The sequence below is a fragment of the Lynx rufus genome, unplaced genomic scaffold, assembly GCF_022079265.1.
Source record: "Lynx rufus isolate CCGP_SWC_20201006 ecotype Redwood Valley unplaced genomic scaffold, mLynRuf1.p SCAF_2, whole genome shotgun sequence".
Lineage (NCBI taxonomy): Eukaryota > Metazoa > Chordata > Mammalia > Carnivora > Felidae > Lynx > Lynx rufus.
Window position 1 is genome coordinate 51,406,981 of NW_025814834.1, and position 501,039 is coordinate 51,908,019.

The window sequence follows — 501,039 nt, forward strand, 5'->3', positions numbered from 1 at the left end:
CAAGGGTTGAAGACAAATTTTCTCAGTCTATGTCTGATCTTTTCACTTTTAAAAAATTGGGGATTTTAACACTCAATTTTTATGGTTTATCTTATTTTAGAAAAATCTTGTTTAAGAAGTTTTAAATTTTGGGGGCGCTTGGGTGGCTCAGTCAGTTGAGCGTCAGACTTTGGCTCAGGTCATGATCTCACTGTTCATGAGTTTGAGCCTCGCGTTGGGCTAGCTGCTCTCTACCCCTTCCCTGCTTAAGGTTTCTCACTGTAAAAAAATAAACATAAAAAAAAAGAAGATTTAAATTTTCTTGAGTTCTTCTGTATATTCTTCTAAAAAAGTTTGAAGTTTGATTTAAAAAATTTTTTTTTTCAACGTTTATTTATTTTTGGGACAGAGAGAGACAGAGCATGAACAGGGGAGGGGCAGAGAGAGAGGGAGACACAGAATCGGAAACAGGCTCCAGGCTCCGAGCCATCAGCCCAGAGCCTGACGCGGGGCTCGAACTCATGGACCACGAGATTGTGACCTGGTTGAAGTCGGACGCTTAACCGACTGTGCCACCCAGGCGCCCCTGAAGTTTGATTTTAATATGCAGTCTTTCAATTATCTTGAAGTTCATTTCTCTGTTATTCCAGCATGGTTTTTTTGTTTGTTTTTTGTTTGTTTGTTTTTGTTTTTTTGCTACTCCAATCTTTCTTCACTGTGAAATATTTTTTCCCAACTGTTCCTCAGTTTGTTATTCTGTTCTATGTATTTACTTCTGAGGTCATGTCACATCATCTAAAGCTACATAATATGTCTTGTTTTAGGTATGGTTAGCCTTCTCCATATTTTTCAGTATTTTAAAATGGTTTTGGCTATTGTGGCTTTTTGGTTTTTCACATCAATTCTTTTTAGAATCAGATTATGAAATTCATATATATTTTCTTGAATTTTGGTGGGAATTGTATCAATTTTACAGATTAAATGGGGAGAAGTCTCTATCCTTACATTATTTCATTTTCTTTAGTGTCTTTTCATAAAGTTTATAAATGTCCTACATATCTTTTCCTAGATTTATTCCTAGCTACCTTATGCATTTGTTGTGATGTTACAAAATAAATCTCAAAATGCTAGATTTCAGCAATTTATTGGTAGTGTTTAGGAATGTATTTGATACCTTACATCCAATTAATTGTAATAACTTATCAGTAGTTTCTTATAGGACTTTTATGTAGATAGTAATATTGTCTAATAAAAATGTCAATGTCAGTTTCCCTTCTTTTCCTCAATACTTCCATCTTTTTTATTTCTTCTTTTTTTAAAGAACGCTCTCTAGTACTATGTCAAATAATGTAGTGATAGCTTGTAGTCTTCTATCTACTTTTAGTGGCAATGCTTCTAACAATTCGCTGTTGACCCTGAAGTCTCTGAATGGCTGTTTGTAAACAATGGTAGGGAAAGTCTTTAATCCTAGCACCTAATCTTGTTTCTGGTACACAGTAGATACTTATTAAATAATTGTTGATTTAAATTTCATTATTTTTCCTGGTATATGGACATATATTATGTAAGAGCATTTCTATCAGGCATAAAAATCCTAGAAAATTATATGCTTACGGGTAAAGTGATTACAGCTTGCAATCTGGTAACATCTTAAATTATCCAGAGTAGATGTCAACTTGAATATGTAGGAATCTTTCTAATCTCTGTGATAAACAGGAGAGAATTACTCTGTGACTGGGGAGAATTGATTTATGACAAAACTGCTGTTTTTAAACATCTGTTATTACCAGCCCACTAGGCATAAACACTCAAATGTTAAGCATGTCATTCAGAAGCTATGTTTTTCTGTTTGCCTTCTTTGTAAACCAATAGTAGGTATTAGGAGAAGGAAAGCAAGTTCTGCTATTCTGCTACTCAATTAATTTCTATTGCTTTGTAACAAATTATTACAGATTCAGCAGCTTAAAACAACACTAATTTATTATCTCAGGTTTCTGTGGGTTAGGAGTTTGGGCACCGGTTAGCTGGATTCTCTCCTCAGGTCGGACAGGGCTGCAATCAAGATGCCAGCTGTGCTATAATTTTCTTCTAGGGTTTGGGTTTTCTTCTAAGCTCATTTAGGTTATTGGCAGACATTCAGTTCCTTGCAGCTTTATTATTATTATTTTTTTTAATTTTATTTTTTATTTTTTAAAATTTACATCCAAATTGGTTAGCATATAGTGCAATAATAGGAGTAGATTCCTTAATGACCTTACCCATTTAGCCCATCCCCCCTCCCACAATCCCTCCAGTAACCCTCAGTTTGTTCTCCATATTTATGTTAGGTCTCTATATTTATGTTATGTCTGTGTATTTATGTTCTCCATATCTGTTTTGTCCCCCTCTCTGTTTTTATATTATTTTTGTTTCCCTTCCCTTATGTTCATCTGTTTTGTCTCTTAAAGTCTTCAGATGAGTGAAGTCATATGATTTTTGTCTTTCTGTGACTAATTTCACTTAGCATAATACCCTCCAGTTCCATCCACATAGTTGCAAATGGCAAGATTTCATTCTTTTTGATTGCCGAGTAATACTCCATTGTATATATATATACCACATCTTCTTTATCCATTCATCCATCCATAGACATTTGGGCTCTGTCTATATTTTTGCTATTGTTGATAGCGCTTCTAGAAACATGGGGTGCATGTGTCCCTCGAAACAGCACACTTGTATCCCGTGGATAAATGCCTAGTAGTGCAATTGCTGGGTCGTAGGGTAGTTCTACTTTTAGTTTTTGAGGAACCTCCATACTGTTTTCCAGAGTGGCTGCACCAGCTCGCATTCCCAGCATTGATATATTTGATTTTGATAAGAAGATGACTTACTCCATTGGGTCTGACAAGTAATCAGAATATGTTTCATCTTGGTAAAATGGTAAGATGTTGTCCAAGACGACGTGCTGCCCAATCTCCAATGATTTTGTTGACTCTATTTTTAGTCTGCTTTCTTTCCTATTAAAAAAATGTGAATTCAGGTATCCAGGCAGTTCTTCATTTTCTTTCTTTGTCTTTTCTGATCTTATTAGCACACTATAAATCTGGTGACCATTGCTAAGGTCTTTTACTAGCAAATTGCTTCAATGGCTGTTGCTTTTATAATTTGCTATTAATGATCATTGTCTTATTGCTCTTTTTTTTTAAATATGAAATTTATTGTCAAATTGGTTGTGCTCATCCCAACAGGTGCCCTCCTCAATACCCCTCACCCACCCTCCCCTCCCTCCCACCCCCCATCTCAGTTTGTTCTCAGTTTGTTCTCAGTTTTTAAGAGTCTCTTATGTTTTGGCTCCCTCCCTCTCTAACCTTTTATTTTTTTCCTTCCCCTCCCCCATGGGTTTCTGTTAAATTTCTCAGGATCCCCATAGGAGTGAAAACATATGATATCTGTGTTTCTTTGTATGACTTATTTCACTTAGCATAACACTCTCCAGTTCCATCCACATTGCTACAAAAGGCCATATTTCATTCTTTCTCATTGCCATGTAGTATTCCATTGAGTATATAAACCACAATTTCTTATCCATTCATCAGTTGATGGACATTTAGGCTCTTTCCATAATTTGGCTATCATTGAAAGTGCTGCTATAAACATTGGGGTACAAGTGCCCCTATGCATCAGCACTCCTGTATCCCTTAGGTAAATTCCTAGCAGTGCTATTGCTGAGTCATAGCGTAGATCTATTTTTAATTTTGTGAGGAACCTCCACACTGTTTTCCAGAGCGGCTGCACCAGTTTGGATTCCCACCAACAGTGCAAGAGTGTTCCCATTTCTCCACATCCTCACCAACGTCTATAGTCTCCTGATTTGTTCATTTTAGCCACTCCGATTGGCGTGAGGTGGTATCTGAGTGTGGTTTTGATTTGTATTTCCCTGATGAGGAACGATGTTGAGCATCTTTTCATGTGCCTGTTGGCCATCTGGATGTCTTCTTTTAAATTTTTTTTTAACGTTTATTTATTTTTGAGACAGAGAGAGACAAAGCATGAATGGGGGAGGGTCAGAGAGAGGGAGACACAGAATCTGAAACAGGCTCCAGGCTCTGAGCTGTCAGCACAGAGCCTGACGCGGGGCTCGAACTCACAGACCGCGAGATCATGACCTGAGCCGAAGTCGGCCGCTTAACCGACTGAGCCACCCAGGCGCCCCTGGATGTCTTCTTTAGAGAAGTGTCTGTTCATGTTTTCTGCCCATTTCGTCACTGGATTATTTGTTTTTTGGGTGTGGAGTTTGGTGAGTTCTTTATAGATTTTGGATACAAGCCCTTTGTCTGATATGTCTTTTGCAAATATCTTTTCCCATTCCATTGGTTGCCTTTTAGTTTTGTTGGTTGTTTCCTTTGCAGTGCAGAAGTTTTTATCTTGATGAGGTCCCAATAGTTCATTTTGCTTTTAATTGCATTCCCTTTGGGGATGTATCAAGTAAGAAATTGCTGCGGCTGAGGTCAGAGAGGTTTTTTTCCTGCTTTCTCCTCTAGGGTTTTGATGGTTTCCTGTCTCATTCAGGCCACACACTTCCAAAACTCAAACAGGAAGAAATAGAAAACTTGAACAGACCCATAACCAGAGAAGAAATTGAATCAGTCATCAAAAATCTCCCAACAAATAAGAGTCCAGGACCAGATGGCTTCCCTGGGGAATTCTACCAGACATTTAAAGCAGAGATAATACCTATCCTCAAGCTGTTCCAAAAAATAAAAAGGGAAGGAAAACTTCCAGACTCATTCTATGAAGCCAGCATTACTTTGATTCCTAAACCAGACAGAGACCCAGCAAAAAAAGAGAACTACCGACCAATATCCCTGATGAATATGGATGCAAAAATTCTCAATAAGATACTAGCAAATCGAATTCAACAGCATATAAAAAGAATTATTCACCATGATCAAGTGGGATTCATTCCTGGGATGCAGGGCTGGTTCAACATTTGCAAATCAATCAATGTGATACATCACATTAATAAAAGAAAAGATAAGGAACACGTGACCCTGCCAATTGATGCAGAAAAGGCCTTTGACAAAATTCAGCATCCTTTCTTAACAAAAACCCTCGAGAAAGTTGGGATAGAAGCAACATACTTAAACATCATAAAAGCCATTTATGAAAAGCCCACAGCTAATATCATCCTCTGTGGGGAAAAACTGAGAGCTTTCTCCCTGAGATCAGGAACACAACAGGGATGTCCACTCTCACTGTTGTTGTTTAAGTGTTGGAAGTTCTCGCATCAGCAATCAGACAACAAAAGGAAATCAAAGCCATCAAAATTGGCAAAGATGAAGTCAAGCTTTCGCTTTTTGCAGATGACATGATACTATACATGGAAAATCCAATAGACTCCACCAGAAGTCTACTTGAACTGATACATGCATTCAGCAGTTGTAGGATACAAAATCAATGTACAGAAATCAGTTGCATTCTTATACACTAATAATGAAGCAACAGAAAGACAAATAAAGAAACTGATCCCATTCACAAATGCACCCAGAATCATAAAATACCTAGGAATAAATCTAACCAAAGATGTAAAATATCTGTATGCTGAAAACTATAGAAAGCTTATGAAGGAAATTGAAGAAGATATAAAGAAATGGAAAAACATTCCGTGCTCACTGATTGGAAGAATAAATATTGTTAAAATGTCAATACTACCCAAAGCTATCTACACATTCAATGCAATCCCAATCACAATCGCACCAACATTCTTCTCAAAGCTAGGACAAGCAATCCAAAAATTTGTATGGAACCACAAAAGGCCCTGAATAGCCAAAGTAATTTTGAAGAAGAAGACCAAAGCGGGAGTTCCTTGCAGCTTTGGGAATGAGGTCCTTGTGTGCTTCCTAGTTGTTAGCTGGAGAGCACTCTAAGCAACTAAAAGCCAACACTGTAGTCAGTTCACAACATGGCTGTTTGCTTTCTTTCTAGTAAGCCAATCAGAGAAAATTCTTGTTTTTAAGGGCTCACCCTTGGGTCAGAGCCACCCAAGGTAATCTTCCTTCTGATTTACTCAAAGTCAACTGATTTGGGACCTTAATGACATCTGTAAAATTCTTTTGCCAGGTAATATAACATAATCACTGGAGTGATACCTCATCATATTCACTGGGTCTGTCCATACTCAAGGGGAGAGGATTATACAAGGTTGAGGGTCAATGGGGATCATTTTAGGATTCTGACTGCCACAGCTATTATACACTCATATATAGAAGGTCACTTTCCTTCTTCCATTCTCTCAGATAAACATTTTCTTTCTTATTTCATGGCATTGTTGTTGTATGAAATTCTCAACAAATCTTTCTCTTTTCCAAATGTTTGCACAAGCCTTAAACTGCCATATGCCTTAAATTGATAGTTTGGTTTTAGCCTTATTTCTTAGGTAAGCCTGGGGACATTTTTTTCATGTGACACTTGGTAGTTGGATAATTGATAGACTTTAATTCAAGAGCTTCTGGGTTTCACTGGTTTTAAGCTGCTGTTTCAGCTACATTCAAAGGCACAAGGACACACACACATGTGCATACACATAGTTACAATATTTCTGGTGATTTATGCAGAATTTTAATATTGTGTAGCTGTTAGTAATAGGCTCTGATATAATTATATTTTCTTCCAGTTTGAATATAGAATGTTTAAAAAATTATGAGAGCATTAGAGAATTCTAAAATGACAGAAAGACCATTTTCATGGCATTTTGTTTTACTTTTGGGAGACGTGCACTTTATTAGGAGTGCCTACATTTTAGTAGCATTTTATAGTTTACAAGGTGTCATACCACATTGTATGTTATTATGCCTATCAGCTCTGTTGTAGGGGAGGAAAGTGAGGCCAACGTCGGTCATTTCCCAAATTGCACATGTAGGGTTGAGTAGAACAGGGAATTGAACCCACGATTTCTGACTTCAAGTATAAACCTTTTTCATTTATCTGCTTCATTGCCACATGAGTAGAAAGAGTTTGTAAATGTATTTCTTACATTTGCATTAAATAATAAAGACAGAGAAGTGAGGGGTATTCTTGTGTATAGTCTTATTTTGTGCAACTCTGAACTGGTTTCCTATGATTTATTTGTAATTCCTTTTGAATTGGTTTTATTTTATATTATGATCTATCATTTATAATTTGGCATATGTTTCTTGTCTGCTTCATATTCTCCTTGTATTTTTATGAGGCTGTATATCTTCTTCTTTAAAAGAGGGAACAAATGGAAAACATGCCTGTTAGATTTATTCAAGGATTTCACAGCCCTTCGTACACTATACCTTATCATCCACATTTCATTGTCTGGTGGCAAATTTTCTAACAAAAGAAAGATAATAATATCCAGAATGGAAATATTCATGAGGTTTGGAGATTTATGAGGAAATTCTACAACGCAAGTGGCTTTTGTTAAGTAGATGAAGCTTACAAACATGATGAAAGATGGTACAAAATCGTGGACTGGAGACTGTTTAAATTAAATGATTCTTCATGTAACATAGATACGTGATAAATTCAAATAGATCAAAAGAATGTGTGGTGAGAAGTGAGTTTTTCTCCTGACCCCATATTCCAGTCCCTGTCAGTAATTTGGTGGCTTGCAGGGATTCTCTGGTTAATATTTCTTCAAAACAGGAAAAAAGGATTTGCTAATGTTTAAAAGTAGAGCAGAATTTAAAAATGAGTGGAAAATGGCAATTAAACACATTAGTGGTGTCAGGGAGAAAACTTCTGGTTATGCAATTTCTGAAAAGATACTGTCCTTAAACTGATACAAAATTGAATGATGGAGAGAATGTGCTGCTGTTTGTGCATACTTGCTGGATTCAGCACAACATGACAAACATTTTCCCCCTTATTGAGCTGCTTCTACCGTGTTCTTGCTAAGCTTGTTACTAGAATCCATTCCTTCAATTATCTTCTCTTGGACTAATCTCTCAGTTATGGTATAGAAGAAAGTGATGTCATTGCAGAATCAAGAGGTGTTGTGAGTTGAATTGTGTACCTCCAAAAGATATGTTGAAGTCCTAACCTATGATACGTGTGCACGTGGCATTATTTGGAAATAAGGTCTTTGCAGATATAATCAAGTTAAGATGTGGCTATATTGCCTTAGGGTAGGCTCTAAATTCAGTGAGCTGTGTCCTTATTAGAAGGCCATGTGGAAATACAGACACACACACGGGAAGAATACCATGTGACGGTAGAAGCAGAGACTGGAGTTATGCAGTGGCAAGCTGAGGAATGGCAAAGTTTGCTGGTATTAACAGAATCTAGGAGGGAAGCACTTCTAGCTTCCAGAAGTGTGAGAGAATAAATTTTGGTTGTTTTAACAACTACTTGCATGCAAAACACACATTACCTCAATACTGTTCTTCTCATAACAGCATTGCAAGGTAGATATTATCTTCATTTTACAGATGTAAAGACTCAGACTCAGAAGTCTTAAATAACTTTCCAAAGTCACACAGCTAATGGTCTCTGATATAGAAACCATTATACCACACTCTTATTGATGATCACCCATTTATAAAGGGACAGCTAAACTTAGGAATGGTTTTATCTATCTGGGGTTGCTTCACATGGTCTGATTATAGGAGCATTAGAAACAAAAATTACATCTCCTACTGATGCCTGAACGTTCACTATTTCCCACAATTAATATTTCTTTTTAAAATATAAACATTCCAGGAGGATTAACATATTATGCCAATGAAAATATAAATATGTTAGAGTATTTTCTTTTTTTTCTTGATATCATAGAAGATCTACCAGCTTAAGAATATTGTTTGCTGAAGTTGAAATATGGTGGCAGAGTTGGAGGATACTAGGCTTGTCTTGTCCAGCAAATATAACTAGATAACTATCAAATCATTCTAAATACCCAGAAATTGACCAGAAGACTGACAGAACAAATGCCACAACTAGAGGTAAAGAAGAAGACATATTGAAGAAGGTAGGAAGTGCAGAGATGCAGTTTGGAAGAAAAACAGATTGTGGTTGCTATGGTAGGGAGGGAGTCTTGGTTGCAGAGAAGGGTGAGAGAAGGGCACAAAGGGGAGCGCACATCTGAAGATGACTTACCTGAAGGATAAGGACACAATAGAACACAGAGCACACATTGAAGATGCTCTGGTAGTGCCAGGCCACAGGACACAGGGAACACTACACAGCAGGGCACTACAGGACCTCTCCTCCATTACCGTCAAGAACGGAAGATGTAGCTGACTTTCCTAACACACAGAAGCAGGAACAGAGGCTTAGACAAAATAAGCAGACAGAGAATTTTATCGCAAATGGAAGAATAGGACATGGCCATGGCCCGAGATCTAAGTAAAACGGATACAAGCAACATGCCTGATAAAGAATTTAAAGTGATGATTGTAAGGATACTACCTGGACTTGAGAAAAGAATGGAAGACATGAATGAGGCCCTTAACACAGAGATAAGGAATAACACAGCAGAGATAAAAGGCTCTATAAATGAAATGAGAAAAACTTGATGGAATGAACAGAAGGCTGGAAGCAGCAGAGGAACAAATTAGTGACCTAGAAGACAGAGTAATAGGAAGTAATCAAGGTGAACAAAAGAGAAAAAAAAGAATTATGTATAGTTAGAATAGACTTAGGGAACTCAGTGACTCCATGAAATGTAACAATATTCATATAATAGGAGTCCTAGAAGAAGAAGAAGAGAGAAAAGGGGGCAGAAAATTTATTTGACGAAATAATAGCTAACAGCTTCCATAATCTGGGGAATATCTAGCTAGATCCAGAAGACATAGAGAACTCCCATCAAATTCAACAAAAGCAGATCCACCACAAGGCATATTTTAATTAAACTGGCAAAATATGGTAATAAAGAAAAAATATTAAAAGTAACACGGTAATTTGCAACAATGTGGATGGAACTGGAGGGTATTATCTAAGTGAAATAAGTCAGTCAGAGAAAGACAGACATTACATGATTTCACCCATATGTAGAATTTGAAAAACTTAACAGATGATCATAGGGGAAGGAAAGGAAAAGTAAGATAAAAACCATAAGACACTCTTAAATACAGAGAACAAACTGAGGGTTGATGGGGGTGGGGAAAATGGGTGATGGGCCTTAAGGAGGGTACTTGTTGGGATGAGGACTGGGTGTTGTATGTAAGTGATGAATCACTGGGTTCTACTAATAGGTGTTTTATGTTTTTGGTGGAGCTACCCATTGCAAGCTAAGTAAAAGGACATTTTTAAGATTCATTTTCATTTTTCACAGATGTTAAAATCTAAGCCTAGGGCACAGAGAAGAGAAGAGCCTGACTCACATTTGCTGAAGATTTATAACTCTGATAAAGGCTGTACCCAGAATGAATAAATAATGATTCTATTGTGTTTTCCCAGTTCAGTTCCATTAAAATAGCTTCAAAGTGAAATTATCATAGAATGTGCATTATAGGTAAACCACAGCTGGCTTGCCTGACAAAAGAAAGAGAAAATCAAATTATTTGAAATTATTTGAATTATATGAAAATAGATTTTCAGAGGTTTTGATTGTATTGAATGTTGCTTTGCTAAGTATATACCATTCCTAGCTTTGTGCTTAATGTGTCTCAGAGGCTGTTTGTTTGTTTGTTTAGAAGAAAAGTAATGTGTTGGTGGTAAGTAGAATGATAACTCCTGGGGTGATGTGGTGTCATGATGGCTAAGAATCCTACTTGTGGTGGATGGATATGCAGTAGCTAATGTGACACAATTGGTAGCTCTACTAATGGAATGATGTGAGGGAAATAAGGACTGTATACTAGTTGGCCTGCTCTGGAAGCCTTGAAGAAGAACCTTAAGCTCAGATCAGCCAGTTATCAACTCAGGATTCAGTGAAAGCCAGAAGGCAGGGTTTAAAGTGTCTCTTATCTCTTGCAGCCAGAGCCTGGACTGGGACAGGAACTGAAATGTGAGAGTGGTCAAAATGCAAAGGAGATGGAAAAAGTAGCCTTGACAGGTGCCCTAAGTTATCATCAGGGCCCTTATAGTGGAAACTTGAGAAATGGGATAAGGAAATTGGGTGGATGTGCTAGACAAGTTTGAACTTGTTTTTTTCAAAAAATGTTTACTTATTTATTTTGAGAGAGAGACAGAGACAGAGACAGAGACAGAGAGACAGAGAGAATCCCAAGCAGGGTCTGCACTGTCAGGACAAAGCCCATGACTTAAGCTAAAATCAAGAGTCAGACATTTAACCATCTGAACCACCTGGGCACCCTGAGAAGTGTGAACTATTAATTCCCCTGGGCTCATTGTTCCTTGACCTACATGCTAGGGAAGAGCAACCTCTTCTTGCCTGGGGATGAAAGACCCTGCATGAGAGACCTCAACAGGGCCAAATGCCTTGCAAATGGTGCTTGACTTCCTTAAGACATATTCTTTCCTTCTCTCATTGCCTAAAAAGCAGAAACAAGAGTCAAAGCAGCATAGCTTGAGAGAGAAAGCCTGGGCATGGGGGCTTGGGAGGGGGGAAGAGGATCGCTTACTTTCCAAAGAAATGTAGGAGATGGAAATGGTGTACCAGCTGGAACTTTGGAATATGTGTGGGAGTACATCTTAAGGGCATTGGCCTAGGGCTTGTGCAGAAAACAAGGCTGGAAAGTGGAGAGTTTATAGACTCAATGTCTCTATGCCCATGACTCAACATTTATTGTGCTAGAGAGGACACCAGGAGCCCATTGTAATATCCTGCTGACATGGCTCTTTGAAGCTAGGAGGAGAAGCCAGAACTTCTTTGACAGAACATTGAGGAACAGCATTAGAAGCTCAGGAGGTGGGCATGTTAGAATGAATTTACTATGTGAGACTAGAGAAACAATCCCTGCTTCTCTTCCCTGGAAGAGCCCTGATAACACTTCATTCACTAAAGCAATAAGGAATGCAGTATTGATGGAGATATTGGCAACTTTGAGAAGTTCTATAGTAGCTGTCCTCTCTAGGCTACAGCTCACAGTTGGAGATTGCTATCTGTGGTTGTCAAGAGAACAGGAGAATGATAGGATTCCAGAATATGTGAGGCCAAATGGTTGTATTTGGACATAATTATTGTAATGGGTGACAAGGCCAGCATGGCAACTAGGAAGCGTTGGCCTACTGGGGTCTGTGCCAAGGGTTCATTCATCATGCTTCTCCTGGAAAAAGACAGATGGAAAGTCCATCAGCGTGTAGCTTGTTAACTTCAGTATACAAAAATGAGTTATGAAGACTGATATTAACGGGAACAAAGGAAAATAGATTCCATATCTGAGCCAGAGTGATCTGAGATAGTTCACAGATGCAGAGCCTATTGATTGAGGGAAGCCTCAGTTCTTTCGAGAAAGGACATTGAAAGGCTACTTCCAGTATACACAATAATATTTTCTTCAATCCTTACCCAGAAGGATTTGTATCCATCTATCAGATAGTGATACATTGAGTAAAGACCTTTCAAGGGGTTTTGGGTAAATAATTTGAGCTGGTACTTATGACAGGGGAGCAGAAGCGTTATTATGAGCCTTGGGTAAAGTGGAACTTTGGGAGAGCAGGTGCTAAATGGAGTCCTGGCCTAAATCTGTCACATAATAAGTCAAACTCCTGGCACCAAGGAAAAGAATCATAAGTAAAACTGAAAACTAGGAGAAACTAGAGGTTAGTGTCGCCCTCAAAGGCCTAAAGGACACAGGTTTATTTCCAACATATTTCCTTTCAATTCATCTCTTTGACTCATATAACAACTATGTGGATGTTGACAGATGACAGTAGACTACCACGGACTTAACCAAATAGTGGGTCCAATCACAGGTGTGCCAAATATTTTATCTCCACTGGAACAAATCAATATAGCCTGTGGTACTTGGTATTGATCTAGCAAATGAATTCTTTTCAATCCCTGTGAATCAAGAGTCTTTCAAGGTCAATTTACCTTTATGTTAGATGGACAGTGGTACACATTTACTATCTTGTCTCAGGACATTATTAATGCTATTTCTCTCTATAAAAATAAAGTCTGCAGGGACTTTGATTATCTTAACATTTAACAGATCATTACCCTGGTCCACTATATCGATGCTATCTTGTTAACTGGATCTGATGTGTGAGAAGAAGAAATTACCCTAGTTGCCCATTCATGTCAGATGGTGGTAAAACCTCTAAGTTTCAGGGGACCGCTTTATTGTAAATGTTTTCAGAGGTTCAATGACCTTAGACATTCCAGGACATTCTTTCCATGGTAAAGGGCAAGTTATTGTATTTTATACCTAGTCCAACTACAAAAACAGGCAGAGTACTAAGTGGGCCTCTTCAGATTTTGAAGGCAGCATACATTGCAGTTAAAGATACTGCTTTGACTCATTTATGGGATGACTTTGATGGTTGCCAGTTTCAAATTGGGCCCATGGAAAAAGATGGCTATGTAGAAGGTCTAGGCTATAGTGTAAGCGTCCCTATATTTCAGGTGGATCCAATTATGTAAAAACCAGATAAGGACTCCATCTGGAGTCTCTGGAAGCCCCAACAAGAAAGTTGCAGCATCTAGGGTTTTAGAGCAAGACTATGTCTTCTGCAGAAGAAAATTACCAGTTGCACTGCTGGTGCAATGCTGGCAGAGACTGAATACCAGCCCATTAGCTAGCTGCTCACCATGACCTGGGTAGATCACTGACAAAAAGTTTGGATAAGCATGGTGACAATTCATTATTAAATGGCTCTATGTTCTGAACATTAGAACATAGATGGTGATAGTATTAGGAGGTGGGGTCTTTAGGAGGTGATTAGGTGATGAGGGCAGAGCTTTCATGAATGGAATTGGTGCCCTTGCAAAAGTGGCCCAAATTGCACCCTGTACCATGTGAAGTCATAGTCAAAAAGACAGCTATCTATGAGAAAACAGATTCTCACCAGACACCAGATCTTCTGGCACCATGATCTTGGACTTGCCAGCCACTAGAATTATGGGAAATAAAGGTCTGGTGCTTATAAGCCATGCAGTTTATGTTATTTTTGTTACAGAATCCAAATGGACTAAAATAAACAGAAGTGGTTCTTTTGGGATCAGATGCAAGCAGATCACAAGGAGAATAAATTATGTTAACAGGTGACCCCAATTCTGTTTTACCTATCTTTGTTGTACCAACAGAATTGTAACTCCATCATCTCACATATAAGGACTGGTTCACAGATAGGTTGACTCCATATGTGGAACCAAATGTGAGTTGCTGCCTCACTCTAATGCTGCTCAGAGGTGGCCCTAAAGAACAGTTGGGAAGGAGGGGATATTCCTAGTGAGCAGAGATGTGAGCATTATACATGGTTGTTTATTTTGTATGAACGACAAGTGGCCTGAGGCAAAGATATACCTTCCAAGAAGGTCAGAAACTAGAATGGACAAGCTTAGTCAGAAAACTAAAATGGACAAGATTAGATAAGGAACAAAAGGTCTGAGTTAGAGGCATGAGCTGGACATACCAGGGTGTGTGTCTCTTCCTATATGATGATACTATCCACTGGAACACATTCAACACACAAGAAAGACCGAACAATTAGGTGGACAGAATGACCCTTCTGGTGGATATTGGTCAGCTTCCACCTTGAGTCACCTCAATATTTGCACAATGAGCCCATAAACAGAGGAGCATTGGTGGAAGAGATGGAGACTGTATATGGGTTAAATAGCATGGAGTCCTCACTATGGCTGATCTAGCTACTGCTGCTACTGAATGCTGGACCTACTAGAAGCAGATTTCAGTGATTGGCTCCTGATACGTTATTATTCCTCAGAGGTCAACCAGTTACTTGATGGTAAGTTGATTATACCAATACCTTTCCACTCTGAAGATGACAGTGATTCTTCCTTACATGAATTGATATCTTCTCTAGATATGGGTTTCCATACCTGCTAACAGTGCTTCTGCAATACCAGAAGCACTCACTCAATGTGTGATTTACAAAATCAATACCATATAACATCCCCTCTGATCAAAGGACTCATTTCATAGAGAAAGAGGTGTAAAAGTAGGTGCGCAGGCAACAGATCCTCTGGTTCTATCACATACCCCATCACCTAAAAACAATAGGATAATTAGAATTATGGAATGGTTTAGCCAATGCCCTTCAAGACTGCCTTGAATCACTGGCTTATATATAATGAGGTTTTCTCATGGCTAAAATACACAGATCCAAGAACCAAGACATGGAAATAAACTGGTCTTTCTCACCATCTTGATGTCTACTTGTTGAATTTGCACGTCCCCTACTTGATATTTCAGCTCTGCTAGATGAGGAAATACTTTCACTCAGTAATGCAGTGTGTCCCTTGAGCCTGAAGTTGTGACTACTTCAAAAGAGTGAAAAGTAACTCCTGTTTTATTATGGGCCTCTCATGGCAGTGGACCAGCAGGTAAGAAAAGAATTATATTCATGAGGAAATGAACCTCAAGTTCATGAAGAGATAGGAGTGCTACTAAACAGTGGAACTGAGGATATGAAGCAGGTATTTCCATGTCTGGTAATAATAATGAACCAGCAACTGCAGTGATGATAGCATGGTAAGAACAAAGCAAATAAAAGTTCAGACTCTCAGGCTGAAGAGCTGTGACACTCCACTCTGTGTCACTCCACTAGGCAAGCAACTTAGACAAGTGGGGGAGGGATGGAGCAACTTGGCAGACAGAAGAGAGAAGAATATATATAAAGAATGATAGATAAGTGAGATGATGAATGTGAATTTTGGTTTGGGTATAAGTTGCAGCATCTGTAGTTTGTGCCTCTAGCCCTTGTGTATTAAGCTTTTTGAAGAGGCCAACACCTTGAACTCTCAGTGACAGATTTCATTTAATGTAGGGCACAGGTGGATCTGAGTAGGACCAGGGGTGGACCATCTCAAGGTGCCTCTGGTGCCCTCACATCCTCTTGGTCATTTCTCTGAGTACAGCTGTGACTGGGGAGGACAGTTCTAAGTATGTTTGGACTCATTTTGCACCTACAGCATCTTGTTTCAAACATGTTGTATGTCTTTGATTTTAGTCTCAGGGCTTCTCTAATGCTGTGGATGAAGGAGGCTGGAATATAGATCTAGACGTTAGAAAGTAAATCTGTAAAAGTAAGTTAAAGTGTTTCCAGACTGGGGGACGTACTTGAAGACATTGGAGGGAAAGAGATGCCCTAGGAAGAATTTCAAGTGAAAAGAGAAAGGTCATGGGGAAAAGTCCCAAAGAATATGTAAAATATTTGTATGTGCAAAGAGGAAGACTGGCAGACAAGCTTGAAGAGTGGCCAGGGGTAATACCAGAATGCTTAATGTTTTTATTTAAGGATGACCTCATTTAGCCAAACTTAACCTTCTCAATTATATATATATATATATATATATATATATATATAACATAAATATTAGCACACACACACGCACACAAACACACACACTTTTTTGTAGCTTATAAAGCCCTTCTGTGAGTTTTCACATTGGATATATACAGCTCAGCTGCAAAATTATACCCATTCTAGAGATAAGGAAATTGGATCCTTGATGTTATTGATAAAGAGATGATAGCTGGATGTTAAAGCAAAGCCTATCTTTTATTAAACTGCAGGAAACAACTGTTTGTCTTTCTAGACCTTGAATTTTAGTTTTTGGTTCAAGGTTTGCAACTTCAGGGTTCACATATTATATATAAATTAGGTTTATATATAATATATATCAATCTTTATATACAGCCTGATAGTTACAGCTTTGGCCTGATCTATGTATCTTAAACATGGCAATACATATCTAGTTATGCCTCTATTTTAACACTGTTTGTTGATTTTCTACTTGTAAAAGTATTTGTTAGTCACCCTCATGAATAGTCTCAGTTTAATGTAGAAGCTTCAGATGTTAGATTCACAAACATTGTTTCTCCTTTTGGGAAATTATAGACTGAAATAAATGCATCATTATAAGCAAATAACATGTATACATAAAAGATTAAAATAGCCCTTTGGGTATTAGATATGTTTCAAATGTATTTTTTTCATGTAGCCCATAAAAAGAAAGTAAAATAAAAATGTAAAAAAAATCTTTAGTAATTTTTTTTTGTTCTGCATAGATAGCTAACGTTCAAAGATATTTCTCTTGGGGGAAAAGGAATTATTCTGAATTTGAATTTTTAAGATGTGTGCATTTTTGTAGCAGCAACAGACAAATCTGCCACATTTCTAAATTTTAATGAGCATAGCCAGAAATGATTAAAATGAGATTTCCCCTCAATTTGGCGTTAAATACATGTGAGACTCTAGAGGGCACTCTATTCCTATTGTTTTTCAAGAGGTGGTGAAATTCTTTCAAATGCAGAGATGAATGCAGATATTTAAAATTCATCGTGAACACTTACAAGAAGGTTAGAGTACTTATGCAAGATTGTGAAATCAGTATGTATTAATGGTACTTTTGTGTTTTGTATTACACGTTTTCACTTGGGATAGTTTATGTTCTTTAATGCCTGGATGGTAATTAAGTTCTCCAGAGAATATTTGTACATTTCCAAGGTTAAATGTTCTAATACTTATAGGTCTAATTGTTTTCTCTGCATTGCTTAATTATGTTTTACTTAATTTCTTTACTTGGTTATTATTGTTAGCAATAACATTATTATTATTACTATTACTATTAAAATGCTTTAGTCAGAATTTTGAGATGTTTTCTGGGAGTAGGATCATCATAATACTTTGATTTCCCCCTAATTACATTCACATTAAATATAATGTATATAATACATGGGAAGGCCTCATCCAGTGCCTGGATTACAGTCGGTGTTAACTGAATGTTTCTCAAGTCTGAATCCAAAGAATAAGAAAACTTTTAATATTAATGAAGATATCACACTATCTGTATCTGTGCCCTCTTCTCTGGGCCTTTCATGGGCTAGGTGATAGTAAGAATCTGGTCACTTGGTTGTTTAATTTAGCTGAGAGACCATTTTTGTTTGTCAGTAGGTCTTAAAAAATCTGTACTGGGCTGCATTTAAATTCTAATTTTATATTAGATTATTAATTTAGAATATTGTATTTTAAATTCTAACAACACTCACATCCCCCCCTCCCCCCCATTGTTATACTTCACCTTCCTGGTGCATAAAAAGCTATGTGCATTTAAAACCTCTGGATACACCCAGAATCTTTTGTGGGCAGCAGATGTCTGTCTTGAACACCGTTTTGTGGTTCAGTAAGCGTTGTCTCATTAATTTGGTTTATTGGCCCTTATCTAAAAACCTCTTTAGTTTCCTGAACTTCCCATTCTTTACAGCTGGGATTTGATTTCCATTTGTAGGCTCAACTTTGCCAGACTTGACCAAGGGGAATTGAAGCCTTAGGAATAGCTCTGACTGATTTTGCTTTCAGTGCTAATAACTTGTGTTATATAAAGCTCCCATCATGTACCCCATTTCCTGGAAGTGGGTACTGAGTTTTCTTCCATATATCTGAATTGTATTTTGATAACTTTCCAGTTACTCACTGGACTTCTCTCCAAGTAACTTGAATCCTGTTTTACCTTCTAGGTCTGGAGATGGCCGTTGCAGATGAACTATTGGGCCACTAGAGGGGGTTATGTTTTCTGCTGCCAGTTAGCCACGTTCTATATATTCTCACTGTAATTTTCCACACCTTGTTGAGTTCTCCTGACACAAACAGTTGCCCTCATACTCTTCACCTGGTAGTCATAATCCATTCATGTAGCACTTTCAAACACATAATTTAACTTACTTGTCATATCAGCTTTGATAATAAGCATTTATAAATTGGATACCATCACTCATTTTGTATAGATGATAAAAATGTGGTTGAAAAAGTCAAGATTTGCACCCATGACTTCATACTACAGACATCAAAGCACTTTTTGTTAGTTTGTTTAAAGTAATTGCAACTGGTAATACGCTTTACTGCCTTCCCTGAATTTCTTGTTATTATTGAGTCTGCTTAAGCTCTTGCCCTACATTGTGAAGCCTTACTATTTTTGTTCTGCTCTTTTTAATTTGAACTTCTATTCTGACTCTGACAAGTGGATTATTATTTTATTAGGAATGAGACTCACTATTCCCAAGGCTCAGAATATCACAATAAGCATGTAGAAGCATCTTCTTAGCTAGCAACTTGACATTCTCTTTTCAAACAGTGTATCACAAACTTACCAGAGAAGAATCCCCTCAGACCTTGTAACAGGCACAGATTGCCAGGTTACCAGGTTTAATCTCTGAGCACACTGTGGTTTAGTAGGTCTGGGATGAGATCTGAGAGCTTTTCAAAAAGGGTTGTAGACAGTTCTTATCTTCAAGCAAATTTCAAAATCAATTTTCTAGAGCACAGTCTCTTAGAATGGTGTGACATTAACCTGTTATGCTCACTTCCTTTTCTACATCTTTTTCTCTGTAGATGAATTGGAGCATCTTTCTTTCCTTTTTCCCTCCTCCACTGCTGAGCTCCTCCTGTCAACAACAGAATTTCATTGTGATAGCTTATCGGCCCACTGTGTAATTTGGGTTTGGAAAGCCATTTGATCTACAGATGCTCCTTGTCCTGAATAGAATTGGAGAAAATGATTCTGAAATTGTACCCACCCAAGATGATTTTACCCCATAGTATTTCTAAAGGCCACCCAATAATTATAGAGTTTTGGAACCAGATGATGTTGGATCTTGAATTCTTTTACTACCTTCTCAGAAGGAGGTGACATTTCTTTTCCTAAATAAACTTATTGTATTCTGCACAAGTTGCCAGATTATCTCAATGACTCTTAAACTAAATTCTAGGAGGCCCTTGGCACACTATAAAAACAAAGCACACATATAAATATCCCACAAGAAAAATGAAAAAGTATGGAATTGTTATTTGTGTCAAGAAATAAGACGTTCTGGAAAGGAATGCCATCTAATGTAACATCTGCCACTGGAAGAGATTGGAAGTAAATACTCATCTTGAAAACTGAGAAGCTACCCATTGATGATTCTACACTGTCATGTTCTCACATAACTCTAACAGAGCACATGGAAAGTCACAAGGCCAAGAATGAAATCGTATAGCTACTCTCTCTCCTCCTGGAGTGGAGGTACGTTGGAGCATTTGCTGTGGTCCTCAGCTGGATAGGTTTAAAATCCTAATTCAGTCAGTTCCAGAATTGGGTTCAATTTAAGTAAAGCACAAACTCTTAAAACTGTTTGAAACCAGAGTGCCAATTTATTACTTTGCCATTACACCTGTGTTAAAAAGTGGAATCCTATCAACATGGCCAGAATCTGCTTTCACTCCATGTAAAACTGCATAGAAATGAATTTTATTGCCAGAAAAACTGGAGGCTAAATTTACTATTTTTTCCTGGATGCAGTCTTGATAGGCACTGCTGACGTTTGGGAAAGACTGCCCTATGATTTTGTAGCAGATCAACCTTTTTTCTGACAAACACATAGTTTCTTCAGCTATATCACAACTTTTAGTTGAGTTAACTCATGTTTCACTGATATGAGAATTATACTTTTTCAGGTGGCTTTGTTTAAATATTACTGTAATTATTCATGACCAATTTGACCTATATTCTTATCAAACTAATTACACAGAGGAGTAGGCTGATGTTTTTTCTTTTCTTTTCTTTTTTTTTTAGCCCTATCCTCTTTCATTTATGTATCTTTTATATCCTCACATAGCCTATCAGAAGTTATTTTCAACTGAAACATGACATTATATTCCCCAAATAGAGAAGATATGAATCACTAATGTGGCATACTTAAAAAGAGAGAAAATTCATTTTAGGCAAATGCTTTACTTCTGGATGACATTAAGATGAACAACAATTTACCTTGTTAGGAGAGAGATAATACTTGAAACATCACATTACCAATTCTGAATACATTGTACTTGGATTTAGCATAGTTCGTTCAGCACTGGCCACATATTATTTTTTTAATTTTCATTATGAATTGAAGACTTAAATAGGGTAATCTGAAAAAAATTTCATGTTTCATTTACTTTAGATATCCATGGTTTTTGCCCTTTTTCCCTCTGGGCATAATGATTTTGATAAACATTGTTCCACTATTATTTGAATATCCAACAGGCTCTCCATTAATATTCCAAATAGTACAACAGTTGACTTTGGTTTGACAGAAAAAAGATAAGTGTACCCTGGCCTCCAATGTTATTGATGTGTTTTGAATAAGAAATGCCAACCGTGTTTGTATGGTTTTATACAGATACGGAAAATATGAAAAGAAATAAATTGGCAGTGATGATTTTAAGATAAGTGACAATTTTATTAGAAAGAATACCCCAAAGAAATAATATTTCATAAGGCAAAAGGAACATTCACATTAAAACAACAATCCATAACAGAAAGTATTTGAAAAAATGTAGCAGATGTGGGCATGCCTGAGGATGTAGGAAATTATTTATGCTATTTCAAATTACTATGCGTTTGAAAATTGAAATAATTTAATACTATTATTTATATTTCAAATATATGTGTTCATATGATTTTTTCTTATTTTAGAATCCATTTATATTCAAACATTTTGAGGAATTTCACTGGCCTTGCTTATATCTTAGATAGGATTGGGAAAGAAAAGGAAACCATGTACTAGTCACTTTGCCACTTATGCCACCTCTTTTGTCATAGTTAATCATCAGCACAATTCCCTGAAGCAGGTTATATCCTTCCCACTCAGAGATGTGAAAATGAGGCACGGAGAGATTGTCATGCTGAAGATCACAGACATAATAATTCCAGCAAAAATGACATTGTTAAACCTTCACAACATCCCATTGTAGTAAATAATGCTGTCATCCTCATGTTACAAATGAGGAAATAGGCTAAATGAGTTTAAAAGTAGCTTACTTACTCGTTAGTGTGGAGCCTATTTCCTTTCCTCTGAACCATGTCCTGTTTGTATGTCATATGGCCTGTTGTCAGCCAGTGGTATTATGAATTTCTTATAAATAATTTAGATAGGGGCTTCTGGGAAGATGGCGGTGTAGGAGGACGCTGAGCTCACTGTGTCCTACAGATCACTTAGATTCCACCCACACCTGCCTAAATAACCCAGAAAATCGCCAGAAGACTAGCAGAACGGAGTCTCTGGAGCCAAGCGCAGACGAGAGGCCCACGGAAGAGGGTAGGAAGGGCGGAGAGGCGGTGCGCGCTGCACGGACTGGTGGGAGGGAGCTGGGGTGGAGGGGTGGCCCCCGGGCCAAGCAGAGACTCCGAGTGGGCTGGCAAAAGCGGAGGGGCTGGACGGAGTGTGTTCAGACAGCAAGCCGGACTTAGCATCTGGGAGGTCATAAGTTAACAGCTTTGCTCGGAAAGCGGGAAGGCTGGAGGACAACGGGAGGGAGAGTTGCTGAGCCCCGGAAAGACAGAGCTCAGTTTGGTGGGGAACAAAGGCGCTCGCCAGCGCCATCTCCCTCGCCCATCCCCCAGCCAAAATCCCAAAGGGAACCAGTTCCCATCAGGGAACTTGCTTGCACCGCGCAAACACCCAATGCTGTGCTTCTGTGGATCCATCCCTCCAGTGGGTCTGACTCCCTCCTGATGCCGCAGGGCCCCTCCCGAAGCAGATCTCCGAAGGAAAAGTGAGCTGAGCCTGCCGCTCCCGCCCCTGTGCACCTTGCTGATCCACCCCAGCTAATACACCAGATCCCCAGCACCACAAGCCTGGCAGTGTGCAAGTAGCCCAGATGGGCCATGCCACCCCACAGTGAATCCCCCCCTAGGATAGGGGAAGAGAAGGCACACACCAGTCTGACTGTGGCCCCAGCGGTGGGCTGGGGGCAGACATCAGGACTGACTGCGGCCCCACCCACCAACGCAAGTTATTCAAGACAGCACAGGGGAAGTGCCCCACAGTCCTGCACCACTCCAGGGACTATCCAAAATGACAAAACAGAAGAATTCCCCTCAAAAAAAGTCCCAGAAATAACGACAGCTAATGAACTGACCAAAAACGATTTAAACAATATAACAGAAAGTGAATTTAGAATAATAGTCATAAAATTAATCGCTGGGCTTGAAAACAGTATAAAGGACAGCAGAGAATCTATTGCTACAGAGATCAAGTGACTAAGGAACAGTCAGGAAGAGCTAAAAAATGCTATTAATGAGCTGCAAAATAAAATGGAGACAACCACGGCTCGGATTGAAGAGGTAGAGGAGAGAATAGGTGAACTAGAAGATAAAATTATGGAAAAAGAAGAAGCTGAGAAAAAGAGACATAAAAAAATCCAGGAGTAGGAGGGGAAAATTAGAGAACTAAGTGATGCACTAAAGAGAAATAATATACGCATAATTGGTATTCCAGAGGAGGAAGAGAGAGGGCAAGGTGCTGAAGGTGTACTTGAAGAAATCATAGCTGAGAACTTCCTGGATCTGGGGAAGGAAAAAAGGCATTGAGATCCAAGAGGCACAGAGAACTCCCTTCAGACGTAACTTGAATCGATCTGCACATATCATAGTGAAACTGGCAAAATACAAGGATAAAGAGAAAATTCTGAAAGCAGCTAGGGATAAGCGTGCTCTAACATATAAAGGGAGACCTATAAGACTCGTGACCGATCTCTCTACTGAAACTTGGCAGGCCGGAAAGGAATGGCAGGAGATCTTCAATGTGATGAACAGAAAAAAATATGCAGCCAAGAATCCTTTATCCAGAAAGTCTGTCATTTAGAATAGAAGGAGAGATAAAGGTCTTCCCAAACAAAAACTGAAGGAATTCGTCACCACTAAACCAGCCCTACAAGAGATCTTAAGGGGCATCCTGTGAGACAAAGTACCAGAGACACCACTACAAGCGTGAAACCTACAGACATCGCAATGACTCTAAGCCCATATCTTTCTATAATAACACTGAACGTAAATGGACTAAATGCGCCAACCAAAAGACATAGGGTATCAGAATGGATAAAAAAACAAGACCCATCTATTTGATGTCTATGAGAGACTCATTTTAGACCTGAGGACACCTTCAGATTGAGAGTGAGGGGATGGAGAACTATTTATCATGCCACTGGAAGTCAAAAGAAAGCTGGAGTAGCCATACTTTATCAGACAACTAGACTTTAAATTAAAGGCTGTAACAAGAGATGAAGAAGGGCATTATATAATAATCACAGGGTCTATCCATCAGGAAGAGCTAACAATTATAAATGTCTATGTGCCGAATACAGGAGCCCCCAAATATATAAAAAATTACTCACAAACATAAGCAACCTTATTGATAAGAATGTGGTAAATGCAGGGGACTTTAACACTCCACCTACAGAAATGGATAGATCATCTAGACACACGGTCAATAAAGAAACAAGGGCCCTGAATGATACATTGGATCAGATGGACTTGACAGATCTATTTAGAACTCTGCATCCCAAAGCAACAGAATATACTTTCTTCTCGAGTGCACATGGAACATTCTCCAAGATAGATCACATACTGGGTCACAAAACAGCCCTTCATAAGTATACAAGAATTGAAATCATACCATGCATACCTTCAGACCACAATGCTATGAAGCTTGAAATCAACCACAGGAAAAAGTCTGGAAAACCTCCAAAAGCATGGAGGTTAAAGAACACCCTACTAAAGAATGAGTGGGTCAACCAGGCAATTAGAGAAGAAATTAAAAAATATATGGAAAAAACAAAAATGAAAATACAACAATCCAGACGCTTTGGGATGCAGCGAAGGCAGTCCTGAGAGGAAAATACATTGCAATCCAGGCCTATCTCAACAAACAAGAAAAATCCCAAATACAAAATCTAACAGCACACCTAAAGGAAATAAAAGCAGAACAGCAAAGGCAGCCTAAACCCAGCAGAAGAAGAGAAATAATAAAGAGCAGAAATAATACAGAATCTAAAAAAACTGTAGAGCAGATCAACGAAACCAAGAGTTGGTTTTTTGAAAAATTAAACAAAATTGACAAACCTCTAGCCAGGCTTCTCCAAAAGAAAAGGGAGATGACCCAAATAGATACAATCATGAATGAAAATGGAATTATTACAACCAATCCCTCAGAGATACAAGCAATTATCAGGGAATACTATGAAAAATTGTATGCCAACAAACTGGACAACCTGGAAGAAATGGACAAATTCCTAAACACCGACACCCTTCAAAACTCAATCAGGAGGAAATAGAAAGCTTGAACAGACCCATAACCAGCGAAGAAATTGAATCAGTCATCAAAAATCTCCCAACAAATAAGAGTCCAGGACCAGATGGCTTCCCAGGGGAGTTCTACCAGATGTTTAAAGCAGAGATAATACCTATCCTTCTCAAGCTATTCCAAGAAATAGAAAGGGAAGGAAAACTTCCAGACTCATTCTATGAAGCCAGTATTACTTTGATTCCTAAACCAGACAGAGACCCAGTAAGAAAAGAGAACTACAGGCCAATATCCCTGATGAATATGGATGCAAAAATTCTCAATAAGATACTAGCAAATCGAATTCAACAGCATATAAAAAGAATTATTCACCATGATCAAGTGGGATTCATTCCTGGGATGCAGGGCTGGTTCAACATTCGCAAATCAATCAGTGTGATACATCACATTAATAAAAGAAAAGATAAGAACCATATGATCCTGTCAATCGATGCAGAAAAGGCCTTTGACAAAATTCAGCATCCTTTCTTAATAAAAACCCTTGAGAAAGTCGGGATAGAAGAAACATACTTAAACATCATAAAAGCCATTTATGAAAAGCCCACAGCTAACATCATCCTCAATGGGGAAAAACTGAGAGCTTTTTCCCTGAGATCAGGAACACGACAGGGATGCCCACTCTCACCGCTGTTGTTTAACATAGTGCTGGAAGTTCTAGCATCAGCAATCAGACAATAAAAGGAAATCAAAGGCATCAAAATTGGCAAAGATGAAGTCAAGCTTTCACTTTTTGCAGATGACATGATAGTATACATGGAAAATCCGATAGACTCCACCAAAAGTCTTCTAGAATTGATACATGAATTTAGCAAAGTTGCAGGATACAAAATCAATGTACAGAAATCATTTGCATTCTTATACACTAATAATGAAGCAACAGAAAGACAAATAAAGAAACTGATCCCATTCACAATTGCACCAAGAAGCATAAAATACCTAGGAATAAATCTAACCAAAGATGTAAAATATCTGTATGCTGAAAACTATAGAAAGCTTATGAAGGAAATTGAAGAAGATATAAAGAAATGGAAAAACATTCCGTGCTCATGGATTGGAAGAATGAATATTGTCAAAATGTCAATACTACCCAAAGCTATCTACACATTCAATGCAATTCCAATCAAAATTGCACCAGCATTCTTCCCAAAACTAGAACAAGCAATCCTAAAATTCATATGGAACCACAAAAGGCCCTGAATAGCCAAAGTAATTTTGAAGAAGAAGACTAAAGCAGGAGGCATCACAATCCCAGACTTTAGCCTCTACTACAAAGCTGTAATCATCAAGACAGCATGGTATTGGCACAAAAACAGACACATAGACCAATGGAATAGAATAGAAACCCCAGAACTAGACCCACAAACATATGGCCAACTCATCTTTGACAAAGCAGGAAAGAACATCCAATGGAAAAAAGACAGTCTCTTTAACAAATGGTGCTGGGAGAACTGGACAGCAACATGCAGAAGATTGAAACTAGACCACTTTCTCACACCATTCACAAAAATAAACTCAAAATGGATAAAGGACCTGAATGTGAGACAGGAAATCTTCAAAACCCTAGAGGAGAAAGCAGGAAAAGACCTCTCTGACCTCAGCCGTAGCAATTTCTTACTTGACACATCCCCAAAGGCAAGGCAATTAAAAGCAAAAATGAATTACTGGGACCTTATGAAGATAAAAAGCTTCTGCACATCAAAGGAAACAACCAACAAAACTAAAAGGCAACCAACGGAATGGGAAAAGATATTTGCAAATGACATATCAGACAAAGGGCTAGTATCCAAAATCTATAAAGAGCTCACCAAACTCCACACCCGAAAAACAAATAACCCAGTGAAGAAATGGGCAGAAAACATGAATAGACACTTCTCTAAAGAAGACATCCGGATGGCCAACAGGCACATGGAAAGATGTTCAATGTCGTTCCTCATCAGGGAAATACAAATCAAAACCACACTCAGATATCACCTCATGCCAGTCAGAGTGGCCAAAATGAACAAATCAGGAGACCATAGATGCTGGAGAGGATGTGGAGAAACCGGAACCCTCTTGCACTGTTGGTGGGAATGCAAAGTGGTACAGCCATTTTGGAAAACAGTGTGGAGGTTCCTCAAAAAATTAAAAGTAGACCTACCCTATGACCCAGCAATAGCACTGCTAGGAATTTACCCAAGGGATAAAAATACCCAAGGGATAAAAATCAGGAGTACTGATGCATAGGGGCACTTGTACCCCAATGTTTATAGCAGCACTCTCAACAATAGCCAAATTATGGAAAGAGCCTAAATGTCCATCAACTGATGAATGGATAAAGAAATTGTGGTTTATATACACAATGGAGTACTATGTGGCAATGAGAAAGAATGAAATATGGCCCTTTGTAGCAACGTGGATGGAACTGGAGAGTGTGATGCTAAGTGAAATAAGCCATACAGAGAAAGACAGATACCATATGTTTTCACTCTTGTGTGGATCCTGAGAAACTTAACAGAAACCCATGGGGGAGGGGAAGGAAAAAACAAAAAAGAGGTTAGAGTGGGAGAGAGCCAAAGCCTAAGAGACTCTTAAAAACTGAGAACAAACTGAGGGTTGATGGGGGGGTGGGAGGGAGGGGAGGATGGGTGATGGATATTGAGGAGGGCACCTTTTGGGATGAGCACTGGGTGTTGTATGGAAACGAATTTGACAATAAATTTCATATATTGAAAAAAAATAATTTATATATGTTTTTCTTTCTTTTCTTTCTTTCTTTCTTTCTTTCTTTCTTTCTTTCTTTCTTTCTTTCTTTCTTTCACTCGAGAGTACAAGCAAGGGAGAGGGGCGGTGAGAGAGACAGAATCTCAAGCAGACTCCATGCTCAGCATGGAGCCCAGCATGGGGCTCAATCCCATGACCCCAGGATCATGACCTGAGTCAAAATCAAGAGTCGGATGCTCAACCGACTGAGCTACCCAGGCACTCCCACATGCAACCTTACAGAGACCAACTCTTTATTTATTTAATTGTGACTTAGGCTTTCCTACAATCCATTACTCAATTAGCTTTTGATCCATTAGTTCTGGAAATCACCACCCCAAACTCCAGGGTTTGGATCTAATAACAACTTCGGGTTTCACAGATGATTTTATATCTATGTATCTATATATCTTTATCTATCTATATTTAAGGTGACAACATATTAGGAGATATTCAAGGAGATAAATTTATATCAGGATATATATATAAGGATATATGTATAAAGATATACATATTTTCTTATCATTCTAACCTTCAGAAATTAGGAGGAAAAGCCCACATTTATGTATGGTTATTTGGTTGTTAGTGAGTCCTCAGGTACAGAATCTTGTTACAAGATTTTTTTGTGTAATCACTGGTTAGAGAGAAGGTATTTTGACTTAACATAAATTAAATATGACCATTAGGCTTTTGAAGAGCATTGACTTACGCTAGGCAAACTGTGGTTTCTGAGGAGTCAGATGAAAGGGAAAATTGTAACATATCAGTCATCAGCATTTATTTATCATCCAATATAAGCTAAAGAAGGAATTTCTGGAAGTATAAGTCAACAGGAGTTGGCTGAATTCCCAGTCTGATTTAATAAGCAATCAACATAAGTAGCTTAAATATATTGCAAATAAATTGCCGTACTGTATTTTCTTATACTTTCTCAGATGTGCCAAAGCAAGTACTTTTCATATCAACTCTCTTATTTATTTATTTATTTATTTATTTATTTTTATTTATTTTTTATAAATTTTTTTTAACGTTTATTTATTTTTGAGACAGAGAGAAACAAAGCATGAACAGGGGAGGGTCAGAGAGAGGGAGACACAGAATCTGAAACAGGCTCCAGGCTGTCAGCACAGAGCCCGACACGGGGCTCGAACTCATGGACTGCGAGATCATGACCTGAGCCGAAGTCGGCCGCTTAACCAACTGAGCCACCCAGGTGCCCCTCAACTCTCTTATTTAAATATCTGACAAATGGTCTCTTATTTCCTTTCACTGTACTATCTCTTTGAACTGTAGCCATTGTTTTGGGTCTGCCATTTTCAAACCTTTTCTTTCCCTCTGTGAGGACGAGAAGGAGAATTGTGATGGTTCTGATGATAGGTATGTCTCTCTCTCTCATTAATCCTCTTTTCTACTTCGACATTAATTACTTAAAAAAATAAGCTACCAAAAAAACTTCACTACCAAACTACTACTATTTGCTTTAGAACAAAAATATTGGGAAGAAAGTTATGCAATGTATTTGGGTTGAGGAAGAATCTGAGATGAGATGGTAAGCTCAGAAGAGACAAGGGAGGACTGAGAGCAATATCTAGGGCCAGGCATAAACCCAGAGAGAACCTGGAAGCTGATAGAGGGGAAAAAGCACAACACTTAGTCAGAAGACCTGGCTCAATACTTTCTTGTGTCAGTCTGGGCAACTAGTTAATTAATATCACTGAACAACAGTTTTTTTTATTATTTTATTTTATTTTTTTAAGTAGGCTTCATGCCCATTGTGGAGTCCAATGAGGGGTTTGACCTCACAACCCAGAGATCAAGACCTGATCTGAGATCAAGAGTCAGATGCTTAACTGACTGAACCATGCAGATGCCCCTGAGCAACAGTTTCTATTCTCTATAAATTGAGAATTATACCTACCTCAATGTGGGCATAATGTGCTATAACTGCAATTACATGTGAAATCTTAAGATGGAGCTGGAGAGCAGCAACAAATAGCTGGGGTGGAGGAGGGCTTGGACTCTTGGAAAGCCAGGACCCAGCGGTAGCCTGCTTACAGCTAGGGCAAAGAACAAAGACTGTCTGGCCTGCAGGACTGCAGGGAAAGGGTACATTCTCTAAGAGGAGGGTGTGGACAGAAAGAAATCTCAGGATCTGCCCTCTTGAAACTTTCTGATCTTCCATGCTTGAGCATGTGCTTGTCCCTGAGACTTGGTTTAAAGTTTGTCAATTGGTATCATTTGTTTCTGCCTATAGAAGTGGAAAGCATTGCTTGAGCCGATTAGAGAGAGTAATGGATGCCACTATGAAGTCTAAAGTGCCACTGGAAGACCCAGTTCCAGGTATTGAATTCAGATGATGTTTCCCCAAAATAACTCAGGGTTCCAACATCTGAATATGAAGGGCTTCAAAGAAACTTTCAGAACTTCTAAAACTCATTCCACTGGGCTTGATACCTTGGCAACAGATTAACTGAAAAAAAAAAACGTATAGATAAACGTCTTCAGCACATTGAGGAAGCCACCCCTTCTCCTATTTCATAATGATTGGCTAGGCCTGGCCAGGCCAAACTTTCCCAATCCCCCTTAGTTTACGGTCCAGGCCTGACCAATCAGAGCACTGCTTTTATCTGACCACAGTGGTTGCCATGGGGATAGGCACAAACTCACACTGGATGATTCAGATTCCTCCAGGTTTCTGGAATACTTGCAGGCATTTTGCTGCCACACAGACAAATCCTGTCTGATTTGAAGCAAAGCAGACAAGAAAACAGAGTCCTAATGAGTCCTAATGATATCATTTTAACTACTGGATTCAGCAAGAGATGCACTTTTTGGCCTTCACACTTGTGTTTTTCTGTCACTTGATCTTGAAAAGTGCTCTGGCTTTGTATAGTTCCACAATGTTAAGCTACATATATTTCTCATAATGTTATATAATTTATAATTTAGCCAAGCAAAAATAAAAGAAATATGTTTTGTCTAAAAATAGTTTAATACCATAGGATTCCTTATCACATGTAGGCCTTGTTGAAGTGTTTGCTATTGCTTTAGAAATAACAGATAAGTTTGCCCCATAAAGCCTATTAATAGGAAAAGTTTTCTCACATAGGTCTTTGTCTTTAATTAATTAGAGTACATATAACTGCTTAGGAAAGAAGTAGTTTCTACAGTGTCTTCAAATAAGGATTTCAGATATCTTAGGAAGTATGTCATAGTAAATTAGGAAACTGTGTAGATATTCTTTCCTGGATACATCATTTGACAATTGAAGATTGCTTAAAATGTGAAGACATATAATGTCTCATGTACCCCGAATAGCAGCTATACTGAAGTACTAAAACTTCCAGATGATTATCATATCTGTCAAAGAAGAGTAGCAAAAAAAATGTTACTTGAAAACAATAAAATTGTTTTCTTACCTCAGAAAAACTTTGCAGAGGTCTCTAGTCAGAGTTGAAGAATTAAGTCATTATATGAGGTCGTGAAAGAAGACTAATGGTGTTCTCAAGATATAAAACTATAATAAATTGTGAGTTATAAGTTCATATCTTCTCCTTATTCATCATAATGACTAACTTTTAAAGTCTAGGATGAATAAGCCCAAATAACTGGAATCAAAGTATACCACTATGGAATATCATTAAACCACAAGGAAAACAGCAAGAGAGGAAGAAAACAGCAAAGGAACTAGAAATAGCCAGAAAAAAAAAAAATAAGATGGCATTAATAAGTGCTGATCTATCAATAATTACTTTAAATGTAAATGGATTAAATTCTTTAATCAAAAGGCTTAGAGTGAGTAAACAGATAAAAAAAAAAGACCCAATTATATGCTTCCTCCAAGAGATTCACTTCAACTTTAAAAGCACACATGGGCTCAAAATGAAGAGATAGAAAAAGAGATTTCATGCAAATTGAAAGCAGAAGTGAACAGGGTTAGCTATATTTACATCAAATAAAACATACTTTACAGTAAAAAATTATAAGGAGAGAAAAAGGAGGACATTGTATAATGATACAGGGGTCCATTTATTAAGAAGATATAACAATTGTAAATATATATGCACCCAGCATGCACCTAGCTGTATTAAGCAAATACTAACATATGAAGGGAGAAATAGACAACAATACAATTATAATAGGGACTTTAATACTCTACCTACAACAATGGATAGATGATCCAGAGACAAAGTCAACTTGAACTTGAACTATATACTTTAGACCAAATGGACCTAAGACACATACATCCTATCTAATGGGAACAGAATACACATTTTTCTTAAGTGCACATGGAACATCCTCCAGGATAGATAATATGTTAAATAACAAAACAAAACTTAGCAAATATAAGAAGTCTGAGATCACATCATGTATTTTTTCTTACCACATTGATATGAAACTAGAAGTCAATTACAGAAGGAAAACTGGAGACATTCACACATATGTGGAAATTGAACAATAACACCTGAACAATCAATGGGACAGAGAAGAAATCAAAAGGGAAATAAAAAACAAATAGAAAGCATCTAAATGGTAAAAGAAGTAGTATTGTCTGTATTTGTAGATGGCATGATACTATCTATAGAAAACTCTAATGACTAATTGTCTCTAAGTATTACAACAAATGAATTCTGTAAAATGTCAGAATACAAAACCGACAAATGAAAATCAATTGTGTCTCTACAGTCTAATAATGAACTATGTGAAAACAAAATAAAGAAAACAATCCCATTTACAATAGCATCAAAAAGAATAAACTACTTAGGAATAAATGCAACCAAGAGCAAAAGATCTAAACCCTAAAAACTTTAAGAAATTGATGGGAAAATTAAAAAAGGCACAAATAAATGGGAAGATGTTCTACATTAATAGATTGGAAAAATTAATATTTTTAAAATTACTATTGTTAAAATATTGTTTAAAAAGATCCATACACAAAGTGATCTATAGATTCAGATTAGAGAAAGATGGTAAATATTGAAGTGAGACAATAAAAATGTAACATTGCATAATTAGAATCCCTAAAATAAAGATACAATTCAAGAAAATTATTATCTTGATCTCTATCTTTGCTCTTTAGGGCTTTAAATGAAAGATTTGAATAAAATAATGAAATAAAAGATTTGAATCTAAATAATGAAGGGAAACACCATGTGCCCAGGGAAACTAGCCCAGAATGGTCAATACTGAAATATCACTTCATGAAAGTATGAAACTTCATGGATAAAGAACGAATCTCTTGGACATCTAGTCATATCTATATACCTATATATCTATATCTATATCTATATCTATATCTATATCTATATATGAAAAATCACACTGACCTCAGATTTCTCAGGTAAATTCAACTTTAGAAGGTAGTGGAACAAATCTTACAAGATCCTCAAATAATGTGTGATCCAGTAATTTTCTAAGCAGCCAAAGCCAAATGTTCTTTAAGATTAAAGGCTAGAATAAACTGTTTTGAACATGAAAGAATTCAAAGAATATTTTCATATCTATTCTCCATGTAACTACTAGGAAATAAATAAAAACACTATTTCAAGATAATATGATTGCATAAAAAATATCAATTGAAAACCTATCACATAAGAACATTCAGTAAAGTAGTGGGATGTAGAATTAATATAGAGAAATCAACAGTTTAAAAAAATCTTTTTTAATGTGTATTTATTTTTGACAGAGAGACAGAGCATGAACGGGGGAGGGTCAGAGAGAGAGGGAGACACAGAATCTGAAGCAGGTTCCAGACTCTGAGCTGTCAGCACAGAGCCCGACACGGGGCTCCATCCCACAAACTGTGAGATCATGACCCCAAGCCGAAGTCGGACACTCAACTGGCTGAGCCACCCAGGCTCCCCTCAAAAGTTTTTATTATACAAGAAACAACTATGAAATAATAGAACAAATGACTCCAGGTATTATTTTAATACCTAGGAATCAACACATCAAGAAATATAAAACCTATATTTAGAAAACTTTAGAATGCTACCGAAAGACATAAAAGAAATGATATAATGGGAAGACATAGCAAGGTTTTGACAGGAAAATTAAGAAATCATGAAGTTATCAATTCTTCATGAAATTATAAAATAGTCCAATGTAAATTCCTTCAATTATTCATGGTACAAATGTAAAGTGATCCAAAAGAATATCAAGTGTTTTTATACTAAGAAAACTGATTATAATGTTTTTATAGAAAAAATATACAAATGGGAATATTGAGAAAAACTCTCAAAAAAGGAGCAATACTTGTAGGGGATGGATTTCCTGGCATAAGACACTTCATGTCTCAATATTCAACAAAGAATACGTATATCAATAAATAGCAGCTACAAATAAATGATACAAAAATCTAGTATATTACAAAGGGCTATCTCAAAACAGGAGGGTAAAAGTGGATTGGTTAACAAATGGTCTTAGGACAATGGGTAGTTTTTTGGAAAAAATAAAATTGGATGCACATTCTAAATTATATACTACGATAAATTCCAAATGCATTAAGAATTTACATATAAGAAAAAATAAGCCCTTAAATTCTAGATGAAAATTCACTTTTCAATGGGAAGGCTTTTCTACATAGGAATCGAAATCCAGGACGTTCAATTAAAAAAGATTAGTAGGGGCGCCTGGGTGGCTTGGTCGGTTAAGCGTCCAACTTCAGCTCAGGTCATGATCTCACAGTCCGTGAGTTCGAGCCCCGCGTCGGGCTCTGTGCTGACAGCTCAGAGCCTGGAGCCTGTTTCAGATTCTGTGTCTCCCTCTCTCTCTGCCCCTCCCCCGTTCATGCTCTGTCTCTCTCTGTCTCAAAAATAAATAAACGTTAAACAAAAAAATTAAAAAAAAAAATAAAAAAGATTAGTAAATTTGGAAATATAAAAAGAAAAAAATCTTCATGACAAAACACCACATGGTAAGTCAAAAGACAAATTGCAAACTTGGAAACATTCTGTAACCCACATCACAAACAAACAGTTAATCTCACCATTATATGGAAAGCTACTAGGGCTCAACAAAAGACTGATAACCCAAAATATAAGAAGGCAAAGAATATGAACAGATAGCTCACAATTAACAAAATACAAATAATTTAAAAATATATAAAAAGGTAGCAACCTCACTGAATATTAGAGACATGCATACAAAAGCTACACTGGAGCCATTTCTTTCATCATATTGGCAAAATTTTGAGTTTTATAATGTAAACTATCAGTAACAGGAAACAAGCCCTCCTATTCATTGCTCAGAGTGGTATAAATGAAAGTGACTGCATATAAAGGGCAATTGACAATATTTGTCAAAATTACAAATGTACATTTCACTTTTTTAAACCAGTAGCTTTATTTCTCATAGATAAATTCTTAACGTGCGAAATGATAGATGTGCGAATCTACAGAGTATATTGGTTAAATAAATTATGACACATTAATACAATTAAATATTTTTCACTTGTTAAAAACAAAGAAGAAAGTGCTCTATGTACTGAGAAAGTTTTTAAAGATACAGTGTTAAATGAAAAAGTAAGGTTTAGGAAGGTATAATATGCAACCATTTGTGTAAATTGACAAAATGTGTGTGTGTGTGTGTGTGTATACACTCATTATATAAAACAGTTGTTACTGGGAAGGAAACAATTGGGAACTGGGCAGATGGAGATAATCTTGGAAGGAATCTTTACTGTACATTGTTTTAAACTTTGTAATTTTTGACCATGTGAATTATCTATTATATATCTAAAAGTCTGAATTAAAAGAAACTTTAATATAAAATTCTTTTTTTTTTGATCCACAACATGGTTTTATTCAACCTGAAATCATCCAGAAATGGCAAATTTTTCACTAAGGTAGAAAACAAAAGCAAAGGCCAAAGTTGCGTCTTGTGAAAACTTCATTCTGCCATCTTAACCTTCCACCATATCCCTGTCCTAAACCATTCTTTCTTAGCTCTTTCACATCTATGCTGAAAGGAGCCTTTTTTTGCCAAGCCATGGGAAGTACTAAGAATGGAGTTGGAAGGTACAACGTCTCAGCTGGAGCTAAGAATCCAAGAGGAAATATTTAAATTGTCTAGAAATACATGTGCTGTGAATTTTCAATGAAAGGTCAGTATAAAAAGGGTGTGTTTAGTTGGTTTTGTTGGTACAATATTTGGTTTGGGAAGAGAAATACATACATGGTACTAAATAACACTGAGACCCTTTTAAGGTGCCTTTTAATTTCAATTATATCAATGAGAAAGTCTTTGGTAATAATGCCGCTCTTGGATATTAATCTTATATCCTGTAATTTTTCTATAATTGCTTAGTAATTCCAGAAGTGATTTTTTTTGATTCTTTGGGATTTTCTACATAAACAACTATGTCATCTGTGAACAAAGATAGTTTTATTTCTTGCTTCCCAATCTGTATATATTTTACTTCCTTTTCTTGTCTTATTGCATTACCTAGGACTTCCAGTACAATCTTGAGCAGAAGTGGTAAGAGGAGTCATCCTTGGCTTGTTTCTGATCTTAGGGGGAAGATTTTTAGTTTGTCATAATTACATATGATGTTAGCTGAAGGTTTTTTGTAGATGTTCTTTATCAAGTTAAGGAAGTTCCACTGTAATTCCCACTATATTCCTAGTTTGCTGAGGTGTGTGTGTCTGTGTGTGTGTGGATGTGTGTGTGTTTTAATCATGAACGGGTGTTGGATTTTGTCAAATGCTTTTTGTACATTTATTAATATGATTATATAATTTTTATTCTTGTTGATGATGATTACATTAATTGATATTTGAATGTTGAATGTGCCTTGCATACCTGGGATAAATTCCACTTGGTCATGGTGTATAAATAAAAAATTTTAAAAAGAAAAAATAAAGGATTTTACTATTGATGAAATAAGAAACCCTTTTTTCCCCATTCAAAATGTAGCTGTTTATCCCATTCTCTCCTCCTCACAATCAGATTATGAGAGCATGTTTTCATAATGAAAGATATCTGATTTATTCTTCTAAATTTTAGAATTCAGACTATGCTATTGATATCCTTTAAGTCGCATGGTCTTACTTATAATAATGGTAACTGCAGCTTATTTTCACATGGAGCGACGTTTTATGCTACCTTTTATTTTGCACCTGGTTTAAATATTTCTGGAACAGGTTCAAATCATTAAGATGAATGTAGTAATTAAGGGTCTACTAAAGATGAATCATCATCTATATATGCTACACGAATTTTGATCACTCTGATATGCCACTGCTGTTAAAACAATTCATTCTTATTTTATCAAGTATTTTGTAGACTTTTATTTTCCTTTAGTCCTCACATTAGAAAGTTGTTTTTTTCCTCCTCTGAATACCACAAAACACTACCCATGTGAGATGAGGATTTTGCATCATAATAGTGACACCTGCAATCCTTAGTGTAACAGAAAATGGTAATAGGATCAGTTTCATGCTGCAAAAATGACAGTTAAAAACTTCTTTCAGCAAAGCTGCTACTTCTTTTTCTGCTACTGCTTGATTTGTTTCAGTTGTTTGTGCTCTTTAGTCTACCCTGTTCCTGGAGTTATTTTCATTTCCTCCAATACTTATTATCTTAGTATTGTAAACACATTGGAAATGGTCATGGTACATCCTCTGTGTTTGATCTCTTCTGCAGAGAAAGTCTCCTGAGAGAACTCTCTGGGATAACCGGATTTTCCTATGTCTGGCTCAAGCTTTATTGGAGTTATGTTGGTCCATGAGGTCATATTGTATTTGAGTAGAGCCTCTGTACCTCAATTCATCTTCCATTTATCTACCTTGCCAGTTAAACTGGTACTCTGCATTCGCTCTGCAAAACCTAGCCATGTCCAGAGCAAACTGAATGTGGATAGCTGAGGATTGCTCTGTCATTTCTGCTCCTCCTGGGACAGGCTAATATTTACCTACCTTAAGTCAGGGAGCTTGTCCCCACAATTTATTTCTGTCAGCTTTTTTGGTAATCACAAGAAGATCATTTTAATTAAATATTCCATAGGCTGACAGACTGAAAAGAAACTGATGTCTCTATGATAACTAACCTGAATGCTTTGGAAAGACTCAATTAAAAAGATCACTTAAAAATCTTATCAGGTTAAGTATTAGTGAGATATCAGTACAAACATTAGAAAAGAATTATACAATATAAAATGATTTCCTATTCAGATTACTCTGAAGGGCCACATTTCTGAGATTTCTCTTCATATTAAAAAATGAAAATTGAAAATCCTAGACTGCATTAGGAGTGTGGTTTACACAGGACATCGTGCAAAACTCCATGGAGTCCCAGGTAGTAAATTTATACTCACAAAAATTTTGGGCTCTACATGAAAAACCTGGAAAATGAATACATGTTTGTATATATTAAATTCAAGTAAAATGTTTAAAGTATGTATATAATACTTTTTGATGATTCACCTCTTTACACTTTAACTCACTAGCTGATATGTCAGATAAGAAGATTTCTACTAAATTTGAAGTTGAATGGCTGTCTTTTTAAAAAAAATTTTTTTTAACGTTTATTTATTATTGAAAGACAGAGACAGAGCATGAGCAGGGAAGGGGCAGAGAGAGAGGGAGACACAGAATCTGAAGCAGGCTCCAGGCTCGGAGCCATCAGCACAGAGCCCGACGCGGGGCTCAAACTCACAAACCACGAGATCATGATCTGAGCTGAAGTTGGACGCTCAACCAACTGAGCCACCCAGGCGCCCCTGAATGGCTGTCTTTTTAATCCTTTCATGTGGACCTAAATTTTTGAGATAGGTAAAAGTGTATTTTTGGGATCTGTGTTTTTTTAAGATGCAGGCAAACTGATTAGAAAGATTTAAGAGAATATCTGATATAAGGGCAGAATGGCATAGGAACGGGGGCAAAGTGAGAAAAATGTGGATCTAAAAGTCATGTTCTTCCTATTCCCTCTGGAAGAAGTCCATGACTCAAGTCACAAGTTAACAACCCCCCCCCCCGCCCCCACACACACTGCTACCTTTTCTCCATGGCTTCCTTTAATAAGGGACAAAGACTTTCATGTCAATATTAAGAATATTCCAAATACAAAGTACTAGACATAACACCAGACATTTTTATTTTACCGTGAATGAGTTTTTAGGCTTTGTAAAAATGACTGGCACTTATGGGGGTCCTGGAAGATAATGTGGATAAGAAACAGGAAGAAAAGCACAAATACTGGGCTGGAGCAGGGTGGGACAGAGTGGACTTTCTTAATCCAGTATTAGATGAGGAAAATCTCTTTGACTGCATGGATAAAGCTTTTATTGATTGATTGATTGATTGATTGCAAGTGAGCGAGGGGCAAAGACAGAGAGATGAGAGAGAGAGTCCAATGATGGGAGAGAAAGAAGCAGGGCTCATCCAAAGTGGGGCTCGTGTTCACACAAAGTGGGGCGTGAGCTCACCTGAAGTGGGACTCCAACTCACAAACTGTGAGATATGATCTGATCCAAAGTCAGATGCTTAACAGACTGAGCCACCCAGGATCCTGGATAAAGCTATTATTTTAAAAACTGTCCATGCAATCTATGGCATATTGTTGACCTGAGCAACTAAAATCTTATTCATATTGTAATATCAACCCATTTCAAGCCTACCTGTTATCAAGACATTTCAGTCTTCACTATATTTGAGTAAGTCTATTCATCATGCCATTTAAATTTTAATTTGTTTTGGTTGTAGCTAATGGAGCCACCATGACATTCATCTTTATTTGTAATGTAGCATGATTGGAAAGTAAGTCTGTAAGACCTAAATGGATAGAGTAGAATCTGAACGCTACCAAGTCACATGGTTTGATTTTACTGTGATGTCATAAAATCATTTTATGTTTTCTTCAGTTTCTGGAAAAAAAAAACACATGCCTTTTATTTAATGAAGTAAATTCAGAGAGAAACAAAGCAACATTGTCACCGTATAGCGGTCATAATTTGAGACTGTCCTACATCATGAAATTGATGCTCCTACTTAAAATTGAGGGGACCTATGTAAACCTGTGTGTAATAATCTTTAAAAATGAAATTTGAATTGCTATAAATAATTGTTTGTTGTATTCCATTTGTTTTCAGTTATAGAGATACTTGAAACATTATTTCTTAACTTTGCAAAAATAGGAAATTGCTTACCATCAGTTTAGAACCCAGTTGGGCAAAGGAGTTATGAAAGAAAGCAAGCATAATTTTCAAGGTAAAAGACTTACTCCTTGTGGTCTAACAGAGCTATCCTATCACTAGAGGCAGAAAAAAGGCGACTAGAGCAGCAGAGACACAATTACAAATAAAAGGGAAATATAATTATGTATTGTTGAATATGTAAAATGGAAGTTTTTAATTGGTTTTAATGTTTATTTATGAGAGAGAGAGAGACAGAGAGACAGAGGTGAGCAGGGGAGGGTCAGAAAGAGAGGGAGACAGAATCTGAAGCGGGCTCTAGGCTCTGAGCTGTCAGCACAAAGCCTGATGCAGGGCTCAAACTCACAAACCACATCATGACCTGAGCTGAAGTTGGTCACTTAACCGACCGATCCACCCAGGCGCCCCTAAAATGGAAACTTTAAGCTTGCGCTTCTCCTTTCATTTACTCAGGTGAATGAGAAATCTTGCAAAGTTGATAGTAAAAATCTCAGATTTTGTATATTTGGCTTCTAGGATAAAAGTGGTCTGGTTAAAATATACTGGCAATTTAAAATCTTATTTTCAGTGGTGGTACAGTTAAAGAAAACCTATTGTGTTTTTGCTTGACTTCAAATCTGATGAAATATTTGTCTAGAAAAAAATATACCTGATTTTGTGTGTGTGTGTGTGTGTGTGTGTGCGCGTGTGTGTTTGTGTGTATTCACGTTCATGCATTTACATATTATTATCCTGAAAACTTTCTTCCTTTTCCATTTATCTCCTCACAACCCAAACCAACTCTCTCTCTCACATCTTACGTACTTCAGTCTGGCAATGAATAAAACGCTCTGAAAGTTGTTTACAATTAGCATAAAAAAAGGAAAAAGAAAGCACCCACTATAATTTATTATCATTGTATCTGATTCCATTGATTTGACTGGTAACACTTCCTACTTACGGGAATTACAAAAGCAAATATTATTGCCATTTCTTCTGCACTCTTGAGTTCAACTTATATTTGTAAGAACAACAAATATTACAAATTTTGACAATTTCCTAACATGACACCTGATAAAACTGAAGAGAAATATTTCTATGTGGAAACCTTGCCAGAGTGGAAGAAAAGCGGATTGTGCAAAAGTTTTTAGTTGCCTTTATGCAAAATTTGCTTTTACTAAGCTGACTTCTGTTAAAGCAAATCCCCAAATATGTAATACCTAATCATGTTTAAGTGTTTTGCTATTGTAGGGACCCAAATTCTCATTAAATGAATAAACATCAAAAAGAAAAGGAAATGGAGGGGGAAAGGAGAAAAGGAGAAAATTTGCTGGGCTTATGATGTCTGTGTTACAGTGAGTCCCTGGATCCGGTGAGAGTCTCAAGGAGAGAACTTGTGCTGGACTCATCCTTATGTAGAAAACTACAGATCTGGTGGTGCCTGGGTGGCTCAGTAGGTTGAGTTCTGACTTTGGCTCAGGTCATGATCTCTCAGTTCGTGGGTTTGAGCCCTGCATCCGGCTGGCTCTCTGCTGACAGCTCAGAGCCTGGAGCCTGTTTCAGATTCTGGGTCTCCCTCTCTCTCTGCTCCTCCCCCACTTGTGCTCTGTCTTTCTCTCTCAAAAATAAGTAAACATTAAAAAAAAATTAACATACAAAGAACACTACAGATTTGTTTCGAAGAATATAACTCAAGATGTGAGTAAGGGGCTGGAATACATTTTTGGGTGCAGAGGACTCATAACATTTAAGTGTGAATCTTCTAAATGTTAATATACAAGTGAAATTCCTGTTTTAATTAGAACTCCCAACAAACTAACTTTTTCAATATGATGAAGTCTTCAAAAATTTTTTTGAAGGAATAAATACTTAAGGTAAGGTATTTTTGAGAAGAGGACTAGAAAGGAGAACTTGCCTTACTAGAAGAGAACATGCTGTAACTTACTGTATTTAAATCAATATGGCATTGGCATCAGAACAGACCAGTGGAAAAGAATCAAAAGTCTGAAAATAGTTCCTGGTGAGGATGAGAATTTAACATATGGCCAAGGTGGTATTTTAGCTCATTGGGAAAATGATGGTTTTTGTGCCATATGGTGCTAGCCCAACTGGCTATCCATCAGGAAGTAAATATGATTGCACCAGTACCTCACGCCATATAGATGAATTTTGGGTGGATTAAAAATTAAATTTAACAAAAACACAATAACGAACACCTACAAAAAAATCCAGAAGAACATGGGTATAAACTGAGGGGAAAGAGTTTTATTTTTTAAAAAGTAATTAGAGGGGCGCCTGGGTGGCTCAGTCGGTTGAGCGTCTGACTCTTGATTTTGGCTGAGTTGTGATCTCACGGTTTGTGAGATCTGAGCCCCCACTGCACTGACAGAGCAGAGCCTGCTTGGGATTTTTTTCTGTCCCTCTCTCTCTCTCTGCCCCTCCCCCGCTCACACTCTCTCTTTCTCTCTCTCTCAAAATAAATAAATAAACATTAAAAAAAAGTGAATAGAGGGGCACCTCGGTGGCTCAGTCAGTTAACCATCCAACTTCAGCTCAGGTCACGATCTTGTGGTTCGTGAGTTCGAGCCTCACATCACCTCTGTCCTGACAGCTCAGATCCTGGAGCCTGCTTCAGATTCTGTGTCTTCCTCTCTCTCTGCTCCTCCCCCACTCACACTCTGTCTCTCTTTCTCTTAAAAATGAATAAATGCTAAAAAAAAAAATTTTAAGTGAATAGAAAAAACAATATATTTCGAAAATATATTTGTATGCAGAACACAGACAGAAGGCTAATATCTATAATGCATAAAGAGTTCTTACAAATGGACAAGGAAATAATCCAAGAAAAGAATATGCAAAGGCTAATACCAGGCAAATCATAGAAGATCTAATAAAAAGGATTCAGAATCCTTACAGGCAGGCAAAAGTAAATTAAGTTTACACCTGTGTATCTCTCAGACTGGCCAAAATTAAAAAGAAGGAAAATACCACTTTGTGCCCAGGGATGGAGAAGTGAGTATATTTTCAGATTTTACTAACAAAAATGTAAATTATTGCATCCTTTTTGGAAAGCAATGTGGTACTATTAAAAGAAACAAATGCATAGTTGACTTTGATGGAGCAGTCTCTCTCCTAGGAATCTAGCCAGTAGAAATAATAGCACTCATGAAGATTGTATACAGAATATTGGTGGTAACATTATTCATAGTGGCAAAGAATTGGAAACAAAATGAATGCCCATCATAGCACATTTATACCATGGACTCTTTTGTATCCATTGAAGACTGTATAGAACCATACTTGGAAACTCAGAAAGATTTCTATGCAGTATTGGTGACTGAGAAATGGATCAGGATGCAGATGATGTTGCATAAGATCCAAGTTTTGGAATATAAGTGAGATTCCCCGCACTCTAAATATATGTGTATTTTGTAAATATTTATAATTTTGTAATCTAAGAGTCCCTGTCACCTGGGTTACCCGGGTGGTGACGGTGATAGTGATGCTGTGGGTAGACAGGAGAAAGAAAAAAGAGAAGGGTAATGTATTAATTGTCTGTCATTGTATAACAAGTTAACACAAATGTAGAAGTTTAAAACAACATACACCTATTTTCTCATATTTTTTATGGGTCAGGATAAAAATGTGCTCAGCTGAATCCTCTGCTCAGCATCTAGCAAGGCTGCAGTAAAGGTGTTGCGAGGACAGAATTCTCTTCTGAAGCTTGTGATGCTTTTCCAAGCTCACATGACAGTTGGTGGCATTCATTTTCTTTCTTTAAAAAAATTTTTTTTTAAATGTTCACTTATTGTTGAGACACACACACACAGAGAAAGAGAGAGAGAGAGAGAGAGAGACAGAGAGAGAGAGAGACAGAGTGTGAGTGGGGGAAAGGCAGAGAAAGAGGGAGACACAGAATCCAAAGTGGGCTCCAGACTCTGAGCTGTCAGCACAGAGCCTGACGTGGGGCTTGAACCCACAAACTGTGAGATCATGACCTGAGCCAAAGGCAGAAGGAAACCAACTGAGTCACCCAGGCACCCTGGTGGCATTCATTTTCTTGTGACTGTATGGCTGAGGGCCTTGTTTTCTTACCGGCTGGTGGCTTGAGGCCACCCTAATGTCTTAGAGCCCACCTGCAATTCCTTGGCATGTGTTTCTTTCTCTAGTCAGTTCACAACATGGCTGTTTGCTTCTTCAAGGCCAGGAGGAGAATCTCCTGTTGCTAAATCAGTTAAGATAGAGTCTTATAAAAAGGGATGTAATCAGAAATGTGATATCCCATCCCATCACCTTTGCCATATTCTATTGGTTAGGAGAAAGGTCCTGCCAACACCCGAGGGCAGGGAATTACTACAAGGATACAGATCACTGGAGGGGTTCAAAATTAGAGTGTGTCCATTACAGAGACACAAGCAAACAATGAAAAGAAACAATATTTCAAAAAGACCAAAAATGAATAGAAAACAGAAACATAACAGAAAGGTAATCATACTATGATTACAGAAATATACTATGAAAACAGAAATATAATCATACTATATAAAATTGTACATGTGCATTAAATAATTTTTTAAAATAAAGATATTTTTTGAAAAAGAAAATGACTACCATGTCTCAGATCATTTGTATTATTCATTCCCTTGGGTTCTTCACAGACCATTAATAGGTTATATGGTACCATGTCACTTCTTGGGGTTTTTCATGAAGAACATGCCCTGTTGTTTTCCTCCATATTTCATCCATTCTAGCATGCCCTCAGTTGTCAAAGGCTCATTATTTTGTGTGCCACAATGAAAGAAAATAGGATGCTATTTAAACTAGGCTTTTCTAGCATCATTAATTATGAGACATATGCTAACTTAAAAGATATGAAAATATATTCATCTCAGATTTCATAAAAATTACTTGGGGGCATTTTCTTCTTGGACAAACTCTCTTTAGCTTCTTGCTGGAGGCCCTTAGACCCCAATGGGTTACCTCCTTCCTCTCAGACACTGCTTGCTGAGAGCCACTGCTTGCCTCACATCCTTCTTTCTTAAAATGTAAATTAAAAATAACAATAATCAGATTGAGGCCAAGCAAGAATAAATAAGATACTTTGTAAGTGCAAATTCCTCTGGAGTCATTCAGTAGTTCTAGGGCACCAGGATTTCATTTCTAGGTCAACTAATGCCAGCAACTCTCTAAAGGTATATTTTTCTTTTCTTTTTTTTGTGGAAAGAAGCACTGCTAAGGTGAAAATAGTATAGGAAAAATTTTAATTAATTTTTAATTATCAGCTGCAGATGTCTGGAAATTCTTTTAGCTAAGTATGGCAAGTAGATGTAATTATAATATTGTGTATGAACAATGTTTTTCCTTAGATAAAATGAATGCTAATCAAACTTGAAAAGCAATTTAAATGAACTATCTCATTTCAAGTGCACTGAAAGTGACTTGACTTGTTTGAAAGAGGTTATATTTTTTAAAATGAAGGCAATTTGCTCTTTTCTTTGGCCATTTCTTTGTTCCAAGTCTCCCATATACTAGAAAACATTTTTCTTATGAGACCTACAGGTTGCTGCTAAATTTGTATGTGATATCTATAGCATTCTCCAGAATGACCTCTGTTACTAGGATTTTTCCATACCAGTATAAGGATTAATATTACAAGCTCTAAAATTAGTTTAATATACTTAGTAGGTCTTTGAAATGATTAGAACTTTCCAAAGAAACAGCCTAAATTGCTAACTTTAAAAAGTTTATATTCTTAGGCTTAAAAAAAATTCAAGTGTCCTTGCTTCCATTCAATAGGTTGTAGATCTCAAAGCCTTTTTCTTACCTTCTTCTGAAATTGAATTTCATGGTGCTATTCTAGTTTTCATCAATAAAAAGTTTAAGTAGAATGCTAGGAATTTATTTACCTTTCCTCTTTTATAGTGACCTGAAGCTATCTGCTGTTGAAGTTTGCCTTTTGCTTCAGAAATCAGTGAGAGCATATCAAATATAGCTTCAAGTTAGTCTAATTTTCAGTCACCTTACATACCTTCCACATGCGGTTACCCTACAGATTTCAAAGGCAATGGTGAGGAGCAGGTGACCTGAATCAGCCAGCCATTAATGCTTTGTTAGTGTTATCATCTACAATTGTAGGACACAATGTTCTCTCTTTGTCTCTGATCTTGGTAATTGTTTGACTTTTATCTTTGTAAGTCTTCCTAACTCCCTGTCTTCTCTTTTGTTTTTTTTCAAACATAAGTCACAATGGATGCCAACGATATGGCATACGTTGCTGTGCGTGAGGAAGGATGTCTTTATTAGTAAACATAACTGCTTGGGTTTCTTTTCTTTTGAGCTAGAAGTACACGATGGCTTGACTTTCTATCCCTGGGCCCTTCAAAAATATATCTTGGGGTTTTGATATTGTGTGGTATTAAGAAGTTAAAAGCAATGTAAACTGATCTCTCATTTTCATGTTTTAACGTTACTAAGTGTTCTCACATGAAAGCTAGAAGACTTAGACTCTCCTAGAATTGGTGACATGGCCCTGTATCCAACCAGCCAGCCAGCCAAGAGTTATTTTCCAAACCTAGTGTAAATTGGGGCCACCTGTGTCTGCTCACTAAAACAGAGAGATCTCTTTTCATGGTGATGTTCCTGCATTTAGGCAGGTGCCTCAAACTCAATCTCATCTGTTAAAAGTCCAGAGGAGGTAACAGATATTTGGAAGAAATAGTCAAAGAGAGTCAAGCTAACTACCTAATTCTCCAATTTCCAAACTTGTGTAAAGTCAGAGCACCAGAACATATTGTACTCCCAAAGAGCTACCTCATCTTGCCTTCATTCCATGATATTTGTAAGATTTTTTTCTTAGCTCTAGTTGCTATAACAAAATACCATAGACTTGATGGGTTAAACAACAGAAGTTTATTTCTCACAGTTCTGGAGGCTAGACATCTGAGATCAGTACCAGGAAGATTGGGTTCTGGTGAGGATCTTCTTCCTGGCCTGCTGACAGCTGCCTTCTTGCTGTATCCTTACATGGTGGAGAGAGGAAACTCTGATGTCTCTTCCTCTTCTCATAAGGGCACTAATACCATCATGGAGGATCCATCCTCATGACCTCATTTGAAACTAATTACCTCCCAGAGGCCCCATCTCCTAATACCATCACATTGAGGGTTAGTGCTTCAGCATATGAATTTTTGGGAAACATTCAGTCTATAACAGATTTAAAGGTATTTTATTTTATATTTTTATGGCAGAACAACACACTGACACTGGGGTTGATGAGACAGATGAAAGGTATAGTTCTTTGCTACTTACTGTTCTAAATAACAGAAAGTTGTAACTCAGGGACACGTAGGGAGTTGTATCCAGGGACAGGGTAACAACAAGCTAGAACTATAGGAGGCAGCTTATATATGGTAAGATTGGTGAGTTTAGCTAGGTTTTGTGGGCTCCCTGTGGATTGGCAATTTGAATAACTTGCAGGTTCTGGAACATGGAGGCTGCCCCTAGATGTTTGCCCTGATACAATCAGGGCTGGTGTGTGTGGCCCAGAGTATGGGACTCTGATAAGGGAAGAGGCTGGGCATATGGACTCAATCAGCAGCAGCCTCTAGGCGGGGCCTTTAAACTGGGTCAAGACAGCATAAAAAATTATCTTACACATAGTTGCCAGGAGCATGATTTCATATTATTCTCTCAGTTTTAATTAGGAATTGGTATGAGAGCTGGCTATAAAAGAAAGATTTCATCAGTTTTTAAAAGTACTATTGAAAATAGTGTTCACTGGCATCCATGATACCAACAAATTCCTCTTAGCATGTAGTGTTATCGACAAATGTTTTCAAATGCATTAGTATGTGAGCATCTCATTATTGTGTAACAAAGTCTGTTGTTTCTGTTTCTTCTTTGGAACACAGACTTTTTCAATGAAGAGCTGTAGTCATGAGCAGAGGCCCCCACTTGTGCCTTGAGCATGCTCAGTGGCAAGTATCAGGGTTTATTATTACTATTATTATTGTTATTGTTATTATTTTAAATCAGGAAACAAAGTTAAATTTCATGATGGGTGATACTGAGCAGGTATTTATCTATTTTGAATTTCAATATAAAACGAGAGTAAAACTTGTGTCATCATCTACTGGATTTCTATAAAGCGAGATGACTTTATAGAAAGTGTATGAAACAATGTTTCATTAAGTAACCATGTAATTCAAATAACCCAGGCTGAAGCCTGTGGGCATAAATGAAGTTATTTGGTATTAAAATCCACATAAAGAGGGCTTTTTAAGTTACCCTGCTCATGCAAGACCCGCTCTTAACTCCCAAAGTTCTCCATGTATATTTACTTATCTTCCGAAGATATCTCATAGGTATTCAGGGGTCCCTGTGGTTCCTTGCTAATATCTCTTCTATGCCCTGTAAGTCAGGTTGCTGGTGACAACCCTGAGCCCCAGGGCTTAACCCTAGTCTGGGGAAGAGCATGTAAAATGCTTCTTGCTTTAATTTTATTTTGTGTCTGTCTCCTAGCCCTGAAACAAGATTCCTTGAGATTTCTTGTGCCTGACTTCCACATAGGCTTTCCTAGAGAAGTACACTAGGTCTTTCTGCTCCCAGATGTTTCTCTCCATATAATGTCTATGCCAGTCCACTGGGCTAGGCAGGAAGATGCTCACTGTGCTTTCACCTCTATTTTCATTTCTTCCTCTCACTAGATTCCTAGTTCAGTGCATGCACAAGCCTACATATTCTTATCTTTTCCTTCTTCTTCTTCTTCCCAGACCCCAGAACTTTCTAAGGATGCCAATTCATGCACATAGATAATTCCAGAGCTGCAGTCTACTATCTGCAAATCGCAGTTCTTTGTGGATTCAAGTACAATACCTCATTATAATAATAATGACTTTGTCAAGTATCATTTCTTATAAATTAAGCCAAATCCTTTTTCTGGTGGTGGTTGTTCTAACTGTGCTCCACACCCATGGACTGTCTGTTGTTACTAAAATGCTTCCTTCCACTGACGATTGGAGTTTGGGATTCCATTTCTGAGTATGTCCTTGGATTTGTCTGTCCCCTGTTGCTTCTAGTCCCAGTTTTCTTCTCATTTTGGACCTATTTTGACATCTAGTCTTCCAGAGTTTTTAATTTCTGGGCTAGCTTTGGCTTCTATCAAATCTAGCTCAGCCTTTTAAGACCCAGCCCAGGCCAATGACTTTGCTTCCTACTCATCAGGGCATGGAAAATGGGTGAACTGATTTCTAAAAATAATATATATTCATTCCTGTCATTGCTGTGTAGGCCCTACCTATATAAAGAATATTTGTTTTTCCTTACATTGTGGAATACTGTTAGTCTTGTAAGAACTAGGTTTAGGAGAGTTTAATTTTATTCTTTTGGGAAACTAGCACTGTATAATTTTCCTTCTCGTGTTTAGCTGCTCTCTGACCTAATGATATAGAATTGCGGTGCTCAAACCTTGCTGCACATTTTATTTTTTTTATTTTTTATTTTTCAACGTTTATTTATTTTTGGGACAGAGAGAGACAGAGCATGAACGGGGGAGGGGCAGAGAGAGAGGGAGACACAGAATCGGAAACAGGCTCCAGGCTCTGAGCCATCAGCTCAGAGCCTGACGCGGGGCTCGAACTCACGGACCGCGAGATCGTGACCTGGCTGAAGTCGGACGCTTAACCGACTGCGCGACCCAGGCGCCCCTTGCTGCACATTTTAAATAACCTTGAGTGGTTTTGAAAAAAATGCCTCATTCCAGATCAGTTGAATCAAAATCTCTATAGATGGATCTAAAACAGGCATTTAAAAAAAAATTCTCCAAGGTGTTTCCAATATACAGCTAGAATTGAGAACCAATAGGAGTAGAACAAGCTTTCAAAATAATCACTTGCTTTCTAATTTTAAATAGTAGTTCTATCTCATACTAAATATTCTCCTCCCCCCCCCCCCCCCGCCCCCACGCCCAATCAGTTCTCTTTGAAACTAAAAGTATTTAAAACATACCCACCTTTCAATTCTTGTTTAAGAACATTTATGTATCTGGAGATGGGTTAACCATTCTATAGTATTTAATAGTTAATAAATTGAACCATTAATTAAATTTTCAAATCTTATCCTCCAAAGTCTTGAAAACGTACAATTCTCTCCTGAGGCTATTTCCATTATTACGTAAATGAATTATAAATTAGCAAACCAAAAGAATATGCATGAACTGTAATTCACATCCTGTAAATTTCAGACTAAATCACAAACCTCATTTTTCTTCAGGATGTGCTGCTATACTTTTCTTGTCTACCATCCTGAGCTTAATTATGTAGAAATTAAATACTGTGAAATCCTCCAGAATCTTATAAATGTTGGAAAAAACAACATTTTGCTGTATTCACACAAAAATCAAACTTTTAAAATGCCTGTTGGAAATCTAAAACACCACAACACACTCAGAGGGAAGGAGAAACAATGGATTATCTGTAAAATGATAAAGATTGAAAGAAAAGCCATCTTAAATGGTTGAAAATAGTTGATGGGTTTAGAAAATAACAATATAATTTTAAAAAATTGATGTTTCTTACTGACATTTCCCCTTAGGAGAGTGTGTTTGTTAGGTTGGAAACTAAAAAATAAGATTAGAGTCTCTGGCTTTTGTGTTTCCAAAGGCACAGCCACACTGGAGATTTTATTAGGTGCTCTTTGAAGCAAAAACATCTGATAAAAAAAGAAAAGATTCTTCTACTCTCAAAACAAGATTAAGGGTGGAAGTTTCAAGTGGAGATAGCTGAAGATTACCCCAGACTTGAAGGAGCTGGTGATTTTTGGTCACAGAGAAAGAGATGCATACCCCTGCTTCTGAGATAAAATCTTCAATTTTCAGACTTAAAGGCTTGGGATTTGGCAAAGCTTCAGAGAGGAAATGACTGCTTGATGTATTTGGATAGAAAGAACCAGAGAGAGCCTGGTGGAGATGATTCCTGGGTCCCTAAGTACTATGGGCTTGAGTGTTTATATTCCCCTCCCCCCAATTCATATGTTGATTTTAATGCCCAATATGATGGCATTTGGAGGTGGGGCCTTTGAGCACTAATTAGATCATAAGGGTAGAGCCCTCATGAATGGGGCTAGTGCCTTTATAAAGAGCCCTCAGCGGTAACTCACCGTGTGAAGTCCCTTCCACCTTATCAGGACCCAGTGAAAAGTCAGCAACCTACCTTCCTTCTGGAAGGGGGCCCTCACCAGAACTTGACCATGCTGGTGCTCTGATCTCAGTCTTTCAGCTTCCAGAACTTTGAGAAATAAATTTCTGTGGTTTATAAGCAACCCTCAGTCTATTGTATTTTTGCTACAGCAGCCCTGAAATACAAACACACTAAGATTAATACAGAGGCAGTGGAGAGAACTTCTGAACCTAAACCCTGGCAAGAATGAGGATGTCCTAAGTGTCACATGTGGGCTGATGATTGGATGGGATGCTGGACATCCTAGTGAATGTCTACATATCCTTTCAATTGAGGACCAAATGTGTTCTACCCAATCCTGTGGCAGTACGTAAACACCCAGGATTTAGAGCTCTAGAAAAATAAAAATTGGGATGTCAAATTAGCTAAGATTAAGGCTTATCATCCTGGTGAGACAGATATTCAAAATAGAAATTGGGTTTCAGGAAAATAAAGACAATTATACTTTTGTATATAAGTCTGTGGAACTATATTCTTTAGGAATCTGAAAAAGATGAGTATTTATTACCATTTACATTCTTTTAATGGCATTAAAAAATCTTGTAACTGTAAAAGGCTTTAATTACATAGTTTTATAGCTTCTATTTCTTTTTATAAGAGCTTTGTAAAATTTATTTAATCATTTTTAAATCTTTGGTCTAACTATTTATTCTGGTTCAGCCTGACTCAGTTTGGATGGGGGTAACAACAGAAGATATCTCCACAATGTTACAATATTCTTGGAAGAATAATTTCCCATACACATCTTAATAAATTTATAGGTGCTATGATCAAAATCAGAAAATTGTGGGAAAAAATGGATTTCAATTAGATGTTTAAAACAATAAATGAAGACCAAAAACTATTTTAAAAATCATTAAAAATATAATAATTAAAATTCATACGAATATAAATATGCATTCCCATCTACTCAAATAGACTCATTTAATTAATATTACTATTGAAAAAATAAATACATTAAAAATTATATTTTATGGGATCCTGCACTTGGCTTAATTCCCACTAAAAAGCCCAGCAAATCTTCTCTGAAAGTCCAGTGGCATGAAATTCTGAATTTGTATGTATTATGACTCTAATGTATCAGAAGGAAAATTTGATAAAAGGAACAGAAATATTTTTCATTTACAGGTTACTTACAGTGATGTAAAATCTTAGAATATCAATGTTTCACAAAGAATATTTCCCAATGTCAAAAACCTCTCTGGAGATTTTTTTTTTTTTTCATGGTGGGATCATGTAGCCACTCTGTGTGTGGCTCTGACAAGGTCTGCAGCATTTCCCTCTGTTGCTGTGTTTTGCTCACATGACTCTGCTCTTCTGGTCACTGGCTGCACATTTTTCTGCTTGTTTGGGTCACACAGTGTCTTCTCAGAGCTTGCTCACTCTCATTTTCTGAGGCATTTATAACACTTTTGAACATCATGATCAGTAATATTCTCAGCTTTTGTAAAATTCTCAACTTTTGAGGATTATCATAGTGTTATTTTTCTATTTGGCCAAGTGAGTATGTTAATAAAACAAACCAATTACTACCCATTTTTATTATATTGGGCAAATGAATGTTTTTGCAAGGGGAATAGAGAAAACATAATGGCAGAAGTTAAGAATGTGGAATTAATTTACCTTCAGGTTAAACTTATTGTAGTATTTTTTTTTTCTTTAACAGAGAAATCAATGACAACTTAGTAACTGACTGGTGCTGGACTAAGGCCTGGAATATGGGAGTCATTGCACTGGATAATTCCTCCTTCTTGTTATGGCCAATTTCAATGGCACCCATAATTCTAACATGGTGTCAAAACAGGAGTTGTCTTTCTCTAAGGTTTATCTTCTCTTTGTAGGGCACTCATTTATTTAACTAACACAATCCAGGCCTGTGCTTTGTGCCAGGGACATAGAGATAAAAGTCGCTGCCTCCTGAAACTCGCAGTCTGTAAATAGATAATTTTTTAGTTGAATCTTGTTACTGACTCACGTTCCTGGAAATAGCCATGTATACTGAAAATACATAAAACAATGTAATGCATACCATCTTTTAAAGAAGTAAACCTATTGACAATATGCAGAAAAAGCTTTCCATTCTTTCTATATTTATTAAATTCCCATCTGCATCTTCTCATTTTTTGTAAACAATTATCATTTTTATGATGATAAATTCTGTAAATTACTGTAAATTCTTTGGCTCCACCACTTTTTAACTATCATTGTATTGTTTGCCTTATTCATCAAACCCTTTCACTGCCTCTACTTTCCCTTGGAACCAGTAAATTATTTTCCAGTCTTTTTGCATTTTTTTCTTTTCTAATTCCTTCTCTGAGTCTCATATATTTTTAAAATTTTCCCGCAATTTCTCACAAATAAAAAACTCAAACATAATAACGCAATGCCCATGACCTTAAGACATTGAGTAGGGAGCAAAGCAGGGATGAAAAAGAGAGTAAGATGGATATGAAATCTTGAAGTTCCTCTGATGCTAAAATTGGGGCTTCATCAAAGTCCTCTCAAAGATATACGAATTTGGAAGAAAACAAAAATACCAACCTTCAGACATGAGTGTTCTAATACCATAAGTATATGTTAGATGTGAGTATGAGGTCCTATGAGAACAGGAAGGGCTAAGATATAATCCAGGTGGGTTGTGGATGTTTCTGGAAGCAAGTGACACTTGAGACAATTTATAACAAATGAGGAAGAGTGAATTGGTGATGGAAATGAGTAAAGGCATTCCCAGAAAGGGAAAAGCTGATGCAAAGGCATAAAGATATGACAGAGTGCTGGGGCTGCACTCAAGCAGAGTTACTCAGTGTGGATTGTTGGTGTCTCCACAGAAACCATCTGAGCCCAGTGAACTGGATAGGCCACACACAAAGTACAGGAAGTCCCCAAGACCACCCTCATTTCTGATCTCAACTGCAACTTCGAGGGTCCCCCAAACCATCCTCAGGTTCAGTAACTCACTAGAAGGACTCACATAACTCACTGAGGTGATAGCTTATTACAGAAAGGTTAGAGATTAAAATGAAACAAAGGAAGTGGTGCATAGGGCAGGATCCAGGAATGTTCCAGGCACAAGCTACCACATATCCCTTCCTAGTAGAATTTTGAGGACAACACTAACTTTTCCCAACAACAATGTGCAACAGCACAGAGTACTGCCAACCAGGGAAGTTTACTTGAGCCTTGGTGTCCTGAGTTTTTATTGGTCATGTAGATACGTTTGACTACCCACATGGCTGATCTCAGTCTCTAGCCCCTCCAGTGGTCAAGCTGACACTCTGTGACTTAAGGTTCCTCAACCATAATTGACATTGTTAGCACAGACTATCTGATATGGCCCATTGTTCCCAAGAAAACAAACAAACAAACAAACAAACAAACAACACTATTATCTGGCAAGACATTCCAAGGGCATGATCTCAGGCAAAGGCCCATCTCTCTTTGGGCAAGGTTAATACTTTATTACACACCAGAAAACTCTGAAGTTCCAGTCATATTTCCTTTAGAGGAAGTCTTATGTAAGGCATGCCTCATTGGACCAGGGGTCAGCTTCTGATTCAGAAATTCACTGAGGTCTGGTGGATCTCAGCCCTGGCTGCACATTGGACTTACTTAGGGGCACTTAATATTGCTCATGTTTAAGTCTAATCCCCTGACCCAAGAGATCCTGATTTAATTTGTCTGGACCAGATCCAGGATTTGTGTTTTTAAAGTCCCCCCCGGGTGTTTCTAACTTATGGGAACCACTGCATGGAAAACCTGGGAGAATTCTGCCTAGTAAAGATGCTCTCAGGAACATGATGCTCTTTATCCTAACTCTGGCAGTGGATGTGCACAAAGATGCAGCCTCAGGAGAAGAAGCATAAACAAAGAAGCTGAGTCAAGAGAATGATTTTCTACCGGAGTTGCTGAGGTATCAAGACAGACATGCCAGTTTTCATGAGGCCTTACTCTACTTCCGCTAAGTTGTACCTTATCCTAAGAGTGGACATCTATCATCAGAGGTAACCTGTCTTTCGGCTGTGCAATCTGGATGAATTTACCTAATATTCCAGCTGCTGCCTTTCACCTTCTGGGGCAGGTTAGCTAATCTTTTGAGCCCCAGCTACCTCATTGATAAACTGGAAATAATAGTAGGTACACACATAAGTTGTCCTAGGATTAAATGGTTGAAACCTTATTATGGCCACAGTGCCAAATTATTTAGTTTAACACATGACATATAAATTAGCTCATTTAATTTTTATAACAGCCATTATAACAGCGAAATAGATGTCATTATAATTTTCATTTGATAGCTGAGAAACTAGGACTTATTAAAGTTAAATAATTTGTTCATGGCTTTAACATTAATAATGCTATTAATAAAACTAATATATTGGGATAAGTATATTTAATCTATTAACAGGGAAATTGCTTACTTAGCATATGACGATGTAAGGTTTTGTATTGCTTTTGAACTTTCCCAAGTGTTATAGTTTTATCTTCCCAATTAGATTGTAAGTTTTATCTTCCTAATAACATATCTTCCCCAAAAGATATAAGATATAAAAACCAGCTTATATTTTGTTTTCATCCCTTACTAATCTTGGAGCATGACAAGAACTGATCTTGTCATTTTAGAGGAAACAAAATTGACACCTAGGGATGTCAAATGATTTGAAGTTACTCACTGAAATGGGAGTAGAATCTCAATCTATTGGCTTTTATTCAGGAGTCTTTCACTGGACCTTACTCTCATGCAAATGGAAAAGAAATTTATTTAATAATTTCACATATCCTCAAATCATCTGTCATAGCTACATAGTTACAGGAAGCAGTGAACATGGCATGAAAATGAACTCAATTCCAAATGAACTTTCAGGAAAATAGAGTATTCTAGTTAATCAAAGATTCTGGTTAACCAAGACTTTCTATACATGTCATATAGGAATTATCTATTTTAAATATCCCCTCAATACTAAAATTCTACAGGGCAGACTGTACTTTATGCTTACTAGTTTGTAAAACAGTTTGCTGCTATGGTCTAGGATCAGAATACCATCTCTCCAGGTATAACTGAATAGATACACTAGATTATTTTAGATATATAATAAAGTGGTACTTTCATAAAGCTTTCACATAATGTTGCAAAAATGAAATGTTCAATCAATCATTCAGGAAATTAAAGAATTAAAATTTATAGTTTCTATGGTTAATACTTTTACATGCATTATGCACTCTTTCACAGCAGCTCTGTGAAATTGGTTTTATATTCATTTTGCACACACAGAAAATGTACCTCCAAGGGATTAAGTCAGAGGTTCCTACATTTTTTCAGTTCACAGTATCCTTTGTGTTCTAGTAATTTTTCATGGCACCATTCTGCCAAAAGACACACCTAAAAGGTTGCTTTATTAAGTTGTCGGTCCCAACTTAGGTTCTAACAATTTAGTACCCACTTGAAAATAAAAATACACAAATTAAAACCAAAATTAATATTTATGCTTCATTTTTAAATACCCACAATTACTAGTAGGATGTGTGTGCCTGTTGGAATCTGCACAACTGTGCAAACTTTGCACAGATTACACACTACTGCTTTCATTTTCTGTTCTACATTGACTTTCAAATGATACTTGCTTTTTATTACACCAATTGCTTAAAATTTGCGAAGATATGTCATCATTCAGATAAATGTGGCATTGTCCGATGTTGAGACCGTAAACTAGCTTGAGTTAGTAGTTTGCACTGTATTGAAAAGATGTCAAGTACCATCGTGAATCCCTCAAAAATGTAAACTATCCTATGGTGCCGTGGGAATTCTATCATAACACCAGTTTGGGAACCTCAGGGTTAAGTAATTTCTCAAAATTAAATATCTAGTAAGTGTTGAAATTAGAACTTGAAACCATAGTATGTTTACACATTCAAAATACCTTAATAACTAAAGATATTTGATCTTATTGACTAAGGGTTTATCAGGATGGCATTCAATGGAATCCTATTTAAAAACTAAGTAAATTTAAATTTTACTAATGTCATTTGAAGTCACGTGTAGAAGAAATGAATGAATCATTGAAAATTGTTCCTCAACAATATAATTTTAAAAACATATTAAAACAACTATCAAAAATAGTTTCATGCATGTGATTTATCTCCAATAACAGAGGCAGAAATGTTTGGATCTCTTATATTTCATTTAAACCAGGATTATTTAAACCAGGATATTAAATTTACTATGAAATTAAAAAAAACTTTTTTAACGTTTATTCATTTTTAAGAGACAGGGAGAGATAGAGTGCGAGTTGGGGAGGGGCAGAAAGAGGTAGACACAGAATCTGAAGCAGTTCCAGGTTATGAGCTGGCAGCACATAACCCTACGTGGGGCTTGAACTCACGAATTGTGAGATCATGACCTGAACTGAAGTTGGATGCCCAACAGCACAAACCATTCAGGCGCCCCAAATTTACCGTGTATTTTTAAACTTGAATTTTCATGGCAACACCTGGGTGGCTCAGTTGGTTAAGCGTGGGTTCAAGCCCTGCGTCTGGCTCTGTGCTGACAGTGCTGAGCCTGTTTATGATTCTTTCTCTTCCTCTCTCTCTGCCCCTCCCCTGCTTGTTCTCTCTCTCTTTTTCTCTCAAAATGAATAGATAAACATTAAAAAAGTAAACTTGAATTCTCTTGTGAAAATTTGTAACCACAAAATTTGCATTTCAAAATAGTTTTTGTCTTGCAGATTTGCTGTGAGAGTAAAAGCTCATGATCATGAAACTCATAAAAAGATCATGAAACTTCAGAAATGAAAAATATTGGCAGTTTATGGATGAAAACTGATCCCACAAATGATTTTTCCCATTCTCTCCTGTTGGATACATAATTTTGCTAGAAGAAAATTTTGTAAAATAATACGGTTTGTATTCATTTAATTTTTATGCAAATATTTTAGATTGGACCTACTTTCCTTTTGTTCAAATTAATTGACATCTTAACAAGTAGGGACAGAAAATATAGCATGTTTACTTTTTTGTTTCTTTAAATATTTGCAGGGTCATCAATGAGTATAAATAGAGTATAATGAGAGCCACTTTGACTCTTGCCTTATAACTAATTTATAAACAAACTGAACAAAAATATTTGGAAATCTTTATATTATATGGCTTTTTTTTTTCCTGTTTCCATACTTGGATATGATCTGACTAAAGACATGCAGGTTCCAGATACAGTCTCGGTTACAGGTGCTCAAAATATAAATAAATTCCCATTGTTGCATTTGCATATGGAAGCATAAATACGTGGGATTTATGAGAGTTAAGTATTAGAGTTTGTTCACTATTTCTGAACAGTAGCCTATAAAAAGCTATTTCAATCCATAATATTCCTTCTTTCTGATATTTTCCCGTCCCGAATACCTATGAAATTGGTTTCTGTCTAAGCAACCTGATAACACAATTCACAAGGACTAAATTGTTAAATATTAACCACATACATTAAGAATACAGAATTTCTATAAATGAGATTATTTTGACATTAATTTATAGCTTGTTCTGAATATTAAAATACTGTGCATAGTTCTTTTGGGCTGGAGTCTTTTGTGAAGCAAAGTGGATTTGAGTTGACTCTTCTTCATCTCATTTAGAGCGACTAGAGAATGTGGAGCTGTTGGTTTGGTGCAGAGTTCAGTGTTGAGGTTGATATTTTGCGAGCGGCATGGAAGATATCTGAGCAGCAGGCCTGGCTATTCTTGTTTTGAGTAAAGTAGTCGTTTGGCAAACATCATCTTTCATTTATATTTAACTTGTTACTTGAAGTCAATCATCAGTTTCAAATATTATAATTCCTAACATTTGGTTATTTTTGTACTTTCCAATTCTTTTGGTTTTTAAATAGACCTGATTTTTTTTCCTCATTCTTTTCCCAATATATATTTCTTGATGGTGTAAATTGTTGAATTTAAAAGTAATTACTAAGGGAAACTGCAGAGTCACCATATTTGGAAATCTCTAGTCATAGGGTAGATTTTTCTGGGGCTTTTTAGGCTATAGTTTAAGGCAAAGGAATAAGCTTATGTAATTTTCAGAGTCTACTAGCTTTATGGTTCTGGAATCCAGAAAACAAACCATGTTTGTTTTTGTTTCAAACAAAATAGAAAATGAATTGAGATTTAAATTTGCTGACTGTTGATACTGGTTGAGAAGACTAGACTGATGAAAAGCATAATCAAAGAGAAATACCATGCCTTGGAATTACTTTACGTCAAATCTACCTTTTGGCATATATATTTGAGACACATTTTTTGAGGGGGAAGGTGTTTCTTCTCTTTGAAGTCACTTTCATCTAGTGCTGTTTTAAGGCTTAGTTTTCCTAGTTTCTGCCCATTCTTAGCTCTCTTCCCCACACCCACACTGTAGGTGGTAAATAGTTTGGAATTCTGAGTGACTTAGGTGCTAAGTAATTCTATGTTATACAGCATCTCAAAATGGCAGTATATGGAATTGGCAGTGGGCTGAATCAGTTAATTGTGCATTTCAGTTATGGAGGTCAGGGAACTGGAGGTTGTGGGAGACATGAAGGAAACTGGGCATAATAAAGGTAGAACCCACATTTACTGCTTGAGGAGTGCCCAGGAGGGAGAATTGTGGGAAGGAGGGACAGAAATGACAAATGTCATCCCTAAAGGCTCTCATAACTTCAGCTTTTGTTCTTCATCTACAGACTTCACTTGGGAATCTTTTCAAAGAGATTTGTATCTTCAGATGGCAAGTAAGTAATCAAAACAGAAATTCTTGGCATTGTCTGCACTAAGCTTACATTTGCTTTCCTTATCTCTCATGCGCTTTGGAACAACTTTTATTTTTTTATACTTAGTCTTTATGCATTAATAGCTTATATTCTTAATTAAGAGTGTGTCTTTGCCTTCTATCTTCTTGTTTGTAAGATACTTCATTTACTTTCACTTTTCAATTTATCTTTTTGCTTTTTTTTAGTCTTATGAGTGTCTTATAATTTAGTTTTATCCAATAATATTAAATTTTGAGCTCTTGGTCTTGTCTTACATTTTTATAAAATTAGGACATTTTTTTAAGAGTAGTTTTAAGTTCACAGCCAAATTGAAGGGAAGATACAGAGATTTCCCATATATTCCTTGCCCTAACACATGCATGGTCTCCTCCATTATCACCATCACTCACCAGACTGGTACATTTTTTATGAAGGATGAATGTGCACTGAATCATCATAATCACCCAGAGTCCATAATTTACACTAGAGTTTACTCTTGGTGTTATATATTCTACGGCTTTGGAAAAAAGAATAATGACATATAATCCATCATTATGTAATATGGGCATTATAACTCAGAGCTCTCCCAATAAGATCAAGTACAAGGCAAAGATATCCCCTCCTATGACTCTTTTTCAGAATTGTATTGGAAGTCCTTGCTAATGCACGTCAAAGAAGAACTAAATAAGTGGAAAAATATTCCATGTTCATACATAGAAAGACTCATATTGTCAAGACATCAGTTCTTCCCAACTTGGTTTATAGATTCAATGCAATTCTAATAATAATTCCATCAGTTATTTTGTGGATATTAACATACTAATTATAAAGTTTATATGAAGGGGCTATAGACTCAGAATAGCCAACATAATATTAAAAGAGAAATAAAAGTAAGAGGCTGATGCTACCTGACTTCAAGACTTACTAAAATACACAGTAATGAAGACAAAGTGGTATTGGTGAAAGAATAGACAAATAGATGAATAAAACAGAATACAGAGCCTAGAAATAGATTCCCATAAATATAGTCAACTGATTTTTGGCAAAGGAGCAAAAGCCATACGATGGAGCAAAAATATTCTCTTAAACAAATGGTACTGGGACAATTGGATAGCCACATGCCAAAAGATGAGTTAGACACAGACTTCACACTTATCACAAAATTAACTCAAAATGTATCATAGGCCTTAATGTAAAATGCAAAATTATAACATTCCTATAGGATAACATAGGAGAAAACAGATGATCTTGGGTAAATTCATGTTTTTTATTTATTTTGTATTTAAATTCATTAGTTAACATACAGTGTAATATTAGTTTCAGATGCACAATATAGTGATTCAACACTTCCATACAATACCTGGTGGTCATCACAAGTGTCCTCCTTAATCCCCATCACTTTTTAATCTATGTCCCTAACCACCTTTCCTCTGGTAACTATCAGTCTGTTCTTTAGAGTTTTGAGTCTGTTTCTTGGTTTGCCTCTCCCTTTCTCTCTTCCCTTTGCTCTTTTATTTTGTTTCTTAAATTCCAAATATGAATTAAATCATATGGTATTTGTTTATCTCTGACTGACTTATTTCACTTGGTATTATACTTTCTAGCTCCATCCATGTTATTGCAAATGACAAGATTTCATTTTTTATGGCTAAGTAATATCCCATTACACATATTCTATGATATATATGTAGATACACATACATATACATATATATACACAAAACATACATATACATACACACACACACACACACACATACCACATCTTCTTTATCCATTAATCAATCAGTGGACACTTGGGCTGTTTCCATAATTCAGCTATTGTAGGTAATGCTGCTATAAACATTGGGGTGCATGTATCCATTTGAATTAGTGTTTTTGTATTCTTTGGGTAAATATCTAGTAGTGCAGTTGCTGAATTGTAGAGTAGTTCTATTTTTAACTTTTTGAGGAAACTTCATACTGTTTTCCAGATTGGCTGCACCTACAAAAGAATCAAACTGGGCCACTCTCTTACACTATACACAAAAATAAACTCAAAATGGATTAAGGACCTAAATATGAGACTTGAAACCATAAATATACCAGAGGAGCACACAGGCAGTAACCTCTTTGACATTGGCCATATCAACTTCTTTCTAGTTATGTCTCCAGAGACAAGGAAAACAAAAGCAAAAATAAACTATTGGGACTTCATCAGAATAAAAAGCTTCTGCACAGTGAAGGAAATAATCAACAAAACTAAAAAACAACATAGAGAATTGGAGAATATATTTGCAAATGACATATCTGATAAGGGGTTAGTATTGAAAATATATAAATAACTTATATACTGGAACACCCCCAAAATGATTAATCCAATTAAAACTAGGAAGAAGACATGAATACACATTTTTCTAAATAAAACATTCAGGTGGTCAACAGACACATGAAAAGATGCTCAACATCACCGATCACCAGGAAAATACAAATCAAAATTACAATGACATATCCCTCATGCCTGTCAGAAGGGCTAAACTCAACAACACACAAGAAACAATAGATGTTGTTGAGGACGTGGAGAAAGAGTAACCCTGTAATGTGGTTGGTGGGAATAATCATGCATTTTAGATACAACACCAAAGACACAATTTGTGAAAGAGATAATAGGCTAGACTTCATTAAAATTAAAAATTTCTTCTCTGCAAAAGACAATATCAAGAGAATGAGGAGATAAGCTACAGACTACATGGAAATATTTGCCAAAGACATATCTGATAAAAGACTATTAGTCAAAATATATGAAGAACATTTAAAACTCAACAATAAGAAAACAATCATACTTAAAGATAGGCCAAAGAACTTAACAGACACTGTATTAAAGAATATATACAGATGGAAATAAGCCATGAAAATATACTCATCAAGAGTATTAGGAAAATGCAAATTAAAACAACAATGAGATGCCATTAGACACCTATGAGAATGTCCAAAATCCAGAACAGTGACAACAATAAGTTCTGGTGAGAATGTGGAAAAACAGGAACTCTCATATATTGCTGGTGAGAATGCAGAAATGGTACAGCCACTTTGGAAGACAGTTTGGTGGTATCTTACAAAATTAAACATACGTTTACCATATGATCCAGCAATCACACTCCTTGGTATTTACCCAAGGGAGTTGAAAAATTATATTCACACAGAAGCTGTACATGGATGTTTATAGCAACTTTATTCATAATGTTTAAAACTTGGAATCAAACAAGATGTCCTTTAGTAAGTGAGTGGATAAATAAACCATGATACATCCAGATAATGGAATTTTATTCAGTGCTCCAAACAATTGAACCATCAAGCCATGAAAAGACATGAAGGACACTTACATGCATATTAGTAAGTGCAAGAAACTAGTCTGAAAAGGCTGCACACTACATGATTGCAGGTATATGAAATTCTGGAAAATGCGAAACTATGGAGACAATAAAAAGGTCAGTGGTTGCTAGGTGTTAAGGAAGTGGGAAGGATGTACAGGTGGAACTCAGAGGATTTCTAGGGCAGTGAAAATACTCAGTATGATACACTATGTTGGATGCATGTTGCTATACATTTTTCTAAACCCATAGAATGTTCAAATCTATAGAATGTACAACACCATGAATGAATCCTGATGTAAACTATGGGCTCTGGGTGATAATGACATTCAGTGTAGATCCATCAAATGTAACAAATATACCATTCTGGTAGGGATTATTGGTAATAAGGAAGGCTATACATATGTGGAGACAAGTGGAACATGGGAAATTTCTATATTTTCCCCTCAATTTTGCTATGACCCTAAAACTGCTCTGAAAACAGAAAGTTAAAAAAAAGCTTGGTTTTTGAAAACCTACAACTTCTGTCATTGATTCTTTTTTCCTTAATGTCCCCCTGTGTTCTCCATGTTCTTGGGCTTAGCAAATGATTACTTTTATCATTTTAAATGGTTCTTCATAGGAAATGCTATTTTTCTTTTTCCTGAATATAATTTTATCTTCTCTGATAATTATAATGATTGACAGCATGTTTAAAATAAAGATCATTCAGTTAGTATTCTGGGAGATTTTCAAGAATTAACAAATTTCCCCTTGAAATTTCTTGTGTAATATCTTAAATTTGTGATTGCTAGCTTAGTAATGGCTCAAAAAGCTGATAACACTTTGAGATAATGGGACTAGTTATCCAAACACTGTTACATGTAAGTGGGATATATATTTTAATGCATTGACACCATAAATTAACTAAAAAGTATTCCAAAAAAAATTAAGATAAAATTTGCTTATATCTCATTAGAATTCTTTTCAAATATTAATTTTAAATTCTTATTATGTAGTATTCTTGCAAATTCTCTGCAATTTATAAGCACTTTATGTATAGTTCTGGCCATTCTTTAGGAAAAGTGGAAACTGTATATATTTATGGAAACTATATTCTTAGAAATAGTATGTAATTTATTTTAGAATATATCTATAAAAGTGGTTTACTTTTGGGGTGCTTGGGTGGCTCAGTTGGTTAAATGTCTGACTCTTGATTTTGGTGCAGGTCATGATTCATGGTTTGTGAGACTGAGACCCGGATTGGGCTCTGTGTTGACAGCACAGAGCCTGCTTGGGATTCGCTCTCTCTCTCTCTCTCTCTGCCCCTCCTCCCTACTCTCTCTCTTCCTCTCTCTCAAAAAATAAACATTTAAAAAGGTGGTTTACTTTTAACTTAATGAAATATTTGTGGTTTGAAATATTTCAAAATGAAATGAGAATGTAGATATCACTCTATGAAATTATAGAGGCTTAAATTGTTGCAATTTTAAATATTATTAATATTCTGCTGCTTTATTTTTATTTTATTTATTGATTTTTTTTCTTTTTTCTTTTTTTAAATTTTATTTTTTATTTTTTAAAATTTAAATCCAAATTAGTTAGCATATAGTGAAACAATGATTTCAGGAGATTCCTTAATGCCTTTTACCCATTTAGGCCATCCCTCTTCCCACACCCCCTCCAGCAACCCTGTTTTTTCCTTCATATTTATGAACCTCTTCTGTTTTGTCCCCCTCCCTGTTTGTATATTATTTTTTTTTCCCTTCCCATATGTTCATCTGTTTTGTCTCTTAAAGTCCTCATATGAGTGATGTGTTTCTTTCTTGGTATAGAATTTACATTTTTGGATAATGTTTCCTGTTAACCTGAGTTTTGTCTTTAAAAATGAATTTAACTGAAGACCGTATCTTGTTGAACAAAATAGACCTTCAATGACTTGTTTAATACAAACTTTCTATTTTGCTACTCTCATGGTCTGCATTTTATCTGAGGACTTTACCTGCATTCTGCAAGTATTAACAAACTTCAACTCACCCCTCCTATTCCACCCTCTTCTGGTCACCAGGGTGGTCATAGTTAATACCATTTTCATGGAGTAAATATGAGCAAATTCAATGATAAATTCTTAAACAACTACTTACTGATAGGAAAGATAAAGGAACTTCTAGAAGCAAGAAAAAACATTGTGCACTTCAAGTACAGCCACGGATATGGTTAATCTTTAGTCCTGACCAAGTTACCTTTAGAAAATTTTTTTTAGAAAATTTTTTTTAAGTTATTTTATTTAATAAGTAAATTCTTTATTATTCAGGGGCTGGGGCAGAGACAGAGAGGATATAGAGAGAGTTCCAAGCAGGCTCCGCACTGCCAGCACAGAGCCAGAGGTGGGGTTTGAACCCACCCGGAAGTGGAGTTAATGACCTGAGCTGAAATCAAGAGTGGGTCATTTAACTGACTGAGTCATCCAGATGTCTATGTTGCCTTTCAAATTAATTTCAAAGATGAGTAGACAAAGAGAGTATATTTTAGCCTCCCCATTATATCTTATTATTATTGTTATTTTTAACATATAACCCATGTCAGCCTCTTAGATGTTCAATAGGTCTACTGAGTTATCTTGTATTTTTATTATTATTTTTAATCAATCTCTTCATAAAATTGGCTCCAACTTCCAATCCAGTGTCATTTTTTAAAGCTTCAGTTTCATGAATGCCAGTTACTACTGGCTTGAGTTCTAGATGTTATGTTATCCTCTTTGTCTATTGTACTATTTATCTTCTGCCTATATTAATTCTTTTCCCATACCATGTCATCCAATTATTCTGCCTCTAAATTACCACCATTGTCCAATTTTATTCTGGTTCCGAATTGTCACCAACATGGGCTGATTCTCTAGAAAATTTTTATTGCATATTTAGAACAAAAGAAAGTTTACATCACAGGACAGCATGCCATTTAAACTCAGATAATATTTAGATCTGTTAGATTTTGCTCCATGACAAATCACCTCAAAACTTTAAGGTAAGGTACCAATCATTTTATGGTTGTTCCATTTTATGTTTAAGGTAACAACTCATTTTATGAGTCTGTGGGTTGACCATGTAGTTCTACAGCCATCTGTGGGCTGGGTGTTCTAGAATGGCATTTCTCATTTGATGTTGGCTGTTGGCTAGGGTAATTGGGATGACTGGGCCATGCGTCTATTATCATCCAGAAGACTAGCCTTGGATTTTAACATGGTAGCAGCAACAGAGTTCTGAAGAGTAGCAAGAGATAAACCTTTAATAAATAGGCACTTTCCAAATCTCTGCTTATGTCCGTTTTGCCACAGCGAGTCACGTGGCCAAGCCCAGAATCAGTGTGGAAGGGAAATAGTCAAGGGCAAGGAAATAGGAAGGAGAATTATTAAGCCAATTTCTAAATAATCTATGAAACATTGTCTAACTTCTATATCTTTTTTTTTTTTTTTTTTGGTCATCTATTCTTATAGAGCACGTATATCCCATTACATTGCTGGGCTTCTTTTCCTCTGACCTTTTCTCTTTCTACCCTGTCTCAGTAACTCAATCTTGCCCATTTCCTGTTTATTTTATGCAAAGCACTTTACCTCTTTTAAACTCTTCCTATGTCATCTATTTTATTTATTTTATTTTATTTTATTTTAATTCCAGTATAGTTAACATACAGTGTTATATTAGTTTCAGGTGCACAATAGAGTGATCTTCTTGTGTCATCTAAATCCCGACCTCCAAAGAACCTTATTTTTGTTAAAAAACTTACTGATGACATATGTTTATAAATAAAATAGCTCTCTCCGTGATATTTCAGTAGACAACTTAAATCTTTTTCTCATAGCTAAACAAATATAAAGATGAAAATGTGAATTCTCACAAAATAGTTATAGTACTTTTATCTAATCAGTATATAAATAAGGCTTAGGATTTATAAACTTATAATAGTGTTGGAGTCCCACTAAGTGTCTTCTATTGTTGAAAATTTTATAGCACATTTGGCAAAAATCTTTCAGATAATGTAAATTCCAAAACAGAAGAAAGACAACTGTTCAATGACGATGGAAGAAAGCATAAACATTTTGAAGTAGTGTTAATTGTTATTTTTTAAAAACAAGATGTATAAAAATGGCCAATTTTATTTTAAAAACTTAAGAAACCTTTGCTGTGGAGTTTTCAAATCTAATGGCAACTCTAAAATCTGAAAAATTTTACTTAATAACTTATTTTGTTTCTGGAAGCAAAGTAAGATTGTGCCCAGATCAGGCTCTAAGGGCCTTCCTTATCATGCTGAGGTAGCAACCTGAAGATCTGGGTGTAGAATAGGTGATTTCACTTTATGATTCCTGTATAGGGAGTAGAGTTTAGTGATCTGGTATATGTAGTTATTCAGTAATATAATCAGATACAATATTTGGATTGATAACAGGTATAACTGAATCTCTCTGATACCTATGGCACAGAGGTATGTGCTTGAGTAGGATTATCTGCTAAAACAAAGGAGTATCCACTTTAATTTGAATTTCAGATAAACAACAAATAATTTTTTAGTATGAGTATGTCCTATATACTGGATTGGAGATACTTATCTATGCTAAAAAAATATTAATCTGAAAGTCACATTTATTGGGGAGTTCCATATTTTTATTTGCTATTTCTGGCAACTCTATCAGCTTAGGACAATATGAAGCTGAAGAACCAAGACATATACATAAAAAGTAATGACATAAGGAAATGCATTGTAGCAGTTTAAAAACATATATCCACAAATTGTTTGACTTCCCATAAGAAGTGGAGTGTATGTCCCTTCCCTTGAATCTAGTTAGATTGAGGAATTTGCTTGTAGCCAACAGAAGGCAGAGGAAATGCTGCTGCATCACTACAGAGGTGGCTGGGTCATGAAAAGCAATGCGGCTTTTGCCTTGCTCACTGTTGAAGCACTGAGCCTCCAGACAGAAGACCACCACTACCCTGAGGCCATCATGCTGTAAGAAAGCCCAGGCCACATGGAGAGGCTGAAGTAGGTCCTTTGGTTGACAACCCCTGTTTAAGTCTCACTGAGGTAGCAGCCTAGAGCCAGTATCAACCACCAGGCATGTGAGTGAAATCATCTCCAGATGATTGTAGCCTCTAGGCATTAACTCCCTGCTTAAGTGTGGACGTTGTGGAACAGAGATAAGCCATTCCCACTGTGTGGTATCTGAATTCTTGACTTTCTTAGTCCTAGAGCATAATAAAGTGGTTGCTTTAACCCACTAAATTTTGGGGTAATTCTTTTGTTATTGTTATGCGGTAATAGTAAGTGTAATACACAGGTTAAGTACAAAGTGAATGTTTAACATAATCTGTGCCATAGGAGTTTAGAGGAGGAAGCAGTCACCAAAAGTTTGGATAGGGTGGAACTTCCCTCCTGGCTCCCCACCACCACACTTTAAAGGCAGAACTTGGGGCGCCTGGGTGGCTCAGTTGGTTGAGCATTCGACTTCGGCTCAGGTCATGATCTCGCAGTTTGTGAGTTCGAGCCCCGCATCGGGCTCTGTGCTGACTGCTCAGAGCCTGGAGCCTGCTTTGGATTCTGTGTCTCCCTCTCTCTCTCTGCCCCTCCCCTGCTCATGCTCTGTCTCTCTCTGTCTCAAAAAAAAAAAAAAAAAAAAAAAGGCAGAACTTGACAGACAATATAGGACATGGACAATGAGAAACGGAAGTGTGAAAGCAAGGTGAATGGCAAAGATCCGTGTTCTTTTTCTTTAAAATTCTTCTCTTAGAATAACTGTAATTAAAAATAAATCCGTTTACAAAGCACTGGAAAAAAGAATAAGAGTTGAATGGAGAAGGAATAAATTAAGCTCCCATCTTAATTTGCAGGCTATGCTTCTGAGCATTTAAAATGAAACTATTGTGGTTGTGCATAGGACTTAATGGTCTCTAGGGAGACTGATAAATTGAGAAACAGATTGTAATAATTTTGGATGGGTGATCCACCATGCTGACTTAGTTACTTAAATTTAACATTTCTTTAAAATTCTGAAACAAGGGCATCTAGGATTTTTTTTTTTAAAGAACAGAAATTTTCATGGGAGAACAAAGAAATTTGGTGAAAAGAGACTTTCATGTTTTAATGTCTTTGAAGAAGTCTCCAAACTGCCAAACAACAAAAGAAAAAAGCAAAAGAGAATATTTGGCCTTTATTTTGTGAGAGGATTTTTTAACAGACATCATGTGTGGATATTGTAGGGAAAGATTTTGAAGGTTGAGTCTTTTTCCTTGAGGACTTACAATGTCAGGAGATGTTTATACTGTAAAGGACATTTGTACATTACTCAAAATAAAGCTAAAACCTAGAGTACTATTTACATGTACAGCAGGGTTCCCTCTTCTGAAAGAGTTCCCTCTTCTCCTGCCTGCATTGTTTTTCTCCTTACTTCCCTTCCCTTGAACCTCTCTGGACCTTCCCAGGACCCTTCAGTTCTCATGCTGTGTGTGGGCCTATTAGTCCCTCTCTTCCTCTGCTACAGTCTAACAGCACTGGTTTCTCAGAGTTTCCTTCAGGCTATCCATCGAACCATGATAGCTCCTTCATGTGTGTCCAAATGCATTTCCCCTTAGGAAGGCATGGCAACCACATACACTGGATTTTCCAAGATAGATAGTATACAATTTCATTATCTTCATGTATTTAAATTTTTCAGAAATCCCAAGGTTTTGATATTCAACTACATCTACAGAATATTCCTTAAGTCTAAGAGGGACACCAAATCCCGGATCCTGTATTTAGATTCCTTGTATGAAAAATTCTTATCCTCCACCCCTCATTTGCCTCTATTATTATTAACTTTTAAAATCTGCTTTCTGGTTACTTTTCAGCTTTCCTTGAGACCTTGGCATTTGCCTTACTCTCTTTGTCTTTGCCAGACAAGATAAATTCTGGCATTTTATCTTCCATCCATCCATCCATCATCTAGTTTATTATTGATGTGAACAGCTCATATTATACAATAGTCTCATAGTTACTTATAGTTCTTAACTTTGATACCCTTATTTCTTTTTAGATTTAGTGACCTGGCACATAGTGAACATTACGTTAAAAAAATAAAAATACTTAAAAGGCAAATCAATTGTTAAAAATCATCACCAGACTCTGGTAATAGAGGGGATCATCTGTCTATTACTAATAGCTCAATTTCACTGTCCCTTGCTCTCCCTTTACCTATAAGAACTTGCAAGTTTTCACCAGTTTAATACGTCAACCTTAGTTGACTGTGGTGGGGTGGTGCCTCATATGTGTCTCAGAAAAGTGTGTCATGTGCAGTCACTGGTATATTGTCTATCGTGGTTTTATTCTGTCCTTCAGTGAGCTTCTCTTCCCTTTGCCTGAGGGGGCCGTCAGTGCTGTACCTGCAGGTATCTCCATGACCATGCCCAGTGTTCACTTTCTTTGAACTTCCATAGCTGCCAAATCCCAAAGTGGGAGAGAACACAGCCTACTCAATTAGACTTTTATCTTGGAGACTTAAGCAACACCCTTTATGCGTGTTCTATTTTAGATACTCCTTTATGAAACAGTTTTTTTTGTTTGTTTGCTTTTTTCAGCTTTTGATTTCATTTGCTTGTGCTATAGGTTTTTTTAGTAATGGTTCTCAACCTTGGCTGTGCATTAGAATCATCCACTTAAAAATGCTGACGCCCCACCCCGGGAGGTTCTGATTTAATCCACCTAGGGTGGGCCCAGCATTAGGTGATTCCACTGTGTTGTGAGGTTTGAGAATCTATGGTGTATGGTCATTGACAGGAGACCAACATTGTGCTCCTCTCCACATTCTCCCAGTCTCTATTTCAGGTGCCTTCAAAATAGTGGTCTTCCTTTGGATCCTAACAAACAAATCATATGGAAGCACCCACCTGATGGCCAGACAAATCTGAATTTTAGTTTGGTGCTCAAAGTATAAGTGCATGGCAATCTTTATAAGGAAAGAATTCCAGACACAGACTTCTAGGGGAGAAAAAGATAGCCTTCCTGGTGTTGGAGGTTTCTCCATTCTAAGGCATGAGAAAAATCTTTTTTTTTTTTTTAAATTTTTTTTCAACGTTTATTTATTTTTGGGACAGAGAGAGACAGAGCATGAACGGGGGAGGGGCAGAGAGAGAGGGAGACACAGAATCAGAAACAGGCTCCAGGCTCCGAGCCATCAGCCCAGAGCCTGACGCGGGGCTCGAACTCACGGACCGCGAGATCGTGACCTGGCTGAAGTCGGACGCTTAACCGACTGCGCCACCCAGGCGCCCCATGAGAAAAATCTTTGACCCAGTTTTGGAAAGAATTGATTAGGATAGAAAACTATATATTACTTAATTTTCATCTTTGACCTATTTGATTTTCCTGTTCACATATATGAAAACATAGTTAATGTCATATACGATATTAATTCTGGATTTTAATAGATATCTCAATTTTCCAGGTTCATAATTTATATTGTGCACAGGAGAATCATTTGAAGAGTCAATTACACAACTTCCTCTGAATAATACATAGAGGTGGATTTAGTGATGATAATGAAGTTGAAGATTTAGGCCTCTAGAAGGACCTCTAGGAATGTGTTCATATAAATGTATGTTTTTGTAAAATTTGCATAAAACAGGTGTTTTCTTTTTTTCTTAAGAAAAAAATTTCAGAAACTTCAGACCTCACTTAACCTGATTACGTGGAATCACAGAATACTACAAGATGGGACTTCGTCAAAGAGATACAGTTATTATTTCAGCTGTCTTTATCTTCCATTTTCATTTCTATTAGAAAAAAATAGCAAAAAAGACTTAAAACAGGTTTACTTTAAACCTATATGTACTATTAACCATGTATAGTTGTTAAATTATCGAAATATCACTCTACCTGTTGATAAACAGACATTGCCATAAATACCCTAGTACCTCCTACTACCATTCCATCTAACCCAGATGTTCCCCTGAAACTTATCCCTGCCTCCCATGATTCAACCCTTAACAAGGTAACATCTGGCACACTAAGGAGGCCTCCAGGGCCCAGGTTCAGTGCTATGGCCACCAGATCCATTCAGATTGGTCAATACCTGTGCTAAATGAGTTATTAAATATATTGAACATCACCTTACTTAAAGACAACTTTTAAAAATTCTGTAGTTATACATTGTAGGTAAGAAGACTAAATGTTTAAGGAAACTAAATGTTTAATAAGGTATATTTATACATGAAGTGATCCTATTTAAAAAAAAACAACTTTTTTTTTTTTAGAAATTGTTTTTGGAAAACTGTTTGAAGTCCATTTAATATCTGGTTTATGTAGGACTAAGAAAAGTCATGCCATGTAGAAACCAAATCTTAGATTAGTCAAAAAGAATTTGAGGAATACCTTAATGGCGCTTTAGTTTGCAAGTAGGACGGTTCTTAAAATATATTGAAAGGAAGCCAGCTGCTAACACAAAGGAGTACTACTCAATAGTCACTGTGTAGGAGTTGTTATGAGGGCTAGAAAGGAGACAGTACAGATACTCAACAATTGCTTAAATCTTTACCAAGAAATACTTTGGGGAACGTGCCATACTTAAACTCTATCTAGAGATGAGGTTTAGAGAGTTATAAGCTGATGGTATTCTCTGCATAATTTGGTAACCTAGGAATGAATACGTTATTTGGGTCAGATTTAATGTACACGAATATTGAATGGAAGTGAAAAATGAATTTGAGGCTAAGTTGTTTTAGAAATACAAGCTCACTTTAGAAATAAATCATTGCATAAACTTTGGTAAGAGTGACCCCACATTATTTTCACAGACATTTTTGTTTGTAAGCTGAGAAGAATCTATGGTTACACTATATTTATAGATTCAAAGATGTTTTGATAAGTTTAATTTTTAATAAACAGGTAAAAATAAGCAACAAAAGGAATGGGAGAAGGATAGTATTGGGTAGAAAAAGCAATTCTCAGGCACTTTTAAGGCAGTTTCTTTTGAAGTTTCTCAAACACCTGAAAGCACACAGGGAATGCTCAAATTTGCAGATGCACTAGCTTTTCTGAGTAAAGACTCATGTGTTTATTCAGCTCTCAGGCAACAGTTATTGGATACTTAACATATCCCAGGTATTGTATTAGACAACAGATATGAAAGGATGAAGACAATGCAGTCCCTGTCCCAAAGGACACAGTCCATGAAGTGGAGACAAGTTAGGTAAATATATAACCTCATCCAACATAACATCTAAGAGATCTGCAGAAATGAATTAGTCATTCTATATAATTATATATCTTTTTAGTATAAGATGCTGCTTGGCAGAAACTCTAAAGGAGTTTTCAAACCCAACACTGATTCTCTCCCACGAGTCTGACTCATCAGGAGGGATTATTCTGTCCTGTGTTAAGTGGAATCACATCATGCCATCTTGGAGCCCAAATTCCTTGAGTACATAATTGATAAAACAGTGGAACAATGGGAATTCTATTTGATCTCTGCCAATCCCTCCAATTTTTTCTGGTCTGGCTATCATGCTCTTCTGTTCACCTTCCTGAGACATAATATCTGCTTTCTAATCTTTTAGTAATGAAAGGAACTTTATCCATAACTGGATTCAAGGGCATACTTGTCCAGTTTAAATCCCAGGTTTGATCCCAAGTTCCACCAGCAGGTGGTAGGGAAGTCAGAGTTAACCTGTTTATAGGGGGCAGAGACCTCAAGGACAGTAACCATTATGATACTTCTGAGTCAATAACACCTATGTTTATAACACCTGTAGATAATGTTCTCACTCACTTTATTTGACTTGTAAAATCTGTGTATTTTTTTTTGAGTCACATTTTTAGTTTCAAGTGTCAGCATTATTATTATTGTTAAAAACTACTGTCTGTGAATGTGTGTACATATGTGGTTTGCCTTATATAAAGTAAACATAGTCTTTATATCCAAGAATAGTATAATTGAAAGGTCTGAAAGTTTAATTTATATGTGCTGATATTAATATCTAGGAAGATTTGCTTTCTAGAATAAAAAACTCGGAGAATGTATTTATCCATTTTCTATTTCATTTCTTATTCTGCAAATGAACCAAAAGGGACAGGGGTTTACTGACCATCATGGTCTGCATGTACTTGGAGACATTCATCTGCTTTTGGCATCCATCACCCCAGGATTCCTAAGGTGCTTTAGCATTCTCTGTGACATGGAAACTGGTGAACAAACATCAAACACATATGGGTTTTTTTCCATCTTTTTTTCAAATAATTTTATACAAGTCCCTGCATGTCTAAGCTTAAAATAAAGAAAGCAAAGGTTGAAGCAAAGGTTAATTAGAAGTCAAACATCAATCGGGGCACATGGGTGACTCAGTTGGTTAAGTGTCTGACTCTGGATTTCGACTCAGGTCATGATCTCATGGTTTGTGAGTTCAAGCCCTGCCTCTGGCTCTGCACTGACAGCATGGAGCCTGCTTGGGATTCTCTTTCTCTCTCTCTCTCTCTCTCTCCCTCTCTCTCTCTGCCTCTCCCCTGCTCATGCTCGAACACTCTCTCTCTTCCAAAATAAATAAATTTTTTAAAAAGTAGAACATCAAGCTAATTCTCCTTAACTGGCAAACTTTCTGCATATGTATGGGACTGTAATATTGCATTTTTAAAAAAAAAGTAAGTGTTTTTATTTATTTTTGAGAGAGAGAGAGAGAGCATGAGTGGGGGAGGAACAGAGAGAGAGAAGGAGACACAGAATCTGAAGCAGACTCTAGGTTTTGAGCTGTCAGCACAGAGCCCAACGTGGGGCTCAACTGGTGAACCACTAGATCATGACCTGAGCCGAAGTTGGACACTTAACTGAATGAACCGCCCAGGCACCCCAGATTGCATTTTAAATATACTTTGAATACTACTCGGTGATGAAAAAGAATGAAATCTTGCCATTTGCAAAAATGTGGATAGAACTGGAGGGTATTCTGCTAAGCGAAATAAGTCAGAGAAAGACAGATATTCTATGATTTCACTTGTATGTGGAATTTGAGAAACTCAACAGATGAACATAGGGGAAGGGAAGGAAAAATAAGATAAAAACAGAGAGGGAGGCAAACCATAAGAGACTCAAACACAGAGAACAAACTGACAGTTGCTGGAGGGGGCTGTGTGTAGCGGGACGGGTTAAATGGGTGATGGGCATTAAGCACTTTTCAAAATGAGCGCTGGGTGTCATATGTAAGAGATGAATCACTAGGTTTTACTCCTAAAGCCAAGCCTACACTGTATGTTATGTAACTCAAATTTAAATAAAAAGAAATACACTTTGTGGCAAATATCTCCATGAATTATCCTAAAAGGAAATTAATTTAACGAAGCATGTTTGTTTCAGAACTTCTTTGTTTTTTTAGGAAGCATTTTGAGACAATGCATTGCTTTCTTTAAGCATATTTCTTAGTCAAGAAAAGTGTTTCTTTTCCAGCTTTTTGTTTCCTTTTTTTTGTTTTTGTTTTTTAAAAAAAATTTTTTTTAACGTTTATTTATTTTTGAGACAGAGAGAGAGCATGAACGGGGGAGGGTCAGAGAGAGGAAGACACAGAATCTGAAACAGGCTCCAGGCTCTGAGCTGTCAGTACAGAGCCTGACGTGGGGCTCGAACTCATGGACCGCGAGATCATGACCTGAGCCGAAGTCAGCCGCTTAACCGACTGAGCCACCCAGGCACCCCCCTTTTTTTGTTTTTGTACAACAAATATTTTCTTGATTTTGGGGCAACTCTATTTTAATAAAGTAATGAAAATGATCATGACAAATGAGTCTTTCTTGATAATATATTTAACCATTATCATATGAATTAATATTTGGCAATTAGAATGAGAAGTCACTTTTCTTTTGATACAATTTTCACATTCAAAAACTTAGTGTTAGGAAATAAAGTTAACTTGTCTTGATCTATTGCAATCAATATATTTGATACATGGAATATTTGGCATTAGGCATGTAGTGTTAACTTGAAATCTTAAATAATATTTCCTTTTGAACTCTGATGACATGTCATCATAAATTATGTTGTTGAAAAATCATTTGATGGGAAGATAGAGATGATTTTTGGATCTCCCCAAATCCCCACATAGAAGTTAACACAGCAACTAGATAGCAAAACCAAAAATATTCATGGGCAATATTTATAATAAAATTAGGTGGCATGATATTCTCTTGAATTCCAAAAGTACAAGTAGGTTCAAACTACCAAGAGGAAAAATACAAAAGATACTGGCTTATGTTCAGGAGAAAGCAGAGGAAAACAATGGAGAGTCTGAAGGACCTGGGACAGGAGATCCTAAAATAACGCACTAATGTTCACTAGAAAATATAGTGGAGGCAATCTGAGAGCAGCAGCTGACACTGGGAGTGGGTTTTGCCCACTGTCAAGAGTGCTTTCAGTAAGGCCTGAAAGCACTAAAGAAGTCTAGGGCCTTTGGACTCTTAAAGTTGACGAGCTAAGATTTCCTTTCAAGACAAGATCCCACACCAAGGAGAAACTACTTAGAGTGGATTAAAAACTGGCCAACAGAGAGACAATCATAGGACCAAAGGACAGTGTTTAGATAAGACTGGGGGAGGAGACAGAGGCAGGAAATCTCAGCAAGCTGCTTATCATTTAACACTATACAAACAACAGTGGATCAGGAAGCCCTAAAATGAAAAAAATAGCTGAATTCTAAAAATTCATGAGAACCAATTTTACATAAAATACCCAGAAATTATTGAGATTAAATCTCAAAAAGTTGTTATAAGGGGCGCCTGGGTTGCTCAGTCTATTAAGCAACTGCCTCTTGATTTCGGCTCAGGTCATGATATTATGGTTCCAGAGATAGAGCCCTGTGTCCTGCTCTGCTCTGACAGTACAAAGCCTGCTTCGGATTCTCTCTCTTCCACTCTCTCTGCCCCTGTTTGCGTGTATGCACTCTCTCTCAAAATAAATAAATAAACAAACATTAAAGAAAATGATACAAGTTATGAAAAATAATACAAATAAGAATGAGAAATTCTAACAAAGTGACAATGTAAGAAAGAATTGGAAGCGGAAGAAAAATCACTTCAGAAATGAAAATTAAATTGAAGGAATACAAGACTGAAGAAACACAACAAATAATGCTTTAAAAGAAATATAAGGCAAAGAAAGAAAAATTTCAAAAATCAAAAAGAAATTTAAAATAAAAGATTTGAGAGAAAGTGATAGATACTGAAGATAGACAAAGAAAATCTAACATAAGGATATTTTTTAAGAAGAAAAACCAAACAAAGAAAGAATAAATATCAACATATAAAGTTTAAGAAAAAAATTCTTAAAATTACAAACTATATATCTGAACATATATTTTGAAAGAGCTTACCTGGGGATATTGACCCAAATGACTATCACTAATTTACTAATTACTAATTTACTAATTTACACTAATTTAGTGAAAGTACTAAAAGAAGAGGATAGCTTATATTTCCCAACTAATTGATCATCAGAAATTTACATATTATATAATTACTATTTAATTGATGAAACTTATATTTGATTATGTAAAAGTGTGAATGTAACAAACTTGTTTCTGAAACCGAGTTCAAAAAAGGAATGTTCCATTTATCTATTGTTGTATAGAAAACCACACCAAAACTAAGTGGCTAAAAACATCAATTGCATTCATTTTGCTCACGGATCTGCAATTTTGTCGGAGCTTGGTTGGGTTGGCTCATCTTTAGTCTATTTAGTGTCATCTGCGACAGCTCAAAGGCAAAGGAGTTGGAATCATTGAAGACCTACTTGCTCATTCATATGTCTGGCAGTTGATGATGGCTGATTGTCCAAACAACTACACATCATCGTTTCATGTGGGCCTAGGCTTCCTTACAACATGGTAGTTGGGTTTCAAGAGTAGCATTCCAAACGGGAGAGATCCAGGTAGAAGCCCACTATCTACTATGGTCTAGCCTTGAGTGTTATGCAGCATCATTTCCACTATATTGTATTTAAAGAGGACTCACAAAGAGTTCATCAAGCTCAGGGAACGGAAACTGACTGTCAATCTTTTGATGGAGGGAGTGGCAAGGTGCTGGATATTTTTGTGTTCCTACAAACATTTTTGGGCTTTGTTTTGGGATGCAGTAAAGTTACTAGAAAACAGTTTGATTCTTTCAAATCTTATTTTTAAGATATGTTAGCCGTTCTCAATCGAGGGCTGATCATTCTCCAACCCTGAGGGAAGACCTTTTTGTATACTCTACTCCATGTCCTGTGAAACATGAATCTATCTTCCACTTTGGCTGGTGGGAGCCAGCAATATCTCTGGTCCTGTGTGAATTCTAAGCACAGAAACAACTAATCTTCTTGGTAGTTATTTTCTTGGCCCCAGGTAGTCTCCTTACATTCCTGGTTGGTTGGTACTCAGGCAAATGCTTGACCGGGACCTTCTGCTGTTTTCTGGAGTTCTCTCTCTGCACAGTTCTTTCCTCTATGGAGCTCTGTCCTTCAAATCCTAGCTGCCTGGTTCACCCAGGACTCTCAGTTCTGTCTTCTCAAATCAGGGAGTCAACTTGGTTCTTCTTAGATCTCCCTCCTATGCTGCAGCTTGGAAACCCTCTCAAGGCAGTAAGCTGGTGCAACGTAGGGTATACCTTATTTGTTTCTCAACTCTTGCCATCCCTAAACTGACCCTTCATTGTCTAACATTCTGTGTCTTGAAGACCAATATTTCAGATATTTTGCCAATTTTTTGGATGTTTCAGGCAGAAGGGTAAGCTATATCCCTGTTATTCCATCTTGATTGGAAATGGAAATCCTGCTTGGCTGCCTTTTAGTTATGCCTTAATTTATTATCTGTGCCTCCTGCAAAGACTCTTAAATCCATATTTAACAGAATGTTTCTCAAAGCACAGTAAATACCTGTGTTCCTACCTAATGTTTCGAGTGTTTTTCACTGATCTTCTTTGTCAAATCACTAAATTATCTCTTTTTATTTCTGTCTCAATCTCTAAGGAATGTTATATTGTTTTTCTAGTGTTGCTGTAATAAATTGCCAGCAACTTTACAGCTTAAAACAACCCAAGTTTATTCTCTTTCAGTCTGTAGGCCAAAGGTCTGGTCCAAGAAGGGCTTGGTTTCAAGCTCCTTTGCCTCAAGTCCACAAGGCTGAAATCAAAGTGTCAGCAGGCCTGCGTTCCCTTCTGGAGGCTCCCGGGAGGAGAATCTGCTCCCAGGCTTATTTGCGTAGTTGGCAGAATTCAATTCCATGTGGTTGTAGCACTAAGGTCTCTATTTCCTTCTAGTTGCCAGCTGAAAGCTGCCCTCATCTCCTGCAGTACTCCCTCCAGTCCTTGCACAAAGCCCCCTATATCTCAGAACCAGCGGTGCTGCCTTGAACCCTTCTCATGCTGCCATGACTCTCTGTTTTGTCTTTTCCTGCCACATCCTTCTGACAGACTCTTTTACCTTCCTGTTCTAATTTTAAGGGTTAGTCCAATCTGGATATTCCAGGATAATCTCCCTATTTTAAGGTTCATAATATTAAAAAGCCCCCTTTGCCATGTGGCATAACATATTCACAGGTTCTGGGGAGTAAGGTGTGGATATCTTGGAGGATGGACATTATTATGCTACCACAGAAATAAGTTGGTAATTATTTTTATCATAGGTTCTATTTCTCTGAAGCTTTAAAAAGAAAATACTGTGTGTTTTTGAATCTGGATTTCCATTGGGGGCCAGTCTGCTTTTTGAAGAATTAGGTCTTTTCCTTTGTCAGATTGTTGAACCCCAGTCATGCTTTCTGAAAAGGTAACAACTAAGCATCTTCTTCTTTTCAACATCCCCTCTTTAAGAGAACTAGACTGGGGTCCCTCTACTTTTCCCATTTATATACATTCAATATGATTTCCAAAATCTCATCCTTTTCTTCTAGCTCAATCTTTTGCTTGCTTCTTGCCTTCCTTCATTATTCTTTCATTATCATGCTTCTGTCTAAGCATATTTTTACAGCTAATTCAATCTCTTCTTTTTCTGAGCAAATATGATTTCTAGAGACAGATTGTTCCAGGAACAGTTATTTTAAGTTGCCTACATAGCTGTTGTATTTCCAATAATTTTCTTGAGTTATTTACATATATCAACTGAAGAAGATGGCATATTTCCTATATAATAAGGTCTCATAGTCATGGATTATATAATTAATAAGTTAGAGAGAGTTTAAAACCATTATGCTGTGTGGGTACATGTGTGTACACGTGTGTGTGTGTGTGTGTGTGTGTGTGTGTGTGTGTGTCTATGGAGACTTCTAGCCTGTTGACAGCCTCGTGAACATAAGAGTTTAGCCTTTGATCTGTGGGTAAAGCTACAATAAGCTGCTGGGAAACCACAACGTCAGAATCCCACTTAAGTCTTTCTAAACTGTCAAACTTTAGAGCCACCTACAATGATCATGCCAGAAATCCCAATATTTAAGTGTTACGTTGGTCTTCATACGCTAGTCCCTGTTCCTATTTCTCAAGGTTTCTTGTGTTTTATTCTGTTGGTGATTTGGCAAATATTTATTATTTTATTATCTTGCTGAGTACAGAACTAACAGAGACATAGATAAGAGAACAGAGAGAAATCAAGATCTCAGCTTCATAACAGGTGAAAACTGGACTGAAGACTGTAGTGTAGATGTACTGCTGTAATGAGTTTCTTAACACATCACTCCTGCCTTAGCCATTCAGGAAGTGACACATCTAAACAATGGTAACTTAGCACTATGGGTTTCCCATAGGGTTGAGAGCAGCCTAGAGTGTTTTCTCTCTATTGGCAGGAAGGTCCAAAAGAGAAAACCCAAACATACTAAGTCAAGCAAACTCATTTATTTTCCCAGATGCACTAATTAGGTACATCAATTTTCTTCTTGTGGGGAGGTGGAGTAATGAGGGATTTAAAGGACTCAGAAAAACATGAGATGAGAGGAATAGGTTTTCCCCTTTTCTAACCAATTTATAGAGGGTGTGTTTATCATCTCTGTCTCCCCCACTCCAGCCATGTAAGTCAGTGAAGGTAGATATAATGTCTTGTGTAGATAAGTCTAACTATTGGGTAGAATTTACTCCTCTTTCTGTTAAGATGTTCAACTAGATCTCTTACTGCGTGGGTGCTTTCCTCTGTGTTCAGAGACTACTGCATTCTCAGAGATAAGACCTCTGGGTTACCTAGATTGTTACTGCTTTTAGTTCTTCCCTGGGTGGATCAGCAGGTATAGGCACATTGTCCAGAGATGGAGAACAGTGTGTATGAAAGGTGTGTGAGCCTTGACAAATGTATCAATTGCCCTCTTTACCTTCTCTGATTCATTTTCTGATTCCCTCATTCTCTTTCTCAATGGGTCAGGCGTAAAATCTCTGCTGCCCTGGCAAGGGGCATACTTTATCAAAAACACCTCCATTGGTCTGTGATTATTTAATTGGATTCACTTGGCTTGGCCTATTCTATTTTTGCCTGTATTTTGTACACAAAAGACTAGCTGACTTTTGTCAGCATAATCATCGTTTTACTCAGGCCCAGGCCCTACTTATAACAAAAACCAAAATTGAAATAATATAAAACTATAATGCCTCTCAATTTTGACTCATTGAACCTGATAATGGGAAGATACTGATCAGCCCTCAGGTGTAAACAAAGGCATCCTATATACAGACATCGCCCACTATTCAAATCTCATTATCCATTTACTCTATATTCTTGCAAAAATTTTACCCATACTTCATTCTTTGAACTGAAAACCTGCTATAATGAATATGTTTGTGCATCAACAAAATCATTTTAATTGGGCAGGACTCAGAGCTAGAAGATGTAAAGCATGCCACATCTTAGCTGTTCTCCCAACAGAATTACAGCATGTGTATTTGTGTTGTTCAATATGTTTGCACTATTGTTCTCAGTTTTATTACTTTTTCCCTGAGAGTTCAGTCTTTATGTTTTCCAGTAGTTGCCTCTGCAAAGTGCCTGTAAGTACTAGCAATCTGGGGTCTAAATTAGATACCAAGTGTTAATTTTATTTGAAGTCAAAGGCATGGTTAGTTAGCATTTGAAATACTCTAATCAGGCACACCCTCAAGCAGTTAGTTAGCATTTGAAAGAATCCAATCAGGAGAACATTCTCCGGAGGCACCTGCTACCAGGACTCTCACTATCTAGATCTTGATCAGTACTAGTAGGTGTCCTTATTATAACATACGGAATGTTGAAATGAGTTCTTACTGGTGAAATGAGAATGTTCAAGATACATGGGTTGGTTAGAAACATTGCATAAAAAGAAACAGAGTATCCAGTGAACCAAGCAGCCTAGACCAGGGGTTCTCCATTAGGGAGTGACTTTGCAATTTGACAATGTCAACATTTATGATTTTTCAACTGGGAAAGGGGTTGCTACTGATATCTAGTGGGTAGATGCTAGGGATGTTGCTGAAAATGCTACAATGCGCAGATATCTCCCACCCCTTAGCCCTGTCCCCCTCCCCAACAAAGAATTATTGGCCCAAAATATTGGTAATGTCAATGTTAGAAACTGTAGCCCACACTCTTCAGAGTGGTGCCCTAGGTCTAGGATTCTATTTATTTCTATGTGTAGCCATTAACTGAGGAGTCTGTCTTCTGCTTCTAACTAGAAATTTAGTTGACATCTGCTACTAAAATATTGCTGCAATTCCTTCCAGTAAACCTTTCATGGGAGGTGCTAGTTGGAGTTCCTATGAGGTCAGAGAACTAGAACTTAACTATTTTTGTGCCTACTTGCTAATGTATGTTTGGATGTGTTGCAGAATTCAGTCTGAGACTTACTCTTGCTGTAATAAAACACTTGATGGATTGATAGATCTTCAGAGCAAAGACCTATATAGTTTTTACCTACTATTTATATTGATGAAAATAGCCTAATTGTTGTGCATAACTAATTTTACTTAGATTAGTTCCCAAAGGGCAAGGGATAGCTTCAATCTTCTGTGGCACTGGCTACTACAGGATCTTGTGATGCTTTTTACATGCTTAAATATTTGTGCATACATTCAGTACGTTACACTGAGCATCTTATATGCACCAGGCATTGTTATAGTTCCTAGAGACGCAATGGTAAACAAAACAGACATAGTGCTTGCTTTCCTGAGGATTATATTAGAAGTATGTCTGAGTTCTTGTTGTGAACACGGATGAGTTCTTTCGCTAGTAGGCAAGTCATTTCCAAAACAAATTGGTGGATGCAAATATATGTGAGAATGCGGGGGGGGGGGAACACATGCTATTGTCAATTTTTCAAACATAAATTTTACCCCCAGAACAAAGATTTCCCTAAATTTTAGTGAAAATCTTTGCCTATGAAATATCTGGGCTAATTACTCATAAGTCAGAGAATTCAAGTACAAGATCTGCAATTCATTGGTACATGAGATAGAAAATGTAACAGAATATTTGGTAAAGTCTCTTGGGTCTCCACTTGTTTCAATTTCACCTCTACAAACCACCATTGTAGTGTTTTCATACCACATCACATTTATGCACATTTCTGTCTCTCCTGCTAGGTTGTGAACTATTTCAAAGTGGGAATGGCACATTCCCAGGACTTACCAAAGAACCTAGCACAAAAAGGTAGCTATGTTTAAAGGATGAACGAAACTGATGAACGGATAAAGAAATTGTGGTTTACATATACGATGGAATACTACTTGGCAATGAGAAAGAATGAAATATGGCCTTTTGTAGCAAGTGTTATGCTAAGTGAAATGAGTCATACAGAGAAAGACAGATGCCATATATTTTCACTCTGATGTGGATCCTGAGAAACTTAACAGAAGAACATGGGGGAGGGGAAGGAAAAAAAAAGAGAGGGAGGCAGCCACACCATTGGAGATCTTGGAAACTGAGAATAAATTGAGGGTTGATAGGGGGTGGGAGGGAGTGGAAAGTGGGTGATGGGCATTGAGGAGGGTACCTGTTGGGAGGAGCACTGGGTGTTGTATGGAAACCAATTTGACAATACATTTCATATAAAAAAAATAAAGGATGAATGAATACATTGGTACTTATATACACTTATTTCTACATTCAGAAAGAACACATATTATTTGTATTTATGGTTTGAACAGATGATTTAATATTCAGAAGAAATGGGTGAGTGTTTAGATGTAGAAATTTCAAATGGAGAGAGCAAATAGCTAATATAATAGTCGAGGTGTCCACTTAAGAAAGACAGGCTGATAATTGGCCAAGGGGACTCACAGATGGCATTTATTATCTTGATAAGTATGTAATCCTAAATCGTGTATAGTTAACTCTGACAGTGGATGTGCTAACCACTGATGTGATGAATTGCCATTAAATGGATTCATGAGGTTGATATATAGCATATAATTATTAATGCAACAATATTCAGAAGTATTGGCATGATCAGAGTATTGACCTATAGGCACATTCATTTGGAAACAGAATCAGAGCAGTGAGATTTAGATACAAATTTCTTTAGTCTGATATATCCATCTCCCTTAAAGGGAGAGCATTTTTCATGGGATTGAAGTACTCTAAGTGTAATTGGTTAGGATGTTTCCTTCCTTGGATGAAGCTTGGTGGGGCACCCCCAGTTTTTGCTATTTCAATTTTCATTTTTAAGACTTTCATTACAGAACACTTCTGATTTTCCATAACCTCCACTAATTCATGATGGAAACTTGCTTTCTTTAAGGATATTATTACATTCACTCAGATTAAATTTTGTCCTTTTGGCCAGTAATCTCCGCATTCATGCATTATTCATTGACTCTAAATCTCAGTGGAGACTGTCACACTGTAGCACCTATGAATTACAACATAAACTGTATTACTCCCCCTTTTCTCTCCCTTCTTCATGTCCCCCTCCTTCCGTCTTTTCCTCCCTTCCATTCTTCCTTTCTTTTTTTCTTCTCTCTCTTACTCTTATATCCTTTCTTCTTCATTTTTCTCTTTTTAAAAATCAGATCTAATGTTGCTAAATTAAAGAAATGATAACAATCTAATTGTGGCAAAAGATAATTTAACTTTACAATTTTAAACTTTAACTTAACTTTTATTGAATACCATTGAAAATTTAAATAATTAGGAACAGAGGATTAAGTTCCAATCTTCCCCTCGTAGGTTTTATAATCTTAACTGGACATTTAGATATAGCCACATACAAAGGATGAGCTCCTTTCTAAACCTAGATGGCAGATAATATGCTGATTTTTAAGGGCCCTGCTGTGAAATTTAAATTTAATTTTTAAAAGAAAATTTAGAAGTAGGAGTTTTAGGGAAGGTCAGGTTTCCAGCACTTGAAGGCTTTGTAAACATTTAGAATTAAAAATGCAAGAGAAAGAATTTATGGGAAATTAAAACTCCAGGAACTTCTTTTACCTGTGAGAGAAAAGTCAATCGACAAGAATTGTTTTGAAGTGTGTGCTAAAGTTCAAAGGTAGAGGTCGCTGACCCACTTTTCTAGATGTAAAGATGGCTCCTTACAGAACTGGAGGGAAAGCTCATTCTTGTTGTATTTTCCCCAGAGCTTTCTTTCCTCTGTTTCATGCTGTAGTGAACAGATGATGAGGAGGAAATGAATTCAAACGTATTTACTTGCTAACAGACATATTCTACAAAGCTTTGCTTTGAGTAAGAATACTAAACAGCAAAGCAACCCTGCCATTTTTCGTCCTTCAAACTCCAAATTGATTCTATCAAAAACACATTCTGTTAAAATACAGTCACTGCTTGGTTAAAAAAGAAATTCTCCCAATATGTTGAGCATTCATTTGACTTTCTTGTATGTGACTCAGATATTACTCAAAGTCACATCAAGTTGTTTTCTCATGCTAAATGTCTTCTTTAGTTCTGTGGTATATTGAACTAACATCACCTGCCTATTTAATGTTTTAAAGTTATTATTTTAAAAAATGTTTATTTTCTTATTTTGAGAGAGGGAGAGAGCATGCACCAGCAGGGGAGGAGCAGAGAGAGAGAGGGAGAGAGAATCCCAATCAGGCCCCATGCTCTCAGTGTAGAGCCCAATGTGGAGCTCGGTCCCATGAACTATGAGATCATGATCTGAGTTGCAGCCAAGAGTCAGATCCTCAACCAAATAAGCCACCCAAGTGCCCCTAATATTTTTATTAATGTTTTATTTTTTAAATGTCTATTTATTTTTGAGAGAGAGATAGAGAGAGGGAGAACAGGGAAGGGGCAGAGAGAGAGGGAGACACAGAATCTGAAACAAATGCCAGGCTCTGAGCTGTCAGCACAGAGCCTGACATGGGTGTGGCTCGAACCCTGACTGAAGAGATCATGACCTGAGCCAGTCGAACGCTTAACTGACTGAGCCACCCAGGAGCCCCATGATGCCCCTAATGTTTTTAATTCACACAAAGAACCAAATCTATTGCTTATGTAATATATATATTAGACACTTTATTTTAAAAAGTCTTTATAATTCAGAAGTTTCCAATTGAATTCTAGAGAAATCTAATAAGATATAACACCTCGAGGTTTGGAGAAGGGGAAGTCAGCAGGCTTTGTCCAAACTTGACATGCCATTGATTTGCTTTTTTCTTAGTTTTGTATGTAAATGGCAAGCTAACTATGCACTTTTGTTATCTTCTTAAAGAACTTTTCCTTTTTTTGAGCTCTAGTTTAATTAGTACACAGAAAACTTCATACTTTGGTAACAACCACATGGAATATCTTTAGAATTTAGAGTTATTTGTGTAATAGTGAAAAATTTAGGATAGCTTCAGTTTTAATTACAGAGATAATTTTACATTTTTAAATGATAGACTAGGAAGGAAGATTGATGTTTTGTGTTTTGTTGCTGTTAAAAGAGTAGAGAATTTGGGGATGTTTTGGGCTGGCATACAGGTACTCAAGACTGACTTACACTGGAAGGACATTTATCTGAAGTTACGAAAGTTAGCCAACCAGAGTGACTGTCATGAAAAGCAAGATCATAGCTCACCACTATCATTAGAAAAAGGTCAAAACTCCTTAATATGAAATATATCACCTCATGTGACTTGGTCCTTGCTTACAGTTCTTAGTGCCTCAGTAATGTTGATCTGCTCACCTACAGGCTTTCACTCAATTGTTCTCTTTGTCTGGAACACTCTGTCCTTTTTTAATTTTTCACTGAACTAATTCCCACTCATCTTTTTGGTGTCAGGTTAAGTGTCTCCTCCTCTGTGAAAAGCTGGACTCCCTTCCCCCTCCCATACTTGGTTAGAAGTACTTACCTTATAAGTACCTTTTCATTATGCTACAGTAGTACTTTGTTCTTACCTCTGTGATAATATTTTATATATTAAGTTGTAATTGACAATTTCCTTGTTCACACTTATAACTAGACGTCAGGATAGGAAGGGCAAACACTACATCTTTCTTATTGTTGTAGTCCAGTACTTGACACAAAGCATGCATCTGAATAGACATTTATTTGAAGGGATCAATGCATAAATTAGCAAATGTCATTGTAAACCAGTGTTTTTCAAATGTGGGTGATTGATTGACCTTGCCTACCAGTGAATATTTGGTAATGTCTAGACACATTTTGATTAACAAGATTTGGGAGAGGTAGTGCTATGGCATCTAGTGGGTAGAGGCCAGAGATGCTGCTAAAAATCGTACAGTGCACAGGTTCAGTGCCCCATAGCGAAGTGTTATGTGGTCCAAAGTGTAAATAGTGTCAAGACTGAGGAACTCTGCTATAAATAACACTGTGCTGATTATAACACAAGTGTCCTCAGGGGAAAGTAGTAGAAAAAAATGGGTAGTAAATGTAAATAACTGGGATGTTTGGAAGCAGTTCAAAGTGTGGTACAATTGGTTCACAATCAAGGTCAATGAGAGCAACGGGAGTCAATCTTCCTGTGTTAATGGTGCTTCCTGTGGTGCCTGAATAGAGGAGTTTAAAAGGTTCAAGCTTAGATGTGCTGTCCAATATATTTACTATGATGATGATGATGACGATGATGATAATGATGGAAAGAGAGCAGAGGAAGGGCAGAGAGAGAAAGAGGGAGAGAAAGAATCCCAAGCAGTTTCCACTCGCTGTCATCACAGAGCCCAACGCAGGGCTCACTCTCATGAACCTAGAGATTATGACCTGAGCTGAGATCAAGAGTTGGATACTTGACCAACTGAGCCACCCAGGAGCCCCTACTATTATCTTCTTATTCCTTCTAGTTACTGCTCTTTTGTGTTGCTTTAACTTTCTACTGTCCATAAAATATTTATCACTCAATTGTGAAGTTTTAAAAAACATATTGTCTTTGAACATTCTAGGTTATATGCTGAGGAGGAAAACTGGAAATAAATAGCCCATAATTTATAGGAGAAATATGATGGAGACAGAACCTGAAGCAATTCTAATACAGGGTTAGAGAAAACATTGTCTTTCTGACCTGTCTCCCTAAAACAAGGGATACATTATTTCATATGATCTGTATTACATCTTTCTTTGATCATATTTTATCTATTGCCAAGCATCTTAAGACCACTGTTTTTATATGTACATCTGAAATGAATCTAAATTTATATCAAACCAGCTTTAAAAATCATATATGGCATAAAAAATGGAACCAATTAGTAAATAAGAAAATGTTTGGAATATTAAATAAGGACAGATGATATTCAACTGGCTTCATAATTTATGGTCTATCATTCTGATTAATAATTAGATGTACTGTATCTATGGAAACAAAGAGGAAAATTATTTCTGCTTCCAACAAATGTACAAAGATGAGAAATATTGTGCTACTCTGAATAATCGGCACAGATGTTGCCCTCCTTGTTAACCTTGTGTTATTATCTATTTCATCATGAGAAAAACAAAGTCATGTGGGTGGAAATCAAAAGTTGTAAGATAAAGAAAATGGATTGATGTTGCCTTAAAGAAAGTTGTATACTGTCAGTTAATTTGGAATTCTGAATTGCTTTTTGAATTAGGGCATAAAAAATGTTCAAACTTACATAGTTTCTAAGCTAATTCTGTGACTTGACTCATGAATATGCCCAAGTTCTAAAGGCAAATTTTAATGGAAAACCACTAAGAATATGAACATTGAAGAATGAAAAGTAACCAAAGAGGGAAGAGACTCTTAAAATACATTTCATAAACATAACACACCATTAATTTTAAAATGGGATGTCCTATGGGCCATGTTGATGTGAATCTGGTTTTCATCAGGATATGCAGCTTGATAAGATTTCTTGGAAGATACCATTACTTTCAAGGTGATTTTCACCAGATATTAAGGACTAAATGGGATTTATATGAGAGTTAGGGCTGAAGTACAATTCTTATCACCCCCATATCCACGTCTTATCCCTCTACTGAAGTTAAAAGGTTGTTGTGTTCCTCTCTTTAGGTTTAAAACAGGGAAGACCCTATGAAGACACTGGGAGAAGATGGCCATCTACAAGCCAAGGAGGAACCAACCAAACCTCAGAAGAAACCATCCCCATCAACACCTTGATCTCAGATTTCTTGTCCCCAGAACTGTGAGAAAATAAATTCTGCTGTTTAAGCCATCCAACCACTCTGTGATATTTTATCATGGCAGCCCTAGAAAACTAATATGGCTCTTGAGGCTAGAATTCAATAGCCTATGAATGACGGACCTTATTTTGACTTGGTAATAGGAAAGAGTTCATTGATATTTTTATGTCATTTATAAAAAAAAGATTTTATATCAAGCTTAAAATTAGAGTATCCTAAGCATTTTAGATACACTGCAATTCACCACAGCTGGCCTGGTAAAGGATTACATCTGTAATGAAGGTGCAATATGTATCTGTTTCCTAGATTTGCTGTAACAAGTAACAAACTGGGGTGTTAAACACCAGAAGTTCATCATGCAACAGTTCTGGAGGCTGGAAGTCCAAAATTAAGGTATCATCAGGGCCATTCTCCCTCTAAAGTCTATAGGATAATCCTTTCCTGCCTCTTCCTAGCTTCTGGTGGTCAGCTGGGAATCTCTGGTGTTCCTTGGCTTGTGGCAGCTGCATAACTCCAGTCTTTGCCTCTGTCATCACATGGTGTTCTTCCTGTATCTGTGTCTCTGGTGTAAAGACACCAGACATATTGGATTAAGGGTTGATCATACTCAAATATGACCTCATTTTAACTCAATCAATTACATGTGCTATGACTCTATTTCTAAATAAGGCCATATTTTGAGGTATCGGAGGTTAGGCTGTCAACATACCTTCTTGGATCATACAATTCAACACGTAAGGGATTCTTTGGAATATGGTGAATTGTCATGGAAGAGGTAAATTTAGGAATTTCAAATGGTTAATATGTTTATTTATTGTTAGCAATTAAGGGAGTAGTTACAGTTTGTTTTGCAAATGTCATTAGCCTAAGTGGATTACAAATAGGGTCTGGATATTTATCTGCATTTAATAAAATCGTAGTGCTTATGGTGAGCCATTAATGAAATAACATGCTGATGGCATCAGTAGGAATAAAAAGGTTTTTACCAGACAGACATTTTCTTACTACTTGCTTTTCTCACGGAATCAATGCCCAAAGTCATCTTTTTAAAATTCAAATCATTCTAGTTTATCTTGGTTTGCTATAAAAATTTATATGAAAGTAATTAAAAACTCCAACTTAAAAAAATTTTATCTTAATTCCAGTAGAGTTAATATTACAGTGTTATATTGGTTTCAGGTATACGATATAGTAATTCAACAATTCTATATATTACTCAGGGCTCATCCTGAGAAGTGTACTCTTAATCCTCTATCTTTTCCACTCACCCCCCTGTTACCACCAGTTTGTTCTCTATAGTTAAGAGTCTGTTTTTTTGGTTTGACTCTTTCTTTCTTCATTTTTTAAAAAATTCCACATATGAGTGAAATCATATCATATTTGTCTTTCTCTGACTGACATTTCACTTAGCTTTATACCCTCTAGATCCATTCATGTTGCTGCAAATGGCAAAATTTCATTGTTTTATAGCTGAGTAATATTCCTTTGAATATATACCACTTCTTTATCCATTCATCTATCAATGGACATTTGGATTGCTTCCATACTTGGTTACTGTAAATAATGCTGCTATAAACATATGGGTGCGTATATCCTTTAAAATTAGTGTTTTCATATTCTTTCAGTAAGTACCCAGTAGTGCAATAACTGAATCATGATAATTCTATTTTTAATTTTTTGGGAACTTCCCTACTGTTTTCCACAGTGGCTGCACCAGTTTGCTTTCTTACCAACACAGCATGAGGGTTCATTTTTCTCCAAATCCTCAACAACACTTGTGCCTTTGATGTTAGCCATTCTGATAGATGTCAGGTGGTATCTCATGGTGGTTTTGATTTGCATTTCCCTGATGAGGAGTGATTTTGAGCATCTTTTCATGTGTCTGTTGGCCATCTGGAAGTCATCTTTGGAGAAATATCTGCTCGTGTTTTTTTGCCATTTTTTAAATTGGATTATTTATTTTTTGGGTGTTGAATTATATAAGTTCTTTATATATTTTGGATACTAACCCTTTATCTGACATGTCATTTGAAAATATCTTTTCCCATTCAGTAGGGTGTCTTTTAGTTTTTTGTTTCCTTTGCTGTGCAGAAGCTTTTTATTTTGATGTAGTCTCAATAGTTTAATTTTGCTTTTGTTTCCTTTGTCTTGGGAGACATATCTAGAAAAATATTCCTATGGCTAATGTCACAGAAATTACTGCCTGTGCTCTGTTCTCAGATTGTTATGGTTTCAGGCCTTACATTTAGGTCCTTAATCCATTTTGAATTTATTTTGTGTATGGTATAAGAAAGTGTTCCAGTTACATTGTTTTGTATGTAGCTGTCCAGTTTTCCCAACACCATTTGTTGAGGAGACTTTTTTTCCCATTGCATAGTCTTTCCTGCTCTGTTGATGATTAATTGATCATATAATCATGGGTTTAATTTCTGGGCTCTCTATTCTCTTCTATTGATCTACATGTCTATTTTTGTGCTGGTATCATACCAGCTGATTATTTCAGCTTTGTAGTATATCTTAAAATTTTTTAAAAATATTTATTTATTTATGAGAGAGATTAAGACAAAGCATGAGCGGTGAGAAAGGCAGCAAGAGAGGGAGACACAGAATCTGAATCAGGCTCCAGGCTCTGAGGTGTCAGCACAGAGCCTATTGTGGGGCTTGAACCCCGTGAACTGTAAGATCATAACCTGAGCCAAAGTCAGACACTTAACCAACCAGCCACCCAGGTGCCCCTTTATAGTATATCTTGAAAGCCAGGATTGTGATACTTCCATTTTGTTCTTTTTCATGTTTGCTTTAGCTATTTAGCTTTTGTGGTTCCATACAAAATTTAGGATGATTTGTTCTAGTTCTGTGAAAAATGCTATTGGTATTTTGATAGAGATTTCATTAAATCTGTAGATTGCTTTGAGTAGTGTGGACATTTCAACAATATTTGTTCTTCCAATCCATGAGCATGGAGTGTCTTTCCATTTGTTTGTATCATCTTCAATTTCTTTCGTCATACTTTCATAGTTTTCAGAGGATGGGTCTTTCACCTCCTTGGGTAAGTTTATTACTAGGTATTTTATTATTTTAAATTATCTTTATTTTTAGTTTTTTAATGTTTTAATTTAATTTTGAAAGAGAAAGAGAGAGAGAGAGATAGGGCGCAAGTGGGGGAGGGGCAGAGAGAGAGGGAGACATGGAATCTGAAGCAGGCTCCAAGCTGAGTGGTCAGCACAGAGCCTGACCCGGGGCTGGAACTCACAAACTATGAGATCATGACCTGAGCCGAAGTTGGATGCTCAACTGGCTGAGCACCCAGGAGCCCCTAGGTATTTTATTATTTTTAATGCAATTATGGGTGGGATTGTTTTCTTAATTTCTCTTTCTACTACTTCATTATTAGTGCATAAAAATGCAACAGATTTCTGTATATTGATTTTGTATCCTGGGACCCTACGAATTCATTTATAAGTTCTAGTAGTTTTTGGTGGAGTCTTGAGGTTTTCTATATTTAATATCATGCCATCTGAAAATAGTGAAAATTTTACTTCTACCTTACCAATGTGGATGCTTATTAATTAATTAATTAATTAAATTTTCTTGTCTGATTGCTCTGGCTAGAACTTCCAGTACCATGTTGAATAAAAGTGGTGAGAGTGGACATCCTTGTCTTGTTCCTAACCTTAGGGGAAAAGCTCTCAGTTTTTCACCATTGAGTATGATGTGAGCTGTAGGTTTTCATATATGGCCTTTATTATGTTCAGGTATATTCCCACTAAACCTATTTTATTGAGGGTTTTTTTTTTTTTTTAAATTTTTTTTTTTTCAACGTTTATTTATTTTTGGGACAGAGAGAGACAGAGCATGAACGGGCGAGGGGCAGAGAGAGAGGGAGACACAGAATCGGAAACAGGCTCCAGGCTCTGAGCCATCAGCCCAGAGCCTGACGCGGGGCTCGAACTCCCGGACCGCGAGATCGTGACCTGGCTGAAGTCGGACGCTTAACCGACTGCGCCACCCAGGCGCCCCTTGAGGGTTTTTTTTTAAATCATGAATGGATGTTGTACTTTGTCAAAAACTTTTTCTGCATCTATTGAAATGATCACATATTTTTAACCTTTCTCTTGTTGATGTGATGTATCATGTTGATTGATTTGCAGATGTGAACCACTCTTGCATCCAATTAATATCTTCCACTAGATTGTGAATGATTTTTTTTAATGTATTGTTGGATTTGGTTTGCTAATATTTTGTTGAGGATTTTTTGCATCTATTTTCATCAGAAACATTGGCCTGTAGTTCTCTTTTTTTGAGGTGTCTTTATCTGGTTTTTGTATCAGGGTAATCCTGGTCTCATAGAATGAATTTGGAAGTTTTTTTCCTCTTCTATCATTTGAGAAGAATAGGTATTAACTCTGTAAATGTTTGTTGAATGCCTGTGAAGTTGTCTGGTCCTGGACTTTTTCTTGTTGGGAGTTTTTGATTACTGATTCAATTTTATTGTTGGTAATTAATCTCCTCAAATTTTCTGTCTTCCTGATTCAATTTTGGGAGGTTATGTTTCTAGGAATTTATTCATTTCTTCTAGGTTGTCCAATTTGTTGGCATATAATTATTTATAATATTCTCTTATAATCCTTTGTATTTCTGTGTTGTTAGTTACTCTTTCTCCCTTTCATTTCTGATTTTGAGTCCTCTCCCCTCCTGTGTGTGTGTGTGTGTGTGTGTGTGTGTGTGTGTGTATTATGAGTCTGGCTAGAGGTTTATTAATGTTGTTGATCTTTTCAAATAATTAGCTTCTGGTTTCATTGATCTGTCCTATGTTTTTTTTTAGTTTCTATTTCACTTGTTTCTGTTCTAGTCGTTCTTATTTCCTTCCTTCTACTGGTTTTGGGTTTTATTTGTTCCTCTATAGCTCCTTTATGTATAAGGTTAGGTTGTTTATTTGAGATTTTTTTCTTGGTTCTTGAAATAGACCTGTATTGCTATAAGCTTCCCTCTTAGAACAAGATCCCAAAGATTTTGGGCTATTATGTTTTCATTTTCATTTGTCTCCATGTATTTTTTATTTCCTCTTTGATTTCTTGGCTGACCTATTCACTGCTTAGTAGCATGTTATTTAACCTCCAAAGTATTTATGCTCTTTCCATATTTTTTCTTGTGTTTGATTTCTAGTTTCATAACGTTGTGATCAGAAAAGATGTACGGTATGAGTTCAACCTTTTTTAATTTGTTTAAACTTGTTTTGTGGCTAACATACAATCTATTCTGGAGAATGTTCCATATGCCCTGGGAAAGAATGTGTATTCTGCTGTTTTGAATGTTCTGAGTATATGTGTTACATACATGTGACCCAGTGTGTCATTCTTTTTGGATGATCTTTCCATTCTTTTTGGATGATGTTTCCATTGATGTAAACAAAGTGTTCAAGTCCCCTACTATTATTGTATCACTATTGATTACTTCTGTTATGTCTTCATACATGATTTATGCATTTGGGTGTTTCCGGGTTAAGTGCATAAATATATACAGTTGCTATATCTTCTTGTTGGATTGTTCCCTTTATGATTATATAGTGTCATCCTTTGTCTCTTGTTTTAAAGTCTATTTTATCCAATATAAGTATTGATCTATCCTGGCTTTCTTTTCACTTCTATTTGCATGATACATGTTTTTCCATCCCTTCACTTTGAATCTGCATGTGTCTTTAGGTCTGAAATGAGTCTTTTGTAGGCAGTATATAAATGGATCTTGCTTTTTAATCCATTCTGTCATCCTATGTTTTTTATTGAAGCATTTAGTCCATTTACATTCAAAGTAATTATTGATAGGCACACACTTATTGCCATTTTGTTACTTGTCTTGTTGAGTTTGAGTTCTTCTCTGTTTCTTGCTTCTCTTGCTCTCTTGCAGTTTGCTGGCTTTCATTAGCAATATACTTGGATTCCTTTTGTTTATTTTTTTGCATCTCTACTACTGGTTTTTTCATTTGTGGTCATCATTGGTTTATATATAACATCTTGTGCATGTAACAGTCTATATTAAGTTTGTGACGGCTAAAGTTTGTATCCATTCTTTACTCCTCTCTTCCCAATACTTTACATCTTTTTATTTTGTGAATCCCTTGACTGATTTTTAATAGATATACTTAATTTTACTGCTTTTGTGCTTCTTACTTTTCTTACTCCCACTTATGGTCTGTCCTTTCCACTCAGAGTCCCTGCCTCACCCCCACCCCCTCTTTTTTTTTGCTACTTGTCTTTTATTTATTTTTTTAAAACTTTATTTAAATCCAAGTTAGTTAGCATATAGTGTGGTAATGATTTCAGAAATAGGATTTAGTGATTCATCACTTACATATAATGCCCAGTGCTCATCCCAAGTGTCCTCCTAATGCCATCATCCATTTAGCCCATCTCCCTACCTAATACCCCTCCAACAACTCTCAGTTTGTTCTCTGTATTTAAGAGTGTCTTAGGGTTTGCTGCCCTCTCTCTTTTTACCTTCTTTTTCCTTCTCTTCCCCTATGTTCATGTGTTTTGTTTCTTAAATTCCACATTTAAGTGAAATCATATATTTGTCTTTCTCTGACTTATTTTGCTTAGCAGAATACACTCTAATTCCATCCATGTTTTTGCAAATGGCAAGCTTTCATTCTTTTTGATTGCCAAGTAATATTCCATTGTGTGTGTGTGTGTGTGTATATGTGTGTGTGTGTGTGTGTATACACACACACACACACTGGAATATTATATATATATATATATATATATATATATATATATATATATACATACAATGGATAAAGAAGATGTGGTCCATTCATCAGTTGATGGACATTTATGCACTTTCCATAATTTGGCTATTGTTGATATTTCAAAGAGTCCCTTTTAACATTTCTTGTAGGGCTGGTTTAATGGTCATGAATTTTGGTAACTTTTGTTTGTCTGGGAAACTTTTTATCTCCCCATTTACTCTGAATGATAGCATTGCTGGAAAGAAGATTCTTGCTTGCAGATTTTTTTTTCTTTCAGCACTTTGAATATATCATACCAGTCCCTTCTGGTTTCTGCTAAAATAATCATCTAATAGCTTTACTGGGTTTCTCTTGTATGGAGCTATTTTCTCTTGCTGCTTTCTAAGTTCTATCTTTATCATTATTTTTTGCCATTTTAATTCTATGAGTCTTGGTGTGGACCTCCTTGGGTTGATTTTGTTGGGTGTTCTCTGTGCCTTCTGGATCTGAATTTCTATTTCCTTCCCCAGATTCAGGAAATTTTCAGCTATTATTTTTTTAAATAAATGTTCTGCCCATTTTTCTTTCTTGTGCTTCTGGGATCCCTATAATGCAAATGTTATTATGTTTGATGGTGTTGCTGAATTCTTTTAATCTATTTTCATTTATTATTATTTTTTTCTCTTTCCTATTCAGCTTGATTACTTTCCATTATTTTATCTCCCAGTTTGCTAATCCATTATTCTACTTCCTCTAGTCTACTATTTATTTCCTCTGGTATATTATTAATCTCAGTTATTGAGTTCTTCATCTCTGTTTAATTTTTTTTATGTTAATTCTTTGTTGAGGGTCTCACTGAGATCTTCCACTTTTTTTCTCAAGTCCAGTGAGTATCTTTATGACCATTACTTTAAATTCTGTCCCAGGCCTATAGCTCATCTATTTCATTTAGCTTTTTTGCTGTGATTTTTGTCTTGTTATTTCATTTGGAACATAGTCCTCTGTCTCCTCATTTTCTCTAACTCGCTGTGTCTGTTTCTATGTGTTAGGAAAGTCAGCTATGTCTCTTGCTCTTAAAAGTACTGGCCTTATGAAGAAGAGGTCCTGTAGTGCCCTGCAGTGCAATGTTCCCTATTCACCAAAACCTGGTGCTTCATTAATGTTTTCTATGTGTGTTGTATGTGCTCTACTTTTGTGGCTCAGATGTTTTTCCCTTCAATGTGGTTGTCTGCAATGGCTCTTTTTGTTTGTTGTGGGCAGGTTTTGGTCCTTGTGCTGTGAGTGGGCCAGTCTGGTGCTGCCTTGGGCTTGAGTTGGGTCAGACCAGGCATTGCCATAGATAGTAGCACTAACTACAAGGCAATTTCCCCGTGTTGTCCCCTGAGAAGTTTTCATTGGTGGGTAAGGCCTGCAGTCAGAACAGATATCTGCCCTGGCCCACTGTTAGGGCTGCAATCAGATGGGTATGTGTGGTTATCTTCCTCTTTTCCTGGGGCAGGAGTCACTTTGGAGCACTGCTGGCCTCTTGGGGCTGCTTGCACACTGCCAGGTTTATGGCACTGTTTTGGATGAATTTCAGCCAAGGGATATCAAAGGTGGGGCCAGGTCCACAGGAGGACATGGGGGTGAGGTATGCGGTGCCACCAATGTCCACCCTGGTCTGCTGCAGGAGGGGGCCTATAGCTGCCTGAGAAAACTCTGGGTGAGATCTGCTGGGTTGGAGGGGGCAGGACCATAGAAAAATATGAGGGTGGGCACACTGTTAGCAAGCTAGGTAGAGAGTGCTGGTACTGTGTTGGTTTCTGCAGGGGTACACGTATCTAGGTTGGGGAGCAGGGATGGAAAATGACACTCACCAGCTCTTTTGTTCTTGGAGAAATTTCCCAAAGAAACTTGCCCCTCCAGCACATGCACTGAGATTAGTAAATAAGTCCCCTTCCCGTGTACCCTAGGTATTTTTCATACTGCTGACTCTATACTGTATCTCAGTGGGGCTCTTTGTTGTGCTGTCTCTTTAAGGGCAGGGACTTAATTTTCTCTCACCCTTCTGGCTCTCCCAGAGCTGTGTCTGCTGATTTTTAAAGTTTCAAGTGTTAAGTCCCACTGATTATAAGAACTAGTGGAGTTAAGCCTTTCTGGTTTTAAAAGCCAAATGTTATGTGGATTCATCTTACTCATGCTTGGTTTGGGGCCTACTCCTCTCCCCTCTCTGCACCAACCATGTTCTTCCTAACTATGGACAATTCTGTGGGTCAGTTTTGTTCTACACCATGTCTTTACCCTTCCTGCCCTCTTTGATGTGGCTCTTCTCTACATTTAGCTGTGGAGAGTCTGTTCTGCCTGTCTTTGGGTCATGTTCTGGGTTATTTACACTGCTACGGGTGTTATCTAGTTGTTTTATCTGTGAGACGAGGTGAGTTTAGGATCCTCCTACTCTGTTATCTTCCCAGGAAGTCTCTCATTTCAACTTTCTGAATATACCATATGCTTATTTCCAGGTATGAGAGAAAAAAATCATCTTTCTCTTCTCAGATTTGCTCTCCTTTCAGACTTATGCCAACAATGACATTGTAAGTGACTATATACACTGATAGTCCTTGGCTGATCTCCAAGCTCCCACAGACCATGTCACTTGAGGGACAATTAAAAATATTTGTGATCCTTTGCAGAAGGAATCTTCAGTAGCTTATTCACTTGTTAATTTTTAGAAGTTTGTCTCCCTGCTTCACTATGGGCTATTGGAGGGCAGGGACTGAATCCTACAGGAGAGCGCCTAACTCATTTACTGAAGATTCATTATGTGCCTGCACAGCAAGTGAGTGGCAGATAGGATTTGAATATAGGCAGTCTGACTGCAGAGTTGATGGTCCATTAAGCATCTCTGCCTTCCAACACAAATGGCCAACAAAAAGCATTTCTTAAATCCATGGTAGGATATTTATTTTAGGATATGTTAGGCTCACTGTTTCCCTCTCATACTCAACCAAGTTAGAATTAAATGTTCATGATCTTGCAAAACTGTTTTTGGGTTATTTATATCACTCAAAGTAAAAACATTTTTTTCCCTTATATGTGATTAGAAAACAAAGTGCCTTTTAGGAAAAAGAAAGTGGAATAACTCCCTTGCTTAGAATTTGATTTTAGGAATTGTATTTTTGAGGCCAGAGCAGAATTTTACATTCTTTTCTTTACTATATGCAAAATTACAAAGTAGTACTTAGTTGCTGCAACAAGATGGCAATATGAGATCTAAAAACATGGATCATATCTCCTTCAACTCTTCCTCCAGTCCTAAAGTAATCCATGTTAACATTCCACTGTTTACCCTTCCTTTCTGAGCTCACAGTAGGGTCAAAATATATACATTTCTATAACTTGCTATTTTCATTGAACAGAAATTTCATTTCTTCAATTTCATACATAAAGATCTAATTTATTTTTAAACTAGCAGTATAATTTCCCATTGTCTAAATGCACCGATTCAAGCATTCCCCTACTGATGAGCATTAGGGTTGTTGCCAATCACCCTGGCCTCTTGGCTGTTACACAATAAGCTTATGAAAAGTGAGTCTTCTGGTCAAAGTACCTGTATATTTTAAAATCGACGTTGCCACATTTCATTGCCCAAACCTTACTCATTTAAACCTTTAAATGTAGATGTTCCTTTTTGAAATTAGACAATATTGCCTTTCTGATATATTGGAAGCTTTTAAGTCTTCATTGCAATGTTTTCATTATCTCCTATAATCAGAACAAAATTCTTAAGAAACTCAGATGGTAAGCTTGACAGATATGTAGGGTATTAAGGAGGATCCTTAAACTTGCTTCCTCTTCCCTTCCAAAAAATAGAAAGGGGTTTAGAAGATAATAGATCCAGGTTATGCTTTGTTGTGTGGGACACACGATTTGGGTTAGTTTATGGCCTTGGGCTCCTTCTAGACTAAGGCTCATTGTTCAGAAAACAGGGAAAAATTTTCCTTTATGGTCTCTATGCAAAGATACTTTTTATTTTAACTAAATTATTCCTCACTCTTATCTACTTTGAAGGTATACATCCAACTCTCTTTAGCAATGCTATAGATTGTTGAGTGTAATTTTTGAGAATATCTCACACAATGGACCTGCTATCACATTCAGACAATTCCTTTAGTAATATCTGACCCCTTCAACTCTTGTCTTTTTCATTCCAAAAAATGACAATCTGTCATAAGTCTTGTGTGACTATCCTTTTCTAAGTACTTCATATGTCAAAGAAGATAATATATGAGACATTTGGCTGTCCAAGCTCTGCCATCTGGGGAAGAATTTCTCTTAATTCAATCAAACTGCATGTTTGTAGAACTGACAAATCTGCACATTCAGGATGGCACAGAAAGTTTATTCTAATTAATTCTTAATTTTGTAACAGTATAAATATTGAAGCCAGTACTACAGAATAGTTTAGTAGAAAGATGCCACACAGAACTGAATTTGAAACTCAGCCTCACCTTGTAGTAGTTGGTGGAACTGTCCACATTAACTGTTTCTCCCAAGCTTTAATTTATTCATGTATAAAATGTGGCTATAATATCAATCTCTCAGAGTGATATGAAAAACAAATCAGGTTGCAAAAGTGGAGAAAATAGATAAATTACACTTTACCAAAATTAAAAACTTCTGTGCCTTAAATGGCACAGTCAATAATGTGAAAAAGCAACCCATGGATTGGATAAAATGTTTGCAAATCATACACCCAATACAGGGTTAATATCTAGAATATATAAAGAACTCTGACAACTCAACAACAATAAAACAAATAACTCAATTAAAAATGAGCAAAGTACCTGAATAAGCATTTCTTCAAAGAAGACGTACAAATTGCCAATAGACACATGAAAGGTGTTCAGCATCACAAATCACTACAGAAATGTGAATCAAAACCACAAAACTACTGATACCATCTCATACTCATTAAGATGGATAGTATGAAAAAAAACTCAGAAAATAAGAGATGTTGGTAAGAATATGGAAAAATTGGAACCCTCTGTACTGTTTGTGGAAATGTAAAATGGTGCATCTGCTATGAAAAAAGTATGGTAGTTCCTTAAAAAATGTAAACTAGAAGTACCATGTAATTCAGCAATTACACTCTGGGTATATATCCAAAAGAGGTGAAAGCAGGATCTTAAAGAGATAATTTGTATACCCATGTTCATAGTAGTATTATTCATAATAGCCAAAAGGTGAAAACAATGTAAGTATCCATCAATGCATGAATGGATAAATAAAATTCGATACGTTATACACTATATATACCATACACACACACACACACACACACACACACACACACATACATGCAATGGAATGTTATTCAGCCTTAAAAAGGAAGGAAATTTTGACATGGATGAATTTTGAAGATATTTTGCTAAGTGAAATAAGTTGGTCACAAAAAAGCAAACACTGTATGAGGTACCTAGAGTAGTCAAATTCATAGAGACCAAAATTAGAATGGTGGTTGTCAGGGGCTGGGAGGAGGGGAAAATGAGAAGTTATTGTTTAATGGGTATAGAGTTTCAGTTGTGCAAAATGAAAAGAATTCTGTAGATGGATGGTGGTAATGGTTGCACAAAAATGTGAATGTTCTAAATGCCATTGAATTGTATGCATAAAAATGGTTAAGATACTAAATTTTATGTCATGTGTATTTTACCATAATTAAGAAAATGCTTCTTAAAAAGTATTTTACCACAATTTTTTAAAAATGAATAATGTATGAATAGCAACTAGTGTGGTTTCTAGTTCTAGTAGGTGATCAACAAAGAGTTATGAATAACAACAGTGATGGTGTTTAATTTCACTGGGTTACTACTTTTCTCTGGCTTGTTTTATCGTTAATTTATAAAAATCCTTTTATGTACATAAGCTTTCAAATATACAGAAAAGGTGAAATAGCTCACTAGACACCTGTATGCGTTTAGCCAAGATTCAACAAAGTTAACATTTTGCCATATTTGATACATGTAATATGTGTGTGTCTGTCTGTGTGTGTGTAAACACATTGTATAAGTATTACAAAATGGGAATGTGTTCCACTCACTTAAATAATACTGTGATAAACCTTTCTTACAAGAAGCCTTTTGAATCATCTTGTAAGAAGTGTTCTTAAGCACTTCAGTACATATATTATAGATGTATATATATCTTTCACTCACTATAATAGCACTGTGCGTGTATATTTGCATACATGTTTTTTAATCTATTTGATTTATGTATTGTTAGAATTTATATATTATATAAAATATATTTTTACTGAACCATTTAAAATAAATTGCAGGGGTGCCTGGGTGGCTCTGTCAGTTAAGCATCTGACTCTTGATTTTGGCTGAGGTCATGATCTCATGATCATGAAATTGAGCCCCACATCGGGATCCACACTGAGTGTGGAGCCTGCTTAGGATTCTCTCTCCGTCTCCCTCTGCCCCTCCCCTGCCTGCCTCTCTCTTTCTCTCTGTCTTTCTCTCTCTCCAAAAAAGTAAAATAAAAAATAAAAAGCATTTAAAATAAATTGCAGAAATTATCACACTTACTAAGTATTCTAGCATGGATTAAAAATCAGAACAAACTTCTACATAATTACAATACCATTATAATAACTAAGAAAATGAATAACTATTCCCTACTGTCATATGTTATTTATTCATAGACAAATATCTCAAGCTGTCTCCAAAATGTTTTTAATAGGTGATTTTTTTCAAAGCAGGATCTATTTAATGTTCTTGAATTACATTTGGTTGTTATGTCTCCTTAGAATCTATTCTAGTTTACTCACAATCTCCCATGTTTGTTTTACCCCATGACACTGGCTTTTTAAGAGAAAACACTGTTTTGAGGAATAGCATACATTCTGGATTTGAAAGAAAAAAAGATTTCCTTATGGTACAATTCAGTTTGTTCTTCTATGTCCTCTATTTCTGTAAAGATAGAAGTTAGGTTTAAAGCCTTGATGCAATTCAGATGAGATTTTTAAAAATAACTTTATCGAGATATCTTTGACATATAAAATTATATTTAAGATGTAGGATTTCATGTTTTGATACATGTATACACTGTGGAAAGATCATTATAATAACCAAGGTAAATAACATGAATCACTTCTACATAGTTACCATTGCATGTGTGTGTGTGTGTGTGTGTGTGTGTGTGTGAGAGAGAGAGAGAGAGAGAGAGAGAGAGAGAGATGAAAAAGTTTAATTTAAGATCTATCCTGTTAGTTGGCACAAAAACAGACACTCAGATCAATGGAACAGAATAGAGAACCCAGAAATGGACCCACAAACATATGGCCAACTAATCTTTGACAAAGCAGGAAAGAATATCCAATGGAATAAAGACAGTCTCTTCAGCAAGTGGTGCTGGGAAAACTGGACAGTGACATGCAGAAGAATGAACCTGGACCACTTTCTTACACCATACACATAAATAAACTCAAAATGGATGTAAAACTCTTACAAAACTCAATGTAAGACAGGAAGCCATCAAAATCCTCGAGGAGAAATCAGGCAAAAACCTCTTTGATCTTGCCCACAGCAACTTCTTACTCAACACATCTCTGGAGGCAAGGGAAACAAAAGCAAAAATGAACTACTGGGACCTCATCAAAATAAAAAGCTTCTGCACAGTGAAGGAAACAATCAGCAAAAGTAAAAGGCAATTGATGGAATGGGAGAAGATATTTGCAAATGACATATCAGATAAAGGGTTAGTATCTAAAATCTATAAAGAACTGATCAAACTCAACACCCAAAAAAACAAATAATCCAGTGAAGAAATGGGCAAAAGACATGAATAGATACTTCTCCAAGGAAGACATCCAGATGGCCAACCGACACAGGAAAAAATGCTCAACATCACTTATCATCAGGGAAATATAAATCAAAACCACAATGAAATACCACATTATACCTGTCAGAATGGCTAACCTTAACAACTCAGGCAACAACAGATGTTGGCGAGGATGCGGAGAAAGAGGATCTCTTTTGCATTGTTGTAGGGAATGCAAGCTGGTGCAGCCACTCTGGAAACAAGTATGGAGGTTCCTCAAAAAACTGAAAATAGAATTACCTATGACCCAGCAATTGCACTACTAGGCATTTATCCAAGGGATACAGGTATGCTGTTTTGAAGGGGCACATGCACCCCAATGTTTATGGCAGCACTATCAACAATAGCTGAAGTTTGGAAAGAGCCCAAATGTCTATCGATGGATGAATGGATAAAGAAGATGTGGTATATATATACAATGGAGTATTACTTGGCAATCAAAAAGAATGAAAGCTTGCCATTTGCAACCATGTGGATGGAACTAGAGGGTATTATGCTAAGTGAAATTAGTCAGTCAGAGAAAGACAAATGTCATATGACTTCACTCATATGAGGACTTTAAGACACAGACTGGATGAACATAAGGGAAGGGAAGCAAAAATAATATAAAAACAGGGAGGGGGACAAAACATAAGAGACTCTTAAATATGGAGAACAAACAGAGGGTTACTGTGGGAGAAGGGATGGGCTAAATGGGTAAGGGGAATTAAGGAATCTATTCCTGAAATCATTGTTGCAGTATATGCTAACTAATTTGGATATAAATTAAAAAAAAAATCTATCCTGTTAGTAAATTTTAAGTATATAAGATGAAATGTTTTTGGCAGGAATATTTCATCAGTGTTGACTTTATATTAGTTCCCAAAAGGCACATAAGGCAGGTTGTCCTTCCAAGAGTTTGCTCAGAAAGCACAGTCAAATGTCTGTGCTGTAAAAGATATTACATAATTCCCAAGCAAACTATGGAATAACATGTGGGGCAAAGCCTGCTCCCTACCATCCTTACCCCAAGTGGTTTTAACATTATTTGATATTTGAATAAATTTTTATTTCATTGGGAATTTAAAAATGGTGATGAATTAGGCTTCCTCCAAAAAGGCAAGTTAGATACTTAATTCTTTTTTTTTAATTATCACTTTTCAGAGTGAAGATTGGATGTAGTTATCTCCTCCAGTGGTGGCATATGAGATTGTTTGTTATTCACTTCTAAAACACCATATAGACTATATAAATGTTTAGCAATAGGTTTTATAATGAAACAAACAATTTCTTAGTAGGTGCAGGACTGATATCTTGCCTTACACCTTAAGGTAACTCTCAATTCTGAAGAGAAGGCTGGCTGTTTAAACAAATAGAGGTTTAAACAACTTTCTACTCTTGCCTTTCTCCCTTACCAGATACTTTCAGTTACCTTCCTGAAGCATTCTCCTTGGCTGAGAGAAAAGGAGACATTATTGTATGAATCTCTCCACCACTCCTCTTTAGGGAACACTCACTCTTCCCATTTCCTCCATCTCATAAAATATACTCCTGGAAAGACATCTTGCTGACTTCCACTCTCTCAATAATAAAGAATTACTGAATAGTTGTCGAATGTCAGGCACAGCATCAGTTCCTAAGTCTATAGAGAGATAAAAACCACGGTCTCTGCTTTTTAGAAGCTTATGAAACATTCTGAAATTATCTTTCCAATAGGAGCCAGATGATACCTTACATATAAGAAAAATGATGATCTGTGGACTATCATGAGGTCTTACAAAGATGACAATTAGCTTTTCTTAGGAAGTGAACACAGAAAAAGGTCAATTTTAAAAAGGACCTTTTCTGGATAATGAGATAGGGTTGAGTTGTTGCTAGGTGGTATATTTAGAATTCTGCTGGCATAATGGATCCTGATTCCCTTCCCAATAAGTTGCTATTGCATTAGAGACCTGAAAATTGTTCAGGTTTTGTTGTTACTCTCAGACATCAGTTTTACTTAAATTTAAAGTAATTTTTATGCTGATAGTATTTAAAAATATATTATATATTTAAACATATATTATATATATTTTATTCATTTTTTAAATGAACTAACCTTATATAATTTACTTTTTTAATTAATTTATTTTTAAATTTACATCCAAGTTAGTTAGCACATAGTGCAACAATGATTTCAGGAGTAGATTCCTTAATGCTCTTTACCCATTTAGCCCATCCCCCCTCCCACAGCCCCTCCAGTAACCCTCTGTCTGTTCTTCACATATAAGAGTCTCTTATGTTTTGTCCTCCTCCCTGTTTTTATATTATTTTTGCTTCCCTTCCCTTATGTTCATCTGTTCTGTGTCTTAAAGTCCTCACATGAGTGAAGTCGTATGATTATTTTATATACATTTTAAATATTATTGTTTTTAAATATAAATTTGTTGTATAACTCAGCGTTTAGCACATTCTTTCACTGTAACATAACAGGAAAGTATCACTGTATATTACCTTTGATTCACTAACAAGCAGTTCTTGTATTTTACCAGGATCTTCATTTTAACAATGACATAGAGAGAGATTATCCTTCTTATAACTCATGACATTTGCCTTCACAATTCCACATTCACTTTAGATAAAGAAATAGAAATAATAAGAGGTTAAATGAGTCTCCAAGATCTCAAAGTTCGTAGATGACTATTTGCCATTTTCTTAAGCTTTTGTCTTGTCACACTATCTCTTCTTTGATTTGATCTGTTGAATTATATTGAAAATACTTGCATTTGCATTTTCCATTCTCTCCCACTTGATAAGACCTCAGTGACCCAAATTTTAAAAGAAAACATATGAAAAACATGATTCTAAAATTGTGAATTACAAAGTAAAAGTTTCATCAATGTTAATAGCTCTTGCCATTCTCTTCGTAATCAGGAAGAATTGAATGATCTGTGGGCCTCTATTGAAATAAAAACCCCAGTCCACAATCTCAATTTTTATGTATTTCAACATTACTATCTACGTAAAATGAATGAGCAACCAGTTTTATAGCAGTAAGTTTCTAAGTAAGTAAGTTTCCAAGAACCTTATTAGTATTACTGCTATAATGGTCACATAAAGTCAACGAAATAGGTACTATTATTATTCTCATTTTATAGATGAATCAAAGCAAAGATAACTTAAGTAACTTACCCGGTATTCTACAGTAAATAAGTGGCAGAGCCTGTGTGCTTTATCTTGTGCCATCTCCCTATATGATGTCACGTGTCAAATACATAGCTATCTACACCCTTAAACTCTCCACCATCTAGCCTAACTCAGAAGTCAGGTTAAAAGAATATTAGGTATTAATGACTGTTCGAAGTATATGCATTGCTCCAATTATGTTATTGCTCTGATTATTATTTTTTTCTTACCCTATTTGAAGACAATAAGAAAATGACTACTGAATCTTGACCCTCTATAAAATGACATTCACTATTGTGTTTGGTGTCATGCCCTTTATTGATGGGTGCTATAAGAAACAGCCTCATAAGTCCATCACCGTATTTGACATGCAAATGCTACTAGGGACATTCTCTAATATATTTCTTAGTCCTGCACTGTAAAGCATTTAGTGGTAGGAAATAGATTTGCTTCTACTGAAAATTCTTCCCTCTTTCAACAGTAATTTACAATTGGCCATATCTCCTTTTTCACTTAGGTTACCAGGAATAGCATATGTATCTCAAATCCGTTATCTTAGAGTCAAACATGTAGCTCAATATTTAGAAATTTAAAAATATATTCTTACAATCTGTATTTTCCTATTTTATACTTTGTACTTCTTTCCTCTTTATGTGTGGCTTCCCATTTCAGTTTATACTTTCTGTGCTCCAGAGTTTTATTGACATTTTATAACCCTTTTGAGTGTTTTGTGCTACCTCAAATCTCTCATGGAATAACACATATATAATCTTGTGTCTTCTAAGATCCAGAGATGCCAAGAAATAATGGGCATAGTCTCTGATCTCATGAAGCTTAGACATGGTTGGGAATACAGTACATACAGGCACATACACAGAAATGAGTATTTCTCATTAATTAATAATTAAGGATTAATTAATAATGAGACTGAACACACTGTGAGTTCCAAATAGGTGGTATAGATTTAAAATAAAATATTATCTGACTTTTGAATGAGGTCTGGGGCAGTTGGAGAAAACAAGAATCAATAGAAACTAAGTTGGCCATTGAAGAAAGGCTAAAACTTCAAAAAGAGTAGTATGCAAAGGGAATTAGAATTTTTAGGAAAGGACAGTTTCCTGAACCAAGATATAGAAATGGAAATCCAATTTATTCAAATGACAATGGGCATATAAACATGGGAGGAGATTGTTAGCTTCCTGCTCCATCATCCATTCTCCTACTCCATCTCAATTGTTGAACCTTAATTTTATACCAGAGCAACCATGCGAGCAGACACAAACTATCTTCTCTTCTCCACTCTGAAACTAGGTTCATTTAAGTAATAAGTTGTTGGCAGTGAAATGCAAGAAGTGCTGTGTCACTGTGTAGGAGTTTTGGAAAGTCTCAAAGAGAGGGAGTATGCCTTTCCTACCACCTGGAAGGCCAAAGGACCGTGACTCAGGTGAGGATCATAGACCCTGAGGATAAAGACCACACACAGGAATAGTGGAACAGGGAGCCAAAAGTAGCCTGGGTTCCTGATGCTTTCCTGCAGCTGCCAGATAGCCTTAGACTGACAGTCTCTAGATTCTTTTAGGTGAGAGACTAAAGCCTGGTGAGTTTAAAGGGCTATTTTCCAGGTTGCCCTGACTCATATCTAAAAGAAGTTCCGCTGGGATAAAACCATTTGGCCCAAGTAGAGAGGCCCAATATAGAGCATAATGAAAAACTGAGGGTCAGAGCTAAATGTCCAGCAACCAAATGCAGGTTTCATTTTATTACTGAATGAAATAAATTTGATTGTAAACTTTCAAGCAAAATTTTCTAAGCTGTTTTATTCAGTTAAACTTTTATGAAGTGAAATAATTTTCTGAGTTTTCATAATTTTCTGAGTGAAATTATGTTTTATACCAGTGACAAATATAGAAATATATGCCTAATCTGTGTTTACTGTTACTATAAAAAAAACACTTTACGAGTGCACAGAAGACACATCTAGAACTTATTCTAAATAGTTCTAAATATGTTCAGTTTCAGTATCAGCTAAAGAAATCAGAAATATTAGTTCAATAAAAAACATTTTCCTTCTTTATTTTTAAAGTTTATTTATTTATTTAGAGAAGAGGGAGAGCGTGCGCATGTGCATGCATGCGAGTGGGTGAGGGGCAGAGAGAGAGGGGGAGAGAATCCCAAGCAAGCTTTGTAGTGTCAGTGTGGAGTCCGACATGGGGCTCCAACTCAAGAACTGTGAGATCATGGCTGGAGGTGAAATCAAGAGTCTGATGCTTAACTGACTGGGCCACCCAGGCACCCCCCAAAACATTTTATTTCTTGAGTTTATAAATATAACTTAAGTTTAATAACTCATTGTTTAATGACAGAATAAAAATAGAATAAAAATAGGCCAACAGTATTAAATCTTAAATTGAAAATCTAACTCAAGGTAATTATATCATACTGCTGTACAAAAGTTGTTTATAAAACATAAGCATTACAATAATTTGTTATATATAAGGTACTGAAAACTCATTATAAGAAAAGTTAGATTTTCTTTTAAACCAAGAATGTAAACTACATCTAGATAACTATTATGTTTTCCTTTTCTACTTTTGCAAGCTGAGATTTACAATTAGTCTCTTAAAACACTTTTTCTGGTCTCTGCATGCTTCAAACCTGTGCAAATTAAAGAAAGAATCACTGTATTTGCTTTAGAAATCCTACTAAAACCATTTTATTTACTGTGAAATGTGGGGAAGATGAGAAGATACATGCTTTTGTAATCTCCCAATTTGGTGGTGTTTCAGATTTAAATGAATAAAGATTTTATTTTTTACAACTATTTGGCCCTTGGTTTGAGGGGCAAGTGTATCACATTCCAGATTTTTTATGTAGACACCACAGAAGTAAATGGATAGTACTCCTGCTGTAAAATTCCTTCCCCTTCTGGAAAATTACCTTAGAGTATAAGGTCACCAGCTGTCAGAGATATCAAGCACAAATATGTATTGGCTGCCAAGAAAATGAAATTTCTTAGCCATCTGATTGGATGATTCCAATTGAATCAAAACCTTTTGTGGTAACCAGGTAATTTTCTTACTAACTTCCTAATTCTTGACTTCTCATGGTAATGTTGTAGCAAATTGTTATGAAATGGCATCAGTGGGAGTGATTCAGAATATCATGTAGCTAAATTTGGTTATGGCAGAAAAGAATATTTCTGCATTTAAAAGAGAATAACTAATTATTAATTAACAAGGCTAGATTCTTCTAGCGCTTTTAACACTTCAGATTATACATTCCAAATTATGACTATGTAAGAAACAAAATTTATAAGGTTACTATGGATTACTTGTACATTGCAAAGCAAGCATAAATGCTGAGCCAAATCTAGGTGCTCACAGAAATAAATTAAAAATTTGATTGCTTGAATTTTTTATGCAAAGGTCAAGTTTATAAAATATATTTGCATAGCAGTGCAGCTATTTAGAGAAGATGAAAAGCAAAGTCATAACTGATAGATGGTCTTAGACTGTTAAGAAAGGCAGTAAAGATCTGGCACATTTACTATAAATCACTAATACCAGCTTCCCAGATCTATAGAAATTTCTGCTCAGACAAAAACTTCAGAACTGAAACTGCTTAAAATCATAAAGTTGAACAAAAATCAAAATGGCTGCACTAATGCTTCAGGGAAGCTTGATTCTAAAGTAACCATTTTCCTTTCTTCCACAAACCTCCCCTCTGCCCTTTTTAGCCTTTTGTTTCAGGAACCCGGTAAAACCCTAAAGACATGATTAAGATGGCTGACAGCACTGTACTCAATTTCTGTCAAAACTGGCTAGATCCCCTATTTCCCTATAATCCCTCCCCCACCCCCCACCCCCCACCTCCCAGCCTCTTCCTCTGGGCGGGCTTACAGTTTCTGAAGGACATACCTTGCTGCAGCCTCCTTTGCCAGGTAAAGCAATAAAGCTACTGTTCCTCTTTATCCCAAATTCTGTCTTTGTGTTATATTTTGGCTTCAAAACGGCTAGGTCGGTTTTTGACAATAGAACTTCCGAGACATATTATCAAGGGAAAGACCTAACACTGATGCTTTATCCAGTTCCATGCTAGAAATCATACCTTGGGTAATTGGAAAGAAATATTTAAAATTTAATGCCCACAATTCACCTCTTATCTCCTAATCATAGCATTTACACATAGCATATAATATATATACAATACATAGCATATATTATTATACAAAACAATATATATTTCGAATGCAAAATAAACTAAAATCTTTCTTGTCCTTTTCCCCTCCATTATTTCCTATCATGCATCCTTCTTTTATTTTTAAGATATTATTTATTTTTTGAGAGAGAAAGAGAGAGCGCAAGCAGGGTAGGGGCAGAGGGAGAGGAAGAGGGAGAGGGAGAATCTTAAGCAGGCTCCACACCCAGTGCAGAGCCCAGTGTAAGGCTCCATCTCACGACCATGAGATCATTACCTGAGCTGAAATCAAGAGTTGGATACTTAACTAAATGAGCCACTCAGACGCCCTTTCCTTCTTTTCTTTTTAAACTTGTGTTTAAAAATATGATGAATAAGAAGTTTCTCAGTTTAACATGAAATATAACTTCAAAAATTCCCTTATTAGAAGATGTAGGGACAAAGTTGAGGCAGACAGATCACTATGGGAAATGAATTGATTTAAAACGAGAAATTTGGGGCACCTGGGTGGTTCAGTTGGCTGGGCATCCGACTTCAGCTCAGGTCATGATCTCACTGTTTGTGAGTTCGAGCCCCGCATCGGGCTCTGTGCTGACAGCTCAGAGCCTGGAGTCTGCTTCAGATTCTGTGTCTCCTCTCTCTTTGCTCCTGCCCTGCATGTGCTCTGTCGCGTTCTCTCTCTTTCTCAAAAATAAATAAACACTAAAAAAATTTAAAACAGGAGAAATTTTAACAAGAGATTCTGACGAAGATTTTTTATGGCTCAATGAAGGGAAAATGTAGGAGTGGAATATGAAGGAAAGTTTGTGGCTGGGTAAGAATAAATGGCTTGTCTGTAAACAAGCCAGTGTTTCTAAAGTTTGAGGTAAGAATGTCAACGGAAGATCTGGAAGCTACCTTGAACCATCCTTATAATTCTGTTGCAGGTCACTCAAATCATTGAGCTCAAAAGCAACCTGAACTCAGAATTCTACTTTTTTATGTACCCTGCATCTGCAGGGCTGACCCAACTTCCTCCTTCTCTCTTCCTCTCTTGGTAACATTTGCCAATGAGAGCTTTTCTGAGAGTGGCAGTTGGGATAGGACAGCATCCAGGACCTTCTGCAAATTTGTTCAGTGGTTGGAATTGCTGGGATGGAGTTCTTCCTTCCAGGAGAAAGGAAGACTAAGGGGAAAATATGTTAGCTGTCTTCAGCTAACATATTCAACCCATTAAAGAGTGTTCACTAAATTCAAATGGATTGTCCCATGTTTCAGAGAGAATAATTAGAATAACAAATCATATTTTGGCTATTATAAATAACATTTGAACCATTAGACTTTTTCAACAAGAGAACAGTCTTCTTTATGGGGATGTGAGTTTCTCATCCCCAGGAGTGGTTAAACCAGACATATAGAAGGCAGATTCTGCGAAGGCAGATGGCTATGAAGAAGGAGTCTTTGAATCTGTGCCTTTTATGTATCTATCACTAGACAATACAAGAATGTCTTATCATTTCTTCATCATTCTTCTTTCCCACCACACTGTCATCTCAATGCTAATGTGTTTACTACTTCTCTCTCCCAAGATGCTACCTTCCAGTCACTGGCCACTCCCTACCAGCAACAAGAGTAAACATTATTCTGTCCTTTAAAAATAGAGATTAGAGGGGTGCCTGGGTGGCTCAGTGGGTTAAGTGTCCGGCTTCAGCTCAGGTCACGATCTCACTGTTCGTGAGTTTGAACCCCGCGTTGGGCTCTGTGCTGACAGCTCAGAGACTAGAGCCCGCTTCGGATTCTGTCTCTCTCTCTCTCTCTCTGCCCCTCCCCTGCTCACGCTCTGTCTCTATCTCTCTCTCTCAAAAATAAATAAACATTAAAAAAATTTTTTTAATATAGATTAGATTTACCTGTTCTTAGAACATTTAAATGGAATTACTCAGTATGTATTCTACTATGTCTGGCTGTTGTTAAATGGTATCTGTGAGACTGATTCGTATTGTTTTGCGTAGTTGTAGAATACTCATTCTAATTGCTGTATAGGGTTTTGTTGTATGAATATTCTACACTTTATCCATTATACTGTTGATGGGAATTTAGGTAGTTTCCAGTTTGGGGCTATTTGAATAATGCTATAATGATCATTCTATAACATGTTTTTGTTGTTGTTGCTGTTGAACATATGTATGCGTTTCTATTGGAAATACACCTAGGAGTGGCTTGCTGGGCCATGGAGTATGTATATGTTCAACTTAGAAGACATTACAAAATATTTTTCTAAAGTGCTCATATTCACTTTACATTCTCACCAGCAACGTCTAAGAACTCTAGTTGCTTCATATCTTTGCCAACATTTACTGTCAGTTTTGTAATTTTAACTGAGCTGATGGATGTTTTGTAGTCAGAGTGACATTTTTAAAACTATAAATAAGATTACATCTCTTCCAATAGCCCTCCAATAGCTTCTAATTTCACCTAGAATAAAATCCAAACTCCTAATATGGCTTACAGACTTCTGAAAGGTCTAGCCTGGCCTATCTTTGATTTCATTTTATATCACGATCTCCCCTATTCTCTAGATTCTAGATCCACAGACTTTATTTCTGTCTTTTGAAAATTAAAAACTTTTTCTCACTTTAGAAATTTTATACTAGGTTCTTTATCTCAGATCTTCACTTATTCAGCTTATTGAGATTTTAATGCTAATATTATAATGTTTCGGTAAAAAGCTGCTCATTTAGGTAGAAATAAGGAGACCAGACATGATTTGAAAGCTTACCTTGATTGGGGTAAATATCAAAGTTTAGGAACAGTGAGACTTTTAAAATCACTATTTTGTTTTCCCTCTGGATTTAGGCTTAGACTTTCCTGTCAGCAAAAATCATTCAGAATGTGGTGCTCAAGCAAGGAGGAGAGAAAACTCTCTTCAGGAGCCTTTTAGAGTCACTGAGGTTGAAGAAATGTTGACCTTGACTCAAGCTCAATTTCTGGTCTGCAGAAATTTCTTTTCCAAACAGATTTAGAAGGAAGAGTACCTTTTCCTTTGTGGAAGATACATAGTTTGAGCACTAACAGTTTAAATACTGTACATTGTGATTTATTGAGAAATGAAAAGCACATTTATCATTTTTGGAAATCCTTTGTTTTTAGCATGGCTTTTATAAATCATCCTTGTCATACACATGAAGGAACAATCGACTGTTTCACTTTTACTCTTTTTCTTTTTGTCAGTGTTATAACATTTTAATTGATTATATATTTATTGACAGGAAAAGATGGACATAATCTTGTACTTTTCATTTATAACAGTCCTGGTTTTACATGGATTCAGGATAATTATGACTGCAGTATTATTTCTTATGCTAGAAGCATAATAATTAATGATGATTTTAAAAGCTTTCTGTTATTTTATATTATTAAAAATTGGTAAGCACTAAATTCTATTCTTGAAATCATTATTACACTATATGCTAACTAAAACAAAACAAACAGGAAAAAAAAGAAAAACAGAGTAGCATATTAGGTAGACAAGTTTGAAAAGACCAATGTATTCTTTTTGAGGCAAAAAGTATTAATAAAATCAAAATCATAAAATAATAATAGATATTAGACTATATCATAATTCTACTATTTGTAGATTCATTATGTGTACTTGTTTTATAAAAAAAATAGTTGTCAAATTGTTTCATATTTCTTTGAAAATCCTTCACATCTGGTGAGAATGGGGTAACAGAAAATGCCCACCTTGTCGCTTTGAAATTTACAAGGAAGAAAATTCCTACAAAATGATATAAACATCTGTGATCAATGATTTTCAACTCAAACATAAAAAAGAACATAAAAATATAATGAAGAGAAGAGTGTTACAGAAAAATAAGGTATCCAAAGCACATTTTGTACTCACTAATCAAACTTCAAAGCAACAGATTTTATAACACCAATTTAAAAAGAAAAGCTCCTAACGTTTTGTGGCCATGGCAGTTAAGCATTTCAATAGGAATCTTGTTGAAGTGATTTCTACAAACTGCCAGTCATTTTCAGTACTTGATAATGAGGGTTTTTTAAGATTAGCTTAAGCTATGGATGTTAGTGTAACATTCTCACTAGGAAATATGCTACCAGAAAACTGTTTCTAGAATTATATTCTTCAATGCATAGAAGAATTTAGACACTTTATTAAGTGGGCCAGTTAACGTAAGGATTTATGTCTGTGATTGCACAACAATGTAGAGACGACAGTGCTGAGAAATTATTATTCTCAGGCACTAATACAAAAACTTAGGCAATGACTAGAATTTTTAATAATCAGGTAATATTTTTACAGAATTTTGTTTATTTGTTTTTATTGAAAATTTTTATAAATGTTTATTTATTTTTGAGAGAGAGAGAGTGATAACAGTGGAGGGGCAGAGAGAGACAGAGGCAGAATCTGAAGCAGGCTCCAGGCTCTGGGCTGTCAGCCCACAGGTGGCTCAAACTCAGGAGACGTGAAATCATCACCTGAGTCGAAGTCAGACACTTAACCGACTGAACCACACAGGCACCACAAAATTTTGTTTATTCTTATGTACCAGATATTCTTTCAATGATGGTGATATTTGGCTTTGAGTGAATACTAATTCTAATGCGCAGCTCAGTGAAAATGTATATTTCCTGTACCACTATTCATTAACATACGCATGTTACTAATAGTCTTTAACATTTTAAATACAAGGCCTACTATGTTAAGTACCTAGTCAGTTATGTATATTACAAGATGAATAGAGAAATAGAAATTGAAAAAGGTTGAGATAAAGATGATATAAGCAAAAATTTTAAATGTCAGCTTGCTAATTATCATGACTTCCTAAAATCATTAGATAATATTTTAAGAAATAAAATTAGGGCAATGCATTCATTATAAATGAAAGTTAATGTAAATCCATTTTATAAATAGTCTTTATGATCTTAAAATTTCAAAGGCCTAATTAGATTGTCATTGTCTTCCTAGCTGTGATGACTGAAGAGCACTTCCTGGTGGGAGAAGTGTCAGCTTCCTCTATTTCTTGTTATTTGCTTGTGCTTGCATTATTATTATACTGTCTTTAATCTTTAATTTATTTATGGGACTACTTTAAAGTTTATTTATTTTTGAGAGAGAGAGAGAGACAGAGTGAGTGGGGGAAGGGCAGAGAGAGAGAGAGAGAGAGAGAGAGAGAGAGAGAGAGAATCCCAAGCAGGCTCCACACTGTTAGCACAGAGCCCAATGCAGGGCTAGAACTCACAAACCATGAGATCATGACCGGAGCCGAAACCAAGAGTCAGATGCTTAACCGACTGAAGCACCCAGGCGCCCCAATTTACAGGATCATTTTAAAGCAACTTGTGCATTGTCTGAGAATAAATTTAGTTAACACCATATAGAAAAATCTACAAATCAATTGAACTTCTTGCAACTCACAATATCCTGGTGACTTGAGGCTCTTTTACTCTCAGCACCCAACAGCCAAATTATCTTTCAGACCTCAGCCTAGAACATTGCCATGCTTTCTTTTGGCTGTGGTCTTTGGTGGGAAACTTTAAATGGTTTAAATAGATATTTATTTCCAAAGGTTCCTCTCACTTCATACTTGCAGCTACCATCTCAAATACTTTTATGCAGTTAGTTCTGACTTCTTTCATTTAAAGGAATAACAACTTTATAGTTGGAAAGGATTTTAGAGCTAATGTATATCAATCCTCTTATTTTTATTGTTAATTTCTTTCCAATTAGTTTTCTTTTTATTTTTTCCCCTCTTCAACTTATCAATGCTTTTGTCTTCCAGTTGTAGATTGCCTTATTTTTAAGTCAAAACAAGGCTATACTCAAAGAATATTAACTTAAAAAGATTCCTGCTAATGACATATCAAACATTTTCTGAGAATATATCTTTCAAAGTTTTTCTCGGTGCAAAGTATATGCATTCTCAATACGTGTTCTTAAATGGTGAAGAAAGGGTTAAGTGGTTTTTAAGATTTTTTTTTGCTACCACACTATAATGTAGAAGACACGATTTTAAAGAATTGGATAATTTGCATGAAAAAGTTCATTTACATATATCAGAATTTACTTGTTATGGCAAGTGTCATGAATTAGAAATAATTTATTTTATTGTAGTTCTTGAGATTTTGATTCTATTATCTTACTTCTATTATCAAACACTCCAAACATCTTGACAAAAACATTCACTGACAATATGTTTGAATGATGTCATGAATTCAGGTAGCATGGAAATTTGTTTTCTGTGAATTTAAGAGAAGCTTCACAGAAACCTTCTTTTGGTAAGGTTCTGTTTATTGTCTGGAGTACCTTACGTCAACTGAAGGCTCTGAAGTCAGGGAAGTGATTACCGTGAGTGCTACTGAAATTAAATTTGCCATATGAGTCACTGCCCAGTTGTGATGTCAGGTAACAGATTATGTTTGCTCCTCTCTCCTCGCTTTACGTGAGTATTATGAACCAGATAGCACTGACAAGGCTTTAAAGATACAATACTCCAAGTGCTTCTCTGTTTATGTTTTTGAAAAGATATCTTGAAATCCTAACAGGATTATCTATGAGGTTATGTACACTTTTCTCAATGAATTTCTTTCAAATTTTATGATGAATTATGTCTAATGGAACACTGACTTTATTTTGCCAAATTATATTCTGAAACCAGATTTTTCTTCAAAGTGGAAGAAAGAAGAAAATTCTAAGGCAGCTATCCAACATTAAAAGATGATGCCTTGGAAAATAATAATAATAATAATGGCATGAATAAACATAATGATAGTATTATTAACATTTTTTAAGTGCTTACTATGTGTTGGGCATTGTGTTGAGTGCTGTCCATGTGTTTTTTCATTTGTATAACTCTGAGATAAGTAGTAATTATTTCCATTTTACAGATGAAGATTCTGAAGCTCTGAGAAAAAAGTTAACTTGCCAAAGTTCACATGAGTGGAAGTGATGGAATAGGAATTCAAATCTAGGTCTGCTTAATTCTCGAGCCCACGCTTTTAACTACCTCACTAGATACATCATCCATGGAGATGTTCAAGCCTAGTTCAGAAGATGGCTTGGCAAGAATATGCAAGAAAGGCTTCCAAAATCAGCTGGATGGTTGAACCAAGTGAATTAAAACTTTCAAACCCCGAGAATCTGTGATTCTATGTTTATATCAGTAAGAAATGTATTTTTATGTACCTTTAGACTTTAGAAGGAGAATCGTGACTAGAGTTTCATCAAAGATGGATTTAAAATCAGTTTTAATTTAAAACACTAAAAAGGAATATGAAATAGTTTAGAAAATTTGGTTCCAAAACAAATGTTCTCTTCAAATTGTGGGTTAAATTTAGTCAAAGAATTTGGTGCAACTTCTTTGAGAGATGCCTTGCTTCAGGTCCCTGTATCTCATCTAAATATCAATATCCCTTCTTCACTGGTCTCCCTGAGACTCATCTTGATATGCCTTTTCCTGTTCATATCAGTCATCACAGAAAGCTCCAAGTTTCCTGGCCACTCCATCTTCAACAAAATCCTGACATCCTTGACCTCTTGAATAGTTCCTTTATGCTCTTGCTTTAGAGGAAACTGGCCTCTCCCATGAGGTCATTCCTTCCCTGCAGACTTCTCAGGTGGTGGCTACTTTTTATTCTATAGCTTTTACACAACTAGACCCGAAGATGGGGGCAGACATTCTCTTTGTCCCTCACTGCTGCTTTCAGATAATTCATTTTCTATCCCCTCTAAAACTCTGAATTCCATGCCCAGTTTCCCACTGCTTCTCCTATTGCTGTTATCAACTAACGGGGGACACCCTCAACTCCCATTTCTCTATGATTTTAGTTCCTGGGTCACTATCACTTTCTCTAACATTGTGCTGTTCTTGGTAAAGATGAAGCCTTCAATAATTGGCCTCCAATTTCTTAGATCTTCTTGTCTACAATGATCTATCATCCTCCCTACCTCAGCTACCTACAGTCGTTGTTAAAAGACTCTTCTTCCTCTTACCCTGCTCTGCAATTTCTTTCTCCTTTCCCACCATCTCCAGCTGCAAGGGTGTTATTTATCATCTTATAACAGACTATATATTTTATAGTTTATTATGCTTGTTTTTTAATTATTTGTTTCCCTTAGATTGAATGCAAATGTCTAAGGACCAGAGTTTGTTTGTTTTTTTAATTTACTGATTATAGGAGATATTGGCTAGTTATTTTTTAAATCTGTTTCAATCTTCCCTGGGCACACAGGTATACTATATTTCCTTGCTACCCTTGCTGTGTGGTATATCCTTGTGACTTCTTTCTGGCCAGCGGCATGTGCATGAAGTGACATGTACCATTGAGGCCTGGCCTCCATGTTCTCTTTATTCCCCCCTCTGCTGTATGGACACAGAAGTTCCAACCATTGACTGATGCTCTCTATAGGATAATGGAGCCACAAGACAGAGACAACCTGGGTTCCTGAATCACCTTCTGATGGTTGCCTACCAAACATACTCATTGATCTCTTACCTGACACAGAAGTAGAATTATATTGTGTTAAATCTTGGAAACTGTTATAGCAGTTAGCCTATCCTAAATCATAAAAAGGTGTATCCCAAGCACCTTGAATTATGTCTGGAGCATGGTAATTGCTCGTTAACGCATGCATTTTTCCTTTTTTTTCCTTCAATATGATGGAAATAAAAATGTCAAAATCACTAGTACCTGCTTAACTAGTATTTCAGAACTAGTAGTAGATTAAAGGCTAATAGAGAATATGGCTTGGCTTGAATTTCCCTGAATTCTTATGATCTATGCCAAATAAGTAGCTGCTAAGAGCACGATTTCTCTGGAGATAGGGTCCTCTTCTAGCTATAACAACAGATTAGAAAGGCTAATGAATACTCTGTGAATTGATCTATTCCAGAATAAGATCAAAAATTAATTTATTTCATGATGTTTGAAACCTTTGTTTAGAATTCAGGAAATTTTTGCTGGACTGAGAACAAACTGAACTGGTTATTTACCATTCTCACATTTTTTTCTTTCTTAAAAAATTTTTTTAATGTTTATTTATTTTTGAGAGAGACAGAGACAGAGCTTGAGAGGGGCAGGGGAAGAGAGAGAGGGAGACACAGAATCCGAAGCAGGCTCCAGGCTCTGAGCTGTCAGCACAGAGCCAAATGCGGGGCACAAACCCACGAACTGTGAGATCATGACCTGAGTGGAAGTGGGACGCCCAACTGACTGAGCCACCCAGGCACCCCTCACATTTCTTTATAGTAAGAGTTCTATAGTAGGCTAGACAGAGTTAAAGCCTTTATTTTGATACTTACGATTATCTTGGATATTTGAGGTCAGAAATACATTGCTTTTTTTCCCTAGGAATCCTCAAGATTTACCTAGCATTTATTAAAATGTTTACTTTTCTTCAGAGATGGATAAAAATATCTGATGACTCTGAATGATTATGAATGTACAAATAAAAAATTTCCCTAGAAAAGCTAAGGTATAAAGGTAATGCCTAAATTCATAATTATCAGACTTACTGCTTGATTTCATGTGTATATCAATTTTCCTTAACCAAATGCTACTATTTGCACAAATGAAATTGTGTAACACAGACAAAACAAATTACTTAATGATCCTGTACATAAGTAACAAGAACATACATATGAATACATCAAGAAACATTATCTCATTGAAAGAACCCTAATAACTTGGTGAAGGAAGGAAAATGCTATATGTTAGGAACACTACTGCAGCCTTTCTTTCTGTATTATATGCCTTTTTAAAGTGGAACAGAATTCATCAGTTTTGCCCTTACCTACAGTGAGTAATTTGTAGCAATAATATAATCGAGGATAAAAAGGGCATTTGTTTTTCTTTTCAAGTAGACAATTTGATCACATTTAGAGACATATACCAGAGATCTGCAAATCATATTTTGATTTTCTAATTCACTCTTTTCTTCTGCCATATGCTATACATTCTGTGTATAATATAATACCATGCTGTGATTATATTACCACTGTAACATGGTATTGTAATTATATTACCATTAATTCCTGATTTATGTGTAACACATGACTTTTCAATGTCCTGTGTTCTCTCAGAATTAATTAGTTTTGTGTCTTTTTGGATTATTAGTATTATTTGTAATTTAAAGAGGCACTATCTGAATGAATAGAAAAGTTCTGGGGGCACCTGGGTGGCTTAGTTGGTTAAGCATCCCACTTCAGCTTAGGTCATGATCTCACAGTCTGTGAGTTTGAGTCCCACATTGGGCTCTTTGCTGACAACTCAGAACCTGGAGCTTGCTTTGGATTCTGTGTTTCCCTCTTTCTCTGCTTCTCTCCCGTTCACACTCTGTCTCTCTCTCTCTCAAACATAAACAAACATTAAAAAAAAAAAACAAAAAAAAAACAGTTCTGGCTTGCAAGCTGAAGTAGAAGATTATCCCATGAAAAACTTCAATAGGAATTGACTGTGTTTGTGTTTGTTATGTTTTTTTTTCAAGATTTTTCTTGAAAAGACTATTCAAATATACTTCTAACACTTTTTGAAGTACTTTTCCCACAAGAATAGCTTTTTTAAAGTATTCTGAAATCTGGATGATTTAAAGATTCAACCTTTTTATAATCCAAAGTGTACTATATTTGAGAACTTCAAAGTAGTTTATGAATATTAATTTCTTTTTTTAAACGGTAATTTTTTAACGTTTATTTATTTTTGAGACAGAGAGAGACGGAGCATGAACGAGAGAGGGAGACACAGAATCGGAAGCAGGCTCCAGGCTCTGAGCTGTCAGCACAGAGCCTGACGTGGGGCTCGAACTCACGGACCGTCAGATCATGACCTAAGCTGAAGTCAGACACTCAGCAGACTGAGCCACCCAGGCACCCCTACTAATTTCTTTTATAATGTATTCTAGTCTACAGGTATCTTCACTCTGTATTATAAACTGTATAAGCTGGGTTTAAAATCTTACACACATCTCTGCTTCCTGTTAGTCTTGTAAATTGTGATTTAGGAAATGTTTAGTTGGTTATCCACATGGAACATTCTTCCAGGAGTGGTCTGCAAACAGTTAGAGAATATGAACTGGTCAGTTTTTCCACTGTAGAGTTGCTGTTTGACCTTAGCGTGACCTGAGGGAACCCAGAACCACAAATGGAATCTGGTTCCAAGTGGGGAAATATATACTAGTGTTGCACGATCAAGAAAAGTACCAAAGAGGTCTAACCTAACCCAGATGGAAGTTTACTCGCTGGGAGAAAGAACATCCTCCACACAGGAAGGTGGAAATCCTTACTTTGGGGAAAATATTCTAGCACCCTTATTAAAAGAAAAAAAACTCCCTAAAAATCCAAAGAGAAGCAGCATCTGCCTCCTTGGTCTGTATGTGCGTTTGAATAAACTCCCAAGTGTATCTTTGACCCGAGCAGTTTACTGAGAGCAGTTGGCAGGCACAGATTTGGGCCCACATTCCATTAATCTGCCTTCCAAATTCCTTCTTGCATTTTGCTTAGCTGTATCCTGTGTGTTTCCACTTGGCATTTCAGCGTTTGTCACTGATCCTATTTTAAAAATCAAGCTTGCCGTTGTTTTGGCTCAGGTAGTTTAAAAACAAAAGTTAAAAAGCAAAGAACTATTCAGGAGGTCTTGGGAAAGAAGGCAATGCCAGATGCTTCCTGTTACTAAGAGTTAAATCTGGACATGGGTTGCTTGGGGCTCTGCTCTTGTCTTCTGTCCACTACTTCTCTTCTGGTGTCTGAGCAAGTATCACATCAATGGACTTAAGTTGAGAATAAAAGCAAATTCTCCTTCCCGATTTCAGGGAAATTAATTGGGAAAAACACAAAGTTAGGTAAGGGGATGTTTATTTTATGTAAACTTGCCATAGGAATGAATTGGTACAGAAGCCTGATCCTAGGAGGAATTGTGGTGACTGTTTCGGGACAAGACATTCCCACTGCTACGCTTCTCTCTCAGTTCCTACGTCCTTGACTCTCAGCCATTGCTGCCATAAGCCTTGTTATTTAGCTTTCTTGAAGATTCCTCTTCTTCAAAACTTACTTGTCCTATTTACTCATCCTTTCAGAGAACTAGAACTCATTAGTTGATCAACTATGTGTGTGAAGGTGTTGAAGAATAACTAATGAATGCTTTAGCTTTTTAATTTAAGTAAGCATCATATAAATGCCTTTTTTTTTTTAAATCCTAGAAATTTCTGGTTCTGTGACAGGACACTTCTGAGGGATTTTTGGGTCAGAGTGGGCCTTCCAGTAGCTGCCAAAGCATGTAACACAGGCAATAGCTTAATCTGCTTACATTCAGATGAACGTAGGCTTTTTTTTTTTTCCCTAGGATGTTTCTCTATGTACACTTCCCATGTAATCTGAAGAGTATGCCAAGTGTCTGTATGGATTATGCATTTAAATTTTTTTAATGTTTATTTATTTTTGAGAGAGAGAGAGAGAGAGCGCACACGAGTGGAGAGGAGCAGAGAGAGAGGGAGACACAGTGAAGCAGGCTCCAGGCTCTGAGCTGTCAGCACAGAGCTGAGTGAAGAGGCTCAAACCCAGGAACCGAGAGATCATGACCTAAACCTAAACTGGAGGCTTAACTGAGCCACCCAGGTGCCCCTGGATTATGCATTTTAATTAGCATTTATTGGGTACTGTTGGTTAAGTAGGCCCGATTGATAAAAAAACAATTTATGTGCAATAAATTAGTTCTTAATTAGTTCTTGCCTGGAGTCCTTTCATTAAGCAGACGTTCTATGCTCATCATCAAAGGCAGGAAGGCATAAGATCTAGGGTTAAATCATATCAACCTCAGTTGGTTTCCTGTGACTTTGCTCTTCTCCTCTTTTCAGGAAGAGAGATTCATTTTAGGAGATGAAATCCTACTAGGCAGATATGAACAGCAAGTAGGTGATAGATTAGAAAGGATAGGCTAGAGATGTAGAATGGGAGCTCTACAGTGGGTTGGAAACCCAGCACTCAGAAAGTACAAAGGCCTCTGTATGTTGCAAATGCAGTTATTGACCAGGGCTGTCTATGAGGCCTTTTTTTGTTGTTGTTGTTACATCTTATTTTACATGTATTTACTCCTAATAATCCCTGACAGTGTACTTTCAATTTGCTTTTTGTTTTTGTTTTGTTTTTGTTTTACAATGTGAGTTCATCTACAGAGGAGGCTATAGTTAGTTGAAGTTTGTTATCTGGTAAAGATGGAATCATAAAAATGATTTGAAAGTAACCATATTGGTGAAATTTCAGTTTGAGGGTAAAAACATGAAATGAATACAATTTTCAATAACTTCTACTCCTTCAGTAGCAGTTCTTTGAAGCTACCCATCTTTCCTGCAGGGTAGTGGGCTTCTTTAATAACATATCAGTTAAAATACATGGTAGTTTGTCATTCATAGTTAAAAACCATTTCATTTGGTTATTAATGCTTCTTTCTTCTCCACACTCATCCCTGTGGTATTGGTTACACAAGGAGGGAAATGAAAAAGATTTTTCCTTCCCCTTCTCTATACCCTAGCTGTATCAGGTATTTTGCTTATCAGGTGCTCCGTCACTTTCAGATAAGAGATGATTACTAGTTCTTGCTTTAGTAGCAAGAGGAGACAGTTTGGATTCTCCCTTCTTGTTGGAAGGAGGGAGCCAGGTGACCCACCACCGTTGATTTTCTTTGGCACAGGAAGATGGAAGGAGGAATGGTTGTTCTCCATCAATTCTGCAGTGCTGCAAAATATCACTCCTTATTTGCTTCTAGGTCTTCTCTCGTATCTTTCTATGGTAAAAGTCACCAAACCAGTTTGGCCTTTGCTAACTAATTACATTATGTAATTACACAAAGAACTGGCATAAACAGGTCTTGGAATAAATACAACTGCCTCCTGGCAAGAACGTACATCAGAGTGTAGGGAGAGAAGTACATCTGTCTCCTGGCAAGAACATACATCAGAGTGTAGGGCAAGAATGCACATCAGAGTGTAGAGAAGGAGTCCCAGCTGTGAGCTTTCACCGTGCCATGGGTGTTAGTATGTTTTCTGAAGGAATGGAGGGCTCTTATGAACCTGGCAAGTCTATTACTGGAGGAGAGTTAGAGAGTTTTCACTGTAAGTATGATATTTGAGCCACAAAGCAATTTTATGAACCTGAGGTTGAATACCTTGACCCAAATTTCCAGCTAATTAGTCATACTTAGGATATGAAATCAGATCTTCTGATTTCAATTGTAGGGGTCTTCCTACTATACTGTTTGTATCCCTCAGGGTTCAGTCAGGAAAATAGAAACTGTTCTAGATATTTCAATATTATATTGTGAATTATATTATATTATTCATAATAGCCACATTTGTGCCTTGACTATTGTGAATAATATAATGTTTATTATTTTTGTAATAATTAAGTACCCATCTTACTGGGAGATTGCTTCTTTTTACCCTTCAAACATGCCCCTTTTGAGCTAAGTTATTAGACATGCCATGTTTTTTCATACTCCATAGCTATGTATTTCCCCAGGTAATACTATTAGAATTACTATGTATCTATTCTCACAAAGTAAGAATTGTACACACACACACACACACACACACTCAATGGAATATTATTCAGCCATAAAAGGAAGAAAATCCTACCATTTGCAACTACACAAATGGACCTTGAAGGAATTATGCTAACTGAGATAAGTCAGACAGAGAAAGGCAAATATGGTATAAACTCCCAGAAACAGAGCCTAGAGCAGTGGTTGACAGGGGCTGTGGGGTGAGGGAAATGAGATGTTTGCCAAAGGATGCAAACATCTAATTGCAAGATATGTAAGTTCTGGGAAAAAAAACAAATATTACACAAATAGTAAATAATAAAATTAAACATGGCCACTGCATCACTTATTCCTCTCTATCTTTATCATACCTTTTATACCTCTTTGTCTTTTCTCATCACACGAAAAGAAGAGAAACAAAGAAGAACCAGAAAGAAGAGAAGAGGGGGTGGGAGTCATCAGAGAGGCAAAATGTGGAGAGAATCAAGAGGGCTCAGATAGTACAGGCAGAAAAGCAAGGCTAGTAACTGCAATTATGAATTAAAATGCTGAGACGATACTATGTATTCAGAATTTTAATGGATATTTTTCCCCTTTATATAAGAGGAAGGAGGAGGGATTGGGAAGGTGAATAGGAAGATCATATGAAACAATTCCTTCCCCCACTGCGTTATTTTCCCTTAGGTTGATTTTGATTTCTCGCCACCAGAACAGGTGTCACAGATGTTTAAACCTTTGAGTTGGTGGTATGTCCCCAATCTCATATTTTTGTGATTATTTTTAACTTTTTTCTTATGACTTAAGTGCATCTAGACTGAAGGATGAATGGAGACAGCAGAAGGAAGCATAAACAGAAAAAGGAAGCATTTATTTTCTTATAGAACAGAATATGCTTAAAACTTGCCCATAAACAGAGGAGACAACGGTGTTGTGCTTCAATTCACACCCCCCCCCACCCCCTACCTCTCTCTTGTACGTGTCAGGGTTAGTCTAGCTGCTGCTCTGAGCATTTTGCTCTGTTCATCACCTAGCTCCAGTCTCTAATTGTGGTCAGATAACTGTTTATCACCTCTTATCCCCATCTGGAAAAGTTTATACACTGATAGTCTTGTAAGTTGAAACAGGTCACTGATTTTTAATAAAGTTAGGGATCTTTTCATTTTCTGCTTTTCATGATTAAAAGATGTTCATTGAGAGTCACAGAGACCCCCACCTAAGTAATTTATATCAAAGGCATTCAATATCATGACAGAATCCAGGATGTGCCGGGAGACTGGCAGGTGGGAAAGGAAAGACAGAGAGGAGTAGTTGGCAGGACCCGTGTGTATCATCTTCTCAGTTTAGAAGCACATATGGTGCTTCATAATGCTCTGCTAAATTGCTATATCATTTTAGTCTACATCCTATTAAAAATAAACTCTATTAAGAAGATTTCAGAAAAGTCATAAATCCCATACTGTAATTCATTGAATTTTTTAGGAGTGTTTTGACTTTAATATAGACTGACCCTGAAAGATAAAGTGAGACATCTACTTTTTTAATGAAAACATAAACTATCACTGAAAGATGCTTACTCTTTTTAAAAATTACTAATTAAAAATTACAAATTACATGTCTTTGCTTTTTTAGTGTTTATTTTTTATGTCAGAGAGAGAGAGAGAGAGAGAGAGAGAGAAAACGCGTGGGGAAGGGGCAGACAGAGCAGGGGATAGAGGATCCAAAGCAGGTTCTGTGCTGACAGCACAGAGCCCGATGTGGGGTTGGAATCCAGGAACCGCAAGATCATGACCTGAGCCAAAGTCTGACGCTTAACTGACTGAGCCACCCAGGCACTCCTACGTGTCTTTGATTCAAGTAAAATTTTCATGTTGTGTACAAAAGAAAACAAAACAAAATATAACAAATATCCCCCACCCTCCCACCCCCCACCCCAGCCACTCCATCATCCACAATGAAGGCATTCCCTCTTCTTTTTGTCTCTTGATGTATAAAAGTGTAAGTCTTAATTTTAAATCCTGAGGATGAATACCCCAAAGAAAGTCCCTGACCTTTGGAATCTTGTAATCTGATTTATATGGTGAGATTCAGCTATAAGAACAAGTTGTAGTGGCTCACTACAATGTTTACTGATATATTAGAAACTAATCTTACAGTTAGATTAGTGTGCCACTGGAATTAGTCATACCAATCTGTAAGTTCTATTTAATTTTCTGGACAATTTTTGGAAAATGTAAATAAATTAAAGGGAACTAGACTTTATTTTCTATAATCTTACCAATATTTTAATATCTGCACTACTTATACTCTCAATATTTTGTATGCAGTTTAATATGATTGAGTGGTCTTCAATATTCATAATTGTGATTGAGTGGTCACAATATTCTTGTCAAGGTAAGAGGGCTACCCTGTCTTCTGATGGCTATCCTCCCTAATGCCCACTGCCTCCTGCAATTTTTAACTTAAGGGAAATAGAGTGGCTGCCTTGAACAGACTCCCTCAGAGCACACTCACAAAACCAGATTCCCACAAAGGCTAAAGGAAAAAAGAGATATGGAAGCAATGCACATCGGTGATAATTCTCACAAATCTACTCACCCTCTGATGTCCTTTATCATTGCCCTGTAAGTTCTGGCTTTTAAATCTGGAGACATATGCTTATTTTCATTAACATGATTTCCCCTAAAAGATAAATATATGACTTTGGCAGAGAATTCAAAACAAATGTGAAAATTGAAAAACATCCAAACTATTATCTTGACAATTGGCTTTTATACACTAGTTAGACATCTTCAAGAACCAAAGATTTATCATCCATTGACGTAAATCCATGGTGTGGAAATTCTAAAGATATGCCATGGAACCAAGAGATTTCTATTCCCAAAATAGGTATTAGTGTTTTATTGCCAAATAGAATGACAGAATATGCTATATAGGATAAAAATGAGATTCATAAAAATCTTATATACTAAAAAGTCACATAACAAAATAATCAAGACAATACTTAGAATATGATAGAATTATATGTAACTTAGTTCATTCTGTTTGAGCAATATGATAGAATAAAACTCTGACAAATCAAATATTGCAGTTAACAGATAGTAACAATGTATATATTATCTTAGTCTTTTAATGAGGTCATCACTATAAGCAAACAAGTTGCAAAATTTGAAAAAACTGGCAAACAATAAATCAACTATATTTAGTCTTTCTTTTCTGACACCAAAGTTTTGTCAGGGTTATTATTTGGACTATAAATTCATTCCATCCAGCAACTAACTAGCATGGCCCTCAGCAAATTTTTAGTAAAGAAATATGTGGAAGCACAGGCTACTATGATTCCACTTGAGAGTACATGGCAAACATTACATAATATACGTAGCATTTACACTGACCTCACAAAAAGTTTAATTCATACAAAATATTAGATATTTTCATACATTTCCAATCATTTTTTTTACCTCTAATTTACTTGGTAAATCTACTTGGTTCAGAAACTTTGGCATTTTGTTTAGTGTTTACACACATACATACATCTGTCAAATAAAAGAGAAAAAAGAATCTATTTTTTGATTAAATCAAGCATAGTTTAAAAAAATTACAGAATATATGTTAACATATTTTGAAATATTTAAGGTTGGGTTTTTAAGCTACACACTTTTGCTGAAATTACATAGGTTTAGATGTTATAAAATGGTAAACTAATTTTAAAAGGTATGTCTGATTTTAAAATAATCTAATAAAGGCAATATGTTTTATAATTGCATAAAATTATTAAACTGAGTTAAGATATTTTCAGCAAATGTTTCTAAATTCCTGACATAAAACTCTCAAACTGACTTTAATTTTTTGTGTTTTGGACTTGTAATTGATAGGTTTATTAGTTAGAAAAGGAATTTTGATATCCAGGCATAGCCTTAAGCCAATCATTTCCTGCTCTAGTCATGTCGAGCTTCATTTCCAATTGTTAATTTGGGATTCTAAAACTCAATTAATATTTTCTTTTCTAACATGTGAAGGTAATTAAATCAGAAGCAGATTTGCCTATAAATATTCATGACTAATTAACAAAATACTGAAATTTTCTTCTATGTTCATTGCATTAATACTCCATTATCAGTTAAATTAATTAAATATGTACAAATGTAGATCTAATGGTGAGCCTGGAACAGTTTTAAAAAGAACTTAGATGTGTAATAGCTTTTTATAAACATTCAATGTTCAACTAGATGTTAAACCTCACAAGAGCAGTCTAGGTTGGTAGGATAGCTTTTCTTATCCTCCTTCCATAGTACAATGATAGTTCCCATTTATCTTCCAAGGACCCTGCTGACTAAGTTACATGTATTATCTCCCTGAAACTTCATGACAACCTAGTGAATGAAGTAAGTTCTATGATTAGTGATAATTTATAGCTGAGAAATCTAGAAATATTAAGTAGTTTCCCCAAGCTCACTGAAGTGGCAAGTCATGAGGCTGAAAATAGATCCAGGCTTATGTTTACCTCTTTTGTCTTCTTATGTTCAGATGAAGAAACTGAAATACAGAGTTAGTGTTTAGATCACTAGCAAGGAGCAGGGCCAGCTAAATCCAGTCACTGTGGAAAGAAATCTAGCACTCGTTCTACTCTACCACCATGGTCTGCCAAATTCTTATAGTCTCTATGAAACTAATTTGTCCATTTAAATCATGTGAGGTTAGCAATGGCTTTCAGTAGGTCTAGATTAGGAGTTATATATATTTTGAACTGTATTTATCTTCTTAGAAATACATCTTCTTTCTGTGATTTCCAGGATTATAGTCAATTGGCTTTCTTTCTTTGTTTCCTGTCTCCCTTCCTTCTTTTTATCAAGTAGATGATTGCTAATATTATATCAGGGGTTTTGGGTAATGGTAATAAGGAAAACAGTTGAGTTTTTTTTGCGCGGACTAAGCATAAATATGTAATTAGATGATGAATATTCAGTATTTTATGGAGATTATGGGAGGAAACATGTCCTGTGCATATATATTAACATATTCATAGTACTGCAAGTATGTACTCATATTTTTTGTTAATGTGAATTAAGACCAACATAAATATATATGCACATTCATTGTATGTATCGAAATTACTTAAGTGGATGAAGAATCTTATACTTTGACAAAATCTGTGTACTTGTGAAAAAATGTAAAACTGTGCAAGATCACATTTCATTATTTTTGAATATGAAGAATATTACCTTTAATTTTTAAATATACTTAAAAAATTATTTATTGTTTAATTTACATCCAAGTTAGTTAGCATATGGTGCAACAATGATTTCAGGAGTAGATTCCTTAATTCCCCTTACCCATTTAGCCCATCCCTCCCCTCATAACTCCTCCAGCAACACTCTCTTTGCTCTCTATATTTAAGAGTCTTTTATGTTTTGCCCCCCTCCCTGTTTTTGTATTATTTTTGCTTCCCTTCCCTTGTGTTCATCTATTCTGTATCTTAAATTCCTCATATGAGTAAGTCATATGATATTTGTCTTTCTCTGACTGACTAATTTCACTTAGCATGATACCCTCCAGTTCCATCCATGTAGTTACAAATGGCAAGATTTCATTCTTTTTGATTTCCAAGTAGTACTCCATTGTATACACATGCCACATCTTCCTTATCCACTCATCTGTTGAAGGACATTGGGCTCTTTCCATACTTTGGCTATTGTTGATAGTGCTGCTATAAACATTGGGGTACATGTGCCCCTTTGAAACAGCACACCTATATCCCTTAGATAAATACCTAGTAGTGCAATTGCTGGATCGTAAGGTAGTTCTATTTTTAATATTTTTTTATGTTTATTTATTTTTGAGAGAGACAGAGAGAGAGACAGAGCATGAGCGGGGGAAGAACAGAGAGAGAGAGAGGGAGACACAGAATCCTAAACAGGCTCCAGGCTCTGAGCTGTCAGCACAGAGCCCGATGCAGGGCTTGAACTCACAAACCGTGAGATCATGACCTGAGCCAAAGCCAGACGCTCAACCGACTGAGCCACCCAGGCGCCCCTCTATTTTTAATTTTTTGAGGAACCTCCATACTGTTTTTCAGAGTGGCTGCACCAGTTTGCATTCCTACCAACGGTGCAAAAGAGATCCTCTTTCTCCACATCCTCATCAACATCCATTGTTGCCTGAGTTGTTAATGTTAGCCATTCTGACAGGTGTGAGGTGGTATCTCATTGTGGTTTTGATCTGTGTTTCCCTGATGATGAGTGATGTTGAGCATTTTTTCAGGTGTCTGTTAGCCATCTGGATATCTTTGGAAAAGTGTCTATTCATGTCGTTTGCCCATTTCTTCACTGGATTATTTCTTTTTTGGATGTTGAGTTTGATAAGTTCTTTATAGATTTTGGATTCTAACCCTTTATCTGATATGTCAGTTGCAAATATCTTCTCCCATTCCGTCAGTTGCCTTTTACTTTTGCTGATTGTTTCCTTTGCGCTGCAGGATGATGTCCCAATAGTTCATTTTTGCTTTTGTTTCCCTTGCCTCTGGAGACATGTCAAGTAAGAAGTTGCTGTGGCCAAGGTCAAAGAGGTTTTTGCCTGCTTTCTCCTCAAGGATTTTGATGGCTTCCTGTCTTACATTTAGGTCTTTCATCCATTTTGAGCTTATTTTTGTGTATGGTGTAAGAAAGTGGTCCAGGTTCATTCTTCTGCATGTCACTGTCCAATTTTCCCAGCACCACTTGCTGAAGAGATTGTTTTTATTCCACTGGATATTCTTTCATGCTTTGTCAAAATTAGTTGGCCATATGTTTGTGGGTCCATTTCTGGGTTCTCTATTCTGTTCCATTGATCTGAGTGTCTGTTGATACTGTCTCGATGATTACAGCTTTGTAATATGTCTTGAAGTCTGGGATTGTGAGGCCTCCAGCTTTGGTTTTCTTTTTCAAGATTGCTTTGGCTATTTGGGGTCTTTCCTGGTTCCACACAAATTTTAGGATTGTTAGTTCTAGCTCTGTGAAGAACGCTGGTGTTATTTTGATAGGTATTGCATTGAAAACGTAGATTGCTTTGGGTAGCATTGACATTTTAATAATGTTTTTTCTTCCAATCCAGGAGCATGGAATATTTTTCCTTCTTTTGTGTCATCTTCAATTTCTTTCATAAGCTTTCTATAGTTTTTAGTGCATAGATTTCTCACCTCTGGTTATGTTTATTCCTGGGTATTTTATGGCTTTTGGTGCAATTGTAAATGGGATTGATTGCTTGATTTCTCTTTCTGTTGCTTCATTATTGGTGTATGGAATGCAACCAATTTCTGTGTATTGATTTTATATCCTGCGACTTTGCTGAATTCATGGATCAGTTATAGCAGTTTTTTTTTTTTTGTGGAATCTTCTGGGTTTTCGATATAGAGTATCATGTCATCTGCAAAGAGTGAAAGTTTGACTCCCTCCTGGCCGATTTTATTCCTTTGTGTTGTCTTATTGCTGAGACTAAGACTTCCAACACTATGTTGAATAACAGTGGCAAGAATGGACATCCCTGTTGTGTTCCTGACCTTAGGGGGAAGGCTCTAAATTTTCTAAGTGGGTCTTTCATATATGGCTTTTATGATCCTGAAGTATGATCCTTCTATACTTACTTTCTTGAGGGTTTTTATCAAGAAAGGATGCTGTATTTTGTCAAATGCTTTCTCTGCATCTATTGAGAGGATTATGTGGTTCTTGTCCTTTCTTTTATTGATGTCATGTATCACATTGATAGTTTTGTGGATATTGAACCAGCCCTGCATCTCAGGTATAAATCCCACTTAGTCATGGTGAATAATTCTTTTAATGTATTGTTGGATCTGGTTGGCTAGTGTCTTGTTCAGGATTTTTGCATCCATGTTCATCAGAGAAATTGGTCTATAGTTCTCCTTTTTAGTGGGGTCTTTGTCTGGTTTTGGAATCAAGGTAATGATGGCTTCATAGAAAGAGTTAGGAAGTTTTCCTTCTATTTCTATTTTTTGGAACAGCTTCAAGAGAATAGGTGTTAACTCTTCATTAAATGTTTGGTAGAATTCCCCTGGACAGCTATCTGGCCCTGGACTCTTGTTTCTTGGGAGATTTTTTATTACTATTTGATTTCTTTAGTGGTTATGGGTCTGTTCAAATTTTCTATTTCTTCCTGTTTCAGTTTTGGAAGTTTATATGTTTCTAGGAATTTTTCCATTTCTTCCAGATTTCCCACTTTACTGGCGTATAATTGCTCATAATATTCTCTTATTATTGTTTGTATTTCTGCAGTGTTGGTTGTGATCTCTCCTCTTTCATTCTTGATTTCATTTATTTGGGTCCTTTCTTTTTTCTTTTTGATCAAACTGACTAGGGGTTATCAATTTTGTTAATTCTTTCAAAGAACCAGCTCCTGGTTCATTATCTGTTCTATTGTTTTTTGTTTTGTTTTATTTTTGTTTTTTGTTTTTTTCAGTTTCGATAGCATTGATTTCTGCTCTAATCTTTATTATTTCCTGTCTTCTGTTGGTTTGGGGTTTTATTTGCTGTTCTTTTTCCAGCTCTTTGAGGTGTAAAGCTAGGTTGTGTATCTGAGACCTTGCTTCCTTCTTTAGGAAAGCTTGGATTGCTATATACTCCCCTCTTATGATCGCCTTTGCTGCATTCCAGAGGTTTTGGGCTGTGGTGTTATCGTTTTCATTGGTTTCCATGTACTTTTTAATTTCCTCTTTACTTTCTTGGTTAACCCATTCATTCTTTGGTAGGATGTTCTTTAGTTTCCAAGTATTTGTTATCTTTCCAAATTTTTTCTTATGGTTGAATTTGAGTTTTATAGCATTGTGGTCTGAAAATATGTGTGGTATGATCTCGATCTTTTTGTCCTTGTTGAGGGCTGATTTTTGTCCCTCGAACATTCTGGAAAATGTTCCACGTGCACTTGAGAAGAATGTGTATTCTGCTGCTTTAGGATGAAATGTTTTCAATATATCTGTTATTACTATCCGGTCCATTGTGTCATTCACCATTGTTTCCTTGTAGATTTTCTGTTTAGATGATCTGTCCACTGTCGTAAGTAGGGTGTTGAAGTCCCCTCCTATTATGGTGTTATTATCAATGAGTTTCTTTATGTTTGTGATTAATTGATTTATATATTTGGGTGCTCCACATTTGGAGCATAAGTGTTTGCAATTGTTATGTCTTCTGGGGCACCTGGGTGGCTCAGTCGGTTAAGCAGCCGACTTTGGCTCAGGTCATGATCTCGTGGTCCGTGAGTTCGAGACCCGCGTCGGGCTCTGCTGACAGCTCAGATCCTGGAGCCTGTTTCAGATTCTGTGTCTCCCTCTCTCTGACCCTCCCCCGTTCATCCTCTGTCTCTCTCTGTCTCAAAAGTAAATAAACGTTAAAAAAAATTAAAAAAAATTGTTATGTCTTCTTGGTGGATAGACCCCTTAATTATGATATAATGTCTTTCTTCATTGTTACAGACTTTATCTTAAAAATCTAGATCATCTGATATAAGTATGGCTATTCTAGCTTTCTTTTGGTGACCATTAGCATGATAGATGATTCTCCATTCCCCCATTTTCAATCTGAAGGTGTCTTTAGGTCTAAAATGGGTCTCTTGTAAACAGCATATAGATAGATCTTGTTTCCTTATCCATTCTGTTACCCTATGTCTTTCGACTGCAGTCTTTAGACCATTGATGTTTAGAGTGAATACTTAAAGATATGAATTTATTGCCATTATGTCACCTATAGAGTTGGAGATTCTGGTAGTGTTCTCTGGTCCTTTCTAGTCTTTGTTGCTTTTGGTATTTTTGAGTATTTTTTTTCATCTTTTCTCCCCTCAGAGAGTCCCCCTTAAAATTTCTTACAGGGCTGGTTTAGTGGTCATGAACACCTTTATTTTTTTTTTTTTTTCAACGTTTATTTATTTTTTTTTTTGGGACAGAGAGAGACAGAGCATGAACGGGGGAGGGGCAGAGAGAGAGGGAGACACAGAATCGGAAACAGGCTCCAGGCTCTGAGCCATCAGCCCAGAGCCTGACGCGGGGCTCGAACTCACGGACCACGAGATCATGACCTGGCTGAAGTTGGACGCTTAACTGACTGCGCCACCCAGGCGCCCTGTGAACACCTTTAATTTTTGTTTGTCTGGGAAACTTTTTATCTCTCCTTCTATTTTCAACGACAGCCTTGCTGGATAAAGAATTCTTGGCTGCATATTTTTCCCATTCAGCATGTTGACTATATCCTGCCACTCCTTTCTGGCCTGCCAAATTTCTGTGGATAGCTCTGCTGTGAACCTGACCTATCTTCCCTTATAGATTAAGAACTTTTTTTCCCCTTCCTGCTTTCATGATTCTTTCCTTGCCTGAGTATTTTGCAAATTTGACTATGATATGCCTTGTTGATGGTTGATTTTTGTTGAATCTAATGGGAGTCCTCTGTGCTTCCTGGATTTTGATGTCTGTGTCTTTCCCCAGGTTAGGAAAGTTTCCCCCTATGATTTGCTCACATAGATTTGCTCCCCCTTTTCTCTCTCCTCATTTTCTGGGACCCCTATGATTCTGATGTTATTCCTTTTTAATGAGTCACTGATTTCTCTAATTCTTAAATCATGCTCTTTTGCCTTAGTCTCCCTCTTTTTTTCTGCTTCGTTATTCTCCATAAGTTTGTCCTCTTTATTACTGTCCTCTTTATTATTTGCTGCTCTGCCTTTCTGCTGAGGCATCCATTTGAGATTGCAGCTCATTTATAGCATTTTTTTTATTTCACTCTGACTGGCTTTTACTTCTTTTATCTCCACAGAAAGGGAATCTAATCTATTTTCAACCCCAGCTAGTATTCTTATTATTGTGATTCTAAATTCTGGTTCAGACATCTTGCTGGTATCTGTGTTGATTAAATCCCTGGCTGTCATTTCTTTCTGTTCTTTCTTTTGGGGTGAATTCCTTCATTTTGTCATTTTGAAGGAAGGAAAGGAATTAATAAAGGAAAAATCCCTTAAAGTTAAAAAATTAAAAATAACACAACAAAATCAAATAAAGGATGCTAGATCCTAGGTGTGTTTTGGTCTGGTTGTTGAAAGAATCTTAAAGATTAGAGAAAAAAGAGAAAGATAAGAAAAGAGAAAAAAGGAAAAGAAAAGAAGGGAAAAAAGGAAAAAAGAAAACGTTTGAAAATTTGGAAAAATGAATATAATAAAATAGAATAAAATGAAATGATGAAAGTAGAATATAAAAACTTTACAAATAAGTTAAAAATATAGTAGAAAAAATTAAAGAAAAATCGTTAATAAAAATGGAAAATAAAATAATTTTTTTCTTTCTGTATTCAAGAATAAGAAAAGAAAAAAATTGAATAAAAGGACCAGTGAACAGAATGAAGTATGATTGAAATTACATCTGGTTTCCATAGAAGTCAAGCTATGAAGCACTTAATAGTCCGTAAACCTCAGCAGGCAGAGATACTTGTGTTTGCAAGAGCGCTGTTGGCCCAGTTGGATGGGGCTTAGTGTAAAGGCTCCGTTCTCCATTTGATGGCGCTGCTTAGCTTACTCGGGTGGATTGCTGTGGCACATGTAAGCATGTATGCGCATAAGCAGGAGGGATGAAAATGGCATTACCCAGCTACCCAGTCTAGTTTCAGAACTCTGCGTTCTCTGTGACTGGCAATCAAGTACCCCTCCTCTGTCTCCGGCTTCCATCCACTCCCCAGTTCTACACTGTCTGTGACCAAGCCGACAGGCTGCCAGGCGCCACTTCCCTCCTGAGTTACATCTCAGATGCGGCTGTTTCCCAACCCCTCATTTATGAGGGACTGAGGCTTTGACCCATCAGACCTTCTGGGGAAGTGTCTTGCTGAGCAATGACTGGGTGCCAGCCCGCCCCCAGGAATGTTCGCGAGACTGTGCTGCTGCCGATGCTCAGAGACTGCAGCTGGGTGCCAGCCCGCCCCAGAAAATGTTCACACTATCTTGTAGCAGCAGTGTTTCAGGGATTATGGTAAATCACAATACACATCTGGCACCAGGCTTCACCCTTAACTTCCTGTTACAACACCAGCGAACGTGGTGTTCTCCGAGGTCTGCTGGCACCTTTGCCCGTGGGGAGGCCACACAGCCTCTACCAGATGTCCTTCCAGGAGGGGAACTGCCACCCCCTGTGTGGCATGCGGATCCCTCAGACCTTGCTGTGTGCTCCTGGGGATTCGCCCTTCCCACCAGAGCATTGCCAGGTATCGAGCTGTGGAGTTTCAGACTCTGCCCTCCCGCTGTTTATAGAGTCTTAGTGGAATTTAAAACCTCTCCTTTCCCCTTTCTCCCTTTTTTGTTCAGTCTCTGCTGCTGTTTCCACTTTTCCACTTTCTTTCCAGCTGCCTTTGGTGGGGGTGCTTTTTCCCATACTCTCCCACCCCCCACCCCTGTTTCTGTCCTCTGCAAGCAGTAACAGCTTCCTGGCTTCTGTGGCTTCTCTCTCCCCCAGTTCACTTCTCTGAGCCACGTACCTGCTGAGTTCTCTGGTTCGGGTTGTGCAGATTGTTGTGTTAATCCTCAAATCAGTTTTCTACGTGTGCAAGAGGGTTTAGTGTTGATCTGGCTGCATTTCAGGGATGAGAGACACAAAAAAAACCCTTCCATACTGTTCCACCATCTTGGCCCCTCCCCCTAAATATACTTTTTAAAATTTTAAAAATATAGAGACTCTTTTTAAAAATGATTATTTATTATCCATTGGTGTGGCCAATCTGATAATTTGGCAAGGTTTTGAAGTAAGAGAAATTATTCCTTTGCAAAATAACCTTCCTTTTCTGAATTCCTCATCTCCTTCATGTACTAAAGCCCTTGTGCCCTCTTGTGACTCGCCAGCTTTTTAAGAAATGATTTGATGTCAATAATTTATATTTTTGTGGAACTTTAGGTCAATGTCTTACTTCTCCAAGAGTTATTTGCATGTTAGTATTTTAAAGTAATGCTGCAGTAAAAAGTTTTCTTCTCAATATAATTTTAGAGATTCTCTAGAATGTGAGGTGACATATTTGGAGGCAGGGAAATGACTTCTTGAACATAGCTGAGGGACCTTGTTTTCTACATCTACATAAAACTGATGATGAAAACAGCAAATCATTTGATAGGTGTTTTCACATGTGTTTATTAAAATTACATTTCATTGTCACTAAATGTCCATTGTATTGAAACTATAGTTAGGCTATCGATGCTACACTATATGATAAACGTGGTATTACTTAGTCTAGAATGTGTTCAATAGTGGGTTACTTTTAGTAGCAAAATGAAGACTATTAGCATGAGCAATGATGTATGAAAAAAGAATTAGGGCTTTTTCTAGGTAACAAATAATGAATCACATATTCTCATAGATAGCTTTTTAAGTTAAGATGGAAAAATTATTTGTTTTTATTTTATTGCTTTGAAAGCTATCAAAATTATGCTAAAAAATGTTCCTTTTGGGATAGAAACTCTCAGAACTTTGGTATGAAATTCTTAGAGTGCCTTCCTAAGGTCGCTGTTTGTTCTGGGGACTTAAAAGTAATGCAAGCCTACTGTTTGGCTTAGCAGTTTGTGGGAGGACAGAGAAAATCTTGAAAACTCTCAAATATTTGTGATAGTTCTGGAGGCTCTTATGCTTCCAATCTGTTATGAGATGTATTTTTGATCCAGACAACTCAGTAATTTACCAGGAGTAAAACAGACCACTTTGGTGGGACTTACCTTTGTTCAGTGATCTTGCTAATGAGATCCTATAAAAATGGTGTGGACACTCTGGCCATTCCTAATACTGTAGATTGATTTCAACATTATCTTCTGTATAGGACTGAAACAGAGATGAGTGGAAACATGAATGTTAGGTCTAGCCATAACTTATTGCTATTACAGTCTTAAATCTTAGCTTATATAATGTTTGATTTTACTGAATTACTTTTTACCACTTAAAAGTAGTTTTATAAAATCCAATCCCACATAAATTTGATTCAACCAACTTAAAAAAATTTTTTTAACGTTTATTTATTTTTGAGACAGAGAGACAGAGCATGAACGGGGGAGTGTCAGAGAGAGGGAGAATCTGAAACACAGAATCTGAAACAGGCTCCAGGCTCTGAGCTGTCAGCACAGAGCCCGACGCGGGGCTCGAACTCACGGACTGCGAGATCATGACCTGAGCCGAAGTCGGCCGCTTAACTGACTGAGCCACCCAGGCGCCCCTGATTTAACCAACTTTAACAAACATTATACACCATAGTAGAGGACTATTAGATCTAAAATACCGTTAGAGAATATTTAGATTGCAAAATCTCGATTCACATTTATTGAAATTTTTCTCTTTTCTGGATAACAATTATATTAATTTTGAATTAAAAGCAAAACACCTGGAAGGAGCCAAATATCTGAAGCTATTTGCTTATATTGCATGAAGCAAATAGGAATATAGATGGAGTTTAGTTGGAAAAGAAGTAAAACAATATTGGGGAAGAAAAAAATAAAATTGAAAATTCCCCAAATTAACCATTCGTGAAGAACAAACTGCATGCCAATATCTTTTCACACATTGTATCTCTTATTCTTCACAATATCTATGGAAGATATGGTTGTTCACGCATTTATTTAACAAACATTGGAGGAGCATTTATTTTATTCCAAGCACTATTCTAGATACTGTGGATGTATCGATAAGCAAGAGAGACATGGTCCTATTTTCATGGGGCTTGCATTTGAGAAGGAGCAACACACCATATACAGATAAGAACAGGATGACATGATTGGAAGTGTCACTTGAATTAGACTGGTATTTTGGGTTGGGTGGGCATATCAAGGATCCTGGCAGCTGCACACATTGAAGATATGAAGAGAAGGTGATGGAGGAGGGGATAAGAATCTCAAAGGTCCTGACCAGGAAAGACCTCTGTAAGCTTAAGGAATAGAAAAAAACGTCAGTGTGGCAGGAGCAAAATCAGTGAGAGAGAACATCAGGGGAAAAAGTAATCCAGAAAGGTGCTTTGAATACATAAATCAGAGCCCATGACTCTCATTCAAAATCATCTAAGAATTTCTCAATACATGTAGAATAAAATCCCCAAACTTTTCAGGGGCTGAGGTAGATTCTGCACAGACATGACTCCTGCCATCTATCCATCCATATGTCTTCTAGTTTTCTTCCCACCAGCAACTCACATCCTTGCTGACTGGCCAGTATGATGCCAAGCATCTCCAGCCTCAGGGTGCAGTTATTTGTTGTTCCAAATTCTCTCTTTGTAGATATGTGCATAGCTTCTCCAATTTTTTTCATTCATTTCATATTCATTCTCTGCTCAAATGTTCCAATCTTAGAGAATCCTTCCCTGAATATCATTGTAACATCTCATCTCCTCCTATTCCCTTCTTTTCCTTTACTTTGTTTTTCCCAGTTGCTATGGCTGCATAAAAAATTACACCAAAACTTAGTTACCTAATGGGGTGCCTTAGTGGCTCAGTTGGTTAAGTGTCTGACTCTTGATTTTGGCTCAGGTCATGATCTCATGGTTCATGAGATTGTGCCCCGTGTCGGGCTCTGCACTGGCAGCATGTGGCCTGCTTGGGATTCTCTTCTCCTTCTCTCTCTGCCCCTCCCCAACTCACTTGTCTTTTTTTGTTTGTTCATTTGTTTGTTTGTTTTAAACCAAACTTAGTTGCTTAAAACAACAAGAATAATTTATTATCTCTCATTGTTTCTGTGGGTTAGGAATTAAAGAGTGGTTCAGCTGGGCATTTCTGGCTTAGGGTCCTTTATGAAGCTGCTGTCAGACATTTGGCTGGGATAGGAGTCATTTCAGCCTTCATTCATATGTCTGGTACCCGGTCTGAGAAGACTCCAAGAGCTGGGGACTAGAACAGCTGGGGCTCCTCAATCACCTTTCTCTTTCTCTATAGGGTCTCTCAGCATGCTGGCTTCAGGGTAGTAAGAATTCTTCCACGTGGTTCAAGGATCCAAAGGCAAATGTCTTAAGAGAGAAAGAGCCAGACAGAAGCCATATCACTATTTTGATGGTCTTGGAAAGGCAGGGGATGTTATTTCTGCTGCATTCTACTGGGGTTGGGGCAGTTACAAAGGTTTACCCAGCTTCAAGGGAGAAGGTGGGGGTATAGGCTTTGCCTCTTGAAGAGAAGTGTTGATATAACATTATAAGAACATGTGGGATGGTATATATATAAACATATGTAGACTATATATGTATATAAGTATACACATTCTCCAATGTTTGGAAAATCAAATTTGTCACATTGCTTTATTCTTCCTCCAAAGCAGTTTCCAGTCTGATTATTGCCTGTCTCCCTCACTAGAATATAAATCCTATAAAGGCAGGACTCTGGTCTGTCTTTGCTGCTGATCAATCTTTACCATCTGAATCAATGATTAGCATAGAGTAGGCACTCAACATTTTGCATTGTTGAATGAATAAACATCTCCCGAATCAATTATCTATGAAGCAACACAAGTATTATAAAAACCAGCGTTTTAGAGATGGAAGAAAATTTTATAATATTCTATAAATTTTCCCAGAAATGTAATAAGACAATAGAACATACTACAATTATATTTTTTATGGCAATTAGTGAATTTATTTTATTTTATTTTTTTTCAATATATGAAGTTTATTGTCAAATTGGTTTCCATACAACACCCAGCATACTACAATTATCTTAAAAGGGATTTGGTTTTCACAGTGTGTGCCTAAATAGAAAAAGAAAAAAAATTCTATAATATGTTGGAAAAATTATGACTCTTTTCATGACATTATATTTACTAAGTTCTCAGTGGTATAAATTGCAACAGATGAGGAGTGGCAAGTTTAGGCCACTTGTGCACAGATTATAACTTTGCAAATAGCATGTTAATCTTCTAGTCACAACAACACAAATGCAGTCATTTAGCTCATAATGATATCAATGAAGATGAACTGTATGGTACAGGGACCCTTATTCTCTGTTTTTGACTTCTCACTTTACCTTTTTCAATGGACCTAAATTTCTGCTTCTTTTAAGGTGGATTGTTGACATACAGAAGGAAATTATTGCTTGGATCTTTACTGCATCCAAGAAACATTAATTTGAAACTCATTCTCTGTAACACTAAATGTAGTGGTTTGTGACAGAAACATGGGAATTGGCCTTAAAATTGTCCTCTTAATAACAAGCCTCAAGGACATAAGAATCGTTTCACCAGCGGGAAAAATAGGTGACTTTTCATGTGATTTGAAAACAACCTAAAGCTCACAAAGAAGAGTTGAGAAATTAATTATATATCAGCAGTTAATGTACAAGCATTTAAAAAGATGCTGCAAAATTCGGGGCAAAAAATAATTTTTTCATAGCTGACAGGAATACTTAACTAAAACTCCAAGATAATTAACTAAAAAATTAGAACTAATATAAATGTCAACAAATTATTTGGATAGATTATAAAAATATCAATCAATTTTGTATAAATACCAACGTTTAGAAGACCCAATGGTAAAATAAGGAAGCATAATACCTACCAGCAAAATATAAAACACTTAGGATCAGTGATAAGATATGAAAGAGGGACTAAATTGAGAGACAATGCGGTGAAGAATTTAAGGAGCATGGCCTAAACCGGCTCTTGTGACATCTTGGCAAGCCAGCAGAATGGGTCTGCAAATTCTAAGTGACAAAGTTGTCACTGGTGACAAAAGTACAGAAAACTGTGACTTCTGTTTTCACCACTAGAACTTACCAGAAGTTCATCTGTTCTTCGGCTGTCACAGAAAGAAAATATGTCACCCAAGAACGGGGCTAAAGCTGTGAAGGTGGTTTTTCTGTCACCTTTGTGGGATCCACCAAGGCACAGTATTTTAAGTCCCAGCATGAACAGCAAACTTGAGACTTGTTTTACTCTGGAGGACACCATTGGGTTAGAAAACTTCCCCCAAATCTGGATCCAGAAAGAGAACCAATAGTTCACTAAAGAAGTGGACACCAAAATGACCAGCGGAATTCTCCAGAAACAGTGGCTGATACCAGCTTTGTAGAGACGTGTTTCAGTGGGCCGGCTTGGCTTCCTTGGTTTGCCTTGATTCCTCAAGCTCTCCCCACAGATACCAGGAAGGCTTGAAAACCAAAAGGGCACCTCCAGGAAGAATGTCTGGTTCTTATTCCTCAGATAAAAGCATTACATTCGCTTCTGAAATCCTAGAAGGCCTCCTGGGATGGTGTCCCAAGACAGGTAGCATCCTCAGTGGCCACAGTAGGAGAATGGCCCCTCACAGACCTCGGGCTGGCCCTGACCTGCCACCTGCTCCCTTCCCCAGGTTGTACCTTTCTGAGGTGCCACGCCCTTAGGTCCTCAGAAGTAGAGGCCAATGGCCAAATAACCCCGGAATTTAACTTCTCTGACGATGTTGCCAGGAAAAGGGCACCCCGACCAAGAAAGCTGGGAGAGAGAGAGACCTGGCCTCAACTTTTCCTTAAGGAGTCCAGAGGCGAGGCAGGAAAATGTCCCCAGGGAGGCACACGACAGTCCTGTCCCCCCCTCCCCGAGGGTCCTACAACCTAGGCAACCCAAAGTGTAACCCATTTGTGGGTGGTGGAGAGGCTCGGAGCCCAGAGTGACCCTGGAGCAAGTCACTGTGCCCGAGCTCTGTGGTGAGGAAGTCCCCTCCCAGCAACCCTGCTTTCAGACTCAGCAATTGACAACTTATGGTGACACTGGTGGGAATGCGGAGGGAACTGTGAACTCCTCAGGTGCGTGGATTCCCACTAACAGTTGGGTGGTGAGCCCACTGCCTCCTCTGCTGACCCAGTGTCCTCGCTCCACGGCAGGGGCCAGAGCCTGCCTTGGACACGAATGAGGAGTGCTACAGAGACCCTGTTGACGCTCTAAGCACCTGAGCAGAGGTTGATTATCTGAAGCAGTTTGGGACTTCCTCGTTTAAAGAGTCGGCCTTGAGGAAATAGTCCTTGTACTCCAGTTTTACGCAGGAGGAGGCCCTTGCCTGTGGCCCCTGAAAGTAGGAGTGAGCACGATGCACACATACCTTCTTCCTGAAGCCCACCCGAGGCCAAGCTGGTAGAACTTGATTCCTTCGGAGCTCCAGTAAGTCCCTGTGTCCTCGGGCCAGGAGGTTCGTGGTAACCGTGGTGCCCGTCGTGGACGTACTGCAGCACAACCAGAAAGACCTGGACCTGGCAGTGTAAGGATACAAAAGCTGAAGGTGAAGAACAGGTATGAGGAGCTGTACGCAAAGAACCTGGAAATGAGGAAGATCTCCAACGGGTTTGAGGGGATCCTGGACCAGGTGCTGGAGGAGGCTTAGAAATAGAAGTAACTTGCCAGAGCCCAAATTCAGAGGGTTCTGAAAGAAAAAGACCAACTTACTGTAGACTTGGACTACATGGAAAAATCTTTCTCTGTCCTCTTCAAGTGGTTTGAAAAACACAAGGAGGTCATTGAAGGATACCGCATGAATGAAGAATCCGAGAAGTGTATGAGGATTGAAAGGAAAGACCAGAGATACCAAGCACTGAAGGCCCACATAGAAAAGAAATTCAAGCTACCAAACGAGGAGATCATGCAGATCTGGAGCAAAGCCCAAGCCTTGGCCTTGGCCTTCCATGTGAGCTTGAGGAAGGAGCAGATGTGCATCCAGTTGCTAGAGAAGACCACTGAGCGGAAGACTAAAGAAAATGAACTCATCAGAATCTCTGACAACCTCATTTCTAAAATAGAAAAGATCCGAGGTGCAAGTTCTTGACCAAGGTCTGTCTCCATTATGTCTGACTCTCTATTGAAAGATCTCATGTTCTTTCTTGACTCTATAACTTGTTTTTAAACTGGATTGCTTTAAAAAGAAGACTAGTTTCCCTCTAGTCAATGGAGGAGGAAGGGAGGAGGAGGAGAATGAGGAGGAGAAGGAGGGAAAGGTGGGGGAAGGAGGAGGGGAAAGTGGAGGAGGAGGAGGATAATTATTTAAGAGTTTAAGGCTTTGGAATTATACAAATCTAGGTTTAAATCCTAACTCTGTCATGTACTAGCTGTTGGGCTTAATCTCTTTGAGCTCACTTTCTCTGTCTATAAATGGTTGCAATAATTGAAATATTAGTGTAAGATTGACAGACAATGTATGCATGGAAAAAAAATAATAGCTATTAAATATAATTTAAAATGCATCAAAATATTATTAGTAAAACTGTGGGACTTACATAATGGACAGATGGAGCAATAATATAGCACAGATGCTCCAGGGACAAATACTAGGATATATAAAAATATACTATTTGATAAAGGCCACAATACAAATCAATGAGGGCAGAAGAAACATGCCAATAAATGATTCTGAGCTGTGGGTGAAAGCTTTGAAAAATATAGTACATGTGTACTTTTCACCTAAACATAAATAAATTCCATATAATTTAGAGCACTAAATAAACAAAATGAAACTATATCAATTAGAATAAAATCAGACTCACTAAGTATTTGGATATTGACATGGGGAAAAAAACCTCCAAGACAAAAGAGCAATAGCAGAACCACAGAGAAGAGATGGACAGATTGACCACATATGAAGTTAGGTCGAGGGGCACCTGGCTGGCTTGGTGGAGCTCGTGATGCCAGATCTCGGGGTTGTGAATTGAACCCTGCATTGGGTGTAGACATTACTTGAAAAAAAAATCTTGAAAAAAATATTAGGTCTGGGGCACCTGAGTGGCTCAGTCAGATAAGCATCTGACTCGGCTCAGGTCATGATCTCATGGTTTGTGAATTCAGGGCCCGCATCAGGCTCTGGAGACTGCTTTGGATTCTGTGTTTCACCCTCTCTCTGCCCCTTCCTCCCTCACACTCTGTCTGTCTCTCTCAAAAATAAATAAACATTAAAAAACATTTTTAGGGGCGCCTGGGTGGCGCAGTCGGTTAAGCGTCCGACTTCAGCCAGGTCACGATCTCGCGGTCTGTGAGTTCGAGCCCCGCGTCGGGCTCTGGGCTGATGGCTCAGAGCCTGGAGCCTGTTTCCGATTCTGTCTCCCTCTCTCTCTGCCCCTCCCCCGTTCATGCTCTGTCTCTCTCTGTCCCAAAAATAAATAAACGTTGAAAAAAAAAATTTAAAAAAAAAAACATTTTTAAAAAGTTAGGTCTAAATGACAGCAAAAAGGTAATGAAATATTTGCATTATTCATGATAGGTCAAAGGTTAATATAAATATTTAAAGAACATTTATAAACCAATAATAATTATAAACCCTATTACAGAAAAATGAACAAAAGGTGGAACAAGTAATTTATTAAGTAGTACAAAGCCTCCCCTGCCAAATTAATACAAGAAATCTCAATAACAAATTTAAATTAACTTTTTTGTTTATTATATTGGTAAATAATTTTAAAGAAAAATATATAATATACACGATTCGCTAGTGTGCCCTGAGATTGGAAATTCATGTATTGCAGAAAGAGAACAAATAGGAGTAAACATTAAGGAAATTATACTAGAGTTATAATCCTTGACCCAATGTTTTTCCTATACAGATTTGCTCTTAAGAAATAGAGATGCAGACTATTACTAATGTGCAAAAATATATTTATTAGAGGATTATTTGTAATAAAGGAAAATTGGGAACCAATTAGGGATGGATAAATAATGGTACAATCAAATGATAGTACACTATGCAGTAGTTAGTTAAGCAATTTTGAAGAAAAGTTAGGAGAATGGGAAAATGTCCATAGTAAAATTTTAAAAGCATAAAGGAGTATGCAATTTTATAAACCTCTATATCATACTCTGATTTTTAGTGGTTGTTTCCTATCACGGAACTTTCACTTTTTACTTTGCATTTTCCAGTATTTTGTCAAGTTCTCCATAATAATTATATGTATTTTAGTACTCAGGAAATGGGCAAAATGCTGCTCCTCATTTTGTATTAAGTAAGCAAAACCATAAAATGCATATTCAGAAGGTCTCAACTATATAAATAAAAGTATTTATTTTTAAATCATTTTAAAATAAAACAAAAAGCCTGAAAAGAAAGAGTTTTATGTCTATTTGGCAGGCAGTGGACAACCTGAGAAAGTTCATGGGACCATGTGATTAGAGTGGCAGTTAAGATGAATTGCTTCGCAGGGTGCTAATAACTGGTGGGGAAAGGTGATCCGGACCAGGCTGTGTAGTAGAGGGGACAAGAAGGGGTTGATATTGAGTTACTACAAGGAACAGAACTGAAAATACTTGGAGACTGGGAGTGGGACATGGAGGACAAGTAGGAGCCAAGAGCTTAAAAAAAAAAACTCCTGAATTTAAAAAATACATACAATTATTGTAGAAAATTTGAAACAATAAAGAAAAATGCAAATTAAAAAAGTGAAATAAAAATAAAAGTGCCAACCTACAGAAACATGAAAATTTGGAGGAAAAGCTGGTGTGAAAGAGTAAGTTAATTTTTAAACTTAAGTTTGTGGCTACAAGAGGATATTAAAAATATATTTTAACATCTCCCTTAGTTTTTATTACATAATATGTAAACAGTAGAAAAAATCAAATAGGAGAGAAAGGTACACATTACTATCAAATCTCCTATTGAATTTCCTATTATTACTGGAAGTCCTTCTCTTCATTACTAGCCACTTTGAATTATTTTCAGTTTTATTTCCTCTGGTGATCAATTTATAGCTGTGGAGCTCAAACCTCGATATCTTGACCTATCAACATCAAACATTACCTGATGTCTCCACGGTCGGAAAGACCAAGAACTTTCTCTCTCTTCCTAATTTTTTTAAGTTAAATTATTTTGGGATTCTTTTGGTAACGATTGTAACATGTTACACTTCTGTAAGATGTTTAATACTTAAACTTTTATATCTTGATCAGCCAACTTCAAACATTACCACTGAATTCTCGACAATATAAACTGAGAATGTCAGTGATTATAAACTTCCTTACACTTCTCATCCCCCTGTTTTTCTCCCAATATCTGGCAGGTATGTGATTACTTATTAAAGTTCAGAACATTTATATTTTATTTGTAACTAAAATAAAAAAGACTCATATTTTGCCTAGTGGTTAAATTCTAAAAACTGATAAATATTTGATAACATTATGACTATGTAAATATTTTTGATGTAGAACATACATGTTTGAGGACCCACTATGAAAGAAATGTAATTCTTTATTTCTTTGCTTTTTAAACAACTTTATTGAGGTATAATTCGTACACCATATAATCCATCCCTTTTAAGTATACAATTTCAAGAGTTTTAGAAAACTTACTGAGTGGTGCAGTTTTCATCATAATCCAGTTCTAGAACATTTTCATCACTCTGATAAAATACCTCTTGTCCATTTACAGTCAATCCCTTTCCTACCCCCAGCCCCAAGTAACCACTAATCTACTTTCTGACTCTACAGATTTGCCTTTTCTGGTTTTGTTCACATAGGAAAACAGATTTAAGATTTATGTATGTTGTAGCAGGTATCAGTGTTTCATTCCTCTTTACTCTAGCTAGGGCTCCATTGTTTTGATTTACCACATTTTGTTAGTCATTTATAAGTTGATGGACATTTGAATTGTTTCCACTTTTTGGCCATAATAAATAATTCTGCTACAGACATTTGTGTACAGATCTTTCTGTGGATTCATGCTTTTTATTTCTCTTGGGTAGATACCTAGGAAATTAAATTCTGTACTTTCTAAACCAATCTACTCAAAGAAAAGTGTCACAATTATCAAAAGCATCTGGTGTTGTGGGAATCAGAGCTCAGAGAACCTGTACAAAAATGCCAGTAGTGTGGCTACTGCTTTTGGTGTGAGGAACAAATACAACTTTTTGTTCCTGACCCAAGGATAGGCTGGTAGGCTGATCTGATAGTCTGTATGAATGGCAAAATCTCAGAATCTTTACAGTTCTTGACATCTTTTTGTATCTGTTAATAAAATAAGGCATATCGATTTTATTGATCTTTTCAAAGAGCCAACTTTTTAGTTTGTTGATTATCTCTTTTGTCTTTCTGAGTTTTATTTCATTAATTTCTGCTCTGATATTTATTTCTTTATTTTTACTTATTTTGCTTATCCTCTTAAGATTCTTAATGTGGATCCTAATGTCACTGATACAAGATCTTTGGTCATTTCTTTTTAAAATTTTTTAAAATGTTTATTAATTTTTGAGAGAGAGACAGAGCATGAATGGGGGAGGGGCAGAGAGAGAAGGAAACAGAATTTGAAGAAGGCTCCAGGCTCTGAGCTGTCAGCACAGAGCCTGATGCGGGGCTCGAACCTACAGACTGTGAGGTCAAGACCTGAGCTGAAGTCAGACACCCAACCAACTGAGCCACCCAGGCACCCCTGTTCATTTTTAATACAGCTATATAGTGCTATAAATCCCCCCATCCCAGGTACTGCTTTAGCTATTTCTCACAGATTTTGATATGTTGTATTTTCATCTTTATTCAGTTGAAAATACATTCTAATTTCCTTTTCAATTTCTTATTTGGCCCATGGGTTAATTAAAAGTGTATCATTTAGTTTTCAAGTATTAGGGATTTTTCAAAGATATTTCTGTTACTGATTTCTCATTTAATTCCACTGGGGTCAGAGAATATACATTGTATTATTTGATCTTTGTAAATTTATTGAGATTTGTTTTATCACCCAGCATGTGATTTCTTTTGGTAAATATTCAATGTGTGTGCTTTAAAATAATGTGTATTTTGCTGTTGTTCAGTGGAGTGTACTATAAATGTCAATCAGGTCAAGTCTACTGACAGTGAGGTTCAGTTCTCTTATATACTTACTGGGTTTCTCTACTTGTTTTGTCGATTTTTAGAGTGAGATGTATAAAATATATGACTATATGACTGTAATTACAAAGGTATTTATTTCTCCTTAGATTTGTATTATTTTTGCTTTCATGTATTTTGAAGCTCCATTATGTGCATCTTCATTTTGACACCTTCATTTTTTAGAGGCCTATCTGTGCATTAAAAAGCATATTTACTACAATTTTTCCAATATTTGAAATGCTTTTTGGCCTGGAAATTTTTGGAATATCTAGTGTGCCATATTGTTAAAACTTTGCATATTTTCTGGGGTTTTACTTATCAATTTATTTATTAAAAAAATTTTTTTAAATGTTTATTTTTGAGAAGGGGGGAGGGGCAGAAAAGAGGGAGGCACAGAATCCAAAGCAGACTCCAGGCTCTGAGCTGTCAGCACAGAGCCTGATGTGGGGCTCCAACTCACAAACCGTGAGATCGTGGCCTGAGCCAAAGTCGGACGCTCAACAGACTGAGCCACCCAGGTGCCCCTTTAGTTATCAATTTAGAAGTAGTGTGCTTTCATTTAATCAATGACATAATCTTTTTAGTTTGTTAAGGTTGTTTTAAAATTTAATCCTTTTTTTTTCCTTGAAGCCATCTTTTTTGGATCCCCTGTTTCTTGTTCTAATTTGAATTAATTTCTTCCTAGCCCTTCTTCACAGAAGTAAACCTGGGACTTTGTTTTCAATCTCTATGGCTAGTTAGGTACAAGTCTCTGATTTTAGTCACTAATTACTTTTTGTTTCTCAAGTATACTGACTCAGGCAATTATTTTACAAGATTATTTGAATGGTATGCTTTCCAATTTGGTGCTCCTGAATATGTCATCATTTATCTTTGTCATTTGCTGGGTGCGAACTTGTAAGTTTAAAACTGTTTCCCTCCAATTTATTACACGGTGCTAGTATAACCTTAGTATGAAAATCAATAAAGTTAGTGCTACAAATATTTCAAACATTTCACTCATGAATTAGGATGTAAAGTTTCTAAATAAAATGAAGACTAGCAATGCATAAAAACAATAATGCTCTATGACAAATTATTTGGAAAATAGCTCATGGTCAGTAAACCTACTGAAATAATTACACTTCAGTCTGAAGGAGGAAAGTCATGTGATAGTATCAATAATAATAAATGCTAACAATTAAAACATTATTTTTTAATTCTAACAATTTAATAGAGCAGTTACTATGCTTCTGATACTGTTTTAAGTTCTTTGTGTATATTAACTCATTTAATCCTTACATCAGCATTATGAGAAAGATAATCTTATTATGTTCCTTTATACATGAGGGAACAGACACATAGTAGTAACTTGCAAAAGATCCCATAATTCTTTAAGTGAAAGAACAGGGATTCAAATTCAGGTAGTCTGGATCCTGTTCTACGCTGCAATATATCTTGGCATCCGTAGATACTGAAAACTCATTCTATAAATGTTTATCAACATTCCAATAAAATATTAGGTAATAAGAATGAAGGAACTACTTATTATAATAAAGATAATTTACCTGAATATAGAGGTAAAGCAAAAGAGATGGAACATATGAGAGAGAAGAAACGAATTGGATCAATTTTTACCCTAATTTAGTACTATTTTCTCAACTTCTCCCCAGAGCTCATATTGAACGTTTTGTTTTGGCAAGCATATTTTAATTTCTCAGCGTACTTTCTTGTTATCTTATTTCTCTGTCTTATGTCAGAATTTTTTTGGTTTAATTTTATGAATGCAACATCTCAAATTTTTCTAAACAGATTAATTAGGAAAGAGAAAAGTTGAATGCTATTCCCTCAGTTCTATTTTCTTCAATGTGATTTATTTTATTTTTATTCTATTTAAAATATTTTTTTAAAGTTTATTTATATTTGAGAGACAGATTGAGTACAAGCGGGGGGAGAGGCAGAGAGAGAGGGAGACACAGAATCTGAAGCAGGCTTCAGACTCCGAACCTTCAGCACAAAGCCTGATGCAGGGCTAGAACCCATGAACCCTGATATAAGGTCATGACCTGAGCCAAAGTCGGATGCTCAATAGACTGAGCCACCCAGGCGCCCCTATTCTTATTCTATTAATACATCATGTAGACATTAGTTATAAACTAGAAAAGGAAAATGCTTTGAATTCTCTACATCAACAGAAATAATTTTTTGATGCTGCTTAAGGTTGAAAATTATATTGGTCAAGGATTTAAATAATAAGCTTTTCGGAATAGCTCATTGTTCAAATTTTAGTTTTATTTTATGAAATGCTTAATGCAACAATTAAGCATTTTTGTGTATTAAGGGTGTCATCAGTACACTAAGAGTTCATACGTATCAATATGTGACAGAAGTGAGATAGTGAAAGAAAGGGCAAGTAAGTTTCAATGACAAAATTCACCAACACTTAAGCAGAATAGTCCTCAATTTTTACATTGCAATACTATTGGTAAACTAGCCAGTGTGAGGGCTTGAAATTTCTTTCCATAATTAGAAAAACATTTGTGCCCTGAAAGGGGTTATAACCTTAAGGACTAGGGTGTTTGGCTCATAAAATATTAGTGGTGGAGTGCTTGCATTTTATAGAGACTTTTTCACTGTGATTCATCTCTGAGAGCACAGTTCAGATGTTGACTATCTCATTAAAGAAAAATCAGCTAAGAATTTATTAAGTGAATGTATCTAGGATTATAAATTAAGGCACAGGGAAGGCAAAATCAGTACTTTCAGAGCAATAACTAGCTCATTTCTGACAGTTCTGGAAAATGCCCACAGCGGTGAGGTTGCAACAATGTAAAGCTAGCTAAAGACATTACATTCAGCTGGAGTTCAGGAAACAACTCGTTGGAAAAAGGAAAACTGAAGCCTCGGTTGATATAACCTTTTCTTTTTTGAAAACTTCATTTTCTGCTGACCTTGTTGCCACGTTCTGTCCACGAGTGTGTAGAAGCGCCTGTGACCCCGTGGTGGTCCCTGCCCACCCGGCGCGGCGTCCCCGGGGCTGCAGCGGGTCCTGGGGGCGGGCTCCCGCTCCGGCTTCAGGAGGGAGCCCCCAGCAGGCTCGGAGGGCGCCCGCACCTCGCGCCGGTCCGCCAGCACGTGCCGAGAGGCCGCCGGTTGGGAGCTGGAGCGGCCGGTCCACCTGAGGTTCCTCCTGGTTCACAGCAGCGTCCTGCTCTTCCCTTTCAGTCTCTGTGGGATCTCAGTGCCGGTGGAGACCAGGCGTGACCCTCCGTGGCGGGGCGGCTCAGGGAGGTGGGGCCGTGGGCGCACAGAACTTCCTCCCCGGCGCCCCCCGCGTCACACCCGCGGAGCCAGCTCCCTCGTGGCTGCTCTGGGGTGGCAGTGGCCACGCGGCGCAGACCTGGCAGAGGTGGGTTAAGATAAGACACCTCTCCAGAGGCTGGGGGTCAGCCCTGGGATCAATAACGGCGGAAGTCTGGCTTCCCGCGCCCGGGAGGCTGCCTCCGTCTGGTTAGAGAAGGTTCCGAGGCGAGGTGGCCACCGACAGGAGTGGCTCCAATGACAGCCGCAGACTTCACCAGAGCTGGCTGGCCAGTGCTCCTGGAGGGTATGATACTGAGGGCAGCCAGGTTTTCAACGCGAGCCGCCAGCAGAAGCTTCTCCCAGGTCCTCTTGAGATTTATGAGGTAATGCCGTTACTTTTCCTTTTGTAGACGATGGTTTTGTTTGGAAGTCAAGGTTTGTGCCACCCAAATGGGTTCCTGATGAAAGGAATTTGAGGGCATCCTGCTCCTTTATTTGCAGGACATCAAGGGCTCTGGACGCTGTGAAAGTTTTCTGTGAAGTTATTATGGGAACCCAGAAAGGAGGCCTATACGACTCTGCCCAAATAGCGCAGAAATCTCATCTCTTCTAATTTGTAAATCAGAAGACACTTTTTTTTGAGAGACAGAGAGAGAGTGGCAGAGGGGGAGCTAGGGGCAGAGACAGAGAGAATCCAAGGAGGGGAAGAGAGTGAGAAAGAGAGAAGCAGGAAAGCAGAACTCACCAAAGTGGGGCACAAGCTCACCTGCAGCTGGGCTCATGTTGGCCTGAGGGGGAGCCTCAAACTCAGGAACAGTGAGATCATGACCTGAACCAAAGTCAGATGCTTAACGACTGAGCCACCCGGGCGCCCCAGAAGACACTTTCTGTAACAATTTACAAAGATGCTTTTTACAGATATTATGATTTTGACCACCAGATGCACTCAGTGTTTAGACACACATAGTAACTTTATATTGGAAGGCCTTGTTAGTAAAATCACAGATAGTGCCCATTTTAAAGGGCTGGCTTTAAATCTGGGAAATATCTCTGTTTCTCCATTTCCTAAACTGTTAAATGGGAATATTACCTACCATTCATGGGGTTTTTGTAAAAATTTTAAAATGGTAAACTGTTAGGTACTAGGAACAGGGTCGGACATACAGTAAGTACTCAATAAATACGAGATATTATCACGTGTCTACTACATATGAATATCGGTAACAGCAAGGTATCTTGTAGGGAAGAATAAAACTACATCTGGCTTTCTAAACAAGCAAGAAGAGATACTGCTTTTAAGTGTATTTTTCTTAGCAGCTTGCGGATAGCAATAGCTGTTATGGAGCTCATACTCAGGGTCTGTGCTGGTTTCAAAGAAAGCTCACCATGTGTTGGGAGCTTGGCAGATGACTCAGTTCTGATTCCTTTTATGTTCACTTTCTCTCATTTTTCTTCTAAAATGCACAAGCGGCACAGCATCCATTTCTCTCCCTCTCTCCCTTTCTTCTTCCCCCCACCTTCACACATTCCCTTTACTTCAGCACACACATGCACACACACACACACACACACACACACACACTCTCTCTCTCTCTCTCTCTCTCTCTCTCTCTCTCTTCCACACTAGTTTCGTTTTATTTATTTTGTAACCCCCAAAGGATTCACGGAGCAGGCTGTGTGCAGCTGCCGTGTTTTCTACTGGTTAAATTGGCAGTTACCTACTGTGTGGAGTTGCTAGGAGAAGGTGAATAAGCATGATTACAGCATCATTGATGTACATAGTCTTTCAATAACAACCTGTGGAGCTCCGTGGTCTGTCTTCTGCATGGCTCTATGTGTTATTTTCTCATTGTTGCCATTAATTTTTATTGCGTTTGTTGTTAGGGCATGATATATCTTTAACTGTTGGTTCCAGATCAATGAAGAGACAAAAACCTTGGCATTTAAAACAGGCACTTTTTTCTCAGGGTGGTGCTGCTGACACTGGTTCCTACCATCTGCTTTCTTATTACATCCTGCCCTCTTTCTATTGGTAGAGAGGCATTCAGCTTCTTCTGGTGCGCTAAAGTCATTCACGTTTCTCTTGTGCATAATAGATCTTGTAAACTGTAGGAATTCTGATGTGCTTCAGTGCACCGAACGGTAACAGATGAGCTGCTTTTGGGGAGAGCTGGAACACTCAGTCGGTCAGTAGTACAGTAGCAGGCTCACATGTGCGGATTGCTCCTGTGAGGTCAGAGGATCTGTTTATACTGCTGTCTGCTTGGGAGGTTGGGTGATGTGAGCAGTGGATATGCCTGTCAAAGTCAGTAGCAATTCTGGCAGAGGCTGCCCTCAGCTTTGTAAATCTGCAGTATTTTGATAGATGAGAGATGCTACTGTATAACTGTTTGAGATTTGTAGTGGTCTGAGGAATGCTTGTTCTAGCTGCTGAAACTGACTGTAACTATATTGCCCTAGGAATATCATCATGGGGTCTACTGCTACAGAAATTGAAGAATTGGAAAACACCCCTCTTAAGTATCTGATAGGAGAACACACTGAAAAAATGTGGCAACGCCTGAAAGGAATGTGAGTAAGCTCTTTGCTTGGTTCTGTGTTTTTATTCCCACCACCCCACCCAAAACTTGACTATTAATATGACTAATTGTTCATAATATCTGACTGTGGACTAGTGTTTCCTTTAGAAAGATTTTCTCTTAAAAAATAAAATGTGTGAGTGTCAGCTAACAACTTGCCTGAAGGATGGATAGTCTTTTTTGCACCTGTATGTGTAATATAAAGTAAGGTAACTCCCTGAGAATTCACTTGACTGTTACAACACATGGTTTCTTTTATACATTCTGTATATATTCTTTAGATATGTGGTTTAGATATGCAGAAAAGTAACTAGAAAAGCTGCTTGCCAGGATACTTGCAGAAATAAAATTTCCTTCAGTAAAATAAAAAAGATTACTACTGATACTTATTTCTCTGTGATTAGATTTTGAAAACACAAGGGCAGGATTAATGTGATAATAAATACTTATATTCCACTGTGCTTCTTCTTTGTCTTAATTAATAATGTTTGCTTAAGAAAAAATGTGGTAAAAACACTAGTAGCATACCAAACTTATTGGAGAGTTTTGGCTTTAAATTAACCAATTCACTTCTTCTGAGAACACACAGTAGCTCATGGTATAAAATAGACCTTACTAACTTGGGCTAAGAGATGTGCTTATGTCAAACATGAAATGTAAGTACCTGGGTCAAACTTTAATTGCATTGCTATTCACCTTGCTATTTAAACAAGATTTAAGTTTTTTTTCTGTCTATGCTACTAATTTCTGTTCATCTGTTCCAGCACCCTATGTATACATGCTTTATTTTAATTATAATTTAAAAATCAGGTTTAACATTTGGATAAAAATTTGCATTATGAATATATACAGGCCAGTGTAATTGCTCAGCATATTTGTAGTTCTGAAATGAAAATATATTTTCTTGTTTATAATCATAGCTGAAGGAATCCTATACCATGCAAAATAGAGATTTTCTAGGATTCATATTTCTAATGCTGCATTTACATACTGTTGTATAAAGTGCAACATCTGAGTAAATTTAATGTGGTTGTTTTTATATCTATGATTTTTTTGAAAGAAAAATATTGTTAAACTTTGTTTAGAGGAAAAATTCCTACTACTTTCCTCCACTTGAATGTATTTAATGATGTTTGTATATTTAAGTAGTATTTTCTGTATATTTTCTTACAGTTGAAGTAACATATGACATTACAGTGCACTAGTATAGAGCTCACTAATAATGCAAACAACATTTAACAGAGAACTTTTAAAAAGGAAGCCATCTTACATCATTTGAATGAATTAGAGAAATATGTTTTCAAGATCCATTGAGACCAGAATTACAGTTTTTTGGGGAGGTGGTTCTCTAAGGAAACAAATAATCCTATAAAAGCAAGTAACAGCTTACAAAATTAATTAGCATAGATGAAAATTAAACATTGGTAGTCATCAGATGATTTGTCCTAACCTAATTAGTAGATGAACATCTGTACCGGAAAAATTATAGATCATATTACAACCTAGTTTAGATTTTCTTCCCTTTAGCAGGACAGGATGTTTTTGCTTGTTTGTTTGTTTTGTTTGTATTTGTTTTATTTTTCTGTAGTTACTTAAATGTATGAAGATGTATGGTAGTGAATTTGTGCATATGTCTTAAAAAAAAATTGAAAAGTGACTTTGTGTTTACCTGACATTTTAGAGCAGTTATCTGACTTTCACTTTATCAAGTGATCTCAAAGATCAATCTCATTTTATTTCAGTAGAGTAGAGTCATTCAGCAGTAGAGCTTCATGATTTGATATTCAACATTGATGTAAGATATAATAATACATGCATGTACTAAGTAAATTTGGTATTTTGCCTCCATAGAGTCACTGAAGGATCATTTAGGGGAAAAATTACTGAAACTAGTTTTTTAAAAAATAATTATTATTACCAAACTGATTGAAATGACTGATTGGCTTTGCATCAAAGAAAGAAGGAATTTGCATTTTGGTACTATTACTTTAACTTGTACTTTGACTTAAGACATTTTCAGTATTCTAGGTTTAGAATTTTCAAAACAAGAAGCTCTAAATCTAAAATCTGCATGACTAATGGCAACCAAATTGTTTAATTATGGTCTCTTGTGTAGTCTGCATTCATAGCAGTGATATGAGGGTCTCCTCATTCCATTGCTGGAATTGTCTTGCTTATTTAAAATGTAATATTGATTCAAACAGGATTTTTAGCTTCTTACAATCTCTACTTCTAGAATTTCACTTTTTAAGTGTTGGCAATTAAAATTATGTTATTCATGAAAGCTATCAAACAATTTTGCAATAATTTTTTAGTTTGTTCAAAAGCTCAATGAGGACTTTTAGATATTTGGAAAATGATTTTTCTACTTTTACTGTATCTAACTTCAAAGATACATTGATTTATTTCAACAGGACATTCTGTTTTTAAGTAGGTTTATAATATGTACATTTTTGAGGTTAAATAAAAATAGAGACAAAGGTTAGTAAAATAAAGTTTATTCAAGTATACTTTAAATTTGGAAACATGAACTACTGTAGGTAGATATTTATAGATAATATTTTATAAGCAATATCATATAACATAAGATTTTGTAACACTTTTTTTGAGTTGATAGAAATAATTTTTAAATTTTGTAGCACATGTGAAACATCATTAAACTAAATTAAAATATCAATTATTCTCTACCTCTTTGTTGATTTTTTTCATTGAGTCCCTTTTAAATCTCCTTCATATAATATTTAATTGAGACACCATATTTGGTGATATGCCAAGAAGTCTCTTGTTCCTTTGTGGAAACAAAGGTGAAACCCTTTCCTCTTCCCATTTCTGATGTAGACTTGCATGCTTTATTTTATTAATTTTATTTTATAGTTATGGCTTTTTTCTTTAGCTTTCTTCAATCCATCTTCAATCCACCAACTTGTCTCTCAATATGACAGTTCAGATTCTACACTATGACTCACCATCCATGATGTTGGAAATATTAGCGAATGGCTATGGCATCATGCCCTTCATAAACAACACTTACAAAGAGTCATATACCTGTCCATACGTTATCAGTTATTTAGGACCTGGAAAACATTTCCTATTTCTTCTGCCATCTCAATACCTAATGAAGTTTCTGGTTCAGAAGTTTTCTGTGACTCTGGGACCATGTACTAATTCCTACAGACTAAGGACATTTTTCTAACACTAGTCTTTGCAAAGACTGTTAAGTTTATTGATTCCCATGAGGAACACTGATTTGAAGATTTTGTATGTGTTTTCATTTATGCAGTTTCCCCTCCAATTTTAGAAAGAATTCTGTTCTCTGTGTCATGGTACTCCTTTATTGTTATTTTTAATGTACAATTGCTCCACAGCTGTGGATTTAAAAGAAAAAAAATCATATTTAAAAAATTTTCCATGCGAGCATGGAACCTGATGCGGGGCTCAAACCCACAAACTTCAACATCATAACCTGAGCTGAAACAAAGTCAGACACCTAACAAACTGAGCCACTCAGACGCCCCAGCAAAAACATTTTAAGACATTGGTACTGCTCTTTCCAGTCAATGCCACTGTTCTAAGAGTTTAATGCAAGGGGCGACAGCCTTTCCAGAAAACTGTGATCAACTAGAAATTCCAGTGAACATGACGTTATAACAAAAACTTATTCAGAGTGTTACCTTTTCCAGTTGTTCAACAGAAGGGAGGAAAGTTTAAACTACTTAAAACTACAAACTATTGACAAAAATCTAAGACTCATTACTTCGTAGTAATTATTGCCAATCCTTTCAGCTTTTATAAATGTAGGACTAGAACTTATGAGAATTTTACAGTTAGAAATGAACTTAATATTTTTTTTTACTTATTTTTTATTTTTAAAAATGTTTTCATTTATTTTTGAGGACAGAGAGAGACAAAGCATGAGCAGGGGAGGGGCAGAGAGAGAGGGAGACACAGAATCCGAAGCAGGCTCCAGGCTCTGAGCTGTCAGCACAGAGCCCAATGCAGGGCTCTAATTTGTGAACCAGAGATCATGGCCTGGGCTGAGGGCAGACGCTGAACCTAATGAGCCACCCAGGTGCCACTAAACTAACTTAATATTTGAGAATTAATTTTGCACATATAGATGCTTACCTCCATATCTTGACAAGTGTCCAGATATTAAGATGTGGAATTGTGAATGCAACAGTTGAAAGACCTAAGCTGCTCTTTTTTCTTTTTCCCTCTGATGGGTGGTAAACACAATCATCAGTAATGGAAGCATAAAATATAGAGAAGAAGAGAGTGCAGGAGAAAGGAGGAAATGTGTAATAACCCTATAGCTAATTTAAAGTAACTGTAATTAAAGAGGGAAGTGTGTTGAACAGCTCTCAGATGCACTTGCCCAAACCCTTATCACCAAGAAGATGTAGCAGAAATACATATTTAGAATGAAAATTGGCAAAACAGGTAAAATGACAGGAGCTATTAGCACCATATTCCAAAACTGGAATTATACTTTAGGATAAAGCAGCATTATAGATTAGCAGATCTGATCCTTTTACTATCCTGCCTTCTAGTACCTTCCCTTGAAAGTTCAGCATCCTTCACCTTGTACCTGCTCCACATTTGGAACCTCTTTTCATACCTCTCCTTCTGTGGCCACCTCCCAATCAGCTTCAAGGTTGTCCCAAAGAAGCACTGCATACCACCCATCTGCGTTTACTCATTTTGTTCTCTCTTCCCAAGGGAGCCACTCCTTTCTCCTCTCTCAGCCAGAGCTGCTTTTGTTCCCTGTGATGTTTTTAGAGATGTGTGGGGATGCTTCTGGTTATTGCAGTGCCTGAGGATGTTTCTGTATTCAGTGGGCAGCAGGGTTCAGGCATGATAAATGTTCTCCAGAGCTTGGGAAATTCCTTCTTCAGGAAGAATTATCCTACTCACAATGCTACTAAGGAACACTATTAAGAAATGCTCAAAGATCTTGTCTTAAATTTCACTTGCAAAGGAAATCCTTCTTGATCCTTCACACTAGGTCAGTTTCCTATATTTGGCTCTTAAAAGAACCTGGACTTCCCTTTTCATAACAAAATCTACCTTCACTACTGGACCACAAGTTCCTGAGGGCACGAATTATGTTCATTGTGTTTGCTTTGGGATCACCAGCACCTAGCACAATACCTGGCATGTGGTAGATCATGCAATAAATGCTTTTCAATGAATCAATGAATGAATAAAATTTGGAATCTTACAGTGGTTCTGACTTCAAAGTTGGAGGATCAGTCAGGTTGCCAAAATAGGGCCTAAGGTCAGGTTGGAGGAGTAGAGATAGATTCACAGATAGAATAGGGATGGAGAAGACGGGAGAAAGTAATATTTGCTTATCATCTACTAGTTGTCAGAACTTTCCAAATATAACATCTGTATGCTTACTTACTTTTCCAATGATTTCAAAAAGTAATTATCCTAAGTTGGTTAAATAGCTAGTGTCTGGTGAAGCTTGCATTTAAATACAGATTCATCTGCCTGTAAAGCTTTTATTCATCTTACTTTCAAAGCACAAAAGAAGACATCCTCAGAATAGTTACCAAGAAAGATCACAGAAAAGGATGCAGAGTCGTGCTTCTGAAAACTTAGTCCATGGGTTTTGTGGTAGACAGAAGAACTGCCCCCTAGACATGTCCACGTCCTAATCCCTAGAATCTGTGAATCTGTCAAAGGGGAAGTAAGGCAGCAGATGGATTTAAGGTTGCTAGTCAGCTGACCTTAAAATATGGAGATGAGACTGCATTATCCAGCTGGGCCAAATGTAATCACAACGGTTCTTAAAAGTGGAAGAGGGAGGGAGAAGAAGAGGTCAGAATGCTCTGATGTGAGGAAGACTCAACTTGTCTTGGTCAATGATGAAGATGGAGGAAGCAGACTAGGAGGCAAGGTATGTGGGCAACCTCTAGAGGCTTGCAAAAGTAAGAAACGGATTCTTCTCTAAGCCTCCAAAAAGAATGCAGCTTTGCCAAAACTGTGATTTTAGCCCAGTGAAACTTGCCTCAAATTTCTGACCTACAGAACTGGAGATAATACGTTTGTGTTGTTTCAAGCTACTGAGTTTGTGCTAAATATGATGCAGCAGCAGTAAGAAACTAATACATTCTTTTTGTAATAGAGTAACAGAGTGCTGAATCAACATGACCATTTTTATATTCTTACCCTCTCCCCTACCACTACCCCCCAACACACACTTTCTCACACAGACAGGATGCTTAGGGTGAAGCCAGTCTTGGCCAGTCTATGGAGAACTGGAGTCGATGCTCTTTATCTTTAGCCATTAAATATCTCCCTGTCTTCCATCTAAACCTGGTTTATATGCCTAGACCACCAATTTTCTGACAAAGCTCTGATATTGAGAGCTTATAGTAGATTCATTTCAAATGTCAAAGAAGAATGTTTATGCTCTTTTTTGGAAGTTGTTGATAAATCTTAATTTCTTTTCTCACATTGTTGAGTATATGATAGTTTTGATGGTTTAGTCAGAAAAATCAGCTTAAAAGTGTGTCCTTCAGTTATAAAAATAAAGAAAACCACCTCAAAAAAGCCTATTCTGGTGTGTAAATATAATCTTATTGTAAGGCTCAGTCCTTATATAATATTATGTTATATTTATAGAATAGAGATATCATTGAGGTAAAATACCTTAGAGATTAAAAACTGAACTGTGGAATCAGTCAGGTATTTTCTAATACCATCTGTCCTTTAGCTGCGTGATCATGGAAAATGTATTAACTTTTCTAAACTTTACTTTCTTTATCTGTAAAATCCAATTATTTGATTCGTTCACTCATTCAGTAAATACCCACTGGTTGTGTACTGTGTCAGGCACTAGTTTAGGTAGATGAGCCTACAGTTTAGTAGAGGAAACAAACATCAAAAAGGTGAATTATAAAAAACAATAAGTTAATATAGAGTAAGAAGTGACCTTAAGAAAATGCACAAAGTGATGTGATCAAGAGTTACTTGGGAAAGTATTTTGGTTAGGAATGATCTATCTTAGAAGGTGCCTTTTCAGCTGAGACATAGACAAAACCTCATGAGATCTTGGGGTGGGGTGGGGTTAATGAATGACACCTCTCCTCAGCAGGGGCAAAGTCTGCCCTCCTAAATGTGCTTTCACAGATGAGACTGTGATTTGTATAAGCAGAATATCCCTTCCTCACTCTCTGAAAAGGATAGCTTGCACCCCCAGGTCTAATTCTTTATTCACAATTCACCAACCAAGTGCTCTTCCTCCTTTGTGAAAGAATGTGAAAAGTGGCAAAGGGAGGCCTGAAAGGCTTTTTCAGGTGAAGGTTTTTCCACTTGAAAGGGAAGCATTTGGATCAGGGTGTCTGCATATTGCCCAAATCAAGGTAGTGCAAATTAAATAAAATAATGTGCATAAGAAATATAGCACAGGGGTTGAGCATCTGACTTAAAAAAATTTTTTTAACATTTATTTATTATTGAGAGACAGACACAGAGCATGAGCAGGGAAGGGGCTGAGAGATAGAGACACACAGAATCTGAAGCAGGCTCCAGGTTCTGACCTGTCAGCACAGAGCCTGACGCAGGGCTCCAACTCACAAACCATGATATCATGACCTGAGCTGAAATTGGACGCTTAACCAACTGAGCCACCCAGGCGCCCCACGCCTGACTTTTGATTTTGGCTCAGGTCGTGGTCTCACCGTTCGTGAGATTGAGCTCTGTATGGAGATCTGCGCTGACAGCAAGGAGCCCGCTTGGAATTCTCTCTCTCCTTCTCTCTCTGCCCTTCCTCCTGCTTGCACACATGCACACATGGGCTCTCTCTCTCAAAATAAATATTAAAAAGCAGAAATATAGGGGCACCTGGGTGGCTCAGTTGGTTAAGAATCTGACTTCGGCTCGGCTCAGGTCATGATCTCGCGGTCAATGAATTCAAGCCCCATGTCGGGCTCTGTGCTGACAGCTCAGAGCCTGGAGCCTGCTTTGGATTCTGTCTCCCCATCTCTTCGCTCCTCCCCAGCTCATGCTTAGTTCTCTCTCTCAAAAATGAATAAACGTTAAAAATTTTTTTTAAAAAAAGAAATAGCACAATACCTGGCACACAGTAACCTTCTCAAAACACTGTAGTTATTAATATTTCCATAATCTTAATCATTCTTATGTGTATATAAACTCTGCTATTTAACAGCTATATGATCTTCTCTAAGTTGATTGATTTTTTGATGCCTTAGGTTTCGTATCTGTAAAGTGGGAATGATATCATTACGTATCTCCTAGATATTAAAAAGATTAAATGAATGAATCTTATGAACATCTTAGAACAGTGTCCAGAATTCAAGAATTCTAGCTGTTATCATTATTATTACTAATATTATATGCAAAAGCAGAATTCTATTTTTTTTAAAGTAATTTTCTTGTCAGAATCTGTGGAGAGAGTCAGGTTGTTAGATGAGAAGAGGAAGACCTTCTATTAGTTCAGTGGAGGTGCTCTTGCCAAGATTCCCAGGCTTTTATACTCAAGGATTTACATTTCCTTGGGGAAGGAGTGATGGGTATGTAAGGAGAGAGAGCTGATGAAGAGAAGTGGGCTGGCCTTGGAGTTTCACCTATAGAATTGCCTTGATGGATTCAGCACCCTTTATTCAGTGTCATGTGGTGGACTTAGAATTGATTTTAGGGCTCTATAATCATGTATAAACCAGGGCCAATCTGATTTCCTGAGTCACTCTGGCTTGAAAATCATTCTTTAGGTCTTTTGTTATCCCAGTCTGGTTCTCAATGGATTTGACTTCCAAGTAATTACTGTCATGTCCCATAGTCCTTCCTTTTGCTGATTCATTTTAGAAAATACAAAATTACCATTATAGTATTAGATTTTTTCCCTTATTCTAATATATTTCAATCAGCTAATCAAATGTAAATATTTGAGCAAGTCTGATTCCCATCCAAAAGGTCTGTGCTATAAGCCTTTTGGATAGGAAAGGGACTGTTCACTAACATCATTAAACAGATGATAATGTTAAAAGTTCATGAGAATCACAGTATTCCAAATATCTGGTCTGAGCAAGTATTAGGCATGATTATTTATTGTCAAAGAAGCATATAAAAGTGATAATAGGTCATGGGAGGCATATAAATGAAACATTATGACTTTTTTGGTTTCTTCTTTAAACTACAGTTTCCTGAGTTGTGTAAAGATATTGTATTTTATTTTACATTTTATAAAATAATTAAAAACATAAATTTTTACCAAATAGGCCGATAAAATGCTCAACGCAGATCATTTCTTCTAGCTAATTTTTTTTATTTATAGCTACTCAGATATGCTTATATTAAGGCATGAAAAAATAGTAAAGTCCTAAGTACAGTGTTCATAGGCTTCAAGTGTTCATAATGTTCAAGAAAGTGTTCATACAGTGTTCATAGTGTTCAAGAAAACAGAGGTCAGCCATAATTAAACTCTGCATAAGAGTGGAAGATCAAAGGATTCTTGCAGTTTTGTACATGAGTCAGTGCTTGATGATTTAGAAGAAAATCAAAATAGATTTTGTATTAGATGCATAGTGGCACGTGTACCCCGATGTTTATAAGTACTTTCAACAATTGCCAAATTATGGAAAGAGCCTAAATGTCCATCAACTAATGAATGAATAAAGAAGATGTGGTTTATATATTCAATGGAATACTACTTGGCAATGAGAAAGAATGAAATCCTGCCGTTTGCAGCAATGTGGATGGAACTGGAAGGTATTATGCTGAGGGAAATAAGTCAGTCAGAGAAGGACAGATATCATATGTTTTCACGCATATGTGGATCTTGAGAAACTTAACAGAAGACCATGGGGGAAGGGAAGGTGGAAAAAACAGATACATACAGAGAGGGAGGGAGGCAAACCACAAGAGACTCTTAAATACAGAGAACAAACTGAGGGTGGGTGGGGTGGGGTGGGCGAAAGGAAAATGGGTGATGGACATTGAGGAGGGCACTTGTTGGGATGAGCACTGGGTGTTGTATGTAAGCCAATTTGACTAAAATACTATATTCATTAAAAAAGGTGAACTTTCTAAGATTTGGTTCAAAATAAACTGCCTTTGGGGCAGGATAAGAAAATACTGAACAACTTGGGCATTAATCATATTCCTTAGTTAGCTCAAACTCATAATTGAATCATAGTATTAATCATTTTTTATAATTTTTTTGCTTTATAATTTCTAAAATATTTTTCTTTTGATCTGTGTGGTTCAGCACAATTATTGCCAGTTTTTCTGATGAGAAAACTGAGCCTCAAAAGACATTAAATGACTTGATCAATGTGTCCTGGGTAGTAAGGGGAAGGCCAGATTCCTAAGCCCATACCTCTTCCAAACAACACTGACTTAGATAATTCCATTAACACTCAGGCTCACTATAAAACCTGACATTTCAGGAATTAAAAACTATTCTCTTGTTTTGATTTTTCCACAATCCTGCCATCTGTTTGCCTAGTTTTGCATACTCCAAGGGGAGTTATCACTTGGCATATGCTTTAGATGTCAGAAACTCCTGGTTCTATTTCTCTCCTTCTCTTAGGCATGTACAACCATTACCTCTTTAATCAGCTTATTTTAACAATGATCCTAGCTAGTATCTTCAAAGGAATTTGACTTTTCCTAAATCATCTTGTCTCTTCAGAGCTTGGACACTTATAAAATTATTTTAATTTATTTGGCCTTTGATATCCCAAACAACAGAGAAAAACAAACGACTCTACGTCTACATAGTAGAGATATCTGGGTGTCTGTCTCTGAAGATTTTCATTTATAGATAAGAATAAAGCCAGGGGTTTTGTTGATTAAAATAGGTTATAGGTATTTTATAGAGTTCCTGGGTGGTTCAGTCAGTTAAGCATCCGACTCTTGATTTCAGCTCAGGTCATGATCTCAGTGTCATGAGATCAAGCCTGGTGTTGGGTTCTGTGCTGGGTGTAGAACCTACTTGAGATTCTCTCTCTCTCTCTCTCTCTCTCTCTCTCTCTCTCTCTCTCTCTCTCCACCTCCAACCCTCCCCTGCTTATGCATGCGTGCTTGTGTGTTCTGTCTCTCTCAAAAAATAAACCTAGGTATTTAATTCTTGCTATGCTGCTTCTTCTTGTTATAAAGGATTTCATGCATATAATAAAGTTCTTTCCTGAAGTAAAGTGAGCTGAATCTTTTCTCTTTTTGTTTATTTTAGAAAAATCATCTAAATGGAGTTTATTCTGTTTCATTCCCCACAGAGAACATAAACTATGTAAAGGCACACAACATTTTTCTCATTCTTTTTAGACTGCATTTGGAGACGGTTATTAGAGGAGTTAAGGACCTCCTTTCTAACCTTTAGAGCTCTCAAAATCTCTAGTACACCCAACTGTTACTAACTAAAAAAGTGTCTTTATAAATGTGACTCTCTTAATATTTCATCCTCTAGCAAATCGCTGCCTTAATATCTCAAATTTTCCAAAGAGCTCTCTATTTCCCAGAAATTCTTCCATGCTTTTGTTCACAGTTGCAATATGGCCCAGTTTGTGACTTCCAATAACCACTCTTGGATCATCCCTCCCATACTGACTCTGAGCTTGGCCATGCAACTTGCTTTGGCCAGTGGGATCTTAGCAAATGTGACACAAGTAAAGATTTGGAAAGGGCTTATGCATTGGAGTATACTCTCTTTTGCCATTCTTTGGAACTCTTATACCAGCCTGGTCGAGCTTACTGAAGGATGAGCATGTGAAGCAGATATTAACCATTACAGTTGAGTCCCCTCTTAAAGCAATCAAACCATTAACTACCAGACATGTGAGTGAAGTCATCTGGGACTGTCTAACTTACTCAAAGTCATAAGGAAATAATAAATGTTTATTGTTTTTGGCCACTAGCTGAAAGATGGTTTGTTGCACAAAAACTGCCAACTGATATACACTCAAAATTAAGCTCTTGGCTTCTAAATGTTTCAGATAATTCTTCTCTGGTTTTCACAGTTTTTTTTTCCACTACTACTCTACTTTTTTCCATCTCATCATCTCCTATCATTTACTTCTCTGATCCAATGAAAAGATTATGAAAATAAAAATTGAAGTCTCTATTTTCAGAAAATCAGTTCAATAAAACTCTCTTCCACTTATTTCCACCAACAACAATATCAATTGCATGTCACTACTTACAATATTTCTTCCAATACATGATTTGTCAATGACCTCTGTGCTGAAGTTGTGTTCCTCTTAGGTTTCTGTGAACAAATGTAATTTCCCATCAAATAGAAGAGAAACGTAGAATCGTAGAATAAGGCAAGGAAACTGCCTGGTTGCATAAGGAAAGATGGTTCATATCCTGTTACCCTGGCAACAGGCACTGGGAAGGCCAGGGCTCCCCACACATCCTGTTGCCCTGACAACAGGTCATGCAGGGCATGGGAAGGCCCAGTTTCTACTCTTCTAGGCCTCTTCTTTGCAACCACAATGAAAAAGGAGAAAGTGATTTTCCATCTTGTTCCTCCTTACCTACATATTTCTTCTACTATGTGAATCACTCCAGTATAAGTTATCTTTACCTACATAGGGGAGGGTAAGAAAAACGTGACCTCAGTTTTTACATTCATAAGCTCTGAAACATTTGTTAATTTTTGATTGGGTCAAAGGAGTAAGTGATAGAAAAAAAAAGAGAGAGAGAGAGAGAGGGATGGAACCAAAGCAGTAGGGGGTATAAATTGTGGAAACCAGGTAAGTAGTATATGAATAATGTAGCAGCCAAGAGCTAATTTGGGATATGTATCACTTAGCTACATTGGATAAGCGTAGCTAATTTTTAGGGTGTTCATCTGAGAAAGTCACATATGTGAAATGGTTGTTTATTTTTTTACCTCTATTTTGTGGGCAGACAATGCATAACCAAATATAATAACATGATATGTTATAAATTTTTTAAGAACTTAATTTGAAATTCTGTATAAATTTTCATTTTTTTCATTTTTTATTCAACCTTTCTTTTATGACATATCCTTTCTTACCATATAGAGTTGATAAGAAAACAATCTGATAAAATTTTTGTTTTCCTTCCCTTGTTCTTCCTTAAGCAATCGTCTTGAAAATACTAAAGAAATAACCTTGACATTTATTTTTGGAGCTCTATATTGCTTTGTCTTCACAATTAATGGTTTATATAAAGTAGTTGTCTATTCAAAACTGACATATACCATTAGTTCATCTATTACCAATGTTTATCAATTTTTCTGTGAATTAAAATAAAAATTTAGTTGACTCCTTTGGTTTAAAGATGGAGTAACAGCTTTAAACTCTGTAAAACAGAAGTCTTTAACTTTCGTAAGCCAAAAGTCTTATTGGTGAAGAGAACGGTGCCTGGCAAAATCTTCTCTTAAAAAACATGACAAAGGGGTTTGTGGAGAGAAGATTTTGAATTTAAATTGAATGAAAAAGGAATTATAGGCTGGTGAAAAGAAGTATCTATGAGACTGTAAGCATATTGAAGCTGAATTTCTCAAAGACCAGGTGGGAAAGTTGGAGCCCGATCAGAATATCATTAAAGTCAGAGAAACAATATTCATGATTATCTGAGACTAGATTAGGTGACCCTTCTAGATACTCTATTTGCATTTCATGTATTATTGTTACTGTCCATTAATTGTTCTGCATTTTAGGTAATCCTTCTCTTCCTCTTCTCGAGGTAACAAGAGGAAAAAGGTGGAATGCATCTGCTTATTATTGTATCCTCAGTGCCCAGCATAGTATATTGCAAGAAGTAAGAACTGAAAAATGTTTCAATATAAAAAAAACAACAATAGGCAATATGCAACAACTTGACATTTGAATGATGTAGCTAGTAAAGCTGTAGTTCAGCAGCAACATTAATTCAGTCTGGAAGATCAAGAAACTTTTTTGGAGGGTATTTAAACTGTTTCTGGAGAAAGGAAGAGAATGAGGTATCAGAACCTGACCAGTAGAAAATACTGGGGATGTGACTACATCACAGATAAAAACAAAAACAGCAAAGAGAAACCTTATAAAAAGGAATTTATAATCTCAGAGGATTGTTGTGAGGGGTAAAAATAATGCAAAGTGCACAGACCCTGTGTCTGGCATATAATAAACATCTACAAATGGTAGCTGTTATTGTAAATTTCTTCTGTGGCTCAACTATGTGTAAGACAGTATGCTTGTTTTTGCCCATTTCTCTCCCAAATATGAGATTAAATTTGACTCTGGGTAACTATATGATGGGTAGGAGGCAGAAGAGATTCAAACATTGACTGAATAATTGAATGACTGCTGCAAGAATTTAATTTCCTAAGTTCTATACCACTCATACTAGTAAAACTCAAATTTCTCTTTCATTATGTGGTTGAATAACTAGGATTATGTTGAGAATATCTTGTAGTCATGAGTGAATTTTCTGGCCTCATGTGACCTTGAAGCCCAGGGAATTCTGGGTGAGTGAAGACCCATTTATCCTGGGAGAATTAATTGCCTGCTGAAGTTTCCAAACCGTAGTGAGTCAGACAGAAGGATATAAGCTGACTGAACTTAGAGGCCATCAGGCCAAATACTTCATATTAGCTTCCAGCTATTTGTCCACTACTGAGTTGAAGACTAACTAATCCTCTGTTTGTACAGAGCCTCACAGAGAAACTTGCAAAGAAAAGTAGTTTTGACATTTCATGATGTGATTGTGCAATTTTAACAGATCTTGAGTTTTATTTTTACCAGACACAAAGTCAAGGTGTGTGATGAAGTTTGAACTAAAGTCATCATTTTCAAACTGTTGTTTAATATTTTTGTTCTTTGACTTCATCATGTCATGTGAATCATATTTCAATAAGGGATAAATATTTATAAAATATGTATCAAAAGATACCTCTGTAAAGACTACCCATCTATCCACAGTGGAGTCGTGGGTTAAGGAGAGATAACATAATGCTTATTGACTGAATGTTCCAAAATGAAATTCACAACCAAAATATTAATATCCAGTTTAAAAGATTTCTTGGCATTAGTCCCCAAATGACTTTATTGTATATACTTTAGCTCAATTTTACAGAAGGCATTATAACAAATTTTCTTTTTTTAAAAAAAATTTTTTTGAGAGACAGAGAACATGTGAATGGGGAGAGGGGAAGAGACAGAAGGGGACAGAGGATCCCAAGCAGGCTCTGCGCTGACAGCAGCCAGCCTGATGTGGGGCTTGAACTGGCAAACCATGAGATCATGACCTGAGCTGAAGTTGGACACTCAACCCACTGAGCCACCCAGGTGTCCCCAAATTTTCTTATTTCTTACCAGAAACTGTTTTATTTTTCTAGATAAAAAATGACCATATGCAATGCTAAAAAGTATTTCATGTCTACCTTTATTGTATTTCTTTGATTTCTTATTCTATGCTGAAATAGTTCATGTTTACTTCTTATTTTAGACAACTTGTTTAATTTACTGATAGCTATAGCACTTGGAAAACAAGAAATATGATGGAATCACTTGAGAGCACTTTGGAAGTGGAAACCTATTTCCAGGCAAACTTAGATTCCCTAGAAAGAGGAAGTGTTTAGTTCAGAAATAAGGAAATAAAAAAATGTCCTCAATAAATTCAGATCATTTTGTTAAGTATATGTCTTGTGAGTAAAAAAGTAAACACTAATTTACACAGTGTAAATCAAGTCTTAGCCACTGATGAGAACTATCTTAAGAATGGGAGTCATCAGAAATAAAGTTGCAGCTTAAGCTCATCAGGACTATACTGACACTTGTAAAAATATTAAGATACTTTGGAAAGTAGGACTAACATCATTTGATTAACCCAACTCAGTGGACTTATTAATACAATTTACTTTATTTGTTCATTCAATGAACATTCATTCCTGGGTACATAGGGAGCTCCAGCATTATTCTAGGCACCATGGATACAATGATAAATAATAGAGTCATGATCCCTCCCTTGATCTCTCCCTTCATGGAGTTACCTTTGGATGGTAGGGTGGATAATAAACAAGCAAACAAATAAACATGCAATGTAATTTTAATAAAAGCAAACAGGGTAAGGTGACAAAGTGTCTGGGAGGTTCAGAAGTTGCTGTTTTAGAAGAGCTGTCGAGGAAGGGCTTTCCGCAATAGCAACTGGTAGAGAGGGATTTAATGAAGTGAGGACTGAGCTGCATCAAGGCCCAAAGCAATAGCATCCCAGACACAGGGAAGCAAGAGCACACAGCCCTTCAGGCAGGGTGCATGTGATATGTTTGAGGAAAACAAGACCAGGAGGGCTGGAGCACAGTGAGTGAAGGAGAGAGTGAAAGACTTGAGAAAGGAGATAAAGGCGAAAGGCAGATCATCTAAGACCTAACAGGTCATGATAAGACATTAGGGTTTTATTTTCAGCCTGGTAGGAAGTCTTTGGAGCTTTGGAGCAGCATGGTGGAGGATCTGACCTATGTTTGGACAAGACTTCTCTAAACAGAGAGTAGAATGGTGGTTACCAGGGGTTGCAGGGTGGGGAAAATGTGGAGATTTTGGTCAAAGGATACAAGCTTCCAGTTATAAGGTTAACAAGTTTGGGGATCTAATGTACAGCTAATAATACTGTATCATTTCTTGAATTTTGCTAACAGAGCAGATCTTAAATGTTCTCACTACAAAAATGAAATGGTAACTATGTGGAGAGATGGAGGTGGTAGCTAGTGCTATAGTGGTAATTATTTATACATAAATTTAAGTTTATAATTATAACTGTATTTTATAAATGTATCAAATCAACAGGTTATATACCTTAAATTTTTAAAAAAAAGAGAAGGCTTCTCTGGTCATTTTGTGGAAGCTAACACTGACAAGGTGGGGAACAGGGAAGGATAAGATTAGAATTAGGAGGATGTATTAGGAGGCTAAGGCAGTTGTCCATGGCAACATTCGTACTTATGGAGATGATAAGCATTCAGATTTAGGACATACTTAAAATTAAAGCTGATAGAATTCATGAATTGGATGTGGGAGTGTGCAGAATGAAAAAAATGAGGCTTAATGCCTTGTTTTAGTGTGTGTGTGCATGTGTGTGTAAGAGAGTGAGAGAGAGAGAGAGAGACAGAGACAGAGAGATCCTGAACAAATGGGTTTACAGTCCCTTATTTGAAACCCTTGGGTTTAAATGTTACCAAATTCTTAACTCAGATTTCAGAAAGGTAATAAGGTACCTATCCCAAAATTTACTAATTATTCCCAGAGGGGTCTAGGGTAGCTCCCAATGGATATTTCTGTAACAAAATGTACAAGTATTCACTTAAATAAAGACAATAAATGGCCTCTACTAGTTCAAGTCAGGTTTTGCTTCCAAATGAGTTCAAGTCAGGTCAGGTTTTACTGCCAAATGAAAATGTTTGGTGTTGAGAACTTTCAGAGTTTCACAGCTGTGGGTAAGGGAATATTAACCTTTATCATTTCCTGAAATGGGGAAGATGGTGGTTAAAATAAAAAGCTCTTTTGGATCTATGAATTTTGAGAAGCCTATTAGACATTCAAGTGGCCTTACAAACATATAGACAGCTGGACAGATGAGAGTTCAAGGCAGAAGATACAAATTTGTGAGTCATCAATATGCAAATATATTTAAAATCATGGAACTAGATGAGATGTAGGGAGTTAAAAAGGGTATAAATGAGATGAGACTCAGGGCTGAACCCTCAGGTACCCCAACATTTAGAGCTTGGGAAGATAAGTCAGGGGAAGAGAAGGAGGAGTGGCCAGTGTGCTGTGGCATCCTGGAAGCCTAAGATGACTACTTTACAAGAATGGCAAATGTCAAGTGTCCAATGTTGCTAAACCATCATGTGCATTGGATTGTGCATTGACCATTGGTTTTTGCATTGTGGGGGTCTTTGGCAATCTTGGAAAAATACTCCCAATGAAGCAAAAACATTCCATTCATTGTTCCAATGAAAGAACAAAAATCCTTATAGAAGTGGGTAGAGAGAGGACTGAGGGTGAAGAAGTAGGAGCAGTATATACAGCTAACTCTTTAAATAATTTTCTATAAAGGAGACCCTAGAGATAAAGCAATGGCTCCTTTATCCTTTGAGACTAAAGGAGTTTGTTACTGTGGGGGATATTATTGGAGAATCCTGATGAGAAATGATGACAGGAGTGATACTGTAGGGAATGAAAAAGTCAACACAGAGAAAGAGAGAGAGAGAGAGGAAGATCTCCATCCCCTTGAATAGGTGAGAGGTAAGGACTGCTTGAGTGCAGAGACCAGATCTAGGAGCATGGATGGCTCATCCATGGTAACAGGAGGGAAGCAGAATGTTTGGGAACATTTGCAAGTAGGCAGGTGAAAACTTGGTGATGATCCCTCTGGTTACTTTTATTTTCTCAGTGAAATAAGAGACTATTTGTAGAGAGGAGGAGGGGAGAGAGGGAGTGGAGATTTGAGGAGAAGGTGTGAAACAGTCAGCTCAGCAAGGAGTGTGACTAAGGAAATGCAGTGGAACTGGTGGGCAGTGCTGAGTATCCATCTCGATCACATATTTAAAGTGAGATCGGTTTGCATCCCTGGGTGCTTTTTTCCTGCTACATTCAGTTCAGCCGCTTCCATGTAGGCGCAGAGCAGATGCAGAACTGGGTTTACAGAGTTCATATTCTGCCAGGAAATACCAGTGCCATGGATAAAGAAGGGGCTAGCAGGGCTGAGGGCCTCTTTAAGGTTTAAGGTGAGGGGAGAGATGAGAATATGGGGGAATGATGGACAGTGACAAAGTGGATAAGGTCAACAGATTGGAGGTAGAGAAGGAGATAGATAATGAACTTCTAGAATGACATACCAGGGTCAGTGAACTTTTGTTCTTCTCAAAGACCCAGAATGATAAAATAGACACATATTATGTATAGACAAGCTTATACAAGAAATACAGTTTGTGAAAATGATATCTGGTAAGTTTTATTCTTCTCCTGTTTATAGAAGCCCCCTATGAAATCTTTTACCTTTCATTATTAGGCTTTCTCTTCAAAACAGAAGAGGCCATTAGGAGTGTGGCCATTCCTGCAAAGAAAACAAAGCTGGCAGTTCTAATTTTAGGATGCTTTTCCTTGACAACAGCCTTTTAAATATTGCCATACAACAGTAAAAATTGGCTTCGGAAAATAATGAGACTGTGTTTGGTTAAGGAAATTCAATCCTCTTTTACACTTGAACCTTACAAGTGTCATGAGAACACATAACGGCTTTTCCTTCACTTTTCTTCAGTGACTGAAATTTTACCATTTGTGGTATTTACGACACATTTCAATGTGTGCAGCAGTAGCAATAGGCCAAGTATGCAATGAAGGACTATTGTGAAATATGGTTTTAATCCCAAGGATATGGAGATTGTTTTACTACATAAGGGTTTTTGCTCTGTTTGCATTAATAGTAGCTTTAGTTGACCTAAATAATTCAGACTTTAAGTTCCTTCTTGAGGTCCAAACCATTTTGCAAGTCTGCACACACTAAGCAAGCAATTATCCCTTTCTTTGATGACTGTAATACCAAGAGTGAAGCTTGTCTTGGTTGAAATTTTATAAAACAGTCACACAAAATGATGATACTTAGACACGCACTTTGGTGTAAGTGCAACTGCCATTCAGTACCACATACAAGTGCTGATCGGGCAGAAAGAGAAGTGAAAGTCATGGTTTCCTTTGATTTTTGTCACAGTGTCATTATACACAGAATTTGTGGGTCTTAGTATTAATGGATTATAAAACTTTAATGTAAAGGTCACTTGTAGATATATTTTACATCTAGTTTTTTTTTCCAGGAAATTGAACCTTCTGTTTTTGTGCAACAAACTAATTTGGGATAATTATACATGGATTATGTGGATATTTAACAATTACTTTTCTGAAATGTTTGTTGAATTTCCTATTTAGCATTGCAGGGTTGATCTTATTTGAAGTTTGCTACTAGGCTTTGCTTTTGCCCAAATAATCTTTGCTCCTTGGATCCTTGGTGGGATATTCCCTAGGTAATACTATGCATTTTATTGTTGGTAAATTGAATTTCTTTCTTAGCTCCTAGAGATTTCTCTTGATTTCCCTCTCTTTGAAAATTGGCTTGACTATGATCTGAGACTACATGATTCCTATCAATAGGGCATCAAAGATGTACCTGAATGTCTGAAATTGCCAGTCATATCCTTTGACTGGGTCTTTAAAGAAATATAAATTTGGCTTCCTTGGTACTAATCCTATACATTCTATAACAATTTTACTTTCAAAAGTTAATTCTCATTTTTATTACACTAATAAAATAGTACCATGTGACAATGACAATAGTTTATTTTCCCCCAATTCTTGGCACTATCTAGGTCTGCTTCCTGAGACATCAACTTTATCTTTTAATTCTTTCTTCCTATAAATTATCTATATTTCAAGATGATAACTCAGTGTAGTTGGTTCTTGATTTATTGATTTTAAGCATATCTACTGCCTTCATATAACAGTGGCTGAAAATTTAGCACTTAGACCAAGCTGTAACGATGGCCCTCTTGAGTTACCCTCCCCCATTCTCCCAAAGTAGTTCTGTTACCTTTCCAGTGAATCAATATTTGGTGTTTATCATCTTATGACTGAATTGCCTTCACTTCTGAGCCAAGAAATGGAATATCAATATATTTACTGTAGAGTACAGCCCCCTTGTTTTTCCTGGAGTTAGTAAATATCTCATTTTAAGTCTTTGTTGGCCTTAATTACTGCATACCTATCACTAATTCTTTCCAAATTCAGAAAAAGAATTGTAAAATACCCTTCAATATATTTCCCACATTTCCAAGCACATCATGTGCTTTTTCTGTCCTGCTCTTTTCCTTGGAGACACTGTCCTTCCAGCCTTTGTCCTCAGCTCCATCTGGGGTTCTCCAAGCCTAAGGCACAGATGACCCTGGGATTGCCCTTTGTCTTCATTCTGGGAAATTCCTTCAATACCCTAATGAATGGGTCTCTTGTTTCCTGGATCCCGTGCTTTTTTGGTTTACACTCATTTAAGGAATGATCTTCTCTAATAACTTTCTGAAATAGAGCACTTGAGAAATATATTCATTTACAGTACAATCATATATGAAAATGTATTTATTCTGTTTTGATATAGAATTGACTTGATTGACTCTGAAATCATATGTTAACAATTACTTTTTCTCATAATTTTAAAAATATTGCTTCATTGTCTTTTAGCTTTAGTACTGCTATCAAGAGGGTTGGTGCCATTTAGCCCTGATCTTTTCATGTGATGTTCTCTCCAAACCTCATGAATCAGGAATTTCTGTTTATTCCTTTTTCTTCTGAAATTTCATGATAATAACATTGGTGTGAAAATTTTGTACTGGGGCGTTGGTGTTTCCTTTCAATCTAGAAATGCAGCCATGCCCTTCAGTTTTTGGAAAGTTTCTCCATTTTTAATTTGATAATTTTCTTCCTTTCATTTTCTTCATTTATTGTTTCTGGGATTTTTATGTTGCTCCTTCTGGATTAAGCCTCAAATTTTCTTATATTTCCTCTCCTCTCATCCACTTTTGCTTTAAAAATAATTTAAAAAAACTTGAATATCTACCAATCCCTCCATCTGACCTCATTCTTATTTTGATTCTTTTTTTTTTTTTAAGAGAGAGTGTATATACACACAGGGGAGGGGCAGAGGGAGAGAGAGAGAGAGAGAGAGAGAGAGAGAGAGAGAGAGAATCTTAAGCAGGCTCCACACTCAGGATGGGGCCTAATGTGGGGCTTGATCTCACTATTCTGAGATCATGACCTGAGCAAGAATCAAGAGTCAGACACTTAATCAACTGAGCCACCCAGGTGCCCCTTTATTTTGATTCTTATTTGTAGCACTCTGTTCTTTTCATATGCATGCAACACTTTTTATAGCTCTGAAGTTCATTTTTGTTGATTAACAATTTTTCTTCTACTTGAATAGGCTGTTTCTACTGAGTTACGGTTTTCTGTGTGTTTGTTTCAGTTTGTCTTTCCTGTTAAAGACTTTCCTCAAAGAGGCTGTCTGCTCAATTTTAAAAGACAGACACTAAAAGCTGATTGATGCTCGTGTTAATAGGTAGTGTTTGTTGACTTGTGGGCTTCATAATAGAGTGGGAGGTACTGAGACATTTAATTAGGTACAAAATGCCAGTATCTACAGGTCTTTTCCCTGGAACCATTTATTTTCTATTGGAAAATAATTTAATCTCTGGTCTAGGATATTAACATCTGATTGCCTTCATTTTAGAACTGAGGGAAGAAAGGAGATGGGGGTCATACCATTTATTATATAGTTTGCATTTAGTTTTTTTCTTTTTTACTTAGTTTACTTTTTTTAAATATAGCAACTCACATTTCTCACCTCTGTGGCTTAATTTCACCAGAAAATAAATATCTAGTCTTCCATAATGATGTGGGAGCAGTAGTTGCTAGGTACTGAGGGAGAAAATGAAGATCTACCTTCTGTTTCCTTTGGCTTTCAAATAAAACCCTACTTTGAGTCCCACTTTGATTTTCTGAGTTATGCAATATCGAATGCCTCCAATTCTTGTGTCTTTTCATGGTTAAAAGTTGAAATTTCTGTTTCTAGCTGGTACTCTAAGATTTCCACTCCTCCATTTCAAACTTCTAAACTATGAGTTTATTCTCTTGTGTCTTGTTATCTTTTTTCCAATGCTGTTTGTCCTTCTGGGGGATTTACAACATTTTTATGTCCTTACTGTCATGTTAGACAAGTTTTAGGAGACAACAATGATAAATACATGTTCAGTTAGCCATAGTTAAAAAATGATGCACTTGAGTTTTCCAATACTTAAAAAATTAATTCAAATTTTATTTTGTACTTTAATTTTCTTGAAAACCCTGAGAGGTAATACCATGTGCTAACTCCATCATATAAGGAAACAAAAAGAGATGATCTTCTTAAAGTGATTATATTACAGAGTTCAATGAAGAAGACAGGAACCAGGCTTCTATTTAAAACAGAAAAAGGGGGCTCCTGGGTGGGTCAGTCTGTTAAGTATCCAATTCCACTCGGGTCATGATCTCATAGTTCATGATTTTGGGCCGTGCATTGGGCTCCACACTGGCAGTGCGGAGCCTGCTTGAGATTCTCTCTTTCCTTCCCTCCATTTCTGCCCCTCCCCTGCTTGTGCGCTCTCTCTCTCTCTCTGAAAATAAATAAACTTAAAAAGAAGAAACAGAAAAGGATTCAATATGGATTCAATAGATGTGTATAAAATCAGGAATGTTGTAGGAGCTGGAAGTTAGGGGCCACCATGAAACTGGCAAGTTAAAGGCTCAATGCCACAGCTGTGATTCAGAGGCAGAAACAATCTGGGCTGCCATCATTAGTGACTACCCTACTGCCTCTAGACATCCATAGAGCCAGTGGCTGGATATGCAAAGGTGAATCCAGCCAATACAATTATCTCGTGGCCTTGTTTGTGAGCCAAAATCAGTAGTAGGAACATGGTTCCTCCTAACTTTGCCTTCCAAATATTCCAAATGCTTTGAGACTGCTTCTCATAGGCATTACCTAATTCATATCTAGAACCTTAGCTAAAATGGCCTGGGTATAGATTTTAGCTTTCAAATATCTTCCAATAGAATGGCTCAATCTGAAGCATCTACTGTGGTAATACAGCTGGTTTGTGACAGAGTTACAGCTGGATCTCAGTTTTTGTGACTTTCAGCATTTTTCTTTCTACTGTTTCCTTTCATTTTAAAAATATAAAATAATTGGAGTGCCTGGGTGGCTTAGTTGGTTGAGTGTCCAACTCTTGATTTTGGCTCGGGTTGTGGGACTGAGCCCTGTGTTGGGCTGTGCACTGAGCTTGGGATTCTCTCTCTCTTCCTCTCTCTCTGCCCCTTTCCCCTGCTCGCTCACCCTCATTCTAAAATTTAAAAAATAGCACAAAAGAATATAATAAAATATTAATATTTAAATCTTAAAAAATATAAAAATCACATAAAAATTTTTTTCTAAATAGAATGATTATCTAAAATACACTAATGGGGGCACCTGGGTGGCTCAGTCGTTTGGGCGTCCGACTTCAGCTCAGGTCACGATCTTGCGGTCCGTGAGTTAGAGCCCTGCGTCGGGCTCTGGGCTGATGGCTCAGAGCCTGGAGCCTGCTTCCCATTCTGTGTCTCCCTCTCTCTCTGCCCCTCCCCCGTTCATGCTCTGTCTCTCTCTGTCTCAAAAATAAATAAACGTTAAAAAAAATTAAAAAAATAAAATAAAATAAAATAAAATAAAATAAAATATACTAATGGTATAGTTGACGTGTTCTTTCAAGGCTTTTGTTCTCAATAGTATGTGATGGCATCTAAATATATAGGATAATATTTTGATTCTTATTGCACAGAGCATATGAAACTGTATTACATACTTAACATTATACTAGACTACTTGTGGGATACAGAAATAAAAGACAGTCTTTCCTTTAACTGGGTAGATAAAGCTAACTCCTATTAATTGATGGTACACAATAAAATATGGAGTATATGTATTTTTCTTTATGAGTGAGAAAAATACTAACATCTGTTGTTTGTCAAGAACTCTGTATTTGTTATCTCATTAAATCTCCATACAAATCTTATGAGTTAATATTGCCATATTCATTTTAGAGAATAGTAATAGACACTCAAGGCAGCTAGATAACTCCACAGATTATGCTGACATTGGACTGTAGAGTGGGATTTAAATATTGTGGTTTTCCTTTTATACTAAGATGCTTCTTGAGGTTTGGGATGAACCTTGATGAAGGGTAGGATTTGGATGGGGAGAGGGGTAGGAAAGGTATCTCAAACTCAAATTCCAACAGAGGCCATAAATGAGGGAGGTGTATTGGGTGGGGACTGAAGCAGCTCAGGGTATACTTGTTTCCCCTTGGGACAGCAGCCTCTTAGCTCATCTTCTTTTTCTTTGTTGGAGTATCAGCAAATAGTGGTCATGTGCTGATTTTATTTATTTAAAATAAAATAACATTGCATTTTTAAATGTTAGCAAATAAACCAAGCTTTAAAACCACTGTTGAGACCAAGGTACACCCTGTTCCACCTGTGAAGGCCAAGGACAATGCAAAAGTCATGTACTACATGCTGGACTACCCATACAGGAAAACAGTGCAAAAATGAAATCTCTAGCATTAGAAAAAACCATCATCTATATTGAATGAGATAGTTAAAGGGAGGACTTCAGGACTTATTTGGAGGGAGAGGTGTCTGTGTGCTGGCATTCTCATCACGTCCAAGGAAAAGTGTAAAGGTGAGAGACTGTGGCTGGTGCTATCTTTGTTTGTCAGCGAAGAGGAGTGTCCACTGGGCTTTGCCACCAACATCAAGGCAAGGAGGAATCTGTTCTCCTGTAGGCCAAGTAGACCTTTGGAAAGAAGGCAGCCTGGGTCAGTTCAAAGGAGATGCTGCCTAAGATGATTGCCTGGAAGTGTAGAGCAACCCTAACAGAGAGAGCTTGTGCAGAGTGGACCAATCCCGCTAGGGATGAGGGAGGAAGTCCTTAGTGGTAAGGTAGAAGACCAGCATGATCTGCCTTAAGAATTGTAGTCAGAGGACCAGAGAGAGAAGATCTCTAAAAATTCTGTGTGTAGGTGGATCTCACTAGTGAAAAAGTCAGCAACTAGAAGGAACCAACATAGGAAAGCAGTTATATCTGCTGGGTAAAACTGTGCCCTTCCCCCTAATTCCCTTTCCTCTCTGTCCTCATAAGTTACAGAGTTGGGAAAAAAGGAAACTCTAACCTAAAGCAATTCTGAGCTTCGGGCTAGGAGGGTGTGGCTGGAAAATGCTTCACTTTGAAAGAATATGGAGTACTAATTGTTACATTGGATGTTGGCATTTTGACTTCTCAAATGAAAATCAACTTGTGACTGAAAGAGACCAGAAAATCTGTGGGACTTGGATTTCATCCCATAGTAGAAACAAAGAAATCCAGAGGGTGGGTGTGGAAGAACAATGAGGGGGAAAAAAGACTCTTCCTGATTGTAGTATACTTCTTAAACACGTGTTTGCAAGACAAATGTGTGTGTGCCAGAACTGTGTGTTCTCCATTTGCAGTCCCTGGGATAGGGAACGTTCTTTGGGGGTGGGGAAGTATGGCTGAGTACGGGGTGGAGAAAGCATGATTAGTAAATACTAAGTAAAAAGAGATATAAAACTTTCTCTATAAATAGTCTGCATTCTGTTTTGTCTTTTTATTTCTTTTCATTGTAGAATCCAAGTGACCTTGTAAGGCCCTTACTACACATATAGATGAGTTAACAAAATCGATGGTGCTAATGCTTTTAGACATGTAGGTGGTAAAAGTTACCTTAGCTTAGGAGATAGTCCCGTAAAGACCATTAAACTTTATTCAAATGATAATACATGATGTGTTGATGACTCAGTAAATGATTTTGTATGTTCCTCTGAAGCCCACTGCAATTGATTTTTTAAAATGTACATTTCTCAAGGATTCAGCAAAATCACCAAATTAAGGAACATTATCATTCTCTGATTACGTAACTACTGAAGCGCCATCATCTGGTGTTTGGAATTTGTTCAAATACTGGTATAAAATGCATTGCAAAAGACAGTCCAGAAGGTCCTCTTGCTGATTGAAAGTTTGTGTAAGTTAAGGGAGAATTTTTGTAATATATGGCAAAGAATGCTTTGGCTAATTGTTAAGGGTTTTGTTCTCTGAGTTCCCGGAGTGTTCTGTTGTTTGGGGATCTTGTAGCTGCTGCAGTGATTAGAATGAGGTTAGCACAGAGTAGATGTTTTACACAATAAAATAAGTGTGGTTGAAAAGGCTGCTGGTCCTCTGCCCAGTTTCTGTCACTGTAATAGAACACACGGGCATTGCACTGTGTGACACTCATTCTGAGCCTGGAAATTGTTTGTGTAATTCCCCACACAGTTAAGTTTGTGAGTAACAAAGGCAGCACTAATGACTTTTTGGCATGTGGATATCTCTTGTCACAGAATCTCTTTGAGAATCAGACTTTATTTAAAAACATGTTGCACCAGATCAAAAATAAAATTCATTTAGCATTGTTTGGAAGTATAACAATAAATAAGTTTGTAGCTCACAAAAGGATAGGAAAATTAATTCTCCCTAAGTGAAACTAATTCACATGGTGAATATTTTTCTCTTGATCCATGGTCTATTTTAAGATCATACATACAAAGTTTCTCATTTATGTGATGATTTTGTAACCTTAAACCATTTACATTAGTAGGTCAGACAGTTTAAAATCAGAATTCCAGGAAGTTTGATAGAATCGTGCAATTAGAAATGTGTGAGAGGTTTAGATATGAGAGTAAAAAGTACATACAGATCTTCGTTTATCCATTCATTGTCTATCCATTCTTCACTGACAAAGTCACTCACAAATTCATTCAATAAAATGTACTGAATTTCTACCATGTGTAGAGCTTGAGGTTTGCTTTTTAGATGGATAAAAAGAATAGCTGTAAACCTTAGGAAGTGGAACAGTTAAAAGCTAACAAGAGAGTTCGACAATGGCACAAATAATCACATAAATAATTACATATATTTGTATATTTGAATGTATGTTACATATTTATATACATAAACATATAAATATGTATATGCGTATATATGCCCACACCCATAATCATTGTGTGCATACAACTTGATGTCTGACTGCCTTGCTTGTTTTATTACATTTTATTTAATGCTGTTATATTTTCTTTATATATTATGTTTTACATGGTAACATGGAGCTTAGCTTACTGTTTCTATTGCTGGACAATTATGTTGTTTCTAATGTATGCTTGTTATGTGGAAAACACTAAGAAACATCTTTCCCATATTCTATATTTTTCCTTCAGATAGATTTCCAGAAGTAGGTTTGCTGGGTAAAATCTAAATTTCAAGTGACCAACTCTCCAGTCACCTTTCTTTAAAAATTTTCAAGCCCACTCCTTTTAGCACCTCACCTCTAGGACATTTTCCACCCTACTGTGACCTCCAATTTATTATCCCTTTTCACTGTCTCTCTCATTTCTCTTTGTTCCCCTCAGGGAACAACAAGCTTGTTCTCCCCCCAACAAGCTTTAGATACAATGGTCTGTTATTATACCCCGTGTTTGTATGCTTATTAACTCCCTTGTTCCTCTCATGTACACACTTTCAGAAAAATCCTACTCCTGGTTAAAGCGTACTCTCAGATCATTTCATGCCTGCACTCATGCAGCTGAATGTGTCTGGAGAAAACCGCACTGCTATGCTGATTGCCGTTACTTTAAACGCATGACTAGGAACCCCAGGTGTACCCTAACTGTTGTCCACAAACCTACCACATTCCCTATAACCATGAATGACTATTCTAGGCCTTCTCCTGTCTCCTCAAGCCTCAGATGCTTCCTTTCCCCTTTATTGAGTAAAGGGAGCACTAACAAAGGCCCTTCCCATCCATGTCTACAACCCCACAGATTTCTCCACACCTATACTCTGCCTTCCCTCTGTTACAATGAATGAATGGTCAGTGCTCCTAAGGCTACTAAAGTGTGCCACTCAAGAACATCACTCCTACAGTTATGCCTGCTGTAGCTTGCATTTTCTTCCTTTCTACTATATAATTCTGACCAGCGTATAAGTGTATCATATTTCCAAGTTAAAAAAACAAAAACTTAAAAAAATTTTTAATGTTTATTTATTTTTGAGAGAGAGAGAGAAAGAGAGAGAGAGAGAGAGAGCGAGCAAGCGTGAGCAGGAGAGGGACAGAGAGAAAGGGAGACACAGAATCTGAAGCAGGTGCCAGGCTCTGAGCTGTCAGCAGAGAGCCCGACACGGGGCTCGAACTCACGGACCGCGAAATCATGACCTGAGCTGAAGTCAGACGCTTAACCGACTGAGCCACCCAGGCACCCCCCAAATAAAAACCTTTTAACTTATGTCATCCTCCATTTAAGTCAAATTTTCCCTTGCAGTAAAACTCCTCAAAAGAGTTGTCTATACATATTGTTTCTACTTGCTCTCTTTCTGTTTGTTCTTGGATCCAATAATAATTTTTTATATCTCTTTTTGCCAAAACCGCTCTTGTTAAAAATCATCAATGGCCTCCATCTCACCTGATCAACTCTTCACTTCTCAGCCTTCAGATCTTTTGGTCCATTAGCATACATTACCACTTGGTTTAATGTTACTCTTTGAAACACTTTCTTTACTGCTCCCAGGAGAATACTCTATTGATGCTTTATCTACTGTTGACTGCTTCTCAGTTTTCTTTGCTGATTTCTTCTTATTTTCCAACATTTGAATTTTGGAGTACCCTAGGACTCAGTTCTCAGATTAGTTGTCTTCTCTGTGTTCTCATTCCATTGATAGCATCCAATGTCATGGTGTAATATTCTATTACAGATTAGTGCCAATTTATGTCCCCACACTTTACTTCACCAGACTTCAAAATCCACATTCTATCTTACATCTCTTGTTGTTGAAACATAACATTCCCCAAACTAAATTTGGTTCCCCACTTTTATCTGTCTATAAAACTGTCTCTTCTTATAGACTTTCTGATCTAAGTCAGTGGTAAGTCTGTTCCATCATTTTCTCAGGCTGGAAGCTTTAGAGTCATCTGTGACCTTTTTTTTTGCTCACGGCCACATCTGATTCATGAGGCAGTGCCATAGAATCTACCTCAAAATATATCTAAAGTGCAACCACCGATCACCACCTCTAATGCAACCTCCCTAGTCCAAGCCACTGTCATCTTACCCCAGGAATATTCCCACCAGCCATGCCTGCTCTCTCCTTGCTTCCACTTAGGCACTTCTGCCATTCTTCACACAGTGTTGGAGTCTTCCTTTAGATAGGGAAGACAGGGAGCACCTGATGGGCTCAGTCAGTAGAATATGCAACTCTTGATCTCTGGGTTGTGGGTTCGTGCCCACACAGGGTAAAGAAATTACTTAAACAAATAAAATCTGGAAAAAAAAAAGAAAAGAAAGGGAAGCCAGGTCATGTCACTTCTCTGTTTAAGAACTTTCACTGGCTCTTTATCTCAGAGTGAAATAAAAAATCTTTATCCTTTATGATTAGCCTCCTCCTCTACCTTTAACTTCATGTCCTGCTCTTCTTCTCCTTTCTCATCCAGCTCCATCTACGCTGGTTTTCTTGCATCTCCTAAACTTGAAGTACGTTCAGACGTAGGTCCTTTGTATCTGCACTTTGTTCTAACTGGTACACTCTTGCCCCAGACACACATGGTATACTCTCTCACTTCCCTTAGGGCCCTACTCAAATGTCACCTTCTCAGACAGGCTTTCTTACAACAGTACCCTTATTATCACTCTGTAACCTTTTATTGTGTTTTAGTTTTACTTACAACACTTACCATTAAGCATATTTTTTATCTGCTTGATTGTCTACCCCTATTAGAATACAAAATTCAAGAAAGCAGGCACTTTTATTTTTAGTTTGATCACGCTCTTTCTTCAGGGCCTGGATCATACCTACAACCTAGTTGACATCCACCATTTTTTTGTTGAATGGATGAATGAATAGCATTTATGCGTTCAAGTTGTTGAGTCATATCAAATTGTGTATTACATAATTTCTGGGATCGCTTTCATTGCATACTTACAAGCATTGCATATTATTTTAAATTTTCACTAAGTTAGCAAGAAAAACATGTTTTTGATGACATCTTTTATACCTTTCATTTTTACATCTTATGTATTGATAATTTTCAAAGACTTGATTTGGCATAATATAGTAGACATGGATTTATTGATATTTTATTAATGTTGTAAAGTTAATTTATAAATCATATGAGTTAGCACAGCAGAGTATTTAAATGGAAACAAAACAAACAAAAAACAATATTTTTTGGAATACCTGATCTCCCAAATAAGGTGGATATTTGGAGTTCTATTATATAATTTCCTTTTCATGCATTACCTCTTAGATATCATTCTGTGGTTTATTTGTGATCAGTTACTTGCTTTTCCCTTGTGTTTGGATATTCAAAAAGACGCAGTTGTGAAGAATCCACTGTGTTGGGGGGTAAATTTTGGTAAATTAAATTTTCACATAGGAAAAGATTGAGATGCACTCCAATGCTGTAGTCATTATAACTGAACTATACGGCTCATCATATTTTGATATTGACAGATTGTGAATGGTGAATTGTATCTTAGTTATAACTTTCTGATTTATTAAAGTTAATAAATGTGATGTAACTAATTTTTAGTAATTTGCAGGAAAACAATAAGGGTTGGTAATAACTGTGAAACTATATGCATTACTTAAACCCCAAATTATGTGTGTTCTATTTAACTTATACTCTTTTTTTTTTTTGGTTCAATTTTGTAAGCTGCTCTGATAAGATTTACTTATTACAAATGACAGATACAAATAGTGCATTCAGATCTTGACATATGAATTAAATAATTGTTTGATATTTTTTCTGACATTAATATAGGGAAACCCCTTTGAACATATTATTCATGAGCCTTTCTGATACAGAATCTTTTCATTATAAACTTTCTTAGGAAGCCAGCTTCAAATTAAAGTTTTTAGTTTACTATTGACATCTTTGAATAGCCTTATTTAGGTATAATTTACATATTGTAAAACTCATCCATTTTAAGTATACAGTTCAATGATTTTTTAGCAAATTTATAGGGTTATGCAGCCCTCACCATGATCCAGTTCCAAAACATTTCCATTGCTTCAAAAATTTTCCATGGTTCAATTGGAGTCATTCCCCATTCCCACCCACTCCCAGTCCCAGAGAAAGGTTGGTTTGTTTTCTGAGATGTCATAGAAATAGAATCATGCAATATGTAGTCTTTAATATTTTTGTAGTGGATATCAAAGGTCATTCCTTTTTATTGCTGAATATCATTTGATTTTATGCATATGGCACATTTTGTTTTTCATTCACCAGCTGATAGACAGGTTTGGCTATCACAAATAATGCTGGAAAATAATTGAAAGCACATGTTAGATGCAACTGTTAGATCCAATGGTAAGTTCATGTTTAATCCTTTAATAAACTGCTAAACTTCCAAAGTGGCTGTATGATTTTGCATTCCCACTAGCAGTGAATAAGAGTTACAGCTTCTCCACATTTTTACTAGTACCTGATAAGGCAGTCTTTTTGATTAGAATCAGTCTGGTGGGAGTGTAATTGTATCTCATTGTGGTTTTAATTTGCATTTCTCTAATGACTGATGATGGTGAACATCTTTTCATGTGCTTATTAGTCATTTGAATAGCTTCTTTGATAGAATTTCTATTCAAGTCCTGTGTCTATTTTTAAAATGGTTTGTTTAACTTCTTATTTTAAATTTTAAGAGTTCTTTATGTACTCTGGTTACAAGTCCTTTATCTGATATATGACCTACAAATATATTTTTTCTCTTCTATTGCTGTCTTTCATTTTCTTAATAGTAATAGTGTCTTCTGAAGAGCAAGTTTCTAATTTTATGGAAGTCCAATTTATCATTTTTTTTCTTATGGATTGTGCTTTTAGTGTCATATATAAGAAATCTTTGACTAATCTAAGGTCACAGGATTTTCTCATATTCTTTTTTTTTTTTTAATTTTTTTTTTCAACGTTTATTTATTTTTGGGACAGAGAGAGACAGAGCATGAACGGGGGAGGGACAGAGAGAGAGGGAGACACAGAATTGGAAACAGGCTCCAGGCTCTGAGCCATCAGCCCAGAGCCTGACGCGGGGCTCGAACTCCCGGACCACGAGATCGTGACCTGGCTGAAGTCGGACGCTTAACCGACTGCGCCACCCAGGCGCCCCGGATTTTCTCATATTCTACTAGAAGCTTTTATAGTTTTAATCTTTACATTTAGAGAAGCTTTTATAGTTTTAATCTCTACATTTAGGTCTATCATCCTATTTAAAGAAGTTTCTGTGTGAGGGTTTCAGTTCATGTTTTGGCATACAGATAACCAAATGACCTACCTGGTAACATTTGAAAAGCCCATCTATTTCCCACTGATACCTTTATTAAAAATAAATTGATAAAAATGTAAAGATTTATTTCTGGCCTTTCAATTTTGTTCTCTTTATCTATATGCCAGTTTATACCAGTTTCAGTTATCTTCATTACTGTGGCATTAGAGTAAGTTTGAAATCATGTAGTGTAAATCTTCCAACGTTGATCTTTTTTAAAGTATTATCTTGACTATTCTAATATTCTTTGTAGTTCTGTATCAGTTTTAGAACCAAGTTTATACTTGTGGCCAAAAAAAGCCTGGTGGGATTTTGATAGGGATATTATTGAATCTATAGATCTATCCTAAGGAATTGCCATGTTAACAATACCAAGTCATCAGGCCATGAACACGGTAAGTCCATTAATTTTTTCTTTAATCTTTATTTATTTTTGAGAGAGAGACAGAGTGCAAGCATGGGAGGAGCAGAGAGAGAGGGAGACACAGAATCTGAAGCAGGCTCCAGGTTCTGAGCTGCCAGCACAGAGCCCGATGATGCAGGGCTTGAACTCACGTTCTGAGATCATGACCTGAGCCGAAGTTGGATGCTTAACCAACTGAGCCACCCAGGCACCCCAAAAGTCCATTAATTTTTATCTTCTTTAATTTTTCTCAGTAGTTTTTATAATTATCATTGTATAAGTCTTACATTTTTAAAATTACATTTATTCCTGACTGTTTTGTTCTTTGTGATATTTTGAATGGAATTTGTTTTTGTTTAAATATTTTTTAATGCTTATTTATTTTTGAGAGAGTGAGCCAGAGCATGAGCGAGGGAGGAACAGAGAGAGACACAGAATCTGAAGCAGGTTCCAGGCTCTGAGCAGTCAGCACAGAGTCCTATGCAGGCTCTAACTCACGAACTGTGAGAACATGAACTGAGCCAAAGTCAGACACTTAACTGACTGAGCCACCCAGGCACCCCTGAATGGAATTCGTTTTATATAGTAGTTCGTTGCTATTATAAAGAAATACAGTTGGACATTAAGTAAACTTATGGTGTAATCATTTCACAATACATGTAAGTCATGCTGTACACATTAATCTTACACAGTACTGTATGTTGATTACATATCAATGAAATTAGGAAAGAGAATTTATAATATAAAAGGTAGAGCAATTAGAAATGGAAAGCTATAATAAAAAATAAATAAAACTTAAAAAAGGAAATACAATTGATCATATATCTCCCAAACTTGCTAAACTTATTTATTGACCTCTGGCAGGTTTTTTCTTATAGATTCTTTAGAATTTCATACATACAAGATCATGTAGCCTGTCAATAAGGCAGTTTTACTTCTTTCTTTCTGATTTGTATGCTTATACTTAGATATCAGTATGATGATGAATAGGAATGATGTGCAGAGGTCCTTGCTTAGTTCTATCTTAGGTAGAGAGCATTCACGGTTTCTCTTAGACGTCCTTAAAGTTAATTAAGTTCCTTTTTATTCCTTATTTGTTGAATTTTTTTTTTTGAATCATGAATATGTATTAGATTTTCTGAAAAATTGTTCTGGGACAAGGATATGCTTTTGTCTTTTATTCTATTAATATGGTGTATTGTATTAATTAATTTCCATATTTTAAACCAATCTTGCATTCCTAGAATAAGTCTAATTTAGATATTAGGTATAATCCTTTATATATTGTTAGGTTTGGTTTGCTGCTATTTTGTTAAGGTTTTTTTAAAATAAATGTTCATGAAGGATGTTGTTTTGTAGTTTTCTTTTCTTTTGATGCTTTGCCTGAGTTTGACTTTATTAAGTGAGTTGGGAAGTATTCCTCTGGCCTGTATTTGGTGAAAGAGTTTATGTAGATTTAGTATTGGCATTATTTTATTTTTTTACCAAAAAATTATAGAATTTACCAGGGAAGCCATCTGGGCCTGTTCCTTTGTAATGGAAAAATTTTAATTACTCATGTAATTTCTTTACTTGTTATAGATCTATTTAGATTTTCTATTTCTTGATTAGTCAGTTATTGTTACTAATATCTTTCTGTGAATTTGTCCATTTCATCTATGTTGTCTAATTTTTTGGCATAGAGTTGTTCAAAATATTCTTCTATAGTCCTTTAAATTCTGAAGTCTTGACAGTGATGTTCATACTTTTATTCCTGAGAGAAGACTTTGTGTCTTCTCTCTTCCTGGTTCATCTAGCTATAGGAATAATGATTTTGTTAATATTTTTAAAGAGTGGACTTTTGGTTTCATTGATGTTCTCTACTGTTTAATGTTATCTAGATCACTGATTTCTGAATCTTTCCTTTGCTTGCTTAGGATTTAGTTTCCTTTTTCTTTCCTAGGCTGTTAAAGTAGAAGTTTGGAGCATTTATTTAAAATCTTTCTTTTTTTCCAATATGCAAATTGAAAACTATACATTTACTTTTAAACAATGCATCTCATACACTATGATGTGTTGCGTTTTCATTTTTATTAAGTTCAAAATATGTCCTAATTTCTAGTGTATTTACATCTATCCATGACTTATTTAGAGTATTTGTTTTCTGTATTTGTGGATCTCTCAAATTTCTTTTTGTTGCTGATTTCTAATTTAATATAGTTGTGGTTGGTGGGAGACCATACTTGCATGATTCCAATCATTTTAAGTTTATTAAGAATTACGGGCTAGCAAGTGGTCAATTCTGGGGAATATTATCTGTGCACTTGAAAGGAATGTGTATTCTGTTGTTGTTGGGTGCAGTGTTCCCTAAATGTCAGGTCTAACTGATTATTTTTCAAGTCTTCTGTATATCTGTATATTTTCTGTCCAGTTTATCAATCATTGAAATGCAATATTGCGATCTACAACTATGATTGTTTAATTTTCAGTTTTTAATTTCACCTTTTAATTTGGTCATTTTTTGCTTCAGATATGTGGGGCCTTTGTTAGGTATACATTTATAATAGTTATTATCTTCCAGATCTATTGACCCTTTTATCATTGTGATTGTTCCTCTTTGTCTAGTTACATTTATTGTCTCAAAGTTCATTTTGTATGATATTAATATGGCCACTTCGGCTGTCTTATGATTGCATGGCTTATATGTTCCCATCCTTTTATTTTCAAATTACTTTTATCTCTGTATATAACGTATGTCTCTTATAGACAACTTATGGTTGGATTTTGCCTTTTTGTTCAGTCTGACAATCTCTAGCTTTTGATTGGAATGTTTAATCAAATACATTTAATAGAACTATTCATATAACCGGATTTATATCTGTCATTTTCTTTCTTGTTTTCTCTGTGTCGTAGGCCTTCTTCCCTCCATATTCTGCTCCAAATCAAGTCAGCCACCTCTGGCAATGAAGTTTCTGGTTTTTAAGACCAATCTCACTATGGTAAAATTACCATATTGACTTAGCTGGTGGTGGTTGGAGGTAGCTCCAAGTCAGATGTTCAGTAGTGTTTAGTTAATACATGCTTTTCAATTTGTAATTTGCCTTTGGTTGATGTCTGGAGCCCTGAATGAGTGTTTTTGACAATTTTTGTCTGGTTGTATCACTGTTTCTTAATGAAGAATTTTTTTTAAGTTTTTATTTTAATTCCAGGTAGATAATATACATTGTTATATTCAGTTCAGGTGTGCAATATGGTGATTTAACAATTCCATGCATCACCCTGTCCTCATCACAAGTGCATTCTTTAATCCCCATACCTATTTAACCCGTCCCCACATCTGCCTCCCCTCTTGTAACTATCAGTTTGTTCTCTATAGTTAGAAGTCTATTTCTTGTTATGATTCTCTCTCTCTCTCTCTTTTTCCCCCCTTTTTGCTCATTGGTTTTGTTTAATAAATTCCACATATGAGTGAAGTCATATGGTATTTGTCTTCCCCTGACTGACTTATTTCACTTAGCATTATACTCTCTAGCTCCATCCCTCTTGTTACAAATGGCAAGTTTTCATTTCTTTTTATGGCTGAGTAATATTCCATTGTGTGTGTGTGTGTGTGTGTGTGTGTGTGTGTGTGTGTGTGTATGCATGTGTGTGTATATATTCATCAATTGATGGACACTGGGCTGCTTCCATATCTTGACTATTGTAAAACTGCTGCTATAAACATAGGAGTGCATGTTCACAATATGTTCAGAATATGTTTGAATTAGGATTTTTTTTAAATTTTGAGGTAAATACCCAGTGGTGTGATTGCTGGATCATAGTTTGGTTTTATTTTTAACTTTTTGAGGAACTTCCATACTCTTTTCCATAGTAGCTACACCATGCAAAGAATATTTTTAATTTTTTTGCTTCTCCATAGCCAGAGTTCCTGACATTTTGGACTTGATGAAATATTTTGATGAAACATATGGGCTTTCTTTTTTCCAACAAATGAAAATGGTAACTTAAAAAACCTCTATTTAAGGGTAGCCTCTATTTAGGGGCTCAGTCAGTTAAGCATCTGACTCTTGATTTTGGCTCAGGTCATGATCTCACAGTTCATGAATTCAAGCCCCACATTGAGCCCCACATCAGCCTCTGTGCTGACAGCAAGGAACCTGCTTGGGATTCTCTGTCCCTCTCTCTCTGCCCCTCTCCACTCTCTCAAAAATAAGTAAATAAACATTAAAAAACCCCTCTATTTATACTCTTTAGTTTTCTAACATTTAGATTAGATTGGTAACATTGAGATAAAGCTCTTTGGAACTAAAAGCTCTCTTCAGTATATTATTTGGTCTGACAATAGTCTAAAGACCAGATGATGACCTCAAAGTTATATAAATTTTATAAAGTCTAAGATTTGTCTTTTAAATCTATACTTTTAATTTTTTACAGTTATTAGTAGAGTGACTTTATTTTATTGCTGTGCTTAGTTTGTCAGTTTTGTCAGATTAGAAGTTGAAGTTAAATGTGTCGAATGTTAGTAAGAAAATGTTGTGACTGTGTATAAATTCCACTTTCTGGTGAATAGGTAAGGAAGGTAAGCAAGACAGGTTATTTCCTAGATTTTGGGGAGCCTTAGGAGAGAAAGATGTCCTACATGTCCAGTTCTGTAGCTGAGATAGAAATGGCTAGTTGAGCATCTCTGTCATCCCACTTCTGCTTGCATACCTCCATTTGTGACGAACTCACTGGCATCCTGATGGAGTCCATTTTGTTTTGATAGCCCTAATATTTGACTTTCAAATCTCAAATGAACCAGGTAAAAAAAGAAATCTCCTAAATGCTGAATAGGCAAACAGGAAATGAAAACACCTCCTAAGTGCTGAAAATATTTCATTCTAACTATAAAAAAAGGGAAAGAATTTCCACTAACTCAAAATGGTAAGAGCTGATTTGATCATCATGGACAAACACAGAGAAATTATGGTATGAAACTTTTCATCCTTGTGAAGGAGGGGCCTGACTCAAAGCAAGCACCACATATTGTGGGAATAGCTAATGACTGAGGGGACTCCTGTAATGCAGGAGATGTATGTGGGAGAAGACACAGAAAAGCACTCCTCTATTACCTATTAGTTCCAGCCCTTCTCTATTCTTTTAGATCTTGCCCCTGCAGAACAGGTAGCACCATGGCCCCAGTGTGTGCTCTATTCATTGGGGGTGAATCAGAATGAAAAAGTCTCATACCACTGATAGGAGGCATACGTTTGGTGAGTCAGAACATTGACCTTAAAATCAGGTGAACCTGGGTGTGAATCATGCTACCTCTTCGTGGGGCTGGGTGACCAAGAAAAGATAGTTTATCCCTGGGCTTAGTTTCCTTATCTATTAAGTGGGCCTAATGATAACAGGGGTTTTTATAAGTGATAAAGAAAGGAGCAAATGCCAAGCCTTAATACACTGCTTTGACAATTGCTGAATGTTTGATAAATAGTAGTTATATTTATTTATAAGTTTAATTCAATAGATATTTCCTGAGTACCTACTACATGCCAGATACTGCACTATATGTTGGGAATATATACAGTAACACACAGAAAGCCATGTAAAGCAGTAAACACACAAATTTTGGTTGTTATGGAGCTTATAGTCTAGTGGAAGAAGTCTAGATAGATAGATGTATATGTATGTATAAACATACGAGAGGCCATAATTTTAATATTTATTATTATAATTTTAATAATAAAGGGTCATGTGTTTCTTGATGTCTAAACAAATTTTTTTTCTATGATTGTCTCTGATTATATTATTATACATCTCTTTTTCACACAGGGTCTTGGCCCCCTTCACAATATATCAGCCTCATTTCAAAACTTCTCCATCACTTTGGTGATTAAATTAATATATATATATATATATATATATATATTTAAAGATGTGGTCCTGTATATTTAAAATTATCAGCCTTATATCCATTTTAAAAACTCTTTTCATTCCTCCCTCAATCCCAAGTGCAAAAGTTAGAAGGAGTTACTTTCTGTATTTAGGCAACTGCTCACCCCACCTTCCTTCCTGGCCTCAGATGCTCTGGTGCTGAACCTGGGGAAAGGGCAGGACAGGCAGTGTCCCCAGGTTACTACAAAGTACAGGTGGTGGCTGTAGCAGAGAAGGAAAGGAAGGAATGTCCCCTTCATGAATACAACCTTCACTGAAAAGTAACCTCCTTCTTTCCATCAACCATCTTTTTGTATTAGGAGACGTGTGTGTGTGTGTGTGTGTGTGTGTGTGTGTGTGTGTGTGTGTGTATTTCTGGTTCTGCTAACAGGGTCTTTTCCAGGAAGTCCTACAAGGAGATGGCTCTCTCTGACAGGTTTTTTGCTTTTGCTCTTGGCTGTGGACTGTACTCACCATGTGCAGCTTCTAGCACCTAGCACCATTCTGTCCTATGTGTTAAATAGAATGAGTACTGCTTGACCACACTCATGGTAGTAGATTTTTGTTGCTGGGGCAGAAAATGATATTGGATTCTCTTTGTTGGAAAATTATTAGTTTTTTTTCGTAGACTTTTTTTTTTGCTTTAGCTGTCATACATGGAAATGCTATTGATGATCAACCTGGTAAAGGTCTTTTATTGTTTTGTAGTTAATTGTTCTTGAACACAATGGTGCTGAATGTTTAAATGCAACAGTTCCTTGTAACTGAAAGGGAACAATAATTTATACTATGATTTTTGAAGTTCTGTTCTCTGTATGAAACAGAATAGTGGAATTTGTATTTAGTCAACACTTAATTTTCTGTAGAAGGTTACATTACATTTCTTCTCTAGGTACATAAAGGAATCAAATGACTTTTGTGATAAAAGCTTATTACAAGGACCTCTGATAGTGAAATAAATACAAACAAGAAATAGTGATACAAGATATGATAAATATTATAATTAATATTTCTCACATATATGATTTATACTTTATTATGTATTTAATGAATATTTATTAAATAAATGGAGTGTATAATAAAAACTGAAATGCAATGTATATTTATCTTTTGTTTGTACTCTTTTCAGTCTTTTAGTGTTCTGTCAGTCTGCACATTAACACATTTTCATGCTTTGAAGCTAAATCTAAATAAGTTATATGTCCTAAGTCTGTCTGTCTGCCTTCCTTCCTTTATTCTTTCCCTGTTGTTCCTTTTTATGAAGAAAAGGGTAAAATTACATCTGGGAACTTGACACTAATGATTCTGTCAATTAGGGGTTGAATTAGAGCTTTCACATTTCAATATAACTTGTAAAGCCCAAATTTATCTAAGAATTGTTATGATTGCTAGCGTGGTAAGCTGTCAACATAACTATCTTTTGCTTGAACATTCAAGTGGGAGTAAATGTAAAGACAGGAATATTGCTTTCATGAATCCTTAAGATTGCCTACAATGGCTGATTTTTATAAAAGTGAAGTTCTCTCTTCATGCTTTGAGTTTGTCTAAGAAAATTCTAACACTTCCTATGTAGACTATCCTATAAACATGATCTGAAAGGATTATCCCTTAATAGAATTAACATTGACATCTTTTTGAGTTTGAAATATTTAAGGCCTCCATTCTTTATCCTCATTTCTAACTAACTGGCATCCGTAGGAAGTAATATACATGTGTGGATTCAGTAACTTCAAGCTAAAGTGAGCATCATCAATCAAATCCACTGTGTTTTAGCGTAAGATAGTAGATAGTCTCTGTTATAAAACAATACAATAGGAAAGGAGTCATTTATCAGACACTGTGACATTGTAATTTTAGTTTGAACAAGAAAATGTTGTGGTAGTCAAGTTAGCAAAAGCCAGACCAGGGGCCAGTAGCTTTTGAAAAGTGGTAAGGTAAATTCATGACCCTTTTGTTTCTTGTATGAGGAGAGATGTGAGGTGTTCACTATATTAGCTTCCAAATGGGAACCAAGACATGAGTAGCTATATAGAAAACAGCTGACTTTGCCAAACTAAGAAAAGGCTAAGGATTTGTACAAAATTTTCCAAGCAGTGGGACAAATGGACTAGCAATAATATCCAGACATAATCCAGGTATCATTTTTGGACCTGTGTTGTGATTTTCCCATTGTAACTTGGTTTGGACCAAAAACAATTTGCAGAGATAAATGACTTGGGGAAATAGCAAAACACATAGGAATGCCCCTGAAATGGGAGTTGCATACATCTGGCATGCACATAAACTTTCTTCTTCTTGTCCCATATCAGACATTGTTACTCTGTAATATCAACCTTTCCCATTGAGGCTGCACATCAACCGCACAGTGCTCTGGCATCCACTGCCAGTCTGTCATAATTAGAAAGAACTTGTTTTTGTGTGTGTGTGTATAACAGGAGTAACCAACCCAGTGCTTGATTCATAGTAGTAGCCAATGGATATGTTACATAAATAAATTGAGTAAAATTGTCCAGAATTTATAAAATTCCCTTGTTATTTTGTGAATTGTAGCAAGCACAGACCAACAAAGAGATTTCTCTTTAAAGTTGTTTGTTTATTTTCAGACTTCTAGTCAAAAAAAAAAAAAAAACGTTTAGTAATGGGTCATTTTTGTGCTTCAACTTACATTGGTTTGAATAGCTTCTTTTTGAGATTAATTTCAACCCTGCCTGCAGACACTCTTTTAGTTGTCCTCCATGTTGAAGAGAAGCTGTCCATTGTCATGGCAAAAATATGAGTCATGCTTTGTATTTTCTGCAACAAAACCTCGCCTTTTCCTCCTGTGCACCTGGTACCTAGAGAAGGGCGACCCTTCAGTTGTCCACAGAGGACACATACATCGCTTGAATGATCTTTTTGTGACTGGATTTTGAACTATGCCATATAGCTTCTGTCAAAAGCATGGAAAGGATTTAGATTTCCAAATCTTTAATAAGTCTTCACTCAATTTGTACTAAATATGCAGTCTTGGGCTTTACAATCTTATCTGTAAAATGGAAATTACTATAATAGTGCTCTTTACTTCTAGGAGTAATTTTGTGAAATGAAACTATATGTGTGAAAATTCTCGTACAGTTTTAACACGTGTCAGTTAATTTTCAGCCCTGTACACTATCTTCTAGAACATAGCAATTACCAAATGGGGAGACAGGTTGATATGGGGGTTGAAAGCATTGTCTTCGAAGTGAAGAACATTGGGGTTTCTTATCTCAATTTCACTATTTACTGTGACTCAAAGTACATTGGTCCCTCTGAGTCTCATTTTCTTCAGCTGTCTGGAGGAAAATGGATTTTTAGGAGAATTAAATTGTCACATATTTAAAACAGCTGGCACAGTCACTGGTGCCCAGTAGTCAATTAATGACAGCTATTATAATCAATAAATACTATTTGACATAATAAAAATTATAATCAGAGAAATTCTAACCACCCTACATTTTTTATCCTCAATCCTCAGCATGTGTTAGATCATCAGAAAGCTACACATATGGATTATTTTGAATTATGTTACAGTGGACTTATTACTATAGAGCCTCAACATCCTATGGTTGGCTTTTTATTGGTGTTCTTTTAAAGTGATGGAAATAGATGAATGCTTTTGAATTATTATGCTGTTTATTTTGTTGTTTGCTGTCCTTATATAATAACCCATGTGACAAATTCCTAACAGAATTTAAATATATATCTCCTTTCATGAGATGAAATGAGTTGTGTATAATGCATAATATTTCCCTCTTTACTTCAGCTAGGAGCTGAGAGTTGTATTTTGTTCACAAAGCTTTAGCCATATTAAGAATTGAAACTTCTCTATGTAATTATTGTTTCTTGATCACTTTTATTATTAACATTTTCATTTTCATGTTAAAATATCCTGGTTTTATATCTTCTTTTTTTTGGAGGAGGGGGAGTAAACTGGCCCAAGTCCCTTCCAAGTCTCTTTTAAAATAAATAGATGAGTGAAAATTAGAAAAATATAAGCCACTCAATTCTCATGTTTAGTTTCACCTTTGCTATTTTTCAATATTCTGAATTAATTTTATTAAATCGGGGTTAATTTTGAAACCCAATTAAATAAAATGCCCCAGTCAGCATATCAGTGTGCTGCATATTAATCAAAATAATGTGTGCCTTATGAATTCAGCCTTAAATGGGTAACGCTAATTGTAAAAATTATAATTCATGCTAATTAATAGTTGATCAATCTGTGGCTATAGAGCATACATATTTATTGTCCAATATTATTCCCTTAAAAGAAAATTTTCCACAATATTAGAGTAGCCCTTTCAGTATTAGTATGATGTTTCTTTTTATCTCATGGATGAAATTTAACTTTTACTGTGTTATTTGGATGACAAAATAAGAAATTGTTCTTTTTCCTGCAACCTTAAATGCACCAGGAGGCAGAGCATCCTACCTCTTTAATATTTTTACTGTATTATCTGAAGGGTAAAATTGAATTAACAGAAATATTATTATATAGCATTTTAGGAAGCAAACATTTAAGGATTTAAAAAAAAAAGCCCTGCCTCCATTCATAATACTCTTTTCTAAATATATAGCCTGAGGAAGCTCATAAAACACTTTTAGTAAGTTAAATAAAATGGAATTGTACCTCACCTTCATTAAAGGCAAGAGAGTTGAGGAAAGATCTAGTGTGTTTGAAAAGCATTTTATGGTACTTGTATAAGGATGGAAGTAAGAGTGAATAGCCAGTATTTTTTTTTTTCTAAATGTTGTAAAATAAGTTTAGTGACAAGAAATGTAACTGTAGCTTTCCTAGGAAGTGTTAGTTGTACAAAATATCAAAGTAATAATGGAAATGATAAAACAATGTAGTCTGACCCCAATTTCCAGCCCTTTGGAGTTGCTTGGATTACAAATCCCATCTCAGTTTATATATTTGTTCTCAGTGAAATACTCTTTATAAAACATCAGATCTATTTGAGAGTGGGGTGGGGCCGAAGAAGGATGGAGACTCATTTAGTGTTAGTTCACTTCTCCTTCCCTGTCTTGCTTTGATCAGTGGTGCTAATTAATGTTCTGTCACCTGAAGGCCTCCATTTGCATTTGTTGCTGCTCTCCAAAACAACACCAATCTTGGTATTTTCTGGGGTCTCATCTTGACATTTACTGACTCCTCCCTCAGAGATTGTCCATTTCCAGTTGGACATGGGAGAAATTATACAGGTATTTATGTTCCAGTTTATGAGAGAGTCTTTATTTCTATATGCCTGAACCCAGTTGTCTACATCACTGTCTTTCATTTTTCTCTTGGTACTTCATGTTGTCTTTATGTAAATAAGATGTGATAGCATCACTTTAGGTAATTGAGAGTTCCTGGTCCTCCTCTTTCATTTTTTAAAATAAAGAACAAACCAAGGAATCTTATGCTATATATATATATATTATAGAAGATGAGAAAAATTATATATATATATAATATAATTTCCTTTTTCCATCTTACTGAGGAAAAACAGTAACTTTATATGTCCTTTCTATGTCACCAAGAGAATTAACCTAATTAAGAAACTACTTTGTGCTTCAAAATAATCTCGTGGAATTTTCACAAGATCCTTGAAAAAGAGGGATGTACATTTTACAAATAAAAAGGCCAAGATTCAGAGAGTTAAGTAACTTGCTTAAGATCACATGGCTATTTATGAATGGAATTAAAATTCAATTCTAGTGCATTTTCTTAGACCCTAGGGTTTGTGCTCAACCACATCTAGGGCAGTATTTGGCTCCTTCAGCAAATTTACTCTCTTGTTGTTTAGAGAACTGAATAGGTTGCCTTGCTGTGTACATTATGTGGAGCATTCCTATTGGTCCTTTTCTTTGATAAAAATGTTTACAAAGAGATTTCCACCCATTCAGAAAAGAGCCTATCCTAACCAAAGTGAAAGAATAAAATTTTCGTGATAGTAAAGTACCTAGACCCAAGTAAATATATATCTATATGCTTATTGTTCACTTTACAAAAATAGGTACCGTTGATCAATTGCTTGTATTGAGGAAGCTTATACATCGGAACACTAATGGTAGGTTTTTATATTAAAGAAGTCTTTCTTAGTTCCTAAATAGATTTTAAGATAAGAAAGTTTGAGAAGAAGAGTGTCTCATGACACTCCTTTTGCAATCACATTGCTGAGCCATTGACTTTCTTATTGATATTCACTAAAGAGCTGGAACACTGAAGTGTGATAATTTCTTTCCTGTTGAAAAAAAAATTTCAACAAAAAAAGTGTTCTTAAAAAAGAACCAAATGCCAACCTAAAAAATTCTTTTCTCAGAGTACAGTTCAACCTAGTAGTGAGCAGTACATAACATCTTAATATGTATGAAGAATTGGGTTGGCATATCTTGGAGAAAAAACACTTTGGAGACTTTCACCTTAACTTTCCATCCTACACTCGAAGGCTAGTCTCATTTTAGCTCAGATTTGAAAAGTCACGATTCAGATTAAAGGGAATGCTTTGTTTGGTTTTATTTCATTTGGGCTTCCTGTGATAACAGCCAATAATTGTACTGTGTATTATAAGAGTTCTGTGGACTTCTAATGGTGGTGGTACTAGATGAGGTCATTTCTTTATGCATAAGTTTCTTGCTCATGTTTTTTTCATCTTCCTGTCTTGTGGCATGTCATCTCCTTTACTCAATGAATAATTATTGACACGTATTTCTCCATTATAATTTTTATAAATTTTTCTAAACCATGTGACTATGTATTATAGCTGGTGATTTAAGAGAATATTTTTGCTCTGAATCTAAATGTACTGGTCTGTAAAGCAAGTTGATTTCCATGGAACCACTTAGAAAATTTAGTTCACTAAATTGTGAAGATTGTCATTTGCCTACCTTCTGTTTTTTAGATAAGTGTATATAATTTTAACTGAAATGTTATTCCACCTACATGCAGCACTCAAGAACAAAAATCACTTAGAAATCAGACAAAGTAATTCATGAAAAACAAATCGCTATATCAAAATAGTCATAGTATCTCTGTAAAAATGTGAAGTCAAATGTCATCTCCCCCTGGATTGAGCTTAATGTTCCATGTGCAAAACTTTTTATTTTAAGTGCTTTATAAGACAATAGAGACTCTCTTCAGGCTGTGAATATATCCATTTATATTTCCTACTTGCAGCTCTGTGGACAGTGTGTACTGTCTCTTACAGCCATGCTCCCTTCACCAGGTCAACTACTCATCCTTAAGGTCTCACTTAACATGACTCCACTGTCTGAAGGCTTTCTGGACTGCAAGACTGGGTTAGAGCACCTCCATTGTGACTTTTACAGCACCGTGTATTTACCAAGATCGCCACACTTATCATGTCTCTATTGAAATTTCTAATTTTTCTCTCTTGCTAAACTCTTAAGTCCCTAGGAGGAAGGACTATCTTCTTGTTAATTGTTAAATAGCTATTCCTATAATAACCCCCAACAGAGAGTAACTGTTCAATTAATATTTTGGAGAATTGAGTTAAACTGAACATTGAAAATTTCATATTGAGAAATTGATTACCACGACACACTCCACAGATTCAGAATCTTTGGGAAAAAAAGGTGTAAGTGGGTGAGGTCAGGGAAGGGTCTTGGGTGACCTGTTTAACTTGTGTAGAGAACAGAGGGAGGTACCTGCATTTTTATTTCGAATATGTATAAATGGCACTTCCTTATGGAGAAGAGAGGCCATGATTAGGACCTATGACACAGTATTGTGATGTTAGCCTTAGTATAGATTTTTTTCTCTCCTTCTCTATCTTTTTTTTTCCTGATGATAAAATTCATCAATTTTAAGTGTGTAGTTTGTTAAATTTTTGTAACTGTCTTCAATTATGAAATGACATCAAGATGTATGATAATTCTCTCACCTTAAAAAATTTCCTTGTTTTTCTTGTGTCTTGTTATACTTGAACAGGGCCAGCAGACCTGTTCTTTCCTCACCTCTGGCCCAGGCAAAATCAGATCTGCTTTCTGTCTTTAGAGTTTTGTATTTTCTAGAACCTTATATAAGTGGAATTATGCAGTACATAGTCTCCTGGTTTGACTTCTTTTACTTAGCAAATGTTTTTTAAATTCAAACATGTTGTTATGTGTATTCATATTTGATTCTTTTTCATTGGTGTGTAATATATCATGAAATGGATATAATAAACTTTTCTTATCATCTAGATTGTTTCCACATTTTAGCTATTACGAATAATGCTTCTATGACATTTACATATAGGTTTTGTGTGGACACATGTCTTCATTCATTACTTCTTAGTAGTGAAATTACTAGGTCACTTGGTTAATTATTTGTTCAACTTTATAAGCTACTGATGTACAGCTTTCCAAAGTGGCTGTATTATTTTTTATTTCCAGCATCAAGGTATGAGAGTTCCACTTGCTTCATATTTTTGCTACACTTGTCATTTTCGATCTTTTTAATTTTAACCATTCTGGTGGGTATGTAGTAGAATCATTGTGGCTTTAATTTGCACTTTCCTAATGACTAGTGATCATTCAGAATCTTTTTATGTTAGCCATTCATATGTTTTATTTTGTGTAGTGCCTGTTTAAATATTTTGTCTAATTTTGATTTTATTTTTCCTGAATTTTTAAATTCAGAACTGACTTTTAAAGAGCAGAAACTTTTGATCTTAATGAAATCTATTCTACCAATTATTTTCTTTTACAGTTTGTGCTTTGAGGCTTACCCAATATCAAAAATTTTCTCTTATTTTTTAAATAGAAGTTTAATAGTTTTAGCTCCTATATTTAGGAACAATAATCCCAAGCTGATTTTTTTGTGTGTGATGTGAAGTAATGGTTAATATTCATTTAACCCTCATGTAGTCAGTCAGTTTTTTCCATCACCTTTTCCTGAAAGGACTATCATTTTCCTATTAAATTAAAGTGACTATCATTTTCCTATTAAATTATCTTGGCAACTTTGCCAAAGTCATTGAATTATGAGTTTGTTTCTAGAGTTTCTATTCTGTTCCACTGATCTATATGTCTGTCCTTATGCCAATACCTCACAGTCTTGATTACTGTAGCTTTATATTAAAATTTGAATGCAAGTCGTATAAGTACTACAATTTTATTTTCTTTTTTTCAAGATTGCCTTAGCTATTCTAGCTCTTCAAATTTTGATATAAGTGTTAAGTATATATAGTTAATTTGCTTTAAAAGTCCCAGTTACGTTTATAATTAGGAGTGCATTGAATCTAGAGATCAATTTGGAGAGGACTGGCATCTTAACAGTCTTGAGAGGAATGGTGTATCTCTCCATTTATTTAGGTCTAGTTTAATTTCTTTCAGCAGTGTTTTGTAATTTTCAGTGTAAAATCTTACAACTCTTTTCATTAAAAATTTTTCCCATATATTTTTTGTGCTTTTGTGAATGCAGTTTTTTCTAAATTTCATTTCACATTTTTTATTCCTAAAAGATTGAAAACACTTGCTTTTTAATAATGACCTCAGTTATTGCAACCCTACTGAATTCACTTGTTAGTTTTCATAGCCTTCTTATGGATTCCTTGGGATTTTCTACATACACTATCATGTTATTTATAAGAAAAATATTTTTACTTCTTGTCTGTTCTGTATACTTTTTATTGTTTTTCTTACTTTATTGCATTGCTTTGGGCTTAAAGTACAATGTTAAGTAAAATAGTGAGAGCACAGATCCTTTTTCCTGATCTTATCTAGGATGCATTGAGCCTCTTATTACTGAGTTTGATGTTAGCTGGAGTTTCTCATAGAAGCTCTTAATTGGGTTAACAACATTCCTTTTTATTTCCAGTTTTCTGGGAGTTTTTAGTCATGAAATGGTGGTCAATTTTGTCAAATGCTTTCACTGTACCTACTAAAATAATTATATGCTTTTCTCCCTTTATTAAATTAATGTGAGGAATTATGTTGATTGATTTTCAGATATTAAATTGACCTGTCATTCCTGGTATAAACACCTCTTGGTTACTGTATATTATCTTTTTTACATAATGCTCAATTTGATTTGATAATATTTAAAAAGAATTTTTTATCTATATTCATGAGAGATATCAGCTTACTGTTCTCTTTTCTTGTATTATCTTTGCCGGGTTTTGGAATCAAGGTAATTTTGGCTTAATAAACTGATAAGTTTTTTCTCTGAAATAGTTTTTGGATGGTAGTTACTATTTTGTCCTTTAATGTTTGATAGAATTCACCATTAAAGTCATCTGGATCCAGGGTTATCTTTTGGGGGTGGTTTTGATTTACAAATTCAATTTATTTGATTAATATAGGCTATGCAATTAATTTTTTTTTTAGGTTTTTCCCTTTTTCACTTAGGTTGCCAAATTTACAGGCACAAAGTTGTTCATAATATCGCCGCTATTATTCTGCCATCCTCCAATTAACCTTTTAATGTTTGTAGAATCTGTAGTGACATTCTCTGTTTCTTTCTTGATACTGGTAATTTTCTTTCTATCCTCCCTCCATCCTCCACTTTTCCTTTCTCCCTTTCTTTTTCTTCACCTCTCCCTCCCAAGATGTGAGGTATGTACACAGTTTAATCTCTAGCAGCCCTTTTACCCTGGTAAGCCTAATAGCTCAGTAGACAAACCCTGAGAACTCTTCTTCTTTGGTCCTTTTTGGCCAGCACCGAGTCATTTTTTTTTGAGGTTCTGTTCACCAAAACCATATCTATGCCCTACTGGTGGTATGGGTATTTCTTTCTGTTCATTATATTTCAAGAATAAGGATTCCCATGAGCAGAAAGAAGGAACTAGTTAGGAGGAATAATAGTACTGGGATTTATGACAGAGGAAAAGCTATATAACCTTCTGGAAGACATACAACATGGAAATGAATGGCAAGATCAGTTTCTTGATTCTAAAGAATTTGGTGGATCCATGGCAGGGCTACTGAGACCTGTGCATAGAAAGCCCAGTGCCTTTATCCAGTTGACTCTCCACCTTTTTTTTTCCTCTCCAACTCCATTTTCTTTTACCTTTCTCTACAATAAACTCGATCACATGTATGCCAAAAAAAAAGAAGTTAGACTTACAACTGTAAATAAATAATAAATAAATCACAGTACATAAATTTATTTATATACCAAAACTAAATTTAAAAATTAATTGATTGATTTACAACTCATAAATTGAGTTGATTTACAACTCTAACCAAACATTTTGCCTCCTGCACCATGATCTAATTGTGTGTACTTTTTGGATGCTTTATTCAAGAGTCCCTTCCTGAAACTTGAGTGATGAATATTAATAACACTTAACTCTTCATCAAAAATATTCAGTGACTTCCTACTATTTGATAAAACAAAGTATATAACTCTCTGTCTAGTATTTTAAGTCTTTTTCTTTGTCATTTTTCCAAGTTTCCTACTTCCCATTTTGTTATATTTTCATCCTCACTTCTCACATCAATCAAGATGGTTCACTGATTATTTTGCCAACACACCTGGTAGATTTCCACTTCTGTGCTTTCATTGTTGTAGTACTGACCTGCTCCTTAATTTGTCTCAGTACTCTATGAGAACTGAGGTCCACAGAAATGGCATGAATTCATCAATGCCAAACACTTTACTTAGGAGAGAATGGGAATAAGAACTCTAACCTAGAATTTTTGTATCTTAATCTGAAGGATTTGCATTTTATCTGCAAAGAAATGGGGAGCCTTTTACGTTCCTAGGAAGATAACTGTTGAGAAGAAAATGTGGTCTAAAGAAGATAAAACTGATTTCTTTAAATAGAAGGGAGGAAGATGAAATTGTGACAGGTATAAAAACTAAGAGGTTGAGGTATCCCTGAGGAGATAAGTCAAGTCAGAGGTTGTGGGACAAACAGAAAGATACTGATTTAAAGATACTATGAATTAAACAGTGACAACACATTTTAAGACCATGGGAAGAAAGAATTGGCAGGATACAAAAGAAATTAGGTTTGTGCAACACCTTAAAATTTTTACTCTAGATAACCATAAACCTTATCATATTATGTTTAGTACATTAGATATTTATGTTACTTTAATTTATTTATGCATATTATTTTTAACATCTACTTTTTCTAGGCATTGTTCTAGACACTGGAGACACAAAAGTGAACCGTTCATTTAGTGAATAAATGTGATCGCACTACCAAAAATGCATATGCCAAAATTTTATTAGGGTCATTGAAAAAAATTTTGATTCTACAAATTTATTTTTTAGAAAGGATGTAATAATCTTTATTTGGGAAATAGTTAGGAATAGCTTTTGTGTTTGTCTGTTGGATAACACCATTCAGTAAACATGAAGCCAGAATATATGTATTTGTGTTTAATGAGGATAAAAATTATTTTTTAATTACTTAAAACAGGTTTTAAGGTTAATGTTCATTAAGTAATTCAAGTGATGCTGTTTCCAAACATTATACTGACAAAAGAATGAAGGAAATGTTTTCTAAACTGAAAAGGATCTATTTTTCAACCTAAAAAAACTTGTAATTCCTGTGATTTGTTACATATTAACACAGCTTCTTGATGTATCATATAAGCAATTAAAAGTTTTTGAGACACTGCTTTAAATTTTTTAATCAAAATATACTTTGGTTACTCAAATTCCAATTCTGTATCATGTATATTTGGAAAGGAAAGGTGTAAGCATTCTTAGATATATGCATTTTGCAGTATTTTTAGCTAAATGAAAAACTAGTCACTCTACTATGATTTATGAATAAACTTTAGGCTAAATTTGAAATATTTGATGAAGCCAAATTCCTGTTAAATTATTATTAGTGAAATCTTTATGGACCAAAGGCATTATCCCATCCTCTTGCTATCACCATTTATTCTTTATCATTTTCTTAAATTTATCCAAATAAACAAAGAAAATTAGGTCACGCCAAATTAAGCAACCCAAGATAATTCTCTAAGAAAAATGAAATAAAAATAAGAGGTAGAAAAAGTATACACACCTACTACTTTTGTTTAGTAGTCTTACAGTCTCACTCTTTCGTTAAACATTCAGTCAACACATTTTCTGAGTGCTCGCCATGTATCTGTGGTTGTGCTTAGCAGGAGGAGTACACAGGTGAAGAAGGAAGAAGGGTCCATGTAAAATGGTGCTTGCTTTCTGGCTGGTGAAGACAGGTATTAAAAAGATAGCAAATAAGTAACCAGAATAATTCCATAAAATGGTAAGTGACTTGAAGGAAATAAAGAATGGAATAGGGAATCCTGTGGAATAGGAAATAAGCTGGTGGGTCTGCTTTACATAGGGTGGCCAAAAAAGGCCCTACTGAGAGATATTGCTCGGGGTGTTGAAGAGCTAGCATTTAAATGGTTCACAAAATTGGGTACAGGAGAATGGACTTAGCTTTTTATAGCTCCCACAAAATAAATTAACCTTTTATAAAAGGCTAGGATATGAAAGGAAATAGCTTTTCCTTCATATCCAGGATGCCATTTCAGTTTTTGACACTTCCTCTACTTGTATGACAGACTCAAAAGACAATAACAAAGTAGAGAAGTGGAGAAGACCTTGATATTTTTAGAGGTAATAATAAGGTTTGGTCTTTACATCATTTTCCTTTTAAGTATCATTTTTACAAGTGAAAACTTGTTATACTCTGAATGTGAAGAATGATTCTGAATATGGTGTTTCTTTATCACTAAACTTTTCTGACATTTGGCTTTAAAAATAATTGGCTCCTTTTGCTCCATATCCTACCTTGTTGTTCTGAACATAGTGCATCATTTGAACTGAGTGGAAATTTGTTGTTTCTTTAATAACTGACTATGACTAGAAGGAAGTCATAGCAGTGGAAAATAAGAGTGCTCACTTTTATAAGTATCTTTACCATTTGATTAAAAAGGAATTTGAGTACCCTCGCAAAGTATCCAGAAGTATTTAATGGATTTACAAACTCAAGTGGCTTCACAATAACTAAATGACTTGTAACAACTCTCTCCCCACTCTCAACACTGTCTCTCTCCAGAATTTCTTAGATTTTCTCTGTTCAAAGAAACCCCTGTAAGTTTTCTAATAAATACAATCTTCAGTCATAGGTAGAACTGTTCATAAGTTGCTCCAGATAGAGGTTCATCTTCTATTTTTTTCTTTTAAATCTCTTTAAAAAGAAGTTTTTTTTAAGTTTTTTTTGTAAGTTCTCCTCTGAAAGTGCCTTTCTAACATGAGAGCCTTTCTCTGTAAAATCAAATATAAAATTTAGTTTTATAACTTTAGTTTTGGAATGACTACTCAAAGTTCACAGAAGTGGGAAATTCTTCCAGTTTCTGTGATCCCAGCAGCCTAGAGAAACCATAAAAAATCTTGGAAGTTCTGGATTATTTGTGTGGTGTGGTGCAGGTGGACAGATCAGGATGGAGAAGAGAGCTTTAGTGGAGCCAGCCCAGCCATCACCATGACTCTGAACTCCTACTCATGTATCAAACAGATATAGTGAGAGGTTGGGCTGGCATACAAGCCGTTCTTTCCCCATCATCACTGGCTTGGTGTTCTTGCCAGAGGTTTCCTTGCCAGGAGATAGCTCAGTTACCATGGGCTCTCTGAAGTGCTCCTTGGCAGTCCTGAGTGAATCTCGAGTATGATTTCATGCTTATGCTTTTCTTCAGTTTGTACTTGTCTGTGATTTTGAAAATTAACTATGAATTGTTAATAGATTGTTCGTATTTTACATATTATTTGAACTCTGTAGGGACTAGGCCATTATCTCTTACATATTCTTTAATAGTAACAAAGCAAAATTTTTGCTTTGTGTAGTGTACTTTTTCTTCCTTATATAGAGCAGTATGTGAGTGGGAAGATTCTCGAATTGTTCCTACTTTTCCTTGCCAGAAGAAAATAAAAGTATGTCTTCTACAACCCTTTTCTTATGGTAACCAGTGTTATTTGAGGCTATCAAAATGCCAGCAGGTGGCTTTTTTTTCTCGTTGAATACAATGCAGCATAAATATTCTCTTCTTTCATATAACACAATTAAATTAGAGCGGATTTGCTTCTTATATCTAGAGGTTAATGGACATGGGATAAAATGTGCATAGTAGTGTGTGTGTGTGTGTGTGTGTGTGTGTGTGTGTGTGTGTATGCTGTGAGTGCTATAGGATTCATGGGGATGAGATATAGGTTAGTTTCATAATTATTTGTTTTTTAATGAATATTTTTAGATATTGAGATTCTTAGACTTTGGGTCATAATATTACTAAGATGCAGAAAATTTGTTACAGGAAAAATGTATTTAATTACTGATTTAAAGCTCATAAATATTATATTGTGGGACAATCCTTGTGTGGATAAACTGTGGTACATCTAGACAGTGGAATATTATTCATCCCTAAAAAGATATGAACTAACAAGTCACGAAGAGACATGGAGAAATCTTATAGGCATTTTACTAAATGAAAGAAAGCCATCTGAAAGGCTATATACTGTATGATTCCAACTATATGACATTCTAGAAAAGGCAAAACTATGGAAATAGTAAAAAGATCAGTGGTTGCTAGGGGTTGAGAGAGAGGGAAGGAGGGATGAATAGGCAGAGAATAGAGGATTTTAGGGCAGTGAAAATACTGTCTGAGACCACCATTAACATTAATAAATAGAAAAATAGGCTGGCACAGTTGTTTGTGCAGTGAGAACACTTAGCATCATTTTAATTAGTGTAAATTTATGATACTGTTTTTTCTTTCTAGTGTTTTAAAAAAGTGGTTGCCTATACTTCAGTTCTGGCTTCCTCCACATTTTGCTTTGTTAGGAAAAGCTCTTCAAACAGGCATAATTTCTCCAGATCAGAGTTGGATGGGGTAATAAAATGAGTACAAAACTGAGTTGGGAATTCTAAGACTTAGTCCTGGATCTGCTACTTCCTGTTAATCTCTCTGAGCCTTAGTTTTCTCATTTTAGTATAAGACTCAAATGAACTCTCTTTATTTGCTTCAAAGTGCCATTGTGAAGATTAAATTAGTACCAGATATAAAATACCACCCCATCATCTATTCTTTTATACTGCTTCTTTACTCTTAACAGTTCTTATCTTACACCTGTTGTATAATATTCAAGGTAGGAACTGAGTAAAATTTGGTTGACTACACAAGTGAATAAAAATATTCTTATTTTTAACTGTTGAAAGCCTTTCTTAGGAAGCTTGTCTCTGACTGGGGATTAGGTCCAAAGTCTTTGATATAAGGAGGACTTTTCACACTTGATTTATGATCTTGTCTGGCTTTTTCCCCATTGTATCAGTATTATTCCACATTATCTCAAGATGATTGACAGCATCCTCCTAAAGTTTTCATGCTAGCTATTTGCTATAAATACTGTTTTTTAAAAAATAAGTATCTCAAAATCATGTATTTCTAAGTTGTGTTTGTTTGACAATATTGGTGCTTTATAGTTGAGTTTTTCCTTTATCAGTAGAGAAATGTGTGAGAATTTTGGCTTGAGCCTAATGGAGACTAAATTTTACTTTGCCCAACACAGATCATAAATACATTCTCAGATAGAAGTGATTACATTGTTAGAATCACAGTTGCTAGAAGTCAAACTGGAGAATCATTAAAAAAAAAAAGCCCCAAGAACATATGCAAAAGAGGCAGGAATTTAATCTTTGTAAGAGCTGAATGTGTCTATCTTATTTACTGCTATGTAATTAGTGCCCAGCAGAGGTTCTAGCCCACAGTTGGCACTGAGTGGTGAATGAGAGAAAGGAGAAATAATGGAAGGAAAGCAGTACAGAGAAGTAGTAAGGAAGATAAAGCAATGAGAGGTCAAGAGAGAGTAAATATTCTGCATGTGGTAAAAAAAGAAACGCAGCTTTGAGCTTCAGTGGTGACAGCAGCACTGCACAACTCTGAGCATTCTTAGGTTATCCTTGATCTCTTTCCATGTACTTCGTACCATCAAGAGTTTAAGCAACCAGAGGATAGACTGTACGCTGAGTTCACACTGACACATGGCCTCGGTCCCTGCTCATTGCTTGAAAGAAGAGCAAAATCCCCTCTGATTGGCAATTCCTTTTGTAAGGTCAGGAGTACACAATACATTTCAGAATGATTTTAATAAAAAAATGGTTAAACATTTTTAAAAGGTTTAAAGAATAAAGCCTTAGTTACTTAAACAATTGAGTAAGGTACATTATTCTCTGATCGTGCCAGTTAATAACCAAAATATATTTGGGGTGAGTGTGTATTTATGCCCTTGCATGTATATATATTTCTGTACATATGCTAATGTATTTCTATATGCTTAAAATATTTTTTATAGAGAGAAAAACATCTTTCAAGTACATATTTTTATAACATTTTATAACATATAAGGTCACTTAAATGTGATTAGGGACCCAACTTTTAGTAGCTTCAATGGGATTTACAGAATACAGGCATAAATTATCTGTAAATTAAATTTGTCAGAGAAAAAGCACTCGCATATGGTAATTCGTATATTTTTTACATTCTCTATTGTTTCCAGAAACTGGTACATGAAACAGTGCCAGCTGCAGATATGTTTCCCTCTTTTATAGTTAAGATACATAACTTTTTACAAATGTAAGCAATTGTTTGTGTATTTTGTATTTTTTTATATATAATGAAGAGCTATCAGTTCACATATGTAATATTAATGTAAATCTCTCTGATGAATAAATTATAATTTCCAGAGCATGGCTCCTTGGAAATTTGAAGAACAAAACAATAGCATTAAAAGGAATGAGCCTGAATTGATCTAACCAGTTCTTGATTTAATTAAACTGCCGGGGATTTTCATTTCCCTAGTAACGTTTATTTTATTAAAATAATTTTTTGAGAGCTAGCTTGATGTCATTGGTATATTGTTTCCTGCCATGACCCAATAAATTCACTTGTGTGGGTAAATGCTCTATCTTTGGCCCCTAGGTTAACAGAGGCACACAAACTGAGGTGAAGTCATAAACTGGCCAGTCCTGAAATCCACTAGATTTCCACAAACTAGATTTCCTAGTTTGTTTCTCCAACTGAAAACTTTCTGCCTCTATATAGCACTTTATGTCCCCATTTTTTCCATGTTTTTTCCTTTGTCCATTTCATCATTTTCTATGGTTACTAAATTTCTGTGGTCTTTTGAAGATATGATGTTTGCTTGAGGATGATTTTATTTCTTTTGATGCATGAGAGAAAAAGAGAAGGCAATTGGCAATAGGAGTAATTAAAGGAAATGCCAATGATAGTAACAAGGATGATAGTGAAAAGCCAGTATTTATTGAGGTCCTACTATATGCCAGGTACTGTGCTCAAAAATTTACATATTTATTTTATCTTAGTCAATCTTGATAACAACCCTATGAGGTAAAAATAACTTTAGTTAACATGTTTCATTTGGGAGTTAGTATTATAAATGGCTGACATGGATTGTCTATATTGGTTTACTTTAGTGTGATTTAATGGCTTTAAGTGTAAACATTTTTTAAAAATGTAAATGCTACATATACTATAGAGTTGTCGATATCTACTGTGATTCCATTTATTAGGACAATCCTATAAAGGAGTTATTATTCTCAAGTCTATTTTATACATATGGAAACTGAAGCATAGAGATAAGAAAATTATCCAAGATCAAGTTGCTTATAAATGGCAAAACCAGTATTCAAACCCAGGTCTTTTTCATAATAGATTTTATGAATATTTGTGCTTTATGATTCTGCTTAGTAATAGAGTAAAGATGAAAATTTCAAAGAGTGAGTGTTGTGTGCCCCTAAGTGAATGTGGAAAACAAACCTGAATGGGATAAAAATGGGACAGGTACACTTTTTTTTTCCAACTTGAATTGCTGTTGGCAATATTTAAAACTTAGAGACCCCCTTCTGCTGAAGGAGTAGAGGTAATGAAGGAAAGGAGGTGTTTTTTTTAAGTTTATTTGTTTATTTTGAGAGCGAGAGAGAGTGAGCATGTAAGCAGAGGAGGGGCAGAGAGAGAGGGAAAGAGAGAGAATCCCAAGCATGTTCTGGGATGGCAGCAACAAGCCCAACGTGGGACTCAAACTCATGAAGCAAACAGTGAGATCCTAACCTGAGATGAAATTAAGAGTCCAACACTCAACCTACTGAGCTACCCAGGTGCCTGGGGAAAGAGGTGTTTTGTCTTTCCATTCTGTTCATTATTAATGGTTTTGAATGCATTTTTCATTGAATGAAGTTTTCATTCACTGTGTGTGTGTGTGTGTGTGTGTGTGTGAATGCTAAGTTGATGATCTTTTCATATGCTTTTTTGTGGGGGTGGTATATTTTCCCTGGATCAGTCTACATATTTGGCAGGGACAGTTCCACATTTGAGTATATGGTCACTGAGTGATACCTTTTATTCACAGGCTTATTATAAGGTCTGACAATGCTAGTATCCTAAGAAGATCTTGAAGAATTTCTGGTGTGTGTGTGTGTGTGTGTGTGTATGTGTGTGTGTTTTGTATGTTCTTGTAGATAGTACAATCTATCAATTTCTGATGGTTATTTATTTTAAATTTTAAAGTATATTTAAAAATACATTAACTTCAGATTCGTGGATTAGAGTAAAAGGACACTGCTTTATTCCATCTTGTGGCTTCTGTTTCCCCAGAGGAAAATACAGCATCTGACCTAGATGATCTCTAGAGTAACTTTCCACACTACCCCCATAATTCATGTTTGTACCTGCCATGGAATGGAATCAGTAGATGATGACAATTCTGTAGTGCAAACAGCCTCTAAGTAAAAAAGTCATTTCAACTTTAGCCGTTAAACCACACTAAATTAGACTAACTAGGACTATGCTGAAAGGGACTGTAAGTGAATACATTTGCTGGTAGATGAAAATTGGCTGGCATGCACAGTCATTAGCAGTGGGTGATAGCTTTTTTGGATGTTATGTGAAAAGAACAGAGAGCTGTTTTGGAATGCCTTTGAAGTTTTTTCTCTCCGTTCTAAATATCTGAGATTCCTTACAATTTTCACAGCAGAGTGGTCCATAATTGTTGCTGGATCTTAAAAAGTCACATGTGCTTAACAATTATGGAGTTTAGGGTACCTGTAAATCATACTTCAAGAAGGGAAACTCCGAAGTTGAAAAGTAATTTGAAGTTAACTCTAAATTCTCTGTTTTTAACTGCTTCCAGTATGAGAAATAAAAACAATCTAAATGATAGAATTAAGGAAGTCATGTAAGTTTTTAAATTTTTATTTGAAACATATGTTCCAACATGGTTCAAATGGTTTAAAATAAGAAAGAAAGGAAGAAAATCAAAAGTTACTGGGCACACCCAATGTGCCAAGCATGAGAGTTAGGAGCTTGAAATGTTAGGAAAGCCAAAGATTTGCATAATGGGAAGATTTACTGAGCTCACACTGTAGTGCTAAAATGCTAAAATGCAACTTCAGGTCATATGGTATGCCTGGGATCTTGGAAAACAGCCATGATACCCAGGCCGTGGAACAAGAGCTTCAGAGTCAAGGAAACAAAGTGAGAGCTCCAAGACAAGCTTGGGTTCTAGCAACATAATGTCAAAATTGTCCAAAGTCATTGCACGTTAGCAAACATCTTTACAACAGAATATTGACAAAGATCTGAAGCACAAGGTTGTCTAAGCAGTTTAGACATAATTCGAAGGTTGATAGTTGGTATTCATTCATTTATTCATACATCCATTCATCAACCACTTATTATCTACAATCCATAAAAGCCATGGTAGGGAAGATACCATGACCATAACAATTACAATACATATGGGGTACCTGGGTGGCTCAGTCGGTTAAACGTATGACTCTTGATTTCGGCCCAGGTCATAATATCACAGTTTGTGGGTTCCAGCCCCACATCAGGCTCCACTTTCAGTGCAGACCCTGCTTGGGATTCTCTTTTTCTTCCTCTCTCTCTGCCTCTGCCATGTGAGCTCTAAATAAAATAAACTTAAACAACAACAACAACAACAATACATATAGAAAGTGAGTCATGCTGTAAGAAAGTATAGGTAAGGTCTGTGGTTTTTCAGAGAGAGTATGGGGCACCAGGAAAAACATCATTGAACAGATGGCTTTTGAGCTGAACCTTACAAGGTAGGTTTGGGCACCTCATAGCACTGATCTTTTAGTTTTCAAGTCTGCCCAAATTATTACCCTTTGGGAAGTATGAGGACCTTTATTTGGTGATGGTCTTCAGTATGTACCTTCTCTTCCTCTCCATTTGTGGTATACACTTTCATCAGCAAAGAGGGCTTTTTGTGAACTGAACTGGAGCTAGGGAGGGTTTTTGAAAATGGTTGGAATTTGATGGGAATGGGAAGAAGTGTGTGGGGAGATGCAGGTGTATGTCTGCAGTGTGTAAAAGGTCCCAGCTGGTTCTGATATAGTCTCCTTAGATGGCTATGTCTCTCTTTGAACTATTTGGAAATTATTGCTCATAGATGACATGAGATATTAGGAAATCAAAATAAGCGCAACATTATTTAGGAATATTTGGTAATTAGGAATACTAAATATATAAGAAGAGGTACCTTGTAATAAACTGTGAGATGTAAAATAGGAACAAAACGTGTGTGTATATGTGCTGTAGTGGCAGAAAGACACGTCTACCCTACGTGTTTGCAGATTGCAGAGCTGAGTCTCTGAAATAAACTCACAACAAGCAGATTAAGAGGAGAAAAGGTATATAAAATTTATTAATTTTTATTCCTTGTGTGGGGGAAAAAGTGAATACCCAAAAGAACAGTAGATTTGAGAACTTTATATCATCTTGAGACAGGCGGGGCATCACACATGCAAAAATCGTGATTCATTCAGTTCAGCATTTAGGAATTGTGATACGGTGAAAATCCTCAAGGTAAGCATTTTTCTAAAGGTTGTCCTTCTGAACCTAATCAATTATAATTCTAAAGATTAATGTACAGTTTAAAATTAAAAACATTTTATGCAGACGTCCCATGTATCAGGCAGTAATATATATATATGTGTGTATATATATATATATAACCTCATATATACCTCCTTTAAAAAACAAGATCTCATGAATTGCTCGTAACTATTAGCCCTTTTTTGTAGATGAGGAAATTGAAGCTTAAGTATTTTAAACTTTCCAAAGATCTTGCACTTTGTTAGAAGAGGAGCTGGAATTCTAACCAGATTAGGCCATTTCAGAGATTTCATGCTCTTTGTATCAAAGAAGGTATGATGAAGGACCCATGGAAATATTATTTAACTATTTGAACTAAACATTTTCATGTCGTATGTAGGTCGTTTAATAACCAAACAGTAAAATTAGTAAATTTAAAAATTCTCTTGTTCTCCTTACTTTTCCATTTGCAAAAGGAATAGTCAATCTGATACTTACTCCTTACATTGCAGCAAATGGACGTCTGTTGTCAGTTCTTAAATCTGACATTTCAGACAGAGAATTATTAGTCACAGTTGAGGTATGTTGTCACCTGACCCAAACAGGAGACTGTACTTAATTTAATAAATGTTTAGTGGCAATAACATTTCCCTCCACCCTCTGACCTGATTTTATTTGTGCTAAACAGCATGCCTTTGTGTGATCGACGGCTAAGATAAATTTATCTTTATCCCCTGTGAACTGAATCTTGTGAGTTTTCACTCCACTGGTATGCTGTTTAGCTGAGCTTGGATGGTCCAGTTCCCCTTCCAAGCAGGGTTGGTAACTGTACATGCCTTTTACTTCATAGCATGTTAAGATAAAATATCTCTGAGAAACCATTGCTAACTATTTTACTTTTTAATGAATTTATTCTAGCTATCATATTTTAAATACTTATGTAATAATAAAAGCTGAGATGATGTAAACATGATGACAAAACTGCCATTTATATTGAAATGAATTGAAAAACATACTTCTACTTTTATCTTGCATATTAGCATTTTAAGTAGTGATAAATATTGAATAGGCATATCCCAGCATGCTATCATTTCTGTCATGACTAACTGCCTAATAAGGTTCCATGAAATTTTGTTTTGATGCTAAAGGCCCTTGACCATATTGAATTTTAAAATACTAAGTTATGACTGAGGGTTAAAGAAAATACTCTTAAAAGGAATGTGAAGTTTTATGCCAACAGACTAATCTTTAAAACAGCCCAAGTATTTTTTAGTTGCAATAATGGAAAAAACAACAATACTGGGCAGGAATGAAACAGGAAATGTTTAAATTGTTATTGCTGTAGGCAGAAACTGATCTAAGTAATGGTACTAAAAGCTATGCAATATTTAGGCTCTTAATATTGCCTAGATGGTTGAAATATATTCTTGCGCTATATATTTTCATCTTTTGTATAGCTTTCACAGTGAAGCTAATTGAGTCTTATTGGCATAAAATATTTTCCTTTAAACTCCCAGATCAGCTTCCTAAAACAATATTTATAGGTTTCAACTCTCCTGAAGGAATCACCAACATTCACGATCCTAGAAAAAATAATCCTGTTTAGAAGGAAAACAATGTCATTTGATTCTATGTCAGATGGGAAATGGAATGTTTGTTTTGAGGAGATAGCTCAAGGCATAAACTATTTACTCTAAGTGATTTGTTTTACTGTTGTTCTTATACCAATAAAAAGCTGACTTTAGCCCATTCTATGAACCCTGTTGAGATCTTAATATTTATATTTAGAAAAGTTTTTTTATATTTCCTCATTGTCCTTTGCAAATATCTAGATCTTCTAGATCTTCTAGATCTTCAGTAAATGGTCTTAAATTCCATTGTTATTTGTCTGCATTAGACCTAAGTGCTGAAAAAAAAATACAATCACTTTCCATAGTCATTTAATCTCACTGAATGCTTAACCATCACATTATGCATTTCCAAAATCAATTATAGTATGGCCCAATATAGTCTAAAATTCCATTTTCCACAGCCAATAAAAACAATTTTTTGACCCAGATCCAAAGTATGCCAACTTTAACTTATTATCTCAGGACTGTTTTAGCATATGAAACCCCGAAGGGTTAGTTATCTTTTCCACTCTTTTTGTCCTTGTTTTATTCGAAAAGGAGACTAGTAGTGTTAAATAAGTACTGAAGACATTCTGAAGAAAATATTTGTTTAATTACATATACATGCATGGATAGATGACAGGTTAGATAAATTTCTTTTAGTAGAGAATGCTAGATAGAAGCCAATATCCTGGTGATAGGTATGCTTATTTCAATTGAATTATCAGTGATTGTAGGCTCTCAGTGTACAGGAGGAGATAGCTTTCTCCCCAAACTCAAAATTCATAGGTAGCATTTTGCACAAGTCCAATATAGATATGCGTTTAATCATTGCCAACTTACTTAATATGTGGTAATGTGGAATACAAAAATGAGTTATTTTGTCAACACAAAATAACACAAAGAGTTACAGTTAATGGTAGACCAAAAGAAGTAAAAGAATTATTGCAATTATGCTATAGATGCCTTAACAGTGGAAATAAGGGTGTTCAACAGCTAGGTAAGAGACATCTATCTCAGACTTGGTTTCCAGAGAAGGATTCCAGAAGCAAGACATGTCTATACAGAGGACCGAACAGTAAGCAGGACATAGCTAAGGGAAGAATTTGAAGGAAGTATATTCTAGGCAGAGGAACTTAGAAACTGTAAATTTCTGGAGAAAGAACATAATGATCTAAGTGAACTGAAAATAATCCAGTGTAGCTGAAGCCTGGAATGTATATCCATTTCATCAAAGAGTGAGTGGGGGAATTTTGACAGATATAGCTAGAATACATAATATATATGATTTATGAAACTTAATATAATATTATATACAATTTTTATAATATAATATTGAAGAGTTTAACCATCTTGAGGGCATCTGGGAACCACTGAAAGATTTTAAGCAAATGAGGATTCTACTTTTAATGAGTTTTTAAAAATATTTTTTAATGTTTTTATTTATTCTTGAGAGAGGGAGACAGAGAGAGAAAGAGATTGTGGGGGAGGGGCAGGGATAGAGGAAGACACAATCTGAAGCAGACTCCAGGCTCTGAGTTGTCAGGCACAGATCCTGATGCGGGGCTCGAACTCACAAACAATATCATGACCTGAGCCAAAGTTGGAGGCTTAATTGACTGAGCCACCCAGGTGCCCCTAATTAGTTTTATTTTAACTGTTGTCAGAGATAATGTGTATATAAATAATTTTTATCCAAAATATGTTTTATTTGTCCCAGGAAAGTTAGAGAAACAGTGGTATGTGAGTTAAGAGTTGGAAGATTTTTTTCTATTTGAATAGCTGAGAGAAGCCTCTCTGAAGAGAAAAAAAAAACATTTTGGTTGGGCTTAAAACTCATTCAGGGTTATAGATTACTTACTCTATTTATTACTGATTATTTTGTCTTTAGTCACTGTGAACATAACACACAGATATTTTTCTCCTAAAGTTTTTAACCTTGATTCTGAAAAATGGTAGCATGAAATTTGTTTTTATTAAAATTTTTTTAATGTTTATTTATTTTTGAGACCATACAAGAGACAGAGTGCAAGCAGAAGGGCAGACAGAGGGAGACCCAGAATCTCAAGCGGGCTCCAGGCTCTGAGCTCTCAGCCCAGAGCCGGAAGCGGGGCTCGAACTCACGAACCGTGAGATCATGACCTGAGCTGAAGTCAGATGCTTAACAGACTGAGCCACTCAGGCACCCCACCATGAAGTTTTAGTGTAGCAAATTTTATTGTAAAATTTGATATAAAGATATAAAAATTGAAGGTACTGATGAATTATATAGTGCAGTTAAAAGTCAATTATGCATTGACTTTTCAATGTCTAAGATTTCAATACAATTTAAAAGTTAAAGTAGTAAAAAGCTTTTTTAAATATATATTTTATATAATTTTAAAGTGGTAGTAATAATGCAAGGAACTAAAGGAACAATTATTTATATTTTGCTCCATTTATTATTTTCTCTCTCACTCTTTCTATATATACATATATATACATGATTAAATATGCATATAAATGTTAATTTTTATTATGTAAGTACAATAAAGTTAAATGTGTATTGTATAATACACACACTTTTTAATCAATCATTTGCACATCTACAGTACTATTATTAAAATTGAGAAATTTAAGTGATAAAATACTATCTAATCCTCAGTTCATATTCAAAGTTTGTCCTTGTTCTAATAATATCTCTTATAGCTATGTTATGCCTAGTCCAGGGTCAAATCTAAAATGACATATTATCTGTAGTTGTCATGTCTCCTTTGTCCCTTTTTTTTTTTTTTTTTTTGAGAGAGAGAGGGAGCGTGCAGGCGGGGGAGGGAGAGAGAAAATCTTAAGCAGTGGTTCCACATCTAGCAGAGTCTGATGTGGAGCTTGATCTCACAACCATGAGATCATAACCTGAGCCAAAATCAAGTTAGGGACTTAACTGCCTGAGCCACCCAGGCACACCTCTCCTTAATCTGAAACAGTTCTTCAGTCTTTCCTTGTGTTTTTTGACCTTGTGAGGTTTAGAGCACAGGCCAATTATTTTGTAGACCTTCCTTCAGTTTGGTTATATTTGATATTTCCTCATGGGTAGATTCATACATAAATATGACATGAGTGGTGTTGTATCAGGAGAAATATGCTCCTGGTTTGTCCTAATATGGATGAAGTAACAGTAGAGTTCTTAGCTTTTTATCTTTTTTGAATTTTAATTTTAATTTTATTTAAATCCAAGTTAGTTAACATATAGTGTAATAATAGTTTCAAGAGTAGAATTTAGTGATTCATCACTTATAACACCCAGTGCTCATCCCAACAAATGCCCTCCTTAATGCCCATCATGCATTTAGCCCATCCCCCCCCACCCAGTACCCTTCCAGCACCCCTCAGTTTATTCTCTGTATTTAAGTCTCTTACAGTTTTCCTCTCTCTCTCTTTTTATCTTATTTTTCCTTCCCTTCTCCTTTGTTCATCATTTTGTGTTTTAAATTCCACGTGTTAGTGAAATCATATGATATCTGTCTTTCTCTGACTGACTTATTTCATTTAGCATAAACAGTCTAGTTCCATCCACGTTGTTGCAAATGGCAAGATTTCATTCTTTTTGATCACTGAGTAATATTCCCGTGTGTGTGTGTGTGTGTGTGTGTGTGTGTGTGTGTGACATATATACACAATATAGATGATATATACCATATCATCTTTACCCATTCATCAATCAATGGACACTTGAGCTCTTTCCATAATTTGGCTATTGTTGATGGTGTTACTATATGCATTGGGGTGCATGTGTCCCCAGTGCATCAACAGTTTTGTATCCTTTGGTTAAATACCTGGTAATGCAATTGCTGGATTGTAGGGTAGCTCTATTTTTAATTTTTTGAGAAACCTCCATACTGTTCTCCACAGTGGCTGCACCAGTTTGCATTCCCACCGGCAGTGCGAAAGTGTTCCCCTTTCTGTGCATCCTCACAAACATCTGTTGTTTCCTGAGTTCTTAATTTTATTAATTTTGACAGGTATGAGGTAGTATCTCAATGTGGTTTTGATTTTTATTTCCCTGATGATGAGAGATATTGAGCATCTTTTCATGAGTCTGTTAGCCATCTGGATATCTTCTTTGGAAGTGCCTATTCGTGTCTTTTGCCCATGTCTTCTCTGGATTATTTATTTTTTGGGGTTTTGAGTTTGATAAGTTCTTTATAGATTTTGGATACTAACCCTTTATCCAGTATGTCATTTGCAAATATCTTCTCCCATCCTATTAGGCCTTTCAGTTTTGTTGTTTCCTTTGCTGTGCAGAAGCTTTTTATCTTGATGAGGTACCAATAGTTAATTTCTGCTTCTGTTTCCCTTGCTTCTGGAGACATATCTAGTAAGAAGTTTCTGTGGCCGAGGTCAGAGAAATTGTTGCCTGTTTTTTTCTGTAGGATTTTGATGGTTTCTTGTCTTACATTTAGGTCTTTCATGCATTTTGAGTTTATTTTTGTGTATGGTGTAAAAAAGTGGTCCAGGTTCATTCTTCTGCACGTCTCTGTCCAGTTTTCCCCAACACCATTTGCTGAAGAGACTTTTTTCATTGGATATTCTTTTCTGCTTAGTCGAAGATTAGTTGGTCATACATTTGTGAGTCCATTTCTGGGTTCTTTATTCTATTCCAATGGTCTATGTGTCTGTTTTTGTGCTGTACCATACTGTTTTAATGACCACAGCTTTGTAATATAGCTTGAAGCTTGAAATTGTGATGCCTCCAGCATTGGTTCTTTTTTTCAACATTACTTTGACTATTTGAGGTCTTTTCTGGTTCCATACACATCTTAGGATTTGCTCTAGCTCTGAGAAGAATGCTGGTGTTATTTTGATAGGGATTGCATTGAATGTGTAGATTGCTTTGGATAGTATTGATATTTTAACATTTGTTCTCCCAGTCCGTGAGCATGGAATGTTTTTCCATTTCTTTGTGTCTTCTTCAATTTCTTTCATAAGCTTTCTATAGTTTTCAGTGCATAAATTTTTCACTTCTTTGGTTAGGTAAATGGGATCGATTCCTTGCTTTCTCTTTCTGCTGCTTCATTATTGGTGTATAGAAATGCAACCGATTTCTGTACATTGATTTTATAATCCTGCGACTTTTCTGCATTCACGTATCAGTTCTAGAAGGTTTTTGGTGGAGTGTTTCGGGTTTTCCATGTAGAGTATCATGTCATCTGAGAAGAGATGAAGTTTGACTTGTTCCTTGCCAATTTGTATGCCTTTTATTTCTTTGTGTTGTCTGATTGCTGAAGCTAGGACTTCCAGTGCTATGTTTAACAACAGTCATGAGAGTGGACATCCCTGTCATGTTCCTAACCTTAGGGGGAAAGCTCTCAGTTTTTCCTTATTGAGGATGATGTTAGCTGTGGGTTTTTTGTATATGGTCTTTGTCATGTTGAGGTATGTTCCTTCTTTTTTTCTAAAATTTTTTTAAATATTTTTTTTTAACATTTATTTATTGTTGAGAGACAGAGACAGACAGAGCATGAGCAGGGGAGGGGCAGAGAGAGAGGGAGACACAGAATCTGAAGCAGGCTCCAGGCTCTGAGCTGTCAGCACAGAGCATGATGCAGGGCTGGAACCCACGAACTGTGATATCATGACCTGGGCTAAAGTCGATCACTCAACCGACTGAGCCACCCAGGCACCCCTTTAAATTTTTTTCATGTTTATTTTTGAGAGAGAGAGAGTGAGCAGGGAAGGACAGAGAGAGAGAGAGGGAGACAGACTCTGAAGCAGGCTCCAGGCTTGGAGCTGTCACCACAGAGCCCGACGTGGGTCTAGAGCTCACACACTGTGAGATCATGACCTGAGCTGAAGCCGGTCACTTAACTGACTGAGCCACCCAGGTGCCCCAGGGTGTGTTCCTTCTATACCTACTTTCTTCAGTTTTTTTTTTTTTATCAAGAAAAGATGATTCTGTCTTAGCTTTTATTTTTAAATTAATAAGCAATTTGTCGAAAGATTCTTTGAGATTATATAAATATCCTTTCTTTTTAAAAAATACTTTATGGAGGTGTGTTTTATATGCAAAAAACTGCACATATTTAATGTATAAAATGTTAATGAATTTGGATGTATGCACCCATGAAACCATCATCACAATCAAGGTAATAAGCATATCTATTACCTTCACAAATTTCCTCAAGCCCCTTTTTGTGTGTGTGTATGTGATAAAAATATTAACATAAGATCTATTCTCTGAACAACATTTTTAAGTATATAATACAGTATTATTAACTATAGGTATGATATTGTGCAGCATTCGTTTTGCAAAACTAAAACTTATTCATCTTGCATAACTGAAACTTTATACTCACTGAAAACAACGCCCCATTACTCTTTCCCTCCAGTCCCTGACAACCATCATTATATTCTCTGATTCTATGAACTTGACTATTTTAGATACCTCATGTAATTACCTCATGTAATTTGTCCTGTGACTGACTTATTTCATTTAGCATAACGTCCTCTAGGTTCATCCATGTTGTTATATATGGAAGAATTTTCTTCTTAACTTTTTAACTTCTTTTTAGTTGTTTTTTTTTAATTTTTCAAAAAAAATTTATTTTAGAGAGAGAGAGAGATCATGATAGGGGGAGAGAGGCAGAGTGGAGAGAAAGAAAATCTTAAGCAGGCTCCATGCTCAGTGTGGAGTCTGACATGAGGCTCAGTCATAGGATCCTGGGATCATGACCTGAGCCAAAGTTAAGAACTGGATGCTCAACCGACTGAGCCACCCAGTTGCCCCAAGAATTCTTTACATATTTTGGAGACTTACCCCTTATCAGATATAAAGTTTGCAAATATTTTTGTCTCATTACCTTTTCATTTTGTTGGCTGTTTCCTTTGTGGTGAAGAAGCTTTTTAGTTTGATGTAGTACCAGTTGTTTTTCTTTTGCTGCCACTACTTTTGGTGTCATATCTAATCAATCATTGTCAAGAACAGCATCAAAGAGTTTTTTCCCTATATTTTCTTCTAGCAGTTTTACAGTTTTAGGTCTTTTACAGCCAGTTAAGTCTTTAATCCATTTTGAATTGATTTTTCTATATAGTGTAAGATAAGGATCCAATTTGATTTTTTTTTGTATATAGATATTCAGTTTTCCCAAAACCATTTGTTGAAGACTGTCCTTTTCCCATTGTGTATCCTTGGCACCCCTGTCAAAGAACAATTGACTGAATATGTGTGGACTTATTTTTGGACTTTCTATTTTGTTCCATTGATCTTCATGTCTGTCTTTATGCCAGTACAATACTGTTTTAACTACTGTAACTTTGATGATATTTTGTAATCAGGAAGTGTGATATCTCCAGCTTTGTTCTTCTTTCTCAAGATTGCTTTGGCTATTGGAGGTCTTTTGTAGCTCAGCATGAATTTTAGGATTGTTTTTTCTGTTTCTTTGAAAAGTGTCACAGGGCTTCTTAAAACTAAACACCACTGATGAAAGAAATTAAATATGATACAAATAAATAGAAAAATATCCTATGTTTAAAGATTGGAAGATTTAATTTTTTTTAAATGTCCATACTATCTAAAGTCATCTATATTCAGTGCAATCCCTATCAATATCCTGTTTCTTTTTCATTATACTTTCACCCACTGTTTTAATATTCATTGATTTTATAGCTCCATCATTCCTTTGGTATTTATTAGATGTTATTTTACTTTAAGGAGGAGCTTTCTTCCCAACTTATTTAATCAATTATTTATATCAATAATGATTCAGGAATTCTTATTTTATTCAATGGGTAGCAATATGTGACCATCATTATTTTGTTTGGTGTTCAAATTGTCCCACATTTGACCAATGGAGACTCTTAAGGCTGGGTTTTTTGGTACATCCCCATCATTGTTTGAATGTTTCCTTACTTTCTAGTACAAGAGTATAAGTTGATCTTATACTTTCCGTCCTCAAATTCTAGATTCAGCCTATTTTATAAGGAATCCTGGTTTCTTTTACTACTGAGTGGTATATAGAAACCAAACTTTGAGTGTTTGCTGTAATTGCTATTGGTCATTCTTTCTCAGCCTTCTCAATGGACATAGTTAGAATTATATATAGTATATACATAATCTATAGTTTATATTAGTACTTCAAACTCCTATGCAACACCTCAGGATATAATCTAGTCTTACCCTTTTCCATATGTGGACTTCCCTTCTCCAATCATGAGAAATCTGGTTCTTGCTATCCCTAATAATCTTTCACTCAAGACTAGGAATTTTCTACATTTGACAAAATGATTGTGTAGAAGAATGAATTTTTTGCAAAAGAACAAACATACATTAGTGTTGAAAAAAAATTATTGAGAGGAGAAAAAATTGAGTGAAGGCTGTCTAAACACTCAATGTTTTAGCATACTAAAAGCTACAATAATTAAACCAGAGGGGTATTTGTGCAGAAAAATCAACAGAATAGAAGAGAGACCAAGCCAAGTAAAAATGGAAATTAAATGTATGTATAGTAAAAGTGGCATTTTAAACTAAAGAAGAAAATAAAGGATATTTTTAAGAAATAGTGTTGGGGTAATAGGTAATTTGAGTAATTTGGAAAAATCAAATTATATCATATTGAAAGTAAGCCTTAAATTTTAGATACTGTTAATTCATTTCCCCAAAGAGCACTATTTTTGTTTGAGCTATCTTTTTAAAAATGATACATAAAGGGGTACCTGGGTGGCTCAGTCAGTTAAGTGTTGACTGGCTCAGGTCATGATCTCGTGGTCTGTGAATTCGAGCCCTGTGTCAGGCTCTGTGCTGATAACTCAAAGCCTGGAGACTGCTTTGGATTCTGTCTCCCTCTCTCTCTCTCTCTGCCCCTCTCCCACTTGCACTCTGTCTCTCTGAAAAATAAACATTAAAAAAAATAAAATGATACAGAAAATATGTAAGCATTTATCATTTTTTTTGCATGAATGAAGACACAAATAGGCATTTACTAGGATTGAATGGGAATATATGCCTGCAAAAAATTAGGAAGAATAGATAGCTGACTATGTGGTACGATTTAAAAGGCATCTATAAATGAATAGCATCCAATCAATCTATCATAATTACTTAACGTTAGAGTTCTTGATAATCATGTTCTGGAAGGTAAAAGCAGGTTTTTATCATCTGCTAATTCACTGGCAGTATGGTTTCTTTGTCAGGTTATCTGGCTCATGTTTGAAGGAGTGAAACACAGAACACAGTTAAGTTTTTATAGAAATCAAGATGAGAAGCAAATACATAGACATTGATTCTAGATGGTTGCTGTAGTTCAAGACTTGAATATCAAGAAATCATTATAGGAGCATTGGGATCCTGGAAGTGAATGCTGAAGGGTGAAGGGACGTAGGAGACATACTGTGGCTGCTTAAATAATATACGAAGGTCCAGCAGTGTCAATCTTTTCTTTCTATAAAATAACCACACACACTCAAAAAGGTTATCCAAGGGAATGCCAAGCTTAAAAAGCCATAGGACAACTTTGTTCTGATCTTTTATTGGATTCATATCTCTTGTTGAGTTACTACACATGTCCTCTCAAAAGAAAACATTCCTTGTAAATTTTAAATCAAGGAATTAAAGCAGAAAAAAAGAAACCTGAAAACACTTTCTTGAAGCAAACTATTGTCATATAAACAGATGGTCATATTTCTTTTTTTGTGACACCAAATATTTGTAAAGTTAGCCCATATCTTCTTTCCATAGGCAGCATTAAATGAAGTGAGTTTGAGATATCTAGTTAGAAAAATCCCCCAACTTTCATGATTTTCTTGATTTCAGAACTTTTGTCTTACTGAACATATGATTGTTTCAGCACAGATATTGCTTTCATTAAAGCCTCTGGTGGCTTCCATGTTGCCAACTGTGATGGAAATATTTCTGTACTTTCTCTTTTTAATTGCTCTGTACCTTTGGTACCAGTAACCCTTTTCTTCTATTGTAGGAAAAACTTTCCCTCCTGACTTTTCCAGTCTTTCTGACACCATCACCTGGATACTCTTCCCTGTCCATAGCTTCAGTTGCCAGGGTTTTTATTCTTGGGACTTTACTCCTCTAACGTACATGTTCTCTCTGAGCAATACATGCCACACTGATAGTTTTATATTTGTGTAGCAATACCTCCACCTCCCACCCATACACATTTATGTCTATAACTGACTCCTTTCTTCTCTCCCATAATTTAAATATCTAATTGCTTATGAAATATCTTCACTTGGGCCATCCCTTGGTATTGCAAACTCACTGTGCCTCACCAATAAGCTTTGATCATACTTCTTTCTTTGCATTTCATCATTATTCTTTTTATGATCTGAGTCTTCCTACACCATCCCCCCAAATAACAAACTAGAAATGAAAGTACTGCCTTAGCATTCTTTTTTTCCTCATTCAGTATACCCAATTATTCACTAAGCCCTATGCTTTTTATCCTGTAATATTGTAATTAGACTCTCTCTTTTCCAGTTAATGCCTTTGTCTTACTTTAAACCACTATCATCTCTCACCAAGAATCTAAGAGATTATTTACTGATATCCCTGCATTCAGATTTATTCTTTTAAAAAATATTTTCCACAGTTTGCTCAAGAGATTTAAAACTGCAAAACTGAAGGTGCCATTTCTCTGACTATAGCCAATCAGTAACTACTCGTTGCCTATCGGATGTAATCTAAGCTCTCAATATGGCACAAATGATTTGGCCTCTGTTTAATTGTCCAACTTTAATCTCTTGTCACTCCCTCTTGTAGTTTTATCCTCACTCACACCAGGATCAGTACCAGTTTCTAAATATTATGGTATTTCACGCTTCTGTGTTATTTTTCCACTTTCCTTTTACTTGGCTTTCTCCACTTATCTTTTTTTTAATGTTTATTTATTTTTGAGAGAGAGACACAGAGCACAAGCAGAGGAGGGGAAGAGAGAGAGGGAGACACAGAATCGGAAACAGGCTCCAGGCTCTGAGCTGTCAGCACAGAGCCCTACTCAGGGCTTGAACTCATGAATCCTGAGATCATGACCTGAGGCAAAGTCAGACACATAACCAACTGAGTCACCCAGGTGCTCCTCTCCACTTTATCTTTCTAGTAAACAATTCTGCCCTGGCAAATTTCTATTCACTGACTAACCCTTGCTGAAACAGTAATTTCCTCTATGACTTTTCCTTTCTCTCCCTTCTGAGCTTCCTTTGTCCCTTTTATTTATTTTATGAATCCATTTATTAAATTGTTTTGAAATTACCTTTAAAAGTACATTATTATTTTTTTTCCTTTTAAACTTGAGTTCCTTGGAGGCAATGCCTGTGTTTAAACAATATTGTTCTCCTAACATCAGGTACAACCTTTGTCATATTGGCCCATGAAATTAAGCCGTGTTATATTTAAATGTAGAGTTTAAAGCAAAAATTGACCTAAAACAAAAATTTACTCTTTCAATATGCATTGGTAGTTGCTGCATTGGAAATCAAATGGTAAGCCCAACACAGCCATTTTTCCCTCCATTGTTGGAACCATGTTGTTTCTTTGATTATATACAAGATAAAGAAGTTAGTATAAGAAAAGCCTCTATCTTTAAATATAAATAGCATTCAACAAGATGCAATTCTCATAAGAAGTTCTTGGGGATGGAGATCAAGGGAATGGCATATTCACTTCATATACCTCAGGGGCACTTGTGAGTAAGCCCCCTCTGACAGGAAAAGCAAGAGAAATTCTGCAATGGTTGGGAGAGTGACTAGCTTAACCTTGAAGGTCCTTTCAGATTCCAGAAGCCTACAATTCTATTTATAACAAATAACTCACTAACTCAAGGTCAAAAAATTGATGTCCATGAACTTCTATACTGAAACAATGTGTACATTCAAAACAGCAGCAATATTCTATATTTGCAGAACAATTGAGAAAGATAAGTACAGAATTTCCACAAATTTAAGAAAGTTAGAATCAGTAGTATACTTGAAGCTCATTATTGGAAAAGAAAATTGTTAATACAACAGGAGCAGAAGAAAAGAATGAGGATAAAAATGCAGAATGGCTGTGAGGAGCAGAGAAAGGGAATCAAAGCAAATCATATTAGATGGCCCCAGTCAAGGGAGGTGTTAGTAGATAAATGCATGAGCTAGGGAGGAAAGCAGTCCTGGACTCTCTAAAAGAGGGATACTAATTCCCATCCCAGGTTTTCCTCAGGAGAATTCTATATAATAGGATTTGTAGAACACTCAGCAGTGACTGGTATGTAATATGTGTCCAATAAATGGCAGCAGTTATCAATATTATCCTTGTAGTGGAATGTAGGGTCTAGGTAATCTCATAGGCAACTCTGAGCTTTACAAGTCTACAAATGGAGTCCATCCAGGTTTTTTGTGTGTGAAGATGAATTACCTAATAATGTTTTTGAGAGAGGGTAGAGAATTAATGAGTGAATTTTTTAATGATATCAATTGCTGAGAGCATGATTTTAAGGAGAAACTTTCATTACATGAACCTCATTATTGGAGATCCATTCCATATGTTGAGGATAGAACCACAACTCATTTATGTATTTACTCTGACTTGCTTTTTTTTTCCTGGGGTTTCTCAGTGATATTTTGACTAAATGTTTTGTTTACTTTTGTTCAGTGAAGATTATACATCAAACAAATGGTACAATTTAAACTTTAAAGATTCCATATTTGTCTTCTGCTTTTTTTGGTTCACTGATCCATGCATGTTTAAGGCTTATATTGTGAGAATAACTCAAACCAAAGTAATGTGTCTCTGAAATCAAGTCTGAATTGTTGCTAGGATTCAGTCTCATTAAAATGATTAAAAAATTATATTTTAAGGTATGGTCATCCAAGATACCTTTTTATTTAAGGTTACTATTAAAATTAAGAATATGATCATGGAGAGGCAGTATTTGTTAAGAACAAAGATTTTGGCATCAAATAGAACTGGATTCAAATCCCATTACTGTAACATACAAGAGGTACAACATTTGTCAAATTATACAACTTTTCTCAACTCTAGTTTCCTTGAGTGTGACTTGAAGATAAGAGAATCTATCTTTTAGGTGTGTTATGCAGCATAACTGAAATAGTGGGTAGAAAAGTATTGTGCCTAACACATAGTAAATGATCAATAAACACGTGTCAACTCTCTGGTACCCATGCTTTGCATTGGTCCAGGTGGAGAAATGAGCAGATGAGAGAAGATTGCCATTTTGGGAGACCATAGAGCAAGATGAAGATTCATAATTTTTTTTAAAAGATGCAGAATTTCTAAAATAGACTTGATTTCTAATATTCTCTCAGGTATTGGGCTTTGATAACATGTCTAGTTGGGCTTGGGAAAATGTTCACTGACCAGTTTAAACCCTGAATGGAATTAAAATTTAGAATTTAAATGAATGTACTAATAAATTATGGCAACTATTGCATGTCACAGAACAGTTGATAGGAATAATATATTGATATGAGAAATAAGATAGTAATTCCAGAGATAAGATTTGCTAGGATGGGTCATTCCAATGGATATAACGTGGGGGAACATAAGTAGAAGTGGAGCAAAAAGCTGAAGATGGAATGAGGCTTTTGATGAACGAATGGATATAAAGGCACAAATATATGTGGTTTGTATTTATTCTCTGTGCTAACTCATTTTTGTTTTACAAAGGTAGTAGGGGTAATGACCTATTTCTATACATTTGAGTTATTTTCACAGAACCTACCACATGTACTATTAAAGCCTTGGCAAACTGAGCGACTGCTTCTATTCAAACTGAGTGACTGCTTCTATTCAAAGTCCATGTGAGTCAGGATTATCTCTATTGCTGTCTAATTCTGAAAGCTTGAAGAGTCAATAGGTTAGCATTTAGGAATTTTCCATTTATGGACACTGATTCAATTCATTCTTGGTTGTAGTTCTGCACATTTATTCATAGGCATTACTGGAAATTTAAGACACACTGAAAAAAAAAAACCTACTGACTGAGTTTAGAGTCACGTTGAAACCAAACTTAAAATATGGAGGAAAGCTGGTAATGATGACTCAGTACTGAAGCTAAGTTAATGATTTAGTGACAGGTTTCAGAGCTGCAGAGAAACTGAACAAGTCTCAGCATGCAACTACCTTTGGACAACTTTCCACTGACTAAAAACTGCAGAGAAGAACATTTTTGGCATGTTCAGGGGTAATGGAAGCCTCTGAATCACGTGCTTTTGAACTATTATATCACATCAGTTATTTCCTTCATTACAACCCCTCTTAGGTGACGGTGTGAGCCTCTCCAGTTCTGCAGGCTAATATGGCAGAAACGGCTGCACACTGCTTCGGCCACAGTGTCCCCTCTGAACAACTGTTGTTGCTTGGTGCTTAGGGATGATGAAACACTTTACTTGCCCTTGGTCTTCGCCTGCTTACTGAATATCCATTCATCATTAAGCCCCTGTTCTACCATTGCTTTCTTAGTCCTCTGACTCAAAGGGAATTTTATATTAAGGAGGTCCCTTTTTGTAATGTTTATTTAACTACCCACTATATAATAGTCATTTCCTTTTACAGGGAATTTATATGTTGCTTGATTACACAGTGAGCCGTGGGTGGGTGTTTGCTATGAGAATCTGCTTTAAATGATTTCCTTTGTTGTTGTTGTTGATGTTTTCACAGAATGTCACGCTTATTCAAAATAAATTGTCCTACTGCCAGAACTAAGCTGTCAGAACCTGTGGGAGTGCTAATTGGAGCCAATCAAACTTTAACTGACCTGCTTCCACACTTAAATGACAAAGAGGAATTTCTCCTACTTTGTGAAGCAGAAAGGCGAAACTCTGATACCTGGCTGAAGGAACAAACTGGGGAACAGTTTTTCCTTGCCACTTGAAGCCATAAACCTGGTCTTCCTTATGAATTCATTTAAGAAATTAACAATTTTGATGGATTTTATTATGGAGTAAATGGCTAATAAACTTTAATTCTGACTCACAAGTCAGAAGTATCTAGTTTAAAACTATTAACAGGGTAAAATCTGCTTTTTGTCTACAAGGCAGAAAACATTTTTGGTCAAACTGAGAACCATTTCCAAAGTGATTATCAGCTGCATTGTGAATTTTAATATTCAATGCATTTATTCTCAGTTACTTCGAGTTCCTCATTTAAAGAAGTATAATGACAAACATTTCAAGATGAAACATGTAAGTATTAGAAAATGTTTTGAAGCATTGCAGGAGATCAGTAAGAGTCTATTTTTAGGTTCTTACAGTTGTATAAGAGGAAAAGTTTTCTCTTCTTCTTTTGTAGGTTCTTTGATGGTCTAATTATTAAATTGATATAAGAGAGATTGACAGGAGAAAAGTAAACAAAAGTGTAGTAACATGGGTACATGGGAGAGACCCAGAAAAACTGAGTAACTCCCAAATGGCCAAAGCCATCAACTTAAGTATCATTTTCAGCTAAAGACACATTATGGGGGTGGGAAGTCAGTTATAGGAGGCTTCTAGGAAGAGCCCAGTAAACAAAAATAAGACTGTTATGCAGAGTTAAGTCAAGGCTTTCTCCATTGATAATAGGTTCTAGAAATTTGTTTTATTTTATTTTTTAATGTTTATTTATTTATTTAGAGAGAGAGAGAGCCTGTGTGCGAGCAGCGGAGGGGCGTTGGCGGGGGGGAGGGAGACAGAGAGAGAGGGAGAGAGATAGAGAATCCCAAGCAGGCTCCACACTGTTAGTGCAGAGCCTGATGTGGGTGACACTTGAACTCACAAACCATGAGATCATGACCTGAGCCAAAATCAAGAGTCAGACCCTTAACTGACTGAGCTACTTAGGTGCCCCAGTTTCTAAAGATTTAGGCATCCTCGTTTTTCTAGTATAGCCAGGGAGACAACCTTACAGATGGGGATTTCCCTTTTAAATGTAAATATTTCTTACAAAAGGGTAACTTCTACTCAGTTTTCTGAGCTTCACCAGGATCTTCTGTTTCTTAAAAATAACCTGCTTAAGATAATCCATATGCCAAAGAGGTATATTTTGGAATGGTGTATTTTGCTTCCCTTTACAGACATGCATACAAGAAAAAATATATTTTTGTATAACTTGACTAGATTTATGTTTAAGGTAGTCAGGAACAGTTAGTTACATGTTCTGATTTTTTCCTCAGCTACTACATCCCGAAGAATCGGTTTCTTCATCATTACACAGATGAATTTGCAAATAAATAATTGCACATATTATGACACATAGATTATGATAGTAATAGGGGAGCAAAGTATTGTAGGCATTATGAATTCAGATGGGGTTGTCAGAGAAGTCACCTCTCTGAGGTGAAACTGCAGCTGAAATCTGAACAATGAGCAGAAGGAATAGCATTTTAGACAAGGAAACAGTATGTGCAAAAGAGGCTGAAAAGAATGTGGAGTGTTCAAGGAACAAAATGCCAGTGTGGCCAATGAGAAATGAAGTAAAGAGCAAATGAGATAGGGGACAGATAGGTGAGACCAATGTTAAGATTGTGGTATAATTTACTCACTATGCACCCATTGAAATAAATAAGAAAGCTGTATAAAATAATGGGAATAATGTGCTATCTCTCTTCCATTTAATAAATAATGATTTTATCTTCTCCCAGTCAGCCAGAGGCACTATGCAGTGTAGGTAGTGGGATTATTTTTATCACAGATGAAAGTAAAAACAAGTAAGAAGCCAGACTTTAATATAGGCATATCTTGCAGATATTTCAAGTTCTGTTCTAGAATACTGCGATAAAGTGAATATTGGATAAAAGAAAGTCAAATGAATTTTTTGTTTTCCCAGTGCATAATACGTTATATTTACACTATTCTATAGTCTATTAAGTGTGCAATAGCATTATGTCTAAATAAACAATGCACATACCTTTATGAAAAAATACATTATTGCTAAAAAAATGCTGACCATCATCTGAGCTTTCAGCAAGTTGGTAAGCAACAAAATTTGAGTAAATTTGAAGATCTAATTGGCTTTATTAAGAGATTTGTGAATAGGGCAGTATCCCATCAAGCAAGTAGAGAGCAACTCTGAGGAGTTGTACAAAAAGGAAGGGTTTTGTAGGAAGGAGGATGCAGCAAAGAAGTTATTAGCAAAAGAAAAGAAAGGATTGTTTCAGGTAAAGTCACTTTCCCTTAGGGGGAAGAACAGGGCTCTTATCTTGCAGATTACCTCATCTTCCTTTGAGGGATGGAGAAGGCCCACAGGACAGATTACCTTATGGATGATGAACAGAAAATTTCTGACTAACCTGTTAAAACTACATTTCTGGGAGAGATTGAAGCTGTAATCAGGTTAGGTATTAAACCCTGGTTTGGTGACTTGGCCTGGAATAAGTGACTCCATCTTGGGCCTGTGGTTTTCTTTTTAACAGAGTAATAATCCTTTTGCTGATGGAGGGTCTTGCCTTGGTATTGATGGTTTCTGACTGATTGATTACATGGTGGTAGTTGTGAAAGTATGAGGTGGCTGTGGTAATTTCTTAAAATAGGACTATGAAGTTTGCTACATCGACTGACTCTTCCTTTCACAAATGCTCTGTAACAAGCTATGCTATTTGACAGCATTTTACCCACAGTAGAACTTCTTTCAAAACTGGAGTCAATCTTCTCAAACTTTGCCACTGCTTTATCATCTAAGTTTACATAATATTTAAAATCCTTTGTTGCCATTTGAACAACGTTCACAGCATTTTCACCAGGAGTAGATTCTTTCTCAAGAAACTGCTTTCTTTGCTCATCCATAAGAAGCAACTCCTCATCCATTCCAGTTTGATCATGAAATTGCAGCAATTCAGTCACATCTTCAGGCTCCACTTCTAATTCTAGTTCTCTGTGAATAAGGAGGCCCAAGGAGAAGGACAGAGTAAGGGGAATGGCCAGTCAGTGGAGCGGTCAGAACACACACAGCATTTATTGATTAAGCTTGCCATCTCAAATGGGCATGGCCTGTGGTGCCCCCAAACAGTTACAATAGTAACATTGAAGATTACAGATCACCATAACAAATATAATAATAATGAAAAAGTTTGAAATATTTGTGAGAATTACAAAAATGTGACACAGAGACGTGAAATGAGCAAATGCTATTGGAAAAATGGTGCTAATAGACTTGCTTAATTTGCCACAAACCTTCAATTACAAAAAAATGCGATACTTACAAAGCTCAAAAAAGGGAAGCACAATTAAAATATGACTGTACCTAAATGGAACTTTTGAGCCACCATAAGATAATAGTCCTGAAAGCCAGGCTTTGTTCACACCAAGAGGGTTTTCCAAGTTCTGGTAGCTCTACCTAACATACATGATTCAGGATTGTAGATTTGAATATTGAGTTTATTATAAACTGTGGACAGAGGACACCTAGGAGATAAGAGATCTTCTGCCACTTGAGATAGGGAAAGCATGTATCTTCTGCCCTGGTGAAATGTAGAAAAAGGGACCTGGATAGAAGGTGTTTTAAGCAAATAATCAGACAAAATATTTTGATCTCTTACTTCTGAGCTGAAATACCAGAGTGGGGACCATGAAAGCTGAGTGAAAGCTTATAGCGGAGAATTTTCCCAGTGACTTTGTGTGTTTAGCTACAACAGAATAAAAGTGGTGGTATGGTGTGTCCAATCCCAAGCCTCCCTTAGTGCCTGTTCTGGGATGGAGGGCTCAAGAAGTCCTGCTGAGATAGGAGCAGTTTATCTGCCATGAGCCTGCCATGCCCATAGTGAGGAGTCAGGGAATCCCACACAGGAAACAAAAGGTTAACAACCTCCACAGAGATCCAGCTGAAGGATGTAATTGACACTTGAGGATCCTGCACCACCAGTGAAGGCTGAGATTGGGTTCAGTCAGAAGGGGAAGACCATAGTTCCCAGATTGAACCACCCGAGAAAAATAGCCATAGATTCCAACAGTAGATATTTTCAGAGAACCAAGTGACCAGACAGACAAGGGACATTGTCACGGAGACCAGAGAAAACAAAGGGGAACAGGGGATTGCAGGTTTGCGTTTGAGGCCACCTTTTTCTGATGCTACAGTCATAGAAACACACCTCCCTATAAGGCCTCCTTGAATACCTCCTTGAAGGAAAACAGTGGGTTGGAGAAAATATGAAAGACTGAACATTTAGCAGATATTACTGGGTTTTTAGAAAAAGAATGTACAAGAGGATGATGAGATAGCATTAGTAGGCACTTGGTTCATGTTCCATTCATTCAACAAATAACCACTGAATGTCTCTTACATTTCCTGCACAAGGACTACAGCAGACACTAATCCCTTTCTTCCTGTACATTACATTCCAGTGACAGTGGTTCCAAAGTGAAGCTGTAGAAAAAAAGGAAACAGCTTAATTAGAACAACTAGAGACACTACAATTTATTTTCACATTTGAATAGTAGTGTGTTATATTTTTTAAAGTGCTTAAAATTTTTTTTAATGTTTGTTTATTTTTGAGAGAGAGAGAGAAACAGAATGCAAGCAGGGGAGGGACAGAGAGAGGGAGACACAGAATCCTAAGTAGACTTCAGGCTTCAAGCTGTCAGCTGTCAGCTGACACAGAGCTCGAACTCAGGGACCGTGAGATCATGACCTGAGCCAAAGTCTGACGCTTAACCTACTGAGGCACCCAGGTGCCCCAGTAGTGTGTTATATTTTTAAACCTACAACTATGGGGATGAAAAAGTATTCTGGTGATATGCATTGTCTCACTGGGGGTAAGAAAAGCTAAAAATCACTATAGAGCTTATTCTTGTTTGGACACCAAGTTTAAATAACTTGACATGTTATCACAGGGTCAATCATAGAGTCAGAAAGATTTAGAGCTGGAAAGGATCTTTGAAATCATAAGGCCCAACTTCATAGTTTGATGGCTAAGGAAACAGATATACAGGGAGTTGAGAAAAATCACTGCTAGACCTAGGGTGAAAATATATGTTCCTTGACATTAGTCCAGGGCTCTTTGTAATAGAACAGTGCTTCCATTTGAATTTTAGGAGAACATATTCATTGAGCCCTCTCTAGGGCTTGCTTTTGCAAGTATTGGGAACACCTGGGCAATGCAATGATATTTCAATAGGGTAGAGGATTAGGAGAATAGACACTCATTAGAGTGGCCGGTTCCTCCTTCTCTTTCTCAATAGAATACGAAATATAGCCCAGAAAGAATATGAAAGATAGCCCAGAAAAAACCCAAGCAACCTGAGTGGCAGAGTCCCCACCAAGTGACAACCTACTCAGCAGGGGTAAGCTTGGGCTCAAGAAGGAGACATCTGAGTTCAAATTCCAACTCTACCACCTATGAACTAGCTTTGTAATCAGTTGTAAAAACTTGTAGCAGGAAATTTATTATAAAATATGAGTAAAATGCTGAAGGTTGCAAATGAATTACCTTAAAAGGATACATTAAACTTAGGGTTATCTCTAAATGATACCAGTCTTGTGCACTTACACACAAAAGTTTTTTGCCCAGTTCTAAAGGGGTAGAGTTATGGTTGGCACATTGAGAATAGTTTCCGTTCTATTATCTCATGGTACAGTTGACCAAGTGGTGTTTCACTTTATAGATTCCATATTTATATGTTGAAGGAAAATTATGGCAGTGCCTACATTTTCCTTTTTTTGTTTTCATCAAAATTTAAGTACTTTTCTGATAGAGTATCATATTCACATATCTTTCATGTATGATGTGTCAAAAATAAATAGGACTGAGAACTACTGAACTAAAGATTAGGTATAGGAGACATTCCGATCACACACAGGGCTAGTGCTCACCTGGAGGGAAAGCAGAGAGGCAAGAGTGAAAGAATCATTTTTTTTTATTTAAGTGATATTACATGTATATAGTGATAAAATCTAAAATGCCATTTGATCCTTTCTGTCTTGCATTTCTTTCTCACTTCTCCACTTAATTTAAAACTCACTTAACTATATAACTTACAATATTGCATTTAACAAACTCTGTAAGAAAAAAGTACACTTTGTTTCAGGTTGATATTTGATTAGACTTATATGGTAAAGTGATAACCTGTAGATACATTCATATTCCAGTTCTTGGGCTGCCATTAGTATTACATAATTTTTCTATCATTGCATGCTTTTTGGCACTTACATATAACAAACAGAGCTATAGAACAGGCTATTACTATAGAACAGACAATTACAATGAAAAAAAAAACTGTGCTGACAGTGCAGAGCCTGCTTGGGATTCTTTTTCTCTGCCTCTCTCTCTGCCCCTCCCCTGCTCGCATGCTCTGTCTCTCAATAAATAAATAAATAAATAAATAAATAAATAAATAAACAAACATTAAAAAAATAAGGGAAAGTAAATCTTACTTATTTTCCAAGATGCTTAACACAAAATACCATGACACATTTCATATTCACTTGTTTGGGAAAGTCATGGAGCTAATCTGTTTTTTGTCACACACCATGGCTTATGTTGGATACATTGGTGTGTTTCAGCAGAACATTTTAACAAATTAACTTAAGGAATATTTATTAAACACCTGTTATGACAGTCTGTAACAGTGCTGAGTGGGGGAAATTGTGTGTGTGAGAGAGACAGAGTGAGCACACGTGAGAGCAGGAGGTGTGGGTGAAAGTGTTAGGCAAGGTCACACTGAAAGAGAGTTTACCATAACAGGAAAAATATAAACAACATTTCTGATCCTTACCCCCAGGGAAAAAATATTCATAATAAGTTGTATTTGGTTTATTTTATAGGAGAGTTGACCTGGTTATTGATATAATAAATTTTAGTATTTTATTATTTAAATATAACTATAATTGTGTCCATTTGAGGAATATAATTTGTAATTTGAGCAACAACAGTGGAGTCCTTTTATCTTATTGAATACTACATTAGAGTTGAATAACTTAATAAAGCAAACTTTTCTCCCAGTGTTAAATTTAAATGCTCTTTGATAGAAAGTTTACAAAAATATTTAAGAAATACATATTTTTCTTTGTGTCCAGTGAATATTTAACTTACCAATATTTTCTCATGGCTCTTTAGGTTTTTATATTGGGTTTAAATAATGGCACTTGATATAAATGGGAAGCTGAGCTTTCTACCTTAATAGCTAAAGAGCAAAAAGAATATAAACTTAATGTGGAGCAAAAATATTATTTTCCTATAATTAATTTAACAACAGTCAGATTCTGCAGTTGATAATTAAACCTTTGAGCCTCAAGTTAGATTTCATACTTGGCTTGTCCTTTGAGCTGTCCCTTGGCTGGCTGTTTCCTAGTATTTGTGGTGAGTTCCTTCATCATGTAAATGAAAAAATCATTTCACCTTTCTAATTCAAAAGTAGACAAAAGGAAAATTAATTTTAAAAGTTGATGAGCTTACTATTCTCTTGGGTTGGCCCTCAGGAGTATTTATGCTAAATTAATAGTATTATAAATAAACCATGAGTACAGAAATTGTCTGCTACCCATAAATACAAAAATCCTTCCAGAAGACCTGCGTAGCATGTTATTTCTTATGTGCCTTCCTATACAAAGAAAGCCAAGGCACATGGTTATAATAATGCATTTATTCCAAAGGTCTGCATATTAGTTTGCATATAGATGGTCTCCAGATTTAACTGCAGTATCACACACATGTGAATTTATGATTGGATGCTTATTGATGGTGAAGGGAACATTGATTTAGATGTCTTTAAGTAAATATGTAATATCCACAGAGATACATACAATATAAAATTATCTTTTTATTTAGGATTTCTTTACTTATAACTTTACATATAAGCATATATTTTTGGAGTACTAGGCATCATAACTTCTTTGCTAGATCCTTCGCAAGAAGCAAACTAATCATATTTATAGATAGCATGATACCACCATTAAAGCTGGAAAGGAACATAGAATTCAATTAATATAGCAACTTCATAAGTACAAAAACTTGGGCTCAGATAGGTCAAGAATTTTTCCAACAATGGCTCACATTTTCATGATAAAACTAGGACCAGAACCCATTTATTATTTTTAGCTCAATTCTGTCTCAGATTGACATCATCAGAAAGATGAAAAAAAAAAAAGTACGTGTTAGAAATGTGCTCCATGTAATCAGTGATTTCTTTCTTTGTAACTCTCTTATTTGTCTTTCCTTTGAGAGAACAAAAACAAAACGAAACAAAAAAATACCTCTTGCTCCCGCTGAAGGTATTTAGAAAGTGCTAAGAATTTCAGATCGCGACCATATAGGTCATAAACTCCTTTGTGTCATTTGACCCTTATTTGATGATTCAACTAGAGGCACGAGTGTTTCTCAGTTTCCCCTGCCTTTTATTACATGTGCTTTTTAAAAACATTTTAATCATGGTTTATTTTATTACATACCAAACTTCTGGCCTGGAATCTCATGACACTATTGATTGAGAAGGAATTTTGTTAGTAATTCAGATATAGAAATGTCTCCAAAATACACTATATTAAAATGTGAGGGTTCATCCTATCTGTGACTAGAACAGGAGTTCCTGCAGTATGAGTCTAAGGCTTCCAAGTAAAACAATTTTTAATGTCATTTATTTTCGGCCGTTTACAACTTCTCTCTAATACCTACATTTCTTTCTTTTTATTTTTAAAATTCAAATTTGATCACATAGTAAAAACAAAACAAAACAAAAACCACCTTAGGTTCCCAGGGAGTTTAGGGGCCTTAAAAAAGTGTGTGTGTATTTGTGTGCATGTGTTTTCATATGTTTTTTTCAGTGTCCCCACTTAGTTGGAAAGCTACTCTGGGTACAGACATCTGGGCACATTGTCACTGATAGAATTGAGCAATTTTTGTTTTTCTAACTCTCGTAGCTCTGGCCAGCTTCACATGGGCTTCTATCAGTTGAAATTGTAACTTTGACTTCAGCCAAGTGTAGGTTATTGGGCTATGAGTGCCAAAAATCACGAGCGGTCTCCACACTTCAAAGTGTGAATAAAAGCAATATTGTAAAATAATTATAATCGTTTGAAGCAGAGCCAGTCACACAGTCTGAGCCCATCTTCTTTCATTAATTTGTATACAGTTCTTATTTTAACAGAACAAACTTCCAGAGGGTACTCACATGGGACTGCTGAACCAGCTGTACAACTTTTATTTTGAAGAAAAAAGTTGAGCCTCAGATCAGGCAGTTTTAAAGACAGGGAGGGACTTAGCTTTCCAGAGCTTGACCAGCATGTGGAAGGACTGCTCTCTTGGCTGCACTAACTCAGGGCGCTCCTACCTGGGTGCCACTAGAGTAGGAAGTTGTCTGTTTGTTTCCTTCTGTTCCCGAGGGTCCTGTGTGCTTCTCCTGCCTGTATCAACGTGACTGTCGGTGGTTTTTGCACACCCTGCTCTGTGGGGGAGTGCCCCAACGTGCCTGTCTTATGTGGCCTCTATGGACACACTGCTCAGCTGGCAGAGAGCAGGGAAGTTTTCTCCCAGCACCCAAAAAGAGAAAGAGGAAACTACTTTTTCCTTCTGGGCTCCTTGCAGCAGAATAGACTTCTACATTGCCTCCCTGGATTTCTGGAGTGGTTTCCAGGAAGAAGTTAAACTTTTACCTTTAAATGGATGACCATGTCACAATCAGGAAGAAACATCTCCAAAGACCCATCTTTAGGTAAGTAATGCTACACCCCAGTTGGCTCCAGGGTTGTCAGGAAAAATAATTTCTCTTCTTCATCCTTAACTTGGGAATTCTGGCACTAAGTTACAGCAAAGCAGTACAGTGTGTCTAACGTTTAACTTCATGCATACCCAAGGAGTCCTTTTATTTTCTATTTTCTGAAACTCTGTGCACAAACTGTTATCAACTCCTCAAAATTTATTTAAAAAACATATTAGCTATTCAAGCGCATGAATGACATAGCACTGGAAAAACTTCTACAACATTATGCAATCCGTTGCTATTTCTAATGGTTGCACAGCCCTCTAAGTTGGAAATACTGTGCTTGGTTATTTCAACTAATTGCACTCAGAGATAGTGTTTTAGTGCAGCAAATGCTATACCTTTTTGCAGTAACGTGGGAAGACAAATTTGAACTTGATGGCTACTATACTAAAGTGTACATTTTACACCTAGTTCAGGAGTGTCTTCTGCAGTTTAGGAAACAATAGGGCAACAGGAAAAATTTTATACTGTGGTGAAATTTGTGGGCAGAAAATATGTAGATACAGTGTAACAGATTGAGCTAAGGTTTTATTTTGGGGGGAGACTCACTCTCTAGAGAGCAGCAATTTCTTCACTGACTTCTTAACCCTTGATTCTTTAGTTATTTATTATGTACTTTAGAATTCAGAATTAGGAATTTAAAAAAAAATAAAGAAGATAGAAATTCAACACAGTTTCTGCCTCTTAAGACAGAAGATTTTAAAAAAAGAAGTTAATTATTTATCAATGTTGTACTTCCTCCAAAATAATATCCGAACCAGAGCAGAGATACTACATGTTAGTAAAACTAAATGTTAAAGTCAAGTTACAGTCACTGGTTGTTGATCTAGAATTAATTACAGGATAATAGAAGTTTATGGATGGAATTCCTGGCATTCTGTGATTGTCACATAATGCGTAAGAGTGGGCCTTAAGGCACATATTTTATGCATTTATTAAAGCATTATTATAGTATTATTAGTAGCAACAGTATACTTTTGTAAAGCTTAAAAAATGCTAGCTCAAATCTCTTTTACAGCCTTCTCTTGAAGATAAATGATATTTGAATATGTATGTGTGGATTTAATATAATCTATGTCTACACAAATATACATTTGTACATTGTATGCACTGATGGCAATAAGTCACCAAAAATCCAAACTGACCCTCAGAATTTGAATCCACCTGCCATATTTTCTGAAAAAAAATCTCTCAGTGTTATGTAATTAATATCTATTTTCTCCCAAGTGCATGTGTGACTTCAAAAGATCTGACAGTAGTATGGATAATTCCAAACTCAACTCTACTGAGGCACCATTAAAAGAAGGCACCTGCAGAAATTCAGGAAGGCAAGATTATGTTGGATAAAGTCAAATCCACTTAGCCAGTATCTTTATTATGTTACCCCATCAGGAAGCTGTTGCGATTGAAGCAGGTGGTACTTCACCACTGGTTATGGCGAGCCCATATCCCCTCGTGCTGAATTCTGTGCTTAGGTGCCACTCACAGGAGATGGCAACTCATCTGTGCTTCTGTTCTTTTTCATATAAAGATGTTGAGATTCTTTACCCGAATAATTAGAATACAATTTGCTAAATTCAAATGATTGCTTCATGATCCTGGTGACTTAGAAGAGAAAACATAGCTGCCAGAGAGGACCTCCTTTCACTCAGTCAACTGTTTCAATAAGTGCAGAAATGGTTGCTGACTGAAAACAGGGTAAGGCCAGATGTCAGGCCGGAATTGATTGGTCAATTGGCACACTGACAGCTGGCTTTGCTTTTCTCAGGATATGATTGTCATGAGGGAAACGGGAGGTGGAGAGTACCTTAATAAAGCATTCAAATGACTAGATATAATTCCCCAGAGAAATTTGTTGGATATTCTTCAGTAAAACACAGCATTGGCTTTCTGATAGCGAGTTGTACTTTTGAGCAAGTTAGGAAGTGGTTTAAGATTGTTTTTGGCATTTGATGTCCTTATCCCATGCCCCACTTCATTTTCCTTGTTGGCCTCGTTTCTCAGGTCCCTTGTCTCCTTGGGCTATTACTGAACCGTCCACCTCTCACATCGAGATATCTTTCTCAAGTCTGCTTTTTTGGTCAGATCCATGTACTAGACCTTTCCTTCTCAATATGTACTTCTTTGTACCCTACTTCCTAAGGAATTTGCATACTGGTTCTCAATCCACTTGATAAGCAAATTAGTGCTTACCTTTTATATGTGCTAGACTCTTTTATATGTGTTAGTTATAAGTTTAACAGAAATTTTGTGAAAATAATATTTTGACTTTATAAACACTTCATTTAGAATTTTAGTTATTAAAGGAGATCAGTCTGGGATTTTTTGGGGAAATATCTGACATATTGACACCATTCAAAATTTTATATACAGACTACTTTCTTCTTCAGTTGAACCCACAGCTTTTTTGTTTGCTTGTTTGTTTTGAGAAAGAGAGACAGTGCGAGTGGGGGAAAGGCAGAGAAAGGGGGAGAGAGAGAGAATCCCAAGTAGGCTCCACACTAACAGTGTGGGCTTAAACCCAGGAACTGTGAGATCATGATCTGAGCTGAAGTCAGACGCTTAACTCACTAAGCACCCCAGAATCCACAGCCTTAATTCAATTCACCTGACCTTCTCTGATTGATTATAAGTGTCTAGATCTGGCTGACTGCACTGGGAAGGTCAGACATGATAACGAAACACAAATTGTAACTGCCTTCACATGACATGTCATCTAGCATACACCTAGGTAACTATGGCACAGGCAGATGATGGGTGCCAAAAAGGAGGTGACAATGTCCTGAAAAATTATAATAAGACAGCTTTCAATGATGACTAATTCTGACACCTTAGTGAATTGATAGAGAATAGCAATATTTTATTTTTTAATTTAATTTTTGAGACTGAATGAACATGAATTTTTAATTAACATAATCTCCCTAAATTTCAGACAGGAAAAGTCATCCAAATGTAAAAAAGTTAGTTGAGAGGTGTCAGAGCAGATGATAGATGTTGAAATTCCATGGCTGGATATGTTACTGGGGAGACTGGGAGAAATCTTACATATTATTTAGATTTTGCCTCTAAGAATGTGTCTCCTGCAATGGTGATTCTGCTGAATCGTCTCACCTAGTTAAGTTAGCAAATCTATGTTTTAAAAGTATTTTGTGGAAATTTTAGATATATATTTTCACACCAGGTCTGTGAGGCAAGGAACAAAGGAAAAGTTTATTTTATGGCCAAGGTGGGTTTATGGGATCTCTTTTATGCATATCATGTGGAACTTGGGATCAGTGAGACTGACCACTCAGCCCTGAGAATATATAGATGGTGCATCTCAAACACACTTTGTGGTTCTGCCTGTAGACGTTCCTGTAGCTCAGAAACTACAGAAAAGTAATGATTCTTCCTTTCCTCAAGAGAAATTCTTTAGATTTTATAATTTTCCAGGAAGGAAATACTATCACAGACTGTATATTAATGTCTTTTAAATATGCATCACAAAGTTTGTTCCTCAGTACTTAGCAAATAAAATTATACAGAACCTTAAAATCCAAGATGTGAATAAACACTTGACATTAAAGGCATCCCACAGAGAAAGAAACATTGTATTAGACTTTAAAAAAAACCTCTTTTTCTGTGTTACCATTGAGTTTTATCTCTGGTAATAATAATTTATTTCTTTATATAAATAGATTAGTCAATTTCTAATATATTTCAAATCAATTACCTTTATATAACTCCAGCAAAACAGTTGCTGAAGATTCTTCCATCTTATTGCATATTCGTATTGCTTAGTGAACTTTCTATATTCTCATGGGATAAATAAACATTTAACGTTTATATCAAGAAAAATCTGTTTCTCCTAATAAAATTGCATCAGTGAGAACATTTCTTATATAAATCCATTACCATGAAGTCTAAGTCTGGGTTTTTGTTATTATCATCTCCTACTCGATTTGATATTTTATTTTATCAAATTCTATTATATGTGTATTGTTTTCCATTTATTGCTTCAAATTTTTTCTTAAAGTAGGTAGGCAAAAAATGAATTAAACAAATAAATTGAATTGAAACTTTTCTTACATGTTAAGCCTTATTTAGTATTCTTTGAAACTAACAACCTATTGAACCGCTTCAGTGTTCAAAATGGATGCTGTTTTTGTGGTGACTTTCCATTAGAAGTAGCACCAAAATGCCACAAACAAAATATGCAAATAATTGTTCATCAGCCCTAGATTTGAGAACTGGTCTATGCATCCAGTATCTGAGACATTAAAGTGCAAGTCAGATTTCTGCCAGGGCCTGAGACTAATGAAAATTGTGTTGAGATCTTCACAGCATTTAGAACATGCTGTTTCTTCTCTTTATGCCTTTTCAAAATTCTTATTTTTACAAGTATCTGTTAGCAGAGGAATTCTGAGTGTGCTTTTGGCAGGCGTATTCTCTTCACATAGAGATGGAGAAAGCAGAAAGATGAAATAAGAAAGGCCAGGAAAAGAAAGACAGATCCTAATGTTCTTTGTGGACCTAATGGGGATGGTTAGTACCTATTGATATATCTGATTTCTAATTTCAAGGTTGTGATCTATGCTTTATAGAGGAATAGCATAAAATATCTGTTACATATTTAAAATGCTACACCTTTTGGAGTGTAATCATTTTTATGTTTCCACTTTTTTTTTGAGAAAGAATGTGTGCGAGTGTGCACATGAGTGGGGGAGGGGCAGAAGAGAGGGAGAGAGGGTCTCAAACAGGCTCCACACCCAGCATGGAGCCAGAGGCCAGGCTCCATCTCACCCCCTGAGGTCATGACCTGAGCCGAAACCAAGAGTCAGATGCTTAACCAGCTGAGCCACTGAAGCACCTCTATTTCCATGTTTAAGTTCAGTGCATGAACATCAGTGTTACAGCAAAACCAGAAGTTGCTAATACGCAAGGGATACACTGCATTTCAGATTTTTACATGTTGACATGGCAGAATACCTGACTGACTGCAGATTTACGGTAGTTTTCTAGGTAAAATGTTTGGATAGTATTAAGTTATTCAGACATTGTGAACCCATTCCCCTCGGTGTTTTGGGAACAACAAAAAACCTGAACAGATATAAAATACCAAAGCACTCTAAAATTTAAAGTAATTGTCATACATTGTTGGACATTGGGATTTTTTCTCATTAATATTTAAGTATTTATAATATTCTGTAATTTAATCCTCTTTTTAACACCTTCCTCTCACTGGAAACACATACTTTAGACAGGAATATATTTAGTACAAGTCATCAGAGTGAAAAATAATTACATAGAATAAAACTAAGTACGAGCTGATGAAGTAGTATAATGTGTTAAATACCTTTTTTATGGAATGAATTTTCTCAAAGGAAGAAGTTCTATGTAAATCAAATCCAAAATATAATAAAATTCTGTATTTATGAAAATGTTTTAACATTTTTTGGCTCTAAAATAAAGGTGACTATGAATTTGTTTATTAAAAAAAGAGAAAAAGATGAATATACCCTCATGGTTACATAGTTACATGTTGGAAATTTAGTTTAATGGCTTTTCTTTTAAATAAGTGATGATTTTTATGTGACAGTTAATTGATAGAAAAAAATAATTATGTTTAAGTTATTCTCCCCTTGCTATGAAAGGAAAAATAGTTCTGGAAAATAGACATAGTGAAGTGAATTTACCATTTATGACACTATCAGGCACAACATTAGTTAATAGAAGAACAGTTATATTTTATAATAGACATGTTTATTAAAAATTAGTTTTTTATTGTTTACATCAGGATGTTATTGCTGCTGGTTAAAGGTCATTGCATGACTTATAAGGCAAGTAACAGACACAAGTTGATCTTTAAAATGGACTGACTACAAAGATAAAGCAAAACAACAAACAAATATGAGTGTAAGACATACGGTAATGTTTATCATGCAAGTTATCAGACATAACTCTGCCTTTTCTTTTTCTTCGGTTGTGATAACAATAGCTCTAATTTTTAAGTGGTCATCACCAGTAGATAAACCATAATTTGTTATACATTTTAAAGTCAGGCAATAAGTAATTTACTCCTGCTGGTATTACTTCCTCCATAATCAACACAAATTTAAGCTACCTCCAATAAACTTACCATCACCAGCAACAGCAGCAGCGGCAATAGCAGTAGCTATTAATGTTAATATTAAGAGCTGCTGTTTATTAAAATTTTAGTGTATTTATTTATTTATTTATTTATTTTAATGTTTATTTATTTTTGAGAGAGAGAGAGAGAGACAGAGTGCAAGCAGGGGAGGGGCAGAGAGAGAGAGGAAGACACAGAATCCGAAGCAGGCTCAAGGCTCAGAGCTGTCAGTACAGAGCCCAACGGGAGGCTTGAACCCACTAACTGTGAGATCATGACCTGAACCAAAGTTGGACACTTAACCAACTGAGCCATCCAGGTGCCCCTAGTGTATTTTTAATAAAGTTTACAGGTATATAATCTTCAGAGCAATTCCTTAAAGAAGTAGTAAATCCACAATTTATAATTTGGGTATGGATCCAGGAACAGAGAATAGATTAAAACACAACAAAGTTTCTCTCTCTCAGGAACTACACAAATTTTGTTTGTTAACCTAGGGAAGTTTGGTGATAGTTGTGTTTATCTTAGACATTGTGTTCATGATTTAGAAATAGCTTTTCAAAGATTTGTAATGCTTGAAATAAGAAAATAAAGGTTATGCAGGTTAAATGATATACTAGATAATTTAATGGTTTTGGAAAATTTTATATTTGGAATAATCAGTCTATTACATATAGTGTTTAGGTTAAAAGCAATGAAAAATCATAGTAATAAGATTAAGGTGACCTATAGGATTATCAAAATTGAATAAGTTAAAGAGGTCTGCAGTATTTATAAACCCAGTCTCTTCAGTTCTGTGACTGGACATGACATAATTGTGATAGTTAGTTCTCATGGGAAAGCTTCCGTTTATTTATGTATTTGATTAAGGTCACTTGGCCATGAGCTCTGCTTGAGGAAAATCCAACATTTCCTGAACCAGAAATGCTGGAAGTGAATGCAGCAAGTCACAGTGCATTTGAAGAAGCAGATGATAAAACTTTGAGATTTGTCATCTTCATAACATCCCCAAACTGCTCCATTAAAGCCATATTTTTTTGTTATGGAGAAACACTAATTCTGAGATAAGTTGGTAACCATTTGTAGTCACTCCAGCCTTTAGCATCATAAGATATTATTTTTAGGAGAGTTGTTTGTTAAGACAGGTATTAAAATACTATGTATTTATTAACCTGTTGTTTACAGGCATTGAAAGTCAAGGACTTTTATTATGAAAATCACCACTTCAGCTTTAAAAATATTAATATTTAATTTGACATTTTCAAGGATCAAAGAGCTTGGAACAAATTGTTTGGAGACCAAGTAATGAAAAACAGCATGTCAGTATCTTTAATGTACAAATGTGGCAATTTTTTGATCCTAATTGAGGAAGGAAAGGAAAATCCTACTAGGTCAAAGTCATTTTTGAGTTATATAATTCAATCAAAATTTGGATGAAAGTAGAGAAATGTGACAATCTGGGACCACCTGTTTGTTAGATATCTCCTCTAATGAAGATTCCAAATGGTTATAGCTATTCCAGTGATGATATTTTTGTGGATCAACATGAAAGAGAAAAAAGAGACTCTTGCAGATTTCTGTGCCCACTAATTATGCATATGCTGCTCAGTTCAGCTGCACCTAATTTTTTCTAACTCAGAGATCTCATGTCATTTTATCTGGATTTCTTTTACTGCACATATCGCTTCATCCCTATTATAATTACTTGAGTAAGGAGGTCAACCCTCCTAAAAAAAAACCTGTAAGATTTCTGAGGCTGTAATTAATATTGAATTCATCTTTGTATTTCCCATAAATTTTGGTGGAATGTGTGTGACAAATAAGCACTTGCATAGGCTTCAAAAAGAGACTAAGTCAGTATTGTGAATGTATGAAATAGGAGGTGTTGGGAACTATGGTAGATAGGAAATGAAAACATTTAGTTTCACATTTTTAAAAACAGTGAGTCTAAACAAAATCCAGCTACAGATTGCTAACTGGTGACCCTTGAAATGAATGAATGATAGAATTAATAATTTGTTTAGTTAGGTCTACATAATGGGGATTGCTCCATTTTCAGGGTGAATGATGGCCAGTAAGTCTTGGCTGAAAATTCTGGCAGCCATATCCAAGAGGATTGCTATAAGGATGGGTAGCTTGTTTCTTGTTTGTAATACTAATTGAGAATGAGAAAACCAATATACTCTCCAATGCACTATAATATACAGATTATAGAATCTGTATATAATTTTGTAGCATTCAAGGAAAAAATTAAGAAACAAACTTGTTGAATGAATAAAATGCGTTCGTGTTAGCCCCAACTTGAATTATTCCGGAATCAGCAAATTCAGTGCCTGTAGCCCATTCCATGAACAACCATAACTTGTTAGAAAGTACTTTCTTAAATGGGAATCTGTCTTTTGGTCAATATAAACTTTTTTTCTCTCTTAGTAGAACTGGACCAAGAAAGATCCAAACTCTTTCACGGGACAGTCTTTCAAATGCTGAAGACATTTGTATCAGTGATTGCTATTTATAAATCTTCCTAAAGCATAGGGGCTTAAAATGACATGAGTCTATAGATCAGCTGAGTGGTTCTGTGATCTCAATGGGCTTTCTTCTGCATCTGTAGCCAGATCATAGGTTTGCTGTGAACTGGCTGACCGAGGAGGACCTTGGGTTACATGACTTGAATTTCCTTCATGTATCTCACATATCTTTCTAGCAGACTAGCCTGGATATTTTTTTCGTAGTAACAACAGGAAACTATGGAGGAAACAGAAACTCACAAACATTTTTTCAAGGCTCTGATTGAGTCTGAATTGAGTCAGTTGTTCTGTCCCATTGTAAAAGTCAAAAAGTCACAGGGCCAAACCCAGAGTTGGTGTGGGACAATATTAGTAAAAAGAAACATATATAATGAGTCAATTAATGCAATTAATGCTCTCTGAAAATTCTTGTGTTTTTCCTGATTCTTCTTTCCTTTATTCCATCCATAGTCCATCTTCATTCAGACAGTTGAAAAGACAGCATATAATTTGAATTTTTATTTCATGTTGTTGAAGTTATCTGAGGATGGAAATATATATATATAATAAAATATAATTATATATATAATATATATAATAAATAATAAAATAAAAAAATATATAATAAAACAGTGAAGTTCTATTGACTCTCATGTGGTTGATAGGTCAAATATTTTTCACCTGACATCAGAGTTATAGTGTGCCTGAAATTCCTGGTTAAAAAAAGTTTTAAAAAGTTAAACATTAGGAAAGTTTCACTAATTGCTTAAAACATGAGCTATTATGCCCATGATGATGGCCCATATTTTCTCAGTTTCTTTTGGAGAATTAATTTTTACCAAGTGTCATGCTAACAGGCTTGAGACAATTAGTTATTTTAATACAAACTGAATATAATTAATTATATAATTTTGGGCAATCAATTCCAATTCCACGAAAACCATGACCTGGGATGGAGGGCTTGTAAATACTAAAATAAAATAATGCTTCCTTTTGCATTTGGATCATATTTGGTATTCATAATGCATATTCTCATCCATAATGCATATTCTCTAGGAACTTATGATTATTGTCTCTTAAAAATTATTTATTCTTTGTACTATAAAATCATGATATTATTTTCTATTACTGAACCCTTCCAAATACCACTATAATGAGTAAATGCTTTCATAAAAGCCAAATTACATAATTCCTCTTTTAAATCAGTGATTCACAAAACGGATCTGTTTGTTATTGACATTAGAATTGCAGCTTACAAAACAAAAACAAAACAAGCTTCTGAAACCTTAACTCAGATATTCTGCTTTAGTAGGTATGGGACTAGAAAGCTTTGATATGTGTGTTTCCACATGCTCTCCCATTTATGTTGATTCATAGCTAGATATGGGAGCCACTTTCCTTAATGATACAATTTACCTGAATAGGAATGGAGGAACAGAGTAGTTTGGACAACGTTTTGATAATTTTAGCATCATTATTGAAAATATAAGCCAAATTAGAACTTCTAGTTTTCATTAAAAAATGTTTATGGGTACAGGAGACCTATGAAAATGAAGGGGGTTATATTTCTCCTTTAAAAAACTTAAACCCTTTTTTAGAATCTACATAGGTTTATAAAGTACAGAGACAAACTACCATGAACTCCAAACCAATGGTTTTCAGCATTGCCTGTATCTTACAATCACTGGGGAATTTAAAAAAAAATCCTAATGCCCAGGTTGTATCTCAGACTTATTATATTAAAATCAGTGGGTGAGACCCAGGGATCAGTGTTTTTTATAATTCTTTAGATACCTTGAATGTCATAGCCAAGTTTGAGAACTACTGTCCCAAGGAGAAGCACATATGAAGTACTGAGACAGAGAGGGAGAAACATTTGATGATAAACATTGAAGGTTTGTATGATTTTGACAGGAAAGTGGAAGAAGAGAAGGATATTAATAAGGTGGTATAGCTTGAACAAAGCCAGGAGATTACAAAAGTTCATGAAGTGTTTGGGAGAATTTGGGGCATAAGGAGAACTCCTGATTAGCTAGCAGAGAGTTGAGGATGTGTGGCTTCAAGTGGTTAGCACTAGTGAGTCAAGGGCCATACTGCAGTCATTTTGTGAATATGTGCTGTCACCCATCTGGTTTGTTGTTAAAACTGACAAATTTGATGAATTGAACTCCTAAACTCCTGAGCTCAAGGAAGACCATTCCCCTGAGATACTCCAAACAGAAGCATAAAATAAGTTTGGGAAATACTGCCTGTCATACTCATTCTCCTGTTAGAAATTTACAAGTCATATTAGATATTTTTTTTTTGCAGTAAAACAAGTTTGCTTGGCCCAATATTTCCCCCAATTTATTCTATTTCTATATAATGCTTATTAATATCTACAGAAATTAGTGTTCCAAGGTACACATTTCAGTTTCTCTAAATTTTCCCCAAATATGTCTCCTTTATTTTTCTGAGATTCACTTTACTTTAGTTTTTTTTCATCCTTTACTTCTTTTATTTTGTTATCTGGAAGATAGTCTGACCCTAAGAAACTTATCTATAGTTAATATTTTTCATCTACTCTTAGGGAAACTGGGCAAACAAAGTTGCCTGGTTGAGAGAATAGTTAATGTTCTATTACATAACTGCAATGGTGTGAGTTTAAAAAAAGGAAGAAGAAATATTTTGAAAAGATTGAGAAATGATGAACAATATCATGTTATTGAAACAGCTGAGGGTAAATTAAGAAATAACAGATGGGAGTTATCTGTGGATTATCACACCCAGGTATCATGTACACACAAGTTTGGCAGCATTTTACCTAGCTCTGGTGCCTTTTTCTTCATTTCATCCCAAAGAGATTTCTTTTTAAAGCATTGCTTTTAAATTCACACTTAGTGAAAGCAGATGATTCAAAATCTGCAAATAATACCATTTTGAATAATGATGGCTTATGCTTATGTAGAATCCCATAAAAAGAGTTTTGGAAAACATTTTTTTATATCTTTTATACTAGATGTTCACACAATATTCTTATGAAGTAGAAAGAAAACTATATAGATCTCCATTTCATAGATGTTTTTAAAGCTCAAGGGGTCAAAACCAGCCAGAGGGAGACAGATTGAAGAGTACTGATAATAAGAACATACAGATTGGGGCGCCTGGGTGGCTCAGTCGGTTAAACGTCCGACTTCGGCTCAGGTCATGATCTCACGGTCCGTGAGTTCGAGCCCCGCGTCAGGCTCTGGGCTGATGGCTCAGAGCCTGGAGCCTGCTTCTGATTCTGTGTCTCCCTCTCTCTCTGACCCTCCCCCATTCATGCTCTGTCTCTCTCTGTCTCAAAAATAAATAAACATTAAAAAAATTAAAAAGAAAAGAACGAACAGATTGAGTGTGGCTCGCCATTACAGATTGCATCTTTATAAAAGATAGTGTTAGGACATCTTAATGTGTATGCCAGGCTGGCCATACTATCCTTCCTTGAGGTATAATCCATTCTCACTAACCAAGGAGATGATTTGAATCACCCTAAAAGTTATTTTGAGCTACTCAGAATTATTTCAGAGTCATTATATTCATGAAAATTTTCTCTTCCAGAGGTCGAGCAAAAAAAAAAAAAAACAAAAACAAAACAAACAACAACAACACCAACACAACCAACCAACCAACCAAACAAACAAAAACAATGAGCAAGCATACATTATCAAGTGTTCTCTGGGTCATATGATTTACTGTGATGACCATACAAACACCAACATAGATTTGACATGTCATATATGAGGCACTTATTAGGAATTTTAGGACATAAAATACTGTCTCCAGAAGGAGTAAAGAAAAGAGGAGGGAAAAGAAAGATAAAGTTCAGGCACTTGTTCTGAAAGTGTTTCTATACAGAAGAGATTTGTTGCTACCATAATATAAACAGCATTTTCTTAGGCAGTAGAAAGACCCTTTTAGGTGTTGAAGGGTGTGGCTTTTAGGTTGTGCAAGACTACAACTAGATTTCATTATGACTTTGTTATGATTTCATTAATAGACATGAATAAAATATAATTTCACAGTAGTCATCCTATCTTTCTTTTTAGGCTTTGCTTTCTGTAAATTTCCTAATACTCAAAATGCTTGAATATTACTGTTCAGATGGTATTCCATTTTATTTATTTTTTTAAAAAAAATTTAAAAATTTTTATTTATTTTTGAAAGAGAGAGAAACAGAGCATGAGTGGGGGAAGACCAGAGGGAGAGGGAGACACAGAATGCGAAGCAGTCTCCAGGATCTGAGCTGTCAGCACAGAGCCCTATGCGGGGCTTGAACTCACAAACTGTAAGATCATGACCTGAGCTGAAGTCGGACGCTCAACCAACTGAGCCACCCAGGTGTCCTGAGATGGTATTTCATTTTAATGTACTTCAGATCACTCAAGAGTGCCATAAAACTTCCATATTTTATTATTTTAAAATATTTTACTTTATTGTAATTTTTTTTGAAATATCATACTAAGAATCTATTTTCTAGAGGGAAATACAGTATAATGCCCTTAAGACTCTTTAGTCTCTCTCAAGAATCAAATATTAAAAAATTTTTTTAAGTTTTTTAAAATGTTTATTTATTTTTGAGAGAGAGAGAGAGAGAGAGAGAGAAAAAGCATGAGTGGGGGAGGGGTAGAGAGAGACACACACAGAATCTGAAGCAGGCTTCAGTCTCTGAGCTGTCAGCACAGAACCCAACACGGGGCTCGAACTCACCAACCATGAAATCATGACCTGAGCCAAAGTTGGAAGCTCAACCGACTGAGCCACCCAGGTGCCCAAGAATCAAATATTTAAGAAATCTTTACTAAATATTTTAATAAAGATATTTGTGGTACAGAGTGGCAAAGACAATTTATTTAAAATACATTCCATTTCTAGAGGAGATCCATTATATCTTGATATTTCCTTATTGAACAAATGGAAAACACTTTCTGACTGCATTCTGAAGAGCCAAACAGCTGTTATCAAATGACAATTGACCTAAATTTTATACAAAAGTACGTATTAATTCTGTATACCAGCTTTTATACAAACTTATATGGAAGTTGAGGTGCTAAAGTTACATAATTTTGATCAATATGTATAATCTGGATACTGCTCTGCTTTATCCTTCTAACAACATATTGTTTCCCTCTCTGTTATTAGTCCAGTTGCCAATTTAGCCTCATTTATCCATCTAATGGAGTCTAAAATGTACACTGTCTGCAGCTTCCATGTCCTCTCTGTAACTTTTCCAGTCCCTTGCAAAACCACCTCTTTTCATAATCTCAAGTATCTTCTCTGTTATGTGACTTCTAAATTTATATTTGCAGATCTCAACTCTATCCTGAGTGACAATTTACATCTCTTTCCATCTCTTAGGTCTACTGGAATGACTTCATGATACCTGATATTAATCCATCCCAAAGAGATTTATTATAACACATACTTCCTCTATAATAGTAAGTTCAGAAGAATATGTATGCTTGTCTCTCTAAACTTTGTCCCTTGCAGTGCTAGTGTCCCATGAGATTTAATAGTTTTACTCACACACACACACACATACACACACTAGTACGCAATTTCCCAGAACTTTATTATGTTTATGTTAAATGTAAATATTTAAGAGGAAGATAAGATATTTAGTGTGTCCTGAATTGACAGTGGAAAACCTCTTTGTGTTGAATATTTATAAACATATCAAAGTCTCCAGTAAACTGTTGCTTGAGAAATATTGCTTAGACAAACAGCCTAGCCTGTTTGCTTTGAGGCTCTTTGTTGATAGCTATTAGAGAAAGCATCAAATGTGTCCCTGCACTTCTACTCTTTTTGTCATTTCAACTTGAAATCTATTATTTTTGAAACCTCTTGAACTTACTGTCTTCCAAACAAAATGAATATCAAATTTATTCTAACCTGCTTTTAGAAAATTATGCTTCTCTCCTCTTTGTGCCTTTTCACTTCAAGGCCTTTTCCCCTCTTATCTAAAATTTTATATTTTTCAGATTAATCTTCTAATCTCCAGCCCTCCTTTCACAGTTCCTTGTTTCTAGAGTCATTAGATTAGCCCTTAGAGCTTTGTCATGGTTATGTAACTCCCTTCTTCCAAAATTTGCAGTGACCCTTCATTTTCAGCTAAGTGAAATATTGATTCTTCTGGCATTTGAAGCACTTTATACCTGCTCTGCATTTACCTCACCTCCTCCCTCCTTCCACAGATCCTACGTTACACTCATTCTGGATGATTCATTGTCCTCTTGGACCTGTCTCACGTTTCCCTCCCTGAGCCTGTGTCCATTCTGCTTCTTCTGGTTCAGTCCTTTCCCTACATGTCCTATCTAAACTTCTCTGTTCTTGTTCATGCTTCAAGACCGAATTCAAATACTACTATTGTCTTCAATAGAACAATGAACTGTTCCCTGATTCCTTCAGTGAAAAGAAGCTTCTCTTCTCTTGGGCTTTAGTGGTAGTAGGGTGTTTTTTTCTTTGTTTTGTTTTTTGTTTTGTTTTGGTTTGGTTTTGGTTTTGTGGTTGTATATTTGTGTTTTATGTAGCTCTGTATTCCTGAACATATTTGCCAGAAATTAATATGATAATTTATTATTTAGTGCATGTTCTATCTTCCCTTCTTAATATGAACTTATTGAAGATTGTCAAGTAAATAAATAAATGTAGAGGACAATTAATAGTTGATGAGTATACATATAATTTTTAAATTCTCTGTGTTTACTACATATCTTGCAAGTTTTGTTTTATGTTGTTAATGAAAGTGATATTATTATCCTCATGAAGTAGCATTTCATAAATGGAAATGCTTTGCACAGAATGACACAGGCCACATGAGCCCAGCTATATTATTCTATTATATAGCCATGTATTAATTGCATTACAATTCTTATATGTCCATTAGAGAGATATTCCTACATTCATATTTATATTGCTAATCATTATTGTTATAGTCGGAAATAGTATGAAGATATGGGCTTTCTTTAAAGTAAGTTGTACTCTAATAAAGGTTTATTCATAGTTTCAAACTGTGGTTGCATTTTAAAATAGTAAATTAGTTGAACTGTTCATCATAAGATTTTAATTTTTTTCACAAATTTATAAAGTATAAATTTAGAAACCATTCATTAGGAGATACCTTATGGAATTTCTACTCTGAAAATGAAAGAAGGCAGAAAAATTTATTCGTTGTTTTGAACTCTTTATGATGAAAATTATTGTTCTTATTATTGATTGTGATTTGGCTATTTAATGATCTGATTCAAAAGTCTCTATCATGAAGAGATACTGGGGCACCTGGGTGGCTCAGTTGGTTGAGCATCTGACTTCGGCTCAGGTCATGATCTCACGGCTTGTGAGTTCAAGCCCCGCATCGGGCTCTGTGTTGACAGCTTGGAGCCTGCTTCAGATTTTGTGTCTCCCTCTCTCTCTCTGCCCTTCCCCACTTGTGTTCTGTCTCTGTCTCTCTCTCTCAAAAATAAATGAACATTAAAAAAAATGAAGAGATACCATATTTAATTTATATTAATATTTTTACTGGTAGGCCATATGACACATATAATTTTAATAATTCTGACCACTGTAGTTAAATGAGATCATGAACTCTGGAGGATCATCAATATAAAGAGATTTTGACTTCCCCTGTCCCTATGGTATGCCCAGCGATCTTCCCATTAATTCTGTTGTCATGAATGGAAGGATAAAGGAAGATCTTCCATAGACCTATCACCAAATGAGAACATGGTAATTTCATAGCACCTGTAACTTCCATTTGAAATATTTATCATGATTTGTAGTTATACATTTACATTTATGATTTGCTTCATGTCTGTCTCTTCTACTGGAATGGAAGAAACAGAGACACAGACACAAACTTCAGAGACCCTTCTCTGGAGCAGAGCCAGGCAGTCTGGAGCAGAGCCAGGCAAGTCTCAGGTTCTGCCCTGGGGGATCCTGGAAAATTCGAGGTTGGCACCTGCCCCCCAGGCTTGGCCTCTATTCCGGTGTCCCAACATGCCTGCTTGAAGTCTGCTGCATGGTCATTCAGGATCTCTTCCTTGTGAGCACCTGTCATCAGTCTCTATTTCCTGCTTCTGGATAACATAGCCAAGGCCAGCATCTCAGCCCACTTGGGACACGATGGGATCATAGTTCATACTGGCTATGGCAGCCACCTCGTTGCCTCTGGTATAAAAGCCATGAACTTTAGCTCCTCCAGCTATCTCAGGATGATGATGTAATTGAAGCCTTTTTCATACCCTGTGGTCCTGGCAGGCAGACAGTACCATGTGAGCTGGGCAGAGTGGATGGGGTTTCATGGGGTCTGAGCCCTGACTCCACCTTGGACTTCCCACCCTGGAATGCGTGTTCTGGGTCTACAAAACTGGGATTGTGTTTGCACATGTTTGCATGTGTTTGCATATCCAGTGCAAGCACAGTGTCACCCAATTAAAAGGTGCTAGATAAGTATTTGTCCCCATGAATGAATAATGTCAGGACATTTTTTCTAAGAGGCTCTGGGTTTATCTTACTGGTTATCTAATTAAGGTTGAACCCAATATTTGAGATTAATCACTGAAGTCATTACTCCATCCAGGAGGAGGTTTCTAACAGATTATTCATGATCTAAGAGTGAACTTGGAGACAGATTTAGGAGATTCTTTAAGAAAGATGCTAGTTGAAGAAGGAGAAAAAGATTAGATTTTGAGAAAGAGAGGGTACAAAGGTAAGGGAGAAGGCTAAAGAAAGAAACAAGAGAAATGGTCAGTATTAGGAGGAGAGAGGAGAGTTAGGGAAGAATGGAGTTAGTCAACACAGAGTTGGAGAGGAGCAACTGACACTAACAAAAATGGAGCAAATCGGCCTTCTCTGGAGCCAGACTTGTGTCTGCTCATTCTCTAGCTGCTGAGACAAACTGCTTCTTTGTTCTGAGCTTCAGTTTCTCTCTGTGAGATAAGTGAATTTGCCTCTAGTGAATTTCACAACTCCTGAATTTTGTGAATAGTTTCTGTGAGAATGAGCAAAGGCCCTGGTGTTGATGATCTTGATAACATTTAAGTGAGACCTTTAGAAGAATGGAAGAAAGCAGGAGGCTGTGTAGTAATAAAGAGGGGACAGTGAGTGTAGGTCATTTATATAAGCAGTTTATAAGAAACTAGGTTGGTAGAAGGAAAGATAATACATGTTAATTTAAATGTATTTTAGGAAAAAAAAAAACCTGAACCTTCTATTTAGTCCAAAGCTTATCACAGGTAATTACTGCCAAAGGAATCTGAAATATTTAGGGGTCTGAAGCACATGGCAGATCCAGGGCCAAAGCTAAAGGATAGTCATAATAGTTAAATTTAATGAGCATGTAATACAGGAAAGTGCCTTTTCATTTGTTATTCACGTAGGTATGCCATGCTAGTATTTTTCAGAGTTGAGAAATTAAAAGTGAAGTTCAGCAGGGTTAGCTAACTTGTTTAAGGTCACATAGCTAGTAAGTAACAGAGCCAAGATTCAAATACACATCTGCCAAACTATAAAACCCATGCAAAGTTTAAGTACAATGTATTGTTTCAAATAGCTGGGAGTAAGAAATGGGGAAATGTAAGATGGGGGGAAGATTTGGGTTGCTATTGTTTTTTTATTGATAAATATTTTTAAAAAATAGTTATTTTTATGTAAATTGATTGACTAAATTCCATTGGCTAAAACCAGTGGTAATGCCAAATTTGGGGCAGTGGGGTGGTTCTCCTTGGGTGCAGGCACTATAAGCTGACATTTTCTATAGAGAATTAAAAAGCAGTAATAACCAATTAAAAGTCAGTCTGCTTTTTACTATCACCATGCGCCAGCAACTAATACAGCAATTAAACAGTATCAGTGATAAAATACTCCTCAAGTGTCCTATGCTGACTTAACTTCTATCGTTGTATATACACAATATTATATGTGTTTATATATATATACACTCGTATTATTATATATCTACATACATATCTTATATATGTATAGTATTTATAGTATGCATAAGTGTATACATATGTATTATAGATACATATATATTATTATTTGATAAACGCTGTGTTCTACAAGGGAGATCCTTTGGGGAAATCTCCAGTTATCCAATAGTCTCCTGGCACATGCAGACACAATACTTAACGTTTGTTTCAAGAGGAAGCAATCGGCCAAAGAACTAAGTTCTCTTTTTTGGTCATTGTGATATCGTTTATTTCACATATGCTGTTTAAAGTATATTGAAGAAAGCAAAAACTGCACTCAAATCAGACACAAATGATTTTGAACAATTTTAAACTTTGGAAAAGTTTACCAGGTATAATACAAATGTTTCCTGACTTTTCTAGTGAAGACATTTTAGTGGCAATTTTTCAACTGTAGTTGCATTTGAAAGCTTTTAGAATTGACCCAAAGAAACAATGACATGAATTGAACTTCATTTTGAAATATAATTCCATAAACCTTGCCAAAGTTATCTTTGATATTTTTTTCTATGTATTTTTATATCTGTTGCTTCATGTGAAGGAAACATTTTCAAAGTGCCCTTTGAATTACTCTGAGTGGAGATAGATGAACAAATCTGACAATGAATATGTGAAGAAGATAAATTTTGACAACATTGTTGAATGTATGCAGACATTAAGGCTCAAAACAGAGAATGCAATATTATTGATTACTTCAACAGAACACTGTGTAGATATACTTTTTTCTTTTTTATAAGCAAAATACTTAAATTAAAAATTAATCTGCTCTTTTTTCAAGTTTCTTTTTTTTAATGTTTACTTATTTATTTTTGAGAGAGACAGAGAGCACAAGTGGGGAAGGGGCATAGAGAGAGAGTGGGAGACACAGAATCTGAAGCAGGCTCCCGGCTCTGAGCTGTCAGGGCAGAGACTGATGTGGGGTTCGAACCCACGAACCGTGAGATCATGACCTGAGTCGAAGTGGGATGCTTAACCAACTGAGCCACCCAGGTGCCCCCTTTCTCAACTTTCTGACATATCTTTAATATTTATTTTATTAATTATATTTTTATACTGGCATACCAGCACAAATTCAGCTAGAGAAAATATTTACTGTCTATATTTATTTTCTAGCCATTATTATTATTTGTCTCATTTCAGGATTGTATCTGAGAATACTTTTTTCATATATAAGGGAAGTATTAAAAAATGATCCACTCTGGGTATCCAACATGCTAGGTATGACCCTGGCTAAAATTAAGGGTTATTTTAAAAATTCTTCTTGGATGATGGTGGGAAATAGCTTTTTATTTCTTGGTCTCCAACAGAGTTCTGAGCATAGCAGTTGATAATACATACTTATTGAATGAAAAGACACATGATAAATGAATAATAAACAACTGCTTAAAATAAGCCATGTTTGGTCTGCTAGCATTACTGGAAATCTACATTTTTACTGTGAATCTAAGAACCTAAAAATAATTTGACTGCTAATCAAAACTACTCCTTTAGGTTTTGGCTGAAAGATGAAAACTACTAAATAGTGCAGTAAACTTCAGAATGTTTTAATCCCCTAAAAAATCCCCTAAAAATACTCTGTAAAAGATTTTGAAATTTCGGGCCTGGTTTGACTTTTTGGTTTTTTTTTCATATAATACGGGAGTGATAATAGTAGTACCATATAGGGCTGAAGTGAGAGCACAATGAGATAAAATATAGAAAGTATGTAACAGTACTCAACATCGTCTGAACATTTGATAAATGGTAGTTATCATGATCATATAGAAGCTTACATTTTTTTGATAAAATTACTCTGACCTCATATGGGTCCATAAACCTTTCCATTTGAGGAGTAAATATTTCTAGGCTAATGTTTTATTTTTCTTTAACAAATTTTAGGACACAGGGGCACCTGGGTGGCTTGGTCAGTTAAGCGTCCAACTTCAGCTCAGGTCATGATCTCACAGTCCGTGAGTTCGAGCCCCGTGTCGGGCTCTGTGCTGACAGCTTGGAGTCTGGCGCCTGCTTTGGATTCTGTGTCTCCCTCTCTCTCTCTCTGCTCATCCCCTCCCACACTCTGTCTTTCAAAATTAAATAAACATTAATTTTTTTTAATTTTAGGATATAGAGATTTGGTACCTGTAGCTTTTGACAAAAATAAGTGAAAGCCAGAAAATGGTGAAAATGGAATAAAAAACTGTGGGAGAAAGGAATCAGATCACTGAGAGACATATTCATGGTTTCCTACAAGCCAAGTTTACATCAGGACCACTTGACAAAATCCTATCTAGGACTTAGGCTCATGAAACGCCAAATTTCAGTGGCCCTAGTGGCATCAAGCAGGGTCAAGCAGCAATAGGCTCCCTTTCACTATCAGCTATGTCTTCTTGTTCTCTTTATATAAATCATATTGGAGAAGTAGAAGAGTAACAATTCATTTACATGTTTAATTTCATGTAGCTCATCATTTTATCCTGGGGGGAAAAATATACATATAAATATAAGTATATGTATAAGTATAAGTATATATAGTATATACTTATATACTATAAGTATATATATACACACACACGTATACATACATTTATATTTATACACTTTTAAAACTCTTTTCTCAGTCACGATGATGTCATTGCCCAGCATGTCTGTGATGTGCATTGACTGTGACAAAGCGTACACCAGTTTTGTGTGATTCAGTCTGTTGTCATTTGGATATTGTTGATCCATAGTAGACTTTCTTTATTGCCTGCTTGTATGGTAAAAACAATAATCCCATCTCACATTTTTAGTTTGGGCTACTACAGAAATAATAAACGTAACTACCTGGGATATTTTTACACATTCTTCTATTGTTTTAAATTTGAAACAATATAATCTGACACAAATCTTGAGGAAGGGGGCAGCATTTATTATTATTCCTACACATAATTGCAAATGAGATGGTTAGGTAAGTGTGGAGTCATGGGGTTACATGGTGAGGAAGTGGTAAAGTCCAACCTCTGCATTCTGTCTAGAGCACTTTCTACTTTATTATACAAATTTGTGGTGAAAATGGTGTCCATAGATAAAAAGCATTGGATTGAGAAGTTGTTATCTACAAGTGATAAAAGTTAACTAGGAATTTGGACTTTATTTTGAAACTAAGCCTGGATTACCATATTTGCCTTTTCAAAATTCCTATTGAACAAATAATCAGTAAAGGGAGTGGTTTTATTGTTATTGTGTTAGTAATTCCAAAAGTGGTTAGTAATTTATATTATTTTTTAGTAAGCACAATTTTGTGATACCCTTTTTCCAGTATCGTTATATATCTATAATTTTGGGGACAGGGATGGGTTGGCCAGTAAAGCAGCAATCAGTAGTGTCTTATGTCCCAAACTAGATCTTGGCAACCAGTTTTCGGTTATTTCCATTAATAAACATCGTAGGACTAAATTCATTTTCTCTTGACTCGTCTGTCCCTGCCCACTAACCTAAACTTCCTATAATACCCCTTTATTATGTGATGAATGAAATTCAAACTTCTCCACTGCTTGCTACCGATGGTACTTTGTTTATTTTCTTAAACAGAGCTAGAAGTAGTGGTGTGCTGGTAAACTACCTCTATGAAAAGAAATTAAAAAGCTGTGATTTGTAGAATTGGCCAATTTCCCTTGTCTAAACATTTCCATCATGGACTTGGAGTTGGAAAGAAATGAGCATGATGAGCTCTTCAGAGCTGGTGAGGGTTGGGCTCCAGTGCAGTACTGGGAAGGGAATTCAAGATCACCATACTCTGACTTGTAGAGTCACAGAGGAGAAAAGTCAAATCAAAAGCAAATATGCACTTTTCTATCTTTTTTCTCCAACTATGGGTACCTAATTTAGTAATTTACCAACAACTACCTGAGGGGTGAGCAATTTATCCAAAAGCGGTGGTAGCGATGAGCATAGGGCAGAGTATTACTATAAAGTATCTATGGGAGATGAGATAAAGTGAACATATGTTGATAATCAGAAGCCAAAACAGATCAACAACAGGAGAATGCTATTCCTACCTACACATGCGATGCTGTAACCCAAACAGATTAGATAGACCATTTAAGAATCATTGTGCATTGGAATGGAGACATACCTGTAGCTTCAAAGAATCTGTTACAGTTCAAGTTTTTATTTTCCTATTTTAGTAAAAAGCAAAATCACAGAGTGACTTCCTAGTGCTGGTCCAGAAGTTTCTGGTCCAGAAATTCACCTTTCTAAAAGTAAACACAATGTATGAGGGAGAGTGTCTTCTAGGATTAACCAGTAAAGAATAATCTAATTGCCAGATCTTTTTTTTTCTTCATTTTTCTCACTTTCTTTTCAAATTCAATCATGTAATTTAGATACTCTGTTAATTATAGTAATTACATTTTCTGGATTTGAATTGAATAGCAGTCATCAATTTTTATCCCCTAAATTTAAATGCCTTAAATTAGATTTCATTATAAAATGCTAATGTCAAGTTTCTGCCTGTGGAGAAATAGTCATGAAATGGAAAGTGCAAATGGTATTGTAATCTTCTGTCTAAAAATAAGAATGAGTAGTTGAGTAACTGAATGATATTTGAAATTGTGGTATATAATCAGATTTATTATAGTTTAGACTTAGAATACATATTAGATGTTCAGTACTATTCAATCCCTTAATTATATTACTCTTAATTGATTTCTTTTGGTGGGGGTGACTCAAATAGAATCTAAAAGAATTTAAAGGTTAATAGTACATAGCCTTGTTTTGTAGTATATTCTAATATCTCTTTGCCAGCTTCAATTTATCATGAAAGTGGTGTTGGTTTATGGTAGTAAAAGACTATGTGGCCAGGCTTTTATAATACCAGGAATAATAAATCTTTAATTTTTCTAAAGATACAATAGATACTAGATTAAGATAATTAGATGAGCCTTAAGACCAGAATGGATGGACACTGAGTGTTTCAGTTTTTACCTGTTTCTAGCTATGAATCAATTATACACAGAACATTAAAAACACTTAAATTTATAAATTGAAACAGGTTTTTTTGTACTGATTATTCTTCATGTAGTAGCTAAACTGTCTGGCTCTGGACTGTGCACAATTTCATATTTTTTACAAAATACGAACACCTTAATTGGGTTTGCAGACACAGATTTACAGGCTTTACTAAGGCTTTAGTTATATTAGTCTTATGAATGAATTACATAGAATCCAGACACTACGTGAAAAAGCCATTCTGAAGCAGCATGAATATGTTGTCTCCTAAAGTTAGCCTAAAACCTAACTAAATCTGCAAATAATAATACAAGATATCAAGGTGAGAAGCATCACAGATTAGTAGATGACTCTTTGCCGAGAAATGATACTGCAAGAATACTGTGACTTTACTGAGGTATCAATGACTGAATGGAAGAGTCAAGGAAGTTTCCATGAAAGAGGTGGAAAATATTTGCACCCTGCAGGAGGATAGGAGTCAGGTAGGTGGAGAGAAAGGGACTTCGGTTTCTTAGTGGCAGGAATAGTATGGGGGTATGCCTAGAGAATAGACTTTAGCACATTGGATTTTTCAGCGATGGTGAGCTGGCTATTCTGGCTGAAGTTAAAGATTAGTTTAACTGGACTGTATTATAGTGTTTCTCAATTTGTCATTTTCATGCAATGCACCTGGACACACTGTTAAGATGCAGATTCTGAACCAGTAGGTCTGGGGTGAAGACACTGCACTGCCAAGAAGCTCTCAAGTGATGTTGCTGCTGTTCTTCCTGGTCCACACTTAAATAGTGAAGTGTTAGATTTTATATTTATCTTTAACCGTTCACTTGGCATTTTAGCTTGGAAAAGTTAATTAGAACTTATGCATAGATGACACTTACCGGATTTCATCTATTTTTACCTGTCATTACTGTGCTGAAATGATTTTGAAGCAGTTCACATCCTTTTAAAAGCTTTCATAAGGGTGATCCTACCATGATTTCCAAATGTTCTGGTCCTAGTTTTTGTCGGCTTGCCTCTTTGATGAAGTTTCTGACAGCTGTTAGGCTTGATTTTGCCATCTCACTCCCTCTTTCTTTCTCATTACACTTTTTTGAATCCCGTCTGCTGGACTAGTATTTGCCGCCTGTGGGATTCTCACCTTTCAATGCTCTAATTCTGTCTTCCCAATACCTTCCAGGAATATCTAACTGTGACCTCTCATTGAGCACCTCATCTTGAGTCTCCTTATTTGTGATCTGCCTCTGGTCTCCCTCATCCACCATGTCCATGTTCCTGGTCTGAAATTGCCAGATGACAGAACAAAAAGTAAAGGCACTAACGTTTTTGTCTGATATGACTTGACTAATTATAATTTTATTGATTGATTAATTAATACTTAATTTAATTAAAACCCTCTCAAGAGGCTAGTGATTTTTAGTCAAACTGACCAAGAACAATCCAAAAGTGATGCGTTCCATCCTATATTTGGGTTTTTTCTGGATATGGGGAACTTGAAAAGTTGACTATAAAATGAATTGTTCATTGTTAGATGAGAGAAAAAGTTGGAATTTTCTTCTCCTTTTTAGTATAGAAGGATTTTGATATAGAGTCAGCTCTCTTGAATATGTAACTATAAAGAATTTCATACATTTCTCACAGTAATGTCCCTTCTGCTTTTCTCTTGGGTCATTAGACAGAAGTTATCCAAGAGAGAAAAAGGTGGAGCTGTCAGATTTGGGGCTTGGGTGAACTTCTAGTCTGTCTGCAGCATGAAACTTCCTTTTGGATTATTTTCTATTTACCAAGGCCATTTTCAAAGCATACTTGTATTCTTGTAGAATATGGATTTAAAAAAATTTTAATGTTCATTTATTTATTTTTTTTTTAAACTTTTTTTTTTTAATTTTTTTTTTTCAAACGTTTATTTATTTTTTTTTTTGGGACAGAGAGAGACAGAGCATGAACGGGGGAGGGACAGAGAGAGAGGGAGACACAGAGTCGGGAACAGGCTCCAGGCTCTGAGCCATCAGCCCAGAGCCTGACGCGGGGCTCGAACTCACGGACCGCGAGATCGTGACCTGGCTGAAGTCGGACGCTTAACCGACTGCGCCACCCAGGCGCCCCAATGTTCATTTATTTTTGAGAGAGACAGAGTTAGAGTGTGAGTGGGGTAGGGGCAGAGAGAGAGAGGGAGACACAGAACCCGAAGCAGGCTCCAGGCTCTGAGCTGTCAGCACAGAGCCCGACGTGGGGCTCGAACCCACGGACCGTGAGATCGTGACCTGAGCCGAAGTCGGACGCTTAACTGACTGAGCCACCCAGGCACCCCTATCTATTCATCTTTTGATGGACACTTGGATTACTTAAATAATGCTGCTATAAACATAGGGGTGCATGTATCTCTTTGAATTTGTGTTTTCATATTTTGGGGGCAGATACCCAGTAGTGCGATTACTAAATCATAGTGTAGTTATATTTTTAACTTTTTGAGGAAACTCCATTCTATTTTACACAGAGGCTGCACCAGTTTTCATTTCCACCAACAGTGTAAGAGTGTTCCCCTTTCGCCGTATCCTAACCAACATCTGTTGTTTCCTGTGTTGTTAATTTTAGCCATTCTGACATGTGTGAGTTGGTATCTCGTTGTCATTTTGATTTGCATTTCCCTGATAATGAATGATGTTGAGCATCTTTTCACCTGTCTGTTGGCCAAGTGGATGCCTTCTTTGGAGAAATATCTGTTCATATCTTCTGCCTGTTTTTAATTGGATTATTTGTTTTTTGGGTGTTGAGATGTTTAAGCTCTTTATTTTGGATACTAACCCTTTATCACAGATGTCATGCACAAATATCTTTTCCCATTCAGTAGTTTGCTTTTTAGTTTTATTGATTATTTCCCTCACTGTTCAGAAACTTTATTTTGATGTGGTCCCAATAATAATTTATTTTTTCTTTTATTTCCCGGGTCTCAAGAGACATATCTAGAAAAATGTTGCTACAGTCCAATGTCAGAGACATTACCGCTGGTGCTATCTTCTAAGATTTTTATGGTTGCATGTCTCATACTAAATAAGATGGGTCTTTAACCCATCTTGAGTTTATCTTTTATACATTTTTTGAATGTACATTTATGGTTCATAGAGTAAGGACTCATAGCAAAAAGTGAACACTAATGGAAAAATAAAAACTCCCCTCTGGTAGAAGCTATTAATGTTTTGCCCTAGGCTGGAAGGTCACAGGTGCTCTGACATTTTTGGCAGAAAAAATGAAAAATGCAAAAAAAAAACAGAGAAAAGAAAGAAAAAGAACTTTGTGACACATTTAGGGCAGGTCATCTAAGACAGTGCCCACCCCATCAAGTGGTCTTTCTCTTGCTTGCTGTTTTGGCCCCAGTTTCCTAAACGTCTCCCTAACCTGTTCTTCCCTCCACTTTATTACACTCAAAATATGAATTCACTTTCTCCTCTTGCCATAAGAGAATGATTCTTTGAATATGCTTAGTCCCTTAAGTGGCTTAACTGGAAAACTCTCCTCAGGGTTGATGTGTGAGTCATCTGGAAGGCTAATTAGGGCGACAGTATCTAAGGAGACTCTGTGAGAAATGCTGTAAAGAGGAGGGAGATAACGAAGATATTTGTGTGCTGAAAGCTGTTTCTGCTAACATAAACAAAGGCACATCATCTTGGAGCATTATTCCTAAAGGGTTTGTGTAGAAATTATTATAATATAAATGGAGCAAGTGTTTCTCACTTGTAGAAGCATATTCTAAATTTTTAAATGTTTTTTTTAATTTATTTTTGAGAGACAGAGTGAGAGAGAGAGAGAGAGAGAGAGAGAGCGAGAAAAGCATGAGCGGGGGAGGGGCAGAGAGAAAGAGAGGGAGACATAGAATCTGAAGAAGGCTCCAGGTTCTGAGCTGTCAGTACAGAGCCACGGGGCTCAAACTCATGAACTGTGAGATCATGACGTTAGCTTAAGTCAGATACTTAACTGACTGAGCCACCCAGTCGCCCCATAGAAGTATATTCTAAAATGCGCAAATCTATTGTCACCACGTCAGAGAGGTGGTTAATTTGAGACAATGCTTGGGAAAGAAAAAAGAAAAAAATTAATTTATTTTGCTCAGTCTCTGCTATATGGCAAAGACAGAATCTTCATTTAGTCATGTGAAAAGCACAAGTAGCGTGATACAAATGTTAAATGACATGAGAAAGAGTTAAAGATAAAAATCAATTATTAGAAATTATTATGGATCATATAATATAACTATGGGACTTTCAGCAGCTATTAAAAAGAATGAAATAGATTTCTACATTAATTTGAAAGTATTCCCCAAATTTATTAACATTGAAAAAGTTAGCCGTAAAACCTACATTACAATGGTTTCACTAAAAAAAAAAGGATTGGGGCTCTATAGGTTTAAATTTTTTTTAACGTTTATTTATTTTTGAGACAGAGAGAGACAAAGCATGAACGGGGGAGGGTCAGAGAGAGGGAGACACAGAATCCGAAGTAGGCTCCAGGCTCTGAGCCGTCAGCACAGAGTCCAACGCGGAGCTCGAACTCACGGAGCGTGAGATCATGACCTGAGCCGAAGTCGGCCACTCAACCAACTGAGCCACCCAGGCGGGGCTCTATAAGTTTAAATATATGGAGTGCTTTTATAGACTGAGCATTGAGAATGATATTACTGTAGAATGATATATACCATAATAACTAATGCTGATTAGTTTAAATCGATGAGATTGGTAAGAGGAAGGGGAACATACTAGCTTTTAAATGTATATACTAATGTGCACACACACATATAGATATATAATGTGAATATATACTAATATGAATATATGTAAAGAGTTAAATATATAAATATATATTTAGAATAAGCATGTACTAATTTAATTATTAAAAATTTATAAAATCGAGAGCGTATCGGTAGTTTCTGGTGATTCGGAGCTGGGAGATGGTTTGACTCAAAAGGGCACTGTAAAGGGAATACTTTTGGCTGATGGAACTCTTCTGTATCCTGAGTGTGATGGTGAGTAATGATACACAAATCTATGCATGAGCCAAAGTTCATAGAATTTCACACCAAAAAAGCACACTTAATTGAATGTGAGTTTTTAGAAACTGTAAAAGTCAGTGAAGAAAAAAAAACAATATTTAACAAAATATTGAGAAGTGGGTAATAAAAATAGTCCTTCAAATTCTACCAATTATGGACTAGACTGAACAAACAAATTTTTTCCAAGAGAAAACTATGCCAAAATATTGAAAACTTTAGGGTTATTTTCCAATTTGAGACCACTTAATCACTGATAGTCAAGAGAATAAGTCAGTGAGTCAATAGGATGGGTAAGTATTATTTGCCCTGTTTTATAATTAGGTTAACTAAAGCTCAGGACAGTTTAGTAATTTACCTACAAATACATAGTTAATACGACTTTAAGTTGAAATCCAAACTTTAGAAAAATGGGGTCAAGAATTCTATAAGTAAAAAATATATATAGGATACAAAATAGTTGTATGAATGAACTATAATAAAGTAGTAATGAAAAACTAGCAATATTTGGGATAGAAATATATTCCTTTACACTAAGAGTAATAAAACAGGCCTTAGACATAAGTAGTTACTTGTGACCCACATCTATTCAGGCATCCCTGGAGGCTCTGTGGATAGTGATCGCAAATTACTGTCATCATCTCAGTGTACAGTTCAATCCAGGATGCTGAAAATAAAGCAATATATTATTTTTGTCAAGAATCTTAATTCAACTCTGCAAAAGCACTTGACCTACATACTTGTAAAAGGGCTTTTAATGAAGTAGTAGGTAGCAAAGATGATGTTAATGATTTAACATGGGGCCTTTGTAGTATTAAAAAAAAGTATAAATTTGAAGCCTGTTTAGTAGTGCTACATTCACATCTTATTGCAATGTTGAACTCTGTGTTTTTGTGTCAATAGGAGTTAAGTGGCAAAAGAGATCAGAGTTGCATAGTTAAAGCTGGCAGTCTACATTATAATTCATGGATATCTCCATTTGCAGTAATAACAGTGAATATTAAATATCTTTCTTCCTTTTAAGTGGTCATAATTCAAAACGGCACATTTTAAATATAAACTGTTTTACAAGAGTAGAATAGGAATTTCCTCACTGACTTCATCCAATTCAAGTTCTATTTATTTGTTTTGTTTTAAATTCCCTCTTTCTTATTTTTTCAATGTCAAATATTGTTTTCATTTTTGCCTCATCTATTTAAAGCACGCGCATCCTTTCGGAGCTCAGTTGAAATCCCATGTTTTTGTTTTTTTTTTTTTTTAAATGTTTTTAATGTTTATTTAGTTTTGAGACACAGAGTGCAAGCGGGCAGGGGCAGAAAGAGAGGGAGACACAGAATCCGAAGGAGGCTTCAGGCTCTGAGCTGTCAGCACAGAGCCCGATGCAGGGCAGGAACCCACGGATCGTGAGATCATGACCTGAGCCGAAGTCGGAAACCCAACCGACCAAGCCACCCAGGCGCCCCGAAATCCCATGTTTTTAATGTAAACGTCTTTGGAAATAATGCTTTTTATTTTCTGAAATCTTACTATACTTAGAATATAACATTTTTTGTTCTATGCAAGTTGCTTTTATCTCCAAAAATATTGTAAGCACAGAGACTTTATCATGCTCCTTTGACATTTCCCTAGCATCCATTCATCAAGTAGGTATCGATCACCTTCTCTATTCAAGGCACCATGTTCACTGGGGAGGGAGATACAAAGATGACCTAAAACTCATTCCTTACCTTAAAGAATTTACTATCCAATAGAAGAGATAAGACTTGTTGTACATGTGACTCCAATAATAGACACTGTATCATACAAAGTGATTAAAAAAGAAAAAAAGAACAAAAGACACTTCAGTGTTGCTACCATGGGTAGAGGATATTTTTCCCATTGATTTTTGAAATAGTTCATGAAACAGCTTTCCTAATCTAGTTTCTTTCTTTTTTTTTTTAATTTAATTTTTTTCATCATGATATATGTACTCTAATTCCCATCACCCATTTCACCCATCCCCATCCACCTCCCCTCTGGTAGCCATCAGTTTGCCCTCTATAGTTCAGAGTTTGTTTCTTGGTTTACCTCTCTCTCTCTCTCTCTCTCTCTCTCTTTCCCTTTTGTGCATTTGTTTTGTTTCTTAAATTCCGTATATGATTGTAATCATACAATATTTGCCTTTCTCTGACTGACTTATTCTACTTAGCTCTCTGCTCTATTTATGTAATTGCAAATGGCAAGATACTAATCTGATTTCTTATCCTGGAAATTTCCTCCTTATGTCTGACACTAACACTAATAATTCTTAAAATTATGTATAACATTTTTTTTCTAAGAAAGAGTTTATTGAAAAATACATTTTTTTCTGATTCATGCATTTCCCTCCATACTGCAATGTCCCTGAAATCAGGTTGTGTGTGTGTCTTGTCTGTTTGTTTGTTTCACTCTCAAAAACTTTATAGTCTTCCAAGACGGAATGATCATGGTACAAGTTCCAATACAAATTTCAATAAAATGTGTTTTTCTTAAAATTTTCTTAAAATTTAAATTCAAGTTATTTAACATACAGTTTGTATTTTTAAATGATGTCTTACAATGCCTTTTGGGGAGATGGCAATCATGATACTAGGTTAAACAATATGAAATTACGGTACAAATAATTTTTGACCTACACACCCAGCAATTTTGTTTGACATAATTGCCAGACCATTTATAAATTTTCCCATTTCTGTTCATCACATCATCACCTCAGTTGTGTTAGGTGCATTATTCTTACTACACATGTAGTTTGCTGCTCCTCAAAATGTCCTTAAAAATATCATACTGGAGATGACATTAAAATGAAAAGTAATTTTGCACATGAAAAGGTACAGGAACAAAGCAGCGGGAACTATATTTGACATTGGAGCAAGCATTTTTATGGAATAAGTGATCTTAAGTATCTGTTTTCCTGCAAAGCAGTAATAAAATGCATAGGGAGCACCAATGGGGGATATTCACAAGTAGGTAAAGCTGTGCTATGCTATTCCTTAGATATATAAACAAACATTACTTCTCATTTCCCCAGGCAATACAACTAGAGGTAAGAGCAATTGTCAAAATCACCTGGACTGATAAAATAAATGCCAAAGTGATGAGAAGCCTGTGAGGCCACCATGGTCATGCAAGAATATTATAAAAAACATTTTGTTATAGTTTAAATGGCAATTTTTGTTTCCTTTTATTGGTATAAAAATAATAGTGTGTCTTACACTGATGATATAGATTCATTGCAGTGAAATAATTGAGATGTTTGCTTGTTCTTGAAGAACATTTTAAAAGTTGTTCACAGGGGCGCCTAAGTGGCTCAGTTGGTTAAGCAGCCAACTTCGGCTCAGGTCATGATCTCACACTCCGTGAGTTCGAGCCCCGCGTCGGGCTCTGTGCTGACAGCTCAGAGCCTGGAGCCTGTTTCAGATTCTGTGCCTCCTTCTCTCTCTGACCCTCCCCTGTTCATGCTCTGCATGCTCTGTCTCTGTCTCAAAAATAAATAAACATTAAAAAAAATTTTTTTTAAAGTTGTTCACATAAATTATGCTATAAAGAAACAAAGACTCTTTAAATGACTATCAACTTTTGGAGAACACTCAATCAGTGTATTTATTTATTTATTTTTATCCAGTCATGGCTAAAACGTGATTTCATTTACTTCTCCTTTGTGTTTTATTAGACATAAGTTCTGATTATTTTTAAAGTTTCTTTATATTTGTAAAAAATTCAGTGGTGCCTGGGTGGCTCAGTTGGTTAAGCATCCATCTTTGGCTCAAGACATGGTCTCACAGTTCGTGAGTTCAAGCCCTGCGTTGGGCTCTGTGCTGATGGCTCAGAGCCTGGAGCCTGCTTTGGATTCTGTATATCCCTCTCTCTCTGCTCCTCCCCTGCTCACACTCTGTCTCTCTCAAAGGAATAAATAAAGAATTAAAATATATATATATATATATATTTGTAAAAAATTCAAATAAACTGTCATATAGTAATCATTTCTTGTTTTTATGATATACTTAATCTCTCCTCTCAATGAATCTCAGATCCATACAGAGAGATAATACGAGTTAAATAATAGTTTCAGATGGCATTTGAGGTGACAGAAATAAATATGATGAAAAGATAACTGGCACAGACAAGAAGTATTTAGGAATCAAAAAAGGAAGAGATCTTGAGAAAAATATCAGGAAAGTCTTTGTGTCTTGAAATATGGGTGGAAAAAATTTTTATTCAGGTCTTTCGACCATTTTTAAATAGGATTACTTGCTTTTTTGCTTTTGAGTTCTATACATATTCTGGTTATTAATTCTTTTGGATATTAGTCCGATAGATACGTGGTTTGCAAATATTTTCTACCATTTCTTAGGTTGCCTTTTCACTTTGTAGATTGTTTTCTTTGCTCTGAAGAAGGTCTTTAGTTTGATGTACTCCCAATTGTTTATTTTTTCCTTCTGTTGCCTCTACTTTGTGTGTCATATCCATCTTTGTGTGTCATTGCCGAGATGTCGAAGAGTTTTTCCCCTATATTTTTTTCCAGGAGTTTTACAATGTTAGGTCTTACATTTAAGCCTTTAACCCATTTTGAATTGATTTTGGGTTTAGTGTAAGGATCCAATTTAATTCTTCTGTATGTAGATATTGAGATTTCCCAATACCATTTGTTGAAAAGACTGTTCTTTTCCTATTGTACATTCTTGGCACTCTTGTCAAAGATCAGTTGACTGTATATTCTGGATTTATTTCTGGGCCCTTTATTCTGTTCCACTGGTTTATGTACCTGTTTTTATGCCCCTACTGTATATTTTGATTACTACAACTTTATAAATAGTCTGAAATCAGAAACTGTGATGCCTCCAGGTTCATTCTTTTTTCCCAAGAGTGCTTTGGCCATCCAGGGTCTTTTGTGGTTCCATAAAAATGACCACTAGGTATGTGAAAAGGTGCTTAACATCACCAATTATCAGGGAAATGCAAATCAAAACCACAATGAGACATCACCTCATACCTGTTAGGATGTTTGGTATTAAAAAGACAAGAGACAACAAATGTCAGAAAGGATGTGGAGAAAAGGGAACCTTTATATCCTCATTGTTGATGGGAGTATAAATTGGTATAGCCATTATGGAAAATAGCAATGTGGTTCCTCAAAATACTAGCAATAGAACAACCATATGATCCAGCAATCCTCCTCTTGGATGACCTGAAGGAAATGAAATCAATATCTTGAAGAGATAGTTGCACTCCCATGTTCATTGCAGCATTATTCATAATAGCCAAGATATGGAAACAATCTAAATTAAATGTTCTTAGATGGATGAGTGGCTATATATTCATGGAGATGTAGACCAAAGTGTATAAACAGGTCTTAGAAGAATGACTTCTGAGGATCTAATGTACAATATGGTTGTATTAGTTAATAATATGGTATTGTATACTTGAAAGTTGCTGAGAGTACGTCTTAAGTATTCTCATCACACACACACAGCATGTTAGCTTGTGAGATACAATTGTGTTAATTATCTAGATCTTGGTAATTATTGTGCAATATATATATGTATATCAAGTCATAATGTTCTATTCCTTAAGGATATATAATTATGTTTGTAAATTATTTCTTAATAAAGCGGGGCAAAAAGAAAGATGGGTGGAAATAGGATAGGAAGAAAAGGGAGTGCAGGTATCAATGAATGGAATATTAGAAAGACTGAGAAAAACTACAATGAGAAAACCAAAGAGATTTTCAGAGTATGGGAAGGATTTGAGGAGATTAATTATAAATGAGGTGGAGAGAAAATTTGGGACCAGAATGAGGGGTCCAGATGTGGATTCTGGATTTTATCATGCTGGTGGTGAGGAGTAGTTAATGATTATCTTGATCGCGAGTTGCAGTAATTAAGCTGTGGAAACTTTTAATTTATCAAACATAATCTTTTATTTAAAATTTTTTTCAGAAATGTTTTTACAATACATTAACTTTCAGACTTTTAGTGATTAACATATGCAAGATGTTATGTCTCATAATTTAGGAAATGTCCATTTAATTCTTCTAGGAATAATGATACAAGTTCCAGAACAGAAAAATTAAATGTTAAATGAATAATAAAATGTTTTTGAAATACTTTGTGCAAAAACAAAATGTCCCTAAGATTTTGCTCTTTTTTCTATATAGTAAACTAAGCTTGTGTATTCCATGGTTTTAGATGCTATATTAGTTTTGTTTTGCTGAGTAACAAATTATCACAAACAATGGCTCAAAACAGCACCCATTCATTAGTTCAGAGTTCTGTAGGTCAGAAATTCCAGCACACTAGTCTGGCTTTTATGCTCAGAGTATCACAAGAGCGAAATCAAGGTGTCGACCAGCCTCTCATTTAGAGGCTCTGGGAAAGAATATGCTTCCAAGTTCATTCTTAAAGTTGACAGAATTTTGTTATTTGCAATGAGACTACAGTTCCTGTTTCCTCAATGGCTGTTAGCCAGGAGCCACGTTTTAGCTTCTACGGGCTGTTCTTGATCCTCTCACATGGTTCCTCCATTTTCAAATCTTCAAATCTTTCTCTTGCTTTGAATCTCCCTGACTTTTTCTTCTGCTTTTTTTTATATGCAACCCTCCAAGGAAACCTCTCTACTTTTAAAGGAGTTGTATGATGATCTTTGGACACCTGGATTATCTCCCTATTTTAAGGTTAACTTTTCCCTGTAATAATACAGCAGAGATAATCCTAATCACAGCAGGGATTTGTCATCATATTCACAGGTTCTGCTTATACTCAAAGGACAGGAGGTTACAAAAGAATAAAGATCATTAGAGATTATTCTTAGAATTCTGTCTACCACAGTTATGTATTTGATTATTGTTAAAACTTATTCATAATATTATGAATGGTGGAAATAGTGTAAACAATATTTCTTAAAGAAATGAATAATGAGTAGGTACTAGTGAAAAAAACATGTATTCCAAAAACAATGATTAAGCAAGAATAAAATAAAGTTAAAATTAAAAATATATAACGGTTATTCTTTGTTAGCAAAATAGAACTAAGTTAATACAGGTCTTATAAGCAATCCCTATTTTATGTATAACACATGCCGTTATGCTGACACATTCAATTAAGGCCGTTTAAGAAGTCATTTGCCACTATCCCATGAACCACATAAAGGGACTCTTCACTAATCTCTCTGGCAACCATACAAAATCACATTTTGACCTGATAAGATGTCCTAGTAACAAATTCAGAAGTTTTGTGTCTAGGCTGGAAAGGGCATGATAGTAGTGGGAGTTGAAGAAAATCCCCTTTTCTCCCAACACCCTAGATGAAAGCAACCTTGTAAGTGTCAAAAATCTATCAGAACTCCATTAGTTCTATTTCTTCTGAGAAATGTAACAAAACAACCTCCCCCCACAAAACCACACATAATTAATGAAGAAAATCTATCACATTCACATCAAAGTAATTACACACCTTTCATGACCACCTCCATATCCTTAAATGCTCTGAGTTTATTACTGCTTCTCCATTCAATCACTGTTTTGATTCAAATACAACCATGACTCCTGGCTAGTAATGTTGAGTGTGAATTGATGGTGTTCTTTCCCAGTCTTACAGCAGCATGCTCCATGTCTGACCTCTCACTTCTAGGGTACTGGTGCATCCTCAGGTGATCTTCAGTGCCCTTGAAATAACTAGTCATGGGCCTGCTGAGGTTTATTCAGTGGTATTATCCTTGCCTTATGCAATGACCATAGTTTTTATTAGCTTATGAGTTGAATTTTATAAGTTACCATCAATGACTTACGATTATCCCAAAGATGAAGAAATAGTTGGGCCCTGGGTGGCTCAGCTGGTTAAGCATCTGACTTCATCTCAGGTCATGATCCCACAGTTTGGGGTTTTGAGCCCCGCATCGGGCTCTGTGCTGACAGCTCAGAGCCTGGAGCTGCTTCAGATTCTGTGTCTCCCTCTCTCTCTCTGCCCTTCCACCACTTGCACTCTGTGTCTCTCTCAAAAATAAATAGACATTAAAAAATAAAAAAAATTAAAAAATAAATAATATACCCAATTACAAAAAATCTATAAATTATTATTAAAAATAGGTAAGAAAAAAAATGTTTACTTAAAAATATAAATTTCAACCAAAATGACCCTTTAAATGATCCTGTTTAACATGACTTTTAAATTTGGTATAAAACCTAGCATGCATGCCATTGTTCTAAAAATGAACAAGGAGATGTATCACAGTGACAGAATGGGCAGAGGGAATGGTTTATTCTACCTGGACAGGAGACAGAAAACTTGGAAAGTTTAAAGAGGAGCTGAGTCTTCTAAGATGAATTGGTGTTAGGGAAGGGACCAAGGAGAGCATGAATAATGGTGGTGATCCAGAATCTCCAGCCTTGGTTATGAGATGCTGCAAAGTAAGGTGCTCATTCAAGTCTCTGGATCATCATGGTTGAATAGATGAGAAAATATCTTTATCCTGACAGAATCTACACCTAGTACTTTTGACCAAGTAAGATGATCCTGACAAATATCCACTTTTAGAAAGAAAAGATATTTCATAAATAATGCATGACCCTTTTTGTCTTGAAATAAAAATAGCCCTGTTAACACTTTATGCTTAAATCCTTATTTTATATTATGTTACTGTACATTTCTTTCCACTTAACCTTTACAGAATGATGCATTTTTATTTCCTCCATTTGCAGAATTATTTACTTTTACAAAATCCTTGCCTGTGAGCATTGCTTTATTCCTGTTTGTGCTATTAAAGTTCAGCCAGATGGAACTCTTCCAAGGCCTTATTTCTGTCAGACATTTGAACAGCTGGGATTGTGTAGTTTCTGAGCTTGAAGGAAAGGATCTGTAGAGCTCATGTCAGCAAGGGCCATGAGCTCTCATGATCTCTCTCAGTAGCTTTATATTCACATAGTTTCACTTGGAAAAAAAAACTAACATTTGTAATTTGTGCCAAGATGGAGGAGAGGATGAGAAGGAATTGCATTAATATCTGGCTTTTAACATTCTGAGACATTTGTAACTGTTTCATTAGATCCATTTTAGAAATTGTAATTATGTCATTATTCCATCTTGTGAAGTCATTTGCCATAAAGCATAGATATAAATAGTTTTAGAATGGACTTTTTTTGGAAAGGGTTGAGATTTACCATATTAAATTTAGATTGCTAAGTGGAAGATAATTAGGAAAAACTGGTGTTGATGTAGCATATGAGATTTATCTCAAAGATTAAGTAGGTTTCAAAAATTGTTCTTTATGCTGCTAAAAATGGAGTTTATTTACATTTTGAAAGTAATTATAAATAGGATTTAAACAAAAAAATTTCTTCCCTCTTCTTATTTGTATAGCTTAATATTCATAGAAATAATTTTTTAAATGTTCATTTATTTTGAGGGAGGGAGAGAGACAGAGACAGAGACAGAGAGAGAGAATCCAAAGCAGGCTCTGCACTGCCAGTGTTGAGCCCAATGTGGGGCTCAATCTCATGAACCATGACATCATGACCTGAGCCAAGATCAAGAGTCAGATGCTTAACTGACTGAGCCACCCAGGCGCCCCTCATAAAAAAATAATTTTAAAGATTTTGTCAAGATTTTCAACTTGTTGTATGTGCCTTTGAAGAACATGTAGCAAATGCTATGTTCAGATTAGAGACTACCCAGTTTTAATAAAGATAAAGCTATGCTAAAGTAGCAATGACCTTTAAAAATATGAAAATATGGGATAAGAAAAAGATTTTATAGTAAAAAGATGTAACAACAAAAAAGCAGAATTTTCATAGTAATGTAATTCTGAAGAAGATAAAGTGGGAAGATTTGAAGATTGACAGCCTCTGAATAATACACTGAATGACATCTCAGCTACATATGGTAGCATTTTATTTGAACAGTTCATTAGTTGCAATTAGAAACTCTTTAGAGACCTCTATAATGTCAAACTTTTAAAATATAACAGGCAAATAGCTGTAAGTATAATATATAGAGTTCCTTCAATAGTTATTTTTTTCAATAGTTCTTTTTATCAAAGTTAATACTTGGAAAATTATTGGAGTCTTGAAAAAATATTAGAATAGGAAGACACTCTTAAAAATCATTTGGTCCAATTTTAGTTCTTTTTATTAATTGAGGCATAATTTATATATGGCAAAACAGATTATAAGAATTTATTTCAGTGGAACTTAACAGTTGTAGATACATGTAACCATAACTCCAGTTAAAGTATTGGATATTTTTTTCTCTCCAAAAAGTTAGGTCGATTTTGAAACACTTCGTCACCTCTGTTCTAATTTCTATTATCTGATCTTCATTTTCCCTTCATGTAAGTGGAATCATTCGTTATGTACTCTTTTGTATCTGGCTATTTCAGCTCAATGTAATACTTTTGAGGTTCATCCATATTGTTTTGTGTATCAGTACTTGATTATTTTTAAAAATTATTTCTAAGTTTTATCAGTTTTAACAAATACCACAATTTGTTCATCAGGTTTTCTGTTGTGGACATGTGGGTTATTTCCATTTGGGGACATTATGAATAAAGGTACTGTGAACATTCTTGTACAAATCTTTTTGTGGACACATGTTTTCCTTTCTCTTGGGTAAATACCAAAGAATGGAATGGCTGGGTCATAAAGAGGTTACATATTTAACTTTATGAAATACTGGCAAATTGATTTCCAAAGTAGTAATAAAATTTTACTTTCATCAGTGATGTAGGAAAGTTCTACTCACTTTACTTTCTCATCAACATTTGATAGGAAGATTTTATCCTGTTCTAATAGGTTCAAAGTGTTAACTCATTAGATTTAATTTATATATCCTTGATGACTATAATTACATTGAATATCTTTTCACATGCTTATTGACCATTTGTATATCTTCTTTGTGAAACATTTATCCAGTATTTGTCCATTTTTATTGAGTTTTTGGTCTCATGCATTTGTAGGAGCTCTTCACATATTCTGCTTGTAAGTATTTTATAGATATATGTCTGGGGATGAATATGTTTGTCTAGCTTGTGACTTGAATTTTTGTTTATTTAATGGAATTTTTAATGGTCTCTTTTGAAGAATAACAGTTGAATTTTGATGAAATTAAGTTTACCAATTTTGTTCCTAATGGTTAGTACTTTTGGTGTCCCAAGAAATTTTTGCCTACACTGATGTCATAAAGATACTTTTCCATTTTCTTCTGTAAACTTTATAATTTTATAATTTATGTATAGGTCTTTGATCCATCCTGAAATTAACTTTTGTGTATGATATGAGGTAGAGGATAAAGGTTATTTTTTCCTATATGGATATCCAGGTATTCCTGATGATATTCATTACAGAGCCTGTCATATTGATCTTTAAGAGTTCTTTATTTTAATTTGATACATGAATAAATGCACATAGAAATTTTTAAACATCACATAAGAAAAAACAATACTAAGTATATACTACAATGAATTACTTATTAGTCTTTTATGTGGATTTGTCTACCTAACTAAACTTTAAATTTTTGCACACACTTGTACTCTGGCTAATATTTCTCCTCCACCATTTCCCAAATGCTTAATAAATATTTATTGATTGAGTGATTGGATGATTAAGGTGGATGATCCATTAATATTTATCAGTTTCTGTCTTTTTCTAGTTACTACATATCTATGTGGTACCTTTAAGCTGTAGCACATGATTTGGTAACTCAATGCAGTCATTTGGTTAAAGTCTAATTTCTTTTCCTGTGCTACTAGTATTTTCTCTTGCTTTTTAAATCATATTTCTCCCCCAAATATTCCATACATTTATCAACTCTGTCTCTCTCTTAATTCCTTCTTCACTGCCTTCAAATAAGCTCACGTGTGGAAAAAAAATACCCAGTTTTCAATTTTACTACCCACCAGGTACCACTCTTAACCTTTCTCCATTCCTCACTTCTATGTTTCTCAGATGGAATGCTATCATATATTGCAAGGGTCTGTGACTCTTTCTATGAGAAATTTGGCATTTCACTTTAAGGAAAATCTTTGAAGGAGCCTTCTTGTTCTGGTTCATCTAGGAGACCACCTTAAAACCAAGTTCTACCACAGTTTTAGAACTGCCCTTGGAATTTGTGTTTATAATTTCATCATGCCCGGAAATTATAACCTGATGATGTTTGTTCAAGTTCTTAAACAGGGAGGGTGGTTTTACTAGTAGATTGTGCAAAAAGTAATTTACACAGTTGCTCTCTTCTTCCCTCCTTCCTTTACCAACCTCTTGTCATTTGACTTTGCCTTCCACCACTTTGTTAAGATTGGAAATTGCTCTCTCAACAGTATCCGTATCAGAGTAGGCTGCCCTAAGTCCCAAAACAAGGCAGGTTGGATAGTAATTGTTCCCATTCCATTACTGCTACAATGTGGTATTTGATACTGAACACTCAAATTCAGAATGCATGGTCCAAGTAAATCAGCCCGGCTCCCATGATGCCTTTTTCCTTCTTGTCTTCTTCACTAACTACCACAGGTGAGACCTGGTGTCCTGTGAGGGCATGAAGTTGGCAAGCCTCAACAATTCCTCCTTGGCATTACATGGTGTCCTAGTCCACAGGACTTAGGCTTTTTTCTTACTCTCCTTTCATTAGTAATGAATACATCCCTTCCCTGTACACTATTCCTACCCTCAATCCTTTTCCTTAGGAAATCTCTGCTTCTGGGCCGCCATGTCCAGTTTCTCTACTGTCCAGGAAATGGAGTCTTTTCTTATGCTTTAGGTTGGTGTTTGAGCATTTTCTTCTTATGGGTATGTCCCCCAGGTGATAACCACTGGTCTGGTCTACTTCACTTGAGCATTCAGCACATTCTTGAATTTCTCTGTTCTCTGACCTACCACAAAGATTAGTTCTTCAGGATGAACAGCTTGTGAATTTGGATCTGAGGTTGTGGCATTGCACCCTCTTGGACATCGCACCTTCTAACTTTCAGAGGCAGACCCTGAGGTGGAGTGTGTGTCTCTTACCTCTGTCTTGCCTGAACCCGGATTCCTCACTAATTCAGAAAGCTGTATCTCCTTTATGCTTAAGGAATTTCTGTGATACTGGTTTATAACAATGTTACCCATTCAGTTATTTAAAAAAATTTTTTTTAATGTTTATTTATTTTTGCGAGAGACACAGAGTGCGAGTGGGGGAGGGGCAGAGAGAGAGGGAGACAGAATCTGAAGCAGACAGAAGCTGAGCTGTCAGCACAGAGCCCAGTGTGGGGCTCAAACTCATAAACCGTGAGATCATGACCTGAGCTGAAGTCGGATGCCTAACCAACTGAGCCAGCCAGATGTCCATTAATTCTTTGTCATCACTATTTCAAACATTTCAATGTCTGCTGAGATATAGTGGGGAGAGTTTGCTCATGTTTTTATTTGCAGCTGTTGATATCTTTGTCTTTGTGCAATCCTCTCCCTTTGTTCAGCTCCCTCAGTTCTGTTAATGACAAACTTTTGTCAGAGTAAGCTTTCATCTCAGGAGACCTGATGGCCATATTTAAAAATAACATTTCAAATAAAATATTGCTTGGAGAAGTTTTTTCTGGTTTTCTTCTCTTAGCAAAACAAAATTTGGCAGGATCTTGACCTTAAATAGGAACTGATGCCTGTAGGTATTAAAAGAATAATTTAATATGGAAGAAATCTATATTTAAAAAATGTTTATAATGCACATTTTATAACCACTTTTTCCATAATCTTTTTTTGGGGAACTGCTTCTCTAATGTTTTTGAATGATTTTAGAGTCAGGTGACAAATTGTGATTCCACCCAGCTGCTACTTTGGATAGGGAAAGACGTTTTGCCTAGCCTATACCCCTGGGAAGTTTTCCTCCTGTATTTCTTGGGCATGTAAATTCATCTTGTTTGAGTCATCCTCCCTCTCTTCCTCTCTATTTCATGGGAAGCCTTATAGGGCCTCTCTTTGCAGTCTTTATTCTCTTTCTACTTTTCTTGGTCTTTGTTGGAAGGTCCCTGAAGGCTCCTGAAAGATCATAAATTTAGTATCCTCAATGATAATCCATTTAACAAACTGTTAACCTCTTCTAACCCAATGGGATCACTATTTCAGCAGCACAGTCCTGTGGTCCTTCTCTGAGATCTTGAATTTTGAAAGTGCCCTTTCTGACCACGGTCTTTTCCCCATCTTTCCATAGCCTCTTAGCTCATCATAGTCCTTCCTCTTAGATTGTTGTTCACTCTTGGCTTTCTCTTCCTACTTTGATTGGAGCTCCTCTTAAATCTTTTTAATAGCAGTCTCACCAGTAACTGCTGTCTTGTCCCATTCTTTGGATCTTGCCTTGTCTCTCAGCTTGATCATCAGCTTACTCCGTGCTTTTCCCTGGTGCTAGTGGTGCTCAAGAAAGACTGCCTGATACTGTTGCCACTCATCCTTAAAGAAAATTTCGTCACAACCCTGCTTGATTCCTAATCAGTCTCATGCACATTCGCTCACCAACTCCTGGAAATCTTTATAATTTTCCTCAAAAAATTCAACCCTGCACTCAACAAACTGTTCTTTATTACATTTTCAAAAAACTAGAGTCCATCAGGCGTGGAGCCTATTAATTTCACCCATCTCCAATTCTAAGTTTATCTAATTAATCAGTCACTCTTTACTCCTCTTATCTGAAAGGAAAAGATGGACTTTCTTTCCAAGGCTTCCTTTATACTCATCTTAATTTCAAGCAATGAACCCATCTCTAGTCTTTCATTTGCCAATGAAGCTTAATTTAAATTCATTGTTTCTAATTCATTCTTTATGCCACTGCAATTTTAGCTTTGGTTCTCACCATATCAGTGGAACTGCTCCAAAGTCTTAAGGTGTTTACTGATAGTCAAAGATTGGTTTCTGAGCCTCCTGTTCTTCTCATTTTCCTTGACCATGCTGCAGGATTTATCACTGCTTACTGGTCCTCCATTGAATGTTCTGCATCCTTCATTTTTATAACATTCTGGAGACCTGGAATCCACTGTAGTTAATCTTGGTAAAGACACAACTACTTCAAGGCATCCTTCCCTTTTTCCAATAAATGCTTTATTAAACTGGAAAGGGATCACTTTACATATATTTTTACTGTAGCTACATTTTGATCAATTAAACAATTCTTTTAAAGAAACTGAACTTAATTTTATGTCCTTAAAATGTAAATGGGTTTTTGCAAAAAGAAGCAATTACTAACTGTGCGATAAGAATCTATTACATAAAAACAATGCATCAAAAAGACTGTCTTAATAATGACGTACATGCTGTTCTGGGTTGTGAAAAGAGAAAATAGTTTCACTAAGTTATGCACACTGTTTAAATGACTTTTTGGATGTACATTAGGGTAGAGACAGAATGTAGAGTTAGATACAAACCTAAACATCCTACAATTCAGGCTTTTTAGGATGGATCAAATCTGGACTAGAAAGATGGAAGAGAACTAAAGTGCTTGATTTGACATTCAAAAAAGATTTAGTGAGTATTAAACAATACCTCATTCATCTCAAATTCCTTAACATCAGGCCTGTAATGGAACCAAAATTGGCACTATTTTTGCTCAAAACCAACCTGGTGTTTTCCAAATAGACAAAAAAAATGTAACTTGAAATAAGAATGTAAAAACGCCTGGCATTTAATAAGCATTTTATGGGCAAGGAAGGAATTTATCACCTTCACTTTTCAGATGTGGAAAATGTGGCTCAGAGAGTTTAGGTAACGTGCCTAAAGTCACTCAACTGGTGAATAGAACTGGGCACCCAGTCCAGGTTTTCAATCTCCAAACTTCTCATTTTTCTTCTTCCCCATGCTGAATGAGGCTGTACATTTAACAGCAGAGAATCTGAGTTCCAGTCCTACTTCTATTTTATCTTATCATGTAACAACAGATGTGTCCATTGAATCTTTGCCAACCCCAGTATTGTCTTCTGTATTTAAAAAAAAAAAAAAAAAGGAGGTAATAAGAAGGATAAGAGGGAGAAAATCAGCCAAATCTGAAATGTGGGAATTTTAAAGGATAAACGACATGATTTCTTCAACAAATAAATGACATGAATAAAAAGGAGTGGGGAGTGGGAACTGAGACTTAACAGATACAGGAACCAAATACGATGACTCCTGGTCCTCGTGGGGGTGGGCATGGTGGCATGGGCTGTTCTAGATTTAAATGAGAAACTGAAAAAAATATGTATGAGCACGTTATAAAACTTGAACATGAACTAGATATTTGGTGATATTAAGGGACCTTTAGGAATATTGTAAGATGACAATAGTAGTATTTATAAGTGTTATAGAAAAAAAAGTGTTACTTGCTAATATACATACCCAAAACAAGTGAATTGATTTTGTGAGATTTGCTTTAAAATATTCTTGTAAATATAAGTGAGGTGAAGATGAGAAAGATTGTCAAATTCTTAATAATTGTTAAAGCAGAGTGGTGGGTGCATGGGAGCTCATTATACTGACTGCTCTACTTTTGCATGTGTTTTAAATTTTCCAAAATACAAAGTAAAAAAAAAAAAACAGGAAAAAAGATGAGGAAGAAATAGAAAAAGGTGAGACATATTTACAAGTTTAGTTTCAGATGTAAGACTGAATTATGGAAAAATCAGACATAACTTTTCTATTATGTATTATGGCATTTGGGCATAAGTATAATTTTATTTTGTCAATTAATTTTTAAGGTATTAAAGAATAATTGGAGTTTTAAAACTTTGCTAGCTCATAAATGCTGCTTATCACCACCACATGTAGTTTCACACCTGAATTGGCTTTGCCAGATTAATTTGTCAGGACTCTTTTATCAAGAAGTTAAGTACCCAGGATTCAGGAATGTTCTTTGGTTCCACCTCATTGATTTTCTTGGGAAAACAGTGTCTCACTATGAGAATTTAAAATTTATTAAAGTTTCTTGCCAACGCTTAATACAGATTCTAAAATTTTAACACATATTTGAGTTAGAAATACAGGGAGATAAAAGGATTACAGAAACCATGATGAGAAAATTTTCTGATTACATCATGTAATATGTATATCATACCCTTGTGGAAAAAGGAGCAAATTATTTTATATCTGATTTTAGTCATAAGAAAGGAAGTAGTTAAAAGGATTAATAATGATGGCTCTTATCTTAAAGAGCCCTATATTTACACTCAGATGGCATATACCTTTTTTCATCTTTTCCATGTGTTTTCCAAATCAAAGGTATCAATGAAAGAGGATTATTTATGGTTTCTACATTGAAAATTTTATAGATCATTAAGTATCTTTAACCAAAAGAAACAGCTCTTTTTTTTTTCCATAGTGATCAATGATAATTTGAAGAAAAATACTCAACAAGTACTTGAAACTTGCTTTTATTGTTTGTGGCATTTTGTCAGGTTTATAGTTATCTTGTGAAGTAATAAGGCTGAGATGATTTAACATGAGCTTGTGACAGTGATGCTTTTCTCTATTTATTTCTTACCACTCTGATTGCTCAGGGAGCTGCTTTCTTCATCTCACATTGGCCATGACTGCCAAGTCTACCAGTCAAAACAATTTCACAATTGAACATTAATGGACTCAGGAACATTAGCAGAAGCAAATATAGGCAGGATACCATAGTAACCCATGGAGTCTGAGGAAATGGTGTTCCATTAAAGGGAAAGATAATGTCCCCAAATAAGGTTTTACATAAATAGATTGGCTTCTCATACCTAAAGTGTCTTTTATTGTGAAACAAACTTCCAATTTCATAGTGCCCAGATTTGCCACCATAGTACTTTAAAAATTCTGTTAAAATTTAATTCATTTTTGAAATTTAAGAACAATAGATTATTAAATAATGTGGGAAAGGAGATAAAATTATTATATATAGAGGTAGTTAGTTTAAGATTTTTAGGGTTATATGATAAATTTTGAGAGGCAACAGGCAAGCATGGGCAATAAATCAATATGATTTTAGATTCAGCACTAACAGAAAAGTCACCTCATCCATAAAGGAACATAGGAAACATACCCTTCCTTCTATTTTTTCTCATTTTTTAACTTATATTGGTCCATCAGCATTCTTCAAATAAACATTTATTACAATGCATTTCAAACTTTTCATATTTGAGGCAAACTCTTTAACACTAGAAGTTTTGGAGCCACACTTGAAGGGATTAAGAACACTAAACACAGAAAAATCATTAACTTTTTAAAACTAATTCTGGTAGAGGAACTTCTTACTGTATCTATTCCTGTCAAAGTAATAGTAATTTCAAAGAACTCACATCATCACCTTTCAACAGAGTGTCACTCAATATAACTGTTTATTTCTAGGTGAACATCTCTTAGTACATAGGAGGCAAATTCTGGCACACTATAGCCACTTGATTATCTTTCAACATTTGGCTACACACTGAGAAAGAATATGGTAAATAGCAGAGGTGAGAACCACTGATTTATTGAGTATCTACTGGGTGCAAAGCCCTGCAATAAGTTTCATGCACTCTTTCTACTTCTTTTTAAAAAAAAATTTTTAATGTTTATTTTATTTTTGAGACAGAGAGAGACAGAGAATGAGTGGGGGGTGGGCAGAGAGAGAGACACACACAGAATCTGAAGCAGGCTCCAGGCTCTGAGCTGTCAGCACAGAGCCCAAGGCGGGGCTCGAACTTGTCAGCCGCGAGATCATGACTTGAGCTGAAGTTGGACACTCAACCCACTGAGCCACCTAGGCTCCCCCACTGTTTCTATTTCTTAGTTTGATTTCAGTTACACATAGGACGATAAAAAATAGATTTCTACACAAGATGCTAGCAAGTGGATACTTGTATTTATATTCAATCAAAAGGATTCTAAAACAGGTCACTGCATTTTTAATATTGAGAAACAAAGGCTAGTCTAAATAATATTAATTTTGTCATTGCAGGCCCAAGATATTGGTAAGAGAAAGAGGGAAATAAGGAGAAGAAGGTAGGGTGAAGAGGAGGAAAAAAAGATGGAGCAAATGAGGAACCCGTGATTTACAACCAAAAATTAACTTAAGGATGTCTATTAGTTCTCTAAATTGTCCATTTTGTGATTGAGAAACTTTAGCTTAGAATTCAGTTGAATTTTATTCTCCTACCTTTGTAGTACATATTTAATATACTTAATATATTTAAGCTAAGTTAAATTTATAGGGTTCAAAGTCATGCCAGCAGAGTAACGATTCAGAGATGGAGTCATGTTTGATTGCATGAAAATAGGAGCAAACAGCAATAGTAGAAATCACCAGCTATTTTAAAGGATAGCTTGTAAAGGGGGACTTGTATATATTCATCGTGGTTCATACATAGGATGGTTGTACTGGTTTATGTGCCTGGTATTGTTTCAGGTTACACTTGTTCAGAGTGTCCTGTTTCAAAAGTGTTCTGGCTTGCATGATAGAGAATGTAACTGCTGTACTCATTAACTGAAGTTATAGCGATACAAATTTTTACTCAACTTTCCATAGGTTAAAATTGTCCAAAACGAGAGAAGTTTACTTACAAGCCAATAGAAACATTAGAAGTTCTCAATCAGGTGCTTGAAATTATTAAGTGTTTTAAGGGGTCTAAGCTAGATAATGGTTAGATCAGTAGATCTATTACTTTGAATTATAAAAGTACCAATATCTGGCTGTTTTAGATATACAAAAATGTCAGTTTCATATAGTTCAACCTAATATAATGTGTATCAATACTCTAGGAGTCTATTTTATGTTTTTAGTCTATTATATATTTGGAAAGAAACCTAAAAATTGTTTTATTTTAAAATCTTAAAAGTTTCAAGAGCCTGGGTGGCTCAGTTGGTTAAGCATCCAACTTTGGCCCAGGTCATGATGTCATGGTCTGTGGTTTCGAGCCCCATGTCAGGCTCTGTGCTGACATTTCAGAGCCTAGAGTCTGCTTCAGATTCTATGTCTCCCTCTCTCTCTGCTCCTCCCCTGCTCATGCTCTGTCTCTCTTGTTATCTCTCAAAAATAAATTAAAAAAAAAAGTTTAAAATCTTAAAAGTTTTTCATCAGGAAGAGTAAAAATTAGGATAACTCCTTATTGGATATAACCTTAATAGAATGTCAGAGCATGTAAGTCAGAGGGATAGCACTGAAAGCTGAAAGGAAAGTTGGATGTATTTTGATACCAAACTGTAATGAAATGTTGCTATGTACTAGCACTTCCGTTAAGGGATAAGATTCCTAGAAAAGAATTCAGAATACGTTTTTTAAAAACAAAGTGTTCTAATATAGTCTGGGAATGCTGTAAAAGCCATGTTAAATTCAACCATGATTGATAACAGTTAAGATTAATGAAAGGCTTACAAAAGTGGACTAATATTAATTGATTGTAAGATTGCATTATAATCATGTTTTCCAAACAGATAACAGTCTCAGGGATCCCTGTCATGTGGGAAATTACATTGAGGCAATGGTAGCCTCCAAGCATATTAACTGACAGACATTTTCAAGAGCCAAGGGACAGAAAGACTCACAGACCCAAACTAAGGTAGTAAACTTAACATAGTTTATAGAACCCAATGAAAACACACAGAAAGAAGCAAGAGGAAAGAGTTGGAGATGGGTGAATGTACTTGTGATAGGTTAAGAGGAGGGGTAGGAACATCCTACTGGAGTCCTGTGTTGCACAGCATTTACATGTCATGCCTCTCTCTCTCTCTCTGCTACATTGGCCTTTATTATTGAAGATGTGGTTATAACTTACATTGAACAGAGAGGCTTAGGGAAGGAAGATACCTGGAGTCAATACGTTCTGTTCTACCAGAGGTATTTAGAGGCAGAACCTGGTCAGCTGCTCTCACTTTCACTGACCTAATGAATAGCTTTGCCTTTTCTCTGCACATGTAGGATGAAACATACATGGGATCAAAATGTAACCATGATATATGTCACAAATAGGGGGTTGACTCCGTGATGATATACCTTTCAATCTGGAGGCAGCATGATTTGTTTCTTGTGATTTGGTCTTTGTATCTATTTTCACTGTAAGTGATACTCCTATTTATTCCACTTATTTTTTATCATATATTTCATTTATTCTATTTGTAAGAAATAGATATCTACATCTTATAAGTTACTAATTTATATTCTAGTTATACTTTTCTTTTCTAATTATGCTTAACACTTATGAATTTTACCTATGTCTTGGAAGCCAATGGACCGTTCACCATCTATACTTAATACTCTTTGTGAGTTTCATCCATCACATTTTTCTTGTTTTCTGCTTAGCAGAATTAGATATTCTTTTTTTTTTTTTAAATTTTTTTTTTCAACGTTTATTTATTTTTGGGACAGAGAGAGACAGAGCATGAACGGGGGAGGGGCAGAGAGAGAGGGAGACACAGAATCGGAAACAGGCTCCAGGCTCTGAGCCATCAGCCCAGAGCCCGACGCGGGGCTCGAACTCACGGACCGCAAGATCGTGACCTGGCTGAAGTCGGACGCTTAACCGACTGCGCCACCCAGGCGCCCGATATTCTTAAATAATACAGGAAGAACGTAATGCAGACCCACAGGAGGAAAGTAGAGGGGGGGAAAATCAGTGTGAAGTCTGGGTATCCCCATTTCGGCTTCGACCTGAATGGCTGTGGTTTCTACTTTTACTATTCTGTATATCCTTTATGAGATCTTGTGTGACAAAGGTCCTACAGTGCTACTAAGAAAACAACCTGAAAGTCAATGCTGTATAAATTTACCTTATAATGTAATGTTTGGGTTTTATTGGTAATTCCATAATTATATATGAAATTTTAAAATACATGGTTGCCACATTGTTAGGGGTTGAAAAGAAAATTGCTACAGGAATTGCAGATAATATACGAGTTTATTGTATCAAACCCTGTAACATAGGCACTTATCCCTGATGCAGATGCTAATGGTTGAAATTTGCTGAAAATCAGGTTTCATGTTTAAAATGAATGATAGCAAATAAATAAACGTTGAAAAAAAAATTTAAAAAAAAAGGGGCGCCTGGGTGGCGCAGTCGGTTAAGCGTCCGACTTCAGCCAGGTCACGATCTCGCGGTCCGTGAGTTCGAGCCCCGCGTCGGGCTCTGGGCTGATGGCTCAGAGCCTGGAGCCTGTTTCCGATTCTGTGTCTCCCTCTCTCTCTGCCCCTCCCCCGTTCATGCGCTGTCTCTCTCTGTCCCAAAAATAAATAAACGTTGAAAAAAAAATTTAAAATGAATGATAGCAAAATAAAAATGTCTTCATAGGTTAAAAGCTGTGGCTTGAATAAGTTGCCCGGAATGATAGTCCTTATTTTACTCATTCATCAAATTATTGACTCTTCTATCTTTCTTACAAGTATCACTTAGATGCCAGACACTGTTCTAAGAGCTAGTGATACAAAGATGAATCATCCTCTGCTCCCATGCTCAAGTAATTCAGACTGGTGGGGAAGACAGAGAAGTAAAGCATCTGTTAAAATCCGGTGTGATAACTCTTTTAAAGGGTTTGCTTTGGAGACGTAGAGGAAGAGTAGGGAGGGGAGACACTATAAAGGAAACCTTCGTAAAGGAGTTGAATATTGAGCAAGAAGTAATGGAAGTGAGAAAATAATTGGGATGAGGGGAGGAGAAACACACTAATTGTAGAGAGAAGAAACAACATTACTCGGGGGCATAAAAGAGAAGATAGATGTAGATTCCATGTGGAGAATTATCAGGAAATGAGACCTTGACACATCTGGTCATAAATGGCTTTTATGCTACAAAATGAAGATTGGAATTTATTCTGAAGTTGAAGAAAAGTGCCTGAAGAATTTTAGGTAAGAAGATGGCATGATTGCATGATCATGTTTGCAGCTGGAGTGGTAACTTTGGAAAAGGTATGGAGAGGAGCAAGAGCAGATTGATTAATAGTCCAGTGTCCGTGACAGTAGTCCAGTTGTGCAGGGGTGGTGTAAGGAGTGGAGGAGGAGATTCTCAAGTCATAGGAGAGCTACTGAGGATTAGATTACATCTTCCTACTTCTGAATAGTCCAGTAGTATTTCCAGCTCTTCATATCACCACTGTCACAGACCAGATGCTGGCTAATACCACATACATCTGCAAAATATCTCTTGGCTTACATTTTAATTCTGGAAGGTATGTGTCGACTTTGTAGTCACTCTACTTGTTACATCAGAAATGTTTTCCTCAAGTGTGGCTCCCTGTTCTGAACTTTAAGAATGATCAAATACACACATATTTGTGAAATGGGTTAGTTTTCTTTATTAATATCCGTGTAATTAATATCACTGTTGCCTCTTATTGTGTACAAAGCAAATTATTAGCAAATGTGAAATGGCATTATTCATGTGATATAGAATAGTTGTTTTCCAAAGTAATTTATCTATGTTTGTTTTTAAACATGAAAAGTACTGACTCTCTCCTCAATCTATAAAACTCGTGAGATTATGAGTATCATATAATTACTGCACATGTTCATCAGTGCTCTAAGCAGGCCTTGTATCTGTAGTTCATGGTAAACATCTTTTACTGGGACCACTGCTTTGCTAGTCTCTAGAGGCATTAGTTTCTAACACCTCCTGATAAAACCATTCTGTGGTTAATGTTATTTTAAATGTCTTTAGCCGTTCAACTTTGCCTATTCAGCTTTGCATGATGCAGCTGAACAGGCTTGGAGAATCTGAATATTCATTTCTGGCTTCATCTCTTATTACCCTGCTCCCACCTCACACTGGACCTTCACTCCTCTTCAAACACATAAAGCTTGCTCCCTGCTTAGAGTCATTGTATGTGTTGTTCCCTTTGCCAGGAACACACTTCTCCCCAGTAATCCACGTGGTTCAGTCTTTTATTTCCCTCAAGTCTATGTTCCAATGTCAGCTTGTTAGTGAGGCCCTTCCCTGACCATCCTCCTAAAAAAGTTGCTGCTCTGGGTCAGTTCTCTTCCTCCGTTCTGTTTTGTTCAATAACACTTAGAATTTTATAACATACTGTGTACTTCATTTATTTACTGTGTTTATTTTCCATCTCTCTTCCACCACTAGAACATGTCTTTGAAGTAGGGATTGTATCTTGTTTTCTTCCCTCCGTTCTCTATAGGAATGTGTGTGCTTGTATCTGTATGTTTATTAAATATCAACAACCACATTCTCAACAGACAAATCCGAAAATAATAGGAAGATTAGAAATGTAAATTGAAAATTTAAAGGAACACAATGTCTTTGGCATCTTGTTCAGGTTTTCCTGGGACCTGGTTTCAGTTTTAGTACCAAAAATCCCATGTTTTGGGAGCCCTTGCAACTCTGTGCATCCCAGAGTTGGTCAACTTTCATTCTTGTGATTGTTTGTCATTGTTTAATGTTTTTATCACCTATTTCTGGCCTAGTGGGAGATGGCTGTGCTACACTATGTTCCCAATAATTCTTAGTAAGATTGCTCATGTTCAGCCCCAACAAAAGCATGGAGCGGGGGGGTGGGGGGGCTTTCTCCATTTACTGATAAGTCTCTAAACTGTCATCTCTTCAGTCTTCTGGCTTGATTTGCAGAATAAATACATGTTCCTCCCACTAACACTTCGCATGTTATTATGAGAGAAGTACCAGACTAACAAACAGATTCTGCCACAAATCTGCTCGAATCATCTCTCTGGCCTGACCTTGGTTTTTTATTTTCATAAAATGAGGAGACAACAGATAACCACGTCCTTTCCACCACTAACATTCTAGGGTTCTGTTCTGTGGCATTTCTTCTGACCAGCAATGGAAACTGTTTCTTTTTCCCAGGATGACTTAGCCCCTTCTGCCCCTCAACTGGAGTGTTTGGCACTTGGGGAAAAGCAGAAGCCTTCTCAAAGCATGAAGGGTGGGAGAACTTTAGTTCCCTTATCTTCTCTGAGTTAGAGCCTGACTTGCCCTAGTAAGATTTCCACACGGAGAAAAGTGTGGTCTGGCTTTTCAACCTTTTGCTTCTGAAGTGGCTGTGTTTCCTACAGAATGAAGTTTTTTTTTTTTTTAAACAAATACCCCTACTATCTTTTGAATAATTTAAAATTTAATTTGAGTTTAATAATTGACTACCAATATCCTCATAATAGATTCATATGTATGACTAAAATAACATATATTATACATACCTGCACTCATATTAGACTAGGTTATGTTACCATTTCATGAGTTTGCACAACACCTAGATGACAAGTAGTTTCATCTACATGTAGCTCTCATATTTGAATCAAAAAATGCTTTGGGGAAAAAATGTTAGCAAAGCAAATGCCATCATTTGCAATTAACTACTTTACATTTAAATGACGCTTAGGTGTTTAGAAATCATTTCTTTTGTCTACTGATCCTCACAGTGACTCTGAAAGAAAACAGATGTTCAAATCATATTGGATTCATATTTTTGCTGTACCACTCACTAATTGTGGGTACTTAGGGGAATCAGGTCAACCCTTGGATCCTCAGCTTAGGCAGGTGTATAATGGTGATTATAGTGTCTGTCTCATTTAGCTCAACCCTTTTCCAAGTTGTGGTAGGATTAAATGAGTTAAGTCTTATAACTAGGAGAGTGCCAAATACCTAAGCCACTGATATGATTACTCATGTTTATAGATGAAGAAATCGAGAGTAGAAGAGGTTAAGTGATTTGTCCATTTGACAAAACTCATAACTTGTGCACCCAGGACTTGTTTATTAGTCTAAGGCTCTTTCTCTGAGAACCACAGTAATATTTTAAAGCCTGTCAAGAATCCACTCAGCAAAAATATCAACTAAGATCAGGGCTGCATTATGACTTTCTTGGGCCATTGGCACTTTTGCCTTCTTGGGCTCCTTTCACCAAAGAAAATAAAAACAAACCCAAGTGGAATTCATTAAGATATATTCATTACTATTATATTCACTTTTTCTTCATATTTTAAAGGAAGTTAAAATTAGAAAATTTCCATGAATCTCTAAATATAGCATGGGCCCTAGGCACTGTGCCCACTGTGCCTAATGGTTAAATCAACCTTAAGTTAGGGAAAAAAACCTGTTTCATACTGAGGCAAACAATAAAAATAATGGATCTTCAATTCCTATGTTTGGTCTTGCAGTTGAAAGAGTGTTCTAGTGAGATCTTTCAGCTGCCCCCACAGTGCCTCACAAAGTGTACTGTAGTTAGCTTCTAAACCAAGTTAGATAAAACTGGGACACCTGCCAGATCCTATTGCCTCACTCTCTATGAATGATGGATGGGGTTATACAAATTTAAAAGTTGATGATAAAGAACTTAATATTTTAAGACATGTAAAATATGATTCTTTCATGTCAGATAATGAAATCTAAGATTAATCACAAACACATTTGTACTAGGACATGTTGTAGTAATTCATCATGTCTTCTCCAGAAGTGGTATCTATGTTGAATGTTCCCAAACAGTGTCAAAGTCAGTGTCTGGAGTAGATGTAATCAGGAAGGGAAAAGGAGCCCAGAGTCATGCGTTTTAAATGTGTAGGCTGTATATGATAATCCCTGTGAGAAGGGGAATGCTACATTGAAACTTCTATAGCTCTTCTTTCATGGTATTTGGATTCCATTTTGAAGACTCTATACAATTTAGGAGTTCAGGGCTTGAACTGTAGAAAATCATTGGACTGTCTTCAAGACACAAAGCTAAATAAACACGTCATTGCTTGGCAATCTTAGGATAGGCCTACCCTTCTTTGCTGGGTAATTTTTGGTGTGCGTGACCATCTGAGTTTCCTCAGACAGGAAGGTTTATGAATGCAGGGAATAAAAGCTCATGGGAAAATGCCTTCTGTAACCTTTTCCCTGTTACTTTTCTTGATTTCTGGGAGCTTTAGTCTCAGCAGCATGAAGTGTGTCTATGACATACAGTCCCATACAGATTTTAACTACTCAATTATTATCCTGACATGGATATCAGACAAACAAAAAATACTTAATTAAAGTGACATCAGCAATCTTTTTGATGTGTAAAAATGATGTTTCAAACTGAGGGAAATGTATTAATACAGATACAAACTTAGGCATCTGAATCCTTAAACGTAGATGCTGATTTCAAGCTGAAAAAGTCATTTACATTAATCATGGATGTGTCAGCTGAAAGCTTGTAAATTTGTCATCTCTAAAAGCAGTTTTACGTTATGAAGTCACTCAATAAAACCCTGCAAGTATAGGATAGAGGGGTTTATTGCCATTATTTATTACACATTTTAATGTTTTAACATGCTCGACTTTGTTTTGCTTTTTAAAAAAAAATGAATTAGTGTGCTCTGACGGAGTGTACTTAAATTTTGCTTCAAATGGATCCTGGCTGTCATCAGTTTCAAACTAAGGAAACATAATTGTTTATGTATGATTTAACTTAGATTTATTAAACTTTTAAAGAGCTTGTCTGGGAAGATGTTGTGCCTACCTCTCCCTAAGACCTACTCATACATGTTCAAAGAATGTTAATTAATTTGCTCAAGAAACATGTACAGCTACATGTTAGAAAATGCAATAGACATTGAGAAGTCAAGAAAAAAGGAAGGAAGGAAGGAAGGAAGGAAGGAAGGAAGGAAGGAAGGAAGAGGAGAGAGACAGGGAGGAAAGAGAGAAAGGGAGGGAGGGAGGGAGGAAGAAAAGAAGGGAAAAAAGCAGTATAGGGAATTGATTAGGAACAAGGGTTATGGAGTTAGAGGACTTGAGTATGAATACAGTTTCTTCCAATAGCAAGAAACAAAGCCTTGAAGAAATTACTTCTCTCTGCTGTTGTTTCCTTATTTTTAACACTGGGATGGTAATAGTTCAACCTCCTAGGGTTGTTATAAGGATCAAATGGGTTTATGCATGTTAAGTGCTTAGAATCATGCCTTGCACTTAGCAAGCCCTCAGTACATGTTAGCTGTTAACTATGTATCCCTGCTGCCAAGAAACTCAGTGTATAGGAAAACAAAATACAGATGCAGATACACTATAATACAGTTCATTGAATACTATGATAAAAAATCTGAACAGAGTGCTAGAAGAAGCACAGAGATGATACTAGATGAAAAAATATCATGGTGATTAGGAAATGGAGATGACAGGGGATGAAAAACATCACTGCAGGGTGACACAAAAGAGGAGAGATTAATTCTGATTAGGTGAGTCAGACCAAACTTCAAATAGGAGGTTGCTTGGAAGCATGTTAAGATTTTAGAAAGCATGCAGATGAAAGCACATGAGCAAAATAGTGGGGGTTTGAAGATACAGATTTAAGAAGCGGTGATTGGTTAGGTGTCCTGAAGGGAGGGAATATCAGAGTGAGGGAGATAAGTCTGGAAAGGAAGCTTGGGATCAGGCTCTTTATAGCTTCTCACAAACATAGGAGCACTAGGAAGCCATTGAAGGATTTACGAGAAAAGGTGACGTCATTGGATCTATCTTGAAAAGATAACTCTGAATGTGAAAGAGTGGAATCTTGTACACCCAAAACGCAGAAGTGGGAAATTCATGCAACTGTGAGGAACAGGGTAGGTGACTAAGAAATGGTTGAGAGGCAATCAACAAATGTCCACCTACCAGAGGTAAGAACGGCAGCAGTGCTCATCACAGTCAAAGGTGTGCCACTGCTTGGCCCACTTCCATCTCCCTTAATCTATAATTTTAGAGCTCAGGCCTCAGTGGGGCCAAATGCTGCCTCAGGACAGATTGCTTGGAAATCTAATACCGTATATTTCATGATCTGATAACAGTAAAGTTATTTCTTTGAGGCATGTGCTTAGCTCAAAAGAGCCCTCTTTGAATTGCATAGTGGAGCAGTTCAAAGTCATGTCTGGAGTCTACATTACTTAGAGCAGTTAAAAGCTGGTTTCTTTCAGGTTCCATCCAAAGCAATTTAGCAACTAAGGAACGAAAAGGGCATTGTAATAATATATTCTTACTCTTAGGGATTATATTGTTGTTTAGACTTTGAGTAAAGCCTTAGTATGAGGCTCTATTGAGAAGAGTGATCTGTGTGGTCTTCTTAAGTATTTATCATCTTTTCAAATGCCAAGTGTTTTGAAAAGCTCACAGATGGTACAGAAACATATTGAAGAATCCTGTAGCTTTTCTTTGGAGGAAGAGTCTTGAGTGGCTATTGGGTATTTAATATGAATTTAAGAGTAATTTACTTTGTACTTTTGTCTTTTATATTTGAATTATTTCAGTTTAAGAAAACACCAAGAGGTATTTTGCACAAACATCCACATTTCATAAGTCTTTTCACCAAGGTGTTATTAATGTTAAGTATTTCTGTTGTGAGTTGATACAGGAAATAGTGATATTCTTATTTGAATCATAATGATCCAATAGCCAAAGAAATAAACAAACTTTGTGCAACTCTACAAAGCTTGTCAACAGTATAATTCAATATAGCCTAGTCTTTTAATATTGCAGATTGACTTCCTGTTCTAAAGAAAGGCCAGCCAACTTGTGATAATTTATATAATATTATTTTTTTAAGTTTATTTATTTTGAGAGAGAGAGAGAGGTGCAGAGAGAGAGGGAGAGAGAGAGAGAGAGAGAGAGAGAGAGAGAATCCCAAGCAGACTTATTGCTGTCAGAGCATAACCTGCTGTGGGGCTTGATCTCACGGAATCTTGAGATCGTGACCCAAGCTGAAATCAAGAATTGGATGCTTAACCTACTGAGCCACACAGGCGCCCCATGTAATATTGTTTTTTAAGCTTTTCCCTTATATATGTTAAGATGATTTAAAGCAATAAACAGATTTTGGGGATGATAGTGTTGATGTCACCTAAGTGTTTAGACCTATGTTTCTTCTCCTCTCTGGTCTTCCTCTTCTCATTTCTTTCTTTATTTAACTTTTCTCTATGCTTTTTCTCTCTCCTCTCTCAGTACTTCATTGAACTGTCATTTCATAAGAACAATTATCAGGAAATGATTAGCATCTAATTTCTATTTTAGTATTAATAAATTAATGATTATTAATTAGTATTATTAAAAATTTTCAAGATAATATTTTTCATTTTCAAATAGATGCACAAATGTATTTATTTAACATAGCATATGTCCCCAAGGCATGTAACCTATTGTTTTTGTTTTTAGATTCTGTAGCTTATTGTTCTACCAAACATTCTGTAATCTCCTTTAAAGTCTTCTGTCTCTGGGATTCCAGCAATTTTGTAAAATATCTTCGTATTTTTTTATGGTTCAACTTTGTATTAGTATCAACACTTAGCAGGGCAGTTTAGAAGCCTTGTTACAGTCAAACTCACCTTGAGCTGTTTCAAATTGTGCAACTCTTACATTTTAGATATTACCCAACTCGGACTTTCCTATCCTGGAATATGAACAACAGTTATAAAACTGCTGGTAAACTCAGTTTTTTTCAAAATCTCTATAACTCAAAGCAACTTGAAAATGTTGCAAACAAACCATTTTAAAGGGAGAGTTATTTGAAATCAAAAACCTAAACTTTCATTAAATGTGTTTTCAATTAGAATTGTTCACTGAATCCTGCAGTGAAGGAACTATACTGAAATCATGAGTTGTCATAGAAACAGCATTGCTACCAAACTCGACCTTAAGTAAAACCTTTTTAAAATAAAAATTACCATGAAATTATTTTTAAGAAATAAATGCCTTAGGTAATTTGAATTTGATAGCAATGATTTTAGTATTAATGGATACATGTAAAATTCAGATGAGAGTGATATACGCTTGTAATAAAAGCCACGTAAAACATGTAGACATGAAATCTAGTCATTCAGAAATGGTTGAAATATTTTTTATATATTTCTTAGTTTTACAATTTTACTTACAAAGCTAGACTTATTTTTTAAGAACAAGAAATATAAGAATAAAATTTATTCTTTAAAGTAACAATTATTTGGGGCTAAAGTCTTAAAATATACATATATACTTAAATTTTATCTTCTCTGTAGTATGAAAGCAAAACAAATTGAGAAATTAATTCATTATCTAACTGTTGATGAGGATAAATTGCTAATTTTATATTTCATTTGTATCTTATGTTTCTTGTGTGTATGAGAAAAATTGGCTCATGCTAAATATTCATGTGAGTTACAACACAAGTCTTCTACTTATCCCCCTTGTTCTCCATATTTGGTTTACATTTTTTTTTTACCAGGTGTATTAGCAAGTAGTCAACTGTATTTTTTAGTTATACTTCAGTACAGAAAGGCAAGCATTAGAACACATACATTCAGATATAAAGCAATCAGTAAGTAAGCCTACATTTGCATTCCATACATGTATTTGATTTTCATATATCCATTTCACACCGAGGAATTCTGGATTTATCAAGTGCAATTAAGTTTATACCATTGATGAATGCTAGCAGTTTAAATAATTAATTAACTGATTAATATTTAGAAAATCAGTGAAATCGAAGTATAATTGAACTCAGTGTGCATGTCTGCCATGACCATTAGTGTTTGCTTTCAACTGTAAAATACATGTAACTTTTCCATATGTAATTAGGGTAGCAGTTGTCAGGGTACATTTTTGCCAATCCAGATGTTCATATTTAACTACCACAACTTTATAGTTATCTCATCGGAACTCTCAGGCCCAGCCCAACTGAAATGTAATATTCAAGTATTGAATTTTGATTTATGTATGCCTCACATATTTGTGATATACTAGGTTAAAATGCTGATTTAGAAAAATGATTTTGAAGTTCTCACTGTAGAAGCAGGTTGGCTAATGGTTTCCTTTACTTGAAATGTACTCCTTGCTTAACTGAATGTAACAGCTGTTTTTTGTTTACAAAATCTTATCTAAACTAAATGCTTTCTGTCATATATCAAGTCAACTCTTGTAGGCAACTCCTTTAGTCCAGCTAGCAATTGGGCAGAACACCCACACGATGAATCATTGTTTTTAGGGGATGAGCATTACTTTGCACTCAGTTGAATGTTCTTGTCTTGCTGTCCATAAAATAGTTTCTTTCTTTCTTTCATTTCTTCTTTAGTTTATTTCCTTCTTTCCATTTCCCTTGAAAATGAAATGTGAAGTTAGACTATTTGTATATTCCATTTTAATTTTGGTTTAGTATTTTATATTTAAGTCCCTTTGTCTTAGAATAAATTTAGCCCTATTTAAAAGCTAATAAATTGGCTTATTACTGCCTCAGAGATACTGTCAGAAGATATGAGACTCCTGGGTCAGAAGGAAGAAGCTTTATTCCTCAGGGCCCTGCAAGCATTATGAGTATCCACCTGTGCATCTATCAGCCTTGTTCCCAGCTCCCACAAGGGCTCAGATGGACACATTGACTGCATCACAGCTAAGGAACACTGAGCTTAGGAAATCTACCTTTTCATAGCTAGCAGTAGGCAAGCCTGCTCTTTGTCCCAAAGACATGCCCTCAACCGTGAGTGTTGCTTACTTCAACCACAAACTGAGAGATGGCCTGGGCGAAAATCAGTCATGGTCCTGCAGTCTTGCAGGAATGCTAGAGATCCGTGGAAGGTTCTATCACATCACACTGTAAATGTTTTGACAAGCCTAACCTTATTTTAGGTATGTTTGTGTGCATATTTCTTGTATTTTTTTTTGCATATGGCTCCCTGAATGTGTACATGACAAGCCATGTGCTTACCAGTTGCCTTTTTTTTTATTTTTTTTATTTTTTTAAAAAATTTTTTTTTTTTTTAACGTTTATTTATTTTTGGGACAGAGAGAGACAGAGCATGAACGGGGGAGGGGCAGAGAGAGAAGGAGACACAGAATCGGAAACAGGCTCCAGGCTCTGAGCCATCAGCCCAGAGCCTGACGCGGGGCTCGAACTCACGGACCGCGAGATCGTGACCTGGCTGAAGTCGGACGCTTAACCGACTGCGCCACCCAGGCGCCCCGACCAGTTGCCTTTTTAATCCAGATTATTTCCCAGAACATCAACATCAAGTAAATTATTAATATTAACTAACTATGGTTCAGATTCATTGCCTTCAGTAAGTTTACATGCACACAACACATCAGGGATGACAGGGTCTTGGCTCTGATTTTACCTTCAGAAGCTAGAACAGGCTGCTGTGACTGATCTTAAAATGTCAGTGTAAGGTGCCAACACTGACACTTGAAACACTTTGAATGAAATGACTTGTTTGTGACATGCATGGAAAAACATTCCAAATTTGTGATGTAAAATGATTTATTCTCTGATAATCACCTTGTCAGATATTTTCATCTCACATACACAGTTATCTTTAGTTTTTATACACTAAACTGCTATTGATTTTCCCTCACTTGATAATCAGGTCGTAAAAAATATCTTCCAAATGTGGTCAATCACCCAAACAGCTTTCAAAGTTATTCTCTAGGAAATTAGATTTCATCATTTTGAGACAGTCAGAGGAAAGCAATCATCTAGAAACTACCCCTAACTATGGCCATTATTAATGTATTAGAAGATTTAAGCGCTTATCTGCATTTACAGATTGAAAAGAATGGAAATTTTGATGATGACTTTGAGAAACAGCGGGTTAAACTGCAGAAGCAGTGAACTCTGAGGGCAAAATTGTCTATAGTGCTCCAGTGGTGCTAGAAGGTATCAGAGATTAATGAAATTGCTTCTGGAGTCCCTAGAAGACAAAGTCTGCCTATTTCAAATGCTTTTTTTTCTTCAAATTATTACAAGAAGAACATGTTCTATTGGTCAGTGTACTTTTTTGTTAATATTGTTGAAACAAGGAAAAGCAAAATGGCCATCTTTCACTATAAGCTAACCTTGAATTTGCCATAATTCATAAAGATAGAATGAAGTAATACAAGTAACAGAGTTACAACAACAAGAGCCATTCCTTGGGATAAGGAAAATCAAGGATCAGAATATTATGGGGCAGGGAGTAAAGACCGATGGGTGAGGCAGCTGGTGGGGTGATATTGGTGGTAGTAGTGGTGGGGTCAGCACTGTCCTAGCTGAGTACTGGGGGCCTCTACCCTGGTCTCTGCTGTGGCTCTCCTCTGGCCATGCCCACCTCACAGACTGAGAAGTGCACAGAAAATGTTCTCTTAGAGTTTGTAGGTGCCTCTCTTCTTGACCGTGTTTGAGAAGCGTAGAATGACAACTATGCCTAAGTGGATTAGTATCTGCTTCTAGGCCCCACGATGGCCTGGCAGCAACACTGCCTATTTTTAAAGAAACTTGGGGGTCTCCTATTCACTGTAGATTGGACAGTAGTCTCTTAAAGGGGAGATACCTGCTATAGTTTCCCCAAAGCCCATGCATAGGTGGGGCCTTGTGTATTGCCTCAGTAGCTGGTGGAAAGAAGAGCCTGTCATTCATCAGATCTCAACATGTAACTGACCTATCCATGGGGTGGTCTCCTGATTGCTTATCAGGATCTGCACATAACTCTGAGAATTCTGAGCTCCAGAGAGTCTCCTTGGCCAGCTCTGTAACTTGGGGTCTCTCTTTTCCTTCTTCCAACCTTCCAAAGTCTGACCTGTGTTTATTCTGGCTTGCTTGAGGCTCTCTCTGAAATAAGAATTATGCAATTCAGTATGAATTGAATGCTCTTATATTTGCATTTAATACTGACATTGTACAACATAGATATAAAGACTAAAATCCATGCTAATAATTTCAATTTAAAATTTTTTCTTTACTTGGGATCTAATTAAATACCAAGTTAAGAGAAAGGTCACAGAACAGAGGAAAAATACACATCTAAGTGTACTTCTTGCTTTTAAAAAAAGGAGCCTGTAATTTTGATTTGTTCTGTGCCCTGAAAATTGTGTAGCCAGCCCTATATATAGCCATTTTTGGAGAAGCCATTTTTCCTTATCTTTAAATAAAGATACAATAGCTAGGCACACTAAAGCTAAACATAAGCATTTTTTATAACCAAACTACTCCACTCCTAGGGAAATACCTTATGAAAATGCATGCATATATTCATCTAAAGACATGAACAAGAATGTTCATAGAAGTACTACCTAAGCAGCCCTAATCTGAAAACTACCCAAATACCCCAAATTGTGGAAACAATTATATCTACAATAAACTGTATAAATGAATCTCATGAAGATAATGCTGAATGAGAGAAGCCAGGTATATAAGAGTACATACAGTATAATTCCATTTATATAAATTCAAATATAGGCAAGACTAATCTATGGTGTTAGAAGTCAGGATAATAGTTACTCCTTGTTGGAGGGGTTGGCTAAGTACTGAAAGAAGGCATAAGTGGAACTTCTGAAGTCTTGATAATGTTCTGTTTGTCTTTCTTGGTCTTGGTCCCAATGATGTGTTCATTTGTGAAAGTTTATCAAGTTGTAACTTAACATTTGTGCACTTTTCTGTATGTATGTAATACCTCAATAAAAAAGTGGAAATAAAATAGACAAAGCATGAAGATTCCTCCATTCTTTTAATCACTGCTACTGTAAGGTAAATCCCATTTAGTTAATGTGCAGTTCAGTGGAAGAAATAATATAACCAAAGAAATTTATGTTCTTTTTTATGGTAGAGTTATAAGCTATGTAGATGAAGAGGAATAAACCATTGTTTTTGACCAAACTTTAAAAAAGTAAGGAGTAAACAAGAGGCAAAATATATTATTACAAAAGTCCCCCTAGATAGCAATTGGGATTGGCTTGGGAGGAGTGGTATTTTAAGAGCTGTTCTAAGGAGTGTAGTTCAGGAATTAGAACCAACCTTGGTAAGTTTAAAGCAATGTGTTTTTGTAATTAAGCAACAAGTGGGTGTGTAAGAGGAATGTACTCCTGTTGATTTAGTCTGGTTGATTTATTTTTTCCTTTTTATTCCTTAGTTGTCAGTATTGACTTAGGGGCAATCATTTGAGGGTGGGTTTTTTTTTAATGTTTTCTTTTTTAAATGTTTATTTATTTTTGAGAGAGACAGAGAGAGCATGAGCTGGGAAGGGGCAGAGAGAGAGGGGAACAGAGAATCTAAAGTGGGTGCTGTGCTGACAGCAGACAGCCCAATGTGGGGCTTGAACTCACAAACTGTGAGATCATGACCTGAGCCAAAGTCAGATGCTTAACTGCCTGAGCCACCTAGGTGTCCCAGGGTGGGTTTAAATTTTTTTTTCAATGTTTATTGACTTTTTAGAGAGAGAGTGTATGAGTGGCAGAGGGACAGAAAGAGAGGGAGACACAGAATCTGAAGCAGGCTCCAGGCTCTGAGCTGTCAGCACAGAGCCTGATGTGGGGCTTGAACTCATGGACTGTGAGATCATGACCTGAGTGAAGTCAGAAGCTTAGCCGACTGAGCCACCCAGGCACCCCATCAGGGTGGTTTTTAAATACCCTCAAATAGTTTCCTCATAGGAGTGAAAACTGTACTTTGGGAAATTGGAGAGGATCAGCCTAATGCAATTTCTTATAAAATATACGAATTGTAGAATATTTAAAGTAACGGATATTCTCTGCATTTCCATCATTTGACAAATAATCTCAAATCCATGAAGGATGGGAATTAATAAAAAATACATATCCATTGATAAAATATTTACTGAATTTTTTACTATCTGTCTCTACCATATTAGCATATTCCTATACAGTTTATCTGTTAATAGTATTTTTAGGTTAGTTCAGTTTCCTTTCTGTCACAAGTTAATTTCCTCAAAATCAAATCTGATAATATTAAATCTATATCTATTAAGCTTCAGTTGACTCCCTATTATCTTTGGAATAAGATCCAGTTGACTTAATCTGTTCTATAATCCTACAATTTGCTTATAACCTGATCCCAGACTGTTCCCCTTACCTTGTCTTCTACCAATTCTATCTTCACCCTTAGCTTTGTAACCTTGACCCTAGTATGGTTTTAGGAATATGACATGATCTCTCTCATATGCCTGCTGATATACTTTGCCTAGAATGACTTTACTTCCCATTGTCCTCTGTGCCCATCCAGAGTTAATACTCCCCACCTTAGTCATTTTGTGGGATTTTGTTCATACCTCTGTAATAGTTCTCAACTCAAAATATTATTATATATCTGATTGCATGTCACTAAACTATGTGAAAATGAGCTGAATTCATCCCCGTATTCCAAGGCCTTAGATTAGTGCCTGGCTCAAAGTTAGTTCTCAGTTATATTGCTTAAATAATGATTATTTAAAAATTGGAAATCAGATGGAACCCAGTAAACTAAAACTATCAAAAGGAATTTTTATTATAACTTGAGTTTAGGAAAAAGATTTTTTATTCTTAAAGTTTCAGTTATGTAATATGAACAAGTCCTAGAGATCTGTAAAGCATAGTGCCTACATTGTATACTTAAAAATCTGCTGATAGGGCAGATCTTATATTAAGTGTTCTTATCACAAAAATAATAGTAATTACTAATAATAAATAGAGAAGGCAGGAGGAAACTTTTGGAGGTGAAGAATATGTTTATGGCATAAGCGGTGGTGATGGTTTCATGGAAGTATACTTATCTCCAAACTCATCAAGGTGTATGCAGTAAACGTGTACAGCTTTTCATATGTCTATCATACCTCCATAAAGCAGTTTAGAAATACTTTGTGTTAACCATGAGCATTAGTTTGAACATTCTTTCAGCATTTTGGACAGTTGAGGCAGTTCTAGGATGAGGCAATTAACTGTCTGCAAGTCCAATCTACTTTCATCTGATTATATAAATCACAGCATGTCAAAATAGTCCTCTACTGTTGCCCTCTGGAGACTTTAAATTATCTTGTCTTTTGAGTGTCTGTGTGTTTGTGCTTGAGTTTTAATTTTCAGATTAAGTACCATGCTTAGATGTCTATGGCTTTGGAAAAGAAGGCAACTTGACAAACCTTAATCTTCCTTTAAAAAAATTTTTTTAAGTCTATTATTTATTTTGAGAGAGACAGAGACAGTGTGAGTGGGGGAGAGGTAGAGAGAGAGGGAGAGAGAAAGGGAATCCCAAGAGACTCTGCACTGTCAGCACTGAGCCCAACACAGGGCTGGAACTCACAAAATGGTGAGATCATGACCTGAGCCCAAACCGAGAGTCGGATGCTTAACTGACTGAGCCACCCAGGTGCCCCTACAAATCTTAATCTTCCTAACCAGAAGATTGATGGCTTGCAGAAATTTCAAGTACCTTTCAATGTCATAAACACTACTAAAAATTCTACCAATGTAGTCTCTGACCAAGAACACAAAAAACATGACAGAAATCTAGGCATAAATGCCTATAACTGAAAAGCTTTCCATTCACCTTGTTGTTATAGTTAAGATCGCATGGACTCATGGCCATATTACTTTACTGATTTGTGCTGGCTCATTTGGAGGCCAGTATGTGATTTTGGCAAAGAGAAATGGAAAGCGTGTCTTTTTCAGACATATTCTATGTTTATAATGTTTACTTGTGATATTTAAAAAAATTAAATTGTTCACACACGGGGGCTACCCTTTTCCTCAGTGAGCTCCATTTTGTAATCTGAACTTTAGTATATTGAAATACTGCTCTTAGCATCCACAGCAAAGAGCTTTCTGACTAAATAAACTTAGCAGTCAAAGGTCTGGTCTGTACACTCACTTGGGTTATTTTCAATTCTCCTGAGACTAAAATCACCATAGCAATGACATTTCATTCTACCTACCTCCTTATTGGAGATGCCTATTAATATACCATTTATCAGAATAGATTAGCTTATTTTGGTGTTATAATAACACTTTTTACAAGGATTTAAACTATCCCACCTCCTTTGCATAGCCTTTTCTATCTTGAATTCTTTCCTCTATTCACAGACAGAATCATTGAGTTCAATCTGTTTTAGTAGGAAAAAGTATAGAACGATTTCGAACTAGAATTTAGAATAAAGTTTAATTACCCTTCCATGCATGTAGTAGTCCAAAGCTCTGGCACAAGGTAAGATTCTGAGACCCAGGGCTACAACTGAGGATGTGGCCAGACATAAAACTAAGGGGAACTAAGGTCTGCTTTTTGGATTAAAAAAATGGAATAGAACGGAATGGGCAGGATAATGTGGAGTCCAAGGAGTCATTTGGATAGATATGATCTGGACACCTCAGTAAAATGTGCTGAAGAGAGGAAAAATAGTCACTCCATGTGAGAAAAATGAGGAGAAATTCCCTGAGTCATGTGAGAACACAGGAGGACACCTTTTCTATAAAACCTGTGGCCCTACTGTCAGGTGGTCTGAGGCAGTTCATATGGGTAATACACAACCCCAAAGCCAGCGACCACAGAATACTAAAGTATTCTATACATGTTCATTAGCCTCATTCACCTTTCTTCTCTACTCCTTTTCTCTTGACTGATCATTTCCCCTTCTTACTAGAAGGGTCTAACAGCCTGCCTGAGTTCATGAAGTTTTCTATCAACATTACAGAATGGAGAAATGATCTCTTCCTGCTTTTTCCCTTATTGGCGTCTTCAAGGCTATTAATATAAAGCCAGTCTTTAACAGCTACATCATTTTTCTTAATGATTTGAATTTATGGCTAAGTAGTAGATCCCAAAGAAATGACAGCTATACCAGTTGGCTTTACATCAGCATACTATAAGGTACTTTGAGTTAAGTGATGTCTTTAAATCTCCAGGAGTAGTAAGCAGTTTAAAACATATCACTTTATTTGTGGCTAGCATGACAGTTTTTCCCCATAAAAGTACTTGTTGCTTCCTTTAAACATGACCATGTACTACCATAACTGTATGCCTTTTATTTATGCTTCCCCCCTCATCTGGAATAAACATCTTTTAATTTTCAGTTTTCTTTCTTTTTCTTTTTCTTTTTTTTTTTTTTTTATTCTCAAGTTAGTTAACCTACAGTGTAGTCTTGGCTTCAGGAGTAGAACCCAGTGGTTCATCACTTACATATAACAGCCAGTGCTCATCTCAACAGTGTGCTTCTTAAAGCCCATAACCCATTTAATGCAACACCCCAGCCTCCCACTTCCATCAACCCTCAGTTTGTTCTCTGTATCTAAGAGAACTAGACAGCAGCATGCAGAAGTATGAAACTGGAGCACTTTCTTACACCATACACAAAAATAAATTAAAAATGGATGAAAGACCTAAACGTGAGACTGGAAACCATCAGAATCCTACAGGAGAAAACAGGCAGCAACTTCTTTGACCTCAGCTGCAGCAACTTTTTAATTTTCAGCTTTCTTGTCCCTGCTTCATTTCTGAACCTCTCTGTTAAAATCAGTATTCCCTCCTTTGTGCTCTCATTGTGCTTTGTTTATATCTCTTTGCTAATGGCTTTGAATTATAATTACTTATGTATATCCCTGTCTTTCCCACCAGATTGTGAACTCTTTGAGAATACAGAATATGCCCTATTCAATCTTACTGCACAGTACATAACCTGCCACCTGCCTTAAATTAGGCACTTGGTATGTATTGGAGGGTTTCACCACATGATGGATAAAAAGCAACTTTCCAAGGGCTGAATGCATGCTACAGTTAACAAAGGTAAAAAAAAAAAAAGTTTTCAATCCATGATTGCCTCAGAAGCAAAGGAAGTAATAAGTTATTAATGGAGATCATGGGGGAGAAATAATTTTAACAAAATGAAATGGATATCCAAGTACATTAATATTCAAACAGAATATATGAGTTATGCAGAAGCAAAGCACAAATTAGCTATTAGACTACAGACTCTAAAGATTTTAGAATTAGTTTCTGAGTTTACAATTTTAAATTAGGTTAATAGTCAAAGGGAGGGAGACTGCCTTCCTTATAGTGGTGCCTTTTCATACTGCCAACCCCCTGGCTTATTAACATGAAATAGGGCCGATTATTTACCAAAGGATATCTGGAGTTTTAAACAAAAATAAATTTTAAAATTCTTTACCAATATTTAAAGCAAGCATTTTCTAACCAAATGGCTTTTGTATTTAGGCTAAATGGAAAAGCAAACTCTGTATCTTGCTACTTTCTTTTTTTCCTGACAGAGATGAAGACTTACTGCCTTTACAAACCTTTATCTCAGGCTTTGCTTCAGAAAATTTCCCAGAGAATAATAGAGTGTCTTAATAGTTTACTTCTGAACTAGCTGCCAAATGAAGAAAATGTGTTCCTATGAGGGACAAATCAATTTTCTCAGGGGTCTTGGGTGAAATACTTGAGATTTTTCTTGGTGTGGGTTTAAGGTCAAATGGACAAGCTCAAATGAAGGCCCTACCATTTATTCTCAAAGTGATCACGGAATGGCCATTTAAATACTCCGAGTTGTTTTTCTCATTTTTATGCAGGATAGACTACCATTGTGTAAATATCAATAGGCATATATTTGTATGTGCATAGATCATCTCTAAAAAGTTATAGAAGAAATTGTCACAATCTTTCCCTCCAGGTAGAGGAACTGGGTGCCTTCCAGGTATCACAGATGGGAGAGAGACTTACTTTTTACGATACCACTTTAAACCTTTAGAGCATTATACCATTTCATGTATTACCCTTTCAAAAGTACAATACTTGATTTAAAAAAACATAATAAAATATGAAATGAAGTTTCCAACACAATTGCTGACATCATATTGAATAAATAATGTTCTCTCTACTTTTTCTATTTAATTCCCTAATTTACACTCTTTGATCTTGTATCCATAGGAAAAAATACCCACGCTTTCATAGAAGCTTTAGTTCCACCATATTTTAGAAAGTTAAGTGTTTTAGATTTTTAGAAACTAAAATGAATAAATATAAAAGATGCTTATTTTTTAGAAAATTCAAACCTTGATGACTTAGCTTGTCATACTTTTTTAAGAGACATATAGCTCTAAAAGCCTGATGATAACCCATTCATACCTCTAAGAGTTATTTCCATTTTCTGCTATGGGCTTGTCAGACACTATTCTAGATTCTTGAATAAGGCAGAAAAATAGCCTTGTCCTTGTAGAGGGTTAACCTACAGGAAACAGATGATAAACAGTAAACATGATGCATAAGTAAATTAACTTAGTACATTAGAAAGTGGAGTACTTAATGGACATATAACGAAGAAGATGGAGATAAGGAGAAAAGGGAGAGCTGGGATGGGTAGTGGCTTTAGCCATGGTCAGTGTGATTTTATTGAGAAGGGCTTGACCTGAGACTTAAATGAAGGAATAAAGCCACACAGATATGTCAGGAAGAGTATTCCAGGCAGAGATAACAGCCATTTCAGAGTCTAAACAGAAGCATGCCTGTGCGTCCAAGGAGTAGTGATGGAGTGGCTGGAGGAGGTGTGATTCAGAGGAGGTGAAGCAGGAGAGGAGGAAGTCTGGGAGGAAATAGGTTAATATCATGGAGAGCCAGCCTGTAAGCCATATTAAAGAAGTCAGCTTTTACTCATGGTGAGATAGGGAGACATGGAGGGTTTTTGGCAGAGGAATGACAAGTGCTGACTTCTTTTTCAAAGAGGTAGCTTTGTTCAGAATAAACTTACAGGAAGGCAAGAGGGAAAGCAAGAGATAGTATTTATTAGTATAATATAGGCAAGAAGTTGTGTTCACAGTGGTAATACTGGGTTTGATATGGAGTTATGAATGAAAGATAAAGCCAAAGATAGTTGAAGCAATGTGGGCTGAGCATCTGGAATAATGACATTTCTATTAACTGAGCTGAGGATAACTAAGAAAGGATCAGAACTGGAAAGGTAAATATTGGCAGTTCATTTTTTGAACAAATTAAGTGTGAGATGCTTATTAAATATCCAAGTGGAGATGGTGTTGAAGCAGAGAGGTCCAGGCTGAAGATATGAATGTAGTACTCATCAGCTTAAATACAGTAGTCCCCCACTTTGCCTGCATTTTTGCTTGCCACAGTTTCAATTACCTGTGGTCAACCATGGTCTAGGAGCAAATGATCCTCCTTCTGTTGTATTGTCAGAAGGTGAAAAGTAGCCTGATGCTACATCACAATGCCTACATCATTCACTGTACTTCACCTCATCATGTAGACCCTTTATTATCTCACATCATCACAAGAAGAGTGAGTACAGTACAGTAAGATATTTTGAAAGAGAACACAATTATATAACTTTTATTACAGTATATTGTTATAGTTATTCTATTTTATTCTGATTGTTAATCTCTTACTGTGCCTATTTTAGAAACTAAACTTTATTATAAGTATGTATGCCTAGGGAAAAGTATATATGCAGTTCATTACTATTCATGGTTTCAGGCACCCACTAGTGGTCTTGGAAGTATTCCCCTCAGAGAAAGCGGTGGGGGGGGGGGGACTATTGTAATCACTCTTTGAAAGTAGTCACTTCTTCCCACCCCAAAACCTTGTCAAGGATTGTTCTACATATAAAGGATATCCCGGTTGATCCTAAGAGCAGAGAGTTCAGTCTTAAGAGAAAGCCAAGGGAAAAAGGCAGATATCACCAAATTGGGATACAAAACATGTAAAATTTGTTTCTGTAATTACTTCAAGATAAGGTACCCATTTCCGAATCCTGTGTTTGCAACAAGATGTTTTTCTCTGCAGAGGCTTCTGTCAGGGAAGGCAAATAACTGACACTTTGAACTTGAGCCTGAGCTCTGGATAACATGAGCTTTCTTAAGAGCTCTTGAGATTTTTGGGGGCACCTGGGTGGCTCAGTTGGTTGAGCGTCCAGCTTTGGCTCAGGTCATGATCTCATAGTTTGTAGGTTCGAGCCCCGTGTCAGGCTCTGTGCTGACAGCTGAGAGCCTGGAGCCTGCTTCGAATTCTGTGTCTCCCTCTGTCTCTGCTCCTCCCCCACTCATGCTGTCTCTGTCTCTGTCCTTCAAAAATAAATAAAAACATTTTAAAAATTAAAAAAAAAGAGGTCCTGAGATTTTTTAAATTGTGTGTGTGTGTGTGTGTGTGTGTGTGTGAGAGAGAGAGAGAGAGAGAGAGAGAAGAAATTAGAAAAACAAAACCCAACACACTGTTACAAACACTATTACTTTAGAGATGGAGGGTTTTTTTTTGTCTTGCAAAGGTGAAGGTATGATCATACCTTTGGTGCCAAATATTTCTTTGTTCAGAGAAAATCGCAAAAATGATGACATCATTGTAAAGCAGAGGCCATGGCTAGAGTTGGAGGTGTTCAAGAAGCAGAGGCAGCAATAGCCTGTTTGGGTGATTATATGTACAGTGGTATGCACAGCGGATGCTTATCTCACTGTAGACCAGTTTCCCTTATAAAGTAGCTAGTTGTAAAGTACTAATTTGCCTCAGTTATTTTTTGGTCTTTGGAGAGGTTGATTTAATATTAGGGCCTGAACTCCGTTGTGTTGTGGTATTTATTAGGGAAAGATTACTGTCCACATTTTGGCCATTGAGGCCAACTATGAGAAGAATAAGCACCCAGGTGAGTGTCAAGAGCCTAGAACAACAGCAAGTGAAATGCAATGAGTAGCCTGAAGAAAATAATACAACAGGGCTCATCAGACCTGGGAAGATAATATATTTACATCTTCCAGACACACTAATGATGGAGGAAATGACAAAAGGAGGCTCAAAATGCTGTACGTAGCAGCTTAAGTGGAGGCCAAAGCTATAGAATGTTGGCGTATATACAAATGTGATTTCATTTATACACTCAGGGTAGTGCAGTCTGGAGACAATTAAATTATGTATGATTAAGTTGCCATAGCTAGGAAGATTGAAGCCAATTTACAGTCATTGCTAAGAATAATACAACTAAGATGCAATGTGTTTGTGTATGCTGATCTTCTTGTTTTCTATGAGCTTAGTCCCTTTTTTCTTTGTAAATATTTTATTACATATTTGAAAGTTTCCTCGTATTCATATTGTTTGTAGCATGATGCAAGGTATAAATAATGGTTTCATTAAATTTCAGTGATGGTATCAAAAACATTGATAAAATGACTACTATGTCTTACATGTTGTAACATAATACAGGAGAAACACTAAATATGGTTTTTGGGTATTTTCATGAAAGATGATGTTTAACATTTTAATTCCTAAAAATGAGAAGTCATAAGTGGTAATATACTAATTCTCCCACTCTGAAACTCAATTTAATCATGATGGTTTTGATAAGTATATTACAAAAACACTTCAATAGTCTGAAGATATAAATCCATGTAAAATCCCAGCCTGTCAATTAGGCTGCAAAAATTTTCAAGAGTAAGAATTTTTAAAGATTGGGGCAATTGTAAAGACAATTTTCCATTTTTTCTCTTAATCTTAGAAGAAACATGTGCACTACAGTTTCTGAAAGGATAAAATTCAAAAGATCATATAGTTAGGTCTACTGCTTATGTTGTTATACTGAACACCTTCAGAACTCTTTCATATTTAAAAAATATAGACATGCCATAAGTGGTTGATTAAAATACAGTGTTGTGTATCCATCCAATAAAAAACTTACCAAATTAATGCCATATGCTTGTACAACAGGCACTAAATATATTAATTTATAAACCAGGATATATTTTCTAATTCTGTTTCTCATGCTATGATCATATAAAAATGTTTATTAAAAATTTTCACTTTCAAACCACAAGCCATATGAAAAAAACAATAGTTGCTTTGCTGTTTTTTTCTAATTTCTTTTAATAGATGTTATCTCATTAATTGTTAACCTTCCTTCAATCCTAATATCTACATTTCATGCTATGCATTTTCCTATATTTTGTTTTATCAGCATCTAATGTTTTGATATGTTGTATTTTCATTTATCTTTCAGCTCAAAAATAACTTGTATAATATCTTCTTTGATTCATGGATTAATCACAAATGTAGTTCTTAATTTCCAAGCATATGGGGGATTTTCTAGTTGATGTTTATCAGAATTGCATTGTGAATAGTGAACAGCCTCTACGTTTTAAAGTCTTTGAATTTTTTTGAGATTTGCTTTGAAATTTTTGGGATTTGACTCAATATTTTGTCAACTTCATAAATGCTTCCCATAAACTTGAAAATAATGTGTATTCCATAATTGTTATTTACAGTATTGGATGCAGCTTAGTGCAGGATCTATATCCATTGGGTCAAATTTGTTAACAGATTTGTTCAAGTCTTCAATGAATTTACTTTTTATTTTCTACCTTTTCTCAATTACTAAGAAAGCTCTACTAAATGAGCCCACTATGATTGTAGATTTGTCTATTTCTGCTTATAGCTCTGTCACTTTGTTTTATACATATTCAGGTTATACTATTAAGAGCAATTTTTTGAATTGCTGTATTTCTGAATTGAATTTTCTACATTTATGTAGTGTTTCTCCATGTCTCTAGCAATAATTTTTGCTTTTAAATGTATTTTGTCCGATATTAATATTGTGATACCCAGTTTTTTCTTGGTTAATATTTGCATGGTAGTTCTCTATTGTTTTATTTTTAATATTTCTGTTTACTTATATTTTATATTTTTCTCTTTTTTTTATTTTTTTTTTTTATTTAAAAATTTTTTTTTCAACGTTTATTTATTTTTGGGACAGAGAGAAACAGAGCATGAACGGGGGAGGGGCAGAGAGAGAGGGAGACACAGAATGGGAAACAGGCTCCAGGCTCTGAGCCATCAGCCCAGAGCCTGACGCGGGGCTCGAACTCACGGACCACGAGATCGTGACCTGGCTGAAGTCGGACGCTTAACCGACTGCACCACCCAGGCGCCCCTATATTTTTCTCTTTTAAGAAAGTTTAATTTTTAGTCTACTCAATCTGTTTAAATTTAATATAATTATTAATATAATAATAATTTTTGGTTTAAATTAGCCAACCTAGAATTCACCTTTTTTTGGTTTTACCTGTTACATTTCCTTTAATTCATCTTTTAAACAGAGTACTTTTTGTCATTTTATTTTTTCAATCCTTGTATTAGTTTGAAAGATACACATTCCCTTTCCAGTCTTCTTGGTGACTCTTTAGAAATTATAACATTTATGCCTGACTTATTAAAATCTGATATTAATGTATACTTTTAGCCTTCTGAGAAATGCAAGGCATTAGACTTCTTGAACTCCATTTAATAGATGTTATCTATAGATGTTTTAAAATATATTTTAATTCTACATATTATAAATAATACAAGATATTATTACTATTTATATAGTTACTATTTATGTAGGTTTATCCATAAATCTACTACTATGATATTCTTCATTCTTCCTGCATCTTTGACCTTCGTCAGTTCTCTAATTCATGACGTAATCTCCCCAAATATGACCCTTAACCCCATTCTCTTTCTCCCTTTTCTCCTTCTTGTACTCTAAACATAATATGTTAGATATTCACACTGTGTTCTCTATGCCACCTCTCTTTTTTTCTCTTTTTGTCTCTCTTTACTTCATTCTGGACCATATTTTGATTTAACTTCTAATTTACTCATTCTCTCTTTGATAGCATCCTTTCTGCTATTAAGCCAATCTAATGATTTCTTAATTATAAATATTGTATTTTTTCAGTTGTAGAATTTCCACTTGATAGTTTAAAAAATCTTATGTCATATAATATAGCTTCTTGATGCTATTTTCAATTTGGTATTTATCTACTTGGTTGTTGTTTTTTTTTTTTTTCTGTGTATTTGCTAATTCCAGTATCTGGAGTCTCTGTAGCTCTGTTTTTGTTGTTTATTATACTAGTTTTCACTCATGGCGTCTTGTCTCCTTGTGTATTGATTGAATTATCTGCTAAGAATCAAATTTGAAAAATTTAATTTGGAAAGAATTTAAGACTTAGGTTTATTTTCTTTTCCTCCAAAAAAGTATTTTATATTGTATTTGCCAAGCTTCTGAATTTCTAACAATTGTCTTAAATCAGTTTATAGTTTACAGTTATCTAAGCCACCTAGATAACTCAAAGCTGTGTACAATTCAGTTATTGTTACTCCTAGAATGAAGCCCTTCAGAATTCCAGCAGAAAGTTGGTAAAGGTAATCATAGTGATTTACCAGGACCCCAGCCATAACAGACCCTAATTTCAAACTACAGTTTGTGTCCTTACACATGTAAAGTTCAGCTTCTTATACTTTTTTCATATTGACCCCTGTAGTAAAAGTAGTATTTTATGAAAATGAGCCCACATCTCTGATTCCCATCATCTCCCAGATATTGATATTATATATATTTTTTACTATCTTATTGAATCTATATTGATTTTTTTAAAGGAGTTTAAGATTCTCTTTGGAAACAGATAATTCTCAATTACCTAGTCCTCCATTATAGAAAGCAGAAGTGATGAACAGCCATTATTATATTCACAGTTATATCTCTACTCACTAATATACTAAAGAGAATATTTTAAATATACAGAGAACTTTTCCCTCTATTGTACTGTTTATATTCTCTTTATTGTACACAGCAAAATATTACGTCCAGGAGAGCTTTCTGTCCTGCTCTCACTGCTTCACCAGCAGTTTCATAGCCCATTTCTGAATTCCTTCCCTTACAGTCTTTCCATTCACTCAACATGTGATCATGCATTCAAAAATAAAGTGTCTTTAATATGTAGGGAATTCTAATAGCTGCTATAGAAAATAGAAACCCAAATGTTTGTGTCCTGGTCCCTGAGGTTAAAGGTCAACTTGATAATTCAAAATCAAAATATATTTGCAAACTATTATTGAAAGATAAAGAAAATATAACACTAAGTGTTCATTGGCTACATGATAGTTCATTATCGATCTGGGTGCCAAAGAGATCAGGGTTTTTGTAACAATTGGATTGTATTAGATGCAAGGCTAAAAATTAAAACTGAGAGAGATTAAAATTTGTGTAAAATTTTTATATCAGTCAGGATTGGAAATTGGCCTGGGAATAAGTAGGATAAGCATTAACTCTTATTTGTAATGAATGGGCAGGAGTTGGAGCTACCATTTTATTGTTAAACGACCACCGAAGTACCAAAATAAAACTGCTTGAGCTGTGACTATACCTGAGTTGACTATCCTTGCAGGCAATGACATTGTATATTGATTTATGCACACTCTAAGTAGAGGAACTGATTCACACGGAACATTCAGGTGATCAACCAATGAGGATTTGGGGTTTATTTGTGTAGAAAACAGTGTGTCAGCCACATAGCCTAATTATTAAAAAATATACTTGCATTCACTCTTAATATGCAATTTGCATGTGTGTATATACACAACCATATACATATATGTACACATATGTGTAATATATACTCACCTTATCCTGTATAAGATTTTAAAGAACAAACAAAGTGTCTTATTTTTCTATTTAATTTCTCCTCAGTATAACACACTAGAGTGTCTAGTTATAAGCATTAAAGTCTATTGATTTTATACTAATGCAAGAGTGTTCCATACTAAGTTATTTCATATAGTTCCATTTCAATGATGATTACCATATATTTTAAATTGAAACAATATAAGTCCACTTGGTGTTTAAGTGATATTTTCTACTGCTGGATCTTTGAAAAAAGTTTCTGCTTTGGCTACCAAATTTGGTCCAGGTGTAATAAGAAAGAAGTGAAATGTTGTCAGCCAAATCATAAAAGCTTATTGAACAGTTATAAAATTAACATTAAACACCAAATTCCCATCACCAAATGTGAGCAAATTCTGCTAATGTATATAACTAAAGGAAAAAATATATACCAAATTTGGAGTTTCTTCAAAGAAAATGTCCCGTACAAACACAAACACTAAAATAAGAACAACTTTCTTCCTAATAGTTGCTCATTAAGTGATTACAAAGGAGATTTTATAAGTAAGGATCTATGCTATGTTTAGATAATGGCTAAGATAAAGCTACATCTCGTACTCATATATTAAACTATCTGACTAGGTCACGATGGAGTTTCTGGAGTGGTGAATCTCCAGGGAGGGGAGCTAGAAGGTAGACTGTAGAGTTCTCACAGAGGTGCACCATGACTGCACGTTGATAAATAGAAATGAGGACATCTACAAAGATGTAATTAAAAGATAGACATATGCAAAAGTTACAGCCACAAATATTTCTATATCTTTTACAGCTAGAAATTTGAATTAGATTCCATAAAATAGGGATATAGTTTCATTAGATAATATATAATTACATTTAAAAAATGTAATAATTTGTATGCCAGGTGCTAGGGGATGATCCTGCTCTGGTTGAAACGTGAGTTACTGAACTCATCTTGGATCGTTGTTAACCTTTTATGGTAACTTTTATGCATTTGATGATGGGATTTTAGGGTGTTAATAGAAATAAAATTTGTCTTTTAAAAATTTTATTAAAAAATTATTTTCTCCTGTGTTTCTTACCCAAAAAAACTCCTGAAGAACATGAGTCCTTTATGTCCTTTTTCTTAAGGAAAAGTCTACTTTCTGCCATGTTATTGCTGCTTCAAGGAAATATAATCTTTATGCAATTCCAGAAGATATCTAAGGTAGAAGTAAAGAAACAAACAAGAAAACAATTTTCTGCAATTAATCATATGTGAAAGTATTCATCATCAATAAGTTATTTTCAATATCTAGATTTTAGTTAGGTTCCTCCTGTTTTAACATCAGGGCCATAGAAAGGCTAGCTATTGTCCCTGACAGTTGTGCTATTTTAATGATATATAACATAACCATGCAATTTTCAGGGTAAACTTCCTGTTTAAAAGTCTAAAGATGTTAGATCTAGTTAAGGGGTTGCTTGTTTTCTTTGTCTTACTATTTTTGTATTCTGTTTCTAATTTCAAAGTTTCCATTTATTTTCTGTTTCACAAGAGGTATTTTATGAAGTGAGTTTTATAAAACAAGGTGCTTTTGGCTTAGATTATGGTCAAAAGAAAAAGGGGGCATGGGGGGCCAACATAGGTTTCAGAAATTTTGCTCATCAGAATTCATTCCACTTGGAGCCTCTCTAAAAGTTTGACAGCAAGCTACATTGTTGAAACAGACATTAGCAATGCAGAAATTATGGTGGAGCATTTTATTGGACAGACTTTCTGAAGAATAACATTTAAATTTGATGTAATTTGCCTGAAAGCAAGTGGAAATACAAGTTGCATATTTTAAGAATGACCTTAAGAGCATCCATTTGCTTATTTTGAAGCTTCTTTTCACAATTCTATAAATCCTACAGACTGCGCATATTTCATATTGCTGTTTACCTTGGCCTTATTATAATTCAACAGTCCCCATAAATTGTTCTTCAATAAAAGTTGCATTTTATGGCATAATCTCAGTGATCTTTCTCCAAACTATGAAGTAGAAGCTTGTTTTATCAGGGTCACTTGGTGGCAGGTTTATACTTCTACAATGAAGTAGGATAAGGAATGTATGGTTAGCACCCTTTCTTCCTCAAGTAAATCAAGTTTAGGACTTTAGAAAATGAAACACTTTTCCTTCTTTCATAAAACATAGGCATAGTTGCATTGTGAAATGTATTATGAAATCCACATGAAGTAGACTGGCTCAGTCAAAATCTCATAGAATGTTAACATTTTTAAAAAGTTCTACAAGGGATTATGATTCAACTGTTTTGGGGAAACTTTGTCATAGATAGAAGTAGAATATTTACTTTTTCCTGAAAGAGGGTCAGCCCTTGGCTTCTAATTTCCAATTGTTTAAAATTTAGAAATGCACAAGGTTCTCCTAGGCTGAACAGAGCTTATAGAACTTGGAGGTATTTTTATGTGAGCATTTTGACCCAGAAAATTGGATATAGTCACCTCTCAAAAAAACTAAATTCTAATGATTATTCAAGATTACATATTATTAATGAAAACATCTTATTCAAATTAAATTTAATTTTAATGACTCTAGATTGTGTTTGAATTTGATAGCTCTTTTAAAAGTGTTTTTTAAGGACTAGATTTTTTTATTGCCATGTTTTCATTTATAAAATGGAAATGCAAGGGTATTTTATAGATACAAACATCTAGTTTATACCAAATATTTCCTCAGGTGACTTGAGAAATAAAAAGGTAATATAAGATGAAGCATGGTAAGACAAATGCATCTTTGGCAAATACAAATTACATTGAAAGATTTCACAATCTATTAGGCAAGTGGAAAAGGCTGTATCTTGTGTCTCCTTTAGTTTTACCAAAGAAGGCCTCATTTATACATCCTATAAAAGTTTCTTTTGCGCAATGTTTCAAATAAAAGGAAATATGCCTTTAAGGTTAGAACAAAATTATTCTTTCATAGATGTATGGAGAACAATCTTTGGCACAAATCCATGAGGAAGAGTTTAAAATTTATGTTCTTCAGCAGGATACTAATAAGCATCAAGTGAAAACAAGGTGAAGAGTTTCAGTGTATTAAATGTAGTCTGGGGCACCTGGGTGACTCAGTCAGTTAAGCATCTGACTCTTGATTTTGGCTCAGGTCATGATCTCATGGTTCCTGAGATCAGGCTCCATGTTGGGCTCTGCACTGACAACACAGAACCTGCTTAGGATTCCCTTTCTCTCTCTCTCTCTCTCCCCTGCTTGTGCACCTGTGCACACACACATACTCTCTCTCTCCCTCCCCCCCCTCTCAAAATAAATACACTTAAAAAATAATCAGTGCAGTGTAGCTACCACTGAAATGTTGTTTACTGCCATTGGTGCAGTCATGCAAGGAAAAACAGATGACTTACCTGCCTGTCCTCAGACCCTTGCCTCCTGGTTACTAATAATCCTATGCTCATCTATCCCTATATTACAGATGAGGAAACTGATGCCTTGAGAGGCGCAAATACCCTTGCATCAAACACTGGGTGGTAGAGTCAGAGTTCAAGAGCAGGTGTTTCCGGCTCCAGCAGCCTTACTTCTACCCTTGTCCCATTCAAGAGAGAAAGAGAATACACTAAATAGATCCAGATATCATCTCTTTGAATGACTATCTCCTATCTGCAATCTTTCTTCTAAAATGATGGTGTTAGAATACTTCAATCAGTCCAAATTGTGCTGACTTTGTGTAGGTACTGTTGAAGGACATAATAAAATGGGGGATCCAGTAGGACAGATATTATTACTAAGACTCAAATATGATACAGACATAAAGGCTCTAGAACTTCAAATGGCTCATAACTCTTTGAGGACCAAAATTGTTGAGGAAGGCTTTGGTGAGTGTCTGATATTTTATCATAGACATTACCAATGATAGTGGGCTATTACACTTTATTTTCTTTGAGGAAAATAAAAGCTATACGTATCTTTAGCATATTGAAATGGATCATCCTACTTTTTGTCCAAAAGGCAGCAACAATGCATTTAGTCAGTCCAGTTTAACAAAACCCTATCCTATGATAATTATTAGAATAAGTGGCCCTTTAAGATTAGGAATGAAAACATATTGACCACATTTGGGGAAAGAAAATCAGGAGCTCATTTTGATGAACTTCTGTTTGTTTCTGTTTCTTGGCTCTTCTAGCATCACTCTCTCCCCACACTCTGCTTTTCATCCCTCAGTACCCAAGTTGTAAGGCCTTTTGCCCTACCCAATAGGATCTTGCCCTTGGTAGTTTCACTCAGTGCATTCTTTCTAAAGGTCCCTTTACTCTCAGGGCTTCCCTGGATGCTGGATGTGGTTGGTCTCCAGACTTTGTGCTCTACTTTACCTCTTAAATTCCAAAGGAAGTCATACCAGCAAAAAGCAGATTAGCTGTGGCAAAGTCACTTTCTCTTAAGGGATGGTGGGGGTCTATCAGACAATCTCATGAGTGTTGATCAGATGATTCCTGATTGACTGGTTTAAGATTCCATTTCTGGGAGAGGCAGAAATTGTAATTAAGTCCCAGTTTGGGGGTTAGCATAAGGGACTCTATTCTGAGCCTGTTGTCTTGTTTTAAAAAGTGGAAACATTCGTGAAATCTGATTTCTAGGCTCTAAAGGCTAGTTTTTACAGTTGAGATAAGATGACAGGTTACTTACCAAAATCTTCAAGTAATTAATAATTTTATGACTTTGAAAATGACAGGATTATTCATTAGTCTGTCAAAGATTCCATGTACTCTCTTCCATTTAGATGGTAAATTTAATGTAGTTCAGTGTTATGATGTGATGAACTAAATATACTTTAAATACTCTAAGTAAAATTAATTGTGAAACCCTTAACATGTAGATTTTTTTTTCTTTCCATTTAATGTTCTACTATATCTTTTTCTTTTGGATTTTTCTATGTAGAGGTTCACAATCTTTATATCTTTCTCTGCTTTGGAGGTCTTGCTCCTTACACTATAGCATATAATGCAGAGGGAACTGATTCAGGTGCCAGGTAGGAAAAAGAACACCTAATGTGTATTCATTATTTACTATGTACCAGATACTCTTCTAAGTACTTTATACTTTTATTTCATTTTAATTCTCACAGCCAACTTGTGATATAGGCACTAATTTTTTTATCCTCTTTTGTAAACCAGAGAACAAGGCATAGAACCATTAAGTAACTTACCTAGTCCCAAGAATCAAATCCTGAACTGTGATGCTTCTAATTAGCTGCTCCATAACTGTGTGATCTCAGCTAAATTACTAAGCCTCTCTGTACCTCCATTTGCTCATCTGTAAAGGAGGGAAGTGAGGTTACAAGATAAATAGATAAGCTACAAAGAATTCACAGTCTTAGTAGCAATGTTAAGCAAGCAGGTAAAAACGTGACTAGAATTCAAAGGCAGAGTAGAACACAAAGTCTGGAGACCAGCTATATGCAGTACCCAGGGAAGCTCCAAGAGTAAATGGGACCTCCAGGAAGAGTGCTGAGCGAGATTACCAAAGGCAGGACCCTGTGGGGCACAGGAAGGGGCCATCTGACTTGGATACTGAGGGATGAAAAGAAGAGTATGGACTAAGTTAGGGGTTAGAGTAGCACTGAGAGAGTGATGTTACAGGAGTTAAGAAACTGGCCAACAAGGCCAAACTTAACTTTTTATATTTTGAGGACTAGCCATGTCCTCATTTTGTTTGGCAATGAAGTCGTCGTTGACCTTTTGAGGGATGTCTTCCTAGAGCTGCAGAAGTGAGGTTGCAACACATTCTGAGAAGAGAAAGAAGGAGGGAGGCACACAGAGAACGAATGTCCTCTCAGTTTGCTTTGAAGAGGCTGCAGCCCCAGGGAAAGAAGGCTAAGAGATGGGCTTGTGGATAGGGGACATCTAAGTGTGATTCTACTTAACATTTAGGGATCAGAGGAAGAGCAGGGAGAGATGGAGAAGGGGAGGGGTGATAAAACAAGACATGGGAAAGAAATAGGCCAATAGCCTTTCTGCAAACATTTGCTTTCTAATGATTTCTTCAGTGCTGTTACCCAAGAAATAATTGGTGATAATTTGAGATTCTTTCAACAACTCATATTTATTAAGTGATTACTATATGTCAGACACCATTTTAAGTGCTAGGGATACAATATCAGTTGCTACTAAGCAAAACAGGCAAAATTCCTGCTCCCATGGCACTTGCATTGGAGTTTGTCTAAAATAAGTAATAAACATGCAAATGAATGAATAGAAAAATATGGCTGGTGGATATAAGTGGTATGAAGAAAATTGAATTGGAATAAAAAGGTAGGGTGGCCTCTAGAGGGGTGGTGATGCTGTCGTAGATGGGCAGTACGAGGCCCTAGTTGATGAGGAGATATTATAGGGGAAATCTAAAGCAGTAAGGGGCTTAATTTTATGACTATATGGTGAGAAAATGTTTCATACAGATGAACAGTGAGTGCAACAGCTTACAAGTGTGCAAAGATTTGGGGAGATTCAAGGAATACCTAAGAGGCCACTATGGCTGGTGTGGAATGAGTGGGAATAGAGTACAATCGCTTAGCAACCTAAATTGTCCAACCCTGTAAACAGTAGTTTTCTATGCCTCATGGTAAAGGCAGCTCTAGGAATGGGTTATATTCAAATTATTATGTTATTTTTACTATGCATAGTTTTTCAATGTCTCAGTAGTAATTTTTATGTTTTGTGATATTAAACCATTTTGAGAACTGGATGGAAACTATGGTTTCCATAGTTTCTCTTCTTAGAAAAATCATGTATTTACCCAAAGAGAAGAAATTGCTTACAATTTCAGAGGACTCTGCAAACTCTGCAATACTTTCCATGGACCCCAGTTTAAAAACTCTTGCTATGGAAGATGAGATGTTTTCTAACACAGTTCTTCAATGTTACTTTGATTCTAAATAATGCAGAGAACCTCACTCCCTGTCCTTGAAGAGTTTATCATCTGGCTGTCACTACAATCGTATTTCACAGTGATTCCAACATAGAATTCTGGAATCTCAGTTTCTTGATCCCCTTCTATTCTCCTCACTCTCTCAATCACCTATTCCTAGTCTAGGCCTAATAATGGTACCTCTTCGACAATCTCAGTTTCTAGCATTTCAGTCTCTAACTACTGCCTTCTCTCTTTCCAGTTTATTCTCTGTAGTGTCCCAACTCCAAAAATTCTTTATCCAAGTGGAACCTACTATCCATTAATCCTACCACCTTTTTACTATGCCCTTGTCCCTGAACTGTGTCCTTATTTCTCTCCCTGCACAGCTCATATTTAATGATCCGTTGTGCACTAATGACCTTCCTTACACTCTCAATGTCCTTGTTTCCATTACATTCTTCTGGCAAAACCCCAACATTGTTAAATTCAACTCCAAACTATTTGCACCGCCACTTGGGCAATGTAGCTGAATAAGAACACAGCCATGCTTAATATTCTGTTTAAATTCATGACCACAAACCTCAAATAATCCCTTAATGCTGTCTTCAGCCATACTGCTTCCTTACTGCTTTAGGCTCAAAAACACTCCTGGAAACAATTTCACACCTTAGTCTCTCATCTCATATCACCTGCCCCCTCACTCTCAGATGGAGTCTTTCTGACTTTGTTTTCTGTTTCACTGAGAAAATAAAGAAATCAGAAGAAAATGTATAACATTTGTGGTACATTTACACACCAACTGTACCCATGTTTACATATTCTGCCTTCACTCCTGTAGCTGTGGATAAGCCCACCTGTTACACCCATCACTTCTACTTAAACACTAAATCACATTCTTTCGTACCTTCTCAAAGACTTTAGCCCTTGCTTCCTTTCTCCACCACATCAATTTGTCCTATTGGATTAGTGCTTTCAACATGATTTTTTTTTCATTTAGAAAAAAACCTTGCTTAACCCACATTTCTGTCCAGTGTTCTCCCCAGTCTTTGTTATCATTTAGAGCAAAATCCTAATGTGTTATCTGTATGTGCTTTCTCTATTTCCTCTTCTTCCACATTTCTTAAGTTCATTTAAATCAGGTTTTCCCCCCACATCCCCACTACAACAGTTCTTGTCAGTCTTCAGTGACCTCATGTTGCTATAACCCAATAGTCCTATCTCAGTCGGCTTATGGGAACTATCAGCAGCATTTGAGATTAACTGAGTGATCTTGAGGTAATTTCTTCACTTGGTTCATCCTGATCTCATCGAACACTGCATCTGAATGACCTTTGTTGATTCTTTCTCATCTCCCTACCTTTAAAACTTGGATTATTTCTTTAAAAAAACCTCTACACCATTTATACTGACCCACATACACTTTCTTGGACACCAAAGCATGTCATTATCTCAGGGCTTCTGAAATTCAATTTTCCTCTGCCTGGAATGCTTCTCCTGCATAAATCAGCATTGTTTACTTTTCCTTTCATTCAGTTCTCTGCCACAACATCACTTTATCACTTTTTTTTTTTTTTTTTTTGCCGGAGGGTCCTTAGCCACTTTCTAAAATATCCCTCACTCTGCTACTACTGACCCAGTCACTCTCTCTACCCCTTACACTGCTTTATTTTCCCCCAGAATTGATCACTACCCAATATCACATATTTATTCATTTGTTTATTGCCTGTATCCCCTCAAAGAAATGTCAGCTTTACTACTACTGGAACTTTAATACAACATAGTGTCCCCAGAGCCCAGACTGATTCCTGCCATGTACTAAACATTCAATAATTATCTGTTAAATGAATAAGAGATGAAAAACTGACTGAGCACCACAGGTTTGTGTGTGATATAATGTTTATGCAAAATATCCTGTGAGCTTTTTGAACACAGAAACCATGACTTGACTTACCTTATGAATGAATAAGTGGATGAGAACCTTAACATGCTTTTCAGTGTTGAATAAATGGAAAAACTGAATTGTCAATATTCAGAGAAAGGTAATGTTGCATGCCTTCCTCTAATCTCTGACCCCAATCTACATGTTTACTTTTCTTTTTTTAAAGGAATGCTCATTCACCTTTCTCATGTAACTGCAGGGATATTATTATTATTTTTTAAATTGTGGTAAAATACACATGACATAAAATTTACCATGTTAACCATTTTTAAGTGCACAGTGTCACAGCATTACTTACATTCACATTGTTATGCAACCATCACACTATTCCATTCCAGAAATTTTTTTTATCATCTCAAACTGAAGTCCTGTACCCATCGACCAACAACTCCTTATTCCATGGAAACTACTATTTTACTTTGGGTTTCTATAAATTTGACTATTCTAGGTGTCTCATGTAAGTGGAATAATATAGTATTTATCTGTATTTAGTTGATATCACTTAGCATAACATTTTCAAAGTTCATTCATGTTGTATCATGTACTGGAATTTCTTTTATTTTAAAGCTAAATAATATTCCATTGTATTCATGTGTCACATTTTGTTTATCCATTCACTCATCAATGGATATTTGGATTGTTTCTACCTTTTGGCTCTTGCAAATAATGATTCTATAAACATTGGTGTACAAATATTTGTTTGAGCTTCTGCCTTCAATCCTTTTGGGTATATACGTGAAGTGGAATTGCTGGGTTATATGGTAATTCTATGTATAATTTTTTTGAGGCATTACCATACTGTCTACCCTAGTGACTACACATTTTACATTCTCATCAGCAAGCACAAGGGTTCTAATGTCTCCATATTCTTGCCAACAGTTATTTTCTGTTTGTTTTATACTAATCATCTTAAAGAGTGTCTATTGATATCACATTGTGTTTTGTTTTTGTTTTTGTTTTTTTGAGAGACAGACAGAGACACAGACAGAGAGAAAGAGAGAGAGAGAGGGAGAGAGAGAGAATCCCAAACAGACTCCAAGCCCAGTGGGGAGCTGAGGCAGGGCTCTATCCCACCATGTGAGGTCAAGAGTCAGTCGCTTAACCAGCTGAGCCACCCAGGTGTCCCTCATTGTGGTTTCGATTTGCATTTTCCTAAAGATTAGTGATGTTGAGTATCTTTTCATATGCTACTGGCCATTTGTATATATCTTCTTTGGAAAGTTGTGTATTCAAGACCTTTGCCAATTTTTAAATTGGATTGTTTGGGCTTTTTGTTGTTATTATGGAGTTACAGAAGTTTCTTTTTATGTATATGTTCTGGATATAAATCCATTGTCAGATACATGATTTGCAAATATTTTCTCCCATTTTGTGAGTTGCATTTTCACTGTTGATAGAGTCCTTCAATATACAAAATTTTTAATTCTTTTTATTTAAAAAAATTTTCACGTTTATTATTGAAAGACAGAGAGAGACAGAGCAAGAGCAGGGTAGGGGCAGAGAGAGAGGGAGATACAGAATCTGAAGCAGGCTCCAGGCTCTGAGCTGTCAGCACAAAGCTGAGTACAGGGCTCAATCCCAGGAACTGTGAGATCATGACCTAAACCGAAGTCGGAAGTTTAACCGACTGAGCCACCCAGGCGCCCCACAAATTTTTAATTCTGATGAAGTCAGCCTTTCCTATATTTTTCTTTGTTGCCTATACTTTTGGTACAACATTTAAGAAATTATTGCTGAATCCAACGTCATGAAGATTTTATTTGTTTTCTTTTAAGAGTTTCATAGTTTTAGCTCTTCTATTAGATCTCTGATCCATTTTTGGTTAGTTTTTTGTATGTATTATAAGTGCACACACATACTTTCCAGTCACATTTGGTGCTATAGGTGAGCACAATATCTATGTATCACTAAATGAATTACTAGTTGAAGAGTCTAGATTCGCCAATTACTATCATACTCAAGATTTATATCTTCCTATTTCTAATTGTGCAGCATGACCTTCATTTATTACACTTTTTGCTCCTGTTGACTTATCAAATGTTCATTCACACCCTGAGATTTTAGCCAGGATGTGCTGGTGGCATAGGAAAAGGAGCAATGAATTCAAAGTCCAAAGCTTGGCTTGAATTTCAGCAATAACTACTTCCATGACCTTGAGCAAGTCCTTAAAACTTTGAGAGTTGCAGGGGTAATAATACCTACCTCAGTTTGTTGTGATAACCTCAGTGAAAGCAACTGGCACATAACAAACACTTAAATGTTTGCTGAATCTATTGCCCAAGACAACCACTGATTTTTTTCTGAGTGACTAATCTCAGCTGACTTGGTTTTGCCTCGAGGGCAGTCAACCATACAGTACATAGAGGAGGGGGAAAGCAAATCACCCATGCTGGGAAAAAAAAAAAATAAAAAAGACAGGAACCAAGAAATATCACAGAAGAGTATAGGTGTGGAGTGAGCACACTTACCGCAACAGGTACCCACAGACAATGATTTTGTTTCTTTGTAGATTTGGGACAAAACATACAACTTAAGCAAAAAATAATGGCGGTAATAAATCTGACCTCTGAAGTGAATATGTTTAGCATTAGAAAGTCTAAAATGCTTGGAAATTAGATAGAAAATCTAATTTTTTTTAACATTACATAGGAATCTTCTGATTTCCATCTATTTTTAATTTTCTCACATACATATGGTTATGACAAGAAAGTTGCTTTGTATTGAAATCCCCTAAATTTAGGCATTAAAATTATTGTATGCATATCATTTTCATATTTAGGATAATTGTAACTTGAAAATATGACTAAAATTGTATACATTGAGTATCGCTTATGCACATCCCAAATGGGAATTATGCAGTTTAATGTGAAGGGGTCAAAGTTCTGGTGAGAGAATGGTTGGAAAAGTTCTGCTCCCTGTCCCTTGACCACTGAGACATAGAACTTTTTGTGTTGTTTCCTCCTCAGCAAAACTGAAATAATATTTCTTATCCTATTTCCTCCACAGTGATATCATGAGGTTCATATGAAATGAAGTATATAATCTTCTTATGAGTATACTTTTCAGGAAATAGCCTAGAAAATGGATGGTAAAATTTAATAGCACCACTAATACTTACTGCTCTTTCTTCCACTCTCCTACAATGTCCCAAAACAAGGATGTCTTCTCTCCTGGCTATGGTCAGGTTCTGATTGACCCTTTGGCCCCCTAAGAAAATGCTATGCTGCACGTGAAAAAAATTGCTGCTTTAGAAATGTGCAGAGCATCACTGCAATGCCAGACCTTGTAGCTGTGCACAGAATGGTAGGACTACACGTTGGCCTACTCTACTAGTAGGATGGAGAAGCCCTTAGAAATTGGTATAGCCTCTCACTTCTGGAAGAAATAGGGTGGCTCAGATGGTTGCTCTAAGAGGTCCTGAATTGCTACTTGCAATACCATCCATCCTCCTTGTGGTCAATGAGGGTTTCCTGGCCCTGTTCACTAATGACAGTTGGATCTACCTTCCAGGCAAGTACTCTGTAAACAGTGCTCACATTGGAGATGTATTTTTCTTGTGCTTCTCTGACAGCCACTTAAATCTTCCAAAGAATTCCCTCTTCCTTCCACAGATCTGGAAGAAAATTTTAGCTTCAACTACTAACATTAGGACAGGGGTAGAAATTTTTTTTTTTTTTTTTTGCCTGGCTACAGCCTGCATTCAGCTTCCTAATTGTCCTATCTTCCTTCTTAGAAAAATGCTCATTATTTTAGATATTGCTTCCTTAATAGTGAACTTCTTTTTATAACTTTTGTGGCTGAATCTCTATGAAAGAAATAGATAATTTCTTGTATGGGGAGAGAAAGTGAGACTTGCTTTTCTTTTCCTGCATAAAATCATAAGATATACTAACCAGCATTGACAATAAGTGAATATTTTTAACTGGTCACAAAAAAAGAGAAATTGAACATGTTTTCCTATCCTCTACTTATATATAACTTCTTGGAATGTCCTTTAACTTGTTTACAGATCTGAAGGCCTTTACAAAAATGTTTATTTTAGATTTGTTTGTTATAACTCATCAGGTTAAAATAATATTTGCTTGATTTTGTAATAAATCAGAAAAGACTCAACTTTTTGTTGGCCTTACAAAATGTCACATTAACTGTATTATATACAACACTCAGAATATTGAAAACTCTTTGACATTAAACTAGAATTCATCTTGTGGAAGCTAAATGTAGTTTAAAATTTTACTAACTAACATAGTTATGATATTATTTTCATGAAATGTAGTCTCTGATTTGATTTCTGGGTCTAAAGCTGGTTATACATTGATTTCTGAGAAGCCATTTATCTAATTTATCATTTCTTTCTTTTTAAGTTTATTTATTTATTTTGAGAGCGAGAGAGAGAGAGTGGGGAAGGGGCAGAGAGAGAAAGGGAGATAGAGAATCCCAAGCTGTCTCTATGCTGTCATCACAGAGTCCTACATGGAGCTTAATCTCACTAACTGTGAGATCGTGACTTGAGCCGAAATCAAGAGCCGATTAACTGATGGAGCCATCCAGGCACCCTATTATTTCATTCCTAAAATAAAAAGAAAAATTAAAAAAATAATACAGTTTTAACTATCTGTTTCACTGAACTCTTCTACAAATGTTTCCACTAAGCTTTATAAAGTATTCTGAATATCTCAAAGGAAAATTCCATCAATATAAAAATGAAAACTGTTGGTAAATCACATAACTTTTTACTTGTGTAGCAGTGACCCTGAATCATGAGCAGGAAACTGTGGATTCTGGAATTGATTCTGTGACTTACTATGTACCCAATAACAAATAAAGAAATTTCTGTACAACAATGAATTGTACCCTAGTGATGTAGATTCTATTCTTATCTCCTTTTACAAAAGAGACTGACTAGGAACAAAATCTAACTTGCCCAAGATCACACAGCTGATAAGTGGAAGGAAGGGGTTCAAAGTACAGTGTGATTTGGTAGCTTTTACTACCAATGATTAGTGACAGATCAGTACATTTTTATTCTTTTTTAAAAATTTTTAATGTTTATTTATTTTTGAGAGAGAGAGAGAGCACAAACAGGGAAGGGACAGGGAAAGAAGGAGACACAGAATCTAAAGCAGGCTCCAGGCTCTGAGGTGTCAGCAAAGAGCCCCACATGGGGCTTGAACTCACAAACCATGAGATCATGACCTGAGCTGAAGTTGGACACTTAACCGACTGAGCTACCCAGGTGCCCCAATACACTTTTCTTCTAAACATAATTATTTTGAAATTATAAAACCAGAGTAAAACAACATTTCCTGGGCTCATTGAATGATGAAACTGGAAGAGAACTTAAAAGATTATCTAACCTAATGACTTACAAATTGGTTCTTGGTCCTGAAACTTACTTCAAATAAAAATTTAACTGGCGGCTCAAATAGGTAAAACATACAAGTTTAGAGAGCTCTACCAAAGAAAGTAGGGGCAAAGGGTAGCTATGCACAGTTCTTACTTTGAGGTGCCTTTTGAGGGAGTCCCAAAGAATTTTCCCAGAATCAGGTCCTAGGGGAGTAATTTATGAAATGACTGTACAGTTCAACATCTTCATTTCATAAATGAAAAAAAAAAAACAGATTTTCAGTAATGTAGTTAAAATGAAAGAATAATATCAAAGTCATAAAGACTCCCTTCTTTATGCCTTTTTTCTTTCCTTACAGACAGAGTTGGACACTGACCACACTTATTTCTTTTTCTTTAAATCACTGAGACCCATTTATTAGTACAGTGTTTGGTATCTAATAGGAACTCAACATTTTTTGTGTTCATGAATTAAATAATTGATGTATTTGATAACTTTCTTAAAAGTGTGTGTGTCTGTGCACGTGCTTGTGTGCATGTGTGTCTGTGTGTGTATGCTAAGATTTGGAAAGGAAAAGTAATTTTTACAGCCACATGTTGATTTGTAACTAAAACCTTCCGGCTCACTCCAACATTTTGCCTTTAGGAGACCTAGTGAACTATTAAAAATGGGACACCATGTCCTTTTAGCAAAAAGTACAGAAATATGCCAATTGGAACTACAAGAGAACTTGGAAATTCTGGCTGTGATCTCATGAATTGGAATCCAGGCAGAGAGTTTCAGTAACTGCTCTTACTGGAAAATGCCCAAACTGCTATTTTTAATGACCATCTTGATGTTATATCTCATTCAACATGCAAAACATCTATCTGCTTTAAATTAATAGTCACACAGAAGTCATTAGCAGTCATTTTCCCTAAATACCATTTATTGCTTCTCACTGAAACCAGATTAATTTTTTTCAAGGCACTTTATTACAGCCTATTGGAAAAGATTGAACGTGTAAATATTAAGATATATTGGTATTTAATTATTATGGATTGCATACCTGCTTGTAATATAAAACAAAATATTTTGCAGATATGTAATCATTTGCACATGTGGGATATTTTTGGTTTAGGGTAGTACCTTAGAGATCAGATTCCATGGAGACAAAGCAGTCACAAAATTGGTAATAGTGAATCTACTATTATAAACTGTCAAGATACTCTGTGAATATGTGTAACATTATATTTAACAGAGTCTTTTGTAATGAGTAGCCCACTTGCAAATTGTTCAATTGAAGTGAGATAAGAATATAGGAAAAGTGATTCGATCCTAAAAATAAGTTAATTTTTAAGAAGCTAGTTTTACTGAGTTCCCCAAAAGAGTAAATTCAAAGCAAATTTCTACTTCAGGTTAATAATATCCACTTTCTGAGGTAAAAACGATAAATATAAATAAAAAAAGTTTCAATTCCAGGAAATATTGTTCTTTTATTCTTATTTGGATCTATAATCCAGTTTTTAAATATAATTGTTATTTAACGTGTTTCTTAAGTCCATGCAGGGCTGTATGTTTCGCTTAAGTTTCCTTTCCCCACATTCCTCCTGGTCAATGTGCCATTCATGAAGACAAAAGCCTTGTGTCCCAACACAGAGGATCTGGCATATTATAGTAGGTATCCCCTGCATGAGTATATAGGTTCTGTGTTCTCCACACCTGCATCCACACAGACAGCCAACCAAACCAACCTAGTACGTTCTTGGCTCTTAGGACATAACAACAAAGAAAATGGACAGAAGGCTTCCATATTAAGCTTATGTTGTCACTGACATCAGTGTCATACAAAGTTTTGTTTATGACTTTGAATATTTATTAATTAAACAATGTTCTATCTTTGTGCAGTCCTCCCTATGATCCAAGATAATTTGTGTATCTTCCAGCTGGCCCTTATTTTACAGGTCTTAGTGAGTAAAAAACACTGAGTCTAGGCAATATTGAGCCTACCAGTTGTTCAGTATACCAAGAGAATGCAGACCACTAGCATAGTATATATTCTTCTATAGAAGAAAATAATTTGAAAGTTTAAAGCTGCTTTTTGATTTGACATAGCCTCAGAATCCAGTAGAGACTAAATAAATATTCACAGTCTTGCGGTCTTCACACTGAAGAAAATAATCCCATTGCATGCCAGTTAAACAATGTCCTTCATATTTATTCACTTTGTCTTGCCAATTTTTGGAGGAAATATGTCTTTTTGTGTTCCTTGGTGGGTTGCTGTGTTTGCCAGCAGGAGCCGAAGTCATTCTGTAGATTCTAAAGAACAGGTATACAGAATGGATGATTCATTCATTCTTTCTCCTAGAGGAGAAAGAAGAGGGCTTAAGCATACTTCTCACCTTCCACATTGTCCATTTGAGCCATCAGAAAATCTGCTTGGGAAAATTATCCCTTAGCTTGGTTGCCATGGGATAAATGAAGTCTATATAATATCATCCTTCTAGTGCATTTTAAGCTAATTGTTTAAAGAGAGTAGCTTTGATTTAGAAGTATAAGAGTAAATACAGATGAATTACCACTAATATGAGTAGTCTTAAGATGCAAAATTAAGGGCAGGACAAGAGTGAGAATTTTTATTGATTAACTTAAGGCCAGAAAAGAAGGGTTCAACTAGGATTTAAGGATTTATTTATTGTACAACCTTTTAAAATTATTTTCTTTAGTCATTAAGACTTTTATCATCAATGTCATAGATAATAGCGTTTGTTTAATAATATCAGTATGGACTTCATAGAATATGCTTAAGTTATGTAAAGATTAGGTGTTACCAGTTTTTCTCCTAAATTCGTATAATTCTATTGAGATTTGAACCAGCAGATCCTTACAGAAATAAAAAAGAATCATTTTGTCCTGGAGTAAGAGACATATTTCAGGATTTTTTTTTTTTTTTGGAAAACCAAAAGTTACCAAAGCAGGAAAGTCAACACATGATGAGGAATTAACTTGCTCTTTCAGATCATAAAACCACGAAGAGCAAAATGAAAGAGGGGGTGATGGAATAGAAAGAAAATATTCATTCTCACAGGCAGTTCTTAACACATTTGTATATACATGGGAGGAGTGACTAAGAAAATAGGATAATGAGTAATTTATGCTGACAATGCTAAGACATACTGAAGTAAATGTGGGCTGAACAGAGTCTTCTTAATGGTTATAATAATTAAGAGAATACAGAAGAGCCCATATCATACAGAAGGAATTGGGTGACTCCAGAGAAAATTAGAACCATTAATGTTCTACAAAAATTTAAAAACCACAGGGAATCATCATGTTGCTACAAAGATATTACTTTTCCCCCAGAGCTTCTATGACACTGAAGTATCTGATGACAGCCTCAGTCCTGTGGGTGAAGTTCTTTTCATTCACATATTTTTCATAAGGGCATTAAGATGAGAACACCCGTGAGAGTGTAAAACCAGCACAATACTACTGTAGCATTTGTTTTTCTGGGAAAGAGCCTTCCTACTTCTGATCAAAGCTTTCTGTAAAATCTTGTTTCTTGATTATGTAGACTTATGTATAGAATATTGTCAGTCTTTCAAAGTGGTGGCAAACAGCAGGGATCATTTCTCTGTAGGAAGCAACATTAGGACAGGTGAGGCCAGGAGAGAGCGTGGTATGGTGTAGGGGTTTTCAGTAAGTGACTCTTGAGGTAGGTGGTGTGTGTGTGTGTGTGTGTGTGTGTGTGTGTGTATAGATCGAACAAAACACAGTTGGCATGGTAGTTTTATATTTGGAAATAAAAAACATGGTGTGATTTACACTACAAACTGTAGTCTTTAAAATTCTTGGCTAGTGAAAATATCCAGATTATAGTGATTTATACTGAGCAGACATACTAGATCAGCAGGAATGTGGGGGTGAGATTTTCATGTTTGTCAAAAATGCAGAGGGAGGTTTTCAAAGTTTGGGAAACTTGGTGTAATTAAAAGAAGAATGTGAATTGTAGTTGGAAAGTTTTGTATTCGAATTCCAGCCCTGCTTGTTGGGTAGCTTGGGGCATCTGATTTATACTCCTTGAGTCTTATTTCATTGATCCATAAATTGGGGATAATCATATCCACACATAGAGTTAGACAACCATACCTATATATTAAGTGTTTTTTTTTTAAGTTATAGTATTTAAGGTGCCTGACACAATGTTAATTCAATATATCCACTTCTTTGCCTATTTATTTCTCTCTGTCCCTCTTGCTTTTATTCTCTCTGTGGTTTTTCTTTTTTTTTAAAAAAATTTTTTTTCAACGTTTATTTATTTTTGGGACAGAGAGAGACAGAGCATGAACGGGGGAGGGGCAGAGAGAGAGGGAGACACAGAATCGGAAACAGGCTCCAGGCTCTGAGCCATCAGCCCAGAGCCCGACGCGGGGCTCGAACTCACGGAGCGCGAGATCGTGACCTGGCTGAAGTCGGATGCTTAACTGACTGCGCCACCCAGGCGCCCCGTCTCTGTAGTTTTTCAATCTCTTTCTTGAGCATTTGAGCGTACTTAAGAACTGATTAAAAACTTAAAAGAGAACCTCTGTTGTTCTTAGGTCCCCACCTTGTTACCACACTGGCTGTCTTTTTCCCTTCACAGTAAAACTTCTTGGTCTGTGTTCACTATCTCCACCTTCCCATTGTCCAGTCTTATCCTCCACCCTTTGAACTGGCTTTGATCTCCATCTGTCCACCATACCTCGTTCATTAAGGTGCTCAATTCCCTCAGTCATCAAATTTAGTCAGTAATTTTCAGTATTTCCTTTCTGGACTTAATCGCCAGAAACACTGCAGTTATAATAATTATATTGCGTCCTTACTTGATTTTTTTGCCCTCAGCTCCCTTGCTGCTGGTTCTTTTCATTCTCTCTCCTTACAATGTTCATCTTCTCTTGCTCTTTCTTTAACTGTTGTCATTTTCATGGTTCCATCTTTAATGGCCTTTTCTTCTGTCTTTATAAAGTCTTCTGGAAATGTTTATCCACATTTTGGCTTCAACTACTCCTTATTACTGCATATGTGGTCTTTGAAAAACTTGCTTTGGAATCAAAAACACTTAGCAGAAGTGCAGATTTGGGGCTGGACTCCAAACCTTCTTCCACCTTGCATTCTGGTGGATTTGAAGTATGTGTTACCATCACAGCTCTCTTTCCCGGAAGTCTGACCAAGTGCCCTACGTCCTGTTTGGCATTTTCACTTATATGTTCCATAAGCATCATAGGTTTAGAGTGCCTATAACTGAACTTGTCATTTCTCTCAGTCAGCTTGTGCCTCCCCTTCCCATGGCCACTATCTTGGTGATGCTCACAAGACTTCACCAGTTTCCTAAGCCCAAACATCTCCCTCTCTTTTACTACCACATCCCATCAGTCATCAAGCTCCTTCTTTCCACCTTCCCTGCTTCCTCATGTTTCTTCCTTGGGTAACAAAATAGTGTTGGTTTCCCTGCCATATCTTATCCCTCTTAAATTTATCCTCCACCCTACTGCCATACTGCAGGAGTGGTATTCCCTACTTTAAATTGGTTGTTGACTCCCCCACAAGCCTCTGAATAAATTCCAAACTTCTTAACGTGCATATGGCACGTTCCCTGCCTGCCTTCCAGGATCATCAGCTGCCATACCTCCAGCAGCAGCCCTAAGATCCCTTCTTCTCTCTAATGATTTGCAGTTTACTGCAGGCCTCCTGACTTGCCTGCTTCCAAGCCTTTACATATGTTGTTGTTTATGCCTGGGATTCTATTTTCACTCGACTCCCACTGTAGCTTCAGTTATTTCAAGGATAACACCCAAAGATCCCCTTAGGAAACTCTCCATCTCATCTGGATTGAAAGATCTACTTTTTTAAAAATAGCATTCTGTACTCTTGGTTTATCACAACAGTAATCATCTCAGATGGTGATTATCAGAGCACTTGTCTGTCGGCACTTCTAGTCTGTGAGTTTAAGAACTGGAGCTTTCATTTTAAAATCTGCAATACCATGCACAATACCTAGTACACAGTAGGTATTCAGTGTATGTTTGTTAACATATTGGCTTGTCAGCTAATGGTCTTTTCCAGTGGAGGATGTTGGCATTGTGAATGGAGAAGATACTATTCAGAATGTCTTAGCCCAATGAATTGTTTTATTACATAATAATACTCTTATTTTTAAAAAGCTTGAAAGAGATGTTCAAAAAAGTCTGTTTTCTTAAAAAATTAAGCATAAATATTTAAAACTTAACTCTGGAGCCACATATAACTATCATTGTCATAAAGCTTAAATGTATGAGAGTGTTAACATCTGGTTAGCATGGAAATATGTTTAAGTGTGGGTATTAAGATGCATTGCATGACTAAACTTGTCTAAACTCCAAACCAGAAATTTATTATTTGGAAGCAAGATAAAACCAAAACATAAGCCTTTTCAAACTAAACACAGGCTGGTCAGAGGAAGAACAATGAAAACATGTCCATCTTTAATGTCTTGCAAAAGGATATAAGTAATTTTTCACTTTTTAAAATGAGTGCTGTAATCCAACAGCAATTTGGCAGATTTTCCTCACTTAATATTAAGCCAAAATGTATCAGAAATGAGAGAAATGACCATGCTTTTACCTCTGATTTTAAACAATAATACCCAATTCAGATAACTTTGAAATGCTTTAATGTATTTAGAGTATGAGTCTATATGATACCTATTGAAAGTAAAAGTACAGTTTTAAAAGGTAAATACAAATTAAAAATAAACTCTGTATTCCTGATTCTCTAAATATGTCCTTTTCAATCCCCAACCAAAGTCAAGACTCCAGAAATCTTTTTACAAATATTGTTATCTATTAATAAAATTGTCATTGCAAATCCATTCATAATGAGATGAGCTTGGTAGAATGGAAAGCACTAGATTAGAATTCAAAAGATCCGATCTTGTCTGGGCCACTTGCCAAATGTGTGATCTTGGGCAAATCACTCAGCTCCTTTGAATCTCAGTTCATGCCTTTGTAAAATAGGAATAATAATTCCTGTTTGCTTACTTCTCATTTATGTAATCAAATGACAAAAATATATGATCTCTCTTTGCATGACTTTAAATGTATGTAAACGAACACATCAATATAAATAATGCCATGCAACTGTATGAAACATTTACATTTGCTTCAAAGTTTGTGTACACTACTTCATTTTCAAATGAGGGTCTTCTGTTACCCTATTTTTCATGATAGTGAATTAGGATAATCTCAAATTCCATCTTTACTTCTTGCTAAGCTGGGTATTACATTACGGACTGTTAGATGCACATCCCTAGCACAGGTCCTCCAGCTTACATTCAGAAGCTCACTCAGTCACTGCTGGGAAACACCAGGATGTCTCCTCTGAGCTTACAAACAACTTTTAATTTTTCTAGTCCCTGACTGCTTGATCAATTATTATTTCTTGTGAAGTCACTGTTGCCAGGTCCCTATTGCCAGTGTCCCCAGTAGAAATGGTGACGTGTTTGCTGGGAGGTTCTGTCTCTTAGTGTTACCAACACTGTACTTCTCAGAACCCTCTCTGCTGAAACTACATGGTGTGTTCTAGAGTCCCATAAAATCCCAGGTTAAAATAGTTTCCCAGAAGGGGCGCCTGGGTGGCGCAGTCGGTTAAGCGTCCGACTTCAGCCAGGTCACGATCTCGCGGTCCGGGAGTTCGAGCCCCGCGTCGGGCTCTGGGCTGATGGCTCGGAGCCTGGAGCCTGTTTCCGATTCTGTGTCTCCCTCTCTCTCTGCCCCTCCCCCGTTCATGCTCTGTCTCTCTCTGTCCCAAAAATAAATAAAAGTTGAAAAAAAAAATAAAAAAAAAATAGTTTCCCAGATCTGTGATCTTTATTTCTAACGGAATCAATTTTTGAAATTGGGCCAGGGAGCATTACTTCATAAGAAAGTACTGAACTGTTTTCTACAATGACTTTATCATTTTGTATTCCTATTATGTATGTTTGAACTTGTTCTACCTCATTGACACCACTAGATATTCTGTCTTTTTAGATGTGTTAGCCTTTGATGTTCAATTATATATGTGTGTAATTATTAAAATTATTTTTAAGTAGACTGTTCCATAATATCTCCTCTTTACAATCTATATATTTAAAAAGATCTATAATCAATCATTAATGAAATAGTGTTTACTATCAGATATTAATAGTGGTAGAAGCCACTTACTTCCTACCAATCTTCAACATGCTCATCAATAAAGATCAATACAAGTGAAATACAAAAGTATACAAAAAGTAGCAACATACAGAAAGAAAACAAACTGCCAACTAGAAAAAGAGAAAGATGTCTGCTCTTACTGCTCCTATTCAATGTGGTACTGGAAATTCCAGCAAATGCAATAAGATGAGAAAAAGAAAAAAAATATATCTAGATTGCAAAGAAATAAATAAAACTGTTATCGCAGAACACATAGTCATCTGTGTAGAAAGTCTAATAAAATTCATTTTTAAAGACTGCTAGAACTCATGAATGAGTTTAGCAAGGGGGTAGGATACATGGTATTTACAACAAATAGCAGCAAAAAACTATTAAATACTTAGGATAAATCTGATAACTAAATGTGCAAGGTTTATATATTAAAAATTATAAAATATAACAGAGAAATTTAAAAAGTCCTAAATAAATGGAGAGGTTTGCCATGTTTGTAGGTATATCATGTTTATGGATCAGAAGATTGCCAAGATGTCAATTCATCCAAAATTGGCCTATATATTCAGTACAATCTCAATAATAATTCTAGCAGCCCTTGTTTTGTAGGACATAAAAAGTTCATTCTAAAATTCATACAGAAATGTGAAGGATCTATAATAGCCAAAAACTTTTCAAAAGAATAGATTTAGATGATTAATACTATCATTAATCATTAATACTATGATTAGTACATGATTATAGGACTTATTATTAAAAGCTAGTATAATCAAGACTGTGTGGGAGGCATCTGGGTAGCTCAGTCGGCAAAGCATCCAACTTCAGCTCAGGTCAGATCTCACAGTTTGTGGGTTGGAGCCTCACATCGGGCTCTGTGCTGACAGCTCAGAGCCTGGGGCCTGCTTCGGATTCTGTGTCTCCCTCTCTCTCTCTGCCCCTTTCCCGCTCATACTGTCTCTCTCTCTCTCTCTCTCTCTCAAAAATAAACATTAAAAAAAAAAGACTGTGTGATATTCGTGCTGGGTAGAAAAATAGAAAAACGGGCTAGAATAGAGTCCATAAATTGACCACACACACACACACACACACACACACACACATATATATATATATATATATATATATATATATATAATATTGACTTTTATCACAAAGCACAAATTCAGTGGAGAAATAATAGCCTTTTCAACAAATCATGTTACCCAAGATTACATATTCATATATAAAAATAACTATCAATAACTCACATTATATGTAGAGAAGTAATTCAAGATGAATCACAGATCTAAAGGCAAAACCTTAAACTATAAAATGTCTTAAAAGAAATCATAACAGAAAAGCTTAGTGATCTTGAATTAGGAAATAAAATAAAATAAAAACACTGAAGAAAATATTTGCTATTTGCAAGACACTGTTAGAAAATAAAAAGATGCCATTTACAGGGAGAAAATAGTTGCAAATTATGTATGTGAAAAATGACTTATGGTTTGAATATATAAAGAACTCTCAAATATCTATATAAAAAAGAAAAGAAAAAATCCAACTAAAATAAGATTGTTTTCATCAAAGAAGATATAAAATGGCAAAATAGGCACATGAAAAGATACCCCTAGCAGTGGAAACATTAACCATTAGCAAATGCAAATTAAAGCCACAATGAAATATCACAATTCAAATATTAAAATGCCTAAAATAAAAAGAAATGATTCTAGTAAGTATTGGTGATGCTATTGAGATACAAGAACTCATACATTGATGTTTGGAGTACAAAATGGTACTATCACTTTGGGAAAAAAAACAGTTTAGCAGTTTCTTGAAAATTGAACCTTACTCGTATGTATAATCCATCCCTAGGCATTTATATGAGAAAAATGAATTAATGCCACCATACATAGACTTGTAGGTGAATGTTCATCAGCTGAGGAATGAAGAAACAAATTGTGATTCATCCCTACAATGAAATATCATCCAACAACAGAAGAAACAAACTTCTGATGCATGCAATGACATGACTGAGCCTTAAAAGCATTATGCTTAGTGAGAGTAGCCAGCCACAGAAACTTGCAGACTATATGTTTCCATTATAAGACATTTTGTTTTTTTAAGGCTTCAATCTATTTTTTAAAATTTTATTTATTTTCTTTTAAGTAAGCTCTAGGCCCAACGTGGGACTTGAACTTATGACCCTGAGATCAAGGGTCACATGCTCCACCAGCTGAGCCTGCCAGGCACCCTGATTTATATGACATTTCAGAAAAGCAAAACCATAGGAACCTAAAACACATCAGAGATTGCCAAGGACTAGAAGTGGGGAGGGAACTGATGGAAAAGGGCAATGATGCAGCTCTTAGGGGTAATGAAAATAGTCTAGATCTTTATTGTAGTGATTGTTACATGACAGTATGCATTTGTTAAAACTCATTGATCTAGGAATGATTTTTTAAATTATGTAATTTATATATCAATAAGCCTAACTTTGAAAAATGGAGTTACACAGACTAAACAGAACTGATGAGTAAAATCAAGAAGTTCTGAAGTGGTCAAGAAAGTTTTCTTAAAGCAGGTTAACTTCAACTTGGTTGGAAAATAGAGTTTCTATTTGGAAAGGTAAACAGACAAGTAAAATTTGATATTAGTTACAGCAGACTTACTGCTATCACGGTAACCCCAAATATTAGTGACTTAACATAGTAATGGTATATTTCCTGACCACATGGTAGTACACTTCAGTATTCAGGAGGCAGTCTTCCAAGGGGTGATGCAGAAATCCAGGTCCCAGAAAGTCTATGTCCTTGGAATCCTTCACTACATGATCTGTATTAGGAAAGGAAGATAAGGAAGTAGAGCACTTGCATGACAGATTGAGTGGGAGATTTTAGAAAACAGGCATGAAAGTTGTGTATATCATTTCTTCCTGCACTTTATTAGCATGGTCACATGGCCTCATTTATCAGCAAAAACTCTAAGATCCCAGGAGGGAATGATTTGGTGACTACCTATTAGTGTCTCTGCCACAGGTATGGGTGTGGAAAAGTGAGATATGTGGTTATAGAGTGTGGAGGAGTCCTACATATGTAGGAAGCTGATGATTGCTGTAAGGCAATGTGGGAGGAACAAGGAGAGGGCATTGAATACAAGATTAAGGAGTTTATGTTGTCTTTGGGGCAAAAACTGGCCAAAGACGTCTTTGCAAAATAGGATGATACTTGCCAACCACTCAAAGGTATGCTGAGGATGGAACAAGACAATACAATGAAGCTGTCTTTCAAGGTTTACAAAGTACTAACGGAGTATATGATGTATTTTGTATTAATTTGAAATTTTGCAATTGCAAAGAAATTTGTTTTTCTACTCAGTGAGTTTTCCTGGAAAGTTGTTTTTCCACAACTTTTGAACTTTGCTAATTATTCCCTCCATACCCCGTCACCAAAGGAATAGTTATTTCCTTTGTCTCATTCCTCTCTGAGGAGAAGATATTAATAAGTTATTAACTATAAAGGAACAGAAACCACAGGATTTCTTAGAACACTTCTCTTCTTGGCAATCCTGCTGCGTAGTGGTTAAGGATATAGAATCACCATCTGTGCTAATAAAAGTAACAATAATGTGCACCAATAATGTTGAAATGTAGAATGATAGAGTATTATTTCAAAAAATGAAATTAAGTCCTGTTTTGTTTCTTCCTGTGGATTTCAGTTTTGCCTTATCCATATTTTTCTTTTATCATTAGTATGTTCATTGTGTCCTGCCTCAATTACTCTGATAACTCTGCTTCCCTCCTTAGGGCTGTCTGCTAACTGATCACTTCTGAAACCAATTTTCTTGGTTCCATTGGCATTCTCTCCCTCTTTCTTTTTTAAATTACCTCCCCAGTGCCTTTGAATCCAATTTTAACTATTTTATTGAGTTACAGAAAAATGTTTCCACCATTCTTGAGCTAGTCACATCCATCACACGTAGTTCTTTCACCTCTCTGTAATTTTATATGAGCAGCACTCTTAAAATTGGCCTTTTTATACTCTTCCCAACTGTATTTCTATGCATATTTTTACCTGGGTGCATATGTCTGCAAAATAAGTTTTTCTTCAGCAATTCACTCTCCTCAGCTTTCAAACAACTGCTCATTTTCCAATGAGATTTTAACTGAAATGATTGATTTGATATTCAAATTGAATAAACTTATCCTTTCTCAGCTTTGATATTTTCTGATCAGAATCCATCAAACATGGATACAGTAAATTCTTCATTATCATTGAGAATAACTGTGATTTCATCACTGTATAGCTGGCCCTCTATCATTCTCCTATCACTTTGGGTACATATTAGCTTTTTGTTTTTTGTTTTTTTAGACAAAATGGAAATGTTTTAAGTTTTGATTAAATTGAAGAGCAATAAATTATTGTTCATAATTATAGAATTATAATAATGATATTATGTCCAGTATCATTCTCTATACAACAAATATCAATATAAACATAGCATACTGATTTTTCTATAACTAATTTTACAGTATGTGAACTGAAAACATGGTTATATAAAATAAAGGGGTAATTCATTAGTCTTGTCTTTTTTCAGAATTAATAGCAAATTTATTCTCTTAAATAAACATAAAAATATATCCAACTTTTTATCTGAAAAGAAAGCATAAAGCTCTTATTAATTTGCAAACCTTCTGTTTTCTCCCTTGTGAACCTCTTCATCACTTATTTTTTAAAAAAGCAAGATTAACGAGTACTTTATAAACTTATGAAGAGATGTTTATCTGACTTATATGATCAATTGTAAAAATAAGAAGTGAGGATAAAGGGAACGCTATTTCAATTTAAAAAGGAAAAACAAAAATGGCAAATTTGTCAGTGTGTATGGATGTTTTGTAGATAAACTGTAGCACTAAGCTGAATTTTAATAAATTCATTAGAGTTTTATGGGATACACACTGTACTTTATAACTGTAGGAAAAAAACATATACTTTGCCTCCAAATGAATAAAATAAATTATTTTCTTTTATTACACTTTTAATTCTATAATGTAACTCATGCTATACCTTGGGGGAAAAGATATATAAACACACAATTGGATGAAAGTGAAAAATTTCTGTTGAACAACTTACAGATCTAAGGAGGGAAGAGGCAATCATTCCAAGGACCATGTGTTTCCTTCCCCTACCAATTGATCACATTTATATGATAGTATTGTTTAAAGTTTTAAAAACTGCACTTGACCAAATTTTACTTTGATCCATAGCTATTTCTGTTCATTTCTAGATTGTTTTATTGTATTTCAGCCTTTTAAATATTCTAGTAGGTAAAATTAAAGGTGAGAGAATATGATACACATAGGGATTTAGTTAACTTACAGTTGCTTATTATGCAGAGATTTGCTTTTTAAAGTTCTCAATAACTTGTACATTTTATCTTCTTTATTAAAAATTTATGAGGGGCGCCTGGGTGGCGCAGTCGGTTAAGCGTCCGACTTCAGCCAGGTCACGATCTCGCGGTCCGGGAGTTCGAGCCCCGTGTCAGGCTCTGGGCTGATGGCTCAGAGCATGGAGCCTGTTTCCGATTCTGTGTCTCCCTCTCTCTCTGCCCCTCCCCTGTTCATGCTCTGTCTCTCTCTGTCCCAAAAATAAATAAACGTTGAAAAAAAAATTTAAAAAAAATAAAATAAAAATTTATGAGAATGATTTTTGTTTGGCACTCCAATATTTAATTTACTTTTAACAATTTAAAAGTGATGAACTGCATAAACCATATTCATCTTCATTGGAATCAAATAATGTCTCTTACATTACTTACATATTGATGTAATTATAGCATTAGGCTTTAAACAATGACTTTTCCATGCTTCTAAGTTATTATATATGTTACATGTAGTATGTCTTCTGAGTCCTCTAAGCTGGAAGTCATTCATTTTGATTCAGGCTCTAATTATTAAACTTGTGCAGACTAATACTGTCAACAAGTTCTGCCATTTGGAAAAAAAAAAAAAGAATTTCCCTGGTAGACATTATTCATCAAATTGTGTTTTCAATGTAATTGTCAATGCCTTAGTACTACATGTTCAAAAATAATTGTATTCACTTTTAAAGATAGTCTAGATTATTATAAATACATTGTTTTTACTATTAGAGACCTAATTTTGAAATACAAAATCTTGGCAATTAACTTTAGGTTATGTATGATTTTTATAAACTTTCTAATCTTTTCATAGAGATATTGATAATCTCTTGTGACTGGAAGGACTTTTCAAAATGTTTTCTGAATCTAGAGGCATACAATACAGAATTTTAGACCATGAAGGAAATTTAGGAATAACTTAGCACAAGGATTGGAAAACTACAGCCATGGGCTAAATCTGGCCAGCAGTTTGTTTCTGCAAATAAAACTTATTATAACACAGTCACCTTCTTGTAAAAGCATCCCCTCATTCATTCTGCAAATCAGTAGCTCTTATACAGAAAAGTTGAAAGTTGAGTATGGAAAGCACAAATCACAGAAATGGGTCACTAGGAGTGAAATAGTGAAATAGTAAAAGGAACTATTTCTAAGATATACAGAGTCATGTATTCTAGCTATTAGAGAAGCAGTACCATATAATAGCCATTGGTATGTAAAGGATAGGATCCCCATACGACAGGGAGTGTCATCCACAAACTAATGGCGTATTTGTGCCTTTATAAGATGAATCCAACATGCCATCATGCTACCAGATTAGGAGTCACTCAATGTATTTTCAAGTAAGTGATTTCCCACAGTCATGAACTTTTGGTCACTTTTCCTTTGCTGTAATATGGCCCTTTCATTCAAGAATATGTTATGCAAGATTACATGATGATAAATTTCTCATTCTCTGAGACTTCAGATAGTATTGCTGGATAAAATTCTGAGGCAGAAAAGATAAACCCATCCCCACAATTTTTATCAGTCCTAGCAAAGACAAATTACTGCCCCTTCTGGGGAGGAAAGGGTCAGATATTACCAACTTGCAACCAAATGGCTGGTTGGTTTCCTCAAAGGCTAATATCACATCAAGTAATCACTCTTGGTCTTTGATTATGACAGATCAGTCAGTCAACAGAGGCAGTAGCTAGATCAACCTCATAAGGGAAAGCTCATGCATAGTCTGCAACTGTACTTCAATAACTTCTTCTCTCATGGGCCAGTGGGAAAAATAAACTATCCACTAGACAGCCAATTCTATCCAATTGGTAGTTCAATGCCTTTACTATAGAGGACATTTATGTAAGAAACAAAGATATACAAAGATCTAAAGTGCCTACTGCTATAATTTCTTATGCTAGTTCTTCTCTAGACACTATTATTCCCAGTCTGTTCTTTCTAAAGCCCCTGACCACAGAGTCAAGTCATTTGCTACTTCTTAGTAGTCAGATGCAATTCTCAAGCCCTGCCCACTGGGAAGATTTCACCATACTATTGCCTTTCAGGGCAATCACTGAGTGAGGATGTAATGTGGCATTTTCAGCTCCCAGCAGCTTATTGTAATGACCCATCAATGAACCATGCTCAGATTTTTCTGCAGCTCCAACATACAGAAGCCCCCATGAGGCCATAGGTGTGAGCTGAGAAGTATAAGTGCAACATGGAAGTTTAGTCTTCCTGCTCCGGAAACTATGCTTAATTCCAAATAAATCTTTTCCAAATGTGGTATGAACAAAATGTCTTCAATATCTAAAGAGGGCATTAAATTCTGTGTTTTTTTCTTAGTGTTGGAGGTGCAAAGTACGATTACTTGTTCTTTACCTTGGAGCATATATTCTGGCATGTGTCAGGCAAACTCCTACAAACTTCACCAAAATGGTATACCCTTGAATAATTATAGAATTTATTACCCACACTCTGTCAGACATATGTCACAATGTGTGTTTCCTTATCACTCACTGCTGCTCAAGATTGAGTACAGTGGACTACTGTGATGCTCTGCAGAGTGTTCAACTGATCAAGATCTCTCCACACTATATTGTGTTAGAGAACAGGAGAACTAACAGTGCTGAGGAATGATCATGAACAGATACTGCTATCCAACCACATGAATCTTAACTACTTCTGAACCTCCTTTCTGATGGGTGTTGAAATGAAAACATTTGCCAGTTCAATAGCTGTATACCATGTATCAGAGGCTTTGTTAATCTGCTATAGAAAAAAAAAGTGCCACATTTAGCATAGCAACTGCAAATGGAGCCATTACTTAATTCAGTTTGTGGTCAGTTGACTGTCATCTGCCATGATCTAGCCTATTTTTGTGGAACCATAATGATGAATTAGTTGGGGATATGATAGAGATGATCATCTCTGAATCATTAAGTCTTTGAAGATGGCACTAATCTCTGCCATTACACCCAGGATGCCATACTGCATCTGATTTCCATTCTTGGCCACAGGGAATAAAGCCATTTTAAGGACTTTTACTTGGTCTACTCTACCATAATGGCTCTTAGTATAAAGATTTGGAAATCAAATCAAGGTTCTGCTAGTTGTTAAGTATATATATCCAGATTATGCATTTAAGGATTTGGGGAATAATCCACAGGATGGATGCAGACACAATGGATCCACTATGAGATAGGCTTGGGTCAGGATTCTGCTTATCATCTGGCATCTGTATACCCAAGAAAGTCAATGTATAATATTTAAGGTCCCTTGATATCCAGTACACCTCAAAAGATATGAATAGTCTTTCTCAGTGTACAGTTCCCTGGTATTTTCAGGGAAATATTAGGAATTGTTACTCAATGTATTTGCTATGCTGTGGCAGAGTCCCTCTATAAGACGACTCTCCTAATTGATGGTTTTGGGTCTCAAATTGGTTCTGCTCTAGAAATTTGCTGAGAGCTTTTAAATTTCCATTATTGCAGCAAATATCAGTCTTCTGTTCACCTGACCTTGATCTTTTTTTTTTCCTGAGTGTGTGTGTGTGTGTATCCAACCTTATTTTTGCACTCCTTATATTTCAGTGTCATCAAGACTGATTCTTAGGCATGTTCTCCCATTTTTTGCTAGTATACAGTATCAAGCTCCTACAGCTCTTTGGGTGAATAATCTTTTTATTAAAGGGACAATACTTCCAAGTCATACTGAGACTTGATCCTAGCTATTTATATGGAAGTAGTGAGATAACATGGGGGAAGATCAATTTGGAAGCCATCTGCATCAGGTGAGGCCTTTGTATAGTCTACAGGGAAGGAAAGGCTCTATCCTTTAACTAGGGGTGTTAAATGTTAGATGAATTTGGGAGTACAGTGTTACTAATGTATCCACCCACGTGTCCCCACCCCATATCCCATGGTCTCATTTTTTTCTTAACAAGACCATACTTTAGCATAAATTACTTCCCAGTTCTGTGTTTTAGTCTTGCTCACAATAAGGTCCTAGGTTTGATTTATAATGTATTCCTCTAGTTATAGGAAATACATGTCTATTTAAAGGCTATATGAAGAATTTCTGGCCTTCACACCCTCTCTTGAGTTGAGAGTAGGCTCAAGTGACATTTGTCATTCTTTCTTTAATCAGTACAATGGCTTGACAATAACCATTCAACTCCATAGCTCTTATAATTACCATTGTCCCCATAGCTGACAAATGGTATGCATAAATACATTCTCCATCTGTATTTTATACCAGTCCTTCACAAGTGAGTTAGCAATTGTGCTGGAGCACACCAAGGATTATCACCACTGCAGTTACAGCTAGCAATAGGATTCTTCTTGCCATCTGGCTGGCAAGTTATCTAATTCCACTGGCTTGTTTATCTGCTTTTTATGTAGCAAAGAACTGTCTGTGTTTATGCTCCCCCAAAAGCAGGCCAGCTGATCTCCACAAACATTGATAAGGAAGTGGGGAAGTGATACATGGAAGAATGGTTATTAAGCAAACTACCAGAGTGGGAAACTGGACCTTGCTGGGGAACTCTAGGAACAGTGTGGAAGACTTGCCTCAGAGTCATGCCATGCAAGGCGTGAGGAAGTTAAGGTATTACCATAGCAACCATTACTATTGTCAGGTACTGGTTGATGCTGTGTCCAGAGTCAGGTGTGACACAGAGAGGGCAGTAGCATCCAGAGAAAGTCTCAGATAAAGAGATGTAGGCGCTGGATACTGGAAGTGGGAGAGTCATGGACTAAGGTGGTGAAGCCACTGATAGCACTGAGAGCTTCTGCTGTAAATGACTGGCCTAACATCTAAATCTATACATGGCAGAATGGAAACAAGACCATGGGCTTTCTGACTCCTCTTTGTGATCTTGTACTAAGCTGTTTCACATTTATCTTCCAAGAATGTTGTCTAGTTTATACTTGAAGGTGGCCTATACAGAAATGACTGCAATCCAATTTGATGAGCAAATCTGCTCTTTGTTTTCAGTGCAAGGATAAAAGAAAAAAAGCTCTCATCTTTGTTTTTTCTTTTCCTTTGAGCTCAGGAAATGGAGTTACTGAGCAAGGACAATGCTCTTATGTGAGTGGGCGAATGAGAGAGGAAAGAGGATAAGTAGGGTTTTTTTTTCCCACTGATGGAAAAGATCAAAATAAACAAACAAAACAGGGCAGTTGGAGCTTTATACAATAGGTAATAGTTTTTGTAACCCCGGGGACAGCCAAAAGTTACTTTACAGTTAACCAAGCCTGTGGGAGAATATAAATCTTAGCATACCACTGGCTTGCAGGTTACAGTTTAGAACCTCCACAAAGGCAATTTTGCCAGGTATTCCTTACTTAAAGATGAATGTCCTCTTTACTACTTGGCCTCATTTATCTTGAGCAAGAGGTCCTGGGCCACACACTATTATGGCCTTAAGGGAAAGGACAAATAGATACAGGAAGGTTTCACCAGGAACAGCCATGCACACACTGACACACCAACATGCTTGCAAAACCAAGGTTGCTTTCTTTCTTTAGTGTACCTTCATTGATAAGCAAGTACATATGCACCTTGACCTCACCTCCATTTCCCTTTGTATATGACAGCAGAGAGGGGAGATTAGTAAGTCTAAGTGAAGGACAATGAAAATCTACATGGTGGGATTGGACACAGCAGCCCAGAGAGCCTGTGTGTGCATTCCAAAGTAATCCCAAAGCTCAAGTGAAGGTAGTTTACTTTTAGTTAGTGGTTTTTGGCTTAATTCCATGGACTCTAATGCGTCACATATACTTTTATTTCAGCTTACCATGGATATATTTTTAGTTTTTGTGTTCTGTTACTGAAGTTGAAACCTTGAAAGCATTATCCTGCTTGAAGTAGTCAACCAGTTGTGAACTTAGAATTTAAGACTCATCTGATCTCCTAAGTTAATTCACTAGTGAGACAAATTTGTATGACTAGACTTGGTGGGTTTCTTGCTAATGCACATCACATTATATAAATTTGACCAGAAAATTACAATTTCTTTTCCTTATAAGGAATCACTAATTAGCAGCATTCAGGATTCTGCATTTGTATACTTGTTCATTAATGTTAAATCACACATTTTTCTTCTCCCCGTGTATATGTCATCCAGAAATAGTTTTTAGCTAATTTTAAAAGGAGACAAATTTGAAAAATTTAAGCTCCCTTAAAAGTAGACATTTTGGTACTCAATCTGCATGACCATCAGAATAGTTTTAGGGAACTTACTGAAAATTTTGAAACTAAGTCATAGACATATATTTAGTAGTTCCCGACATGGTCTGGAAATCTGCATATTGAAAAATTCTCCAGGTAATTCTGATGACTTTCTAGATTTAAGAAACAATGGTGAAGAAAACACTTTATTTGGCTTTAACAGTTTCAGTTCCACTACCAACTGAAACACTTTATGACCATGTGACAATAGATACATGACTTCAAATATAAAGTAGGGATAAATTTACCTATTATATTTTGATTGGTCTCCTTTAGTTCCAATAAACACTTTTATAACAAAAAGGGCTATGTACATTGATATTAGTATGTATGAATATTGTTATAACCATAGGAAAATATTTGGAATGAGATGCATCGAGTTTTTAATTGGAAGAGACAGAGAGTTTTACCTCTTTATATCCTTCTAAAATATGTAGTGAGTGTATATGTGGTTTCTACTTACTTTTGGGGGGTTTTTTTTGCATTATAAAAAATTAAAAATAAAATGCCACATTTTAATTATTATTCAATAATGCAGAGTTGTAGATGAGAATATACTCTATACTAGGATTGGAATATACTGTGAATACTGAGTGTTCCTACTATTGTGGAATATGTATTTTAAAAAGAAATTATTATGAAATTTTATGGCACAGGTAACTAAACAGAAATTAGAGCTAAAAATGTTAAAATTTCATTTTAATTTAAAATTAATAAAAATATGAAAACTTAGGAAAAAAGTAAAAGCTAGTAAAATAATTCTTTGTCAAAGTCATGGAAAAATATTAGATCTGTAGACACTACAATTCCAGATGCTCAATTGTTGAAAATTTAGGCATAAAATATAGATCAATACAAGTAACCAGGGAAAAAGCTTTCCAAAATATCTGCAATCTTATTTGATAATAGAATTATTAGAGAAAGAGCTTCTGGTAGTTTAGAAGTTTATATGGATACCATTTTATAAAGCTACTTATACACACAAAGCATATCCAATAACTTGAGATTTTTTTTTTATTTTGAGAGAGGAAGAGAGAGAGACGGAGAAGCAGAGAGATGGGGGAGAGAGAGAATCCCAAGTAGGCTCTATGCTGTCAGCACAGAGCCCTACATGGGACACAAACTCATGTACTGTGAGATCATGACTTGAGCTGAAATCAAGAGTAGGATGCTTATAGCCAACTGAGCCACCCATGCACCTTGAGGTTTTTTAAAAAGAGAGAATACGCCCCTGCTTCATTATACAGATATGTATTTCCAAATTACTGATACTTTTTCATAGATCATTATGTACTATTAGTCTTATTTTTAGAAACCAAAAATATGTCCTTTTTGAAACCATCAATAACACAGCCGGTCTTCCTGAGCATCTGCTTTGCACAGCAGTGATTCAAAAGAATATTTGGGGAAGGGAGAACACAATGAATATATTTGCCATTTGAATTGGACACAAAAATGTGATTGAAAGGGATTTTAAGAAAAATCTTCTGAATGTCAGAATTTAAATTCTATGAATAGACAAATAATCATTTCCTTCAGAATTTAACAGTGCCCTTTCTACAAACCCCCCCTTCCCCCCCTCCCCCACAGCACTGTCTTTATTTACGACGTTGTCATTTCTTCTGTGCCTATACTATTGCAACCAGCTTCCTGCTTCCTGGTTACCATTTTCTACCCATTCCAGAATATTTATGCTCTAAATTAGTGTTGGGTTATATTCCAAATTAAACAAATTCTATTATTCCTCAGTATTCCCAGATGAATTAGTATATTTTTGTGCTGAAAAGTTATGTTCATTTTCTGCAAAGATGAAAAGACACCACCCAAGTCCTCAAAGAGCTTAAAAATCCAGAGGCAGCACATTTGTGTAAACACATGATCAAACTACAGTGTGGTAAATATAAAAATAGAGATGTATACTACAAGCAATAATGTTACCAGAAGGAGGTGATTCATTCTACTTCATTATGTCAAGAATCTCACAAAAGGGAAAACACTTGATCTAATTTTTGAAGGTTGACTCGAAGTTTGTCAAGAATCTTCCAGGCATAGATATGCTGAGGTATTTCCTTTCTGAATTTCTGAAGGCAATAGGGATCCTGAAGAGTTTTACTTTGTTAAATGTGTGGCTTATTGAGATCACCTCAGTAGTAGTGTAAATGAAGGATTGCCTAAGCAGGACAGGAAGATGGAAGGATCTAGACATAGGCACAACCATGGGTTGACTGAACTGAACATCTAAGCAAGAGAAGATCAATATCTGAACTAAAGTCATGGCCGTAGGAAAAAATAAAGATTAGAAGAATGAGAAATGATGGAGAATCTGGGGAATCTAATGACAGTCTAATGGGTTAGTGTTAAGTGTGAAATCTGAGATTAGACTAATAACCACATTTCATGCTTGCAGGATTAGGTGAGTGGTGGTGGCATTATCTAAAATACAGTTTGTGGAGGATAAAGCAGATTTGGGGGAAGGTTAGTGAGCTTAAATTTGGGGTTTTGGAGGTTGAAGTTTCTGGGGACATCTAAATAGAGAACACAGTAGGAAGTACTGTATATTGATATCAATCTTGGGGAAGGGCAGGAAATGTAGGTTTATGCCATCAGCAAATAGGTGGCAGTATAATTTGGGGGCATGTGTACTACAGTGAGAAAAGAAGCAAAGATAGAATAGTGGGCATTTAACATTTAAGCAGGAGGATAAGAAAGAAAATAGTAAAAGGTTGTAAGGAGGGACAAGGTGTGCAAAATAAGTCCATGAGTGTCATAGAAGGTATGGGAATACAGAATTTTGAAGAGAAGAACAGGTAAGGATCATCAAGGCAGGCAGGGGAGTCTGGACTCTTTACTCTTTATATACAAGGTAGAGACTCATCTGGAATAGTTTTCTTCATGTTTTAAGATTAAATTAAAGTTACAATTAACTTTACCCTTCTTCCTCTCATTTTATTCCTAGTTAGTGTTGCTAGACAACAGCCTTAAGCTTTGGGGAAATTACTAAACATCCAGTTGAACACTTTTTAAAAAATTGTGTGACTGTAAGTTAAACTAACCTTTCCACTAAGAGATTTGGAGATTATTAAACATTTTCTTTTGTTTTGAATGTTGAATATGCTGAATACTCAATTTATTTAAAAAAAAGCTTACCCACATATTGCACACAAATATACTCATGCATATATATTCTCTATACTTTTTTCCTCAAATTTTGGTATAATAGAATCAGAAGATGAGATTTTGGAATTAAGTACATTTGCCTTTAGCAGACACAAGGCAATAATAAATTTCAGATCTGGAAATCAAGTGAAAAAAGAAGGTTGAATTATTACAATTAAAAAAATAACTGTAGAAAATGCCCTTATTATTAAATGTTAAAATGTCTCCTCTTGAAATATGCTTTCTCTTGAAACCAGAAGAGAAAACTAAACAAAGAAGAGTTTGTGATTAGAGAAGAGACATAAATACTAAAACACAGGGAGTGATGTCTATCCCTAGTTTAAATATTTATTCACATGTTTATTTGGTTTGTTCTGGCTGTTACATTATCACTGCTTCTTTGCCTCTGTGTCCTTCTATATGAGGCTAGCTCTATGTCCCAAGTGATTTGAAGGGCTCTGAAAAATAACTGCCCAAAAATATCTTTCCTTTTGTTTTGCTGTATTCCCCCAAATCCCAGTCATTGGAGACTTCAGAAGGTATGTTTTTATAAACATTTTTTTTTGCTAAGAAAGAGAAAGAAGTATTTCAGGCCTTGGCCTCCATTAATATATGTATTAGGATTTATTTTTCTGCTTTTATAATATCTAAGCAAATGGAAAGAGCATTAAGAATAAGGATAATAGGTCAGGTAAATACTGGTTTTGTGAAGGGTGAAAGAAGAGTAATAAAGTAGCAAAATCAGAGAAGGAAACAAGCATAGTTGTTTTGGGATTTACCTAGGGAAATAATACCTTTGGGAATTACCTATGGCCAAGGAATCCTAAGAAGTTATGGATAAGCAGAAGTCGTGAGATGAGGAAATGTGAAATGACAGACCGTGAATCCAGGAGTAGAAGCTCCATCTTCACAGCCCCTGATGGCAAACTTCTCTGAACTGATTTGATTCACTGACAAAAGAAAGATCTTGAGCCAGATTACTGTTAAACAGATCCTTCAAAATTTGAAATTCAGAAACTTGATTATTTTGTAAGCTTTGCTGTAGCATCCACTCTAATATTGTACCTAAGCAAGAATGGTGTTGGGGGAGAGATGAAGTGCTGTCTTAGCCTTCAAGTTTCTTGCAAGCCACGAGTATTTACCCTCTCTGGGTAGTTTCATGCAGAAACTAACACTATATGTTGGTAGCTCTTGGGAGATGTGTTGACTTGCTAGCCAGAAAGGTAATTCTGGGTAGCTTTGTCATAATCTGCTGTGCTATCCAGGTAGGATGTGCTGCATGATAGTTATAGAGCAAATGTGAAAGGATGCCTTAACAAAATATTAGTATTCAAAATTAAGATAGCATGGCTGTTAACAGACAGAACACATTGGCTACAGCTTTTCAGTAGCCCAGGACATAGGCATTACATTATGATTTATAAACATATTTGTGCTGTGTGGTTACCCTTGATAGCTTTCTGATTTCAGGCAAGTAACTTAACCTCTTTAGGCCTCAGTTTCTTAAGCTCATTCTTATAAGTATGCATGTACAGTGACTGGCACATCAAAAGTTCTCAGAAACTATTAATGGCTATGATTTTATTACTACAAACAGGGGAAGCAAAATTAAAAAGTCTCTATTCTACTTTTAGTTAACCAAATTACATTATTACAATATTTTAAAATAATAAAAAAATGTTCCGTATTGTTTAAGTGTCAAGAATTTGGCTTTCTTTGTACTACTGTGCTTTTTGACTTTTAAATACCACATTATGAGTTTGTTCCACCTTTGCACTAAGATTTCTTGATACAAACAGAAAGAGTAATTTAATTCATTAAATTGAAGAAGATATTTTGTTCCAAACTTAAAAGTTTAGTGGTTTTGGAGCACCTGAATGGGTCAATCAGTTGAACTTCTGACTCATGATCCCAGGGTCATGGGATCCAGCCCTGCATCAGGCTCCATGCTGAGGGTGGAGCCTGCTTAAGATTCTCTCTCTCTCTCTCTCTCTCTCTCTCTCTCTCTCTCTCTTTCTCTCTCTCTTTCTGTCTCTGCCTTTGCCCCTCTCTTCTACTCACTGTCTCTCTTAAAAAAAAAAGTTTAGTAGTCTCACTGCATGTAAAAATAGAAAGTGATTAGGAAAAAAAGTCCTGATTAAGTGGAGAACATATATTTTCTACCCCTAGACATTCCTTTCAGAATTTTAGGCTCATTGGAAAGGGCAAAGGACACAAACTGGTCAGCTAAGCAGTTCTTCAGGCATAATTTGACCAGCTGGTTTCCAGCCACATGTAACTTTTGTAATGTTAATGTAAGACACAAGCTTGTTTTGTTTTTTTTTTCTTCATCTCAGTGGAGTTGATTGGAGGTGTAGCTCAGTGCATAGAAAGTTTAATACTTCACTAACGAGTCAGAGTTACTGAACACTATGTGTCCAATAGCGCTAGCAGTCTAGGTTGTAGGTGTCAATGGTGAATAAAACATCTAAGAATCTCTGCCAACTTATATTACTGTCAGAAGAATAGAGAGATAGGTAGATAGGTAGATAGACAGATAGATAGACAGACAGACATAATAAGTAGATAATGTGATAGAAAGAAAAATATCAGGGGCGCCTGGGTGGCTCAGTCGGTTAGGCGTCTGACTTCGGCTCAGGTCATGATCTCCCAGTTTGTGAGTTTGTGCCCCGTGTCAGGCTCTGTGCTGAGCCTGGAGTTGCTTCAGATTCTGTGTCTCCCTCCCTCTCTGCCCCTCCCCCACTCATTCTCTGTCTCTCAAAAATAAATAATAAAACATTAACATTTTTTAAAAAAATATATCAAATTGTTATAAATTCTATGAAGAACATTAAAATAGAATTGATGTGCTAGAAAGTGTTGACTATTTTATACTGGGCTGTCAGGGAGGGCTTCTCTGAAAAGGTGTCATTTAAGCTGAAGTCTTAGTGGGAAGAAGGTATCCACCGTGTGAAGATTATAGAAGAGTGTTCTTAGAAAAGAGAAGAGCTGGTACAAAGACTCTAGGAAGAGATGAGTTTGAATGGCCTAGGAACAGAAAGAAAACTAATTTGAGTAGACCATAGTATATGATAAAGAGATTGGCATGAGACAAGTTCAGAAAGGTAAAGCAAAGGCAAGATTACAAAGAACTCTGTAAGTCAAGGTAAGAGTTTGGGTTTTAGTTAAAGTACTACTGGAAGCCATTAGAAAATTTAAACATAAGAGTGAGATGATACAACTTATGTTTAACAAAAATACCCCTCTGGATCCTGCCAGGAATTGGATTGGAGGAGAACCAGTGCTGGAAACATGGAGGATAGTAAGGGAACTAGAGCAATATATGGCTAGCTGGTCATCATACCGATTACCTCTTGCTTCTTGGCACACAGTTGGATTGACTCTCCCACCCTTCCTTAAAGTGAGATGTGACCATATCACTGATTTCTTCTCAATGTAAGATGAGTGGAAGTTATGAGCCACTTCTATCTCTCAACCAGAAAACCTTCTACATGCAGTAATGTATACTCTTTTCTACTTCACTGGCTTACTCCATTGATATGAGTGAGTCCAGTGATCATGGAAGCCATATACTAAAAATAGTGGTACCATATGAAGGAAAGAATTTAGACCCAAATCATTTACTAATCAGGAACTCACAACTTGTCCTTTTTATTAGCGAGAAATAAACCTTGATTGGGTTAAGCTACCGTGTTTAAAGTTTTATCTGTTATAGTGGTTAGTGGTACCTTAACTAAAATAGTGGACTGGTGCAGTAAAATAAGTGAATTAAGGTGGTAGCAGTAAAGAGAAAAGGTGATGGATAGATGACATATAGGAGATAAAATTGGAGAGCCTTGATTGCAGATTGGACAAAAAGGGTAAGGAAGAAGTCAGGACCCCTAGGTTGCTCTTTTATGAGCTATGTGAACATATTGCCATTTTGAATGTTAGGTACCATAAAACGAGGAAATACAATGAGCTCATTATTGCACCAGTTGATTTTAGGTCTTTACGTGACCTCCCAGAGCAGCTTTCTAGTAGCATATTTGAGATGAAGAGAACATTCTTTGGTGGAATATAGTAATAGCAAGCATTAATTGGGTTCATATTATATGTCAGTTATTTTGCTAAGAACTTTACTTGCATCATTTCACATGCTTAATTTTCTCAACAACCCAAGCAAAGCAGACACTGTTGTTATTTTTCCAACTTTGTAAATGAGAACACTAAGATTTATGTATGGTAACTTATTTGTCCCTTATCAAATTTCCATAAGTAGTTTAGCTGAACTTGTTACTTCCCAGTGGTTTCTAGCATTTGATTTTAAATATTTGATTTCACGTTCATGGTTCTGCAAGTGTGCTGTTTTTCTGCTGAACCCATCTGGTATCAGCTCAGCATGACTATAAGTTATAGATTAAATTCAGGTCTTCTCCCTATTTCCTCATTGTCCTTAGCAAGCTACTATTTGGGGTATGTTCTTTTCCTGCTGAATCATAGGAACCCAAGAGACCAAGCCAAAATATGCAAATACATTCAGGACTGCTGCTTGTTTCAAGATACTACTAGTGAAAGCAACTCACACGGTCAAGGTCAGCATCAATGTAAGAAAAGTTTAGAAGGAGAAAGTTGTACTCTACTCTATTGTACTGCAAGGACACTTAGAATGAGGGAAAATTGAGAAAAGAAAAAAAAGAAACTTTAGCACACCAAACAAAGATAAGATGATGCCACAGAAAACAAGAAAGAAGAACATTTCAGAGTGTTCAAAAGTGAAACATGCTGCAGAGAGTTTGAGAAGCATAAGGACCAAAGAGTATCCTTAGATGTAGCCATGAAGAAGTCATTATGGCATAAACAAGTATGGTTGAGGTGCCATAGTAGAGGTGGAAGGCAGACTTTGAGGAATGAACCAGAGGTAAGAATATGACTATTTTGGGAGAAAGTTTGGTAATGAAGGGAAGGCAAAAGAATACAAGAATGGTAGCTAGAAAGGAGTGAGAATAGCATGGTAATTAATATAATAGTTAAGACTGCATTGTTACCTGAGCAACTGCTTAGTAGTGTGGCCTTGGGCAAGCTACTTACCTTCTGGTATCTCAGATTCCTCATTATAAAATGTAAATTACTTCATAATATTGATTTACGATTAAATGAGTTAATATACATAAAGCACTCAAAACAATTTCTGACACAATTTAAATGCTTAATAAGTGTTAGCAATTATTTTGTTTCCAGGATGGGAAAATATTCAATGTATTTATATATTGATGTCAAGAGAGTTCTATAAAGGAATGATTAAAAAGCTAGGAAAGAGCAGATTTTATGTCTTTTTAAAAAAAATCACCACTCATCTATATTTTCTGTTAGGTAGATGAGAGAAATCCAATTTTTTCTTTTCTTCTGAATAATTTTAGCCAACGTGTCCCCTTAAAACAACATCAATTTGTTGTATATCAGATAATGAATAACTTTATAATGAAATTCCATTTATATCCATATCTCTTCAAAATATATTTTATATGCATTGTAGAAAAGGTAGTAAAAATGACAAATTATGCAATGATTCTTAAAATTTGTGACTTTTCAATTTGATTTTATGTGCTAATTTTGTATTATAATTCTTAGTCATCTAACTAAACTCCCAATCAGTAAAATCCTCTAATGCAGCTATTACTTATAAGTATAAATATTATATAAATATTATTTTGGATATAAGATTCTCTCTAGCTAAGAATTAAGCCAAATAAACCTACCAAAAACTGCTCTTATCATGACCATTTCCTAAAATCCTTTATGTAGCGTAAGACCCAGACTCCTCAAACTAGAATTTAAAATCATAGACAATTGGAGCTTCCATGGGGTCTCAACCCCTGTTGCCAGCAGCACATCTCTGTTTTCTCCCATAAGTCATCTCCTTACCTTACAGTCTTTTGAACTCCTAAACTCATATGCTCTCCTGCAATAGGACAGGTTAGGGCTCTCAGGTCACTAGCTGCAGGAAAGCTACCACCTAATTCAGCTGTACCAAGGAGAAAAAGAGGGCAGGTACTTGATCATAGGAATTTTTTTGTTATTACAGAACCACCTCCTTGAACTTCTAATGGCCCAGTAGTCTTAAGTGACACTAGGTCTGAGATGTCGTTGACATTTTGCATCATCCTTAGAACAAGATGTTAAGATGGAGTTTAATAATGTGCAATCTTTAAAGAACCATGATGCTTTCACAACTGTGGGTGTGTTGCCATGGAATTCTAGCTAACCACTAATTTCTCCCTTGTCTGACTTTCACTTTATAATCTTTAGGTGTTTGTCAGAAAAAAACAACAACAACTAAGTAATAGTGACGCTCCATTGTGTGTTTTGTTTTGGGGTCAAGATTCTTTGGGAGGATGTGCCTTGTTTCCTTCCAGAAAAACTTCATTCTGTGTCTTTCCTTAGTAAACTAATGGTCACTCATGATTTGTTCTGAGTTAACAGTTGAAAAGATTTTTTTAAGTTCAGAAATAAGTAATATCAAAAGCCCAAACAGGGCCACATATTGTTTTATAATTTTCTCAAATCTAAGAGTTATACTGTATATAATTTAATTAAGGATGTCACTGGGTTATAAAGTGTGTGTGTGTGTGTGTGTGTGTGTGTGTATGTGTGTGTGTGTAAAACTTCATACTAAAACCTTGGCTTCATATTGATAAGGTAGACTCCTCAAAGGATAGAAGTTTAAGCAATATGTTGTACTCTCTTGGAAATATTTGCTGATTGACTAATTCCAGTGGAATCACTGAAATCCTGCCATATAGGTGACCATTTACTACTAAGGATAGGACTTACTTGGCTATACATATGTGGACACAGGACAAATGTCTGATTTTTTTTACTTTTTTATAAGGTTTGCTAATCCTTGGGAATGATTACATCTAAACTTGACAGTTTAAACTTCAAGGATTTAAGAAGAAAATATTTCCTCCCTATTATTTATTGACATTGATCAATGTCTAAAGTATTTACTAAGTATGATTTTAGTCTTATTACCAGAGTTTGTATAGAAGGGATAAGAATGGATTTCTTTTTTTTTTTATTTTTTTTAATGTTTATTTATTTTTGAGACAGAGAGAGACAGAGCATGAACGGGGGAGGGTCAGAGAGAGGGAGACACAGAATCTGGAACAGGCTCCAGGCTCTGAGCTGTCAGCACAGAGCCCGATGTGGGGCTCAAACTCATGGACCGCAAAATCATGACCTGAGCTGAAGTCGTCCATTTAACCGACTGAGCCACCCAAGCGCCCCTAGAATGGATTTCTGAGAAATATAGATTTGGTTTAGATATGCCTCTTACACTGTATAGATGTGAACATGTTAGTTAAAACTCTAAGTCTCAATGTCCTCATCTTTAAATTGAGAATATTTCACTTTGTGTGGATTACATAATATTTATGACCTTCAATTAGATCTTAAATAGTTTATTGAATGAACTGGACTACCAGTGAAAATTTAGAACTAAGAGATTTATTATGCCAAAAGACATGCATGTAGACTATACATTTATAGATAGAATTAATCATTTGTAAAGTACAAAAAATCCAATTAAATTTTTAATATATGTGGGGAAATAATGCTGATTTTTGGAATTGTGTGTTCACAAATATATATGTGTGTGTATATATATATATATATATATATATACACATATATACACACACACACACACACACACTTAACCTACACACACAACTAACACAAACTTCCAACATTAGGATACAGATATGATATGAATGTTAAGAGGACATCAATGTTACGATCCTTGGGTGTGTTGTGTACAGTGGAACTGAGAGGTGAAATTTAGTGAGAACGGATCCTTTTGTACCGTTTTTATAATCTTGACTTAAGTAATCTTGAGTTTTGTAATCTTGCCTATACTGAGCAAGTGGGATATAATGGTCATAAGGATACCTATGAACTTAATTAGTTCAAAGCAGTGAATTTCATCTACACAGAAAGTTTTTCTTAGGAAAGAAGAGTGGTAGTTAAAGTCAGGGCATATTATCTACTTTAATATGCTAAAAGGATATTTGCTATCTGAATTTGCTGAAAGGGTAGGTCTTTTTTTTAAGTTTATTTATTTTGAGAGAGAAAAAGAGTGTGAATGCTAGTGGGCAAGAGGAGGAGGAGTAGAGAGAGAGAGAGAGAGAGAGCAAGAATCCCAAGCAGGCTATGTGCTGTCAGCACAGACCCTGACGTGGGGCTCAGTCTCATTAACCGTGAGATCATGATCTGAGCCTAAATCAAGAGTCAGACACTTAACCAACTGAGCCACCCAGGTGCCCCCACTAAAGGATAGATCTTAAAATACACCCCCACCACCACACATACATGGATGGTAACTGTGTAAAGGTGATGGATAAGTTATTTAGCACAATTATGGTGATCTTTTCACAGTGCATATAGATATCAAACCTTTAAGCTGTACATTTTAAATAATATAATTTTTATATGTAAAAGATACCTCAATAGTTTTTAATAAAGGATGCAGTGACTTCTCCTGACAATAACCATCTCCTTCAGGAGCAAAGGAACAGTCAAGACCTGGTTGAATTGGGTAATGGAGGAAGGCTCAGACAGCAAAGAGGGAGTGATCAGAAGAAAGATTCAGGAGCAAGAAGAGGATGAGGACATGTGACAGGAGAGGTGGAAGAGAGGTTAAGATTATGGCTAAAAGTCCTCAGTATGAGTGATGGAAGTGAGTGAGTTGAGTCACCAGAGTTAACTGGATGGGCCTACGACTTTCATTTTAATATTAAACTAAGTGGTACCAACATCCTGTTTGCATTGGATGTGACACTTTCAGGTGACAGAAAGTCACAGGTACCAGGGGAATAATTGTTATGGTCAATAATAAATATACAAAATGATATTAATAATGCTTTGGTTTCTTTTCTTCTACATTTTAGTCTGAGGTTTATTTCTCTAAATTCTACTAACTACATTTAATATTTAACTCAAAAGCATTTAGCTGTAGTAGTAGAAGCTGAATTGACTATTTGCTTCTTTACTGCATGAAAAAAAAAGAAACATTTGCCTCTTCAGTCAGTGATTCTTGCTGAATCAGATCGAGTGCACAATAGTCTAAGGGAGCCACTGAGAGAGGTAGTTAAAAAAATAATGTTTTCACAATCTTATCTTTTGGCTATACTGACATTTGTCAGACTCCACTGGCTTCTTCAAGTGTTTGGTTGTTAAAGCCCAAGGTGAATATAATGTGCATTGAGGGTGCATAGTAATTTTCCCTTTCTTAGTAGCAGAAGCACCCGCTCAGCAGCTGGCTCTTTCATGGGACATTTGATTACTAAAATTCTCATTTTGCCTTCTAGTCCATGTGGTTAGCACTCAGGGGGGCTTGTTGACATTACTTAACTACTTAATTGTTATCATTTAAAAATTTCATGCCCACAGGCTTGTTTTAAGTAGTTTCCTTGAAAAGCAAATTGTAGTAGAAAACAAGCATCACACAGGTGAGACAGTATACACCTTGAGATACAAATGCTAAAGTAACTGATGAAGACAGAAAATTAATGGTAAAGTTAGCAAATGAAAATGACTCATGCATTTTGGACTACACAGATTCCCTTACAGTATGTATCCTGCAGCCTTTACAATTTTAGAGGGAGTAATGAAGTAGAAAAACTATAGAACTGCATACAAATCAAGAGACTAAGTTTCTAGTTTCTAGATAAACTCAATTCTCTCTACTATCTCTACTACAAAATCTAAATTCTTTATTCCTTCTTTCCCCATTTTTTTTCTGCCCAGAAAAAGATTATCTTTTATTTGTGAAAATATTCTATGATTTTTTCAATACCAAATAGACAATGCTCATTTGTACTAGCTCTGTAAATTTTCTGCTTCGTTATTGTCATTTTGTTATTTAGGTACTTCATCAAAAAAATTTCTATCTTAGCTACACTTTACTAACATCCTTTTTGCTAATTTAGCTAGGCAGCAAGAAAAGAGAATCCTTACTTTTGAATAAAGATGGTGGATTGTCACATATATCTATTTCCCTTCCAACTTGAGACTTTCCCTAAAATGATAGTAGAAAAGTAAAAATTTATAAACCCACAAAGTCAAAGAGAAAAAAAGAGAAGACATTAGAGAATAGATTATCTTTTTTTTTTTAATGTTTATTTGTTTTTGAGAGACAGAGACAGAGACAGAGACAGAACATGAGATGGGAAGGGGCAGAGAGAGAGGGAGACAAGAATCCAAAGCAAGCTCCAGGCTCTGAGCTGTCAGCACAGAGCCTGATGTAGGGCTCGGACTCACAAACTGTGAGATAATGACCTGAGCCAAAGTCGGATGCTTAACTGACTGAACCACCCACGCACCCCAGAGAATAGATTATCTTAATGAAATTTTGAAATATGTAGATAGGAGGAATAGTAGTAACTGTCAGAACAGAACAGAGTGACCAAGCACATGTCTGTCCTTGGCAGAAGAAGTAAAGGCAAGTTTTCAGATTTTCAAAGAAAATGCTTCTCAATCTAGAATATGCTGTCCAACTATCAATCAAATGGAAAGAAAGAACAAAGGCTTTTATCATTCATATTCAAAGATTTATTTATGTATTTTTAACATGTTTTATTTTTTATTTTTTTAAATTTACATCCAAATTAGTTAGCATATAGTGCAACAATGATTTCAGGAGTAGATTCCTTAGTGCCCTTTATCCATTTAGCCCATCCCCCCTCCAGTAACCCTCAGTTTGTTCTCCATATTTATGAGTCTGTTTTGTCCCCCTCCCTGTTTTTATATTATTTTTGCTTCCCTTCCCTTATGTTCATCTGTTCTGTCTTAAAGTCTTCATATGAGTGAAGTCATATGATATTTGTCTTTCTATGACTAATTTCACTTAGCATAATACCCTCTAGTTCCATCTACATAGTTGTAAATGGCAAGATTTCATTCTTTTTGATTGCCAAGTAATACTCCATTGTATATATATACCACATTTTCTTTATCCATTCATCCTTCGATGGACATTTGGGATTTTTCCATACTTTGGCTATTGTTGATAGTGCTGCTATAAACATGGGGGTGCATGTGTCCTTTCAAAACAGCACACCTCTATCCCTTGGATAAATGCCTAGTAGTGCAATTGCTGGGTTGTAGGGTCGTTACATTTTTAGTTTTTTGAGGAACCTCCATACTGTTTTCCAGAGTGGCTGCACCAGCTTGCATTCCCATCAAAGATTTATGTCATATGAGCACGGTCTTAGAAACTACTATAGAATGTGCTCTTTCCAGTAAAACAGGGGAGAATTCAGAAAAGAGGAAGTCATAGAATCCAGAAACAGGGATCCATACCATAACGGAGTATGGCCAAAGCATGTCACAGGATGATAGCTATGTTTCAGATCTAGAGAGTAACTCATCCAGGTTTGAGCCACAAGCTAAAGAGCTACAAGACAGAAGTCCCCAGAATAAAAGAGGGAAATTGTTGATTAATATTGGCAGATGTAAATGGGATTGGGGGGGGGAATACAGAATAGACATAGAGAAAATAATGGTAGTAAAAAATGAGGTACTTAATAATTTCAGGAAATTTTTTAAACTCCAAGAATGGAAATGTGATCTTTATATACTTTTTGGCCATGTAATGAGCATTGTGTACATATCCTAAAAATGTAACTATTGATTACTGATTAAATTAAGAGTAGTATAGAACAGTATTGGGAATTTAGGGTAATATAAAATGGTCAGTCAGACATATAAAAGACCTAAACCCTTATCTATCATAACAGGAAGCCAATAGGCAATATCTAATATTGGTAAGTCAAGAATTAAAAAAATAAGTATACCATTTAAAAATATGGACAAAAGTCCCAGAAGAAACAGCCAAAATATTTTAAAGTAGATATCTCTGGTAAATAGAACAGAGTGAGATTGAGTGGGTGAAAAAAAATGCTAACTTTTTTTAAGAGAGAGACAGCACACTCAAATGAGAGAGAGGGGCCAAAGGGGAGAGAGAGAGAGAGAGAGAGAGAGAGAGAGAGAGAGAGTCTTAAGCAGGCTCCATGCTCAGCGCAGGGGGTGGGGTGGAGGGGGCTGAGGTGGAGCTCAATCTTACCTGAGCCAAAATCAAGAGTCAGAAGCTCAACCCACTGAGCCACTCAGGTGCCCCAAACTGCTAATTGTTATGAAAGGATTTATAGATGATAGATGATAGATAGATAGATAGATAGATAGATAGATAGATAGATAGATGATAGATAGATAGATAGATAGATATCTGTGCATGATTTACTCTAATAAAAATGTTTTAAAAGTAAAGGCCAAAGAATAAGCAAGGAAAAAAATATCTTCGTATTTTAGATCTTACAAAAATCTTCTTCTTAAAATAGGTAGATGCTATAAATTTGAAGAGTAAAAGAATACAGGGTAGGAAACCAGGATTGATACTCTTACAAATGCATTCACTATGGAAAGAAGAAGAAAGCAAGTTTTTTAAAAAGTTGAGTTCATAAATGAAAATCTCTCTGTTTTGATTGGTCATTGGATCCCCAGGGAACCAACCCTAAAGAAGACTGAGAGCAAATGGGTATTTGATCTTTGAGATCTACTTATTGCTTTCTGACTCTGAGAACATGAAAGGCAGATGAAATTTCTCCACTCTGAGATTATCCTGGGAGCTGAAAAACAGGCATAGCTCTTAAACCCAAAGGCGCATGGACCTTATATAAATAAGAAAGGAAAAAGAGAATAATCTTTCTACCTTACATATTTCAGAGAGCCCTCTGATTCTATGGTGGTGGCATGCTTTGTGGGTTCCTATTTATCACAATGATTTATGTTGTACTTGCTAAGAAAAACAGGATGGTATTCCTTTCCTCCTGCTACAGACTATTTTTGAAAATCTCATCTGCTGCCTGTTTATAGTGAATGTTCATTGCCTTTATAATAATATCTATAATAAATATAATTAATATAATAAAAACCAAGCTAAAAATGACAATCTGCTTTCTAAGAATTGTGACCACATACCTTATTTTTATTATACTCTGGTCATTGTTTAATAGAAGATAATTTATGGAGAGTCTCTAAAAAACTATAAAAGCCTCTGTTATTTGCCAATATCAGGTTTGCATTGGAAAAAGAAAAAATAAATTAAGTTGAACGTTGTAATTTCAACTTTAAGCTTTTATATTAATTCTCAAGTACTTGCCACTCTGTACAAATCTACTTAAACTGTGTTTGGCCTACTTTTAAAAATTAAAAGAAAAAAAAAGGATTTCAAACCTTGGGTTGTCCAATCTTCTAGATAACCCTTGTTCTACCCTGCCCCAACAGGTCAGGGAAGGCATCTCACCTACCTTTCTGCCTTATTTCCAAACCTCAGAAAAAATGTTGACACTTTCTGGTTACCATGTCTTATGTTCCAGGGCCTGTTTGCCCTTGGGTCTGTGCCTCACCTTATTCCCACTCTGCCCTGTGTCCATCACAGCTAGATTTCCCAGGTTCCTGTGTAAACTGGCACCTGGCTAGATTTGGCCAGTGGCTGATACCATCAGAAGATTGCAGGATAGGTAAGGAGGAAGAGAAAAGCCAGGGTATTTCCTTCTCCCTCTCTGCTTCTAGGAAGCCTTACTTGTGTCAGTTGTGTCTTTTCTATGGTTCCAGATGCCTGTGCAGTAGACCTGTACTTTCTTTCCATAGTTTTTTAATGCATATTTCACCAAAAATCTATTTTAATTATTACTTTCTTTCTCTGCTAGTGTATTTTTGAAGTCTGTTGTTACATGGTACTGTATTAATTAAGAGCAAATGTCGTAAGCCCACTTTTAAACATACCTTTGTTACTTTTGGTGGAACTGGTGCTGAGCTTTCTTTACTCAGCCAATGCAGTACTCAACTTTGCTGGTTTTCAGTCTCTTATTACTTCAGGGACACGACAGTTTTGTAGTGCTCTTTACATACAGAGCCTCTTCATTCTCTCTAAACCACATTCTAATTTTACTTTTGTAACACTACTCAATATGCCTTTCTCTGATTTTTCAAAAAATATGTAATATATAATAAACTGTATTATACATATGCAATACTGTAATATACAAAACTAAATACATATGCAATAAAATAATAAATTCATCGATTATAGTTCACTGTGCTCTCATACTTTATGCTACTTCCTATATCTTTCTTTCTCTTCTTTACAGTTACATCAAAAATTTCTTTTTGATGAAGTACCTAAATAACTTACCAAAATAACAACAATGAAGCAGAAAATTTACCGAGCTAGTACAAATGAGCATTGTCTATTTGGTATTGAAAAAAATCATAGAATATTTTTCACAAATAAAAGATAATCTTTTTCCATGGCAGAAAAAAAAATGATTGGGGAAAGAAGGATAAGGAATTTAGAGCTAGAAGTAGTAGAACTAGTATAGAGAATTGAGAGAATATATATATATATATATATATATATATATATATATATATATATATTTTTTTTTTCTTTTGTGTGTCTACCTCAAATCTGAAACACAGGGGCCTGTTTTCTGTTAGTTCAGTTCATGAGCATGGAACATGCGACAAACAGGTGTATATGTGATAACCATGTATAATTTTCTTTCACTTGGCTTCACTGTGTGTCTAAAAGCCTAGAACAACTGGAGATTAACATTAACCATCAACTTATGTTTAGGATGTGTTGTGCCCTTTCAGTCTTTCTCTGTTTTGAATTCAAGATGAATTTCAACATCTTGTTATTTGTCAGTAATTTACATTTTTCATGGTGGGTGATTCTGAAACTATCAAGTAAAGGATCTGAATTCTAAGTTCAGTCACTTGTGAGCAGTCTACTGAATATTCTACTTTAACAGGTGATTATGTCATTAAAATTATTTTTATTATTATCAAAAAACAGCAGTTGGGGTGCCTGGTTGGCTCAGTCAGTTAAGCGTGCACCTCTTGCTTTTGGCTCAGGTCATGGTCTCATGGCTTGTCATGAGATTGAGCCCCACATCAGGCTCCCTGGTGAGTGTTGAGCCTGCTTGAGATTCTCTCTGTCTCCCTCTTTGCTCCTCCCCCACTCATGTTTGTGCTTACACTCTCTCTCTCTCTCTCTCCTACTCTCTCTCTCTCTCAAAATAAATAAATATTTAAAAAACCCAGCAATCAATTTTCCAGAAATAGATAACTTCAATGATTTCTTTCTAGTTCTTCCTTCTTTAGCATATTTCCAAATAATATGCTTTTACTATTTCTTATCAATTTCAGACTTTATCAATTGACATCCATAATAATAACTGAGGAAATAGCTCTCACATATTCACTTCACCAACTTCCTTACCTTCATCTTTTCAAAAGAGTCATACTGCTCCTTATTTAGTTTTTAAGTCACTTGTATTTGTAAGCAGTGATTTCTAAATATTATTCACTTGTCAATCAAAGCGTCAATCAAATGACTTTCCTATCTCATATAACTTTTTTCTTTCTCCTTGATTTCATAATTGTTGTATTTTTCAAATATATTTTATAATTTTATGAATGCTCACTGATCTGTCAAGTCAAAGTTCCAAACATCCTGTCAGTTCCATTGTTCATCAGTTCCATTTTTTCCCTGGAGACTTCCTCCCACTTTCTTTCCTCTGCACTCCTACTTCATCTAGACTAGTTTATTTCTAGGATGGTCACATATCTCTTATTCAGACACTTCCCTTATTCATTCATCTGCATTAGATTCATGTTATGTTCTTGTTTTGGTCAATTGCATCTCTCAAGTGGCTTCCTGAAAAAGAGTGCATGGAAAATCAAATTTTGAGTCATTTAATGTCTGAAAAAGCCTTTATTTTTTATTCAAATTTGATTGATAGCTTGACTGAGTATAGAATTCTAGGTTGACCCTGGACCAACTACATAATGTGCAGGGCGTGGTGCAAAATGAAAATGTAGGTCTCCTTCTTCAAAAATTAAGTATTTTGGGGTACCTGGGTGGCTCAGTCGGTTAAGCGGCCGACTTCGGCTGGGGTCATGATCTCGTGGTCTGTGAGTTTGAGCCCCGCGTTGGGCTCTGTGCTGACAGCTCAGAGCCTGGAGCCTGTTTCGGATTCTGTGTCTCCCTCTCTCTCTGACCCACCCCTGTTCGTGCTCTGTCTCTCTCTGTCTCAAAAATAAATAAATGTTTAAAAAAATTTTTTTTAAAAATTAAGTATTTCAAGATGGTGACAGCAGAGTGCGAAACCAAGAGTGGTATCTTTCTAAGCACAGGTCCTATGTGACTACCAGTTCATATGCCCTTGAAACTGACTCTGGTGGGACCTTTCAAAATGGAGATTCTTAATTCTGGATAATTGACTTTTTCATTACTAATTACCGCTATCCTTGATGTCTAGAATTTATTTATTTTTTAAGTGTTTATTTTTTTATTTTGAGAGAGAGAGAGAGAGAGAGAGAGAGAGAGAATGCATGAGCTGGGGAGGGGCAAAGAGAGATAGAGAGGGTGAATCCTAAGCAGGCTCCACACAATCATCATGGAGCCCCAATAGGGGCTAGATCTCATGACCACGATATCATGACCTGAGCCGAAATCAAGAGTTGGACACTTGGGGCACCTGGGTGGCTCAGTCGGTTGAGCGTCTGACTGCAGCCCAGGTCATGATCTCACAGTTTGTGAGTTTGAGCCCCGTGTTGGGCTCTGTGCTGACAGCTCAGAGCCTGGAACCGCTTCAGATTCTGTGTCTCCCTCTCTCTCTGCCCCATCCCCACTCATGCTCTCTCTCTGTCTTAAAAATAAATAAAACATTAAAAAAATTTAAAAAAAAAGAGTTGGACACTTAACTGACTGAACCACCCAGGTGCCCCTTGATGTCTAGAACTTTAGTTCACTAGATATTAGATCTCCTGAACTAAGTGCCTCTAATTTTCTTATCTTTATTTTTTTTTATTTTCCCTCTGGATGTCTTTTTGCCTACTTTATAGGATATTAGACTATAGGATATTAGACTTTTTCCTCTACTCCTTCTGTTGACATTTTTACATAAATCATTGGATTCATTTCCAAGAGCCCCTTCAATACCATTCATTACATTTTTAAAAAGTAGTGTTATGTTCTTGTTTCATAGATGAAAGCTCTTATTTTTCTCAAAGAAATCTCTTATTTTCTCATTTTTTTCAATGTTTTTGTTTAGTCTCTGTATTATTTCTGGTTTCCCCAAGTTTTTTTATTTTATTTATATTTGTCCATGTCTTTCATGTTGGAGGTTTTCCTTTCACGCTTGCTCACTGTTGACAGGCCATTAATATTAAAGAGTGTGGCTCTGAGAAGTGATTAGAATCTCTCTCTCTCTGCTTAGGTGGTGCCTTGTCACCTGCTGAGCTTCACTGAAGGGTGAGCACGCTGTGAACTGTTTGTTTCCAAAATTTTCTTTCTCTGGGGCTTTTCAGTCTTTCCCACAATGAATCTCTCAGTCTTCATTCTGTAAATAGGTAGTAGAAAGAAACCTGGGGTATCGTTCAACATACTGACTTTCATTTAATCTGTCTATTTTCAATCTGGCAGTCTTGTCTCATTTCCATGTTTGTTGTAAGTATACGTAAGGATAGTTTCCTGCTAGTTGGGGTGGCAAAATAAATCTGAAAGCTCTAACCAATCTCCTGTTTTGAGTCTGAAGCCAGATCCCTGTATTATAAGATCTTTGGTGTCCCTATCCCCTAAGCTGTTTCAAGGTTCTATGAGGAATAATTGTCTTGCTTCTCTGTGTCATCACCTTTTGAAAGTACCTTGGTTTGTTTTTCTTTCTTGGTTTCTGTTAAGTCAGTCACCGTATCTCACTGTTATATTTTCCCAAAAATGTGTTGTGAACTTTTCTCTGCTCTTATCTTTTCTGTTATTTTTCCTCATAGCTCTTTTACCTTTTCAATCCCTTTATGTGATGTTAGTGGTATTTCATTGGTGAACAGTAGTAAAGGCATTTTTTTTAATCCATCAGGCTTAAATATAAACCACAAATCCTTTCTGCCTACTTTTTTTTTTAATTTGAAAAATTATACCACATGCTCTCTGACCCAGCTAGCATCAATCATTCCCCATAGCACCCCTTTTAAGCATCAGGCTGTTCCAGTGTGAAAGTGGCAATTTGGTCTCATCCATTCTCCTCCATTTCCTATGAAGCAGCTGACCCTCAGCATTTTGTGCAGTGTCCATGAAGAAGAGCTCAGTTGATTGCTGATCACTCTAGAAAGCTGAAGTAGCTGTCCCATCAGTATGTTGCTCCTCTCCATGAATACCAGAAAAGGGTGAATATAATTAGAGTGAGCCCTCACTAACATTAATGCCCTGTCTCTACAGTCTTTTCAGCACTCCCAGAGGACTGTACTGAAAGTATCTGAAAGTCTCTGGTTTGAGAGGATAGCATTGTAGGAGGTTGATACAAGTAAGGCAAAAAGGATGACAGTCAAAATGAGTAATTTGAGGGGTAGTTAACAAAAGAGAGTATTTATATTTGTGGGATGCATGTAGGGAACCACCAGGATAATACAGTACTTCTGGGCTAGTAACATGGGGTTCCGGGTATGTGTTATCCCTGATGAGAGACAGAAAGTTTGCAAGAGAATTCTGTGGAAAGGGAGAGTGCTGCCTGACAAGTGACTTTCTATAGGGGGTGAACATCCAGAGAGAAGAGAAGAATAATACTCTGACTTCATTCTTCTTCCTCTCTTCTACCTCCTGTGATACTTCCTATTTGTGAAACCCAAATTGTCACCTGATGTATTCTTTACAACCCCTGTTAAGGGCAAGGAGAAGTGTACATTCCAGTAGAGTGCAATTGGAGGGAAAAGTGAAAGATATTTAGCACAGAGTGGCTACCTGAGCTCTGTGCTAAATATGTGTTTCCCAAAGCATATGTGTTTTCTTAGTGGTTCTTTGGTGTGTACACCTTATTCCTAATCTTTCTTCCCTAGTTTAAATAAATACCTTAATAGTAGATGAAGGTCACTACTTTTTCTTCTTCACAACACATAGATTTAAATATATATATAATAATATTTTTTATTTTTATTTTTTTAATCTTTATTTATTTTTGAGAGAGAGAGAGAGAGAGTGAGCAGGGAAGGGGCAGAGAGAGAGGGAGACACAGAATCCGAAACAGGCTCCAGGCTCTGCGCTGTCAGCATAGAGCCCGACACGGGGCTCGAACTCATGGACCATGAGATCATGACCTGAGCCGAAGTCTGATGCTTAACTGACTGAGCCACCCAGGCGCCCTAGTATTTTTAATTTTTAAATAAAATAGTTTAATACATATTTTTATTTTATATATATTATATGGTAAATAAATATATTTACTATATAAAATAATTACTATATTTTATAAATATATTTTTACATATTTATGTTTTTATAAATACAAATATATATTTAAATCTATAATATATTTATATAGTTAAATATGTGTTTAAATATATGTGTATATAAATATATATTTAATTATTGCATATTTATTTAAACATATATCCTTAAAGAAAATCCTGCAGTCCATACAGCCCTTAGTATTTCAGAGGGGAAACAGTAACCAGGCACAAGTGATTGGTTCTCTCCGTGGAGTCAATATGATCTTACTATTCTTTTGCCTCCAAGGAGGAAAAAATTAATCTTGAAAGCATTTCTAACTATTCTAGTGTTTGTATCGCTGTACTTAAAAGGAATTCTTCCACATAGTGGGGATTATGCATGCCCATTTCTGTAAGAAAAAGTTTACTTAAGGTAGAATGATGAATAGTTTACCTAAATTGTGATTTTTGGGAGAAGAGAGAGAATAATTATATATTCCTTTGTATTTAAAAAATACTCCTCACCCAAAATACTTTTCCATCATATATTCTCCACCTTAGTGGGATTAGTTTTCTCCTTTAAATGTAGAATGTAAATTTATTTTAAAGGCCGATAATATTTGTATACAAATTTTCCCACTGTTTTTAATGACACCTATTGCTGTGGGAATTATTTATCTCATAAAATAAAGGTAACAGGAGCTTTAGGTAACAGACTCTAACATTTGACTATCTGAAAGAAAATGTCTTAAAAATACTTTAAATCTAAATCTAAGAAGGCTTGCTTTTTAGACTAAGGTTAGGATTTAATTTCCTAAACATTGATCTGCAGAATAGGTAAGACAATTTCATTGTTTAATGGCTTCTTATTATAATTTTTTATCATGTTGGGATCAGAGGCAACAGGACTTACTGAAAACTACATAGTAGCTTCTTTGTTGATAGCCTCTATTTGTGCGTTTTTGTACACTCCTGTGTGTGGCCATCTTTTGGTGCTAATGTTAAAATCTGCTAGAGACACTCTTTTAGTTTTACCTTTTATGCTTCTTAGTACGGTGTCCTTAGAACCATATCTTTCTCACTTTTATATTTCAATCAGGTCACAAATGGGGATGTTGATAGGGATTTAATGATTATCAATTCTCTTTTAAATTGCTTTCATTTATTTATTAGTCAGATTCTATGGCATTAGAGATGTCCTGGGCATTTTACATCCTAGAATTAATAAAAACTTGCATAGACACAAAAGATTTTTCAATATGAGAATAATCTTAGTTATGCAGGTGGTTCTTTTGCAAGATTGGGTCATGTAGCAGTATCTTAGAGGGTGAGTTTAGAGTATTTGAAGTACTTGATTATGAAAACAACACCATTTTATATTGAGTATTTTTTCATTTGGAAAGTGGCAGTTCTATATTTGAATATAAAAACACAAAATCATTTTCTACAGCTCAGGATTCTTTGTTCAAAGGTAGAAATTGTTTCTACTCTACAACTACTTCTTGAACCACAAAGCCAATCGGTTATGTTCAAAGATGGTGTTTCTATTTTCATTCCTGTTTTCTTCTAAGTATTCTGATCATTACAAGGTAAGGTAAGCTAAGACAAAATCTGTTCATAATATTCAGGCTGATTTATAAGCCTTATGAATTATCAAAGATTAGTGTCATTCTCTTTAGGAAAAGATCATTAGGAGTGTAATGCTGCTTGATTTTTTTTTGTGTCTCTACTAGTATACATTAGAACTTTAATATTTCAATAAGATTGGTGAAAAAGGAAGATATGTAAGAGAAGCATCTATTTTGCATACATCCTTTTACTACCTCAAATTACTGATTACATATTTCATTTTTTAATTTATAATTTGGTAAAAATTGACATATGTATACACCTATGAAATCATGACCACAATTAGGAAAATGAACATCTCCCTTAATTTCAAAAGTTTCCTTGAGCTTCTTTGTAATATTTCCTTCCCTTTCCTCCCTGACCTCACCCCCACCCCCTCCTCCTCCTCTATTCCAGGCAACCACTGATCTGATTCCTGTCATTGTAAGGATCATTTGCATTTTCTAAAATTTTGTGTAAGTGGAATCATACAGTATGCACATATCTTATTTCACTAGCATAATTATTTGGCATTTAGTCATGTCAGTAGTTCATTCCTTTTATTGCTGAGTAGAATTTTGGATGGATATGCCCTAGTTTGTTTTTTTTATGTACTATTGGGTTGTTTCCATTTGAAGGCTATTACAAATAAAGCTTCTATGAATATTTGTGTACAAGTCTCTAAAAAGACATATGTTTCTTTTCCTCTCCACCAAAGAATAGAATGGCTGATTCATATGGTAGATACATGTTTAACTTTTTAAGAAACTGTTTTCAAAATGATTGTACATATTTATATTACCAACAATAGTGTATGGTAATTTTTGTTGCTTTACGTCTTTGCTAATATTTAGTATGATCAGTTATTTTACTTTTGGCCATTCTAATAGGTGTTTGATTGCATCTTATTATTGTTTTAATTTGAATTTTTTCTAATACTTAGTAATTTTGAGCATCTTTTCATGTTTGCAATGAATATATGTTTTTTGATGAAGAGTCTGTTCAAATCATTTGTAAATTTTGTATTGGTTTGTTTGTCTTGTTATTATTGAGTTCTGCAAGTTCTTTTGGATGTTTTGGATACAGATCTTTTATTAGATACATGATTTGCAAATATTTTCTCCTAGTCTATGGCTTTTCTTTTAATTCTTTTAACAATGTTTTGAAGGACAGAAGTTCTTAATATTGATGAAGTTTAACTTACTACTTTTTCTATAGATAGTGCTTTATGTGTTGTGTATAGGACATCTTTGGCTGACTCAAGATGACAGAATTTTCTCCTATGGTTTCTTCTAGGCTCCCAGTTTTAGCATATACATTTAGATCTATGGTACATGTATGGATCAAAGTTCCTTTTACACATAAGTATTTCTATTTATCCAGCCCCATTTATTATGTAGGCTGTCTTTTTTACACTTAGCTTAAATTAGCTTTAAATTAGCTTTGTATCTTTTCTCCAAAATCAATTCTCTATATTTGTGGCTGTCTTTCTAGGTTATATTCTGTTCCATTGATCTACAGACTTCTCTTGGTGTTAATAATGTACCAGATTATGCTTTTACTGTACGGATTACTGTAGCTTTAAAATAAGTCTTGAAAGGGTGCTTGGTGGCTCAGTCAATTAAGCAGCCAACTTCAACTCAGGTCATGATCTCATGTTTACGGGTTTGAGCCCCGTGTCAGGTCCTGGGTTGACAGCTCAGAGCCTGGAGCCTGCTTCAGATTCTGTGTCTCCCTCTCTCTGCCCCTCCTCCACTCATGCTCTTTCTCTGTCTCTCAAAAATAAACAAAACATTTTAAAAAATTTAAAATAAGTCTTAAAGTCTTACAAGTATTGAAATAGTGTAAGTCCTCCAACTTGTTCTTTTTGTTACATTTGTTTTGACTATTCTAGGTTCTTTGCATTTCTGTATGAATTTTAGAATTAGCATGTCAATATATATAACAACAACAAAAACCTGCTAGGACATTTATTGGGATTGCATTGACTCTGTAGTTACATTTGAGGAAAATTATGCGTTAGCAATATTCAGTGTTTCAATCCATGAACACATGCATTTCATTGATTTAGGTCTACTTTTATTCCTTTCAGTAATGTTTTATAGTTTTCAGTGTATAGGGCTTCCATACAGTTTTCAGACTTATGTCAAAGAATTTCATATTTTTTGGTACTATTTTAAATGATACTGCTTTTCATTTTAATGTCAGATTATCCCATGACTACATATAGAAAGGATATTGACTTTTTCTTTTTTTTTTTTATATTGCAAGCTTGTTAAAATAATTTAATACTTTTAGTAACTTTTGGCATATTATATCAGATTTTCTACTTAGAGAATCATGTTGCCTGTGAACAAAAATAGTTTCATTGCTTTCTTTCCAATCTGGATGCCTTTTACTCTCGCCTTATTGCATTGGCTAAAACATCAGTACAGTGATGAATAGCTGGGGTGAGACTACACCCTTCCTTATTAGTGATGTTTGGCAGAAAGCATTCAGTCACTTACCCTTACTTATGACATTAGCTGTAGATTTTTGTAACCTTTATCAAGTGAGGAAGCTCTTCTCTATTCCTGTTTATTTAGTCTATTCCATTCTTATTTAGTCTCTTAATATAGTGAGTTACATTGATTAATTTTTTAATCTTATGATGTCCTATTCTTTTAGATATTGGTGGATTTGATTTCTCAAAGTATTAAGGATTGTTTACATTTATGTTCATGAGGCATATTTATTGATAGGTTGTTCCTCCTCCTCCCCTTCCTCCTCTTCCTTCTTCTGCTAATGTTTTCATCTGGTTTTGTTATAAGGGCAATTTTGACTTCTCAGAATGACATAAGATTAGGATTAGGATATAGGATTTTTTTGGAAAAATTTGAAGACAACAGGTATTATTTTTCCTTAATATTTTTTCATATTTCACCAATGAAGTGATATGGGCCTGAAGTTTCTTTATGTTAACACTTTAAACTGCAAATTCAGTTTACTCATTTCTTTTTGAGATTTGATAGTTTGTGTCTTTTAAGGAAATTGTTCATTCTATTTGAATTATTGAATTTATTGGCATAATGTTTTTTACATAATTGTGTTTTAATAATGATGGTTTTAACATCCTTGCCTTCTAATACTATCATCTTTGTCATATTTGGGCCAAGTTTGACTGATTAATTTTTATCCTCATTATGGATCAATTATCCTGCTTCTTTGTAGTCCTTATCATTTTTTTATTGGATTGGAAACCAATTGGAAAAACATCATGTACACAAAATTGAAATTATAAGGAAGCCAGAGAAATTTCAGTTTTTTTAGTGAGGAATAAATGAAGTGTGGTTTAGTTTCTAAGTTGGAAGAGAACACAATGGATGGTAATCTTCAAAGGACTTATGATATAGGTAACACCCAAGATATTCCTATTTACTAAGCATGATTTAGGCAGTAAAAGATGAGACATGGAGAAAGGTATTTCTGTAAGAAAGAAGAGCTTCAATCTAGGATGATGTGAGAATGTTTGAGGAACAATGACTAAATCAATTTTCTTAGGGTTGTGTAAAATCAGGGTTGTGTAAAAGAAGTAATGGGGAATGTATGCATTTCAACATTGGACCATATTATGTGCATATGTCATGCTACCCCCAGAGATTGTAAATACCTTGAAGACAGATACTGTGGTGCACACACAAGTGCCCATGTCTTATACATGTGTGTGTGCATTCTTATATATGCATTCATATATATTCTTATATGTATTAATATATATGTATATAAATACATAAAATAATTTATATGTAGAAATGTATATATTTACAGAGCCACAGGCATGGTAATAAATGCTTAATATCTATTTAACTGACTGGGGTTTTCAACACCTTTTTGGCAATATCATTGACCTATAAATAGCTGGTCTATGCTCATTTTGCTACCCAGCAAAGTAGCCAGTGGAGTCTCCAACCACAGATTAGTGGGCCAGAAACTGCACAGATTAGAACATCTAACAAGTCTACTTAACCTAAACTTTGGGAACCAGAAGAACATACCTAGACCTTAAGAACAGCATTAAGAACACTGTTTTTCACCATGCTTCTTTACTCTGATGAAAGAAACCAAATCATTATTAAAAAGATGTTTTATTAAATTAAGAGAACCTGTTCATTTTACACATGACTGATTCCTGTTTTGGTTCTGAGATTGACCCATAGGATGACTGAGTAATTAGGTAAATATAGTTATTTTTTTAAAAAAATACAAAACTTGGGGGTGCCTAGGTGGCTCAGTCAGTTAAGTGTCCGACTCTGGATTTTGGCTCAGGTCATAATCTCATGGTTCATGAGACTGAGCCCTGCATTGGGCTCTGTGCTGACAGCGCAGAGCCTGCTTGTGATTCTCTCTCCCTGTCACTCTGCCCCTCCCTTGCTTTTGTGCACACACTTTTTCTCTCTCAAAATAAACTTAAAAAATTAAAAATTTGTATAGATATATGTGCTAAAGCATTAATATTTTAGAACCTACTAGTTTCGAAATTATGATCATTTGAAAATGAATAATAAAGAGATTTGACCTTTTTATCTATAAAGAGAATGAAATAATAGCCTAAATAAGATGGTTGGGGATTATTCTATGCATAAATTGAATACAAAAGCAAGTTCACTATTGGAATAATAATTACATAAATTATTCCATTAACCTGCTGTTCTGTTTATAAATAGTCTTTTTACAATACAATAGTTTTGCTTTTTATGTAAATAGAACTTTGCACTCACTAAAGGAAATTAGGTGCATACAGGCAAGGGAAATAAAAGAGGAAGAAGTCCTAGTAACCCCCAAATATATATTTCCTTCCGGTCTTTTGGATCAACATAGTGAGTTTAGGAGTGTGTGGGTGGGGTGTGTGTGTGTGTGTGTGTGTGTGGATGTGACTATGATTTTATACTTATAAACTTATCTAACTAGATCTTCTAGGTGGTAAAACCTTCTTGGAGTATTTTTTCAGAGCAATTTCTTGTGTCAGAGTATAGATTTATACCCCTATTAAAATATCAAAATGCATAACTTTGTTTTTAAACCACATCAAGATGTCTCTGTGAAAGAGCATGTTCCCTGTCAGAGGTTTCATCAGGTCTGATCTGCTGATGGGATGATACCCCTGAGGACAACTGCAGGCTGTCATGATTGTGGAAGTGCACCTGTCTATGGGCACTTTCCCTGGGGCATCCCCTTTCATTTTCTATGATGTTTCGCCATTTTTGAATTCTGAGTCATTTCTTATTCATTTGACTTATTGGTTAGGATTGAGCTCAGCTGCACATAAAAGTCTCAAAATAATAGTAGCTTAAACACAACATTTCTTTTTTGTTTTCTCATACGAAATAACTTCAGAGGTGTGTGACTTCGTTAGGGTGGATTCCCAGCCTGAGACTCAGGCCACTTCCATCTTCCTTGTCTGCCATTCTCTCGGGTAATTTCCGATTGCCAGATTGCCTCAAGACTCTAAATGGCTACTGGATCTTCAGACACTTCCACTGCATTTGGGCAGCGAGGAACCGGAAAGGATAAAAGAGAACCCCTTCCACCTGAGTTAGCCTTCTTCAAAATAATTGTTCCAAAAGTCTTACTCAACAACCTCCTCTTACTCTCCTTGGCCAGAAAGCTGTAAAAGGACTATACCTAGCTTTAAGGCTTGAAAAAATGTAGATTTTTTTAGTGGAGAGGATTGCTAACTCAAATAAAAATAGAGTTTATTTATTTATTCAGAAGAAAAGAAGCAATTATCTGAAGTACTTACTGCTTTTAAAATTAAGTCATACAACCATGAAATACAACCAAGCTGTACCAGGTACTTTTCACAAGAAGGATACATGAGGGATATATTTTTAAGTCACTGCAGACCTGTGAATTCTTTTCTTTTGCTTTCACACATAAAAGGCAATTTCACTAAATATAATGTACGTAGGTCATACACATTACAAAAATCTCTATGTGTTACTCCATTATCATCATATTCAGACAGGCTTAGTTTTCATAAGTAACCTGCTTTAGTTGTTATCTTTGATTTGTTTTGTTTTGCTGACTATATGAATGAGACGTATTTAATTTATTAATACATAGATTTTATTTTGCAATGTGGTTATCTGCTAATATTTTATCATATAAAAGCATATGATACGAAAGAGAATTATTTGTAGATTCCTGAATAAGAAGTTTTAGTCTAGGTGTGCCTTTTTCCTATGGAGAAATAATTTGTCAAAACCCTTACTGAAAATTTTAACTTGTCTTTACACCCTTAGCCTTGATATTGGAAATCATCCAAAGTAAGTTTTCAGAAAATCTGCTACACTATCTTTAAGACAATGCCTAAAAGTAGATGTACTCCATTCTCTCTGAAATACTTTTGCTCAGGAATGGAATTAAATTGTCTGCTGACTTGGGAAAATGGATAAATTGTCTTCACATTTTTTATCTATACAATGTAGAGAATAAGGAATTTGTTTTCCTTTTCTGCCTAGGATAGGGTAATATCTTCAGAAACACTTGGTTTATAATTAAAGCACAAAAATTTCTAAAAATGTTAGAAACTTATAGTAGCAATTTGTATTGTCTCACTTCATGAAATATCTATTGCTGCATAAAAAATAATCCCCAAATTTAGTGGCTTCAAACAATACCATTAATGATCTAACAGTTTCTGTGAGTCAGGATTCCAGACATGGCTTAGTTGATCCAGGCTTTAAAATTCCTCAGAGAGTTGGGACACATCATTGTATGGACAAAAGCGAGAGAAAATATTGTACAGATTTGCCTCAGGTGAAAAATCATTTCAGTAAAAATAATAAGCATTCATACATAGATTTTTTTCTCATCATAATCATATTTTCTCAGATCTTTTGCCTTTCATTTTTGTTATTGCTATATACCGTGAATAATTGCCACAGTAGTGGTAAAAAAAAAAAGTACCCTTAAATAATTTTTTAGTTCCAGCTCTAAAGAAGCAGAGCAGCCATAGAATAAATTCTAATATTGGGAACATACTTTTATGGAAATATCTATATTGTTTTCAATTTTCAGAAAGACTGTCCTTGAAATATAGTACCTGAAATAACAATGTACACCCCTAATATTATTGAGAGGTGAATATAACTTTTAAGAGTTGTCTAAGTGAGAAAAACTGATCTTAATTATATCAAAAAACTCCTCAAAATATTTCTATTTGATGACCTAGAAAGATATGTTAATAATTTAAATTGATTTGTGTATTTAATATTAGACTGTTTTCCGTATGATTATAATAAATCTCCTCTTATTTCTCTCTTTTTTGACTACTTTTTTTAAAACAGACTAAGATGCTTAGTGAAGCAGCTGGAAAAAGGTGATGTTAACGTCGTAGACTTAAAGAAGAACATTGAATATGCAGCATCTGTGTTGGAAGCTGTTTATATTGATGAAACAAGGTAAGTTTTAGCCTCCTTTCCCTTTGATCTTCTTTGTCTCTCTCCCTTTTTTCCTCTTTCTTGGCCTTCATTTATCTCAAACATGAATTTAGCATATCTTAGTCATGAAACCAAAATCAAAATCGTATTAAAATTTAAAGAGATTTTTTTCTTAGAGCTACTTAACTGGACTATGATTCTTTCTAAAAAACATACACATTTTAATCCAAATAGTTGAATATCAAAAAATAGTCAAACAATTAAGTCATAAAATGAACACATTAGAGTCTCTTCTCCTCCTACACTCATTGTCCTTAGGCATAGATTTGTAAACATCAGAGACAGATGTAAGCTTGTACCGATTTTTACTGATATAAGGATTTTCCTATTATTTCCAGATTTAAGAGTTCCTTCTGAGAAAATGGGTGTCACATGCCCATGCATTCTCTTAAGATATACCTATTAGACACTCTTCAGGGCTTGTTAAGAAACAGTCCCAAATGTGTATTTGATCACCACCTAAACCTTATCACCTAGCCTCCTGCTTAGCAGACTGTTAAGGAGATTAAGAAATGGGGATTTATTTGAAGAAGGTTGTTAGCCTAGTTCTGTGGCTCTTGACTAGGCAATTTGCCTCCCTGGGGTCATTTGGCAATGTTTGTAGACATTTTTGGTTTGGTTGATGGGAGTGTGCTACTATTTGGTGATGGGTAGAGGCTAGAGATGCTGCTACAAGAAAATCCCCCACGACAAAGAATTATACAGCCCCCATGTGTCAATAGTATGGAGGTTAAAAAACCCTGGCCTTAAGAGAGAACTGTGCATTTCCCCTTTTTTGTCTAAGGGAATACTTACCTCAGAACCTCAAGAGAGGGTCCTGAGGATCCTACTGCTGATAGAAGACTTAGTGGAGTATGATATGACAGTTTGTAAGAGATTTGTGCACTGTCTCTAGCAGTTTAGAGGGTACTGAGACCAGTTCCTGATTCTCATCTCAACAGAGTCAAAGGTGGCAAGCTAATTCAGACTACCTTAAATTCACATGTAAAAGGGACACTGTGGAGGGAGAGAATAAACTCCTTCCAGAGCTTAGCATAGAAAAGGCACTAAGTTTTTCAAAGTCATGAAGCAGATGCAGTATAGGTCTTTTGAAGGTATTGACCAGTATTGAAAGGCAACTGCCTTCAGAAGGTGAAAAAGAGGCTGTATGTGGTGATTGTTGAATGAATGAGGGAGATAAAAGATTCAACCCAGATATCAGAGAACACATAATGGTCAAGGTAACCTCTTGGTATAGCAAGTTCTCTGAAGGATACACAAAAGCTCCCAGAAGAGAAAAATAACCAGTATTTGGTCATTTGTCACATAGATGACAACAAACACATCAGTCGTGTAATGCCTTTTGACTCCTATAATTTTCTGCCACTCCTATCACACTGTTGAATGGTAAGAAACAGCAGAGTGAGTGGTGCTGGTGATGGAACATGGAGAGTGAACATCCATTATGCCCCTTCCCTTCTGCAGGTGTCCATGTGTGAGTCAGGCCTGAGCATGGGGGAGGGGAGAACTGTTAAGCCAGATGTAAAATTGAAGTTTTTTTTTTTTAATTTTTTTTAACGTTTTATTTATTTTTGAGACAGGGAGAGACAGAGTATGAACAGGGGAGGGTCAGAGAGAGGGAGACACAGAATCTGAAACAGACTCCAGGCTCCGAGCTGTCAGCACAGAGCCCGACGCGGGGCTCGAACTCACGGACCGCGAGATCATGACCTGAGTGGAAGTCGGCCACTTAACCGACTGAGCCACCCAGGCACCCCTAAAATTGAAGTTTTATATGTCTATGAGTAGTGGATGAAACACACACACACACACACACCACTGTTGTTTCACAGGTAATAATTCACATGATTAAAAAATCAAAATAAGGGAAAAGGTGCCTCATGAACACCTTGCCTCCACCCTTATCCCACCCCAATCTACTTATATTTCCAATTCATAAATTTATGTATATTTCCAATGATCTATTACAAATTTTTATTTCGTATTTTTCTGTTTTGCTTTTATGGAAAGTAGCACACTATATACACAATGTTTACTTCGTTTTTTTCCCCTTAAATAAGGAAACTTGGAGATCTTCCTATATCATGATATATCATTTATGTCACTGACCTTTTTAATATCAGATGAGAATTTTCACTAATAATGGACAGAAAAGAACATGGTGCGGGTTATGTTGCACAGGTGATTTTTTTTCTGTTAACAGAACTTTTCAGTTAAAACATGACTTAGATTCATAAATTAGGGGGCAAATCATAGGCACACTTTAGAATCATAAACTATTTGCAGAATTATTTTCTTCGTTAACTTTCACTGAGTGCGTATATAACGTATATGGTTCTTCTAAGTGAAAAGAGATTCAAAGTTTGTATATTTAAAAAAATCTGATGTTCCTGTAATTTCCTTACTCCTTCATTTTCATGTGTGCTTTTTATTATTCACAAATTGAGTGGCCATTATGTTTAAGATTTCTTCAACCAGTCCTTGACATTTTATTTTTTATATTTATTTATAAAACTAAAGAACTTTTACCTTAAAGAATTGGAGATTTGCATTATCCATCTTATGATGGCATAATGCTAACTATCTAATTTTCATAAATATCTTGCTTTTCATTTGATAGATTTTTATATTGTATTTCCTTCCAGAAATTATGATTCTATAGATATTTTGTTAACTTAGTTCTCCATGATCCCTAATTCATTTACACATGTTACATTTGTAAGCATCATTCCTTTCATTTCAAAATTGGTTTTTTTTGTGGAAAGAAAAAAATGTTTAACTGCTTCATGGTAGAACTGGGGTGTGTGTGTGTGTGTGTGTGTGTGTGTGTGTGTGTGTGTGTTCTTTTCTAAAAAAAATCCCAGTTCTTAACACTACATGATCCCCAACTTTTACTCAAATGATATAAACCTCTTCACTATTTTATTTTAATGCTTCCATGCTTCCATGGCGTCTTGATTTTTAACCTGGATTAATAATAATAACCCACATTCGGACCGTCTTCCAAGGGCTCACATTAGTCTCTTCACAATCTGATGCAGTTGGCAGGATTACCATTACTTTCTTCACTTCACCAATGAGAGAACCAAAGCTCCTAGAAGTAAACATGTTTTCCAAGGGTCACAGACTTAGGCTTTGGCAAAGCTAGGCACAGAAACTAAGGTATGACTTCTGTTATTGCTTTTAGTGCTCTTTTTTCTATAACTGGCTCCTCTCGGGCTATTACTGTTGAGCAGGATGGTTTTTAATGACCTCTGAAAAATTAAGATGGCAATGCGTAAAACATTCTGACAGTTGGAATGATAGATCCTGGAAAAGCAACACCCAAATTTATAACTAAAAGCCTCTTATTATAGCCTGCTCTGTGCCAAGAAATCTTTGAAGCATTTTAATACACTATTTCATTTAATTATCGCAGCAATCCCATGGGATAGAAACATTATTACCATTTTATATACTTCATGCATAAGAGGAAACACGTTGACAGAAAAGTTACACAACCCACCCAAGGGAACACAGAAAGTAACTTAATGGATTTAGGGGCTTGGGCACCCACCTTGAGGGCTTGGCTGTTAAGCACAATTCTCATCTGCTTCCCTTGACTAACATCTGACTTGGGCAACTTCGGAGACTTCCTGGAAATTCTGAGGAAAGCTCGTGTACTGTCAGGGTTGTCAGAACCAGTGGTGTGGATGGTGTTTGCATCACTTCCAACTCTGCCTTCAGTGATGCCACATCAGTAGCTTGAAATTGGCTACAGTGGGAGTATTTCTTTACACTGTGGAAACTGGGAAATGCAACAAGTCAGGATTTATGTTTTTGGAGAGCCTGTGGATTAACATTTACAATCATGTCCCTCATTAAACCTAAGGGTATCTCTTGTATATCTTCTAAGGCTGTGACTTTATGATAAAAAAAAAAAAAACAGCCCAAGAAATTTTAAAGCAACAATGCTTGATGCTTGATACAATTTTTATTGTACTAATAAAAATGCAGATACCTCTAGGATACATATCATGTTTCCAATTGACTTAGTAAGACACAGCAGTAAATTGAGAATGCTTCTGTTGAGATGTGTATATAATTATTAAAGTTGCATTTGCTTTTGGAATATTAGTAAAACATAATGATTTAGAAGGAAGAGGGATGAAGAAATATTTAGTTGCTTTTAAACTTTAAATTAAAAACCTGCTGACTTCTGTGACATTTTTTAAAGGAAAATTCTCTTTCTAGAAAAAAAAATGGTTCAGGGAGTATTCCAGAGAGGCATGTTTTTTTTTGGAAATTTGGGCTGGATTGCACAAAAAGGTCAACACCTAATAAAGCAGGACAAAACAAATTATGAATCAGTTTAAAACCCATACACACGCGCGCACATACACACACACACACACACACACACACACATACCCGTCCCTTTTTCTGCTAAGCCTTGGTAATTTCAGGGTTTCAGTTAAGAAAACAAATCAAAACAAAACATCTCTCTTAAAGGGTGATTTAAATAAGAAAAATAGAAACAGAGTTTCTGACAGAATTTGAATTCTGACCTTCTTTGAAGGATTATAGAATAATTTCCTAAATGAATACAAGTGTTTGTTGGTTTTTTAACAAGACATTTTCAAATGTAAATGCAAGTATTTTATGAGTCCTGCTTTCAGATGTGTCCCTAGAGGCTATTGTTTTTCAGAGCGGCAACAGTTGTAATCCAGAAACATGTGGCCTTAAGAGAGAGAGAGAGACAGAAAAATCTGTCTGATTGTCACTATTTAGATTTGGATATTGCCAGGCAAAGTAGCATCCGTGGCCTCATGAATTGCTACTCATGAGGGGAGGCAGCTGTCTGGGAGGGATACTTACAGAGATGGATATTATGTTTACTAATACCACTGAACAACATAATTTATATCTTCATTTTGTTAATGTGAATGGATCCAAGGCTTAGAATTACCATAGTTAGAGTGCTGACTCTGGATTTAGAAAGAATCGGTTGTTCAAAACCTGGATCCTCCATTCAATACTTCCTTTCTTTAAGCAAGTTACTTAACTTCTCTATTTCCTAGCTTCATCATCTGTAAAATAAGAATAATGACAATGCTAACCTTATAGGGCTGATCTGAGGATTAAAAGCGGCACAATACCTGATAGAGTAAAAGTTAATTAATAGACACTATTTTTACTGTACTAATAAAAATGCAGATACCTCTAGGATACATATCGTATTAAGATATATAACTTATACTTCCTAGTGAATACATAAAATAATTTCCTGAAAAATAGGTTTTGATCCTGAAAAAAAAATGAAGACAGGTGGATGTAGTTACCTGGAAATTAAAGCAAAGTCCAAACTGCTGGAAAGGAATCTTAATAGGCTATGCCTCTTGATAAAAACGTTCTCAGTTGACTTCTGTGTCTTACTAAGTCTAAGAGTTCTTCATTTTGTGAGATTAACTTGAGCATGAATGCATTGATGTCAATCAGCAATTCCCGGAGTTATTCTGGTAGAAATCAAGTGAAGTCAGGGGCACCTCGGAGCTTAAGTCTCTTGAAATCATTGAGTGCAGGGATTTACCAAGGAACATTCACTCATGAAACAAATAGTTACTGAGTACCTGAAATGAATACCAGACACACTGGTCAGTAGAATCAGGAGCACAACTGTACCCAGAGTTGGTGGCTAGAGCTGTCAAGAGCCAGGAAGATCAAACTAAGCACAACGACAAATGCTGCAAACAAGAAACAGGGAGGTTGTATGTTAGAGAGGGAAACCCAAGCACGGGGACAGATTGTAGGAGGAAACACTAAGTAGTGGCATTAAGTCATAATCAGAGGAACTAACATGGAGTAAGAATTGTACAGAGTTGAGATTCCAACCTGGATATGATTGGACTTGCAGGTATTCCTTTAAGTTAATGAATTTTGTTCTTTGGCAAAGCTCCCCATGCTCATTCTTAAATGCATGACTTCTAACAAAAGGACTTCCTTTTTTTTTAATGTCTGGAAAATGCTAGGTATAGGAGCACTGAAGTTCGGAAATATAGTATCAAAGATGAGCATTTGGGGATTATAGCACAGAGGTCTGATTGTTTCATGCTTTATTTTGATTTCAATAATTGGAACTCCTTTGCTATTTCAACATGATCCCCATCCTAAAGTTTTTGAGAATGGCCAGTGAGTGCTTACTTATTTTACCCATCTTCCCTGGCTATCACTTTCCTCTGCAGCCAGGCCTCTGGCTTCAAAATGATGTATCGCTCCCCTGCAGGTCACCTACTTTTCCCTCAAATTCAGAAATCTATAGGTGGGTTCCACTCCCAAGCATGAGCTCAATACCTGCTTCCAGTTCCCTAAACTGATGCTAGAGTCAGCTGCAACTGCTGTAAGACCTTCCTGATGGATGCTTTCAGAACCCAAAACTCAACCCTTTCCACAGAGGTCCTCTACCAGGGATTTCTCTGAATCCTCTAAAGTCGAAGCCCATCTTCCAGAAACCAGCTTATCCCCTATGGAAGTGCCTTTCAACATATTTTCCTATCCTGAGTTCAGGACCTCAAGCTCCAAGGCCAAGAGAAAGAAAAAGGGGCTATCAAAATTAATGTCAAGTTGTGCATTCATCTCAAGGATAAACAATTATGTTCAAAGACTATGCAGTGTAAATCCATATTTAGAAAAAAAATGACATTTTTTTCTAAAATACACTGAATCTGCAGTGTTGCAGCTGTGCTCCCAAGGAGGACATTGTGTACATTACTGTTTAGAGATTGTTAGCCTCTTGTAGTTATGTTGTATCAATCTTCTGTATGCCAGAGTAGGGCCTTCATTTTATTCTTATATAACTAAATGACCTATTCAAAAGATTTTTCATTATGCAAAAGAGCAGTTTGCCTCTGTAGATAAAATAAAGCCTCTGTAGAAAAACAACACATTATTTTTGACTTTTCAAATGTGCATTTTTCTCACTTCCAAATGCCTTCAAAAACTCTTGGAGTTCCATCTCAATATGGTCACTATGTAACCCTAGTAACTGAAGTCAGGGGACAGAATGAAATGTGAAATAGAGGTGTGGAGTAGGAAGGTAGTCAAGGACAGATGTGGAAAAGCACTGAAAGTTACTAGAGAGGAGACATCAGAAGAACAGATATAGAAGCAGGAGGCATATCTGAAGATATGAAGCACCAAAAGCCAATGGGAGCTGGGTTACTACAAAGGGTAAATCAAATGCCACAGGGAGAACCACTGGATGCAGTTAGGAGATTCCTGATGACTCAGTGGAGTTTCAGTAGAGAGAAAAGCCACCCAGATTATAGTAGTGTGAAGAATTACTATGGAACGGCTCAAGAAGAAATTAGATTATTTTTCAAGAATTTGCTAGTGTAGGAAAAAGCATAAATAGAACAGTTTATTAGTGGGAACACTTACTTGTTTGTTTGTTTATTTGTTTTATATTTTGCATAGAATGGAAGGCTTCCATTAGCCTGGAGATGAAGAACGAAAAAGAGATTTGGGCCAAAGAGAAATAATAGTTATGGAAAGATTAGGTAGAGAAGTTATCCTTAGAAGTGGAAAAGCATAAGTGGAAAATATAGATAAAGATGGAGCTTACTAACTAGTACACAGCCAAGGCTCCTCATATAAGCAAAACGTAAGTAACATTGCAAAATCAGAAAGGTTAATTAGTATTTATTTTAAACTCAGGTGTTCTTTATGGGTAAGAGTGCTACGATAATTATGGCCAAAATATAGACCATGGACTATAAAACTATGGGTTCAATGTGACAATGGAGAGCAAACCCTTTGTGGTTAATCACTACAACCTGCACATATCATGATGGCACTGACTCATGTGTACTCCATGGACATTTAGAGCCAGCACAGGCAAGAAGGGAAAAAGAAGAGGACTAATGAACACCTTTCATGAATATTTCAATTATAAGTGACAGGAAGCCCAATCAAACCACCTTCAAGAAACTCTCACTGTCCACACATTGATGGCTAGTACTAACTATAAGCATAGGTGACTCCAGGTAAAAATGATGTCTAGGGACCCACCTCTGTGTTTTGTTTGCTCTGCAGTGGCCTCCTTCTGATCCTTTGAGTGGTAGGAAGATGGCAATAGTATTTTCAAGCTTTGTATCCTCACACCTTCAAATCCAGCAGGAATGACAAAAGGTTTCTCTCCAGAGGCTCTGACAAACATAACCTTTATGTTTCATTGATTCTAGTCAGGTAATACGTGTGTCCCTTAAACAGTATATCCAGGGGAGGTGGTTATACAAATGCAGTGGTCAAACATCTCATGAGCCAGGTAGGGGATCAATTTTATATAAATCTCATGCCAAAAAAGAGAAAGAATAAAATCCTGCCATTTGCAGCAACATGGATGGAACTGAAGGGTATTATGCTAAGTGAAATAAGTCAGTCAGGGAAAGACAGATATCATATGTTTTCATTCATATGTGGAACTTGGAAAACTTAACAGAAGACCATGGGGAAAAGGGAAGGGGAAAAATAGTTATGAACAGAAAGGGAGGGAAGGAAACTGTAAGAGACTCTGAAATACAGAGAACAAACTAAACGTTGATGTGGGGAGCAGGGGAGAGGGGAAAATGGGTGATGGGCATTGAAGAAGGCACTTGTTGGGATGAGCACTGGGTATTGTATGTAAGCGATGAATCACGGGAATCTACCCCCAAAACCAAGAGCACACTGTATACACTGTATATTAGCCAACTTGACAATAAATTATATTAAGAAAATAAAATAAATCTCATGCCAAAGAATTGAGAATGGTGGAAAGTACTCCACTAAACAATAACAACTTTGTCCTCTCTAGAGTGAAAATTATGTTAGTACCACACGTAGGGGACCTGGATCAGGATCTGTGTGGGATTTGGAACAACTCCTATCCAGGTTTTGCTCCTACTAAGGATAAGCCCCTGGGCAAGTGTTTGTGATTTCTTCTTTCTCTAGTCACTGGTTTTCTTGCGTGGAAGATGAAGTCTCCAGCCCCTTTCTGTTCTGGAATTCTGTGGTTTTATCCATGGTTACAAAGTCCCTTATAAAGATCTGCTCATGCCTAACCTACCCTGGCCACCAGCAGGGTGATAGGAGGAAGCTGCTTATCATTTGCTTAGTGAGGGAGCATTTACAGATATGGGCCTTATGTATTAGACTGATTTTATTTGGAGGGGTCTCTGAGGAAATCAAGTTGAAAGGTATGTGCTAAGACACTGTTGGAGCTCAGTGAATCACTAAAAAGCAAATTATGATTTTTATGAACTCCATTTTTATGGTGTGAGTTGTAGGGAGGGGTGGTTGTTTGGAGTGATGTGTTTGTAGGCTGTTCTCACCCTGTGGATGGAGTGTGAAAACCAGGCTTAGAAAAAGTGCCGGTACATTTTGGGTGATTTTCATATTTTCGTCCATCTGTGGTGTGTTACTTTCTACAAACTTTCAAAAACAGCCTCAGTGGTGAAAAGGGAGAAAAAAAATCTGACCAGATCTTTTGAGAGATGACAAACAAGAAAGAGCTCCATGTATTATATAAGATCTTACTGTTTGTGAAATTTGGGGTCAATAAAATATAAATTTTTTTAGCTTTTATTCATTTTTGAGAGACAGAGCATAAGCAGGGAAGGGGCAGAGAGAGAGGGAGACACAGAATCTGAAGCAGGTTCCAGGCTCTGAGCTGTCATCACAGAGCCCGACGCGGGGCTCGAACTCACAAACTGCGAGATCATGACCTGAGCCGAAGTGGGACGCTCAACCGACTGAGCCACCCAGGTGCCCCTGGGGTCAATAAAATATAAATGAATATTTACTGGATTTGAAAAAATATCACTTTAAATATTATTCTTTCCTAATAATGATATTAATAATAATTGTTTGACAATTAATTATACCCAAGGAAACTTATTATGCAGTTTGCATTTATGATTACATATAATTCTCAAAAAATCCTATAAATTAGATATTTATATTATTTCCACTAGAAAGTTAAGAAACTTGAGGCATGAAGAAAGTAAATGGACTTGCTTAGGATCATATAATTATTAAGTGTCAGAGACAAGTTCAAACTTAAATTCAACATTCATTCTTCTCTTCTTCCTTGACAACATAACTCATTCTTTTTTTTTTTTAATTATTTACTCTTCTCTGCAAAGACAAATGATTCATGGAAGACCAATTCCAGGCCCAGGGTCACAGTGAGTGAAATCTTAATTGATTTAAACTAGTAATTAGTCTCCAGTTCCCTAACCAGTGAGTTTATATATGGATGTATGATGCAATTCTGATCAATGGAATATAAAAGGAAGACTGATGGGACTGTGGGCAAAAGCTTTCCTCTCCATAAAACAGGAGTCCTGTGCCTCTGAGTTTTGCTGTATCTGAGTTTGATGCTTGAAACTGATACAACCATCTTGCCATAAGCATAAAGCTAAATCTAACACTAAAAGTTGGCAGCATAGAAAGATGGAGGAAACCTGAGTCCTTGATGATGTTATCCACCTGCTGACTTTAAAAATAAGCCCTTCTTGGAGTCAACCTACCTTTAGTTTTCTCCTGAAGGAAAATAATAAATGGTCCTATTATTTAAGCCACTTCAGGTTAGCTATGATGTCACTTGCTGTTGAGAGCATCCTAATAGCCACATAGGTCTGCCTTGTTTCAAAGCTCAAATTCTTAATCTCTAAGCCATCCAGGCAGTCGTCTTATCCTAATAAGTCCTAACACAAATGTATGATTTCTAAGTTAGCTACTCATGATTCACACTCTATTTTCCTTTAAAACAAGTAATAGGTTGATTCAGTTTCCAAGGTAGCCCACAAAACATATTGATTCCATGATACAGCTAAACAACAATACATGGTCCTTTGGCAAGGATTGAGTACTGGAAAGTCAAATACTTAAGACTTTTCTCTTTAAATACAAGGGCATTATTTCCTTATTTGTTACCATATTTTATCAGCAAACCTACTTCCCAAGTATATTTTGTCTCTGTGTACTCTCCCTCACTTTTCTCTCATTGCCATCTCCATCAATCTGGGCTGAGTCACCATCATCTTTGAGGCTGTCTGTCTAGACACACACCAACCAGCTCAGCACTGGGATCTTGCTGTCCTCCAGTTCCCTTCAGAAGTGGGGGCTGGAGGTGGGTGAGGCATTCAGCTCTCTTCTGTTCCAGGATCCTGAGAAATTATTTGGGGGTATGCTGTCACCCTCCTCAGGGTTTTTCTGTTTGGAGAAGGTCAGGCAGGATTCAGCATCCCTTCTCAAGATCCCTTCTGTCTTCCTTTGTGACTTCTCTTGTGTAACCGAGGGCGTCTTTGCACACGCATAGGAATGGAAACCCTACTCTGACTCATTATATAGTCTTCCACTGTCTTTGGCTGAGCCTCTCCTCCTTGTCTGGTATCTAGATTTTGAAACTCAAGGAACAGGAGTTTTCCCCCTTCAGATAATTGTGTTTCATATATAACTTGAGTCAGCAAATATAATCGGCTCTCTATATGGACAAAGGGCCACAGGGTAACAGCAAATATTTGTAAAAATATTTTGGGATATCATCTTTTCACATATAAAGCAGGGCCTGACTGAAAATGTTAACATATATAGTATATGCATCAAAATAAACAACAAAAATGAACTTTTTCCCTCTACTAATTACTGTAAATATCTGAAAAGTTTAACAACCACTAAAACTAGAGATTTTCTGCCCATGTTTTAATACATTTATTCATTTATTCAACAAATATTTATGAAGGAGAGTCTGTGTACATTGATAATTATTTTGCTATTCTGTTTGGCTATTGTTAACTCCCTCTTGTCATTCTTGTCATATTTTGGCCTCCTAGGTTTAGAAGGAAATACGTTCTTTGTCTTCCTCACACTCCTGTCCTCCAAGCATATTGCAACTCTTATTATCCATGCTTCACCCCTGCTCAGTTGAGAAATAACCTTTTGTATTTTGCAATTAAGTAACATACAGATAATTCTCATTTGTAACATCAGTATAAAATATTTATTAATTAAGGTACCTTCCTGATAGTTCACCAACATTCTTTATCTCCGACAGTGAAATATTGGGCGAATGGAAGTAACAGTGCTGCTAAATCCATGTTATGGAATGTAACTGAATCATGTTTTCTTGGCAGAGGTATTCCATTAATTGGCAAGCCGTAAATGGTGAGAGCAGTTCTCAAACTTCAGTGTTCATGACAGTCATCAGGAGGACTTGTTAAAACAGAGTGCTGGTCTCCACCTCCAAAGTTTCTAAGTTAGTAGGTCTGGAGTAGAGCCTTGAAGTTCCCAGGTGCTGCTGATTCTGCTGGTCTAGGAACCACCTTTTGAGAACTACAGCCTTCAAGGATGTCAAAATGAGGCTACAAAAAAGTGAAAGAATGTTAGAAATTTAATGGTTAGAATCATAAGATTTTATTAAGAATGTGGCCCAAATATTGTCCTGACTGGTACATGAGATAACTTTGTGCCGAAATGCCTCCTTCAACCGGGAAATTCCACCATAGATTAGGAGAATTAAACAAGAGGTGCTGAACTGGACATTAGCAGTTCCTCACAGCTATGAGTCTTGGGCACAGGGGAGGCAGTCCTGTGTTTTGATTTGTGGTGTGGTCACCTGTCTCAGATCTGGGAAACTATTGGCTCTTAGGCTTCATCTCTGGCCTGCAAGCCACCCTTTTCCTCCAACCTAGCATTCTCAGTAATCCTTGGAAAGACACACAGGTAGATGAAGAATGGAATGCCCTTCTCTCACGTCTCACTTCTCCAATTAGAAGAATCTATTCCCTGGACAATGAGGCAGGAAGATCAATACTAAGTAGATATTGTTGTATTGTGATAAGATGTGAAAAACATCGAAGTTACTACTTTAACCACTTTAAAGTGTACAATTCAGCGGAATTAAGTACATTTACAATGTTGTTCTACCATCTCACTGTCAACTTCCACAACTTTTTCATCATCCCAAAGTATTCTGTACCCGTTAAATGACAAACCCCACTTTCCTCCTCCCTTCAGCCCCTGGAAACTTGGTTCTAGTTTTTATTTCTATGAATTTGCCTATTTTACCAGGTAAAATTTTTAAGTAGGTAAAAATTATTTTTGGAAATTCCTCCCACTGACTCTTTCTGATCCATAGACTCTTTTTTTTTTAATTTTTTTAAAGTTTATTTATTTATGTTGAGAGAGACAGAGATAGTGCAAGCTGGGGAGGACCAGAGAGAGAGGGAGACAGAGAATCCCAAGCAGGCTCTGCACTGCCAGTGCAGAGCTTGACACAGGGTTTAATCTCATGAACCGTAAAATCATGACCTGAGCTGAAACCAAGAGTCAGACGCTTAACCAACTGAGCCACTCAGGTGCCCCTAGACTCTTCTTTTTCTTATAATTTCTTTAATGTTTATTTACGTGTGTGTGGGGGGGGGGGGGAGAGAGAGAGAACACAAACGGGAGGGGCAGAGAGAGAGGGAGACACAGAATCCCAAGAAGGCTCCAGGCTCTGAGCTGTCAGCACAGAGCTAGATGCAGGGTTCAAACACATGAACCACAAGACCATGACCAGAGCTAAAGTACGACGCTTAACTGGGTGAGCCACCCAGGTGCCCCAATCCATAGACTCTTTATGTTATTCTTTGGCTTTCCAAAGTCATTTTGAAATTCCACCATAGATTAGGGGCATTAAACAAGAGATGCTGAATTTTTCCCACGATGTCTCAAACTAAGCACGAAGTCTGCTTAGACTAACTAATGCAGATGTGTAAATAATGGGGGTTCTTTGAGGACTTGCTTTGTGACAGACACTTTTCTAAGTGCTTCTGTGCATTTATCCATTCCATCCTCATAACCCAAGTACTGGGGATACGATTATTACCATTTCTCTTTTATTGGCAAAGAAACTGAGACTCAGTTAGGATGAAGGATGTTTTCTAAGACCACACAACTAAAAGGTGATGGAACCAAGAGTTCGACTCTAGGGAAGTTTTCCTAACCAGAGGATGCTTATTAATCAAAAACATTGGTATTTAATAGAATGTGAAGCTTTGTGCCTAATGGAATGTTTTCAAAGATATTTTTGAGCCAAGAGGACTTTCTGGTGAAAAGCCAAGAGTCATCAGTCAGGCCTAGGGTAGTTTTCTGCTTTATCCATTCCCTCCATTTCCATCTCCCAACTGACTCAAAAAATACAATCTGAATCCCAACTGTCCAAGCAACTTGACTTCTCCTCAGACTCCTCCTCCAACATTCCCCTGGCCCCTTCTGCCTGTTTTGTGGGATGGAACCTCTTCTGCCTAGGCCTCTGCTTCCTTGGATGGGTACGGAGGAAGCACAGAGACCTCCTTAGACCTTGAAGAAAGCTGCATCGAACTTTAATATTCTCCTTAGCTGGTTTTGTTTTAGCCAAGATTTGCCTCTTGAGAATTAAGCTAAGGTCAGTATAACTAACTTGTCTACCCAAATATTCAGTCTCAATAGTCACTCAAATATAATTATCATCTTCTTACAGTTCAAAAAAAAAGACTAATAAAACCAAAAGAAGAAAGTTATCAAGTAGACAGAAAAAAGGAAAGGAAACTTCCAACAACAACAACAATAACAACAAAACTGTTGAAAAAATTTGTAAGCCTGACATCTTAAATCCTTTTTGGAACAAAACAAGGAATAAATAATAAATAAGTAAATAAATGTGCTTGGGTGGTAGCCTGGAAGAATTAATTCAAGTGTATTTCACACTCAGGAAGTAGGTTACTGACAAGTCAATATGGCATTTCACCTATTCTCATCCCAAAATTTAATTTATTGTATTTCAAAGTACCCTGAAATTCTACTATCCATATATATTTCTCTATGTGAAAATGATTCAACATACCAGTTTTGAAAAATAAATTTAAGCTTCCTCCAATCAGAAATTCTCTGGTGGGCCAGGGACTTGAAAAATCAAATTTCTTTATGATTTTTTTTAAGATCAATTATTTTTAACCCTAAATTTCATGGTAGAGATGAGATAGTAAATAATGGTCACTCATATTATTGCCTAATGTGAAGGTAGTCTGGGAACTTAGCAAGAAAACATGCATTTGAGGGAAAGAATAGCTGAGTAGTTAAAAACTCAAACTCTGAAATCAGACAGACTTGAGCTCAAAAAGCAGCACAGCCATTCCTGGTTGTATGACTTTGAGCAAATCCTTTAAGGTGTCTGTGCTTCAGTTTATTCATCAGTAAAATTAGGGCACTGATAATAATTGTATTTTCATCATGGTCATATTGTGAGGATTAATTAGATAAAGCTTGGCTCCTCATCTGATTCGTAGTAAGTAACAAAGTTAACAGCATTATCATCTCTATCCTCAGATAACTCTGAGGTCTGAGCGAAACTTTAGTACTACTCTTAGGGTTTTGTTTTGTTTTGTTTTGTTTTCATTTTTGTTTTTTGGTGGGGGGGGGCAGCAGTCAGCTCAGAGCATAAGTATGTATTAATCCAAGAAATAACACTAATGGATTTGCCTGTGTGAGAACCACTTACCACCCCCCCACACACACACCCAAATACCCATATTGCAGAATGATCAATTTCTCTTAATTCCCCCCAGCTATCCCTGGAGGGCTCACTTAGAAGGTATTTACCATGTACGAGTTCAATACCATCCTTGGCCCAAGGTCACTATAATAGCTTTTCTGGACACTGCCTCTCATTTTGGAGTGCTCAATGATGGCTCATTTTTGGTGTGCCCCTTCCCTAGGGTGACAGGTCTTCAAGCCAAGAAGAACCTGAAACTCATGCTCTTCTCCCTCTTCTAGGTTCTTGGACTGTGGAATTCCCTGTCCTGCCCACTGTGCTCCTCTCCCATATTTTGAGCACTGAGACCCCAGAATTCTCTGCCCAAAGATTCCCTAGCCTGTCTCCCAAGTCTTAACAGGCTTCTTCTTTAGGTCTTTCCCCCTGAGGGAACCAAGACACTCTTGGTATGTGCATCCCATCACCCCTAAAGAGTGGCCAAGAAGCAGCTGATTTCAAAGCTGGGCAGGTTGATGAGAGTATACGGGAAGGCTTCAAAGTCCACCTGCTTACATAGTAAGGCACTGAGCAGGAGGTTAGACAGGTGCAGAGGGGCAGCCACAGCCAGTTGGCTCAGGCTTGTCATGCAAGGAGTTAAGAATTCTCGATTCAAACTCAACTTACCCAGGCTTTTATGAAGCTTATTAAAAGGTAGGAGTATAAAACACATTTAATAATGTATTCATTTGATGTATAACTTTAAAATACTTAATTATATGGTATTTGAGAGAAATGTGCTCCTGCCTTGGGCCCAGCAAACATTAGGGGCAGAATTGAATGACTTAGTTGCTTGTTGAAGTGTGTCCTTTATATGAAGAGTAAAGCAGGGAAGATACATTTTCAAACTTACAAAGCCAGTGTCTAATTGCATTCAACACTTGCATTTTAATACTCAGTAGGTGTAAATGTGGGCACCAATTGCCTGGAAATAACTGTGTGGGTACACTGATGTAACCATATTCCAAGAGTCCATTGTGGACAGAAATATTTTCATTGATATAATTGTAAAAGTCAAAATCTCATGACCTCTCCTTCCGTGGCCGCCTCCTTCTTTAGTCCCTTCCCCTGCAGATTTTCTAGTTCAAAATATAAGCCCTTTGGGAGTTGCGTCATCTGATTTCAAGAGAAAATTTGGGGTATAAATAGCTCCCGAGGATCAGTTGAGCAATGATTGGGCAGGAGGTCAGTTTTCATGGCTCCATGGCCCCCCATCTATACCCATGCTTAAGGACCCCTCACTTTCTGCTTTATTGACCCTTTTGGCACTAAAAAAAGAAACAGAGGAAGCATTTCTCAGAAGTCAACAGTGATAACATATTACACATATACTCTTTATCATTGCTTTTGTATATTGTGCACTTTAAGAATTCCTAAGGGAAATGCACCAATGACTGTGTCTTCAGGTTGTAAGATTCTTAAACACAAAGTATTTTTTAAGAGCACTCAGGATACAAACAATTACGCTCACTCTGCCACCTAACATTAGGATGAAGAGCAATTGAACCATTGGAGGTTTTGAAAGCAAAATTAATTATAGTATTTGGGATCCAGTTTTATCAACTTGTACACATTTATTCCAAAAATGAAATGGGGCCAAGCATAGTCCTATGTGTTTTACATGTGGCATAATCTTATGTAAATATTCAGGTGTTTTCACATGTCTCAAGAAAACTGTTTATGATCATTCTCTAACAAAAGCCCAAGACTGTTATTCCACATTATACTATAGTTTTTGCTTCTTCCATATCTAGCAAGATCAAATGAAACCTAAAGAGTCCTTGTGGTGCTCAGAGCTGGGAAGACAGAGTGGACAAGGCAGGTGTCAGGGAAAGGGAAAATGAATAAGGGAGAAGAGAGAGATGGAGATGAGTGGGGAGAAATATGTGCCATTAGGTGTGTTGGCTTTTTAAAATGTGTTTATATTTAGGTTTTATTCACATGTCTTTATTCACATGTCTTTTATTCAACTTTCTTTTCTCTAAACTGGAATAATCACCTTCATGAATCTGTTACAACTTATTTATAGCTTCATTAACAATGTCTTAACTATAGTTGAGAAAGGAATATATGAGTTAGTATTTAACAGAAATACAGTAAAACCTTGGTTTGTGAGCATAATGTGTTCTGGAAACATGCTTGTAATCCAAAGCACTTGTATATCAAAGCGAATTTCCCCATAAAAAATAATGGAAACTCAGATGATTCATTCCACAACCCAAAAATATTCATATAAAAATGATCACAGTACTGTAATATGATACAAAATAATAAAGAAAATAGGAAATATAAAGAAAAATTAACAAATTAACCTGTGACTTACCTTTGAAAACCTTCGTGGGTGGTCTGAGGGAGACGAGAGGAGGAGGGTTATCATGTAGGATGATTTTCACTATCACTAATGGAATCACTGCTGTCTGTTGGCTCAATGGCATCTTTTTCTGTTCGTGCAGCTTTAACAAGGAACATATCTAATGACACTTGCTTTTGCCTCTTTTTGAGCATTTCACAGAAATGTGACATTGCATTGATGATCACCCACAGTTCCACAGCGAGTGAACAAGCGAGAGAGAGAGAAAGAGAGAGAGAGAAGAAACATTGGCTCAGTTGTGATCATGTGATGTTCGGCACCATGTACTACTCGTATTGTGAGACATCACTCCTTTGTCAATTTAAAACTTATTAGAAATGTTTACTACCTTGCAGAGAATACTCGCAGACAAGTTACTCACAATCCAAGGTTTTGCTGTATTGACTTTCTTGGCTAAAGGCATACAAACAGTGTATAGAATTTTTAAAATTTCTTTTTCCTGTGCCTATAGTTCAAAATGCCATAAAAAATGTTTAATGACTTTTCCACACCAAATATGCATGATTCCCCATAATTTGCTTCAAAAATTAAGGGGTTATTCAAGGGCAAATTAACCTAAAGGCAATGAAGACGATGATTCACAGCAGTGAATTTACTCCCATGCTGCTGCTACAGCTGCTTATCAATCAGATAATACAGGACTCTAAAGACTAAAATTTCTTTTATCATTCCTATCCTCATACTACTCCTCAAAGGTAATCACTTATAATATTTCTGAATGTTTTCTAGTTATTCAAGAGATACATGTTCATCTCTTACTCTGTGCCATGCACTGTTGTAGATGCTGGTGATACAATAATGCACAAAATCAGAACAACTCTCTGCTCTCAAGATCTTTACAGTTTAGGGGATGAAACATAAAATGAATAAACAAACTAGTATACATACAACATGATATCAAGTGCTAAGAAGTCTACAGTAGGACAAAAAGAATAGAGGTGTTAACTAACTGAGTAGGGGAGTCAAGGAAGCCCTCTTTACCCGAATACAGTGAGAAAATGATCCCCTCAAATTGGGAAGAGATGCTAAGCAAAGCGAACAGCCAGTGCAAAGACCCAAAAGCAGTAGGAAGCCTGGCAGGGTTAAGCACAGCAAGGAAGTCAGTGTTGCTAGAACAAAGTGAGTGAGGGGAAACTGGTTAAGAGATGAAGGTAGAGAGACACAGCTTGTGATGAGCTATGTAGGACATTATGAATTAGGCATTGACATGGCCCGACTCATACTTTAAAAGAAGCGTTCTGGCTGCAGAAGGGCATCAGGACAAGGAGACCAGGAGACCGGTAGGGGGCTACTGCAGCAGACCGGGAGAGAGATGATGGTGGCTTGGTCTGTCTCTCATTCATTGCTGGTAGGAATGCAGCCACTTCTTCAGTTTGGAAGTTTCTTAAAAAACAAAACATACTCTTACCATACAATCCAACCATTGTGGTCCTTGGTATTTATTCAAATTAACTTGAAAACTCTGCATACAACTATTTTTACAGCTTTATTGTAATTGTCAGAACTTGGAATCAACCAAGGTAACCTTGGTTGAATGTATAAACAAACTAGTATATCCATACAATAGATTGTGATTCAGCAATAAAGAATTTCAAAGCGAAATGCACCTTAGAAAAAAGAGCTATTAAGACATGGAAAGACAGTGTGGCATTTAGATCCATAATAGCTAAAAAGGCATTTTAGTTCCTTGCCAATGACTTTTTATATTTCAAAACAGGAAGTACAATTGACTTGCTTTGTTAATTGAATATTAATATAAGATGGATTTGTGCCTTTGTCATCTGTCTGATTTATAATCCATGCTGGTAGTTACCACAGAGTGTTTGTGAATGATGGAAATATTCTTTCTTAGCCTTTATATATATAGCTTATATATATAAAGATATTTATCTGCTTACTCTTTATATTATTAGAGGAAGAGAATGAGAGAGAAAGAGCAAGAGAGAGGAGAATGAAATTGACTGATTTTAAGGAATTGACTCATGTGATTGTGGGGGCTGGCAAAACGGAAATCTGCAGAACAGGCTGACCCTGGCTGGAAATTCTGGCAGGAGTAAATGTTGCAATCTGTAGTCTGAAGGCAATTCGAAGACAGAATTCCTTCCTCTTTAGGGAATCTCTGTCTTATCTCTTAAGGCCTTCAATTAATTGAATGAGGCACCCTCACATTATAGAAGGTAATCCGCTTTCACATCTGAAAAACGCCTTGACCACAACACCTAGACTGGGTGTTTGACCAAATAACAGGCACCATGCCCTAGCCATGTTTAACATATAAAATTAACCACTGAAGAGGTATTTGTTGCTTTTTCAAAATTTGCTTTTAATTAGAGAGTACCATAGCTCATGCTTTCCTCTTTACACACTCTTCCTTTATTCCTATATCCACAAATGAATTCATATCACTCTTTCTCCAAGATTATATGCTCTTTTCTTCTTATTTTTTTTATGTTTACATATTTTTAAGTAGGCTTCACACCCAGCATGCAGCCCAATGTGGGGCTTGAACTCAGAACCCTGAGATCAAGGTCTGAGCTGAGATCAGGAGTCAGACGCTTAACCGACTAAGCCACCCATATACCCCCGTATGTTCTTTCCTTCTTAATGAATGACATCATGCATCATGATTAAGAATTACCAGACTCCTGATCCCACATCCACATATGAAATCTCATTTCCATAGGCTGATTTTGTCATGTTTGATGATCTGTCTTGGATAACTTATGAGTTTAAGACATACAGTCATCAATATCAAATTTGTAAAGAATCAATTGGCCACCATTACAATGTGTCATTCTACTTCAAGTAGCTGATAAAACAAGGCAGCAGTAGAATTCTTGGAGTTTGGTGACATCACAATATTACACCACAATGATTCTCAAATCCACCTGCCCTCTTCTGTAGCTTTATTTGATCACTGGATAAGAAATAATAGAAATGCCATAAGCCCTGAATTTCCAAACCATGTAGTGTAATATCTTGCTATAATTGTCCATTTGAAATGGACAAAATGCTAAAAAAAGTATTTTGCTTTGAGTTACAGTGTCAGTGTGTTAAGGGTAAATCAGAACCACTCAAACGTAAGTTCCGAAAGAAAGTTAAAAATGATGTAATGTAAGTATTAATCAGTATTAAGTTCCAATTATGTAAGTTTTTTTGGTCTTCATATGTATACATGTGGTTTTGTAACTCTAGACCTTAAGTTGTATATCTGTCATAAGTTATTTCATAATGCATTTGTGCTTATTTAATACCATGAAAAATAAATACTGGCAAATGACTGTGCTCTGTTTATAGAGAACAGCAGCACATAGAGGTCATCATATAATCTTTTGAGCCTTTTTTGGTAACACTGGGTGCTTTGGGTGGCCTTTCTAATTTTTTTTGCCCTTTACTTGGTCCCTGCCCTCTCAAGTTAGTGTGACTTGTTCTGGAGGCTTTAGCACACACTGTCATTTCTGGCTACCTTCCATCAGCCTATGATTCTTAGGCTTCACTCTGTACAAAGAGATTTACCCAAGCGAATGGAATCCAAAAGTCAAAACTACAATGTGCTAAAAATACCTAGGATTTATTAAATTGGTGCACTGACAAGGAAATAATGAAGTCAAATGAGACAGAGCTGGCCTCTGTTCTTTCTGGAGGCAAAGCTCAATCGCTCTGTAGAGTTTCTATATTTTGTGGGGAGCCTTTCACACTATCTTGCCAGTTCAGACCTTTCGGGAGTTCTGGGTGATTGGAGCTGACCAGCCTTAAGGCCAGGTATTACTACCCATCAGTCCAGTCAGTGTTGTCTGTGTGGAGCTTATACAGGAGAGTGACAGAGCACCCCGATCTGCAGAGATCTGCAGAGATTACAGTGCCCAATTGCTTCCTCACTCACTTTGTTGATTTCCTCAGCCAGCAATTCTAAACCCACCGATCCCCACCCTCAGGAGAGCAAAATACTAAAGTTTTCCTCAAGAAGCCAGAAGTGTTTCTCTTCCACTTCCACTGGCTCTGTCACCTAAAATGAGCTTTCAAAATAATCCATTTGTTTCTTTTTTTTCCTTCACTTTTTAAACTGTGGTGCTGCTATCGGAATAAATATCTTTTAGAGTACTTAATTTATTATTTTCCTAAAATGTAGAGATCCTGATCAAATGAAATAACACATGTGAATGACTTTTGTGAACACCAAGGCCTTATTCAAATAGCTTGTGCTATCAGTACCATATATACCCAAGATTATTAACTACAAGGCGACTTTTACAACTTCCAGTCCCCTTTGTTCTTTCCACTCCAGTTGCCTCCTTTAATAACAGACATCTGTTTATGAAACTTCTTCTCTATTTTAGTTTTATTCATTACAAGAATAGTATATTAATTGATATCTTCAGACTGGTATTGCTACACTTCAATGTTGGGGAAGCTGCAAATGTTCAAGGCCCTAGTGCTTGCCTTCAGAAGAGAATCAGTTTGAGGAATTCAGAGCTTTCCAAATGTTAGTCCAATCATTTTCCTTTTTTGAGACAGCTCATATCGAGGGGTGATCAGAGAGTGATTTGCTGTATTTTAAGTCCTATTGCAGTGTTTGTTTTGTTATCAGTTTTTCTTCACTTTTTCCTCAAGTTTAATCGGTATACATTTTTGTAGAAGACTGCTGGATACCGATGATGAGCTCAGTGACATTCAGACTGATTCAGTCCCATTGGAAGTACGGGACTGGTTGGCTTCTACTTTTACACGGAAAATGGGGATGATGAAAAAGAAATCTGAGGAAAAGCCAAAATTTCGAAGCATCGTGCATGCTGTTCAAGCTGGAATTTTTGTGGAAAGGTAAGTGAAACTGTTAGTATCTCAAGATGATAAAATTTGGAAAGCAGGAGATAAACTTACCATATCAAAGTTATGTGAGTCAAATATTTTGCTTCTTGAAGAAAACTTCAATTATAAGTATACATGGAATGAACAAATTTAGGGCTTTATTATGATCTTGCCTATAACAAAAATGTTTTATCCTGGGTTTATTATTTTTACTTCTTTTAAAATGACATAAAGACTAAAAGCAAAGACTTGACTGACCAGTGCCCTCAAATGAACCTTTGTGAGTAACTGTTTAAGAAGTTATAACACACTCATATGTTACACAACTAATTTTACCTGTAAAATGTAACACTTCAGAAAAATGAGTTCTGTACTACATACTAAAATCAAACGGGCCTTTCTCTGTATTAAAGTGAAAAGACCATCCTCTTTCCATCATGGAAGGAAAGATCCCATGAGCTTTTGAAGAGTTTTTTAACATTTCTGTCACTGAAGCAAGGAATACTTGAGGGCTCCTAGAAGCACCAAATCAAATCGCTGTAGTTTCTGATGTGAAATACATGGTTTTGTTGCTGTTGTTTTGTTTTTTGTTTTTTAGTTTATTAATTTGAGGGAGAGAAAGAGAGCATGAGCAGGGGAGGAGCAAAGAGAGCGTGTGTGAGAGAGAACGAGAGAGAGAGAGAGAGAGAGAGAGAGAGAATCCCAAGCAAGCTCCATGCTGCCCAGTGCCCCACTGGGGGGGGATGAACAGGAGGGGGTGTGTGTGGGTCAGGGGTGCTGAACCCACAAACTCATGAGATCATGACCTGAGCAGAAACCAGAGTTTGAGGCTTAACCACAAGGTGCCATCCAGGAGCCCTGTGAAATACATGTTGATGTGGCCTAATTTTATATTCATTTAGCCCTTAAGAATACAGGCTTTTTTTTTTTTTTTCTATCTAGGAAACAAGATTATTCTAGAATTAAAGTTAAAGACTTGAAATAAACGTGTTACATCTGACAATTTAAAAAATTAGTCTTTAGAAATCTCTTAGATTAAAAAACAATTAAATTATATTAAATGATATATAAAAAGATGAAACATTTTTGAAACTAATAAAATTGAGGAATGGAGAATTTTTTGTCAATGTACTTAAATTTAAGAGAGACCACATCATTTTTCATCTTTTGACATCTCTACTTATTAATTTGAATGAACATTATAAACTTCAATTTTCCTCTGTTAAAGGAACAATAGGAACACATTTGGATTTCTAAAAATGTAAATGAGAATGCATTGCAAGAAGTATTTGATGCCATTTGAAAATATAAATACAGCACATAAAGCTTGAAGTATCTTGGCTTGTGCCTATATTATATACAATAACAACCAGTCAGTGATTATTTAAATTATTTTGAGTATTTATTAACCATATCTAATTGGCTTTTATAACAGAATCTTCCATTAGTGTGGTGAGGAGATACCCACACCCCCTTACAAGATGCATAAACTGGTCCCAACTCTGCTGGGTGGGACCAGAAGTCTGCAACAGGGAGGCAGAGCTGGAGAGAAGGAATATCTATTCCCATTTAAAAAAAAAACAATTTTGGAAAGTGTGTGACAGTTATTGATTCTCATTAACATCAAATCGATATTAACATCTCAATAGGAGTTCAGAAAGTCAGTGAAAGAATCACAGATAAAAGACAGTATGTGTGATTTGCTGAAAGAATATGTATTTGGTCTTTTTAAAGAAAATATTGTAGAACTTGGCAAACTAAAAAGGAGGCAAACTGTGGAGGTAAATTTCTATTCCCACCCAATAAAAGATTAAGATTTCTGCAAAATACATTGATATCCTACATTTTCATTTTTTCCATATGCTACATAAAATATTTTACTTAGTAGGTTATAGAGATATAAAATGTACTTAAGACAACTAAACCAGCATGCACTCTGGAAGAAATCAATATGCTACAAACACAAGGAAATGAAATCTCTTTATTACTCTTGTAGCCCCTTTAGTAGGTGCATAGAAATAATGGCATATGCTTCTCTTCAGTTTTCAAAGATAATTGTCTTCGGTTTTGAAAGTTAGAAAGACTTCCTGAGCATCCTGTAAAGTCTCCCCTCCCAAGACTCGGTGCCTTGGCAGGTCCCAGCAATTTGCTCATCCAAAAGTACCTCCAATCTACTTGCTTTTCCATCTCTACTCCTGCAATCCCAGTCTCCATTTCTGTTACCTGCCATCAGAAATGGGACAGTAGCTTTCCAGTTGGGCCTCCCTCTTCCACAAGTGCCCTCTCCAAACAAGTCAATTTTAAATATATAAATTAGTCCCTGTCACTCTTAAGCTTAAAACCATCGGTTGATTTTCCATTTCACTTAGTATTAAAAGTGACTTCTGTATCATGGATTTGCAGGTTAGGCCCCTTTTACCTTCTCACCTTATTGAATGCTACCTTTATTTTTAACTGAGTATCTGTACTGCTCTGATTTCAACCCCATGAAGATCCCTAACTCTTTCTTCCCTTGGGGCCACTTGTCCTGTTATTCCCTTTACCAAAAGTGATTTTCCCCACCCTTCCCCCTTCCTGGTCCTTTCTGTCTTTTCAGAGGCCTTCCCTGAGTACTCTGTATACACTGTTCATCACTTTCTCTACCCTAACCAGCAGTTTACCTCATAGTGCTTAGTGTTGTTTTATATATATATATGTGTGTGTGTATATATATATGTGTGTGTGTGTGTGTGTGTGTGTGTGTGTAGTTTATTTATTTTGAGAGAGAGAAAAAGAATGAATGGGGGAGGGGCAGAGAGAGAGGGAGAGAAAGAAAACCCAAGCAAGGCTCCACGTTCTACACTGAGTCCTGCTTCATTCTACACTGAGTCCCGCTTAGGGGCTCAACCTCATGACCATGAGATCATGAGCTGAGCCTCAATCAAGATCTGATGCTTAACCGACTGAGCCACCCAGGCACCCCTGTAATCATATATTTTTATTTATTGTCCCTCTTCACTGCTCAGTAAGCCCTGTGAAAGCAGCAGATGTAGTTTTCTTATTTGCCACTGGTCTCTTACCTAACTCGGTGTCTGACATAAAGTCATTTTTATTTTGTGTGTGTTGTTTTGTTTTGTTTTGTTTTGTTTAGGTTTTGAATTATATTTTGCAATTGCAGGAAAAACTTCCAAAAATAATCCACTGTATTTCCAGTTGAACTTATACCACCTGAAGGAACCTAGGAAACTCACTGTTCTTTTTCAGCAACTTCTAGTATATCAGCTATTTACTCAAGTGTGAGGCAACTGTATTAAGGTTTCCCCTACATCGATTCTGATTCCAAACATCCTAATTTTTTGTCCTAATATTTTACTCCAAATTATAGGATTGGAAAAGAATAATGGGAAAGTTTCTCTGTCTCCTCAGAAAGATAATCTGCTTTGTCTTTCTTTACATTCCATGTAAGGAAAACGCGCACTGATACTCATTTCTCAACCTACTCCAGGTCTAAGGAAACAGCACCAGAATTCCCACAGAGCCCAGGGAGCCCTGAAGAACCTAAGAACTGCAGCCAACAGCACTGGCTGCAGAATAGTGAGAACAGTAACATTAATACTAATAATGGCTTTCTTGTGTTGAGACTTATTATATTATGCTAGGCATTTACATCATTTACTCTTCACAAAAAGCTTATAATTATCCTTGTTTTACAGATGAGTGACATTAAATAGCTTTCCAAAGGTCACATAGATAGTGAGTAGCTAGTCTGTAATTGAAAGTATGTCTTCTCTTCGTTACAGCCTACTGCCTTTCTGTGCCTTTCTAATGACTAGAAAAATAGAAAAGACTGGTGCCTCAAAAAAAAAAAAATCACAAAACAACTAAACATCATTATTGACAATAATTATTTTCTGGGTCTGTTATAGTGTAATTGCTAGTTTCCTTGCCCTGCAAGACTAGAATAATTACACCTATCTCAATAGAGTAATTAATATAAGTATTTTTATTTAGAAACTGCTCTGAAATCTTCCAATAGAGATAGAGGATAAGGATAATTTTTTATTATAACCAATTACTCACACTCAAAAATCATTTAGAGTCATTTAAAATATAAAATGGAAATATAGAAATAAATAATGTCTCTGTAATAAAGTGGCAAAATACTTTATCAAGAAAACCTAGGACAGATATGTATGCAAATGCAGTATTTTAATTCTGAGCTTCCAAGAAGTCAAGATTAAAAAGGGAAACATGAATTTTTAGCATTTATTATTTTATGAAAAGATAGGTTTTACATAGAAATTAAGTAATACATCTTATAGATTTTTAATAGAAGGTATATTGAATCAAAAAGGTTAACATCTTCTGTAGTGGTTTTATGAAAGCTGCAAAACTTCCAAGTGACTATTCTTATGTTGACCTCCCTTGTTTAACTAATGATATAATCATTAAATAATTATCTTATTCAGGCATTTTGGGAAAAGTTACAACAATGTAGTCTATAAATGCAGCTTTCTTATGCACTAATAATATAAAAAGGGATATGATTAATAAATTCTTTCTTCCCAGGACTTTGTGGATGAACCATGTATCTTCCAGTTCTGAAATTGAAGCCTATTGTTATTTCTACACATTGGGGTATCACACTGATCCTATTCTCACATGAACCAGTGGAGACATTTCATATATTTGGTTTATATCATTTTGGTTGCCCATTAGAAGATGGAAAAAATCCAACAAATTACTGATTAATAAAAACATTTTATTGATGCTATCAAAATAGAAATAAATTTGTTCTTTCTGCATAATTTTTCTTAAATTTTATTAAATGACAATTTGAACAGACTTAAGCAATTTTTGTCAATATGGTCTGCCCCAATATTATTAACTTAAAAATACAAAAGCTGTATAAATTCTGATGATACTATGTATTGTCTCTTATAATTTATAATTTACATTTTATAAAAAACAAAGAAGAAAGGAATACATAAAGGCAATAATTTTAATGACATTTCAGCTTCTGGATTGAAAATTTTGCCACATAAATGAACACAAAACAAGAATACCCTTCTGTCATTGATATGATTACATGCTAGAATGCTTTGTTGCATATACAAAGGACAGTCTCTTTTAATAAGATGAAGTTACAGGTAAGATGTCAATCATATTGACTTTGTAGGGTGGTTGTGCACAAATTCATTTGAGCATATTCCACATTGTAGATGCTCAATAAATGGTGACCATAGTTGTCATCGTTACCACAAAGGGAGCTTGTCCCTAAAAATGAAAGTTGAAAAAGTCAAAAGTAATCTTTTCCCTCATCTCTTAAAAAATAGCTGAAAACTTTGAGTAAATGAGTTTTATATATACACTTATTTTTCTCTTTCAGGATGTACAGAAAGTCCTATCACATGGTTGGTTTGGCATATCCAGAAGCTGTCATAATAACATTAAAGGTGAAATGATTTTAATTATTTTAACTTTTTCAAATAGTCATTTTTCAAATCTTAAAATGGTTGGGAGAACATGAAAATAGGTCTTTGCTGCAGTTTATATGTTTGTATATAAGTAGTATTTTAACCATTTTCAACATGTCGTGTGTTCTGAATCATGACTCATTGTAGACTTAAATGAGGATTGATTGACACCAACAAGCTATCAATGCATATGCACGTGTGTGCACACACATGTGCTTTCTTTTCTTCTCTGTGCTTTATTTAGGTGGATCTTGAATTCAGTTTTGAGATGGCACCAGGACTTGTCAGAATATACATATCTTGTTATGTATATACTATGGAAAAGTTGCATGCATTAAAAAAAATGTTTTAGGACAAAACTTACATGAAAGAAATTTGTTTGGATTTTAGTTCTGAGAAAATGTAAAAAGATAAAATTAAGAAAGAAAACAAAAGAAATTTGTCTCTCTCATCTCTGCTTTTCCTGTGGTTGAGGCCCCATTTCAGTATTAAATATGTTAGAAATAACTAGAGTCAAAACTCTGAAGTGGTAAAAGTTTTGGATTCACTTGTCTCCACTGTGTGTGCCCATGTGAGCACTGTTCCTATTTCTAGAGGCAGTTTGTAGGCTTATTATTCAATATCTCTTATCTCTTTCTATTGTTGAATTTGGGTAGAGACATTCAACTTTGTCTCCTCTAATAGTTTCATGGTTGTTTTCCTGTATCAACCAAGAATTTAAAGGACACTGGCAACAGAATATCCTGAGTTGCTTTATTTGTGATTTATTAAACTCTTTTTCTAGTTTCAATTTATATTGTTTTCTTTTGTTAATTTATTTTTAAGGGTACCCTTTGCATTTGTTTTTTTTTTTTCTCTGTTCCATATTAGACTTTCATCTTATTAACTTAAAAGGATAGTTTTTTCTTGGGCACTTTTTTATGTTTATGTTTCTTTTTTTTAATGTTTATTAATTTTTGAGAGAGAGAGAGACAGCATGAGTGGGAGAGGGGCAGAGAGAGAGGGAGACACAGAATCTGAAGCAGGCTGCAGGCTCTGAGCTGTCAGCACAGAGCCTGATGTGGGGCTTGAACTCACAAACTGTGAGATCACAACCTGAGCTGAACTCGGCTGCTTAACTGACTGAGCCACCCAGGGGCCCCTGTGTTTATGTTTCTAAAGCTCTAATAAAGGAGTATATAACTGAAATGTCACACTGTAGGATATTCATTACTCCTTGGATCTTGTGACATTTTTATTTCCTCAAATGTGGGCAAGAATGTTACTTATTTTTATTTTTCTTATTTTAATAACCTTTACTTAGAAACCAACACAATGTTTTAGTATGAGAGAAAGTAAACATTTTTCTAAAGTTCAGTATAGAAAAAATATATAAACTAACAGGTTGCAAAAGGAAATAGCCACTAGTAAAGAATATTTTTGTTAAATAGTTCTTATTTCCTGAGATACCTTCTTGTCTTGTTTGTTCTTAATCAAGCATCTGCAGTAGTTTATAAATGTAAATTATCATTGTTGATAAAAATCCCCCAAAGTAGAGAACTAACCTTTTACTCAGTGGGAAACCCCTAGCAGGAACTATAAATAGCAGCTTCCTAACAATCTGAACTAATTCTTCTGTGTTAGCTTTGGAATTTGATAAAAGATTTGTTGGCCTCATTTGAGCTTTACGATGGCAAAATGCCTTCTAAGACAACTTTTAGCGATTCTAAATTTACAAACAGATAAAGCAAGTGTTTGGGGATCAAATCAGGGCCAAATGTGAGGAATTTAACAAAAGCATGCAAGCAAATAAAACAAAAATATTTCATTGGTGTTTTCAAGTGATTAAAATTACCATTGGAAGCTGTTATTACTATTTTCAAAAGCAGTATTTTTAAAAGAGACTGAATACTTTTTATCAGATTCTCAGGTTTCATCATGTTATAGTACAGATAATTGGCCTCTGTAAAAATGTGTTAAATGAACAAAGTTCTAAACAATGCCAGCCCAAATTCAAAATTAATACCTAGCTTTAAGGTTGCCCACTTACTAGTCAATAGTAAACCTGTTGTGTGTATGTAAACCCACACTTTGCTAATAGTTTCTAGTAATCAGAGCTGACTGTTGTATTTCTTTAAATTTTTAAAATTTCAGTGATTTGTTTAGTATTGGAGCTCCAAATTTACATTAAAACCTCCTTAGTATATAGGACTTAATGTCACTTGTTACAAGTCCATTTTGTGAACACCTCTGCAAGTATTCATCCTGCAATTACCCAAAGCAAACATCAGGAGGTAGCTGTAACAGTTTGGCTTTATCTCTCACTGGCAGTGGTTTTTTTCCAAGGGTAGGTATGTGTTTGCCTATAAGCCTGACCACTTCCCTAAAGAATCTCCTGAAATGCTGCAATTACTCTCCTCTTCCTTCATGTCAGTCAAAAGACCCACTTCTTTTTCCTTTTCATCTGTCCTTGGAGGAAAGTGTAAATGAATGGGTCAAGGGTACAGTGAGTAACAAGGTTGTATATACTCTACCTTTCTAGGGTGTTTGCATCTTAAAGGAAGACATAAAATATCAAAGCTTTAAACCAAAGTACTAACTCTTAGGGTGTAATTTCAAGCCGTGTAGAAGGTGGTGGATGGGAAAGAGAAGTTGGGGCTACTTTCCCCCATCTCCCCATTGACATCACCACATAACCCGTAATTCTAGCTGAAAATGAAGCCCACTCTGAGAAAGTGACTTATGGTATGAATTTGAAGAGAGATTGAGGATAAGGTTAGTATTATAGTGTTAACAGGTTTATTACATCAAGTTTGATAACTTTGGGATTAAAGGATTAAGGAAAATCTTAACACTACATTACACATTATGGCCTCACTTTTGTGAACCCATGGATGCTAAGTGGCCCTGTCATATCAAACTCTGCAAAATATAGTCAGATGTTCTAAGTTGAAATGTAACCTGCTGAATCTACAATGCTTGATCTCTTCATAGAGAGAAATAGAACTATATAATATTGCCATTTAAAGTATTTCCTCTTTTTTTTTTACAGGATGTTGATAAATGGTCTTTTGATGTATTTGCCTTAAATGAAGCAAGTGGAGAGCACAGCCTGAAGTTTATGATTTATGAACTGTTTACCAGATATGATCTTATCAATCGTTTCAAGGTCAGAAACATGGGACAAAAGTGAAATGCTCTTAGAATTGGTTATCTGAATAAGAATGAAAAAGCAGAACATTGAGTAATTAATCAGTGCATTTTTTAATGTTTCTAATTAGCAGGTCACAGAACTAGGGGATGAGTTTACCACATGATATATCCATTTTCCATGACTCACTGACATGTATCCACATGGATGTCATGAGGCCATTGTAGCATCATTCCAACAAGATACCAACATCCCCCTGAATTACTCCCAGAATAGTCATGTAGAGACTGTGAGCTATGTTTTCTTAAAAAAAAAGATGCTCTTCTATGTTTCACAAACACAGAATGAATCTTTATTGGCAGCTTTTCTTAAACTGAGATGAAAGGGCTTCTAATTAACTTCATTTAGAGCCATTTAAGCAACAGATTTGATCCAGATTTCTGAGCACTCTGAAACTTGTACCCTTCAGCATTTCCAATGGAATCATGGCATTTTTAGAGCTAGAGGGTACTGGGAGGTCATTTATTTTAATCCTTTGTACTACGGATAGAAAAAACAGACTTCAATTGTAACTGGGAATTTTACCCTTTTAAGAACTAGCCTTCTGTCTTGACTCTGGAAGATATAAACATTTAAAGACGACAATATGGGTGATATTGTTAATTCATCTCTCATAGTTAAACACATGGGTTTATAATCTTAGGATTGAAAGCTAACAGGTTAATGAAATCATTTTTCGGAACAGCCTACATTTAACTGCAAAAAAACTCCTGCCCACATCTGACTCACAATTGTGTTCCATCCCGAACATTGTTGTGCTTATGTTGACTTAGTGCTACTATTTTATCAAAATATAATCATAATTATTACTTTTCGCAGATTCCTGTTTCTTGCCTAATTTGCTTTGCAGAAGCTTTAGAAGTTGGTTACAGCAAGTACAAAAATCCTTATCACAATTTGATTCATGCAGCTGATGTCACTCAAACTGTGCATTACATAATGCTTCATACAGGTATCATGGTAAGAAAGCTTTCTTAACTGAAGTTTGCTAGTTTGTAACATCAAATTCCTTTTCTCCATTTTGCCATTGTCCCTCTAATACCCATAAAAGTATTATAAGAAGTAATCTTTTGTATTTTTTAGGGTTAGTGAGTTATTCATAATATACATTATCCAAAAAAATATTTTAACTCAATGATGAAAAGATACCCAGAGGCAAATGTAAATATACTGCAAATTTGCCAAAATTTGGACTCTAGAACATTTTGTTTATAAATTGTTTTCCCATAGGAATCAACCAAAAAAAGTGACGTAGATAAAAAGTCTTTGGGATAAAAGCTAGTTACAGTTCTCTTCCCTCATATTACCATGTTCTCCCAAGCTGACTTCAGTGGATTTTTCTCTTTTACTTGCATTGCTAATTATAATGAAATCTTAATAGGGATTTTGGAAATTATTTATGTGAATTTTTCCAAATTCTCCTTCCTTTTCTTTGCATCTGAATGAATCAATGAATAAGTAAATAAATAATCCAGCAGTGCAATCCTGGGACAACAGTGAGTTCATGTTAGGAACTCTGGCACTGCCTGGAATTTCTGAAATGTATCAGAGTTTAGGGTGACTCCCAGAAATGAAAAGGAAGGAATAACTCTTCTAAAAATTCCACACTGACATGGGTTCAAAGGGATATAGTCCCTGTGAGTACCTTTTTGATTCCTTATGTGTCAGCCTACGCTGAAGCAGTGCCATAAAATGCATGTACGTAGAATGTTCCACCAAACCCCATAATATGCATTTCCTACCTATTTTGATTTCAGAAGTCACACCTGTTCTTTTGGGTCATTGGCACTCAGATCTATGTAACTAATGCTCTTTGGGGCCAAAAGATCCTCAATACCTCATCTTTCCACACCAGAGACTATTCCTAACCTGGTCCCAAGCAAAGTCCCTAGGGCCACAGTATGTTGTGCTGAAGATATTGAAAACTTATAACAGTTACATAATTATTATATTTTATTATATACAGGAAATTCTAATAATAATTTTATTTTTTCCTAAGAAACTATAGTATGTTGCTTACTATATATACCATCCACTTGCTGTGATTCATCCAATAGTGTCTCATATGATGACTAAAGAAATTGTCTACTCCACTTTTTCATCTTTCTTTTCCTCCAAAATATCACAGATCTATCAATGCCTTGGGCTCAGATCCTACTCCTAAGCTGTATCAATTATCTGTTGCTCTAAAACAAACTACTCTAAAATTTAGTGGCTTCAAACAACAATTTATCAATATCTCTCAAGGGTCTAGTTAGAAGGGTCCCAACTAGCAGGTTCTCACTGTGGTCTCTCATGGGCTTACAATCAGCTAGCAAGTATGGCTGAAGATATCTAAGGACATCACTGGGAAAGACATCCATAGTGGCTCAGTCACTGGCTGGCAGTTGATAATGGCTAATGGTTGGAGCTCAGCTGTCTTTTTTTTAATTTTTAGGTATTTATTTATTTATTTATGTAGCAAGGGGGATGGAGGAGCAGAGAGAGAGAAAGAGACAGAATCCCAAGCAAGCTCCACACTGTCAGTGCAGAGCCTGAGGCAGGGCTCGAACTTACAAACCATGAGATCATGATCTGAGCTGAGATTAAGAGTTGGATGCTTAATCAACTGAGCCACCCAGGCACCCCTTAGCTGGGCTTTTCATAAAGGATTTTCTTGGAATATTACTACCAATTCAAGAGAAATATGCATTCTACAACAATATTGCAAAGTAATATATCCTGCTTTGGAGTTAAATCCTATTTAGGTGAGGCAGAAATCTCAAAAACCTTAACTGATACAGTAGCATGACCTTCTCATGACCTTATTGAAGGCTGAACTTACATGTATTGTCAACCTCATACCTTGGGTTTTCCTATTGTAAGGTATAGGTATGGGCATCACAGACTTAAGGTATAAACATGCCCATTGGCTGAGATCAAATGCAACCATGTCTGGACTTGCTTGGTCCTGGGTTGAAGTTTACTCACTCTTCTTTCTAGGAGTCTGATTTGGCATGGAAAGGGATGGAGTAGAAGTTAACAATAATAAGTAGAAAATAAAGCATTCAAAGATAGAGTTTTAAAATATTATAAGCTTTTAAAAAGTAGCATATGTAACCTTCTTTATAACTGTTTCTAGTATGTGCACTCACACACGCACACACACACACATGCAAATTCTTTTAAAGTTCCTTTGGTTCTAATAAGATTTCATCATCACAGCTGTTTTTTGAACTCTTTGCCTCATGACAGCTGCAAATGCTGTTCTACTTGAAAAAGTTGCTTCACTACCTTCCTGGTTATAGCTGCTTACTGTTTCCTTTCTAAGGCCTTGGTCTTGAATCTGATAGCCAGATGGTTTTCAAGTGTGGCATTTCCTCTTTCCTGAGTTCTGTGGCTTTGAAAAAGTTAACTCAAAAACATAACATGTAAGTGGTACCCTGAAATGGCAACTGAAGTGATTCAGTTTTTTCAGAACTTAATAGAATGGAAAAGTAAAGCCTTCAGTCTAATAAAATATCTACTTTAATTATGACATGCAGTGAGAAGATATATGCCATTTTATGCTGGGAGGTAACCAAAATTTCATCATTTAAAAATGTTTCTGCTTAAGTACATTTTATTTTCGCTATCAGTGTAAAGGGAGCTAAATAAAAGTCTCCTATTTTAGCCTCAGAATCTCTGTTCTGAAATGAAATCCTGTTTGAAGAAATGAAGGATGCTGTTATTATTGGTAAATAGAGACATTCAAATCCACAATGGAACTTTTTCCTCGGAATTGTGAGGACTTTTTCCTGGATATACCAAGCCATTCCAACTTCTCCAGAATACTGGACAAAGCTGGTCCAGCCCGGCAGGACTCCTAGAAGTTGACATTAGTGAAGATCACATAGTCACTCTTTGAGAGGACCGTAACTTACCAGTCATAAACATAACTTCACTCTACTTTAGCAGGTTTTGTTGGAGGAACTTGTTTCTGATTTATTCATCCTTCAGCAAAAATGTGTTAGTGGGCTCTTTAATCATCCATTAGTTTGGCCATTACAAAAACAGCCTTGTGGAAGATTGTCACTGTTGTCCAAGATCAGGAAGATACATTTAAACTACAGAGAGTAATGAGAAATTTTATGATAGATGCTAAGAGGAAAGGCAAAATGAATTACGAATTTATTGACAGTGTTGCCAAAACTACATTTCACTGCCAGCTTTATAGCTTTGGGAAAGTTACTGAAGTCACTGACTTCAGTATTTTAGTTGATGTCCTGCTGTTTCAGGACAGTCTTATCTGCGTGACATTTATGGAGCACTCCAGTGGCAGCCCCAAATTGTCAGGTGACTCACACAGCCTGTCACCTGCAAAGTGTTCTAAGGACCAGTGCCTGAAGGGGATTGTGATGAAGCCAGTGTCCTTCAGTTTGTTAATGTCAGATGGGATACTCTTGGCTTGGGAGTAGACACTGCAGAGAGATTGGATGTCGGTACAGCCTCTGTCTCTTTCTATCCTTTATCACTTAGTTAACTTGTAGTTCTGTGCCAAGGTGACAGTGGTGTGTGGTAGCTCAATCCATTTGCTAAAGAGCAAATTCCTTCACCAAGTGCTACCAAGCCACCTTCAAATATCTCATTGAATTTCAAATCATCCGAGGTCTTGAAAGGAACACTTGTATTTAAGGGCTCCTGGCACTGTGTTCTAACATTAAGAGTAGAAGAAAGAAAGATGATGTGAGATCTGTTTCCTTTGGCAGTTGCAGTCTACTGACCACACCCAGAAATAGACCCCCACACTCTGGAATGACTCAGTTGTTCTCCAATCAGTCTACAGAAAATGTACCACTCTGTCTGTGTTCTACAAACTGTGTGGGAATTCTGTTTTTACAAACGGCTTCCCAGACAGCAATGTTTGGAAGAGTGGAAAGGGTACAGGCTTTCAAGGCAATCAGACATAGGTGTGAAATCCTGTTCTACCACTACCCTAGCTCACTCGCTCTCTACCTTGGTTTTCTTGTCATTAATATGTGGTTAATAATACTGACCACCAGTGAAGAGTCCTTGATATCATAGATGTAAGGCACCTAACCTAGTTCCTGACACATAATGGGTATTAACACACACCCTCATGTCAATAACAATTATTAACTTATTTTTATTATATATTACTTTATGTGTATTATGTATTAATATTATTATAACACTCACTTTCTATACTGGGTAAGTTATAGCAAACTATGTCATCCTATTCAAAGGGATAGAGAAAAAGTACCCAACCCAATAATTCAACTAAAAGAGTTATTAATTATGCTCTTTTAGACACACCAGGAACTAATAGGTCAATGTGATTTTCTGACCTGAAATTCTCCCAACCATACACATACACACACACTGAAAAATTGAGGTATGAAAATTTACATCATAAGTCTTAGAGCTTTATTAGCTTCTACCCATCAATATACCCAGTTAAATTATCTAGAAATTCTGCTTTTGAAGCCTTAGAAGAATGTGTTCTGCATATTACCTCCCTCAAGTAACAAATGCTGTTGTCATCCATGGAAGGAATATTTTGATCCCTGGAAGGAACAGAAACTTTGAAATCAGATTTGGGGGTGAATTCCTGCTCTTCCACTTGATAGCTATGTGGCCTTTGGCAGGTTGATTCAATTCTTTAGGATTCAGCTTTGTTTGCTGCCAGATGAAGGTAAAAATACTTACCTCATAAATGGAAAATAGGATGGTTATACAAATTAGAGACCATATAACTAAAATGTCCAGTTAATGTTAGTTTCTTCTTTCTTTCTGTCATCATTGTGCAAACTGTTGATAGCGGTCAGTATCTCCCTATGATGTAATTTGAGGACTTCTCATTTTTAGAGTTAGTCTCCCTGAGCATTCCTCTATGCAAAGTGCAAACTGTAGTTTAGATGAAGCACAGTGTCTGCACTGCTCATGACTCATCATTTTTACCCTTTATGCCTGTCCGTGAGGAATCAGAAGAGTATAGGTTACATATGGATCACTATGCTAGTTGGGAAGAGTGATAGGATTCAGTCTCATTCTCTCTGGCATGTCCTCGTGCATCATTTACAAAATCTATGAATTTAAACATTCATTTTCTGAGTTGGAATTCTCATTTGGCACCAGTGTAAAATGAATTAACAACCAAGGAGCTAAAAAATCAGCCCCAAATTCTACTTTTGCTAATGCAGAATAGATGTGCTTTTAAATTGAGTGTGAGGGTTCAGCATTTCTCTCTTTCCAAACCATTTTATAATTTAAAATTATTTATTAGGGCTATAATGTGGCAATAAATAAGAGAGATTCATGGAAGAAGTACTATTTATGGGAAGCAGAGAATAATGAGACTAAAAACAGGAAATAAGTATAATCAATTTTGACAGCTAGGAAGATAATAATTTTAAATACTTATGAGATAATCTATAATTAAAATTTATCTCTGCTGCCCTAATTGTATTTTTGTATAATTGCAACTTCATATTCTATGTTATTATAGATATTGAATGTTACTTTTTTAAAATCACAGTTAAATATATAAATCTTAAATATAATCAATAGGAAATACTGAAGAAAACAGGTGACTTTTTTCTAGGAATAATTTTTTTTATAAAACAATGGGTTTCTGGGGGCTCAAGAACTGGTTTAACTTTAGTTGTTTGCTATTCATTTCATGGTGTTTAATTCCACAGTCTCGCTGGGGACATTGGAGGCTCAGTCTTACTTCAGTTTATAATACAGCCCATTCTTCCTTTTAATGACTCACAATTAAATGCACCCATAAACACAGAATAGCTAGCTATATCAACTCCCTTTGGTTCTGAAAATCATTTCTGCTTCAGTCATCCAGCTGTGAGACTATTTATTCTTGAATTGCAATCACTAAAGATATGTTAGCTCACTATTATTTCCCAGACTCAATGCCTTCTACAGTGCATTTAAGGTAATAAGTTCAGGAAAATGGCATCTGTTCTGTATTTTACTATATGACAAGATTTGTGAAAAAGCACAGTGAGTACATTAACTTAAAACTTCTTTTAAAATTCCACAGGGAATGATCACTAATTCTATTTTCATGAGAGCTCTGGCTGAGAGGGTAAATAACTTGTTTGCCTAATGATCGACAAAGATTTAAAACCAGAAATTGTCTGATTCCACAATCTCTTTCAACTATTCCTTACTACCTCCTCCTAATACAAAACTGGTGAAATTCAAGTCAACAGACAAATATTAAGTTCCTACTATGTGCCAGTTACCATGATAGGTTATGTGAAAGGGAGCAAAGATTAATAAGATGATGCCTTTGTCAATTATGAAATTCAACAGTTGTCACCTCTCATTCCTGAGTCATGGACCTACAATGGCTCCCTCTTGCATTTTATACAAAATCCAAATTCATCAGCTCTAATCAAAGTAGTCTATCAACTTTTCCCATAAGCTGCACTCTTTCCATTCTCATTCCACTTGACTTTCCAACACAATTGGCAATTCGCCTTTCATATCAGCCTCTACACTCTCATTCTGCATTTGCTCTATTTAGAATCTCTCTGTTCCTAACACTGCATTTAGATACTAATCTTTGTCCATCCTTCTTTCAAGATCACTGCCATCAAATAGACATTCAATCTGCTCTTTGTACTTCAAACTGTGATCTTTTATCAAGTATGCATGTAGTTTACATTATATTTTTCTGTTGCTTTGTACAATTTAATTGTTTCAAGTATATGGAATGAGACTACTAAGAGCAAGCTCCATATCATTTGGATCCTCCATTACTACCATCAAGTACCACCTACTGGTGGTTCTATCCAGTAGAACTGTCTGTGATGATAGGAACACTGCACTGTTCCATCTGGTAACTACTTGCTACATGTGACTATGAAGCAGCTAAAATTTGGTTTCTGTGACTGGGAAAATGAGCTTAATTTTATTTAATTATATTTATTTTCAGTTTAAGTGGTCACATGTGGTTACCATAATAGAGGAGTAAAACTGTTATGTTAAATGTCAGTGATGAATAAACTATCAAATTACCAAAGTAGGCTTATAATAGCAGAGAAATTTGTTAAACCATCCAATGGATAACAGAACAATCAATCTATATTGAAGCAGGTGGTCTGGATTTTATATGAAACATTAATTCTCTCTTTTATTACTAACTTATGTGCACAGTCAAGAGTATGTGTGCTATGAAGAGCAAATTTAGTAAATTCTTAGAAACGCTTCCAAATTTTTAAATATAAAAACAAAGTTCAGTTTCTCTAATGAGAAAAGTGAATATTTTCAACTCTTAGGAAATTTCCTGATAGAAGAGTCTTCTACAAAAGTTGAGCTAAAAACATTTCAATGATATATGGGCTATATGTTAAAAATTACTAAACTAAAAGAAATCACTAAACTATAATTGTTTTCATGAGAACCCAAATTGCTAATTTTAATTAGCAACAAACCCCTTTGAATTCAAAAACCCAGTGAGGGTTCACCTTTTAAATCATAGAAAATTACTCCTTTTCTGATTAGCAAGGAACATTATAATGTCTCTTTTTGAATTTACAAGCCATGAAACAATCATTGACTTCATGAAGCATCCATTATGCAATTAATGTATGTGAAATAAGGGAAAAAAGTATTTTAAGATCAATAAAAATAATTTAATATATTTATACGACTACTTATACTGGATGCACTGAAAAATCTCTTTTGTAGGAATACAAGATGGCTCTGCTTTCTAAATACCATGGTATCTTTCTTTAATTTACTAGCACTGGCTCACTGAACTGGAAATTTTAGCAATGGTCTTTGCTGCTGCCATTCATGATTATGAGCATACAGGAACCACAAACAACTTTCACATTCAGACTAGGTAAGTTATATAAAGTATTAACTTTTAATTAAAACTTGAAATTTATTTTCCACATATTACTTATTTTTAAGAAAATTTAAAAATAACAGTGAATATGTCTAATAAGAATAGTTTTAATAGATTTTAGCAAAATTCCTTAAGCTAACAAACGATTATTATTTATCAAGAAAATTGTACAAATATTTGGTGACATATTTAGCGTTTTAGAGAATGTAAAAATGTGTCATACAACTTCTTTCTGCCCAGAATTAATATTCTGAACTATCACATAAGTCAGACATCTGCTCACTGAGACAAATCTTACAACATATTGTTTAAGGCATCAGTTTAGTATCATTATGTATTTGAAAGTAATAAAATTGTACTTCTGAAAAAAAATCAAAGAAACTGTATTTCCAGGTTAGCATGAAGTTCTAAGCTTAAAATAATTAGAAAATGATATTTTTTAGTGATGGTAATAATGGCAGTTATTAGAATCAAAATACCAGAGTGGAGATATATTTATCATCACAAAATCACAGATTGGGTGGTTTAAATAACAGAAATTTTCTCCCAGTTTTGGAGTCTAGAAGTCCAAGAAATGTCAGCAGGTTTGGTTTCTGCTGAAACCCCTCTCGTTGGCTTGCAGATGGCTGCTCTTTCACTGTTTTCACATGGCTTTTTTTCTGTGGGTACACATTCCTGGTATCTCTTTCTCTTCCTATAAGAAAAATACCGCCATATTGGTTAGGCCTCACCCTTATGACCTCATTTAACTTTAATTACCTCTTTAAAAGCCTATCTCCATATACAGTCCCATTCTAAGGTACAAAGGGTGAATACATCAACATAAGGATTTGGGAGGGAAATAATTAAGTTCGTAACAGAAAGGTGCTCTCTGCTCTTTTGGTTGCACAGAGATCTCAGTGCCTGGGAGGCAGAACGTGTCTAGGACCCATCATGATCCAATTCGCTTTCTATACATTGGATCCTGAAATTTCTCTGTCTTTTACTAGTCAAATATGCTTGAGATGGAGATGTACATTGACAGACTGATGTTTCTCTGGAACTACTGTAGACCTGTCTATTCTTGTTGAGGGAAAATTAAATTTATTTTTTACTTTTTCATTTTTTAAATTAATAGACTTTATTTCTTAGAGCAGCTTTAGATTCTCAGAAAAACTGAAAAGTACATAGTATCCATGTACTCTTTCCCCACCCTACAGCTTCCCCTATTGTTAACATCTTGCATCAGTATGGTACATTTGTTATAATTAATGAAATATTATTTGTAATTATTATTCACTAAAAGTCCATAGTACATATTCTGGCATAGTCTTTGTGCTATATATCGCTCATTTCTTTTCACTGGTGAACAACAAACATTACATTGTATGCATGTGGCAAAGGTTCTCTCCTTATTCACCAATTGACAGATATCTTGGTTACTTCCAAATTTTTGAATAAAGGTTATAAATAAAGAGGCTATAAACATTTATGTGCAGGTTTTTGTGTGGTCTGTTCATTTGTTTTTTAATAGCAATATTGTTAACACCTGATTTTGCAGCTATAGGAAATTATTTTTCAATGTGGGAAGCATAGGAACATTTTATTGAAATATTAGACATTTTTAGTGCCTCAAGTGACTTAGTGACAGAAAGCCACATTATGGATCATCTGGTCAAAGTCTCACAACCTAAGCAGAGAAAAAAACCCTCAAGAGGTGAAATGATCTATCTATGTACACATAGTCAGCTGATGGCAGTAGCAGAATTCAGAAGCTGAGAAGAGGGATACTCTCAATCTAGCCTCTTCCTACAACTCTGATCCCATGGCCAGAGGCAGATGCATGATAGTTCCAGTCTTCTATAGCCTGAAATGGGATGGGCTTAGAAAACGTGGTCCCTTGATGGAGACAGAGGGAGAGTTGAAATACAGTGAAATATTGAAGAAGGCATTCTGTGTAAACCCAGAGGCCCTAAGATTGGCAGAACAAGAAGGGAAAAAAGAGACATTGAGGTCAGGTCATGTGGAAGGGGGTGTTAATAACCTACACATTTGCAGAGTGGAGAGAGTTGTTCCATTTTTGTGCTGAACATCAGAGCAAAGGTAGACTGTGCAGATCATTTTTTCTTGTCAAAGACTCTTCCACATCCCCTGAATCCATAATGAGTGAGATTTTAATTAAAGATAGCTCATTACTGAACTGAGCCCTGTATAGGGCAATAGTTTAGGAGAAAAGGAGCGAGAGATTTGTTACCAATGAACACTTCTTGTTTCTACTTTGAAAAGTGAAGGCAATGGACTGGCTTTCTCCAGCAGCAGTGTCAGGCTGTCTCTTCTAGCTTTCTCCTTTACCATCCATTTACAGCTGGAGGAAGAGTCCTAACTTACTTATACTTTGGACTGCAGAGAAGGATAAGGAAATGGAGAAAAAGAAGGAGGTGGTGGAAGAGAAGGAAGAAGGGAAGGAGAAGAAGAAAAAGAGTAAAGGAAGAGGAGAGGGAGGAGGAAGAAGAATTCTTTTTTCCCCCCAATTTTACATTAAGAAATTGTATATAAAGGAGAGAAAAGGTCTAGTATTTTGTTTATTTTGTTATAAATTGCCTATCAGGATCAATTTAAAAGATTAATTATACAAGAACTTGAAAATTCTATGAATAAAAAGTTGTAATGACCATAAATCTAACAATATAGTGTGCTTTTAAAACTCTATTGCCTTTATATTATGTCCAAGAAAAAATAAGGTCTTATGTTACTAATATCAATAATTCTATTGTATTTTATATTATTCATTTTTACTTGAATTTAAAATGCTTTTCTAATTTGGAAAACTCTATACTGGGTAATGAAAAGTGAAAAATAATTTAGAACATAGTGCAGTGCTAAATTTGAGTTCAATACACACATTAAAATACATGAAATCCTTGAAAGTGTAAATAAATAAAATTTTTTTTGTGAAAATACTGAGCTACATGTTACTATGGATACTGAATGTTGCTTAGAGTTGTTCTTTTCTTAGCAGTCAAAGACCATCTCAAACATTAAGACAGTGCTGTATTCTCAAAATCCTGTTGATTTATGAGACAAAATCATAATAGTTTCTTACAATTAAATCTGGTTCAAAAATACATTTTTGCTTAATGCTGAAAGTAGAAGACAGTATTACTTGGAGCTATATCATGTAATAACACTGTCATGGCTAGATTTGAGGCCATATGACACAAATGATATGAGATTTACAAGTCAGTTTTTCCCATAATCTGAGTGAAAGTCTAGAGATTGGAAACATATATTTAATTATCTTTTAAATAAGGATTGCAGGTGTACTTTTCTGTATATTGAGTTATGATTATCGATTAAGGAATTTTTAGGCCATGGTTGAAATTAAAACTGTTTTGAAGTTATGTACTATTAGCTAATTACATATGTTTTTCTACTTCTATGATAGTCTAGAAACAGAAGATACGTAACTGTTCTTCTTAATAGGTCATTTTCCCTATGCTGGATTAATAATTAAGCTTGGTTTATCTGGTAGATTGTTAGATACAAATCTCGAATAGGTAGCTTACAACAAAAACCAGGTTTCTTTAGTTCTTTCTTTTATGTATCCTCACCTATTTTTTTTTTTTTTTTTGGTAAACATTCAGTGGTGAGTGCTATAATCAGTACTACTGACTGAAAAGCCTAAAACAAACAGTAAGTCTTAGTGAGGCTTAGTAAGACAAAAGTATATCCCTACCAGAAGGAACGAAAAATGAAGAATCTGGGCATTGGGGAAAGTGGAGGCAAAGTTGTACAGGTTTTAGATTGACTTTCCTTTTGCTATTTTTGCTGCCTACTTCCAACTTGCCAACTTATATACATGGATTTACCATTTTAATTCATTGAACATAGTGGTTCTGTTTCCATTCCACACTTGCAAAATGATCTGGCAACCTAAGAAGATAGAGGAATAAGCAAGCAGAGCTCCATTATACAGATGTGAGAATGCTTGGAATATTTCAAACTTTATGCTAGAATACTAACTTCAACAATGCAACTTGAAATAGTTTATTTAATCAAGTGATATGATAAAATGATGTGAAAATATGGACAGGTGAAAAACAAAAGAAAACTTCCCTTGATGAATTCATTATTTTAAAATGATCATTATAAATTGGTGCTGAAACATACATTTTGTTTAAAAAATGATTTTCTCAGTTAATTTAATGCTATGGGATCAAAATATTCAAATTGAATTGCAACATTATATGGGAGAAAAAAAAATAGAATCATAAATAGACCAAATGATTTATATTATCCCTTCCATCCTCCATCCCCCACCCAAAGTAATTTTAGTCCAAGCTAATAGGAAATAGTGGGTAATCAACTATCTGGAATGGGTTGATTCATCAACAGAGGGTTGATTCATTCAGATTGAATGAAGATGTCAAGTAATTTTTTTCCGTGGGATTTAGTCCCAAGCTTAACATTCAAAAATCAGTTAAGGTAATCATCATATCAACATGCTAAAGAACAAAAACACATGATGATATCAAGATGCAGAAAAGGCATTTGACAAAATCCAACACCATTCATGATAAAAATGCTCAGTAAACTAGGAATATAGGAGACTTTCCTCAACTTGATGAAGAATGTCTACAAAAACTTGACGACTAATAGCACTCTTCACAGTGAGAAACTTGAAGTTTTTCCACTAAGATCAGGAACAAGGCAAGGATGTTCCTTCTCACTACTTTTTTTTTTTTTTAATATCACAGTGGAAGTCCTACTTAATGCAATAAGATAAGAAAAGGAAACAAAAGGTATAGAGATTGGGAAAGATGGCATAAAACTGTCTTGTTCACAAGTGACATGATAGTTTATATAGAAAATCCAAAAGAATTGATGAAAAAACTTACAGAACTAACAAGCAATTACAGAAACTTTGCAGGATATAGGGTTAACACACAAAATTCAGCTATTTTCCTGTATACCAGCAATGAACAAGTGGAATTTGAAATTAAAATCACAATATCATTTATATTAACATCAAAAAATTGAAATTCCAAAGAAATGAAATACTTAGGTGTAAATCTAACAAAATATGGATAATATATATACCAGGAAAACTATAAAACCTGATGACAGAATTCAAAGAAGAACTAAATCAATGGAGAGATGTTCCATGTTCATGGTAGGAAAATTCAGTATTGTCAAGATGTCAGTTCTTCTCAATTTGATCTACAGATTCAATGCAATACCAAACTCCCAGAAAGTTATTTTGTGAATATTGACAAACAGAGTTAAAGTTTATATGGAAAGGCAAAAGAACCAGAATAGCCAATACGTTACTGAGGGAGAAGAACAACGTTGGAGAATTGACACTATCTAACTTCAAGACTCACTACAAAGCTACAGTAGTCAAGATAGTGTGGTAATGGTAAAAGAATAGACAAATAGATCAATGGAACAGAAGAAAGAGCCCAGAAATACACACGCATAAATATAGTCAACTCATCTTTGATAAAGTAAAGGCAGTGCAATAACCCAAAGATAGTCTGTTCAACAAATGGATCTGAAACTACTGAACATGCAAAAAAAAAATCTGGACAGAGATCTTCGCCTCACAATAACTCAAAATGGGTGATAGACCTAAATGTAAAATGCAAAATATAAAACTCTTAGAAGTTAACATGAGAGAAAACCTAGATGATCTTGGATGTGGCAGTGACTTTTTAAGTACAACACTAAAGGCAAAATTCATGAAAGAAATGATTAATAATCTGGAATTCATTAAAATTAAAACCTTATGCTCTGGAAAAGACAATATCAAGATAATTAAGAGACCATCCATGAAGTGGGAGAAATTATTTGCAAAAGATACATCTGATAAGATACTGTCATGCAAAATACAAGAACTCTTTAAACTCTACAATAATAAATGACCTGACTTAAAAATGTGCCTTAACAGATGCCTCACCAAAGAAGATATACAGATGGAAATTAGCATATAAAAAGGGGCTCCATATTGTATGTCATCAGGGAAATGCAAATTAAAACAATGAGCTATCACTACACATCTATTAGAGTGGCTATAATCTGGAACACTGATGACACCAATTGTTGGTGAGGATGTGGAGCAACTGGAACTCTCATGCATGGCTAGTGGGAACGCAAAATGGTACAGCCACTTAGGAAGACCCTTTGGCAGTTTCTTACAAAACTAAACATATTCTTACCATTCAAGCCAGCAATTACACTCTTTCATATTTACCCAAAGGAGTTGAAAAATTATGTCCACACAACCGGAACAAGGAATTTATAGTAGGTTTATCCATAATGGCCCAAACTTGGAAGCAACTGAGATATCCTTGAGGATAGAATAGGTGAAAGGATAAATTTTGATAGATCCAGACAATAGAATATTATTCAGTTTTCAAAAGAATTGAGTTATGAAAAGACATGGAGGAATCTTATACGCATAATACTAAGTTCAAGAAGCCAGTCTAAAAAGGCTACATACTATATGATTTTAAATATATGACATTAGGAAAAGGCAAAACTATGGAGACAATAAGATTAGTGGTTGCCAGGGGTTATGGGCATGGGAGGGAAGAACAGACAAAGCAGAGAGGATTTCTATGGCAGTGAAAATACTCTGTATAATGTCATAAGTGTGGATGCATGTCATCGTACATTTGTCCAAAGTCACAGAATGTGCAACACTAAGAGTGAATACTAATGTAAACTATGGACTTTGTTAATAACAATGCTCAGTGTAGACCTATCAGTTATAACAAATGTACCACTCTGGTGGGGGCTGTTAATAATGGGGGGAGGGTGTTACACATGTTTGAGCTGAAGGGGTATATTGCAAATCTCTGTACCTTCTGCTAAATTTTTCTGTCAATCTATAACTGCTCTAAAAAAATAAGATTTATTTTTTTAAGTTATCATACAATTAAGTTACTTTCATCAATTTGGATATTGAATTAGAGAATTTTTACTGATGAGATAGATATCTTGTGACTTGAGTATTCTTATTCAACACTCATGAAATTTAAAGAATCCTGTACTTTACATTTTGTTTTTAATTCTCAGGTCAGATGTTGCCCTTTTATATAATGATCGCTCAGTCCTTGAGAATCACCATGTGAGTGCAGCTTATCGGCTTATGCAAGAAGAAGAAATGAATGTTTTGATAAATTTATCCAAAGATGACTGGAGGTGAGTTTCAGAGGAAGCCTAGAGAAAATTTAATTTCAGGAAACAGTTAAGTGATGTGATTTAAAGTGAAGAAAATGGATGAAAATCAATCTTTTATTTATGTTATAAAAATTCCCTTTGACTAGATGACTCTAAGAAGGATTAATACCTAGAAGACTTCCAGGAGCCAGTCTCTGGTGGTGGAAGTTAAACTATTTTCCAGGCTAATTCAACATCTGTTTGCATCGTAGCCAACCCATAAGACCACATACCACACAACAAATACTTCCAGAGAGTAATTATGTACTCTCTTGAATGGAGCTCTGCTTAATTATACCAATATGTGGTCCTAAATAAATTCAAAATTGTAGTGCAATATGGATTCCTTCCTATATTATTTTTCTATATGTGGAGTTTAGCTTTTTTAAAAAAAAAATTCATTGTTTGAAGGAAAAAATTACAAACATAATATAGTAAAATGACCCAGATGCAGAGGGAAATCTTACCTTTTCTTCAGGGCATCCATCTGCTTAAGATAAACAAACAACAAAAACAAAAAAAAACATTCATGGATTGGTGATACTTGTTGCCATGTAGGGGGAGATAACAAGATGTACCCCTACTGCTCAGAGTAACTTTTCCTCCTTCTTCTACCTTTGGTCATCATCAACACCTTCATTTGACTATAAGGCTGCTGGATTTAGCAAATAAAGATAAAGGGTGTCCGGTTAAGTATGAATTTCTGATAAACATCGAGATATTTAGTGCAAATATGTCTGTATGTCCCTACTATTCAGTGAGACCTACTTATTTTTTTAAAAGCCTTATCTTTAACAAAGATTTTGTTAAAAGTTAGTGAGCTGAAAAGGTTCCCATTTAAATATCACAGGTTTTTAATTTTTTTCTTTAAATCAAGGTAAAAAGAAATGTTCAAAGAAATGCTTTGGGATGAAGAGCTGCCTCAAAATGAATGAATGAATGAATGAATGAATGAATGAATGAATTAAAGAATGAATGGTTTTTAAAACAAGCCCTAATTTCTGATGGTTACTTTTCCAAATACTCAAGCTTTCTGGTCTTTCAAGGCCACTTTTGAAGCTGTATAAAACATGGGCTCGCTTTTGCAACCTTGGAAGCAGATCTGATGGGGGGGCGGAGAGAAATTTGGGAACCCAGTTTGGGCCTTTCATTTTATTCTGCAGGAAACAATAGCTCAGTTGTGTTTCCAGCTAAGAAGGCCACCATCTAATTGTGAAGGGATTTTAAAGCTACCACTGGTGGGCTATGTGGAGAATAGAAGGGTATACGTAGGAGTAGGGAGATAAGTTTGGAGGTATTTGCTAAGGTCCAAGAAATGTACTCTCTTTTGGAGAGTACTCATTTAGAGTATGAATTTAATTTTTATCAGTGATTATTACTCCCAGAAGTAACATTTATATTATTAATTTTTACTGTTATTCCTTTAAATTAATCTTTTTCCTTCCCAAAGTTGATTCTGTTGCAATTTCAATGTAATTTTTTTCCTATTACATTTTTGTTCTTTAGCATCTTTAGTATTCTAATGATTTATTCCTATAATATTTTATAAATTTCTGTATAGTAACTTCTCAGAATCATCCTAATTGAATGGTTTTACAGAATTGTTTTAATACTATAATATCATACAGATTGTAGAATTTAATAGATACAACACTGTTTCTAAAAGCTACAAAAGATATATTTGCTAGTATAAAATTGATAATATTTTACCACAAATTAAAATATAGATAGCTTTTGGGGCGCCTGGGTGGCGCAGTCGGTTAAGCGTCCGACTTCAGCCAGGTCACGATCTCGCGGTCCGTGAGTTCGAGCCCCGCGTCAGGCTCTGGGCTGATGCCTCAGAGCCTGGAGCTTGTTTCCGATTCTGTGTCTCCCTCTCTCTCTGCCCCTCCCCCGTTCATGCTCTGTCTCTCTCTGTCCCAAAAATAAATAAAAAGCGTTGAAAAAAAAAAAATTTTAAAATATAGATAGCTTTTTAAAAAACGTGTAGGTTTTTGATTTGCATACCTATTTATTTCTTAATTTAACTTTAGTAACCATAAATGAAATAATTTAAAAATTTGGTAAGGAAGGGGCGCCTGGGTGGCGCAGTCGGTTAAGCGTCTGACTTCAGCCAGGTCACGATCTCGCGGTCCGTGAGTTCGAGCCCCGCGTCGGGCTCTGGGCTGATGGCTCAGAGCCTGGAGCCTGTTTCCGATTCTGTGTCTCCCTCTCTCTCTGCCCCTCCCCCGTTCATGCTCTGTCTCTCTCTGTCCCAAAAATAAATAAACGTTGAAAAAAAAATTTTTTTTAAAAATAAATAAAATAAAAAATAAAAATTTGGTAAGGAAGATTCATAAAGTAACATTCCCTTGTGCACTATTTTGCCTAGTTTACTGATACATTATTAGCTGATTACTGATAATATCTAGCACTTACTAATCACTTACAAACTAAAATGTACTAAATTTTCAGATTTCATAAAACATTCATCTCATTTTTTCTTAGTTAAAATGAATATTTTGGTTCAGCTGCTATTGTAATATGGGTCTCTTCATAATTCCAGAGGAAAAAAATGTATTAAAAATAATTTCATTATCTTTAGTTTCCTTTAATATTTAGGAGCAAGTATGCTAAGCAGGCTATTCAATATCATTAACAGTAATCAGCGTAGTGATTTCTCACAGTGCCCATCTGAAAAATGAAATTTAATTAAGGACCCATAATTTTCAGCAAGTACCTCTAATATGCTTTGGTTAAAAAAAAAAAAAGCATCCAGTCATACCACCTTTAAGTAAAATATCTTCGACACAAGATTATAATGCAAGTTTACCACACACCTTTTATTTAGCTTACTCCAGTGGCCATGCCACAGAATGAAAATAAAATATGATTTCCAGTATAAGTGACTTTTCTACCTATCTATACTGAGCAATGAAGCCTTTCCTGTTGTAACTTATTTCCAACTTACTGTGAGAATGAGTTATTCATGCATAGGTTTTGTGATATGGTCACTGTATTTATAGCTCAGATTTAAATTTGATCAAACTTTCAATAGCTGTGTCTACAATATGTTGTAGTGTCAGGGTCCCAAAAGCTTAAACAGAGAATTGCACTCACGTTAGCATCTTGACTTCTCTGGGGTTCTTATGATGATAGGTTGGCACAGGGAAGTGGTCTAAGTGTAAGCTTTAGGAGTGGGAACTCCTGGTGTTGAATCTCATCTCTGCCATGTACCAGCTACCCATGTGACTGGGAAAACCCCAATCTCCTCTGGTGTGAAATAATAATACCCCCTATATAAAAGCACCTAGGACACTACTTGGGACACTACTTAGGACACTACTTATTCAGGACTTACCTGAATAAATAGTGGTTGTTTTAATAATAGCAAATACTGCATTTAAAATTAATTTTGGGAAACACGGGGGTGGCTCAGTCAGTTAAGTGGCCAACTCTTGATTTTAGCTCAGGTCACAATCTCAGTTAGTTGTAATCTGGCCCTGCATTGGGCTTTGCACTGGGCTGGGCCTGGAGCCTGCTTGGGATTCTCTTCCCTTTCTCTGCCCCACCCCCTCCTCAAAATAAATAAATAAACTTTAAAAAATAAGTAAAATAAAAGTATTTTTTTTTAGATTTGTCAGGATACTTTCAGAAATAAAAACAATATTTAGGAATTATGAGTAGGGGAGGGTTGTATGTGTGGGTGGGGAAAGCAGGAGAGTTGTTAAACAGCATCATTCACAGATCGCTCTCCTGGGAACTTCCTAAAGCCATTAGAGTTAAAGGATGAAATAAAGTCAAAGTTTGCGAGCTCTTTTATATTTAAAAAGTAGCATATTTTTGCTCATATACATTAAGAAAAATAAAATTTAAGTAGTACTATTTGAAGAAATGTTTTACTTGAGAATCATCAAGGGCCAAATAAACCTTTCTTCTTTTGATGACTCCACAGGGATCTTCGGAACCTAGTGATTGAAATGGTTTTGTCTACAGACATGTCAGGTCACTTCCAGCAAATTAAAAATATAAGAAACAGTTTGCAGCAGCCTGAAGGGTAGGTTATTTTCTTTCATGATGTTAAAGTTTGGTGGGCTTAGATTCAGAAAAGACTGTAATTGATATTGGGGCACCTGGGTGGCTCAATCTGTTAAGTGTCTGACTCTTGGTTTCGGCTCAGGTCATGATCTCAGGGTGGTGGAATTTAGCCCTGCATCAGGCTACACGTTGAGTGTGGAGCCTGCTTAAGATTCTCTCTCTCTCTCTCTCTCTCTCTCTCTCTCTCTCTCTGTCCTGCTGCCCTACCCCCCCTCCCCCGCTTATGCTCTCTCTGTAAAATAAAAATAAAAATTAGGGACGCCTGGGTGGCTCAGCTGGTTATGTGTCCAACTTCAGCTCACATAATGATCTCGCCGTTCCGAAGTTCGAGCCTTGCGTTGGGGTCTGTTCTGACAGCTCAGAGCCTGGAGCCTGTTTCACATTCTGTGTTTCCCTCTCTCTCTGCCCCTCCCTTGTGTGTATACTCTCTCTCTCTCTCTCTCTGTCTCTCTCTCTCTCCCTCTCTCTCTCTCAAATAAATATTGAAAATTTTTTCAAAAAATAAAAAGTAAATATTTTTTTAAAAAAGACTATAACTGGTTACTTTGCCCTAATAATTTGAACATGTCCTTGATTTGACAGGATTGACAAAGCCAAAACGATGTCCCTGATTCTCCATGCAGCAGACATCAGCCACCCAGCCAAATCCTGGCAGCTGCATCACCGGTGGACCATGGCCCTGATGGAGGAGTTTTTCCTACAGGTGCCTCTTTCACACTATGTGCACATGTTTTTGGAAATAGTAACTACGCATATTGACATGCACCTTTTTTTGTTCCGAATTCAGGGCTTGTGACTTACTATTTATCTTTCAGATAAATGTATTTCCTAATCCTACGTAGTATACTATATATTTTAAAGAGAGTCAAGTCTTGGATCTCAGATGCCACTCTTAGGAAAGAAAGAAACAAACAAATTAGTATTGTTGTCTGCTGTTAAGAGGTAAAATGTTAGAGTAGAAACATCAAATATCTTTCATCATAAAATAGGAAAGGGGAGAAAATACAGCACTGCTGCATCCATCTTGTTGGTTATAACTTAGTCATATATGCATAGTTGCAAGGAAGACTGAGAAATACAATTTTGCGTTAGATGGATGTATGCTTTGTAAAAAGTGGATTATTATATGAAAAAACAAGCCTAGCCATGGGGAATGGCCAGTGGTCTCTACCACAAGTATACTTTTTTTAAAATAGTCCACTCCGACCTGAGGTACCACAATACAATCGTGATGTTAACCGCCCAGAGTTAGCATCAGACCCCACAGGGTGAAGGCTCAGTCTTCCATAAGAGTGGCTCTAGTTCAGATGCCAACATCAAGTGGGGCCCCAGGACACCAGCCCTTCTGACCACTGGTTATAAATTCAGGATTCCCATGACCCTCCTCAGGTCTGACAATTTGTTACAATGATTCAAATAACTCAAGAAAGTTACAGTTTTAATTATAAAGAATACAATAAGAAAGGGCCAATTGACATTATACCTATTCTGAAGACATAAGACCAAGTACATTACTATATTTGGATGACTCTGTTTTCTGTTTCCCATTGTCAATGAATATGCTATACAGTTTCACTTTGAAATAGCATAGCATGGTCCTAGAGAAAGTTACTCAGTAGCATCTTCCAAATTTAAGTATTTTCATACTAAAAATAGTCTTAAAAATATTTTTAATACATTTTATGGTAAACACACACACACACACACACACACACACACACACACACACACACGTTAAAACTTATCCAGTTCTAGAACTGTGTGTTATGGCCAATTAAAAATTACAATTTCATGTATTCAACCAAACACTAGTCAGAAAATGGTAAATCTAAAGAGAACTTAGAGATCTTTAAGAACAATTTTCTCATATTATAAATGAAGGAACAGAAACATGAAGAAATAAAATGACTTTGCTCAAGTTAAGACAAAATTTTTAAGTATTTTAAATGATCATTAAACCACAATATGCGAAGTTCTGTGGAATGCAGCTAAAGCAATGCTTAGAGGAAATTGTATAGCTCTAAATGCTCATATTAGAAAAGAATAACAGTACTTGTATCAGTGATTTGAAGAAGTTAGGGAAATAAAACCAAAATAAGTTGAGGAAGGAAGTAAAAATATAAAAGCAGAAATTAATGAAACAGAACAAAAACCACAGCAAAAATTAACAAGGAAAGCAGTTTGTTCTCAGAAAAAATAATAAGATTGTTAGCAAGTTTAAAAAGAGAAAAAAAACATGGGTGCCTGGTAGCTCAGTTGGTTAAGCGTCTGACTCTTGGTTTCAGCTCAAGTCATGATCTCGTGGTTTGTGAGTTCAAGCCCTGCATCGGGATCTGAGCTGACAGCGGGAGTCTGCTTGGGATTCTTTCTCTCTGCCCCTCTCCCAGTTGCTTTCTCTCTGAAAATAAATAAATAAACTAAAAAAATGTTTTTAAAAAAGAAAAAGAGAAAAAAACACAAATCATAAGTAAAAGAGGAGTTGTCATTATGGACTCTACTTATAACAAAAGGGTAAGGAATTTTAGGCATAATTTATGTTTTAACACATTTGACAACTTAGGAGAAATTGTCAAATTCTTGAAAGATATAAAATACCAAAACAAACATAAGAAAAATTGTAATTTGTATATCCATATACCTATTTTTAAACACTGAATTTGTATTTTAAACTCTTTCCATGAAGAAAAATTCAGGCTTAGGTGGTTTCAATTCTTAATTCTTCTTTCAGTTCTCAATTCAAGTGAGAGATGGTGAGTTCTCTCAAACTTTTCAAAAAGAAATAATGCCAGTCTCACACAGATTATTTCATAACACAGAGCGAGAGGGAAAATTGTCAGTATAACCCTGACAAAAGCTGACAAAGATTTTGCAAGTAAAGGATATTATACACCCATATCTATCATGAACCTAGGTGGAAAATTTATTTAAATATTAGCAAATCCAATCTAGCAATATAGTGAAAGAGTGCATATTATGACGTAAGTTGATTTAAGTAAAAAATCATTTAAAATAATTTACTATACTAAAAGAAAAAATCCTACTATTATCTCAATAGACGCAGAAAAAGTATTTGACAAAGTTCAAAAGACACTAATTACAAAACTTTCTGCAAACTAGAAGTAGGGGACCTCTCCCATTGTGGTAAAAGGTGTCTATAGCTTACATAATATTTCCTGGGGAAATACTGAACACTTTCATGCTAAGTTCCAGGTATCTGCTCTTACCACTTCCTTTCAACTTTGCATTTGAAGCTCTAGCCATTACGATATATAAAAGAAAATAAAGAATAGATTGGGTAAAAATAAAAAGAACTGTCTTTATTTGCACAAATACAAGCTTCTACATAGAAATTTAAGGAATCTATGAAAAGCTACTGGAACTGATAAATGAGTTTAACAGGGCTATAGGATCAATTGTAGTTCTGTATACTATCAACAAACAACTTGAAAATAAAAATTTAAATACAATATGACTTATAAAAGCATAAAAAAATATTTGGGAATACATTTAATTAAATGCATATAATGCCTGAACACTGAAAACCACAGAATATTGAGAAATTTTTAAAGATCTGTCTATGTAGATTGAGAGATATACCATGTTATGGATTAAAAGATTTAATATTGTTAAGATGTCAATTCTACGAGGGGCACCTGGGTGCCTCAGTTGGCTAAGTGTCTGACTTCAGCTCAGGTCATGATCTCATGGTTTGTGAGTTTGGGCCCCACATTGGTCTGTCTGCTGTCAGCATAGAACCTGCTTCAGATCTTCTGTCCCCCTCTGTCTGCCTCTCTGTCCCCTCTCTCTCTCAAAATAAATAAACATTAATTTTTTTTTAAAAGATGTCAATTCAAAAAATTGATTAATATACCTAGCATAATCCTTATCAAAAACTGTTAACAGATTTCTTTGTAGTAGTTGAAAGAAAAGCTGATCCTAAAATTGACATGGAAATGTAAGAATCTAGATATAATCAAAACAATTTTGAAAAAGATTAAGAAAGTTGGAAAATTTACACCTTCTTATCACATGACTTAGTAGAAAGTTAAAGTCATCAAGGCAGTGTGTTATTGACATAGAGTCAGGCAAATAGATCAATAAAATAGAATAGTGATTCCAGAAACAGTCCCATACTTATACGATCATTTGATTTTCTACAAAAGCAATAAGATAGTTAAACAGTGAAAAGAAAGTTTATAAATGGCAATAGACTGATACTATTAAATATATGGGAGAAAAGGAATTTTATCCCTTACGTATACCATATATAAATATTAATTCAAGATTGACTCCAGCCTTAACACAAAACCTAAACCTATGAAGTTTCTAGAGGAAAGCTCAGGAGAATATCTCTCTAATCTTAGGGGTAGCCAAATATTTCTTAGAAAAGACACGTAAAGCACTGCCTAAAAACGAAAAAAAAAAGTAGTAAAGTGGACAAGAACGAATTTTAACACTTCTCTTCCAAAAATACCATTAAGGCAAGGCATAGAGTGAGAGAAAATATTTGTACTACAAATATCTGTCCAAGCGCTTGTTCACAAATTGCATAAACTCCTACAAATCAGTAATAAAAAAAAAATCAGCCTAATTTGATCAGCCACCTCGTTAAAAAGTACACAAATTGGTAATAAATACATACAAGTATACTCAATATCATTGCTTGTCAAAGGATTGCACATTAAAATCACAGTAAGATACATCTACATCCTCACCATAATAACCAAAGTTAAAAGGATTGAAAATATTAAGTGTTTTTTAATATGTGGAGCAACTGGAAGTATCAGACATTGCTGGTAGGAATATAAATGATTACAACTCCTCTGAAAACTACTGGCTAGCGTCCATGAAACTTAATGAAACTAACATAAGACTTAATATCCCTATGACCCAGCATGCCAACCCACAGGTGTATAACTCGGATAAATTAGTGCTTATGCCCACCAAATGTGGAATAGTCATAACAGTATTACTTATTATAGCCCTATACTAGAAACAGTCCAAATTTGCATCCAAAATAGAAATGAATAAATAAATAATGGCATAGTCATACAATGGAATATCATACAACAATAAAAAAATGGACTACTAATACAAACAACAATAAATCTCAAAAAAACCATACTATATGATTCCATTTATATGAAGTTCAAAATTGGCAAAATTAACCTATGATGATTAAAATCTGAACAATGGGTGCCTGTAGGAGGTGAGATTCACTGGAAACAGTTAAGGGAATTTCTGGAAGTAATGGAAATGTTTTATATCTTGCATGTTAATTACATAAATATGTTCATAATTTATGCACTTAAATTTTGTACATAAATTTTTCCTTGATTTAAAGAAGAATATAGCAGAATGACTTAACTCTAAAAGAGGCTCCTGGATGGTTCAGTCCAACTTCGACTCAGGTCATGATCTCGTGGTTTGTGACTTTGAGCCTCTCATCAGCTCTGTGCTGACAGTTCAGAGCCTGGAGCCTGCTTTGGATTCTGTGTCTCCCTCTCTCTGTGTCCCTCTCCCACTAGCACTCTGTCTCTCTTTCTCTCTCAAAAACAGATAAACATTAAAAAATTTTTTAAAGAATTCTAAAAAAAACCCTGTTAATATAAGTCTGCAATAAATCCCGGCAACTCTTGAAAATTATTGTTAGATATCCAAATAGTATCTTGACTTATATTCTCCCTATTTTTTATTAATTTCAGACCAGACAAAGATTACCTGACAGAATCATGAGAGTAATGAATTTAATGAAATTGAGTCAAGATGTTTTCAAGATTCACTACCTTATTCTTGAATTTTCTAGAAAGGTGACTGCTATTAATAATGAAGCTTCTAACATGCAGTGATTTTTCACATCTGAAATTCAGGGTAGAGGTAAACCGTTCCATAAGGCTACTTAGTTCCTCTGTCATTCTCAGCGCCTGATAAGCAGTGACTCAGATATCTAAATAGAGATAAAAATGCATGCAACACAGGGGCGCCTGGGTGGCGCAGTCGGTTAAGCGTCCGACTTCAGCCAGGTCACGATCTCGCGGTCCGTGAGTTCGAGCCCCGCGTCAGGCTCTGGGCTGATGGCTCGGAGCCTGGAGCCTGTTTCTGATTCTGTGTCTCCCTCTCTCTCTGCCCCTCCCTCGTTCATGCTGTGTCTCTCTCTGTCCCAAAAATAAATAAACGTTGAAAAAAAAAAATTTAAAAAAAAAAATGCATGCAACACAAAAGGTCAAGTCTTGGAATAGGTATAACATCATGATATTTGGAATGTTTTTGTGATCTGAATTTTTCAGACTGTGTTACTTAGAGTATGAAAATGTCAGGTTTTTCGTTTGTTTTTTTCACGGGATTCTTGATAGGCAACAATAGGCATTTGTGTCATCCCAAAATGTTCAGAAATGACTGTCTTTTCTTGAATGACCTTAATATATAAGGCAAGAAACTTACAGCTCTGAGACGAGTAAGCATACAGGTTAAGGTGGACCATTATAAAATCAAATTATCCCTGTTGGCATTCCCTCTTCAACTATGAAATTCCTTTCAGACTGTAATAAGTTGATTTAGGATTTGAGCTTTTAATAATGGAATCTTATATTTCGCAGTCTCTGGACTTTTAAAAGTAAGTCACTTTCAAATCCCCTGCAGAAATATACAGAGCAAAACAGGAGAATGTGATGTGAAAGGTCAGAACAAGTGAGTCTGTACTACCAACAAACATGGTTACAAGCAAAACAAGTTTATCTTTATGAGACTTATGCTAATGTATGACATTGATGCCAACAGCTAAAATGTTTCTGTGCATTCAGTTAACTAAATGAATCTCCCAGTACTCTTACTCTGCCATATCCCATATATTAGCCTTTTGGAGGTGTGCATGTATGTGTGCATGTACACACATATAAATGTACACACACAGAAATGTATATGTGTATATGTATGTGTGTACATGCATATATTTACATACATATCACTTAATGTTTCAGAAAAATCCAGAGGAATTTTGAGATGTGTTGACTTCTAAGCCAATTTCTTATTAATTTTTCTACTAAGTTCATTTTCTCCAACAAAAGAATAGGCATTAAGATTTTTTTTTTTTCAACGTTTATTTTTATTTTTGGGACAGAGAGAGACAGAGCATGAACGGGGGAGGGGCAGAGAGAGAGGGAGACACAGAATCGGAAACAGGCTCCAGGCTCTGAGCCATCAGCCCAGAGCCCGATGCGGGGCTCGAACTCACGGACCGCGAGATCGTGACCTGGCTGAAGTCGGACGCTTAACCGACTGCGCCACCCAGGCGCCCCAGGCATTAAGAATTTTTAAAACACACCGTATTTCTGGAGGAGAAATCAATGCAAACCAAGTTATTTGCATTACTCTTTACAATTTCATCAGTGTTACCCAAACTCTTGGTGTTGGCAAGATAACAAGAAGTTAATACAAATAAAGTTAAAAGAAATACTTCCTGCTACTAACATTTGTTTCTGCTTCATATTATACAAACCTAATAACTAAGTGAATTTTTCCTTTTTCAGCTGGTTGTTTTGTGTTACGTGAAAAAAAAAATTAACAGTTATGTAAAATCTATATTTACCAATAGGTACTACCTTTTCAAAAAAGGGGAAACAAATAATTGGAATTACAAGTTTTGGGGAGCAGGACAAAACGATTATTTTATCCTAAATTGTATACTGTCAGGCCCCTTTATGTTTTTCAAAATTACAAGAAGTAGTGTGAAGTGTGTTATTTCAAAATAGATTGTATTCCCCATAGTAATATGGGGAATGTATTATTTAGTAATGTATTTAGTTAGGGCAACCTCAGTCAAGGATCTGGCATCAAAAATTCAGACACGACCACCACCAAAAATTGATAAATATAAAGAACCACAGCTATGAGCCCGTATAATAACTTAAAATTTAAAAATCAAAGCTCATAGTTTTAAGAGGCATGCAAGGATACTAATGTCCTATACAATATTTGTAACTCACAAAATACAATCATACAATATAAATCTTGCTGCAAGTGAATATGTTAGCTATAGTAATCATTAAACATTTAAACAGTTTTGATGGCTTCCTGGAATTTAGAAGGACAATTTTTAGCAAGAATGAAAGAAGGTAATTAGATGGCTTAAATCCCTTAAATAAGTTGTCCAAAGAATGTAAACTATCACTTCTTCCCCTTCTCCCTCAGTTAAATGTCCCTATAGAACTTGTGACCCCTCAAATTCACCCTTGGCCTTGTAGTGGCCCCCAAGTCTGTGGTCAGGAGCTTCCTGTATGTTTGTTGTTGGTGTTGCTTCTGTGATTAAAACTTGTTTTCAATGCAAGAAGGTTCTCAAGATTTCTATACTTCACCATTTTGTCTTCAGTTTTTGAAAGCTATAGAAATTCTTTGGCTTCAGATAAAATGCAAAAAAAAAAAAAGTGCCATTAAGTCACTGGATTTGACAACTTGTTGACCACTACCAGAGCATTTCATACTGTTAGGAAAGCATAAAAATATTACTGGTCTTTGTCATGGCCTTTCAAAGAAGCAACCTCAACGGCCTCCAAGGGAATTGCTGATACAGGGACAAGTCTGAGCACATCAGGCTGCCTTGTGTTTCCACATTTCTGGGGTCACGTTCTACCCTTTCCCACCTGCAGGGTCATCCCCAAGAAAAGATGCAGGGATCCAGGAGCACAATTGGGTGACATTGGTTAATTGAGGTCAGTGGCCTTAGGGCCCTGTAATTTTATTCCAACCACTGTACAAGTCAATACACCAGAACATACATATATTTGGTATTTTACTGATTTTTGAAAGTATATTTTGGCCTCCTGAAGGCAGCAACCTCAAATGAAAGCACATCCTCCAAGAGAAAACTAGATGACTTACACAATGTCTGTTGCCTTGACCCCAGATTTCATCGTTAGGGAGAGTAAACGCTCCCAATTCAGGGACCCAATAAGGAAAATTTTAACGTTTATTAAATTTATACTCAGGGATCCCAACTTTCTCTTTACATATCTTTCCCTCTCCCCTAGTAGTACCCCCCTGTCGTACTGGGTTTGTGGTGCCCCCATAGTCTGGCTATAGGGCCTCCTACTAATCTTGCCCTCATGGTCTTAATTCACCCTAAAGAATAACACCTTGAAATATTTATAAATAAATTAAATAATTAATGTGCTTTAGTATTCAATGTGCTTTAGCAGTGGAAATTTAATACCCTAATTCAATTGTGGAATATAAGAAGCAAATAGAATGTAAAATTTCTCCCTCCAAATATAGGGTGGTGGGCCCTATATATATCTGTCAAGTGCCTAGGTCCTATATGAAAATGTTGCCATCTAGCATTCTATAAAATTTAGCTCATAGAAGGGAAATCACCACAATGCCTTTTTCAGGCCCAAATTATCATTTTTAGATCAAACAAAGAACTCCTATTATATAGTATAAAAATATACATATTAAAATATCAGATAGCAGCCCCCTAATCAATAAAACCAGTTATATAGGCATAGATCAGATAAGTGTCTACAATATCACATTTCCCATGAAGTCTATGAGGAGCTTTATTTCTATTTTAACAATAGCAATATTATTATTTATATTTTAATATAAACAATGATATTATTCTTGCACGTTATTCTCATTATGTTAAAGATCAAATGCATAATAGTCTTCAAATACAGCCCTCATTCAGATTGCCTTATTTCTATTAGTGGCACCAAAGACTCCTTTTCATTCAGGTTTGAAGCCCAAGATTCATGTTTAATTCACTTCAAGCAATCCCCCACACTGCTGACAAATCAGTATTTCAAAAGTAAAAGTCCTGTCTTGTCAGTTTCCTGCTAGAAAACTGGGGAGGTCCTGAGGACAGGGGTGGGGAGCCAATGCCTCTCCATTACATGCTCAATTAAGTACCAGTCATTTATCCCGTGGTTTAAAACCATTTAAGATATGCATTAGACATTATAAATACCTCACAGCTCTGTATCTTTGCTATTATGAAGTATGGTTCTTTCTAAAAAAATTTAATTCCAGGATAGCTAACATACAGTGTTATATGAGCTTCAGGTGTACAATATAGTGAATCAGCACGTCTATACGGAGCTCAGTGCTCATCATGGTAAGTGTACTTTTAATCCTCTTCACCTGTATGAAGTATGGTTCTTACTAGCTAATACTGAATGACCATTTACTAAATATTAGGCAGTGTAGCCTTCACATAAATTATCTTTGATAACCTCAGGATAGTCCTACTAGGTAGATACTATGATATCTTTATTACTAACTTGAGTTAACCAAAATTACCAAGTGAGGTAACATATGAGGAAAATTCATTCCATCAAGTTTGTGATATGTCTGAAATAAAAGAGAGCCAGATGAAAAGCAGTGATTGAAGTGTGTATCTTGTAACTCTGAGGCTAATGACACTAATAATTCCTTTCCCTCTGTCCCTTAAGCTGGGTGTAAATATTAACTCCAAATGGAATGGGTGTTGTTATTCTCTAAGGAAGGAGCACAGCTGCTGGGAGAGGTCACAGAAATTCTACTCCCCATTTTCTCTAAGCTATGACGTAGTCAAATATTCCTGTTTACAGCTACTTTGCGTACTTCTCTGGTGACCATATCCAGATTTTTCCCCAAACAATTCTGATTTCAGACTTCCTGCTTCTTATGATCAGAGGTATGGTTTCAAGGAAATGCACCAGAAAACATTGTCAATGAATAACTTTAAAGCCAATAAAACATACTGACATGTTATTGTAAAGATCACAATGAAAAGGTGTTAAAGGAAGCAGAGGGATTGAAAATCTGAGGCCCTCAAGACAGACACTGCATTGTTATATGGGCTCCACAACACAGCAAAAGTGATGGTCCCTCCCTTTTGTCTTCTGATTCGAGAACCTGGCCACGTGTCCTAAACTGTGGTCTTACATAAGTCACCGTGTGTTCTGTGAAGGTATACAGCCAACAGCTTAGGAGAGGATAGAGCCCAAGGCATCCTTCAAATAGCCAGAAGATCAAGGTGAAGAGACACAAGTGAAGTAGCTTCTCTTTCTTTTGTAAGCACATCCCCTTGAATGCCAAGGAAAGAACCTATGTTCGATGTTGGATAAATCTTGTGATAATAAGGTTTTGCCCAGAGCAGCCACTTTTATTTTAGGAGATGAAAATCGAATCAGTTCTTGTTATGTTAAACCCAAACGTACATGGAATTCTTTAACATATGTACTCAATTAACTTACTATGGATAGGATCAAGTAATAAAAATCATTAACATTTCCATTTTCTGAGAATACGTTAAAATGATACACACAGAATGTAAGGATGTTGAAGATACTCTTCATTTGCTGTGGGAGATTCAATTAATGTTGTTTTATAAGTGGAAAGATGTTTCAAAATATTCATACACTTTTGACTTCAAAAAATAATATAATCATGAAGTCTTCATAGTGAAGATCTGTGATGTATTTAGCATGGGGGGACAAAAAGCATGAGAATCCAATAACTTGATTGTTAATTAATGCCAAATAACACACTGAGATGACTATTTTATGGCAATTGCAGAAAATTCCAAAGAGCAAAGGTTTGTCTCTTTATAATCAAGGGGTTTGTAATACCAAAGCAGAGTCTCCAGGTGCTGAAATGTTCATTTCTTTTTCTTCAGCAATAAGTATGTCCTCAAAAGGAGACCAAGTAAAATTACACCAACTTGGACTATAGTTTTTTTGTTTTATAAAAAAATAAATAAATAAATACACAGTGCCAATTAAGAAAAGAAAGATGCAACTTTTTTAGGCTTTGTATCTAGACTGCTCGTCGTCTAAGCCTCTCCAGACTAAGCCTGTACTAATGAGGTTTCCTTTCCACAGGGAGATAAAGAAGCTGAGTTAGGACTTCCATTTTCCCCACTTTGTGACCGGAAGTCAACGATGGTGGCCCAGTCACAAATAGGTACTGTTGTGGAGGGTGGGCACATGTGTGCCAGTTTTCAAATGGAGAAACCATGTTGTTTAAAGGGGCAAACATCCATGAAACTTCACACTCCTAACAAATTTGATGGTTAGACTGATCTATATGGTGCTAAATGATAAGGATTTTGAAAAATTCTCACAAAATGAATTCAATCAAGCAGTATTAGTAAATGTAATTGTTATTCTATTTACAACCTTCTTACAAATGACAGGCTTTCTTCTTGTTTAAGAGACCGCTTTTTTTTGTATTGTGTTGCTGATTATGTAATCTGTAATTTAATCCTTTGCATATAGAACAATTCAATGAAAATGTTAATATATCTGTCCCGTTATCACTAAGTTTGCATAATATATTCAATATGCCAGTTTACATTCCTTTGGAAAAAAATTCTTATGATATAAGAAGATAGGGGCGCCTGGGTGGCGCAGTCGGTTAAGCGTCCGACTTCAGCCAGGTCACGATCTCGCGGTCCGTGAGTTCGAGCCCCGCGTCAGGCTCTGGGCTGATGGCTCAGAGCCTGGAGCCTGTTTCCCATTCTGTGTCTCCCTCTCTCTCTGCCCCTCCCCCGCTCATGCTCTGTCTCTCTCTGTCCCAAAAATAAATAAACATTGAAAAAAAAATTTTAAAAGAAGATAAACCAACAAGTTCAACCCATTATTATAACATATGGTTGCTATGCTGCATGCTCCAAATGTTTGTAATGGTTATCCCCTGAGCCAGCACCTTCATTACTTAACTGCAAGATTAATAAACATTAGGATTGCCGCCTTACCTCTCTAGCTGCTCCAGTACCACCTCCAACAGAGCAGTAGTCAACTGTCAGAAAGAGTCTCGCTCTGACCTTTGCCCTTTCCCATCCAAGTTCCAACAGCTGTTTTTCTAGCCACCATAACACTGGTACCTACCATTGTTTAGCAGCTGTGAGCATAACAGGCTAAGGACCTCCTCAGGGAAACTGGAAAGAATGGAAGTGTCTGAGGCTTGTTGCTGTAATATAAATTGCTACCCTGTTAGCAAGGTGACACCTCATTTGACGGTCTCCGAATTCCAGGCATTGAAAACTACAGACAGAACTTGAAATAGCCTACTGGTGGCCAATGAACATTGCTTTGAGTGGAAGGTATCAATTAAAACACAAAACTATTGAAGTTTTCTTGAATTAAAAATGCACCTTAATGTATAACATGACTAAGCCAGTTACTTAAAATGCGAATTCCTTTTATCTGTATATCTGATGGATGGAATACTCTTCAAATGTGGATCTTTCTGGGTACAGTATCACTTTAAAAGCTTCCCTCCAATTTTCTCTTATATTCAGATGATCGTCCATAGCTCCCAGGTGTGTTTAAGGCCACAAGCACTTGATTTCCAGGGCCATACCTCTCCAGGGACACGTAGTGTTGAAATGTGTACACAGTTTAGAGTGGGTTGTCTCCTTCTCCCCGTAAACACTGGGCATTGCCCCATTCTCTCTGTGTGTCATTTCGTATCTTGACGAATACTTTAAATTTAAAGTCTGTATTCAATCCTGACATCTCAAGGTGGTGGAAATAATGCTGTCTCCCAGAGATGTTACTGTTCTCTTTACTGATTTGACAGAACACACCCACATACTGTGAACTAACGCTTTACATCCAGAGAATAATAAACAGCAATTTGAAATATTAACACACTGGCAGGAAGCTCTGACTGATATAGTCAGAGGGGGCAAAAAAGTGGGTGCCTTCCTGTGGCCTGAGAAGCAACTTCAATTCTCTTGTTTCTTTGAAGCTTAGATATTATTTTTTTGTTGGTCAATAATAAATTCAACAAACAAGTGGAATCCTTTCAGAAAAGTAATGATCCCTGTCACTGAGAGGAAAATATAATCATTCTGGATAGACTTGAATTTATTGTGAACAAGAGTATAAAAACTGAATATTAAATAGAAAAGCCAATATACTTATCAAGCTTAAATTGCATCACTTCCATTGCTTGAGAGATCATTTTATAGAGCTATTAAACTATCTCTAAAGATTGTGTTATTGGGTTAAAAATAATTTCAGTGGGTAAACCAAACCAGTATGTAGCTGATACTTTCTACCCGATGCATCAGACTCTTCATTATTACAGATTTTAGAGTTCAGAAAATTGTAGTGTTTCAATTCATCTCTCTCTCTCTCTCTCTCTCTCTCTTTTTTTTTTTTTTTTTGCTTTTGTAGGTTTCATTGACTTCATAGTAGAGCCAACATTTTCTCTTCTGACAGATTCAACAGAGAAAATTATTACTCCTCTTATAGAGGAAGCCTCAAAAACAGAAACTCCTTCCTATGGGGCAAGCAGGTTTGGTATTTTCTCTTTTTTTGTGTCTTTTTTTTTTTTTTTTTTAATGATTATCTTCATTATCTCTTATAGCTAGGTTGGAAATTCTTAGAATTATTAGATAGTATTGCCACCTAGTGGCTCTCTATTATATTGCACCTGCCTTTGAAATTCACTTCATGTCCACTACAAAATATATCAAAGTACTAACAAAGTACTAACTAACTAATATATCAAAGTACTAATGAATATAACACAAGAGTATTCAATACCAGAAGAATTAAATATCTGACTTTTGTGCAAATGTATGTATTGTGTCTTGGATGCTAACATATATAGTTGTGTTGGTTTGCTTACAAACAAACCAGTTACAACCCACTTGTAGATCTAGAGAGATGCCTATATCAAAATAAAGCTTGCGGATGATGTGAGTACAACAGATCCATATAACATCTAACGGTAACAGTAGCATCCACTGTATATGCGATCACAATATTTCAAGCTAAACATTTTTCATTGACAAATTTGTTAAGGGATATTATTTAAAACTTCCAGTTGTAGATTAATCATGCTAAATTCTTGTCTATCTGAACACACAACTTTTCCTAATAGCACACCACTAGGTTCCCAAAATGTTGCCCCAATGAGGAAATTGAGGAAAGTTTTCCTGAGAATGATTCAGGTTGGCCCCACTTAGGGCTCCAGAATCGTGATGCCCCATTTGTTATGTTCACCTGTGAACTCACCACCAAGTCAGCTCACCTCAAGTATCTGCTTTTCTAATGAGGCCTAGCCACCTTATAATGCAAGAGCACTCCAACCTGCTGCTCTGGGAGTCCTTGACCAACCCAGGGAGTTCCAGCCGGAGTCCTGGCCCTCTCCATGATGGGAGAAAAGGAGGGATGTGAGCAGCCCTGATGCATGCTCAAAACTGGGCCTGAGCACCTGCCATCCTGTTTCTGCAGCTGGCTTTGTGAAGTGTTTCAGGCTTTGCTCCCTCATCCCATATCTTGACATTAGTGTTTTCTGGGCTTTTTTTTTTTTTTGGTTGTTACTATTAGCATATGCACCTTTATTGGGTTCACCCAGTGTTGATTTGTTTAGACGATCAAATATGAAGGGCACCATGAACGATGGAACCTATTCCCCAGACTACTCCCTTGCAAGCGTGGACCTGAAAAGCTTCAAAAACAACCTGGTGGACATCATTCAGCAGAACAAAGAGAGGTGGAAAGAGTTAGCTGCACAAGGTATAGTTGTTTATGAAGCCTTACTACTCTCTCTTTCTGTCTTAACTCTTCCTCTGGGATTTTGGATTCTTTCCCCCTAGATTTCTTCTTTTATGAAATACACAAACTTTTGGCTGTGCTTGGAATTGGCTACCCTTTGATTATTCATCACAAGGTTGGCTTATCTGTTGAAGAGATTCTGCTGTGTTTATGTCATGTGGACTGCAGAAATCTGTGTCAGTGGGTGGCAGTGACATGAATGCAAAGGATGGGGCAAGAAAATGGTGACAAAACTTTATGTGACAGATTAACCTCCTGTTAATTTCTGGAAGTGCTTTTGAGCCTGTGTTTTAGGCTTTGCACATGGCTTTTGTGTTGCATTAGGAATGTAACACTCAGTGTCAGAGAGTTGGGTGTGTTTTTTTGTTCAATTGTTACTTCTTCGGGTGACAGTTCCATTCATGCGTTGGAAAGAATCATTTGTAAGCCTTCCCTTAAAGGAAACAAATGGGAAGCTAGTGTTAGCCATTTCTGACATGTTTTCTGATTCAAGTACATTCGTTGTTTTTGTTTACAAGATATGTGAATTTGTAGCAGTCATTTTCTTTGTTCAGGAAATTAGCTTTCTGATTTCAAATCTGGCCCCCGTATCCCCTCATGCTCGCTCCTGTCCATAGCCCTGTGTCTCTCAGGTGCTGTACTCCCTGCACGGTGGCCTCTGGCAGCTTCTTGAAATACTCCCAGAGCCTTTGCGATGATTGTTTCTTCAGCCAGAGATTCTCCCCTTAGAGTTTTCTGCAAGGCTGAGTCCTCCTTGGCTAGCAGTTTGTAGTATGTATTTATTTTTATTTTGAAAAATAGCACTTAATTAACTCAATTTTCACATGGACCTTATAAGGTATATACTATTATTATTCCCCTTTTACAGATAAGGAAACTGAGGCAGAAGACAGTGATGTGAATTGCCCCAAATCCCACAGCTAGTAAGTGAAGGAGCTAGAATTCACTCTTTCTCCCCAATGCAGTGTTCTAAACCTTCATGGTAGGCAGCTCCACCAGGAGGCCCTCCTTGACCATGACAAGTATGCCGTCTGTCCTATTTTTCTCTGATTAGGGCCCAGTTCAGTCACTTCAAAGTGGTATCACTAGTCCGTAATTGATGATATTTATTTATTCCTTTTAAAGTTTATCATCTGTTTTCCACAGGGGAACATATGATTCACACAAGTTGGGACATGGTCTGTTATGTTTTCCAGTATATTCCTTAGCTCGTAGCACAGTGTTGGGCATATCATAGGCACTCAGTATATATTCATTTAATTAAATAACTACTTAATGGTGTCACATTATTTCTCCACCTCTGCTATTAGGAAATAAAAGAAATACCATTCTAATGTCTTCATCTGACTGTGTAACTTACATTTTCCTAAAAGTCTGATCTTCGTTGAGAAGAAATAGAGTTTCCCAGGCTTTGGTGGCTCTATACAGCTATCATGAGGACCACTTCCTCTATTCGCACAGCACCACCCCCCCGCCCCCCGCCACACACACACACTCAGAATGGCCCTGTACTTAGATCCTCTACTATCATCGTCTTGAAATTCTTAAAAATTTTTCAGTCTCAGTTTTATTTTATATGGGGACCTGTAATTATGTAGCTAGCCTTAGCCATTACAGAGGGTCTTTGTAATACATTATTGTCACTCAATAAAAAATATAATGCAGTACAAGACCCAGATGGTCAAACTAAAATACTGTCAAATCCATCTAATTGGAGACTTCAAATGATGAGAATTGCCCCTCTCTATGGACAATTACTGAAGCACAGTAAGATATAAATCCCAAAACTATAAGCCATTTGAAAACAGGAACAATGTCTATCTCATTGTCATGATTTTCTCAGAGCTAGCATGTCCCGGCATACTGTAGTTGCTTTAAAATTATTTAGTGAGGATAGTTTTGAATGAATGAATAAATGAATACTTAAATTCCACTTTGAATGTATTTATTCAGAAAAGAAAACAAATAGATATATTAGATATTCAGCGATGCAAGGAAGAGAGGAGGGGAGTAAGAATTCTGAAATCCCTCCTGTGTGCCAGGCATTTGACATGGATTATCCTATTTCCTCCTGCAACAATCTTCCTAACTAGAGGTGACTACTCTCATTTGCTACATATGGAAACTGAGGATCACACAGCTTCTAAGCAGTAGAGTTAAAACTGTTCTGATTCTTTACCCATTTTCCCCACTGCATGTGAGCACCTCCTAGTATACTACCTTTTCAAAAAAGTTTGAAAAAGTTCACTTGAAGCCTTTATCTTCAATGAACCCAAAAAATCCAATTGACCAAAACACACTCTCCTCTAAGAAAGTTTTAATTAAAATAAGCAACACTATGCCCCAAACATGAACCCGTCACCTGGAATCTATCTGTCATAAACCTGTGAAGGAAAACTCTTTATCAGAATTGAATTAGTGACTGCAATTTCTCCCTTTTTAATAGACTTTCTGCCACCATGTTCTACTGAATATTTTGTTGCACACAGACAGTAAACTTTAGATCTATATAAAGCTCTCAATTTACATTTCTGGAATTGAGTGATAATATCTGACTCCTATAGTTAGATAAGATAGAATCAAGATTTGAACACAGGCAGCCTGGCTTTAGCAAATTAGAATCATGGATCATTTTGATAATATAATTTCCAAAGGATAGTTGTGTAGGGTACACACGTTTTGAGTAAAGCAAATACTGCCAGGTTTGTTTGACTTGTAACATTGCATGGTTGGTTGCTGTTTCCAATGCAGTGGTGAACGAGATAAACTTAAAGAAATATCTCATGGTAAAAATGAATAAATAAATAAATTGCTGGGTGAAATATTGCTAACAAGAAAATGACAGAGACAGTGCTTCAAGAACTCTCTCCCTGTCTCCTTGCTTGTAACAAGTAATGAAGAGTACTTTGCTTGCAACAACAAAAAATGAAAGAAAGAAAAAAAGAGAAATTGATGTCCTTAGAACCCATCCAAATAAAGATAAAACTGAAATTGAGAGAGATTCAGAAACTTGGAGCCAGAATCTCTCTGGAAGGTATCTGCTTACCTTTGCTGGAGTCCTGGGTTTGCAGACTGAATTGACCACCACACAGGGTTTTTATGCCAGAAGTGCAATCACCATATTTTTTAAAAATTTTTTAACATTTATTTATTTTTGAGACAGAAAGAGGGTGTGAGCGGGGAGGGGCAGAGAGAGAGAGAGAGAGAGAGAGAGAATCCGAAGCAGGATCCAGGCTCTGAGCTGTCAGTACAGAACCCGACACAGGGCTCCAACTCACAAACCATGAGATCATGACCTAAGCAGAAGTCAGACACTTAACTGACTGAGCCACCTAGGCGCCCCTGCAATGCACCATATTAAGGATCAAGGGATAAAAACCTAAGATCTTAAGAGATGCAGAAAGAACATTCAGGACAATTCAGTGTTTATTCATTATAAAAATTATTAAAATTAGAGGAGCCTTTTTAATCCAGTATTTCTGTTTTCCTGCTTTTCTTGCCTTCATTTTTACTGCTTGGGTTGTTTATTTTTTCCATTCCAATTCATTTCCTTAATGGTGTGAAATATTTACACTTTATTGCTATTATTGTCATGATTAATTAGAAAATTTTAAATGCATAATCAATAGTAGATGACAATGAAGTTAATAACTTTACCCTTCCACAAAATAACACAAAAACCTTAGAAAGCTTTGTCTCTGATGTTCAAAATGTTTTTAAAATAGATTTTATATTTAATAATTAAAATTTAAAAATCGTCCAAAAAATTTAAAACGTATTCTTGAAATTCAAGAATATGAGGACAACAGTTTTTTAACAACGTTTTCAAAAATCAAGGTAGTGCAGGAAGACTTTCTCAGCATCTCTTGCATGCTTGCATAGTTCCTCAGTTAGCCAGAGATTGGAGAGAGCTATCTAGACTTTCCATGGCTCTTCAACTGCTAGGAATTCTCTTTGAAATCCTGCTCATCTACCAGTTACCCCAAACTTGGACTGCAACCTCAGGCTTGCAAAGCTGTGCGTTTCCCCCATTTATTCTAAACCAAACCCACATGTTTTACATTGTGGAAACCAGGGGGTTTTGCCCTCTGCTTCTATCCCAAATTGAGTCTACAGCCTCTGGCAGCAAAACTGGTTTCCGGTGCCATTCTCAAGTTGAGGTTGGCAGGGAGGTTGGGAGTAGCTCCAGGCAAAAAGGTCACCGATTGCTCTTTTCCTTACCTGAATCGCTAGCAGTTTTTCAAGAAAAAATGCTTCTTTTTTTTTTTTTAAACGTTTATTTATTTTTGGGACAGAGAGAGACAGAGCATGAACGGGGGAGGGGCAGAGAGAGAGGGAGACACAGAATCGGAAACAGTCTCCAGGCTCTGAGCCATCAGCCCAGAGCCTGACGCGGGGCTCGAACTCACGGACCGCGAGATCGTGACCTGGCCGAAGTCGGACGCTTAACCGACTGCGCCATCCAGGCACCCCAAGAATAAATGCTTCTTAAATTGTTGTGTTGCCTTGGTTGATTTCCATTGTGGTGGAATTGTTTTTGTTAATATTTTCCAATTGTGTACTTGTTTTCTGTGGAAACACTCGACCCTTTTATGTCACTAGAACAGGAAGTCCTCTTTCTCCACATTGGGTTTTGGGAGTTATATGAGGTGATTTGTAGAATCTGCTTAGAAGTACCTAAAATAGGGACGCCTGGGTATGTCAGTCAGTTGAGTGTCTGACTTCGGCTCCGGTCATGATCTCGGGGTTCATGAGTTTGAGCCCCATGTCAGGCTGCATGCTAACAGCTCAGAGCCTAGAGCCTGCTTCAGATTGTGTCTCCTGTCTTTGCCCTTCCCCCACACTCTCTGTCTCTTTGTCTCTGTCTCTGCCTCTCTCTCTCTCTCTCTCTCTCTCTCAAAAATAAACATTAAAAAAATAATTAAAAAAAAAGAAGTACCTAGAATGGTAGGTACTATAGAGAATAGTAGCACTATATGAGTTGACTGTTATTATAATTATTATTGGGGCTCCTGGATGGCTCAGTCAGTTAAGCATGTGTTTAGCTCCAGTCATAATCTCACAGCTCATGGGTTCCAGCCCCGCGTCCAGCTTTGTGCTGACAGCTCAGAGCCTACAGCCTGCTTCAGATTCTATGTCTCCCTCTCTCTCTGCCCCTCCCCTGCTCACGCTCTGTCTTTCTCTCTTTCTCTCTCAAAAAATAAACATTTAAATAATTATTATTTACTATGCTTCTGTTGTGTTCTAGGAATTAGGGATATAGAAAAAAAGAGAGACAGAGAGAGAGAGAGAAACAATAATCCCTACATTTATGAAAGAAGCTGTGGAAGCTGGGAGCAGGATTGCATTTTAAGGTAGCCAAGAAAGGCTTTCTTAAGGAAGTGATCATTTAAATAAATACAAGAAAGAGATTAGAAAGAGCAATGAGGAGGTGTGGGGGAATAAATTTTCAAACAGAGGAAATGATCAGCACAATATTTGAGAGGTGGAGTTTGCCTGACACGAAAAAAATAACAGGAGGTAAGTGAAACAGAAGATCGGGCAAGTGGGACTAATGTAGGCCCTGTGATAAATGGATAACATGACACCACATCATTGGTTTTGGCCCAAGAGGGATAGGAAGCCAAATGTAGCATTTTGAAGAAGAAAAATAAAATGGTCTGAAGTTTTAAAAGGATCACTCTGGCTACAGAATGGAAAATATTCTGTTTGGGAGACAGAAAAGGAAACAAGGAAGTGAGAAAAGAGGCTGTGGTTTATAACACAGGAGAAAGCTGGGGACTTAGACCAGGGAGTACTGATGGAGGGAGAAGTGTCTAAATTCTGGGTGCCTAAAGATGGTGACTTGAATGAGTAGGCATGAGAAAGAAAGGATAGCAACAAGAGATCAGATTCTGGATATATTTTGAAAGTAGAACTGGTAAGATTTGTCAAGTGATTATATCTGGAGTATGAAATCAAGAAAAGAGTCAAGACTAATGCCAGAGTTTTTGGTTTTCTTACACATTAATTGTATATATGTAAATTTATAGAATCATTCTCCAGAAAAACATGGCTTTCTCTAGCAAAGCTGAAGACACACATGCCATGTTTCCCAATAATTTGACTTCTGTATTTTTACCCTAGAGAGATTTTGCTCATGTGCATCAGAAGACACGAACAAAATATTCACTATAGCATTGGTATTGAGAGCAAAAAAGAAAAAACTGAAAACAACAGTAAAATGAATTCACAGGCTGTGGTGTATTCATATTATGGAAAAGCATGCAACTGTTAAGATAAATGAACTTTAGTTGTGAGTACCAACAAAGATGGAAGTCACAAATAATATGAAGCAAAATATACAAGCTGCCACAATAGAGCAAGAAACCATTTATAGAAAAATTTTAAAAACCCATAAACTAAATAATAGGTTTTAGAATACACTTATGATAAAACAAAAGAAAGGAGAAAATATTCAGAATGGTTCTAGGGGAATGATGGGACCTTTAGTAATAGTTTATCTCACAAATGTTCATTTTGTGATTATGGTTATACCTGACATATATACTTTATATGTGTAACTATAACCCATTTATATGAGTAGAATGTTTCATAATAAAAAAGTGAAAATGCAATCTGGTACAAAAATACATCTACTAAAATAGTCATCAGTTTTAAAGCCAGTATGTATCAGATGTTGCCATTGTAATTTCCTGCTGCCATCACCTCTAGTCTTAAGTACACTGAAGATGATAATTACTTTATTATAATTGCATTGAGATGAAAATAAGCAGGTTATATGATGCTTAAAGTTTTAGAATATTAATTAAACAATAAGGCTCTGAACAGAACCCTAGATTCTTGGTGTTCATATCAGCTGACAGTATATTTCACAGTTATCTTAAAAACATTCCACTAATCCCGAAGCAGGTATGGACACTTAGGCCCCATGGTATGAAGCTCCTAGACCATCAGTAAAAGAAGACACTTTTTAAAACAGTAATTTCACTCAGGAAGCCTCCTATTAAGGATCTGGGGGCATCTAAGAATGTTATATGTAAATACATTCCTTTTCAAAAAGTAAGAGATAGAAGTTAAAAAGTAAAAAATGCTTTCCTCCATTCCAAACTATTTTGGTTTTGGTTAAAACTTACCCATTTAGAGTGAGGAAAATATCTTCATTATCTATTTCTCAGCATTCCTCGGCATCTAAAGTCTTTCCTTTTTCTGCAGTACTTGCAGAGAAGACAGGAGATTTAAGAGGGCCTGTGGCTAACCTCCTAGTGACACAAGTGGAGGGAAATAGTGAGAAAAGTTGCTCTCTGCTTTTATTTCTACCTATAAAGTTTCAGGCAAACCACATAACTTTCCGTATCCTCAATAAATGTGATTATTGGGCACGTAATATCCACCCCCATGAAGAAGCCGACATTCCCAATTCCTATTTATGTTCCAGAGACTTGAAGGTCTATGATGCAGTTCTGAGAGCAAGGCACCTAAGAAAGTGAGGAGGGTGGGGGGGGGGACAACAAAAAAGAGCACATTTGCCTCTACTGGTGGCTGTTGGTGACAGATACCCGCAATTAGCAAGCAAGGAAACCATAGGCAGCAAAGAAATGTAACAATTCTAAAGGAACAGATAAATGTACCTTGTTTTTGTTGGTGACCTGCCATCCTGTGTCACAAGCTGAAATGGAAGAGTGGCTTAGCTTCATGCCTGGAATTGTTAAAGAAGCATGTCTCTTTAGAGTAGCCCCCAAATGGCAGACACAAATTTTGGTTCTCCTTCAAGGCAAAAGAGTTACTTTGGTAAGCCACTTGATGGTTTGGTTTGTGTTTAGAACAAAAAATTACAAACTGAACCAGATCCACCAAGTCCACCTTAATTGGAACAAAAACTGCAAACTAATCCCAGATCTGCTTCTGATCTTCTCAAAGAAAATGTGTATTTGACAAAAACAAATTACATCCCAGAATGGAATTGGGTGTGGGGTGGGGAATGGGGTCATACTGGAATGGAATACAATATGTTTCTTACTGTACTGGGTAATTTTCTGATTTATTTGATATAGATTCAAATCCCAAAACACTAGGCTTAAAGATGATTAACAAGTGAGAAAAGGAGGCAATGTGGGAACTGAGACGCCACGAGATTTGCATTGTGCATGATTAACAGCTATTTATTTTATTTTCTTTTAATTTTTTTGGTGCTTTTATTTATTTTTGAGAGAGAGAGAGTGTGTGTGAATGGGGGAGGAGCAGAGAGAGGGAGACACAGAATCTGAAGAAGGCTCCGGGCTCTGAGCTCTCAGCACAGAGCCCGACACGGGACTCAAACTCATGAACCGTGATATCATGACCTGAGCTGAAGTCGGATGCTTAACCGACTGAGCCACCCAGGCGCCCTATGATTAATAAGTATTTAGAACCAGAAGGAAACCTAGAGCTAGCTTAAGGCAAATAAGACATTTTAGAATATGTATTAAAACTTGCAAATACACAAGTGTTTTCTAGTTTCTTTTGGGGACTTACTTCCTATGTAATTGCTCTATGGTCATAGAATATGTTCAGTATGATATTATTCATTTAAACTTTTCACACCTGCTTTTGTAGCTGCTTTTAGTGGCTCATAAGTTCCACCAAAAAAGAAGAAAACAAGTAGGATTTTGGTCAGAATTACTTTGATATTTTGGAAAGAATTGTCATCGTTGATATCAAGTCTTCCTATTCATATATATCTTATATATCTTCTTTCATGTTTCTCAGAAAGTGTACGCTTCCTTCATAATAATAATAATGGTCATGGAAAATACTTGTTAGCGTTATTAGATGCCCAGCATTACATTAAGCATATTATATATCAAGTAATCAACATTTATAATTAATAATAATTTATTTCAAAAGTTTGAATGTATTTTGTTGGATTTTCCATCAGTATTTTATATTTTTGTTGCTGTTCCAAGTGGCTGTTTCTTGCTGCTGTATAAAAATACAATTTTCTTTTGAAAACTGATCTTCTGCAAATGACAGTTTTTTTCTCTCCCAAATGTATATCTCTATTGATTGTTTTTCTTGAATCAGTTGCATTAGCAAGTTTATCCAGAAGCATCTGAAATGGAAATGGTGAGAGCATTTAGGTTGTCTCTGAATTCAAAAGGAAAAATATTCAATGTTTCAGCAATAAAGTGTGATATTTCTTAATTTTATTTTGATCTTCTCTTTATGAGGTTAATTACATTTCCATAAATAATTTGTTAGGAAAATGTATTTTAAATGAAACATTTAGTTTTATCAAATGTCTTTTCTGTGGCTTTTTAAATAATTCATATGATTTTTCTTTTTAATTAGTTCATATAATGAATTAAGAGATTTTCTAATGGTGAATCACCTTGTATTCCTTGATTAGACCCAACTTAATTGTAATGTAATAACTTTTTAAAATTTATGTGTTACTTTGGCTGACTTAAAAAATCCATATGAGTGAGGTGAGCCTGCAATTTTCCTTTCTCATACTTATACTTCTGGTATTGAGGTTAGCCTCAGAAAATAAGTTGGAGTTCTTAAATTCTTGAGAGTTTGTGAGCCTTAAATTGGCATTGAATGTTCGGCAGAATTTACTTTTAAAAACCATGTGAGCCTGCTGCTTTCTCTGTGGGATAATTTTTTTCTGCTGATTCAATTTTCTTAATAGTCATAGAGCACTATTTAAGTTGTTTAATGTTTAGTTTTTTAAAAAAATATTGTGAAATATACCACAAAAATATATAAAAACATATATGTACTATTTATAAGTCAATAATACAGTATGGGCAATCCTTACAGTGGCCTACAGGAAATAGTATGCTGGCAAGTTTAACAACTGGCTCAAAAAAGTATACACACACACATACACATGTGGTTTCTCATATATTTTACACATAAAGGAAGTATAACACATGTTTAAGAGTAGTAATAAAATATGCAGTAGCCTTTGTTGTAAACTCTATATAGGTGATTGGTTTTCACAGAATGCCTTAGTTGATTTTTACCAAACTCTGTGTCTATGGTCAACTTATGGTTGCAACTGACAAACATAAGTTGTTCAGATAAGAACACTGATATTTTCATTTATATCAAGGAGTAAGGTGAAAGTATAAAAAACGTATGTCAAAACTTAAAAAACATAGAAGGCATATGTCAACTTCACTTGTTCATCGAAAATACAAATGACTTCTTGGTCACTTGAGTGGATAATGATTTTTGAATACTGGAAAAAATTTCCTCAAATTTCTGTGCTATTTATAATGTAGCAATTTTAGACATGACACACTTTTAAACTTAATCTCTATTTTTTTTTTATCTCCAGCACTTTAGACAACAATGAAACAGTAAATCAAGCCCTGATTCATAAAGTTTGATGACATCCATGGTGTAAATATTCCTACCATGGCCAGTTTCAAGCTGTCAGTATAAAGTCTCTGAACATGGGAATTGGGAAAAGAGGTGCACATGAGATGTTTGCATCATACAGATTTGGTAGCTATAATTAACCTGAAGACATAGATAATGAGAAAATGGGTCAAAATAATTAGGAAATGATTTTTAAACACTTATCACCTTTACTTTTAATACAATTTATTTAATTGTAAGCCCCTATAATTTTATTTTTAAGAATGACTAGGTTTAACAACCAACTTACAAAGTTCCTAAAATGCAACAATCAGGTCATAGGAGCCTGTACAGGTTGGAGTAGCATTTTGCTGCCCCTAAGGCTTTATATGATCCACGTCTGCCCTACCTCCTTTATCTTGCTGATTCAATTCCCATTTCTCTTTCTCTCTCTCACTAGCTCCAGTGCAACTACACTGTCCTTTTGTCTTCTTTCTTTCAACACATCAGATACGTTCCTGCTTTAAGTGCTTTGTACCAGCATGTCTTTGTTAGAAACACGCTTCCTCCAAACACCACGTGACTGCCTCCTCTCTACTTTCCAATCTAGCTCCAGTTGTCACTTGTCAGTAAGGCCTCCTCTGGCAAACATTTCAAATTCTCCCCAGGTTCCTCCCTTGACCTCTGATCCCCCCTCAACTACTTTCCCATGACACTTCACAGATCACTGTCTAACCTATAAATAATTGACTTACTATGCTTAATTTTTGTTGTCTGTCTTCCTCCACTCAGAATAAGGTTCATGAGAATGAAGATATTTATGTCGATCACTGATGTTTCTTAAGCTCTTAGCACAGTGACTATCACAAAGTAGGACCTCAAACAATTAAGCATTGAAAGAAAGGAGGAGAGAAATAGACATGGGGAGAGAGGGAGAGAGAGAGAGAGAGAGAAGGAGAGAGAGAAAATGGCAACGAAGAGAGGAAGGAAAGAAAGAGAAAAGAAGGGACAGAGGGAGAAAACCTACCATCTAGGCCAAGAAATATATTACCATCCCTAGAAGTTCCAAGTCCTTTTTTAATCATGTTTTCCCTCTTTCCCTACCATGATCTAATCAATACTATGAATTTCATGATAATTATTTCTTTTTTTTGTTTGTTTTAGTTTTTTTTAGTTTTTTAGCCGTTATTCCTCCTTCTGTAACCTTAAACAATACATAATTTAGTTTTTCATGTTTTAAAACTTGGTGTAAATGAAATCACGTGGTACACATTCTTTAATGAATATCTTTCTACCCAATGCCATATTTTTTGAGCTTTATCCATGATGAGGTAAGTAGCTGTTATGTGTCTCACCAGGGAATTTGGGGATCTTGATAGAAACATGAGGCAGAAAAAAAATGTATCTAAATACTATGCAGATTTTTTTAAATATTAAGTAGTTAAGTCTTTTAAGTAATATATTTATAGTACATATCAATTTCTTAGTCCATATCAGGTTCACAAATAATGTAACTTCTTTTACTTTTCTGTGACCAAATACAGTTTCTAGCTGAAATCCCCATGCTACATGTTTAAAGAAAGCATAAGCTTGTTTCTAGCTGAAATCTCCATGCTACATGTTTAAAGAAAACATAAGCTTGTCATTCAAATGTTTTAGTTGAATTAGAGTAAGCCTATTCAATTGAGGGTTCTTGATTTCCTTTTTCTTCTTAGGTGGCATCAAAGTTCCTAATGTGACCATGGGATGGCCACCTTGCTTAACTTCTTCTTTCTCATCTCTCTAGACATACCCCTCCTGTCTACTTCCTGCTCCTTCCATCTTCTACCTCTGACACGTGACCCCGGGTTTGGCCACTGTAGGCCACCAAAGCTTTGCCATCCCCCTTTTGCTTGATCTCTCCTCCTTTTCTCCTAATGCTTCTGAGACCTGATTGTTAAGCATCACACCCAAACCAGCCACATAGCGGCACTTTCCCTCCCAGATGTCTATATCACTCTGTGATATTTCGCTGCACTTTGTCCCATAGATCTCTACTAAAGTTCTGCCCCCCCCCTTTTTTTTCTTATTTGCCAGCAATCTCTATCAGTACTTAACAGTGTTCCTAACTCTTCTGCATCTGCTGCTTAGAGAAAATAAAAATAGATTGGTTTTAAACAACAAAAACATGTTTATATTATTTTGTATTGAGTTACTTTAAAGGTTTATGTTTCTAAATATTTGTTCTTAAAATGTTTTAGTTATTCCTTCCCATTATCCTTTTAATCAATCAAAACTCATCATGTAAACAAAATTACAACTTTCAAACTCCCAGGACTAAACCCAAGCATCTTTTTGAGAAAATACATGCATATTGTTTAGAGCTCAGAAGGGACAATTAATCAAACAGAGGGAAGCAAAACCTTTCAAATAAAAACTAGAGCTTGCTCTCATTTTTTTTTCTAATCATGGTTTAAAAATGCAATTAACAGCAGTTTAAATGAGATCCTACCAGTAATTTTTAAATTGTATATTTAAAATTATTAGTAAATTAAATTCTGTATTATACATTTATTTTATTCCTATTTTCAACTTAATCTCTTTAGCTGACATTCTATATTATATGATCAGTACAATAGAGCAGGAGTTTGCATTTGCTAGAATGGAACATTTGGAAGATCAGAATTATGAGTTTGAAGAGGTGGTACTCACCAAAGTTACTTAAGCCTAGAAGAGCTTACATAACAGTTTGAACAGTGAGTATGTGCTTATTCATTCACTCATTCAATTATTGTAATGGCAGAACTCAATAGTCTTCAACCCTGGCAGCACATTAGCATCTTCTGGGCTATTTTATTTTTTAAAAGTCTGATATGTGGGGTCCCTAGGTGGCTCAGTTGGTTGATTATCCAACTATTCATTTTGGTTCAGGTCATGATCCCAGGGTCATGGGATCGAGCCCTGCATTGGGCTTAAGATTAATATTCCTTCTCTCCCTCTGCTCCTTTCCCCCTGCTTGTGCTCTTTCACTCCCTCTTGCTCTCTCTAAAAAAAAAAAAAAAAAAAAAAAAAAAAATTTAAAGTTCAATATGGCTTATCTCCAGTTTACAGAGGTAGGTCAAAACAGAACACTTTTGTGCATTGAAATGAATGCAGAGGACATGGAGGGGGAGAGCAGGAAACTTAATCACTTCATGATCAAGACAAGCCAAGTACAGATTAGAATCTGAGCCAGCTTCACCCTGGCAGGCTGTACACAGGAAACAGCAGTGTGTACCTTGATAATGATATCCCTTAAAATATCTGTGTCTTGGGTCACACATCTCCTCTGGAACATTTGCCTTCTACTACTGGGAAAGTCAGTGGACTTTCTTTCTACTTTAACCCTTGTTCTTTCTTCCTCATGGAATGTATTCCTTTGGTCCCCTCTTCCACTTTGCTCATTAAAATCCTACCTATCTTGGGGCACCTGGGTGACTCAGTTGGTTAAGTGTCTAACTCTTGATCTCAGCTCAAGTCACGATCTCTCAGTTCGTGAGTTCTAGCCCCATGACAGGCTCTGCACTGACAGTGTGGAGCCCACTTGGGATTCTCTCTCCCTCTCTCTCTGCCCCTCTTCTGTTCATGCTCTTTTTCTCTTTCAAAAATAAATAAATAAAACATTTAAAAAATCCTACCTATCTTCCAAAACTCCATTAAACCACCTTCTCCAAGAAGCCTGTTACTTAGTTATGTAAGCATAGCTGTGTTATTTATACTCCAGTTGGGATATTTATCATATGCAGACTTGCATTCTCTAAATGTGAAGAGAAAAATGCATTCAAAAGGGACCTCCCAAAATCAGTATTGGGAGTAAGAGAGGGAATAAGAGGAGCTTCAGGATGTGTTTCCAACTGTACATGCCTCAAGGAGATTCCAAGATTCCCCTTTGGGTGTGTGCACCATCTCTCCACATGAGAACCACTGCATATTATAAGATATTGTGATTAGAATGTGTCACACATATTAAAGCAAGAAGTTGCTTTAATGGAACCTGACAGGAAGTTGAGAACTACTAATGAAGTCACTACAAAAATATTTACCTAGGCCTACTATGTGCCAAACAAAAGCTGGTAGTTTTTTTGGAGAACAGAATTCATGGGATATTCAGCTTTAGATCTCTAGTTCCTGCTCAAGGCCAGGTAAAAACTTGGTCACTGTTGGGTAGAGGAGAATTGACTCCATTTCATAAAACTCTGATTTTAGTGGTGAGTCCCTATAACTGAAATGACATTACCCACTATGTTGTACCATATATTTTTTGTTAGCTAAAAGATCTCGAAAGAGAAAAAAACAACTGACAAATGGAAAAAGGGAAACTAAATGTGGGGGTATTCCCCAAAAGTCCACTGCACGATGTCTATACTTGCGACGTTTTCAGACACCCAAAAACTATTCACTTGCTCTAATTTTACTTTGTGCAATATAGACGTTGTCATATTCTCCCAATAATTCCAAATTCCAAGCACATTGAAAGCTTTGTTGTCTTAACATTATACCTCTGAGCAAAAGATAAATCTCTTTGTCACCACTCACCTCTGTTCTGTCTCCAAAACCTTTAGTCTTATATTGCTCTTGATTCACGACCTCAGCTCCTCTCTTTCCCCTCTCTGCCACTAAAACCCCCTCAGTTGCACAGAACAGTTTAGTTCTGGCCTCAGAGGAACCCATTCAACAAAACAAAAGCCTGACTATCGGTCTAAAATGATATCTATAGTTCTTCACACATGCCTAAGCATGTCTTGGATGACCATGGTTCAGTTAGAGGCTTCAACTTCATTAGCATTCCTATAAAAAGCTTTATTTCCTATTAGCATCAGGACATTTTTTAAAAACTTAATCACTGTGGGGCGCCTGGGTGGCGCAGTCGGTTAAACGTCCGACTTCAGCCAGGTCACGATCTCGCGGTCTGTGAGTTCGAGCCCCGCGTCAGGCTCTGGGCTGATGGCTCAGAGCCTGGAGCCTGTTTCCGATTCTGTGTCTCCCTCTCTCTCTGCCCCTCCCCCGTTCATGCTCTGTCTCTCTCTGTCCCAAAAATAAATAAACGTTGAAAAAAAAAAATTAAAAAAAAAAAAACCTTAATCACTGTATCTATGCCTTCATATGAGTTACTAGTAAGTTAAATATTTTCTTATCTTTGCACATTTTATAATTTATTTGAAATGTATTGAATATATTTTAGTCAAACAGGTTCATTTAAATCAATTTTGCTAGAAAATTTCATAGATTTCTCAACAGGAAACAAAAGGTTTTCCAAAATAGGTCTTGTAATATTGCTTGAAAAATTAAAACACAAAATTGAAAGATTTTCCCACCAAAAATAAGGAAATATTTAAAAATGATGGGAAAGTATTAAAATTTTTGAAAGATAAAATTTACATTATGATTAACATGACATTTTAATATATTGAGATAGGTTCATTATTAAACTTTATATTTGTTCTTTGTATCTTAAATATCTTAAAATGCAATATTGTGTATTACAGTATATATGGTAAGTGATTTTTGTAATCATGTTGGTATTAATGCTAAATAGAATGCAGATTCGTTTCCTACTAAGTACACATTTATTTGCCAGGCAATATACCGAGTTCTTTTTTTTTTTTTAATTTTTTTTAATATTATTTTTTTTTTGAGAGAGAGACAGACAGACAGAAAGCAAGTGGGAGAGGGACAGAGAGAGAGGAAGACAGAATCTGAAGCAGGCTCCAGGCTCTGAGCTGTCAGCAGAGTTTGATGTGGGGCTCAAACCCATAAACCGTGAGGTCATGACCTGAACTGAAGTCAGATGCTTAACAGACTGAGCCACCCAGGCGCCCCAAACAGCCCTGTGATTTAGGTACTATCACCATTTTACCAATGTGAAAACTGAGGTCTCTGAGGGGCATGTAAATTGTCCAAATTACAGGTTTGTACACATATTACATATGGATCTTCCTCATTCCTTTTCAGTTTCATATAATACACAGAAAATAGTATCATGACAGTAGTAAATCCAGAAAGAAGTAACAACTTTTTGTGAAAACTTACCCCAGAGTAGCATAATTTTTATCTCAACACAACTGATCCCATGAGCTTTCAAATGTGTACTTATATCCCATAGACATTTTTGTTTTAAAATGTTGAAAATTATGAATTTGGGAGTGAAATTTTATATTATTTACCTTCCCATGGGTCATTTATACATTTATTACAGCAACCTCACAAGGTAGGAGTTGTACTCTGATAAAACTGTGGCTCAGAGAACTTAAATTGTCTAAATCCATACACTTAGTTTTGGAAAAGACTGGGATTTGTGCTTCATTCATCTCAAATCAAAGCCAGTAACCTTCTGGATAGTTTCTAGATCATCCTCTAGAAGCTTGTTGTGACAGTTTGGTTTATTTACATTTTCTAAATTTTCTTCCAGAGCAGAAGTCTTGCCCAACCTGTTAGTTGATAGAGAAACTGTAACAGCAGCAGAACTTAGGGGCACTTTAAAGTGATATTGTTGAAGTGTGTGTGAACTCTCCGCTTGTATTTACATGGACAATAGAAGTTAGAAGGAAGGTGGAAGGAGCAGGCTTGCATCTCTAGTGATTATGAGCTGGCTCAGGGATGATGAAGAAATGGTTTCACCTGGGTACTGGGATGAGGACAAGCAGAGGTGAGATCTGTATTGGTGGGAGCACAAGTGGTATGATGTGCTCTTTACTTAATTTGGAAATGAAGCCGATTTATCTTGGGACAAGTTTGAGATTTTATCCATAGTTGGATGTAGTCAGGATATAAGAAGTTATTTCCAGACGGTTCCACTGATCCTCTCCATCCAAGGCATGCCTCTTTTTCTTTTTATTTTGTTGAGGGCACTCTGATGGTCCTTAGTGAGTATTACAAAGCATTTGTTTTTCCTTCTTGAGCACTATTTCATTGTTATGCTTAACAATTTCAGCTAATTCTGTCTTTACCATCATTTTAGTTGGATCACTCAGAATTTAGGACATATATTGGTTCATACACAGAGTTTATGCTGCATTTATATACAAATGAATAAATATAAGTAAGTCCTATGTCAGTATCTATGTTTCAGTATATGTTTTCAGTGTACGATATTCTTTTCCTTAAAAATATATTTCTATAACTCTCCTAAACTAGAGACATAGTCAATATAAAGTCTTATAAATAATAAAGGGAATAAACTTAACCTCCAATGAGTTAAGAATTGTTCTGAAACCGATATTCAGCCAAAAATGTCTTCCTATACTTTGTCATAGTGTTTATGAGCTTACCAAATGTTTCTGAGTTAAGGAAATTACTTATGATATTTATATTAAATTATAAAAAATAGGATTATATTGTACATGACCATAACTTATGAGATATACACATAAGAAAAGCTTAATGATTTTCTCAATGCTTTCTCAGTAGATTAAGGATTGATAGAGTGCAGTTGTACCTGAAAGCCAAGTTATTACCTACATAAGGGCATTGGTCCCTCTAACTCTATTTCTTTAAAGAATTTGATTTTTTGTTAGGATTATTAAAATACATTACTAGGAAGAAGATAAAAGAAAAGGAAGTATAATTATATTTTTTATTTTTAAAATAAGTCACAGATTCCATATTATTTCTTTATATAATATAATCCTATATCCTAATACTTGTATACTATTTGTTAGTAGACAATATTAATATCCTTCAAGATAGCTTCTTATTAGATTTGGAGGGTATCTGCTCTACTTGAAATCAACTAGAATTGAGCTCCTTTAGAACCCCGGCTTTTTAGGCAATAAATCAAATGGTGAAAAAAAATAAGTTGAAATAGAAAAAAAGGGGGAGGGGCTGGGTGGCTCAGTCAGTTCAGTGTCTGACTTCAACTCAGGTCATGATCTCTCAGTTCATGGGTTCGAGCCCCATGTTGGGCTCTGTGCTGACAGCTCGGAGCCTGGAGCCTGTTTCAGGATTCTGTGTCTCCCTCTCTCTCTGCCCCTCCCCTGTTCATGCTCTGACTCTCTCTATATATATATAATAAAAAAAATTAAAAAACTAAAAAAAGTAAAAGAAAAGAATCATTTGAGTATCACTACTGATGAGTGCAAAAGTCACAAAAGGTTTTAGGAGCAAAAGTAAAATATATTGAAAATTAAGAAAAAATATCAATTATATTTATCTTCTTAATTTTTCCACAATTCCTACAAACATGGATAATTATAAATGCTAAGGTACAGTTTAATTATTCCAACTCTTAGATAATATTGTCTCAAGGTTTTTTAAATGAGTATCCTTTTTTTCAGAAGCAAAAACCAATTCAAAGCATTAACTTTTCCTGATCAGTAAACATCCTTAAACAATACCTCACGCATGGTGGCAGCTCTAATGTGACCAAAAGACTTGGAGATTTCATTCCACTGCTGGAAATTTATCTGGCCCTATGAGAGAAAAAGAACCTGTTTTTTTTGCAGATTGCACAAGTGGCATCACTAACCACACAAATAAAAGCTACAAATTCTTTGGTTGACGTAGTTCAACTGCTATGGCTACCCCAGCATCTTCATGCTTTCAAATATTGGTTTAAATGGCATTTTGTAGCATTTCTCCTTACTGAGATAATATGTTGAGTGTCAATAAATTTTCTTTGAGCATCTAATCACTGTGTCATCTGCAATAAAGCTTGTATTTTCACTTTGATGTCCCTTTTCTAAAACATCAAGTATTTAGGTAATATAAAGGTAATGTGACTTCCATAAACTCATTGTGTTTTTTAATTAATTCTACCATTTTTCTGAACAAATGTCTTAATAGTTCTCTGCCATTAAATAAACATGACTGATAAAAATTTTAAGGGACAGATATCCTTGAAAAGTGTTTGCATTATAGTAGGAGTGAACAGCAAGAGTAAAATGGCTTCATATACTGTTTTTTGGGGGGGGGGATTTGAGAATGACTTGTACAATATATAATTCCATTTGTCAGATTAGCCCAGTTATTTCCCCCCTGAAAAACCTGTTGGTTTTTAAAGCTGCTCTTATATACCTTCTTTACTGTGATTCCTTAACAGTTGACCTAGTGGTTAATTGTAGTTGACTAGTGGGAACACCCCAATTAATTAGTTAGCTGAGATTGTCCTTGTGTCTAATATTGAAGAAAATATTTTCATGAAGACATTTTTTTATTCTTATTCTCTGTCTCTGCCTTTGGAAAAAAAGGCTATCATTTACCATGATATTTAATTTCAAAGATAAGGCATAAACTCACACTAAGGAAACACAAAAACATAGCAGCTATTAAATAAACTATACCCAGGAAAGCTGCATAGTGTACAGTTAGGATCTAGAACTCTGGGCCTAGACTATCTATTCAATTCTGGTCCCATCACTTACTTGCTATGTAACCTTGAGCAAGTTACTTAACCTCTCTGTTTCAATTTGCCAGTTTTTAAAGTGAGGATCAGAAAACTTATGTCTATCTCAAGAGCTATTGTGAAGATTAGATGAGTTTATACATATAAAGTATTTAGAACTTAGTGTTTTCTACAGTAATTGTTATTACTCTCCTGGGCTCATATATGTGCCTCCAAACTACATGGAGATCTTATAGAAGGCTTCCTTAAAGAAGTATATTATGGGAAAACACTGCTTGATCATAATAATTTTGATATGAGATAAAGCTTAACTCATGAGAAAATATGCAGTGGATCAATTCCATCAATCAAGTGGATGACTCAGTAGGTAGAGCATACAACTCTTGATCTCAGGGTTGTGAGTTCACATCCCACACTGGGTGTATAGATTGCTTAAACGTAAAATCTTTTTTAAAATATCAAGTGAATTGATGTATGGTGAATTGATCTTGACTCTTCTATTACCTTTCCATTTTTTTAAATTTTAATGTTTATTTATTTTTTATATGAAATTTATTGTCTAATTGGTTTCCATACAACACCTGGTGCTCATCCCAACAGGTGCCCTCCTCAATGCCCATCACCCACTTTCCCCTCCCCCCCCACCCCCATCAACCCTCAGTTTGTTCTCAGTATTTAAGAGTCTCTTATGGTTTGCCTCCTTCCCTCTCTGTAACTTTTGTTTATTTATTTTTGAGAGAGAGACAGAGCATGAGTGGGGGAGGGGCAGAGAGAGAGGGAAACACAGAATCTGAAGCAGGCTTCAGGCTCCAAGCTGTCAGCACAAAGCTCGAAGCAGGGCTCAAACTCACAAACCATGAGATCAAGACCTGAACCAAAGACATGTAACTGACTGAGCCACCCAGATGACCCTCACCCTTCCATTATTAATTAATCCATCAAAATTATCTATAGAGTATCTCTCCAAAGTATGTCTCAAATCCAACCAGTTTTCTGCAGGAGTGAGTGAAGGAATGAAGTGGCTTATTCTGAATGGTGGGTATAGTGGCCCAATTTGAAAAGCTGAACATGAACAAACTTTATCTAAATACTTTCTGTTGAGGATTCTGCCACTTAAGTTACTTGCCTTTATTTTTTCTTGGCATAGAACCTTTAAAAAAAAAAATTTAAGTATCCTGCAGACCTAAAGGCCCCAAAAAAGAAGAAGATGAAGAAGATTTTAGCTAACCCATCAAACTTAGTTTATAGCAATTCACTTCTTTCCTAAAAGAATCTATTAACATTAATATTTTTACTCCTCAAAGTATGCCTGAGTTTAGATGAATTATTCTTCAATTCTGAGTTTACTCCTTCTGGGACTCTTGCTCATGGTTTGGCTAATATAATGTTCCCTTGTTAACTATAGGAATCTAGGGATTTCCTAGAAATCATGCAAAAAAAGATTTATAGCTGAAATTTTGTATCTTTTTTACATATATTTAATTTCTATGAAGAAATTATGAAAAAATAAGGAAAATAAAAAATAATCCAAGAGATCTCTTCAGTTAAAGTTTAAAATATAAGCCTTCAAGAAGAAATGGTGAAAACAAAAAATCTGATGTTCAAACTTCATTTCCATAACCTCTTCAAAACCCAACCTAGGCCCATTCTTTAGCAAGACAATTGGTAGTGAGTGAGCTTGGAAGCTTTGTCTAATTTTTATTTGTATCAGTAAATTTTTGTGGAAGTAAAGAATTCAGTACAATAAACTCATTACTCTGGACGTGGGATTCGTTCAGAAGAGTCCTACGTTCCCATCCTTCCATCTTGGGCTAGGCTTCTATAACATATGCCGAGCAAGTCTGCTGATTAAAGAAAACCCAGAGACATTGGTAAGAAATAGAAATCTCATCAAAGAAATTCAACAAGAATAAGATAATAGTTTTGGCATTAGTAATGTAGAAATGATAAAGCACCTATGATTTATTTTAAATAAATTCACCTCCATCATGAGGCTAATCCTGTTATATGAGTCTTTATAGATTAAAGATTGTACTACTCCCCACAATTCTAGCTAAATGTTGTGGATCAATAAAGTGCTATGTGACTAATTGCTTAAAGTGCTTTTATTTTAAAGCATGTATTTACAATTTATAAGCGTACTTTAATAGGAGCAATTTGCATTATGACCAAGAGAAGCAATTTATTTCACTACTACTTAAAGAAAAAAAAACAAGTAGATGAGACACTCTTCACACATCCTTTCAAATAGCCTCTCATCATAGCCAACCTAAGTTAGATAGGAGCATGTACATAGGAGAGGAAAGAAAGTAGCATGGAAGGCATTTTTAAAGAACACTAACCTTTTTCATCCCAGGTTAAAGGATAGCTAGATATGTGAGACTGATTTCTATTTTGGATGATTTTTGAACCTTAATCAAGATAGCTACCAACTAAGCCCTCTAAGACTTATGACTTAAAGCTAAATAAGATGGAGGAAAAAATTACTTGTTTGGGGTTTTGGTATCCCCAATTCAACCAGTCTACAAATTTGTCAAATAATGTTTATAGTCTATTATCAGGGACATCTAAAGACTCCTAGAATTTTGGAATATGCATACCACCAATATTTGCCGAATATGCTTTCTTAGCAGGTATCTAATTGCTGATAATTATGTATTCAGCTTGATGCAGATTCAAGTGGTTTTTGTCTCCATGGGAAAAATGAAGAACAGAGTCAAAGGACATATGCTTTCCTGACTCTTCTCTAGATGGAAACTCATACAAAAACAGTCTTCTGTTCACTAAAGAATTGGATCATAAACACTAAAAATTAGGAAACTTGTGATGTTTGCAGTCTTTAGGTTAGAAACAATTCATTGCTCTTGGTGTGGATGAATATACAGGGAAAACAGTGCAATTTGAGATCCTTAACATCTACAGTGGATGGTTGACTATAGTGTTGCAGGGTGGAGAGTCGGAAATCATCAAGACAAAAATTATAATAGGGTTTTCACTAATTTACAACTTTTGTTTTTTTGTTTTTTTGTTTTTTTTTTAATTTTTTTTTTTAATGTTTATTTATTTTTGAGACAGAGAGAGACAGAGCATGAACGGGGGAGGGTCAGAGAGAGAGGGAGACACAGAATCTGAAACAGGCTCCAGGCTCTGGGCAGTCAGCACAGAGCCTGACGCGGGGCTCGAACTCACGGACCGCGAGATCATGACCTGAGCCGAAGTCGGACGCTCAACCGACTGAGCCACCCAGGCGCCCCAACTTTTGGTTTTTTAAGAATAGGCACCTCAGTCACATATTTGTGTTGAATTTTAAATTGAATACTTTCTTATTGCTCCTGGAGTCACAAATCTCTATGATCTCTCCTCCATGGTATAGCAAGAAAACATTTGAATCTTTCTTGTAGCACTTTGCTTTGAAATTCCCCTGAATATAGGATTTGGCATCTGAGTCCTTCTTAGTCTGTCTCCTGTAGGTTTTACTACACAGAGTGGCAGTAAAAAGAGTTTTATTCTTTAGAAAATGCTTCTCACAATTCTTGCTATCAAATTATTCATCTCTGAAGAACTGAATTTTGAATCCTAATAGCTTGTCAGAGCAGGAAGATGAAAAATAGCATGTTTACACTTCTCAACTTGAACCTCTGCCATTGTTATTTAGGCAACAAGGAATGCTTTCACTCTTTCAAATCCAATAGAAATTTGCCCCTTTGGGTCTGAGAGTTAGCACTGTGCAACCAAACCCTTTGGTTTAGTAGTGAAGTACATGACTCTGGGGTTGAATGCCTAGCTCTGCTCCTTAGCTGATATATAAACTTGGGTAATAAAAATTGTTGGGGAGATTAAATGATAAAATGTATGAAGCATTTAGCATAGTGCTTAGCACAGAGTAAATATTCCCTAAATGTTAACTACTCTTTTTGCTGCTGCTGTTAATATTACTATTAATAATAATAAAATTTGTCATTCTTACTCATTAATTTATATTCTTTGTTACCTAGATCACATATGATTTAATAAACAAATAATATAACAACACATTCATGTTAGAATACATATAGACTGGTTTTAACAAGAATTTTAGCTTGTAATTGCTGTATTGTTACCATTTGGTGATTTTGTTCCATATCCACTCTTTCATTACTGGTAAGTTCCTTTTCCTTAGTGTTTTTTGCCCATTGTAAAAGTTTTTCTCAAAATTTTGAGAACCAGAGAATTACTTATATTCCTCTTTTAATTCAGCCTGTTCTTTTCATTCTGTTCTGTTCTAATTTAGTCCTAAGTAACAGAATACTAAATCAGAAGTTTAAGCCATGAGTCTAAAATGTCAGAAATAAAACCTGTGAGATAGGAATTTCAAAGAAGATTCAAAGCCAATTATAGGATGCTTATAATCCTTACCCGACTCAAACAAATGAAAGAGTCAGGTTGTTAATGGTTGAAAAAGGATTTGCGAGTAGAATTTCTTTAACGAGCTATCAGCTATTGGGAGAGATGTAGAAATGCTTTCCTCTACCTCAAATCAAGAGAAGGGAGCTGCACCAGGACCCTCAGGAGATATTGGGAATGGAGTTTCGTTTAAACATGAGATCTAAAGGGTTAGCTGGTGACAGATGAGCAAAATGAGGGGAATCTATGTAGGTTTCAGTCTTTCCTCAAGTAATTTATGGCAACAGTTGCTTCGTGAGTGTTTCATGTGATTCAGATGTGGCCCATCCCTATTTGGAAGGATGAAAGGACCTTAGCACACGGAAGCTAAAGATGCAACTATAAATTTCCAGGGGGCTGTCAACATTGTAAATAACCAGAGTTTCATGTGCCCATTGCAAGGTGGTGAGATGTCTCCAGCCATGGTCCCTGGCAAAGAGTCCCTGAAAAGCCCATGAATGTGCTCATAGAAGAATTAGTTTTCAACACCTGCCAGGTCTAGTGAGTGCGGAGCCATCCTACAGTGTGCTGGTGGAGTAGGAGCTTGGCTTTTCCTCTCAGCCCTTTCTCTCCCTTGCTCCAACTCAGGAGTTAAGGTGGCCAATTGGGGAAGAATGACCCAGAAAGAAATATCAACCATGTGTCCCCAAACGCACACCATTTCTGGACTCTGCCACAAACTCAAGGTTGGAAAGGGATCTTCTATGATCTTTGTTTGATCTTTGTTTTAAGATTGATGTGCAATATAGGTGACAAGACTTTCTAATGTTGGTTAAGACTTGGGCGACTTCACGTGATCAGGCAATGTTTATATTATGCAAGAATGATTGCAAAAGTCATGACACTACCTGAAAATTTCATCCTGGGACAGAAGATAACTTTCCCTTTTTGAATGTTTTAAAAAGAAAGCAGGAGACAAAATAATTTTGCTTCCTGAAAACACCCCATAAGTCTTATATGTTCATTAATTTTATAACCTCAATAAAAAAATCTGTTGCAACTGAGATGACACAGTCTTACAGTATATATAAAAGGAATTATCTCAAAGATAACTGGTGTGATGCTTAACTTGTTAGTGTATTTTTTTATCTAAGTTCAAATAGAAAGAACATGCCATCATATATGACTATTTCCTGAATATTAAGGTATTTTGAGTAATTGGCTTAAAATTGAAATTGCTTAATTTATTTACTTTCTTTTCCATATAATAAGACTCTTTTATCTGTACATTTCTGCTTTATATTTTTATTTTTGATAGATTAGATTCTAGGCAACCTCTCTAGAAATGTTGGCATATTTTCCATGTTAATTTTTTTCTTCAAGGTATATATAAATGGTGAGTGATTCAGAGACTGTAAATTCCATTAGTTTGTTTTGGAAGATTATGTCTTATCTTAAAAATTACTATTCTCTAATAGTCATGTGTTCAAATTCATAGCAACTAAGCCATGTATGGTAAAGGACACTGATCAGTAGAAGGGTTGTTTGAAACATGTTTTGATTTAAAAATATCAAGAAAAAAACATGCACAATTTTTATGTTTGACTTAGTAGATGTTTAAGCATGTCTCATGAGTTTCAGTTCTGTATTACCAGATTAAACTACAACTTCATGACGTTGTGTAACTACCACAGTGTGACCTGCTGTGCTCTTTAAATGCACAATCTGAAAAGAACGTGTTTGGTAACCGTGGAGAAATGTGCCACAAAACCCATTGCAAAATGGAGTCTTCACCACTCACTATTTGCTTCAGATTCCTGACTTCATGAGGTTTTTTTTTCCACAGGCTTATTTTGTTTCCGTTCATCTGTTTGCTTGTGTTTTAGGTGAACCTGATCTTCATAAGAACTCAGAAGACCTAGTAAATGCTGAGGAAAAACATGCTGATACACACTCATAGGTTTGAAATACCTTAAAGGCTTCTGTCATGATAAACATGAGAGGTAATTTTATTTTTTAGGCAAGAAACATAATTTTTGAAATGAATGGCTTGTAGATATCATTAGAGGCAAAGTTACCTTATTTCAATGCCCTCCTGGAATCTTTAAAAAAAAAAAGTCTCTCCTGTTTTCTGAAGCAAAATCTTAAATATTTACTTTTTCAAAGAATTTAATTTATTCATCAATAAAAATTATACTTAGTGAGACCTTTTAATCCTTTAAATTAATAATCTGGAGGCTGTGGAGAGGTTTAATCCTGATTTCTCTTCCTACTTCACGTAGGAAATATGAATGTTCACATTGGGTGATAACAAAGCAAGTACATATTATGAAACAGACATCAATATTTGCTAAAATCTATAGACATTTGTTTGCATCAGTGTTTTTTTAATTCAGCTTCTGGGGTCTGATTTTGATCTACTAAATCATAGGTTGAATTACAACTCTGGGAATGATGCCTTGGAAATCTGAATTTTTAATAATCCTGTCTGTTGGTAATTCTATACACTACAGTTGAGAACCATTGTCTTGGGCCTACAGAGGAAGTGCAAGCTGTTAGGAGGGAAGGTTGTGTAATTATAGTGGAGATGTCTTAGTGTTTCCTTTAAAAAGTAAGAAACAAATCCCACGTGCTATAACGAGTCCTGTTCTTGGGGGTGATGGCCGCAAGAGAGAAAATGCTGAGTGCCATATACCAAGTCGTTGAAATGTTATCAGTAGCTCCTCACATGTTGCTTTAGATATGAAAGAGTTAAACTGTGGTTAGATTTTAAGATGATTTATCTCTCAGTATTCTTGAGTTGGTTGTAAGACTGTCTTTTCTTGATAGCAGTTTCCTTAATACCAACTATGAAGTGTCCGTCACTGTGATCAACATCTTACATATATAGTATCTCACTTAGTTCTCTTAACAATTTCAGAGTCGGTGGTTGTGATTCCTATTTTACATATGAAGCTTGGGTTGATATCAAGCCCACAAAGTGGGTGTTCAGCAAGTAAAACCGATGTATGTCTACATTTAACAATTTTAACATATTGTCTCATATTAGCTACAGCAATTTCTTTTCATCCCTCCATCCAAACTATAAATTTATTACTTTAGAGCTCACAGCTGTTTCAGAAGAGTCCTTAAGTTCTGATGACATACAACATACCCTCAAAGTATGTTTTAGGAAAAACTAAATTCAGTGGAGTATTTATAGATGTTTTAAGTACAAAAAGGTTTCTGTCAAATAAATTCCATTAGAAAACTGAGTTAAACAAAATTAAGCAAGAGTCTTCATTCCTACTCGATGACCAGTGCACACTAAGTAGCTTCAAAAGAAAAAAGTTAAAAATCACCATTTCTTATGTATTTATGATATGGAACTGGAATATTTATGAACATTTTCCAAAAATTGTGTGTAGGAAACACAGGTCACCAGTACATTTGTAAAGCTGACTATTTAAGCTATGAAGATGTCTCAGGCAAAAAAAAAAAAATTATCTATAAAATTCTAGCATCTCATCAGTAAAAGACTTCAATGGGATTCAACTGGCAGTTACTGAAGCCTCTTTTTTTGTTTTTCAACTAAAAAGGCTCCAAAGCTGGAAGGATTTGAGACCCACTCAAACTAAACAGTGGTATTTAAACTCAGGCAAGCTGTTAGACTTTTTTTTTTTTTCCATCAGCACTAACTAAATCCTGTAGTTTTCCTCTTGGAGGAATTGGAGAAAACTCTGCCTTTGGAGCACAATCTTCCAGAAATCATGGCCTTCAATAGGTGAAATTTATATGCCTTCAAGAAATAGGCAGGTCTCTAATATAAGGGAAGTAAAAAACCAACAGGAGTGGTGACAACTGGTAACTATGACTCAGGCCTGCTGTCTGGAAGGTGAGAGCAGTGGTCAGCCTTGGAAACTTCTAGAAAGGGCACAGCACGCCTGACTAAAGGCTGCAGCTAGCCAGTCTTTGCATCCAACATATTTTCACCATGCACAAATTAGGAAAAAATCTTTCCATTTTTAATGTTGACTCAAAAACTTTTTGAAACACTATGTAAACCAAAATAAATATGTGTGAAGGTCAGATTTTGCCTACAGGCTCCTAGTTTGCATATTAACCACACCTTCTTTGTGACCTATAGCTACTCTTTCACTGGCAGCCATCATGGAAAATTTAGATCTTACGGAAGCCTGGCTATATCTCTGAGAGCCATTGCCTGCTGCATTCTCAGTGTGTGGGCCCCAGTATGAGATACTTTCCCAGGAAACACGTCTAATTCAACATGCAGCATGATGAAACCCCATAAACCAATGTGCAACACTACACTTAGAGCAAGAAATCAACCTTTGAAATCTACTTGTAACACTGTTGTATAACTTCACTACTATTTCTAAGAAATTTCTATCCACAAAACTATTTTGTTTTGCTTACTTTTTGAAAATGATTTTGTTAATTCAAGTGAATGAGATTGGAATTGGATGTACAATGCATTGCTGCTTTATTATTTCAAAAGATTTTAAAAGGTGCGGACATATAATTTATTATATCTTCTTCTTTGAAGGATATATCAGAGGTTTCTGGCACTTCAAAAGCAAACCAATATCAGATTTGGTACTCATTGGGAGGGAAGTGTTCCCTCTTCCTACCAAGAGGGAACTGCTCTTTAATGTTGAGTGTACTGTCCAAGAAGAGGTCAAAACCTAATGTGTTGTGGTCTAGATTTAGTTTTGCATTTGCTTTGTTTGACTTCCACACTGATTTGAAATATCTTTTTGAATATCTTTAAGCAGGACTTACGCTCATTAGTTCACCACAGTCCTTGTGACTCTACTGGTTTCACATTCACACAGGCCCACTTACCTCATTTATACTGCCTTCCAGGCTTGTTTTTAGCTACTTGAGTTTGTGACTTCTGACCCAAGGAATCCAAATTTTTGCTGGAATTAAAGAAATAAAACATACACACACACACACACACACACACACACACACACAAAATAACAGGAATTCCAATGGGTATAAAACAAATATCTATTATATACTGATAAATACTTTATTTCTGACAAGGTATATGAAGCCCAATGTGATATTACCACACAGTAATTGATGCATGTATATGACTAAAACATGATCTTCATTTTCATTTAGATTTTATTTCAGGATAATGAGAACGGGACAAAAACATCCTAAATCCTCAACTTTCCACAAAGCGATGTTCTCCTTTTCAACACACACGTGGATCAGGCCATTTTAATGGACTCCTGTATAAGGAACTAATAAGAAGAACATAAATTCTGAGCTAGTAACTCTGGCCAAACAAACACATTCAAAGTTGCCATTTTTCTTGGTCAGTGCTTCTGCCATTGTCTTTCCTCCAAAAGACAGTCTTGGAGGAAATGTGTTGGTTGTTTTCATCCAGCTTTTTCAATCAAGTTAAGGAAATTTTTAAGACAAAAGTTGGATAGTTTAAAATTGTCATCACTTTGGACCGGTAATAGTATAGGTGACTATGTGATACATGTGCAAAAGATGAGGCATTTTTAAAATTAACTTTCATGTATTGTTTTATGCAGAGTTGTGTAATTACAAATATTTCAAGGTTTTGAGTAAAAGGAAAGCAAAACAAAATTGTGGGCAAAGATTTTTTTGTAGCTCTGAAGAACAGGCTAGATTGTCCCACTTTTAAATACATGGGAACAGCATGAGGGGTGGAGCTGTTCAGAAGCTGTGGTTGAAGTCCCATGATGACACTGGAGCTTTACCCTGGTCCCACGACCTAATGACCACTTCATTGTAACTGTCAAGCTGGGAAACTGCAGTGAAACCTGTCCCTGGAAGCAGTGGACCAACTTGCCTCCATCTCTGTGGTTTCAGAGCACTGATACGTCACCCACACGGGCGTCATCACAATGCAAGTCACACATTACCTACGCTCTGGGATAACAAGAACCTCCAGCCATTTTTGGAGACAGATGTTAGTGCTCAGAATGGAATTTGCCTTCTGGGGTGTTGATCCCATTAGGACACGACAAAATATATTACAGGCCAAGGGATAAGTGACAAGAAGTGTGTGTGTGTGTGTGTGTGTGTGTGTGTGTGTCTGTACTCAAAAATATCTATGAAGATGGAAGCCCACACTTTTCTGTACAGATAATAAGATAATAGTATTGGCTGTGACTTTATAATTTTCCTACACAGAAACGAACTGCAATTCTTGGAGACTCTGCTCCTTGTCATGTTTTGCCTGAGCATGTGCAGAGCCCTTCCTTTGCTCCAAACTGAAGAACTACTTTTATTTGTTATTAGCTGACAAGAAAAGTCAAGCACAATTAGGTGTTGTAACTTTTCACTGTGCGAACACGTCGATGATCCTGCGATGAATCTGTCTTTGTGAAAGGTAGAAACTGAATGGAAAAAAACAAGAGTAGCCATCAATTAAAGAATAAAGTGAAGGAGGGTCCATCCATCCAATGAGTTTTCTGTTGCACCTGCTTTTTTCCTGGGTTCCATGATGCTAAGCAATATTTTAGAAATTGATAGAATCAGAAGCTTTTAAGTCTGAGTGGTGGGATTTTATAACCCACAACTTAGATCTCCTTTAATGTGTAAGCCATATTCTATATGCATATTAGGTATGCATCATTCTAATTTAAGATATATTTATGCATAGACTGTGCATAAAATGCTTTTAAATGTTCTGTGAATAAGGTCCTTAATTTTTGTTTCACCTGAATCTTGTGTAGAACTGAGCTAAATAACTGAATTGTATTATAGACATTATAATGCAACTGATATTTTAAATGTAAGCAGTACAAATTGATCTATGATGATATGTTGGGGGAAATTTATAGATATGTACATCATGGTGACTTTTTGTCTTTTAAAAAAATGGACTTTTTATTTCTATTTATGAAGACATTATAACTACTGCTTTCAAAGTCTTTTTAAAAGTAGCTATTTACCAGCTAGAAAATATTCTGCATTTAAAATAGAATCTGACTATCTGGGAAGTGTAATTACTTTTGTTCTTATTTGAGCCAGTTGTCTTTCGGGAAAGCTAGAGAATCTCTCCAGGGAGAAGTAAATTGAAACATCGCTTCTCAATTGTCATAGGAAACTTGTCTATTTTGTTCCTATTGATACTTTAAGATCTATAGGCTTTGTTACGAAAACAAAAATTGAGAAATATAATGAATTCATCAGTGTCTGTATATGGGCTTTCACCTAATTTCCCAGGTTATTTAACTTATAAAGCACTGTGACTGAATTTCCAGAGGGAGTGGAGAAAACACGCTCCACTTCAGAAGAATTGTCACGCTGTTGATACGCTTTTTCCTTTTCTAATCTCCCCTCCTTTCTCCATTCCCTCCTTCCTCTCCCCTGTTCGCTTCCCTTGTTCTTTCTTTTCTTCCAAGAGGGCTACTAACTAGTGCTGACTAGAGGGAGTGGGCGTGGAGGTTACTAGTGCCCATCCCCCTGCAAACACCAGGGATGGGTGAGAGGGTCAATGAGTCAGGCCGCTGCATCTTGGATGTCCTGCTTTGCATTTTTATCCTCAGCTCCACAACATATACTCAACAATTTTATGCGCCTTTTTATTTAACCAGTAGCTGTTTTAATTTTTAACTTGACAAGCTACAATTCTTGTGTTTTTATTCTACTGTAGTTCTCTGTATTTCCTATTACATATGATTGTTAAATAAATCATACTTGAGGGAAAATATTGTGAAACATTTGGTGTCTGATATAATTCAATTTGGTGGGGCATTGAAAAGTTGGAGAAATCAGGAATACCGGATAGATGTGAGTTTTGGTATGAGTTCTGTGAGAAAATGATTTTTGCTCTTTCTTTAATAGAAGAATTCATTGAACATTTATTATTTGCAAGCTCCTGGCTAGATGCGTGTTGCATATAGGAATCTGGAAACCTGAATCTTTTCTCTATAAACTTCATATCTTATAGCAGAGATAATTCATACACATAAATAACCAAAATGCCACATAGAAAAGTAACCAGGTGCAAGTAAAGTGCACCTGTGGATATTAAGGAGGGTAAAAATTGCATCCATCTTCAGGGCTTCTAAGAAGACTTAGAACAGCTTGCACATGAGTTGATACTTAACAAATAATAGCAAAGCTCATGTTCATTGCCTATCTTCTATGAGCAGCCTCTGTGTAAACACTTAACACATATTATCTCTAATTCTCAACAATCCAGCAAAGTGTGTATGGACCTGAGTAGGGAAATCAACTTTCAGAGAAACAGCCTCATTTAGGCCATGCAGGTCCCAAGTGGTGGACTCCAGACTGGATTTGCTTCTAGGTCTCTCTGTCACCAACAACCCCTTTTTCTTTCTACTACATCTCTGTGGGGCGGAGCAGAAGCACAGTGGAAAGGAAAGCTGTGTGAAGAAGAACCATGTGGATAAGGTAACAGTTGAGAGTAATAAAAAAGCAAAGAACATCGAATTAAGGTGCAGACCTAGAGAGTGTCAACTAAATGAATTAAGAGTAATTGGTACAATCCGTGTCACCTCTGAGACTCTGGCTCCACAGTGCCAAATCACTCAATTAAAACATAAAAACGTATCTAGTCATCAGATATATGACATTTGACTGAACTTTTATTTTAAATGTGATTCCCTGATAAATTTCCATGTCATAGCAAAAAGCTCTTAAAGGCCATATTTTAGTTCTGAAATACAATGTGGATATAAAATACATATCTTCTTTGGAAGCTGTATGAAGCCTCTGGTCCTCTAATTGCTTTTCTAAATATTACAAAGCTTATCTACCATTTAGTACAAGCCTTGAGCAATAAAGACAATATATAGTTTAGAGTCAAAAAGAAACAGCTAATAATGTCCCACGTTATATACATGTTATTACTTCGGAGAGAATCCCAAATATTTAAGATACAAGTCCTATATATATAGACCAACATTGTATATTTAAAGCTCCTTTAGGAGCCATTTACCCTTTAGTAACATTAATAAATTTCTAGGCTATTTGCTTAACTCTTGTAATGTTTGGAGAGCTTCCTTTGAATCTGAAGCTGATATATATTTTTTATCTCTGATAATTAAACATTACAATTATTTAGTGTTTATTATAGTCTCACTGTGGCATTACATTATTTTCTGACATTGTCTCTTTTACTCCCATAAGTACTCTTTAAGAAATTGTTATCCCCAGCTGTGGGTGAGGAGTCATGGCAGAGGGTGAAATAATTTGTGTGAGATCACACAGCTGATCAGGGAAAGAGTCCAGATTTGAAGTCGAAGGGAGTGTGAGTCCCCAAACCATGAAGCTAGACTGCCTCTGTTCACTTCACCCACCATATCCATTGCCTGTCTTTTCTCCCCTTTATTCCATTCTCCCTTTCATTCTGTATCCAGGTACTTGTCTTTAAGACCTACCACTTGGAGTGAGCAGAATTCCAAGTGACCAACATTGAGAGTGGTGTGCTTTGGAGAACAGTTGAATCATATATTATAGCAGAGAAGGTGCCTTTGATTTCTGTGGACAGAATTATTTTGCATGCTTAACATGTGGCCTGAAAAGCATGTTCTTCAAATAACCTACTGGTGTTCAGTGCAGACCTTTGCTACTTAAAGTGTGGCCCCCACCGCCCACCTGGGAACTTCTTAGAAGTAAATGCTCTCTGGCCCCATCCAGACCTACTAAACTGGAATTGGCATTTAAGAAGATACCTGGGTGATTCCTGTACATGTCATTGTTTGACACAATAACTAAATTTTAGGAAGATGAATCTAAATGCCCACAGAGCATTCAAACATGAGGTGGTTTTTCTCCACTCTAGACAAGAGGCTCCAGAGTTCATGCTTTCATCGTGTCACTACTCTCAAAAATGACACCAAACCAACCCCTGAGAGACGGCTGAACTGGACAGACTGGGAGTTCCTCCGTTGTTGAGAACTCACTACAGCATGGTGCTCGGGCCAACTGCCGTAAAACAACCTACTTGTGTAAGCGCTGTAGCCCCACGTCTTTCTCTTCAAAGAGCATTGCATTGTTTACACCTTGACTGTCTTCCTTGTGCTCCATATTTGGCTTCTCTGCCTTCAGTTCTTTTCTCTCTTTCTTTTCTGTTCCTTAGTTCATTGTTTGGACCTATTGCTTCTTCTCTGCAAAAACAGTTTCTCCTCGTCTACACCAGTCGTCAGCAAACTTTTTCTGCAGAGGATGAGACAGGGAATACTTCAGCTTTGGAGGCCACATTCCATTACAGTGTTTCTCCTCCTTCTCTTCTTTCCTCAACATTTTTTCTTCCTCCTCTTCCTTCCCTTCTTTTGTAACCCTTTAAAAATGTAAAAGTGATTCTCAGCTTGCGGGGTGGGGAGTCAGGCAAAAACAGGCCACGAAGCCTTTTTGGCCCACAGGCCTGTCCCGACTTTCCACAGGGCTCCCCCCCGACCCCCCCACCCGAGATCCAAGTTGCTCAGGATCCTAGAGTAGAATAATGAGGATGCTTGTGCCGGCAACAGTCACTCCCAGGGACTGCAGCTTCCCCGGGGGGGGGGGGGTGGGGGGTGGGGGGGGGTGGGGGGTGGGGGTGGGGTTTGCCTGACCCCGCGGAGGTCTGGGGAGATCAGCGTTGCCCCTTCACCAGGGCACACACGGGAGTCTGGGAGGGCTTGAACCGCACCGGTTCTCCACCCGCTGTGGCAGCGTCACCCCGTGGTGCTACTGAACTACTGGTTGCCAAGGCCACGCCCCAGGGATGCGGAGTCGGTAGGTGTGACGTGGGAGCCCCAGGTGATGCCAGTGCTGCAGGACGGAGAGCTCACTCTGAGAAACACTGGTTTACAGGTAAACCTTAAACTCCTTACCCTAACACTCAGAGCCCCACGCAGTCGAACCCTGGGCTGTCTGGTTCACTTCACCATTCGCTCTGTTCCTGGATTTCTGGTCTGCCTTTGCATGGGGTGCCTCCTCTGCAAGGATCCTCGCCATCTTTCCCCGTCACCGTGCTTGCTTCCTCCACGGGTCTGCACATTTGCCAGCTCTCCCAGACAGCCTTTTCTCATTTCCCTGGTCAGGAGCCTTAGACCCTCCTCCAGGTGAACTCGGAACTTCCACCCCTCCCTGCCTGAATCCCGGAGCTCCTCTAGTCATACAGCTGCTGTCAGATTTTAAAGTCAGGATGCCCTGAACCTAACACGCAGTAGGTGTCCGGTAACTATTTGCAGAATAAGTAAATATAATGAATGAAGGCAGGAAGGAAAAGTTTGTATTTGTTCGTCTTATGTGTTTGATATGGGATCGAATTAATCCTTTTCAGATAACATCTCTAGTTAATTCAATCAAAATGAGACTCACTCGTCAAGCACTTTAGATCGACATAATTCTAAAAAGTCATTTGTGTTTTTTCTCAGAGCAGGCACAAGGGGAGTGCATTAATTCTTAATTAATACTTAATAGCTACTAAAAGCAAACCTGAATTATATGACAGAAACATTAGGATCTCTCCATCTGTCTCCTATTACCCTTGGGGAGATGGGTCTGCTGGTGCAGAGGTATATTAATTGTAGCTAATCTTACCAGATTTGCTAATCTTACAAAATCTTACCAAAGCTCACATTTCCTAGGTGATTTCAAATAGCCTTGATGATTAACAGTGGCAACCATGCAAGTTTGAAGCAGGAATGACCTCAATTCACAGAAGTCTTTGGCGGCTGGTAGCTGTTGACCTTAACATTTCCTAACCTCTCACCATGAAGACTTTGGCAAAGTCAAATGGCAAGATAATAAAGAATAATATTTAAAGGATCTGGACGGTACCTGACATCCTGCTGGCCCTCAATTAACATAAATTAATGTTATTATTTTTATATTAATCCATTTACCATTACTTCTTGTTGGATTTTATGTGAAGGATCTGAGGCAAGAAATATTTCATCCAAGGACTGAATTTGACCCTCAGTTCAATTTCAGACTTTGCCATGGTCTCTGTGATCTTAGACAAGCCTCAATTTTCTTATCTATGAAATGGAGATGTAAGAGTACCTATCTTACACCATCATGGGAATGATGAAATGAAATGGCCCATGTAAGATGCTGGGAATATTGACACAGATTTTTCCTATACTGAAATAGTATGAGCTATAAAAATAAGAATCTACCAAGATTCTCCTTTAAAGGAATCATCCTCCTTTTTAAAAAAAATTAATTCATGATTATAGTTGCAAGAAAACAGCATGGTTTTAACTTCAGTAGCAATATCCTAAGAGTCCACATGATGGGGACATTTCTCCATGTAAAGAGTAGGCTGGCCATTCTATAGTAGAGGATGCATTATCATTAACCACAGTGTTTAATGTCCTTTATGGAGGACAGGCAAGGCAAAATATCTGTGCTATAGATAGAGATAGATGGAGATATAGATTGAAATATTAGTGTATACATCTATGGACAGATGCTTATATTGATGTGTATGTTGATATAGGTCATGTAGACGTTTAATTCTAGGGGAAATTTTTTAATGCAAATATTAAGAAAAATATCAGCATAAAGATTAAAATAACAATAACCTTTAGACTTCCTAAATGGCTTGTTAAATAAAACGCATTATTAGACATCCAGGTGCACTTAGGAGCAACAATAGCAGTTTCTTAAAAAAGAACTACGGGTACTCACACCCCTGCACTCTCCACAGATCTCAGAGAACCTTCATTAGCAAAACAAAAAGGTCTTTCTTTGGAGGAAACAAAAAAAGGAGAGGACCTTTCATAATGAGGAAATTGCCCATAAACAGACACGTCCACTAAATGTGGTAAATCAGATGCAATCTAGAAGCCAAGTGGGTCAACATTGAAACCATAATCTTTAAACCCACCACAGAGAAAAGGGCTGCTAGAAATAGCCCTGGTGCCAAAGACACATTCAGATGGAGATGACTTGGCAGCCTGGGCAGGAACCTACTAAAAGCAAGTTGTGTGGCCAGGGACCCTGAGGAAGAAGGAGCTGGCCCTGCCTCTAGCTCAGCCCCTGGCTGCCTTTCTCTTCCCACCTCCCGCCTGGCTACCGCCAGCTCTTCGCCTTCTGTCAGGATGTCCTCGCTTTCTTCCTCTCATCTAGTTTATTCTGGACATCTCCCTCCATTCTCACTTAGCCTTTCCTTAACAAAAGATAATATGGAAGTGAGAATTTAGGGAAGTATTTCTTTAATAGGGTTTTAATTCTCTGTTCTTTAATAGTAAATGGGTTACACTTATTTTCTCTTTCAAACAGTTCCCTTTCGGGATGCCTGGGTGGCTCAGTCACTGAGCGTTTGACTCTTGATTTTGGTTCAGGTCATGATCTCATGGTCTGTGGGTTTGAGCCCCACATTGGGCTCTGCACTAACAACACAGAGCATGCTTGGGATTCTCTCTCTCCTTCTCTCTCTCTCTGTCCTTCTCTCTCTCTTTTTCTGTCTCAAAATTAAAAATAAAAATTTATAATAAAAAAGTTTCCTTTTTTATATCAGTGCAATTATATATATATATGCATTTGCATACATATTTTTATATATACATGTGCATATGTACATGTATACACACATATGTGTAAATTCTTCACACACATTTGTATATATATTTCTCAATGGAAAATATTTTAACTCCACATTACACAATGAAAGGAACAGGTTTGTAAAAATTAATAAATTAATAGGAAAACAAGCATGCAGATTTATTTATGACTTAAGTAAAAATTTATTGATTTTGGCAATTACATTTTCCCCAAAATAGCTTTTGGGAGCTTATGGTGACAATGTCTAATTTTTAATACTTCTCTGCCCATACTGTAAGAATTATTGTTCTTAAAAATCTCCTTTAGATATCAATTGGTTCCAATTAATATTTGTTCCACTGAACTGCTTCCCATGAAAAGTCTGTTTATACTGACCATGAAAATAGGTAGCTCAAGCTTGGCTATCCTATGAGAGTCCAGGATAATTGTACTAGTACAGTATAGTTAGTAAGTATAATTAATAGTATAATTCCCATCTTAGGCATCACTGGTCTTCAGATCAAGTTTTAATTTTTAGACTACTAAGTGTTCTCAAAAGCGAATAAAGACTTTAAACACTCGCAAATATAACAAATAAGTGACAATTTCAAAATAGGAAATCTATGTCCCATTAAGGCAACAGAGGAAAGATGAGCACATCTGGTAATGTAATTAGTATGATTAGAGAAACACATCCACGGAATTTATGCTTCGGGGGAAATGTAATGGGAAAACTTGCCCATCTATTGCAATGCCTTGATAAATGCCAGTCTCTTTAAAAAATAAAGAAGAAAGAGATTCTCCTGTAATTATTAAAGAGATGGCCAACCATCTATGAGCTTTTTTTTTTTTTTTTAGGTTCTTATTGTTCTGTGGCCTTGATTCATATAAAGCCATGTTATATCTTTGCTCCTGTGGGTAGAACAAGGTTTCTGGCTAGGTCTGAAAGTTAAACTAACAAAGACAGAGTAATAGGAAAAACGCATACAGATTATTTAATACAAGTTTTACATGACATGGGAGCCTTCATAAGGAAATGAAGAGCCAATGAAACAGACCTGAATATTGTTGTGCTAGGACTGAGGAAGAATGGTGTGACAGAAGAATATGGTAAGTTAAGGAGAGTGTAGTAAAGGTAGTAAACTGGGGGAAACTTAGCAAGTCTTGTTCAGATTCTTCTTTGAATCCCTTTGACTTCAGAGACAAGGGTGCTCCTTTCTTCTGGGTATAAGGCACCTCTCACATGAGGGTTTTATAGACTGTTTCAGGGAGAAGGACAGAGGGAAGGTGGCCTTCCTGCATCTGCCATTTTTCTCAAGCTCCTTCACCTTACAATACTCAATATGCCAAGGTGCCATACTTTACAGCAGTGGGACCTGAACCCCATCACTACTCTTGAGCAAAAAAAGGTATTTTGAAATACCAATAAAATTGATTCCTCAGTTAGCCTGAGGAGAGCAGCAGTTAGAAGGTTCTCTTTGGTTCCTCATTAAGTAGGATATGGTTTTTTTTAATGCCATAATATCTATAGTTTATTCCACAATTATGCATTTAAGTTCTATGGTAATTATGCTTGTTTATATTATTTTTACTTTGGGGGCAGAACAAATTTGGGAATGGTAAGTAAAAATTAGAATTCTTTAAATCCTGGGGACAGTGGGGCACAGAGAAAGGGAAAGGTCATGACAAAAATAGTAATTTGTAAAATGACTTTTCAATTTATTAGAAATCAAAGAAAAGAAACAACCGAAAAAGATTGATGCCTTGTTCTTTAAAAAAAGTTTATACCCAACACTGTCATAAACTCAGCAGTTCTCTCCTACTTTTCAGATATTAAAGATTGCTTTTTTCAAGTACAGATTTAAACATAAAAAATATTTTTAAGTGAGTCACATAGTTTAAAAAGAATTTCAAATGTGCGTCTTTTATTGGTTAAAGGTCATTTTAGTTTGAGGACAATATCAAAGAATTAAGGTAGAACTGAGGTGTTTCTTTCCACTCCAGCATCATTGACAAACTTTTCCCTTTATGCTTTAGGTCTGACATGTAGAAAGTTTAGTTCCAAAGCAATCTACAAGACACTATAAAAAACCGTAAAAGCCAGGGTACCTGGGTGGCTCAGTTGGTTAAGCGTCCTACTTCAGCTCAGGTCATGATCTCGTGGTTTATGTGCATCAGGCTGCATCAGGCTCTGTGCTGACAGCTCAGAGCCTGGAGCCTGTTTCAGATTCTGTGACTCCCTCTCTCACTGCCCCTCCCCTGCTCATGCTCTGTCTCTCTCTGTCTCTTAATAATAAACATTAAAAACATTTTTTTTAAACTGTAAAAGCCTCTGGTTTCTAAGGAAGATGGGCTTTTCCATCTGAAAAACTGTCACAACTTCTCAAAAAGATCATTAGCTAGTAGAAGCGTTTTGTTGGATTATTAGTTCATTTAGGGCCATTTATTTTCTTCAGACTCCAGTTTCCTGATCTATAAAACGAATCCTACTTGTCATACATATTTAATGTGATTGTAAACTGAGAAACAAAGGTGAGGCCACTTTATTAGTTGTAAAGAACTGAACCGATATTAAGTGGCAGGGCGGCAGCAACAATAAAAGCCTTTGCATTTTTATAACTCAGATGCGTAAATACCTGGTTGGTATGTAGCAGCTTATCAAGACATATTTGTGGAACTAAATTCCATCAAGACCAATGGATTTGAAAAAGAAAGAAAAGAATAAATACATATGATGGAACTTGAAAAGAAACAAAGGAAATATATGTCAAAGCCTCTCCCTATTGTAAAAGAAGGCTCAGATTCCAGAATTAGAAAAACTAAAAATAAATTGCTTAAAATTTACCCAAATTCAAGATCTCCCTTTTAGTAGTAGAGAAATAAATTACAACAAAAAGGAAGAACTTGGCAAAGAGCATAGCATATATACATTTAAAAAAAAATATATAAAACGAAGGAACAGTTTCTGAAAACGTCAATATTTGTGTATAAAATATCTAAAGCGCTTCAGAAAGCAATCCAGGAGGGCGATGGTGGTAGTGGTGGTGTTTGTTTTGTGTTGGTGTTTTTCCAAGCTCACACAGGAGCACAGCACTCACAAGTCAGCTGCTGGTTATTATCAACCCATTTTGCACCTGGTGGAGAAAAAGAAAATAACAAAGTCCTCCAGAACACTGTGGAGATGTTCCAGAGGCTTTCATACCACATCACATCAATCTTTGTAAAGGGAAAAATCTGGTATGTATCACTTAATAGCAACAAAGCATGTGTGCTATGAGAGAATAAATTATCCAATTAGTGATTTGTGGGAGGAAATTTTTCTTGGAAGGACTTTAAAATCTTAACAACAACAAAAAACACACAAAACCACTACAAGAACAAACAAACAAAAAAACGATCACCATTTTTTAGATCATTTTCTAAGGAGAAGTTTTAAAAGACAAACATAAATGGTTACAATGCTAATGCTGTTACATTCATACATACACATGTGTGTAGATTTCTAACTAAAACACTTTTGTTCTATTGACTATCATATAAGCTAAGCATACAAAGATACCCTTTTTCTCTTCTGATCCCGTTCGCTTTTAATGCGGCTGCTTTCTGTCTATTCCTGTCTCTTCTTTTCTCCTTTGCTGCTTGTCGGTAGTTCCTGAAAGAGAATCAGAGAGGAGAAACAGATCTTAGAGGTGGAAGGAGCCTCAGAGGATCATCTGATCCCCTCCTCAGATCATTCTCTACATTTTGCTGTTCAGAAAACTGGCTCCCAGAGTGATAAAAGGGCTTCCCCAATGTCACGCAGCTACCATAAAAGAGGAGATGCCACCCTGTGTCACATCGCTGATTCTATTTCCTTCCAGGAACTTATCACTATCTGAAATGATCTAATTTATTTATTTATTATTATTAATAACTTGTTTATTAATTTATTTGAAGACTCACTGACAGTCTTCAAACACTAGAGTATATATCCATGAATTTAAGGACCTTAGCTATCTTATTAATAGCTGTATCCTCAGCACTTAAACCATGTCTAGCTTGTCATAGGCATTCATATTTATTGACTGATAGACTAGGACATTGGTCTCTTGTTTCTAGAGTATACTTTTATAAATGGTACCAAATTATCCTATGAAAAATACTATAGAATAATTAAGGATATCTGAACTCATATATCTAGCTACAGGTCTATCATAGACATTAACCTAATTTATGCATTTTAAGTAACAAATATATCTAGTGAGTATTAATGTTTTCAACTGCTTGACATATATTGAATAGTTTGTACTTTCTTTAGATACTCCGGGGAAGACTAAATTCCCCGAATTCTGTTTGGGAAATAGCGCTGGTTGCTCAACTGATATCCATGGTCACTTTATAACTTACAAAGAGGACTTTGATTGAGTTGGAAGGTGGCAAGGTTCCTGGTTTAAAATATTTACTTTCTCCAACTCCTTTGCATCAAGGAGTGGTCTCGTGACACAGCTCTGATCCATAAGACATTAGCTGGGGGGCTCTGGGATAGCTCTGCTTCTCTGCTAGATTCTTTCCCTTTATCTTCCCAGTCTTCTTTTTGCTCAGAACAGACTGGATGCCTGTAGCAGTAGCTCTCTTGGGACCATGAATTTACAACATTGAGCATATTAAGGAAAATGAAAAGTGTCTGGATACCCACTGGGGTCTTGAGCCACAATTCCGGCCCTGGACATTTTATTGCATGACATACAAAAGCCTCTATGCTATTGTTTCTTGGGTTTTCTGTTATTTGCTGCCAAATGCTTGTTCTGAGTAATAACAAAGAATCATTTGCCAAATATACTTTAATATTCTGCTACTTCTAGGATTCTATTCTGGGGTTCACTGTGCTCATTCCTTCAAATTAGCCTCACTGTTACTAAAAGTAAGAGAAAAGGGGAAAATGCTAAGCCATATTTTAGAGCAAGAAACAAAAAATGAAGATGAATCCAATACCATTTTAACTGACTTTCTCTAGTTTTTCTCCCTTGAGTTTCCAGGCTTCTTTGAGTTCCTTCATTTGCCTACTTCTCTCTCTATACTTACGGTCGTCTCTCTTCCACACCAAATCTCTTTATATGCATAAATTGAGTATGAAATGCAATGAGGAAATTGGCTGCACCAACATGTGCCCACAGAATTAAGAGGGCTTGCAGTATAAATGTTGAGGGAAGTGCTACAGTCAGATGGTAGCCTTTTTACAAAATGCAATCAAGGACCTATGCATTCATGTAGATTATTTCATTTAATTCACACAACATTGCAAGCGAGAAACTTTACTCCCATTGCTGTGTGAATTATGTGGGACGCTTGCAAACTTTAGTACCTTAACTACTTACAGTGTCATTTAAAACCAAAGATGCCCTCTATCATTGTCCTGAAACTCTTCTTCCTCTGATATTTAGTTTTCCAGAATGTTATGATGTTTGAAATCTAATAATTTTATCTCTTTAAACAGATTTCACATTGCAGCAACATAGACATTTTTAAAAATGAGTACACCTGCTGGAGCTTCGAAGACTGATATTTAAGATCAAGGACTTAGAAAAGTAAGGGCACTTCTTCTTCCATCCTCCATATTCAGAGAAAGCAAATATTGAAAATTACATATGAGCATAAACACATTAATGTAATTAGGCATAATTTTCTATTATTCATTTTGTACACTGCTTTTAGATGTGGGTGAAGAGACATTTTAAATGAATGCATAGAAGTAGTTTATTTATAAATTCATTAATCCATATTGCAACTAAATGAACTCTGCAATATTTAAGTTATTTGCTGTAACAATACCCAAAACCAGTGTTTCCAAACATCATTCAATCATATATCACTTTTGTGATATTGAGGTACCAACTCTACTACAGTTAATATTTTTCTTTAAATTGATCTAAAATATACTTACACATTAAGCTTGCCTCATCTTAAGCAACAATAGCTACAAAACCATAGGCTTGGAGTGCCGATTATGTATCTTTTCTATTATGTATTATGACAGTATTTATAAAGATAAAAATAACTCATCCCTTACCAACCTAAAACGTTTCTACAATGTAGAAAACATTGTCATAATTGAATTAAAAATTTTTTTTTTCAACGTTTATTTATTTTTGGAACAGAGAGAGATAGAGCATGAACGGGGGAGGGGCAGAGAGAGAGGGAGACACAGAATCGGAAACAGGCTCCAGGCTCTGAGCCATCAGCCCAGAGCCCGACGCGGGGCTCGAACTCACGGACCACGAGATCGTGACCTGGCTGAAGTCGGACGCTTAACCGACTGCGCCACCCAGGCGCCCCTGAATTAAAATTTAAAATGAATGTTGAAAACTTTCTAAGAACAGAACAGTCTGAGCATTTTGTTTTTTAAAAAGACCTTTACCCTGGACAGCTCTAGGAAGAAAAAGGGCATACACTATTATTGTCTACTAGAAAGAACTCTGGTCTAGAATTCTGCTCCACCCTGCCACACTCTATGCTTCAGTTTCTCATGTTTAGGGAGATTTTTTAAAAGCCACATATCCATCTGACATAACCTTTCTTATTCAGTATACACAATTAAAGAGGATCCAACAGCAAGGGGCCGGGATGATGAGAAAGGTAGGGAGGAACTGGTGGTGTTTCATCACAGAGACCAGGCCACTTAGGAGATGACATCAGAGTGTTGAAAGGCTGTGATCAAGGAGGTGAAGTACAAGAGAAAGAGTTTCACACAGAGAAGAACAGAGCTCTTTGGGTGGGTTTGGGATTCAGCTGGAGCTGTTCAAGAAGTGAGGGGATCAGTCGCTGGTCTGTGATGTTGAAGAGGGTCATGTGCTGGGTAAGGCTTGGAGAGACATTATCAGGTCCTTTCCCACCCTGGTAATAATAAGAGGCACCAATGATTAAATGCTCGCCAAGGTGGACTATGCATTTTAATACACCTTATCTCATTTGATTTCCACAATAACCCATAGGGGTAGGTATGATGGTAACCATTTTACAAATGGAGTAACTGAGTCTAAAATATGATAGAAGTTGAATTTGAACTCAAGCCAGAGTGACTCAAAAAGCCCATCTACTAACCATTATGTTATATTATAAATGTGGTCTGGGAAAGATAAAGTTTTTGTTTTGTTTTGTTTTGTTTTGTTTTGCTCAGAAAGTTTCTTTGCCCACTCGGCCAAACTGAAGCCAAGCCGTCTTCTTGAAAAAAAAAATTGTTGTAAACTGTAATTGTGTGAAAAGGAAACTGAAAAGCCATTGCCATTATCTCAGCTTGTTTCCTTCAAATTTCTGAGAAAGCCAACATTATTTCCCAAGGAAAATTTATTTAATTATAATCTCTGTTTTGAGAGTAGAGAACAGAATGGAAGAAACCAACATTTCCTAAGGAAAACTTATGCTTTTAATTTTTGTGTTTTTGTGTTTTTAATAGAGAACAGAAGAATCCAGAAGCCATGCTACTTATTTACCCAAATGATGTTACAAAATCAGCAAAAGCTTTTGTTTCTTTTGTTTGCCTGGATCCTTTTGAAAAAAAAAATATGAAAGTGTGTTCAAGGAAAGGGGAGGGCAGATTTTATTTTTTAAGCACCTTGGGATGTCTCAAATAATCTCAAGGGGTATCGGAATGTTTTCCAAACACAAATAATTCAAAGTCATTTAAAACAAATCTGTGCCTTAATCATGTTTTAAGTAGAAAATTTAGGAAATCCAACAAATAGTCACAGCAGGTGGTCTAGAAACTCTGAAAAGTTTTGATTGAAACTGGCTTAATAACAACTACAAAAACTGAAACAAACAAACCAAAAAGGCTGGGGGGGGCGGCGTGGAGGGTGGGGAGGAAGAGAGAAAGGGAGGAAGGCAGGAAAGAAGAAAAGGAGGAAGGAAGAAGGACAGACACTTGGAACCAGAGTACTCATTCATACTACTTATCAGTGAGTTTTGACATCTATGGTCTTGAGGAAAGATACTGAGAAAAATGATTGTTATTATCTACTGCATTGTCTTATAGATCTACATATTTCTCTTAATCTCTATATTATTAAACTCACATTCAAAATTAAAAACAATACTTCTACTTCTTTGAATCTTGATATAAGATCCCACCAGGGATTTTACATTTGATTTTTTTTCTTCCCATCTTAATTTCCTCTTTACTGACATCTGAGAAATCTTGTCATTTTTTTCATCCATGAAACATTTGAACCTCACCAATATCATCAGTGTGGGAACCAAAGTGGCATGCCACCGTCCTCACTAAATTTGGTGGCATAGATACTTTACCTTGAAATGCCGTAAATAATTAATACTGTTCTGGAGGCCAGAACTTTGAATAACCAAAAGCCCTGTTCAATAAACATATACCGTCCGGGAAAACCTTACCTTATACTGATGCTTTATCATCTCTGCCAGTTCTGAGAATGAGAAATTATCTTTCCTTTATTTTTATAACCTCCAGCAAAGTGGTTTGCTAGAGATAAACTCATAGAAAGTAGTTACTGAATTAATGAATGACTATATGTATGAATTAATAGAATTTCTTATTTGATGATAATGGAATTTCTTATTTGATGATTTCTTCATTTGAAGATTTATAAAATACTAATGATTTCCTAAAATGCAACAGGAAATAGCTCATGTTTCAAGTAACAAAAAGTGGCAGGGGAGATTTGGGCATATTTTATTTTAGATTTAGCATTTTTTTTTTCTTAATAGCTAGTGGAAATGATGGGAAATATATCTCTCACAGCTCAAAAAATGAGGAAAATTCTGCTGTCCTTTGTCCATTAACATGCTGGAGGAAAAAGGATGTTTAGCATCTAAAGACTCATATATTGAGATCTTTTGAATCAAGAAATCTGACATTTCTTCATTTTGAAATAAACACTGTGGACCCCTCTGTGTACAGAAATATGATAAATGTAGATCTTAAAAGTTTC

At 36.1% G+C, this 501,039-nt stretch overlaps 1 protein-coding gene and 2 pseudogenes across 5 annotated transcripts; 2 read left to right on the forward strand and 1 right to left on the reverse strand.

Annotated features, from left to right (window-relative positions):
• The first annotated feature begins 9,305 nt into the window (after positions 1 to 9,305).
• Positions 9,306 to 146,092, forward strand: LOC124514182 (transforming acidic coiled-coil-containing protein 3-like; annotated as a pseudogene).
• A 7,856-nt stretch (positions 146,093 to 153,948) lies between these two features.
• Positions 153,949 to 154,804, reverse strand: LOC124514183 (40S ribosomal protein SA-like; annotated as a pseudogene).
• A 2,049-nt stretch (positions 154,805 to 156,853) lies between these two features.
• PDE1A (phosphodiesterase 1A) lies at positions 156,854 to 480,563 on the forward strand. 5 transcript variants are annotated; one of them, XM_047084618.1, is made up of 14 exons: positions 156,854 to 156,957; positions 387,302 to 387,415; positions 410,029 to 410,211; positions 415,568 to 415,634; positions 418,687 to 418,803; positions 419,665 to 419,805; positions 427,596 to 427,696; positions 434,762 to 434,887; positions 438,840 to 438,941; positions 439,565 to 439,685; positions 450,841 to 450,922; positions 453,145 to 453,270; positions 454,306 to 454,494; positions 480,490 to 480,563. In XM_047084618.1, the coding sequence occupies exons 1-14, from the start codon at positions 156,857 to 156,859 to the stop codon at positions 480,561 to 480,563; spliced, it is 1,644 nt and encodes a 547-aa protein (XP_046940574.1). In that variant the 5' UTR covers positions 156,854 to 156,856. The 5 variants fall into 5 exon arrangements, with proteins under 5 accessions (XP_046940574.1, XP_046940569.1, XP_046940571.1 ...); XM_047084613.1 differs by having other exon boundaries at positions 156,857 to 156,957; positions 453,145 to 453,265; positions 454,334 to 454,494; XM_047084615.1 differs by lacking the exon at positions 156,854 to 156,957 and adding an exon at positions 244,209 to 244,261.
• The last annotated feature ends 20,476 nt before the right edge of the window (positions 480,564 to 501,039 follow it).

Bases quoted from the DNA above. Each gene is read 5' to 3' on its own strand.
- PDE1A (XM_047084618.1), top strand. From the start codon at position 156,857: ATGGGGTCTACTGCTACAGAAATTGAAGAATTGGAAAACACCCCTCTT. The intron at 434,888-438,839 runs GTGAGTTTCAGA...ATGACTCCACAG, and splicing joins TTATCCAAAGATGACTGGAG to GGATCTTCGGAACCTAGTGA. The intron at 450,923-453,144 runs GTACTGTTGTGG...TTGCTTTTGTAG, and splicing joins GGTGGCCCAGTCACAAATAG to GTTTCATTGACTTCATAGTA.